This window comes from Schistocerca gregaria, chromosome 3 (genome assembly GCF_023897955.1).
Source record: "Schistocerca gregaria isolate iqSchGreg1 chromosome 3, iqSchGreg1.2, whole genome shotgun sequence".
Classification (NCBI taxonomy): Eukaryota; Metazoa; Arthropoda; class Insecta; order Orthoptera; family Acrididae; genus Schistocerca; species Schistocerca gregaria.
In genome coordinates this window covers 560,654,419-561,231,134 of record NC_064922.1, presented here as the reverse complement: position 1 = coordinate 561,231,134, position 576,716 = coordinate 560,654,419, and the positions used below count along the sequence as shown (strand labels likewise).

The 576,716-nt window shown below is 42.2% G+C and overlaps 3 protein-coding genes and 2 pseudogenes across 4 annotated transcripts; 2 read left to right on the top strand and 3 right to left on the bottom strand.

Moving 5' to 3' along the window:
• The first annotated feature begins 111,390 nt into the window (after nt 1-111,390).
• Nucleotides 111,391-456,382, top strand: LOC126354789 (protein scarlet-like). The gene is made up of 14 exons (XM_050004699.1): nt 111,391-111,613; nt 306,518-306,638; nt 310,613-310,711; nt 317,170-317,306; nt 320,880-321,050; nt 361,061-361,302; nt 369,551-369,740; nt 373,264-373,289; nt 373,367-373,472; nt 406,910-407,137; nt 420,619-420,754; nt 423,575-423,680; nt 431,627-431,727; nt 453,796-456,382. The coding sequence occupies exons 1-14, from the start codon at nt 111,563-111,565 to the stop codon at nt 453,975-453,977; spliced, it is 1,896 nt and encodes a 631-aa protein (XP_049860656.1). The 5' UTR covers nt 111,391-111,562; the 3' UTR covers nt 453,978-456,382.
• Nucleotides 319,946-320,063, top strand: LOC126356676 (5S ribosomal RNA; annotated as a pseudogene).
• On the bottom strand, nt 360,292-360,409 carry LOC126356666 (5S ribosomal RNA; annotated as a pseudogene).
• Nucleotides 456,383-476,810: 20,428 nt separating the features above from the next.
• Nucleotides 476,811-499,381, bottom strand: LOC126354715 (peptidoglycan-recognition protein 1-like). The gene is made up of 3 exons (XM_050004565.1): nt 499,239-499,381; nt 486,962-487,306; nt 476,811-477,510 (listed from the first exon to the last, which is right to left on the bottom strand). The coding sequence occupies exons 1-3, from the start codon at nt 499,369-499,371 to the stop codon at nt 477,239-477,241; spliced, it is 750 nt and encodes a 249-aa protein (XP_049860522.1). The 5' UTR covers nt 499,372-499,381; the 3' UTR covers nt 476,811-477,238.
• A 44,418-nt stretch (nt 499,382-543,799) lies between these two features.
• On the bottom strand, nt 543,800-575,142 carry LOC126354592 (peptidoglycan-recognition protein SC2-like). Of its 2 annotated transcripts, XM_050004343.1 has the most exons (3): nt 574,923-575,142; nt 555,983-556,381; nt 543,800-544,220 (listed from the first exon to the last, which is right to left on the bottom strand). In XM_050004343.1, exons 1-3 carry the CDS (start codon nt 574,975-574,977, stop codon nt 543,985-543,987), a joined length of 690 nt encoding a protein of 229 aa, XP_049860300.1. In that variant the 5' UTR covers nt 574,978-575,142; the 3' UTR covers nt 543,800-543,984. The 2 variants fall into 2 exon arrangements, 1 of the variants encoding a protein (XP_049860300.1); XR_007565356.1 differs by lacking the exons at nt 543,800-544,220; nt 555,983-556,381 and adding an exon at nt 574,542-574,828 and having other exon boundaries at nt 574,923-575,011.
• Nucleotides 575,143-576,716: the final 1,574 nt, after the last annotated feature.

Genomic DNA, 576,716 nt, shown 5'->3' with positions numbered 1-576,716 from the left:
AGGGCAATAGAGAACACCGTGCTGGATCCCAACAGCCTCGTATCACTAAGAGTCGAGATGACAGGCATCTTATCCGTATGGATGTAACGGATCGTGCAGCATGGACTATCTTCTAGGTGACCATGGCTGCGTTTACCCTTGACGCTGCATCACAGACAGGAGTGCCTGCTATGGTGTACTCAACGACGAACCTAGGTGCACGAATGGCAAAACGTAATTTTTTTGGATGAGTCCAGGTTCTGTTTACAGCATCATGATGGTCACATCCGGTGAACGCACATTGGAAGCGTGTATTCGTCATCGCCATACTGGCGTATCATCCGGCTTGATGGTATAGGGTGCCATTTGATACACGTCTCGGTCACCCCTTGTTCGCACTCACGGCACTTTGAACGGTGCACGTTACATTTCAGATGTGTTACGAGCCGTGGCTCTACCCTTCATTCGATCCCTGCGAAATCTTACATTTCAGCAGGATAATGAACGACCGCATGTTGCAGGTCCTGTACGGGCCTTTTTGAATACAGAAAATGTGCGACTGCTGCCCTGGCCAGTACATTCTCCAATTGAAAACGTCTGGTCAATAGTGTCCGAGCAACTAGCTGGTCACAATACACCAGTCACTACCCATGAAGAACTGTGGTATTGTGTTGAATCTGCATGGGCAGCTGTACCTGTACACGCCATCCAAGCTCTGTCAGACTCAATGCCCAGTCGTATCAAGGGCGTTATTACGGCCTGAGGTGGTTGTTCTGGGTACTGATTTCTCAGGATGTTTCACCCAAATTGTGTGAATATGTAATCACAAGTCAGTTCTAGTATAATATATTCGTCCAATGAATACCCGTTTATAATCTGCATTTCTTCTTGGTGTAGCAATTTTAATGGCCAGTAGTGTATTTGCTCTGATAGTGGTAGCCTAATCATTCCGTCATGAAAGAAACATGTCTGATAGAATGAGTAAAATGTCCATGTACATTTGAAAATTGAATACTTTGTAAAATAATGTAGGCAGAGAGGTAAAAACTGTTGTATGTGCTTTATATGGCATTATATTTTGTTGAAAACAAAAATACAGAGAATGACCAATAGATCTACATGACACATAAGTAATAATTAGCATAACAACTGATGTTTACTAAAGATGAGTTTGATTATAGCAAATGCTCATCATGTCGGCCAACATTCAATACAGTACTGTTATTCAAGGGGCAATGTTGTGAATAGCACTGTACAGCATATCGGCAGGTATGCTGAGAATTTGCCATCAGATGTCGTCTTTCAGCTTCTGTAATGAGGCTGGATGATTGTGGTAGACTTGTGACTTCAGGTGACTTCAAAACTAATAATCACATGGATTGAAGCCTGGTTACCTGGGAGATCAAGAGTGACAGAAGAGGTGGCTCAGCACGCATTCCTCATCAAATGATGTGCACAAGAGGTCTTTCATACAGGTATCAATATCAGCTGGAGCTCAATTCTGTGTAAAATTCGTATCTTTTATCAGATGTTTGTCAGACAGACTAGCAATAATGTAATTCTGCAACATATCAGTGTACCCCACATCCATCATGCTCATAGTTTGAAAAGCCGCAATCTGTATTTTCTCGAAGGAAAAGGGTTCAATAGTGGACTGATGGCGTAAATCCACCTCACACCATGACTTTCTCATCACACAGTAGGGTTCCCACAGAGTGTTCTAGGACACACAGTAGGCCAAATTCTGCAGTTGTGAGTACTGACACAGTCTTCGTGTGTAAAATGGGCCTTGTCAGTCATTAATATGTTAGACAATTAATCGACATGTTCCCAATTTTTTAAACAGTCCACATTGCAAATGCTATCCAAGTCATAGTATCGGTGCCAAACAGTTCATTTTATACAAGATACTCATGTGCTCTCACTGATGTCTTGCTGTCCTGCGCCATCTGTTGGCCATTATTTGCACTCACTTTCAGTTTCAATAAAATCCCATGTAATTTGAGTCTACATACATTATTCTGTGAATTAATGCATTTTAAAATGTAAATGAACTTTTGGTACACCCTCTACACTCTTGGGTGACAGGAGTTATTATTAATGATTGTATTAGTAGTGGTCGATTTTCTATGAACATTAAAGTGATGTCTGCCATCAAACTTTTCCACTCTAAGGTCCAAAAAATTAAATCCCCTTTTGATTTCAGTTTCCACAGTAAATCTCAGTGCATATAATAAAATAAATTCTGTGATATTTGGCAGTCGCTATTATCTACATCCATCAAAGTGATGGTATTCTCCACATATCTTTTATAGAAAATTCTTAACAACTTTAGATCTCCTGTTCAAAAATATTTTATGTTCAATACTACCAAGAAAACTACAGGTGTAGGTGCCAGCCTGGCAACACCCCTTGGGAAATTTATAAAATTCTGCATTAAAAGAAAAATAATTTTGAGAGAAGACTAGAGTCAGAAGTTTGGTTAATTCCAAAATTTCAAGATGCTCAGTTACTTCAATGTTGGAGGTTATTCTTCATTAACTTAATACACTCATCAAGTGATACATTAGTACATAAATTCAATACATCACAAGAGCGTGAGGCATTATAATAAGACACATTGATCTCATTTAAAAATCAAACCATTTCTCGATTACACATTTATCATGAAGGACATAATTATTATTAATGGTACAGTTTAGCTTTTGACAAAGTATGTAACCTGATATATTGAGACAATTGGTTTAAAAGTTATACCACTTTTAAGTATCTTCAGTTGCACTCTAATGAAAGTGATTTCTATTTCATTACAAGTCATTCTTTTCTGAAATTCATGACATAAATATTGAAAAACATCTATTTTTTTCTTTTAGGGCATTCTGGAAAGAGTATGGGGTCATTTTTTAATTCAATGATATTTGATTCAACAAATTCCAGTGCCCTACTAATGTAGTAACTCAAATAAAAAACAACTACAGAGTTGTCTTCATTTGGTTTTGCTTTTACTTCTGGCCCTAAAATGAACTCTTTGTTAACGTTCTTTGCAATATGAAACTCATGTTTATTAACTTTATCTGTCTTATTTCCCTGTACATACGGTTTGAAAAATTTCACTGTCTTACACGACGTGATTTTTCTGTGCTAACGAATGCTCAGCCTGACGTTAACTTTTTTATACTTACAACTAGTATGTTAATGCATTTATCATTAACTGAATGAATTACATCTTATTTTATCCTTTTTCTTAACACTTTGACCTCTTTCTTGGACAGCATGATATTTATTAGATATTCTACTCTGTCATAAAATTGTAATTCTGATACAGTATTATTTGTATATAAGCATTGACACCAATTAGATTTTCAATTTTCTTTTATGTTTATCATTAATGAATTGTCTACACACATCAGTATAATCTCAACTGTTTTTCCAGTATAAATTTCAGTCATCAGTTGCTTATAAATTTTTCTTATTTTCAGTGGTTTTGACAAACTAATTTTTCATTGTCAGAAGCCTACAAAATTATGGATGTCATGAGTCTTTAGATCTCAGCTAACATTTATGTGGAGTATAAAAAGTATATTTATCAGAAACTTACTTAGTTTAACAGAGAGTCAATATTTTCTTCATTGAAAGTTAATGCCATAGTATGTTCAGAAATTTACATATTATTTGTGATTGTTTTAAACATCATTTGTCAGTTCATAATAACTGAATCACAACTACACATCTGTTGTGCTAGCAGCAAGGAACATACATAACAGTGTATATAAAAATGTAACTAAGGTATATAAAGAAAGTATATGACATATTGAAAAAAAAGCATGACACATAGTTCTAATGTATTTGCTAAACTAAGTAAGTTTCTGTGATATACTTTTTCTGTTTCACATAAATACATAGCCAAGGTCTAAAGATTTATAATGTCCCTGATTTTCAGGTTTTTGGAAATGACAAATTGATTTGTCAAAACCGGTAAAGTTAATAAAAGTTGGTTTGACACTGATGACTGAAATTTATCCTGAAAACATAAGACAACAGTCGCTGAAAATTACTGCCATGAACTAAAAAATAATTTTCAGCTGTTTTACACACTGACTGAAGGTATAATATCACCCAGTATTATGCTCAATAACAAGTGGAACACCTTTTTAGTGAGAGTGACCTCCCAACTGTACTTCACTTTCAAATCTCCTTTCAAAAGTTTTTTTAAAGAGCAGTCTTTCAATTCCTTATACAAACATGTCTTTGCTTTATTTTTAATTGGATGAATGTGAACTCAATACAAGTTGAAAAGCATTGTTTGATGAATGTAATTGCATCCCTACACTTCATTAATTTAAACTTTCTGTGTTTGTACATTGATGTTGCCCTTTGTGCTGTGCTCACCAGTAATCCAAACATTTTATTCAGGCAACTGTTAACAATATAAGTATACTTGCTGAATGCATGATGAGCACAATACTGTCTCATAACTCAATTTACTCACTACTGGTTTTAATTATGAGACCATTTTCACAAAATTGTACACATAAAACGAAACCAACGAAATGTAGTGAACTACCAAACTAGGAAGCTAAACGAAGATACCAAGAATAAAGTATGTATAACATCATTATCACAGAGAGGACACAATCGTTGTAAAATAAATTGTTTAAACTACAATCTTCGTTTTATTAGTAGCTTAAACAAAGATTGTAGTTTAAACCGTTTATAAACATTTTAATACAAATAAAGAGACTGATATTTGGTTGGAAAAACGACATCATGCCTCTGTACAAGATTCTCTATGTGATTAATTTCTAGTTTACAGAATGAATTATCAGCAATGTGACAAAATTTACCTAGGTCAAATAGGTATAAGCTACAAAGAACATGCATATCCTAAAAATACATCTGCTCTAGGTAACCACTTGAAAGCACGTCTTCACTTCTAGGCAACATCTCAAATCAGATGGAATTATTCTACAAATCTGATAAATGTGTCAACATGAATGAATTAGAAGACACTGAAGTTTTTGCAAATTCTATTTCAAACTCAGATCGAGTTACCAATGGAAAAACTCAATTAAAACAAAAATTACATAAACAACTAAATAAATGTATTCAAAAGCATATTTGTAATATGTAAAAGTTTGACTATGTCATAAACCAAAAATGTTTCATACATGATTTGGTATGTAAGATTTCCACAGCTGAGAGGTATGGTAATGATTAACTTAGAAAGATCTGCTTCAGTTGTTTAACTGAAGTGAACCTCTCTAAATAAATTAAAAATATTTTAGCTCTTTCCCTTTCCCTCGTCACACTTTTCCTTTTCTGGTTACCATTCTCTGATGTATCATTATACAAATCAATAGGTTAAAATCGGTTATTTCCTTTGATGGAAATTCATCACTTCTCATGTCAACATGAATGCAGCATTGGAATCACTGACACATCATCTAAATGACATAAGACCCCTGCTTTGGTATACCCACATCTTACATGGTCCGTATTCCCTACTGTAGGATTCCTCACACACCTATCTCCTTTTTTGCATTCAATCCTTATGCATACATCTTATTTTATGACACCAATTTATATAGTTTTATAAACAATTTATGGTTTCATTCCATGTATTTTATGTGAATTAGTTATGCCAGACCTATGACATACACAAACAGCTGATAAAATCTTTCATGCTGATACTTAAAAGAGTAGTTATTAACATTGTCACATTGTAAGCTATATGAATTCAGTTTCTCCTGTTCCAGCTACAAAATTTATTATTTGTCAATTTATGTGCAGATAGTCTTGTATCTCTTTTCCTAGCCTTTTTTATAACTTGTACTACAATTTACCTATATTTAAATGTTACTGTAGGACATTTTGATACATTACATAAAATCTTGATTTCTTTTGCCTGATCTGAGTTATAGTTTTAATTATGTATGTAGAATTTATCTATGACTTCTACTGACCTTACTCACAAATATGGTACTGTAGTTTGACAGTTTAGGAGAACAAAGATAGATAGTGATAGATCCCTTACAGATATTGTACTGTGTATGTAATTGTATGCTTTGATAGCCTTCGGTATTTCGTTCATATACGGTTGAAAGTAATGTATAATGTTAATACTGCTTAAGTTCACATACTGCTGATATCTTCTCATAGCTTCCTCCCACTCTTTGGTTTAAATTCTAACAATTATAACGATAACTCTGTTTAGCACTGCATATTTTTCCTTTCATATTTCCACGGAATGAGATATCACATTGCATCTCAATTGCATATAACATAGTAAACATTTACACATATTATCTAAATCACATATTATGCCTGCCATGGTATATACAAGTTAAATAAAGGGATATATATTACTATAGTAATACTATACTTTTAAATCCTTACCTTACACATATATGTCATATTATCTTCTAAATTATATATAGTTTTATAAATAATTTCAGGTCATATGACTTTTATTCTATATGAGTTGAACTTTTTTTTTTGGTCATCAGTCTACTGTCTGGTTTGATGCGCCCCACCACGAATTCCTTTCCTGTGCTAACCTCTTCATCTCAGAGTAGCACTTGCAACCTACATCCTCAATTATTTGTTTGACGTATTCCAATCTCTACCTTCCTCTACAGTTTTTGCCCTCTACAGCTCCCTCTAGTATGATGGAAGTCATTCCCTCATGTCTTAGCAGATGTCCTATCATCCTGTCCCTTCTCCTTATCAGTGTTTTCCACATATTCCTTTCCTCTCCGATTCTGCATGGAACCTCCACATTCCTTACCTTATCAGTCCACCTAATTTTCAACATTCGTCTATAGCACCACATCTCAAATGCTTCGACTCTCTTCTGTTCCGGTTTTCCCACAGTCCATGTTTCACTACCATACAATGCTGTACTCCAGACGCACATCCTCAGAAATTTCATCCTCAAATTAAGGCCGGTATTTGATATTAGTAGACTTCTCTTGGCCAGAAATGCCTTTTTTGCCATAGAGAGTCTGCTTTTCATGTCCTCCTTGCTCCGTCCGTCATTGGTTATTTTACTGCCTAGGTAGCAGAATTCCTTAACTTCATTGACTTTGTGACCATAAATCCTGATGTTACGTTTCTCGCTGTTCTCATTTCTACTACTTCTCATTACCTTCGTCTTTCTCCCATTTACTCTTAAACCATACTGTGTACTCATTAGACTGTTCATTCCATTAAGCAGATCATTTAATTCTTCTTCACTTTCACTCAGGATAGCAATGTCATCAGCGAATCGTATCATTGATATCCTTTCACCTTGTATTTTAATTCCACTCCTGAACCTTTCTTTTATTTCCATCATTGCTTCCTCGATGTACAGATTGAAGAGTAGGGGCGAAAGGCTACAGCCTTGTGTGGATGATGCTTTTCCGAAAGTCAGATGGTATGTCGCGAGACTCATATATTCTACACACCAACGTGAATAGGCGTTTTGTTGCCACTTCCCCTAATGATTTTAGAAATTCTGATGGAATGTTATCTATCCCTTCTGCCTTATTTGACCGTAAGTCCTCCAAAGCTCTTTTAAATTCCGATTCTAGTACTGGATCCCCTATCTCTTCTAAATCGACTCCTGTTTCTTTTTCTATCACATCAGACAAATCTTCACCTTCATAGAGGCTTTCAATGTATTCTTTCCTCCTATCTGCTCTCTCCTCTGCATTTAACAGTGGAATTTCCGTTGCATTCTTAATGTTACCACCGTTGCTTTTAATGTCACCAACGGTTGTTTTGACTTTCCTGTATGCTGAGTCTGTCCTTCCGACAATCATGTCTTTTTCGATGTCTTCGTATTTTTCCTGCAGCCATTTCGTCTTAGCTTCCCTGCACTTCCTATTTCATTCATTCCTCAGCGACTTGTATTTCTGTATTCCTGATTTTCCCGGAACATGTTTGTACTTCCTCCTTTCATCAATGAACTGAAGTATTTCTTCTGTTACCCATAGTCTCTTCGCAGCTACCTTCTTTGTACCTGTGTTTTCCTTCCCAACTTCTGTGATGGCCCTTTTTATAGACATCCATTCCTCATCAACTGTACTGCCTACTGAGCTATTCGTTATTGCTGTATCTATAGCGTTAGAGAACTTCAAACGTATCTCGTCATTCCTTAGAACTTCCGTATCCCACTTCTTAGCGTATTGATTCTTCCTGACTAATGTCTTGAACTTTAGCCTACTCTTCATCACTACTATATTGTGATCTGAGTCTATATCTGCTCCTGGGTACGCCTTACAATCCAGTATCTGATTTTGGAATCTCTCTCTGACCATGATGTAATTTAATTGAAATCTTCCCGTATCTCCTGGCCTTTTCCAAGTATACCTCCTCCTCTTGTGATTCTTGGAAAGGGTATTCGCTATTACCAGCTGAAACTTGTTACAGAACTCAATTAGTCTTTCTCCTCTTTCATTCCTTGTCCCAAGCCCATATTCTCTTGTAACCTTTTCTTCTACTCCTTCCCCTACAACTGCATTCCAGTCGCCCTTGACTATTAGATTTTTGTCCCCCTTTACATACTGCATTACCCTTTCAATATCCTCATACACTTTCTCTATCTGTTCATCTTCAGCTTGCGACGTCGGCATGTATACCTGAACTATCGTTGTCGGTGTTGGTCTCCTGTCTATTCTGATTACAACAACCCGGTCACTGAACTGTTCACAGTAACAGACCCTCTGCCCTACCTTCCTATTCATAACGAATCCTACACCTGTTATACCATTTTCTGCTGCTGTTGATATTACCCGATACTCATCTGACCAGAAATCCTTGTCTTCCTTCCACTTCACTTCACTAACCCCTACTATATCCAGATTGAGCCTTTGCATTTCCCTTTTCAGATTTTCTAGTTTCCCTACCACGTTCAAGCATCTGACATTCCACGCCCCGACTCGTAGAACATTATCCTTTCGTTGATTATTCAATCTTTTTCTCATGGTAACCTCCCTGTTGGCAGTCCCCTCCCGGATATCTGAATGGGGACTATTCCGAAATCTTTTGCCAATGGAGAGATCATCATGACATTTATTCAACTACAGGCCACATGTCCTGTGGATACACGTTATGTGTCTTTAATGCAGTGGTTTCCATTGCCTTCTACATCCTCATGTCGTTGATCATTGCTGATTCTTCCGCATTTAGGGACAATTTCCCACCCCTAGGACAAGAGAGTGCCCTGAACCTCTATCCGCTCCTCCGCCCTCTTTGACAACGCCGTTGGCAGAATGAGGCTGACTTCTTATGCCGGAATTCTTTGGCCGCCAATGGTGATTATATATCAAAATTTAGGCAGTGGTGGGGATTGAACCCGGGACCAAAGATGTATTTATTATGAATCAAAGATGCTACCGCTAGACCACGGGTACTGCATTTATTGTCAAATCCCTGGCAGAAAGAAACTGCCCACCTCTCCCTTTGCTTTTAAATCCTTAGGCATACATGTCATTTCATTTACCAAGTTTTATATAGTTTTATGAATAATTTAAGCTTATATCCCTTGTATTTTGTGTGAATTAAGATAGTTACTAACAAGTACCTGACAGATACAAACTGCTGATAAAATCTTGTCTACTAAAACTTGTAGGGTGTTTATATACATTATTGTTTACATAATAAATACCTCATGTTCAAGGTAAATGAATTTATAATTCCCATGCTTGTGGCCACATGATCTTGTTTCTTTTTTCATGGACTTTTCCATATACCTTCCATATGTCCCTTTTTGTAAGCTTTTTGAATGAAATTATTGTATCTAATAGATGATATTGATATCTTTTGCTAGATCATAACTATGTTTTTAATTACAAACATACTTTAGGAGAATGTAGTTAATCCCTGTTAGTCATATACTGAAAATGTATTTTTATATAATGATTACATTTTGTTCATGTATTGGCCTAATATAGGGAATACTATTGATACTCATTATATCCATATGTTCTCATAAATTTTTATATGTACCTTTTTATACACATGAATAACACAATGCAATATGAAGCTGGCCTATGCGCCAAAGTATCTTTCTTTTTAATAAATCTATGGTGATATGTGGAATCAGAACCAAATTTTACATGATGGATGGTACTCTTTCCCAGTTGTGTTGAACTTCACTTTGTTATTACTTTTGTACAAAATAAAATTGTTCACAATAATAAATTCACTGAAGATTGGCATATAAATTGTGGCATATACAAACTCACATGTTCCTGTTCTTGTTTCTATGTACATCAAACAGAGAGAAATTTTTCATCCCAATATGGATGTCCTTCAACTCAAAAACCTAAATAGGTCCACCTTTGCATCTCATATTGGTCATCATGAACACTGTTAGTGCTATCAGTGACAATCTTTCCATGTTGCACATTGCTGAGAAAGGAGTACAGATGGAGCTCCTTCAACTGATACAGGTTAACATCACAAACTAACACAAATGTAAAAAAAAATGTTAATGGCTAAACTGAATCGACACATAACTTTTTCCTCCAGAATTTCCAAGACACCTGGCACCAAAACTCCAAAAATGACAATAATAACAGATAATCATCTTTGTGCATAAATTTTGTTCTCCTTGTCATGTAACAACTGTGGCATTCTGTAACTTATAAAAAATCTTTAAGTACTTAGTTAATATTCCGCTGTACTTGTTACCTTTTCAACAAAATGTAACACATATTACATTTATATTGCCAATATAAAAACACCCATGCAGCTAGCAAAATTTTCTTGAATAAAATATCAGTAATAGAAAATTTGTACTTTAATGCAATGTATTTCATGCCAAAGACCATGGTGTAGTAAAGTGTAATATCTATCACATCCATGTTCTTTGTCAAAACATCCAGTGTTTAGTTTTTGTGAATCTGTGTAAAACCAAGTGCAGGTAAATACTGTGTATATTTGTGTGCATAGCTTGATAATGTACATTATAGGAACGGATTTGATATCGATACCACAGGGCAGTATATGGTTTCATAAACATAGTTTCCGACAGCAGCATCAGCACAGCATCTTTGGTGTGAAGACGTAAGCGAGTGACTGCGTGTGAGATCACTCTCTAGGTTTTTATATATTTTTAGGTTTCAGATACATATTTAAACTGTTTTTGTGATAATATTTACTATATAAGCAACTTAATAGTGGTTTCTTCATTCACCTCTGCCTTCCTTGTGTTGTGACCTGATATTTGTGAGTGTTTTGTATCGAGCAACTTAACCTCTTACCTGTGATTACATTCCGCATGACCAGTTGCAGCTGTAGCGGTGCATCGAAAGCTAAGTATTAATTAATTGTGTGTGTATAGTGGTTTATTTAGGAACATTAGAAGTCTTCAACCGGTGTTCTAGGTGTTTTATGGTGAAATGATTTCAGAAGAACCTTTTGGGAACTGTTTTCAGTTTCGGTACTGTTTCATTAGGCATTTGATTCTCTTTTTGTATTAGTCTTTTGTTATAGTCTCATTTGTTGTTGATTAATACTGTTAATAATAGTAGTTACTTCCCATGTACAGTAAGTTTGTGATTATTGTAGTCAGTCAGGTTTTTAACGTCTTCTTATTGTAGTGGCGGAACTTAGGTAAAGTAGTTTTCTTGTTTCAATAAGTGTAAAATTTTACCATAAGTGAGAAGTGTGGGCCTTGCCACAGGTTCGTGAATAGTGGATTGCGGGTGAGACTTGTTCGAAGTATTTTTCGCTGGGGGGAATGCAGTGGGGAAGCCAGTGGGCATTCTGGTGAGATCCTCTCCTGGAACTGCAGGTTATGTAGCAAGAGCGAATTGATAGAAGAGCAGGAGTGTAAGATCTGTGCCCTTCAGGTGCAGTTGAAAAACTTACAGGAGGAGCTAGACAGGATGAGGAGAGAGAAGGGGGTTGGGGAATGGGAGCTGGCTGTTGGCCAGAGATCTGCTAGGAGAAGAAGATTTTCAGATAGTTTTACTATTGGTGTTTGCAATAGATATGACCAACTGTCAGAGTGTAGTGGAGAGGAATCTCTAGTAACTGTAGATGTAGAAAGTCTGCAGCAGACCTCAGCAGTTACGGTGGCTAGGACAGTTGCAAAGTCGAAGAGGTAGAAGAAGGTTCTGCTGTTAAGTAGTTCTCATGGCAGACGTGTAGGCCAGCAGTTGCAGGAACTGTTGGGGAGTGAGTACCATGTCACCAGCATTGTGAAGCCTAATGCAGGATTGGCTCAGGTGACTGTTAACATAGGAGGGTTATGTAGGGATTTTACTAAAGAGGATCAGTTAGTGATTGTGGGTGGGGCTGGTAATAGTATTGATAGGGATGGGGAGTATGACATAGATGGTGACCTGGAAAAGGTAGCCACTCAGATTGGCAACACGAATGTGCATTTCGTGGAACTGTTTCAGCGTCACGATCGGCCTCATCTTAATACAGCCATAAGTCGTAATAACATGAGACTTGGGGGTGCGCTGGTGACAGAAAGCATGGGTCACATTTCAGTGGTGTCGGTGGAGTCTATTAGCACGATGGGGTTCACTACACATGGCCTGCACCTCAACAGGTATGGGAAGGGGAGTTTGGCAAAGCTTATAGGTGGGGGTGGTGGGATCCATCGTGGGAAAATTCCTGCAGTAGTGGGTGTTAGAGTTGTACGTTTCTTAAATTGAAGTCAGCTGATAGGTATTCCTGCTTAAGGGAAGTCTCTCTAACAAAGGAACCACTTTTGACAAAGCTTAGGTATCCGAGTAATGAGAGAATTTCATCAAAATATACAAGAGATTAGAGATAAAGTGAGTGAACTGCTTATAGATGTTGACTCTGAAATTATTGGTATATCTGAACACTTCTTAAATAAGGAGATAATTCAGAGGCTTCCTTTACCAGGATGCAGGTTGGCTGGCAGCTTGTCTAGGAGCTCTTTGCGGTGTGGGGGAGTAGCCATGTATGTCAAAAACGGCATACCATTTGAGTCAATTGATGTTTCAAAGTACTGCACTGAAAAGGTGTTTGAATGCTGTGCAGGTGTGGTTAAATTTAATGGAGATAAACTTCTAACTGTTGTTATTTATAGATCCCCAGACTCCGAGTTCACGACATTTTTGCTAAAGCTTGAGGAGGTTCTTGGTTCACTTTATAGGAAATACAAAAAGTTAGTTATATGTAGTGACTTCAATATTAATTGTATAAGTGACTGTGCAAGAAAAAGGATGCTGATAGACCTTCTTAATTCATATAATCTTATGCAAACCGTATTCTTTCCAACGAGAGCGCAAGGGAACAGTAGAACAGCCATAGACAACATTTTTGTTCATTCCTCATTTCTAGAAGGCCATTCTGTTAGCAAAAAGGTGAACGGCCTTTCAGATCATGATGCACAAATTTTAACTCTGAAAGATTTTTGTGCTGCAAAAAGTCTAAACTGAAGAGTTACCTCATAGCTCACTCCTTCTATTCTGTCGAGGAGCTCCTGGAAGAGCTAAAAAATTAAGCAAATTCCAGTGTTACATTGTTGATATTCTTTATTTAAACTTACGACTTGTCGCCTGAATGTGCTTTTTATATTTCATTTTATCTGTTTCTACTATCGTGTTATAATTTCATATATTGACTCGCTCCATGACCATGGAGACTTCTCCTTAATTTGGTACCACGGAACAATAAATAAATAAAATGAATAAATCTAGCTACACTTGGTCTACTACATAATGGTCTTGTAACACCTCCATCTCATGATGAACCAGCGATTACTCGAAAACATCTTTATGGTAGAATAAATTGTGTTAAAAAAACTAAAAAAAGTGACTGCATATTTATTACCAAATAAATCGTCAAATTCTCGTTGGGTTCGTTTTATGTGTGCGTCACTGCGACACTAGTCTTATGAGTGAAGCCAGTGACGAATAAACTGAGTTATAAGACGCCATTGTGGTCCTCAAAAATACAACAAATATGTTGATGCTGATAACAATTGCCTGAACGAAATGTCTGCAAAGTATAAGTGACTACTATTACTATTCCGTTAAATTCTTAAGAACGCTCTAATGCTTGCATTTATTAAACGTGTGAATGACGCAGTCGGCTTATGACAGCAGACAGCGAATGATTCAGAAAGTATACGCAATATTCTTTGCAGTAGTCTGTATTACTTCCAATGAAGAAGCGTTGGTGACTTTTTAATTTTGTGAGGATGAAAATATGCTCCAGGTAGGCCATATTCTTTTTATTATAAATGGCATTGGTCAGTTTCAACCTATCTGGACCATGTTTTCATTCTCAAAACACGTCGAGGCTATGGACGCCCACAAAAATAAAATTTAAAAAATTCTTTGCAATGTTCTTTGCTGATCACAACTGGCGCAGTGTGAATGTCAAGAACCGGTCGTACACACTTTAACAGATAATAAGACAGTTACGTTCAGACCTTAATTCCTGTAGATTTACGTCAGTAGAAAATTGCCTATAACTTGTTTTTGACTTTCCGATAGAATGTGCATATTCTAAATGGTTATTGTCAAGTTCTTTTGCAAGTTCTTTCGTAAGTTTCTAAGTGTTCCCTTAGTGAGACAAGCATAGCAACCTTTGTTGGACGAAAATTTGAGCAACGTTAGGCCCGACCACTAATGCTAACTGAACCGTATCTCCGAGTTACTGATCGTTCCAAGTGAATCTGATTCGTATGCGTCTAGATATCTTGAGGGATGAGGTGTGTAGCGTTATTCTACGGCAAGTGCAAGTACTCGTTCGCTTACAGTTATCAGATGGGAGGTAAAATCAAAATATGAAGCGTATCGAGATAGACAGTTCCTTTAGACGAATGGCCCTCAACCCAGAGATTGTTTGCTAACGTCTTTCCGATGGAGTTGAGAAAACATTAAACTAGACTTAAACGGAATATTCCTGGCAGCTTAAAATTGTGTGCCCAACGCAGATTGGAACTCAGGACCATTGCCTTTTGTGGGAAAGTGCTCCACCAAGTAGGCTACTGAATGACGACTCATGTTCCGTCCTCACAGCTGTATTTCTGCCGGTAAATCTTCTCCTACCTTCCAAACGTCAGAGAAGCTCTCCTGCGAAACTTGAAAGGCTGGCACTCCTGGAAGAAAGGATACTGCGGACACATGTCTTAGCCAGAGCCTGGGGGATGTTTCCAGAATGAAATTTTCACTCTGCAGCCGTAGTTGACGGGGTATTAACAGAACTAAAACTGTGAGAACGGATAGTAAATTGTGTTTGGGTAGCTCAAGTCGGTAGAGCACTCGTCCAGGAAAGGCAACCGTTATGAGTTAGATTCTCGGTCATATACGAAGTTGCAGGGTGCTACGAAGTTTTATATCAGCACACACTCCGATGCAAAGTAAAAATTTCATTATCTTCGTAATCAGTACATTTATCTGTGTGTGTGTGTGTGTATGTGTGTGTGTATGTGTGTGTGTGTGTTCACGGATGGGGAATGTGGGGATGGGGGGGGGGGTATGCATGTTTACTTTACTTCTTCAGTTCTAATGATAGTGGAGAAAACTGAACATAGCAACACAAGATCACTTTCTGCATAACAAGTATTTCAAGTCAATAGACGAGGTACCTCAAAAGGCTAAAACTACAAAAAAAAAAAAGAGTAAGTTTCCCGAGACCATTATCACCGAATTGCGAAAGAACATACAAAGATTTTACTATGTCTTGTTGTTAGGAAAAATTGGGATCAGTTTTATATAATGTGCTCCAGTCGGAAAGGTGGGCCATTGTGCTACAGGTATTGAACCGGTTAGCGTGAGTTTGATTGTGTGGAGTAAACCGGACTGCTGACTAGTGTTCCTTCCATAAAGTTTATTGTCACAGAGAAAACCGGTAAATGAGGCTGACGTTATTTTTTATTGCCTTTTGCCCTGTCTTGCCAATAATGGGTGGTTTTCTGAATTAAGAACTGGACACCGAACGAACGACTATAAATCGGTAATGTCATTCTTCTGAAGACTCAACCAGTCTATGTGGGTTTAATTGCAATTCATAAGAATTCTCATCTGCATTACTAATGCATCACAATATGTTTCCTAACTTTTCATACAGCTGCCGAGACCTGGTGTCAGTAACTTAAAATGCTCCATATTGCACCATGGTAGACAAATATCTTTGTGTGACATAGGAATTCTCCAATGTTCTTACATTTTTTGGTCGACCTGTAGCCAAAAAACGTGAGTTCGTGCTGAGCAGTTGGTCAACGTCATCGGTTACCTTTCCGTTTTCCTAAATTATCTTGTCAAATTTGGGAGTCGGACAGAAGATGAGGTGTGAGTACCGCTTTTTCTAATAATACACGGCATGTTGTGTTTATAAAATTATACTGACTTTCCATCCTAGTGGATGGTGAGAAAGCAGCCGTTTACGATTTGCAGTTATAAGTAAATTAGTCTCCGGGTCAAGGATGGTTATTTAATAATCTCTTCAGATGCATCTTCAGATATACATCTAATCGATGTCAGGTATCACCGATTAGGAATCACAGCTGGCTACTATCAGTAGATGGTAAACTTCCAAACCCAGCCTCCACAACATCTCACAAAATGGCACCTCAGCAGTCGGCAGATATACACTCCTGGAAATTGAAATAAGAACACCGTGAATTCATTGTCCCAGGGAGGGGAAACTTTATTGACACATTCCTGGGGTCAGATACATCACATGATCACACTGACAGAACCACAGGCACATAGACACAGGCAACAGAGCATGCACAATGTCGCCACTAGTACAGTGTATATCCACCTTTCGCAGCAATGCAGGCTGCTATTCTCCCATGGAGACGATCGTAGAGATGCTGGATGTAGTCCTGTGGAACGGCTTGCCATGCCATTTCCACCTGGCGCCTCAGTTGGACCAGCGTTCGTGCTGGACGTGCAGACCGCGTGAGACGACGCTTCATCAGGTCCCAAACATGCTCAATGGGGGACAGATCCGGAGATCTTGCTGGCCAGGGTAGTTGACTTACACCTTCTAGAGCACGTTGCGTGGCACGGGATACATGCGGACGTGCATTGTCTTGTTGGAACAGCAGGTTCCCTTGCCGGTCTAGGAATGGTAGAACGATGGGTTCGATGACGGTTTGGATGTACCGTGCACTATTTAGTGTCCCCTCGACGATCACCAGAGGTGTATGGCCAGTGTAGGAGATCGCTCCCCACACCATGATGCCGGGTGTTGGCCCTGTGTGCCTCGGTCGTATGCAGTCCTGATTGTGGCGCTCACCTGCACGGCGCCAAACACGCATACGACCATCATTGGCACCAAGGCAGAAGCGACTCTCATCGCTGAAGACGACACGTCTCCATTCGTCCCTCCATTCACGCCTGTCGCGACACCACTGGAGGCGGGCTGCACGATGTTGGGGCGTGAGCGGAAGACGGCCTAACGGTGTGCGGGACCGTAGCCCAGCTTCATGGAGACGGTTGCGAATGGTCCTCGCCGATACCCCAGGAGCAACAGTGTCCCTAATTTGCTGGGAAGTGGCGGTGCGGTCCCCTGCGGCACTGTGTAGAATCCTACGGTCTTGGCGTGCATCCGTGCGTCGCTGCGGTCCGGTCCCAGGTCGACGGGCACGTGCACCTTCCGCCGACCACTGGCGACAACATCGATGTACTGTGGAGACCTCACGCCCCACGTGTTGAGCAATTCGGCGGTACGTCCACCCGGCCTCCCGCATGCCCACTATACGCCCTCGCTCAAAGTCCGTCAACTGCACATACGGTTCACGTCCACGCTGTCGCGGCAAACTGGCTGACACTGACGGCGGCGGTGCACAAATGCTGCGAAGCTAGCGCCATTCGACGGCCAACACCGCGGTTCCTGGTGTGTCCGCTGTGCCGTGCGTGTGATCATTGCTTGTACAGCCCTCTCGCAGTGTCCGGAGCAAGTATGGTGGGTCTGACACACCGGTGTCAATGTGTTCTTTTTTCCATTTCCAGGAGTGTATAAACCTCGGTGGACATCTACTAATTAGCTAGCGGTGCTTTAGTTTGTCACCAGCTGGACGGCGGATAATCTGGGAGGAAATGGATGATGAAAGACGTTACTGATCCCTCAGAGAGTAGGTGGTCCTCTGCAATGGGCTTTGTGAAGAAGAGTGACGGCAAGTGGTGTTTTTGCGTTAATTACCAATAACAAGAAATTTACGAAGAAAGATGTCTATTCGTTGCCTTTCATTCATGACATCCTGGACTGCTTGGAAGGAAAAAAATGTTTCTCAGAAATGGGCATGCACAGAGGATATTGCCAGGTCGAGGTTAACCGGGAAAAGACTGCTTCATAATTGCTGATGGCATCTAAGAGTTCGCCGGTCGGTGCGGCCGTGCTGTTCTAGACGCTTCAGTCTGGAACCGCGTGACCGCTACAGTCGCAGGTTCGAATCCTGCCTCGGGCATGGATGTGTGTGATGTCCTTAAGTTAGTTAAGTTTAAATAGTTCTAAGTTCTAGGGGACTGATGACCACAGATGCTCAGTCCCATAGTGCTCAGAGCCAGCCATCTAAGAGTTCAAAGGTATTATGTTTACACTGTGTAACGACCCACCCACCTTCAAACGTATGATGGAAAACATATTTGGACACACAAAACCTACAAGAAGTCTTATCTATCTGGATAACACAGTCGTTTTTTCTCAGCCATTTCTAAGACACTTGAATAAGCCACCTGACAATATTACTGAAGTGTGTTCATTCTGCAGGCCTCTGCCTGAATCCGAAAAAATGCCTCTTCGTCATCGAAGAAATAAAAATCTGTAGCGTCCAGTCAATGGAGATACAGCCCCCCACCCAGAGAAGATAAGAGCAGTCGCATATTTTACAATTCTCGGCACATTCACGATGTGAGAAACTTTCTTAGAATGTTCTCGCACTACCGGCGATTCATCAAGAACTTTTGCGCTCTTGCAAGTAGTACTGCAGGGAAATACAAATTTTGCTGGAATAATAGGCAAGAATGATCTTCCACTGTATTTAAGGAGGGATTAAAATTTTGTATGGCCCTAGCATCGTATGACAAGTACGCCGGGACGGAAACTTAATAGTTCAAATGTTCAAATGTGTGTGAAATATTATGGGACTTACACACTACTTAACCTAAATTATCCTAAGGACAAACACACACATCCATGCCCGAGGGAGGACTCGACCCTCCGCCGGGACTAGCCGCACAGTCCATGACTGCAGCGCCTGAGACCGCTCGGTTAATCTCACGCAGCGAAACTTAATAGTAACGCTGACTGTTATGGGATACGTAAAATCTAGTGGAGATTCAGAAACGCTCTGAGAAAGTGGTGGTTTACGCTGTCCAAGTCCGAGATGAACTATTCAGCAATCGGGAAAGAGTGTCTCGTAGTGTTTTGGGCCATCATGAAGTTCCGGCCATGTTTATTTGGCAATCGATTCATCATTGTGATGGAACATCATTACCTACGCTAGCTGATTAGCCTGGAAGGTCTGTCGGGTCGATTGGAAAGATGGGCACTGAGGAGTCAGGAGAACGACGTCACAGTGGTATACAAAAGTGGGTGCGAGAACAAGGACGCCGACTGCATTTAAATGAATCTTTTGGCGCAATACAACAGCGAAAAATCTCAGTCATCTCTACAGTAAAAGTCGTTGAAGCTGAAAAGACGGAAGATCCAACGCTCATGAATACCAATCGACCAAAAAAGGCTTACAATTAACAAACGACGCATTACATAAGAGGAAATATATCCCATCGGGGCGGAAATGCTTCCTCGTATTCGCAGCTCATCTACAGCCAGTTATCCTGAAGTACTTTAATGACGCTCTGCACCTAGTCTCCAAACAGAAACAAACTCAGGTATCACTCTCCAGGTAGAAACCGAACCGCCAGACGTGTGTGTACACAGTAGGGAATGCCAATGACGGAAGCACATGCCGGATTTACCTATGGGGCATCTGGATCATGGGCCACCGTACGGTGTATGGCGGAAGATACTGTGCAACACGTGCTGTGCAGAGTCTGTTTCTATCCTCTTCGACTCGCAAACAGAGCGAAGGGCAAGCGACTGTCTATAAGTATAAGCCTCCGTGCTAGCCCTAATTTCTTTTATCTTCTCTTCGTGCTCCTTACTGAAAATGTGATGTTGGTGGTAGTACCATTGTTTTGCAGTCGACCTCAAATGCCAGTTCTCTAACTTTTCACAATAATACCTCGGGAAAAGAGTATCATCTTCTCACCATGGATTCCCATTTGAGTTCACGAAGCATCTCCGTAATACTTGCGCGCTGGCCAAACCTGCCTACTACAAAACTAACAGCAAGCCTCTGTATTGCTACGCTGTCTTCCTTTAATCCAATCCGGTGAGGTTCCAAACACTCGAGCAGGACTCAAAAATAGGTCTTACTAAAATTCTTTTTGCAGTGTCCTTATAAATGAGCTACAGTTTCTGAAAATTTTCCCAATAAAACAAAATCGAAAGTTCGCGTTTCCTACTATCAGCCAGACGTGCTCAGTCTATTTCATATAGATTTGCAAAGTTACGTCTAGTTATAACCAATGTGACTGTGTCGGCATAGTACCATTTGATGTGCTAGGGTGAGTGGTAAAGTGCTGGGCCAGTAAAAGCATATAGAACTGTAATAGCAATTTATCGACATTAAGAGTCACCAAATAAAATCAAGTAGTAAACACTTAATACGGGAGCTCGTGTGGTTCTCGCCGCGTGGTCTAGAGCGATTTTCCACCCGCGGCTCCACCCCCCCCCCCCCTCCCACCCCCTCACCACGTCGGAGGAGGTTCTTCCAGTCCTCCCTCGGGCATGTGTGTGTGTGTTGTCCTCAGCGTAAGTTAGTTTAAGTTAGATTAAGTAGTGTGTAAGCCTAGGGACCGATGACCTCAGCAGTTTGGTCCCATAGGAACATACCAAAAATTTCGTATGGTTCTCCAGAAAGCACCTAGTGAGACAAAATAACTAAATATTTAAATTCTCCACAACGAAATTGACAGAGAGACAATTGGTTGCCGTTAGTTTAGCACTAAAGACAAATACAGTCTTAATAACAATATAGAAGCCTCACAGCAATTTTTAATATGAACATATAATAAAAAAAATTAAAATTTAACAAGGTCTTCTGCAAATGAATAAGTAATAATAAAAAATATAATATTTTCGGCCAGCGGCCAATTAAAATGTTACAGTAAGCGGGGCGTATCAGAAATGTACTCAACATACACAGAATCCAAGACTGGAATACAGGAGAGGCTCACTGAGTTAAGAAAAATATTTTAAACTCACAATTCAGTGACAATAGCCAGTTACAAGTTATAGACTAAAACGTCCCCTTTCGATGGTGCTAGAAAATATTTGTTTTAGTTTCTTCAGCCAGAATCAGTCTCCATCAGTGGCCACGTATAACTAAGATTAGAAGAAGCCCAACTAACTGGCCAGCTGCTTTAATTAAAGGAAACTGTAGCTTGTGCATAAGGAGACGGCGAAAAGAACGCTAGTGAGAACCATTTCTGAGTACTGCTCGGGTGTTTGGAACCCCAGCAGGTCGGATTAAAGGAAGGCAGTGAAGCAATTCAGGGGCATGCTACTGGTTTCGTAACAGGCAGGTTCGGCCAGCATGCAAGTATTACTGAGAAACCAAATGGGAATCCATGGTGATGTTGCGGCCACATGTAGTAAGCGTTGCGAAGTAAGTGCGGCACAGACAGCCTTGCGGACAGTTGCAGTCTACCAACAAGCTAACGCAAGGATGCACGCAGACCGAGCGCCGAGCGAAGCCTGGAGAGTGCTGAGTAAGGGAAGTGAGGCCAGCACTGTAATATACTGCGTGAGTAATAACAAGAAGCTGCCACCGAGGGTAAGAAACGTCCTGCTGCCGGATATGAATAGTAGAGCGCAGGCAGCAACGGACAGAAGTCATTGGAAGCAGTTCGGATCTGAGGACGGACGTGTTCCATGTCCGAATGTTCAATCTTCGTAGGTGACGATTCCAAAAGTCTGTTCCAGCTGTCAGGAGTCATCTGTTCGCCGCCAGATGTCACCTTCAGCTCTGTAGGTCGGCCTGAGTTTGGTCGGCACCATGTCTGACTAACTACAGCGTGAACTTCCAGCAGGACCGGCCGCAGCGCGGTCTTGGTCACAGGCGCCGCCGGGGACTGACGCCCGGACCTCACGGCAACCCGGCCCCACGGCGCGTCTTCCGTCCATGACGGGACCTCGTGGACATCGCGAATGACGGCTTCCCAGTCGCCGGTGCAGCAGGCATTGGCAGCTGATCTCACGGCGACGCTGCTGCCGAGCGGCGACGAGTCCATCTCAACCACAGGGCGTTCTGACCTCAGCGGAGCACGGGTGGCCTGAGGCTCCGAGTGTGACCGGCGGCACGCATTGTCGGAGAATCTACACAGCAGCAGCCAGGCGGGGGGATCCGTAGGACTGGGCAGCGACGACGATGGAGAAATTGTAAAGAAAGTTCAATAAATAATTCTAAAACTCCACGCCGTCTCAGTCTTTGGCGCAGCCACTGTGTCTGCTGATAACAAGTACTGCCGAACCCATAACAAGATGTGTCAGGCGCACCCACGCCACGAGTTTGACTAGCATCGTGTGGAGCAACCGAGGAACACCGAATAGGGTGAGTCCAGCAACTGCCTTCTCTCTATGTTTTCTGTGTATCTAGACATGTCGAGGGTACCGTTAAGGGATGTGAGAGTGTCATGTGAAAGGCCTAGCAGCCCTGTAGACTTATCTCAGTATCGTGGGAATGATAGTCACGTTAACTTAGTACCATCTAAATGTGTTGTGTGTGGTTAACAGGTCACGTCGCTCCATGCGATAAATTTGTACCAAGTACTTGTGATGTGTTTGGCTTCTACGGTCATGTAATGGGGCTATGTGGTAAGTCTACATGGCTTGCCATTACACGTGCTAGGAATTAAAATGCTTTGGGGTAATACAATTTTATTTTTGTGAGGTGAGGTATACCACCCGCAATGCAGGAGCAAGTTAAGAAACTGAGTGAAGAAAATAAATTGCAAAAGCAGCACATGCAATGGATGGAGCAACAACTGTTGCAAAATATTCAATCATGCTCGGGAAGCGTAGTGTAGAATGCAAAGGTACTGTCTTTTCCGGTGTGGCAGATTGTTCAGCGGCTAATTTGATACCTTCCTTCTCGGGTAAAACATCAGAGAAAGTGAATGTTTTCATTGGTGACGTACGTAGTACGGCTGGACTGTGTGGCTGGTTGGATGAAATGTAAGTGGCGAGGTTACGGCTAGTAGGTGATGCAAAGACTTATGTGGCATACCACGAAGGGTTAAAAGATGCTACTACGTTCACAGAGTTGGCTGAGGGATTATTGCAAAGGTTTAGGAAACAAAACAGTGCCAAATATTTTAGAGAAAAATTGGGGAGGATGATGCAAGAAACAGGTGAAACGGTAGAAGAATTTTCAGACAGAATTAGGAGAACGAATGCGCACACATATGAGTTAACGGAAAATGCGAGTGCAAATGGTGTTCTATTGAAAGAAGCAGAGAATAGAGCTTTAGATGCTTTTTTGAGAGGGGTCTCGCCGAATTTTTCACGCCGTGAGTTAGCAGCAGCAGCGTTGCGCGTAGCTACACATTTGCAGGAAGTGGATAGCGCCACTAGAAGTCGCAATGACTAGAAAATTTTTTCGTCTTCCAAAGAGCGTTACGGTTGTGGGAAGCAAGGTCATTTTAAGGAAAACCGCAGTGTTTCAATTGTCAGAAAATAGGGCATAAGGCACGTCAGTGTAAAGCCAAGAAACTGGTTAATGATACAGCGGGTAAAAAACTGTTAAACGAAAAAGGGAGTGTTCCTGCTGTCGGAAGGCATTCCCAGTAAAAAGAGGTACTCAGAGAGTGCACGAAGAGGCGGATTGCAGTTTGATGGTTTGGATAAAAGATAAGTGGCGAAGAGTTTCAGTGGATACTGGAGCGCATGTATCTGGTGTCAGTGTGCACCCCGTGGGCAAGGAAGGCTTGGAAGCTCTGAGATACAGATAGCGCACAGTAGGTGATAAAGAATTAGATTCACTAGGGACAGCACAGCTCAAGTTTGAGATAGGGAACCTGTGGTTCTGGGAGCAATTGATGGTGTTGTCAACCATGGGACAGGCATTTTCAGCGATATTTGGGTTGGACTTTCTGATTAAACATCACGCCAAAATTGACCTTTCGCAACATACGCTGGAACTCGATGGGAACTTGTTCTCAATGAATACAGCCGTTGCAAGTGTTTCAGAGTCGCAAGGTGCACCGATAGCTAATGTGGCACCAACTAAACTGCGTACAAATGCATTAAAGGTGATTTCGTGTGACAAAGTACGAACATGTACAGGGAAGTTGATCTGGGTACCGGTGGATGTCGATGTGCCACAGCACGGGTTATTCTTGGTAGAGCCACTACCGAGTAATGAGGTTTTAGACGAAAAGCATTGCTTTATTCGTATGAGTGTATCACGGGTAACGGACATAAATGGGCAGTTTATGGTTCCGGTGAGTTTAGATAACTTCGGCCGGGATGATGTCGATCTGCCGAAGAGATTAGTAATAGCCACCATAGAGTTAATGTATGAAAAGGACATCAATAGTTCCAGGCTAGACTATGATATAAAGCAAACCGTCGATCTGCCGAAGAGATTAGTAATAGCCACCATAGAGTTAATGTATGAAAAGGACATCAATAGTTCCAGGCTAGACTATGATATAAAGCAAACCGTCGATCTGCCGAAGAGATTAGTAATAGCCACCATAGAGTTAATGTATGAAAAGGACATCAATAGTTCCAGGCTAGACTATGATATAAAGCAAACCGTCGATCTGCCGAAGAGATTAGTAATAGCCACCATAGAGTTAATGTATGAAAAGGACATCAATAGTTCCGGGCTAGACTATGATATAAAGCAAACCGTCAGCACGTCTGCGCTTCGTGACAAGGTAAATCATTTGAGAGGAAACGATCGTTCACGTATAGAAGCCTTATTACTAAAGTATAAAGCATTGTTTGAAGCACAGGGTACTTTACCTGCTACATCGATAACACAGCATCGTATTCCGACGGGGAATCACGCTCCGGTGCATCGTAAGCCATACAGTCTACAGAAACAATTACAACCAATAATAGAGCAATTAATAGAGCAAGAACTGGAAGATGGGATAATCCAACACAGTAATAGTCCTTGGTCTAGTAGCGTGGTCCTAGTTCCGAAGAAGACACCGGACGAGTCGAAAAAATTTCGCTTTTGTTGCGATTACAGACATTTGAATGAACGGACAGTGGCGGATGTATATCCGATTCCGAATATCACAGAAACGTTAGACAACCTAGGGGCAGTGTAAATTTTTCTCCACTATGGATTTGCAGAGCGGTTATCACCAGATTCAAGTATGTCCGGAGGACAGGCCAAAAACAGCATTTACGACGCATTGAGGTCACTTCGAGTATAAAAGAATGGCGTTTGGACTACAAAACGCTCCATGGATGGAGTCCTTCCCGGGTTGAAACCGAAAAACTGCATGGTGTATCCGGGTGACATAGTTTTTTCAAGAGATATAGAGCAGCCTGTGGAACGGTTAGATGAGTTGTTTAAAAGATTAGAGGCAACATGGCTAAAATTAAGTTAGAGGACTGGCATTTGAGGTCGACTGCAAAACTGTATTAGCCACTGCATTCAGAAATTAAGTAGTAGTTCTTTGTTTTAAACTACTGTTCACTGAGGCGCTTGACATAAGGCATATTGGGCTAAACAGTAAAGCCCATTTCTGGGTTTCTTTACCCTGTGCATACGACAACAGTTATAATAATAATAATAACAACTCTATATTTCCCCGAAACATGCGAAATTATATTAATAAAGTTTCTACTAATACAGGCACACACACAGAAAAACACACACCCATGCACACATAGCAGTTTGAGAACATAGACAAGGATATAAAATGCAAGCCAGTGAAGAAGTTTCAAAGCAAATCTTTTAAGAGTGCAACTCGGTAAAAGAATAACAACACAACACACGAAGCTTGCTTGAGCGCTAATGACTTATGCACCTTCAAAAAGTACAGCAACCACTCCCATGTTGCCAACATCTGGTTCAAATGGCTCTGAACACTATGGGACTTAACTTCTAAGGTCATCAGTCCCCTAGAACTCAGAACTACTTAAACCTAACTAACCTAAGGACATCACACACATCGAAACCCGAGGCAGGTTTCGAACCTGCGACCGTAGCGGTTGCGTGGTTCCAGACTGTACCGCCTAGAACCTCTGGGTCACCCAGGCCGGCATGATGCCAACATCAACAGTTCACAGGCCAGGTTTCCACTTCTGCCCCAATGATCAGCTCACTAGTAAACACATGTGAAACAACAGCGAACCCCTAACAGCATGCTCTGCCTCCTCTGGCGTATGCCATACATGCTAATATACTGCTGCTCGGCGCCACATCACTGCCTCCTTGCTGGTTACCCAACAACTGGGCGAAGAAGTTCCTACAGAACACGTGTGCACGTGGCGCAGACATGGCTAGCGCATGGCTCACAAATGCTTTGTTTGAACGTCACCGGAGTGTTTTTTCTACTCTTCCACATTAATTTACATTTTTCTACATTTAGAGCAAGCTACTGATCACCAATCAACTAGAAATTATGTTTCAGTCATCTTGTATCTTCCTACAGTCACTTATCGGCGACAAATCCCTACCGCGCGGAATGACCGCGCAGTTAGAGACGCCATGTCACGGATTGCGTGGCCCCTCCTGCCAAGGCTTCGAGTCCTCCCTCGGGCATGGATGTGTGTGTTGTTCTTAGCGTAAGTTAGATTAAGTAGTGTGTAAGTCTAGGGACCGATGACCTCAGCAGTTCGGTTCCTTAGGAAATGACAGACATTTAAACATTTGACGAATTCCTGTACACTACAACGTCATCAGCAAATAGTCATACATTGCTGCTCACCCAGTCGGTAAGATCAATTATGTATGCAGAGAATAAGAGTGGTACTATCACACATACCAGGGATACTCCTGACAACACTGTTGTCGCTGATGAATGCTCGCCACTGGGTTTTATTACTCAAAAAGACATCGACCCACTCGCATATCTGGGAACCTAACTGCGTGCTCCGATCTTCATAAACCGTTATCAGTGGGATATCGCGTCAAATTCTTTTCGGAAATCTATGAAAATGGAATCTGCCCTGTTGCCCTCCATCCGTGGTTTGTACATCTTATGAGGAAGGGTGAGGCTGAGTTTTACACAAGCAATGCTTTACAAAACTAAACTGATTTGTGGGCAACATCTTTCTCATCTGAAGGAACTTTATTCAATTCAAACTGAGAATATGTTCACAAATTTTGGAGCAAGCAAATGCTACGATTATTGGTCTGAAATTTTGAGGGTGTGTTGTTTATCCTCTTTCTGTACAGGAATCACCTACGATTTTTTTCCAGTCTCTTGGGACTTCGCACAAACGCCGTGGGTGTGTATGACAGAATCCTCCACTAATAGCGTCACCACCTCACCTGGTCAGCTTCCACGTCCACTAAAAATCCTGACCATAGAGCTGACCCATACAGTTTGGTGTACGCTTCTTTACACTGCCGCCAGATTATCGTGCATCTAGTAGGAACTGTGTGCAGGGTCATGAGAGCTTGTAATGGGGTTGTAGTTGGGTGATGATTAAAAGGAAAGGTAGATATCTATTTCTGCAAGACTGTGTCGTATGGCTGATTGGTACCCTTAATCTACCTAGCACAATTGTAAAACAAGAATCTTCTCCTAATGTACTCGGATTATACGCACTGCATTTGGGAACAGTGGCAGTCTTGTGAAACTTGGTCGTTTAGGTGGTCCAGGTGTTGCGGTATAACGGGCGTAATGTCGCATGGGTGTACTGACCTCGAAATCTTTGAACACGGTACACCCGCTAGTCATTGTTTTATGAGATTGTACTCCTTCCCCATGTGCGTCTTTTGAGAGGTGCATTCGGCCCTGTCTTAATTTTTGTGGATGACAGTGAGCGACTGCACTGAATAGCGCAGGTGGATGGACTGGCCTGTACATTTCCTCGTCGTAAATCCTATCGAGCACCTTTGGGATGCAATGAGGAGAGGGAGGCCTAGTGCTGCATGTCCACATGCACCATCGACCACCAAACAATGGTGAAGGAGTGGAACGCCGTCCCACAAGAACTTCTTAACAACCTTGTGGACAGCATAGGTGTACATTTCACAACATGCATACCCGTCAGTGGTGATCACACGCCCTATTAAGAATAATGCCCCGCTTTTTATAATGTCCAGGGACCATCATAAATCGCATGACCTAACTACACTCTTCGAATAACAGTGTCATTACTGTTCGTCCCAAAGCAAATTTCCGTCAATTACCTTCTGTACCTCCGGGAAACAAGAGCGGGTTTACGCATGGGGTACATTTACACAGAGCAATTTTCTCGGGAAGTATTCTTGCTAGACCGTTACCGACAATGGAAGATTTGGAAATTTGTGGTAAGATCGTTGGGCCCAAACTGCTGGGGTCATCGGTCCCTAAGCTTGCACCACTTAATCTAACTTAAACTAACATACGCTAAGGACAACACACCTACCCATGCCAGAGGGAGGACTCAAGCCTCCAACGTGGGCAGCCGCACCAACCGTGATAGCACGCCCTGACAGCGCCGTGAGCCCGTTCGGCCATCTACTGAGGGATGTTGCAAACTTCATGGCACAAGCTGAGTGGACGTCTTAGTCTGAAGAACCTTTTTTCACCAAAGCTCTTTAGGGAGCGACTGTTTTAAAACTGAAAACAGATAAATATACACTACTGGCCATTAAAATTTCTACACCACGAAGATGACATGCCACAGACGCGAAATTTAACCGACAGGAAGAAGATGCTGTGATATGCAAATGATTAGCTTTTCAGAGCATTCACACAAGGTTGGCGCAGGCAGCGACTCCTACAACGTGCTGACATGAGGAAAGTATCCAACCGATTTCTCATACACAAACAGCAGTTGACCGGCGTTGCCTGGTGAAACATAGTTGTGATGCCTCGTGTAAGGAGGAGATATGTGTACCATCACTTTTCCGACTTTGATAAAGGTCGGATTTTAGCCTATCGCGATTGCGGTTTATCGCATTGCGACATTGCTGCTCGCGTTGGTCGAGATCCAATGACTGTTAGCAGAATATGGAATCGGTGGATTCAGGGGGCTAATACGGAACGCCGTGCTGGATCCCAACGGCCTCATATCACCAGCAGTCGAGATGACAGGCATCTTATCCGCATGGCAGTAACGGATCGTGCAGCTACGTCTCGATCCTTGAATCAACAGATAGGGACGTTTGCAAGACAACAACCATCTGCACGAACACTTCGACGACGTTTGCAGCAGCATGGACTATCAGCTCGGAGACCATGGCTGCGGTTACTCTTGACGCACGAATAGCAAAACGTAATTTTTTCGGATGAATCCAGTTTCTGTTTACAGCATCATGATGGTCGCATCCGTGTTTGGCGACATCTCGGTGAACGCACATTGTAAGTGTGAATTCGTCATCGCCATACTGGCGTATCATCTGGCGTGATGGTATGGGGTGCCATTACTTACACGTCTCGGTCACCTCTTGTTCGCATTGACGGCACTTTGAACAGTGGATGTTACATTTCAGATGTGTTACGACTCGTGGCTCTACCCTTCATTCGATCCCTGCGAAACCCAACATTTCAGCAGGATAATGCACGGCCGTATGTTGCAGGACCTGTACGGGCCTTTCAAGATGCAGAAAATGTTCGACTGCTGCCCTGGCCAGTACATTCTCCAGATCTCTCACCAATTGAAAATGCCTGGTCAATGGTAACCGAGCAACTGGCTCGTCACAATACGCCAGTCACTACTCTTGATGAACTGTGGTGTCGTGTTGAAGCTGCATGGGCAGCTGTACCTGTACACGCCATCCAAGCTCTGTTTGACTCAATGCCCAGGTGTATCAAGGTCGTTATTACGGCCAGAGGTGGTTGTTCTGGGTACTGATTTCTCAGGATCTATGCACCCAAATTGCGTGAAAATGTAATCACATGTCAATTCTAGTATAATATATTTGTGCAATGAATACCCGTTTATCATCTGCATTTCTTCTTGGTGTAGCAATTTTAATAGCCAGTAGTTTATGTTCCTCCACAGATTATTCGAAGTCAAATTAAAACTGAACACCCACCACAACCGAACCACGTAAAGGCCCCATTAAAAATAATCACCAAACGCGTTAAAAAAATTAATCCTACTGGGAGAGAAAATGATTCCTGTTTCGTAGAAAGCTGTCGGCGGCTGATGGATCCACAACCGCACCACTTTTGCAGTTCCTGTTCCGAAGGAGACTGATGTCGACAAACATATGTAAATCACACCGTGAAAGATCTGGTCTGTACGTAGGACGGACGCTGCGTTGTTTCCCAGACAAATCGCTGAAGCGCAGCATTCGTTCGATTTTGTTGTTGGGGTGCATGTTATCCTGCAAGAGGATGACTCCACCCGACAGCACTCCTGGTTGTTTTGACCTTACGGCTCGTCTCAGTTTCTGCAATTTGTTCGTAGCGCTGCTCGTTGATTGCGGTTTCACCCTCGAGCAACTCGACGAGCGGAGGAAGCATCTTGTTGCACGACAACGCCCGCCCACACACCGGGCGAAAGCTACGCTTCAGTGATTTGGTTCGGAAATACTGTTACATCATCCGTACAGACCGGATATTTCGTAATATGATTTTCAAATCTTTGGAAACATGAAGAAAGACATGGTTGGATGTCGGTTTCAATCCGACAGGTAAATGCGAGAATGAGTCCAGTTGTGGGTCCGTCAGCGGCCGACCCATACCTACGAAACAGGAATTGATCGTGTCGTCTCCCAATGGGATAAATGCCTTAACCCATGTGGTGATTACTTTCAAATGGAACCGTTCCGCGGTCCCCTCGTGGCGGGAGGTGGTTCTTCATTTGACTGCCCTTTAGATTTTACCAAGTACATCTGAATAATTTGAAAGCCTGACAGTTACAACTGTAGTTTCGAAACTAATGCAAACATGGCGATGTGACTCGTTTACAAAGTCCTGTTGGAGAATATTTACAGTCTAATTTGAACTGCCGTAGCAACTGATAAGCCGACCAAGGAAATCTTATGACAACAGCAGTTGTAAACTCAGTCTAAAAACATGAAGGCATAGGAGATTGAAGGTAGAAATTATTAAAAAATTCTATTTGAACCTAATAAATCTCAAGCAGAAAGAATCAATTCCGTGATAGCAAGTACCGGTAAGGCAAGAAATTGCTAAAACCAAGAACAGGGAGAAAAGTGGGTAGCTCTGCTTCGGATGTCATCATTAATGTCAACTACCGTCCAATTCAGGTGTGCGCAATTTCCGTTTCCCTTTATGTCGTCTACCGTTTTGTACCTCCTCCTTCCTCTTAGCCTCCTGTCGCAAACTAGTCCAACCAAAGCGGATATTAGCAAGTACTCCCGTCTCAACGAATGTACCATCCAGTTCTTGTTCCTTTCTCTTATAAAGAGAAAAATAATTGGTTTTGTGTTTATTGCTTGAAATGATACAATCTATCAAAAAGAAATCAATAACGAGTCCAGTGACGCAGATGCAAAAGGTCGGCTCAAGACGACTGCGTCGTAGGAAACACATTTTTTTTTGTATACATAAAGTACAACTTGAACAGTGATGGTGATTTTATGTGGACCATTATTATTAAAAATTAATTCTATGTATCGACTTGACAGAAAATCCTAGGAAACTCTGGTCTTACGTTAAATCACTAAGTGGCTCGAAACAGCATATCCAGACACTTCGGGATGATGATGGCATTAAAACAGAGGATGACACGCGTAAAGCTGAAATACTAAACACATTTTTCCAAAGCTGTTTCACAGAGGAAGACCGCACTGCAGTTCCTTCTCTAAATAGTCGCACAAACGAAAAAATGGAAGACATCGAAATAAGTGTCCAAGGAATAGAAAAGGAACTGGAATCACTCAACAGAGGAAAGTCCACTGGACCTGACGGGATACCAATTCGATTCTACACAGAGTACGCGAAAGAACTTGCCCCCCTTCTAACAGCCGTGTACAGCAAGTCTCTAGAGGAACGGAAGGTTCCAAATGATTGGAAAAGAGCATAGGTAGTCCCAGTCTTCAAGAAGGGTCGTCGAGAAGATACGCAAAACTATAGACCTATATCTCTGACGTCGACCTGTTGCAGAATTTTAGAACATATTTTTTGCTCGAGTATCATGTCGTTTTTGGAAACCCAGAATCTACTCCCAAGGAATCAACATGGATTCCGGAAACAGCGATCGTGTGAGACCCAACTCGCTTTATTTGTTCATGAGTCCCAGAAAGTATTACATAGAGGCTCCCAGGTAGATGCTATTTTCCTTGACTTCCGGAAGGCGTTCGATACAGTTCCGCACTGTCGTCTGATAAACAAAGTAAGAGCCTACGGAATATCAGACCAGCTGTGTGGCTGGATTGAAGAGTTTTTAGCAAACAGAACACAGCATGTTGTTATCAATGGAGAGACGTCTACAGACGTTAAAGTAACCTCTGGCGTGCCACAGGGGAGTGTTATGGGAACATTGTTTTTCACAATATATATAAATGACCTAGTAGATAGTGTCGGGAGTTCCATGCGGCTTTTCGCAGATGATGCTGTACTATACAGAGAAGTTGCAGCATTAGGAAATTGTAGCGAAATGCAGGAAGATCTGCAGCGGATAGGCACTTGGTGCAGGGAGTGGCAACTGACCCTTAACATAGACTAATGTATTGCGAATAAATAGAAATAAGGATGCTTTATTGTATGATTATATGATAGCGGAACAAACACTGGTAGTAGTTGCTTCTGTAAAATATCTGGGAGTATGCGTGCGGAACGATTTGAAGTGGAATGATCGTATAAAATTAATTGTTGCTAAGGCGGGTACCAGGTTGAGATTCATTGGGAGAGTCCTTAGAAAATGTAGTCCATCAACAAAGGAGGTGGCTTCGACCTATACTTGAGTATTGCTCATCAGTGTGGGATCCGTACCAGATCGGGTTGACGGAGGAGATAGAGAAGATCCAAAGAAGAGCGGCGCGTTTCGTCACAGGGTTGTTTGGTAACTGTGATAGCGGTACGGAGATGTTTAGCAAACTCAAGTGGCAGACTCTGCAAGAGAGGCGCTCTGCATCGCGGTGTAGCTTGCTGTCCAGGTTTCGAGAGGGTGAGTTTCTGGATGAGGTATCGAATATACTGCTTCCCCCTACTTATACCTCCCGAGGAGATCACGAACGTAAAATTAGAGAGATTAGAGGGCGCACGGAGACTTTCAGACAGTCGTTCTTCCCGCGAACCATACGCGACTAGAACAGGAAAGGGAGGTAATGACAGTAGCACGTAAGGTGCCCTCCGCCACACACCGTTCGGTGGCTTGCGGAGTATAAATGTAGATGTAGATTATACTAGCAGGTGGAAGTTTGTCAAAAAATTGGTTCCTTACAAGAAAATTATTGTATTTTAACATGTTTAACTGGTGTGGGCAAGCCTGTAGTTTTGTTTACCGCCGATAAAACATATTTTGAGAATTTTAGTAGTCTGTTTTGTTTACCCATTATTGTTGTCTACGTATATATAAACATGCTCCCACACGTCCGCGAACTTGCCCCATACCCATACCCGTAGCACGTATAAGCACTCGAAACTATATAAAATTATTTTGCTCTCTTAAATGTAATGTTGAGTTAGAAGTATGTAGGCAGAGCTATAATTTAATAACCATTGTTTAATACTAAACAATTTTAAACACGATAAATATAACAAAAAATTAAAAAATTCCGGAAATAAATCCGCTTAAATGTACTCAGGTCTTCCCTACAATAGCAGTTCTTTCAATGTGTGGTCCAAATTTCGTCGAGCAATGTTACTTTACAGTGACACATCAAGCGAAAGTAGCTTTCGTACTTGGGTTATGCGCACCAGTATATTTAAGTATCCAGCTTGTTGACATCTGATAGTTTTTCCAAAACATCACTAGAACATTTTTCAAAATAATGGACGCAGCAAGAGAATGGCGCAGTGGTAAAGAAACCAGACAGCGGTTCACGTCTCGTTCGGCCATCTCGTTTTAGGCTTCCTTAGGACCCATTGACGTTTTCGTACAAATATTAGTATGATATTTTTTTCAAAAGACATCCTGAGTTTGTGTTCCACTCCCAGTTACCTCGTTCATAACGGGACTTCGAATATTCCTCAGGTTTGATTCCATGGGGATAAATGTGCCTCACGACCGTGATGTGATGCAGGAGAGAAAGATGGGCAGCATCATCCGTATTTTATTGCAGATCTAGATTTCAGCTAATAGCACAGCCGTCGTCAATGCTGTTGTTGTTGTTGTGGTCTTCAGTCCTGAGACTGGTTTGATGGAACTCTCCATGCTACTCTATCCTGTGCAAGCTTCTTCATCTCCCAGTACCTACTGCAGCCTACATCCTTCTGAATCTGCTTAGTGTAATCATCTCTTGGTCTCCCTCTACGATTTATACCCTCTAGTACTAAATTGGTCATCCCTCAATGCCTCAGAACATGTCCTACCAAGCGATCCCTTCTTCTAGTCAAGTTGTGCCACAAACTCCTCTTCTCCCCAATTCTATTCAATACCCCATCTTTAGTTATGTGATCTACCCATCTAATCTTCAGCATTCTTCTGTAGCACCACATTTCGAAAGCTTCTAATCTCTTCTTGTGTAAACCATTTATCGTCCATGTTTCACTTGCATACACGGCTACACTCCATACAAATACTTTCAGAAACGACTTCCTGACACTTAAATCTATACTCGATGTTAACAAATTTCTCTTCTTCAGAAACGCTTTCTTTGCCGTTGCCAGTCTACATTTAATATCCTCTCTACTTCGACCATCATCAGTTATTTTGCTCCCCAAATAGTGGAACTCCTTTGCTACTTTAATTGTCTCATTTCGTAATCAAATTCCCTCAGCATCACCCGACTTAATCCGACTACATTCCATTATCCTCGCTTTGCTTTTGTTGATGTTCATCTTATACCCCCCTTTCAAGACACTGTCCATTCCGTTCAACTGCTCTTCCAAGTCCTTTACTGTCTCTGCCAGAATTACAATGTCATCGGCGAACCTCAAAGTTTTTATTTCTTCTCCATGGATTTTAATACCTATTCCGAACTTTTCTTTTGTTTCCTTTAGTGCCTGCTTAATATGCAGATTGAATAGCTTCGGGGACAGGCCATAACCCTGTCTCACTCCATTCCCAACCACTGCTTCCCTTTCGTGTCCCTCGACTCTTATAACTGCCATCTGGTTTCTGTACAAATTGTAGATAGTCTTTCGCTCGTTGTATTTTACTCCTGCCACCTTCAGACTTTGAAAGAGAGTATTCCAGTAAACGTTGTCAAAAGCTTTCTCTAAGTCTACAAATGCTAGAAACGTAGGTTTGCCTTTCCTTAATCGAGCTTCCATTATTTCTACGGAATCCAAACTGATCTTCCCCAGTTTTTCAATTCGCGTTAGTATTTCCCAGCTGTGGCTTATTAAACGGTTAGTTCGGTAATTTTCACATCTCTCAATACCTGATTTCTTTGGGATTGGAATTATTATATTCTTCTTGAAGTCTGAGGGAATTTCGCCTGTCCGATATATCTTGCTCACCAGATGGTAGATTATAGTCAGGACTGGCTCTCCCAAGGCTGTCAGTAGTTCTAATGGAATGTTGGCTACTCCCGGGACTCGTTGCGACTTTCAGTGCTCTGTCAAACTCTTCGCGCAGTATCATATCTACCATTTCATCTTCATCTACCTCCTCTTCCATTTCCATAATATTGTCCTCAAGAACGTCGCCTCAGTATAGACCCTCTATCTACTCCTTCCACCTTTCTGCTTTCCCTTCTTTGCTTAGAACTGGGTTTCTATCTGAGCTCTTGATATTCATGAAAGTGGTTCTCTTTTATCCAAAGACCTCTTTAATTTTCCTGTGGGTAGTATCTATCTTACCCCTCGTGAGATAAGCCTCTACATTCTTACATTTGTCCTCTAGCCATCCCTGCTTAGCCATCTTGCACTTCCTGCCGATATCATTTTTTATAAATACAAAAAAAATCAAGACTCAGAAATCGGAAAAAATACTGGCCACACTTGGTTAGCCTGACTTCGCTTTGTGTTATTAATATTCCTTCTTCGAAACACAAGTTTTACAGAGAACTAACAACAAAATATTAGGACGTGTCTATGGCAACATCATACTCGCCTAACGTCTGGAGCAGGGGTGGCAGGTGACGTTACTGATACCCCTAAATAACCGTTGTAGCGTCTCCCTCGCCTGTATAAATAGTTTATAGAGAATACTCGATGTATGTTTCTTCCAGCACTATGAACCTGAGAGCCTGCTGGTCCCATCACCCAGATATGTCTCGTGAACAGCGAATACCGTTCCTGCCCGCGCCTACGCGTTCGCCGGATGTCTCGCAGACTGCATTAAGTGGGACTCGCTTGGCCAAAGACCGGTCTTGTAGGGCGCCACGACACGGCGTCCTCCAACAAAGAACTGAGAAGCCGTTTGCTGGGTACCGGTAGTCCTTACCGGTGAGGGGTTTGGACAGTTTCACTCAAGACCACGTAGCGAGTGCTCCATGCGCTATCAGATTTCTCGGGTCGGAGTTCTTTCTCCAGAATAGATGAAATAAAATACATATAGATTAATGAGCAATTTGAATAAATATAGTTGTTTCATTTTTCGTTATGAGTCTAACTACAGTAAAGAAAAATTTTATGGCAATATTACGACAGATTAGAGAATGTGACGCTGGTACAGAGGACACACTAGTAAAGTTAAATTGGGATAACTGTCTTCTTACACTTCGTCTGAATAACGCATGTTTCTTTTTTTTATTTCAATTTACATTATGCATTCTGCACAGCTATTTACTTTATTTTACTTGTGTTTCTAGTATGAGACAAACTGTAATCATCTGAAAGGCAGAAGCCTGTCATTCGCTGGTTAATATTATCAAAGAATTTATCTGTTTTTGGCCATCAGTCTTCTGACTGGTTTGATGCTGTCAGCCACGACTTCCGCTCCTGCGCTAACCTCCTCATCTCGGAGCAGCACTTTCACCTAACGTCCTCTGTTATTTGTAGGATATATTACAAACTGTATCTTTCCATACATTTTTATCCTCTACAGCATCTTCCAGGAACACACAAATTTTACAAACTGTCTTAAAACACCTACACCTTCACCTTGTCAGTGTTTTCCACATGCTGCATATTACCACAAATTGCATATTGCCCAGCTTTTATACAGCTTATTCTTATTTTCCTCAGAATTTTGAACATATTGCTCCATTCTCCACTCTGAAGGCTTTTTCTACATTTGCAAATCCTATGAACATGACTTGATTTTTCCTTTGTCTTGCTTCCATAACTACACCCTGGTGTATTACCAAACTGACTGCCCTCTAACAGAGCTCGCATTTTATTTCCCCTTCTTCTGTGTATTATTCTTGTCAAGAACTAGAATTCATGAGCTGTTAAGCTGATTATGCGGCAAGTATCGCACTTGTCGGCTCTTACTATCTCCAGAAATGCGTGGGTGATTTTGTTTCCGAAAGTCTGATGAAATGTCTCCAGTCTTTGGAATTTCTAAAATCATTAAGGGAAATGGTAACCAAACGACAACTTAAGTCGGTGTGTAGTATTTGAAACTGGAGACATTCCATCAGACTTAGAAATTCCGAAGGGATGTTATCTATACCTTTGGCTTTATCTGTCGAACTATGAGTGCTGTACTGGATCCCCTACGTCTTCCAAATCGACTTCCATTTCTTTTTCTTTCAGGTCATCACACATTTACTCTCCAACATAGAGCATTTCATAGTATTCTCTCCACTCTCTCCCCTACGTTTAATAGCGGAATCTTCCTACACTCTTGACACCTTAGCATTCAATTTTACCGAAGGTAATGGATTGGTTGTTATTGCAGGACATCAGTTCCTTTCACTCCTTTTTGTGTGTACTGCTCAAAATTTTATAAGATCTTAATTTGTCACACCAATCTTCAGATTTCCTACAGCCATATGGCAGTGTGTTCGTTGTGGTCATGTGGAGATGTCTTCTTGGAAGAATATTGTCACGAAATTACCTGGTATCTCATAACCACCTGTTTTATGATTTTCTGTCGCTTAATATTTTGAAACACTAGGGAGGCTGAACTTTCCAGATTTACGAGGACGAATGTCATCAAATCGATAAGTGTGCTTGGTTGACAGTAGCGTTTTTCTACAGCAGTTGTTGCTTTATATTTCAAATTGTTTACAGGTATGGTCTGCTAAATCGTTCAACAATAATCCTAACATTCATTTCCATGCAACAAATCATCACACAATAATCGTTTTTCACTACTGCCAGTAATACTTTAGTAATTTAGTGTTCAAAATAAGTATGTTCCATTATGGATATTCTGTTGTAGTATGTTAATCATACCAAGGAAATAAAAATGGAACAGATTAATTAAAAATGTTTTACCGACATACTTTACTGTTCATTACAGAAAATTTCCTCAACAATTGTGTCTGAGAAATCTGATGCACGGTACCAGTTTCCAGAAAAAGAAAACAATACGGTGTTCCGTTGCGGTTTGCAGATTGTGTTCGATTTTAATTTTTGTATCAATCTTGTGTTGCTTGTGCTTGGAACTACAGGCCGGGGAACGAAGTGACGCCCCAAATAATATCAGTGCAGAGAGTCTGGAATTACTGTTACATAAGCAGCCTCCCTGGAGGCACTTACGTAAGACAGTTTGCGAGGCTACTTGCTACGAACCGTTACCTAGCTCCCGCTAGTGATCTCTTCTGGAAAATCTGCAGCACTGCGATTCCCGACAGTGCTTTATGACTTCACACTGTTTCTCCAGTACAGCTAAATAGTCCATCGTCATCTACCTGGTACTATAGTCTTTATTAGCTTGTGGAAAAACTCAGAGAGGGACTCAGTAGATGATGTCCTGTAACCTACTCCTTTCATAACTGATTATGTATAAATGACCATGATCGTATGAGAATAATCATATCGCAAAAATTAAAGTTGGTACATGCAAGGAACGTATACTCTCACGTTATTAAAAAGTGTGCCTAAATACTACGATCTACAAGTAAACTATTATGTGGTGGTTGGGAATACTATAACGCAAATTTAAACTCATTTTTCACAATTTTTCTTCGAATTTAGGAATTACTATAAGAAAATCAATTTTAGTACATCTACAACTATTAACGTTCCTTTACTTCATATTCAATTAAACTAATCCTTGCCAAAGTTGGACTTTGCTATGTTTAACCAGTATAAACAATTATTATACATAAACCATTTTGAATACCTTAGATAAATCGCATTTATAACGTTGTACATTTTTAGGTAGGAATCGGTATAGGAATTTCAGCACATTAGCCTGTATATCTCAACTCAGACGAACTTTGGTTCCGTATGTTAGTTTGTTACACTGTGAGAAACGTAAGGGCCAAGTATCATGTCACTATATCACAGATGCCCTGAGAAAAAGGTACGTAAGCATCAGGAAATGAAGTTTCTCAGAAAACTAGTTTAAAGATTAAATCCATATTTTCTTGTTATATCTTCTCAGAATGCTTCAAGGCTGTATCCGGGATCGTCTTGGTCCTCAAGACTTGCTTTGTAACTAATTTTCTTTTGTCTTGTTTTCTCACGAAGGTACTGAATAAGCATTTCAGCTATAGACATCCGACAGTAGTAAAGTCTCTTAAGAACTGCCAGAGTGATTTCACTAGTCCTGAACCCAGACTTTCACTCTTGATATGTTTCCGAGATACATAACAGTTACATCACACACTGCAAGTCTTACAGGGTACATTTACAGATAATCGTATTCCGAGACTCATTTGGATTTTTAGTTTTGAGTTTTGACGTGAAAACACTTCCTTAGTAGGTCAGGATTTGACAGCAATTTGAATGTGGGCTTGGTAGCGTATATAACACATCTAAGAAATCATTCCTTCCGGTGTAGAGAATGTTATTGCGGGGTAGTTGCGAGAGTGAGCGTGGCCGGAATACATCAAACAACGTAGATTCTCTATCATTACTTCCCGTGTAATTTCGAGAATGAAACTCTGGGAAATGGATGCCAATAAATCTTACAAATGAATGGAAACAAAATCGAAAAATGAAATTTTTGGTGACACTTGTACACTCCCTCCCCCTTAAAGCAAACGTTTCCGAAAAAGTTTCTGATTAATTGGAAAAAGTATACAATAAATTATTTTTAAAAGTAACTTCCTCTACTTTCAGCTTACGCAAGTTATGAATAATTGTTACAAAGCATTGCAAGTCCTGCACAACAAGGACAACAGAAAGCTTTTTACTAAACCACTGAGAAAGTTAGCAAAATTAGTAATAAATATGGTCGTCAGTACAACTGGACAAACTCTGCTCTTTAACCGGTTGGTGGTGGTGGTGGTAAGTTCTATAGGACCAAACTGCTGAGGTCATCGGTCCCTAAGCTTACACACTACTTAACCTAACTTAAACTAACTTACGCTAAAGACAACACACACACACCCATGCCCGAGGGAGGACTCGAACCTCCGACGGGAGCAGCCGCGCGAATCAAGCCAAGGCTCCTCAGACCCCTCGGCTACCCTGCGCGGCAAACCGGTTGGTATCACAGAATTAATTATTACTTGATTAGTCTGAAAAATGCGTTCTGACGTAACAACGTTCGCCATCGACAGAAAACTTTACGAAAATAAAGTTAAATGTTGGCTGTTACTTGAAATTACCAGAGAACAACAGATGTAATCACTTGGAAAGGTTTGCAGAGAATCGTTAAGCGGTTAAATCCCTCTATTACAGTCAAAACTACGTTACCTCACAGTAACGTTTAGTTACAGAGGGTAATTTCAATAATTTCCCAAATAAAACTTATACAATTTTAATTTATAAGTAATTTTAAAATATTTACATTAAATAAAGCAATCAGATTCAACACAGTAGCAATGCTAGAATATGAATCACCAAGCCGAACAGATAACAATTTCACAAAATAATTATGAAATGCTTATTTCATAAACTGATGGTTTTAGTTTTGATCTTAGCTTTGCTATGTTATTTTATTTGAATTTACTTTACTAACTGTCTCATCCAACTGAAATTATACGTGCCGCCTCTGATCGTTAAATAGAACAAGCAGTTTTACTGGACATGCCTTACAAAAGTTAACCAAGTTAACCTAATCCGAATGTGAACAGTCTTACACGTCGTCGATGTCGCAGATACGATAATGCTCCATTAGCTCCATTTATTACAACAGCACGATAATGGAGGACGATATTGACGCTATTTGGAGCGTAATTCATATACCCACATACGTATCACCTTCTCGTCTTGCACGAATTACAGATTTTCTTACTGTTTCGTTGCTAATATTGATGTGTCCTGTTCGCGCATTCTCTGACGTAACACACGCAGCGCCCAGGGGTGTTCCCAACTTTCCCGTTGACTCTTTGCCAAGTAGACAAAACATCTAACTTCACCCATCGTTTCCCTATTGGCAGAGAAGCAGTGTAACAATAATTTACATAAAATTAAAAGGCGATGTAAACTTCGTTTTACAAAAATCACATCAAATACAAAAATTATTTTGTTTTTGTTACAGGTGAAACTTCGGAATTACAGAAAATCCAATGGTATTATCATAACAAAATTAGATGGTATTAATGGACAATACTGAAAAAAAAATTAAATGTGTTTCACTGATACATTTCCAATAGAGAATTGAAAAAGGAGCAAATCTTTTCAGTAATCAAAAGCTACAAGGGTATGCAACAATTGTAGGAGTTTGACAGTCCTCTAAGAACATCATGAAAAAAAAAAGAGTGCCACCTATCTGCAGCCCCTGCCCATTTCCTCCATTTCCTCCATGCTCGCTACCCTGAGATTCCTGCCCCGGGCCAGACGTACTTGTGCATCCACTCAAGAACAGACACCATACATTCATATAATTCGTTCGCCAAATAGGTAATGGAGCCACCTCCTTCGGTGCGGATGCACAAGTACGTCCAATCTCCGGCGGATGTCCAACTAGCGAGCATAGAGGAAATGGGACAGGGACTACTGATAGGTGGCGCTCGTTGTGGTCAACACTATTCCCCATCCGGCTTGTGTGGCCGAGTTTTTCTAGGCGCTTCAGTCTGGAACCGCGCAGCCGCTACGGTCGCAGGTTCAGATCCTGCCTCGGGCATGGATGTGTGTGATGTCCTTAGATTAGTTAGGTTTAAGTAATTCTAAGTTCTAGGGGACTGATGACCTCAGATGTTAAGTTCCACAGTGCTCAGAGCCATTTGAACCATCTGAACTATGCCCCAGCCGGCGGGGTTGTTTGTCGCGGGATCCTGAGTTCGAATTCCAGTCCGGCACAGATTTCCACTTGTCGCCGCTGATTCTGCGTCATGTCCCGATGCAGGTGACGTCACTTACCCCTTTGCTTTGCTTTCTCTCCCTTGCACTTTCAATTTACATGTCCGAAAGAACAGACACCAATCATTCATATAATGTTCTCGGTTGAGGATCCCTGGCGCAAACCTCGCGATTGAAGTAGTCGCACAGGTTCTTGATTTGGTTTGAATCCGGGGAGTATGGTAAAATCATCCTGGTGCTCTTAGAAACAGCACGTATACCGTGCGCTATGTGACACGTTGCAGTTGCCTGCTGGTAGAAACCACTTTTCATAGAAAAAACACACTTACACGGGAAGTGGTCCCCAAGGAGAGAGATATACTTATATTGATGCAACGGATATCTGTCTGATGGAGCATGAACCGCTGAAAAGGCACATATAGAGAAGGAGTGCAGTATCACAATAACGATGAATAGTAAGTGAACCGTGTTCAAATTCTTGGCTGTCAGTAAGCTCATATAACGTCATTTCTCCCCACACTAACTCGTGGACTGCCAGAACGATCATGCTGGACAATGTTCATAGGGGCACTACGTGCTCCCGCCTCTCGTCATGTGACGGTATCTCCAGAATCACTACTCAGGCTGAATCTGCTCTCCCTCTAGCACAGCACGCGACACACTCGGCTCTGGTCAAGTTTCTATGTTGTTGGTGCTATCGCAAACAGTGCCTTCAAGGGGCGGGTGTCAACAGAACACAACATACTAGTCGTCAGACAAACAGATCACCCCAATGCAGTTGCTGTGCCACCGTGGAGCGTGAGATGGCGTGCTTTCTACGCCTGGTAAATGCGGTTGCTACTGAACCCACTGTTTGACGTGGTTCTCTTCTTACCTGTTGTACGCTGTAGCAGTCATCTGCTGCTGCAGTTGACTGTGATCAACCACCCCGGGTAGCAGTGTCCGTGCTTCGGGGCGCCCACCACGCACTCCTGGGCCACCTGTATATTCGTCTCACTTCGTCCTCGCAGTTTTCCGATTATTCTTCCCCGTATGAAGTCATCCAAATGTTGAAATGTTGTTTCCGAGCCATGTTGTAACGAAAGCAACGACCACAGTAGACCGTAACTGCATGTATATTGATAGTCACACAGACCTCACGCCGTGTAATGCCCAGCTCCCTGTGCACTACTTGGAGATCTCTGGTAAAATGCTCCCACGCTTTTATCCGTTTCTACTGATTAGGTAAAACGTTATGATACATTATCTAGCTCGTCCTTACGTTTTGTAGAGCAGTGCTCCATAAACATTCCCGAAAAATCCCAGAACCACTTCCACGCTGAACGGCACTGTCGGCACGGTGTGAGTTAAACATGTCATTGTGTCGTCGCTCCACTGGACACATGTCGTCGTTTGAAATGAAGTGAAATCAAGACTAGTCCGCGTAACACACTAAACGCCTATAAGGGGCTGGTGCCCTATGTTCTTTGGTTCATCTAAGACGAGCAGCTTTTTGTACATATGTGAGAAATGGGTTTTTATTACGTAACCGACCTCAACCTACCGAGTGAGAGTGAGCAATGATCAGCAGCCTGGATTCGCATTCGGAAGGGTGGCGGGTCAGATTTTACGTGGTAGCTCCAAATCGATTAACGTGATTGCCAAGACGGTTTCTTTATAATGGTTCAGTCGACTTTTTTCCCAATATTCCAGTATCCGAGCTTGTGCTCAATCTCTTGTGACCATCTAATCGACGACACTTTAAATCCCCGTCTTTCTTTTGACTCCAAATGTCCATTGGATGCAGCTCTCTTCACAACGCTCACTGGGAAGCTAGTTCAGGTAGAGTGGCATTAACTGACGGCAACAACCGCTGTCGGGCTCAAATCGATTGTAACTAAAGATTTAATGACAACAGTTCTGACATTGAATGAAACTAATAGATACTCAAGTCAAAGTTCATCTGCCATCGGTTTTTGAGGACGAGGGCAGTTAACAGTAGTGGCTCAAGCGCGTCCTACTTTATAATAGAACCCCCTTCCACTACTGTGCCCTTCTGTGTCATAGGAGGCGCTTGCATTATTTGGTTATATACAGAAATTCCATGCAAAATTCATTTGCGTTGGAATATCAAAAATAATTCTTATACAAGCACGCCACTGGCCAGTATTAGGTCCATCGCCTCAGTACACCTGATGTTAGTACTAATACTGATGTTGATCTGTAACAAATATCACAATGGAATAAACATTAATTCATGCAAATATTAACAAAAACCGCCTGCATTGTAGAATCATTAACAGGAAGTGGGGTTCATATCAGCTGACACTGGAATACACGACACAAAGAATGATTGTATTTCAAGCTCGCTTGTAATGGTATGATATATGTCTCTGATATATTGTGTAGTCAGCATTAGATGATCTGTGAAGAACAGCAGTGAAAAATCGAGGGACTAAGTGCCCTTTGTTACACACACAAACACACACACACACACACACACACACACACACACACACACACACACACAGACACACACACACACACATAAAATCGACGCTACACCCTCGAACTCCGGAAAATTTACGGTGAAGACCATTTTACACTGAAGACAGACTGCTTGTAGGTAGTTTCTGTCTTGTGACCAAAATGCCCTAGAAATTAATAGTGCCCAAACAGAGAAGCCCAATACCTACAGCTACTTGGAACTAGACTGCACATCTTTCGAGGTTATGCATGTATTTTCTGAGGACAACATGCAATCTTTAGAATTAAAGAAAGCCTGTTGACCATTTAACAGCTCGACTGAAACTTGATTAGGCGCCAACACCTACATTTATACTCTCTTGTACTCTATAAATCACTATAAAGTACGTGAAACATTAAACCATATGTTAAGTTTTCCTCTCATTCCATTACGTGCGTGAACATATAAAAATTAACAGCTCATTACAGTGACATGTATTATTGGGAAAAGATATTTCTAGCAGAATACTGACAGACGTTATTATTCTTACATCTCATACTGGGTATAAAATAATTTCATAATGTTTTTGGACATGACTGAGAGATACTCTGGAAGCAATTTTACATCTGCCATAGAGCTAGTACGTTTTTCTGTATGGCTTTCATATTTTGCACTGTAAATTTAATCATTCGTGAAAATAGATTTGCAGTTAATATTCATAATGTGGGCACCTTTCTTCTGCGATCGTCTTTCTTGGATACCCCTTGACTTACCGATACTCAGAGCAGGTAGAAAATACTCGTTGTAAGAACAACCGGAATAAGTTTCAACTTTCTTGTTACTTTGTTTTCCTCATTAATGATCTCCAGATCCACTACAAATAGTGAGACAACAACACCATCTACTCCAATTGTCACACAATATTTAATGTCTCTTTATGTGTGTGTTCCTGCTACAGCGACAAACAGAAAGTTAGAAATACCGGATAATGGAGAAAACATTGCAGTTCAGGTGAAAATCTTGAAGTACTCTATATGCTAACGTTATCCATAACTCTGTTATGTAATAATTTCTTTTCAGAATGTCTTTCATCAAAAGGTCGAGTTTAATCTAGTTCAAACTGCAATCGTAGCAACAGACAGTTTAATGTTAGGAGCGGGAAGGTCATTATATAAATACGTTATTACGTAATAGGCAAGTTATTCTAGTAGCTACTGAAATCAAACCCAACTAATATTTGTTTTATGGAACATTATTAATCATCTTGGTCGCAGTAACATGTAAGATAATTTTACCTGTTTCATTATTAAATTGCTGTCTTCAAGCATTTACTCCATAAAGAACAACAAGAACATGCTAGTAATGTAGCAAATGTGGTAGTTATCTCCTTGTTTCCACAGACACAAGATTTCTATCAACAAGTCTTTATCGTGATTAGATTAACATTTAGAGACCAAACACATCGACTGCGTAGAACAGAAAAATGAAATTTATGCGGTTCACAACCTAGCACAGTACAAAGTTTTGAAACTCAAAGCAATGAATAAAAAAGGCAGCATCCTAAGACGTAAGATACAGTCAAAGAAATAAAGAGATAAACCTAAAATATGCTTTGGCAGGGAGAGTTTCAAATAGAACGTTGACTTATAGAGCGTTGCTTTTGTTGCAGTATCCTGTGCCAGCTTCTTCATCTCGAAATAGCTACTGCAGCCTACTTGTTCAGGGTATACGTTCTCTCTATTTAAATGTTCAGGACATTAACATTGTAATTAAAAGGATAATTTTTGTTAGTCTAACATTTCTACAAATCAGTAGTTATTACGTAAACTGTGGTCTGCTGTACTTGTTCCTTGTGTGTTTGGTACACTCTCTAATAAACTGTTCAACGTTTGGTCTGTTCCGTTCGTTTGCTTAAGAGGTGATCAAAGTGGTGGTATTCCAGGAATAACATGATTCCTGGTCGAGCGCCGTCCGCGTTCAGCTTGATTTGATTAGCCAAATACGTAGATTTTTCCACTTAAGTAATATTACTCTTGAGCACATCGTGAAAGCAGTTTCCTGACACGAGCGTTGTCATCTACATATTCATCTACGCAAACCCTCTTACAGTACAGAAACACCTTGTTTGTCAACTGAAGTCAAAGTCTGTAAATGACTCGACGCTCAAGTTATAGGATTTTATTTATACAGGTCCGAATTGATTACATAAGCTGTACAATTCATAATTACCGGTTTCGACTATTGCCGTCTTCAGGCACATGACAAACAGGAAAACTGTGATGCGGCAAACTAAGTTGCATTAGGAAGGGCTAAATCTGCAAAGGAGCAGGAATACACAATAAATAAAAAATAGTAGCATAATGAAGAGTAAGTCATGCATACCAGCCATACATACCATAAAAATATTCTGATAAAAGTTTCAACGTCAATATCTACACTCCTGTCGTTGTTGTTGTGGTCTTCAGTCCTGAGACTGGTTTGATGCAGCTCTCCATGCTACTCTATCCTGTGCTTCTTCATCTCCCAGTACCTACTGCAACCTACATCCTTCTGAATCTGCTTAGTGTATTCATCTCTTGGTCTCCCTCTACAATTTTTACCCTCCACACTGCTCTCCAATATTAGATTGGTGATCTCTTGAAGCCTCAGAACATGTCCTACCAACTGATCCCTTCTTCTGGTCAAGTTGTGCCACAAACTACTCTTCTGCCCAATACTATTCAATACTTCCTCATTCGTTATGTGATCTACCCATCTAATCTTCAGCATTCTTCTGTAGCACCACATTTCGAAAGCTTCTATTCTCTTCTTGTCCAAACTATTTATCGTCCATGATTCACTTCCATACATGGCTACACGCCATACAAATACTTTCAGAAATGACTTCCTGACACTTAAATCTATACTCGATATTAACAAATTTCTCTTCTTCAGAAACGCTTTCCTTCCCATTGCCAGTCTACATTTTATATCCTCTCTACTTCGACCATCATCAGTTATTTTTCTCCCCAAATAGCAAAACTCCTTTACTACTTTAAGTGTCTCATTTCCCAATCTAATTCCCTCAGCAGCACCCGACTTAATTCGACTACATTCCATTATCCTCGTTTTGCTTTTGTTGATGTTCATCTTATATCCTCCTTTCAAGACACTATCCATTCCATTCAACTGCTCTTCCAAGTCCTTCGCTGTGTCTGACAGAATTACGATGTCATCGGCGAACCTCAAAGTTTTTATTTCTTCTCCATGGATTTTAATACCTACACCGAATTTTTCTTTTGTTTCCTTTACTGCTTGCTCAATATACAGATTTAATAACATCGGGGAGAGCCTACAACCTTGTCTTACTCCCTTCCCAACAACTGCTTCCCTTTCATGTCCCTCGACTCTTATAACTGCCATCTGGTTTCTGTACAAAGTGTAAATAGCCTATCGCTCTCTGTATTTTACCCCTGCCACCTTTAGAATTTGAAAGAGAGTATTCCAGTCAACATTGTCAAAAGCTTTCTCTAAGTCTACAAATGCTAGAAACGTAGGTTTGCCTTTCCTTAATCTTTCTTCTAAGGTAAGTCGTAAGGTCAGTTTTGCCTCACGTGTTCCAGTATTTCTACGGAATCGAAACTGATCTTCCCCGAGGTAGGCTTCTACTAGTTTTTCCATTCGTCTGTAAAGAATTCGTGTTAGTATTTTGCATCTGTGGCTTATTAAACTGATTGTTCGGTAATTTTCACATCTGTCAACACATGCTTTCTTTGGGATTCGAAATATTATATTCTTCTTGAAGTTTGCGGGTATTTCGCCTGTTTCATAAATCTTGTTCACCAGATGGTAGAGTTTTGTCAGGACTGGCTCTCCCAAGGCCGTCAGTAGTTCCAATAGAATGTTGTCTATTCCGGGGACCTTGTTTCAACTAAGTGGAAGGAGTATATGGAGGGTCTATACAAGGGCGATGTACTTGAGGAAAATATTATGGAAATGGAAGAGGATGTGGATAAAGATGAAATGGTAGATATGATACTGCGTGAAGAGTTTGACAGAGCACTGAAAGACTTTAGTTGAAACAAGGTCCCCGGAGTAGACAACATTCCATTAGAACTACTGACAGCCTTGGGAGAGCCAGTCCTGACAAAACTCTACCATCTGGTGAGCAAGATGTATGAAACAGGCGAAATATCCTCAGACTTCAAGAAGAATATAATAATTCCATTCCCAAAGAAAGCAAGTGTTGACAGATCGGAAAATTACCGAATAATCAGTTTAATAAGCCACAGCTGCAAAATAGTAACGAAATGAAAAACTAGTAGAAGCCCACTTCGGGGAAGATCAGTTTGGATTCCGTAGAAATACTGGAACACGTGAGGCAAAACTGACCTTACGACTTACCTTAGAAGAAAGATTAAGGAAAGGCAAACCTACGTTTCTAGCATTTGTAGACTTAGAGAAAGCTTTTGACAATGTTGACTGGAATACTCTCTTTCAAATTCTAAAGGTGGCAGGGGTAAAATACAGGGAGCGATAGGCTATTTACAATTTGTACAGAATCCAGATGGCAGTTATAAGAGTCCAGAGACATGAAAGGGAAGCAGTTGTTGGGAAGGGAATAAGACAGGGTTGTAGCCTCTCCCCGATGTTATTCAATTTGTATATTGAGCAAGCAGTAAAGGAAACAAAAGAAAAATTCGGAGTAGGCATTAAAATCCATGGAGAAGGACTAAAAACTTTGAGGTTCGCCGATGACATTGTAATTCTGTCAGCGACAACAAAGGACTTGGAAGAGCAGTTGAATGGAATTGATAGCGTCTTGAATGGAGGATATAAGATGAACGAAAGCAAAACGAAGATAATGGAATGTAGTAGAATTAAGTCGGGTGATGCTGAGGGAATTAGATTAGGAAATGAGACACTTAAAGTACTAAAGGAGTTTTGCTATTTGGGGAGCAAAATAACTGATGATGGTCGAAGTAGAGAGGATATAAAATGTAGACTGTCAATGGCAAGGAAAGCGTTACTGAAGAAGAGAAATCTGTTAACATCGAGTATAGATTTAAGTCTCAGGAAGTCGTTTCTGAAAGTATTTGTATGGAGTGTAGCCATGTATGGAAGGGAATCATGGACGACTAATAGTTTGGACAAGAAGAGAATAGAAGCTTTCGAAATGTGGTGCTACAGAAGAATGCTGAAGATTAGATGGGTAGATCACATAACGAATGAGGAAGTATTGAATAGTATTGTGCAGAAGAGTAGTTTGTGGCACAACTTGACCAGAAGAAGTTATCGGTTTGTAGGACATGTTCTGAGGCATCAAGTGATTGCCAATTTAGTATTGGAGGGCAGCGTGGAGGGTAAAAATCGTAGAGGGAGACCAAGAGATGAATACACTAAGCAGACTCAGGATGATGTCGGTTGCAGTAAGTACTGGGAGATGAAGAAGCTTGCACAGGATAGAGTAGCATGGGGAGCTGCATCAAACCAGTCTCAGGACTGAAGACAACAACAACATGTGACTACATGTACCAGTCAGTTGCACACATCAAAAATAACGTTGATAATAATTATTGCACGAAGAAAAATAAACATAAAATGGAAAAGAAGATTATCTACCAAGGAATAAAACTGCACAATAAATAGCCAAAAGAGATAAAAGAACTTGCTAAAACAATCGTATTTAAAATTGTAGTTAAAAATTACCTGTTAAGCATTACATTCTATACATTAGATTACTTAGATAACGTAAAGTAAGGATTTTGTAAAACACAAACAAATAATGATAATGACAATAAAACATCTATAACTCCACATAACATTTTCGCACTGTATTTTCTTTTCTTGAAAATCTTACTCCTAAAGCTAAACAATGCAGAACAGTAACACCACATCTTCTGAGTTCAACATGTCACTCGTTATAGAGAGAAGCTGACTCAGCTGACTCATCGGTAGTTGCGATACCCAAAATCGTCCTAATATCAGCTGATAGTGTGTGTAGTGTGATGAAATAACGCATGTATAGTGTGTGCAGTGACGGGGACTGCGAAATGAATGAACAGTGAAGCATTAGACTTTTATGTTATTAAATAACTTATTTGTGACGCAGCAATATACTTCAGGGATAAACCGAATGAGGCAGCACTGTTCTAAATACAGCGGCCTTGTATTCGGGAGGGTGCAGGCGCCAGTCATCATCCGGCCATTTGTGATTTACGTTTTCTGTGCTTTATCTAAATTAATTCCGGAAAATGCCGTAACAGTTTGTAGTATAAGGCCACGGCCGACTGCTTGTCCTATCTTTTCTTACTAGATCTGTAAGTACGTATATGCCCGTGTATGTTGGAAGGTACTTCTTGATTTAATCTGACTACTGGCAGCATAAATCTTTAGAAATATTCTTATAACTGATATAATAGCGAATTAGTAATATGTGATCGTTCCTGTACTGTTAACAAAACTTGTCTCACTAGACGTCCCATCTTTTACCGTTTACATTGGTAATCAACCATAAGTGCAGTGGCCGCAAGGGTTCTGTCCAAAATGAATCGTCTAAACCCGAATTCAAGAGAGAGAATTCTCAGTCTAACCCTGTGCATGGTGATCCTAAATGGGTACAGATTTATTGAGATGAATGCTTGATCACTGAATGTAATTTGTACGTTTCTGATTTATACTACCGGCTATGATGACGATAGGACTAGGAAACTAGTAATTAAAAAATGATCATTGTGAACTATGACATTAATTGATCTTCTCTAGTACGATGAATACTGGATCAGACTACAAATCATGGAAAATTATTACGTTATTTTTCCATAGAAGTGATACGGCAGCCATTACGAACAAAGGAATTACAGGCACTGGCTGCGAGCCAATGGCAGAATTGCTTGTTAGGGCAACGCTAATTAAAATTTCGTAGAAAATAGCAGGATGGCCTATTCCAGCACCTCGCTTTTTTCAAAGAGCAGACCGGACACTTACGCGAGCTGAAATAATGACTCTATATTTACTCAGTATTTATATCACCTCCTGGAGAATGAATTTAATGTACCGAGGAATTAATTACACTGTGGCCTAAAACTCGCTGCTAAGAACGCCTACAATTACGCATTTCTTATCATTTCAGGCTGCAGAGTGGAGCAGCTCTACAAGGCAGCAACATATGTTGACTCCCACAGCCATCTGCTGCATCTGACAAATACGCACATAAAAAAGTCTTGCATCACCTCGGTTCCTAGAGTTCCAGAACCTGTACAGAAAATTGGAATAGAGATCAACATAAACATCATTTCCTCCCTTTTTATGGCTAATGAAAACCACACATTGCAAGTTTTACCACCATAAAGCGAGACCTTCAGAAGTGGCGGTCCAAATTGCTGTACACACCGGTACCTCTAATACTCAGTTGCACGTCCTTTTGCAATGATGCATGCCTGTATTCGTCGACGCATACTATCCACAAGTTCATCAAGGCACTGTTGGTCCAAATTGTCCCACTCCTCAACGGCGATTCGGCGTAGATCCCTCAGAGTTATTAGAGGGTCACGTCGTCCACAAACAGCCCTTTTCTACCTATCCCAGGCATGTTCGATAGGGTTCAGGTCTGGAAACACGCTGGCCACTATAGTCAAGCGATGTCGTCATCCTTAAGGAAGTCATTCACAAGATGTGTACGATGCGGGCGCGAATTGTCGTCAATGAAGACGACTGCCTCGCCGATATGCTGAGGATATGATTGCACTATCGGTCGGAGGATGATTTCCACGTATAGTACTGCTGTTACGGCGCCTTTCTTGACCACAAGCGGCATACGCCAGCCCAACATGATGCCACCCCAAAACAGCAAGGAACCTCCACCTTGCTGCACTCTCTGGGCAGTGTGTCTAAGGCGTACAGCCTGACCAGGTTACCTCCAAACGCGTCTCTGACGATTGTCTGGTTGAAGGCATATGCGACACTCATCGGTGACGATAACCTGATTCCAATCCTCAGCGGTCCATTCGGCATGTTGTTGGGCCCATCTGGACCACGCTGCGTGGCGTCGTGGTTGCAAAGATTGATCTCGCCATGGACGTCGGGAGTGAAGTTATGCATCACGTAGCCTATTACGCACAGTTTGAGTCGTAACATGTCCTGTGGGTGCACAAAAAGCATTATTCAACATGGTGGCTTCGCTGTCAGAATTCCTCCGAGCCATAATCCACAGGTAGCGGTCATCCACTGCAGTAGTAGCCCTTGGACGGCCTGAGCGAGGTATGTCATCGACAGTTCCTATCTCTCTGTATCTCCTCCATGTCCGAATATCTCTTTGGTTCACTCCAAGACGTCTGGACACTTCACTCGTTGAGAGCCCTTCCTGGCACAAAGTAACAATGCGGACACAATCGAACAGCAGTATTCACCGTCTAGGCATGGTTGAACTACAGACAACACGAGCCGTGTTCCTCCTTCTTGGTGGAATGACTGGAATTGATCGGCTGTCGGATCCCCTTCGTCTAATAAGCGCTGCTCATGCATGATTGTTTATATCTTTGGGCGGGTTTAGTGACAATTCTGAACAGTCAAAGGGACTGTGTCTCTGATACCATATGCACAGACAACGTCTATCTTTAGGAGTTCTGGGAACCGGGGTGATGCAAAACTTTTTTGATGTGTGTGTCTAATTTATGCAGCGCCTAGTCTCATACTGTGTATGGAAATAGTCCCTATTAATTCCGACTGTTACCTGACTAAACCCTGCATCAAAGCTGCTCTTCATAATAGTGTCTTTTGCCCCATAACACAATCTAACATTATAAAATAACGCAGCTACCTCACTGTACACTCCGAGACGCATGGCTATGTGAACTGCTCTCTCCGAGACCGCAAAGCTACACTGTGTGATCAAAAGTATCCAGACACCCCCAAAGACATACGTTTTTCATATTAGGTGTATTGTGCTGCCACCTACTGCCAGGTACTCCACATCAGCAACCTCAGTAGTCATTAGACCTCGTGAGAGAGCAGAATGGAGCGCTCCGCGGAACTCACGGACTTCGAACGTGGGCAGGTGACTGGGTGTCACTTGCGCCATACGTCTGTATGTGAGACTTACGCACTCCTAAACATCCCTAGGTCCATTGTTTCCAATGTGATAGTGAAGTGGAAACGTGAAGGGACTGACAGAGACCGCCGACTATTGAAGATGGTCGTAATGTGTAGTAGGCTGACATCTATCCAGACCATCGCAAAGGGTATCCAAGCTGGATAAGGATCCACTGCAAGTGCTATGACAGTTAGGTGGGAGGTGAGGAAACTTGGATTTCATGGTCGAGCGGCTGCCCATCAGCCACACATCACGCCGGTAAAGGCCAAACGACACCTCGCTCGGTGTAAAGAGCGTAAACATTCGACGATTGAACAGTGGGAAAAGGATGTGTGGAGTGACGAATCATGGTACACAATGTGGCCATCTGATGGCAGGCGTGGGTATGGCGAATGCCCGGTGAACGTCATCTGCCAGCGCGTGTAATGCCAATGTTAAATTCGGAGGCGGTGATGTTATGGTGTAGTCGTGTTTTTCATGGATGGTGCTTGCACCTCTTGTTTTTTTGCGTGGCACTATCACAGCTCAGGCCTACATTGATGTTTTAGGCACCTTCTCGCTTCCCACTGTTGAAGAGCAATTCGGGGATGGCTATTGCATCTTTCAACACGATCAAGCACCTGTTCATAACGCCCGGCCTATGGCTGAGGGGTTACACGACAATAACATCCTTGTAATTGAACGGCCTGCACAGAGTCCTGAACTGAATCCTACAGAACACCTTTGGGATGTTTTGGAATGCTGACTGACTTCGTGCCAGGCCTCACCGACCGACATCGATACTTCTTCTGAGTGCAGCACTCCGTGAAGAATGGGCTGCCATTCCCAAGAAACCTTCCATCACCTGATTCAACGGATGCCTGCGAGAGTGGAAGCTGTCATCAAGGCTAAGGGTGGGCCAACACCGTATTGAATTCCGCAGCATTACCGATAGAGGGCGCCGCGAACTTGTAAGTCATTTTCAGCCAGGTGCCCGGATACGTTTGATCACATAGTAGATCTGGCTTTTCGTCAGCGGAAAAGGGGACTCCATGCCCGCGTGTTTCGCAGTCCTAGCTGACCAAACCCCTGCGACATTTTTCTGCGTGATGGTCTAGTCCAATCAGACCTCTAGCAAAGCATGTTGGAATACACCCTTTGGCACCCTCCCGCAGATAGGAAGCTACCAGATGCTTCTAGAAAATCCACCCGAAAAATCTGGGGAGCCAATGAGACGTCTCAGCTGAAAATTTGGCGGGAAGACCACTTCTGTACCTGTGCGCGTTGTACGAGAGGGCCTCACAGGAATGTGGCGTTGTTCGTTCCTTTGTTATTCTTTAGCACTTCCATCCTGCCAATATGTCACGAAAGTTAACGGACAGTATCTGTCCACCTCCACCAAGACAGAGGAGAAATCCTTCCGAACAACCAGATAAACTTATATTCTCACGCAACAGGCACAGAGTAGAACCTGATGATCAGAAACTGCACTAAAAGTAAATTACAACGCAAGGTACCCAGATACTTCCTCTGGGCATTGATATTACATATTTGGAGTTGCCTATTTAGGTTGACGAGTTCCACAATGAATGGAAGAGGTACCAAAACCAACTAGGCTATTCAATGTGTATTACTTTGCTTTTGTTATTCTTACATTGAAATAACAAGATTTGACCAAAATCCTTGTCAGATTTAAAATGAATAAAACTACTACCACCACTACTACTACTGTCATTTATAGGCCTATTTGTAACAGATCTGAAGCTGGCAATAGGCGAAACCGGTAGTTGTTAACTGTACAACTTACGTGATCAAGACGGATTTGTAGATGTGAAGGACAAGTTGTCATAAACCATGACCTGCAATTCAAATGTGTTTGCTTTGCCACACCATCATACAGGCCAATAGCCCATAATGAGCGATATACACACTGAAAGCCCACATCAAAGATTTAGGTTATCACTATCATACCCCGATATTCATCTTTCATTTGCAAATTGAGCACGTGCCAGCGGCATTCGGCAGACCTCCTTATGAGATTTGATTTCTTCAATTTTTCCATTGTGGTCATTTTGCGAGATGTATGTCGGAGAAAGCCATATATTACCGGAGTCTTCTTGGAATTTACGCACTCGGAATTTTAACAATAAACTTCTCCCTGATGCAGGTGGCTTCTCCTGAGGCGTCTACCGTTAGAGTTTTATGTGGTTGTATCTCCTTCAATTGCTGTGGACGGCTAAAAAAAAAAAGTGGTTCAAGTGGCTCTGAGCACGATGGGGCTTAACTGTTGAGGTTATCAGTCCCCTAGAACTTAGAACTACTTAAACCTAACTAACCTAAGGACATCACACACATCCATGCCCGAGGCAGGATTCGAACCTGCGACCCTAGCGGCAGCGCGGTTCCAGAGTGAAGCGCCTATAACCGCTCGGCCACTTCGGCCGGCTGGACGGCTAAAAAGACGGACGGGTAAAAGAACGGACTCGAAAAATTACAGACCAGTGTCTTTAACATTGGTTTACTGTAGAATTCTAGAACATACTCTGTTATGGAACTTAATAAATTTCGTAGAATCTGGTAAGCTTATGTCCATGGATCAGCACGGCTTTAGAACAATCAGCTTCCCCTTTTCCCACATGACATACTGGGAACTATGGATGAAGAGAAACAGGTGGCTTCCGTATTTGTAGGTATCCGAAAAGCATTTGACACGGTGCTTCACTACAGACTGTTAACGAAGGTACGAGCATACCGAATAGGTTCTCAGCTACATGAATGGCTCTAAGACTTCTTAATGAACAGAACTCAGTATGTTGCCTTCGACTGCCAGTGTTCATCATAGACAAGAGCATCGTCAGGAGTTCCCCTGGGAAGCGTGATAGGGTCACTGTTATTCTCTATATAGATAAATGATTTGAGGGACAGGGTGGGCATCAGTTTACGACTGTTTGCTGACGAAGCTGTGCTTTACGGGAAGGTGTCGAAGTTGAGTGACTACAGGATGATACAAGATGACTTAGACAAAATTTGTACTTGGTGTGATGAATGGCAGCTGACTTTAAGTGTAGAAAAATGTAAATTAATGTTAATGAGTAGGAAAAATAAACCCGTTCGAATACAACATTAATAGTATCTTGCTTGACACAATCACATCGTTCAAATATCTAGACGTAATGTCGCAAAGCGATATGAAATGGAACGAGCAGGTAATGATTGTGACAGGGAAAGCAAACGATCTACTTCGGTTTATTGTGAGAATTTTAGGGAAGTATGGTTCATCTGTAACGCACACTGCATGCAGGTCGCTGATGTGACCTACTCTTCAGTAACACTCGAGTGTTTGGGACCCGTACCACGTCGGATTGAGGGAAGACATCGCAGCAATTCAAAGGCGGGCTGCTAGAATTATTACCGGTAGGTTCGAACAAACACACAAGTGTTACAGAAGTGTTTCGGGAACATAAATGTGAAATCCTGGAGGGAAGGCGACGTTCTTTTCGAGAAACACAACTGAGAAAATTTGGAGAACTGGCATTTGAAGCTGACTGCCTAAATATTCTGATGCCGCCAACATACATTTCGCATAAGGACCATGAAGATAAGATACGAAAAATCAGGGCTCATACTTAGGCATATAGATAGTCGTTTTTCCCTCGCTCTGTATGAGAGGGGAACAAGAAAGGAAACGTCTAGTCGTGGTATGGGGTACCCTCCGCCGCGCACCGTACGGTTTGTGGATTATTGATGTAGATTTTACGGTAGTTACAGTTCCTGGCTGGCCGAAGTGGCCGAGCGGTTCTAGGCGCTACAGTCTCGAACCGCGCGGCCGCTACATCGCAGGTTCGAATCTTGCCTTGGACATGGATGTGTGTAATGTCCTTAGGTTAGTTAGGTTTAAGTAGTTCTAAGTTCTAGGGGACTCATGACCTCAGAAGTTAAGTCCTATAGTACTCAGAGCCATTTGAACAGTTTCCTGCGATTTGTCGCCAATATTGTAATGAAACAGTAATGTTTCTTCGCGCCTGTTTATGCACTATACGCTACGTGTGTGATGAGGTTTAGCTACCAGCCTTTTTCCAATCGTAGAGTGTCTGCACACGTCCCTACACTTCATTGCAGCATTACGGCTTTACGAGTGTGCTGTATAAAGCAGTCTTGCGGACTCAGGAGCGCCTCCGACGATGTCCAATGTAGCTTTGGACAAAACTTCAGGCACCGAAGAGTTCCGTGGACCACGGTCATACAACCCGGAAGAATTCTCGGCAGCTGAAACATCCGGTCGTGAAAGCCTTCATTGTATAATCAGTCTTCTGACGCGTTTGGTAACCTCTTCATACCATAACAGAAGTTGCTATACCGGTCTTCAGGCAAATAGCCAATCATCAAAGTACTCAATTATACAGGGGGATACAAAAACGTACAGTCAAACTTTCAGGAAACATTCCTCACACACAAAGAAAGAAAATATGTTATGTAGACATGTGTCAGGAAACGCTTACTTTCCATGTTAGACCTCATTTTATTAGTTCTCTTCAAATCACATTAATCATGGAATGGAAACACACAGCAACAGATCGTACCAGCGTTTGTTACAGGAAATGTTAAAAATGCCCTCCGTTAGCGAGGATACATGCATCCACCCTCCGTGGCATGGAATCACTGATGCGCTGATGCAGCCCTGGAGAATGGCGTATTGTATCACAGCCGTCCACAATACGAGCACGAAGAGTAGATAGTGTCGGGAGTTCCATGCGGCTTTTCGCGGATGATGCTGTAGTATACAGAGAAGTTGCAGCATTAGAAAATTGTAGCAAAATGCAGAAAGAACTGCAGCGGATAGGCACTTGGTGTAGGGAGTGGCAACTGACCATTAACATAGACAAATGTAATGAATTGCGAATACATAGAAAGAAGGATCCTTTATTGTATGATTATGTGATAGCGGAACAAACACTGGTAGCAGTTATTTCTGTAAAATATCTGGGAGTATGCGTGCGGAACGATTTGAAATGGAATGATCATATAAAATTAATTGTTGGTAAGGCGGGTACCAGCTTGAGATTCATTGGGAGAGTCCTTAGAAAATGTAGTCTATCGACAAAGGAGGTGGCTTACAAAACACTCGTTCGACCTATACTTGAGTATTGCTCATCAGTGTGGGATCCGTACCAGATCGGGTTGACGGAGGAGATAGAGAAGATCCAAAGAAGAGAGCCGCGTTTCGTCACAGGGTTATTTGGTAACCGTGATAGCGTTACGGAGATGTTTAGCAAACTCAAGTGGCAGACTCTGCAAGAGAGGAGCTCTGCATCGCGGTGTAGCTTGCTCGCCAGGTTTTGAGAGGGTGCGTTTCTGGATGAGGTATCGAATATACTGCTTCCCCCTACTTATACCTCCCGAGGAGATCACGAATGTAAAGTTAGAGGGATTCGAGCGCGCACGGACGCTTTCAGACAGTCGTTCTTCCCGCGAACTATACGCGACTGGAACAGAAAAGGGAGGTACTGACAGTGGCACGTAAGGTGCCCTCCGCCACACACCGTTCGGTGGCTTGCGGAGTATAAATTTAGATGTACATGTAGATGTAGTCTCTACATTTGGTACCGGGGTTGCGTAGACAAGAGGGTTGAGTTCAGGAGAGCGTGGAGGCCATGGAATTGGTCCGCCTCTACCAATACATCGGTCACTGAATCTGTCGTTGTTAAGCGTACGAACACTTTGACTGAAATGTGCAGGAGCTCCATCGTGCATGAACCACATGTTGTGTAGTACTTGTAAAGGCACATGTTCTAGCAGCACAGGTAGAGTATCCCGTATGAAATCATGATAACGTGCTTCACTGAGCGTAGGTGGAAGAACATGGGGCCCAATCAAGACATCACAAACAATGCCTGCCCAAACGTTCACAGAAAATCTGTTGATGACGTGATTGCACAATTGTGTGCGGATTCTCGTCAGCCCACACATGTTGATTGTGAAAATTTACAATTTGATCACGTTGGAATGAAGCCTCATCCGTAAACAGAACATTTGTACTGAAATGAGGATTGAAACATTATTTGATGAACCATTCGCAGAAGTGCACCCGTGCAGGCCAATCAGCTGCTGCTAGTGCCTGCACACGCTGTACATCGTACGGAAACAACTGGTTCTCCCGTAGCACTTTCCATACAGTGACGTGGTCAACGTTACCTTGTACAGCAACAACTTCTCTGACGCTGAAATTAGGGTTATCGTCAACTGTACGAAGAATTGCCTCGTCCATTGCAGGTGTCCTCGTCGTTCTAGGTCTTCCCCAGTCGCGAGTCATAGGCTGGAATGTTCCGTGCTCCCTAAGACGCCGATCAATTGCTTCGAACGTCTTCCTGTCAGGACACCTTCGTTTTGGAAATCAGTCTCGGTACAAAGGTACCCCGCCACGGCTATTGCCCCGTGCTAATCCATACATCAAATGCGCATCTGCCAACTCCGCATTTGCAAACATTGCACTGACTGCAAAACCACCTTCGTGATGAACGCTAACCTGTTGATGCTGCGTACTGATGAGCTTGATGCTAGTACTGTAGAGCAATGAGTCACATGTCAACACAAGCACCGAAGTCAACATTACCTTCCTTCAATTGGGCCAACTGGCGGTGATCGAGGAAGTACAGTACATACTGACGAAACTAAAATGAGCTCTAACATGGAAATTAAGCGTTTCTGGACACATGTCCACATAACATCTTTTCTTTATTTGTGTGTGATAAATGTTTCCTGAAAGTTTGGCCGTACCTTTTTGTAACACCCTGTATATTGGCTATATTCTTATCGGTGTCTTAGGTAACAGATTTTTCCACACACTTTAAGACTTCCTGTTGAACCATGGAATCTATTACCTTGTGGCTTATCATTCTGTCACTTCATCTAGACAGTATTCTCGATATATTACATTCCTCAACGGTTATAAGGAGCAAATTTCAGTAACACTACATCTCAAATGCTTCAGTTTTCTTCTTTTCCGAGATTATCGCAATTATCTTAAGTGACGGGACCCTGTATGTTGTCCTCCACGGCGAATACTCATCAGAGGCAAGGGTATCGTCAAGAGTGCCCCAGGGAAATGTGACAGGACCGCTATAATTTTCCATATACGTAAATGGCCTGCTGGGCGGGGTGGGCAGAAATCTGTGGCTGTTTGCTGAAGATGCTGTGGGATACAGCGTCGTCCTTGAGTGACTTTAGGAGTATACTTAAACAAAATTTCTAGTTGGTATGAAAATGGCAGCAAGCTCTAAATTTAGAAAAATGTAATTTAAAGCGGACGAGTAGGAAAACAAACACGTAATGATACTGTTTCATACAGTAACGTCTTTTAAATATGTGGGCGTAGCGTTGAAAACCGGTATGAAATGAAACGAGCATGTGAGAATTGTGGTAGGGAAAGCGACTGATGAACTTTGGTTTATTGGAAGAATTTTTGGAAAGTGTGTTTCATCTGCAGAGGAGATCTCATAGAGGACCCCAGTGCGACCTTTTCGAGTGTTTGGGATCCACACCAGGTCCATTTAAAGGGAGACAGTAATGACACAAATATCTTTTCGACTTCATATATCATCATATTTCATTCAGACAAACAGTTTCACAATAGTCTCATTACAATGCTTGGCAACACCTAAGCGTCTGGCTTCTAACAGAAGTGATAGAGGCAGCAGAGAACCCCTTAAAGTAAGCATATGCCATATAGTGGCAATAATAAAAAGCCAACATAGCACACGTAGCAGTGCCTTAAGCAGGCACTGAAAACTGCTGCCACTAAGCGAGTAACTGTGTAGTGTCAACTGACATGCATATTTGTGCATCATTCTGTTTAAATAGTTGTTTGTGTACTGTTTTATATATTTCGTTAGAGAGATTTTGTTATCGGGAACATTAAAATGCTATATAAATATTACTGTACATGGTGACGACTTTAATGTTCCGTCAGAATCATTAGGTGCATATAAATGGCGCTCGTATTTCCTCAATGTATTTAAACAGCGATAATCCACGAAAGAAGAAGCGGTTGCAATTAGTAGCCAGTTCTAAGCTAGTGTTTGCTGGGTAGCCTACCGCAGTATGTTGAAACCAGATACGTTATACTGGATGCGAAATACTGCTGAAGTAACGACGTTACTTCAAGCCACGAATGTAAGCTGCTAATTCCTCGTCTTTTGGCATTTCTCGCTAGAGGCTTGAAGATAGCTCACCACCAGTGTAAACGAAGAGAGCATTTTTTTTGTCAATCAGTGTTATTTGGGCTTCATACGAGGAACACATATGGTTCAGCAAATGCCATATCTAACTACTGTTTAAAAGCTAAGTAATGTGACTGTTGTATAAAGCAAAAGCTTTCTTTCATGTGTGTTTATTTACGTACTTAGTAGGAGTGTCCATATTTCTGCCAAACATATATTACAAATCTTATAATTTTTCGGCATTTTCTTTACACAACAGTAATTATTTTATTTATTTAAAATACCTTTCGCGTAATAGTGCATATGCACTGTATACCAGAAGGCGATCAACAGTGGAGTTGCTGAGCACCTGCTGCACTCGATTGTATGCCCAAATTAAACGAGTCCAACTGTCGATTACGGTCATCTGCAACAGCAGATCAGTGGCGGGCTGCTAGAGTTGTTATCGGTAGGTTCGAGCAACATGCAAGTATTACGGGGTGCTTGGAAACTCAAATAGGAATTCCTGCAGGGAAGGAGACCATCTTTTCGAAGAAGACCACTGAGAAAATTTAGAGAATTGACATTTGAAGCTGACTGCATAACGATTCTACTGCTATCAACACACATTTTGCGTAAGGATCACGAAGATATAATACGAGAAGTTAGGGTTCATGCGGAGGTATACAGATAGTCGATTTTCCCTCGCTCTATTTACGAGAGGAACAGGAATGGAAATGAGTAGTAGTGGTACAGATATCCTCCAACACGCACCGTACGGTGGCTAGCAGGTTATAAATGTAGATGTAGATCGGTCAAATAATATATGGACATAATGAACACTAAGTTTCCTGTAACACTTCCTTTGAGGATATACGAAGTTACTTTATAGTGTAATGATATTTACCATTAAAAACGACGTGCTTGGTTCTGTTTGCTTGGGAATCCTAATTTAAGATATATGAATACAGTAACAATCCGGGAGGAATATGTTGCCGTTGCCGAAGATATCTAACACCTTCCACAAACTAAGGAACAGGTCATTAACCTGGACGCCAATGTTCACTGCCGTCTGGACATAACGGACAAACAGAGCGAGCTCAGTTTCAGAAGATCGCCGTTTTTGGGATCCATGTCGATGTCTGTGGAGGAGATTTCTGGTCCTCGTGGTGGTCATAATAAGAAATCGTAAAACACTCTCATAGGTATATAAGCCGCGCTGGGTAGCCTCGCGGCCTGGGGCGCTTTGCCATGATTCTGACGGGTCCCCCCGTCGGAGGTTCGAGTCCTCCCTCGGGCATCGAGGTGTGTGTTGTCCTTAGTGTAAGTTAGTTTAAGATAGATTAAGTAGCGCGTAAGCTTAAGGACCGATGACCTCAGCAGTTTGGTCGCATTTGAACTTACCACCACCACCGTAACAATACAAGATATTCGAGTCAGCTTTGACGATCGTTACTGGATGTGAGAACGACCTGTGCATTTTTCTTATTTCTTGGAACTTATAACCGCCCTGTTAAAATTGTTGGGTGCTTAGTCAGCCGGTGTCGTAATTTTGAAATGAGAGTTATTATGAATGTTGCGTAATAAGTATTTCGCGTGGAGCGCCATTTCGACACTGGCAAAGATCTGTTCTGGAAACTAAGGCAGTGAATATTAAAAGTAATGTTATGAAGGAATACTCCCAACTGACTAGTCAAAATATGAGGGCAGGTACATCCGCCAGTGAGCGGTTCAAAATAAAAATTAATACTGCAAGGGATGGTTCAAATGGCTCTGAGCACTATGGAACATCTGAGGTCATCAGTCCCCTAGAACTTAGAACTGCTTAAACCAAAATAACTTAAAGACATCACACACATCCATACCCGAAGCAGGATTCGAACCTGTGACCGTAGCGGTCGCGCGGTTCCAGAGTGAAGCGCCTAGAACCGCTCGGCCACAACGGCCGACTACTGTAAGGGAAATAGGTCGTTAAGTATAGTGACATAGGTAAACACTCAGTGGTATACGGACGTACGATCGAAATAGAGGCACTTACGTTCTAAATACTATCATTCCCTGTGGCCTGGGCAAAAAGAATGAATTGTAATTAAAATGCATTTGCCGGCCGCGGTGGTCTAGCGGTTCTAGGCGCTCAGTCCGGAACCGCGCGACTGCTACGGTGGCAGGTTCTAATCCTGCCTCGGTCATGGATGTGTGTGATGTCCTTAGGTTAGTTAGGTTTAAGTAGTTCTAAGTTCTAGGGGACTGATGACCACAGATGTTAAGTCCCATAGTGCTCAGAGCCATTTAAACCATTTTTTGAAAATGCATTTATTCACCTGAAAAAGAAAATAATCGGACTTCCTAATTTAATGAAAAGAAAGGTTGCAGGCTCTGAATATCGCGGCAAATATATTGGAATTGACATTGGCGGCCACGAAGGGAAAATGATGAAGACATTCACGTACCTCTGTTGTTGAACAGCGCCGTCATGAAGATCGTCGCCTCCATCTAAATTCTCCATGTAAAATTAAAATAATAATAATCTTCCCGAGTTACAGGAGCTGGGGTCCATGGTATCGTAAATCAGAAAGTTGTACTGATTCATTAGCAGATTTCATTATTTAGCACAATTTCACTATAAATCACGCAGCACATGTTATCACCAGGACATGAGAACAACGAAAGGTAACTAATACTAAAACTAATAAACAAAGAGCGTAAAGCTTCTTTTGTCAGTCAGTGTTAAGTACTTTTCAAGTGGATCTTTGGTGTGAGAGTCGAATAATTATCTGTACATTTATCAATAATAAAAAATTATTAATTTTATTATGAGAAGATAATAAGTGGTGGATTAATTCTGACGAAATTCGATTGAACACTCAAATAGACAAAGGCAAGAAGTCAGCATTCACCGTAGAGACGTGTCCGTATTTTCTAAATTCAGTGGCAGTTGTAATTAGAAGATCGATGACATATTATGCCTGAAATATATGACTGGTTCATCACGTGATTTGAACAAAAAGGCCATGATATTAACGTTGAAAGTAAGATTGGGTAAATGAATAAATTATCGGATAATACCAGGGGTCTCTATCAGGTAAAGTGCTAACTGGAGGTTAGTATACTGAACCATGTCGAAGTATCGACCGTGGAAGATTGGAGGTCGAGCCGTAGCTTCTCAACTGTTTTTCAGAGCAGCTGGTCTGTATAATGGATACCTGAGAATTATAGATGGGAAGCAGAGGCAGCTGAGTTGGGGGGCTGAGGATGACGGTGCCGTGGCTGCCTCAGGTAACTGTGGTCACCGAGGGAGGGCGCCTCGAGACCGGCAGTAGGGTACCGCTGGGCACTGACACACGCAGAGTGGAAGCGGCGGGCTCTGCAGCCGGTGGCGAGGCGGTCAGCGCGGCCACGGAAGTTGAGCCCGTTACTTGCTGCTCGACTATCCTGTAGCACCGTGCGCGGACTGGCAAGGCATCAGCGAGCACGGAAGAACGTGCAGCTGGTGTTCGACTACGTTCTAAGACAGACGATATGTGAACCTGGAGAATCGGCGGATTTAGTAACCAGTGAAGCGACGTTTTTGCCATGTGACTGTGCTCTCGAGCACAAATCAAGTGTGTCACAGGTCTGTTCAATACATATAGAATCTTACTGTCTGTGAAGTAGGACTCTTACTCTACTGCAGCTGACCTTAGGCAACATGCTAATTTATGTTCTGTTTTGTTGTCTTGTTCACCTAAAGTTTTAGAGGAAGAGTAACGAATGAAGTTTTGAGAACAGATCGGTCAAAGGAGTGGTACTGCTTCAGAAATAAAGCGCTTTTAACTATCTGGTTTAAGTTGAATGCCGAGAGCATATTTGATTCGTTTTTTTGAATGGGTATATAGGCTTGCTAATCACAAGAATAGCTCTTTTATGCATTATCGTTTCTGACTTAATGTAGAACTACTGTGTTTAGTGGGTAATTGTTCAAAGCTCAGTATTATTTGTAAAAGCCTAGTAAGACACGTAACAACACGCGACGTTTTTATTTTATGGTGCTGCAGTTTTTATTAACTGGAGTTCTACATAAAACTGGGAAGAGAATTTACTTCTCTTGTCAGTATTCTCGAGGATTAATCTTTTTGCTAAGATTTAGGTGCAACGGTAGAACTGTACAATTGTGCAGCATAGTTTGATTCTTGTTTGGGCTAATGATGTCAAATAAGTGGTTTAAAAAGTTTCTCTTGATATCCAGTAAACCTCCAGTGAGTTCCACTTCCCTGAACCCATATTCTTATATTGTTCATATGCAGGTAACACCAATAACAAATTAAAAGCTTTCTGGTCTTCAGTTTGCTGCAGAGACAGTGAAGAAACCATACAATTAATTTAGACTTTAGGCATAGGAAAGAGAGGAAAATGCGTTTGTGGACCTAGAACAAGCGTTTAGCACTGTAAAATGGAATAAGATAGCAAAGGACGTTTAGAGATAGGCGAGTAACGTGAAATAACCTATACTACATGCAAACACCCACTACAGTCACCTAAACCAAAGATACACAAACGTTCCCAGCCCTCAAAAGTTCACAAAGGAATGGTGCCCGTGCGCGCGAAAAATACGGAAAAGCTTTTCCCATTAAGTGGCTGAACCTGCTCTTGCGGGTCTCCCAACCATACATACCGTACGACTCCACTTTACTGTCTAAAATAAACACAAACTAAGTTAATAAATATGGTATTCAAAGATAATCTCGATGTAAAGGGGAGTAAGGTAGCTTTGGAAATTACCATCACTGTTAACTAACCGGGGAAAACTAACAAGTACTGAATCGATTGGACAAGCTACAAAGAAATGAATTTGGTTTAAAATTAACGAAAACACAACGAACCTCTTGACAAATCGTGTAAATCAAGACAGTGAATTGCTAAAGATGGAAACTGGAAATGTCACAACATAAGAGGTGCAAGCCTTTCGTGATGTGGAAAAGAAGTTTAGTGAAGTTCAGTCGACAAACGAAGGAATTAAAATCGTACTGACACAGACGAATTAAGTTTATCAACAAAAGTGCTAATTACTAACAAATATTGAGAGTAGTATATTTATAGCGACTCTGGTTAACTTGCGTTTACATTTCTAACTCGCATGAGAAAGTCAAGTCGAATCCATGACTTGGAAGACGTATGGAAACACCGTCTCTGTGGTGCTGAAGATCCAACCTAACCACTGTTGGTATCGGAAACCCGAATTCTAGTATAATCTCGATTCTGATGTGACGCATGCATCAATTAGTAAACTGCCTTCAAGACCGGTTAACTCGCGTCCTACGTGACACATCTTCAAATGAGATAACTTTCTCGGTGACGTCTTGTCATGCCTTTCATTCTGACAGGCTCTTCCATTTCCGAGTTTCGGTGGCTTTAGGACACGTGTTACACTTGTTGCACCACCGAAGCCAATTAGTTGACTGCACTGGAAGGCAGGCGCTGCGCAGACATCTCCTTTCTGGAGACCGTGTTCACTGGTTTCCGCTGCGAAGACTACCTGAATTTACTTGTAGGCGACGTTACTACTATTACAACACTCTTCTTCACTGCCCAAGTGCCGCCTCAGAGCTTTTAATACCTTATTGTGGTGTTGTCTGCCGTAACTTACCTCAATAAGTGAATGCTGTACAACAGCCGCATACGAGTCAGTTGTGGAGCTGGTGGCAGTGGGATTCCCCGTCCACTTGACACCACTGTTCGGATGTAAGGTCGCTGAGGCGCAGGTTCACTACGACGTAATACGTATCCCAGAATCACAGCTGCGGGAAGCCACGGCACTTCGCAACGAGAGAATGGGACATGCCACATGCAGCAGTACCTCCAGGCGCCGGAAGGGACCTGGTGAGTCCTCAAGTTCGTAACCATCCGACTTCGTGCCCAGGCCGGCCCTTTTGCAGATGCTGTATGGCTGTACGTACTGAAACACGTGATAGCTATTGTGTATCAAAACTATTTGTTTTCTTTCTACGGTATCTGAAAGTTCACAGCTTAAGGCAGACTCTAGCCTTCTATTCCAGAGGAGAATAGTCCAAGTCTCCGTCTGTTTTACGTTAGCTGTGGCCTTGCAACTGACATCAGTAGAACTCTGGAATGTTCATAGTTACCATGTTAGTGGCTGACTGAGGACATCAGGGATCACATCACTTATCACTACAAAATTTCTTTCACTCAATACTCACTAATTTGAACCTCAGCGAAATATTGACTCCTGGCATGGTCTGATGCAGTCTTCGGGCAAGCAAACTTATGACTAGACAATCAACACTGGAATAGCCGCTAAACAATGTAGTAAGCATTGAGTGAAAATGAATTTTGTACTGAGTTCTTGAATGGTTTCACCAAGAAGACATCAGTTGATTTCCTTTCTCAATCCTAGTCTGTGTTGTCTCTAATAGTTGAATGTATTTTCTTCCTCCTATGGCAGCATCGACCATTACAAAATTATAATATGAAGGGGTTAAGATTCACCTTTGTCCTATTAACGTTTAGTGTGGTTGTATATTTAATCTCGTACTCTCGAAATCAGTTTGATTTATGAGACAGAGGATATATTTTTTGTTATTGTTTATACTTTGGCAATTTGCAAGCCGTATTGATTCTGAGCAGCTTCTTTTTCTTTTTTTACTATTTCAGTCCCACAGCTTATTACCTTCTTCACTGCTCTGTCAACGATGGTTTCCTTGTGGTCATGTTTCTGCCCTGGAAACCTGTGGAAACCTTGATTTTCCGTTTGACAATCCCTGTTTCCTGGATTCACTTTTTTTTTCCAAATCACACGAAACGGCAACACCTAATGCCTAATCTGCCCTGAACAATTCTGAGGGGTGGGGTGGGGGAGGGGGGGGGGGAGGATATAGTTCTTTACTGATGCCGACATACTTTCTAGTCTGATTTACAATTCTTGGTTCGTCTTCAACACGAGTCTCCACTCGTTTTTCAAGATCCTTATTTTTCCCTGCGAATCCAGCTTTCCACAAGTTCTAGCCTCGCACGTACTGCTTTTTTTTACAAGGTTCGGACTTCATGCTTGAAACAGGAAACAACGGTACGTACCTAGTTAGCGGACAAAAACTATCAGGTCGTAGGAATTACAATCCCTAATAACTGAAATTGGAAAGAACACATAGAAAGTGTTGTTGTGGGGTTGAATCAAAGATTGCATTTTATTGGCAGAACATTTAGAAGATGCAACAGATCTACTACAGGGACTGTCTATACTATGCTTGTCCGTCGTCTTTTGGAGTCGTGCTGCGAGACGTGGTATCCTTACCAGATAGGATTGGTGGTGTGCATCGAGAAGTTTCAGAGAAGGGCAGCATATTTTTTTATTATCAAGAAATAGGAAAGAGAGTGTCACTGACATGATACGGGATTTGGGGTGGGAGTATTAAAACAAAGGCTTTTTCGTTCCGGCGGAATCTGCTAAAAAATGGTTCAAATGGCTCTTAGCACTGTGGCACTTAACATCTGCGGTAATCAGTCCCCTAGACTTAGAACTATTTAAACCTAACCAACCTAAGGACATCACACACATTCATGCCTGAGGCTAGATCGAACCTGCGACCGTAGCAGCAGCTTCCGGACTGAAGCTCATAGAGCCGCTCGGCCCCAGGGGCCGGCCGGCTCGAAACCTTCTCACGAAGTTTCAGTCACAAACTTTCTCCACCGAATGTGAAAATATTTTGTTGATGCCGAGCTACACAGGGAGAAACGATCATCATAATAAATTAGGGGAGATCAGAGCTCGCACAGAAAGGTATAGGTGTTCGTTTTCTCGAGCGCTGTTCGGTATTCGAATAATAGAGAACTGTTATGAAGGTGGTTCGATGAATCCTGTGCCAGGCGCAAAGTATCCGCGTAGATACAGATATAGATGTAGAGAAAGGTCTGGGAAAAACCACTGAACATCATTTGTTATTAAGCACCTCCTCCAAAAGTTTGTCAACCTACAAGAAATTCTTTTCCAACATAGTAACAAGGTACAACAATCAGTGTTTCCTTTCCTATTTAAAATGGAAAAAAAATATATTAAAGACCATCTTAAAATTTTTTTGTGTGAGTCATCAGTCTTTTGACTGCTTTGATGCTGCCCACCACGAATTCCTCTCCAGTGCTGACGTCTTTATCTCACAGTACCACTTGAAAACTTCAACCTTAATTATTTGCTGGATGTACGCCAATATCTGTCCGACTCTACAGTTTTTGCCCTCTACAGCTCCCCCTAGCATCTGATGTCTTAACAGATGTCCTATCATCCTGTCCCTTCTCCTTGTCAGTGTTTTCCACATATTCCATTCCACTCCGATTCTGCACAGAACTTTGTCATTCCTTATCTTATTAGTCCAACAAATTTTTAACATGCGCCTGTAGCTCCACGTCTCTAATGCTTCGATTCTTTTCTGTTCCGGTTTTCCCACAGAAAAAAATATTGAACTTCAAATGTCAGATATTAAACCATTGAAATGCTTCACAATATTCAAAGACTACAAAAGGAGAAACATATTAAAAATTAAGAAATTGCAATTGACCTGTCCAACATGAGATCGGTGCATTCCAGCTGGTAGCACAACAGGCCCTAGGCGTGAACTTTGGACCCCAGGCCCAAGCGACAACAACGCAAGCGAAAGTAAGTTGGTCGCTACAACATGTACAGCAGTGGAAGGGTAAAACAGTGTCAAAACTCCAGAATGAATTTTCACTCTGCAGTGGAGTGTGCACTGATGTGAAACTTCCTGACAGATTAAAACTCTGTGTCGGGCCAAGACTCGAAATCCGCAGGAAAACCGTAAAGTTTTGAAGGTAAGCGATGAGAAAATTGAGGTAGGCGATGAGATACGGGTAAAAGTACAGCTACGAGGAGGGGTCGTGAGCTGTGCTTCGGTAGCTCAGTTCATAGAGCAATTGCCCCCGAAATGCGAAGGTCCTGAATTTGAGTCTCGGTCCGGAACACATTTTAATCTGCCAGAAAATCTCAAAACTAAAGCATTTGGTCTGGCTCTGAAAGCGGGTATAAACACATGAATAACCTAGAATCAAAGGTTATTTATACAGTAAATGTGAAATAAGTATTTGAGTAACATATAAAATATCGCACTTACTCCACTAAAGAGTAAGGAGAAATGCATACTGCTGACTGCAAGAACCAAGTCACTGTCACTGAGTAAAATGGATCCCCTTTCTTAGGTTCTACACAAAAGCAAGATGAAATCTAAATTTTAAATTGAGCACAGATAGCGAGCCCTCAAAATCAAAGTCTCACGACAACACCAGTTGCAACAGATTGAACTTTAACTTAAAATGGAGCACCTGGAGTTTTTATATAATCATACTCTAAACAGATATGCCCGTTTACATACGGGAGGGAGTTGAGCACGTGCCAGCGCACTCTTCAGATAATCACCAATTAAATGCAAAGCGCGGGAATGCAGCACAACTGAAGTTGAATACCATGTGGAAGAGAAGCGCAAAGCTGTTTAAAAAAACTGCAGGCAAGCTAGATAAGTTTCTGGCGAACATTACAAATGACATTCACCCATTAACAGAAGGAGGTAGGACGTGCCTTGTAATGTCTCTTTCTGCTATAAGTTATATGAGGATTCTATTCAGTTCGTGAAGTTAAATTTCGTAAAGCTATCTTTCACAAAACTTGATGACAAACAATTAAAAATAAACAATATTATATTTGCAGGTTACCAAACTTTAAATTCTGATTGAAAACGAGCGCCAGGCTCCCTACAAATAATATCAGATGCGTTAGCGTAATAAAATTTATGCAAAGAGGCACCTGACCTATAATAAATTGTATCACTGAAAATAGTCACTTTATGATAAAATAAATCTTGTGATCTGATGCTAATTAATTTTGATAGTATTTTTAAATAAGTTCTTCTGCTCCGGGTTCGTCGTATTTCCTGTGGAAATGAAAGTTTAAATGAGCCGCGTAATGGCGGTCAACTTTCTCAGTCAAAGATGATCGCAGCTAGCTCCGCAGCAGTTACAAAAAATGCTACACAAACTCATGCGTTGTAACAAATGTGGCGTGGGTTCCTTAAATGATTACTCTGCACTCCAGATTAGCTTATTATATTTTCGTAATCCTTTTACACATCAGTTACGTTCTAGTAATTAAACGAGAGCAAGACAAAAGCTATCGCTATGCAATCGTACCTTATGCACTCAAACAATACCTAAGAAAACACCAGAAGACGACTAAATTCATTGTCTTCCAGTCCTTTTATAATATAACAAAGATTATAGTGTTAGTTCTTTACACATATGATCTTATATCGCAGAGAATAATGTTTTTTTCTATTATCAGAATCGATAAATTGTCTTTAAAGTTATTTCGTCACTTTGTCCGTATCACAATTAGGCATTTAAGTTCACACAACATTACGCATGTATAGTTCTTTTGTCGTTATTTATGTTGTTCATGTCAAATATACGAAAAGGGCACTATAGGCTCTGCTCTTGATCGGAAAACTCAGAGGCGTTGACCCAGCGTCCGGCAAAAACCTACGACGAAGGCCTTCCCAGCGACAGCCCGGGGCACGATCCGTAGGCTTATCGGAATCGTACTGACTTTTGCAGGAGGAACTCCGAAGCCACGCGAACTGGCACAGGCACGGCAGCGGTAGCCTCGCCAAGCACGTCACGTCAACAACCGCACCGTTCTGTACAATAAGTGCCGGCTCACGACGCTCCCACCAGAAAATCCATGCGCCAGAAATACTGGACAGTTGCCCACCACACATCAGCTTCGACCACCCCCTTCCTTTCTACCATAGAGCGAGACCGACGACCCTCGAACCGGCAAAGAAAGTTCTCAACTCGCCGGGAGCGAGTTATCGATCTCGCAGTACGGCTCACTACTATGTCGAAGGCTCCAGGTTGGATCAATGTTAATTTCTTAATTTTCCACTAATCCTATTGTAGAGATTAATAGTGAGCTTTTGTTCTAAATTCATGTATTTGGTCCGTACCTCCATCTCTTCAGTTTCTGTCAGACCCACTCTACACATTAGCTAGATGTTTAACCTATATTTTTATGATTTTTTTCCTCCTAAAGTGATACGATTGAGAGCTGTTTTTACGTACGTCACACATTACGTCTTTGTGATTGGGAATACATATTCCTGTAATATGCATTACAGATTTTTAATTTTTCATTCATAAAATCAAGAAAGAAAAGGTGACTGCTTATTCATGACAAAATGTGTGGGTAAAAATGATAGGTCAAGACCACTAAAGCTTCTTTTTTGATTACTATTTTCAGCTTGTTGTTGAGTCGTCTTCAGATCAATAAAAATTATTACTTATTTCCGTGTGTATCAGCCACCAGGCATTACACATCATCACATTCTGTTGAGCTGCATTGCTCTTGTTGTCACGTACACACTGAAGTAAGTCCTCGTGGCTACATAATGTACAACGTTAGCCGAATATGTCTCCAGTGCCTGGTGGCTGATACACACGGAATTACGTAATAATTCTAAGTGATCTGAAGATTGCTTGGCAACGAGCTGAAACTAGTAATAAATAAAGGATTTTGGATTGCCTATTTTCCAATTTGTCAATCTCAAAAATAAAAACGTGGTTATTCACTGTTTGGGTTAGTAATATGAAAACCTAGCTAATCTCTGAATTCTTCCGAAAATCACTATATGTGAATCCCAAACAGCGGTTATTGGGATTTTATACTGCAGGTCGAGGTATGCTGTAGGAGTGCCAGGTTCATCTAAATATTTTCACAGCGCAGAATATCGTGATATTATTTATACCCGGTGTTTCTGATATGTGTAATGAAATGTTCATGCCCATAATACTACAAGGCATATTTCTGCAGTCTTTGAAACTCAGTTATCTACTTACAGTACGTAATGTCTGATGTTATCTGGAAGTTGTTGATTGATTTGAGTTGCCTGCTAAGTTGATGAATCTGTTTTTTTTCCGCAATGGAATTGTTACCTCGGCTATAAACATGCAAACATACTATCTACTTGATGGATTATCATTCCTGTTGGGCAGAACACTTGCGTCATTGGCAGTATAGAATTACACTCGTCTGGCCACATTACACCTTACCATTGGTTGGTAGTTTTGCTTTTGTTTTCCTTGCGTAGCTGTGGAATTTATTTGCATTCACCTAATTTACGACTGGTCTGTCAGCACCAGTTTTCGCGGACGCATGAACTGAACTGACCTCGGACAATTTCTCGTTGGAAGTCTGGAAGTTCCACATGACATTACGCAGACCGCGCCGTGGGGTGGAAAGGCTTCCTTAAGTATATTACAAGGAAAACAAGGGAGAACTCTGTACTTTACTGACAGATAAGAAAAACTCATGAAATTAGTGAAAAATTTATGAATAATGGTTTTTGTCATTTTTACCGACGCTTGTATGATTCTGTGTGAATTGTTTCAAGTCTGTTCTCACCTACACTGAATCTAAGACAACGGTAAATAGCTTTCACGCAATACTGCGGCGTTTTAGATGCTCCAGTTTTTCAGAATTTCTTCGACGTCTTAGAGCAAGTCTAACAACGTATAACGATTTACAGTGCTTATGCATATGCACTCCTACTGTTGCCAGATTCAGTCCAGTCCAATATAGATTTCAGATATCCGACGAAAATTATGCTGTAGATTGTGTTTAGAAGAAATTTCTGTCTCGCTCGGAGCGGAGCGATCGACTTGTTGAAACTGTCTATTCAGTGATGTAGGTTGAGCTACCAGGTATCACACACACAGGTCACTCACCCCGGTGGGTCCTCGTTTGCAAGTAATTGACGAAAAAAAATCTCAATTTTGTGTGACACTCAATAGCGTTAAGAAACCCGTGGTGTAACGGATAGAATAACAGCTTTGCACGCAGTATGTTATTCCTTTAATTGGATTGAATATAATTTTTTAACTCCATTCCCGTGTCACATAATTTTAATCGTAACATCAACTTCATTTGCTCTCATTTTTGTTCGTATCTTTCTTCTCCGCATCAAACCATTGTTCACTCGTTTTTAATTAATTTTCTGTATTAATTTCGATGTAATTTCCTTTGTTTTATCACCCTCCTTTTTTGGCCACATTATTGCGTTCATTATCCGTTTCTCATTTTGCTTGAATTTCGTTTTACTTAAATTTTCATTGCATTATTTTGCCTGTAGTGCGCTACGTATTTAGGTTATATTTTAAATGTTTGTATGACACGTATAATTAGGTAACGAAAATACGTTTTTCACACTACTGCAGAAATTTAAATAGATCATTTTGTCTTTTATCATTTAAATGATAGATCGGAATTTTCAAGTAACTGAATATTGTAATAGATAAATATCATTATATTCATATGCACAAAAATTTCGGTTGAAAAAAGAATGGTAAAAAGACAAAAGGGAAACAAATGAGAAAGTTCATACGGTGACTAAAGTGATGCGGCAAACAGAAATAAAAAATTACACATAAACTAATTAACTGAATAAAAATAATGACTGAATTAATTTCGATAAAGATTTAATATTTAAAAAAGTTTGTACATATGACGAGATTCAAACCGAAAGCCCTCTGCACAGGAAGCTGTTATCATATCCATTACACCACTCAACCACATCACGTGATGAAAATTTATGTAGAGATATTAGGTGTCACACAAGATTCCGAACTTTCCTTTCCTCAATTACTCGCAAATGAGGGAACACCAAGTTGAATGGCTGCAGTGTGTGATCTTAACCTACATTACTGTACAGATAGTTTCAAAACGACTATCGCAATGCTGTGGATGTCTCCTTGTTAGACAATTTCAGTTTCGCAGAAATCTTTCCGCAGCCGTATTCTGTCACATCCCTTAGCTAAACTAACCGTAAGCAGGGCTGCATAGCATACAGAATGAGGCCAGGTTCGGCAAACGTTAAGGTGCTCGACTCGAATGCGGGAGGATTCGTATTGAAACTATTGTCTAGACATCCACTCTGCCTGTATCTTCTCTACACCGTTTAAGGCTAATGCCAAGATAGTTTATTTGAAATTGACGCTGCCGAGTGTCCCCACCAACCTTTCTCTATCCGAGCTTGGAATCCTAATCCAACAGCTCCATACTTGTCAGAACATTGAACCCTTACATTCGGCTCTAGCGGAATATGTACTAGAGAACATCATGAATATCTTGGAGTATAATTTTGATATTTTCGTGATTCTGTTAAAAGCTGCAAACTAGAATGGATGTACAATGTGTGAGAAACAATGTCGTAGCAATTACGTTTTATAAAGTGCTTGCTTCAAAAAGAAAAAAAAGCGTTTGCTTTATTATACGAATATTTATATAATTGTCGAAGAAAATGACTACACTTACAAAAAGTAACTACTGTGCAAATTTCGTTTTTGTGGGTAGTTTTGTTCTTTAATGATTGCACTACTGGCCATTAAAATTGGTACACCAAAAAGATGACGTGCAACAGACGCGAAATATAACCGACAGGAAGAAGATGCTGTCATATGCAAATGATTAGCTTTTCAGAGTATTCACACAAGGTTGGCGCCAGCGGCGACACCTACAACGTGCTGACACGACGAAAGTTTCCAAATGATTTCTCATACACAAACAGCAGTTGACCTGCGTTGCATGGTGAAACATTGTTGTGATGCCTCGTGTAAGGAGCAAAAATGCGTACCATCACGTTTCCGACTTTGACAAAGGTCGGATTGTAGCCTATCGTGATTGCGGTTTATCATATCGCGACACTGCTGCTCTGACTGTTAGCAGAATATGGAATCGGTGGGTTCAAGAGGGTAATACGGAACGTCGTGCTGGATCCCAACGGCCTCGTATCACTAGCAGTCGAGATGACAGGCATTAAATCCGAATGGGTGTAACGGATCGTGCAACTACGTCTCTTTCCCTGAGTCAACGGAAGTGGGCATTTGGAAAACAACAAACATCTGACGAACAGTTCGGTGACGTCTGCAGCAGCATGGACTATCAGCTCGGAAACCATGGCTGCGGTTAGCCTTGACGCTGCATCACACACAAGAGTGCCTGCGATGGTGTACTCAACGACGAACCTGTGTGCATGAATGGGAAAACGTAATTTTTTCGGATGAATCCAGGTTCTGTTTACAGCATCATGATGGTCGCATCAGTGTTTGGCGACATCGTGGTGAACACACATTGGAAGTGTGTATTCATCATCGCCAAACTGGCGTATCACCCGGCGTGATGGTATGGGGTGCCATTGGTTACACGTCTCGGTCAACTCTTGTCCGCACTGACGACTCTTTAAACAGTGGACATTACATTTCAGATGTGTTACGACCCGAGGCTCAACCCATTATTCGATCCCTGCGAAACCCTACATTTCAGCAGGATAATGCACGACCGCATGTTGCAGGTCCTGTACGGGCCTTTCTGGATACAGAAAATGTTCGACTACTGCCCCGGCCAGCACATTCACCAGATCTCTCACCACCTGAAAACGTCTGGTCAATGGTGACCGAGCAACCGGTTCGTCACAATACGCCAGTCACTACACTTGATGACCTGTGGTATCGTGTTGAAGCTGCATGGACAGGTGTACCTGCAGAAGCCATCCTAGCTCTGTTTGACTCAATGACCAGGCGTATCAAAGCCGTTATTACGGCGAGAGGTGGTTGTTCTGGGTACTGATTTCTCAGGATCTGTGCACCCAAATTGCGTGTAAATGTAATCACATATCAATTCTAGTATAATATATTTGTCCCATGAATACCCGTTTATCATTTACATTTCTTCTTGGTGTAGCAATTTTAATGGCCAGTAGTGTACATGTCTCGGACAACGTTGAGTATCCCTGCACATTGTGTTGATATACTGATAAAATTCTTTAGTGTATGTAGAAATGATTGAAGTAAGTACTGAAATTTAATTTGGTTGCGAAATGATTAATTTTCTGGTGATGTATCCGGTTTTTTCCACTTTCTTTATGTGTCCCAGTTTGGGAAGAGCACCTGCTGTTTTGCACATACGTTATAAATTGCTTTATGAAGACCTCAGATTTGCTGTTGAAGTACATTGCGGTAGATGCAAAAAGTACAATATCATAAGGGAATTCAGCGTAGATCATGAATGTTCGCTTAATGAATATACCTTTGTTTTTCCAGATTTTCTAAACTTTTCGTAGGGATGCCTTTGTTGATACGGAATTTCGTCGGATAACTCCTCGAATTCTGGGCTCTCCACTACCATGAGACCCATATATCTACATCATTCGGTACAGTAACAGTTTCAATGAGGTTAACATAACGTGTAAGTAACACATTGAAAAAAATAAGAATAAACTCAAAGGACCAGCTGAAGACTTTTGTAATTAGGGCAACTGAAGACCGCGACTGGATAGACAACGGAAGAAATAAACGGGTGAGTGAAGTTGTCTAATATGTTTTAATTACATTAGAACAATTTTCCGAACTAAACTTCCAATGATTTTTTAACGGGAAGTTCACAGTAGCAGGGTAAGATATCATCTGCAGTAGTGAGGCATGTACTTAAATGCGAAAACTAATTAAAAGTGGGAGAGTGCTAAAACAGATACAGATTCACGATGGGTATCACTAGGCTCAGGGAGTGTACGAGATTATAATTTGTTTAATGAAAATGAATTGGACTTGAATGTTACATCTACTAAGAAAGTTGATGTACTAATGCAGATGCAATTCTGTGTAGAATACGAAGAAACGGGGAACACAGAGATGAAAGTCGAGGCAGGGGAACATGGGTGATGCTGTATAGCACAATGCATTTTGAAATGTGTAAGATTTCCTTTTATAGTAGCGGAAGTGAAATTATTGATCATTATGAACTGTTATTTTACATATTTGTGTGGCAGTTTTCCAAAGGATACAGTGTATACGTTTGAGAATCGTAAGTCTGACTGATCATGTCCATTAAGTGTTAGCATGGGAAATATATTGCGTTATTACTCATTGCCCCCCATGAACCATGTACTTTGCCATTGGTGGGGAGGCTTGCGTGCCTCAGCGATAAAGATAGCCGTACCGTAACTACAACCACAACGGAGGGGTATCTGTTGAGAGGCCAGCAGCCTTTTCAGTAGTTGCAAGGGCCACAGTCTGGATGATTGACTGATCTGGCCTTTTTAACAATAACCAAAACGGCCTTGCTGTGCTGGTACTGCGAACGGCCGTAATTTTTACCGAGGGCATGCAGATTTACTGTATGATTAAATGATGATGGCGTCCGCATGTGTAAAATATTCCGGAGGTAAAATAGTCCCCCATTCGGATCTCCGGGCGGAGACTACTCAAGAGGATGTCGTTATCAAGAGAAAAAAAACTGGCGTTCTACGGATCGGAGCGTGGAATGTCAGATCCCTTAATCGGGCAGGCAGGTTAGAAAATTTAAAAAGGGAAATGGATAGGTTAAAGTTAGATATAGTGGGAATTAGTGAAGTTCGGTGGCAGGAAGAAGAAAACTTCTGGTCAGGTGACTACAGGGTTATAAACACAAAATCAAATAGGGGTAATGCAGGAGTAGGTTTAATAATGAATAGGAAAATAGGAACGCAGGTAAGCTACTACAAACAGCATAGTGAACGCATTATTGTGGGCAAGATAGATACGAAGCCCACACCTACTACACTAATACAAGTTTATATGCCAACTAGTTCTGCAGATGACGAAGAAATTGAAGAAACGTATGATGAAATAAAAGAAATTATTCAGTGAGGGAGATGAAAATTTAATAGTCATGGGTGACTGGAATTCGAGTGTAGGAACAGGGAGAGAAGGAAACGTAGTAGGTGGATATGGATTGGGGCTAAGATGTGAAAGAGGAAGCCGCCTGGTAGAATTTTGCACAGAGCACAACTTAATCATAGCTAACACTTGGTTTAAGAATCGTGAAAGAAGGTTGTATACATGGAAGACCACTGGAGATACTAAAAGGTATCAGATAGATTATATAATGGTAAGACAGAGATTTAGGAACCAGGTTTTAAATTGTAAGACATTTCCAGGGGGAGATGTGGACTCTGACCAGAATCTATTGGTTATGACCTGTAGATTAAAACTGAAGAAACTGCAAGAAGGTGGGAATTTAAGGAGATGGGACCTGGATAAACTGAAAGAACCAGAGGTTGTACAGTTTTTCAGGGACAGCATAAGGGAACAATTGACAGGAATGGGGGAAAGAAACACAGTAGAAGAAGAATGGGTAGCTTTGAGGGATGAAGGCAGCAGAGAATCAAGTAGGTAAAAAGACGAGGGCTAGTAGATATCCTTGGGTGACAGAAGAAATATTGAATTTAATTGATGAAAAGAAAAATTATAAACATGCAATAAATGAAGCAGGCAAAAATGAATACAAACATCTCAAAAATGAGATGACAGGAAGTGCAAAATGGCTAAGCAGGGATGGCTAGAGGACAAATGTAAGGATATAGAGGCTTATCTCACTAGGGGTAAGATAGATATTGCCTTCAGGAAAATTAAAGAGACCTTTGGAGATAAGAGAACCACTTGTATGAAGATAAAGAGCTCAGATGGAAACCAAGTTCTAAGCAAAGAAGGGAAAGCAGAAAGGTGGAAGGAGTATATAGAGAGTCTATACAAGGGAGATGTACTTGAGGACAATAGTATGGAAATGGAAGAGGATGTAGATGAAGATGAAATGGGAGATACGATACTGCGTAAAGTGTTTGACAGAGCACTGAAAGACCTGAGTTGAAACAAGGCCCCCGGAGTAGACAACATTCCATTCGAACTACTGACGGCCTTGGGAGAGCCAATCCTGACAAAACTCTACCATCTGGTGAGCAAGATGTATGAAACAGACGAAATACCCTCAGACTTCAAGAAGAATGTAATAATTCCAATCCCAAAGAAAGTAGGTGTTGACAGATGTGAAAATTACCGAACAATCAGTTTAATAAGCCACAGCTGCAAAATACTAACACGAATTCTTTACAGACTAATGGAAAAACAAGTAGAAGCCGACCTCGGGGAAGATCAGTTTGGATTCCGTAGAAATGTTGGAACACGTGAGGCAATACTGACCTTACGACTTATCTTAGAAGAGAGATTAAGGAAAGGCAAACCTACGTTTCTAGCATTTGTAGACTTAGAGAATGCTTTTGACAATGTTGACCGGAATACTCTCTTTCAAATTCTAAAGGTGGCAGGGGTAAAATACAGGGAGCGATAGGCTATTTACAATTGGTACAGAAACCAGATGGCAGTTGTAAGAGTCGAGGGACATGAAAGGGAAGCAGTTGTTGGGAAGGGAGTAAGACAGTGTTGTAGCCTCTCCCCGATGTTATTCAATCTGTATAATGAGCAAGCAGTAAAGGAAACAAAAGAAAAATTTGGAGTAGGTATTAAAATTCATGGAGAAGAAATAAAAACGTTGAGGTTCGCCGATGACATTCCAATTCTGTCAGAGACATCAAAGGACCTGGAAGAGCAGTTGAATGGAATGGAAAGTGTCTTGAGAGGAGTATATAAGATGAAAATCAACAAAATCAAAACGAGGATAATGGAATGTAGTAGAATTAAGTCGGGTGATGCTGAGGGAATTAGATTAGGAAATGAGACACTTAAAGTAGTAAAGGAGTTTTGCAATTTGGGGAGGAAAATAACTGATGATGGTCGAAGTAGAGAGGATATAAAATGTAGACTGGCAATGGCAAGGAAAGCGTTTCTGAAGAGGAGAAATTTGTTAACGTCGAGTGTAGATTTAAGTATCAGGAAGTCTTTTCTGAAAGTATTTCTATGGAGTGTAACCATGTATGGAAGTGAAACACGGACTATAAATAGTTCAGAAAAGAAGAGAATAGAAGCTTTTGAAATGTGATGCTACAGAAGAATGCTGAAGATTAGATGGGTAGATCACATAACTAATGAGGAAGTATTGAATAGGATTGGGGAGAAGAGAAGTTTGTGGCACAACTTGACTAGAAGAAGGGATCGGTTGGTAGGACATGTTCTGATGCATCAAGGGATGACCAATTTTTACTAGAGGGCAGCGTGGAGGGTAAAAATCGTAGAGGGAGACCAAGAGATGAATACACTAAGCAAATTCAGAAGTAGATAGGTTGCAGTAGGTACTGGGAGATGAAGAACCTTGTACAGTATAGAGTAGCATGGTGAGCTGCATCAAACCTGTCTCAGGACTGAAGACCACAACAACAACAACATTACTCATTGCTTGTATGATTTGTCTTGCGCTACCACGATGGTGGGCGAAATATGTAATGACAAACTGATAGTGAAATGCGCTATTAATGTTAGATTTTTCTGGTTCACTTTAACGCTTTCACGAAGTTTGAAGAACAGAGCGAGACAGCGAGTGATCACCTATCACAATATCTATCACCTTTTAAGATCAATCAGAGGTGTACTATGAACTATGTGAAACAATTAAGAAATTAGCGGTGGTAAAACAATCATTTTACTAAAGAACGACCTTTGGAAGAGACCACGTTCCCTCATAATTACTGAGATTATTGGAAGAGCCGACTAAAAAAAAAACATTTCCACCTTATGTGGAAGATATATGAGACAGGTGAAATGTACTCAGACTTCAAGAAGAATGAAGTAAACCTAATTTCAAATAAGGCGGGCGCTGACAGGTGTGAATATCACTGAATAGTCAGTATAATAAATGGTTACTAAGTAGTCATAGGGATTACTTACAACGAATGGAAAAACTGGTAGAGCGCGACCTCAGGGAATAACCTTACATGTTGTCGTAGGAGATAGGGTAAAGAAAGGAAAACTTACATTTATGTTGTTTCTAGACTTTGTGAAAGTTTTTAAGAATGTTGACTGGACTGTTCTCTTTGAAATAATGAAGGCTGAAGGAAGAAAGGACAGAAAGCAAAGGCCTGTCTTCAACTTTTACGGAAACCGATCTGTAGTTATATAGAGCCGAAAGACTTAGGCGGTATTCGGAGCGAAACAGGAGTGTAGCGTATCCTCGACGTTATTCAATCTGTGCGTTCAGCAAGCATTAAATAACACCTAGTAGAAATTTGGGAAGCGAATTGAAGTTTAGGGAGAAGAAATAAAAACTTTGATGTTTTCCAACGACAATGCAGTTCTGTCAGAAAAGACAAAGGACTTAGAAGAGCAGTTGTACCGAACGAATAGCTTCCAGAATGAAACTTTCACTCTGCAATGGAGTGTGCGCTGATGGGGAACTTCCTGGCGGATTAAAACTGTGCCGGGCCGAGATTCGACGTGGGAACATTTACCATTCGCGGGAATGCTAGTCCTGTAAGTTTCGCAGAACTCCTGTGAACTCTCAAAGGTAGGGGATGAGATACCGCAGTAAGAAGTAAGGCTGGGTCTTGAGTCGTGTTTGTCAGCGAAAGACGAGTCTCGATCCGGCGTACAGTTTTAATCTGCCAGTAAGTTTCAGAACGTATAGACTTGAAAAGAGTTCGTACTTATAAGATGAGCATCAAGAAAAGTAAAACAATGATAATGGAATTAAGTCGGATTAAATCAGGAATACTCACAGAATTGAAAGAGGAAAAGAGACACAAAAATTAGTGGACGAATTAACTTATTTCTGTAGTAAAATAAGTGACGACGGTCTAAGTAGCTAGGATATAAAATTTAGAGTGGCAACAGCAAGAAAAGCGTTTCTGAAGAAGAGGAATTAACACTAAATATGAATTTTATTGTCAGAAGGTCTTTTTTGAATGTGCCAGGAATGTACCATGTATGGAAGTGAACCGTGGACGATGAACAACTTAGACAAGAAGAGAACAGATGCTGTTTAATTGTGTTTGCTATAGAGGAATGCCGAAGATTAGATGGACTGAGAGTATTACTATTAACGAGGACTGAATCAAATTGAGGGAAAAATAATAATTTATGGTTCAATTTGATCAAATAAGGGATCGGCTGCAGGACACAGTCTTAGACATCGAGGAATTGGCAATTAGACAATGGCGGAATGTGTGTGTATGTGGTGGGGGGGGGGGGGGGGGGGGAAGTAGAGGGTTACAGGGAGACCAAGTCTTGAATACAGTCGACAGGTTCAAATGGACGTAGATTGTAGTTACATAGAGATAAAGAGGCTTGCACAGACGAGACTAACGAGGAGAGCTACATCAGATGACAATGACACTGAAGGAAAATTGTATACTAATAAATTTTTTAGATTTTTTTTATTCATTATGTAGTGTTGTTAATTGTTGCACCCGCCATCTGTGTGTAGCATTTTTGACTAGTAACCAAACGACCTAGGTTCCGAGGTCGCACCAATCGACTGCTTATATTTAGAATAAAAATCATCTGCAGTAGCGGCTGAAGACTTTCGGCACAAAAAGTTCCGGTCGTTCTGCCGACGACCTTGTTAAAGAGGGCGGGCGAGTGGACAGAGGTTCAGGGCACTTTGTTGCCCTTGGGATGGGAAACTCTCCTTAAGAGAAAATTGAAACATATGAGCCCTCGGTCACTATTATTTTTAGTCCTTTTGCCAGGTTTCAACACTTGTAAGAGTGCCTTCATCAGAATTAAAACAATGCACTCTTAGAAGTGCTGAAACCTGGTCAATAAAACAAAAAAATAGTAGTGTCCGAGAGATCATTGGTTTTAATTTTACTTTAGAAACGGTCACTGATCCCAGCAGCCATGTTTAGAAAAAGAATTTCCTTAAAAGGCTGAAGTACAAGCAATTATAAACGGCATGAGGATGAAGAAGAAAGTGGAAACAACTGCATTAAAGTCATATATTGTGTATCCACAGACCACGTGGCACATAACAGAAAAAAAGTGTCATGATCATCTCTACATTAGCAAAAGATTCCGGACTAGTCCCTCTTTCGGATCTCTGGTTCAAAATGGCTCCGAGCACTGTGGGACCTAACTTTGAGGTGATCAGTCCCCTAGAACATAGAACTACTTAAACCTAACTAACCTAAGGACATCACACACATCCATGCCCCAGGCAGGATTCGAACCTGCGACCGTAGCGGTCGCGCGGTTCCAGACTGAAGCGCCTAGAACCGCTCGGTCACACTGGCCGGCCGGATCTCTGGAAGGCGACTCCCAAGGGACAGATGGTCATGAGAGAAAGGCTGAATAACCGAAGAATGGGTAACGGAAGCTAGAAAATCAGCAAAGGGAAATTCAGAGGCTCAATCTAGTTACAGTAGGGGCCTGTGAAGTGGAATGAAAAGAACGCCAGCAGTTATTGTCAGATGACTATAAGATAATTCTAACAGCATCAGAAAATGGTATAACGGGAGTAGTATTAGCTATGGGGAAGAGAATATGCTACTGTGAACAGTTTAGCGATAGGGGTTCTCATCAGAATCGACAGAAAAGCAACAGGAGTTCAAGCATGCATGCCGCCATCGCAAACATAAGGTGAAGAGACAGAGAAAGCATATGAGTGTACTGAAACGGTAGAGTAGTATGTACAGGTAGATGGAGAACTAAAAGCCATAAGGGACTGAAATGCTGTTCTAGGGCAAAGAGCAGATGAAATGGTTGAACAAAAATGTGTGTTTTGTAATAGGGATGAGAGAGGTGCACAATTGAGTTCCTCAGTAAACTTTAACTGGTAACACCCATCACTCTGTTCAAGGATCGCAAGAAGAGGAGGTTATAACACTATCAATGCCTCTCGTTTATGTTCTGAAACTTTTTTAAGCAGTTATGGTATATGGAGCAGTACAATGTTACCCCCTCTAAGGATTTTTGTAGTTTTGACCGTGAAATACCTAAAGGAGGTTGCCTATCGGACATGAAATTTAGAATTATGTAAATACACAACTAGAAACAGATACTTTTCAGAAACTGTTCTCATTAATCAGATTGCTCAAATGATAAAGAATACGGTCGCCAGCCTAATTAGGCATAACAATGTGTCACATTCCTGTACAAACATAGATTTAAGTAACTTCAAAGGATAGCCACAGCCTATACTCCCCCACATGAGAGTGCAATGAAACCAACCACAGGCATGTCTTAACGTAAAGAGAGTGTTGACAGCTATAGCTGAACAAGCCTATTAGCATAAGAACAACATATAATGACACACTTTTGCATTCACGGCTTAGTCAAACCTAATAGTTTCAATAACATTACTATCAAAGTTTACTGTAGAATTATAAAATTTGGCATGAATTTAGTCCCTCTCCACTAAATACATTTTTACCTGACATAAGATGGAATAGAGTTCACTAACAAACAATTTCTCACAGTTCCCTGAAGAAAAGAAGTTACTATTTTTGTAGGTTAAGCTCTTTCTGTTAATAACTTTCTATTAGTGAGCACAAAAGACCGAATATGGATCCTGTTAAACTGGCAATATATTCTTAAACACACATAGGGACCAACAATTTAGCAAATATGAATATATAACTCTCAACAGTGATAGTTTTTAACTTTTACTGCACTGGGACACAAACTGACATAATTATATGACAATGACTCACCTTTTTGCAATTTTCAACAGGTTGCACTATGAATCTTTACTATGCAAAACACTATGAGCCACAGATTTGAAAAAGACTTACTTTTAAAACTGACAGCAAATTGTTTTAGTATCTGTTTTTGATATTTCATTAAAATCAATTATTCACTTTACGCTTTTTGAAAGCCCACGAACATTGAAATAAGCAGTTTCAGTTGCGAAAATACCTTCAGCAAACATCATTTACTATGTCACACACTTTTGCTACATTGACTTTGAATTTAATTACTTTCTTCTTACTATATTTAAGTGCCATTATTTACTTAAGAACTGGGCTTTAATATGTTCACAACATGGACACTCGGTAAGCATATTTAGCATGGAAAGGATCCTAAGTGGTTATCTGACTGGGGATAATTCACGGTAAGATTTCAAAGTATATTTTTTGGTTTACCTTATTATTTGAAATAAATAAAACATCCACATAAACTATTCCTTCACGTTAAATTTCTACAACTCCTTATTTCTGTTGCAGTGATTGCGCAACGTGGTGGCGAGTACGTCCTGTCAGGTGGATCAGAATTTGATAATGATAAGTCTCTCTCATTTCTTGGTGGCGATGATAGATACCATTTCCAAAACAGAGGTAGCTTATTAATCCATCCAACCGAGGCTTTGGCACATTGGGAAACGGCACAACAAGCCTCTCCCGGCACCAGCACAATCCACTGTTGTTACATGAGCTGTTGGCGGTTCAGTAGCTCGTGTCCGACTGACTAGTTGTCCCACCTCTTCCTTTATGTCTACGACATTTTGCGCGCACTCCCTGATTCCGCACTTTTTATACACATAAAGAACTACGAACCCTAAGTGAGGATCAGCAAATACACAGTCGCAAACAAACATTTTGAACAAAACAGTCAATTACACTTATTGACTTTTCTACAAAAAAATTATTCACACAAACATTACAATTATATATGATAAGTTTTGTCTTCCTCCAAATGACGCAAAGATCTTAACTGATACACTTACCTTACATAGGATCAAACCATGACATCTAAGTTTTTACGAAGGAAGAAAGCGAACACTCTTATGGCATCGATACAGTCAAATAATGTTTACTACAGTTTATCTACAGAATATTAAGTAAAACAAAAAGGAAAAGTAAATCAACGAAAGGTATGTAGCATCTGAGCTACGGTGTTACACATGCCCATGTTTGGTTGAGGTTTCCCATTAGGGATATTTCAGGGAAACATTGATAAGACCTAAGTGGTGTTGGCTACCAAACAAAAAAATGGTGCTATCCATTTTCAGATAGGAGAAAAAAATACACATATGATATGCATACGGTATATACACTAAGAAATTTCTTATATTTCTTCCAAAACATTTTCAAAATAAGGCATCTACAGTACTTTTCGTTTTCCCTTTATTTTAAAGAAACAAATTTTCACCATTACACAGATCATACATTAAAATTTTCTGTCTCTTCTACATATGTACTATATCACTGACAGACAAGCAGTATACAAAATAATCTGCACATTAGTAAAACAGGTATAGTATTCTAGAAAAAAGTAAATATGCTTACACAGCAGCACAGAAACATTTCAACGTAACCTTCCGTCACTCGCGTGGATGTTACTCGTCATCCACGTGAATTTCCCGCCAATTTTGTCTGACAGGGTAGGATTGAGATCGCGCCGTTTTCAGTACTTTTCTGTTAACTCTCCAGCAGTTAGCTCCAATCGTTGTTGACTTTAAGTTCAGAAAGATAGATTATTTATGAAACAATATTATAGTCTGGAGGACACCAATCTTTTGCGCAAGCTCTGCTTCGTCAATCTGAAACAAAGTAAGTCTGTATTATTTTATTGCTTTCCTAGATTCAATTGATCTTTCATGTGCGTAAATTTGGACCTACTAAAACTGACTACAGTTACTTTCCGTGTTACCTAGTTTTCTGTTTATTTTTAGACTGCGGAAAAAAATTTCAAAAGCAAAAAACCTCAGAGTTTAGTAGAGATCCTAATGTATGGTTGGCATGGTTCAATGAGCTGAGTGATGAAGATGCTCACAGTGATAGCGCTGACTCAGAGACTGAGGACTGTGTTCATGAAAGCGGTCATGATAGAGTAACAGAACAAGAAGTACCAGAGAATGATGAATTTGAATCACAGGAAGAAGTAACTCAAGAGGATGAATTTCTTTTAGGGAAAGATGGAATAGCTAAACGGAGGAAAAATAAATATCCTACCATTGAAACTTCATGGCAGATTAAAGCTGTGTGTCGGATAGAGACTCGAACTCGGGTTCGTGAGTCGTGTTAGGGCAGCTCAGATGGTAGAGCCATTGCCCGCAAAAAGCAAAGGTCCCGAGTTCGAGTCTCGGTCCGGCACACAGTTTTAATCTGCCAAGAAATCTCATATCAGCGCACACTACGCTGCAGAGTGAAAATCTCATTCTGGATCCTTCAATTGTTAGAAGCAGAAATTGTAACACTACTACGCACTTGCCTGGACCAAAAAATCAAGCTCGTATAAAAAGTACAGAAATAGAAATTCTGAACTTGTTCTTGAATGAAAACATAATTAACATTATCGCAACATGCACTAATACATCCATCAGTGAAGTTCATGGTAACTTTTCTAGGGCAAGGTATGCTAAAGAAACAGATGCGATAGATATCAGAGCTTTAATTGGTTTGTTATATCTGTGTAAATCTTTGAGATGTTCTAGGAAGAGTATATCGAAATTGTGAGAGAACTCAAAGGGAAATTTACTTGAATCATGTTATTTATGCATAAGTGAAAACTGATTCAGGTTTCTTTTGAGGTGTCTTAGTTTTGATAATATCCGTGATAGAGGTGTTTGCAGAGAGACTGACAAGTTGGCTCCTATCAGCGAGGTACTGGAACTGTTGATGAAGAACTGCCAAAAATATTTTTCACCTAGTAAATATCTTACTGTTGACGAACAGCTTTTGGCATTTAGAGGAAGCTGCCCATTCCGTTCAGGCAATATATCCATAGCAAACCAGCAAAGTATGGGTTAAAAGTGTTTGCTTTGGTTGATGTAAAAACAGCTTACACTTTGAATTTAGAACGGTACGTCGGTAAGCAACCGGAGGGACCATGTAATGTCAGATATTCTTCTTCGAATTGTTTCAATGTTTCTAACGTTAGAATATATTGTACTGTGTAAGAATATTAAATGCATTATACTTAGATTTAATAAAAATCATAAAATCAGTCACAAAAGCCATTCAAAGTGTACAAATAGGCCGCGTGCTTTGTGGATGACGCCTGTCATCCACGTGAGTGACCATGTCACGAATTTTCGCATTGGGTAATGGTGGGTTAACAAAACACAAACATTTTTATCATTATTCAGAAAATTTTAAAATACTCAAATACCTCGCATTTTCATCTAAACACACATACATACAAAACATTTATAAGCATATTTTCCAACCAACTCTTCAAATGCAAAATTAACTTTTCAAGATTTTTAAAAATTTTGAATTTTAAAGCTGCTCTTCATTAATAGCAGTCCAAAATGTTTCTTGTGTATAAACATACTAACATCTTCAGAACCTAGCTTTAATTATCACTGCTGTATTTTAAAACAAGACAGTCCAAAATTTTAAGTTACACCAGAAAAAACTAGTCTCAAAAACATCTACAACAATTTAAATAAGATTGCTTGTACATTTTATAACTTTTCACTGACTTCAGTAAGAATAGTCAATCCATAACACATTGCTCAAAAAACCTAACTTACTACACTGCATGCCTCAGCACTAGCAGTCTATGGTACAGATATTTAAACACATTTTTCTACATAGAGAATTCAAGGACACTTTAAAAAAAATGAGACACTGACCCTTGCTTAGGTTTGGCAGTTCGTGATAATGTATCTGCTTCTTGCCCCACAATGGCAAGTCCTTTGGTTATTGCTCACAGCATTTTAGGTAGTTTTCTGCTTCACAACTACTTGGCAATTCATTAGATTGGTTTGTTACCTAACAGTACAGCTTTTGGGTATTCCGGTCCATTTCTAACTGCAGTACTTTTATAACTTTAGTTGTCTTTCCATCAAACCCAGAACATGCTATACATTAGGTATAATTACATCCTTTTATGTTACATTGAATCTGAAACTCAAATACATATATCAGACACTGGTGAAAAAAGTTCTTTCCAAATGATAACATTAACTAGTTTACACATGATTAATCAAGAAAAATTTAAACATCATATTAGTGATAAAATTATTATCCAGAGTTTATGAGAGAAATTATTATTCATTATGGAATCCATTGCAAATGATTTCTGGACACAACACTTCCTACTTGTTTTATACATTTGGTAAGCTCATTCCCTTTATTATTTTTTCAGGTGTATGCAACCTTATACCTGAGCACACTAAAACATCCAATGAGCTGATCCTTGACACAGACATCTCATCAACATTCTTACCTATTTCAAAACATTTGGAACTACACTTTTCTGGTAAGTCATTTTCTGTTGTATGTTTCTACTCCTCATTACAGTACACACCTTACTTACAATAAACCTGGTCATTTTCTAGTGCACCCATATTATTTATCCATTTCTCTTTCCAAAAACATTCACCTTTAGTCATATTATACATGTTAAATTTAGTATTATTGAAATTTTTATCATTATTTAAATCTAAATAAAAAACAACCAACTTACTTCAGGTGTGAGAACAATGATACTGACATATTACTTCAAGCTGGAAATTCACACTGGTTGGAGGTTATTTCATTCCAGAGTTAAATTTACACTCAGGAATAACAAAATTTTTATCATATTATTCACAAACATTCATTTCTGCTTATTTTTCTCCTTTCTGATTCTACATGATTTAATCTAAAAGGGAAGAAAGGAAGAAGATAGTCAAAGTTCTGAATGAAGAAGAGGAAGGTTGACAACACTAAAAGAAATGGAAGTAATGTTGGCAACGACTGGGGTACCTGGTGTTCGTCAGACACCTTACAATACAAAGAGCGCATGTCCCCTGAAGGTTCAATGTTTCATTCATTATTGTTTCATCCATGTTCCTATGGACATTTGCCTTTAATTACACATCATAATGCATTCTTAATCCCTTTTTGATCTTTGAGTACACTAGAAATTAATCATTAGCATGTGGAGTTCTTTGCACTTCAATTAAGTTACCATAAGTACTATTACTCATAAAGTTTTCGAAATTTGGTAATAATTTACTTCAATCCTCACAATTAAAGTGGCATCAAAAGCATGCATATGAACATAAACAGTTTCTAAGCAAAGTCATACAAAACACAAAAATAAATAAACAACAACCTGCCCCAGGTCTCAAGATCAACAAAACAGTAATTCACATTCAGGCAAAACTCAGTACCTTAGAAATAAAGTCATGCATCATATTAGCAACACATTTACAACACCCTGTCCCCAGTGTCGTTATTAACAAGGCTGTCTTTTATGGTTCACTAAACAGTCACTTAAGTTTGGTGGCTTTTTAGGCCTCCTGTTTTCCATACCTTTAACTAAGCTATTCAGATCTTGCCAACATTTTGTTTCATCAGGTGGGTTTTTAGGTTTTTGATTTTCAAAGTCTTTAGTAATATGCAAGAGCTCCTGTTCTGCTATCATTTCATCAGGTGGTTCTTATTGTTCCTGACATTCACACTCTTTCAAAACATTTGTTAAGGCTTGTCCAAGTATAGTATCATCTGGAGGTCCCTGCAGATTATGCCCCTCTGCTACATTACTTAATAATACCTTCAGTTTTGGCCCAGTTCCACTTCCTGTATCTTGCTTTGGAAAAATGTCACTAATTTTTTGTACCCTCTTTCAGTAAAAGTACATTCACTTTCGTTTATTCCTGAGAATTCATCTTCACTGAAGTCATCACTACACCCTTCCTCACTGTCAGATTCACTTAAGTATGCAACTTTTGAACAATAGGGAAAGTTAGTATATTCATTCTTATCTGTATTCATATACCCTTCATCATCTGAACTATCACTGATTTTATTTTCGTCATCAGATTCGAGCATGAATGCAACTTTTAGACAGTGGGGCAATTCATCATTAGATGTTTCAGCCAATTTGTTTTTCGAATTATTTTCTACACATTGCACATAGTTTGGACACTCAGGTAATTTCGTACTTTGTACAATCGTCATACACATCGATAACCTTCATTTTGCTATCTTATTTACTGTCATTTTCAGCTAACTGTGCGAAATTCCTACCTGACTTTTCTCTATCTGAACCACAAAACATCTTTTCATCAACAATAAGTTCATTTGCACTTCGTATAACGTCGTATTTCCTAATGTCCTCCTTTACATCATTTTCATTTCTTACTAATTGTGTACACGTCATTTGCGTGGCGTAATCTACTTCCTTTTCATCATCATTCATCCTAATCTCCCTTACATCTACGTCCTTTTGCTCATGTACGTTAGTACAGTATAAATATCTTCCTTCCCAATCGTACTGTCTTGCTTTCTTTTATTCTTTAGTAATGCCTTTTCGCACGATTCCGATATTGAGTTATCCTTATTTTAGGATATATTAACTTTATTTTCAGTTTTACATTCATCTATTACTGTAACCTGCCAACAGAAGTGTCCATTCTGGCTCTTTTGTTTCTCTCTACGGCATGCATCTTGTTCTGACCTTGACCATTTAATCTTCTCCCTAACTGCTCTGTCCAGTACCGCCTGAATATGAGCGGCAGCCACTTGAACTACAGCCAGATTCTAATCGGTGCATTTCATTATGTATTGCTCCGTGTGCGTTTATTAAAGCAGTGTTACAAAATTTTCTGCCCCGTATTTTGCATTCTTCTCTCTCTGACCTTTTATTTGAAATCTTTACTCTGGGCCCAAAACTGGATTCCGCATGAATCTGTCCCTGAACACACGCGGTTCTTAATTTTCCACTTCGTCCCTATTGTGAAAATTCCGCAGCATGAATCCTCTTCCACGTATCGAAAAATTTCGTCTTGCTCTTCTGCGATCTCTTTTAATTGTGTTCATGTGAAACCTACCATGTTCGGGTCTTTCGCTTTGGTTATTATTTTCTCATAAGTGATCGTTATTATTATTGGTTCGAACCTCGCGGTTTCCTCGCCAGTGGTCTTCGTCTTCGACCTTTTCCAAGAATGCTGCAAAATTTCTATGGTTACTACACACTATCTTTTTGAGTCCTGTGGTAATTTCTTCCAAAGTTCCCAAATTATTTCAGTTTCAGTACGTCTGATTTTCAGGTGTATTAATTTCCTGTACCACGATTTACAAAACTCTTTCCTTGTCTGCCTCCCTCTAATATCATACAATCTGGCCATTACGAATTCACGCCATAATTGGCCTTGTTTTCGTTCTGACCAGTACCCGTCAATAAATTTTTGTTTGAGACTTTCAAAAGATATCTGGTTAGTATCCAGATTCAATCCTCACCTTTTCGCGTCTCCTGTTAATGCACTAATCATTACATTGATCATTTCCTGGTCATATAAATATTCACGAAAATTTCGTTCACAATTCCTTACAAAATCAAGAGGGTGCCATCCGTTATGCCTTTCCGCAGGATCGATTTTTTCCTCGTCCCCTAATATTTTACTGTAAAGTACTCTTTCAGTAAATTGGGTAGATCTTGCTTGTATTTTCTTTCCAAGTCACTCATTTTGCCTTGGATTTGTGAAATGTTATGGTCGCACTTCTTTTCGCAAGTAACGATCTCTTTGACTAGTTATCTACCTGTTTCTGTCACAGATTGTTTAATCTGTAAAAATTCTGTGTTACTTTCTGATTGTATTTCGTATTTAATACCGGATACTTTTTCATCTACTTTATTACTGACCAACGGTTCTATTTGGTCTTGAATTTTAATTATTTCTGTGTCAAATCTGTTATTGATGCCATCGATCTGTCCTTGTACATTGGCAGTATTGCCATTAATGACATTTACTTCGCTTTTAAGGCTTTTGATTTCATTACTAACTATTCCTACCCTTGAATTGAATTCTTCAATTTGTTTGCTAGGTCTGGCAATTTGCATTTAAATTTGTTTACTTTGTTTGTCTTCCAGATTTTTCATTTGCCCATTAATATCACTGCCCTGTGCTGCTATTTGGGCAGATAGCCTTTTGAGCAAATCTGTCATATCTGGGGCCTTTTCAGTTTTAGATTTTACTGTACTTTCGTGTTCAAATACTACTTCCCTTTCTATTTTTGGTGATACAAACATATACTTCGATTTATTTGCATAGACACTCTCCTTGACAACATCGCCTATCTTGTCTTGTTTAGTACGAGCGACATTCATAGCTTGGACCTGTTCTTGTTTGTCTGAATTCATTTCTAGTTTCCTGTCCATTTTAGTTACTGTTAAGTTCTGATATCTTTTACTTTCAATATTAACTGACCTTCCACTGTCCGTTCTGTCAAACAGATTATAGGTTCGTGCCACTGGACGTTTTATGTTCACTCTACGTTTGTAAAATGTTCAATACTTAGAATTTTTCAGTCTGTAGCTATAAAGTTACCGACGCTCTGTTACGCAGCGCGACGTATAAGTCTATCACTGCCTCTCGTATTTTTTTAAACCAATTATGTAGAGATGGGTCGAACTCATTCATTTAACTCTTTGCCGTGAAGCGTTCAAATGAAGTAGTACATTCATGAAGTACGGAAGCTTGGTGAAGTTGCCCAGTTCGCGCTCAGCCACGGCTACGCTCGCTTCTCCCCGCTCGTACAATAAAGCTTCGTAATACTTCATAATTTTAGTAACAGATAGCCGAACTATGCAGCAACGTGCACACAACGTTGTACCCTCTAACAACGTCCGAGTTAAATAGAGCATGGTCCAAGAGGATAAAGGAAAAATAAACAGAAAAGCCTGTCACATATAAAGAAGGTATTACATTTAATCTTGATCGACATTTTCACATGAAGCGCCCAAAAAAGTCTTTACCTGCCAAGTGAAACCTTATTTGTAGCATTCATGGACTAAAAACTAGGGCTACCAACGAAATGAAGTCCAATTTTATCTTCCTTTTAAAATTTAATCGAAAATGGAATTATTATGTTTACCACTGTCACAAAGTCTAAATACGTATGTTAAATAATTATTCAGAAGTTTTCCTCTAGATTTTATTTTTGTGGAGAACAATAACCCTCCAAATTCAAACCGTAAACTGTCACCTGTAGTCATCGGTAAGATTTCAGGTAAAATCCCTCTTTATTTTATATTTTATTCGGAAAGCAGTTTTTGTGTCTGTTTACTCTTATACAGTGGCTAGCAACTCGCGATCGCGTAAAAGTAGTGAAATGTGGGGTTTCTTTGCCGATTTAGGTGATGGGAAGCAAAGTGCAACTGTTGTTCTAAGTGTATTTCACGTAAAGGAGGAAATACATTTAACCTAGTGCGTCATGTTTGAGTGCTGCATCCAAGAGTGTCATTGTCAGACAGGCGCTTAGCGCCCCCTGCTCCTGCATCTTCCGATATTTCTCGGACAAATAACCCTGACAACCCGGAACCAACATCAACAACTGCCAGAGGCGAACAGCAGTCGGTGCCAGAAAATAACAGTATCACTTCATTATCAGACAGCAGACATTAACATCACGGAACATTACCTATTTATTTTCCGAAACCTCTTTCGAACAAAAGAAATCGGGAGATAGATTTCTCACTTCTGGAGACTGTTGTAAAGGATCATTTGCCCTTCAACATAGTGGAAAGTAAACACTTCCAAAGTTTTGCAGGCAAACTGAATGGTGCTTACAGAATGCTAGCTCGGAATATCATGTCCAATACACTACTACAACAACAGTACGCCATGATGAAAGAAATTGTGAGAGTCAAAATTAATTCTGCGGAAGCGGTTGCGCTGACAATGGATGGGTGGACCTCGACCACAAATGAGAGTTATTGGTCAGTGACAGCACAATACGTTAAAGACCTGGAGCTGACGTCTTCCCTCCTAGAGTGCTTTAAATACGAAGAAAGGTACACGTCAGAAGAAATCTCCGAAGAACTGCGACGTGTCACAAGGGAATGGGGCATTCAAGAAAAAGTCATGTGTGTTGTTAGCGACAATGCTGCTAATATTGTGGCAGCTATAAGACTCACAGCCTGGAAACACATCCCCTGCTTTGCACACATACTCAGTTTAATTGTTCAGAATGGACTTCCGAATATTCAACACATTCTGAGTAAACTAGGAAAAAGATGAACTTTTTAAAAGACGTTCGCAGGCCTGCACGAAACTGAAAAAGATGCAGGAACAGTTAAAAGAGCCAGTTCTGACACTAACACAGGGCACTGTTGCAAGATGGTATTCAACCTATTATATGGTGCGAAGAATAATCGAGGTTAAAAATACCCTAATGAGAGTTATCACTCTGAATTATCCTGATCTTCCAAACCTGACTGCAGAGGACCTTGCAAGTGTAACACAAGCTTGTGACCTCTTGAAAGTTTTCAAAGACGACACCCAGGAAATGTCAAATGAAAGTGTTGTCACTGCTTCTAAAGTTATACTCCTTAGTTGCTCGTTGAAAAAATGGTGTTGCAGGTTTGTTAATAACACTGAAATTCATGTAGACGTGCAACAGATGGCCGAAAAGTTAGCTGAATACCTAAAACGACGATTTCGAAATATAGAGGAAAATTCCATTTTCGCAGAAGCAACTTGATTGGATCCCCCGTTCCAATTACATGGTTTTTCTGATAAAAATTCTGCTGAGAAGGTGAAATTAAACCTGATCAGGCACTGTGAGAAATTTGCGACGAACATATCCACTGCTACTGCCACAATCTCAGTTGCAACCACTGAATCTACTTCTAGTCTCTGACTCGAATTTGATGAAGTGTTTCCAGGCTGCAGACTAATCCACACTCCAGAGCTGCTGCAATAGTGGAAGTGGACAAATATTTACAAGCGCCCATGCTACAGAGACAAGCAATACACTTCAGTGGTGGTCATAACGGCTGTCAGTATACCCCTCACACTTTGAACTTGCAAAAATACATCTGTCTATTGTTGCAACCCCCACGCCGTGTGAAGGAGTGTTCTTGAAGGCAGGACACCTTATAACTGACAGAAGAAATAGTTAGACAGGAAAAAAAAAGTGGAACAAATCATGTTTTTAAACGGAAATATCTCAAAGTGCGGCAAATCCGTTGATGTTTATACATAAATATATATGTAATTTTTTAATTTAATTAGGACAGTCCTCAAATGACATTTAGTGTAATTATTTCAATAATATGTACGAGATAAACATTCCTACATGAACGATTGTCTTTCAAGCGTGGATTCCACTCATACTTCAGTTCCAGACTCACAAGGTAAGCATTTTATTTCATGTTGGCTGTGCGTGCTCATACAGCCAGCCTCTTCCTTTGTATCTTTAATAGTCATTTGTCTGCAAGCGCTGCCAACGGTTGGCTACCCGTAGACGCGAAGTATAACTGCACACATAGTCACGGGAAATGATGTCAGCACTGCAGGAAGCAGCTGAGGCTGCCTTCCCCTCGCCCTCACCTACACAACCCCTCCTAAACCCATCGTTCTCCACAAACACCGCGGGATTCGTCGACACGCAGTAGAGAGAGGACTGAAGTGAAGGGAGAATGAGTGACGTAACACCGATGTAGTGGGAGAGGGAGAGGGAAAGAGAGTGACTGAACTAGAAAAAACTGTGGAGTGTGCTATATGTGAAGACTTTGAAGTACCTGTTCATTGAAATTGAATGGTTAGTTCACACTTCACTGGAGTGAAGCGTTCATTTGAACGACTCATTCATGGGGTCCCCACCACTGTAATTATGGTTCATAGAAGCTGTACGGTGTTACCCCCTATAAGGATTTTTGTAGTTTTGACCGTGAAATACCTAAAGGACGTTGCCTATCTGACATGAAATTTAGAATTACGTAAATACACAACTGGAAACGGATACTGTTTAGAAACTGTTTTAATAAATCAAATTGCTCTAATCATAAAGAATACGGTCGCCAGCCTAATTAGGCATAACAATGTGTCACATTCCTGTACAAAATATAGATTTAATTAACTTCAAAGGATAGACACAGCCTAGACTTCCCCACACGAGAGTGCAATGAAACCAACCACAAGCATGTCTTACGTAAAGAGAGTGCTGACAGTTATAGCTGAACAAACCTATTAGCATAAGCACAACATATAAGGACACACACTTTTGCATTCACGGCTTAGTCAAACCCAATAGTTTCAATAACATTACTATCAAAGTTTACTGTAGAATTATAAAATTTGGCATGAATTTAGTCCCTCTCCACTAAATACATTTCTACCTGACATAAGATTGAATAGAGTTCACTAACAAACAATTTCTCACAGTTCCCTGAAGAAAAGAAGTTACTATTTTTGTAGGTTAAGCTCTTTCTGTTAATAACTTTCTATTAGTGAGCACAAAAGACCGAATATGGATCCTGTTAAACTGGCAATATATTCTTAAACACACATAGGGACCAACAATTTAGCAAATATGAATATATAACTCTCAACATTGATAGTTTTTAACTTTTACTGCACTGGGACACAAACTGACATAATTATATGACAATGACTCACCTTTTTGCAATTTTCAACAGGTTGCTCTACGAATCTTTACTATGCAAAACACTATGAGCTACAGATTTGAAAAAGACTTACTTTTAAAACTGACAGCAAATTGTTTTAATATCTGTTCTTGCTATTTATTACTTTAAAATCAATTATTCACTTTACGCTTTTTGAAAGTCCACGAACATTGAAATAGGCAGTTTCAGTTGCAAAAATACCTTCAGCAATCATCATCTACGATCTCACACACTTTTGCTACATTGACTTTGAATTTAATTACTTTCTTCTTACTATTTTTAAGTGGCATTATTTACTTAACAACTGGGCTTTAACATTTTCACAACATGGACACTCGGTAAGCATATTTAGCATGAAAATGATCGTAAGTGGTTATGTGTTAGTATTTGAAATAAATAAAATATCCACATAAACTGATCCTTCACTTTACATTTCTACAACTCCTTATTTCCGTTGCAGTGATTGCGCAACGTGGTGGCGAGTACGTCCTGGCAGGTGGATCAGCCGTTGATAATGATAAAGCCCTGTCATTTCTTGGTGGTGATGATAGATACCATTTCCAAAACAGAGCTAGCTTATTAATCCATCCAACCGAGGCTTTGGCACCACAAGAAGCCTCTCCCGGCACCAGCACAATCCACTGTTGTTACATGAGCCGTTGGCGGTTCAGTAGCTCGTGTCCGACTAACTAGTTGTCCCACCTCTTCCTTTACGCCTACCAGATTTTGGGCAGACTGCATGATTTCGTTCCCAAGGGGAACCACAACACCTTTTGTACATATAAAGGACTAAGAACCCTAAATGAGTATCAGAAAATACACAGTAGCAAATGAAACAAACATTTTGAACAAAACAGATCAGTTACACATATTGACATTTCTACAAAAAAAAATATTGACACAAAAATTACAATTATATATAATAAATTTTGTCCCCCTCCAAATGACGCAAAGATTTTAACTGATACAGACACTTACCTTACATAGGATCAAACCATGACATCTAAGTTTTTACGAAGGAAGAAAGCGAACACTCTTATGGTATCGATACGGTCAAATAATATTTACTACAGTTTAACTACAGAATGTTAAGTAAAACAGAAAGGCAAAATAAATCAGCAAAATGTGTGTAGCGTCTGAGCTATTGTGTTACAAGGTACACACAAAAAAACGGGAAATACGGGTGGATTTCAGTTAGATTACATTATGGTAAGACTTATATTCCGGAATCAAGTATTGAACTTATGGCGAACCCAGGAGCAGTTATAGATTCAGATAGCAATTAAGGTGAAGAACAGGCTGAAGAGTCAGTTCGCAGAGAAGTGGAACACCGAAATACTAAAGAATGACGAGATACGCTTGTTGTTCTCCGATGTTGTAGATGAGGCGATAAGCAATAACTCAGTAGGGAGTTCAGTTGAAGGGGATCACAGAAGCTGGAGAGAGAAACATAGATACAGGGAAGGTAACAGAAAATAAATACTTCAGTTGATCGAATGATGAAAGAAACACAAAAATGTTCAAGGAAATTTTAGAAATGAGCTAAATGGCAAGTGTAGGGAAGCTAAGGCTAAATGGATGCAGGAGAAATGTGAAGACATCCAAAAAGAAGCGGTTATCGTAAGGACTGACTCAACATTGAGAGAAGACAAAACAGCCTTCGATTAAATTAAAAGCAAGGGTGTTAACATCAAGAGCGCAATGAGAATACCATCGTCAAACGCAAGGGAGGGAGCAGATAGGTGGAACGAGTACATTAAGGGCGTCTATGAATAGGAAGGATGCGTCTGAAGAAGTGGTAGGAAAAAAAAGAGTCACTAGGGGAAGGATAGGTTATCAAGTATTACAACCGGTATTAAATGGAGCTTTAGAAGAATTAAGATCAAATAAGCTACAAGACGACTACTGACGTTGGTGTGTAGAACGTATGAGACTGGTTGTGCACCTTGAAACTTTCGGAAAAAAAAAAAAAAAATCGTCCAGATGACTCCGAAGATCGAGAGAGGCGACAAGTGCCAAAGTTATCGCACAGTCAGCTTAACATCTCATGCGCCCAAGTTGTTGGCAATAATAAATACTGTACACAAAAACATAAATTTCACAATAGGAGAATAAAAACAAAACTCACACAACCTTCTGGACCTAACGATAAGGAAGGACAATAATAAACACACGTTAGAGATATACGAGAAACCGACAACAAATGACATTTTCTTAAATGCAACATCAAACCACCTGCAGAGATGCAAATAAGCAGCAGTTAGGTACATGTCAAACGGGCTGAACAGGATCCCCCTAAACACTTCTGATTAGCAGAAAGAAGTAGCCATCGTAAAACAAACAGCATTGAAAATGGACACAAAGAAACAATGCTAGACAATTAACATATTAAAAAAACAAGGCATAAACATTGCTTACAAAACAAAGAACTCAACATAGAAGCACATCAAAAAACTGAAATCAAAACCAGACAGATAACAATCTGGTATCTATCAGCTCTGTTGGAGGGATTGGAATGACTGGCAGAACATTTGACACAAAACATAAAGAGCACATCAGAGCAATTAAATATGGTACAGACCATTTGCAGATCATGTAAAACAAGAACACCACAGACAAAGCAACATTGAAACAGATATGAATATCACAAAAATCAGTAAAGACGAACACCTTCTCCCTTTCCAAAAAAAATTTTCACGTAAAAAAAGCATTAACAGAAAGTAAACTAGACACTATACAAAATGATTGTTGAAAAAACATGAAAAAGAGAAAAGCCTTTTCAATCCTCCCACTCTCCAAACACCCCCCCCCCCCCCCGCTCAAAGTTTCATTTATCGTCTTGCCCCACACCCCCACACCTTCTCCAGTAACTCATACTCCATCTCAATGCTGTACACTTATATCCATTTATCATGGTTTCTCCCTGCCCTGTAATGACAAAAAAAGAGACTCCTCCATCACTATTCCTTTCCTACTCTTACACGGTATTGAAATACACAGAAATATTATGACATAGAGTTACATAGATACAATAATAAGCAAAAATAAAAAAGGTTGTATGTCAAAGACAAAGTAGTGGAAAGGTTATGTTGGGAACACCACAAAACGCAAACCACAACACATAGGTAGAAGTACGAAAAGAAACAGAATACAATGGCGTGCATGAAAGTTTGTTGTGAAAAGCATAAGAAATGCATGGTGCTGGAGAACGAATTAATATTAGATCAAAATTATCAGTGTAAACAAATTTTTAACGAACTGTTTTTCGATATAAAACCAAATAAAAATCTAAATAATTTAATTACACACCACTGATGACACTTTACTCAACGAAACGAAACGCGTCTGGCGAGAAAAGTCACGCATTTGTGTAGTTGCAATAACAGAAGAAAATACCCTCAAGAATCGTAAAGCAACCACGGACACTATGGCCACACGAGTGAAGAATTTAAAGTGCCTGAGTTGTTTACTGCAGTGGAGAACTACCTGTTTGCTACTCTGGAGTGCTTACACAGCAGTTCGGGGCCTTCGGCGTGCACCCTCTGAGCACTCCTCTCTCGCGACTCCGGCGAGGACACGCGCTGGCGGCAGTCAGTGGCAGGCTGTGCTGGCACTCGCACCGCGTGCGTCAGCGGGGAGTTCAGCTGAGTGACTGCGTAGTTGGTAACGTTGCAGCCCTCCCCAGCAGAGGTGTTGGCTCTGCGCTGTATGCTCTGGAAGTGGCCGAAGGATAGTTCTAATACTGCAAGCACTACGGTCTGAGTAGCATTTCGTCACGAAAGAAGGTCGGCAGTGCGTACGTGTGTAGCGTGAAAGAGGTAGTTGTTTGCTTGAAAGCTCGTTACGAAAAAGTAGAAAGTAACGGGACCAAGTTAACGTAAATACCGCAACATTATGGCAAGTGAGCGAACAGTGATTGGTGGCTCCAGGCAAACAGAACTCAGTCAGCGTCTGACGGAGGTGAGTGAGCCCGATATAATTCATTAAATCCACCTCAGCTTCAATGGAAAGCGGAAAACTACAAAGAACACTATTTGACTTAGGTTCAATGTAGTATGTTTCTGATTTCTCATATATTCTGATACGGTGGAACTATGTAACTTATCTTTCATTTCTGGCACATAAAAGTGAGACAAATATTTAAATTTTCATAAAAATAAGCAGTACATGAATAAAGGTTAAACTCGGGAATGACGCCCCACAAATGCGATGGCACAATGTGGTTAGTAACATTACAAGCATCGAGACATAATCAAACTTTCTACGTTACTGAATCGCCATCATCTGAATTTTTAAGCCTTCGCACATCAAGAGTGTTTGATGTACCAAGCCGTTGTAGTTATTGAGCATCATTATTCTTTGGAGGCTCGTTGACCGTGAAAATGCTATACTGACTACCGCGCGTAAAGAGCGGCAATGAGTATTAATTCACACCTCATAGGAAACAGATCTGCAGCTTCGACGTGTGAAAAATAAAATACTTAAACACACGACGCGATAAGCAATCGGTCGTTTTGCCTTCAATGTGTGCACAGTTTCCTGAAACGTCTACCTGGAAAGTACAAAATAACGAAACAAAACCAATCTGGTAGTAGCAAAAGATTTTTGCAATAACTGCAGACAACATTATTCATTAATAAAATTTTAATTATTATTATTCGATAAAATAGTTAACACTCGGGAACAACAACGCGCACCTCTTAATCAGTCGGGTAATAAAACAAAAGCGAGTAATAACCCGAAGAGGAAGTCTCAGTTTCATAATACTTCGTTTGTTTCTAAAAAAAAAGAAAAAAGATTGCTATATAGAGGTTACTAATTATGCCTAATGCATCTAATGCATACTGTCTGTGAGTTACAATTAACATCCGTTCCTCAGTCACGTATACTAGCTTTTGTGGCATAAGAGTTTCTTGTAGGATAATGATTTCTTCGTAACACGAATTTAAAAATATCGTTTTATACGATACGCTTCAAGTACTATGATTGAAGGTGAGAAAATTGAATGTGACGTGAAGTACTGCAAATTCACGAAAATTAAAAAAGAGAAACGCTTAACTGAAATAAAATCAAGGGGAACGGAGGCATAAGTCAAAAGGCGTAAAACATTTCTATGGTGATTATGACAGGAGAGAAATAATTTCAGCGTTATTGCCATATTGTACAAAATTAAATTCATCAGACTGTTTTGTACAGCACGTAATCCGGAATCGGGATGTAACTGTTTCTTGGTAATAAGTCATCCAACAGTTCGTACTTATTAGTAATTGACTTTATTCAGGGCGAAATGGAGAATCGATGATCCTAGACGGGTGTTTTGAAGAAAAGAAATCAAACGTAAGTGAAGTGTAAGTATTCCAAAACGAAACAATCGTTTCATTTCGTACAGCTTTCGTTACCGTTAAATAAATTTTCGTTCCTTCCGCTAGCACCATGATCAGGTCTTCCAGCTACATTTGGTCTAGATAATGTTCCTGTAACACATCTCCATCTGACTATAAGCCTACAGTGGCCTGAGCTCAATTAATGGCAGAAAAAATGAACCTTGTGAAGCTTTTTTTTAACAAAAAAAGGGAATAGTTTCATATTATATCGACATAAACTGCCAGACTTTATGACACTGTAGACACAGAAGGTGTGAGTAATCGTGTATATGAAATCAGATCTCTAACTTTTACCTGGAAAAAGATATTTCAGGTGATGCACGGACGTGTTACACACTCTGAAACAGGAAAGCCAGAACACATATCATTTTTCATCATTAACTGAAAATAGCTAAACGAACAGTTTGAGTAATGATGGTATTCAAAGAGGCGAGTATTTTGAGGTAAGTTTAAAATTACCGGTACTAACTTAATTAACTATCGTGGTAGGGAGGCAACCATGTTTCTGTAAACCTAACTAGGTACACATTTCAATGTCGCTGGATAGCTACATAATCAATCGACGAGTTAATTGATATGCCAGGTGTCATTGTCTACGGTGCAAGGTACAGTAAAAGAAAGAAAGGTGAGAAACGTATTGAATTTGAGGGCGAGGTGATAGAGCATAGAGCATTTATGTTCTCTTCAGGCTACGTTTACGACGAAGCAGAGTTGAAGCAACACTGAGCCGGGGAAACCGGCATTGATGTGTGACACTTTTATCTTTTTATTTGTTCGAAGAGTTTGGTTGGGAACATTAACATGTACTATGCATCGTTGTTACTCTATTTTAATGAGGTAATAAATATTATTAAGAAAGTGAGCCGTTTGGTAAAAATATGTGGTTATTTCAAAATCTTCGTAGATAAAGTTTATTTATCATTAGAGTATTAACGAGTATTAACCACACAGTAAATTACACTCAAATATGGATACTATCATTTACCATAAGCCTCAGTATTACACCTCCAACAGATTTTGAAGTATTAGGAATGTTACGATTTTGTTTAATCCCGCTATACATACAGCTTATTTCTGAAATATACGGAGAAATGCTCTACGGTGATTCAGCTTGCGAAATGTGATACAGAATACGTACAAACTCTATTTCCCATTAAAATATACTTGAAAATCTAAATAGTGCTTGCTGAAAATCCTTTATCAACCCTGCGAGTAATGTTCTTAGGGTGTTTTATTGGCTTTAAGGATTTCATACATCTAATGTACACAAAACGAAACCGTGACGTTACAGATGTGAGAGCGCAGTACGGTGTAGCTACTTTGATCGCTTGGTTCAAGCTACTTTTCTCAATCTAGGTGGTCAGTTATGGAGATAATTGTGCACAGACATTATTTATCGAATTGCTCTTTCAGTTATAGCAGGCAGGTGAGTGAAAGCGTAGAGGTGTCGGTTATCACGGGTTACTACCACGAGTTACTACACAATGTGTGTTTCTTATAATGTTGTCTATTCCATTTTGCCCAGGGAATCACTTCACAGTGTTTGCCAATGAGGGTTAGGGATGGTTCACTGTATATGATTCTCAAAAAATGTCACATACGGTTCAAGGGACTTAAACAAGCTTCATTCTGAAGATTTTCAAGGTTCCCTACAAGTAATAATAAGGACATGTAAAAATGAACCACCTTACAGCGTGTGCTCTTGCGATATACATCTGGGTCACTGTATACTAGTACTGCACAGAAAATACCTTCCACCATGTTATAAACAAAATACTTTAATATCTGAAACAAGTTTGTTGGAAGAACATTAAAACTACGCCTTACATTAGTCCTCTACATAACAACCAAACAGATGTAAGCACGTAGCATGTCTGTTAACGTCGTGAAAAATACCCTACGCCCAAAAGATTTGTCGCCTTAGAGTTTTGGACCCAACGAGCATAGAAATTGTGGTATCCTATTGGATTAAGGTCTCTAACGCAAAATATTTGGAGAAATCTAAAAGTCCGGTTTTCACGAATATTTTCCTCGATTTTCTATGCTGGTTAGCTGCTGACTTGAACAGACTTCCTCTTCCGTCGTCATTATGAAATTCGTCCTTCCACTCTTAAATGGCATTACTGATGCACAATGCATTCACTCCTCACATTCGATCCGTACACGTTACAAATTTTGTAATAAATGTCTATATCTGTATGACTATCCTGCAATTCACACTTAAGTGCCTGCTGGTATAAAGTTCACCGAACGACCTCCTAACTATATCTCTACTGTTACACTCTTTAACAGCGCGTGGGAAAAATGAACACTTAAATCTCCTGTAAAAGCTCAGATTTCTTTTATGTTATATGACTATCATCTATACCTGTGTAGAATGGCATCAGTAAAGTATTTCTGACTTCAAAAGTGAAAGTTCGTGACTGAAATATATTGAAAACGACTTTCTTTCAAAGATTGTCATCCCAACTCGTTTATATTGTGCTTGAAACTTTCTTCTCTATTTCACTATGGTAAAAAAAAAACAGTTGCCCTTCTTTGGACTTTTCCAATGTCTTCCGTCAATGCTGTGTGGTAAGGATCCCATCCGCACAGCGGTACTCTAGCATAGGACGGAGATGCGTAGCGTTGGCAGTCTCCTTAGCAGACCTGTAGCATTTTTACATTTGGCGAGATTTTCAATTGGAAGGTTAACCTTGAACGGCTTCGCCGTGTGAGCGACCTTTCTTACTCTCCAGCCTTGAAGGTCTCTGCTTCAGTCCCGGATAGAGGCCGGGAATATTAATTTATCCAATTGCTGGAGGACGACGCCAGGTCCACTCAGCTTGCTATCAAATGGTTACCGGGGATACTTCCTGAGGGTAAAACGTGGCCACAGTCTCCGTCCTAAAGTCACTGCGCAGAAAGGTTGCTGTCTTACATTTCATATGTCGTCAGCCATGTGTCTACAACCCCCACTCGTAGATTCAACATGTTTATTCCCGTACAGCGCAGACATGCTCTGCCGGTATCCGGAGGTAAATGTGATATTGCAGTGCCTCCATTGTTCAGAGCTACGATGCAAAGTTCCTTAGGACATGCATGCTTGTACAGGAATGTACACAGTAAATGTACAGGTTCGGTTGCAGACACTTAGTTCACCTCTCTTTCCTGTTAGTCGTGCTCGGATAGCCAAACGACAACGCCTCCGATGTCGATAAGCGGGAAATCCACATTCGAGTCTCGGTCCGGCGCAAATTTTCGTTGTCGTCATTCCGTTACACAGCAGATGGTGTCCGTATTCCCAAATGCGAATACATTTCATGTGTTTCATAGTAGCTGCAATCGCCGCAGTTCATGCTGCTTCGGCACGCATGCATGTCTTGCATTGAACTTCAAATGGCTCTGAGCACTATGGGACTTAACATCTATGGTCATCAGTCCCCTAGAACTTAGAACTCCTTAAACCTAACTAACCTAAGGACAATACATACATCCATGCCCGAGGCAGGATTCGAACCTGCGACCGTAGCAGCCGCACGGCTCCGGACTGCGTGCCTAGAACCGCGAGACCACCGCGGCCGGCTGCATTGGACTTCTGAACGACATGGGCACTCCGATATCGTAGGTTGCAGCCAGGCCAATAGCCCGGGGACGGGATTGCACCAGACAGTTTCCTATTTCTGCTCAAGGTGAACCAGATGCAAGTACATTAACCTACTACGTGACGCCGTGGAGCGACCATTGCGTTAGAAAATACATTCGATGCTATGTTACCGTAGGTGTCTATAGAGTATTTCCGCAGAATGCGCGAATACAAGTCATATAATCCGTTCTTGATATTTATTTCTCTTTCCAAGACTTAACCTCTTCCTCTAGTGTTGCTGATTTTAACTGCAACGCTGGCTCAGTTTTTTGGTATGAAATGTGAATTCCCATTCCTTCGGAACGCTGTTCATACGTGTAAGTCTTCAGCGAGGCTCTCCTTATCTGACAGTATTCTGTAGATCAGACTCTTTAGCACTGAATTTTGTGTAATGGTCGAGAATGACTCGGGGCTTGTAGGTGGAGGTAATTGTGTGTGGGTCTTTCATGTACACTGTCACCCATGGATCTCTCCGCTAATCTCTTACCTCAAACGTCAATGGCTATCCTTTTCAAGTTCCTCCATAAGTTTTATGTTAGGAAGAACCGACGTTAACGGTTCCAAGAGTTCTTCACGATTTTTTTAGGCTTCCGTACCTCAACTGGTAGAAACAAACCCTTCCGTGTTTCGGTCAGTCTGTCCGACTGTTAAGACCCGTTTTCCCATGAATATGTAGACATGTCATGTTGGGCTTTATGTCACGTATTAAGTAAGAAATTGAAGCTTCTGAGTCAAAGCAATTAAAAGATACTGCAATTTATGTCACATATTTTGATACTCGCAAGCTCACTCATCACTTCCTGTTGACGTAGTACCACGAAATGTTGCTAGAAGCAAGGTTTCACAGTACAATTAAAGGAAAAAACTCAGAAAATTTTAAAATTGTAGTTATATCTGTTGTCATTTGTTACCAAACTTCAAACGTGAAATTAAAAATTCTGGAAAGTTTCGAAAACACCGGGATCGGTTTATTACCTGGAATGGATGACCTAACTGTATACGTGAATAAGGTAGTACGCAACACTTACAGCTAGAGTACTGCTCGTAAGTGGCTAATTTTTTCGTCCCTATCTCCCGTCTCGTTTGGCGACGGGTCGTGGGTCGTACCCGGATCGCTCAGTCGGTAAGAGCAATGCCCTCGAACAGCAAGGTCCCAAATAGGAGCTTGGGCTCGGCACACAGCTGTAATTGCCAGGAGGTTCACAAGCGGTGCACAGTCCACTATAGAGTGAAATATTCGTTCTGGAAACAGAATATAAATTGACATAAGAACGCTCCTGATAAGTTCATTTAAAAATTACGAGCTTCCTAACAAGTGAAAGGGACGAGGAATCTAAGAGCATATGAGGTGTATGAGAAAAGTAGTTAGACTGACACTGCTGCGAGCGACCTGTCAACGCTGTGTTGTTCTACTTGTGTAGACCGCTATGTTCATCTCTTCCACATGCTCATTCCTAGTTTTAGCTCCGTACGCCCGTCAAGTGATCAGTGAAGTTGTGCTATTGGTGTGTGTTACGAAAATGTAACAGCGGAATTAAGAGCAAAGCTATGCCATCAAGTTTTATGTTAAACTTGGGGTATCCACAAGTGTGACCTTTGAAAAGCTGAAACAGCCCGAAGGTGGACTTTCTTTATCATGAGGACAAGGTTTCGCTGGCACAAATCAGTTTGGAAGGCCGAAAACACGGTGAAGCTCGAATAAGCAAAACAAAATAACCCTGATTTGCTTTTTTGACAGTAGGGGTATCGTGCATACAGAATTTGTTCCTCCAAGACAAAGTGTCAATCAAGTGTTTTTGTAAAGATGTCCTTAAAAGACACAGGAAAGGGGTATACAGGGTGCTACAAAAAGGTGCGGCCAAACTTTCTGGGAACATTCCTCAAACAGAAATAAAGAAAAGATGTTATGTAGTCATGTGTCCGGAAACGCTTAATTTCCATGTTAGAGCTGATTTTAGTTTCGTCAGTATGTACTGTACTTCTTCGATTCACCGCCATGATTTCATACGGGATACTCTTTACTAGTACGACACAACATGTGGTTCATGCACGATGGAGCTCCTGCACATTTCAGTCGAAGTGTTCGTAGGCTTCTCAATAACAGATTCGGTGACCGATGGATTCGTAGAGGCTGACCAATTCTATGGCCTCCACGCTCTCCTGACCTCAACCCTTTTGACTTTCATTTATGGGGGCATTTGAAATCTCTTGTCTACGCAACCCCGGTACCAAATGTAGAGACTCTTCGTTATCGTATTGTGGACGGCTGTGATACAATACGCCATTCTCCGGGGCTGCATCCATCATGCGAAGGAGAGTGGATGCATGTATCCTCGCTAACGGAGGACATTTTGAACATTTCCTGTAACAAAGTGTTTGAAGTCACGCTGGTACGTTCTGTCGCTGTGTGTTTCCATTCCATGACTAATGTGATTTGAAGAGAAGTAATAAAATGAGGTGTAACATGGAAAGTAAGCGTTTCCGGACACATGTCCACATAACATATTTTCTTTATTTGTGTGTAAGGTATGTTTCCTCAAAGTTTGGCCGTACCTTTTAGTAACACCCTATATAGAGTGAGACCGGACACCGCAGTGGATTCTGCATCGTGACAACGCGTCTTGCGACACTTGCAACACGCAGTTTTTGAGCTCAAAAGAGATTACTCTTGTTCCATAGGCATTCCTATTCAACTGATCTTAGTCCTTGTGACTTTTCTTTTCCCAAAATTGAAAAATGTCTTAAATGGATATCATTTTGGGACTCTGGTGAACGTTCAACAGAATGTGACCGACATGTTAAAGACCGTACCAGCTGAAATCTTTCAGCGCTGCACCCGGGACTGGGAACAACGACTCCGCCGGTGTATAGCTGCCGAAGGGGACTACTCTCAAGGGGAGAGTATTGTTGTCGGAAAAAAATAAAAACTTTGGTAGATAAGAATCAGTATCGTTACTTTTCTACACGCCTCGTGTCTTGGGGAACACAGCCGTGTTTTAGGCAGTCTTAACACTTTTGTCGTACCGTTGGGTGTTTTTACGGCGGGGCCGCATCTCGTGGTGCAGCGGCGGCCCTTGCGTAAGCGCAGCGGCCAGCGAGCTGGCTGCAGACCGCGGCGCCCCCCTCCTCGTCTGGCGGACCTGCCGCGCGCCGGCGGACCCCCGGCTGTTCCGCCGGTGCGGCTGTGGCCGCCGTCGCTGGTGCTGCTGCTGGCGGCGGCGCGACCTCGGATGGCATAGTCCGCTGCGGGAGAGCGGCAGAGCTGCACACCATGGACACGCCCTGGGGAGACGTCGCCACCGCCAGCGGCAGCTCGCAAAAGGTACCGTGGGCCACTGAACCGAGCCGGGGAAGGCTTCGTGTCTTCACTGCTCGGTGACGTACGTCATAACAGTAAACAGCGTAGGAGTATGACGTGATGACAGTGCGAGATCTAGGTTACGAGGTGTCACAATAAATAGCTGAGCAACATTGGAACCTTAACTTGTCGCTTCGTATAGTGAAGCAGCTGGTGCAACTATTTTCCAGAAAGATGAAGTGAAGCAACTGTTCCGTCGCCATTATGTGCTTTTTACCGCGTGTACTATGCTTACACTTCATCTCATTACTATCATTTCTATGCATAGTTATCGTCAGGCGTCACTAATTAGATACAGAGATATTGTCTCTATCATACGAACCTCTGATTTATAATCTCAATGACAGTTTTTTCTTTTGCATGATGAAAATTTAACACTGCCTGCTGCATCTTGCAGTGCACTGCGGTGTAAACATTTCGGCAACATCTTAGCGTCATCAGCTTTGTAACCTTCGTCAGGCATTTTCATTCCATTACGCCAAATATTTCACACTGACTGTTGCAATATTTTCACTATCTCGAGACGTATCCTAACTTTAAAAGCAAAGATTACATACATGCTCTTATGCTGTCGGGAAAGGACGTGAAGCACTTTGTGAGGGTCGTTTCATACGGAAAAGCCTGGCAGTGATTTCATTTGAAAAATGTAGAGATATAAGTGGAGCGCAACTAAAAGACATATCTGCATACCACCTTCACACAAATGAAATGACGAAAATATGTGACAATGACGCCAGAAGTGACTTTTGATTTTATTACTTCTTTCTATTTTTGTGTTGATCTTGTTTCCATGTTTTATTTACTTTCTTGCGTTATAGATTAACTATACACTGCTGTGTGTAATGCTTCATGAGGGAAAGACAAAATGTAAGATGTGCGTAGTGCAAAATCGATTTTGTGTTACGTACAGTAATTCAAATAAAATATTTGGATAGCTTCTACACTGATAGAATGTTCGAAATCATGTATTGTAAATTTTTTTCGTCTATTTTTGTGGCATATATTAGCACAGAAATAATACCTCACGAAACATGTTGACAACAAATACAATAACGTCAGACGTCCTCTTCAGCATACTGCTTTAGAATTCTATTGCACTACAGAAACAACTTGCCTACACCACATTTCTCAATGTTACTGGAACTGATATTCAGCAAAGGAAAGTTCCATTGACAAGGAGTTCATTAGAAACGTGGCATTACTTCGAATTACGGAATAGTGGTGAAAGATGTTCTCAAAGGAGCAATCCCAGTGTTGTCTGCTTCACGACTTCTGTTTTCTTACACCCAGAATATGATTAGGATTACTGATGGAATTGAAATATTTTTATTTGTGCAGAACATTATCTGGAAACTTCCAAAATGAACTTTGTAACTTAGTGCTCACCGTTGTATAAGACAAAATTATCGAAATTAATAAATTCGGCGTTTGCATCGAATCCAGTATACTGGCGCCATTCCGTAACAGCCAATCATATAGCTCCGACAGTCCACTGAGTAGTGCGACGTGTTGATATCACGTGACCGTCGTTAGCAAATAACGGTGCGCGATGCTAACAATGGCGGCAGCGAGATGAGCAGAGAATTTGATTCTCGAGAAAATTCTCGGTGCGTTGGAGACGCCATGTCGGACCTTCACAACTGTACACGCAGTATTATCACGTTCAGTCCATTGAATGGTCAGCAAACGTTGCAACTACTTGCAATACGGCACCTTTAGAAATAGGAAAGATACATTTAATAACTGAATATCAACATTTTGCCGCTAATCTCAGCATTCATGTATGACTGAATATGTAAATACGTGATACTAATATTCACTGCGGTATGACTGACGTAACAGTTCAGCCACCTTATACAACAAGCAGCATTTCTTCATTCTCTGCTGCCCAACACAGGAGAGTGACGAACGTAGCAGTATTCGTTACATGATTCTTACACACAACCAAATTATCATCTAGTAATCCACTTTAGCGGCATTTCAGCTGACACATTCTTTATGTTTATGAAACCATGGAACTACTGAAGTAATATTTCTTGCATGGATTTATTACGACAGGTACTACAATTTATTTTATTACACGATGGAAATTTATTGCATATCTTTAAAACTTTATATTAAAAAACTAAATTTACACGACCTACGTTTCCCGAATATTGTATAAAAGATATCATTTCGTGCACTGGTATTCTATGCAATAACGATCTACACCCATCAACGAAATTAAGTGGTGACTCAAAATGTTGCAATATAGAACAAAGAAATTAATATATGATATGAGACATTGTTCAACATCGAATGGATTAAATGTTAATTAAAGCTTCTCAGTACACAATTTTGATATTGGGTCAACCGCTCTGAGTGGTTTGAAGCACCAGTGTCCTTGGCATGAAGTCGCCGAAGCTTTTGCAAGACAGAGGCATTTACTGGTACACTGAGATACTTCTACAAATGTAGTGTATTGTAGCAGTCACTTATAAAGTTCAAAGCAAGAGTTAGCTCGGAGATTGCGCTACGTGATTGTTGGAAATTATGGCAGGCTTTTTTATAGTGGCGGTATTGAAAAGATTATTGGTAATGAAAGTAAGTATATCTAAAGACATTGTAAGTCAATCTGAGTTTGTACTGCTGCTTTTATGAGTGGTTTCAGTTGAAAGCAATGGAGCACTATGTAGTTTTTTCTATCAAAATTTATTAAACTTTAGAACCAATTTTGCTTGTTATTGAGGCCCTAGTCGTTCTAAAGTAAAACTGCTTAATGGATGGTATAGTTTTTGTCAGTTTCTTTTTGTACTCATTGCTTACTATGTCAGTAAAGGCTAATATTGTGAAAATTTTAAAATTATATTCCAAAGTAAAACCATGTGTTGACTTTTTGCCAGTTTCTTCTTGTATTCGTTGCTTATTATGATGATAAAGGTTAATTTTGTGAAAAATTTTAAAATTATGTTGCATAATACTGACAATGAGATAAGTTAATGCACACAGAAGTCATTACATGACGACAATGATAATAGGACACTATTTATTCCACAACTGTTATGACTGTTTCAGTAATTTTTAGTGTTCGAGCATTTATTTTATATTATCTAACTGAGCAACACAGGTTAAGTGGAGGAAGACGAGAGCGAATCAGGTTTTCCTTTAGATTTTCTAGCAGTACCCACAAATAGCGAGAAAACCAAATCCGTTTGGTCGTTCATTCGGAGATCTGGCCATCTATTGTTGTGTTATTAATTTATAACATTTCAAACACAGAAAGAATTTGTTCTCTCCATCCTAACGACAGTATTTTGACGTTTATGAAATATCTATGGTAGTTTACTGCATAATACTGTGCAAATATGGAGTCTCTTTTCTGCGACTTCGAGCAATTGCGATGTTCCATTAAACTGGTGCATGTAACAGTGAAGCAGCTCGTTTTATATTTCCACGCTTTGGAAACATATGTTTGTTATCATTCTGCCACACCGAAGTACCACTGATTGTTCGCATGTTCACGAGTTTATCTATACTTCATGAGTTTATCTATACTTCACTTTATTGGACGGTACTATATCAGGTCATTATACGGAGAAGGAAATCGTGACGCAGTACAACGAGTAGCAGCATGAAACAACCTATTGCAGACTGGCACTGGCTAGAGAAGAATCTAAGCAACAGCCAATGGACTAGACGGCAGTGGGGGGAGGGGGGGGAGGGGGGTACTAGATAGTGGGGGATACTAGATTATTCCACACGACTTTCACAGCATGTTAGTAGGTGCCTATGGCTGCGATCGAGAACATTCTGGGAGCTAGCAAGTTTTGTGTATGTTTCATCAGTTGGTTCTAAGACTGGACCTGGAGTCGAATTGAGCTTCCATGACATGTATGAGCATGTCCTTCGGTGCTGCGTCAACTCTGTGTCACAGTTCATCAACGATAGTGGCGTGCCAGTCTCTCGGTAGCCCATTGCCAGAGATTTTCTTTGGTAGTGGCATGCCAATTTCTCGGTAACCCATTACCAGAGATTTTCTTTGAGTGACAGAGCTGGAATACGTGCTCGGCAGTGCAGCAGGCGCACATCAGAGGCCAAATGCTGTCCTGGTTATTTTGTTGGAAAATTTCACTTAGGCATCGAAGACACAGCACAATCACCGGATTTAACACATCAGAAGTGTACCGCCAGCTGACCTGATCACTGGCTAAGTGATCCATACGCAACCGTTTTGTGTACCCAATACGACCTCTTCCCATCACTCCAGGTGTTGGATCAGTGCGGCGATGACACACAGATCCGTCCATAGTGATGCTATACGAAGAACCAAGAATCGTCTGCGGTGTCTGTCCGGTCCCACTCCTGTCTCCAGTTTTTTCGTTGAGAGCAGCACTGTCGGCGCACCTCTCTTTGCCGACACGTCAGAGCGAGCCGCTGTAATGTTTGCCGTGCTGAGAGTCCCTTCTGCTCCAGGTGTCGTCCTACTTTCCGTGTGCCTACTTACGTTTGTGCAAATAAGGGCATTTCGTGTCTCAAGGTACGTGCAGTGGCTACACGATCCTGTACGGCCGAGCGAATAATTATCTCCTCAAGCACTAAGCGCATGGGGCTGCTCAAATACTGCGTGGTGTTGATTATATCCCTAGTGCACCTGTCGATGCCGTATTCACGTGTATGTCATAGGATCCCGACCAAGACGAGAAGGAGTACGGCGGAACGATAAATAGCTGTCTCGACAGTCCATAATCCTTACGTTGTCGAACTGCATAATTGCTAGTAGAATTTCTCTGTTTTATACGACGCTTAAGACAATTTCCGCACAGGCAAACGGAAATTCGAATTCCTTTTCACAGCGAGTAAGCCTCTACATTAACGTCCCTTACAGGACGATTCCGTGATGATGTTAGACACTTACGAGGATGATGGGCAAGGGTAAATGTATCAATCTGAGGTAAGAGACCCTGGTATGGAAACGACCGAGTCGAAAGCTGTGAACGAATATGTTCTGATACCTCTTCTATTGCAAGTTCATTGCTTTCCGTAGTCTGAGAGGAAGTAATATGCAATGAAACAAGAAAACGTTTTCTGGTAAACATGTGCTCTAATATTAATACCTTAAGAACTTTCACATTTAATAAAATATTCCAGGCCATTATGTCGTAGTCGAATGGATTTCACATTTAAACCCAACGTTTCGTCTGAATCTGCAGAAGACATTCTGAATGTTTTTCCAGTCAGTTGATGGTTCCACACACAACATCACTGTTACAGTAGCCTACAGAAAGCAGTTCACAGATGTTGGCCTCTGACGGGATCGTGTAACGATTGGAGTTCACCCCTTTAGCGTCAGTGAAGGCCTCAAGATGATGCACTGAATCACCGAAATTGGTAACTATATAATAAATAAAACCGAAGGGACGGCTGCATATCCACGATTTTATTACATAACTGAATGGTCGAAGTCCCTCACACCTTCAATCAGAGGGATGGATGTATAAAAATTTTCGAGGGAGGTCGTCGCTTCTTCGAATGTCCGATTCGCACCCTGGCTCGCTAATGACTGCAGCTAAATTCTGTTTTCTCGTGCTCCTGCACTGTGGTGTGACGTCATATGGTTTGAATACCCCGAACGCAACTGGCCGTTCTGGATTACCGACGTCCGCAGTTGTATCACCACAGGGTACAAGACTGGTACACATCTTCTTCAGCACAGAGATCCAAATATCATTCAGGTTCAGTATTCTTCCTATTGAAATCCCTGGGATGTTTTACAATCTCTGTGGCCTGTCTGTACAGCGTTACTTAGTATCCACTTGTGGCTTCCAGTACTTGAGTACTATCAAAATGAACGTAATGGTCTTATGACTGCAAAGCACGTTCCGCAACAGCTGATCTGTCAACCTATCCCTTTCTAATTTTCCCCTGGCGCTCTTCTAGTCGTATTTTGACTGTTCTTTTTACGGTATCCGTGTACACCTATCCGCAGCTATGCGGAATGCTATGAATTCCTGCACCGGCCGCGGTGACCGTGCGGTTCTAGGCGCTTCAGTCCGGAACCGCATGACTGCTACGGTCGCAGGTTGGAATCCTGCCTCGGGCATGGATGTGTGTGATGTGCTTACGTTAGTTAGGTTTAAGTAGTTCTAAGTTCTAGTGGACTGAAGAACTGAGATGTTAAGTCGTATAGTGCTCAGAGACATTTGAACCAGTATTTTGAATTCCTGCTTTTTCAGCGATATGTGAGAATTCTTGACCAATTTTAGGTGATCCTGTCTCCTCCGGGAGGGTCCACCGATTAACGCGATGTCACTTTTTCTCAAGATTTTTTCTATGCGGCCAGTAACGTCCTCAATCCCGGTACTCTACAAATTGTAGGTTCACCTATACTTGGCCAAGGATGCTCGCAAACCGATGGAAAAAGCAGACTTTTTAGGATTTCGAGTAATTGTTGGGAGGTGTACGCGGGTGGCACAAAACGAACAGTCAAAAAACGACTGGAAAATCACAATGGCAACTGTAAGAAAGGGGTAAGTTGACAGATAAGCTGTGGCGGAACATGCGTTGCAGCCACGAGACCACGACATTCATGTTGTTATGACTCAAGTACTCCAAGTCAAAATCGAATATAATGAACGGCTATACAGAAACCATACAGATTGTAAAACACCCCAGGAATATCAGAAGGAAGGAAGAGGGCGTGAAATCGAATGACATGAGGAGCCCAGTGCTGAGGAAGATGTGTGCCAGTCTTTCATCATATTGTGACAGCAACAGCTGACGTCGGCTGTCGAACTCGGCCAATTGCGCTTGGGGTATTCAAAGCATGTGACGTCACTTCATCGTGCGGGAGCACATGTAAACGAAATTTTGCTGCAGTACCTAGAGAGCTAGAGTGTGAATCGAACGCTCCAAACAGCTACGACTTGACAATATCCTCTATTGATGGAGGCGAAACCTTTGGTTTAAATGGGAATCCATTCGCCCAAGGCATATTATCCGGGGGAGAGGGGGGGGAGGGGCTTTTTATTAACTGTGAAATTTCCGTTCATGAAACCTTACACTTTACTTAAGAATTTTGCTCATTAGATGAGATGTGTTTCACAATAACAAAGATGAACAAGTACTCTTACTGTACAGATTTTAGAGCTCATCCCAAAATGTGGAAGGCGAGGAGGCAGTAGGAGAAGTCCATTGTATCAGAACGATTTCCGCTTATAACTTTCGACTCAGTCGTTTCCTGCCTGCTTTGTGTGATTCTACTGAATTGCCAAAATTTGTCGAAGTATGTAGCACACTTAGTGGAAATTTGACGTTTGTCGCTTTCCGCCTTAGATGCTGCAATTTATTGGCCAGCAGTGCGAAATGAGATTCCAAGCTATGCTGTTGGTGGTGCTTAGGTCGTTTCAAGCGAAAGTTGGGATGTTTCTCGGAACTGTTCATGATTCTAATTTTCCATGTCGTCGTTCTTGAGGATCTGTGTACGATCATGCACAAGTGTAGCCACAGTCACTAATGGATCCTTCTGCAATGGCGCTCGGATGTTTGACAGCTTGTTCAAATCATAAGGATGCATGAAAGTTACACCGTCAATTTATGACCACGAAGAATAGATGAGATGGTAGACTGAGGTCTTGATTAGATGGTACAGGCCGATGTCCAGAGGTTAATACCAACGATGCCACAGAAGATCTAACATCCTTTTCAGGGGGTAAACAACAGCAGAAATATATTTTGAGAAATTCATAACACCGTGCTGTAATGTATTTGTTGTTTATTATAACCGGTTTTAGGTGGCAAACAACGAAAAGATATATTCTGAGAAATTCATAAAACAGTGCTGTAATGTATTTGTTGTTTATTATAACCGGTTTCGAACTTCGACTGTAATCCAGGTAATTGTGTCAAAGTGAAGCAAAGCAAATGCGATGTAGAAACAACGAACAGTAACACCACATGCAACAATCTAATCATTTTCTGTTACTTACGAAATATAACATAAGGACTTCACATGTCATACGTAAGTCCACATAAGAGGAAGTTGTTAAATACAGTCCAACTTATATTGTACATCCAAAAGATCAAAATTTTCAAAAATAAAACACTGTGACTCACGCAGTGGAAGAGGAATAACTGATTCTGAGATTACAGAAGCGACCACAACAGGCGTGAGAGGTATATGACCCAAGAGATTATGACGGATACAAATATGCCAGTTAACACATCAAAATAAATGGTGCTATAAAATAAACCATTTATGCCATAACACAACAGACATGAGGAAAATGTGAGAACAGTCACAATAAATTGTAAATTCATATAAATGACAGAATATGTCTTGTTTTCTCAATAGCACTGATTGTAACCAGAAACATTGTCAATTCATGATGATGTTATGAAAATATGTGAAGTGCAATATACTATTCGAGTCATAATATAATGTTAATATACACAACAACAGCATGTCAAGTCTATGACAGAAACTGGTGTGATCACTAGAACACAAAAAAACATAATGAACTATATGTAACATAATGATACAACACAACAAGATAAACATATATTACAATTCAGTTTTCAAGAGGAAATACAGTATACATGTCAATAATGCACAAAACTAATGTCCCAAGTTTAAATAGAAAATATAATCGATAGTATGATAACATGTGAGTAATAAGGTACAAAAGAAAATAGTCAAAAGAACCTACAAATCATTTACCAAATAGCATAGGGATCACTTGACCATTTTGCAAACAATGGGAAAGAATAAAATATGTTAAATTCAGTAGAATAGTGCAGGTAGTTACTACAGTTTCTAGGTGAATAACGCAATAGTAAGAGGAATTAACTATACAAAATTCAGAGTATGTTCCTAAATACAATGATAAAAAGCTACTCATTGTTTTAACAGGTTTATAAGCTTCAAGTTTAAAATTCTACCTCTCCAATATGTGTTTGAATCGAACAGTACGTAACATTAAAAATATTATCCAAAAACAAAGATGTATAGACAAAAAGTTAAAAGTGAATCCTAGTCTAGATCTCATAACCCTTATTAGAGGATAAGAAAGTTATAATATATCGAAAGTTAACTGTTAAAAAACAAAGATGAGAAAAATTAATTAGCATTTATCTTTGTACAATGTATATCTTCATATGGAGTAAATTGTTGGATTACAGTAACTGAATAAAAGTCTGCATCAAAAGATGACAGACCTGTTAGTTATGTAACACAAGATACATGTGGGGACTAAAACCAATGAAGACCAATAACATAACAAACCTCTGACTGATGTTTAAAATGTTCAAATGTGTGTGCCTTCCTAAGGGACCAAACTGACACTGACACACACACACACACACACACACACACACACACACACACACACACACTTGAGGGAGGATTTGAATATCCAGCAGGATGGCCGTGCAATCCATGACATGGTGCCTCAAACTGTGTGGTCACCCACTGACTGATGTAACAGACTTCCATAAGACATAATATTGAGAAATAGTCATGAACTAAAAGCAACATTACATTACCTTGAGAAACTCAATAAAATTATTTAAATAAAATTTTCTTCTTAAGTCTCTCTGTTCATTTAAGATTACTTTTCAGACTGTGTATCAAATATTCAGGTCTAATTCATGTAACATATCGATATGATTAGTAATATGACTAAGGGGGTGCTTCTACATTATTCAGATGTTTTCCTAAGGGTGATGCATAACTGGGGTAAGAATGTTCTTTAAACCTTGATCTTAGCTCTCTCCCTGTGTGGTCTATATAGATTTTGTCAAAGTGGATACCTTTTTGGTTGTATATGGAACCATTCTCTATGTTGTGTTGTAAGTGATTCCTATGTTGGTACCAGTCTGGAAGGAAACAATGATATTGTACCCTTAGATAACTGCTTAAATTTATCTGAATCCTTTCTTCAGTGAGGAAGGACAACAGATTGAGGATTCTTTGACCTTTCTTTCTTTCTTTTCTGTTAAGTGATTTCCTGTCTCTCTGTCTTATTTTTGTATTGTCTGTTGACAACATGTGACTAATACCAGTTTTTACTGCAATCATTATTAATATATTGAGTTCAGCTGTAAAATTATTTTTTGAGAAAGTCAGTGTAATAATTCTATGCTACACTGAGAGGAGAAAAGGCAAGCTTCTAAGTAACACAATGGGAAGAGTCATTATGTATCATCATATTAGTAGTTACATATTTTCTGAAGATAAGACACCAGTCCAACATCTTCATAAAGCTAATAACTACTGATGTGATTATACATGATGATCTTTGCCATTCTGTTTTCTAGAAGAATGCCTGAAATCAGTACATTAAGATACATTACTGTAAAAACAGTTTGTGAGCCACAGGTAGTTGTTAGATCATACAATATAAGCAAAAGCCAAACACAAGATAGACAACAAATCAATTTACAAAAAAATAGAAGACTAACAAAAACATAAACATGCTGTCCATCCCTTCTGTGGAAAGTATTCAGATAGATTTAAGCATTTATTTAAGAAAAGAAGTATAATTTTTTTCCCTTTCTGACTTGTAGCAAGTTTTACATTACATTACACCAAGCCATAGAACATGACTCCATTTGTGACCAACTGGAAGAATACAAAATATATAAAAGCGACAAAATATACATAGGCCAGACGGGGATAAAGCTTAAACTAGGTTTAAAGAACACTCATACCACAAAAATGCATAATCTTAGGTAGGCACCAATCTTAAAACTCACAAGCACTCCCTTTGTAATATTATTTATCAGATGGTTATGCTACACACATTGGACAAGAATATTTTATAACACGATTACATACCCTGAACATGTTTAAATGAAAAGACAGACTTAAGGACCAAAATTTATTTACATAATTGCATTGAAGTTTTCAAATTAACATAGTGTTGCAGAACTATGGCCACTGCACAGACAAGTTATATACCTTATCAGTCCTTATGGGTGTCTGTTACACCAGTCAGTGGTATTATATTATTTGTCTTCATTCGTTTTACTTCTCATACCTATTGTTATATGCCTCCAACAAGTCTGTCATCCTTTGCTGTACTCTTCACTTCTAGGTACTTGATTGTCATTGTGTTTTAAGTTATTAGACCCACACATTATGTCACACACATTTTGCAGTGCTCTCATTTTTAATTACAGGGTAGCTTAATAACCACTCTTGGAAGTTTACATTCATTGTTAAACTTGACTGGTATTCAGTCACTATAATTCAGAACCTTATTCCTTATGCGGATATATGGTTGTTGCTGTACTTGTCATCCTTGTCTTTTTGCTGTTAACTTTTGTATGTGATGTACCTTTGTTTTGCTCTAGTGGCTATTTTGTGGTCTAGAATTTGAATCATTACTTAGGCTAGGATTCACCACTAATTTTCTACCTGCAGATCTTTGTTTCTGATAATAGTTTTAATGTCACATATTGTTCAATATTCGCACATGTCCCCGACATAGTATTTTCATCGCTTGAAGCTTATAAATCTTTTAAAATGATGGGTAGCTTTTTATCTATATTTAGGACTATACAAAGAATTTTGTATTATTCATTCCTCTTATTACTGCGCTGTTTACTTAGAATCTGAAGTAATTCCTCGCACTCTTCCACTGAATTTAACGTATTTTCTTCTTGTCCCTTTCTTGTAAATTGGGCAAGTGAACAATATGCTATTTACTAAATAGATTTGTAGGTTCTTTTGATTATTTATATTCATACTTTAAGACTATCGATTAGATTTTATTTTTAAACTTGTGACATTAAATTTGTAGATGAGGGAAATTTGTACTATATTTTTTTTTGTAAACTGAATTGTAATATTTATTCATCTTGTTGCATTGTATCTTTAAGTTACAAATATCTTATTATGTTTATCGTATGCTTGTGATTGCAACAGTTCATGTCATAGACTTGATATGGTTTTATTGTGAGTTTGACTTTGTGTTATGCATTGAGTAGTGTATTGCACGTTGTATATTTTTATAACATTATGATGTATGGACAATGTTCCTGACAATAGTCAGTGTTGTTGACAAAACAGTATATACTTTGTTATTATTTATATTTTGCCAGTTTTGTTATGATTGTTGTCACATTTTGTTCACATCTATTGCATTATTGTTTTATTGTCTGACATTACGTATTATGATGTGTTAACTATCATATTTGTATCTTTCCTAGGCCATTTCCATGGTCATGTATCTCTTATTCCTATTGTGGTAATGCCTGGAATCTGAGTATTAGTTATTCCTCTGCCACTGAATGTCCGAAGTGTTTCACTTTTGAAAATTTTGTTCTTTTGGATATACAGTATAAGATTGCTGTATTTCAGAACTTCCTCTTATTTGGAATTATGTGTGACATGTGAAGTTTTTATTGTTATCTTTTGTAAGTAATAAAATGAATAAATTTTGGCACGTGGTGTTGCTATTCGTTGTTTCTACATTGCTTTTTCTTTGCTTCTTGTTGGTACAGTTACCTGGATTGTGGACGAGAATCGAAACCGGTTGTGATAAATGAGGAATACAATACAGCACTATGTTTCGTATTTCTGAAAAGATGGTCCAGAACGCATGTAGAAAGAGTGAGGATATGTGACACTGTTGACGCTTATCTGTTCATCAGTTTAGGCTACTGAGTTAGATGGCGGTTTTGTGTTTTCTCTGATATCCAAAACCACTAGACATTTCTCTAACATCCGTTTACTGAAGTTGTCAAATCAGTTGATCAGCTTCCCTGTCACCTACAACAGATTGTATAATACAGGTAATTTCAAACAGATTCATCCGATTTATATTACACATAAACTTGCTATCAAATTCACCTTACGCATTTGACTACAAAGTTCTCATTTTGAAAGGACTGTAATATTTTGCAAGGTTAAATGTTGTACACAATCGCACTCGCATAATACTTTTGCGAATATATCAGTAGTTAGTGCAGTGCCATGCGACATTACAGGTCACCCAAATTTGTTGGTAGGGGAGCCACAAGCATGGGGTTTTTTACAAACCCCACTACTGCAACAGAAAAAGTCACATGAAGTGAAGGCGGGCGACATTGGAGGCCTGTGGTGCAATTCTTGATCAGTACGTCCCGTAGGCAGTTCTTTTTTTTAGACATGCTGCTAAATACAGGTGTAACAGATCTTGGAGAACTAGTGTCAGCAGTGAGCACTTCATCTGAGACGTCCTCTTCCACACTTGAGGTTTTTGTATCACCATCACTTTCAACCACTCGAAAAACTCTCACTAGACCACTCATTATCGCGTTGATTTAATAATAGCTCATTGTCTTCATCACGCAAAGACGAAGAAGATGCGCGCTTCGACATGTTTGTACTTGGAAAATTCTACTGTCTCACACTGAAAAGACCGCCAGCGACCTCCGTTGAAAGAACTTTACACTGTGTAGAGCGACTCTAGCGGTTGATAGAGATGTCAAAATGAATTTCATAGGCGACTGACTGCACGCCCGAGCGCCGCCGTCGATCACGTACCGTAGCGCCAATAGGCGGCGGGATCTGAATTCGACGGGCACGCCCGGCCAGAGAGCACGGCTAGAACGACGACCGTGCCGCAATGGCTCCGGAGCCCAGTTGGTCGAACACGGTCGACGGGTTGAAAGAGTCCCCATGAGAGTTCAAGCAGTCATAAAGGTGAAGGATGGACCCCCGCCCCCCACATTCACGTCCGCTAACAGGTATCCGAATAGTTTTGATCAAACAGTAATTAAATGTTGTAGTCCTTATTGTTACTATTCGGAGAAAAATGTAATGTTTCATTATCTATTGTGATGATATCTACATGTTCGTACTTCTCTGGAAGTCTCTCGCGAGTTTCATACCGTTAGAGGAGATAAGGTTTATGTTGCATTATGAAGTGGCTCTTGCGTGTACTTTGGTTGATGTACTGCTGGTTTCATGCTTTCACGAGTGTCTAGGACCAGCCCGTAGTTGGAAGACGCTTGGATCGTATTGTCACGGTCTCTTTGACATTTAGCAGCTCAACAACAACAGTAAGCTGATACTTTCTGCCGATGATCCAAGTATAGCTATCACACCCAACAGACAAGAATTAACTGGTGAAATTGTAAATGATGTTTTTCAGAAAATCATTAAGTGGTTCTCTGCAAATGGGCTCTCATTAAACTTTTACAAAACACAGTATACACAGTTCCACACAGTAAATGGAATGACACCATTAATAAATATAGACTTCGATCAGAAATCGGTAGCTAACATAGAATATTCAAAATTTCTAGGTGTATGCATTGATGAGGGGTTGAACTGGAAAAAGCACACTGAGGATCTGCTGAAACGTTTGAGTTCAGCTACTTATGCTATTAGGGTCATTGCAAATTTTGGCGATATACATCTGAGTAAGTTAGCTTACCATGCCTATTTTCATTCTTTGCTTTCGTATGACATCATATTCTGGGGTAACTCATCATTGAATAAAAGAGTGTTCATTGCACAAAAGCGTGTAATCAGAATAATTGCTGGAGCTCATCCAAGATCATCCTGCAGACACTTATTTAAATACCTAGAGATCTTCACTGTAGCCTCACAATATATATATATTCACTTATGAAATTTGTTATTAACAATCCGAAGGAATTCAAAAGTAATAGCAGTGTACATGGCTACAACACTAGGAGATAGGATGATCTTCACTACTCATGGTTAAATCTAACTTTGGCTCAGAAGGGGGTAAATTATGTTGCCACAAAAGTCTTTGGTCACTTACCTAATAGCATCAAAAGTCTGACAGATAGCCATATAGCATTTAAAAGGAAATTAAAATAATTTCATAATGGCAACTCCTTCTACTCATTAGATGATACTTGGATGTAGTTGGTGCGTAATTTCCCCAACTCCCACAAAAATTAAGTGTCATTTAATATTTTGTGTAATGTAATATCTTGTTAAGAACTTTCAACATCGTAGCGCGTCAGAAATCGTTGTTTAATATATTGAAAAACTAAAAATCGGCTTCGATTGCGAAAAAAGCACCTAGTATTAACCCAGGTTTCGGCGTAGATAACTACACTTTCTTCAGAACAACAATAAAACCCGAAAGTGACTGTTGACCTAGCCAGCACGTATTCCAGATCTCTCCCTAACCGAAAACTTCTGCTTATGGGTTTTCGGGAGAATGGCATGACGGCCACTTGATTGGCTCTGGTGTAGAGATGAGGCACCAAGGAATGACACGCAATCTCATTTTGACTCAGTAGGCGGCTGGGTGACAGCCATAGTTACAATCGTAGGTGGCAAGTCTGTGTACCATATTTGGCATCCTGTATGCTCCCAAGTCACTTACAGAAATCATTACAGTATTATACTGTTTATGCACAATAAATGAATTTTCGTGGTATGCCATCCTACGTGAAATTTCAGTTTTAATGGTCAGGGAAAGCAAATAGAACCTGGTGTCTAGTACTTGACAGCGAGGCATCGTCAGAAGCGATGGTAGCATTTAGTGAAATTATGACAGTGTCATACCGGCGCTACTGTTAGTAATGGCTGAAAAGTACGAAGCGGGTAACGACAGCAACCCTATAATGATGTTCTCAGATAAAATAATTGTGTACAGGGGCGTGAGACGATTATAATCCGTTACGAGATGCAGAAAGACTTTCAACCGATCAGCGTATCTTGCAACAACGCCACAATAACAACAAACGTTCACTGAAAAATAGTAGGGAAATAGTAACAAATACGGATTTGAGGCTGAGGCTCTCATACAGGGTGAGTCAGGAGGAAAGGTACATGATTTTACGTGTGAAAGTATCGGTTATTCTGAACAAATGACTTCAAATGAATATGTGGTATTTTCTTTGCCGTATCCGACATACAGCTGTTTGAAACACACAGGCGTCAGTCGCATGTCCTTAACCAGCTTACACATACGAGTGCAATCAAAGCGTCATTAGGCTACATGGTGTTATCCTTACTGACCATTTCAGTACGCATTTCACTCGTATTTTATATGCATGTGCTCAACAGCTAAGCTCAGATGAGGAACACAGCAGATGTCTACAGGACATCTACATCTACATGGTTCCTCTGCTATTCACACTTAAGTGCTTGGCAGAGTTCATCGAACCATTTTCATACTACTTCTCTACTATTCCACTCTCGAATGGCGCGTAGGAAAAAAGAACACCTACATCTTTCCGTTCGAGCTCTGATTTATTTTATTTTATTATGATGATTATTTCTCCCTACGTAGGTGAGGGTCAACAAACTATTTTCGCATTCGGAAGAGAAAGTTGGTGATTGAAATTTCGTAAATAAATATCACCGCAAAGAATACCGCCTTTGTTTCAGTGACTGCCACCCCAACTCGCGTATCGTATCAGTGACACTCTCCCCTCTATTGCGCGATAACACGAAACGAGCTGCCCTTAGTTGCAGTTTTTTGATGTCCTCCGTCAGTCCTACATGGAAGGATCCCACATCGCGCAGCAATATTCCAGCAGAGGACGGACATGTGTAATGTAGGCTGTCTCTCTAGTGGGTTTGTTGCATCTTCTAAGTGATCGGCCAACAAAGCGTAGTCTTTGTTTCGCCTTCCCCACAATATTATGTATGTGGTCTTTCCAATTTAAGTTGCTCGTAATTGTAATTCCTAGGTATTTAGCCGAACTGACAGTCCTTAGATTTGTGCGATTTATTGTATACCCAAAAATTATCGGACTTCTTTTAGTACCCTTGTGGATGTCCTCGCACTTTTCTCTGTTTAGTGCCAATTGCCAAGTTTTGCACCATGCAGAAATTCTGTCTAGATTATTTTGTAACTGGAATTTATCGTCTGATGATTTTACTAGACGGTAAATTACTGCGTCATCTGCAAACAATCTAAGGGGCCTGCTCAGATTATCACCTAGATCATTTATGTAAATCAGGAACAGCAGAGGGCCTATGACACTACCTTGCGGAAAGCCAGATATCACTTCTGTTCTACTCGATGATTTACCGTCGATCACTACGAACTGTGACCTCTCTGAGAGGAAATCACAGGAGCTGCAAAATGCATAGCAGTTAACGGTGAAGTGGTTAAACAGATCGAGAAAAGTCAATGTCTGAACATCTTTTGTGAGAAAATGTACAAAATGAGGTTAAATATTAGATCAAAATATTTCATTTACTAATCAACTCCCCCCATGAACCATGGACCTTGCCGTTGGTGGGGAGGCTTGCGTGCCTCAGCGATACAGATGGCCGTACCGTAGGTGCAACCACAACGGAGGGGTATCTGTTGAGAGGCCAGACAAACGTGTGGTTCCTGAAGAGGGGCAGCAGCCTTTTCAGTAGTTGCAGGGGCAACAGTCTGGATGATTGACTGATCTGGCCTTGTAACGTTAACCAAAACGGCCTTGCTGTGCTGGTACTGCGAACGGCTGAAAGCAAGGGGAAACTACAGCCGTAATTTTTCCCGAGGACATGCAGCTTTACTGTATGATTAAATGATGATGGCATCCTCGTGGGTAAAATATTCCGGAGGTAAAATAGTCCCCCATTCGGATCTCCGGGCGGGGACTACTCAGGAGGATGTCGTTATCAGGAGAAAGAAAACTGGCGTTCTACGGATCGGAGCGTGGAATGTCAGATCCCTTAATCGGGCAGGTAGGTTAGAAAATTTAAAAAGGGAAATGGATAGGTTAAAGTTAGATATAGTGGGAATTAGTGACGTTCGGTGGCAGGAGGAACAAGACTTCTGGTCAGGTGACTACAGGGTTATAAACACAAAATCAAATAGGGGTAATGCAGGAGTAGGTTTAATAATGAATAGGAAAATAGGAATGCGGGTAAGCTACTACAAACAGCATAGTGAACGCATTATTGTGGCCAAGATAGATACGAAGCCCACACCTACTACAGTAGTACAAGTTTATATGCCAACTAGCTCTGCAGATGATGAAGAAATTGAAGAAATGTACGATGAAATAAAAGAAATTATTCAGATAGTGAAGGGAGACGAAAATTTAATAGTAATGGGTGACTGGAATTCGAGTGTAGGAAAAGGGAGAGAAGGAAACATAGTAGGTGAATATGGATTGGGGCTAAGAAATGAAAGAGGAAGCCGCCTAGTAGAATTTTGCACAGAGCACAACTTAATCATAGCTAACACTTGGTTTAAGAATCATGAAAGAAGGTTGTATACGTGGAAGAACCCTGGAGATATATAAAAGGTATCAGATAGATTATATAATGGTAAGACAGAGATTTAGGAACCAGGTTTTAAGTTGTAAGACATTTCCAGGGGCAGATGTGGACTCTGACCACAATCTATTGGTTATGACCTGTAGATTAAAACTGAAGAAACTGCAAAAATGAGGGAAATTAAGGAGATGGGACCTGGATAAACTGAAAGAACCAGAGGTTGTACAGAGTTTCAGAGAGAGCATAAGGGAACAATTGACAGGAATAGGGGAAAGAAATACAGTAGAAGAAGAATGGGTAGCTCTGAGGGATGTAGTAGTGAAGGCAGCAGAGGATAAAGTAGGTACAAAGGCGAGGGCTGCTAGAAATCCTTGGGTAACAGAAGAAATATTGAATTTAATTGATGAAAGGAGAAAATATAAAAATGCAGTAAATGAAGCAGGCAAAAAGGAATACAGACGTCTCAAAAATGAGATCAACAGGAAGTGCAAAATGGCTAAGCAGGGATGGCTAGAGGACAAATGTAAGGATGTAGAGGCTTATCTCACTAGGGGTAAGATAGATACAGCCTACAGGAAAATTAAAGAGACCTTTGGAGAGACGAGAACCACGTGTATGAATATCAAGAGCTCAGATGGCAGCCCAGTTCTAAGCAAAGAAGGGAAGGCAGAAAGGTGGAAGGAGTATATAGAAGGTTTATACAAGGGCGATGTACTTGAGGACAATATTATGGAAATAGAAGAGGATGTAGATGAAGACGAAATGGGAGATACGATACTGCGTGAAGAGTTTGACAGAGCACTGAAAGACCTGAGTCGAAACAAGGCCCCCGGAGTAGACAACATTCAATTAGAACTACTGACGGCCTTGGGAGAGCCAGTCATGACAAAACTCTACCATCTGGTGAGCAAGATGTATGAGACAGGCGAAATACCCTCAGACTTTAAGAAGAATATAATAATTCCAATCCCAAAGAAAGCAGGTGCTGACAGATGTGAAAATTACCGAACTATCAGTTTAATAAGCCACGGCTGCAAAATACTAACGCGAATTCTTTACAGACGAATGGAAAAACTGGTAGATGCAGACCTGGGGGAGGATCAGTTTAGATTCCGTCGAAATGTTGGAACACGTGAGGCAATACTGACCTTACGACTTATCTTAGAAGAAAGATTAAGAAAAGGCAAACCTACGTTTCTAGCATTTGTAGACTTAGAGAAAGCTTTTGACAATGTTGACTGGAATACTCTTTTTCAAATTCTAAAGGTGGCAGGGGTAAAATACAGGGAGCGAAAGGCTATTTATAATTTGTACAGAAACCAGATGGCAGTAATAAGAGTCGAGGGGCATGAAAGGGAAGCAGTGGTTGGGAAAGGAGTGAGACAGGGTTGTAGCCTCTCCCCGATGTTATTCAATCTGTATATTGAGCAAGCAGTAAAGGAAACAAAAGAAAAATTCAGAGTAGGTATTAAAATTCATGGAGACGAAGTAAAAACTTTGAGGTTCGCCGATGACATTGTAATTCTGTCAGAGACGGCAAAGGACTTGGAAGAGCAGTTGAACGGAATGGACAGTGTCTTGAAAGGAGGATATAAGATGAACATTAACAAAAGCAAAACGAGGATAATGGAATGTAGTCAAATTAAATCGGGTGATGCTGAGGGAATTAGATTAGGAAATGAGACACTTAAAGTAGTAAAGGAGTTTTGCTATTTAGGAAGTAAAATAACTGATGATGGTCGAAGTAGAGAGGATATAAAATGTAGACTGGCAATGGCAAGGAAAGCGTTTCTGAAGAAGAGAAATTTGTTAACATCGAATATAGATTTATGTATTAGGAAGTCGTTTCTGAAAGTATTTGTTTGGAGTGTAGCCATGTATGGAAGTGAAACATGGACGATAACTAGTTTGGACAAGAAGAGAATAGAAGCTTTCGAAATGTGGTGCTACAGAAGAATACTGAAGATAAGGTGGATAGATCACGTAACTAATGAGGAGGTATTGAATAGGATTGGGGAGAAGAGAAGTTTGTGGCACAACTTGACTAGAAGAAGGGATCGGTTGGTAGGACATGTTTTGAGGCATCAAGGGATCACAAATTTAGCATTGGAGGGCAGCGTGGAGGGTAAAAATCGTAGAGGGAGACCGAGAGGTGAGTACACTAAACAGATTCAGAAGGATGTAGGTTGCAGTAGGTACTGGGAGATGAAGCAGCTTGCACAGGATAGAGTAGCATGGAGAGCTGCATCAAACCAGTCTCAGGACTGGAGACAACAACAACAACAACAACAACAACACTAATCAACTGCATCTGGCCTGTTACCCATTGTTTTCATTAGTTACTTCGGAACTTGTTAACAACAGAACAAGTGTTCACATGACGTTTTTTGATCAAACTCACTAATACTGTCACCCCTTAAAGCATGTACATTTTCCTTCTGACTTGTTCTGTATATCTGAATGCTCCAGAGAAATCATACCTAGTTACCGCAATGGTGGCGACTGTGCGTGGCAAAGTGGATTGCGAGAATTCTAGAAAACTACTAAATTGTCTCGAGGAGACCGGTTACACAACTCTTCCCCGAGTTGGCCTTGACCGAATGCTCGGTCCTGCAGGTTTTCTAGACAGTCGAGTCGTTGGCGAAGCTCCAGGCAGGACCTGCCATGGTTGTGTATCCCCAAGCGTTTTGCCGCCTGCTGGGTCAGACCGGGGTGGCAACAATGCAACGCAAGTCATGCATTGTCCACCCTAATGGATTTATCTTTCCTGTTAACTTCGTACATTGCTTTCTCCGATGTAGACCACTCAGCCGTTGTCACGTAACGCCTTGTGTTACGTTATTGTTGTGGACGGTTATGGAAATGAATGGCGAAGGTTGACAGCAGTAGTATATTATATACGCTGCTTGTATAAAGAAGAAAACAGAATGGCAGCAAGTTTGACACCCACACATACTGGTTGTATTACCTCCAAGGAAATGTGTTAAGTAACAAGACAGCAAGGAGGAAGTTGGTCGTAAGCAGATGTTTACGAAGAATGTAGATATTTATAACTTGTTAAAGGCATTCCTAAGACATATTTTTGTGTGTTACCGGGAGTCACCGTGTAACAAAAGAGAGCCTTTTTTCCCCCCAAGACGTGTATTCGGACCGGCTATATGGATGCAACCGAAGCCCAATAAAAAAGTAAAAGAAGAACTGACTTACACATTTAAGTCCTAACTCCAGAATAAACTGTATTTAAAACGCCAAGTCTGCTATTTACATTTTAACTCATCTGGTAAAGTGGGAAGATCTGGTCCTTTTATTTTTTTAATATGTTCAAGACATGGAATCAAATATATTCAAGACATGGAATCAATGTTGCTGGCTAGTGACAGTATGCAAAGGATCAATTACGTGCTTTATGGTTAAGACCGCAACTGTTCCGTCAGCAAATGTAGTACGACAGCAGTCAAATTATGTTCCTTTTGTAGTTCTTCCTTGTAGCTGTCCAACCATATTGGCAAATAACATGATACTATCACATAGTGTCAGCTAATAACCTCTTTTTACAAGCTGACTCACAGATTGCTCTCCACTGTGTTACAGCAGAGGCAGAAATGATTCTAAGTATACCACGGATTTCTTGATAAAGTGTATCAAAATTTAGTCCGTAGTTACAATTGCTGCAATATAAATGGTGGTCGTCATAGCGAGTAATTTTTGCAGTTAACTATCTAACAGAGGTACATCAATATCTAAGCGTGAAGAAGGTGAGTTAACTTTTATTCCCTGTAACGTGGAAACGGTCTGTTCCTGATCATAGCTTCCTAGATTAAACTTCATGTAGCTAATCACCTCATTATATCTAGAAAGTGTAGAGAAGACTTTGTACCACATGGTCAAAGGAAAATGCTTTGAAAAACTAGAATAGGACTCTACGGCTGAATTTTTCTGCCCAGCCTTATCCTGAATCAAATGGTATGAACTTGGAACTGCTCTCATTTCACCTCACTTTTAGCACATTTTCCTCCTCCTGAGCAAGTCGTTCCATCAATTCAGGCTACCATATAATAACTAAGCTCGTTAAAGTCACGAAACATTGCATTTTTGGTTGAGTAGCTCTTTTACTGTAAGTAGAGTATTTTCTTACAATAATTGTACTACGTGATTAGTGACAAGTGCTTGCAGATCGGAGTTCAAACGCGGATCACTCCAAGGGGAGAGCACTGCCCGTCCTGGATCGAAGCACATCTCGCTCACTGACTCAGAACTTCAGTTTATCTCGTACACTTTGACTAACTATTGTCTGTACTTTGGGCTAACATCGCTTTCTGAACATACGCCGAACTGCAAGGTCAAGTAAAATAAGCAGACTTGAAAAGAACCCGGCAATTTACTGCACTGATGACACAACGGAATCTTACCGCCCATCAACCGAATGCAATGTCACGTAGATTACAAGTGTTACCCAACAATTATTCAGCGTCCCTTCTGGATGAAAATAAGACTATGTCTCTACGTCTATCTTCTAGTGCGATATTTATTACACAAACTGTGGTTTTCTCTCCGGGAACTCTCTGTTTAATAAGTTACCCTCTTCCGGACATTAACGTGCATAGTTCGGGGATTCGTAGGCCTACATACGTTTGCAAATAATGTCACGTATATAGGTAGCGTGACTGTGCCTTTAAGGTAGTTACTCTTATTTGTTTCTATGCAAATGTTAAGACGAATCCTTGTGGTGTTATTTTTCTCTTTTACGTAATGACTAGACGAACCTGTGAGGCGTCTCTCCCTGACACTCTTTCTACATCTTCCGTTGATCTAACCTGGTCGCACACGAATAAACAAGATTCAAGGGCCATTCTCAAACTTTCGTGAAAGCGAAGTCCATGAATTATATATAGCTGGGAATTTTCTGTCGAACTTATCTGGCATGCGCTTCCCCACAAAATGTACAATGTGAAATAAAAAATGAACGTCATCGTCGATATCTCTGGAATTATATCTAACCTACATATATACTGCACAAGCCACTGTCCAGTGCTTGGTGGAGGCTACGTCGTACTAACGTTATCGATTTATCTTCATACTATATCCATGGAGAAGAAATAAAAACTTTGAGGTTCACCGATGACATTGTAATTCTGTCAGAGACAGCAAAGGACTTGAAAGAGCAGTTGAACGGAATCGACAGTGTCTTAAAAGGAGGATATAAGATAAACATCAACAAAAGCAAAACGAGGATAATGGAATATAGTCGAATTAAGTCGGGTGTTGCTGAGGGAGTTAGATTAGGAAATGAGACACTTAAAGTAGTAAAGGAGTTTTGCTATTTGGGGAGCAAAATAACTGATGATGGTCGAAGTAGAGAGGATACAAAATGTAGACTGGCAATGACAAGGAAAGCTTTTCCGAAAAAGAGAAATTCGTTAACATTGAGTATAGATTTAAGTGTCAGGAAGTCGTTTCTGAAAGTATATGTATGGAGTGTAGCCATGTATGGAAGTGAAACATGGACAATAAATAGTTTTGACAAGAAGATAATAGAAACTTTCGAAATGTGGTGTTAGAGAAGAATGCTGAAGATTAGATGGGTAGATCACATAACTAATGATGAGGTACTGAATAGAATTGGGGAGAAGAGGGGTTTGTGGCACAATTTGACCAGAAGAAGGGATCGATTGGTAGGACATGTTCTGAGGCATCGAGGGATGACCAATTTAGTACTGGAGGGCAGCGTGGAGGCTAAAAATCGTAGAGGGAGACCAAGAGATGAGTACACTAAGCAGATTCAGAAGGATGCAGGTTGCAGTTATTTTGCTCCCCAAATAGCCAAACTCCTTTACTACGTTAAGTGTTTCATTTCCTAATGTAATTCCCTAAGCATCACCCGAATTCATTCAACTACATTCCACTATCCTTGTCTTGCTTTTGTTGATGTTCATCTTTTATCCTCCTTTCAAGACACTGTTCATTCCGTTCAACTGCTCTTCCAAGTCCTTTGCTGTCTCTGGCAGAATTACAATGTCATCGGCGAACTTCAAGGTTATTATTTCTTCTCCATGGATTTTAATACCAATTCAGAATTTTTCTTTTGTTTCCTTTACTGCTTGCTCAATATACAGATTGAATAACATTGGGGAGAGGCTACAACCCTGACTCAATCCCTTCCCAACCACTGCTTCCCTTTCATGCCCCTCGACTCTTACAACTGCCATCTGGTTTCTGTACAAATTGTAAATAGCCTTTCATTCCCTGACATAGTCAGTACAATAACATGCCGACTTCACAAACACTCAACCCAAATGCGTTCCCCTTATCTGTCCCCCTACCTGGTGGTTCAGCTCCAATTATTCTTTTACTGCTAGTTAAGAGACATCAAAGAGTACGTCAAAAAGTTGTCGGTCTTGCGTTATTTCACGCAGCCGTATCGCGTGAGGCAGTTTCTCCGCATGTAATTCAGTCCTGGCTTGGGGTCGAGTGGATAAACAAGGTACCGGTTGCATCGTCTTCAAGGTCGTGAATATCGAAACGTGATCTGCCGGCCATTCCATGGTGCTTTAATACACGCAACGCTGACCGAATGAGGTTTCGAAATACGTCAATAAAAATGTAGTTCACAGAGTTCAAACTACTGAATATAGAAACTGCTGCCAGATGGCTAATCACTGTTGCGGGCTCCTGCTGTAGTTTGGTTTATGGCGCTTGACAACAAGGTGATTAGTGCCAGTGTGCAAATAAATAACAAGCTGTGACAAGCTACTTGAGCGATAAAATTGTTTCAGCAAAACATGTACGAACAGGCATTTAGGCATCATACTCGTTACTGAACGTTGAGGACAATGCGTCAATCACGGATTGCTAACGGGGACAGCGTCTAGCTAAAGCTTGCTTGCTGTCGATTTTCTCCATTGCTGTCGATTTTCTCCCACATTTTAGAAAGGGTGAAGTAGTTATCACCGTGTGTAATATACAAAAAAAGCTAGTTTATATAAACTGGCGTTTCCCTCAAGCACAGGTACAACTCTTTAGTTAATTATAATGGTAAAGAGAGGTGCAGTAACTGTTGAAAAGCCATAGCCGATTCTTTTATTTCAGTCGTAGAGGCGATTTAATACGGACGATTTTCGTTTGGGGGAATTTTCTGCTACCTGCAGCAGTTTTCATATTTTTGTGTGTAAGCAGGGTCTGCAAAGAAATTAGCGCATTACCCTGTAACAAAGCTGAAGTGATCTGAAGATAACCGATATAAATAATCAGCCACATAAGTAGTTAATTTCTATTTGTAAGGCACAGATTTTTTCACTAATACACAATACATGTTAATATTAACATTGTTTCTGTCTATTTAAGCGTAGTGCTGTTGTGTTTGTGTTGATATGGATGTGATTGAAATGCGAATGGTGAAGGGTGGAAGTTTTGAGCAGCACATGATCTACTCCTTTCCAATTTCTCTCTGCGTTGTACAACATTTATGAACTGATATGACATTGGCATTGAGTGTGAAAAGTGACTACGCTTGTAATTAAATTTTTAAACAGCAAAGACTATATGTGGCTACGATTTAGCTTTGATATGCGCACCACGGACCAAGTGTTTTCTCCTTGTTTAATATGTTGCGTTAACTTCGTATAGAAGTAGAACTCCAGTTGGTTTTTGGATAGTCTGTAGACGTGATATAACGTAGTCTCTAGTACCGACTGATGAATAACGAGTTGTTAATTGTCAAGAAGAATCATTATCTGTTTTTCTTTCGTACTGAAACAAGCAATACTTGAAATATTCAGAAGATTAGAGGAAAAGCCGCACCAACGGAGCTGATGGGGGCAACTTCAGTTCTCTGACTTTTGATTCCATTAATCCTCCGTAAGAGACCGCAGCACACCAGGACTGAGTGTTAAGGAACTTGAGGGGAAAGTCGAGGTCGAGGCTGCTGTACACCCTCCGCGCGTGATCCTAGCCTCCGCAACGAGACACAAGCCTCGACGCCTGGCCCGCTTCATACAGGGTGTATCAAAAAGAGTCAACCGGTTTAAAAAAAATCATAACTATTTTGTTATTTGAGATATGTGCGTGAGCAACGTACTGTTGGAAAGTGCGAAGTCTCGAGCTTTACATGGCTCCCACTAGGTAGCAGCAGCGAGCGCCCACTTCAGTACTAGTAAAAATGGTGTCGAGACAACAGAATGACTTTTGTGTTTTACGTTTAGCGCAGTACGGGTCAGTAATAACTGTTCAGCGCGACTTTCGTCCTATGTATGGTTTATATCCTCCTACAGCACAGAGCATTACGTTATAGCATGAACAACTCTGAGAAGCAGGTCGTCTGTGTAAAGGCAAATCGCCGGGCCGTCCCCGAGTGTCTGACACAGACGTCAGACGCATCCGCCATAGTTTCACAAGGAGTTAGCAGAAATCCGTTCGCCGTGTAGCTCAAAATCACCCCGGTGTCCGTCTGCCGTGTGTTGCGTCGACATTTACACATGAAACCATACAAAATTCAGCTACTGCAAGCTCTTCGTCAACGTCACAAACAACAACTTGTTCAGTTCAGTAATTTCGCTCTTGGAAAGATGTTTTGTTCCACGCTTAGTGTTTAGCGACGAGACGACATTAAATATCAGTAGGGAGCTGAACCGTCATAATGTGAGAATATGGAGGACAGAACAAAGATATGAATTTTTACGAGAGGGACTCGAATATTTAATGTGTTTTGTGCAGTTTCACGGGAAAAGGTGTATGGTCCAATTATTCTTTACCGAGAACACTGTTGCAGGAAGCACATATCTCGATATGCTGGAGAACTTTCATTTCCCACAATTGGAGACTGATTCGAACGACTTATTGTACCAACAGGACGGGGCGCCGCCACACTGGCGTCTGCAAGTGCGGGAATTTTTAAATCAAAGGATTACTGAACGATGGATCGGTCACACCGGACCAAATGATTGAGCCTTAAATTACTGGCCTCCAAGGTCACCGGATCTAACTGTGTGTGATTATTTCTTGTGAGGGTTTATAAAAGACCGGTCATCTGTGCATCTCAAGGAGGGCATATTGAACCCCCATGAAAAGGCGTGATAAAAGCTTTGAGTTTTCCGTCGATCAGCAAACCAAATTTATTGTCTGTGTTTATTAGTTTCAGAAATGTAGAAGTGCCAAATCGGATGGTTCTTTTTGATGCATCCTGTACTCTATGGAGCCCGCCGACTGACTAACGATCTTTGAATTCTAAGACGACAGTGAATATCTGCATTTAATTCTTTAATATATTGTCGTACCATATCACCCCAGACTTTACTTAAAATAATTACAAGTAAAGCTAGGGGGCCTGTACATCTGGAGACAAGAAATTGTATGCCGCCATTTCTTCCCCCACTGCCGTGGAAATATTCTCTCTATCAACAGTATTCGAAACACCTACTTACCAGTCGAGCGTTTCCAGACTGTTAATAGACAATGAAATCAGTTGTAAACCTGTTTACACATGTATTAGAAAATAAAAAATCAGTGATAGTGATGAAAAGGGTAATATCTACTTATATGATACCGAAATACATAAAGGACAGTGAAAGTAAACGTGAAAATGATATTGGAATAATAAAGAGCATACTAGTAAAAAAAATGACACTCGTTGTATAATATTATGCAAAAGTATGGCAGTCCGCAAAGTAATCGCAACTTTCTTAGTACTTTGTAGTGGTTACCAAAATAAGGAAAAGTCTCCAGTTTTTATCAGTAAAGTAGGGTGTAACAAGTACGGTGCGTAAACCACTGGCAGATTCCACTGAAGTTCCTTGCAATGGAAGAAGCAAACAGCTTAATCTTTTATTCACATGGAGATTATTTGGTTCAAAAACCGAGAAAGGACCACATTTTACCGATTTCTCTAGTACCTTCTCTTCAGATTGTCTGAAATCGTGAAAAAATGTAAAATATTATTGATGGACAGGGAAGCAGACCCACTCTTCTAGAATACGAGTTCATTCACCTAAGTGTCACGCCATCTGGTTTGGACATTGCTGTACAAGGTATCCAAGTGGTAAAGCGCTAGCCCATTTCGAAATTTAGTTGGCACTACACATCTTGTAGAGTCTAGGAGGAGCTGTGCCACAGCGAGATCGTTGGCTCACAACCCACAACTTGTTTCCCTCGGCGTCCTACACATTTCATTTTGCTACTACATGAATGTTGCTGCATACATTGGTTCCGTAGCCATGACACTATATCACAATATAATTCGCGAACGCTTAATTTCTGCCACTACGACATTTCATTTCCATTTAACCTCATATGTCATGGTACCGAACAGAATAATGAATCTTTCCCAAGCCGTCGTATATGCACAACACATTCTGGACGATTTTGGTAACTGGTTCAATATTAGGTAAGTGTACTCAGTAACTTCAAAGTGCTCAGCAGCTTCGAACACTGTGAAGTATTAGGTATTCCAGACAATTGAGATCTTTCATACCGTAAACCTATTAAATTTGTTTCGTTGATCTCAAGATGATTTGCGTCACAGACGCAGAATTTGTTTGAGAGGTTAATCTTAAAGAAACGATAAGGGAACAACACAAATTAACAGTGGCTTCCCCACTCTTATTTAATAAATAGCACCAACTAGTTTTAATCTAACGACTATCCTTTTTTCTTAAGTTGTGTCACTTGACATCACCTCCTTTGGACTAATTGCTCCGGAGGCCTCAATGTTCTGTAGGCGAATTACAACAACAGATAGCAGTGACAAAACAAGAGTGACATATATATATATATATATATATATATATATATATATATATATATATATATATATATATATATATATAGAGTGTATGGTTACTTTTTAGCGATGGCCGGTGTGGCCGTGCGGTTCTAGGCGCTTCAGTCTGGAACCGCGTGACCCCTAAGGTCGCAGATTCGAATCCTGCCTGGGGCATGGATGTGTGTGATGTCCTAAGGGTTAGTTAGGTAGTTCTAAGTTCTAGGGCACTGATGACCTAAGATGTTAAGTCCCATAGTGCTCAGAGACATTTGAACCATTTTACTTTTTAGCGTAATACTTATCCTTAGCCGGCCGCGGTGGTCTCGCGGTTCTAGGCGCGCAGTCCGGAACCGTGCGACTGCTACGGCCGCAGGTTCGAATCCTGCCTCGGGCATGGATGTGTGTGATGTCCTTAGGTTAGTTAGGTTTAAGTAGTTCTAAGTTCTAGGGGACTAATGACCACAGCAGTTGAGTCCCATAGTGCTCAGAGCCATTTTTTGAACTTATCCTTATGTTTGTAGGATAGAAGCGTCAGAATATAGAAAGTTGGTGTAAACACTATCAGGTCATAGCCAACAGCAAACTTGCGGAATTTGATTCCTTCTTGGATATAATAATGTTTTAAATACTGAGCGCAGTAGTGAAGACACTGCTCTCCTACTTACAGGGAATGGGTTAGAAAGCCATCAGGCAATCCTGCTTTGGTGTACCGGATTGTCCTGAAACAACTTCAGTCAAATGGCGTGAAATATCATTTAATAATAAGACAACCCTTTTCACGTCTGGTACAACATGAATCGGTAGTGTCTCCGATATTAACTTCAAAAATGGTTCATATGGCTCTGAGCAGTATGGGACTTAACATCTGTGGTCATCTGTCCCCTAGAACTTAGAACTACTTAAACCTAACTAATCTAAGGACATCACACACATCCATGCCCGAGGCAAGATTAGAGACTGCGACCGTATCGGTCACGCGGTTCTAGACTGATGCGCCTAGAACCGCACGGCCACACCGGCCGGCCGATATTAAGTGTAAACTTTTAAGAGTGTGGGAAATTTTTGCTGAAAATGGTATATTGTTCACTGGAGTAGCAATACGATTTTTCAGATCTTCATACCGGATATATTTCACTAATTAATGCCACCGTGAGGTCGAAAAGTCCGTGACAACAGCTATTCATATTGTGTAAGACTGAAGAGGGAGAATTCTGTGACTGAAGTAAATCTTTGTTCTAAAGCCTTTACATCTTTTCATGGAGTATCTAAAAAAAATTTAGAAGTAATACAACGTTATCTGAGACAAAGTGTGAGTCCTAAGGATGGTCGAGGCCTACACTCTAATCGGAAACATCGTGTGACATCGGAGGCACTTGACGCAGTTGGCCAACATATTAGTTCATTTAAAGGTGAACGAAGCTATTATAGCTTGAAAACCTCTAAGAAACTGTATCTCCCACCACACTGAAACATCAGTAAGGTGTATGAGTTATTTAAGAAATCATACCCTTCTCAACCTGTGTCATATGAAAAATATAGACTTGTTTTAAATACAGAATTTAACGTCGATTTCGAGTACCCTAGAATGGACACTTGTAGCTACTGTGATAGGCATGCTGCTGAAACTCGAGCTGTTGAACATGCTTTGAAATCGTACCCGGGAAATAGTTGAAAAAGGGCGAGAGCAGAAAAAAATCGATCCACTGTCAATGATGAAAAACTTCACTTATTCAAATCTGACGTTTTATGTTCGTAAACGAAGTTCTAAAGCAAAAAGAAAGGGCAAGAAAAGAATGTGAAAGTATTACTATGGATTTCCAAAGAACCTACCTATCCCTAACATCTCAACTAACGACTTGCACTACAGGAGACAATTAACGTTGTACATGTTTAATATTTATATATTGTCAACCGATGAATCATATTTCTTCTCGTATGATGAAACGGTAGCCTACAAAGGGTCTAACGAGGTCTCTTCCTTTTTGTTTTATTTTGTGACTACAATTCTTGATTCCTCTGTTAGAAAATTAGTTGTATTTTCAGACTTTTGCGGGGAGGAGAGCAAGAATTGGACTATTTACCGCCTGTTGCATTACATCATTTATCACGTCAACAGATATGGGCACGTGAAAATGACTTTTCCAATCCGTGGCCACTCCTATCTCGAATGTGATCGTAACATGGCCAGTATTAAAAAAAAAAAAGGTGGGAGGATTGAATTGTCCGAAGACTGGACAGAGGAAGCAGAGAGTGCAAGAGCAAAGCCCTCACCTTTTCATGTTGTGGAAGTAGAGGGTTTGTAAGAGATTGGTCTACACACCTCGATCAATTATCTTTCAAGAAATGCCGATTTCCTTCTAGACCAATAAGAAAATTAGTGGCTGCATAAGAGCAAGCCCGATTCTTGGAATACATAAGTATATTCCATGGCCATTTCGATCGCTATATTATGAACAAGCCACTTACGGTTCCAACAGAACAGCCTCAGCCTCAAGGAGAGTTCTTTCTACCTGACTGTGCATGTAAGGGTGAGAGTTTTTTGTTTCATTGTTATTTTTTTCATGGTTTTATTGTATTACTTACTTAAAACAGTATTTATTTTAAATTTTGTAAACAACTACGCCAACATTAACTTTTTTTAAAACGTACAAGAAGGCGTTTTTGTTGTAGGTGCACAACGTATTGCTTACGAGAAGTATGCAGGCCTACAACAGTTAAACATGTTTTTCGGAGAAGAAACTAGGCAGTTTTTTCCCAGCTCCCAAAACTGGGAAAAGGACAAAAGCGTAATAAGAAACTGTGTCTTCAAGATGACACTATTTTTCCTAAACCAATAAATGCAAGTACTAAGAAGCAGAGCCAGAGCGGGAATAAATAGACAACGAATGAACATAGTTTACAAAGAAATTGTTTGGTCCTACAAAGTTTTGTTCTGTTTATAAAGAATTATTGCTAGTCTATAACTTTCTGTCTTATGACTTTCGTGAATTTTTGGATCTAATAAATTTTTGCACATTTATTTCTTACATTTTAATGACATCTTAAATAATACCGGTAGTTAGCTTTAATTGTACCAGGTCTAACGAAGTTAACTAAGTGGTGAGATTAACTGACATTCTACCTTTTATAATGATTTACCCCTTTTCCCCTACGAAAAATTGAAGTTATTAGATATAACATTTTCTTTAGGTTGTTACAGTACGTCTACAAAAAAAACCTTATAGAGGTATCTAACGACTATAAGTAAGACTACGCTATACATATTTTTCTAGAGGATTGGCTAAAAATTGCATTTGGTACAGAAGGTTTGATGCTAGACTGTTCTCTCCTGAAAAATTAAGAAGAACTGACCTAGCCCCTTTTCCCCGTGGGCTCTTCATTTTTTTACCCAGGACTGTCACTCCAACGGCACGAAATCTGGCAACAAACCGCTCAAATTACACGCCGAAATATTATATTACGTTTAAAACAGCTTCAGGCAATAGTCCTTACAACCAAGTACTAAATTCAAAAACATGAGATACAAAGGGCGAGATCAAAGCGAAATTTTATAGAAGTAATAGTTACACTCTTTGCTGCCATGAATATAGAGACATAGGATTATGCAGTTTTCGAAGTTAAATTTATCCATGAAGTAATCAAAATAAAGAACGAATGGAATTAATGCGAGTTGGAAGCTATAAACAATCTTGTCGTACATATAAGGTTCTTTTTGTATTTTACACACTTAGGATGTCTTTTTAAACTGGACAGTAATCGAAGTTCGGAAAGGATATTAAGTTAAGGATGTGTTTTATTTTGTTGGTAGCCATGTGAGCTGCTCTTAAGCTGTTAATGGTGACAATTTCCTTTTGCTTAAGAGTAGAATTAAGAAACCATGTGAGGTACGATTTGTGCTAATGAATACGCAGCATTATTATTTCTAAGTTATTCCACATCGATCATTCTTCTTTTGCCTTAACTGCAAGTCAGTAATGATAATCATGTTGGAGAAGAGATATTATACATGGTGTCCCAGAAAACACCGACAACGCTTATTAAGTTGAGCTGGAAGGCATATTGGTCGGTTTCTTAGAAACGCAGGCCTGAGCGTTGGAGAGCGTTATGTCATTAAGTCAATAAACCCAACGTGAGTTTCACATCGCGCTGTTTACATTACAAAGATCTTCAAAGTGCGTACTTCCTACGTCAGTGCAGAGCATACAACGGTGGTGCTGAGCCTCTCACTCATGAGCCAGCACGTGCTGCTGTCCTTAAAATTCTTCAATCGCTCCTTGTGCTCGAGTAATAAGGTGCTCCGCTGACGTTAGAGATGTGCTATACTCCATACACTGCACACTACGCCACAGAAAATATCCGAGAGGTATCAGATCTGGCGACCTTGCTAGCCACGGAACTCGTCCTCCTCTACCACTCTATCGTCTGGGATATGCGACGTTGAGGGGATTCAGCGCACCGACATCAAAGTATATTGGGGCACCATGGTGTGGCAGCCACATGTCATCCGAATATTTTGTGGCACTACATCCAATAGTGTGGGCAAAAGTCTTTAATGAACGAGAGGTATTTTGTCCTGTTAGTCTATTTGGCAATAGATGTGTCCCAGATGTTGACACTGACTGTGTGTTGGTGATCATCTGCGCACACGTGGAATTTCGTCCTCCCAATCATGCATTTCCTCCAGCTGTACTGGTGAAGCCGAGCGTGGATGACTCGCATCACGTTTCGCCGTCTGCCAGAGGACAAACAGTAGACTGGATATAGTATTTGCAAGTACCAAGCACAAGGTGCTACTACTTTGCTGTAGAATGGATACACCTCAGGCAGAAAATACCTACGTGCTACTTCCGCCTTCCCTGAGGCGCTTCTTGATGGCTGCGGATGTAGAGTGATGTGGTATACGTACTGTCTGAAAAACGTTCAGCATACTATCTTGCAGCAGCTCTCCCTCTGAATCCGCTATGCCATAGACAAGCATCATGTCGACATTTCCGCAGCTGAGTACAGGTACATGTCGCACTGATGTTAATAACGTTACTTCACTGGCAGACCACACAAGGCCCACAGTAGGATAAGCACAGAGGGTGTGTGGATGAACGTAACGCATGCTCAGGAACGTTATTAAGGTCAGGTCGTCCATCCGCAGTACAAAGGTGGCTAAGTGGTAGCATACCTTTATACCTTTCGTACCCACAAAATGAGTCATTACAACCGGTCACAACCGTCGCTGTCAGAGGACTCCAGCATCCGAGCCATGCGTTTCCAGATATAGGGACTTCCTTAAAAACCGATCAGTCTGCCTTCCCGAACAACATACTAAACGTTGACTGTGTTTTTTTTTTACACCCCTGGTAAGGGGTGCGAGTTGGTTAGTCCAGTATAAAATTCCTTAGAATGTAAATGTCCTCAGTACGTAAAAACGACCATTGCTGTATGCCTTATCTGCAAAGCGAAGGTAATAATAACAGTGTGAAAATGACAGTACAATGATGGCATCATTGCACATTTTTGACGATTTGGTTCAGCGCATTCATTGTCCCTTATCCAGCTGTGGCCCATTATGCGCCAGAAACAGATCGATTTAAGTAAATCTTTCGATCACATAATACGTCTTAGAACGTCTGCGCTAGGCATTTAGAAGCTTCCCCCGAATTTACTCTTGCAAAGCGGAACAGATGATTCATGGAATCGGAAAACACTCGTGGAATCGTAACATTTCAGGACTTCAAATGGTTCAAATGGCTCTAAGCACTATGGCACTTAAAAGCTGAGGTCATTAGTCCCCTAAACTTAGAACTACATAAACCTAACTAACCTAAGGACATCATACACATCCGTGCCCGATGCAGGATTCGAACCTGCGACCGTATCAGCCGCGTGGTTCCAGACTGAAGCGCCTAGAACCGCCATTTCAGGACTCCTTAGGCTTTTAGCTCTGTAGCATACAGCATGGCCTGTGAGACAGAACATAAGTGAGCGCGGTTACGCCTCTGGGTAGCAAGAAGCGTCGGCCATACACGTCCACATCATAATGGAATGCAGTCAACTCCATGACGCCTGGTATACTATATATAATGAATCTATAGGTGACTAAATTGACTGTAGACAGTTTATGAATATGATAGGTTGTTATTGAGAATAGTTTTAAGCACAAGATTTGCCCGTTACTATACGGCACAAGACGGGACAAATGAGAGTGATTAACGGGAAGGAGCTTTTTCCCTCAACAAATTTCTACTGTTTAACAACTGACAGGTAGGTTTTTCGTACATCGATACATTGCCTTTTTAGTCTTATTGAAGCGTATATTCTCTTTAATATTATGCCTTGATGAGTATACACTTCATTATAACAGTAAGGACAAATAAAAAATAATGATAATTATTTTTCTAACATTTGAAATTTATAGTTTCAGCTGTGCTCTGTTGTGTAAATTTCACTTTACCCACTTAAGGTGAAGCCGATTCGGAGCTAAGCCACGCCTCTGTGAAGTGTTTGGTTGAAAACTGCGCGATCTGATCGCAAAAGGTTTGTCAAAACCGCGATGTAAAACGTATTACTAGTGCCTCAATATACTCGATTATAGCAACACTAACTACACACATCAAAAAAAGTTTTGCGTCACTTCGATTGCGATAGTTCCGGAACCCGTACAGAAAATTGGAATAGAGATCAACATAAACATCATTTCCACCCTTTTTATTGCTCATGAAAACCACACGTTGCATGTTGTACCACCATACGGTGAGATATTTAGTGGTCCAGATTGCTGTACACACCAGTATTTCTAATACCCAGTAGCACATCCTCTTGCATTGCTTCATGCCTGAATTCGTCGTGGCGTAACACCCACAAGTTCACAAAGGCACTATTGGTCCAGATTTTCCCACTCCTCAACGGCCATTCGGTGTACATGCGTCAGAGTGCTTCGTGGGTCACGTCATCCACAAACAACCGTTTTCAATCTATCCCAGGCATGTTAGATAGGGTTCATGTGCGAAGAACATGCTGGCCACTCTAGTCGAGCGATGTCGTTATCCTGAAGGAAGTCATTCACTAAATGTGCACAATGAGGCCGCAAATTGTCGTCCATGAAGACGAATGCCTCGCCAATATGCTGCCGGTGTGGTTGCACTATCAGTCAGAGGATGGCATTCACGTACCGTACAGCCGTTACGGCGCCTTCCATGACCATCAGCGGCGTACGGCGGCCAGAAATAATGCTATCCCAAAACAGCAGGGAACCTTCACCTTGCTGCACTCGCACGACAGTGTGTCTAAGGCATTGAGCATGACCGGGTTGCCTCCAAACACGTCTCCGACGACTGTCTGGTTGAAGGCATATGCGACACTCTCAGAGAACGTGATGCCAATCCTGAGCGATCCATTCAAGATGTTGTTCAGCCATCTGTACCGCCGTGGACATCGGGAGTGAAGTTGCACATCATGAAGTCTGTTGTGCACGGTTTGAGTCGTAACTCGATGTCTTGTGACTGCACGAAAAGCATTATTCAACATGGTGGAGTTGCTGTCAGGGTTCCTCCGAGCCATAATCCGTAGATAGCGGTCATCCACTGCAATAGTAGCCCTTGGGCGCCGTGAGCGAGGAATGTCATCGACAGTTCCTATCTCTCTGTATCTCCTCCATGTCCGAATATCTCTTTGGTTCACTCCGAGACGTCTGGACACTTCACTTGTTGAGAGCCTTTCCTGGCACAAAGTAACAATGCGGACACGATCGAACAACAGTATTGACCGTCTAGCCATGGTTGAACTACAGACAACACGAGCCGTGTACCTCCTTCCTGGTGGAATGACGGGAACTGATCGGCAGTCTGACCCCTTCCGTCTAATAGGCGCTGCTCCTGAATGGTAGTTTATATGTTTCGGCGGGTTTAGTGACATCTCTGAGCCGTTAAAGGGACTGTCTCTGATACAATATCCATATACAACGTCTATCTTCAGGAGTTCTGGAAACCGGTGTGATGCAAAACTTTTTTTGATGTGTGTTCATGAGATGAAGACCACGACTTCAAACAGGAGGACATAACTGTGTATCATCACCATTATCATCCATACTGCCTTACCGCTAGGATTACCAGTAAAATCATACTCGAAACTTTAATGCCCTCTGATATCAGGATTACAGAAAGTAAAATGACATCTGGTACAGCGCTGGTACCCTTAGTGCATGATGACCAAAGGGAAACTGTAATCGTAGACATTTTGAAGGAACATACCTCTGAATATATTTAGTCAATCTGCGAAAATATGTTAGCACATAGGGCTGGACGGGTCTAATAACCGCTTGTACTGAAAACGAATTGTGTGTCCCAAGGAATGTGCCATTCCAATCGGCGTCGAATCAGCACTGACTATAGGAACTACACGGGGCAAAACAAACGAGATAAGCCCGATTACGATGCAGAACATCATGCGACTCACGATAAGAGGCAGTTGACACTAATCTAGTGCTCATGATGCGTGACGAAACTGGAACTGAAACAAGCTCTTCATAGCACTTCGACGTACCAGCGCCCCTCTGCTTGAGTCTGGAGTAGCTTGGAGGAAATGTGGTTACACAACGCTGTCTCCACCGCTAATATCGGATTTCGAAATCTCAGCGGCTGCTTGATCAGATGGCTTCTCAGGTTGTAAGTGATACTCTGTTCGGCTGTGCCACAGCGGTTAAAGTTAACTGGTGTCACGAACTATTTGGTCCAATATGAACTTGTTATTCAAGTCTGTTCGCTATAAATTATTTTCGATGCCTGCTTACGTTTTTAATTACATCATAGGTGAGAGGTACGCAGCCAATCTTGCCACTAGGAACGAAAATAAGACTAAAATGGCTCCTAGACGGTCAATAATATTCACAATATTTCCGAGTTGTGCAATAATAATGACTGTCTTGGATTGAGTGAGAGATTGTGCAGTAATATTGAGAACATCATTACCTTTGGAAATATATTATGCTGCCTGGAAATATTGTTGCTGTCTGCGGACAATATAGATAATATCCTTCAGCCTACAGCGTGATACACAGAACAAGGAGATTAGATTACATCTGTTGTGGTTGTGTTGACAAATTAGTTTAAAACAAGATGAAAGAGCGTTATTTTCAGAGTGTATCGAAATGTGTAAATCAATGTTGGCATTGTGGGATATTAAGAAAGATGAGTAAAAGCCGAAAGTGTTAAGAATGTTTAACGGTACGATTTGTTGTTCAGGAAAGGAAGTTACTTTTAAAATTTTTAATGAAAGGTAAGTTATGAACAAAACGGAATTTAGGGATTTATCTATGTGTATACATTACTTACACGAATACAGTTCCTTAGTGCATGTATTATTGCACGAGACATTTCCATAACTATGTCTACAAGTTTTCGAAAGAATGTCAGTATCAAGTTATCGTAGCGTAATGGTGGAAGTGCGACTCACATCGAAGTATTTGGTTTTTTTGATGGTGGGGAGGAGGATAAATACCTTTGTATTGATGTGGAGACGACTGTTTCGAAAGAACTATTTCCAGTAATAAACACTCCTGGAAATTGAAATAAGAACACCGTGAATTCATTGTCCCAGGAAGGGGAAACTTTATTGACACATTCATGGGGTCAGATATATCACATGATCACACTGACAGAACCACAGGCACATAGACACAGGCAACAGAGCATGCACAATGTCGGCACTAGTACAGTGTATATCCACCTTTCGCAGCAATGCAGGCTGCTATTCTCCCATGGAGACGATCGTAGAGATGCTGGATGTAGTCCTGTGGAACGGCTTGCCATGCCATTTACACCTGGCGCCTCAGTTGGACCAGCGTTCGTGCTGGACGTGCAGACCGCGTGAGACGACGCTTCATCCAGTCCCAAACATGCTCAATGGGGGACAGATCCGGAGATCTTGCTGGCCAGGGTAGTTGACTTACACCTTCTAGAGCACGTTGGGTGGCACGGGATACATGCGGACGTGCATTGTCCTGTTGGAACAGCAAGTTCCCTTGCCGGTCTAGGAATGGTAGAACGATGGGTTCGATGACGGTTTGGATGTACCGTGCACTATTCAGGTTCCCCTCGACGATCACCGGAGGTGTACGGCCAGTGTAGATCGCTCCCCACACCATGATGCCGGGTGTTGGCCCTGTGTGCCTCGGTCGTATGGAGTCCTGATTGTGGCGCTCACCTGCACGGCGCCAAACACGCATACGACCATCATTGGCACCAAGGCAGAAGCGACTCTCATCGCTGAAGACGACACGTGTCCATTCGTCCCTCCATTCACGCCTGTCGCGACACCACTGGAGGCGGGCTGCACGATGTTGGGGCGTGAGCGGAAGACGGCCTAACGGTGTGCGGGACCGTAGCCCAGCTTCATGGAGACGGTTGCGAATGGTCCTCGCCGATACCCCAGGAGCAACAGTGTCCCTAATTTGCTGGGAAGTGGCGGTGCGGACCCCTACGGCACTGCGTAGGATCTTACGGTCTTGGCGTGCATCCGTGCGTCGCTGCGGTCCGGTCCCAGGTCGACGGGTACGTGCACCTTCCTCCGACCACTGGCGACAACATCGATGTACTGTGGAGACCTCACGCCCCACGTGTTGAGCAATTCGGCGCTACGTACACCCGGCCTCCCGCATGCCCACTATACGCCCTCGCTCAAAGTCCGTCAACTGCACATACGGTTCACGTCCACGCTGTCGCGGCATGCTACCAGTGTTAAAGACTGCGATGGAGCTCCGTATGCCACAGCAAACTGGCTGACACTGACGGCGGCGGTGCACAAATGCTGCGCAGCTAGCGCCATTCGACGGCCAACACCGCGGTTCCTGGTGTGTCCGCTGTACCGTGCGTGTGATCATTGCTTGTACAGCCCTCTCGCAGTGCCCGGAGCAAGTATGGTGGGTCTGACACACCGGTGTCAATGTGTTCTTTTTTCCATTTCCAGGAGTGTATTAAATGTTGGACCATCAGCACACAAAACGTTAATTTTTTTCCCAACCTCAGTTCTCTCAACAGGTCTGACAGTTATGGAACCCATTTTTCATCCACCTCTTCTCTCTGTTTGCACGAAAATAGAGAAATTACAATAACAGCAATGTCTCTGTCGTCCAACATTTCAAACCACAGAATTATTGCAATCTATTATTAATAATATGATTTAGCAATCTAGGGAGAACGTCAATAATATTGTAACAGCCTCTTGAGCGTAGCTGAGATCAAAAGCTGAATTGCTGAAACTGCTTCCCGCACGGACATAACGAAAAAGAATGCAATAACAGCTCAAACCAGTTTCTCAATATTCAGCAATAGGTGACTGTTATCAATGACAGAACTGCTGTCATCTAATTTGTAATACACACAGATCGTAAGAGCAATAGTAAATCAAAGGTGGCCGTAATAACGACGCCTACTCCACAACTCATAATTACAGACAGTGAAAAAGCACTTAATTTTGGAACGGCAGCAAAAAAAGAACAGAAACTCACACATGTATAGAGGCACACATATTCAACATACCTACAGTATGCTACTATGCAATATTTTAAATGGGAATCATACAAGAAAGGTGACAATACTATTATGAAATCCTGTCGGGTAAATTTAAAGAATCGATTTTCGAGGAAAGTTGTAACACGGTCCTAGAGCCGCATCGGATCACGAGAAAAAGATAACAGAGATTAGGACGCATATTCTGTCGCTTAGTACGGCACTGGAGCAACACAGAGGCTCATTAACACTGGTACAAAGTAATTTCCGCCATGCGCTGTTCAGAAGCTCGATGTGTATATATGTAGACAAAGAAGCAATCAGACTCTGAACCTGATACAACGGCTCACTGTGCCCGTATTAACTACTATAAGGCGATTTACATCTAACTGTTTAGGTGCAATACATCCACACTGAAGAACCAAAGAAACTAGCACACCTGCTAGTATCGTGTAGGACAGCCCGCGAGCACGCAGAAGTACCGCAATATGACGTGGCATGGACTCGACTAATGTCTCAAGTAGTGCTGGAGAGAACTGACACCATGAATCCTGCAGGGCTATACATAAATCCGTGAGAGTAAGACGGGCTGGAGATCTTTTCTGAACAGTAAGTTGCAAGGCAACCCATATATGATCAATAATGCTCATGTTTTAGGAGTTTGGTGGCCGGCAGAAACCTTTAACCTCAAAAGAATGGTCCTTGAACTATCTGTGGCATTTCTGGACGTGTGGGGAGTAGCATTGTTCTGATGGAATTGCCTAAGTCCGTCGGAACACGCACTGGACAAGAATGGATGTAGGTGATCAGAAAGGGATGCTTACGTACATGTTTCCTGTCAGTCGTATCTACTTATCAGGAGTCCCATATCACTCGAACTGCACGCGCCCCATAATATTACAGAATCTCCACCAGCTTCAGCAGTCCTCTGCTGACATTCAGGGTCCAGGGTTTCATGAGGTTGTCTCCATACCCGTATACGCCCATCCGCTCGATTTGAAACCAGACTCGTCAGACCAGGGAACAAGTTTACAGCCATCTGCAGTCCAATTTCGTGTTGACGGGCTCAAACGAGACGTAAAGTTTTTTGTCGTACAGTCATCATGGCTCCGAAAACCAAAATCGAAGATGTTTCGTTGAATGGTTCGCATGCTGACACTTGTTGATGACCGAGCTTTGAAATCTGCAGCACTTTGCAAAAGGGATGCACTTCTGTGAAGCTGAACGATTCTCTTCAGTTCCCGTTTGCCCAGTTCTTGCAGGATCTTTTTCCAGCTACGGCGATGTCGGTGATTTGATGTTTTACCGGACTCCTGATATTCGCGGTACCCTAGCGAAATGGTCGTACAGGAAAATCGCCACTTCATCACCACAGATCCCATCTGTCCTGCGCCGACTCTAACACTACTTCAAACTCACTCAAATCTTGACACCCAGCCATTGTAGCAGCAATGATCGAGCTGACAACTGCCCCAGACACTTGTTGTCTCACATAAGCGTTGCCGACCGCCATATTCCGCCTATGTTTGTATTTGAATACGCTTGCCTATACCAGTTTCTTTGGCGCTTCAGTGTATAACATACAACAGTTTAAATACATGCTCCATTTGCTTAACAGATCCATCAATGTGACCGTTGAACGTGTAGTTGTTTAAACAAATGCATCTCTCTGTTGTACCAGACGAAAATACACTTATCGGTACAATGGTGGGATCTTCTCTAGGCGAAGATCAAGTGGGTACTGTAACACATAATGTATTAATTTACTTTAATATAAGTAAGAATTACCAGAGTTTGTACAATCGATTTCCACAGGTGTGCCATGAGTATTTACAACTGTCTCTGAAACTTAATGTATCACTTGCTACAGACAAAATACAAGTCATTCACTCAGAGTATATATAACAATAACTTTCCTCTGCTGTTCTGCCTAATACATTGATAACACAGCTGGCCTACTCGAATTCGATGCTGTCGGCTTAGCGGCAGTGTGCTCGGCTGTAAGAAGAACAATTGTGGATGCTTAGTGAAACATTTCTGGGCGTGGTTATTTCCATGTTGCTCCCATGTCGATGCGGCTTGCCGCGACTGCCCTCTCTTCTCACTGGGTATTGTGTTGTCCTTAACTTCGTATCGTCAAAACAGACAGGAAAAGTCGCCTAAAACGGATCCCCATATCGTCTTTCCACCACTGAAATGAGCACAAACCGAAAGCATTTTACGTAATTTCTGATCTCTGTCGGTTAATTTACTGGCCAAAATAAGAAAATTAATCCACAACTTTTGGTCATTTACTAATTTAAATTTCTCAGTATCGTTTGATACAATTTCACTACACCCCATTACAAAGCATACAATCTATTTTCAAGATAAGATCTGTTCCTTCAACTGCTTTTCCAAGTGCTTTGCCGTCTCTGACAATATTACAATGTGATCGGGAGACCTCAGAACTCTGTTTCTTAAGCAGGTGAGAAGTGCTAAGGTACTGGGAGTACAAAATTATGTGTAGTTGAACAGCAGATTATTATCGAAACAATTAAACTCTTTACAATTAGATAATATAAAAATTAATAGTGGGAGTACTGCCAACTAGTGAATGTAGTGGTTAATACCAAGGCTCACCACATCAACAAATATGCACTCCTGGAAATTGAAATAAGAACACCGTGAATTCATTGTCCCAGGAAGGGGAAACTTTATTGACACATTCCTGGGGTCAGATACATCACATGATCACACTGACAGAACCACAGGCACATAGACACAGGCAACAAAGCATGCACAATGTCGGCACTAGTACAGTGTATATCCACCTTTCGCAGCAATGCAGGCTGCTATTCTCCCATGGAGACGATCGTAGAGATGCTGGATGTAGTCCTGTGGAACGGCTTGCCATGCCATTTACACCTGGCGCCTCAGTTGGACCAGCGTTCGTGCTGGACGTGCAGACCGCGTGAGACGACGCTTCATCCAGTCCCAAACATGCTTAATGGGGGACAGATCCGGAGATCTTGCTGGCCAGGGTAGTTGACTTACACCTTCTAGAGCACGTTGGGTGGCACGGGATACATGCGGACGTGCATTTTCTTGTTGGAACAGCAAGTTCCCTTGCCGGTCTAGGAATGGTAGAACGATGGGTTCGATGACGGTTTGGATGTACCGTGCACTATTCAGTGTCCCCTCGACGATCACCAGAGGTGTACGGCCAGTGTAGGAGATCGCTCCCCACACCATGATGCCGGGTGTTGGCCCTGTGTGCCTCGGTCGTATACAGTCCTGATTGTGGCGCTCACCTGCACGGCGCCAAACACGCATACGAGATCATCATTGGCACCAAGGCAGAAGCGACTCTCATCGCTGAAGACGACACGTCTCCATTCGTCCCTCCATTCACGCCTGTCGCGACACCACTGGAGGCGGGCTGCACGATGTTGGGGCGTGAGCGGAAGACGGCCTAACGGTGTGCGGGACCGTAGCCCAGCTTCATGGAGACGGTTGCGAATGGTCCTTGCCGATACCCCAGGAGCAACAGTGTCCCTAATTTGCTGGGAAGTGGCGGTGCGTTCCCTTACGGCACTGCGTAGGATCCTACGGTCTTGGCGTGTCCCCGTGCGTCGCTGCGGTCCGGTCCCAGGTCGACGGGCACGTGCACCTTCCGCCGACCACTGGCGACAACATCGATGTACTGTGGAGACCTCACGCCCCACGTGTTGAGCAATTCGGCGGTACGTCCACCCGGCCTCCCGCATGCCCACTATACGCCCTCGCTCAAAGTCCGTCAACTGCACATACGGTTCACGTCCACGCTGTCGCGGCATGCTACCAGTGTTAAAGACTGCGATGGAGCTCCGTATTCCACGGCAAACTGGCTGACACTGTCGGCGGCGGTGCACAAATGCTGCGCAGCTAGCGCCATTCGACGGCCAACACCGCGGTTCCTGGTGTGTCCGCTGTGCCGTGCGTGTGATCATTGCTTGTACAGCCCTCTCGCAGTGTCCGGAGCAAGTATGGTGGGTCTGACACACCGGTGTGAATGTGTTCTTTTTTCCATTTCCAGGAGTGTATTTCTTGAAATGCATAAATGCAAGATGATGATTTAAAACAATCCAACTTCGCCACATGTTGGCCGGCCAAAAATAAAATTCCTAAAGTAATTTAAAATACTAAGCAGCATTACCAAGACTTGTCCGTTGCCACATGGCGTTCCTTGTGAACAGACAGTTATTACAGTTCAAGAACATCAATTGATCAAACCACTAATTACGCTGCCCAAACCGCTTAAGGCACAATGCTAAAAGCCTACCACGGCGATACCAAAACAATTTACAGTATTATGCATTTGTCACAAGGGCTATTAAAAGACAATTATAGCCCAAGAACATCAATTGATGAAAGCAATAACTAGGCCAGTACACAAACGGTCTAGGGCCCAATGATATATGCAAAAATACGGGTAATTTAAAGACCTGAATTTTAAATACAAATTTTATTAAGGAATACATGACTCGGGCACAAAGATCAGTTTATGGCAAGCCCGATCAGTCTCATGTAAACAGAATGTCAGTTCCAAGAACTTTAATAGCAGTTGAGATCGATATAGGAGAATTGAATCAATTTCCACGAAGTGAACACGCCCCCGTACACTGTCCAACCCCCCCCCCCCCTCCCCGCTCCCCACCACCACTGCTGCTCCTGCTGCTGCTCCTCACATGCGTCCTGTGATCCTACTTCCTTCGGTAAGCCAGAAACATGTCAGAGACGTACACATGGCACTTACAATCGATTATCGAGTATCAAGGATGTTCCATTCGTATGGCACAGTTTCTCCTACCTGAAGCTTAATTTCCCTTCTAAATCTCCCCTTGGTTTTCTTTACCGCTTGCTCATGTACAGTTTGACACTGACGATGGGCTGCAACTCTCTCTCACTCCAAGCTACTGCTTCCCTTTCATGTCCTTCGACTATTACAACTAGAGGCTTCTTTCTGCAGATGGTGTACATAGCTCTTCACTGCTTGTATTTTATCCTGGTACGTTCAAAGATGCCAAGAGAGCAACCTTTAATCTTGCAGAAGTGGTTCGGATTTTCAAAAGTCGTTTAGTGGAGCACCATTTGGTAACAACGAATGACGAATTTGCTAATATTCATTCGATATTAATGTTGCAGCTAAATTTCTTAATTATTCTTTAGACGGTATAAACTGTTATTTCACCAGTCATGGTCACATTACATAACATTTAGATTTCCAAGGAGATTGACGCATTTACACTTCTAGCCTTTCGCTGACATCACAAAAAGATAGATGGCTGCAGATAGAACGAACGAGGTTTTCTCCTTCCACCGCTTTTACATTAACAGATTCAATGAATGTGTCGTAAATATGCATACTCAACTGTGCTGTTTTTTTTTACCAATATCTTTTGCAAAAGCTTTGTTTGTCTGCTATTCTTTAAGTTTGTTGCACTGTTATGTACTTTGGAAGACAGGCTACAGAGCTCACTAAATTTGTTCCATACAACACCACATTAACTCTGTCCAGATGAATTAATAAAGAAAAATCCAATATCAAATTTGTAACTGTTTTCGTCGCACATGGTTCCACTGCGCTGATGAAATAAAAGTATACTCGCAAAAAGAAACCAAGTAACATAGCTGCTGTCCCTGATAAACGCGCCAAGGAGGTGAAAGAGATCATGCTCAGCTTCTTTCAGGTATGTCATATCCAGCGGAAACCTCTTGTAAGTAGGCTGTTTAGGTTTTTTTTATTGGTAACGCCGCCGCCACGTAGCTCTCTGTATAAAAATCACTGGCTGTGCCGTGTGCAGTCTGTGGCTGGTTTGCATTGTTGTCTGCCATTGTAGCGTTTGGCTGTTGGCTGTTAACAGCGCGTAGCGTTGCGCAGTTGGAGGTGAGCCGCCAGCAGTGGTGGACGTGGGGAGAGAGATGGCGGAGTTTTGTAATTTGTAAGACTGGATGTCATGAACTGCTATATATATTATGACTATTAAGGTAAATACATTGTTTGTTCTCTATCAAAATCTTTCATTTGCTAACTATGCCTGTCAGTAGTTAGTGCCTTCAGTAGTTTGAATCTTTTATTTAGCTGGCAGTAGTGGTGCTCGCTGTATTGCAGTAGCTTGAGTAACGAAGATTTTTGTGAGGTAAGTGATTTGTGAAACGTATAGGTTAATGTTAGTCAGGGCCATTCTTTCGTAGGGATTTTTGAAAGTCAGACTGCGTTGCGCTAAAAATATTGTGTGTCAGCTTAAGCACAGTCTTGTATAATTTTTCAAAGGGGACGTTTCATATAGACCAGTCGTGTACAATTTTTCTAAGGGGACGTTTCACTCTCACTGACGACTGGATCACACAGAGAGGAAAAAGGCGAGGATATTGATTGCTACGTTAGACTGGGGCATTTTCTGTGGGTTGTCAAACCAGGAACGTATATGCGCAGCCCTGTGATGACGGCTGCTGTCGCCTTGAAGACGGTAGTCTCAACAGGAGATTCATCATGGAGAGGGTAGCACCTAATCACCGAGAATGTTGACGCTTCAATGAATGGGTTGGTGTCATGGTAGAAAAACACTCGCAAAGTATCAAAGAACTACCACTGCGCCGAAATTCATTCTCCACACACTGTGGCTTAAACACCTCATTGATGCCATCTGTCCATTCGGCACCAAGCATCATCTGAACACATTCAAAACTGCGTTTCAGAATCGCTACACGCCTCCAGTCAGCTAGTATTTAGTTTCTATGTTGTGTGGCTCTTTCAAGATTGGCAATAGCTTACTGTGCTACTGTGAGTAATGGCATTTTGTGAGGTACGTCACTAAATAAACAGCGCATGCTGTTCCCTTCGCAGTTTTCAGTTGAAAACTAGTTCAGGGGGCAATACAGGGTAAAAACTGTAGGAGAAGACAGAGGTCGGAATACATCGAACGAATAAATGAAGATGCTGGGTGCCATTCTGAGATGGAAGGACTGCCTCGACGTGTGCACTCCGCCACGTACAGTGTTGGGGGAAGTGTACGGTGCTAAATGTCGAATATTCGTACAAAATTTGAAACCTGTGTTTTTCTTTCCTTGCAGTATTCGCAGGGAAGAACCATTTCTCAACATACACGATGTGGTGTATATATCTCTATGTGAAGCCTGCAATATCTCGCAAAGGTATCAAAGTGCTGTGCAAAAAGCTATAAATGGAAAACCCAGACACGGAGAAGCTATCGTGATTGTGGTGGGAACTTACATGGTACCAAATAGGCTCTAAATAGAAGATTTGTTCAGTGATTAGCCAAATTAGTTTCGTACGCATGAGCGTAGTGTAAAAGAAGCAGTGGGTGGGGTATATGCTAAACACGTTTTCAGCTCACGGGACCGTCGCTTCCGGCCTCGAGGAGACCAGTTCGTAACCGGGTCCTCATCAGTTTCCGCTGTCTCCTCCAGGATGTGGTCGTGAGCATCGGCTAGATCACAGGCCGTGATACGCTTGCTGATACGATGTCACGCCAACTCATTTGTGAAAGAGGAAGCTGCTAACGAGGGCCTTGTGACGTATCGACAGTTACATTAATGGAGATTTTACCAGGGAATCTTGGAAATTACAAAAAGATAGCAATGTAGAGTTTCCGGGGGCTCAGACGTTCTCCTTCGTGATGCTTATAATTTGTTAAACAGATGACTTGTGACGGCTGTCTAAGAAAGCAGTTGATGTAATGACGAAGTTCACGAGGTACCCAATACCAATGGTGTTCAAAAAATGGTTCAAAAGGCTCTGAGCACTATGGGCCTTAACTGCTGTGGTCATCAGTCCCCTAGAACGTAGAACTACTCAAACCTAACTAACCTAAGGGCATCACACACATCCATGCCCGAGGCAGGATTCGAACCTGCGACCGTATCGGTCACGCGGTTCCAGACTGTAGCGCCCTTAACCGCACGGCCACTCCGGCCGGCTACCAAAGATGTATAATACGCACAACTCAGTTTAACACTTAACTGGACCTTAGATTAAATACTAAAAACTTCACGTCCATTTTCAGGTGTTTTGAAAAAGCAATTTATATATATTCACTGACAGGAAAAAATTGCATCACGCAGGGATTGTGCGATATTAAAAAAAATTAGCAGGCGTATTTCTATATATGGAGACGATGTCTATTCAAATTTCACGCCTATCGCATAAGAATGGCTCTAGTAGCGCAACTATGAGGATGAAAATCAGATCTGCTTCAACTAAACGCTGTGACGGTCATGGAGGTTAGTTACCTTTGAGATTGGACGTCGTGAGAGTATGATAGCCAAGAACACCTTTAAGGCAACAAAGACGCCATTATCAACACTTCACTGAGTTTGATTGCGTTCCTGTAATAAGGCTACGAGAAGTTGGCTTTTCCTTATGCGATACTGCAGAAAAGCCTGCCTGGAATGTAGCCACTACACATGACTGCAGGAGGCGGTGGTCGCATGAATGTACGGTTGCAAGAAGGCCGGGCTCCAGACGCCCACACAGCACTCCTCGGAGGGAAGACCATCGTGTTCGGCGTATGGTTCTGCCGCATCATACTGCATCTGCAGCAGGGATTTTAGCAGCAGTTGATAACGTTGTAACACAACGACCTGTTACAAATCCGCCAGATACCCTGTAGCGTGCATTCGACGGGCTTCAAATCACAGCCATTTGAGACTTCGACGGTGTCAAGCGACAGCTCATTCGAGAGCAGAGTGGAGTTCAGTTGTTTTTCTGATGAAAGCTGGTTCTGCCTCGCTGCCAGTGATGGCCGTATGTTGGTTAGAAGGAGACCAATTTAGGGCCTGTAACCAACTTGTCTGTGTGCTGGAACTAAACCTGAAATTATGGTCTGTGGTGTGATTTGGTATGACATCAGGAGCACTCTCCGTGGTCATCTCACGCATCCTGACTGCAAATTTGTGCATCAATCTGGAGATTCCACCTGTTGTGTAGGCATTCATGAATATCATTCCAGGGCTGTTTCCCAAAAGGATAAAGTTCGATCACATACCACTGTTGTAACCCAACATGCTCTACAGTATGTGACATATTGCTTTGGCCTTCTCAGTTACCAAATGTGCCTCTACTATAGCATATACGGGACATCATCGGACGACAACACCCTGCATCCATCGACCAAGTGCAAAACGCATGGAACTCCATCCTAGAAACTGACTTTCGGCACCTATTCAGCACATTGTCCCAACTTTTCAATCAGTTTAGTACGCATTATCTTCAGGTCTTCAGACAAAGTACGACCCTCATTGAAACGTTCGGCCGCCGGGGAAGGTCTTTTCCCTGAAGACGTGTCAATGAGACAGTTTGTACTGTTTACTTCTAGCAGTCTTCTTTATATATGCTCTGGTGTTATCCAAAGTACATTACCCTCGTGCCCGATGTTAATTCTATTTCTCACTTTTGTTGACATCGTCGCCACTGTCGACAAACGGATTTTACAGATACTTAGGGCAGCGAACTGAAACATTATTAATCAAAATACCCCCGGGTGTACTGCCCGTCTACAGTGTCCAACGGGCACAATATTTCGGCGGTCATACATGTCGCCATCATCAGGTAAACTGACGGACTGAGCTCCTGTGAACGTGCCGGCACGGAGATCCGTACGCTATGGCTGCTCAGAGGGAACTGGGTTCGGTCACGTGCCCGTTGGACACTGTAGAGCGGCAGTACCCCCGTGGATATTTTGATTATCAAATACGCCGGGAGAAACTCAAGAATTGAACAATTATTCTTCAGACTTTATAAAAAATTATAGATGGTAGTCACCAACCTTACACAAAAATGTTGACATTTATGTGTTGTCTTCGCACGTTCTAAGAATTTGATTACCTTAAAATATTTCTTCAATCATTGAAAACTGTCTTGTCATCCAGATCATTCCTTTTCCAGTTCTGAAATCTGAAAATGGTTTCTAATAAAATTCATTACTATTGACAAATGATGACTATTGGACGCATGGTAAGTACAGTAAAAAGGCCTGGCGTGCTTTTGGAGAACCGGATTGATTTCCGAAGACGAAGTTACCAACTTGCCTGAAATTGAAATCGAGGTATGAGTGGTGTCTGTTCTGTCAGACATATCCGACAGAACAAACGCTACGTAGACCTATAATTTTGTTGCCGCGACGGCTGTTTGATGAAAGCGCGGATGTACAACCAACGTCCGAACTCGTACGGCAATCAGAAATCTACGAGTAGTCAGTTAACGACCGGGTGTCGTCGCGCTGCGGCGGGCGGGAAGTTAGGAATTTGGGGTGGATGGATAGCGTGTCCAGGTGGTCGCGGTGGCTAAGGAAACCGTTCAAGAGATGTGTAGCATCGGGGTTCGGGTCCCGCTGCGGCACAGGTTTATAACTCACGCCACCGCATAGCCGCAGTGCGCCGTGCTGCTGGAAGTTACTCTTTCCTTCCTATCTCTTTCCCATCCAGCTTCTTCTCCATTCCTTTCGCCCTAAGTATTCATGAAATTAAAATATTTCATCCAGTATGTGTTTTGACGAATGACGGTGAGACGTGAGATAAGAAGACCGTGAGGATTCTTAGCGTTACTGAGCTAGCAGGGGATAGAAGTGTGTTGGGTAAAACTAGGAGACCAAGAAATTAAACAAATGTTTCAGAGTACCGATTAGTGCAGGGGGATTGTGATGACAGTATTCGAAAGGAAATGGAGGTGGGCGAGTTATACAGCCAGGGGAACGGACGACAAATGGACAACGGAAGTTATTGCTGGGTTGCAAGAGATACGAACGAAGCGATCACCTAATGTGTGTTGAACACGTAAAAGATGGTGCAAAGCACTAACGATTTTTTTGCTGAAACCCGCAGTGGAATTGAAGTTGAATGACACTTCCTTAAGCATTACACAGAAAGATGTGCAGTATTCAGCATGTTTCTTTTGCAAGTGCCCTCAAGCATAACGGAAAGAAAATTTGCTTCATAAACCCCAAATCTTAAAATCTGAGTTTAAAAGTTATCGTCTGGCACACTCGGTCTATTACGTACTAGCGTTCTTCGGATTCTGTATTGTGCAAATTATTCATACACTCTTTCACAACAGCTCCTGTTTAATTCATTCCTTTCTGTCTTTGTCTCATAAATCTTTTGCTCATAAATTTCCTGATTAGCATTGCTTAAATTATGTACTGACGCGTCCTTTCACGAGCTGTCCTTGGCTCTCACGGTCGCACGGAACAGGGTAAATAAATTAACGAACATAAACGATAAAGGTTTGAAACGTATCGGAGTCTAATGAAATACCGATAATAGAAATTATTTTTCGTGAAATAATTTAGTCGTCATTAAAACAACTACCTACAAGGGGTAATTTTCCCCAATTAGAACCATGATTAGGGAACGTGCCGAATGCCTAAAGGTTCCTAGGCTTGAAGCCAGAACCTCATACTATATGGATTCCCTGAATCTAGCCTGTGGTGCTGGAAGTTGCAGGAGGACCAGAGGTTACAGCCAGCGGCTTCCAATCTCAGCAGCTCCGCGTCACGACAGCTGCAGGCTGGCCTACTCACCTTGGAACGTTGCAGGCGAACTTACGTAACAGCCTAGACGTCTCTAGTCACAGACTTGTACTGCACCTACTGTTCCATTCACTGTTTCTTAACGTTCATTAACAATCCTGTTTCCTACACGTCACCTACACGTCCTTAGCTATTCCAGAAATTACTTTTCAGTGCGAGGTGGAGAGTACTTCGTGCAGTTCATTTATTTCGCCTCTCAGCGGCAATTCTGGTACCCTGTCTCAGTCTGTGCGCTCTCATGTAGAAGTTTTCATACGGTTCTTAGGCGAATTTGATGAAACCAATGTTAGAAATTCCTCTTTTCTAAATTATTCAGTAGCAGCTTGCGGGAAGAAAGTTGCCTGCTTTCCAGTAATGCTATTTTAAATTCCCTGAATATCTTCACAACTCTTACATGTGAGCTAAACGGATACAATCCAAAGTGAAGAGCACGGCACTGAATTTCATTCTTTTTCTTTCTTTTTTGTTTGTTATTTAATGTGTTGAAGTACCCCTTACATCACTTTCTTCTACTTTCTATTTTCATGTGAGCTTCACCTTATATAACTTCACATAGTTAATTCGAGTTATTTAATCCAGGTTGGGACACAGACGTTCATTGTTAATGATTTAATAGAAGTTTTATCTATTTATGTGCGTAATCATATGTTTATCTGCATACACTATTTGATCGAAAGTATTCGGACATACATTAGTGGACATTAGTTCGGGATGCCCCTTACGTAGGCTTGAACCCTGCGGGGAACACTTTTAATGAGGCGTCTGATCGTCTGTGGAGGAACGGTAGGTCATTCTTCATCAAGAGAGATGATGATGTTTGGTTTTGTGGGGCGCTCAACTGCGCGGTTATCAGCACCCGTACAAAATCCCGACCGTTTCTCAGTCCAATCTCGCAACTTTCACGAATGATGATGAAATGATGAGGACAACACAAACATCCAGTCTTCTCGAGACAGGTGAAAATACCGGACCCCGCCGGGAATCGAAACTGGGACCCCGTGCTCGGGAAGCGAGAAAGCGACCACGAGACCACGAGCTGCGGACATTCTTCATCAAGAGTGATCTATATTAACGACATAGGAGACAATCTGAGTAGTACTTTTAGATTGTTTGCAGATGATGCTGTCATTTCCCGTCTTGTAAAGTCATCAGATGACCAATACGACTTGCAAAATGATTTACATAAAATATATGTGTGATGCGAAAAGCGGCAATTGACCTTGAATAAAGAAAAGCGTGAAGGTATTCGCATGAGTACTAAAAAAAAAAATCAGCTAAATTTCGATAATCTGAACGATGTAAATTCAGCTAAATACTTAGGGATTACAATTACAAATGACCTAAATTGGAACGATCACATAGATAATATTGTGGGTAGAGCAAACCAAAGACTGCTATTCATTGGCAGAACACTTAGAAGGGGCAACAGGTCTACTAAAGAGACTGCTTACACCACGCTCGTTCTTGCCGTGTTGACTGGCCCTGTAACTAATTTAGGCACAATGAATTTGGCAGAGAGAGTTGGGGTCACTAGGATACGATAAATCATCGACAGATTCATTAATAACGAGACGAACTTCACTCATCTAGCATCATTTATTACAAAACGTGGAAAAGATCATGGGGCATAGTACCAACATAAATGTACGCAAGAAAACAAAAGTACTACCTTACACTGACTTCTAAGTGAATCTTCACTTATTCATGTGACGCCGCATATAATGTTTCAACTCCATTCCCACCATCCACCAGCTTACTGATACCCAGAGAGTGAATGGGGCCGAGCGGCCTAAGGCGCTGCAGTCATTGACTGTGCGGCTGGTCCCGACGGAGGTTCGAGTCCTCCCTCGGGCATGGGTGTGTGTGTTTGGCCTTAGGATAATTTAAGTTAAGTAGTGTGTAAGCTTAGGGACTGATGACCTTAGCAGTCCCATAAGATTTCACACACATTTGGACATTTTTTTGTGAGTGGGAGTGCCGAATATGAGTCTGGGTGGGCAAGGCAGGTCTATGATAATCGCGTAAAATAGAACAAATATATAGGAATTGGTAACAAAGAGGAATTTTCCGCATATATTGATGGATGTTGTAGTCACAACTGATCGATCTTAAGTACTATTAGTATTTTTCTGCTCCAGTAATCAGGTTCAGCGCACCTGATAGGCTGATGGTCAGAATTTAGGTTACTTCCAACACTTAGGAAATGGACACTGTTTTCCGATACAGTACTGCTGAAAAAAAATGGCTGCATAAATATTCTGTCAGATGCTAATAAGATTTCAAAGTCATCAAAGATAGACAACTTCTTTAAAAGTTTAGAAACGAAAAGTTCTGAACACCACAACCAATGTCAATAAGTTAAAAACGAAATGAGCCAACTCATGCTGTAAGGTATGCAGATTAGTTTGGTCACACTGTAAATTCTGTTTCTCTTGTAAATACTGGTATGCATAACTGATATAGAGCAAATAGATGTAGCTGAGTAATCTGTGACTACTGGTCCAATATCTTTGTGTTGCTGCCTCAGAGCTCTAGCAAAAGTGACTCTTGTTCTCATTGAGCAGTAATGAGTAACATACATCTTTTGGAGAATGGTCAGGAAATATTATTTATAAATGTGATAAGAGATTGATGGAATAGGAGTACGAGTATTTTTGATGCAATTATGGAGATAGAAACTAAGAAAATTATTTTTTAGGTTTTCTGGAATGTTGGAAGTTGGAGGTAAGCACACAAGCACGTAGCATTGTTTTGTAGGGTTTTGGGCGCACGACAGCAAGGTCTTCAGCGCATTTGTTTTGTGTTATGTGTTATTGAGATTGTCGTAACGAAGCTCAGGTGGAAGGATTTATATGGACTGCTTTGATAGGAAAATTAGTCTTTCTTAAAGTCGTGTCACGTAAATAGTATTGTGAACATTTAGATTTTTAAAGCATTACTTTTGAATATAGAGTTGCATTTGAATTTAGTCAGAAGTCATTTCTTGCCAGCTAAAATTCCCACCCATCATTTCGTCCATTATGACGAAAGCACACTGCACTTCGTGGAAAAGAATTTCCAATCGTAGTTTTTTAATGTTGCTTTGCTCTTGTATGCTGTGCGCTGCTTTCGAGAAATCTGCAAAGATGTTTCTCAGGACACGACTTCAGCGAAAATACAGTTTAGGGCCAAGAATTTCTTTATAAGTTCAGTTACAGATTTATTTCAAAAGTTAGGTTTCAATCAGGGTAGCACTGCATTTTTATAGAAACATTAAGCCTCAATTTGGAGACAGTGTTCAATGTATCATATTAAGTCTTTGTACAATTCAGTATAGTGAGAGTTATGCACAGTACACCAGTGTAAGCAACGAATTAGTTTGTTTGGTAACGAAACGACTTCTGAGAAGTTTTGGCCGACAGTTTTACAGGGTGTTTCAAAAATGACCGGTATATTTGAAACGGCAATAAAAACTAAACGAGCAGCGATAGAAATACACCGTTTGTTGCAATATGCTTGGGACAACAGTACATTTTCAGGCGGACAAACTATCGAAATTATAGTAGTTACAATTTTCAACAACAGATGGCGCTGCAAGTGATGTGAAAGATATAGAAGACAATGCAGTCTGTGGGTGCGCCATTCTGTACGTCGTCTTTCTGCTGTCAGCGTGTGCTGTTCACAACGTGCAAGTGTGCTGTGGACAACATGGTTTATTCCTTAGAACAGAGGATTTTTCTGGTGTTGGAATTCCACCGCCTAGAACACAGTGTTGTTGCAACAAGACTAAGTTTTCAACGGAGGTTTAATGTAACCAAAGGACCAAAAAGCGATACAATAAAGGATCTGTTTGAAAAATTTCAAGGGACTGGGAACGTGACGGATGAACGTGCTGGAAAGGTAGGGCGACCGCATACAGCAACCACAGAGGGCAACGCGCAGCTAGTGCAGCAGGTGATCCAACAGCGGCCTCGGGTTTCCGTTCGCCGTGTTGCAGCTGCGGTCCAAATGACGCCAACGTCCACGTATCGCCTCATGCGCCAGAGTTTACACCTCTATCCATACAAAATTCAAATGCAGCAACCCCTCAGCGCCGCTACCATTGCTGCACAAGAGACATTCGCTAACGATATAGTGCACAGGATTGATGACGGCGATATGCTTGTGGGTACCATTTGGTTTACTGACGAAGCTTATTTTTACCTGGACGGCTTCGTCAATAAACAGAACTGGCGCATATGGGGAACCGAAAAGCCCCATGTTGCAGTCCCATCGTCCCTGCATCCTCAAAAAGTACTGGTCTGGGCCGGCATTTCTTCCAAAGGAATCATTGGCCCATTTTTCAGATCCGAAACGATTACTGCATCACGTTATCTGCACATTCTTCGTGAATTTGTGGCGGTACAAACTGCCTTAGACGACACTGCGAACACCTCGTGGTTTATGCAAGATGGTGCCCGGCCACATAGCACCGCCGACGTCTTTAATTTCCTGAATGAATATTTCGATGATCGTGTGATTGCTTTGGGCTATCCGAAACATACAGGAGGCGGCGTGGATTGGCCTCCCTATTCGCCAGACATGAACCCCTGTGACTACTTTCTGTGAGGACACTTGAAAGACCAGGTGTACCGCCAGAATCCAGAAACAATTGAACAGCTGAAGCAGTACATCTCATCTGCATGTGAAGCCATTCCGCCAGACACGTTGTCAAAGGTTTCGGGTAATTTCATTCAGAGACTACGCCACATTATTGCTACGCATGGTGGATATGTGGAAAATATCGTACTATAGAGTTTCCCAGACCGCAGCGCCATCTGTTGTTGACAATTGTAACTACTGTAATTTCGAAAGAATAGTCCTCAGGCGCGTGCGACCTACGCCAAGTAGATCAGGGAATATTAAACGCACGAAAGAAGGGCATTACGACTAGTCACATGTTTATTTGACACATGGGAGATCGTCACTGAGATGCTTGAACACGTGAACTGGTAGCCGCTTGATGATGGGCGCAAACTATACCTCGAAAACATGTTAACAAATTTTCAAGAATCAGTTCTGAGAAATCTAGCAACATAGTACAACGTGCTTGGGACAGTGCACATAGGGCAGTGAAGGCTGGACTAATATCGCGTGCAGATGCATTTAAGCAATAAACTTATCTCGCTCGATACTATAAGGTATTGCGAATAAGGCTAAAAAGTGTTCTTCGAAGTATAGCTGTAGATATAGACAGAGGCAGTACAGCACGGCCCAGCTCCCTTCAGAAGATATGGAAAATTCCGTCACTTTGACGCGCCAGAAAAGGTAGTAGCCTGAGGATTACCGGTTATTACCAAGGCTAAGACATTTCGTCTGCGGGGCAGTGCCCGCCGTATGGCAGCAACTGGTTCCTCCATCTCGCCCGGTGCTTTAGAGGCATCAGGTAACAAGGGCCGTTTCATAAACAGAGTGAGTCAGCGAACGGGACGCGTAGCCGGACGAGTGTTAATGCCCTTCGCAAATACTCGCTAAGCACGAAGTGACGTTCTTAATGGTCTGTTAGCACACCTCCAATTCAAATAACTCTTTTAACTAAACAGCGTGAATTTCTAAAATATTTTTACGTAGCCCGAAGTTCGTAGGATCAAATGTGAATAAACAAGTTGTCCAAATCCTGTATTCTTCGAGGATTTAGTTTGTGAACTCCTGAACAGGTTCTCCATGCGGCATCAGATGAGTTAGTTGGGGTTCATTATAGAAAGCTTTCTAGGGTGAATAAGTCAACTGGATTTCTGAAACAATTGTAGCACGATTCCGCAGAAATTGTGAAAATTGATCGCACTATCACTGGCCACCTGCTCTTATGGACAAATACTTGTATATTTAATATGATCGCCGCATATGCTCGATGCCCACACGTAGATGGTATTCGTTTTCGATATATTGGAAGAGAGAGATGTGGTAAACATCTATCGGATGAAATTAACGGAGCTTTTATAGTTCGTAATTTGTCTCTGCTGGATGATAGAGAATAATGATGATTCAACGTTTTGGGCGATAAACTTGAATGAATCGCGAGGGATGTGGATCTGCTTGAATGTCGAGTCTTCCTAATTTTCCCAGCAAGAAACACCAGGCGTAACTGTTCATACTGTCGTCATGGTGCAGGAGCAGGCTTCATTGGATGCTGACCTCACACATCGTACAAGCGTGGCGGAGCTACGACAACGTGTTCCGGCTTCCACTCAGTGCTCAAAACATTCTCCTATAGCATGAACTCAGCTCACTCTGTTTCTACACAGGTTGCAGAATGTTGTGGATATTGCTCTCTCAGAGTTCTGGGAAAAATAGCTAAAACTGATCTCACTATCAACTGTGGTGTGTATTACAGTACACTGCTCAATGTCAGTGGCGTCTTTCCAATCCCGACTGTCCACTGGGTTTGCTGTTGAATACTGTATAATGATTGACACGACTCCATTGAGATGGAGGGAACCTTGAAGGAACACTGGATATCTGCTGCTTGTCCCTGTGGAACATGGGATTAAATGTAGACGTCATCACCTTAATACAGTTGTTTGGAAGTGTTCCTCATTGCTGCAGACTCATCCTATTTCTACCAATAAGACAACAGCACCTCTTTTTATTTGGGCTACCCTCACACGTGTTGGGAACAGCACCTTCCAGTGATGGTCAACACTACAACAGCAATCGTGCACATGACAGGAAAATGAAGGAACAATGCTTTTCGAAACATAGCATGGAGACATCCGCTACCCTTTCCATGGGAGGATGAGATTAACTGTACAGGTAATCACCTTAGAAGAGTTGGTGGAAGCGCTCTACAATACCGCAAACTCTTCCAGTTTCCATATGTTGCAATGTCTTCCACATTTTTGTCAATGAGAAACAGAGCGTCTGTGTTTTATTTCTAATAGCCTGGGTTGTGGTAGCTCTACAGTTTATGCCATGTGATATTCAGTTTTCAGTATGAGCCAGATGACTGAAATGTGTTAATGTCGGTTTAGCAGCAGCTGACACGGGTCTCTAAGCCATGGTAGAAAAACAAAGTGTATGGTGGTGTACACTGATTGGGTGTGTTACAACAACAACAACAACAACAACAAACAAAGAAAAGAACGATGTATTAAAGTGCTTACGAAGGAGCAACACAGAAACCCTCTCGTGAGATTGATAATTAGCTTGATATGGTCATCCTACAGTATAGGTGATGAAACTTAACACCAGTCTGTGGAAGAGACTTCGATCATGAACCACCTGCTCCAATGAACCAATGCGTGTATATTTAATAGGATCGCTACATATGTTGGGGTGATAGACATGAATGCACCCTGAGAGACACAGGTCTCCTTCGGACTACCTGCATGTAGTATTGAGATGTGTCACATAATCTATTCCTTCCTCCATGCCAAGTATGATGTGTGGTCTTCCTAATTTTCGCAGAAAGAAACACCACTATAACTGCTCGTACTATCCCTTCTACTACCTCGTGTTGCAGGGGAAAGCTTAGTTTGGCGCTGGCCTTACACACTGAACACAGTTGGCGGAGCTATGGCAGAAGGTTCCCATTTCCACTAAGTGATCAATACGAGCTGTTGTCGCACTGTTTCCCACAGGTTGCAGAAGGTATTAGATATAGTGCTCTCCGACTTCCGTACAGGCGAGTCTTAAATTTGGACGATCACAAGGACTAAGCTGCAGGGAGGGCGGGGCAGATACTTAGGAGCAGTTACAAGGTGCAGAGGGACTCTGCAAACAGCGCTGGAGTGTGTGTGATACTTAGCAGATAGGTTCGAAAAAAAAGAAAAGAAGCCGACTTCGTTTCTAGGTACGAGAGTGGCACGAATGCGACTCACCAGTGGCTGTATCCATTAAAAGACGTCTCTACAAGATACAAGTTGCATACATGGTAGAGTGGATAGACTTGGTTCCAAATCACACAACATTTCTACCTGAACGCGTAACACTATCAGCGACTCGTGTGTGTGCCTGTGGACTCAAGACCGCTTTTTATGAAGGGTGATGGTGACATAGGCATTATGATCATGTTTTAGTAGTGCAGTTCGTAAGGGAAATGTATGTTGTGGGCTTCCAATCCCTCTGTGGTCAACTTCATTCCTCCATAGTGTACCTTGAAAGGAACATCGTGATCCCTACATGGATTCCCAGTCGTCCTGGATGGTGAGTTTAATCCGACTGCTGAAAAAAAAATATTCGCCATGCAAAGTGACTCTAATGATCAATTTGATTAATGAGTCTATCAAACTGATATCAATGACGTGCCGCTTGGCAGGCAGCAGGGATAGCGAGGGCACCACGGAATGATTCTTGACATGCGTTTCTTTTTTTTTATATTCATTCTGGTGACATCTTTTAACGAAATTAGAATATCCCAAGTACACAGGGCTAGATAGGCTCTCATGATTTGTTTCGTGTTTTATAGCATCACACTCGTAAAAGGGTCATAGTGTACAAAACTACGTTCTCTTAAATTATAGCTTCTTGTAACCAGATGTTAAATGAATGTATTTTTTTTCGACATGTGAGCCAACAGCGTGAAAGATTGTCTGAAATGTTTGTAATACACACATGCATGAGAATTTATTTGCAGACACTGAATGTGAGAGACGCTCTCAAGTCGTGTAATTTGTTCAACAAGCTGGAAGGAATTACTTAGTATAGATATCTTTTCTTTGAAGTTTAAATTCTCGCTTTTTCTTTGTTCTGACGAAGGTATCGAACTAACGAGGGCATTCTGTGGTAATTGGTAGTTCTTGCATCAAAATAGTCAAAGTTTTTTCCCCTAATTTTACGTAGGGTGGGCATGTATCTGCTGATCGAATGGTTCAAATGGAGCTGAGCACTATGGGGCTTAACTGCTGAGGTCATCAGTCCCCTAGAACGTAGAACTACTTAAACCTAACTAACCTAAGGACATCACACACATCCATGCCCGATGCAGGATTCGAACCTGCGACCGTAGCTTCTGCTGATCACTTGTGATCAGTGGTAGTATACTTCACTGGAAGTCATAAAATAATGAGATGTGGCTGAAAACATGGTTCAAATGGCTCTCAGCACTATGGGGCTTAACTGCTGTGGTCATCAGTCCCCTAGAACGTAGAACTACTTAAACCTAACTAACCTAAGGACATCACACACATCCATGCACGAGGCAGGATTCCAACCTGCGACCGTAGCGGTCGCGCGGTTCCACACTGTAGCGCCACTCCGGCCGGCGATGCGACTGCAGTTGAATATAAAAACTATACCTATTTTACTCATAAAACTAAAATAAAATGTACTTTACCCTTTAGTCTGGAAACGCGCGTCCACCACATTCGCAGGTTTGAATCCTGCCTCGGGCATGCATGTGTGTGATGTCCTCAGGTTAGTTAGGTTTAAGTAGTTCTAAGTTCTAGGGGATTGATGACCTCAAATATTAGTCCCATAGTGCTCAGAGCCATTTGAACCAGTTTTGATTTTACCTATTTTCGTGGAAATTGGACATTTATTATGGTCAGAAATGTGTTTCTTTTTTTAAATTGATGCTTGACATCAAGTACAATTGTTCTCCATCACCTAACAGTGAGCTACTGTGGGCAAAGGGGAGAGGGGAGGGGGGCGAGTCTGCTATAGTGGTCACCAGACATAGCTGCTCCCTGTCTGGGGGTGGGAGGGCGGCGTGAGGAGGCTCTCTCACTCTCACTATATCTTAGACGAACAAGTTGCATATGAGACGGCAATCTTTTTATCTCCTGCGGTACTGTGTTGGTGTAGGAGTGTCGCCTTTGGGGGTGGACAGATGGTGGAAAGCCGAGTGGGGCGAGCGACTGCATAGAGTGGCAGCCAAGGGCGGACAGCAGCCTGCCCTTGCTGTGGTGGCAGTCAGTGGAGTAGCTGGCCGCTTGAAGGAACGTGTGTTCCCCCCATAGGTGGATGGAGGGCGGGAGGGGTTGAGGGAGGAAGGAAGCGGCCTCGATTTTCGGCAGTTAGTGGACTATCGAGGAGAACGCAAATTAAACTACCGCTTCCTCTGCTGTCTTTTAGGATGACGATTTTCCCTAGTACATGTGCTGCATTATGATGCAATCATTACGAGTGCTGGATTTTTCGACGATAATTTCGCAGTGTAATTAGAATTGCGACGCATCTTTTCCATCAGATGTGGTAGAGTGTATTGGCTTTGATTTCCTGGGCTGCAGAATGGTTTTTGAGCAGGCATCTGAAGCGAACTCTGACGTCCGACAGCGGTAGATACTGTATGCTTGCAGGTAACACACTTTTTAAACTCCTCTCTGTCCAATACCAGCTTCTCGTCACTTGATCGTATTTCCCACCAAAAATAATGAAGATAGTACCTGACACGGCAGCCTGTTTCCCGCTAGCTTGTAAATGTAGGGTAGAGTTTGAGTGTGTGTGTGTCGCTAGTTTCAATTGGTATTGCTAATTTTCTTCCCTGGAGGATAACACCAGTTGTGTGGTATTGTCAGATTTTGCGGTGTATTGCGCTTTTATACCATCCCTGTGTAGCGCTATCCATATAGTTGTGTAATTAGACCTGATGATTGTGCTTAATTACGTAATTGGGATCGATATTAGCGTCAGTTTCGAGTGGTAATGCGTAACGTTTTGCCAGCAGGATAGCACCAGTAGTATGGTATCGTCAGTTTTTGCGCTGTATTGCGCCTTTATGCCGTCCTTATGTAGCGCTATGCATATAGTTGTATAATCAGGACCGATCTTCGTGATTGATTTCGTAATTAGGATCGGCCAAAATAAAGTGCTCTAACCTTACCGTTCTCTCCCGCATCTGGACTGTTTCCATGTGTACTTGGGCTTCCCATCCAGGAATACTGGGGTTCGAGTCCCAGAAAGTTTACAGCCATTTTTAATTTCCCATCAATTTCAGGCACCTCTGATGGTGTAATGGTGTTAGGGAACTGCACTTGGGCTTTCTGCCCAGTGGGGACAGGGTTCGAGCCCCGGAAAGGGCACCACCATTTTTAATTTCCCATCAATTCCAAGAGGGGGGGGGGTGTATACTTGAGCTTTCCACCCAGGAGGACCAGGTTTGAGTCCTGGAAAGGGTGAAACTTCCCCTTTAAATATAAAGAATGACTGTGCTGGTAAACTCTTACGTTATTTGATTTTCGAACAGCTGAGCAAAACTCAACGAACTCAGGCAGTTTTCTCTTTACTTATTCTGATCATCTCTAAACTGACACACAACGAACTCAGACAGTTTTCTCTTTACTTATTCTGATCATATCTAAACTGACACACAATATTTTTAGCGCAACACAATCTGACTTTCAGTAATCCCTACAAAAAAATGGACCTGACTAACAATAACTTATACCTTTCATGAATCACTTTCCTCACAAAAATCTTCGTTACTCGAACTACTGCAATACAGCGAGCGCCAATACTGCCAGCTAAACAAAAGTTTCTAACTACTGAAGGCATTAACTACTGATAGGCATAGTTGGCAAATGAAAGATTTTGATAGAGACCATACAATGTATTTACCTTAATAGTGTTCAAAAGTCATATATTACCACTTCATGTCATTCAGTCTTACAAATTTCCTTTTTGTGACGGACACACGACCAGATCGTCCGCTCATAGTAACCTCTCAAAGCTCCCGACATCCACCACTGCTGGCGGCTCACCTCCAACAGCCCAGCGCTACGCGCTGCTCACACCCAACTGCCCAACACTACACTAGCGAATATTCCAACAATGAGTCCAACCTTCCACAGACTGCACACAGCGCAGTCAGCGATTTTCATACAGAGCACTACGTGGCGTTACCAACATAAAAACCCTAAACAGCTTACTTACAAGGGTACTGTCAATTTTAATTTCCCGTCAATTCCCAGGGGGTGGGGGGTTCGATGACAGCACAGGCGTAATACAATCAAATTCCCACGAAAATTCGAAAGCTGGCCGGAGTGGCTGAGCGGTTCTAGGCGCTGCAGTCTGGAAACGTGCGACCGCTACGGTCGCAGGTCCGAATGCTGCCTCGGGCATGGATATGTGTGACGTCCTTAAGTTAGTTAGGTTTAAGTAGTTCTAAGTTCTAGGGGACTGATGACCTCCGATTTTAAGTCCCATAGTGCTCAGAGCCATTTGAGGCAAAATTCGAAATTCCTGTCAAAATGCTAAGTTTCCGCCAATAGAATAGGTTGGTGGGGGAGGGGGGAGGGGGATGGGAGGGCTGGAGGACACGTGCAGCTGGTGGTGTGAGCAATCAGCGGAGGTGTTGGGCGGGGGTGGGGGGATTACTTGATCTGTTTAAATAATTTGCATATCAATTTGATATCAAAATTGCGCTGACACCGCCAACTCCCAACTATTGTGGTGAACAGCGTCATTTGCTATAGGGGAAGACAGAGATTTGAATGAATCTAGCAAATAATTGGGAACACAGGACGCTAGTGCTATTCTGAAATGAAGACGTGGGCGCAGGAGAGGAATTGCTGGCGGGTCGCATCGGACAAGTCAGAAGGCTGATGACTCAAAAGAAAAAAAAAATCGTTGAGTTTATCTTTGGTCAGTATTCTGTATACTTGACGACACGCCTTTTATAGTGGACAGGCTGCGTAGCTCCAAATTCTATCTAATGACAACAAAACAGAAGCGAACTTAATGGAGAATTGAAAAGGTAAATATAAAACTTGACAAAACTAAAAACTGAAGAAGGTGCAGTTTAAGGAATAACTAATTCTTAGCGTTCAGAAAACAAGGCAATACAAACGGATTAGTTAAAGGAGGAAGGATGGTAAAAAACTGTAGAGGCAATCAAGAGTCGTAAGTTGGTACGAACAAAGGGATTGGTAGGAACAGAAATAATTGGAAGATGTCAGCAGAAACTGGCGAAATACTGACGCATCTACAGAATGGGTCAATATCTGCTACAGCCAATTGTCAGCTAACTGAAGTCGATTTCCCGTGAAAAGGAAATATCAGGATTCTGTCGGTCGTAACAATATTGCCCTAGACTTCACTAGTTAAATGAAGTTAACACCCAAAAAAATTTTCCGCATCGGACTACAATGACATTCGCAATTGAACGGACAAGCGAAATACCTCGTTGTTTAAATTCTAATACCTGCTTTCGCCACAGTTTCCGACAAATTTAGATAATACTGTTAGAAAGACAAATGGATTGCCTCAAGCAGTACCGGCGTATTTAACATGTGGATGTCTGAACTACTCAGTTACAAAACAATGGCAGGCCTGTCACTTTCTGCTTCCCGGTCTCACCAAAATGCACCCTTATTTGCATTACCATACTTAGAGGTTTCATGTTAGAAATTATGCTCGCACTGGGAGAATTTATTTGCTTCGATACAATGCTAAGACGTAGCGTAAAAAGGAACATTTGAAATTCGAAAAAAGGCGTGTGTAACAGTAACTGACCATGTTCAGTAAAAGTTTTTACGATTAAAAGATTGCCATGTTGGCTTGTTTGCTTAATTTACAGCTGGAGGTGGCTCACTTACTCTGGCCTGTTTGCATTTTTTGGGCTTCGTTTTGCTTTCGCAGTCGCTTGTGAATTTGGCATCGTGCCTCGTCAGTTGCACGCGCCTTGAAAGGAGGCGTCTGGTTCTGGTTGCGTAACACGTACTTCTGATTAACCTGCTCAGAGAATTATGTTAGGCTAAGAGCAAAGCCTTTCATCAAAAGATTTTTCACGATAATTTTACTGGGTAATTTTGTCTATAGAGACATTTGCTACTCAACTGGGAACATTGACAGGCCACATAAAACTTAATGGTACTGTTGCAGCTCTTAGTATTACGTTCGCAGTGGATGTGTACCACGGAACCCTGATTTGGCTGCAGCACTCGTATTATACTTACATCTGTTGTCCAGAGCGTTTTTGGGAAGTAACCCTAATCGAAAACTGGAGTAAAATAGAAACTTACAAAATTACATGTTTTAGAAGGAAGTTAATTTCCCAAAGCTTGTCTGCCGTACACAGAAAAACTAAAAATACTACAAGGAGTAAATACAAACGTAGGCTTCCGCGGCCATTGTCACATTCACGGTTTGTGACCGCATTGTCAATATATATTGACAATGCAGTCATAAAATCAGGAAAGTTTTATTGAATACTACGGGGTGGTTGTAGCTCTAAGGTCTTCCACTTCTTTTTTAACCAAGTAGTCACAAACAAAACTGGAACATCTATCATTTCTCAAAGTTGGTTAGTTTGTTTCACGTCCCATGGATCATTTTCACGATACATCGTGAAGATGTGGAACGAGTAATTTTACATTCACATTGCAAATTAAGTAAATAAGGCTGCGTGCTGTACATTTATAAGCTTTTTCAGTTTTTGTTTATTTTATTCATTCTTTATTAATTATACAGATGTAAATTCGCCCACATGAACCATGGACCTAGCTGCCGGTGGTGTGACTTGTGTGCTTCAGCTATACAGGTAACAGTACTATAGGTGCAATCCCAAGAAGAATATCTGTTGAAAGGCCAGACACAAGTGTGGTTCCTGAAGAGGGGCATCAGCCTTTACAGTAGTTGCAGGGGTAACAGCCTGGATGATTGACTGATCTGGCCTTACAACCACAACCAAAAGCGCCTTGCTGTGCTGCTACCACGAATGGCTGAAAGCAAGGGGAAACTACAGCCGTGTTTTTTTTAGAGAGCATGCACCTCTTCCTTATGGTTAAATGATGATGACGTCCTTCCGGAGGTAAAATATTCCCCCATTCGTAACTCTGGGTTGGGACACCTCAGGGTGATGATACGAAACTGGCTTTCTACGGATCGAAGCATGGAATGTTAGATCCCTTTATCAGGAAGGGAGTTTAGACAATTTAAAATAGTAAATGGATAGAATGAAGTTATATATAATGAGAATTAATGAAGTTCGGTGGCGGGAGTAACGGTTCTAGTCAGGTGAATACAGGGTCAAATTCAAATACGGGTAATGTAGGAATGTATTTTATAATGAATAAGGAAATAGGAATGCGAGTGATTTACTGTGAACGTAGTGAACTCTTTATAATAGCTAAAATAGACTTTCACAAGCCAGCCAAAGCAGCATACGTTTACATGTCAACTAGTTCCGCATGTGATGAAAAGATCGAAGAAATTTAAGATGGGACAAAAGAAATTATTCAGATAGTTAAAGGAGGCGAAAATTTAATAGCGTTGGGGGACGGCAGTTCGACAGTAGGAAAAAGAACAGAAGAAAAAATAGTAGGTGAATGTGGACTGGGAGAAAGGAATGAAAGAGAAAGCCGCCTGGTAGAATTTTTCACAGAGCATAATTTAATCATCGCTAACACTTGGTTTAAGACTCATGAAACAAGGTCGTATACGTGGAAGAGATGTGGAGACACTGTAAGGTTTTAGACTGATTATATAATGGTTAGATAGAGATTTACGAACCAGATTTTGGACAGTAAGACATTTCCTAGGGGCAGATGTGATCTCTGACTACAATTTATTGGTTAAGAAATGAAGGTTAAAACTGAAGAAATTGGAGAAAGGTAGGAAATTAAGGAAATGAGACGTGGATAAGTTGAAAGAGCCAGAGGTTGCTGACAGCTTGGGCGAGTAATAGGCAGACTAGTACAGGGGAAAAGAACACAGTAGAAGACGAATAAATAGTGAAAGCTGCAGAGGATCAAATAGATAAAAAGACAAGGCCTAGTAGAAACCCTTAGATAGCACAAGATATACTTAATGTAACTGATGAAAGGAGAAAATTTAAAAGCACAGTGGATGAAGCAGGCGAAATGGAATACAAACGTTTAAAGAAATGAGATTGACAGAAACTGCAAAATGTCTAAGAAAGAATGGCTGGAGGACAACTGTACGGATTTAGAAGCATATTTCAGTAGGTGAAAGGGAGATACCGTCTACGGGAAAATTAAAGGGGCCTTTGGGGAAAAGAGAAGCATCTGTGTGAGTACCAAGACCGCAGAGGGAAAACCAGTCCTAAGCAAAGATGGGAAAGCTGAAAGTTGAAAGGAGTATGTGGAGGGTCTATACAAGGGAGATGAAGGCAATATAACTAGAGGGAAAGAGAACGTAGACGAAAATGTGATGGAAGATATAATATTGCGAGAACAATTTAACAGAGCTCTGAAGAATTGAAGAATCTAAGTCCAAACAAGGTCCTGGAGGTAGACAATATTCCGTTAGAACTGCTGATACCTTTGGGAGAGCCAGTCATGACAAAACTCTTCCACCTGGAGTGCAAGGTGTATGAGACAGGCGAAATACTCTCAGACTGTAGGAAGAAAGTAATAATTCAAGTTCCTATGAAAGCAGTTGCTGACACTTGTGAAAGTTACCGAACTGTCATTTTAATAAGTCATTCTTGCTAAATACTAACACGAATGATTTACAGAGAATGGAAAAACTGGTAGAAGCCGACCTTGTGTTAGAGCAGTTTCGATTCCGGGGAAAAGTAGGAACTGGTTCTACGACTCATCTTAGATAGGTTAAGGAAAGAAAAACCTGCGGTTACAGAAATTGTTGTCTTAGAGAAGTCTTGACAATGTTTACTGGAATACTCTCTTTGAAATTCTGAATGTAGCAGGGATAAAACACAGGGAGCGGAAAGCTATTTCAATTTGCACAGAGACCAGACAGCATTTATAAGAATCGAGAAGCATGAAAGTGAGGCAATGCTTGAGCAGGGAGTGAGACAGGATTACAGCCTATCCTTGACGTTATTCAATCTGTGCACTGAACAAGCACTAAAGGAAATAAAAGCTTTAAGGTTTGCCGATGACATTGTAATTGTGTCAGAGGCAGCAAAGGACTTGGAAGAACAGTTGAACGGAGTGGACAGTGAATTGAAAGGAAGATATAAGATGAACATCAACTAAATCAAAACAAGGATAATGGAACGTAGTCGAATTAAATCAGGTGGTGCTGATGGAATTAGATTAGGAAACGAGGCAAAATGAAGTAGTAAATGAGTTTTGTTATTTGGGCTTCAATGTAACTGACGTGGGCAGAAGTAGAGAGGATTTAAAATATAGAGTGACAATGGCAAAAAAAGCATTTCCGAAAACAGAAGTTTATTAACATCGAATATAAATTTAAGTGTTAGGAATTCTTTTCTGTAGGTATTTGTCCGGAGTGTAGCCATGCATGAAACTGAAACATGGACGATAAACAATTTATGTACAAAGAGATAATAGAAGCTTTCGACGTGTGTTTTTATGGAAGAATGTTAAAGATTAGACGGATGGATCACGTAACTAATGAAGATGTACTGAATAGAATTGGGGAGACAAGAAATTTATGACACAACTTGACCAAAAGAAGGAATCAGTTGACAGGCACATTCTGAGAAATCAAGGAATCACCAGTTTAGTACTGGAGGGAAGTGAGGGGTGGGGTGGGGTGGGGTGGGGGTGGGGGGTGGGGGGTAGAAAATGCAGAGGGATGCCAAGAGATGGAAACATTAAACAGATTCAGAAGGATGTGGGTTGCAGTAGTCATTCGGAAATGAAGAGTTTGGCACAGAATAGACCAGCGTGGAGTGCTGCATCAAATCAGTGTTCGGAGTGAATACCACAACAGCAACGGACGTGAATTACTAATCCCTGTCTACCATATTTTACGGTTTGCACTAATAGAAATGAACTGAAGGAGTTACAAATGAGAAAGTTTTGTAGTTTGTTTTCAAATTTTACTTTCCCGTCTGTCATAGGTATTATATCACGAAGTTATCAAAAATTTTCAATAAGGCTTTCTGCTCAATCTTCTTTTTCGTACAGAGAATCTTATTGTGGAGTGATGAATGTTATATTTCGTTCTGCTATTCTAATTATGTACATCATTGTTCCTTTTGAAGTGCAATGGATTTTTACAACATACTTCATGAGGGAATAAATGTGCTGCAAAGCAGTAGTCAGAACGCCTACTTCTTAAACAGATATCTACAAGATGATCGTGTGTGTCCACCACATATTTTTCTTACAGCAAATTTGTATGGAAGAAAGACTTCATTGCTGAAAGATCTGTTTAAGGAGACGGACATTCTAACTGCTACGTCACAGTTCAAAAGAAAAGCTGGTGTACCAGAAGGAAAAATGGCATTCAGTAATCGACATTAAGACTGACTTTCCTTGGCCATAACACCTTTCCCGGCGTTTACCATATAATTCCATGGACGCTCAAAACACTTCTTTAAGATTATGTTTTAACCACTCGACCAATAGTGGTAAGATGGTAGACTAGGTGACCACGATCTGTGCCTTACATCGGTGGAAAATTCAAAAAATCGCTAGGAGTCAGGTAATTTGCTCCACAGTTGTTTCCAAAAGAACTTGCTGCGTCGCATTTGGCTGGACAATTATAAATTGCAGCAGTTTTATTTATTCTTTTATTTAATCTACAGGTGTTGGTAAAGAGCACACGTGCAACCATGTATATTCTGGAATGTGATTGTTCTTCAAAAAATCTTGGTAGGTCGCACGTGTCACGGTTGTGTACTTTTGATTACAATTAGCGAGGATTATGTCAACGGCGTCTAAAGAGACTGCCACCATTATTTGCTGCAGCACTGGCCGTTACAAGACTTTTTTATTTTTGTGGTATTCAGTCTGACTAGCGTTTAGTTTCGTGGTTAGAAAACGCTACTCATGTCTCCTATATTACCACAAAAGATAATCCCATTCACGTTACCATCATGTATCAACATTGTCTGGCAAACAGGGGCGTGCGTCGTCCGTCCTGAAGAACGCACTGTATTTTCTGGGTATTTTGCAGTACTGTGTGCGCATATCCTACGGAAATGCCAACTACGGAGGCGATGCTTTCATACTCAATCAGCGGTTTTCCTGAACAATTGCCTCCAATCGCGTGATAATGCTGTGTGATCATCTTGTACGAAGCCGAGTTGCAACATGAGGTCCGACCTTCTTTGAGCTGTCGCACCCAAGAATGCAGACTCTTCATGCTATCAACTTACCATAGAAAGTGAAGCATTCAAAAACATGATCGGATGTAAACGTTAGTTTGAACACGTACACAAGATCGGGCGATATGTAAATGACTACAGTTGCTGTACTCTGTGGCAGGTAGAACTGCAGGTGCAATAGCGTTTATTGTTTACCAAGCCAAACAGGTTACATAAGAGGCGAGAACAGCGTCAGATGTAGAATGATGTGTGTGAGAGCTACGAAGGTGCCACCCATTCGTCTGAGACGGCGTTGTCAGCACCTGACGGAGTTTGAAAACGGCATTATTGTGAGTCTCCATTTGGCTGGAGCGTCGAACCTTGCGATATCAAGCTTTGTGGGTTATCCGTTTGTGTCCCAACGTTGGACTACATGGTAACTTGAGGGCAAGCATACTCACCGTCTAGGTTCCAGTCGATCACGCCTAACCACCATATTGTGCACCTGTCGTCCGGCAGCAAGTAATGGACTCCTTGCAACAATCTGTGTCAAGCTGCATCATTGTCGGAGATCACCAGCAGCTGGCCCACGGAATCACTGCCCCACTCATACGCTGCCTTTAATATAAAACGTCTGGAGTGGTGCGATGCCTGTAAGCATGTACTGCTTATGAAATGCATCGCACTGTGTTCAGCAGTGAATGACGGTTTGGCACCAGCTCGGATGACAGCTGTCGGTGAGAATGACTGTGACCTGGGGACAGTTCCAGTTCCTCCAACGTTTCGGAGAGGCACAGCGGTGTCACTCGTAGTGTCACGGCTTTGGGAGCCATTGAATGTGACTTAGGGTAAAATAAAAATGGCTCTGAGCACTATGGGGCTTACCTTCTGAGGTCATCAGTCCCCTAGAACTTAGAACTACTAACCTAAGGACATCACACACATCCATGCACGAGGCAGGATTCGAGCCTGCGACGGTAGCGGCCGTGCGGTTCCAGACTGCACCGCCTAGAACCGCTCGGACACTCCGGCCGGCGACTTCGGGTGACGTCGATGTTGTTTGAGGGAGCTCTGACAGCAAAACGTGTCGTCACATACAATCTGACAGCATCTTGATACCCTTATACATTCAATAGGACAATGCTCGTGGCACATGTCCCTATAAATTTTGTGTGAAGTTGGGGTACTGACATGGCCAGGAAGATCTCCAGATCCGTCCCCGATTGAAAATCCACCTCAGACGTCAGCTAGCTCTCACTGCAAGCATTTACCATAAAAAGATCCAGATGTGGACCAACTCGCCTCAGGAGAGGATACAATGGCCTAGGCTAGAGGGGGTGCTACGTCCTACTGCTGATTGGCCCATACTGTCGATTTCTTTGTAAATTTCATTCGATATTGTAGTCATTGAAATAATGTCACATACTTTCAAACTGTGACGTTCCATTTCGTTTCTTCCTTCCCTTCTGCGCTCTTTATTTTGTCTAGGATTCATAGATTTTGACAGATGTTTTGGATGAGGTTGCTCAAAATATGTATCATCAGCTCTTCAAGAGCTAGAGAACGGTTTCCGATATTGTTAAGGCGCTAAAGAAAACAAAAATCGAAGCTGCAGCTCCAATTACACATCCGCAGGATAGTAGGGAATTTTAAACTGAGTAAGGTGTCAGACAAGGCCATTCACTGTCACCATAACTACTCTTCGCAGCCAGAAGTATATAGGGTTTGAGGGTTTGCAAAACTATGATTCCAATGTCAGTTGAAGGGAGAAAGTTTTTAGTCCGTGACTTTTACCACTTGTGGCTTTTGCAGTGAGACACGGATTTTCAGTACGGAAACCATTAATAATCATATGGTTACTCAGAAGCAATACGATGGTCAATGACGTTATCTAGTTATTCTTGTGGTCTTCAGTCAGTCTAATACGGTCATATACAAAATAAATGATGACCTTCTATTACGGTCACCAAGGGATTACCATAAACAAGATTCACGTGAAGAGAGAGACGCCACGCATGGATTTTTTAAATAAAGTAGTAAGAAGCGCACCCATTTTGGCTGGTGTATAACGCCAACAGTCGTAAATGCAGCGAAGGTATCCTGTTGTCCTTGTTTGCACAGCAAATGCTGTTTACGGTTTACGCTTTATAGGCGACGCCAAATAAGAGGGTAATAAATTAGAGCGTGATAAGGTCTTCAATTACTGTATCTCGAGCAGCAGGAGTTTAATTAACTTTGTTGAAAACGATCACTACCGACAACCCTGTCACATACATTGCTAGTAAAGGACGCTTGTGGTTTAACTTCCCGTTGACGACAAGGTCATTAGAGCCCAAGTGCAAGTTTAAATTTTGGTAACGATGGGGAAAGTAAATGAGTTGCATAATGCCTCAAGTTTCCTCGGTTTGACTGTGGTACATTTCCGGGTTTTGAGCCGAGTTGTTGTTTCCATCTTGTGCTCAATATTTTGACGATCGACTCGCTCGTCTTATTCAGATGGTGCGCATCGTGCTGTTATGTGAACTGCAACAAGACTAAACTGCGCTGATGAAAAATACCCAGGCAGGAATGTTCTTGTCCACAAACCACTGTCTCACAGACGCTGTTTTGTGCACCGTAAAGCTGATACAAACAGATACCACCTCCGTACCGTTTCTCTACCGTAACCAGTACACACTGCCGCAAAATGTGGCCATATCCATCCGTATTTAACTTTTTTTTCTATCATAACAAGGGCACAACATCATAACCAAGAAAAACTCTCCTACGTAACACCACCTCCTCCGTGCTGCGCTGTTGGCAATACACATCATCTTAAGTCTCAGTACATTCGAGAAACCCAAAGCCTTCCATTGGATTCCATACGGCATAGCGTGATTCGTTACGACAAGTTACTCGTTTCCAGTCATCCACTCACCAGCAGTGTCGCTCTTTACACCATCACATTCTTTTTAACTCTCTAATCAGTCATTGTGCTAGCTGGGCTTCTGAAAACACTTACAAACTCAAGAAAGATCCCTTCCGTTGATTTCAAAAGATTTTTTACAGCCACTATCCGCAACGCTTAAAGGTCACTGTTCGTCAGTGCCTACCTAGATTCGGTTTAGCTGTCGTTGTTCCTTCGCGTTTCCAGCTCACAGTAACTTCATCATCAGTGGACTTGGAGGGGTAAAAATGCCAATGATGGGCTTTTCACTCATGTGACGTCCAGTAACTTGTCACCGAGTTCCCCTGAGAGACTCCCTCTGTTACTAATTTTCTACTTTTATAGTGGTGGATTCGCTTCTCGTGATATGTAGTGGTCACTTGCGCACTACATAGGGATGTACGGAGAGTTTTCATCAGATAATGTATTGTTGGTCTCGGGTCGTTATTGAAGAAGAGCGTCAAAGGACACAGCGTCCTTCGGGAGTCGAACTCAAAATCAGTTATAAATAGCGGAGCGTAAACAACAATAGTTCAGACTGGTTTGACTCCAGCTAGATAGTACAAACAAGAGCACAACTCGCAGCCCCTGAAACGACGAAAGGATTAGTCATCGAAATATTGGGCACAAATGGAAATAACGACTGATTCTAAACTCTCGGAAGTACCACATAAACAATTGTTGGTACTATTTCGAAATTTATGTTAAGCGATTTAAATAAATGACGCAGAAAACAGTGAGGGTAACGGAGTGTGAAATTCTACAACCGTCCAACCCAGTGCTAGTATACTGGCTAACACCTGCTCCACGTACAGTTGCTGGATAACGGCTCCCTTCAGACTTTTTTGTGTGTTATTGACTCCACCTGCATTCATCCACATCGGACTTGGACAGTATTCAACGCCATTTGCACATCTTCCTTTGGATTGTTTCTTATCTCGTGGAATCCTTGGTCAGTGTAACCTCCAAACCCAAGGTTACATGTCGTGTGCGCCTCATGTCATTTTCATTGGAGTCACAATTATCTCTTCTAGCCCCGGTAGGTCTCTTATCCATTTCCCGATCTTCGTATATATCAAAATGGAATACAGAGGTAAAAAAATGAGACTAAAAAGGTGCAAAATGGGAAAGCAGGAAGCTAAAGCTGTAGAAGCATGCATAACTTAAAGAAATTAAAGACAGTTTTGGAGGATAGAGGAAGATGCGTTTCAATATTAAGAGCTCAGGCAGTAAGCAAATACTGAACAAGGCAGGGACGGTTTTAAGGTGTAATAATATATAGAAGCGTTATGCAGAGTGGCCTAAAATGTTGCGACGAGCGTCGAGGGGTTGTAGAGTGTGTCTTGAGGAAAAAATCGAGGACAGGAAAACCACGTCCAGGAAAGTCATTCAACGACGCTACAGAGCGTCGAAATCCACGGGCGCCGTCACCTGTCACTAGACCACGTCTTCGACAGCAAATGTTACTTCGTACGCTGACGAAACGTAGGCGGAACGTCTCGCAATGTTGTGTGTGATTTACTGACCGCGACTGACTGACACGATCGCTATTGGAGAAGATGGTCCTAGCTGCTGCATAGAAAAGCATTGTCTCCTATGAATGTGTGCTCTGTTGCCTTGGTGGATGATTGTTTCAGAGATGGCCGTTTATTTTTCTCTTGAAACCCTGTAAAAACTCCAGTATGTTTCGGTATACAGGAGAAAAATAAACATCAGACGCAAACCCGTGTCCGAAGCCATCCTCATCCTCCACTAGGGTAACAGAGTAACGAATTCGGAGATGCTCCATCTTCTCCACTGGCGATCGTGACAATCAGTCGCGATCACTCAAAACAAACTACACTAAGAGACGTTCTGCCTTTGGATTGTCAGCGTACAAGTCATATCTGCTGTCGAAGGGTTGGCCTAATGTCAGGTGCCGGCGCCTGTAACTTGGACACTCTCTACCACCGCTGGGTAACGTTTCCTGACATCCTCGAGTTGCTCCTCAAGACACCCTATACAACCCCGCATGGTTTTCGCGGCATTTCTGGGATATCCTGTACAGCGGTAACTAACTTGAAGATAATAATATAGAAAAGTAAGAAGAAGCAGATGAAGATGAGATGGGATACAGTGAGAAGCCTCTACTAGAGCACAAAAAAGACCTGCAGTAAGTAGGCACATTACACTTCCAGCATAATTAATGAACCTCCTTGAAGGAAGATAGGACAACGGCCTTGCCGCAGTGGATACACCGGTTCCCGGGAGATCACCGAATTTAAGCGCTGTCGGGTGTGACCGGCACTTGGATGGGTGACCATTCACGCCGCCGTGCGCTGTTGCCAATTTTCGGGGTGCACTCAGCCTAGTGATGCCAATTGAGGAGCTACTCGACCGAGCAGTAGCGGCTCCGGTCTAAGAAAACCATCGTAACGACCTGGAGAGCGGTGTGCTGATCACACGCCCCTCCTATCCGCATCCTCAACTGTGGATGACACTGCGGTCGGATGGTCCCGATGGGCCACTTGTGGCCTGAAGATGGAGTGCCTTGAAGGAACATACCATGAGAAAATTCTTCCATCTGGTCCACAACATAAGAGACAGGTGAAATGGACACAGACTTAAAGAGACGACAGATGTTGACAGATGAGAAAACTACCGAACCACCAGCTCAATAAGTCGTAGTTGTGAAATGCTGAAGACTAAAAAATCGGTAGAAATCTACCTCGGGGAAAATCGGTTTGGGTTTCTGAGAAATGTAGGAACACAAGTAAAATAGTCTTAACTTAGAAGACAGACTGAAGAAAGCCCAACCAACGTTTGTAGATTTGGAGAAAGCTTCTGATGATGCTGACTGGATTACATTCTTTGAAATTCCTAGTGTATCAGGAATAAACTGTAGGGGGTTAAAGGTTACAACTTTTACAGAACCCAGACCTTAGTTATAAGATTCGACTCATACGAAAGGGAACCACTAGTTAAGATTGCACTGAGACAGGGTTGTGACCTATCATCGGTGTTATTCAGTCTGAAAAGGCAGTAGCAGAATCAAGGAGATCTTTGGAAAATGAATCAGAGTTCAGGGAGGGGAAATAAAAACGTTGATATATGGATATACATTGTAAATCTGTCATAAACGACAAAGGATTCTGATAATAGCTTTAACGGAATGGATATTTTCTTGCGAACAGGACAGAAGACGAAAAATCAACAGAAGTAAAACAAGATTAATGGAAATCGACCGCCTTAACTCAGGCGATATTGAGGGAATTAGACTTGAAGAAGAGATAATAACGGCAGTAGATGACATAAAAGGTTACTATGTATGGTACCGTGTTATATAAAAATCGAATACTGATGAAATCAACGTTCCGGCCACGGGCGCAGTGACGTTCTTCTAGGTTTAGATTAGACCCCGTAGATCGAGAACAAGGCCACTGTAACCGTAGGTGACAAATTGGTTTCGCCAGCAATACAATGTGACGTGCTACCATAACTGGAAAGATTTTATGTCAACTGACTCTGGCTTAGAAAGCCTACTCAGTCTAGAAGCAGATGACTTCTTCTGTTCGGAAGGACATAAAAAACAGACAGGCAATTGCAAGAAAAGGGCTTCTAAGAAAGCCAATTTAGTTAACGATGAATAAAAATGTAAGAGTTTGGAAATCTATTCTGAAAGTCTTTGTCTGTAGTGGAGCCTAATATGGCTGTGAATCATGGACAATAAACAGAATAGAAAATTTCAAAATGTGGTGCTACTGAAGGCTGCTGAAGATTATAGTGGTATATCCGATAACCAATTAGGAACGACTGAATAAAATTGAGGAGAAGATAAAATAATGACATAAATGGACTTACAGGAGGGATTGGTTGACAGGAGACATTCTGAAACATCAAGGAATCGTCAGTTCGGTATCTGAGGGAAATGTGTGGAATGAAACTGTAGCGCGAAACCTAGGCTCGACTAGAGTGAACATTTCAATGGATGTAGCGAGCAGTAGTTACGCAACAATGAAGAAACTTAGGCAGAAAAGACTATTTAAAAAATCCATGCGTGGCGTCTCTCTCTTCACGTGAATCTTGTTTATGGTAATCCCTTGGTGACCGTAATAGAAGGTCATCATTTATTTTGTATATGACCGTATTAGATCGTGGAAAAACTGGGCTCGTTGTACTGTAAGTTCAGCTTCGGCTCTTTCCCATACACATTGTATAGTGTCCGTTACACATAAGGCTGCTTCACATTCAGCAGTACTGCCATGTGCATCGTTGCTATTTTATTTCGGCAGGTAAGAAGTGACGGACCTATGGTTCAGATATGTTTATCGCTGTAAATCATTTGCCAGGACTGAAATATTTGCAAGGATGAAGTCCACTGGTCTCAGAACGACGCATGGCATTTATTGGAGGAACATGTGTCAAAGGTTTAGACTTCACCTGCAGATTTCGATTTTCCAGGTCTCGAATTACGTTTCACAAGACCGCAACATAAACTACACACATAAAAAAAGTTCCCAGAGCTCCTGAGATTAGATGTTGACAGGGGATATTGTATCATACAGTCCCTTTGACTGTTGAGAGATGTTACTAAACAAAAACGTAAACAACCATGCATGAGCAGCGCCTATTAGACGGAGGGGCTCCGACAGCCAATCAGTTCCAGTCATTCCACCAGGTAGGAGGTACATGGGTCGTGTTTGTAGTTCAACCATTCCTAGACGGTCAATACAACGGTTCGATTGCGTCCGCATTGTTACTTTGTGCCAGGAAGGGCTCTCAACATGGTAAGTGTCCAGGCGTCTCTAACTGAACCAGAGCGATGTTGTATGAACGTGGAACAAATACAGAGAGACAGAAACTGTCGAAGGCGTGCCTCGCTCAGGCCACCCAAGGGCTACTGCTGCAGTGGATGGCCGCTGTCTACAGATTATGGCTCGGAGGAACTCTGACAGGAACGCCACCATGTTGAATAATGCTTTTCGTGCCGCCACAGGAAGTCTTATGACTCAAAATGTGCGCACTAGGCTGCATGTTGCGCAACTTCTCTCCCGACGTCCATAGCGAGGTCCATCTTTGTAACCATGACACCATGCAGCTCGGTACAGATGGGCCCAACAACATACCGAATGGACTACTCAGGATTGGCATCACGTTCTCTCCACTGATGAGTGTGGCTTATGCGTTCAGACAATCGTCGGAGACGTGTTTGGAGGCAACCCCGTCAGGCTGAATGCCTTAGACCCACTGTCCAGCGAGTGCAGCAAAGTGGAGGTTCCCTGTTGTTTTGGGGTGGCATTATGTGGGGCCGACATACGCCACTGGTGATCATGGAAGGCACCGTAAAGGCTGTACGATACGTGAATGCCATCCACCGAGCAATAGTTCAACCATATTGGCGAGGCATTCGTCTTCATGGACAGCCTTTCGCGCCCCATCGTGAATGACTTCCTTCAGGATAACAACATCGCTCGACTAGAGTGGCCAACACGTTTTCCGGACATGAAACCTATCGAACATGCCTAGGATAGATTGAAAAGGGCTGTTTATGGCAGAGGTGACCCACCAACCACTCTGAATCGCCGAATCGCCGTTGAGGAGTGTGACAATCTGGAGCAACACCACCTTGATGAAGTTTTGGATAGTATACCACGACAGGCATGCATCAATGCAGGAGGACATGCTACTGGGTATTAGAGGTACGGTCGTGTACAGCAATCTGGACCTCTTCCTCTGAAGGTCTCACTGCATGGTGGTACAACATGCAATGCATGGTTTTCATGAGCAATAACAAAGGCAGAAATGATGTGTATGTTGATTTCTATTCCAGTTTTCTGTACAGGTTCCGGAACTCTCGGAACCGAAGCGATGTAAAACTTTTTGAGGTGTGTATTAGCCCAGGGAGAACCATAGTTATAGTCCACTATCGTGCCACAAACTTAACTGAAAACAAAATGAATTTATGTCGTGTTATTGCTTCAGTCTTATTCTACGACCCTGAATTTTCAACAGATACAAGATACCTGTGTAAGCTCTGTTTCAGGTTCAAGAGATTTAAACCAGTGAAAGCTATGTATAAAACAAAACACTAGTTAATTACTTACGCTTTCCGTCGCACCTCCGACATTTCTAGTATTGTCACTACATACGATATGAAGTGCTGCAATGTTTATGAATTGGTCCCTGTAATGGTACCTACCGATGAAACAAAAATAATGAAGAGAGGGAGAAAGAAAATTACGTGACTGATAGAGGGAAAGAGAGAATTTATGTCCTGTTATTGCTTCAGTCTTATTCTACGACCCTGAATTTTCAACAGATACAAGATACCTGTGTAAGCTCTGTTTCAGGTTCAAGAGATTTAAACCAGTGAAAGCTATGTATAAAACAAAACACTAGTTAATTACTTACGCTTTCCGTCGCACCTCCGACATTTCTAGTATTGTCACTACATACGATATGAAGTGCTGCAATGTTTATGAATTGGTCCCTGTAATGGTACCTACCGATGAAACAAAAATAATGAAGAGAGGGAGAAAGAAAATTACGTGACTGATAGAGGGAAAGAGAATGCATTGTATCTGGGAGAAGATAGGGGGATATGCTTTAGTGTTTGGCGGACACAAACTGGCCTCAGGAGCTTATTTGCTAATGTAGTATAGTTATGCCTCTAACGCCGTCGATATGTACAAGATGTGGATCTCTAACTTCACTCTCACTCCTCCCCCCTCCCCTCCTCGTGTAAGGCGCTGACTCCCTGCGACTTTTCTTTCAGTGTTCACATTCCCAGTTACTGAACCTGTTCTCATAATCACACGGCAAATTCAGGAAAGGCACCAGCACTCATTGTAAGGAATGTCTTGATAATCTCCAGTAGGTCTTGAGAAATAAAACGAAAGGACAGATCATGAATTGTCTCATATTTATACAGTTCTTCATGTTAGTAATATCTAGAGTAGAGGTCACAAATGTATATGTATGCAAGATAAAACGATTACTCTGTCATCGAACAGGAAGGCGTGACATAGAAATTATAAACGAAAAATATGAAAATATACGTAAAAAACTGTAGATGTAAAGTAATATGATTATGTTATTAAAGGGCTGTCTGAAGTGAAGGAGAAGCTAAGTAAAGCACACCAGTGTTAGTTAACTTTGTGTATAACATGGAATTTAGAAAGAATAAAAAAGAAAAATGGACGTTTGTGCTTATCAAACAGAAAGTTAGACTTTGGCTTATAACGGAAGATGTATAGATTTAAAATATATTTATGTGCCATGATAAAACAGTCTAAAATTTACATCAGGGATTAATTATAGAACTAAATTTTGCTACTTATTTGTTCACAAACGGTCTAATTGTTGTGTCAAGTCAAAAACTAGGAATCATTTAATTAATTTTTTTAAATTGTTCTGATAGATCACAGAAAAACATTTCATTATTCTTTACAGAAGCTAATGGGAAAATTACAAGCAATAGCTTTAATTCACATAAAAAGTTAACTCCCAATAATGCAGGAACGATCCATTAAAAATTGGGTATAATTAATTGAAAATAACGAGAAATGTTTCTGAAATTATCCTTTTTATTCTGTCTGCAATTTGAATACATGAGATGTACACATAAAACATATGAACAAGTAAGGACACCTTAAAAATAGTCTACATTTGAGTCCGCAAACATGCATTCGGTCGTTTACCACCACGAATCATTTCAGGATAGATTACTTATTAAAACCTTTATACGTTTCAACAAGGAGTATCATGAGCAATATCACTTCTTTGTCGGGTATGTGTTCCGGTATCTACTTGGCTCCCGCCATCTTGCTTGATGTGAGCTGTATGTGACAAGTTAAAATTGTATGACGTACTGGGATTCGAACTCTGATACCTGTGTTCCAACGGCAATGCACCATAAAATTCAGCTACATCGGAGCGACTCGCGGGTCCATTGACGCTTCACCATGCCTGGACGTTCCCGTAATCCTTCCAGTTTTCGATACTCTGCGTTTAGTGGTTCGTGGAGAGTTGATACAATTTGTTCCATCTTGCCTCTTGACGGGACACTGCTTTCATTTCTTCTTCTTGATTTGATCCCCAATTTTGATGCTAGCTTTAGTGAAGCGTTGATCTCGCTCTACAGTTTTTACCCCAAATACTTCCCTACATTAGCAAATTGACGCTTTCTTGATGCCTCAGGAGGGTCGCTATCAACCACTAGCTCCATTTAAGTTTGGCCATAAACTGCTTTTCTCCCCAATTAAATTCACCCTCCCCCCTCCCCTCCCATGAACCAAGGACCTTGTCCTCATTCGGATGGCTTGCGTGCCTCGGCCGGTACAGACAGCCACACCTTAGGTGAAACCATAAGGGAGAGGTGCCTGTTGAGAGGACAGATGAACATATGGTTCCTGAAGAGGAGCAGCAGCCTTTTCAATAGTTGCATGGGCAACAGTCTCGATGATTGATCTGGCCTTGTAACATCAATCAAAGAGGTGTTGCAGTGTTGGTACTGCGAACGGCTGAAAGCAATGGGGGACTTGAACCGTAAATTTTCCGAGGACATGCACCTTCACTGTGTGTGGCTAAGTGATGATGGAGTCATCTTGGATATAGCATTGCGAAGGTAAAAAAAAAATGGTTAAGCATGAATGGCTACAGGGCAACCGTATGAATTTAAAGCAAGTTTCGTTAAGGAAAAGGTAGATACCGGCTACAGGAAAATAAAAGAGGTCTTTGGCGAACGGAGAAGCAGCTGTCTTGATATCACGAGCTCAGATGGAAACCAGTGCTAAGTGAAGAGGGGAAAGCTGAAAGGTGGAAAGAGTATTTAGAGGGTCTATAGAAGGCAGACGAAGACAGTGTGATACTGGGAATAGAATTAGACAGGGTACTGAAGAACGTAAGTCGAAACAAGGCCCCGGGAACAGACTCCTTGGGAGAGCTGTGTAAGATGTATGAGACAGGCCAAATACCCTCAGACGTCAAGAAGAATGTAATAATTCCAATTCTAAAGAAAGCAGGTGATTCAGGTGTGAATCTTAGCGAACTATCAGTTTAACAAGTCATGATTGCAAGATACTAACACGAATTCCTTGCAGAACAATGGAAAAGCTGGTATAGGCTAATCTCGGGAAAGATGAGTTTGGATTACACAGAAATGTAGGAACATGGGAGGGAATATTGTTACGACGACTTATTTTAGAAGATGAGCTAAAGAAAGGCAAACCTACGTTTTTAGCATTTTTGGACTTAGAGAAAGCTTTTGACAATGTTCACTGGTACACTCTCCTTTACATTCTCAAAACAGCGAGGATAAAATGCAGGGAGCAGAGGGCTATTTACAACTTTTACAGAAACCACACGGTACTTGTAAGAGTCGAGGGGAATGAAATTGAAGTAATGGTTTAGAAGGGAGTGAAACACGTTTGTAGCCTATCCTTGGTGTTATTCGATCTGTACACTGAGTAAGCAGTGAAGGAAACCAAAGAAAATTTAGAGTAGGAAATGAGTTCAAGGAGAAAAAATAAAATCTTTTGAGGTGTGCCGATGACACTGCAATTCTGTCAAAGGCAGCAATAGACTTGGAAGAGCAGTTAAACGGAATCGACAGTGTTTTGAAAGGGCGATATAAGAGAAACGTAAACAAAAGCAAAACAATGATAATGGAATGTAATTGTATTAAGTCAGGTGAAGAGGGAATCAGATTTGGAAACAAGACACTAAAAGTAGTATATGAGTTATACTATTTTAGCAAAAAAGTAAATGATGTCGCCGAATTCGAGAGGATATAAAACGTAGATGGCAATGGCAAGAAATACGTTAACATCGAATATAGCTTGAGTGCTAGGACGTATTTTCTTAAGGTATGTAGCCATGTATAGATGTGAACCATGGACGATAAACAGCTAAAACAAAAAGGGGATAGAAGCTTTTGAAATGTTTTGCTACAGGAGAATGCTGAAGATCAGGTATCTAATAAGGAGGCCTGAATAAAATTGGGGAGACCAGAAATATGTACCACAACTTGACTAAAGGAAACGATTCGAGAAATGTAACTAGCATTATGTGTGGCTGTTTCGGAATAATTTACAAAACATATGGTAATCTCAACGTTTGTATGGCATCGGACTTTCAGAAGCATGTGCAATATTTCTTTTTCAGTTGTCACTGGTGTTAACTTTCATTTATTGTTTATTTATGTAGAGTTTCACTCTTTTTCATGTACGCACCTATTCAATGCAACTACAGCGTATGTGTGTTTCCACTTTGCAGTTCAAAATAAGTGGCTTCGAGAGAAAAACAGGTTTCTGAAAAAGAGAAAGGTACGTCTTAGAAAACAAGTTCATCGCGAATGTCGCTCTAGAGTAGTAATTAAATGAAAGAAAAAAAAGAACCCTGCAGTCCATTATCGAGTGTCAAGCAAAGTTCGCAAAGCTCTCGTTGCCAGTCTCAGGCCTCATAAAATATTTGAACTAGACAGACCTTCAGTTGTTTACTCAACCAGCAATCAGTGCGCCATTTGATGGGTCATAAGGACGAACAGGTTCATGGAAGGAGTATCACATTATTTAATGATAGTAAAGTGCAGCATTCGGTCACAATACGACTTCAGTATTAAGGAAGATATGAGGAGCGTTCGCAACGTAAGGTCCGATTAGGAGCGAAATGAACATCACTGTGAAAATCCGACGGAACTCTGCACAGATGTGTTGATCAGTGTCTTTAGTGTGCCTGTCGATCGCTTCACGTCGTTGTTTTCTGTTCAGAGCGCAGAGTGATCAAGTAGAAATGCCTAAAACAACAGTGTCTCCCTCCAAGTACGTGGATCTGGTGAGAGATTTCGCCTGAAGCTATGCAGCTCACATTACATAAATGTCATGCGTTTCTTTCTTCAAGACAATTTTCAGCCGTATTCTGCAGGGGCAATGAAGACGCTCCTGCAGCGTTTTCGATGGGAAGTGTTTGATCACCAACAATACAGTCCTTCATTGCATCCCTCCGTTGTTCATCTCCGCACACATGAACCGCTGGCTACGAAACAACATTTTGGCACAAACAAAGAAAGGCAGACCAGCGTAGAGAATTCGCGGAGAGCACAGGTGGCTGCTTTCTGTGACGAGGGTACTGGAAGGCTTGCACAACGCTACGACTTACGTCTAAGTCGGATCGGCGACTGTTTAGAAAGGTAGCTGGAAGGTGTGACAAAGTGTTGCGAATGAAAATATTATGATTTTTACTGTAGTTTTCATTTCGAGACCGATCGGATTTTACTTTCTGAACTGACCTCCTATATCCCACACGCTCCTAAGGCAGAGTGCAATCTTACACATTATTCAGTGAGAAAATTATGAACAAATAGGTTGCAGGTTTCTCTTCGGCATGCAGAACAGTTAAAATTCGAAGACCTATGGGCGTATGAGCAGTCGATCCGTAGTCGAATATAATCACAAAACAGATAGACGTTGCAAGAAGGCACCAATGCCATCTCAGACCTGCTTTGTCGGATAAGCACGAGGAATATCTGGCAGATCGCGTCATACCAGTCAGATGATTGATTATCTCCCCCCCCCCCCCCATCCCCCAAAAAATATGTATTACCGTAATTTGGAAATCAGTACGTCAGTGGTAATACAGTAACAAGCTCTAAAACCAAAGCAACAAGATCCTGGCTTACGTCATTCGTCATTTTTACAGTTCTTCCCACAACAAAAACAGGTACCAAGAACACACAATGAGGTGTAGGAAGTCATGGTGTACCTCCTGACGTCATGTGGGTCCTCCTTTTGACCGGTGTACCAAGGTACCAAGAACACACAATGAGGTGTAGGAAGTCATGGTGTACCTCCTGACGTCATGTGGGTCCTCCTTTTAACCGGTGTTGTGCAGCAGCTCGACGTGGCATGGACTCGGTAATACGTCGGAAGACCCTGGAGGAATATTGAGCTGTGCTGCCTCTATAGCATACGATAGTTGCAGAGTGATGCCGGTGCAGGATTTTGTGCATCAACTTTCTCGATTATGTTCAGCAAATGTTCGATAAACTCGGAAGGTCTTGGCAGCCAAACCATTAACTCAAACTGTCTACAATATTCTTCAAATATTTCGCGAACAGCTTTGGGCCACTGACATGATTCATTGTCAACCGCAAAAATTTCATAGTTTTTTTTCGGAACGTGAGCTTCATGTATGGCTGTAAACGGTGTCCAAGTAGCCGAACATACGAAGGACCCACTCCAACGTGGACACAGCCCACATCATTATGGAGCGACCACCAGTTGCACAATGCCTTGTTGACAACATGGGTCCATGGCCTCGTGGGGTCTGCGCCGCACTCGATCCGTACCTTCAGCTCTTACCAACTGAAATCACGACTCATCTGACAAGGCCACGGTTTACCATTCGTGTAGGGTCCAGCCGATATAAAGAGCCCAGGAGAGGAGCTGCGGGTGATGTCGCGCTGTTAGCAACGGCACTCGCGTCGGTCGTCTGCTGCCATGGCGTTGAAGGCTGTTGGCCACTGCATTTTTCGTGGTGAGAGATAATGCCAAAAGTTAGACATTCTCGGTACACACTTGACACTGTGAAATGCGGAATATTGAATTCACTAAAGCCCTAACGATTTGTGAAATGGTTTGTCGCATGCTGCAACCACCTTTCCTCGTTCAAAGTATATTAACTCTCGTTGTGCGGCCATAATCACGTTGGAAATCTTTTCACATGAATGTCCTGAGTATAAAGGACATCTCCGCCAATGCACTGTTCTTTTATATACGCCATACTGTTGCCATCTATAGGTGCATATCGCTATCGTATGACTTATCACCTCATTGTACAATGGATAGGAACCATTTGCTAATACTGATTGTGCAATTCAACTGTGCGTGATACGTCTTCGAGGAAGAAGCCGTTTCCTTACGGGAAATTGAACTAGGTGTAATAGGGAGAGTGGTTCATCGGGGAAAAGAATGTTGTTCCGGTAGTTTCCGTGTTCAGCTATGATATAAAGAGCTCAGTACTCCAAGATGAGATTTTGTCATATTTCAACACTTATGAATTATCTTATTTGCTGCTTTATTTGGAACAAGAGTGATACGCTCCGATACATTCCCTTGTGCCATATAGCACGGTGAACTGCACAGATCCACAAATCAGTACAAGTTGCGTGTCAAGAGGCCAACGTTCACATATTTAATAGACGTATCCAATATCTCGACATAATTCGCCCACGTTTGACAGGTATTTACATGGACAGACATTTTGTGCTGTTTCTGTGGCAATCTCTCCAGCCAGGCGGCCTTTCCAATATGTCGATTATAGATTAAATAATGGCTGAAGTCTCAATCACATTTAATCTCACATGGCCTATATATATATTCTGATGGAACAACAGGAATCCGAAAGATGATATCCAGGTGCCAAATTACGTATACAGTGAGTAAGGCCTTACGATATTAAAACCTCACTGGTATCACAACCAGGATTTCGGTGGCTCACTTTCGCTAACCCTCAATGTGTTCATGGTAGTCACCTGAAGATTCACTTAAATTCAGTCAGCACAGAAACAACTGAAGTATAAAGATGCGTGATCAGATTTTGGTTTTTTGAAAAGACAGTACCCACATACTCAAGCATACTTCCTCGAAGAGGCCGTGCACTCATCATCATGCAGCTAGACAATGCGTTTTATCGCCTCGAAGCTGTTTGCTAGTGTTAATCCTCGTTTGCATGGCGTGAAGAAAATTATAGTGTCACATTCCTGTAGTTAGATACATGATTATGCTACGAGATTAAAATTCAATCAAGTTTCAAGCGACAGGCTTAATTCATTCAGTACCAGTCTTTTAGTGAATAGGAGGGAGAATAATTAGTAACTTAATCCCCGGGGCGGAGCGTTATAATAATAGGAAAGAAAGCTTGGAAACACAGGTGCTCAGCAGCTGTGCTGAAAAACGACAGTTTTTAATATAATAATATTAAGTGAAGCTGCGTGATGTATAATTATGCCGAAATATCACAATAAGAAAAAAATTATTTGGCGTTCCGCAACATTTTTATTTTGTAAGGAACCAGTTTTTGGTTTATCTGTCATCGTCGGGTAACTACTTACTCAGCAAGAAGGAAAATAAAGATATCACTGCATAATAAATTTGTTTGCTCCTGCCATCATAGCAGGAGATTAAACTGTTAAGCGACAAACTTAGGCATAAACTTCGCAAAGGAAGGTAAAAATTAATTAATTCAGATCAGCATGTCAACTGATTGTCATGAGACGTTTATAGGTTGTTCAGCATCACCAAAAATGTGTTTTCTTCACTTTCCCACAAATAGTGTGAGCCTCGCTGAAGTCATCAGGCGCATTTTCTCTTGTGTTTCGACAGGTACTTGCAATTTCGTTTCTGCAACGTGTTGCTTGTGTCAGCCCGAACAAACACTGCTCATCACATACTTCATGCGACGTCCAGCGCCGAGGAAACGCGTCGGTTTTTTCCCATTTCAAAGGGAATGAATTTTAAGCCAGAATTTTACGTGCCAATTCGACAGAAACGTTGCAGTATAGTCCAGCGTAATAATCCTGTCAGAGACATGTATTGACATGGTCAGTCAAACACGAAGAATAACCAATACTGCAGTAGTACTGGCCGCTCTGGCCCGCGCTAACTGCTACCGCCATGCAGAACCGTGCTGCTCAGTCGCTGATGGAGTATCGGTTATTCCTCGTGTTTTATTGTTCCTTTTAATAAATATCGGTAAAAAGAATATCGCACTAGACTAATCTCGTAGCGCTCTGTCGGATGGCCGTGTAAAATTCCGATTTAAAATTAATTTTCTCTGAATCGGGAAACAAACCGACGAGTTCCTTCCGCGATGAACATGGCATGAAGCATGTGATGAGCAATATTTATTTGGGTTGACACCAGATGCACATCGTAAAAACGAAATTGTAAGTACCTGTCGAAAAACAAGAGGAAATGCGCCTGACGATACTCAGGAGAGACGCCCAGTATATCTCTTGCACAGCAACATACTTTTGCTGTCGAGCAATCTTCACCTCCGTACTGTTTGCGAAGAACAGTTATACTTCCTTCACGAAACTACTTGTGCCTCACCAGCTGAATATCTTCATTTGACATGAAACTTTGATTATGGGACGCCGCGTGCTAGACGTCGAACATATAGTAATCTGAGAATGACAGCCCAGGGCCATACAGAGGATGAGGAAGCAAATCAAATCTATGCCAGTACACAGTGTCTGCTATTTCACTTGCTTTGGGGTTCTGACATTGTCGAGAAATGCGAACGCTCTTTAGGCAACAGCCAGCGTCATTTACGGGCTTAAGATAATCTGTTTTCAGCACACAGCTCAAACCCAGCCAGAACCGGTCGTTTCACATTCAGAAACTGTGTTGCAATCACATTAGTACAAGACAACTGTTGTTTACACGTTATGGTACAGAGAATGACGGATTGTTTCATTGCCCTTCCTCTCTGGCTCCGAGTAGCGAACTTAGCTTCCTCTTCTTGTCACAGTTCGTTCCAAATCTTTGGATGAGCTTCATAAGTTTGCACAAACTGGGTAGCCAGTGGGAATCATAGACTATCAGACCATTTGTGTGATTGGATTGAAGAGTTCCTAGATAACAGAACGCGGCATTTCATTCTCAATGGAGAGAAGTCTTCCGAAGTAAGAGTGATTTCACGTGTGCCGCAGGGGAGAGTCGTAGGACCGTTGCTACTCACAATATACATAAATGACCTTGTGGATGACATCGGAAGTTCACTGAGGCTTTTTCCGGATGATGCTGTGGTAAATCGAGAGATTGTAACAATGAAAAATTGTACTGAAATGCAGGAGGATCTGCAGCGAATTGACGCATGGTGCAGGGAATGGCAATTGAATCTCAATGTAGACAAGTGTAATGTGCTGCGAATACATAGAAAGAAAGATCCCTTATCATTTAGCTATAAAATAGCAGGTCAGCAATTGGAAGCAGTTAATTTCATAAATTATCTGGGAGTACCCATTGGGAGTGATTGAAAATGGAATAATCATATAAACTTGATAGTCGGTAAAGCAGATGCCAGACTGAGATACATTGGAAGAATTCTAAGGAAATGCAATCCGAAAACAAAGGAAGTAGGTTACAGTCTGCTTGTTCGCCCAATGCTTGAATACTTCTTAGCAGTGTGGGATCCGTACCAGATAGGGTTGATAGAATAGATAGAGAAGATCCAACGGAGAGCAGCGCGCTTCGTTACAGGATCATTTAGTAATCGCGAAAGCGTTACGGAGATGATACATAAACTCCAGTGGAAGACTGCAGGAGAGAGGCTCAGTAGCTCGGTACGGGCTTTTGTTGAAGTTTCGAGAACATACCTTCACCGAGGAGTCAAGCAGTATATTGCTCCCTCCTATGTATATCTCGCGAAGAGACCATGAGGATAAAATCAGAGAGATTAGAGCCCACACAGGGGCATACCGACAATCCTTCTTTCCACGAACAATACGAGACTGGACTAGAAGGGAGAACCGTTAGAGATACTCAAGGTACCCTCCGCCACACACCGTCAGGTGGCTTGCGGAGTATGGATGTAGATGTAGATGTAGATGCACCCACCTCCGTTGGGGACATAACATAAATAACAAATATGTTCCCGGGGTTTCACATGAATATAGGAAGTTATATACTCATGTTCAGAAAAAAAAACAGAACACCTTGAACGACTGGAGATAGTACGTTCATATTCACAAGACAGGGACATTAGTATGTTCTTCACAAATGGTTTATCATTTCAGTCACCTCGATCCTGCAAGTGTCCTATTGTGTAATAGGCACAGGGTGCGTCATACACCCTGATGACCAGTTCCATGCGTCATTGCATGTGCGGTTACAAGGAGCGAATGGCGTCCGGTGGTGTAGTCATCTATACTGCATTCATCTGGTTCCAAAGTTGATCGGTGGTGGTTGGCATTGGCACTGCACCCATCGTTTCACCATATCCCACTCATTTTCGATTTGGGCCTAGTCTGGTGATCTGGTGGGTCAAAGCAAAAGGCTGACATCCGGTGACACTAAGAAGACACGTGTCCGTGCAGGAACATGTGGTCATACATTATCTTACTGAAAAGTCCTGTCTGGGGTCTTATGCAGAAAGGGCATGGCTACAGGTCACACGACATCATTCACGTAGGTCACAATGGTCTTAGTGCCCTAGACACGCATCGCTGTACCCAGTAGTACCCCACACTATAAGGCCTAAGTTGGCGCTGATTGTCTTGTGCGATACCGCACTCATTACCTCTTGTGAATAAAAGTGAGTATTGTTTCACAAGAACGATATTATCTGAATCCGTGCTATGTTTCAACAGTTTTCTTCGAAGTAATTTTTGATGTTCAAACACAGTATAGGTTTCAAAATTCTACTGCATATCGTCAATAATATGGGACTATAGTTTGGTGCATTAATCTTATTTCCTTCCTTCTGTATTAGAGTGACCAACGTTCCCGTCTTTTGGTATGGGTTTTGGGTTGAATTTATATACAAGCCTACGAAATTTTTATTTTCAAAGGAAGCATCCTATTTTACAAGGATATATCATTTACATGCAGGCATATTCAATCTTGGAATGGCCTTCCACAATGACGTTTTGGATCAAGGTTTGGTTTCCACAAATATTCAGTGTCTCAGACTAGACTCATGAAAAAGATGTAGACGGTAATCAAATTTCACCCTTACTTTTGCGACCACGGCTGGAACTACTGCATTCAAATCTGCTGGCATACGGCGTCACGGTTCATCCCAATTTATCGTATTAAAAAAATACCAGAACAATCACATAAGACGAGATCTGTCCAGTTGGCATTGCGGGATCTGTATGTCACCGCTATACCCTGTGTGTTGTAGAAACGCCGCAATATTGTAACAGATTTGCACTTGTTAAAACGGAAAACAAGTCCCCAGTTGCTATGCTATGACAACGTCGACTCGACGCATATAGATACTGAGCTCTGGGATACCCTTACCTACAGTCACACGAACTGGAAAATTACGCATGACGCCAAGGTAAACTTCTGCTATTGATTCACGCAGATGGTATAGTATTGCAAAATCGGATGCATCTCTTTGAGACACTGTGCATATCTGTATCACCATGCATACTCCGGACACCACAGCACGGTGCATAACGGAGGGTACCTCTTCCAGCTATTAGCCATTTCCTTTCCTGTTCCACGCGCAAACAGAGCGAGGGAAAAACGAATGTGTATATGGCCCCGTATGTGACTTGAATTCTCGTATCGTATCTTCGTGGCCCTTGCACGAAATGTAAGTAGCAATATAACCGTTCTGCAGTCAGATGCAGATGCTGATGCTAATTCTCTAAATTTTATCAATAGTGTTCCACAAAAATATCGTCGCCTTCCACGCAGGGATTCCCATTTGAGTTCACGAAACATCTCCGTAACACTTACGTGATGACCGAACCTACCGGTATCAAAGTAGCCCTCCTTTGAATTGCTTCGATGTCTTCCGACCTGGTGCGGATCCTCAACACTGGAGCAGTACTCAAAAATATATCATATCAGCGTCCTATGTGCGGTCTTTTCTTGCAAATGACCTACAGTTCTCCCAATAAACAGAATTATCATTAGCCTTCCCAACCATACACCTCGCATGCTTGTTCCATTTCTTAACGCTTTGTAACTTTCCGCCCTGATATTTGATCGACGTCACTGTGTCAAGCATGGCACTAATAATGTGCTATCCAACCATTACAGCTTTGTTTTACCTATTTATTTGCATTAATCTACATTTTTCCACATTTAGAGCTAGCTGCCACTTGTCACACCAACTAGAAGTTTTCTTCCGTACACCACAGCATCATCAGGAGACAGCCGCAGATTCGTGCTCACCCTGTCCGCCAGATCATTTACATATACAGAAAATAACAGTGGTACTTTCATTCTTTCCTTGGGCCCTTTTGAGGATACCCTGATGAACATACCTGGAAACCTATTCCACATGCTCGTACCTCCGTTAACGGTCTGCAGTGGGGCACCGTGTCAAATGCTTTTCAGAAATCTAAAAATATGGAATTTGCCTGTTGCCCTTCATCCATAGATCACAGTATCTCATATGAGAAAAGAGTAAACTGACTTTCGCGCGACTTATCCTTTCCAAAAGCATGCCGATTCGAGCACATAAGCTTTTCGGTGTGAAGAAATCTATGGAATATATTAATGGACTGAGATCCGCCTCGATTGCGAAAAAACACCTAGTGTTTACCTAGGTTTCGGTGTAGATAACTACACCTTCTTCATAACAATAAACTCAAAAGTGTCTATAAAGACCTTTGTCAAAGGTCTTTATAGACACTTTTGAGTTTATTGTTATGAAGAAGGTGTAGTTATCTACACCGAAACCTAGGTCAAAGGTCTTTGAGTTTATTGTTATGAAGAAGGTGTAGTTATCTACACCGAAACCTAGGTCAAAGGTCTTTATAGACACTTTTGAGTTTATTGTTATGAAGAAGGTGTAGTTATCTACACCGAAACCTAGGTCAAAGGTCTTTATAGACACTTTTGAGTTTATTGTTATGAAGTAGGTGTAGTTATCTACACCGAAACCTAGGTAAACACTAGGTGTTTTTTCGCAATCGAGGTGGATCTCAGTCCATTAATATATTAACAAACGATTGCTGACGCGCTGCAATGTTGAAGGTTCTTAAAATCTATGGAATTCTTACTGAGAACATGTTCAAGAATTCTACAGGAAGCCGATGTTAAAGACATTGGGTTGAGATTTTGCACGTCCCGTCCTTTCTTTGCCCTTCTGATATGCAGGAGTTACCTGTGATTTTTTTCTAGACGCTTGGGACTTTGCGCTGAGCGAGAGATCCGCGACAACTGTAAGCTAAGTAAATGGCCATTGCCGTAAAGTACTCTTTGTAAAAGCGAAATGGGATTTCACCTTGGCCTGCAGACTTGTTTTCAAGTATTACAGTTGTTTCTCTTTCCCAGGGATGCTGATTACTATGTCGTTCATACTGGACTATGTGTGATGGCCGAACGACGGTACATTTGTACGCTTATCCTGTGTGAACGGTTTCTTAAATGCGAAATTTATAACTTCAGCTTCCTTTTTGCTATCTTCGAGTGCAACAGCAGACTGATCTAGGAGTGAGTCGAAGGAAGCCTTAGACTTGCTTAACGATTTTATATAGGACTAAAATTTTCTCGGGTTTTCGTTCAGATCTTTTGTTAAGGTATGGCGGTTGTGTCGTAAAAGGGAAGTTTAGCTGTATGAACAGAATACAAGGTGTGTCCAAATGAAAAGGAGGCTACAGTTATAAGGAAAGATATATAATGACAATAGTGTTATAATTACAGTTCTGGTAGAATAGTACGGGTGGGCATAACTGCTACTGAAACGGATACATCGATCCCTGCGCGTAGGGAGTGAATGGATTGCTTCCGAGTGTGAGGACATGCTGAAAAGTAATGCCTCCGAAATTTTTATGTGAAAAGTCTTAAAGTTTTTTAAGGAAAAGAAACTTCTTTATTGTTCATGTATACATATTTGCAGCGCTCTGACGCTAGAGTGCTCGTAATTGTAGCGTGTAACATGGCGGTGAGTAACTTAACTACGTACGTGCGTGAGAAACAGCGTGCTGTTACCGAATTTCTAATTCAAAGAGTTCCTCCACACATCCCTTTCCTTCAGACAGACAACCTTCACACTACATAAGAGTGCCGCGACAGCTGCAACAATCCGGATCACCGTCACCGATCATCCTCAACACGTCCCAGAGCTAGCCCCATCTATTTTTCATTTGTATTCAAAATTTAAGGAACTCCTTCGAGGATCACTTTAATACTGACGAAGTAATGCAAGCAGAGATGAGACTGTGGCTCCGTCACAAGAGTCAAACTTTCAACAGTGACGGTAAGAACAAACTGATCTCTCGTCGAGATACACGTGTTCGCCACCAGGTGACTTCGTTAAGACATAAATATGTAGACATCAAGAACACAGATGTAGAATGTTTATTACGTTTGTTACATGGAAACTACATGGCTGCTGATGGAACCAATTCTCCACGGTGTCCTGCATTCCTTGTCATAGGTCAACCTCTAACCTTCCGGAGATTGTTTTAACATGTCGAAGATAAGCGAGTGGGGAGATTTCGGTGCTATAAGGAGGATGTTCCAGGACCTCCTAACGGAATTTCTGAGGGAACTCTATCTTCTTGGCCACATATGGCATGCTCTCGAACCACTAACCTGTTCGAGAGCTTGTTCCTACGATTGTTACTGATTGCCTATTCGAGCCTCAGCAAACGGTGGCAATACTGCTGTGTTAACTGTTGCACCCCGTGCCAGCTAACCGATGAGTATAGGTCCTTGTTCATCAAAAGCAACTGAGCATCACTCTTCCGACATTCGGGGCAGAGTAGGCTTTTTTCTCGACGAGGGAGCCGGGATGTCGCCACTGCACGCTCATACATTTGGAGGATCGAAGTGGTGACACCACGTCTCATAACACGTCACAATCAGAGCAGTGAAATCCATTCCTTTCTCAAGGTATCTCAAGAGAAGGCTCAGCCAAACACCCATTCTCGCTGATTCTCTGAAAAATGATTAGACACCCTCTGTGCACAAACTCTGCCCTTGCTAATACTCTCATAGATTACGCCATACGCGTTCATATGAGCTCTTCCACAGCTGAAATGGTGGCACAGGTGATGAAGAAGTGCGCCTGCTCAAGATGTGGCTTCATATCAGTGACGCCATCGGAATATTGTTCACCGTGCGAGGCACTGCCATCCGAACGCTTCTTTCATCCTGAAATCAGTTTGTGAAGCATGTCCCCCTTCTGCGCGAAGAAACTGGATAACCGCTCTTTGTACTGATCGGGAGGAATCCAATACTCAACGAACTACGGAAACAACTCTCCAGAAACTAGTAAATTGCTGCGAAGCCATTAACTCCGCTCGTGATACTTGGAGTGCGAACACACCATCTCTCGGCAGGCACACTCATCCAATGGTATTATATACAACGCCACTCCTTTATTATTACTGAACACTGTGCTAATCTCTTGATCTCATTATTTGCTGTATGTATTCCAATCTCTGCCTTCCCGTACAGTTTTTACCCTGTGCAGCTCCCTCTAGTACCACAGAAATCATTCCATGATATTTTAACAGATGTCCTGCCATACTGTCCCTCCTTCCTGTCAGTGTTTTCCATACATTCCTTTCCTCACCGATTCTGCTGAGAACCTCTCGGTTCCTTATCTCACCATTGCACCTTATTTTTTAACACTCTTTTGTACCATCAGGTCTCAAATGCTTCGATTCTCTTCTGTTCCTGTTTCCCCACAGATCACGTTTCATAACCGTACAATGCTGTGCTCTCAGAAATTTATTCCACAAATGAAGGCCTATGGTTGATATCAGTAGACTTTTCTTGGCCAGGAATGCCCTTTTTCCTACTGTTAAATTGTTTTTTATCCTCCTTGCTCCCAACATCGCGGATTCATTTGCAGGTAGCAAAATTCCTTAACTTCATTTACTTCGTAATCACCAATTCTGATGTTAAGCTTCTCGCTGTTGTTTTTCTGCTGCTTCTCATTAGCTTCATCTTTCTTCGATTTACTCTCAGTCCATCGTCTGTACGCATTAGACTGTTCATTCCACTGAACAGATTCTATAATTCTTCTTCACTTTCCTGAGTATAGTAATGTCACCAGCAAATTTTACCACTGATATCTTTTCACCTTGAATTTTAATTCCACTCCTGAACGTTTCTTTTATTTTCTTTGTTCCTTCTTCGATGTATAAAATCCTGGAAATTGAAATAAGAACACCGTGAATTCATTGTCCCAGGAAGGGGAAACTTCATTGACACATTCCTGGGGTCAGATACATCACATGATCACACTCACAGAACCGCAGGCACATAGGCACAGGCAACAGAGAATGCACAATGTCGGCACTAGTACAGTTTCGCAGCAATGCAGGCTGCTATTCTCCCATGGAGACGATCGTAGAGATGCTGGATGTAGTCCTGTGGAACGGCTTGCCATGCCATTTCCACCTGGCGCCTCAGTTGGACCAGCGTTCGTGCTGGACGTGCAGACCGCGTGAGACGACGCTTCATCCAGTCCCAAACATGCTCAATGGGGAACAGATCCGGAGATCTTGCTGGCCAGGGTAGTTGACTTACACTTTCTAGAGCACGTTGGGTGGCACGGGATACATGCGGACGTGTACTGTCCTGTTGGAACAGCAAGTTCCCTTGCCGGTCTAGGAATGGTAGAACGATGGGTTCGATGACGGTTTGGATGTACCGTGCACTATACACTGTCCCCTCGACGATCACCAGAGGTGTACGGCCAGTGTAGTAGACCGCTCCCCACACCATGATGCCGGGTGTTGGCCCTGTATGCCTCGGTCGTATGCAGTCCTGATTGTGGCGCTCACCTGCACGGCGCCAAACACGCATACGACCATCATTGGCACCAAGGCAGAAGCGACTCTCATCGCTGAAGACGACACGTCTCCATTCGTCCCTTCATTCACGCCTGTCTCTACACCACTGGAGGCGGGCTGCACGATGTTGGGGCGTGAGCGGAATACGGCCTAACGGTGTGCGGGACCGTAGCCCAGCATCATGGAGACGGTTGCGAATGGTCCTCGCCGATACCCCAGGAGCAACAGTGTCCCTAATTTGCTGGGAAGTGGCGGTGCGGACCCCTACGGCACTGCGTAGGATCTTACGGTCTTGGCGTGCATCCGTGCGTCGCTGCGGTCCGGTCCCAGGTCGACGGGTACGTGCACCTTCCTCCGACCACTGGCGACAACATCGATGTACTGTGGAGACCTCACGCCCCACGTGTTGAGCAATTCGGCGCTACGTACACCCGGCCTCCCGCATGCCCACTATACGCCCTCGCTCAAAGTCCGTCAACTGCACATACGGTTCACGTCCACGCTGTCGCGGCATGCTACCAGTGTTAAAGACTGCGATGGAGCTCCGTATGCCACAGCAAAGTGGCTGACACTGACGGCGGCGGTGCACAAATGCTGCGCAGCTAGCGCCATTCGACGGCCAACACCGCGGTTCCTGGTGTGTCCGCTGTACCGTGCGTGTGATCATTGCTTGTACAGCCCTCTCGCAGTGCCCGGAGCAAGTATGGTGGGTCTGACACACCGGTGTCAATGTGTTCTTTTTTCCATTTCCAGGAGTGTAGATTGAACACTAGAGTCGAAAGACTACATGCCTACCTTACACCCTTTCCAGGTCGAAAAATCCTATGAACGTCTTTTGTTTTTCTGAATTCTTCCTTCCATAATCAGCTGCAATGTCAGAAATGCCTCTCTGGTGACTATCTTTTCTAAGACGAAACTGATTGCCATCTTACATACTCTTAATTTTCTCTTCTATTGTTCTGTATAACATTGTTGTCAGCAACTTGGATGCATGCTCAGCCTGATTGCGTAAGAATTCTCGTACTTCTCGCCTCTTGCATTCCTCGGAATTGTATGGATGATGTTCCTCCGAAACACCGATGATGTATCGCCAGTCTCATGGATACTGCACATCAACGTGAATGATTTCAGAAATTCCGATGGACTTTATCGACACCTTGTGCCTTATTTGATCCTAAATCTTCCAAAGCTGTTTTCAGTTTTAATTCTAATATTGAATCGTCAGTCTCTTCCCTATCAACTCCTATTTCATCTTCTATCGCATTATCAGGCAAGTCCTCGCCCTCAACGAGGCCTTACATATCCTCTTTCGACCTATCCCGTCTCTCCTCGGAACTTAACAGAGGAGTTCTCATAGAACTTTTAACTACCGCCCTTGGTTTTAATTTAACGGAAGGTTGTTTCGACTTTTCTGTATGCTCAGTCAATCCTTCTGGTTACAATTTCTCTTTCAGTTTCTCACATTTTTCATGCAGTCACTTCGCCTTAGCTTATTTCATTCCTAAGTGACTTATTTCTGTACTCCCGAATTTCCAAGAGCATTTTTGTTCTTTCTTTTGACGATCAACTGCAGTGTTTCTTCTGTTCCCCATGGTTTGTTTCCAGTTACCTTCTTTATGCCTAAGTTTTTCTTTCCACTTACTATAAATTCCCTTTTTAGAGATGTCCATTCTTCTTCAGCTGAGCTGCCTACTGAACTATTCGTTACCGCAGTGTCTAGAGCCTGCGAGAATCTCAAGCGTATCTTCGTGAGTTAAGCGCACGTACGGGCAGATCGTTATTATTTGTTTGCCTGTTTGGCATACAAATCTCGTGTTGTAGTTCTTTGTATGTGGAGTGCTGAGGCGAGCGTGGTCTGTCAGTCTTTCGACGTCAATGTTGTGTAATGCTGAGGCCAGATGCAAGTGGAGTGACTCTTGTCGTATCTGAGACCAGTAGTTTATTAACAGGAAACACACAAAAGACAGTACCTTTGTTGCCCTTTATCGTCATTTTGGAGGAAGATGATATCTGCAAACTAAACGTGCTGCAAGTGGAATTTGTGGTGTGAGGACATTGATTCTGAATGTAGCGTTCAAGAGAGGTTTAGGAATGCATCACACATGGCATATACGTAAATGTTCGGAGGCCATATACATTGATATCTGCAACATGTGTACCACTTTCAGAAATCACATGAGCTATAGCTGTACTGTCAAACCCAGGCACTTTAATATATATAAAATACTTTCACCTTGCAGATGCAGGTACAAAATGAGAGAAATACATATCTACAATATGAAATAATCACATCTTCACGTCGAACTCGAGTTCGTTATTGTGAAACCTGTAGTCGGCGTCTGGTAGAAATTGCAAAGTTCCGTAGCAATATGGACCGACTGTGTACGGAGTTGTCGACTGACGAGGCCTGTGAAATAAGAAGAGGTTTACTCTTTATTACGTTTTCTGGCTCCCGAGGCTATTACGAAATGCGGCTAAAGTTGAAAGACGATGCTGACGATTGTAGCGCAATAGTCTCTGCATCAAAATCTTAATAACACTGACTGACACACATGTGACGTGGTTTAGATTTTGAGTGTATTTTACCTTAACATCTCCACGAGAAACATCTGGAACTACCAGAAACCACAAGCAATTATTTTTAGATCGCAACAACCAAGGTTATCCATGAACATTTAAGTTGTATTGTTTCGTAATGATAGGCTAGGTACCGCAATTCTGACAGAATACTTAGATATGTGTATACAGGGTGGTCAGAAACAGTCTGGGATGGTAGCTCAGGGTAGGTTGTACTGAGAAATAAGTGCTAAGGAAAAAATGGATGCGTTGCGCTGCTTCTGACTTAATTAGTATTGAAGTTAACCAATCAGGCTGTTGCGTACGCAGATTGAAGTTGCACGCCAGAAATGGTGTTGCCAAATGGGTACTTCGTTTGGTTTCCTAAAACCGAACAAGACAGCGATACAGAAGTTAGACATAGGACAGTCGTAACGATCGAAACAGCAGGACAGGGCAAGTGGTAGGAATTGTGGAAGGGGACCAGAATGAGCGGCTATCAGTTACAGTCCAAACGTAACACTGTATTTATTTGTCCAAACATTACAGCGCAACTTCTAAGCTTGGCTATCGACAGAAAACATCTTTAACTTAAAACGGCTGAAGGTCCATGTATGAAATACAACTGATATAATTTATTTATTTATTTTAGACAGAAGGCTCTAGGATTTAACCTCGAGTAGTATCTAAGGCCAAGTGATTTAAGACTTGACTAGTCAGATAGATTAATTTTTTAAAAGCTTCTGAAGCCCCAAAAATTTAAAACAACATAACCTTTCAATAGTCAGAAGGCCCAAGCTTTATGACCAGTAAGAAACCTTACTTCAAACGGCTGAAGGCCTTTGTAAAAAAAAAACTGCAATCAATTTTCCAAGGCAGGAAGCCCAAAGTTTTTAACCTTAAATAGTATTTAAGCCCAAGTGATGTAAAACCTGATAAGTAAGAATCCGAAATTTTAAAGCGGCTGAAGGCCAATCATTTTAAGAACAGCACAATTACAATAAATTTTCAACTGACAGAAGGCCCACAGCTTTATCTTGAAAGAATGCAATACTTGATAAATAATAACCTTGAAACTTAAAGCGGCTGAAGGCCGATGCTTTTAAAAACAATTCAATAAATTTTCAATAGGCTGAAAGCCCAAGATTTATCTCCAGACAACGTGCTTTTAAAGCGCCTGAATGCCTTCCTTCTTAAAAACACAAACACTAGCATACAAATTCCAACCATTGTTTATGAGTCATTAAAAACACACAATTAAACGCTAATAAGAAGGCAGTATAGGCAACGGTGCTCACAAGTTTCCAAGGGGCTCGGTCTGCCCTTGAAACCTTAACGTTTGCTTAGGTGAGACAGGAACTCGGCCCAACTAACCTCGATCCACCAGCAACACAACCAAGAGACAGTCAGGGACCCACCGACAAAATAATGTTCAGATGTGTGTGAAATCTTATGGGGCTTAACTGCTAAGGTCATCAGTCCCTGAGCTTACACACTACTTAACCTAAATCATCCTGAGGACAAACACACACACCTATGCCCGAGGGAGGATTCGAGCCTCCGCCGGGACCAGCCGCACAATCCATGAATGCAGCGCCTCAGACAGCGCGACTTATCCCTCGCAGCGGACCCACCAACCGGTATACGAGAATTACAAAACCAAAATGTTACAGACATAGCAGGCCACAACCAAAAATACTTTAAGCTGTCAAAAACTACACACCATGTTGGACATCGACACCAGGTGAGGAAAGGACGCTGCCTCAATTTACGTCAACGACCAGGGCAGGATGCCGGAACACTATCTGCCACAAGGCAAAAAATTCCGCTGGTGCACTTGAATTTCAAAGCGACAAATATAGTTAATTCCACCACACAGCGGCTAAATCTTCACTAACTCGAACACTCGCTGTTGCTCCGAGGAATATCGCCAACAGCGAACCACCAACCAAGAGGACAACGTGAACAGACGTGGCTTCGGTAATAAAATCACGCCTCAACTTTCATGTCCTGGATCGATGAGCCACGAACCTCGTAGTGCTCGGAACAGCCCACACACGCTCCGACAATGCGTAGGGACCACCGGCGGGCCCGACCGAATGCGCTGCGCGGATACATACTTGCTGATCTGCTCCAACCGACCGACCGACCGACTGTCTGCACACCGCCAACTATAATCACCACACCAAAGATAGTATATGGTGTGAATATCGATACACATCACTGCTGCTACACGTAGAAAGAGGAAGAATCACGGCATAACCGCGGGAAACCAAACACAGGGTAACAGCCAAGCTTTAAAGCAACGCATAAGCCGGAGTCAGCACGGCTGAGTTAACCAGTCTCGTGCGCTATCATCTACACTGTGAGAACAACATACATTATCTTGTGGAGTGCTTGAATCTGCGCGCCCAGCGACTGAATTGGGTAACTTCTGTGCTTATTAATTTGAAACGGGGCAATGTATCGATTTTTTTTCTTAACAGTTACTTCTCAGTATATATGCTTACAAGCTTTTCAGTGTTTCTGACAACGCTGTATGTTTGTGACTTGTTAGACCTCTTGCGGCTGTTTCTCGTAACCTCGTAACAAAGCCTCACCATATCTATATTATGTCGTCCATGTTGGATTACTTTTAAGGAAACTGCGACAGTATTGGCAATAAAAGTTCAAATAAAACAATTTGTCTGTGTCAGTCACTTTTTATTTTCTCCCACGAACGTTTCGAGAGCTTATACTCTCATATTTAAGTATATTTAGGTGGGAAACAACAATATATTCTTTCTTGTGTACTATCTGGATGCAGCTAGTTGTTCAGTTTGGTTTCATTTCCTACACTAAGTATAACAGGCACGTGTTATTGTCATGAGGAACTACGATCATGCATTTGAAATGGCGAGTTCGTCATAAATGAAAATGAACGTGAAATGAATTGCAAGGTTCTGTACACTGGAACAGATTGTAAACAACTCCATCGCCATTTCAAATGTATAGTTACAGAGCCATATGATGACAAAAAGTGCCAGTTACACTTTTTTTAGCAAAAAGAAACCAAGACAAACAACTAGCTGCATCCAAGACCTTGCTGTTTTCCACCTGAATATGAGAGAATCAGATCTCTAAAGGCGTCGTAGCAGAAAAGAAAAAGTGACAAAGATAAATTGTTTTATTTTAACATTTACTCTCGATCTTTGTATAAATCTGTCAGATTTATCCTTTCTTCCTTAACTTATTTTTCCATTCTGCACAGGGTCTTCGCCTTTTACTCTTGTTTGGAGGTTGCCAACAAAGTATTTTTTCGTCCGTCGTTTATTCCCTAGTTTCGTCACATACTCATAACATTTTACACACCATTTTCTCCACCACTTTGGTGATGTACCTGCAAATTTTCATTCGTTTCCTGATATCCTTATTTGGGATCTTCTCTAGCCTTCAAACTCTACGAATTCTTCCCAGGAAATCCATTTGTCAGTTTCCAGTACTCTGTACCATATAAATAAATGGTTTTTGTTACTGATTTACACGACCTTTTTTCATTTCCTTAATTTTATCTGATCAGAGGATGTAATTCAGTTTATTGGTTACTTATTTTGCTTGTGTTGTCCTTTACATTATTTCTCGTTTACTGGAACCCTGATCAGAGGTTATAACTTCCAGGTATATATACTTTTGACATGACTCAATAAGTATCTCAATTTATGATTATGTTATGGTGTTTACTTCCTTCAGAGAGATAGTTTGCTTTAAAAACTTTATTGTTAGTTCGGCCATCTTCCATGTTTCCACAATTTTCTTCATCATGTAGATTATATCACAGCCATCTTCAGCCAATATAATAGGATCGTTGGTGAATAGTAAACTTCATAGTGAGTCCACATGTATATCTAAGCCCATTCTTCTACACTTTTTCATGTATTCTCTCAGAACTTAGTTCAGAAAAAATGAAAAGAGACTAGGAGCTATGCTGCCCCCGTTTCTCAGGCCTTCGGTTGGGCGTATAACTCGGAAGATTTCATATCCTATTTGAAGTCTTGTATCTAATTCCTCAGCAATTTAACTGCAGAAACATATATCTTATTTGAAACTTCCTGGTAGATTAAAACTGTGTGCCCGACCGGGACTCGAACTCGGGACCCTTGCCTTTCGCGGGCAAGTGCTCTACCGTCTGAGCTACCGAAGCACGACTCACGCCCGGTACTCACAGCTTTACTTCTGCCAGTATCCGACTCCTACCTTCCAAACCTTACAGAAGCTCTCCTGCGAACCTTGCAGAACTATCACTCCTGAAGGAAAGGATATTGCGGAGACATGGCTTAGCCGCAGCCTGGGGGATGTTTCCAGAATGAGATTTTCACTCTACAGCGGAGTGTGCGCTGATATGAAACTTCCTGGCAGATTAAAACTGTGTGCCCGACCGAGACTCGAACTCGGGACCTTTGGCTTTCGCGGGCAAGTGCTCTACCATCTGAGTTACCGAAGCACGATTGACGCCCGGTACTCGCAGCTGTACTTCTTCCAGTATCCGTCTCCTACCTTCCAAACCTTACAGAAGCTCTCCTGCGAACCTTGCAGAACTAGCACTCCTGAAGGAAAGGATATTGCGGAGACATGGCTTAGCCACAGCCTGGGGGATGTTTCCAGAATGAGATTTTCACTCTCCAGCGGAGTGTGCGCTGATATGAAACTTCCTGGCAGATTAAATCTGTGTGCCCGACCGAGACTCGAAATAGGGACCTTTGGCTTTCGCGGGCAAGTGCTCTACTATCTGAGCTATCGAAGCACGACTCACGCCCGTTACTCACAGCTTTACTTCTGCCAGTATCTCGTCTCTGCTAGGAAGTTTCATATCAGCGCACACTCCGCTGCAGAGTGAAAATCTCATTCTGGATATATCTTATTTGTTGTGCTTTCGTCGAGATACCGATACAGGTTATACAGGGTGTTACAAAAAGGTACGTCCAAACTTTCAGGAAACATTCCTCACACACAAATAAAGTAAAGATGTTATGTAGTCATGTGTCCGGAAACGCTTAATTTCCATGTTAGAGCTCATTTTAGTTTCGTCAGTATGTACTGTACTTCCTCGATTCATAATCAACATGTGTGGGGTGACGAGAATCCGCACGCAATTGTGCAATCACGTCATCAACACAGATTTTCTGTGATCGTTTGGACAGGCATTGTTGGTGATGTCTTGATTGGGCCCCATGTTCTTCCACCTCCGCTAAATGGAGCACGTTATCATGATTTCATATGGGATATACCTGTGCTGCTAGAACATGTGCCTTTACAAGTACGACACAACATGTGGTTCATGCACGATGGAGCTCCTGCACATTTCAGTCGAAGTGTTCGTACGCTTCTCAACAACAGATTCGGTGACCGAGGGATTGGTAGAGGCGGACCAATTCTATGGCCTCCACGCTCTCCTGACCTCAACCCTCTTGACTTTCATTTATGAGGACATTTGGGTGTATGCAACCCCGGTAGCAAATGTAGAGACTCTACGTGCTTGTATTGTGGACGGCTCTGATACAATACGCCATTCTCCAGGGCTACATCAACGCATCAGGGATTCCATGCGACGGAGGGTGGATGCATGTATTCTCGCTAACGGAGGGCATTTTGAACATTTCCTGTAACAAAGTGTTTGAAGTCACGCTGGTACGTTGTGTTGCTGTGTGTTTCCATTCCATGATTAATGTGATTTGAAGAGAAGTAATAAAATGAGCTTTAACATGGAAAGTAAGCGTTTTCGGACACATGTGCACATAACATTTTCTTTCTTTGTGCGTGAGGAACGTTTCCTGAAAGTTTGGCCTTAATTTTTTAACACCCTGTATAAAGGTCAGTGTGCTATGCATTTTATACGTCTAAGAAAATTATGTGTGTCTCCCCCTTGCGTTTCTCTCTTAGTTGTATTTTCTGTAGTAAATGTATTATCAGCGCATGGTGAGGCTGCAGTAAAGCTACTCTCTTCTCCTACTATGATTTCACTCTCCGGATTTTATTTTGTAATTTCCACTGATGCGGTGATGCTAATGTCCCTATAGCTGTTGCAAGCTCTTTTTATCATTTCTTGTGAAATGGAATCCGGTAGGCTTTTTTTCAAATCTTTTGTGGTTCTTCTTTTTAAAGACAAGTTTAATTATTTGTATGGTGTCTTCTGTTGCATTTTTTATCAACACAGTGGGCGTTGCTCGTAGATCTGGAGATTTTCGACCTTCATTTATTAAACTGACTAGTGTATTTATACCATCCTCTCCTTAATTGTACGTGATTCCATCTGTAGCAGCTGTTTTGAAGCTGTTAACATGTTTTCAAAGTACTTCACCCACTCTTCCGTTTTATGGTGGTATATTTATGATACTTCTCTTCTCTTAGATTCTTTGCTATGTCCCAGGCCCTTTTTGATTTTGTTCTTATAGATCTCTCTACTTCATCACATTCGTTATCTCGCAATTCATTTTTAGCTTCTGTTATGCTTTTTTCATCTGTCTTTCGATTGTAACATACAGTTTCATCTTGAGCTTCCGCAGCTAACCATTTTGCAGATGCTACCCGTTTGTCTTGCACATACCGTTCCATATATTGGTGCCATCGGTTGTTGTGATACCTGTATTTAGATATAATAAATAATGCTTGATAGGCAGCTTCGTGTATCACTTGGTTTAGCTGTTCATACATGGCTTCTGAGCATTCCATTATCTTCCTTACTTTCTCTGCCAGACGTAATTTGTACAGGCATTGCATAAAATTGTACTAGAGGATATCTAGGTTACACTTTCGTTCTTCAGAGACATTATTGGTGTTTGTGAATTCTGTCTATTGCCAGCTGGGGTGGCCGAGTGGCTCTAGACGCTACAGTAAGTTGAAACAATGTGAATTTATGGTTCTCTGTGTTGAAAGTATCCATTCACGATCTTCAGTTCATGATCTCAGCATATATCGATTAGTCTTTCTCCACTGTCATTAATTCTATTTTCTCCAAATGTCCCACTGCGTGGTCCACATGGGCATGCCTACCCTTGCATTTAGATCTCCAATTTTATTTCTTTTCTTCGAATACCATTTGTTAGGAGTGTCGTTTTCTGATCATGACTCCATACATCAGTTTCCACTTTAATAATTTGTTCGTTTGTTTCTTCTCATTTTTTTCTTTTTTTCCGAGTGAGCGTTCCTCCTGCTTCTCTTTATGTTTCAACCCCTTTATAAAAGTAGATATACTTTCCAATTTGTTCACAACCTGTCCTCTCCTTTTTGGTCTCAATAAGTGAAATACGTCCGTCCTAACTTATTAATTATTGGAAGTCTTTTTCGTTCTTAGTATTTAACGTTCCTGTATTCAAAGTCTATTTTTGTTTACCGGTTTGTATTACATTTTTGGTGCAGTTACGAGGCTTACTTTGAGGATCTCTTACGGCTTTAGCGTTTTTCCACGAGACAGGGTGCAGGATCTCCGATCAAAGCCTATACCAGGAGCGCCGGGTAATTTTCCTTCAAGGTGGACCACGCTTAATACCGATTTCTGCAAACCGCCAAAACATATCAAACCGCCTTCCAGCTCGATGTTTGGCTTCAGCGATATGGAAATCCGGCAGGTTTTAGTTTTCATTCTCCAGGAAACCTAGCTGCCGACTTTGGAGAACGCCAGACAGGTTAAGTAAAACCTGTTTCTTACTTTTCTGTACACTTTATGTAGCGCCTCTTGATTTTTTTCCCTGCATAAAGTCAAATGTATATTATAAGTTACATTCGTCCCAAAATCTGCATTGAATGCCTATAGCTGTGATAGATTTACCACCTTTACACAGAAACAAAGCTACAGTAGGCCTAGATGGGCTGTCATTTTTATGGTCACATATTTTCATACTTTCTTTTGCTGTACGCATACAACGCTAACCATTTTGTTTCCATGTTTCAATAATTCTTTTTTATACGCTCATTATTGTGTTTCAAGAACTTACAGGTTGAAGTTGTGTTGTACCTCTTCCTCTGAAATCAGTTAAATAATTCGAAGTTTGAAAGAAAATTGGTTTCTTTTATTTTTAAAGTTAAGACGGTGGCAGAATATTTTATACTTCTTAATTTATCCCACTCCTCAACAGAATCCGATTAATTGTCGCTAGAGTCACGAGTAACCATCACCTGAAGCAAGACTGGGGCCGCTATTATAGTGTTTTAGTATTGCGCTGACAGACTTGCTGGTTTATCTTTTGCACTACGTGGACTTACGAACTGTTTATAGGCAATGTCCTACCTCTTAGAGCTCGCTGCTGTGCTGTCATAACGAGTGAGCGCAGCGATCACATAAGTTTGAGCATGATGTAGCTACTTTTTCCTGGAAGTACCCGGCATTAAACAGAACATTTAGAGGAACAATACCGCTAGAAATATTCTAATAAGGAGAGAAAAAAGCTTGTTTCCGGTACTGACAGTCATGAGTTTATCTCGAAATAACTTAGCGAGAACATATTTACTCTCCATTTGAAAAAAGAATCATACAATTATTCTGACTTAGGTTATTTTTGAGTATAGGTGTCACTTTTTTAACCTTGTTTGGACTATACAAAACGTATAGAATTTGGGAAATATTATTACAACACAAATTTCAAAAAAATTCAGATAAGAGGATATTGCTTAGAGATTTAAACAGCAACTTTGTCGTTCTCAAATTCGAGTGCCTACAACTGTAGCGTCATGGAAGATTGTGGGAAACAGGTCGTGCATAGCTATTAAAAATTCATAAGCGCGAATCTTCTTGACTGTCTGTATGTGTTAGAAATCTGTACGGGGCTAGGAGAAATTATTTTACAGTTTTTATTCCGTTTTAAAAACACGGTACATTAAAAAGTTTTGTGTCTAATTTTGTATTTTTTTGCTTTTTAGACTTATTTGCACCAAATTTTTCAATCGATTTCAAAAAATTATATGAGATCGCAACAGAGATATCAGAAAATTGTCATCATTATTTCAGTTTTTCTCTTATGAATATAAAAATTAGAGAGGGCAGAGCTCATGTGGTGGTGACTTACCAGCTATCGTTCTTACCTCGAAACTTTCGGAGGTGGAACAGGGAAAGGGCGAAGTAGCAGTGATACACAATGTACGTTCTGCAACACATCAAACACTAAATCGGATTAATAGTGCATTGTTATTAAGTTCTCAGCTGTGATGAAAGTTTCAGATCTCTAACTCACCGGGAAATGACAGTGGTAAACATGGTAGCCTCCGATATACACCAGATAAGAAAGCATGTTAATACAGCATTGTAATCTAGTTCTGAGCTTTATTGAAAGTTTCGAGTCTCTAGCTCATTGGGGAATGATAGTGTTAAACGAAGTATCCTCCGCCACCTACTATGCAAGAAGGCGAGTTAATATTGCATTTTCGTCCAGTAATGAGCTATGATTAAAGTTTCAAGTCTCGAGGTAGTAGTTCATCAAGAAGTTAGTTTAACATCAATTGCTAAACTGCTGCCGAACAAAGCAGTCTAATAAAAACCTGTTAAAACTGAGGGCAAACGAAACTGATGCACTGTAGTGGTCAGTGGTGAGGATATGGCTGTAATTGGTAGTTGCCGTTCTAGCTCCGATGTATCCGTAGTCTTGACTTGCGTGGGAAGATATTGCAGTTTTACTCGACAAAACGTGCAGCTTCCCCAGGACTCCTGAGTCTTAGGTCATTGGGTAAACAACTGCAACACGGTTCCCGAACTGAAGGTACACGTGGCGTGCGAGTTGACTGCACTGACGGCACAAGTAGTGTGTTGCTCATATACAGCGAAACCGGAAATATGGAAGGGCGCGCTAGCTTTGTGTATTTAAAATCTCGAATTGCAAACAGTCGAACTACCGTGACGGACCTAACTGAGGCCATTTTCATAGCTTTTGGGAAGACTACGCAGCCCGTTACGTTACCAGACTATGACGTCTTTGACAGCGGAGGCTGCCTCTTTGACGATCCAAGTGCGAGACACTGTTCATGCTCCACCAAAGAGCTTACTTTTAACGACAAATGCCACCATCTCTTAAGGAAACGGAATACCTTTCCGCAAAAAATACGGAAAAATACCTTTGCACCAATATATCATCACTAGCTATCTAGTATCTCTCGTCTGCCCTCGTAAAACACTTAGAATTAATATACACTCCTGGAAATTGAAATAAGAACACCATGAATTCATTGTCCCAGGAAGGGGAAACTTTATTGACACATTCCTGGGGTCAGATACATCACATGATCACACTGAAAGAACCACAGGCACATAGACACAGGCAACAGAGCATGCACAATGTCGGCACTAGTACAGTGTATATCCACCTTTCGCAGCAATGCAGGCTGCTATTCTCCCATGGAGACGATCGTAGAGATGCTGGATGTAGTCCAGTGGAACGGCTTGCCATGCCATTTCCACCTGGCGCCTCAGTTGGACCAGCGTTCGTGCTGGACGTGCAGACCGCGTGAGACGACGCTTCATCCAGTCCCAAACATGCTCAATGGGGGACAGATCCGGAGATCTTGCTGGCCAGGGTAGCTGACTTACACCTTCTAGAGCACGTTGGGTGGCACGGGATACATGCGGACGTGCATTGTCCTGTTGGAACAGCAAGTTCCCTTGCCGGTCCAGGAATGGTAGAACGATGGGTTCGATGACGGTTTGGATGTACCGTGCACTATTCAGTGTCCCCTCGACCATCACCAGAGGTGTACGGCCAGTGTAGGAGATCGCTCCCCACACCATGATGCCGGGTGTTGGCCCTGTGTGCCTCGGTCGTTTGCAGTCCTGATTGTGGCGCTCACCTGCACGGCGCCAAACACGCATACGACCATCATTGGCACCAAGGCAGAAGCGACTCTCATCGCTGAAGACGACACGTCTCCATTCGTCCCTCTATTCACGCCTGTCGCGACACCACTGGAGGCGGGCTGCACGATGTTGGGGCGTGAGCGGAAGACGGCCGACCACTGGCGACAACATCGATTACTGTGGAGACCTCACGCCCCACGTGTTGAGCAATTCGGTGGTACGTCCACCCGGCCTCCCGCATGCCCACTATACGCCCTCGCTCAAAGTCCGTCAACTGCACATACGGTTCACGTCCACGCTGTCGCGGCATGCTACCAGTGTTAAAGACTGCGATGGAGCTCCGTATGCCACGGCAAACTGGCTGACACTGACGGCGGCGGTGCACAAATGCTGCGCAGCTAGCGCCATTCGACGGCCAACACCGCGGTGCCTGGTGTGTCCGCTGTGCCGTGCGTGTGATCATTGCTTGTAAAGCCCTCTCGCAGTGTCCGGAGCAAGTATGGTAGGTCTGACACACCGGTGTCAATGTGTTCTTTTTTCCATTTCCAGGAGTGTACAAAGAACGTCGTCTGGGTCATAATGTGCTTTATTGACAACTTCCAGTTTCCATCTGCCCTGCAGATCACTTTGGACAGCAAAACGCGAGAAACTATCAAAAGTGTAACATTATAAACGCTGCCCTTAATGGTAGCATAAAAAACAAAGAAATCACGTAACCTATACATACCAGTTGCTCCAAAATGCAGTTTGTCAACAATGGTACCAATAACATGAAGCTGACGTATAAACACAGAGGATTAGAGAGGGAAAAAAGTTTTGCAGTCACATTTCACACGCACCGCCAAATAGTAGTATATTAACACTGCGCTGAAGTTGTTTCTTCAGTCATAATACAAAAGTAAATAAAATAATGATTTAAATTAAAAAAATAGTATAAATAAAAATTAGAAAATATTAACCTAATATTTATCGATACGTAATGTATTCTAAAGCAAAAATACAATGCAAATGTAGGTAAAATGTACCTGATTTGGGTCCTTATTATTACAATTTTTCTAAACAGATTATAACCGTATTAGCCAGCTACTAAGCCATTTTTGTCTCATCATGGTACGTACTGAGAAAGTATTTATTAGAAATCATTATGGAAATACAGCAATTAGATGCTCGAAATACACTTACAGTTTACATTTTAAAGACCTTCTACTGAAGTGCTGGCACAACAATTGGAAGGTGTTAAGTGAATCCGGTGCATATGATATTTGGTTTTACAAATGGGTACTTTCACAGTCCTTTGATCATAACCTCTTGGTTCCGTTAGGACTAGCTGTACGTTGCCTACAATTCGCCGAAATTTGACAATGTTACCGCAGTAGCTCTAAATAATAGTTAAAAGAAATAGTTTTGAAAGTGACTATATTTTTGCTTATTTCTGTCAGAGACAGGCAGTAGTTGCAATGTTTAGTATCCAAGTTCAGATGTCTATATTTCTTCTTGCCGTTGTTGATATTCTCGCGACTGAATAATTTGGGAAACTAGGTCATTACAGGTGAAGGGTCCATATTTAACGTTCCGTCGGCAGCTATGTCATTAGGGCCGTAGCACTAATTCAGATGAACAAATATGATGTGGAAACCCAACGGCTGTTGTTTTGAAGGAATCGTCCAAGAATTCGTCTGAAACCATTTGGATGACTCGACATAGTTCTGAATCCCGCTTTTTCCGAATATGACTCCATTTCCTTAGCGACTGCTGCAGCGTGATCGGAGTCATGCCACTATTATGACTTACGCGTCTGGAACCTTTTCTTGTAACTTGTGTAACAGATAACCTGTTAACATAATGATGTGGGCAGTCTGGTTAGCATAATGTATATAAAAAATGATACGTGCTATAAGAGTAGTCTTGTGGAGAGAACAGTGTCTCAGGCATCACTATGCAAACACCTTATAGCATGGCTTTTCTGTTCTGGCGTTTGCATTTAAGTTGTTGAGCTGCGTTCTCAGTCACGTTCAGTAGAACAAATGACTCGATGGTTCAGCAGCGAACACCACATTGTAACCTCCCCCTCACTTATCGACCTTAATGACAGTGAAAAATTAAACCGCGTGTACCTAATGGAAATTTGGGAAAAGCAATCGTCACCGAAGTTAATCTGTCGATAAAGAGGGAGGAAAGGGTTACATCTAAATGAAAGGGAAATGCAAATGAAACTGGTGGAAATTAATTTTGGAAAGGGGTAAAGTTAAGAAAGAAAGTAAATGTGCTGCCGTTACGTTAACAATTAAGTAGCGGTAATTAGATATTTCAGATTTGGGGGAAATAACTGTCGCCAGTCCTATGGACAATTACCATAGTAACTGAAAAAGAAAGGTTATTACACATATAATTAGCACTAGAAGCGTGGTAACTGAAGGTTGACACGTGTAGTGTGAAAATTGAAAGTTTTTCAGAAGTAATAAATTTCGCTACACTCTGACTTAATTTAGCAAAAGAATTAATAAAACCGGAAAATTGAAAATTAATATTGTGACTGAAATTAATAGTGAACTTTGTTTCTGAATCACTACGAATTTCCATAAATAAGGTTAGTCTTGGGCTACCTCAACAATCATTTCAAAAGCTACTTGAATCTAAGCAATTTAGAAATAAGAGATCCAACTTCGAACTTGAATTAAATGATTCGGAACAACTGACAATAGTAAAATTTAGTACGTACCAAGCTGAGCTGTAGTCACAGGTAAGCTAAAATGTGGTAACAAAACTCGCACTCATAATTCGTGCTTGCGTAATCTAAATATTGTAGCCAGCTATGAATACTTTAACTGAACTTTGAAATTAAAGCAGTGAAATGGAATAATATTTCTTTGATGCTGGTGTTTGAATTTAAACGACATTCGGGTTCATTCCGGAAATAGGAAAGTACCCTGCTTGGTAATGCAATTGGGACAATGAGCAACAAATGTTCATGCTAAGTTGCTGTAATTATAGTTACGAAAATGGAACAGTTTGAAAAGCTGACGTCTGCCATACAGTTCTAAAACTTTACTTGCTTCCAGTTTTCCTTGTTGGTTGATTGAAGGTTTGAAGCCGTCGATCGAGGAGGTGGCGACAGTCACTCATTGTCGGCCGTCGCTGTTGCAGAAGCTGGATGTTGGCGCGCCAGCTAATTCTTCCCGTCCGCGACACCGTGTCAGAAACTATCATAGTAAGTCGAGCGCAATTACATGCTGCCCAACCCTGAACGCGCGCAACTCGCGGGAGCGTCACACAACACACCTGCTCCACTGCCCTACTCCAGCCGCACTCCCCTCTGCCCGCGCTCCATGGGACAGAGTTAACACTACCAAAGATCCTAAACACTTTGGTTCTCCACACGACCTATCGATGTGTTCGTTCGATAGCATAGTTTTCCCTAGGCGAGACCCAGCGTATAAATACAAATAATATTCACAAAACAAAAGCAATTATACATCGACATAAATGCATATATACACAAATAGTAAAACAGTTAGAATATAAAAAGACACAGAAATGTTATATCTTCAGGTAACACAAATAAGGAAAAAAATTTGCAGTGCAATATATGGAAATAGGAGGATATGCATTTCCGGCGTTACAACATCCAGCACAAGGTGTTACACATTGTCAAGCATTGGAAGAGAGCTCTATGTTCCACCAACAATCTACATAAGGGGACCAAGTGTAAAACTAATACGCCAGTGATGAAATGATCGGCTGTCACTCACTGATGAGTATGACTCTTCTTCGAAACTCAGTTTCAACACCTTTACACAGAGTCATTCTAATTTTGGTATGTGGCTTCGGTTTAAAGGTCATCACCACCGATTATCATTACTATTTTCTGCTTTCGATCACCTTCTTCGCAAGGAAATAGTGAACAAAGATGCTCTAGTATGGTAGTTTTCATTAGTTTACTTCAAAGACACTAATCAATGTCTGATATTGTTATTTAAAACGGTGCTTCATTAGCATATTAATTATCCATTACGAAAAAAGGATAAATCTGTTATTTATGTCGGGTTCCATAGTCACAATAAGTTGCAGAAAGTAGTAAATTTTTTCCAAGAACATCTGAATAATTTTACATACCAAATAGTCACTTTCCTGCTAAGGAGCCATTTTCAGTGACTAGTATGTGTGGACCGTTAATTTTTTTTAAATTTTGTTACCAAGCTATGCTCTGTGTCTTAAGCTAACGTTACACGAATGTTTCTTAACGCAACTTTTGTATGATAAATAACGAAAGAAAAGTGGACCTCGTATTGTGATACATGACGGGGCTACACTGTGCGGAAATATACGCACATTGTCGAAGAAAAGGCGCGTTCACAAGGTCGTACCGCAGACGGACGGTCTTGGGCCCATTTTCTTGGATCAGAATACGCAAGTGGTAGCGGCTACAACTGTTACATGACGCAGTATTGTGGGCAGCAGCTGCATGAGTTCCAAAAGAAATCCGTTGGAATTCGATTACTCGATAAATAGTACAATTCTCAAGGCTGTCAATTCAACTAAGTACCTGGGTGTTAAAATTACGAACAACTTCAGTTGGAAGGACCACATAGATAATATTGTGGGGAAGGCGAGCAAAAGGTTGCGTTTCATTGGCAGGACAGTTAGAAGATGCAACAAGTCTACTAAAGAGACAGCTTATACTACACTCGTTCGTCCTCTGTTAGAATATTGCTGCGCGGTGTGGGATTCTTACCAGGTGGGATTGACGGAGGACATCGAAAGGGTGGAAAGAACGGCAGCTCGTTTTGTATTATCACGTAATAGGGGAGAGAGTGTGGCAGATATGATACGCCAGTTGGGATGGAAGTCATTAAAGCAAAGACGTTTTTCGTCGCGACGAGATCTATTTACGAAATTTCAGTCACCATCTTTCTCTTCCGAATGCGAATAAATTTTGTTGAGCCCAACCTACATAGGTAGGAATGATCATCAAAATAAAATAAGAGAAATCAGAGCTCGAACAGAAAGGTTTAGGTGTTCGTTTTTCCTTTCGCTGTTCGGGAGTGGAATAGTAGAGAGATAGTATGATTGTGGGTCGATGAACCCTCTGCCAAGCACTTAAATGTGAATTGCAGAGTAGTCATGCAGATGTAGATGATGGAAGCCACTGTTGTTGAGGGTTGCTCTACATTCTCCTCAATACGCGTGGGTAAGCCAACACTCGCAATGGAGTTTGTTGACAGTGGTCTGCATATAATGGAGTTTGAAAAGCAAACATGTTTACAGGATGTTCACAGTAGCACTGAGTGAAAAAATCGGTATAAGAAACAAGATAAATGGACGATTATATGTGACATAGTTACCGGAGTTCAATGGGGAAGTATGGAAGCACATGAAAGAAATGAAACATAAGTCTTCGTAGTATTATTTAACTGTGGTTCTTAAAATATTGTGTAACTACACAAAGGAAAATACGTTAACAACACATCATGTAACCGGCGTGGTCGCTGCTATACAAAGGAAACTACGTTAACACAGCACCGTGTAACCGGCGTGGTCGCTACTATACAAAGGAAACTACGTTAACACAGCACCGTGTAACCGGCGTGGTCGCTACTATACAAAGGAAACTTCGTTAACAAAACACCGTGTAACCGGCGTGGTCGCTACTTGTGTTATGTAACGCATCGTGTAGCAAGGTGTCTGTGGTAAGAAAACGTTATGGCAATTTCCATAAAGTCATTGCGTTAAGAAACGACCATATAACAATCTTAGAGCTGCTTCATAACTCATGTTTAAAGTCTTCAAGATACAGTTTTTGATCTGGAATATATTTGACACAAGTGTATATGCTTATGCATGTGTCACTTAACAAGACCTTTTAAGATAGGAACTGGTCCCCAGGGATGTAATAAAATTAAAAAGTTTAGAAGAAATAATACAGTCTTTGCCGGGAATTGGTATATTCCTTCACCAAGTGCGAAATTAGAAAAATACACTGGATAACAGAATTAAAGGATCAGTTTTTCGAAACTGTAAATGTCCCCCATTGGCACGCATAAGTTTAAGATTTGGCTTTCTCTGCAAGAACGGTAAAGGCTGGCGACGCATCAAACAGTAAGGTGTGGACACACGCGAAAAAGCTCGCAAAGACATGCGAAACAGCTAGGAAGTTCGTGTGAAAAAAATGGTTCAAATGGCTCTGAGCACTATGGGACTCAACATCTACGGTCACCAGTCTCCTAGAACTTAGAACTACCTAAACCTAACTAATCTAAGGACATCACACAACACCCAACCATAACGAGGCAGAGAAAATCCCTGACCCCGCTGGGAATCGAACCCGGGAACCCGGGCGTGGGAAGCGAGAACGCAACCGCACGACCACGAGATGCGGGCGAAGTTCGTGCGAGCTGTGAGGTAGGTTAATGGTGTCACATTCGCACACAGTTTCACTATAGTTCTACAGAACACGGTGAGAAGGTCGTCACAGCTCCTCTTACCCACATTTTACTCCTCCTTTAGAGGCCTCTGCGGCGGAGACACCCAGCGTAGAAATCACGCATGGTTGGCCGAGGAAAACATTTCAGACAAAAGGCCGCTGAGAATCGACACGAAAAGGCCTCAGGAGGTGGCATAAATGTCGTCAATGAAGCCACAGTTTTCCCAAGGGAGGTCGAACAGGACAGTTCGCAATGCCATTAGCACCAGGAAGATGTCCTTGACCACCTTACAGATCGCTATTACCCTCTGATGTTTCAACCCTTCTCCAAGGGCATTGTGGGGCTGCATGACAACTGAAAGTAGTCCCACTCCTGTGGAGTGCAGGGCGACCGCAGTTTCTGCTGTTGTTGATAATTATTCCGGGTTATATGGCCGTGGTCCATGGCATTCTTCGATTCCTAACGTTTCGTCCAATACTACGTTGGACATCCGCAGCGCTATGGCAGCCATACCTCTGAGGATGTCCAACGTAGTATTGGACGAAACGTTAGGAATCGAAGAATGCCATGGACCACGGCCATATAACCCGGAAGAATTATCAACAACAGTATCATCCGGTCGTGAAAGCCTTCATTACAGTTTTTGCTCTCGTATGCTAAGGACCGTTCAAAATCATTCAATGAAATTTGAACGTGATCTGAAGCAGCACAGGGTATTTAAGCTTTTCTAACTGTACAGTTTTCCGATATCCTGTGCCTCGATTATGCGAGAGTGTAACATTAACATGTGACGGAATAAAATGTGAAACGCTCCGTGTAAGACCGTCCAGTTCGGCTACACCTTTAGTGCCACCCTTGCACTCTGTTGAGAAAGAATTGTACCTTCGGAAATATGGACACCAAATCAGCCTGGCGGCTGATGTTGCGCCTGAGGAATAGGCAACCCCTTCGATACTCCTTTGATGCGGTTTTCTTACCTTCAGGCGCTAGAGCTTCGACACTCAATTATTTATTTTTCTGCACGTTCGCTATGTGAAACGTGGATATTCAGGCTTTTGATAGGCGGTCACGTTAATATGACTCGACCCTGTGTATTCTGTGCATATGAATATTTCAGCTATATATTTTCATTTCACTGTGGTGACAAATAAGTAAATAAATCCCAATTTACAGTTTTTAATTTCCAGCATTCTTTGTGGCGCAAATCTCAAACTTATCGATTCTCTTTTTTATGCCAACTTTTACAGAAAGAACGTAACTAATTATACGGTTGTGGTTTTTAACGAGGATGTAACATAGCCAAGCAAAAATTATAACCCACCACCTGCTGACACCTTAGTAGACGTTAATATAATGGTCGCTGTAGCGCTGCCTGTGGCAGTACCATTTCGGCAATAGCTAAGCAGGGAGACGGCTGGCGCCGCGGAAACGTCAGTGCTGCCGGCGCGCCGTCAGATGCTATACCACAGGCGGGACGAGCGACCGCCCGATCGGAACTTACGTAACAGGGAGTCATGGTCAAGGTGAGCCGCCCCGGCTGCTGGCGAGACCTGCCCGTTTGCTGTGAAACTGGTTCCTCCTAACGCCGCTTCCATTATTGGCACCGGCCGTCCTCGGAACGGAGACGCCTCCAGTTATGTATTCGGAAGACAGCGCTTTTGGCAACCGCGCCGGAGTGGTCCTACAGTTTTTCTGTACTGTTATGAGACAGTTGCTCTTTTTTTTTGCGCGAGTGTTGCGTCAGCGAACGTGTCTCGTTACAGACTAATTGGGAAGTTAAATAGCTTTATTTCCACCGGAAATTCCTACAAGCAAAGAAGAAAGTCTGATGAGACATAGCAAACACTCTTCGGCATATACAAACAACCGCAATGGGCTATAATGCCACTTGTGCAATACAAATCCTGTCTTGAGTACAATATTTTTGAATTTTCAAGACACCTTAAATACACTGATCAAACGGTTACACAAAATATTTACCAACGAAATGAAATAACATAATTAAAGTGTTTCAAGAAGAAGCTGCAATTGTAGCACTATCTTCTCACTACATATTTTTATAAATCATTGTATCGGTACGCAAGTGACAGCCGTCCGTAAAAAAAGGATTGTTCCTGCGCTCATACCTCTCGTTCTGTTGGTGATAAGAATATAGGCTCCAGTGTTTTCGCCAGCCCTTGGGTTGGGTTCAAATGGCTCTGAGCACTATGGGACCTAACTTCTGAGATCATCAATCCCATAGAATTAGAACTACTTAAACCTAACTAACCTAAGGACCTCACACACATCCATGCCCGAGGCAGGATTCGAATCTGCGACCGTAGCGGTCGCAGATCAAGCGGTTACCCTTGGGTTAGGGACCATTTGTATACCCGACAGAGGGATCGTCTTACTACAACAATCAAAATTTGAATATTACACAACTTCCTCCAGCTTAGGCAAAGGGAGCAAAGCGGCTAGTTCTTTTTGTATTATATGTGATCTATGGTGTGCCTTCAGAGGCCTATGAGGCATTATTTCCTTTATTAGCGGTTTCTGAGAAAACCCGAAAAACATGACTTTTGGCTCCCAAAACGGAACAGCGAGTTCCAGGATGGCTACACACAACACATGGCTGAAATTTTTACGATTTGTTGTTAAGATCCCGACCTCGAACAATCTTGAAAATTTGCTTAATATCGTTATCCGTTTTCGAGATACAGAGGTCGTTGTCGTAGTTGCACGCGTAAATTGCGCACAAGGAGAGGTTATAAAGGTTTATAAAGTTACGTAACACTGAGAAATTTGTCGTATAGTGTCTCCGTTATGAGAAGGATTCTCAGAGCCTCATGTTGTAGTATTGAAGCACATGTAAAACTTTATGTGAGCATATAATCCAGTCTGAGATGCAAAAATTACATAGTTTTGCTTTCTTTCAATGTCACATACGAAAACTATCAAAATTTTACTGATCCATAAAATTGTTTTCGTATTATTGGAAAAATGTTCCCATTGGATCATAAAAGAGGCTATTATGCTCCTGTTTTAAAAGACTCTTACTGAAAAGTGGAGTACCACAGCCTCGTTCTACCTTCCTCACCATCTTTGGAATTCCTCCCATAGATTTTGGTCTGCGAACATATTCGCACTTTTTTGTGTTGAGAGGGAAGGATACAGTGGCAGTGAGAGAGACTAATAGACACTGGAAGATGATGTGGTACAGAAAGAACGAATAAGACAATGGCAATGCGAGATAAAGAGAAGGGCACAGTGGCAGCGGAACATAGTTGACAGTGAGAGAACAGCGCAAAGAAAAGAATGAATGAGACGGTGCCACTGGGAGAGGAATAAAGGGAAAAGGAAATTAGAAGTAGTGGAGAGCCAATGATAATGCGCGACAGTTTGTGACAGTGACAACGAGGAAGAGAGAGATAATGACAGTGAGAGGAAGAAATAAATGGGATAACAGTAAGAGACAGCAAGAAGGAGACAGTGACAGTGACAGGAGACAGTAGTAGTAGGACAGAAAGAAGGAGACTGCGGCTGTGAGGCAGGTGACAGTGATAGCTAGAGAAGCATTAAGACATAATGAAAATGAGTTGGACTGAATAAATGAGTTAGTAAAAATACGTAAGTGAATGGGCAACTGTTAGTGGATGGGTGTACGACTTCACAGCGATGGAGTAGTGGGTGTGACCGATTTACACTTAGGAAAGCTTGTGCGAATGACATGTGAGTTGCATGTTAAAAAGGAGCGAGAGCATGTTCTCTTGCACTCCGATAGCAGCACTTGTCCGCAGGTGTTTGTATGTACATTCTACATCTCCTGCTAAAACATTGGATCCATTTCAACCAAACTTCGTACGCAAGTCACGTACTGTCTGGGAAACAGTACTGTATGGGTAAGACCTAACTGTATCATATAGGGGTTATGATGGGAGTGAAAAACCAGTAAGATTTGCAAGAATTTCAGCCAAATTTCTTATATACGTCAGTCCATATTTATGTAAAAATGTGGGGGAGTTATGTAGCCCTACTACACAAACGTAGGGCTTTGGAGGCGAAGCCGTGACGGCTGAAATCGCAAACAACCAGTTGGTATTTCTTTGCTTTCTTTACTTGACGTTGAATACTTTTCAAGCGTAATGAAATATCGTTCTTTTAATTTGCGCTGTTCAATGCGTAAACCAGGGGCGAAGATCATACCATACGACTGATTAGCGAAGACTCATTACACGTCCTCTCTTGTGGCGGCTAAATAGTATTAGACTACAAACCAAAAACAGAAGTCCTCTCTGGAGGCGCATGGTGTGAAACCACGGAGAATCAGCTAGTTGGCAGTGGGGTTGCGAGCGACAGTCCTTTTTCTCGAAACAACAAAGCCGGTTTCAACCGAAACGAATTCGACTGAAAAGAAAAAAAAAAGCGAAATATTTTCGAAGAAGTGAAACAGATTATCAATGATACCCTCGATTTCAGGCTATGCATACTTCTTACTTTAGCGAAATAATTAGTTTTCTCAGAGTTCATATGGAATCACAAGACGGATATTGGTGGAGATACAAATGAAATATGTGTACAAATATTTGTGAAAAATGTTAAGTATATGTGAAATATGTAAATACGTGTGAAACATGTTAGATGTATGTGAAAAATGTATATGTGAGAAATATATGTGATATACACTATGTCATCAAAAGTATCCGGACACCTGGCTGACGGCCGCAGTGGCCGAGCGGCTCTAGGCGCTTCAGTCTGGAACCGCGCGACCGCTACGGTCGCAGGTTCGAATACTGCCTCGGGCATGGATGTGTGTGATGTCCTTAGGTTAGTTAGGTTTAAGTAGTTCTAAGTTCTAGGGGACTGATGTTAAGAAGTCAAGTCCCATAGTGCTAAGAGCCATTTGAACACCTGGCTGAAAATGACTTACAAGTTAATGGCGTCCTCCGTCAGTAATGCTGGAATTTAGTATATTTGCCCACCCTTAGCCTTGATGACAGTTTCCACTCTCGCAGGCATACGTTCAATCCGGTGCTGGAAGGTTTCATGGGGAAAGGCAGCCCATTCTTCAGGGAGTGCTGCACTGAGGAGAGGTATCTATGTCGGTCGATGAGGTCTGGCACGAAATCGGCGTTCCAAAACATCTCAAAGGTGTTCTATTGGATTCAGGTCAGGACTCTGTGCAGGTCAGTCCTCTACAGGAATGTTATCGTCATGTAACCACTCCGCCACAGGCCGGTCATTATGAACAGGTGCTCGATCATGTTGAAAGACGCGGTCGCCATACCCGAATTGCTCTTGAACAGTGGGACGCAAGAAGGTGCTTAAAACATAAATGTAGGCCTGTGCTGTGATAGTGCCACGTAAAACAACAAGGGGTGCGAGCCCCCTCCATGTAAAACACGACCACACCATAACACCATCGCCTCCGATTTTTACTGTTGGCACCATACGCGCTGGCAGATGACATTCACCGGGCATTCACCATACCTGCATCTTGCAATCTAATCGCCACATTTTGTACCGTGATTCGCCACTCCACACAACGTTTTTCTACTGTTCAATCGCCCAATGTTTACGCTCCTTACACTAATCGAGGTATCGTTTGGCATTTACCGGCGTGATGTGTGGCTTATGAGCAGCTGCTCCGCCATGAAATACAAATTTTCTCACCTCCCGCCTGTATAGTACTTGCAGTGGACCCTAATGCAGTTTGGAATTAATGTGTGATGGTCTGGATACATGTCTGCCTATTACACATTACGGCCCTCTTCAACTGCCAACCGTCTGTCAGTCAATAGACGAGTTCGGCATGCACGCTTTTGAACTGCACCTGTCCCTTTACGTTTCCACTTCACTATCACATCGGAAACAGTGGAGCTAGGGTGTTGAGGAGTGAAAATCTTGCGTACAGACGTACTACACAAGTGACACCAAATCACCTGACCACGTCCTAAGTCCGTGAGTTCCGCAGAGCGATCCATTCTGCTCTCTCCCAATTTCCACTGACCACTGAGGTCGCTGAAATGGAGTACCTGGCAGTAGGTGGCAGCACAATGCACCTAATATGAAAAACATGTTTTTGGGAGTGTCCGGAAACTTGTGATCACATAGTGTATGTGGACGCGGGCGAAAAGCTAGCGTTAACTAAAGCAGTAAGTTAGATGTAAGTCGCTGGATGGATGAGACTGCTCGTATTATGTTATTCACGAAGTGCTACCTGTTCATCGTCTGGAATGGACAAAGTACCACATGTTTTGGATAAAGAGCATTGCAAGCATTTGTTGTTGCTACTGGTGGATGAAGATGCAAATTAGGCAACTGCAACACGAGTATGGTAATAATAAAATCAGAAACAAGCCGTGGATACAGTTGATGATTGGAGTGGTGACACAAATTTTACAGATAGTCTGCGTAAATGAGTTATGTTGGTCACTGATGCGATGTATATATGGATCGTGTTACACCCTTCAGCATCAAATACGGGCTGAAGATGGCGCATTGAAGTGCCGAAACTAGTAGCTACATAATATATAAGATCATAAGAACGTCTGTAGGTGTTTCATTTTCTTACAAAAGCTCTGATTGCCCACCGACCTGGTGTCTTGATGATGGTGATGACCGCCCAGCATATAAGCAGCACATGGATGGCGGTGTCCGGCGCTCTTAGTGACGAAAGTTAATAATGAATGGGCTAAGGTTCCCCAGCTATGGAATCACAAGTGTGGATTAAAGTTAATGGATGCGAACGGCTTTAACTATACAGTCTCAGTTACCGGATAAAGCCATAAAGTCACATGTTACTTTGTTCATACAGTTTACAATGTTGTTGCAGCTTACAAAACTTTATACACAGCACATTATAAACATTAATGCTATGCACTCAGTCCGCTCTACATCTACACACACACCCTGCAAACCATCGTACGGTACGTGGCAATGGCTAAGTTGTACCATTACTAGACACTTCCACTCCTGTTCAAACAGAACGAAGGAAAAACAATTGTCTGTATGTCTCCTTTCGAGCCCTAAGTTCTCTTAGGTCGGTGGCCTTTACCCGTAAGGCACGTTGGTGGCAATAGGCTCCTTCTACAGTCAGCTCCAAATGTCCGTTCTCTAAATTTTCTCAGTAGCGTTCCTCGAAAAGGACGCGACCTTCGCTGCAGGGATTCCCATTCGAGTTTACGAAGCATCACCGTAATACCTGCGTGTTGATCGATCCCAGCGGTAACAAATATAGCAACCGGCCTCTAAATAGCTTCGATGTCTTACTTTAATCCGTCTTGGCGAGGATCCCAAACACTCGAGCAGTAGTCGAGAATGGGTCGCCCTAGTAGATTACATGCGGTCTTCCTTACAGATGAACAGCTCTATCTTTAAACTACCGCACTAAACGGAAATCGACCATTAGCTTCCCCACTGCTATTCTCACATGCTCATTTCATTTCATATCGCTTAGCAGCGGTATGATTAGGTATTTAATCGATTTGACTGCATGATGTAGCACAGTACTAATACTGCATTCGAACATTACGAGATTTGTTGTGCTACTCAGCTGCATAATAAATAAATATATATATATATATATATATATATATATATATATATATATATATATATATATATATATATATATATATTTGCATTTAGAGCTAGATGCCATTCATTATTCTCACTGAAAATTTTATCTATGCCATTTTCTATGCTAAGGCCGGTGAACGACGTCAAATTCCCGTATACCACAGCATCGCTATCAAACAGATGCGGATTACTAATCACCCCGCCCGTCAGATTATTTATGTATACGGAGAATAATAGTGGCACTATTCCCCTTACATGGGGCACTCCTGACGATACCCTTGTCTCTGACGAAGATTCGCCGCTGAGGACAACGGACTAGGTTCTATTACTTAAGAAGTCTTTCAGTCACTCGTACATCTGGGAATACATCCTGTATGGTCTTACGATCGTTAACAGCCTGCACTGGGGCACCATGTCAAACGCTTTCCGGAAATGTAGGTTTATGAAGTCCGGCAATTGCCCTTCATCCATCGCTCGCAGGTTATCACGACAGAAAGTGTTATGGTGAGTTTCGGGTTAGCATTGGTTTCTGGCTCTGGCTCTGAGCACTATGGGACTTAACATCTGAGGTCATCAGTGCCCTAGAACGTAGAATTACTTAAACCTAACTAACCTAAGAAATCACACACATCCATGCCCGAGGCAGGATTCGAAACTGTGACCGTGGCGGTACCGCAGCTTCAGACTGAAGCGCCTAGAACCGCTCGGTCACCACGGCCGGCACTGGTTTCTAGAAACGTGTTGATGTGTTGACAGAAGCTTTTTCGTCTCTAGGAAATTTATTATATTCGAACCGACAATACGGTTAAGAATTCTGCGGTAAACCAGTATTAACGATGTTTGTCTATAATTGTGCAGGTCAGCTCTTTTAATACTTCTTTTTTACAGGAGTCTCCCAGTCGCTTGAGGCTTGGGCTTCGGCGATGGGTACTCTATTTTAGCATTAATTTCAAGAAACGCCAGTTTAGAGAGATACTCAGTTTTTAGATAAATGCAGTTCCGATGACGTAACTGATTTGAAAAATTTAGTAGCAGTAAGCTCCGACAACTTTGACGTACATCGTAGCTGAATGATATAAAATCGAAGTGCACTCAGCATTATCAACATGTCCCTTGGTACTGTGGGGCCACCAATAAATTTTGAGTGGTGCCATGGAAAACAGTAGCGCCGCCACAATAGACGCAAGACGGCCAAGGGCACGAAGGAAGCGATGATAATAACACTGCAACAGCCGCTGGCCATACACTTGCTACATTCAGACCAGGTGCACACCTAAAAGTCCTGGCGAATCAGCTATACTCCGAGCCAGCCTCAGAAACAGCGACCTGTTACCCGTGGGCCGCTGTCATATTTTGAGTGTGTGAAGGAAAACGGCACCTCATCAGAAGTTGCTTACAGTTGAGTATAAACACCGTCCCACTATGGAAGGACCGGTATTAGTCCGCCAGTACCCACCGGGGCGTGAGTGCTAGGCCAGTTGCTTGGTCGACATGGAACAGCACGCAGCAGCTACGAGTATCAGACACTGCCAAACCATCTCCGAGTACAAATTCCGCCTTCCTGAACTTAGAGATCACCACTGGCGGCCCTCCCCTAGCATCACACAGCAGCCGCCAGACACCTGGTATGGAGGGTAGCAGCTCTGGACTTTGACAGTGCAGCCACCCACTCTGCCACATCCTCGAGTGCGCTACACACCACCGCCCACAGCGCAGAGTTCCTTCTCTCGCTTGGTGTCCTCTACAACAGCTCCTGTCTCCTTCCACCCACGCCGCTGCCTTCTCACGTACACAGTCGTAAAGCGGGAACTAGGGCGCACGTTCTATGTCAACCGATATTGGAATCAGCAATGCTGGTGGCTTCGACGCAGCCGACGGAAGGCTGACAGCAGCAGCTGTTCAGCGCGGGCCATCCTAGCCATGCTGAGAAGCACGAGGTCATCGAACAGAGACGCCACAATTTTCGTTCCATAAGTTATAACAGAGTGTGCTATGCTCTCAACTTGTTTATTTGAACTGCCAACGGCTCAACGCATGATCGCACTAGCCGCCAGGTCTCCCGGCCCACTTCAGTACTACAGCTTTGAATATACGCCTGCCCGCTACAGCTGTACAAGTGTATAACTGGGAAGAATCCTATTTCTTTAGGCCGTTTATGTGTAATGTCAGTCCTTCTGTTTCATTTTACGTACTGTTGGTAATTTCCTTTCTGTGTTGCTTTACTCAACTTTTCCGGTGCTGTCCGCGAGTTCCCGAACAATGTGGAATCATGTACGGTCAGCCTGTAAATGGAAGCCTTTTCGTATTTGCAATGACCCGGCCGCAAGAATGTCCACTTCTCAGACAAGCAAGTGAAAAGTAATAGGTATTAACCATATCTTATAATTTTCCATAATTTCTTGTTATGTTTGTTTAATATTGTGATTGATCCGTTCTGATATTCGTAGTATTACTCGCGACAAACTTCGTGAGAATGTTAAATTCTAGTTTTGTTGGCACTTCGTCTCAAATGTCGAAAGAGATTTCCGAAATCCATTTGTGCTGCGGGTAAACTTCACCAACAGATGGATGGGACAATCTGCTTGAAATTGTAGGGAGCTATGTGGTGGTTTGGTAAGGTCCTGGGGTTTAATAAAAACTATCAACTTTAGACAACAGCTTAATGCTTTTCTTTTACGATAAAAAACTTTTGCAATAGTCGGTAAGTGATAATAATTTGTATCTCAACGGAGTTAATTACTAACAACTCCAATGAAAAGTAGTTATTAAGCTCACAGTTAGAGACCTTAGCTGTTAGTTAAATCAATGGTGATACGTCAACTTTAAAACACTAAACCTTCAATGTTTGAATGATGTTCTGCAAAGAAAACAAAATACAAGGTTTACAACCGTAATTTCCAGAATCAGCGGCCATGCAAGCTCTATTGCACAGGCTAAAGAGCCCAGTTGCAATGTGGTCGGCAACGGAACCCCTATTTACCGGAGCCTACGCCATGGCCTCCACGTAAACGCTATTAATTTGAAGGCTTTTATAATAAGCTGCCTACAACAAATCAAATGTATATAAGCACAAGCTCATTTAACACAAACATACAGTAAAATAACCCCTCAAAACTTCGAAGACGAAAATACTTCAAACTTTAACACAATTTTTAAGTTATCATACAATGGGCAGAACTGAACGAGCCACCAAACTTTACGTTGTTTTGCTTGAAATAATTTTCTAGTAGCTTCGTTAGTTTAGAGATCAGAAGAAAAGAAGTACTTATTAACAGCTATTATATCATAATCGCTACAGCATTCGGCGGTCAGTTGGGTCACAATTACACAGCAGACTTTGGTGAATGGCAACACTTCTCTATGCGCAATGCAGCGGAACATCTGTTAATTGATGTTACACATTATTCCAAAATACAACTTAGATTACAATGCGCTCTTAATGAACTCTCAAACGATTGACTGGAAACAAGGATAACATAGACACTCTAGGCGAAAAGGGTAACTTCTTGAAAGTGGTAAAGGAAATGCTCAGCATCCTAACACAGACGCAGCCCATTTGAAGTAAGCTGTTCATACCACAGTAGGAACCGTAACGTGACCGAGTGCAAGTTCGAATATATGGCTCAGCTGCCGTGTCGTCCTCGCAACGGCTCCTCCATAACCACTCAACTGTAAATCTGTCAGCTATGCCCAGGCTCGAATAATTCACGCGTCTTGACGGGAGATTGTGCCTTGTTGCTTACTGGCGGCTATCAAATGCACCCCAAGTTGCACTGCCCTCTCCTGCACTAGACCGACCACATCCTAAAGTACAACTGAGTGTACTTGGCGGAAGCTTCGCGCGCACACTACTTGCAAACCAAAACACCACCACTTGTTACCATTCTCAGAGGCTCGACTCTATATCCACGCATCTTCTACATCTACATCCATCTACATCCATACGCCGCGAAGGGTACCCTGAGTACCTCTATCGGTTCTAACTTCCAGTCTTGTATTGTTCGTGGAAAGAAGGGTTGTCGGTATGCCTCTGTGTGGGCTCTAATCTCTCTGATTTTATCCTGATGGTCTCTTCGTGAGATATACGTAGGAGGGAGAAATATACTGCTTGACTCCTCGGTGTAGGTATGTTCTCGAAACTTTAACAAAAGCCCCTACCGAGCTACTGAGGGTCTCCCCTGCAGAGTCTTCCACTGGAGTTTATCATCTCCGTAACGCTTTCGCGATTAGTAAATGATCCTGTAAAGAAGCGCGCTGCTCTCCGTTGGATCTTCTCTATCTCTTCTATCAACCCTATCTGGTACGGATCCCACACTGCTGAGCAGTATTCAAGCAGTGGGCGAACAAGCGTACTGTAACCTACTTCCTTTGTTTTCGGATTGCATTTCCTTAGGATTCTTCCAATGAATCTCAGTCTGGCATCTGCTTTACCGACGATCAGCTTTATATGATCATTCCATTTTAAATCCCTCCTAATGCGTACTCCCAGATAATTTATGGAATTAACTGCTTCCAGTTGCTGCCCTGCTATTTTGGAGCTAAATGATAAGTGATCTATCTTTCTACGTATTCGCAGGACATTACACTTGTCTACATTGAGACTGAATTGCCATTCCCTGCACCATGCGTCAATTCGCTGCAGATCCTCCTGCATTTCAGTACAATTTTCCATTGTCACAACCTCTCGATACACTACAGCATCATCTGCAGAAAGCCTCAGTCAACTTCCGATGTCATCCATAAGGTCATTTATGTATATTGTGGATAGCAACGGTCCTATGACATTCCCCGGCGGCACACCTGAAGTGACTGTTACTTCGGAAGATTTCTCTCCACTGAGAATGACATGCAGCGTTCTGTTATCTAGGAACTCTTCAATCCAATCACACCATTGGTCTCATAGTCCACATGCTCTTACTTTGTTCATTAAACTACTGTGAGGAACTGTATCGAACGCCTTGCGGAAGTCAAGAAACGTCTTCTGCTGCACCCTGGTAACAAACTTAGTAGTTTCCATCCATCAACCAGAAGAAACGATCATTTACTCGCCACAGACGTGATTGATAAATCGCGCTCGACAGCTCTGTTCAGTCACCAAAATTTCTGTATCTTCGATCGAAACCGTAAGGCCTCCCTACCGCTTCACCCTCGACCCAACTGGCCTTGCAAATCTAATTGTGAAATGGGTTGCAATTATCTTGTTTTCTGTTCCGTCCTTTCCTATCATTCACAAATTTTATTTCTTGTATGCACTGTCTGATATATCTTTTCTTCATCTGTGTCGTGTTTTCTTCAGCTCAGAATAACGAATCAAATAGGTAATATCATTGGATAAAGAAATGTCTTACCTCTGAGATCTATAAGGTTTATTGAACACTTTGTAGATAATAAAATAAAGCTTTTATTTTTATTGATAGGTTATTTACAGTTTAGAACTTTGTGCTCCGTTAGATACAACACTTCCACTTGCCATTTGTTGACGAAAGTGTAGCATAAAAAGCTGTAACACTGTTTTCGACAGGTACATCTACTCCAACTGGACACCCTGCTACTGAAGGCGATCACGTTTCTATTAATGGGGAAACAAAGATCTTATATATCACTGAATACACGAACCATTATTATTCGTCAAAATTTTCATTTATTTCGTTACACTACATGTCTTTATTTCTAAGGTTTTACCTCTATTCTGCAAAAGATATAGGGTAAAGATCACTCTTGTTTCTTTGGAAACTGGATAATTGTAGTAAGTTGTATGGGACCAAACTGCGGGGGTCATCGGTTCCTAGGCTTACACACTACTTAACCAAACTTAAGCTAACTTCCCCCTAAGGACAGCACACACACACCCATGCCTAAGGGAGGACTCGAACCTCCCAATGAGGGAGCCGAGCGAACCGTGACAAGGCGCCCGAGACCCCCGGCTACCCCGCGTGGCTGTTTCTTCGGTTTCTGATAAAAACTACTTGTGAGAACACTTGACAAGTGCAGCAAGTGAAGTGGTGTTATGAGAACTTGTATTTGATAGTGTAATGGTCAGACCAATCATCGCTTACCGAAGTTCTCCAACTCCAGAGAAAGTGCCTCGATAACTTTATTATGAAGTTTATTATAAATGTGTTTCTCCCATGTGTTCTCGTAAAAGTACAGGAGTTCTCCAGTTTTAATGAAACGCTTCTGCGATGGGAAAAATTACACGTAAGGTGGATTGGCTGGGGGTGAGGGGCAGAGGGGGAGGGGAGGGGAAGGAGGAAGTGGGAATATCAGTAAGCATTAAAGGAGGGAATAATGTGACTAGAAAGGTGAACGTAAGGAAGAGGCTCGAATAAGAAAAACAAACCGTATGCGTAGATGTGAGCGGCGAGATAACGAAATAGAAACGTCGATAAAAGCATAAAGGAATGCTATTAGAAAACACCGCACGAAGACTTATGTCTCATAAAACTCAATGTTGGCCGTTCATATCTTGATAGAGAAGAAGAAAAAAAAAGGTCTCCATTAATTCCTACTACTTGGACTTCCATTAACCTGACGCGGAACGCGATGGGTTTCGAAGGCTTGTTACGGAATACGTGACTTAAGAAGAGTTGTAAGCACCTGTGAACTATCTGTATTATCGGTTTACAGTGTATCACTTTCAAAAAGAGACGAACGTTGAAATATTAACGTTACACTGTTTTAGCGAATAATGCTTATATGTCACGAGGTACTATTCTTTGATAATATCAGACATAGGTTAAGATAATTAAATGTCAATAATGCTTACGAAATGTGTGGATCTTTAAATAAACATTTTTCGTGAATATTTGTTGGTTACTTTGATGGATCCTCACGATATTGTGTGCACGAAAATTCTTTGGAATCAAAATGTCATACGGTACCAGGGTAGTGAAACTACTGTTCATACAGCTATTTACTACGTTAAGAGAAGTTCATCTTTAAGGTGCATATTTTGCTCCTACGTGACCACAGACTTTGACAATGTAGTGTATTTGACTATTTCATGTGTGCGTCTTTACCGCTTTATTATACCTTCTGTCATTACTTAGATACGATTTATATACGCAGTTGCATTCAGAGGCTTGCTAGAAAGACATATGCTGCGCAGCGATAATGAAGTAAACAGGGCAAGGCAATGTTATAGCTAGATTCTTAGAGTGCGTATAAGCATGAAAATGAAGTGGTTCCAATTGGAACGTAATTCAAAACGACGTAACATGGTTAACTGCTTCACTACAGCAAAGCCGATCTCTCTCTCTCTCTGATTGGCTCTCTGTCTCTCGCTTTCTCAATGTGTGTGATACGTTTTATTGTGTGTGTGTGTGTGTGTGTGTGTGTGTGTGTGTGTGTGTGTGTGTGTGTGTGTGTGTGTCAGACATAAGCTCCTAGACTCAGAACATCGTGTCACAGTTAATTATTATGTTAATTGTCATAACAACATGTATTAGAACCTTCTAATAAAAACATTCCATCACTATATCTTGATCTTCTAGAAACGTACACGCTCAGAATTTGAAGAGGGACTCTACTTTCTCCCAGTTATCATTTGGCATACACAGATTTCGTTAAGATTTACTGTGTACTCAGTAAAGAAATATTTAAGTACAGAAGTAGCAAGCACGAGAAATGGAAGGAAAACGTAGTGAAAGAAACACGAATTTGAATCTGCTATCTCACAAGTATCAAATCTTTTATTCACAACAATATTGGTTCATACAGAGCTTGTATTATGAAGTTTACTGTCTTGCCATTTAGTTGATGGAGCTATTTTCGCAGCCATTTCGTTGTACGAAAATAAACTGTCGTTTGCGTCACTGAGCGATTCAAAGATATTAAAATTGTAACGTGTCACCTGCTACTTGCTTTCTACTTCAAGTATTCAATATGCAAAAATCTCATTACCCGGCAAGTAATCTTAAACTTCTGGGCACACTTTATCTGTCCATCTGAAATTGTAAGTGAGCTAAAGTGTTAACCATATGAAGCAAAACTGAGAAATGTATACAGTTGTTTAGTAAAACAGAATATGGGTAAAACTTCTTACTTATATACTCTAGTCACCAATATGTACCTTGTGTATATCTACGGTCTCGTGTAGCATCCCAACTACGCTACAAGAATTTTGGTTTGTGTGAAGGAAATACCGCTAGAGACGAAAGGCACCTTGTGAGAAAAAAATAGTATAGGCGATTGGGTAGCGGTTTCACGACATTCGTATTATGAACGTGGAACGTAACCTGCTGAGCTCTAAGTTTCTGCAATGGAAACTGCTATCGCCAATATTATTTTCTGTTACACAACTCGTGGAACATGGTATCAACGTGCCCTTCGCAACCGCAGTTTCTACTTCCTTCCTGCAGGCGTCGAGTCTCAAAAGCTGCGATACACACGCAGCACCGCTGCCGTACATTTCGTCACTATTCATCAACCGCAGCTTATGTTTGCTTAAGTATTCTGTTACCGAAATAAAACACAGCGAAACGTGTTCATTTGGTCCTCAAGAAAAATCAACCTCTGAAAAAATCTGTTAAAAGACCGTACCCCTTGGCCGGGTGTATCGTAATGTAAAGATTTAGGGCCTTAGTACCTACTCGAAATTTAAATGTCCTTATTTTATACGAAACAGTACTGTTTTCTATGGTAGACGACGATACACATGGTAAAAGTAAGTCACATTTTCAAGGCACGTCTGAACAAAGAGAAACAACCCGCATCACAAAATAAACTTGTGTATTTGTTGAAATTAGACTCAAGCGGATTCGCTACGGTGTACGATTTGTTACTTTTCATACTTCCATGACAACTGGTCTGTTACGGTAGAGTATGGAAAACCTACAGAGGAGCGACGCTTGATCCACGCATTGGCAGTTGATCCTCTATATGAAGAAACGTAACGTGTTACACAGAAGTAGGTGGAAAAATCAGTTAGTGATTATACGATTGCCGAAAAACCTCTGGATGCATTCACAGCCATTAAATTTTCAGGTAAATGCGTACGGCGCGATTTAAAGTTAAAGTACGACCTAAAACTAATCACAAGAAAGACATTCCAGACAGGCCCTTACTAGATGGCACTGATGGAAGAGGCAAAGAAGTGAGAGAAGAGCAGTGCGTTTCATCATAAGTTCGTTTAGTAATCAAGGAAGTGTCACCGAGATTCTTTAAAAATTTCAATGGCAGATGCTACAAGAGAGGCGTTATGCATCACAGATTGGTTTACTGTTAATACTCCGAGAGCGTCGCTTCATAGACGAGGCTACCAAAGTATTGCTTCTTCCTAAATATATCTGGCGGTAGGTCCATGAAAGGAAAATTAGAGAGATTCTAGCTTACATAGATGTGACGTAAAATCTTTCTTCTGTCCAGTATTCATGAATGAATCAGGCAAAGAGGTAAGTGGCAGGGGGGACACGAAGGACCCTCAGCCAGACACCATGAGTGACGTTTAGAGTATAAATGATGTTAATACTATCGCTTTTTCCCTTCATGCTTATGCTCATTGTATTTACTTTTTTATGATATGTAGTGGCATCAGATGCAGGAAATGGAAATAGGCAGCGACGTATCTCTCCTGCAGACGATGTAGTAACTCTCCTACAGAGAATCAGCTAACAGCCTGAGCATGCTGTTCACACTACATGACTAGAGGTTTATATAGGGGTATACTGAAACAACTGATGGTCACTCACACTTCTTCGGGGCATTTCTGATATTAATTTTGTTTCTGCTTATCACTCGTCATCTATGAACAAGTATGTGGCTATATCTATCAGTAATTCTTTGAGACAGTTACAAAAGATGACTTCACCAATGTGTTGACTAAGACTGGACATGAATGATTACAGGATTCTGACCCGATACTTCAGACTTGTTCGTTTCCTCTCTATAACGATGAGAAGCGCTGACTCACCTGCCTACTGACCCTGTACTATTGCATCCCTAAGACGGACATCGGTAAATAGCCACCTCCATATTCTTCTACGATAATCGTCAGGAATCAGTTATTGCAGTACAAATTCGAATTGGTGGAGGATAGCGACCAGGCCGTTTCAAAATGACTATTCCCGCAGTCACCATAAGCGATTTGGGGAAATCACGAGAAACCTGTACTTGAATGGTCGGAGGGTGATTTGAATCATTGTTATTCCGATTGCAAGTCCATTATCTTACCATATCATCATCTCGCTCGTTCGACGAAGAGCACTCTACACCATTGAACAACTTCCATTCCATGTGCTCGCGCTGTCGACGGAACGTTGCTTTCTTTTTGTAGAGAACAGTAAGCTGCACCATCTAAAACCCGATTTTAGTGTTTCGTGGAATACGAATACACAGGTTGCTAGGGATAATCCTAAACCCGCATTTGTTCCATCTACTCGCGCTCCTAAAATGCGTTATAGGCTGGGAATTGGTAGTTGTCTCTTGCGAATTACCCATGAGTAGCTAATTACATGGGCGTGTACGTTCAAATGGTTCAAATGGCTCTGAGCCCTATGGGACTTAACATCTGAGGTCATTAGTCCCCTACAACTTAGAACTACTTAAAGCTAACTAACCTAAGGACATCACATACATCCATGCTCAAGGCAGGATTCGAACCTGCGACCGCAGCAGCAGCGAGATTCCGGACTGAAGTGCATAGAACCGCTCGGCCACAATGGCCGGCGGGTGTGTACGTAATGATGCCAATTAAAACCGTCATTGCAATCACATACTACAGGTGAAGGTCTTGAATGATGAGTATTACTATTTAAAAAGATGTTGCGTTTCAGCACATAAGTGACAATCCGATAGCCACATTATAAGTGAAAGAGCTAGGAAACTAAGTGGTTAAATCAATAGCGTGTTTCTATCAATTGTAGGACGCGATGCAAACAGGTTCGTAGCTGAGACCTTTGAGACGAGGCGAATTACATAACGGGTATATGGAATGAAAGTGTGCTGCTGACTATACGACCAGAGAAGCTGCAGGGATACGTAAAGATGTGGAGAAACTGAAACTTCGCTATATACATGGGAAGGACGTTTACGTCAGCAGTTACAGTTAGTGTAAGGGGAATAAAGAGCGGTGTCAGTTGGGGCTATGCCCTTCATACAGCACTCTTATTAGGTGTGATTTTAAACAGACCAGAGATGTGTTTTGTCGCAGAAGAAATACTTCATCACGTTTGTTTGTACGATCGCCCGCTAGACGTGTGAAGGTCCCCGTCATTTCACAACTGTTGAACAGCGTTTTCCTGTAGCACTAATCACTATAAAGTAACAGGAAAGAAGCAAGTTTTTCAGCAAGAACTCAGAACTATACGTATTTTATTGTTCTAACTCATTAAGTGCAGAAGGTAGGGTAGTAGGGAAGATATTTCCACAAAGCACAACTTTTCGCGACATTTTACTCCATGTAATCACAATCGCTTCCAAGAATATTCATTTGGATGTATTTTACTTCTGACAATTGTGTTTCAGTAGTGGAGTTCCAGATAGCGTTTGAATGCGGATTAGGAGTGATCAACTTTTTATAGAACCAGATTCTTCTGAAAGCTTAACTGTGACCTTCCACCAAACGAGCTTACGCACAATATTCTTGTTATATAATGTAGGCTATCCCTTTTTCGATATATTCAAGGAAACTACATTTTATGATAACTTTCTGATGCTACGTCCATAGAATCCTTCGCTTGCAATATGAGATACTGATTTGTAATCGACAGTAGAACCCAGATTGTCATCAGAAGCCTGTCTGAATGCTGAAAAGTGGAATGATGTACGTCTACAGTCACCAACTAAAAGCCGCTGTACAGGATATGGCAGCAGGTAAGTCAAGCTTATTTCCTCCGGTGTTCATTCCATTCAAAGATGCCGCATGGAAAAAAACTTCCTTCTCGCTTCTCCATGAGGTCTGCTGTTTCTCACTTTATCGCTCTCTTATTTGTGTAATATGGCCGGCAGGAGTGGCCTCGGGGTTCTAGGCGCTACAGTCTGGAACCGCGCGATCGCTACGGTCGCAGGTTCGAATCCTGAATCGGGCATGGATGTGTGTGATTTCTTAGGTTAGTTAGGTTTAAGTAGTTCTAAGTTATAGGGGGCTGATGACCTCAGCAATTAAGTCCCATAGTGCTCAGAGCCAGCCATTTTGTGTGATATGCCGGCTGTAAAATAAATTTCAATTTCCGATGTTAAAGAAGAGTTTATTCAGCTTTGGGATTGTACATAATAGTTTCCCCGTCAGCACTGTCCTGCATTTAGTACCAAACAAAACTGAGACGATGAATTACAGCAGCTCGCAATCCGGTGCCTACAATTATGTATGTTCGTAGACTAAGTTTTCGATCGCGGAATTTCTGCCACTGTACCCTGTTGGGTAGTTGTAGTTCGTTGTTCGTCTCGGAAACATATGTATTGTTCCTTATACAGCAAATTACTTTCTTAGTACGTGATACGGTTTTTATATGCGGTGAGGCAAATATCTCATATTGGTACAATGGTAGTTTTTTTAGTCATCAGTCTTCTCTATGACTGGTTTGGTGAGGCCCGCCACAACTTAATCTCCTGCGCCAACCTCTTCATTTCAGAGTAGCGCTTGCACACTACCTTCTCAATTATTTGCTGGATGTGTTTCAACCTTTGTCTTCCCCTACAGTTTCTACTCACTACAGCTCCGTCTAGTACGTTGGTGATTGTTCTGTGATATAAGGCAGTTCCTATGATCCTGTTCCCTTATCTTCTCAGAGTTTTCGATATTTTCCTATATTCGCCGATTCAGCAGAGAACATCTTCATTCTTTATATTGTGAAACCTAGTTTTCAACATTCCTGTGTAAAATGCATTTCAAACGCTTCGGTTCTCCTCTGTTCCGATTTTCCCACTGTCCATGATTCACTACCAAACAATGATGCGCTACAAACGCACTTTCTCGGAAATTTCCACAAATTAAGGTCTATGTTGGATACAAGTAGGCTTCTCTGGTCCAGGAATGCCTTTTTTCCTAGCGCTAGTCTGCCTTTGATGTCCTCCTTGCTCCGTCCGTCATGGATTATTTTGCTTCCAAGGCAGCAGAATTCCTGAACTTTATCTACTTCCTGACCATAGGTTTTGATGCTAAGGTTCTAGCTATTCTTATTTCTGTTACTTATAATTACTTTCATCTTTCTTCGATTTCCTCTTAGTCCACATTTTGTACTCAGTAAACTGTTCGTTCAATTCAGCAGATCCTCTTCTCTTTCAAGTAGGATAGCAATGTAATCAATGAATCCTGGCATTGACATCGTTTTACCTTCTATTTAATTCCACACTTGAATCTTTCTTTTATGTTCATCATTGCATCTTCGATGTGGATATTGAAAAGTAGGGGCGAAAAATTGTGTCCCTGTCTTACACCTTTACTCTGAATATTTCTTTCTTGACCTTCGAATTTCATTATTCCCTCTTGGTTCTTGTACAAATTGTACATCTCCCGTCATTCCCAGAAGTTTACTCCTATTCTTCTCAGAATTTCGAACATCTAGCACTGTTGCACATTGTGGAACGTTTTTGCGAGGTCAACAAGTCCAATGAGCGCTTCCTGATTTTTCTTCCGTCTTTCTCCCATTATTAAGTGCAACGCTAGAATTGCCTCTCTGCGTCTCTACTTGTTCTAAGGCAGTCTTGGATCCAAAATTCAGGAACGTCTTGAAAGTGGCAATCGAAATCGAGAAGTTAAAATAATTAGGTCGGGTTATTAACATCGTCAATCGATACTTTTAGCGTAAAGTTTCACTGTGACACGCAACATCGATGTAATGTCCGGAATGCATTACAAGACAATATGTTTGGAGAGAATTCTGCGTCCGGTAGCCCAACTGCATCCAAGGTCAGCTAGTTGTTTGTCGTAAGTTATAATACTGTCATTATAATGATTGTTACTATTATTCTCGAAACTGTATTTACAGCTCAAGTGCTTTGTTACAAGTAACTAGTGTTATTAGTGTAATTCAGTTACAGCTTTACCGTAGTAACATAACATGCTGCTATAACAAGTGTCTGGGGTTTCTCGACGCACGCGACTGTAAATGTCCTGTTGTTGTTGTGATCTTCAGTCCTGAGACTGGTTTGATGCAGCTCTCCATGCTACTCTATCCTGTGCAAGCTTCTTCATATCCCAATACCTACTGCAACCTACATCCTTCTGAATCTGCTTGGTGTATTCATCTCTTGGTCTCCTTTTACGATTTTTACCCTCCACGCTGCCCTCCAATACTTAATTGGTGATCGCTTGATGCCTCAGAACATGTCCTACCAACCGATCCCTTCTTCTGGTCAAGTTGTGCCAAAACCTTCTTTTCTCCCCAATCCTATTCAATACTTCCTCGTTAGTTATGCGATTTACCCATCTAATCTTCAGCATTCTTCTGTAGCACCACATTTCGAAAGCTTCTATTCTCGTTTTGTCCAAACTATTTATCGCCCATGTTTCACTTCCATACATGGCTACATTCCATACAAATACTTTCAGAAAAGACTTCCTGGCACTTAAATCTATACTCCATGTTCACAAACGTCTCTTCTTCAGAAACGTTTTCCTTCCCATTGCCAGTCTACATTTTATATTCTCTCTACTTCGTCCATCATCAGTTATTTTGCTCCCCAAATAGCATAACACCTTTACTACCTTAAGTGTCTCATTTCCTAATCTAATTCCCTCAGCATCACCCGATTTAATTTGACTACATTCCATTATCCTGGTTTTGCTTTTCTTGATGTTCATCTTATATACTCCTCTCAAGACACTGTCCATTCCATTCAGCTGCTCTTCCAAGCCCATTGCTGTCACTGACAGAATTACAATGTCATCGGCGAACCTCAAAGTTTTTATTTCTTCTCCATAAATTTTAATACCTACTCCGTAGGTTTCTTTTGTTTCCTTTACTGCTTGCTCAATATACAGATTGAATAACATCGGTGAGAGGCTACAACCCTGTCTCAATCCCTTCAAACAACTGCTTCCCTTTCATGGCCCTCGACTCATAACTGCCATCTGGTTTCTGTACAAATTGTAAATAGCCTTTCGCTCCCTGTATTTTAACCCTGCCACCTTTAGAATTTGAAAGAGAGTATTCCAATCAACATTGTCAAAAGCTTTCTCTAAATCTACAAATGCTTGAAACGTAGGTGTGCTTTTCCTTAATCTTTCTTCTAAGATAAGTCGTAAGGTCAGTATTGCCTCACGTGTTCCAGTATTTCTACGGAATGCAAACTGATCTTCCCCGAGGTCTGCTTCTACTAGTTTTTCCATTCGTCTGTAAAGAATTCGTGTTAGTATTTTGCAGCTGTGGCTTATGAAGCTGATAGTTCGGTAATTTTCACATCTATCAACACCTGCTTTCTTTAGGATTGGAATTATTATATTCTTCTTGAAGTCTGAGGGTATTTTGCCTGTCTCATACATCTTGCTCACCAGATGGTAGAGTTTTGTCAGGACTGGCTCTCCCAAGGCCGTAAGTAGTTCTAATGGAATATTGTCTACTCCGGGGGTCTTGTTTCGACTCAGGTCTTTCACTGCTCTGTCAAACTCTTCACGCAGAATCGTATCTCCCATTTCATCTTCATCTACATCCTGTTCCATTTCCATAATATTGTCCTCAAGTACATCGCCCTTGTATAGATCCTCTATATACTCCTTCCACCTTTCTGCTTTCCCTTCTTTGCTTAAAACTGGGTTTCCATCTGAGCTCTTGATGTTCATACAAGATGTTCTCTTATCTCCAAAGATCTCTTTAATTTTCCTGTATACAGTATCTATCTTACCCCTAGTGAGATAAGCCTCTACATCCTTACATTTGTCCTCTAGCCATCCCTGCTTAGCCATTTTGCACTTCCTGTCGATCTCATTTTTGAGTCGTTGGTATTCCTTTTTGTCTGCTTCATTTATTGCATTTTTATATTTTCTCCTTACAGCAATTAAATTCAATATTTCTTCTGTTACCCAAGGATTTCTACTAGCCCTCGTCTTTTTACCTACTTGATCCTCTGCTGCCTTCACTACTTCATCCCTCAAAGCTACCCATTCTTCTTCTACTGTATTTCTTTCCCCCATTCCCGTCAATTGTTCCCTTATGCTCTCCGTGAAACTCTGTACAACCTCTGGTTCTTTCAGATTATCCAGGTCCCATCTTCTCAAATACCCACCTTTTCGCAGTTTCTTCAGTTTTAATCTGCAGGTCATAACCAACAGATTGTGGTCAGAGTCCACATCTGCCCCTGAAAATGTCATACAATTTAAAACCTTGTTCCTAAATCTCTGTCTTACCATTATATAATGTCTCTGATACCTTTTAGTATCTCCAGGGTTCTTCCATGTGTACGACCTTCTTTTATGATTCTTGAACCAAGTGATAGCTATGATTAAGTTGTGCTCTTTGCAAAATTCTACCAAGCGGCTTCCTCTTTCATTATTTAGCCCCAATCCATATTCACATACTACATTTCCTGCTCTCCATTTTCCTACACTCGAATTCCAGTCACCCATTACTATTAAATTTTCGTCTCCCTTCACTATCTGAATAATTTCTTTTATTTCATCATACATTTAAATTTCTTCGTCATCTGCAGAGCTAGTTGGCACATAAACTTGTACTACTATAGTAGGTGTGGGCTTCGTATCTATCTTGGCCACAATAATGCGTTCAGTATGCTGTTTGTAGTAGCTTACCCGCATTCCTATTTTCCTGTTCATTATTAAACCTACTCCTGCATTACCCCTATTTGATTTTGTGCTTATAACCCTGTAGTCACCTGACCAAAAGTCTTGTTCCTCCTGCCACCTAACTTCACTAATTCCCAGTATATCTAACTTTAACCTATCCATTTCCCTTTTTCTAACCTACCTGCCCGATTAAGGGATCTGACATTCCACGCTCCGATGCGTAGAACACCAGTTTTCTTTCTCCTGATAACGACATCCTCTTGAGTAGTCCCCGCCCGGAGATCCGAACGGGGGACTATTTTACCTCCGCTATATTTTACCCAAGAGGACACCATCATCATTTAATCATACAGTAAAGCTGCATGCCCTCGGGAAAAATCACGGCCGTAGTTTCCCCTTGCTTTCAGCCGTTCGCAGTACCAGCACAGCCAGGCCGTTTTGGTTATTGCTAGAAGGCCAGATCAGTCAACCATCCAGACTGTTGCCCTAGCTACTTCTGAAAAGGCTACTGCCCCTCTTCAGGCACCACACGTTTGTTTGGCCTCTCAACGGATACCCCTCCGTTGTGGTTGCACCTACGGTACGGCTATCTGTATCACAGACACACGCAAGCCTCCCCACCAACAGCAAGGTCCATGGTTCATGGGGGGGGGGGGGGGGGGGGGAAATGTCTTGTATCAACCGTTATATATGCGCGCATCTCGTGGTCGTGCGGTAGCGTTCTCACTTCCCACGACAGGGTTCTCAGGTTCGATTCCCGGCGGGGTCAGGTGTTTTCTCTGCCTCGTGATGGCTGGGTGTTGCGTGATGTCCTTAGGTTAGTTAGGTTTAAGTAGTTGTAAGTTTTAGGGGACTGATGACCATCGATGTTAAGTCCCATAGTGCACAGAGCCATTTGAACCATTTTTTTAATCACAGCGCGGTACTTAAAAAAATATTTTTAATATCCCAGAGGTTGACTCTTACACCCACTCCATCACATATGGTTATTTAAAAAAAACTTCGTACTCTTGCCATTATTAAACTTTTAACTACTTTGGTGTTACTGGACCTAGGAGCATTATCCAGAAATTGATGGTCTAGCTGTAAAACGTATGACGGGAAACGAGAGCTCGTGGGGTTGAACCCCGGAGAAAGGAAGGTTTTAATTTAACGCGGACATAAGTGACGGAGCAAAAGCTCGGCCTTTCAGAGGAACCATTCTGACATTTGTCTGGAAGGAAATCACGCAAAACCTAAATCTGGATGGCCGGATAGCGGTTTGAACCGCCGTCCTTCCCTATGTGAGTGCAGTGTGCAGTGTATCGAATTCCGTTCATAACACGGATGTTTTTTGAGTGCCTGTAATCCAGCTCTGGCCTCTCAATCGTGTGAGGAGTCGGTAGGAACGACCGATGTTCCAAATTTCAGTCTAAACTCTAGATCCCGTTTCCCTGATTTGTTTAGGAATACGCAAATCACCGAATTGAATTCAGGCTTGCGCGTCGCCTTTGAGCCACACGAAATTATTATTATTATTATTAACCAGAACGTAATGACCAACTATACCCTGAAAGGAAAATGTATAATTACTCTCCGTCATGGTGAAACTGATATAAAGTTGATCGTATCTGTCAGAAGGTAGAGCGCAGCAGCTGCTTTCATATAAGTGTCGAAATTCATTGTCATGAGCTGATCAGCAAACTCTGAGCTGGAGCTCTATGCGGCTCGGACATGTTCGATGTACCTAATATCCGGCGAGGATGGTTGTCATAACCTCAGCTGGAAATCCGCGTTTTGCTCACGAAGGAAAAGTATCAGATTGTGACCACGACTAAGGGGTAGTTTCCATGTTTTAAAAATACCGTGTTTGGTGAGAAGATATCGGTCACGGAGGGAAGTAAGTGGTTAACGGCGATTCAGGTGTTGTCTGTAACTTTCATGGTTCCAACCACGGACTCTAGATAAATCCGTCAGTGTGTCATAGTCCGACAAACAGCCAGTTTACATTATGCAGTGGTTACGTCGAGAAAACTTTCTGCTGGCAACATGATTTATCGCAATATAATTGTTGATGTGATGTAAAACGAAGCATAATTGATCAGATAAGGTAACCTATCCCATTCTACGCACTCCATTTATGTTCTGGTGCCCGCTGCAGTTGTTACGAGTGATTTTGTTGGATCGACAAGAACGGAGCTCCATTTGGCAGCGTGTTTATTAAATGATGTGCTTAGAGAGACAGTTTCCCGCAGCTAAATCTCTGCCATTGATATGAAAAGTCTCCCATGTTCATGTTCATAGACAATATGTGGAAATCCATCCAGTGTCAGCAATTCGCCGGTTCACGGCATTCTCACACTTTCAGCAGATGATGGTGACTGTTACAAGTAAAAATCCTTCTTCAATGTCCTCACTTGAATTCGACAAACTGATTTCTCTGTATCCCTGGCACTTGTCCTATTGGTCTCATACTAATTCACTTGTCTCCCAAGCAATCAAGACGGAATCGTTCTGTGATTTCTCTTGTAAATTACCGTCCGAACTTGTTTCACAATGTCTGATATCTTTACCGAGAGTTAACACATCATAATTCACATTTGCAAAGTAATTATATCGAAAATCACCAATAATGACATCTTCAACGGGTCGTTTACAGCCTCATGGAACAAGCAGAGACAGTTTCTGAAATGAAAAGAGTATTTTACCCAATTTACAAAAGTGAAAACTACGCTGGTGTTGCGTGGAAAAATGAGCTGAAAGCAAATCAGTAAAAAAAGGAGTCCAGTGGTATTACATAATCCATCTAGAGAATGAGAACACTGGTTGCAGTACGATAGTGAAATAGCGAAAAAAGACAGGATGACGGGAAGTATAACAAGTCGCAGTACCATTGGCGCTGACGGCGATTACTGGTGGAATCTTTGTCACCAACTTTACATCCATCGATGTCAAGTACTGCTGGCGGTGTGGAGATGCTTTATAGCAGACCTCTATAGCAATCGATGTCTTGCATTCAGTAGAAGACACAGATGCTAGAGCCTCTGAACCGATACATACAGAGTTGCTAATAGGACAGTGATCACACTGAGCTGGTATTCCACGCTATTTGGTCCTTGGAAGTATCACTTCGATTAGACTGCAATGAACCTACACTGAAATACTGTGCATTGATAGCTTTATTCTGAGCTGTACGTCGTGTGTTCTCCATGCGTTAGTTACAGCACATCCTACTTTATGTTTGTGTCCTATACTGTCGACTAGTATGGAACCCGTATTTACAGAAGTTTAGACCTAGCAGTCAGTAGATTACGTCCAAGCTCGTTGGGAGTGATTTCAGTATTCTTGGTAATAAAGAGTTTTCCAGCTGGACTGCAAAGAAGCAATGTTCACAATAAAATTTTTGATATGGAAAAATACGTATTTATAGCAACATGAAAGCTAATTACAGATCTCGTGGAATAGGTTAGGTTAGTGTTGTTTAACGTCTCGTCGACAACGAGGTCATTAGAGACGGAGCGCAAGCTGGGGGTAGGGAAGGATGAGGAAGGATATCGGTCGTGCCCTTTCAAAGGAACCATCCCGGAATTTGCCTGAAACGATTTAGGGATATCACGGAAAACCTAAATCAGGATGGCTGGAGACGGGATTGAACCGTCGTCCTCCCGAATGCGAGTCCAGTGTGCTAACCACTGCGCCACCTCGCTCGGGTCTCGTGGAATATACACTCCTGGAAATTGAAATAAGAACACCGTGAATTCATTGTCCCAGGAAGGGGAAACTTTATTGACACATTCCTGGGGTCAGATACATCACATGATCACACTGACAGAACCACAGGTACATAGACACAGGCAACAGAGAATGCACAATGTCGGCACTAGTACAGTGTATATCCACATTTCGCAGCAGTGCAGGCTGCTATTCTCCCATGGAGACGATCGTAGAGATGCTGGATGTAGTCCTGTGGAACGACTCTCCATGCCATTTCCACCTGGCGCCTCAGTTGGACTGGCGTTCGTGCTGGGCGTGCAGACCGTGTGAGACGACGCTTCATCCAGTCCCAAACATACTCAATGGGGGACAGATCCGGAGATCTTGCTGGCCAGGGTAGTTGACTTACACCTTCTAGAGCACGTTGGGTGGCACGGGATACATGCGGACGTGCATTGTCCTGTTGGAACAGCAAGTTCCCTAGCCAGTCTAGGAATGGTAGGACGATGGGTTCGATGACGGTTTGGATGTACCGTGCACTATTCAGTGTCCCCTCGACGATCACCAGAGGTGTACGGCCAGTGTAGGAGATCGCTCCCCACACCATGATGCCGGGTGTTAGCCCTGTGTGCCTCGGTCGCATGCAGTCCAGATTGTGGCGCTCACCTGCACGGCGCCAAACACGCATACGACCATCATTGGCACCAAGGCAGAAGCGACTCTCATCGCTGAAGGCGACACGTCTCCATTCGTCCTTCTATTCACGCCTGTCGCGACACCACTGGAGGCGGGCTGCACGATGTTGGGGCGTGAGCGGAAGACGGCCTAACGGTGTGCGGGACCGTAGCCCAGCATCATGGAGACGGTTGCGAATGGTCCTCGCCGATACCCCAGGAGCAACAGTGTCCCTAATTTGCTGGGAAGTGGCGGTGCGGTCCCCTACGGCACTGCGTAGGATCCTACGGTCTTGGCGTGCATCCGTGCGTCGCTGCGGTCCGGTTCCAGGTCGACGGGTACGTGCACCTTCCGCCGACCACTGGCGACAACATCGATGTACTGTGGAGACCTCACGCCCCACGTGTTGAGCAATTCGGTGGTACGTCCACCCGGCCTCCCGCATGCCCAGTATACGCCCTCGCTCAAAGTCCGTCAACTGCACATACGGTTCACGTCCACGCTGTCGCGGCATGCTACCAGTGTTAAAGACTGCGATGGAGCTCCGTATGCCACGGCAAACTGGCTGACACTGACGGCGTCGGTGCACAAATGCTGCGCAGCTAGCGCCATTCGACGGGCAACACCGCGGTTCCTGGTGTGTCCGCTAAGCCGTGCGTGTGATCATTGCTTGTACAGCCCTCTCGCAGTGTCCACAGCAAGTATGGTGGGTCTGACACACCGGTGTCAATGTGTTCTTTTTTCCATTTCCAGGAGTGTAGATCATTTTGATACAAAAGGGTGAAATTTAGAGAGTAATTATGTTGCTGAAAGACCTACTTCACCGCCGCTTTCTGAATTTTCCGGGAAATAATTACGTTCGTTTTTTAGTGCGCTTGCCTTTGTTCAGAGAGGATTTTACTGAACCCACTTGTTCTGTTAAAATCTCCTTTATTGTTCCTTTGCTTCAACTAATTCCTGTCTTCAAATTCCTTCACTAGCACTGTAATTTTGCTCACGTTATGGTGCTGCCGCTTTGTTCAGTGTTGTCCTCTACACCCAGGGTGCAAGGTAACCAGCTTTAGTCACATATGTGTGCCTTTTCAAGGTCGTGTCTGGGCAAGTATACAAAAGTCCGTTTTGTCCGACTTTTGTTATGTTTTTATAGAGAAGAAGGATATATATAATCAGGATATACATACCAAGAAATGCTGTCCGTATGTGGGGTATTCTTATGCCTGTGTGCTATGGCTGAAGGAGCATAACACACAATGTCACAACATTGTCTCGAAATTTGGAAGAAAATCCGAAAAATCCGAAGAAATTCTGGTCGTATGTAAAGTACACAAGCGGCAAGACGCAGTCAATACCTTCGCTGCGCAGTGCCGATGGTACTGTTACCGACGACTGTGCCGCTAAAGCGGAGTTACTGAACGCAGTTTTCCGAAATTCCTTCACCAGGGAAGACGAATGGAATATTCCAGAATTTGAAACACGAACAGCTGCTAGCATGTGTTTTTTAGAAGTAGATACCTTAGGGGTTTGCGAAGCAACTCAAATCGCTTCATAAGGGCAAGTCTTCAGGTCCAGATTGTATACCGATTAGGTTCCTTTCAGATTACGCTGATACAATAGCTTCCTACTTAGCAATCAAATACAACCGCTCGCTCACCGATAGATCTGTACCTACAGATTGGAAAATTGCGCAGGTCGCACCAGTGTTTAAGAAGGGTAATAGGAGCAATCCATCGAACTACAGACCTATATCATTGACGTCGGTTTGCAGTAGGGTTTTGGAGCATATACTGTATTCAAACATTATGAATCACCTCGAAGGGAACGATCTATTGATACGTAATCAGCATGGTTTCAGAAAACATCGTTCTTGTGCAACGCAGCTAGCTCTTTCTTCGCACGAAGTAATGGCCGCTATCGACAGTGGCTCTCAAGTTGACTCCGTATTTCTAGATTTCCAGAAAGCTTTTGACACCGTTCCTCACAAGTGATTTCTAATCAAGCTGCGGGCCTATGGGGTATCGTCTCAGTTGTGCGACTGGATTCGTGATTTCCTGTCAGGAAGGTCGCAGTTCGTAGCAATAGACGACAAATCATCGAGTAAAACTGAAGTGATATCAGGTGTTCCCCAGGCAAGCGTCCTGGGACCTCTGCTGTTCCTGATCTATGTAAATGACCTGGGTGACAATCTGAGGTGATCTCTTACGCTGTTCACAGATGATTCTGTAATTTACCGTCTAGGAAGGTCATCCGAAGGCCAGTATCAGTTGCAAAGAGATTTAGAGAAGATTGATGTATGGTGTGGCAGGTGGCAGTTGACGCTAAATAACGAAAGGTGTGAGGTGATCCACATGAGCTGCAAAAGAAATCCGCTGGAATTCGATTACTCGATAAACAGAACAATTCTCAAGGCTGTCAATTCAACTAAGTACCTGGGTGTTAAAATTACGAACAACTTCAGTTGGAAAGACCACATAGATAATATTGTGGGGAAGGGGAGCCAAAGGTTGCGTTTCATTGGGAGGACACTTAGAAGATGCAACAAGTCCACTAAAGAGACAGCTTACACTACACTCGTTCGTCCTCTGTTAGAATATTGCGCGGTGTGGGATCCTTACAAGGTGGAATTGACGGAGGACATCGAAAAGGTGCAAAAAAAGGGCAGCTCGTTTTGTATTATCACGTAATAGGGGAGAGAGTGTGGCAGATATGATACGCGAGTTGGGATGGAAGTCACTAAAGCAAAGACGTTTTTCGTCGCGGCGAGATCTGTTTACGAAATTTCAGTCACCAACTTTCTCTTCAGAATGCGAAAATATTTTGTTGAGTCCAAACTACATAGGTAGGAATGATCATCAAAATAAAATAAGAGAAATCAGAGCTCGAACAGAAAGGCTTAGGTGTTCGTTTTTCCCGCGCGCTGTTCGGGAGGGCGCTGGTAGGGAGATAGTATGATTGTGGTTCGATGAACCCTCTGCCAAGCCTTTAAATGTGAACTGCAGAGTAATCACGTAGATGTAGATGTAGAACCAATGCTACGCGCAGTTCGAGCGAGGCAAATTAGAATAGCGACGATCAGTCGATGTTAGCCCGCCCTCCCCCGCTTCGTTCCTACCCGTGTTGAGACACGCGAGAGTTAGTCCCCACTGCCCCTTCGTAAGGAAAGGCTGTCACCAATGCTTTCACACGCGAAAGCGTTCATTTTATTATTGAGCGGCAGACATTGCTTACTTTGTTTAATGAAGAACTTTTCGTTTATTTTCACAAAATAAGAAGACTGAGCACTTAATTACTATCCTAACTGGATCATCATACGCTAAAAGGACCTTAGTCTTTCCTACCTAGTTGTCATGCTTTCTCAGTTCTCTCTGCATTACGCTGAAATCCCCATCACAAAGGAGAAATGCCACGCGGTTAGAGCGCTATGTCACGGATTGCGCGGCCTCTCCCGTTGGAGGTTCGAGTCCTCCTTCGGGCGTGTGTGTGTGTGTGTTTCTTGCTCTTAGCATGAGTTAGTTTAAGTTGTATGCTCGCTTAAGAATTCACACACATTTGAACATTTTTGAACAATGGAGAAAGGAATGTCCTCTGACAAACCGTTTACAGTCAGGCAATGCCAATACCATGATTTTTGTTCTGTTTTCACAATTCTAGGAATGTAAGTGTAATTCAGTGACTGATGGTGGAATGCTCTGCAGAGGGAGGAAAGTGCGTATTTCGTTCTGTCATTGTTTTCCATTGTCTTCATAATATACATAAGTGCATTCCTTTTTTAATGTCAAAATATTTCAGCTGTTATCTGTCGCAGTTAAAATGTTTCCAGCACAGGAATCTGTGGAGTTTCGATATTTTGCATGTAGTGAAACCTAAGAGCAAGTACACGGTGTTCGACGATCATTTGGATTCTGTGAGCTTTGTATAATATTTTGGCCCCTCCAGCGGCACATCTATTTGCAACATCATTAAGCTGAGGGTTTTTCATTTACACCTTCAGCCGTTCACATCTGCAGCAGCAGTGTATCTGTGGCCGTACGAAATGAAAATTGAAATTCTTCTTGAAAAATCTTGCATAAGGTCTCCTTTATCTGCGTATGTTTCTCCGTAAACAACTTATACGTCACTAGAATTTTAAGTCTTGTGCCTAAACATTTTATTTCCTTGCCATTTTAGTTCTCCTAGTGGAAAACTTTTCTTCTTTCTGCTGGAAGGGTTCCCTTGACATGCTAGAAGAAACTTCAGTCACTGAATTCCTTATTGCACGTAACATGATTTCTATGGCATCTTCTCCATTAGAACCAACTATGTGACTGCCTTCTAGAATTTAAAGGTGTGGCCAATCTTCAACAACACGTCGCTGAGCTTAACTCCATTTTGAATATTTCCTGACTGAGGCCATTTCAGCATATGGCGGTTTACTTGCCAAATTATGAAGCCTTTACTGATTTTTTTTTTTAAGTTTGAGCTCTTGTTAGGTTGACCTCGCACAATTCAGACTGAATTCTTAACTAGTAATCGACTGAAAATATCCAACTGACTGTTTCTATTTAAAATAGTCCAGTTTTTAGGGCAAAGTGTCTAGCTAAATGTAACGCCGAGTCCGGCTTTTCTACTTGTGGACCTGTCAAAGCTATGTACACTGAAAAGCCAAGACATTATGACCACCGCGTGCCGCAATGGAGGATGCCGAGGCGGAGGCGTTGCGGCTCGTGACGCGGTGACAAAAGTATGCAAATACAGCAGACATGGCCGGGGGATCATCACCCTAGCGAAGATAAGGGCTGCAAATGGGGAAACCCCTTGAGATAAGCAACTTTGACAAAGGGCAGATTATTATTACGCAGACCCTGTGAAAGAGTATCGTGGAAACGGAGAAGCTGGTCAAATGTTCACGTGCTACTGTTATTAGCATGTTCGGAAAGAGGTAGAAGCACAGTGAATCTACGATTAGGCGCTAAATTGTTGAAAGTTCACTACTCTTCACAGAACTTAGGGTTCGGAGGTCCGCTCTGTGAAGTAAGACAAATGGTTCAAATGTGTGTGAAATGAGACTTAACGGCTAAGGCCATCACTCCCTAAGCTTACACACTGCTTAACCTAAATTATTCTAAGGACATACACACACACCGTTGCCCGAGGGCGGACTCGAACCTCCGCCGGGACCAGCCACACGAAAAATGGTTATCAATGACATCTCTGCTGAAAGAGCAGAATGCTGGTGCACGCACAAGTGTTTCGGAGCACACCGCTCATTGCACATTTTTGAACATGGAGCTCCGTGGCAGACCACTTCTACGTGTTCACATGTTGACCCAATGACATCGTCAATTACGATGGCAGTGAGCGCGGGACAATCGAGATTTGACTGTCGATCAATGGAAACGTTACGCTTCTTCGGGTGAATCACATTTTTGCTACACTATGTCGATGGTCGTCTCCAAAAACGCCGTCATCGAGGCGAGCGGCACCACGGACGCAGGCTGGTGGCAGCAGTATTATGCTACGGGAGACGTACTACTGCGCTTGCATGAGACCTGTGGTAGTAATCGATGACACGCTTCCCTTCAAAGTTCATGTCACCCTGAGAACGATTTCAGCTTTCAGCGGTGCAATTGCCATCTCTGAGACAGGTCCGTGCCACAGTGGTTTGATAAGCATTATAGTGAACTGACGTTGATGTGCCGGTGACCTAATTCGCATGATGTAAATTTTATGAAACCCATCGGTGTCGCAGTCGGGCGTCATTATCGCGCACACATATGGGCGGCTCGTTATTTACACGAATTACATGATCTGTGAGCAGAAATCTAACGCCGCGTACCGCCATAAACCTACCAGCAAATTTTCGGATTTGTGGCACGCAGAATCAATTATGTATCTCATTCCAAAGACTGACATGAAAGCTATTGCCGGCCGCGGTGGTCTCGCGGTTCTAGGCGCTCAGTCCGGAACCGCGCGACTGCTACGGTCGCAGGTTCGAATCCTGCCTCGGGCATGGATGTGTGTGATGTACTTAGGTTAGTTAGGTTTAATTAGTTCCAAGTTCTAGGGGACTGATGACCACAGATGTTAAGTCGCATAGTGCTCAGAGCCATTTGAACCACTTTTTGAAAGCTATTAAGCAGGTAGTCGTAATCCTTTGTCTCGTCATTGTACACCGCAGTTGCAATGCTAAATGAACGAACTATGTTCAAAGCTTGCGCTGTATTGGCACCTCAACCCTATCGATGACTATTCTACGCAATTACGCGCTATCTTGCATGAGGGATAAGCATACCCATAAGTAGACATATTGAATATAACGGCTTGGCTGCTCTTGTAAATAATTTATTAAACGTCCCATTTCGTAACCAAGAAACAACATCAGGTTGGATATCATAAATGAGAAAAACGTTCTCTACAATTATCGTCGCAATGTAGTCACAATACAGCAAATTACTTAAATGGTAAATCATGAAATTAAAGTTACAGTATGGACGGGAGTAAACACTCCTTGTCTATGAATAAACGACGCAATTAGCGGAATGTCAGGTAAGTAGAAAATATGTGTCCACGGTTTATCAAGACCTCCTAAAATTAATAAGGAACTTCAAGAAACATCCTTCTGACGTAATGCGATAAAGAACCAATAATGAGCTGGTCAAAGAGTAAAAATCAGAAACCCCTATATGAACCCGGAAAAGGTAAAAGTAGGCTAAACATGTTAAACATTACATACAGGAACACAATCCGTTGCGAGTGTCTAAAAATTAATGAACATATGAGAAGTATCGGTAAGAACCCACTTAGTAACAAAAACAGTATTCAGACGATAACTGATGGCGCATTTGCATGAAAATCACCCTTAGTAGTAAAAACAGTACAAAGAAGATAATTGATGGGGCAATTTGTATGAAAATCACATACCATAAATACAGTAGACCGCAATTCATGGAGATGCCGGCAGAAAAGTGCCCAACTATGGACAGAGAGATAAGTCGCGTCGGCGGCGGAAATCGGGTCTACGCACGCGCAGTGCGGTAAAATGGCTTACAGGAATTCGCTTTGCGTGGTCACATTCACAGACAAAAAATGCTACGATCCTGCTCCGAATGACATAATAGAACAATTGCAGATGACAGGGAACTATGACCAGAAAATGGCAGTTGGTCGTATGTTAATTAAGCCCTTTCTCAGAGTAATATTAAAAAGAATCATTACCAGAGTGTTAACATATAGATTTATTATTTGAGGCCTGCTTACTTGGGCATGTTGCATGAAAGACGTGACAAGTAACCAAATCTTATTACTAAACATTTTAGAAAACAGCGGTAACATGTTGCTTAAACAGTACTGACCTGCATAAAAATAGTTTGTTATAAAATATGTGTATACAGAAATTCAAACCATAAGCGATAAAGGAAGATATACCGAAGTAATTAACACACAGTCATTGATCCAATGCTAGAGAAACTATCAAGCGCATGTGCAGACTTATTTAAAAAATCGGAGTTATGCAGAATGTTACGATGACGTGGTTCCTGTTGTCCGTTTAGTTTCTGCTCGGTAAACTCCTTAACGGTCAGAATTTGCGCTTCCTCAAGGATGTTATGTTCGTTCTCTTTATTTTCTCGATGTAAAGTGGGCAAATTTGAGGTCGGATCAATATCACCCAAACCGTAAAGATGTTCTTCAAATCTAGTGCTTACCAAACGATCGGATGATTCTGTTATTTATTCGTAGACAAGGAATGCTCGGTGTCGTTCATGTTGCAACCTTATTGTCCTGGTACACCATGTACGTAATTTGCTAATTTATCACTACTTCTTGTAACTATAATTCGACCAAAGTCGTAGTGAATGACTTTTCTAATGGAACATATCCAACTTGATGGTGTGGGCTCTAGAATACGAAACCAGTCATTCAAATAAATTATTTACAAGAACAGTTGAGCAGTTATCAATCAAGGTCCTACAAAGTGCCTGAGCTGACAAAGCACAGTCGTTAATATGTGTTCGCATCAAAAATGCTTGCCACACTCTGCTGCAGCTCGTGACGTTTACAGGTCGCCTGATAGCTCCGCGTCAGCTACGTGGACGCGCCAGTCCCAGCAAAACCGTGAAATCTCCACCCGCACAGGGGTCGCCCAGAAATCACGTGACACCTGACACTGCTTGCTTCCACGGCCGAACATATGTCGCAACTGCGCTGGCGAAAATTAATAACGTGCTGGCGCAACAAATGGAGACTCAAGTTCCAGACGAAAGCAAGCGACTGGATCCGGGCCCGTTTCCCAAGGCCTGCAACGTGACCTGTCTGCAGACTTCGCAGCAGGTCTCCCCTCCCGTGCTCTGCCAGCACGAGCCCAGGAGGTGCAGCGGTTGGTCGGCCCCTCTGGAACGCTAGCAGGAAAACGCGCAGAGCCGGTTGGACTTGTTGGCCGTGTAGCTGCCGCCAGCTTCGTCTCGCCTTGAACGGAACCTGCACTCCCAAAACTCGGGGTGCTGGCCTCACAGACTCTGAGCAGCCTACTCGATGGCCGCCAGGTCGAAGGCTTCTGGAACCTACAGCCCGACATCGGTGGAGTGAGAAGTACGCAGTCGCCATCATTCCTGCCCTTGTCTTTCTTAGCGTTACGCCTAAGAAAGTGCTTCGCCACTCTACACTAGCCTGTACAATGCGTCAAACACAACATCGAAATGTGCGAGTATTAGTTTCTCGTAAGTCAAAATGTATTGACATGAAATAGTATTAATATAGGCCGCAGACCGCAGAGAAAATTTATTGAAACGTGATTTAAGGGGTATTTCGCGCAACAGTTGTAAATGAACGCTTTTCTACAGCAACGATAACACTATATAAACTCTTACGAATGCTACATTACTCAAGGGTCTGCTAGGTTATCTGACTCATACTATGTAAACAGAAGAATTATTTATGTTTCTATTTCAATGTTGAGCTACGGTGTTGTGTAGGTGTTAAAGTGTTCAGTTACCTAGCGAACGATTCAATGTGAATAAATTTAAAATATTTGAAAAGGTAAAATAATTTTCTTCGAGAAAGCCTACTAAGATAACTGCATTACATATAGAGCACATTCAGACAGTTTGAATCCATGAGGAACTATCGAGGTTTCGAGCCTGCTTAGCGCTCAGGTTTATACGCAGAGATAAAAAACGTCATGGGCTACAGATGTGCTTATATACGGATGGCCTTAGTATCGCGTACACAAGATATAAATGGGAAGTGCATTGTCGCAACTGTCATTTGTACTCAAGTGCTTCATGTGCAAAAGTTTCTTACGTAATTATGGCGGCACGACGGGAATTAATAGAACTTGAAAGGGGAAAGGTAGCTGGAGCTAGACGCATGGGATATTCCATTTCGGAAAAGATTACGGAATTCAGTATTTCAAGATCCACAGTGTTGAGAGTATGCGGCGAATACCAAATTTCAGGCATTTCCTCTCGCCATGGACAATGCAGTGGCTGATGGCCTTCGCTTAACGACCGAGATCAGCGGCATTTGCGTCAGTGCAAACAGACAAGCAATATTTCCTGAAATAACCGTAGAAATCAATGTTGGACGAATAATGAATGTATCCCTGAGGCCAGTCCGGCAAAATTTGGTGTAAATGGGCTATGGCAGCAGACGACCGACGCGAGTGCTTTTGCTAACAGCACGACATTGCTGGCGGCGCATCTCCTTTACTCATGACCATATCGGTTAGAACCTTGACGACTGGGAAACCATGGTGTGGTCGGGTGAGTCCCGATTTTATTTGAAAAGAGCTGATGGTTGGGATCGAAAGTGGCGTAGACCCCACGGAGTCATGGACCAAAGTTGTCAAGAACGCACTATGCAATCTCTAGGTGGTTCCTTAGTGGCGTGTTTACTTGGAATTGACCGGGTCCTCGAGTCGAATTGAACGGATTATTGAATGGACGTCGTTTTCCGCTTCTTGGAGACCATTTTCAGCCATTTACGGACTTAATGTTTCCAGTCAGAGATGGGAGTCTTTTACGTGGAATCGAACTGGGTCATCTGGTCCAACGCAACAGGTCATTGAATGGACATACGCCATATCACCAGCTCACAACTGTTTTCAATCGGTCTGTAGAACAGTCTGGACAATTCAAGCTAATGATTTGACCTCCCACATCGCCAGACATGAATAGAATCGAACATTATATATACGAGAAGTGAGTCAGGGCAAAAGCCTGTACTGGCAACACTTTCACAACTTTTTATTTTATTTTTTTAACTGGGCATCTGTCTTCTGACTGGTTTGATGCGGACCACTACGAGCTCCTCTCCTGTGCCTACGTCTTCTTCTCACAGCAGCACTTGGAACCTACATCCCCAATTATTTACTTGATATAACCCAATCTCCTGTCTGCCTTTACAGTTTTTGCTTTCTACAGTTTCCTCTACTACCATGGAAGTCACTCCCTGATGTCTTAACCTTACCTTATTCTTTAGCTCATCAGTACACTTAATTTTCAACGTTCGTCTGAGATGTGGTGCTACAAATTCTTCGATTCTCTTCTGTTCCGGTTTTCCCACAGCCCATGTTTCACTGCCTTACAATGCGGTGCTATAAATGTACATTCCCAGAAATTTCTGCCTCAAATTAAGACCTACGGCTGATAATAGCAGACTTCTCTTGGCCGGGAGTGCCCTTTTGAAAGTGCTAATCTGCTTTTGATTCATCCTTGCTCCGTCCGTCATTGGTTATTTCGCTGCCTAAGCAGCAGAATCCTTTAACTTCACCTACTTCGTGACCATCAGTCCATATGTTAAGTTTCTCGGTGTTCTCATTTCTGCTTCTGCATATTACTTTAGTTTTTCTCCGATTTACTCTCAGTTCATGTTATGTACTCATTAGACTGTTCATTCCATTCAGCAGGCCCTGTAACTCTTCTTCACTTTCAGTCCTATGGAGGCGTCTAGATTTTTCTTTAGTGTTGCTTCCATTATCAACCGCAACGTCAGAATTGCCTCTCTGGTGCCCTTATTTTTCCTAATCCTAAACTGATCGCCATCTAACACATCCTCAGTTTTCTTTTCCATTCTTCTGCATATTATTCTAGTAACTAACTTCGAAGCATGAGCTGTTAAGTTCATTGTGCGATAGTTCTCCCAATGTTTGTACAAATTCTGATGTAATGTTATCTATCCCGCCTTTCAAAATCATGAACGAGTATACAGAGACAAAACGGCTCGATATTTCTGCACGGGACTTGCAACGACTTGTCGAGTCCATGCCACGTCGAGTTGCTGCACAGTGTCGGGCAAAAGTCGGCCTAACATGATATTAGGAGGCACCCCCCCCCCCCCATGACTTCTGCCAGATCAGTGTACGCTCTACATTTGGTTGCGTCGTATTTAACGCAAAAGTATTTTTGATCCACTGATGTACTCGTATTCTGTTTAGGTCTTTGAAGATGATTGTCGTGAATGAAACCAGTAGAGAATAAATATACAGTTGCACAACTAATGGCGCAATTATAATTATTCCAAAATATTTAACATCTGTAAACAGTCAGCTAAAAAAGTATTATTAACATGGACATATAGCCAAAAATGCTCCTCCAATGCGCTGCCCTTGTTTATCTTGTGTACGTGTCGTAAGGTTCAATGCATCACATAATATTTATACCTCTGGAAATTGAACGTGTCAGTAATTAAGTGTGAAGTTTTCACCAAGTATACATTACCGTAGACGTGCCAACAGCATAGCACTTTTATATGGATTATGTTCAGACAGACCTTTATGACAGGTATGTTCTACATTTTGTTGTGTCGTATTTCACAAAAATATATTTTTGATCCATTGATTATACTATTTTTGTCCTACGTTGAAGATGGTTGTTGTACCTGAAACCGGTAGGGAGTAAACGTACATTTGTATATGACTTTTTCAAAATATGTCCATGTGGTCTCTTTTGCCCCTTACCTTTACAGGCATCGTTTCCTGCGCTTTGTCTCGATTTAACAAAATTGCCTTGTAGAACATAAAGGTTGTGAAACCCACGGAAGCTACTGACAGTTTGTGTTCCGACATATGACTGGGTATGAGAGAAGAGGGGAAAAGAAGAAGCAAAATTTGATAAGGATCTACGGTAAATAAATTGATGTGAATCGTTTCATATTACTTGCATTTGCATCTGCAGGTGCTGAGTCCAGCGAAAAGACCTCCGTATTTGGAGAGGTCACTTTTTGAGTTGTGGTGATGACAATGTGGAGGGGGAGGGAGGACCCTTAGATAGTGGTACATGTGCCATTTTTAGTGGGCACAATCGCTTGGCTAGGTGAGCATCGTGTGATTGTTGCGGAGCAATTTATTCACGTTAGTGTTGTGTGATGGCTACTCAACGAGCATTTCGTATGCGTTTCGAGCTTGCCCGAAATAATTCTGTTTCTGACAGAAAAACTATTCGAATTCAGGTGTCATATTTAGGGCATCAGGTTCTGCACTGAAAACAAAATCTGTTGACCAACCTCAGTTTGGAATAATGCCGGAACGTGTGGCCCATATGAGAGCGTCCTTTCAGCAATCTGTAGTTGCTTCAGCACTTAAATATGCAGCTGCTCTGGAATTGTCTAAAAGGTCTGTAAGATGAATTCTGCGCTGAGATCTTTACATGTTCCCATACAAAATCATGGTTTCCCAAGAATTGAGACAGGTAGATTTTGAAACTCACAGAGCTGTGAGGAATTTCTTCGGAACATTTCCCCAACCCTGCTTTGATTTCTTCTGATGAGTTCCACTTCTACTTGTCAAGTACATAAAATAAAAGCTATTATTGATAAGGGAATATAACGACCGCATCCTCTTGCTGACACGTAGACTCTTTATTTGAATAGTGACAGGTTGGGCCATTAATAAATGGAAACGCCACATTAGGCACCTGACGAAAACTACAGAGTGGAATGGGTTCGCTGTCGCCGACTCCTACAACAAATCACAGGAAATATGAAATTGTCATCCGTGTGGGGAGAGACGACCGTTCAAAAAGCCAAGAGGTTGTAAAGATTAATTTATGTATGAAAGAGTTTATATTATTTGAGGAAGAGAGGTATTTGGCTGTCCTCAGTCTATGAACTGGTTTACCGCTGCTGACATTCTCATCTTACCATCTCTGAAAACTTGTTACACCCAGTGTCCTTCCCAACTACTTTTACGTAAGTTATTTACCTGCCCTCACAGACCTTTCGCGCTGCTACAGACTTCGCTGCCAAGAAATGTACCTATGACGTGGCCGAGTATCCGAGGTCACTAACGCCCATAAGTGACTTGCCGTTTAATCCAGACGCAGCTGGTTTGAATCTTGGTAGAGGCAGAAACGAAGCAATGGTTGAGTAGCGAGGAAGGAGAAGAGATGGTACAAAGAAATTAATGACTGATCAGAGAGAGAGGATATTTACCGCTGTTTGTGATTCGTCAAATGAAGACATAAGCTTGCGTTGTGTCGGTAATGCGCTACATGCTCTACCTTCTCTATGTCTCATAATGATTAACACCACAAACATAAAACTCAGTTCTTCAAACGTTCATAATAGTGTGCAGGGAATGTTACTCTGCAGGACAGGTTACTGTAAAATACGGCATCCATACTTCACCAAAACGAGAATTATAGTGGCTGTAAAGAAATATTTATTAGATTTGGCGACTGTATGTGTAGGAGTTTACATTATCGAAAACGTACAGCGATACTTTCTGTTTGTGGGTGCTTTAGCACAAGTTTTGCATAGTTGTTCACTCTACTAGCACGTACTGGTCACAATGACGTCTTGTATAGCGTCTTCTCTACCTGTCCAGAATTCGTTCAGTTAATCAAATTTCAATTTTGCCTTTACTACTACAGATTTTTTGTAATCGTGGCATTTCAGTTCACTCCTGAATGATGACGACATCATTAGCCCCATTAGTTTGGCTAAGATTTTATCTCAGAGTAGGTTCAAATATAATTATGGCCTTTAAAACTTATTTTTACTTGTTTTTCTTGCATACTATAGAGTAGGGTGGTGCTTTTCGTATCATGGTCCTATGTGGATAGAAATAAGAAAATATTCTACTGTTCATCTCGTAAGCCCGGCTCGGAAGCCGTTATGCTACAGGACCATTGTTAGACAAATTGTGCACAAGTGACAAGAAGTTTTTTCCATATATCCTCAATCCAGACGGTAATCATCCAGAATGAAGCAGAAGAGGCATGACAGCGCTGCTTATAACAATGCGCCACACAATATTAAGTCTGTTCAAAATGAAATCAGTTGATAAAAAATACGGAATGGCACTTAAACTCTTTCCGATATCTGTTGTGTGGCACTAACCAGGTCGGTTGACAGAACGACTAGGGACATCTGTTACAAATTTGAGCAGCTACTTACATTTAATAAAATATTTAGCGAATGGGGCTATGAGATTCAGTCTTCGTGAGACTTTCTGAATCGGAATATAATGTGTATTATTTCTTTATTAAATTATTTATGTAGCCTGATCATGCACAATCGACCATTTTCCCCTTACATCTCAACAAACCATCATACAAATTCCATCCTTTGCCCACAGTCCTGAATGGAGAGTCCCGCTCCCTTACCACAGAATGAGAAGTAAATCCAGGCCGTGAAACTTCTAATTGTCCAAGAAATTCGTAAAGGCAGAGGTCGGCAACATCGTCATCATTTGCTTCCCTTTTGTCACAGACAGTAGTCGGAACACTAAGGAAAACCCCGGGTAGCACACGTGCGAGGAGAGAGAAAAATTCTCTTTCCAATTCTTCTTCACCAGTTACCAAACCTACAAGAGGGAGGAGAGAATTTCGTATTGAAAACTCCCAAAGAAAGAACGTCAAGGTTTGCCGAAATGTGTTGGATGTTCAAGAGAGAATTTCACATACCCAAGAGGATTCATCTTCATCGCCACCAGAAGCTGCGTCAGAGGAATAAAACGCACCTGCAACATGAAATTTTGCGACCCTAAATCTATGAAGAGAGGGAAATGCATCAGGTGCGGTAAGAGCAAGGAGTGATTTCACAAAATTTGTTTGAGGTTGTTGGTAGTAGCCAATTCTACTGTGGGAAATGCATCTAACAACCACTGGAGCAGTTAAAACGTGTTATCATCCGTATTGTGTGTAACTGTATAAGTTTACGTAGCCCCGTTATGATTCAAATAGCCCCAAACATTAATTTTTCCGCTTTAGAAGTGCTAATTATTTATTGAAACCACGACCAGTTTCAGGATGTTAGAAGCCCATCTTCACGTGTACAAAATTATTGTATTTGGTAACACACTGCTTGCGGTCGGGCCAGTCAATGTAAGGGCCTCCAAATCTCTGCATTTAGGCGGAAACTGCCCGCTGTCGGGCAGCCACTAACCACGTCAGTTGCATTGACTAGTACAACGGAACTGGATACTTTTAAATTAACTTATCACGTCTGTAAGTTGCAGATGCCATACATATCAAATCTTATTTTTCCGTTGTTTCAAAATTTTAAATTTTACTATTTACAGTGAAGATATACCTCGAAGCAATATACATTTATCATACGAAACTTGTAACTAGGGTATATTCATCATTACAGTTTAACAGGTGTAGTACAATATTCACTACCCCTATCGAGCCAAAAAATTTGAAATGATTAGTTTGGCCCCATAGTAAGAAAAATACATTATTAAATTTATAGGTCATTTGGGGACATAAAGAGTAAAAAATTTACTAAACAGGAGCCATCGCTGGTACAATATGTTATACTCGGCTGGGCGCTCATTAGAAATGAACCTTTTCCCATAACATTTTGAGCAGTAAAATTGTTGGTGTATAAAACTGGATATTTGAACTTATTTTGTACGTAAAATTCTACTGGGGAGATAAGTGTAATTTACTAATGCGTAACTTATGACTTACTTTCAATAAAAATCTAGAGTAATAATACTTACATTGGTGTAGTTGTAATGAAATATTTTCCTCCCTTCAGTGCTCTAGGGAGAATAGCGAGCTGTGTAATTTTTTTTATTTTTTATTTTTTTTGCATCTACATCTATACTCTGGAAGTCACCTCACGGTTTGTGGCGGAGGGCACTTTGTGTACCACTTGTAGATCTTCCTGTTCTACTCGTGTATGGTTCGCAGGAAGAACAATTATTAGTAAGCCTCTCTGTGGGATAGAATGTCCCTAATCTTATCTTCCTGGTTTCTTCGCGAGACATACCTAGCACGAAACATTATGTTGGTTGGGTCTTCTCGGATCTTACACTCAAGGCATTTTAACAGTAGGCCATACAGTGATGCAGAACTACTAGCTTGCAGCATCTCCCACTGGAGCTGAACAGACATCTCTATGACCCTTTCGTTCTTACTGTAACGAAACGTGCAGCTCTTCTTTCGATCTTCTCTACTTCCGCTATCAATTCTGTCTAGCGCTGATCCCAGGCTGACGAACAGTATTGATGTACAGATCAAAGAAGAGTTAACTAAACTACTTCCATTGTTGATGGAATACATTTCCTGAGGATTCTTCCATTGAATCTGTCTGGCATGTGCCTAACTCACGGTTAATTTTATATGGTCGGTCCACTTCATATCGACCCCTACAGTTACTCCTATGTTTTATTGCAGTAATTACTTCCACTGATTGTACTGTAATTAGCAGTTGGCACTCCCCGCATCAAACACCGATTCTCGGAATGTCTTCCTGCATTTCGCTACCATTTTCGAGAGTTGCGACTTCTCTGTATACAACAGTACCATCAGCGAAAAGCGTCATGGATGTTCCGACGTTGCACACAGGGGGCAACAGCTAAGACACGTCACTCCAGATAGATTCATAAAGAATATATATATATATATATATATCGAGATGCGGTTTTCGTGAAGTTACATCGAACAATATAGCCAATTTCTTGACGTTTGCAAGTAATATTTATCGTTGATACTCGCCGAATTTCTGCAGCTATTTCGTTTTTTCTAATGGAACTATGTTCTTTTTTCTGTGAAATTTGAAAAAAGCTTCGAAACTTGATCCAATAATATCAAGATGGTAGCACCGATAACAAATGTCCAGCCATCAGAAGAAGTTTCACAAATGGTCGCCCTGTTACACCAGATGTAAGCAAACACTTAACCCAGATACTGTTAGTGTGTTATCACGGCTGTCATACCAAGTGCTCGAAATGTTGACTGACATACGCTATAAAGTGATTCTGTAGAAATAATGGCAGTACACACTGAATTCCGTTTCGCGCTCACGGCAACACAGGCCCATGTTGTACGGCATTTCGTGCCTTCGGAAGTCGTCCGTGTTTCCTAAACAACATCTTGTATTAATTTTCGCCACAGATAAAAGCGTAGAAGTGTTAAGTTTTGTTAGTGCGTAGAGCCTTTTGTGCCTTCATAAAGACCGTTCCAGTACTCTCCAGATGTTAAGAGGGTCTGCCATTAGATGTGTGGAATTGGACGTACATTCGATATGTTAGTACCACTGCCTTACGTCCAAGGAGATGTCTTCCAATAACTGCGGCAGCGGCATGTCTTAGGAAATCGAGATATTTGAGCGTATTTCGATTCGCATCAAGGAAATTAGGGCCAATGATGGGGTCTTTAAAAGCAAGCACCAAACAGTGATATACTAAAAGCGTTGTCTTCATGCAATTCTTTGCGTCAGAGTGGATTTTCAACTACGATTAGTGCCTTTGGCGAAAATTCACTTTCCCCTGTTTTATAAACGATACTATTTCCTTGAACAAAATTTTGCATAGATATGTTGCATCGTGTTGCACTTTTAGTAGATAACATTCAGAGAACTGTAGCCAATTTTGGAGTCCTTGCCACGAAGCTATATACACTACGAGATGTGAAGGGAATGGAATGTAGTGCTCGCGGAACACTCGTTTGGTTGACCCCTCTCATACTTCCAAGATTCCTCTTAGTGACATTTGCAATGTGTGGTGTCGCTGCTAAAAATGTCAGGTTCATTTCTTTCCTCAGTTGCTGTTCCTTTTGCATGGTTATTAATTCTCCACCCTTCCAGTTTTTATAACTTTTTGTGATGTTTTCTCTAGCATATAATGGCCCCGATGCTCTAATCATTTGCCGGCTGCGGTGGTCTAGCGGTTCTAGGCGCTCAGTCCGTACCACGCGACTGCTACGGTCGCAGGTTCGAATCCTGCCTCGGGCATGGATGTGTGTGATGTCCTTAGGTTAGTTAGGTTTAAGTAGTTCCAAGTTCTAGGGGACTGATGACCACAGATGTTAAGTCCCATAGTGCTCAGAGCCATTTTTTTTTTTTTGCTCTGATGATTTAGTGACATTTGCAGTAAAGAATATTTACTTTCTCCACTGTAGTACCGTTAGACGTCGTGAATATATCAACAGCTTTACGATCAAGTTATCTGATAGCTACAGCACCAGAACACAGACTGATGGGCTTCAAACGCGTAGGTAAACCCAAGTGCTAACCTTTTCATCTCAGAATAGCACCTGCACCCACGTTCTCAATTATTTTCTCGACGTATTCCAATCTCTAATCTCCCTCTACATTTTAACCTCCATGTCCTATCATCCTGTCCCTTATTTTCAGTATTTTCCATATATTCGTTTCCACGCAGATTCTGAGGGAAACCTCATTCCTTACCTCATCAGTTCATCTAATTTTCAACGTTCTTCTGTAGCACCACACGACAAATGCTTCGGTACTCTTCTGTTTTCCCACAGTCCATGTTTCACTACCATACAATGCTGTGTTCAAAACATGCATCAACAGAAATATCTTCCTCAGATTAATGTCAGTGTTTGATAATAGTAGACTTCTCCTGTCCAGGAATTTTCTTTTTGCCTGTACTACTCTGTTTCTTATATCATTTTGCTCTATCCGTTATTGGTTACTGCTTACATTTGGTGTAAAAAGGCAGACGTTTGTGGAACATCTTCTTCTGACTGCGGTACAGTGGTTTACAGCGCTATTTAGATATTAGTTGGTCAAGTTCCAACATGTTACGTCGTTGAAGATATCCTAGAAGATTCTTTCAATGCCACAGTTTATAGTTCCATCAGAATAAAACTAAATCATTGTAGTAATTTGGCGACTAAACGATAAAAATTACTTGCGAACCTCGGAAAATTCGCCATAATTCGGCGAAAACCGTATCTCGATATATATTTTCATTCTGGATAGGTATGGAGTGGGCTGTCGTAGCTGCCTCGCCCTGTATATTATAAAAATAAATTGACCTGTAAGACTCCCTTGGGTCACGCTAGAAATTACTTTTACTGCGTATTTACTAGCCTTTTAATATACCAAGTGAAAATAATAATTGTTTTTTCCCCACTATTGTTCACTGACGATCTTTTCTGGATCCTCAGACAAAACTTTCAGCGCCAATGGTATGTCTTGCATTAAGAGAATTTAGATGTACTACAATCGGAAGTATACTCTGAGATGTATTTGTATGTTTTCATCTGACAGACGGTGGATAATAATTTTTATAAGGAGCCAAGAAACATCGTTGTGACTATAAAAAGATTTTTATTAAAATCACTACCGCTTTCACGGAAATTTAGGCGCATCCACAAGTGGTCTCGGCCGGCCAGCGTGGCCGAGCGGTTCTAGGCGCTTTAGTCTGGAACCCCGCGACTGCTATGGTTGCAGGTTCGAATCCTACCTCGGGCATGGATGTGTGTGATGTCCTTAGGTCAGTTAGGCTTAATTAGTTCTAGGTTCTAGGGGCTTATAGCCTCAGGTGTTAAGTCCCATAATGCTCAGAGCCATTTGAACAAGTGATCTAAACAGGGATTAGAAAGGAAATATTTAACAATTTTATCATTGATTCAGTAACCATCGCTAAGGGGAGTACAAAAGTCCTGTGCATTAGATATTTATACAAATTGTGTCCTTAACAATATTTTACGCTGTTCTCAAGCCTGTCCCGACCCTTCACGTTATTGGTAAATTAGAAACCCAATAGAAGCGTTTGTCCAGTTAATCAAAAGCGGGTGTCTAATACAAAACAAAACGAAGATGTGGTAAAGAGGAAATGAAATAAGCCCTACAAACCTTGGAGAAAATTTATATAAGCAACAACGGAAATACACCATATTGTCAGCTGCAGGAACACTAGAAGGAACACTAAACTAGCAATAGAGCCCTATGGAAGCAGCGATGAGGGAAGCTACACTAGACGTGGTCTCCGAAAACCCAGCAACATGGCACTAGAGAAAGTGGGGCTAGTGCACGGAAGGGCGAATCTTGAAAGAGTGGGAGGAGCTGTACATAGATATAAATTGCAGTTTCAATCAGCAAGTGATATAAAACATTGACGACGAATTGATAGCAAACTAATACAATAAATTCCGTATGATGCACACTACTAGTATTTATAATTGATTTTGTTCCACGCAGTTTGAAATCCAACAGAATATTTGCAAACATTAAAAGTTTTATATGGAGCAAAATATTTCGTCTCAAAATAAGAGAAATTGGCTGTCTATTTATGTAGTCAACATCCGTGGGTATGTTTAAGGTGAGCCCAGGAGATTTTTGTAAGGCTCGAAAAATCAATTTTCTCATAAAATATTAAGGTTGAAACCCTTATTATCAAACATATAACTTGCATATTCGCGTGTATGTCCTTGTATGTCCTGTATCACGTTAATACGCACTTAATGCTGATCCTAAATTCGCACAGTTGCTACGCTCTTTAAACCGAGTTGAAAAACTTCTGTCGGTCTCGCCAAAACATTTGGCGTCACATTACTGACTAGAAATGCAGTAGACATCATACAACGAATCATAATTTCATGTGAATATAATAAGCCGAACTTATATTTTTCGAAACATATGCCTATTGTGTCAAAAATATTTCCCTATCTCCAAAGAATGGACTGCAGTGGTGCTTTCTTTAAGTAGGAGCTCTATTTTTTATTGCGATACGAGGACTGACGGCCTTTGGTTGGGACGAAAACTGTCCCGCACTGTGAGTCATACACTGAAAAACAAAATGGAGGTGTGGGACATAAAGTTGTTGGTCGTCTCTACAAATCAGGTTTGCTTGAAATACATGCTGCAACGATCGTCAGAGTTAGTTATCTTTGAGACTGGACGTGGTGAGTTTATGTTAGTCGAGAAGCCTTCAGGCGGCGTAGACGCCATTATCAACAGCTCACCTCACGAGGTCGTATAATATGACTACGAAGCTGAATGTTCATTGAGCAGTACTGCAGAAAGACTTGGCAGGAACGTAGCCGCAGCACATGAGAATACTGGCAGCGGTGGTAACGAGAAGAGGGTTGGGTTGATTTGGGGGAAGAGGCCAAACAGCGAAGTCATCGATCTCATCGGATTATGGAAGGATAAGGAAGGAAGTCGGCCGTGCCCTTCCAAAGCAACCATACCGGAATTTGCCTGAAGCGATTTAGGGGAATCACGGAGAACCTAAATCAGAATGGCCGGACACTGGATTGAACCGTCGTCCTCCCGAATGCGAGTCCAGTGTGCTAACCACTGCGCCACCTCGCTCGGTCGATTGTGTAGACCATTGTGTTCTGCGTACGGCTTTGGCGCATCGTACTGCTTCTGCAACAGCACTTTGGGCAGCAGATGGTACCATAGTGACACAATGAACAGTTACAAATCGGTCACTTCAAGGAAAGTTACTAGCTAGACACCCTGCAAGGTGCATTCCACTGACTCCAAACACACCGCCGTTTGCGCATTCAGTGATCTTAAGCGAGGTTCATTTCAGGGCATGGTGGATGTCTGTTATGTTTTCAGATGAAAGCTAGTTCTGCCTCTATGCCAGTGATGGCAGTGTGTGGTTAGAAGGATGTTAGTTGAGGGCTTGCAACCAACCTGTCAGCATGCTGGACACACTGGACCTACTCCTGGAGTTACGGACTGGAAAGCCATTTTATATGACAGCAGGAGCAATCTCACAGATGTCCCACACACCCTGACTGCAAATTCGTAAGTGGAGCTGGTGATTCCACCTGTTGTGCTGCTACTCATGAACAAAATTCCAGGCGGTGTCCAACAAGATATGTGCTGCTAGTCGTGAACAGCATTCCAGAGAGTGTCCTTCAACAAGATAGCGCTTCCCCACAGATCACTGTTGTAGCCCACCATGCTGTGCATAATATCGACATGTTGCTTTGGCCTACTCGAGCACTAGATATGCCTCCAATAGAGAGCATATGGGACAGCATCGGACGAAAACTTATGATGACCTCACCCCATAGAAAAATAATTATCAAAATCTGAACTGTGAAGTCGACCAAAATTCTAGTTGTAAAACCAAACTATTTTCTGTATTGCTAAATTGTTACAGTTCATTACTTCATTTTTGGAATGGAAGAAAAACAAGAATGTTTACGAGAAACTACTCTGAGAATAAAAATGGTTCAAATGGCTATGAGCACTATGGGACTTAATTTCTGAGGACATCAGTCCCCTAGAACTTAGAACTACTTAAACCTAACGAACCTAAAGACATCACACACATCTATGCCGGAGGCAGGATTCGAACCTGTGACCGTAGCGGTCGCGCGGCTCCATACTGTAGCGCCTAGAACCTCTCGGCCAGATCTAAGAATAACATGAGTCAAAATTGTGTACGTAACCTCCGAAACTTTAAAAACATCAAAGAGACTATCTGAGAGATTTGAGAAAAGGTGACAAAATTACATGAATCACATGCAACAATAATTACATAAAGTCTGGGCGAATTTATCATACAGCTACCCACTTTTGAGTACAAACAGGATCTCTAAATACTACGACTCTTAGCAATAAAGTAGCAAAGCTTTTAGTAGTGTGTAAACATTCCCAACGTGTTTTGACAACTGACATATGATTCACGCTCACGGCAGGAAATGCATCAATGTTGTAGTAGAAGCTTTTATGTCATTGGTCGGATTCCAGTCGATTATGGCGGTCGCAGCCGTATTTCGTGACACGATACACATTATCACATTGGTATACTCATAACAATACATTTAGGTCTGAATTAATGCGGCTGCAATAATTCGGATATGCAAAGAGAAATAATTCTAATGAGACGAAGAAGTTTATATTCACTGGTATTTCAGAAATGACTACCGTGCAACTATTAGTTTAGTAAAGGTACTTTTTGATACGTGGAATTTACTAGGAAAACGTGAAAGGGAGGACCCGCCAATGTAACCTTTTCACACAAACTGTTTAAGTAACAATATATACATTTGTTTTCTTTACAAATTAACAAATTCGTGAATGCCTAAGCTTTTACAATACAAACCAAAAGAAGAACATGACAATAATTACAACGGCCTGGACCAGCACCCCGCCCGTTGTCGGGTGAAATTCACTACCGCGCTGGACACAGTTTCTCTTATTAAATGCTCTTCTGTAACACATGAAAACATAACTAATATTGATGAGAACAGTGTTTTAATAACTCAGACAGGACGTTAATTTTTTTTTATTTGGGAACTGTATGTTGAAAGATCTGGGATTAAGTTGCGCACCTATGCTTAAAGGTTAAACAAATTAGGAAACAATTATGACCATGATAAAGCTTGTTTCAAAACGAGCAACCTTTTCATTTCAATCAACAACCAAAGTTTCACTGGATCTCAACTCGCCCGTTTTGACAATCTTATTCTGACTACAGCACTGGTGACAGTTGGCTGCCAATATGTCAAAAGTTAAGCTGCGTGTCAGTTATGAACGCCGCTCTGATGGAACGTTTTGAAAGGTTACGCATGAGCACTTATTACAAGAGAAATCACTCGGCGAAACCACAAGATCCAATTGAAAATACACTAATAACGACCAGGTCTTCCAGAAACAGGAACTGATAGCTTAGTGCAACAGGTAGTTCAGATTATCTCAAACGCAATTACTATCAAGGAATTGAACCGGTTATCATCAAAACCTAACCACAAGAACCCTGTTTGTTTAACGTCAACCTGTGCCTTAGTAGAGTTGTTCCGACTGTACTTGCGATCAGGGGCTGATTCATTAAAACATTAATGATTGGGTGTAAACTAAAAACGGAGAGCAATATAATACCAGAACAAATTTTCAAACGACAACTAGTGTCTAGTAGAATACTACTGTCTGTGTTTACGAACACAGAGCCGACCGAGTAAAACTCTCAGTGTCAGGTAGGAACCAGAAAATAATTAGGAGATCGGATAGACAATGACACCAATCACAACGAGGATTACAGAGTGTTACTGCCCTTTATCAGCAAGCCGTTGCATGGATCTACGGTCCATCGCTATAGTTACTGAGTGGTGCCGATGAAAGCCAGGTAGAAGAGGGCAGCCAGGCCACGAGCGGTCGTCCGACACGAATGTTGCCAACCAACCGACGGGATGTCAGCCTGCTGATTGTAGCCGACGCTGACGCCGGTGAAGTACTCCGGTATCTTTCCTCTGCGCTGGCCCTCCTTAGGGCATAGTTCGTAGCTTCGGTCGCTCGGCCCTCGTGTCGCGACGCTACCCCCAATCCACAAAGCTGGCGCCTCCTCACTCTCGCCAGATTAACCGTATATACATTGGCAAGCAAAGAGCTTCTGAGGACACAACCAACAGATACCAACTCTTTTTCATAGACATTGGCAAGAGGGATAGTCGATACTACCCTTGAGCTAGTGGCGCCAGACAGGTCTACTAACTTAATGGCGCCACGGCTCACTTTTATTTTCGATTGCACAAAGCAACCATAAACAAAAAAAGTAATTGTTTTGAATGGAGTCCATAATTCTACTAGTTTTAATAGAAACAGAAAGTCTTTAGATCAGGAGATAGCGTTTGGGGAAATACCTTAACTTTTCGTTGCATACGGCGCGTTGCGCTGTGCAGCACGACGTCGACAGGTTATGATGAGAGCAGCATACAGGCAGTTACGCTGGTTAATCTTCCCCGGCGAAACGTGAAACAAGTTTGTGCACAGCTGTATCAGTAACCCAGTGGCGATTAACAGACGGCAAGGCGCTGGTGTTGACATGCCCCCTCCTGCAAAGCACATTACGTAGACAGCGTTTGTTTATACGCTTTGTGCACTGTACGTGACGCTTTCGTCCACAACTATATAGTTCGTCACATTCATACAGTCGTAGCCACAAATATGCAGTTCATAGAATCGTTGTTTCTAGTTTAACGCCTTGATAGTAGGCGAAAAGCAGCACTTCCACCGCCCGGATATCAATGCCAGCAAAGTTCATTCGCATAAAAGCACTGTTCGTGTCTGTCACAAAGAAGAATTGTTAGCGGCACTTTCACAGTCCGATTTATTAGCTCCTAAAGTTCGCTGGCGACGGCAGTACTTACCGCAGTGTTAAAGCGAACTGACATGCTTACAATTCCGTGTCACTGTCCATACAATTCCGGGAGCTTTTCATAAAAACATAGCGTCATTTTCCAGCGTACGCTTCACAGACGCATCGTCCACGATACCTTCTGCTACACATCCTATGTTCGACTATCAATATCGCTATCGCTGTCGCCTGTCTACAGATCTTATATCGTTATCGTAAATTAGATAAATCTTTGTAAATGTTCTTGACTGCTTTTTTCACATTTAATAATATACTAAAAAAGAAATTTACTAACTTTTCCACAGTTGCAAAGCAAGAAACATATTTATCAATTGGCAAATGAAACAATCACACTTAAAAAAAAATGGTTCAAATGGCTCTGAGCACTATGGGACTTAACTGCTAAGGTCATCAGTCCCCTAGAACTTAGAACTACTTAAACCTAACCAACCTAAGGACATCACACACAACTATTCCCGAGGCAGGATTCGAACCTGCAACCGTAGCGATCGCGTGGTTCCAGACTGTAGCGCCTAGAACCGCTCGGCCACTACGGCCGGCAATCACAATTACTTCTTTACATTTAAAAACCACAGTAGTACGTCACATCATCGCAATTACATATGTCAGTAGGAGGAAAAAATAGAAAACGATAGAAATTGTGGCAAAAAATTTTATATTCGTAATCAGCAATGCCTTCACAAACTCCAGCGTCATCCACGAACAGCAGTAACCGTCCCTGTACTCGGGGATGTAGTGCAACAGTCGTAGAACTCGATCCCACAGAGTGATTTCCGGTACTTGTACAACACAGTGCATGCTTGCAATCAACATTCTAGCGGTACACCGGTTATTAATGTAGCGGCATTTCACTTTATCAATGGCACATCTCGCGCTTACGTTAACCTCTGATCTTGCACTGTTAATCACTTAACTAATCTACATTAATAATTGTTTGGTGTTGATATTTTTTCCGTCATTGTACTTAGCCTTCTTGTTATACCCCTGTTAATGTTGCGCACAGAAATGCTGTCGTAATTATTCGAGGATGCTATGAATTGTATTGTTTGAAACTCACTGGTGTTTAATAAGCCTTAACATCGTGTAACGCTATCCTTCCGGTCAGCAGAGGGCCACTTAGGTGACCGGGCATAATGCGTCCGCGTAAGCCAGAAGCCACAGAGAGCCGACCCGCCAAGTGCGTAATTGCCGGTAGTGGTCTGCTGATTGCTTGGTTCGTTGAACAGAAGCAATGAGGCCAACGTGCCAACCGGCTGGCGGTCGGTTCCTGTTGTTGCTTACACGTCGGCTGCAGCCTTTTAATTGTGTGTACTTTATTTTTAGAAGGCGGCATTGTTAGTCTCATCGCGGCACACGAGCTGTAATTTGTCTGTGCCCGAACATGGGTGAAAACATAAGCCGCTCGTAGCCTACTCAATCGTATGGGGATGAGCGTGTCGGTAGAGTTTGTAATTTTCTCCCGCACATGGTATCACACAACGACGGTTCCGCAGGCATTCCTGGACATTCAATTATGTGTGTCAAAGACACGTGTGCATATGTAGGCTACGAACAACGAAAACGTAATACAAGATTTGCTGCATTTATTGTGTTTGAAGATTAGCCTCGAGCTGCAGTCATGTTTTAACTAAGGCAAACAATACTGAAAGGATACAATATTGAAAATATTATAATTGCATTCATGCTGTAATGTTGCTGCCAGTGTTGAATAGTTGCGCTAAAACTATGTAAATAGTACATCTCTGTGATAAATAATACTAATAGACTCATTATTCATTACGGATGTCTTACTGCTGTGTGCCATTCTGTAAGAAAGAAATAGGAAAAACTAGTGACATAAGTTACCACAAATTTCCGGTTGATAGTAACCGACGAAATACGTGGTTGGGAGTGATTTCTCTAGAAAACGACACGCCAAATATTCCATCAAATTTAACAGAAGTTTCCAGTCAACATTGTACCGAGGCAGATTATAAATCTGTACCCTAATGAAAGATTTTGAAAACAGGTAGCATTCTGAGACCTGAACTAAACTTTACTGAACTCAAATCTAAAATAATTTTGTAACCTTGGCTGTGGACGGTTTTACTGTGTCCTAACTCAAATTCAACTGGCCATAATATACTTTCACGATTTACGTTGTGGCAATGGAAGATCGGCACTGGTCGAAATTAGTGAAAATTAAAACACAGCGCAGCAGCAAACCAGCTAAAGAGAACCCTTGCCAAGTGCAATGCAAGGAAAAGCAATTATGCTATACACATCATGTTTTGGGTAACTGTGCTCGGCTAACTGAAATGCGGTGACTTAAAGTTTCAAAACTTTCTTGATGAAACGGTGGAAAAAACTCAACTTACTACATGACTGAAAAGAGACTAGCATTCATAAACTGTATTGTGATGCTCTGATTCCCTAAAAATTGCCACAATGTTTATAAAAATCACGTCTTAAAAAATATCACTCTGTCGTGAAATTATTTAATGAAATGGTAAACGAAAGGTCAGTCTACATCTCTGAATCCAAATAACTTAGTTCAATCACTTCTCGACAAGCTGACCCGAACGAATAAGGAAAATTCGTGCTAAATATTTGCCTTTATGAAAAATCGTCATAAATTACGCAGGAGCATGCAATGTAGCGACGAAATTACTGAAATATCTTCACACTTTTCAAATCAGTCTTCCGAGAAGTAACATCGTCTGTAGTTGAATCTCTGTGTTCTACTCGTTTTTTTCCAGACCGCTCAGCGCCGTGGCCATCAGTCGACTCTCATGCTCACTTCTCACTGAATGCTACACTGGCAACAACAATGCTACTGACAACCAAAGATCACATTGCTTGTATTCAGAACCTCTGTGGCATAACATATCGACTAGCGAAGATTTCTGTTTCAAAAATATCCAGCGACTAACATGAAGTATTACACATGGAATAAAGAGAAAGTTCGCATCACTTTCACTGAAATCCTTTAACTCAGTGAACGCGAATTATTCTTCCAAACACTAAAAGAACATGACCTAGATCTGAAAATTCTAACAATCAGAAAAAATACCAGCCACTGATCGACGCAAAGACCAACGTTAAATTTATGAGAAAATCTCAGAATCTTTCGAAGTCAAAATGGGAGAAAAACAAGAAAAAGGGCTGTTTCCGCCGCTTTTGAACTGTGTCCTTAAGAAGGTGATATACGAATGGCAGAAACAGAAATCAGTCCTTGAAATTGAACAGCCAGTCACTTCAGGAAAAGACAAGTCATCCATAGGTTGCCTAACATTTTAAACGATTTAGCAATCTTAACTCACTACATTTCGTCAGCGCAAATTCAGACTGAATTTTCGAAAGTAAATGCAGAAAAAAGTCGGCCTCCATGTGCTTTCTGAAAAGACAGAAATGAACTGCGACAAACAAGCACCAAAATTCATAGAAATGAAATATGGCAAAATCATACAAGCTCCACACTCCAGATATCGCGGTGAAACCACTCAGAAAAATAGCTTCGAAACAAATGCACACGAAATGCCAACAGACGGAAACCGTGTGCTGACTTACACAAAATACCTACAACAAGAAATATATCTTCAAGCAAACTAAAACATTACAGTACAGTAATTAAACCAGAATCCCTCTATGGATCAGAAAAACTTAATTTGAATAGGGAAGGAGACACTGTGGACACTGAGAAAAAGGAACGCAGAATGTAGACAAAGAAGACCGACTCAGAGGCGAACAAGTAATCAAACGAAACGCAAATATCTATAGTGAGACAATAAAGTGCAGGTTGAAATTCTATGTGCACGTTAAAAGAATGAATATTGCAGTGTGTGTGTTGTTCCTTCGGACGTGCACGCATGCACGGAGGAATAGGCACTGCAATGTAGTATTTATCCGGCAAACAGAGCAAGCGACTGTCAAGTAGATTGTCTCCCCTGTACGGGAATATACGTGACGGATGTAAAAGCACACGTTGTAGACATGTGTTCAACGACTCGTAGAAGTTTTGGTCTGGCCGTGATTCGTGATTGGATAGGCAAATGGTAAGGCAACGGCTCGCTGTAAGAGGGAAATTCGGGTTAGAGTCCCGTTCAGGCACTGATTTTCATTGTCGTCATTCCATTACACAGCTGATGGTTACTCATATTCACAACAGCGAGTTCATTTAACGCAGCGCAAGAACGAATCCAGATACACTTAAAAAAATAGAATTCTTTGACAACAAGATTAAAGCCAAAGCAAATACTACGAAATGGGTTGGCGAATCAAAACTGATCTCAAATTGTTTGTAATTACAGTAGAAGACGTCCAAAACCGCGAAATTATCAGGACCAATACTTACAAATGGCAAGGTGACCAAGAGGAAACACCAAGGGAGACTAGTACAATGTGTCTTGGAGAAATTTAGGAAGCGGTGTGGAGAGAGAGGGAGAGGGGGCATCAGTCATAACACTCTGTCACATTTGGTGTTTGTGTAGGGTGCCCGGGATCAAACCAAGTCAAACACGTGCAGTAAAAATGGACTCTAAAATACGCACATTTCTTGACAGCCACTGGAAGCTCTTTGCTATTACGAATGACCTCCAGAAACACCGAACAACCGAAGACACATCGGTCTATTATTGTCCATAAACGTTTGTTACTGTTATTACGGTGAACCGACTTCAACGGTCTGAATAAGTGCAATGCATGCATTACTTCTAATGGAATCAGTTTGAGGTATGATAAGTTTTTGAAGTGCTTTTGTACAGGAGTTTCATCTTTGCCTTTACTAGCATACAGGAACTATACAGGACACGGCTCGACGGTCGCTTTCATTTGCCACAGAATAACAGATCACGCATACCATCTATCAAAATGTGGAATTCTTTTTTTAGCGCCCTGTATTTCAGTAATGAGGACATATTGTACACTTAAAACAAGAATTATAGTCCACCCGACAGCACAGCAACTGACTATGTCGCTTAAAAAACTGTTACACTTTTCATTGTGCACGACGGGTTTTGAAATGGGCTTCCTAAACTTTTCCTCTCAAAATTCAAGCAAATAATTCTGTGCACAGGCCAGATGTTGGCCGTCTTATAATAATTTGTCGTTTAGAGTGCAGAAGCTGTGAAACACTTTCCGCTCTGGAATAATATCAACTAACTCAGTTCTGAGACAAAAATGGTTCAAATGGCTCTAAGCCCTATGGGACTTAACATCTGAGGTCATCAGTCCCCTAGACGTAGAGCTACTTAAACCTAACTAACCTAAAGACATCACACACATCCATGTCTGAGGCAGGATTCGAACCTGCGACCGTAGCAGTAGCGCGGTTCCGCACTGAAACACCAAGAACTGCTCGGCCACAGCGTCCCGAAGTTCTGAGCCGCTCAAGCTAGTGAAGCCATTGGTTTAAGTTAAATGTGAAACTTTTCCACAATTTGCTGTCGACGGAAGAGAGAATGCCGTGATCTGTTGACTGAGTGCGGTTGTGTGTGGCACCGGTGTGCGTCTGGTGAGGTAAACATCGTTTTACGAGGGTCTGTCTGGCATTACTCGGCCCTCGTATCTGCTAAGAATGCAGTCCCTCTCACGTGGGCGAAGTTATTGACCGTCCTCGGTCTTAGGTAAACCGGCTCCCTCCACCTGTACGTCGCCAGCGAAAGCTTAACTTGCAGATGCCCACAGGCGCCGGAAGTGCCTGCGTCGGCAGCGTGAAACTTCTTTTTCAACGCTTCTACAGGACTCGGCAATTGATTTCGTTTTTCTCTATTATCTATCGTTGGTAGGGTGGGTTAAAATACATCCTGAAGAAGAGAGAAGGAGCAATAGAAGTAGAAACAGGAAGTTGTTGGGCAATAGTTGTTGTGGGCGGAGGTGAGGGAAGGAAGCCAGGTGCTGGACAGTGAAACGCTTGGAAAAATCGCCAAAGAGTGCTACGGGGGTGCAGTCACGACGACAGGTGGCATGTCAGAGTTAGGGGAGGGCTGCTAAAATTGTTCCACTTTAGATATTTCATTTACTCAGCATAAGCAGTAAGTGCCAAAATTTTTTAAGCAATGCGGTCCTCAACTGCTGGATGTTTTCCTTGGTATCGGACTTACTGAACGGAAATCCTGAGAAGAGTTAACACATTACATTTAATTGTCTACACATCTGGAAAGGTATAAATTAGGAATCTGGCTAATAATTTGTACCAGCAGGTGCATAAATTTTAACACCTTTATGTCCCAGAGCTTAAAGAAATGTATACTCGTCTAAACTCAAGCAAAGTACCACATTCTTATTTTTACGTCGCTATATATAATTTTTTCACTTTCACTCCTTTCCCCAACGCTGCGCGCTTTGAATGGCTCAAATGGCTCTGAGCACTATGGGACTTAACTTCTGAGGTCTTCAGTACCCTAGAACTTAGAACTACTTAAACCTAACTAACCTAAGGACATCACACACATCCATGCCCGAGAAAGGATTCGAACCTGCGACCGTAGCCGTCGCGCGGTTCCAGACTGTAGCGCCTAGAACCGCTCGGCCACTCAGACCTGCTTGAATGAATGAACATTATGCATTTATTGCACCCGACCGTTTTATTTTTCATTCCGTCTTCCTCGCACAACTCGCTGTACTGTTTTACGAATGAGTTTGTGTGGTTCCTTCCCCACACAGTCTCCAAAATATTTCCTTTTCGTAGGTGGAGATTTTTTCTCGTATGCTTCCGTTATCCTGTTTTTGTATGGGCTACTCCACAGCTGACAAGCTCTTAATCTAGGCCGTGATGCATTCTTTGGGTCTTCCGTTATTTATGTTGGGTTCGGCGATATTTCTTGAATAGGCACTTTCAGTCCACTTTTTGTTTACCATTGCTACTTTTGCATTATGGAGCAGACCATTTCATTGTGCAGTGTTTATCACCAGTTTCCATACGTCCGACATGCTTAGATCGAACTTTATCCCTTCAAATGTAAGAATATGTTCTTCGAATTCGTTTTCAACCTCGTTGGGAATTTTCAATACGGCCGAAAAGTTTTGCATCTCCGTCTCCCTTTTGTCTTTTCATTTTCAGCATGCCTTTTAGTTACTCACTTAGCTACGGTTTATATCTGTAAAAATACGTTTAATCCATGATCCCTATTTACGTATACCGTTACAGCTAAATCCACTTCATCTCTGTTTCGTTTTCCTTGCGCTTTTCTGTTGCCATAATGTAACACAGAATAAGTATTTAATACCTTACGATACAGAACGAATTAGAAAATTCAACGAATCATTTTTAAACATTATGTTGCACTATTAACATTTACGTATTTTTAATGATCATTACGTGACCAAATTTCTTAAATTTTACCGGAAAAATATTGGACACTTGCAGTAGTATATTATAAGAAACCTCACCAGATTTTGTTTATCATTTTTCCGCAAACGACCCACAAAAAATACCTATTCATGACCGCCTAAAAAAAACATTATTTCATGTATATTCAGCACAAAATAAAATATTATGTGTGTATGTAGTCTGGATTCCGTAGAAATTTTGGAACTCGTGGTGCAATACTGACCCTACGACTTATCTTAGAATATAGATAAAGGAAAGGCAAACCTACGTTTCTAGCATTTGTAGACTTAGAGAAAGCTTTTAACAATATCGACTAGAATACTCTCTTACAAATTCTGGAGGTGGCAGGGGTAAAATACAGGGAGCGAAAGGCTATTTACAATTTTTCCATAAACCAGATGGCAGTTATAGGAGTCGAGGGGCATGAAAGGGAAGCAGTGGTTGGGAAGCGAGTGAGACAGGGCTGTAGCCTATCCCCGATGTTATTCAATCTGTATATTGAGCAAGAAGTAAAGGAAACAAAAGAAAAATTCGGAGTAGGAATTAAAATCCATGGATAAGAAATAAAAAATTTGAGGTTCGCCGATGACATTGTAATTCTGTCAGAGATAGCAAAGGACCTGGAAGAGCAGCTGAACGGAATGGACATTGTCTTGAAAGAAGGATATAAGATGAACATCAACAAAAGCAAAACGAGGATACTGGAATGTAATTGAATTAATTCGGGTGATACTGCAGGATGTAGATTAGGAAATGAGACACTTAAAGTAGTAAATGAAACTTGCTGTTTGGGGGGAAAAATAACTGATGATGGTCGAAGTAGGGAGGATATAAAATGTAGACTGGCAATGACAAGAAAAGAGTTTCTGAAGAAAAGAAATTTGTTAACATCGAGTATAGATTTAAGTGTCAGGAAGCCGTTTCTGAAAGTATTTGTATGGAGTGTAGCCATGTATGGAAGTGAAACGTGGACGATAAATATTTTAGACAAGAAGAGAATAGAAGCTTTCGAAATGTAGTGCTACAGAAGAATGCTGAAGATTTTATGGATAAATCGCATAACTAATGAGGAAGTATTGAATAGAATTCTGGAGAAGAGAAATTTGTGGCACAACTTGACTAGCAGAAGGGCATATTCTGGGGCATCAAGGGATCACCAATTTAGTATTGGAGTGCAGCGTGGAGGCTAAAAATCGTAGAGGGAGACTAAGAGATGACTACACTAAGCAGATTCAGAAAGATGTAGGATGCAGTAGGTACTGGAAGATGATGAAACTTGCACAGGATAGAGTAGCATGGAGAGCTGCACCAAGCCAGTCTCCGGACTGAAGACCACAACAACAACATGTAATTCTCTTCGCCACGTACATAAAAAAATAGGTAAAAACTACAGTAAAAACAACGCTGTCCTTAGACGATCTGTTCTCCAAAACATAAAGCTGATAGGTCACGATATGGCTCCAAGAAGCGCGTAGATCAGTCTGATCTCGCTAAGTGACTGATACAACAAGAGGTACAAATTTAATAGTATACTAGGACCCGCTACAATACAGGTAGTATATTAGGACGCGGTACAATATAGGTACCGCTCCACGTCTCGTATATTACTTTTGTCATGCAAAATCTACGTTCTTAGCTTCACAATCATTTTGTGTTTCAAGATAGAATTACACCCCCACCCTAGTACGAAGAATTAATGGTGCACTCAACTACAAATCTCGGCTTCAAGTACCTCGGACTGCACCGGGATGAGAGGTCAAACTTCTAAACCGACATAAATGCACAACGATCGAAATACTTTGCTATTTTGAAGGAAATCGTTTGTCTGGTGCTACATAGGTTTGTCCTATCGTTAAAATATAATACCACACAATTCTAAATGATGTACCAGGTATGAGAACACAGTCGATAACAAGAAATAACACTTTCACTGGACGCACGTTTATTGAACATAAACGGGAATATAGACTGAGTTGAAGTGCCTGCCTCAGCAGATAATGCTCCTCTTTTTACAGGTATAGAATCATCATCATCATCATCATCATCATCATCATCATCAGCCAATTCAATCATTAAACCATGTGGCCTCTTCGAGTCGTGGATTCAGGTAGCCTTTCAGCAGTCCTCACCAAGTGGAACGGTCTTGGGCAGTTCTCTTCGTGGTGCTACCAGCGATCTTCTTGATACCTTTGTCCCATCTGTCTGGTGGTCTTCCTTTAGGCCTCCGATGCTCTCTCGAACTCCACTCCAGTACTAGCTTCGTCCATCTGCTGTCTTTTCTTCTCGCGACGTGGCCAGCCCACTGCCATTTCAAGGAGTCTACTGCCTCTAAGATGTAATTAACCTTCGTCACAGACCGGATTTCATCTGCCCTTTTGCTATCCTTTCTTGTATAGCTCAGCCTATCCGTGGCTCTGTGTGCTGTCCTAAGTTTCCCTTCTGGAAATGAGTTCAGTGTCCAAGTCTCGCTACCATACGTCAGCACAGGAAGAATGCATTGATCAAATACTGTTTTCTTCAGATTTACTGGCATTTTTGATCTGAGTAGTGTTCAATTCCTCCCAAATGTCTGCCAGCCAAGCTTGACGCACCGATAGGTTTCTGGACTTACATCGCCATATTTATGGTCTGTCCAATGTACATATATTCACTGACCTCATCTGATGGACTGTCCTTGGCTTTCACATCTCCATCTGGGACCTATTTTTTGAACATAATTTTTGATTTGGAAAGGTTTATGTTCAAGCCAACCAACTGACATTCCGATGCAACATCTGTAACTAAATTTTGGAGCTCTCCCAAGTCGTTGACCAGTAAGGCAATATCATGAGCAAATCTCAAATTGGTAAGCCTTCTCCCATCAATTCTAATTCTCTTACCTTTCCAGCTCAGCTTTAACATAGCCATTTGCAGTACAGCCGAGAACAGTTTTGGGAAAATGGGATCGCCTTGCTTGACACCCCTCATGTTGAGGAATTTTTGAGTTGATTCTCCGAGATTAACATAAGTAAATGAAATATTCGGACATATGTAAGTCTCATACCCTTCTAGGAATAAAAAATGTTAAATCATATCGGTGACATACACGTCACCAATAACTGAGTGTAGCGTTTGCACCAAGGTAGATGCCACATTACCATGTCTAATACGGTGTAGCAAAACTGTTGGCGTTCAATGCAGCTTCCAGTCGTCTCGAAATGGATATATACAGATCCTGTAAGGTTTTCAGTGGAATCTTATGCCACAAATTCGGCAAAGTAGTGGAAGTTCAGGTAATGATGAGGGAAGTGGGTAGCGATAATGCACCCTTCTCTCCAAATTAGACAACAATGGCCCAATGATATTGAGATCTGTTGAGTGTGGTTGACGTGGGAGATGCGGCGGTTTAACCTCGTGCTCACAAAACCTGTCACGTAGCATGTGAGCTGTGTGAACCGGGCTCTGGTCCTCTTGAAACACAGCATCACCATTCGGGGACAAACATTGTACAGTCGGATGGACTGCATCAGCCAAAATGTCACATAGTCGATGGCAGTAATGCAACCTTCCAGAGCAGCTCATGGAATACGACAAATATGGCTGCACAAATCATTACCGAACACTCACTATGTTCCACTCTCGGGTCGTAAACTCGGCCAGAAGTTGGAAATAGTGTGTAACAAGACTGATCCAACAAATGACTTTCTTCCATTTCTGAAAGGTACGTTGTATGCCTTCGGTACGATGTTTTCCTGTTACAGGCATTTGTAACACTGATGAGTAGTTTTGTAAACTCAGCTGTAATTACCTGCTCCTGGAGCTCTCCGAGTGTTGATTTGGTGCTGAAAGGGTTCACAAATGCAACATTCAGCTCTGCAGTGAGTTTTACAGCCGTGTCCCCTTCATTTTCGTTACAATCCTCGTCAGTGACCATCTATCACCATCACTCAACACAACCTTCGTACGTGTTTTGATATAGCGTATGATGTTCCTCTCTTTCGCTATATGCGGTATAGTCCTCGACAAGGTGTCTCTTGATGCAGCAAACACTTTGGATACTTCGTTTATGGAGTCATTCACCACACGAGCACCAACAATCTGCCTACGATCGAGTTCACTTAGCTCCGACATAATGCACTCACAAGTGCACAGAACATTGTTCTGACCACGACTGACAAGAAAAAGTACTGAGAAATTGTACTGGCGCCGTTCGTAGTCAAATGCAACAGCGAAATCTTCAGGTTTGGCAAGTACCTGCTTTTATATTCAAGGATGTGTTTCTCACAGTGTTCACACGTTTTTTTTTTATCCTGCCCGTGCAGATATTTAGTCTCTTTAACCCTGAATTAATGAGGTGTGGTCTCTCATACCGAGTGAGACTTTTCCAACTCGCTCTTCAGAGCCAATTGTGACGTAACTACAACTCCCCTTGCGCCCTTAAACCCAAAACCTATGACAACGGAAAATCAATCTCCATGCGTACTGTATGGCGCTTGTGTCGTTTGGCAATCCCGCATCCAGGGACAAACACATGAAAGCATTTCTTAACATGGGAAAAGAGCATACCATGGCGCCCACTAAGAGCAAATCCGAACAGAGCAGCGAATGGCTGCCTCGCATTCCCGGGCTCTAACCATAGCGGGGGCCAGACGGAAGCGGCCATGTCGTCCGACGCAAATGGACGTCTTCCCATGCCGCCTTGTCTTCTATCGCGGAAGAAACATTTTAGACAAATTCTCAGTAATAAAGTAGCGACATGCTTGCACTATTGCTACAGCGTCATGTCTGTTAGTTTCGCCAATTTGTGTCTCGTAGGTGTTTTTCACAAAGCTGTAATTTTAAGCTAGTTTTTGCTTTTATGCCAGTTTTGCCTTTTACGCCAGTTTAGCTTCTAGTGGGAAATGACAGCATAGTACTTCTTAACAAATTATTCATCACCTATTTTTACACGCTTACTCACAACAGACAGTTCGAAGTGGTTTCCATTTCAACACTCAATAGTAACGCAATTCATCGCTGAATAAAATAGTGTCTTTTAATGACTTTTTTTTAAATGCGGTCGATTTTACACTACTTCAGCTTCACGAAGTGACTACCAAGAGTCATATAATATAACTGGGCCACGTCATATACAGTATTAAACTCGACACTAAATGTGGTTAAAAAATGGCTCTGAGCACTATGAGACTTAACATCTGAGGTCATCAGTCCCCTAAAACTTAAAACTACTTAAACCCAACTAACCTAAGGACATCACTCACATCCTTGCCCGAGGCATGGTTCCGGACTGAAGCGCCTAGAACCGCTCGGTCACCGTGGCTGGCACTAAATGTGGTACCACAATTCTTTAAAAAGACGTGCGGCACTTCTTAACAAATTATGCATCACCTATTTTTACACGCTTACTCATAACAGACAGTTCGAAGTGGTTTCCATTTTAACACTCAATAGTAACGCAATTCATCGCTGAATAAAATAGTGTCTTTTAATGACTTTTTTTTAAATGCGGTCGATTTTACACTACTTCAGCTTCACGAAGTGACTACCAAGAGTCATATAATATAACTGGGCTACGTCATATACAGTATTAAACTCGACAGTAAATGTGGTTCAAAAATGGCTCTGAGCACTATGAGACTTAACATCTGAGGTCATCAGTCCCCTAAAACTTAAAACTACTTAAACCCAACTAACCTAAGGACATCACTCACATCCTTGCCCGAGGCATGGTTCCGGACTGAAGCGCCTAGAACCGCTCGGTCACCGTGGCTGGCACTAAATGTGGTACCACAATTCTTTAAAAAGACGTGCGGCACCTACAGACATTTGACTTTTACCGAACGGCCGCGCCTTAGCATGTAACAACGAGGGGGGGGGGGGGGGGGGCGGTGTAATTTCTTAACGTATATCGTCTCCTGACACAGATAACAGACGTGCCACATACGGCTCTTTTAATCAAGTTGTTTCTCCCTTTTTGGCCACAACCCATCCAATAGTCATCGGCGCCTATTTTAATTGTGTTATAGCCTTTGCCGACCAGCATCCTACGCCTACTAAATGTCCGGAACTCGCTGAGATTTTGACTACTAAAGAACAGTTGGACACATGATGTCATTTTCATCCTACTTCCACGCTGTTTACGCATATCTGTAAAGGCGGTTTGAAGTAGGATTGACAGGACATATGTCGGAATGTGCCCCAAAGAAGACTTACAAAGTGTTGCAGTGCATCCTGTAACTTTGAGTGACCACTGTTCCTTCGCGTATGAAATGAAAGAACTTCACCTTTCTGGAAATTCAGTACAAGTCGTATTGCTGCAGCCGGTCTCCGGGCGTAAGTACGTCTGGTATGGCATCACTGCATACAAGAAACTAGCAGTTACAGCTCCGTCCTCGAGTGCTGAATCGACCTTGCTGAGTCACAGTTGAGGATGGCTTCTAGAAACGGCGCCAGTTTTATCAACAGTGTCTCCAAGATGTCCCTGTAAAATTGATAACACCCTTCGCATCCATCGTGAACAGACGAAAGGGATCCTTTTCCGCAGCTGCCCGCAATGTGACTTGGTCGACTAAATACCGTCAGCCTGTCACCTGAGGCGTGAAACACAACAGGCGTGCAGGAAGCAATTCACAACCATAGTAACGGATGCCGGAGTCCTCCTCTTGGGAATACCACTATTGTAACTCATGTCACGAAGCAGTTCAGCAACCTCTTTCGGCCGACCAAAGATGACAGCGCTGCCATACGCTTCTTGATCGAAGGAACACCATGCGTTATCTTTGATCGCGTTTGCTTTAGGAGAGAAGGTGACGCAGCATATCATCGATACAGTAATCAAAGGATGCTCAAAGGAATGTCTTTAGACACGCATTTTCTTCCCATGGAATTTTATCAGCTCTTCTGGGATATAGTTGGAGACGTGGTGAACGACATAACTCGTGGTACAGCGGTGCCAAAAAAAATATCTAGAAAGCCCAATAGTGTTGATACCCAGCGACGTGTCGTGTTACTAGACGTACGACCCATAAAACTCTTGATCACCGATTATAAACTTCTAGCAAGATGGGTTGCAGAGAAAATGAAGCTCGTCACTGGCAAAATCACCTGTCCACGAAAGTCTTGTAGAGTATCTGCATATAGGGACGCCGTCTCCTACACTGCACTCGACAGGCTCTCTGTGGAAATTTCGTCAACTGATTTCGCAAATGTCTTCGAGTTCATCAGCCACAGCTCTCTACTGCGGTTATGGCTAAATTAGGCTTTGGTTGCAGTTCCTGCAGATCATAAAGAACTTCCTCACAGGAGCAAGGTCTGTGGTGATCATGAATGGCCAGAGAACGAAGCCAATTGCCATGCAATGATCTGTCCAGGAGGGCTGCCCGGTGGCTATTTTATTATTTGTGATTACGACTGACGTCCTGTTGTGAGCCACAGGCCGCACGGTCAGTGGCGTCAGGATACGACACGCCACCCTAAAGCCTGCAGAATACAATGGCGACGTTGTTATTTTCACGGAACAAGCCAATGACATTGTTTTGGTTCGTCAGTAACTCAGTCAGTAAGAATATACCCTGGATGCAGCACTCCATCGCCGTAAAACAGTCCCCTCCCAGTTGGCCACTACGGAATTGACGACAGACGACTTTGGTACCGAGTTGTGGGGAACCACACGATATTGGGACTTGGAGTCACTACATATCCGTAACAAACGCAGGAACGAACGTGTTACTCTGAAGGGTCTTTGCAGAATCCACGCAAGTAGAGAGACTGATCTACATACAAACAAGTGACATTAATCTACTCGTTCAATCCTTCCAAGGCCTGTTAAGTTCTACGTGTACCATAGATTCTCGGCCGTCAAACTCGCAAGTTGTATGTTGGATGTTCTGGAGACACGAGACTTTTAAAGTCAGTGTGGTGACGTATGTCCTGGAGATGTCATCTGGGCGACTAGAACTAATCGACTTCAACTGCAAATGCACGGCACTGCTCGTCAACAACACAGCCACCTTGCAGGCCAGTAGCCCAGATGGATCGAAGGCGGAATCTCTGGCGACTTATCGCCCGCAGTGCGACCAGGCCCCAGTGGCGGTGTTAAGCATCCCGTACCAGCTGCCTTTTCTACGGCAGTAGTTCCTCCTCAGGAATTACGTTTTATGGACTGCCACGGAGAAGCACAAGACCGTTCAACGACCTGGCGTTGGCACGCTCGGGCATCCACAAATCCACAAGCTGCAAAATTCCCTTGCTGCAGGGGACTCGTAACACGTGTGGAAGAATATGTAGCTCATTATCACCCAGTGCTGCTACCAGATGTCTGAGCGCTATGAATAATACATTACTAACAAACCAGATGCTTGTGGAAGGTATGGTGACAATGTCAAAGCAGTATGGAAGTTCACCCAAAGCAAGGTGGTTTTCGTCAACTGATCAACTCCTGCAAATGTGACTGTTAGCAGTGTTATTCTGCCTTTCTTAAGACGAAGCCTAGCACGACAGCGTGGGTCGTCGGCCTCCTGGTTCATCTTGTCACTGACGTTCAAAATCCCGTTGCGCTTTCTTACTTGGTGTATTTTTGGAAACACTTCTTGAAAGTTGAAAGAAAATTGACAAACATCGATAATTGTTTGCCAATTTCTTGTCAGCTGTCATACAGCATGGTTATGAGAAAGCTCTTCGTACTCGGTCTTCCAATCAGCGTTGAAGAATGGAACCCAATAGAATTTATTCTGTACTCTTGTAGCTATGCTAAGAGTGGACCACTTACAGTGCTCTGAAGATGTTTTCAGTTTTGTCGAACGGTTGTTCTTCATTTTACCTGTGACTTTACCGTTTTAATGTTTTATATATTCCAGCGTAGTTTTATTTAAATTCTAATCGTTTCCTAGTTTATCTGCCCAGTATTATGGCTCATTATCGTCAGAGAAGAGTCAACTGTTTCAGTTCTAAATGCAACTAAACCGTTCAGAGTTTCCGAGGAATAATTTTTTTAATTTTAGACGCTATAGCTTTTCATTTTTAAGAAAAAAATATACTTTGATTCCCACAGAAGATAAACCCCTTTCTTCGCGAAAAAGATGACCTCGTTACGTCCATCAGAACTAAATTTTAAAAATGTTTCTTTTCCTTCAATTTTTCCGTGTTTAAGAAAAAAGTTTGTACCAGTCCAGGCTGGAACAAATTTTTGTTTGTCAAGAATTGGTAGGTTATCTATACCAAATTCAGCTAATGTCAAAGAATTCGCAATATGCGACTAATTCCGTAATAAATGGAAAAAGAACGCTCCGCGTGGCCGCGTGGTTTGAGGTGCCATGCACGCATTGCGGGGCCCCTCCTGCCGGAGGTTCGAGTCCTCCCTCGGGCATGGGCGTGTGTATTGTTCTTCCCAGTAATTACTTTAAGTTAGTTTAAGTAGTGTGTAAGTCTAGGGACCGATGACCTCAGCAGTTTGGTCCCTTAGGAATTCACAGACGTTTGAGGGAAAAAGCTTATATTCGCGAATCAACACGGATTTGGAAAACATCACCCAACACGTACACAATTAGGTCTTTCCTCCTGCGAATCATGGATGAAAGGCAACAGGTACATTACAGCTTCCTAGATCTCCAGAAAGGGTTTGACACAGTCCTGCGCACACTTTGACAAAGTCCTAGCATACGAAATACACTCCTGGAAATTGAAATAAGAACACCGTGAATTCATTGTCCCAGGAAGGGGAAACTTTATTGACACATTCCTGGGGTCAGATACATCACATGATCACACTGACAGAACCACAGGCACATAGACACAGGCAACAGAGCATGCACAATGTCGGCACTAGTACAGTGTATATCCACCTTTCGCAGCAATGCAGGATGCTATTCTCCCATGGAGACGATCGTAGAGATGCTGGATGTAGTCCTGTGGAACGGCTTGCCATGCCATTTCCACCTGGCGCCTTAGTTGGACCAGCGTTCGTGCTGGACGTGCACACCGCGTGAGACGACGCTTCATCCAGTCCCAAACATGCTCAATGGGGGATAGATCCGGAGATCTTGCTGGCCAGGGTAGTTGACTTACACCTTCTAGAGCACGTTGGGTGGCACGGGATACATGCGGACGTGCATTGTCCTGTTGGAACAGCAAGTTCCCTTGCCGGTCTAGGAATGGTAGAACGATGGGTTCGATGACGGTTTGGATGTACCGTGCACTATTCAGTGTCCCCTCGACGATCACCAGAGGTGTACGGCCAGTGTAGGAGATCGCTCCCCACACCATGATGCCGGGTGTTGGCCCTGTGTGCCTTGGTCGTATGCAGTCCTGATTGTGGCGCTCACCTGCACGGCGACCAACACGCATACGACCATCATTGGCACCAAGGCAGAAGCGACTTTCATCGCTGAAGACGACACGTCTCCATTCGTCCCTCCATTCACGCCTGTCGCGACACCACTGGAGGCGGGCTGCACGATGTTGGCGCGTGAGCGGAAGACGGCCTAACGGTGTGCGGGACCGTAGCCCAGCTTCATGGAGACGGTTGCGAATGGTCCTCGCCGATAACCCAGGAGCAACAGTGTCCCTAATTTGCTGGGAAGTGGCGGTGCGGTCCCCTACGGCACTGCGTAGGATCCTACGGTCTTGGCGTGCATCCGTGCGTCGCTGCGGTCCGGTCCCAGGTCGACGGGCACGTGCACCTTCCGCCGACCACTGGCGACAACGTCGATGTACTGTGGAGACCTCACGCCCCACGTGTTGAGCAATTCGGCGGTACGTCCACCCGGCCTCCCGCATGCCCACTATACGCTCTCGCTCAAAGTCCGTCAACTGCACATACGGTTCACGTCCACGCTGTCGCGGCATGCTATCAGTGTTAAAGACTGCGATGGAGCTCCGTATGCCACGGCAAACTGGCTGACACTGACGGCGGCGGTGCACAAATGCTGCGCAGCTAGCGCCATTCGACGGCCAACACCGCGGTTCCTGGTGTGTCCGCTGTGCCGTGCGTGTGGTCATTGCTTGTACAGCCTTCTCGCAGTGTCCGGAGCAAGTATGGTGGGTCTGACACACCGGTGTCAATGTGTTCTTTTTTCCATTTCCAGGAGTGTAGGTTTCCAGACATGTGAGTAGCTCCAAGACTTTTCTGGTAATAGAACACAGCAGATAATCTCGGATGGAGGGCATTCATCGGAGAAAAGTAGTGCAATAGGGAGGTGAGACAGGTTCATTCTTCTTCTCTCTATATACAAGTCAGGTGATATATAGAGCGATCAACTATCTACGACTCTTTCCCGAGACGCTGTTGCGTACGAGGAAATATGGTTTTCGAGTGACTTGGATAAAATTTCTATTTAGTCTGATGAATGATAGCTTGCTCTAAGTTTGAGAAAATCTGAATTAATTAAGATAACTAGGAAAAGCAATCCTGTAGTGCTCGAATACAATATTAGTAGCCTAACACAATCACGTCTATTAAACTTCTAGGCGCAATGTTGCAAAGCGACGCGAAATGGAAAGAGCACGTAAGGCCATTTCTAAGGAAGGTGAATGTTAGACTTTGGGTTAGTTCAGCAATAAACGAGACCGCGTACGGATCTTATGTATTCAGCGTAGCTGTAGAATTCCTCATTGTATTTTGTTTCCCATTTTTGAACAGAATTTAATAATTTCCTGATAATAATAATAGTTAATTTCACAATTTCCTTTATTTTTTGGGAAACGTGTGCATTATAACTGATATCTTGACTCTGCATTATTATTCATAAATATTAAAAAATGATCGCGTGTACTTGTATTCAGATTTTGTGTCTTCAGTTACTAAAAACTCCTAGCTATATTTTGAGTCGTACCTCTTGATCTGAGTATTAGAGACAGAGCAGCCAGATACTGTGCCGAGAAAAGAAAACTACACAACAGTTAAAGCAGACCACTACTTACTCATTTAGAGAACGTATTATAAGTTAATGACACAAGAGACTGGGCTCCTCTCTCACAAGGCAGTCTTGTTAATTTGTTCCAGATGCCAGGGAGAGCCTCGGAGCGGTTGACCTAAAACTATTGTGTGGTCTCACACCGTAGCTGACTGGGCGTGGTCAACACCCAGAATTCCTGTGTAGAATGAAAAGAACAAAGCGGAGCAGCTACGACTGTGGGTCTTTGGTTAGCCGTGATTGGTTGTCACTGGACTGTCCAGTGTATGAAAATCTGTTGACAAGATAGAGTCAACAGCTGCACGCCACTCGTGTCAACGGGGTATCGCGTGATGAGACGAATTAAGGTGTCCTGAACGGAATAGCCGCAATTTTCTCAGACTCAGACAAAACAGAGCGGGTTGACTAGAAAACACGTATACGGGGCAGGAGGTTACGACACGTTGTGGAGGAAAAGCTGTTTCAACAACAGGGTACAAACAGTTCTAATTCGTGATACTGTCCTCGGATGCATGGCTGAGTTTAAAAGCGGGCATTGGTACGAAATTATCTCGTCAGTCACGCACATAGTGTAACGGGAAATACTCCAGTCCATGACATTCTTGACTAGCTTTCAAATGTATAAGATTACTGAAGCTAATAACTGGACGTAAAGTGCCATCGGTACCGACATTACAAAGATTCTAGTTTACTTTACAACGCATACTGAGGCCTCTCCAAGGTATGTAAGCAGTCGTCTACACAACATAAAGTGGCAATAATGATTTCTATTTTCTTTTTTCATGCACTCCTATTTCCTACTTCACTCTCTCTTCCTTTTTTTCATTATTAGTATCATTCTATTTCTCTTGTATATCGTCTTGGCTACTAGATATTTTACAATCTTATTTATCTTCTTTAATTTGTTGATTTCTATTTTTGTGTCTCGTAGAATAAGTAACAGTCCGTGTTCGACGCGGAAATCTTGCCAAACACAACTCCCTTTGTTTATTCTCGATAATCACAAGGCTATAGATATCAGTTGTCTCGAGGACACCAAGGATGCTGCGGGCATTTCATACAGTGAAACATCTTGACAGATGAAAAAACGTTGCTGTACCGGAACTCGAAACAGGATAATTGATTTCCAAGGGCAACGCCATTACCAGATGAGGTCGGGCATAGATCGCGACCACATTCTAAGTATTAGTGTGCAGTAATTCACTGCTTTTATCTCTAAAGAACGTCTGCTGCATACCTTGTTGGTATGGGAGGGAGAAGATAAATGCTAATGGCTAAGCCAAGGCGTGTAGTTGTTTTCAAAGTGCAAACTCTCCTCTCCAGCGACATGTACTTCTAATTCTGGTGACATTAACACCAAACCAAATGAAAGGGGTCGCTGGGTAAAATGGATTTTGTAGAATAGTGCACACATCACTGCCCAGAATTCCAGGATGTGTTATTGCATACGCTGTGACAGTCATTCACTAAACATAAAAATACAACTGTACCCAAAACGTTTATTTAATTTGTACACTTCATGTTTACGTTCATGCAGTCGAATTACGAGCAGAAAACATTTGTTAACCACCCCCTTCTATTAAAGAGAGAGATTAAAGACGCTCTCTGGTTGGCTATCTGTATCTCTGCCCAAGGAAACGCGCTAATTAAACAATGTGCAATAGAGTAAACAGTTGCTAATTACTGACCCAGCAAAGGATCCATGGGTGAAGGGTAATGACAAATTCTCGTTAATTATGCAAAGGGATAACTAACTATGGAATATAATTTACAGCCCGACACGGTGGGCGAGCGGTTCCAGGCGCTTCAGTCCGGAATCGCGTGACTGCTATGGTCGCAGGTTCGAATCCTGCCTCTGCCATGGATGTGTGTGATGTCCTTAGATTAGTTAGGTTTAAGTAGTTCTAAGTTTTAGGGGACTAATGACCTCAGATATTAAGTCCCACAGTGCTCAGAGGCATTTTTGTAATTTACAAATAAAATAAATCTCTGACTTTATTAACAACATATGATTTCATTTAAACATTGTCAAATAATTCGGCGATAGCTTCCCCAGATGTCACAAACAGTAATAATAAAACGAAGAATTAAAATTGGAATGACCCATGCTTGGCACAGTTCAGGATAAGGAACATACTATAAATTAACTGACCAAAATCCGCTACTTGACGAAAGTAACTGGTTATGATGCTCGGAACAGAAAAGAAATTAATGTCCTCTGTGCCCGTCTCAGTCACCCATTTGAACCTAACAGTGAAGTTATGGAGGCTAACTAAATTCCACACCACCTATTCTGTCTGTACTACCCTTAAATCTCACCATCACTGAAGTGTGAGTGTTGCAGGCTGTTGGTGGTGCCAATGCCTTGCTAACCTGTATGCGAATAACTGATGGATCGTCCTCAGATGAGGACTGAACAAGAAGTCTACTGGGTGAAGTCTACCCCTGAAGTATTCTGAGCAAAGCGTGTCCCAGCTTTGTTCAGTGCCCGAAATGACTCTGCTCAGACCAAAACCTGAAGCACCTAAAAAGAGCAAAGAACATCTGTTTTTCCAACATTTCCCGTGCCAGAAGTAGCAATCGCTGACCAGAAAAGTTAGTTATGTCGACGCCGCTGAATTTCCACGAACATAGAGAAAATGCGGCCATCCCAATCAAGTGTAGTGATGACTCACTTTGAGAAACTTGCATCTAAAAAATATTACATCACAATGCTCCAGCCAATCCGGATGTTTCAACTTTGGTGTCTTTGGAGCACTGTTTTCTAGCATTGGAACACGAAAGAAGTAAAAAATTGCGCTAGACGCCGAACTAGTGGCTGAATCATGGAACCATTGTTTCTAGGCACTGCCCGTGAATTTTAGAAAGCTTTCGAGATCTGTACCTCTTCTAGAAATTTTCGCTTAAGAGTGGCTCAAAGAAATGCCCATAATGTTTAAGAATCCTCCTTCCACAAGAGAAACGTATTGCTGGTGTCAATAGCAGTAAACGTTTAGCAGAGTTAGCCTGAAAAACAACGACTCTCCGGGGAGGTGGCAGCGCACAGTAGGTAGCTGGTGTGACCCAGCGGCTATCCGTCATACCAGCGGTCGAGCACCCCAGGCTTGGAACTTCCCTACCCGCGAACGCAGCAGGGGTTCGGATGGTTCTTCTACTGAACTGTCTGCTCTGAGGCTGACATAGTTCACTGAAATCATCTGAAACCTTACAATGCACACATGCATGGTATATTTACAACTGCACAGACGAAAGAAGGGAGACACCACCTACACAGTCATTATTTTTGTTACAGTTGAAAATAAATCATGGTTTCTGTAGTCACCTCGATTTCGATTGGATTTGTTTGTAATATAAGTAATTTGCATATCAAGCAGTATGTAATTTGTATATAAAATGCAGGTTATTTGGATACGAACATATCGCCGAATGGAAGGAGATGAAGCCTAGTGGTTCGATGGCTTTCAACATATCAGTCATTGTCTCCGGACAAAATGCAATTTTTTCCAAAAACTGAAGAGAAGGGTGCATGAAGATATTAGAACTTATGAACGGTGTATCGCGGATATGATATTTGAGTTGCGGTGGCAGTCGTTAAAACAAAGGCGTTTATCGCTGCAGCAGGATTTTTTCACGAAATTTTGATCACCAACTTTCCCCTTTGCATACGAAAATATTTTGTTGGTACCTAGCTACATAGGAAGAAATGATAATTGTAATAAAATAAGTAAAATCAGAGCTCACACAAGATTTGTGTGTTCATTTTTTCTCTTGTTGTTCGAGCGTAAAAGGGTAGACAAATACCTTGCAGGTGGCCCGATAAACCGTCTGCCAGGCACTTAATTGTCAATTTCAGAGTAGTCATGTAGATGTAGATACAAAAGAAATCAACCGCCGTCTTCCGCCAAAATTTAATCTTGTAAAATTACGCCTCTCTGCAATAAAAGAAACCTCTATAGCAGTCGCAAAGTGTTTCGCAAGTGCAGATCATTTCTCTCTAATTTCACTGAAAGAAAGCTGAGGCTCTGACATTAACAATAAACTTCCACAGGGAACGTGATAAAGTGGTATGGCTGTGTTAGGTTTCCAAGACTCAAGTACAATTGTGTTATCGTGAACTGATATAAGAAATCTTTTTATTTCTCCTTTTCTGAACTAATAACGTCCGTTGATGTGACTGAAAACGTAATACTGTAGAATATCAATGAATGGAAATGAGGACAGTATAATTTGTGGACTCGATGTGATGGTTCAGATAGCCTATACATTATCCCTTTCATTCTGAATATGGATCTTCCGTCTTCTCTCTTTGGTTGTTATCTACTCTGGAGCTCTCTTGTATTTAATTTTTTCACAGTCAGAGCTGAAAATTATCTCACAGAGCCAGATGTGTGGGTATCTACACAATTTATCGTAGACTCAAGACTACAGTGCTACTTGGCTTACTATAAGTATCGGAAACCACTGTCAGTGGTGGTAGTCAACTTAACTACGTCTAAAGTATCGCAGAAAAAGTAGATAGTTGAACGTCGAACACTGGTGGTATTACCATCCCACAAGATATCAGCTACACAACTGTTACGTAATCAGACGGATTTGTGGTGTATAGGATAAGTAAACAAGGAAGTGCGACCGACATTTTCGGCAGCAGAGATTGAGTCAGATGGCACATGTTAATACTATACCGTTACGTGTGTTTCAGAGCAAGAAGAACAACTACGGCGTGGCCCTCACCTGGAGGGACCTGTCGGTGTACGTCATGAAGAAGAAGACAAGGGTCTTCTTGTCCTCATCACAGACTTACACTCGAATCATCAATAATGGTACGTAATTCCATGTATTGGCTTCTTCATTTTATGTACTCTATAACTCTGAAAGTTCGCCATACTGAGCTCACTAAAATTCTACATTTAATTTTTCGGCACAAGTACAATCCATGGTAACTCTACCACTACGTACTTGTTTTGCGGATTTCTCCGTTGAGACTTACGTCGACCTTTGATGGAACTTTATTGCAGACCAACGAAGCAACCACCTAGAATTTTTTTGTCTGCCACCGTGGTCCCTGACCCTACCAAAGGATGAACGTGGGCTCCTACGCCAGTGAATTCCTTCCTTGAGTGGTCGGTAGCGAAACGATCAAATGATTTCCATGGATTAAGTTGGTGATTTCGATGGATTAAGTTGGTGAGGTACATGAAGAAAATGCAGTGGCTCTAGATTCGAAAGCTAATGTTGACGCTAGGAAGGCAAAAGCACTGAATACTTGCTCCAACAATATTGCCAACTTGCGACGGCCTGGATTGAGAATAATGAAGGAGCTCCTCAGTAGACCAGTTTCCTACATGAACTCTGCACTTATTGGTAGAAGAATGGACAGCTGGATTGATTTTTCCCTGGCCTCGACGAACTGTGATAAAGAAATGTAGTTAGCTTTTCTATTACTACAACGTTCGATAGAAAATCGTGAAGAAATTGTTAGAAAATCCTAAAATTTCACTCAGACATGACTGGTTATATTAGCACACCACTAAAAATACCATTTTGTATCCTATTATGCTGTTACAAGGAAAACTGAATGAATCGTGAAGTCACAACCATCATCATGGAAGCGTTTAGTTCCCGCCCCTATATTCGATATAATTTTGTTGTTCACCAGTACTGATTGCCGTAGGGGACTGAGGTCAGTTGCCTTATCCCACACGTTTTCTGTCGCCGCAGTGTCAGTGAAATGTGAGTCAAAGAAGAACTTGCATGCTCTGTACATTGAAGGACGCTTCCACATTCTGAATAAAAAGTGACTGATCGATGTTATGTTAAAACATACGGCCCTAATTGCTGAAGAGAGACAGACAGTGAACTCTCAACCAAAACCACAGCATAAGTTTACCAATGTAGTGATGTTGTTATCAAATGTTTTGTTGCAGTAGTTGCTGTCTGAAACATCAGAGGTTCACGTCACATGGAACCGACGACTATATGCCATGCAAATTGAACCCTAGTCTCTGCTATTCCTCCAGTAAAATGCTTGAAAGTGTACACAGAAGTGTAACTTTAATGTGATGCCTAGTATGACGCCGGAGAAAAGAGGGAGTTAAGTGACAGAGTGGGGCATACGCAGCGATTTGCTGTTACGAGGAGTTGTACTCATGTCCTGGTTGCAGGGTGTCACAGCGTGTTGCGGGATCTGCGGTTCCGTGTGCTCTTACTCCCAGTGAACTGTCAACCAAAACCACAACAGAAGTTTACCAATGTAGCAGGAGCGGTAATTTTTTTAATGTGAGGAGACACAGCTATATGGAATTGTCTGAATTACCAGTATCTCGTCTCTTACTTTCTTAACTTCACAGAAGCTCTCCTGTGAACCTTGCAGAACTAGCACTCCTGGAAGAAAGAATATTGCGGAGACCTGGCTTAGCCCCAGCCTAGGGGATGTTTCCAGAGTGAGCTTTTCACTCTGCACCGGAGTGTGCGCTGATATGAAACATCTTGGCAGATTAAAACTAAGTGCTGGACTGAGACTCGAACTCGGGACCTTTGCCTTTCAGGGGCAGGTGCTCTACCATCTGAGCTACCCAAGCACGATTCACGCCCAGTCCTAGCTGGAGAAAGTAAGGCTGTGAGGACGGGGCCTGAGTCGTGCTGGAGTAACTCTGATGGTAGAGCACTTTCCCGCGAAAGGCAAAGGTCTCGATTTCGAGTCTCGGTCCGGCACATAGTTTTAATCTGCCAGGAACTTTCGTATCAGCACACACTCCGCTGCAGACTGAAAATCTCATTCTTGAAAAGAAAGTTAGCGGATGAGAATATATTTGACGCTATAGCTGTATCAGCTTACTTATCAATATAAAGTAGCCCCTCTGGTCTCTGTGCGTACACTGATTCTATTCGAAAGCGTCTTAAAACCACTGCAGCCTCTCCTGAGGCAATCTGGCCCACAGCTGTTTTAACTGGATATTGATACACAGGATAATGGCACTGGGTTGCAGCTTACGCCCGAACTGGTTTTACAAGTTTTACGTGTGATCTGGTCTTCTTGCTGGCTACAGAAGCGTCTCATCATCACACAAACAGTTCATAGATACACGAGCCATGTATGGACGAGATTGTCCTGCTAAAAATGTCCACAGGATACTTTTGGATGGGAGGTGAAACATAGGGACGCAGAATGTCCATAACGTCTCGTTGTGCCGTTAGAGGTCCCTCAGTCAACACCAGCCTTATCTTAAAGTCACACCTTATGGCTCCTCACGCTCGGACGCCAGACGTCCTCCTTGGGACACCCTCATACTAGTGTTGTAAGCGACTATGAAAAATAATTCCTTTGTCCGGCTGCTGTTAGTTTCCGACCGATTGTGCAAGACGATGCAGAATGTTACAGGAAGCCCATTGCGTGTTGTCGGATGGCAAGCGCACTTGTGAAAGGGTTATAACGAGCGTTGTGCAGAATACGGTGATTCTCGCTTGTGGTGGTGCCACGTGGTTTACTGGAAACGTGACGACGAGTACCGTTGCCTTCACGTTTCCATGCAGTTAAAACAGTGCGACTGTCACATCCGAGTGCCCCACAACTCAGGATGTTGCACGATTCGACCAGCCGGAAAACGGAGATACACAGTGAGGTCCGTTTCAAACTCTGCTAGGTGCTGGTAACATGTGTACGGGGCATCGCTGCGTCCTTCACAGTGACCACTCACCACGCACTGTAGGTACCCTACCAGGTCTGGTGGCAGCACTAAAGGCAAGCAACACTAATGCATTCTGATGCCCGTCCTACCTGTTACGAAGAATTGCAGCTACAATCATTTAAATAACCGTCAATAGCGTGTTCGAAGATCATTGACATATGACCTCGTCTTCTGGGTGCTTCTATTTTTTTTTGTCAGACAATGTATGGGGCGCTGTGCCTTGCACAGAAGTAAACAAATAATGAAATCTGAAACCCTCAGCTTCCAAGCTAGATAGACCTCCGACTACGCTGAACATTAGTCACCACTAACTAGATTCAGTCTTTCAAACGAAATCATTGATAATATTACAACACAGACAGTGAAAAGTGTTCGAAAGACTCGCCACTCGCCGAAGGCCTACTAGAGTGGCGGATGCCTATAAAACTGCCGGTATCCTTTAACTGATTATCCCACCGATTAATGTTATTTCTGTGTAGTGGGTCTTCGTCTTACATTTGACTATATTCACTTTGAACGTTGGTCATGGGTTCGAATTAAACAAGCCACAGAACATGCTGAACATTCCTTTGTACTGTCGAGGTCTCGACTGACGTGCCCTGGTGGAATGCTGCCACATGGTTCGCACCACTGCATCACCACCTGCTCGCGCACACTATCGAACATCACACTACAGAAATGCTTTGCGATACTGACTAGTGTAGCGCAAGTTTCAGCCTGTCATTTCGTTTATGTTAGCCAGAAGGAGAGTTTACAACTGCATCATGACTTAACTGATGCACTGTATATACATCCGTAACGCCTTTCAGCGGAAAAAACAGGAAATGAAAAAAGGACCATCCACGTAACGAGAATAATTCGAACCTTTTGTAACCAAAATCAAGACACAAAGTGTGCAAATGGATGTCGTCAACCTGTCAAGGAGATGCACTGCCAACAACTGATCTGTACCGTTAAGAAGCGCCCACTTTGTAAAATTCAGCAGCGAATTACATGGGTGCAGCCGATTTTTGTTATGTATTGTAATTACAAATGGTGGTCAACTGGAGTTTCGCCATTGTTTTTCTCGAGAGGACAGTAATCTGCATGTTGTGTTTTGCTTTTGACAGTGACGGGAGCCGTGCTACCTGGATCACTGGTGGCGCTTATTGGAGGCAGCGGCGCTGGGAAAAGTACCCTGCTGGCGGCCCTCGCACATCGATCCCCTGGTGAGTCCAGCTGCCACCGAGTGCCACTCAACAGTGCACGTAGAGGTCTTCCAGTGTGTGCTTCCTCTCCAGTGACTACATCATAGTATCAGGCTTAACTACAACCTTACGAGTACTGCCATCACTCTCTCACTGAAGCGAGGACACCATCCTCCTGGTAAGGGTACCCCTGCATCACTGTGTCATGCTGGTGAGTAGACCACCACCTGCGTAGTGGGAACCAAAAATACAATATACGCCTCTGGGGCTAGTGAACTCGATAAAACCTACCTGTTGAACCACTTCCCAATTACAGTTGTGTCTCGCTTAACTGAATCTAAGAAACTCTCCCGGGTAAACCATAGCCACAACATGTAGCACGCTAAGTACACGTGGCACGCTAACTACATAGAACATTTTTGTGCATTACACTGCCACTGCAACTGCATATATATGTCAGGCTAGGCATTTACTAAAGTCTCTTGATGCATTGCAAAATGGCAGTATGATCCTGTTGTAGCCGTAATGGAAGTATTATATACAGAGTGTCCCAATAATGCCGCGACAAACTTTGAGGGGCTGTAGAGAATGTCTTGAGGTACAAATGGAGAATGGGAGCCCGTGTCTGGAAACGTCATCCAACGATGCTACAGAGTATCGAAATCATAGTGGCTGGTGATTAGGTCACCTCCTCGGCACCAAATGTGCTTTTGTACGGTGACAGACCAGAGACGGGACACCTCGCCACGTTGTATGTTATTAAATGGTCGCGACTGATGGCCACGAAGATGGAGTTAGTTGCTCTGTAGACAGGCCTTGTCTTTCACGAATGTGATGATCTATTACCGTGAAGCATGACGGTTTCGGACATGGGCTTCCAGCAGCAGTTTTTTTCCTTCTGTATACCAAAACCACTGGAGGTTTTGGAGGGTATCAGGTGAAAAATAAACTGCACATGGAAATCACTGCCGGCTGGAGTGGCCGAGCGATTCTAGGCACTTCAGTCTGGAATCGCGCGACCGCTATGGTCGCAGGTTTGAATCCTGCCTTGGGCATGGATGTGTGTGATATCCTTATGTTAGATAGGTTTAAGTAGTTCTAAGTTCTAGGGGTCCGATGACCTCAGATGTTAAATCCCAATGTGCTCAGAGCCGTTTGAACCATTTTTGGAAATCAGTGTCCGAAACCGTCTTCCACAGAGGCAACAAAGCATCGCATTCATAGGAGACAACGCCTTTCTGTGTATCACCTAGCGCCATCTTATCCAGTGGCGATCGTAGCGATCAGTGACAATCAATGAATAACATATAACATTGCCTAAGGTCTGTCAGCAAACAAAGGCACATTTGTTGCCGAACAGGTGATCTTGTGACAGGCGCCGGAGCACATAACTTCCAGCCTGTGTAGCGTCTTTGGAGGCTTCCGGTCACAGTTTACTATTCACTACATGTTCCCCAAGACACCTGCTACAATCCCTCGAAGTTTGTCGCAACACTTCTGGGACACCCGGTATATGTCTCACACAAGTGGGAGAAAAACACTTTCCTAATGTTAATGGTTGTTGTATTCGTGGTGCCAGTATAACACTTTTTCATAAATGTCAACACCAGTCACACGCAAGTGACGCCACCGTCCATTAAGGGTGAATATTGATGAAACTAACAAGCTGCAGGGACGGATTCCTAACTGCAAATGGGGGAAAATAAGTTGTATGAACATGTGCCCGGAAACGGCCAGTCTGCGTGCAACAACAACAAAGCATCGCGAACACAGTGCAGAGCTGCATCACACCCACGTCACAACAGATGTTCAAACTAGTCTCCAAGTGATTGCAAGTGATAGGAATGGTAGCGGTTATCGTGCAGGATGTACATAATCGTAATTCGGCTTACATCGTGTCGGCGGGCGACTTACCTGGAACTTGTATTAGGGTTCGTCTCAACATCCTGTGGAAACGGGTTCTCCTCTCAGTTTGGTGTACGCACCATCCGCTGCCTAACCTGCACTTCCGTCTTTCTGAAAGGTCCCATGACACAGAAACGCCCAAAAAGAGCTTGCAATGTGGTTTGATGTGGTGAGTGTCTATGAGAGTAGCTTTTGGTATATCCGTTCTACCTCTTTACCATTTCTGTCCGCTGTGCTGTACACAGACACCACTTCGGCTTGTTCCGGACACGAATACCTGACGATTCTGCTGCTTACAGCACACTAGGTCAATCAAACAGTCTGCAACACATAAGGAACGCACGGAAAGTGGTCAGTGGAACTTTCGTTCGTCAGCGCCATCTACCGTGGAAGCGCTGCATTTCCGGAGACATATTCATAGGACCCTTTTACCCCCATTTCCTGTCAGGAATCCGTTCCTGAAGTTTGTCGGTTTTATTAAAGTTCACTCTGTATGGTGTGTTTTCCACAGCTTGTTCATCTTTCTGCCACTACTCTCTTGAGGCGATATAGTAGTGCATGTGTATTCTAAATAACTTTGCAAAGTTCCTTCGAAAACGTGTGCACGCAAGTGACTTTCAAGTAAAATGTCTCACCTGTTCAGGAATATACATAATGGATGTACGAGTGCAGACTGTAGACACATGGTTGACGACAAACGGAAATTCGAGAGTGGCGTGTGTCATGCCTGGGGAGTCAAATTTTAAGGCGGCGGCTCGCAATAAGCGGGAAATCTGAATTCGGGTCCCGGACCGGCACATATTTTTGTCGTCGCGATTCCATTCTACAGCTGATGGTTTCCCATATTCGCAACCGAGGATACACATAACATAACTGTCTTGAATCATCTAATCAGTCACGCCTTTGGGGTACTGTGATTATCGTCGTGAGTCCCATTCGTACACTATGTCTGTCTAACGTTGCTGATACATCTACTGCTCTCACGGCGAGACAAATCGCCACCATACGCCTTGCAGAAACTAGTTTCATTATCATTACTCAGTTGATGGCTCTATGCCACTATTTGCCTTACATCAGTGCTCTCACGGTCTTCTGCTAAGTTGCATTGCCAATGTATGTATGTTTCACATTGTTCCGTTCAGTATCACCAATCTACAAGTGTCTCGCTGTGGTGCAGCTATCGTCAGCCTCGTGTTGAACTGTGCCACCATGCATCATATCTATGTACGTATAAAAAACGGAATAACTCGGAGAAAGGGTAGGTGCGGTAAGAACACACGAATAAATAAAGTGAAAGAAACCTAGCCTAACTTCAAATAGGAACCAGGCTAGAAATAAGCAAGGCTGAACATACACCGTATCCGCAGACTGCTCAGGGATGTAACACGCCACGAAACTCAGCTAAACTGGCAGTACACTACTATGACACCGGACCCTAAATGGCGCATGCACAGAGTTACAGGAAAGGCTGAATCGAGAGTAGCAACGAGAAGGATGGAAAGAGGCTGTTCAGTGTTATTAAACTAATCGCCCAACAAGCAAGGGTATGGCTATATTGACAGCCAAAGGGTATACCTAAGGAATATGCTTCTATTCTGGTGTTCTTACGCACCTGCGGTTTTTCCGAGTTCTTCCGTTTTTCATAATTACTGAGATGCGCCTTTCTTTTATAGACTGCGACTGCTTTTTCGGGGCCGGCCGGAGTGGCCGTGCGGTTCTAGGCGCTGCAATCTGGAGCCGTGCGACCGGTACGGTCGCAGGTTCGAATCCTGCCTCGAGCATGGATGTGTGTGATGTCCTTAGGTTAGTTAGGTTTAATTAGTTCTAAGTTCTAGGCGACTGATGACCTGAGAAATTAAGCCGCATAGTGCTCAGAGCAAATTTCTTTTCTTTTTTTTTTTTTTTTTGCCTTCACGGTGAAATGGGACTTGTCTGTAACTATTTTTCCAAAGTACTACAATTATTTGAAAGATAAAGTAAGTATACTATTCTTGGTGGCCTTACGTGCTTTTAATAACTTATTTTTAAACATTAGTTATTCCAAACGGTAAATATGTTACACCTCTAACGTATAGATCACCTGATGATTCATTTTAAGAATGAGAAACCAGTCGTGACCTTCCAATTATGGGCTTTAACAGCCTGAGCAGAAGACATTTTATTCAGCATGCAGAATTTCTGCTACGGCTACCCTCATTTAAAGTTATTTGCTCCCCATAAGTTGGTCACAATTGCATAGCGAGAGTATATCTGCGGCTGCTGAATGAGTGTTTAAAGATAAGGTCACCAGTCTACGACTCACCTCCCAGGACACAACCAGTGTACGCAACCTGTCTGCATGCAGAGTAAATTCTGTGAGGAGGTGCGAGAAAATGTTCTAAATGTTTCCATAGCGCATATCTGACACGGAAAAATGGTTCAAATGGCTCTGAGCACTATGGGACGTAAAATCTATGGTCATCAGTCCCCTAGAAATTAGAACTACTTAAACCTGAGGACAACACACAACACCCAGCCATCACGAAGCACAGAAAATTCCTGACCCCGCCGGGAATCGAACCCGAGAACCCGTGCGCGGGAAGCGAGAACGCTACCGCACGACCACGAGATGCGGACACGGAACAAAGGAACCAGCGAGGTATTCACCTCGTGGGATTTGGGAAACCCTCTAAAAAAACACATCCAGGCTGACCGGAAAATCGACCCTTCGACGTTGTTCAGCCGAACGGATTCGACCCGTGGATGGCAAACTTCCCGCAGCACTAGCGATTGCGTTTAACACCCGCAGCTACCCGGGCGGGTAAGCGTAGTTTCTTTCTGTCTGACATGATAGAGATGACCCATTCTAAGGACTGTGCTTAAGAAAGACTGTTTCAATTGTTAACATGAAAATACACTGAAGCGCCAAAGAAAATGGTACAGGCATGCGTACTCAAATACAGAGATATGTAAACAGGCAGAAAACGACACTGCGATTGGCAATGCCTATATAAGTGTCTATTACTGCTGCTACAATGGCAGATTATCAAGATTTAAGTGAATTTGAAGGTGGTGTTATAGACAGCGCACGAGCGATGGGATGTATCATCTCCGAGACAGCGATGAAGTGGGGATTCTCCCTTACTACCATTTCACGAGTGTACCGTGAATATCAGGAATCCGGTAAAATATCAAATCTCCAATATCGCTACGGCCGGAAAGAGATCCTGCAAGAACTGGACCAACGACAACTGAAGATAATCGTTCAACGTGACTGAAATGCGACCCGTCCTCAAATTGCTGCAGATTTCAATGCTGGGCCATCAGCCAAGTGTCAGCGTGCGAACCATTCGACGAAATACCATCCAAATGGGCTTTCGGAACCGAAGACCCACTCGTGTACCCTTGCCGACAGCACGACACAAAGCTTTACGCCTCGCCTGGGCCCGTCGACACCGACATTCGACTGTTGACGACTGGTAACATGTTGCCTGGTCGGACGAGTCTCGTTTCAAATTATATCGAGCGTATAGACTTGTGAGGGTATAGAGACAACAACCTCATTAATCCATGGACCCTGCATGGCAGCAGGGGCGTGTTCAAGCTGGTGAATGCTCTGTAATGGTGTGGGGCGTGTGCAGTTTGAATGATATGGGACCCCTGATACGTCTAGATACGACTCTGGTAGGTGACACGTACGTAAACATCCTATTTGGTCATCTGCACCCATTCATGTCTATTGTGTATTCCGATGGATTTGGGCAATTCCAGAAGGACAGTGCGAGACCCCATACTCCCAGAATTGCTACAAAGTGGCTCCAGGAACACTCTTCTGTGTTTAAACACTTCCGCTGGCAACCAAACTCCCAGGGCATGAACAATCCTGACCATATCTGGGATGCCTTGCAACGTGCCGCTGAGAAGAGATCTCCACCGCCTCGTACTCCTTCATATTTATGGACAGCCCAACAGGATTCATGGAGCCAGTTCCTTCCAGCACTACGTCAGACATTAGTTGAGTCCATGCGACGTCACGTTGCGGCACTTCTGCCTGCTCGTTAGGGCCCTACACGATATTAGGCAGGTGTGCAGTTTATTTGGCTTTTCAATGTATAACAAACTGCATATCATTGGCTTCTGATGACTGAAATCTACTGTTCTCGATGACTTCATCTCGCTTCTGTAGGTGACCTGTTTTGACCATTTTTAAGGTATCTTTTGACATGGTTCGTTGTGATTTATGTAACAATGAATAAAAAACATCGTACAACTCTGACAAGGCCGGCCGCGGTGGTCTCGCGGTTCTAGGCGCGCAGTCCGGAACCGTGCGACTGCTACGGTCGCAGGTTCGAATCCTGCCTCGGGCATGGATGTGTGTGATGTCCTTAGTTTAGTTAGGTTTAAGTAGTTCTATGTTCTAGGGGACTAATGACCACAGCAGTTCAGTCCCATAGTGCTCAGAGCCATTTGAACCATTTTTTGAACTCTGACAAGAAAGATATGTCAGTGGTATCGCCAGTAGTGAATAAGCCCCTGACCTGAGGTAGCGGTGATGAGTTGACTGTGAGACGAGATTGTCTTGTGTGTCTGCGCAGCGGGCACGATCGTCGACGGCGAGGTGCGCATGGACGGTCTGGCGCTGGACGACTCGGTGCGCCAGCTGACGGGCTTCCTGCACCAGCACGAGGCGTTCTTCAGCAGCCTCACCGTCAGGGAGCACCTCTCCATCATGGTGCGTAGCGCCTCCACACCAAGTTTTCCGCTTGGCTGGAGGCTTGCAGTATACCACTTTCATAAAGGACTCTTCTAATGTGATTCTTCAGTTTCTCCCGACGTATTTCTTGTTCGAACAGTCCACGGTTGTACAGCCGGTCCATAGTGTCCAACGGGCTCAATATTTCAGCGATCAGACGTGTCTCCATCGTCAGGTGCGCTGACGAACTAAGCTCCTGAGGGCGGGCGGCCGTCTTAAATCACCTACCCTTGAGAGGCAGTACACCCATGGACTGTACGAACAGGAGTCTTCTGGTCCTCCAGGCTCCACAGAAGCTTTCTTGATATACTGTAGTGACATCTGATAAGCTGAGAGCGAAAAGCTAGCCTTGGAAGACGCCATATCAAGGAAATATTTATTACAAAGGCATTCTTTTTAAGGGAGCAGTGCACAAAAACATCAAAACCAACACATTTCTACAGCCATGGGCCTTAACAATAAAGGCGAGGTAATAATCACGTGCCACATCGACACATAAAGTAATTTTCAGGCAGTTTGCAACCAGGACTGGGCCTTGTTACCAAGACAGGACATGCGCCTCATTTGGCAAACTTGGCTGTTTTACGCAGTACACAGGCGGATCATGGTAAGCTTGTAAGAGGCAATTCTGAATAACAATAGAAATCAGTAAAAGCTACTCAGTAATAAAAACATGAAAACAGACTTTTGCAGATTACGCAGAGAGCGAGCGACACACCAAACGTTTCAGATATCTGAAAAAATATTAACGAAACACTGAAAATATTAAATATAAGAGCTACTATCTTTTAAAAATAGTAGAACAGGCAATAATTAATGTCACTAATACTATCCTGATTATGAGACAACATGCCGTCAGTGCAGCTTTCCTAATATTCAGGTTTTCTGTTAAGACCCAGTACAAGGAAAACGATACAGTACACTGTCTTACACACACGCACACAGTCAGTTTTAACATAAACATGTTAATTATGTTTTAAAAATAATATATGACAAAATTTCTTTCGAGTTGATTGTAAATAAACAATTTTCAGATTTCGTCTTTTAGTTGTACCGTGCAACCTTGATTATTGCCAAATTTCATGATCCTGAGACAACAGGAAGCACCCTATAGGTTCTTATGAGTGAGTTTTCGGATGCCAAAATATGTTATATAAATGGATGTTCCTCTGATTGCAGCAACGCCAACAGAGCACAGACATTAATATGCGGCATTAGTTTCAACATTATCATGTGTACCCGTTACGGAACAAAAGCGTTCTCGATAGACAGACGGACAACCGAGTGATCTAATAAGAGTTTATTTTTACCGATTAAGGTATGGTACCCTAAAAATATAGCCTTGTCGATTCAAATGTTTATTAGAGTACCTAATAAAAATGTCAAGTATATTGGTCAAGTACTTTTAGAGATTTGTGAAAAGTACGTTTCCCCTCTATGTATTGTATACGAGTGTTTCAAAACGAAAACGGCGTTTGCAAGGCTTTGTGGTATATATTACATACAGCCTGTATTTACAAATAGTACTTAAAATGAAAGAACAACTCAAACCACTTTGTTTGCATACCTGTGAAAATGCGCATGAACTGTTTCCTGTGTCTTCCTTTAGAAAGCACTAACAGCAAAGAAGTCGACTACTGAACCCAATGCTTTTTATGTTTTACAGTTTGCTAGGCCTGAATCTGTTGTTGCAGTGCAACGTGCGTTGCACTGTAATGAAATGCACGTCTGTCAATATATTAGAAGTATTTATATCCCATGTACGTCCAAATGCTTCTTAGATCATTGTGTAAAAATTTGAAGTAATTCTCTGAGAACCCTTATAGACTTTTTAATAACCTTCCCTATTTACACACTCTGAGACAAAAGTAAAACTATCCCAAGCGGACAGGTTTCGGTACATGTGATGTACATTTAGAGATTACAATTCAGAGAAATTGGCTGATTTGTTCAAGAGAAAGAGCTTCACAAATTGAGGAAGTCTATAACGAGTGGGTCCACCTCTGGCTTCTGTGGAATCAATTATATGACTTGGTACTGATTGATATTCTGGATGTCCTCCGGAGGGATATCGTACCGAATTACGTACTGTTGTTCGGAGAAAGCTGCAGGTTCTCAACTGGGGGAGGATCCGGTGGTCTTGCTGCCCAAGGCAGGGTTTGGCATGCACGAAGACAAGCAATTGAGCCTGTCGCCGTGTGCGGGCGAGCATTATCTTGTTGAAATGTAAGACCAGCATGGCTTGCCATAAAGGGCAACAAAACGGGGCGTACAATATCGTTGACGCATCGCTGTGTAATAAGGATACGTCGGATGACAACCAAATGGATCCTGCTATGAAAAGAAGTAGCCCTCCTGACCATGAGTTCTGTTTGTCGGGCCGTACGTAGAGCGACAGTCAGCTTGATGTGTCACTGTTGTCTGGGTCGTCTCCAGATACATTTTCGTCGTGGAATGTCATTGACTGGAGTAGAATTGTCTTTAATGATGAGTTGCACTTCGAATTGAGCCCCGATGACCGGGAAGACATATACGGAGACGCTTTGGACGGCGGTGATCAACAACCAGACTGTCACCTAACAACCAGCTCGCGATTTTGACGATCTATCACCACAATTGGCAACGGCCTTGCCGCAGTGGATACACCGGTTCCCGTGAGATCACCGAAGTTAAGCGCTGTCGGGCGTGGTCGGCACTTTGATGGGTGACCATCCAGACCGCCAAGCGCTGTTGCCATTTTTCGGGGTGCTCTGAGCCTCGTGATGCCAATTGAGGAGCTACTTGACCGAACAGTAGGGGCTTCGGTGAAGAATACCATCATAACGACCGGGAGAGCGGTGTGCTGACCACACGACCCTCCTATCCGCATCCTCAGCTGAGGATGACACGGCGGTTGGAAGGTCCCGATGGGCCACTTGTGTCCTGAAGACGGTGTGTTCTATCACCACAATTGGGCAGAACGGGGCAGGATATCCCTCAGAAGCGATTCAATAACTCTATTAACTGCTTCTATAGAGCCAATACGTTATTGACTTGCTAAATTTGTGAAGCTTTTTCTGTCGAATAAATCATCTAATTTTTCTGAAATTGTGAACATTTGTTTGTTTGTCTGTACATGTACATCACAGCTACCAATTTCTGTCCCATTTTGACAATTGCTTTGAGGAGTCTCTTTTTTGTGTTACAATATATATATAGCCTATGTCCCTCCAAAAGTTTATTAGAGTTCCGTGTAAATACTTGATGTAAATTCATCAAGAACTTCTCGAAATTTTTGGTAGCAGCGTCAGACAACGTTTTCCATTTATATCTTATCACACATTTACTGGTACCAGTTACTACTGCTTGGCAATGAGACATCGCACGAAACAGGTAGGAATAAATGTTTAAGAAACAGCTCAGGTGCTTTATTGTTACAGTAGTAAGAATTTCATATATTATGTTGAGAAATACGCAAGAAATGCTAGTGTTAGGTGCCTAGTGAGAGTGTAAGCGTGTCGGTGGTGCAGAGGCAGCTCGCTTACAGGAGGCTGCTGGCGTGTTGTGCTGCAGGCGCACCTCAAGATGGACCGCGGCGTGCCCCGAGACATGCGCGAGCTGCGCGTCCAGTCGCTGCTGAAGGCGCTGGGGCTGGCGCACCGCGCCGACACGCTCATCGGGGAGCCGGGCGCGCGCAAGGTGCTGTCCGGCGGAGAGCGAAAGCGGCTCGCCTTCGCCACCGAGGTAAGCGGCTCAGTAACGTCAAGCGCTGCTCAGCTCGGTTCTGTACTGACGAGCCAAAACTAAGACCACAGCTCACAGCGAAACAGTATCCATAGTGCCGTTGCAGCTAACATCTGAAGTAGTGCTGGAGGGAACTGACACCATGAATCCTGCAGGGCTTTCCATGGATTCTTAAGTGTACGAGGTGGTGAAGATCTCTTCTGAACAGCTCGTTGCAAGGCATCCCAGATATGCTCAATAATGTCCATGTCTGGGGAATCTGGTGGCCAGCGGAAGCGTTTAAAATCAGAAAAGTGTTCCTGGAGCCAAACTGTACCAATTCGTTTGTGGTGTCGCACTGTCCTGCTGGAATTTCCCTAGTCCGTTGCAGTGCACAATTGACACGAAGGGACGCAGATAATCAGACAGGATGCTTACGTACGTGTCACCCGTCAGAGTTATCTAGACGTATCAGGGGACCCACATCAACTGTACACTCCCCACACCATTACAGAGTCTCCAGCAGCTTGAAAAGTCCCCTGCTGACATTCAGGGTGCATGGATTCGTGAGGTTGCATCCATACTCGTACAAGTCCACCCGTTCGATACAATTTGAAACGACACTCGTGCGACCTGGCAACACCCGCCAGGGTAGCCGAGAGCGCAAACGCGCTGCTTCCTGGACTCGGGTAGGCGCGCCGGCCCCAGACCGAATCCGCTCGGTGGATTAACGACGAGGGCCGGTGTGCCGGCCAGCCTGCATGTGGTTTTTACGGGGTTTTCCACATTCTGCTAGGTGGCTGGTTCCCACGTTCCGCCTCAGTTACGCCCGTCGCATACATTTGAAACACGTCCGCACTATTTCACGATTTACACTACGGGTACTCTGATTCCGTCATGGAGGGTACGGGGTGGCGGCAGGAAAGGTATCCAGCCATCCCTGAAACCTACCATTCTCAAATACGTTGTAACCACACCGACCCTGAGATCGCTGCGGGACTATGGCTTAAGCAAAAGAAGAAGAAGAAAGACTCGTGCGAGTAGGCAACATGTTTCCAGTTATTAACAGTCCAATGTCGGTTTTGAAGGGCTCCGGCGAGGCGTAAACTTTTGTGTCGTGCAGTCATTAAGGATACACAAGTGAGCCTTCGGCTCTGAAAGCCCATATCGATGATGTTTTGTTGAATGGTTCGCACGCCGACACTTGTTGATGGCCCAGAATGGAAACCTTCAGCAATTTGCGGAAGGGTTGCACTTCTGTCATGCTGAATGATTCCTTCAGTCGTCGTTGGTCTCGTTCCTGCATGATCTTTTTCTGACCGCGGTGACGTAGGAGATTTCATATTTTACCGGCTTCCTGATATTCAGAGTCCACTAGTGAAATGGTTGTTTCGGAGATGCTGTATCCCATCAATCCTGCTCCTACTGTAACACCACGTTCAGAGTCACTAAAATATTCATAACCTGCCATTGAAGCAGCAGTAACCCATCTATCAACTGCGCTAGACACTTGTTGTCTTACGTAAGCATTACCGACCGCAGCGCCGTATTCTCCCTGTTCATATACCTCTGTATTTGAATAGGCATGCCTATACAAGTTCCTTCAGGGCTTCACTGTATATGTTTTCATATGTAATGGATTAGGAACGGGAAGTGAACAGAAAAGTCACACAAGTGAGAAAGGCCTATTTTTGATTTTATTACTAACCGACGCTTACTTAGTTTGTTCAATTGGAGCACTGGAGACGTCGACGAGGTGCTGCTCAGTGGCAGACTTGCACCTAGTGGCCAAAATTATAACTATTTGTTTTTCAGCATAAATCAGTTCTGAATTAATGTATTAGCATATCTACTAAGTTTGTCTGCCATCAGATAATTACAGCTCACAGTGGACTTCTGTTACTAGCTGCACTTTAATATAATCTAGGTTATAAACGGAGCAGAGACGAATGACGAATCATTCGAGCGACCATACAGGCCTAAATGGCAAAAATTCTCTTGTACTGTGTCTATACTCTCTACTAATTAAATGACGCATGTATTTAATGTTCTGTAATTTTCAGAAAAGAGGACCTGTTCATAAGAGTTTCAAACGTGCAGAATGCGAATAAGCGTAAAACCGAAATTTATTACGCCAACGAAAAACATAGTGTTAATGACGATCAACAGTAGAAAACAGTCCAATTGTGAAATTTTGTTTTTTTGTGCCGAGGATGTTATTAATATTGTACTAAAATTTAGCAAAGCTAGAGCTGTTTTATGAAATACCAAACGCATCTGGGAACTCTTTGCAATTGCTTAACACGTGTCAGAATTGGATATGGGCCCTAATCCCCTTCTGCCCCCCTCTCTGTGTCCCTCTCCTCTCTCTTCATCCATATCCTTCTACGCACGTTCTCGCTCCATTACCTCCGCCATCGCCCCCACCCCACCACTACACCTCTCTCCTTCCCAACACCCTTCTCTGTCTATCTTCTTTTCCACTGTCTCTCTGACCTTGAGCCTTGTTTATCGTCATGGCAAACGAAACCTTGATTGCGAGTTTAGATCATTTAAAATAAATGGGAAAATCGTTGGCCTCATTGGTATACGATATATAAGAGACAGCTATCCATCTGCTGCATCTGCGAGGATAGTAAATAACTTGAATGACAGAATTGTTCGTAGTTAATTAGCGAGCACATAGGATAACAACGTTTTGGGAGATTCGTATTCCGTAGTAGAACTCTAATCATACGCCAATAAACCACAAAAGCTACTGTAAACAAGTAATAGTGTGACATATTCCGTTTCAAATGTGATTATCATGACTCTTTTTTAATTTATGTGATATTTATGTTATTAACCATATGGGCTTTTACGAAAGAATTGTATACTATTTAGTACAATACATTTCTCTTAAAAGCAGAGGAAGTAATGTAAACATTCTGGGTAGTCAGGGCTGGCATGGATCTAGGGATAAATTAACTGGCCTGCTTCCACCACAACTGGTAACTACCATTCATTTTGTGATCAGAATTTCAACAAAAAAAAAAAAAAAAAAAAAAAAAAAAAAAAAAAAAAAAAAAAAAAAAACGTTATTTCGATCACCAAAGGATAAATACAGTGATCTAAGGTTTTATTAAGTGCATTATTAAGCCTCAAAAGAAACCTACCACAGTACATAAATTAAACATATACCAGTAATGAGTAATGTACACACAAGGGTCAAAATTTACTTGAGTATAATTTTTTCAATTGCATCTTTCTTAAATTTAAATCCTCATTCCGAAACGACCAGTTCAGTTAGAACTATGGTTATCTGTTCATTATTTATCGAGTCAATATCTGGCACTTCTGGTCAAATAAACGTTATTCCCTCCAGTGATATTTCACAATATATGTTATATCTGAATCACTGCCTAGAATACAACAGTTTGTAATCTGAGCAATATATGGCTGAAATTAGTGTTATTGGTTGCAGGTACATTAACAACTATGAATGAGCTATATACCAACAGTTAATGTTTGCTTTCTCAGTTCCACAATGTCATTGGCATGTAGACTGTTTAATAACCTATGTACCTGAAATTCTGGTGCCACAAAGACCAGTGACGATAGTAAGCATGAAAGAGAGAAATCATGCGTATGACCCTAATATATACACTCCTGGAAATTGAAATAAGAACACCGTGAATTCATTGGGAAGGGGAAACTTTATTGACACATTCCTGGGGTCAGATACATCACATGATCACACTGACAGAACCACAGGCACATAGACACAGGCAACAGAGCATGCACAATGTCGGCACTAGTACAGTATATATCCAACTTTCGCAGCAATGCAGGCTGCTATTCTCCCATGGAGACGATCGTAGAGATACTGGATGTAGTCCTGTGCAACGGCTTGCCATGCCATTTCCACCTGGCGCCTCAGTTGGACCAGCGTTCGTGCTGGACGTGCAGACCGCGCAAGACGACGCTTCATCCAGTCCCAAACATGCTCAATGGGGGACAGATCCGGAGATCTTGCCGGCCAGGGTAGTTGACTTACACCTTCTAGAGCACGTTGGGTGGCACGGGATACATGCGGACGTGCATTGTCCTGTTGGAACAGCAGATTCCCTTGCCGGTCTATGAATGGTAGAACGATGGGTTCGATGACGGTTTGGATGTACCGTGCACTATTCAGTGTCCCCTCGACATTCACCAGAGGTGTACGGCCAGTGTAGGAGATCGCTCCCCACACCATGATGCCGGGTGTTGGCCCTGTGTGCCTCGGTCGTATTCAGTCCTGATTGTGGCGCTCACCTGCACGGCGCCAAACACGCATACGACCACCATTGGCACCAAGGCAGAAGCGACTCTTATCGCGGAAGACGACACGTCTCCATTCGTCCCTCCATTCACGATTGTCGCGACACCACTGAAGACGGGCTGCACGATGTTGGAGCGTGAGCGGAAGACGGCCCAGCGGTGTGCGGGACCGTAGCCCAGCTTCATGGAGACGGTTGTGAATGGTCCTCGCCGATACCCCAGGAGCAACAGTGTCCCTAATTTGCTGGGAAGTGGCGGTGCGGTCCCCTACGGCACTGTGTAGGATCCTACGGTCTTGGCGTGCATCCGTTCGTCGCTGCGGTCCGGTCCCAGGTCGACGGGCACGTGCACCTTCCGCTGACCACTGGCGACAACATCGATGTACTGTGGAGACCTCACGCCCCACGTGTTGAGCAATTCGGCGGTACGTCCACCCGGCCTCCCGCATGCCCACTATACGCCTTCGCTCAAAGTCCGTCAACTGCACATACGGTTCACGTCCACGCTGTCGCGGCATGCTACCAGTGTTAAAGACTGCGATGGAGCTCCGTATCCCACGAAAAACTGGCTGACACTGACGGCGGCGGTGCACAAATGCTGCGCAGCTAGCGCCATTCGACGGCCAACACCGCGGTTCCTGGTGTGTCCGCTGTGGCGTGCGTGTGATCATTGCTTGTACAGCCCTCACGCAGTGTCCGGAGCAAGTATGGTGGGTCTGACACACCGGTGTCAATGTGTTCTTTTTTCCATTTCCAGGAGTGTACATGCTACTGCCCATTAAAATTGCTACACCACGAAGATGACGTGCTACAGACGCGAAATTTAACCGACAGGAAGAAGATGCTGTGATATGCAAATGATTAGCTTTTCAGAGCATTCACACAAAGTTGGCGCAGGTGGCGACACCTACAACGTGCTGACATGAGGAAAGTTTCCAACCGATTTCTCATACACAAACAGCAGTTGACCAGCGTTGCCTGGTGAAACGTAGTGATGCCTCGTGTAAGGAGGAGAAATACGTACCATCACGTTTCCGACTTTGAAAAAGGTCGGATTGTAGCCTATCGCGATTGCGGTTTATGGTACCGCGACATTGCTGCTAGCGTTGGTCATGATCCAATGACAGCAGAATATGGAATCAGTGGGTTCAGGAGGGTATACGGAATGCCGTGCTGGATCCCAACGGCCTCGTATCAATAGCAGTCAAGATGACAGGCACCTTATCCGCATCGCTTTAACGGATCGTGCAGCCACGCCTCGATCCCTGAGTCAACAGATGGGGACGTTTGCAAGACAACAACAGTCTGCACGAACAGTTCGAAGACGTTTGCAGCAGCATGGACTATCAGCTCGGAGACCATGGCTGCGGTTACCCTTGATGCTGCATCACAGACAAGAGCGCCTGCGACGGTAAACTCAACGACGAACCTGGGTGCACGAATGGCAGAACGTAATTTTTTCGGATGAATCCAGGTTCTGTTTACAGCGTCATGATGGTCGCATCCGTGTTTGGCGACATCGTGGTGAACGCAAATTGGAAGCTTGTATTTATCATGTCATGTTGAAGCTGCATGGGCAGCTGTACCTGTATATGCCATCCAAGCTCTGTTTGACTCAATGCCCAGGGGTATCAAGGTCGTTATTATGACCAGAGTTAGTTGTTCTGGGTATATATATATGTATATATATATATATATATATATATATATATATATATATATATATATATATATATATATATATATATATACACTTCTGGAAATTGAAATAAGAACACCGTGAATTCATTGTCCCAGGAAGGGGAAACTTAATTGACACGTTCCTGAGGTCAGATACATCACATGATCACACTGACAGAACCACAGGCACATAGACACAGGCAGCAGAGCATGCACAATGTCGGCACTAGTACAGTGTTTATCCACCTTTCGCAGCAATGCAGGCTGCTATTCTCCCATGGAGACGATCGTAGAGATGCTGGATGTAGTCCTGTGCAACGGCTTGCCATGCCATTTCCACCTGGCGCCTCAGTTGGACCAGCGTTCGTGCTGGACGTGCAGACCGCGTGAGACGACACTTCATCCAGTCCCATACATGCTCAATGGGGGACCGATCCGGAGGTCTCGCTGGCCAGGGTAGTAGACTTACACCTTCTAGAGCACATTCGGTGGCACGGGATACATGCGGACGTGCATTGTCCTGTTGGAACAGCAAGTTCCCTTGCCGGTCTAGGAATGGTAGAACGATGGGTTCGATGACGGTTTGGATGTACCGTGCACTATTTAGTGTCCCCTCGACGATTACCAGAGGTGTACGGCCAGTGTAGGAGATCGCTCCCCACACCATGATGCCGGGTGTTGGCCCTGTGTGCCTTGGTCGTATGCAGTCCTGATTGTGGCGATCACCTGCACGGCGCCAAACACGCATACGACCATCATAGGCACCAAGGCAGAAGCGACTCTTATCGCGGAAGACGACACGTCTCCATTCGTCCCTCCATTCACGCCTGTCGCGACACCACTGGAGGCGGGCTGCACGATGTTAGGGCGTGAGCGGAAGACGGCCTAACGGTGTGCGGGACCGTAGCCCAGCTTCATGGAGACGGTTGCGAATGGTCCTCGCCGATACCCCAGGAGCAACAGTGTCCCTAATTTGCTGGGAAGTGGCGGTGCGGTCCCCTACGGCACTGCGTAGGATCCTACGGTCTTGGCGTGCATTCGTGCGTCGCTGCGGTCCGGTCCCAGGTCGACGGGCACGTGCACCTTCTGCCGACCACTGGCGACAACATCGATGTACTGTGGAGACCTCACGCCTCAAGTGTTGAGCAATACTTGCTCCGGACACTGTGAGGGGGCTGTACAAGCAATGATCACACGCACGGCACAGCGGACACACCAGGAACTGCGGTGTTGGCCGTCGAATGGCGCTAGCTGCGCAGCATTTGTGCACCGCCGCCGTCAGTGTCAGCCAGTTTGCCGTGGCATACGGAGCTCCATCGCAGTCTTTAACACTGGTAGCATGCCGCGACAGCTTGGACGTGAACTGTATGTGTAGTTGACGGACTTTGAGCGAAGGCGTATAGTGGGCATGCGAGAGGCCGGGTGGACGTACCGCCGAATTGCTCAACACGTGGGGCGTGAGGTCTCCACAGTACATCGATATTGTCGCCAGTGGTTGGCGGAAGGTGCACGTGCCCGTCGACCTGGGACCGGACCGCAGCGACACACGGATGCACCCCAAGACCGTAGGATCCTACACAGTGCCGTAGGGGACCGAGCCGCCACTTCCCAGCAAATTAGGGACACTGTTGCTCCTGGGGTATCGGCGAGGAGCATTCGCAACCGTCTCCATGAAGCTGGGCTACGGTCCCGCACACCGTTAGGCCGTCTTCCGCTCACGCCCCAAAATCGTGCAGCCCGCCTCCAGTGGTGCCGCGACAGGCGTGAATGGAGGGACGAATGGAGACGTGTCGTCTTCAGCGATGAGAGTCGCTTCTGCCTTGGTGCCTATGATGGTCGTATGCGTGTTTGGCGCCGTGCAGGTGATCGCCACAATCAGGACTGCATACGACCAAGGCACACAGGGCCAACACCCGGCATCATGGTGTGGGGAGCGATCTCCTACACTGGCCGTACACCTCTGGTAATCGTCGAGGGGACACTAAATAGTGCACGGTACATCCAAACCGTCATCGAACCCATCGTTCTACCATTCCTAGACCGGCAATGGAACTTGCTGTTCCAACAGGACAATGCACGTCCGCATGTATCCCGTGCCACCGAATAACTCTAGAAGGTGTAAGTCTACTACCCTGGCCAGCGAGACCTCCGGATCGGTCCCCCATTGAGCATGTATGGGACTGGATGAAGCGTCGTCTCACGCGGTCTGCACGTCCAGCACGAACGCTGGTCCAACTGAGGCGCCAGGTGGAAATGGCATGGCAAGCCGTTGCACAGGACTACATCCAGCATCTCTACGATCGTCTCCATGGGAGAATAGCAGCCTGCATTGCTGCGAAAGGTGGATATAAACTGTACTAGTGCCGGCATTGTGCATGATCTGTTGCCTGTGTCTATGTGCCTGTGGTTCTGTCAGTGTGATCATGTGATGTATCTGTTCCCAGGAATGTGTCAATAAAGTTTCCCCTTCCTGGGAGAATGAATTCACGGTGTTCTTATTTCAATTTCCAGGAGTGCATATATATATTAAGAAACATTAATCAATGATCTGTTTTCAGTATTAATAAAGTTAAGTAGATGATATAGTTGAAAACACCGATAGCCTTGCAGTTAAGTGATATCGGCGAATTTTTGCACAACCAGATTTTAACACACTTTTTTATATTCAGTTATAAGTATCTACAGATTAGCCACATGTTGCGCCTGAAAATCGACACTATATGGCGCCATCGGAACTTTGTCACCAAAAGATATTTACTAAACTCTTAACTGAGACCCTGCAGAGAGCTGTAAATCTTTTGGTTTATGAGTGATGAAAGTAACCACAACAGTCAAAGTATATGTGATTTCTGGCAGTCAACTATTTTCTATTAATACCAACTGCGAGAAAGGAAACAAGACAACGCACTGTTATGTGTACAAATTTTTGTTTTGTAGTACGGATAAAAAGGAAGAATCTGGATCTCGGAGGAACCATTTGTCTAATGATTTAAATGCCCTGCTATCGTAGTTGAAAATGAGCCCAAAGAAGTGAAAGAAACCGCACATTTTTACAGTTCAGCACAACACAGTACAGCGTTCTCGCAATCGGATTTATAGGAATCCTGCAAATTATTGTTTAAAAAATTTATAGACCATATACTACGAATTTTTGTAGAGCGTTATTAACATATTTGAAGTAAATTGGCCAAGCATTTTGCAACATTTTTACTAACAATGTATCCCTACTGAATATTATAAATAATTTCATATAGTACATTAAAAATATAAAGCCTGTGTATATCCAGCTGGTTACTAGTATCACGAAAAATCGGACTTAGTCAGTCAAGAACTGTTGAGATCTTTGCTCACAATGTTTAGCCTTTATATATTACATATATATATTTATATACTATATACATAAAAAAATCTACACCCTATGGCCATCCAGCTGTTTGTTAGATTAATGTTTAGGAATTTGAAACATAGCAGTGAAGAATGTTTTAAGATTTTTGCTAATAACATTTCCACTTAATGTAGTATGTATATACTGATATACCATATGTATTAAAATATTTAACCCCTGACCATCCAAAGCTTTGTTAGAAGACTGGGAAAAAATATGAAGGCAATAAGTCAAGATTCTTCTGCGATTTTTGCTGTCAGTATACATATTAAAATATTAAAGGCTTATGGAGCTTATGTGTGTCAGAATGTTTATTGAATGTTTACTAGGCCATCGTATAAATATTTGGAGTAACTTAGTCAAATAGAGTTTTTGATCTTTGCTAACAAAAAAATGTTCGAATGTGTGAGAAATCTTATGGGACTTAACTGCTAAGGTCATCAGTCCCTAAGCTTACACACTGCTTAACCTAAATTATCCTAAGGACAAACACACACTCCCGTGCCCGAGTGAGCACTCTAACCTACGCCAGGACCAGTCCACACAGTCCATGACTGCAGCGCCATAGACCACTCATCTAATCCTGCGCAGCCTCTTTGCTAACAACTTATATATATATGGGGTGAGTCACCTAACATTACCGCTGGATATATTTCGTAAACCACATCAAATACTTACGAATCGATTCCACAGACCGAACTTGAGGAGAAAGGCTAGTGTAATTTGTTAATGCAAACCATAAAAAATGCACCGAAGTATGTTCTTTAGCACAAACCTACGTTTTTTTTAAAAAAATGGGACCCCGTTAGTTTTGTTAGCACACCTGAACATATAAACAAATACGTAATCAGTGCCGTTTGTTTCATTGTAAAATGTTAAATACATCCGGAGATATTGTAACCTAAAGTGGACGCTTGAGTACCACTCTTCCGCTGTTCGATCGTGTGTATCGAAGAGCACCGAATTACGTAGGGATCCAAAGGGAATGGTGATGGACCTTAGGTACAGAAGAGACTGGAACAGCACATTACGTCCACATGCTAACACCTTTTTATTAATCTTTTTCACTGACGCACATGTACATTACCATGACGGGTGAGGTACACGTACACACGTGGTTTCCGCTTTCAATTACGGAGTGGCATAGTGTGTGTCCCAACATGTCAGACCAATACATGTTCAATGTGGTGGCCATCATTTGCTGCACACAATTGCAATCTCTGGTGTAATGAGTGTCGTACACGCCGCAGTACATCTGGTGTAATGTCGCCGCAGGCTGCCACAATACGTTGTTTCATATCCTCTGGGGTTGTAGGCACATCACGGTACACATTCTCCTTTAAGGTATCCCACAGAAAGAGGTCCAGAGGTGTAAGATCAGGAGAACGGGTTGGCTAATTTATGCGTCCTCCACATCCTATGAAACACCAGTCGAACATCCTGTCAAGGGTCAGCCTAGTGTTAATTGCGGAATGTGCAGGTGCACCATCATGCTGATACCACATACGTCGACGCTTTTCCAGTGGGACATTTTCGATTAACGTTGGCAGATCATTCTGTAGAAACGCGATGTATGTTGCAGCTGTTTGGGCCCCCTCAATAAAGTGAGGACCAATCAGGTGATAGCCAATGATTCCGCACCAGACATTTACAGTCCACGGTCGCTGTCTCTCTACTTGTCTGATTCAGGGAGGAATGTCCACGGACCAGTAATGCATGTTCCGTATATTCACTGCCCCGTGGTTTGTGAAACCCGCTTCATCGGTAAACAGGCAGAACTGCAACGCGTTCTCTGTTAATGCCCATTGACAGAATTGCACTCGATGATTAAAGTCATCACCATGTAATTGCTGATGTAGCGGCACATGAAACGGGTGAAAGCGGTGACGATGCAGTATGCGCATGACACTACTTTGAGTCAGTCCACCAGCTCTCGCAATGTCCCGTGTACTCATGTGTGGGTTCATGGCAACAGCAGCTAACACACCAACTGCACCCGCTTCTCCTGTGACGGACCTGTTACGGGCCCGTTTGCGTGCTACGACCATACCTGTTGCATACAGTTGGCGGTAGATGTTTTGCAATGTGCGGCACGTTGGATGCTCTCTGTCCGGGTACCGTTCTGCATACATCCTTCAGACTTCAGCTGCATTTCGTCGACACTCGCCATAAATAACATCTCCGCCTTTTCAGAGTTCGAATACACCATGGTCACAATTACTACAACACTACACTATCACAGACGTCTGGTAACACGGTCCGATTTTTCTGTCAACTTGTAACTCCTCGTGTGCATGCTCTTGTGTACAAAACATGTTTGCGCCAAGCTTAGTTTATCTTTGGTTAGAGGTTCTTGTTATACACAGCAAAATCCCATTTTACAAAGTGTCTACCGTTCATTCTCCATGACCTTTACATTGACGACAGCATCTGCAGCCATGCTCATGTCTGTCAATCACAATCATACTATACTGGTTTGAGGAACGTGATAAACTCTCGTTGACTGCTTGACCACCAAATTCGTCTGCCATCTTCAGGACATTCATGTATGTCTGAAGGACATTGTAGTGTCAACATACAGATACTTTCGGTAGAGAGACGTTGTTAACCATGATCAAAGAACAGGTTTTCTAAAGATATCATATTCGCTGTTGATGGGAGAAATTATTTATTCCATAGTTCCAGTTTTGGTATTTAGGCCATTCTCAAGTGGCCCGTTTTCAAGTGGCTTGACAAAAGGTTTGGTTCATCACATGTCGGACTTTAAAATCTTCCAACATGTCATCGTTAAAAATTTGCATTTCCACTCTAGAAATACAGGAACATAAAACGAGTGTGCAGCTCTGTACATCGTGAAATGTTGAAAATTACATAAACTGTTAACAATGTTAAACTGTTACCAATGTTACCATGTTTCATATAAATGTCTACTAATCATTGTTCCAACACACTTCTCATGTGTAAACCATTAGTTGTCTCACAATTAAGCACAGAACAATTTGTGTATCGCAATTAGTCAATGTGAATGCTATGTATAGATTTTTGAGAGTAGTCTAACATATAAGTGGAAACGATTTGCATATCACATTTGCCTGACTGTGAATGTTATGTATAGATTCGATCATCACATATTGTAAGCATCGAATAATAAAATATCACAGGTTCGTATTTTTTCTGAACTTTCTAAAGCGTTTGATTTTGCAGAGCATGTTACACTCACAAAAAATTGATGGCTTTGCACATAACTGGTCTGAATCATACATAACAAATAAATGTAATGCTGAATAATCGAGAGAATTTTTGAATGGTAGAAAATTGTAGTGACTGAAAAAAATGGAAACAGAGTCTCACAGGGTTCAATTTCTGTTCCACTCCTATTGGTTACATATATGTGAATGACCTTCCACCTACTATTCCGAAAGCAGTATTGGTGTTTTTTACACGTGGCACAAGTGTTGCAATGAATCCTATAAGGGAGAAATGATGTTTTTCAAAAAATTGTTACTCATATACATCCAGTTAATGTAGCACATGAATAGGGCTCAGTGCATAGGGCAGAATGCTCTACATTTTGGGTGTATGTAGATTAAACTTGAACTGGGAGACACATATTAGAGCCTCTCAATTAATTATGCTCAGGTAGTGTTCCTCTTTGTATAACTGCTAATTTTGGAAACCAACCTTCTATGATATCTTTCACTCTTATTTTTTTCCAATTTCTGACAAATTGACTGGTTTTGGACTACATTCTCTATCCTGAAATCAAACCTTTGTGGTTGGAGAATGGACAATGTAGTCAGAAAGTAGTCACCACAAATCAAGACAGGAATTGAAAAATTTAATAATCTCAGTTACTGGTCTTCACTCCTGCTTTATATTGGAATGCTTGACATATTTTGCCTGTTTGCACCCTATAATGTCATAAGTATTAATTCTGTGGGTTAACTCATAATTAGAAAGAAAGAGCGAGCAGTAAGAATAATATTTGGTGTTCACTCATGGTCATGATGTATTTAACGCTTCTAAGATTAGGCATTTTAAATGCTTCATCACAATATATATACATACATGAATACAATTAGTCATAAAAGATCCATCACACTTTGTGAAGAACAGAAATGTCTATACTTTCAACAGTACAGAAATTATGCCTTTTATTATCCATTATCGAAAATGTCAGTGGCTCATAAAAGAATTAAATAACAGCAGCAAAAATATTTGATCAATTGTCCAATAACATGGAATGTCTCATGGGTAGCTAGACAAGTTTTAAATTTAACCTAAAAATCTTTTCTCCTGGAGAGCTCCTTCTAATCGAAGATCGAATTAATATTAAAAAATAAAGTAAAAAACACATTATTTTTAAGTGAAGTGCTTAAGTAGGACTGAAAATAATCTAATAACGTTTTCATTAGTGTTACCACAAATCTTGTATGTATGTACTGTAAACTGCCTCTTTCCACATTAACATTCAAATTATTTATGGAACAATTAACTAACTAACTTACAAATACCTATGATGTTCTGCTTTTAGTTTAACATGATATGCATAAATCCATATGTTTGTTGTTGCTGGTCTCTCATCTAATTATAATCGTAGGATTTTCCACTGTAGACAGAGCTAACTTGTTGTATAATTTCTTGAATTCCACCAGAGCACACATATTATAAATAACTTAGTGTGGCACATTTCATAATATTCTCAAAATTCCTGTTGAGCATCGTACATGTCCTATAAACTTGATGTTTTTGTTTGTAATGCAAAGATTATCATTAATAAATGATATAAAGCTATTGTAAATTAATATTGGCCAAGGTCATAAACAAAGCAAAGATGATGTGTGGGATGTGCAAAATGTAACTTGTTAATTACAGAAAAAAATTTGTAACTTAAGTGTAAATATATTATTATGAGATAGTTAGATAAATGATTTTTTTCCTGGGATGTTTTTAATGTCACTGGAAATTATTGATTAAATACTTCAAAGATAACTGAGTATATATATATATATATATATATATATATATATATATATATATAATTAAAAAGTTGGAGGGTGGAATGAGAGCGACACATTTGCTCATTGTATAGTTTATATTTTTACAGTTATATACTGGTATCTTAAACTGCAGTGGCTTGACTGTTAGGGGTAAATTTGTGTTTGTTCTCTGTGAACAGGCCAAGGAATTTACTGAGGAAAAACTCATTGGCTAGCTCTAACTGTTCACTTAGAATGTATTGGCGTGAGTCGATCGTGATATATGTTTTTAGTTCCTCTAATAGACACATTCCACTCATCATCTTTGCTCTCTTTACATCCTTGCTCAATATTTAATGAATAATATCTTCATATCTTTGTCTGATGTTAATCTATGCATTATAAACAAGAATGAAAAGTGTATAACATGTCTGCAATGCTCAATAGACATTTCAAGAATATTGTGAAGTATGGCACAGTAATATGTTTACAGTAGATGTGCTGTGGTGGAATTCAAGAACATATACATCGAACTGGAAAATGACGTGGATCACAAAATAACAAATCACCATATACTGGAACATATGTACAAGAACACAGCTGTTTTACATCATATACACTCATGGAATTTGAAATAAGAACACCGTGAATTCATTGTCCCAGGAAGGGGAAACTTTATTGACACATTCCTGGGGTCAGATACATCACATGATCACACTGACAGAACCACAGGCATATAGACACAGGCAACAGAGCATGCACAATGTCGGCACTAGTACAGTGTATATCCACCTTTCGCAGCAATGCACGCTGCTATTCTCCCATGGAGACGATCGTAGAGATGCTGGATGTAGTCCTGTGGAACGGCTTGCCATGCCATTTCCACCTGGCAATTCAGTTGGACCAGCGTTCGTGCCGGATGTGCAGACCGCGTGAGACGACGCTTCATCCAGTCCCAAACATGCTCAATGGGGGACAGATGCGGAGATCTTGCTGGCCAGGGTAGTTGACTTACACCTTCTAGAGCACGTTGGGTGGCACGGGATACATGCGGACGTGCATTGTCCTGTTGGAACAGCAAGTTCCCTTGTCGGTCTAGGAATGGTAGAACGATAGGTTCGATGACGGTTTGGATGTACCGTGCACTATTCAGTGTCCCCTCGACGATCACCAGAAGTGTACGGCCAGTGCAGGAGATCGCTCCCCACACCATGATGCCGGGTGTTGGCCCTGTGTGCCTCGGTCGTATGCAGTCCTGATTGTGGCACTCACCTGCACGGCGCCAAACACGCATACGACCATCATTGGCGCCAAGGCAGAAGCGACTCTCATCGCTGAAGACGACACGTCTCCATTCGTCCCTCCATTCACACCTGTCGCGACGCCACAGGAGGCGGGCTGCACGATGTTGGGGCGTGAGCGAAAGACGGCCTAACGGTGTGCGGGACCGTAGCCCAGCTTCATGGAGACGGTTGCGAATGGTCCTTGCCGATACCCCAGGAGCAACAGTGTCCCTAATTTGCTGAGAAGTGGCGGTGCGGTCCCCTACGGCACTGCGTAGGATCCTACGGTCTTGGCGTGCATCTGTGCGTCGCTGCGGTCCGGTCCCAGGTCGACGGGCACGTGCACCTTCCGCCGACCACTGGCGACAACATCGATGTACTGTGGAGACCTCACGCCCCACGTGTTGAGCAATTCGGCGGTACGTTCACCCGGCCTCCCGCATGCCCACTATACGCCCTCGCTCAAAGCCCGTCAACTGCACATACGGTTCACGTCCACGCTGTCGCGGCATGCTACCAGTGTTAAAGACTGCGATGGAGCTCCGTATGCCACGGCAAACTGGCTGACACTGACGGCGGCGGTGCATAAATGCTGCGCAGCTAGCGCCATTCGACGGCCAACACCGCGGTTCCTGGTGTGTCCGCTGTGCCGTGCGTGTGATCATTGCTTGTACAGCCCTCTCGCAGTGTCCGGAGCAAGTATGGTGGCTCTGACACACCGGTGTCAATGTGTTCTTTTTTCCATTTCCAGGAGTGTATAAAAATGCGCCAGCACTTAAACGTATTTTTATTACTGAAACAACTAATAAAAAGGTACTAAATAACTAAATATTCTTGTGCATTGTGGAGCAGACGACATGCTTTTGATCAAAACGGCTGTGTAACGAAAAATATTAGCCACATGATGATGGGAATGGTAGCCCAAAACCGGTTATGGCACTAAAGTGAAACATTTAAAATATATCTGTAGCTGGTTGCATCGTTCACCAACTATCGTTAACGACCGCGGATTTTACAATATCCAAAATGGATTAAATAACATTTTATAGTATTTGGTTTATAATCTTCTCCCTTCTATCTGTTTTCTAGGTCATCCATTCACGTTTAGAAGCACATTGTCTGCATAAGCTACAAAGACTGCAACATCTACTGCGGCATTCATTTATATAGCAGTGAATCTATGCCTAATTCCCAAACGATTGGACACAAAACAGAGCCCAGTAGACATCATAGCATTCTTTTTCCTTTCCACATGACTTTATCTCGGCGTATACGACAGACCTGCAGATTTCTACAATAGTCACTTAAATGTTTGCACAAATCAGTAGTTAACCTCAAGTCATACAATTGTAGAACAAGGTAGGTCACCAGAAATTATCGAACGCTTCTACAATTTTCACCATTATTTCCAGTACCATAAGCTTCTGGTGTGCCTTTTACAATAATCAATGCTTGAATGATGGAACCCTTAGCGGATTTCCGTTTCCGTAGGCTATACTGGTTTCTGTAGCATCCCTCCACTTCTTCTTACTTTGATAGTTCTTTACTGAAACACTTATGAAGGTATTGTGGCAGTTCATCCATTTAAATGAAACAAACACGTGAGGACTACTTTAAGAAACGTCATAAATAAAACTATTCCGTTGATCAAGTTCACACGTGCCTTTGCAGAACATGTAACAACATAATGTAAATAAAATTTCATTGTTATGAGAGTCCGAAAACGTTTCATGGATGGAAGGAAGGAAGATGAGGCGTTAACGTCCCGTCGACTTAAAGGTCATTACAGATGGAGCACAAACTCGGAGTGCTTCATGAGTGGGCAAGGAAATCGGGTGCATTTTCCTGGAGTGATTTAGGAAAATCAAGGAAAATATGAATTCGGATGTTCGATTTCGGATTTGAACAGTCGTCCTCCCAAATGAGAGACCAGGGCGCTAATCACGGCGCCACCTCGTCTCGTAAGAACGTTTCACAAATTGCCTTCGTATAGCGAATATTCACGTAAGCTATTAACCTACGACCTGGTTCACAGATATTACCTCATCTCTATCTTAAGGAAAAAAAGCGAAAATGTCCAAGTGAGTTCAACCACTGCGCGTACGGAAATGAATATTTAATGGAAAGTAGGTTGAATATAAATTATTCGTGTCTTTCTAAATATGGGTTCTCGCGTGTACCAAGTAGTATGTAGAAAAACTTGAGTGAGTATGCTGTTGTTCTCATTTGAAAGTAATAAGCACATTCCAAGTGTCAGGCTGTTGGTAAAGAAACACTCTGCTTTCTTACAGCATAAACTGTAGGAAATACGTGTACAAGAAACATGCCGGCAGTAGTAACACGTGTACCTCGTTTACTGGAGAATTGTTTCATCTGGTTTTAGCTGCTCATTAGCAACGTGCGGTGAAACGAGAAGCTCTGAGAGAGCTATATCCCGCTGAACATTTGTCTTTTAGTAGCGACTTTACTACGTATGAGAAGCGACGTTGTTTTACCACTGTATTTATCTCTTTTATTTCCATCACAAATGTCAGCTGTACTTTGAAACAGGGAACTTGAATGTGCTTTAAAATCTGAATTCCACTCTAGAGACGTCTTCCGGTAACAGTTCGTCTAAGGTTATCTGACATCTACATTCCTAGACATCAACTTTAAATTAAATCTGTAAATGCATAGGCAGCATCTCCTGTAAATTACCTGAAATGAAACGAATGCTGAAGAGTCATCGTAAAGTCTCCGTTTACATTTGTCATCGGGCAATCTGACAGTAAAATTATCGCGTTGCCTAAAGCCATAGGCAAACGGCACAAGATAGCTAACGTTAACGTGACACTCTACGAGTTTTGTGACATCACTTCCCGCTGTTTCACGTTGAGGAGTCATTCCATCAGGACCAGTAGGAAGCAAAAGCGTTCCCTACGTCAGAAGGAGAACGCTTGTGGCCCACAGCAAGCAAGACGCCATATTACACTTGTATTCAGTACAAGCCCTTATTCGTTGTGGTATGGTGTGTCTTACACCCCATTAATATGTACTGTTTCTAAGCACCGGCACAATGAATGTAGCGAGAACGGACCGTTGCTAGTATGTCTTGTTGCAATAAAACGACGGGAAACGTCATATTACTGGTTGAATAATTTTCGTATTTAGTTATTGTCGTGTTGTGATCTGTTTGTTGTGACAGTAAGTCATTTTAAGGCAACATAACAGCGAATATTCATGAAAAATCTGTCGTTATCTTTAGGATTTGTTATAATTAAATGTAAATTAACAGCATTTCGACAGTTCAAGCCTATAGAACAGTATAGCATTAAGTAAAAGTCGTAACCCACTTAACTACAGTGTGGTGTGGTGTGTGGATGCACCAACTTATGGAACAGAGATTACGTCGGTAGGAGTTGTACCTATTTTTTTTCTTCTCAACTTTACGTTTACTAAAAGGCTGTGGCACTTCCTAACGAATTTAACAAAAATAATTTCTGTATACTTAATATTATGTAAATGTTAGTGCGTTTTCTGTCAGGAGTGGATGTGCTCGATTTGATGAACTTTTATTTGTTGGTATTCTTACTGACCGGACATTTATTTTTCCTTTTCGACTTATTGCGAGTTCATGGAGACTGAAGTTTATATATATATATATATATATATATATATATATATATATATATATATATATATATATATATATATATATATATATATATCGGAGACAGAACGACATAGCTAGCATATGGGCATATGGGCAAGAGAGAAAATGTATGTTATAATAGCTTCAGGAATTTTATGCACGTCGATTTCCGTAAACAAACTGTATTGTTTGCGAGCCAAATAAAGCTGTCAAATGCCGTCGGAGAGCGCTGAGAGCGCAAAATCACGTCAACCAGGTCGTTTCTTCTGCCGATGGTGCTCTGTCTCGTGACGTTGGAGAAGCCGTATCTGTGCTCATCAACGTTAGCTGTCTCGTCCCATGTGCCGACAGATCAAGGATTCATTAGTGTGGGTGCATATCAAAAATTTAACTAATAACCGAGTGAGGTTTCGCATTGTCTGCCGAGTCAAATCAGAGATGACTGGCAATCAAATCCCTGTCGAACTCTTCAATTTAAATTTTGGGTCTCATAGCTTCTATCACCAGTACCCACCCAGGTAACAGGAATCGTTAGCATGCTACTCCCAGGATTCAGGGAGGTGCCCCAGATCTTTTTTTTTTCTTTATTGTATTTCAATTCCCCATCGGGGTGGGCTAGCAGCAGCATATGCGCTGCTCTTCAGTCGAAAGACATAGAACAAACAATAGAAGACAGTGAAAAATATACAAAGGAGAGAATATGGTGAACATAGATATAAAAAAAGGGAACATCATGGAAGACAATAGACTAAAAAGGGGCGACTATAAAATGGAGATAAAAAAATGAAAAAAATAGCGCACACAAAAAGCCACACACTGCGACAAGTAATAGAACACAACGCACAGTAAGACTGGAGCATAAAACGTATCGACGGATGGCGTAGCACATAACAAACACTGACAGCGAACCTCAAGGCAGTACACAATTAAAATCACACCTCTTGACGCACAGGAGATGGGCGAGGGATGTGCTGAAGATTGCCAGGTAAGGAGGAATGTGGGAAGGAAAGAGGAAAGTATGGGGTGCCGGGTCTCGGGGGGGGGGGGGGGGGGACAAGGCCAGGTTATATTTGGAAGGAAGGGTAGATATCACGTCGAAGTTCATCATCTGGGTGGGGGAGGCACTGGAAATTGCCCTGATGAAAGAGATGGAGGGTGTGGAGGTGGAGAGAGGGAGGGATACAGCGATAGAGGTGCGGCAACAGGTGGGGGGGTGGAGGAAACCAGCGGGTGGGGGGGATAAAGCCTGCAGACAATGTAAAGGATGCTTATATGTTGGTGGAAAAGGAGGAGGTGGGGGAAGGGATCACTTCATACAGGAGCCGTGTGGGGGAAGGAAGGCGGATACGGAAGCCAAGGCGGAGCGCATGGCATTCAATGATTTGGAGGGCCTTGTAAAAGTGGGTGGGTGCAGAGATCCAGGCAACACTATCATAACAGAGGATAGGACAGATGAGGGATTTGTAGATGTGGAGGATGGTAGAAAGATGCAATCCCCATGTCCGGTTAGACAGGAGTTTCAGAAGACGGAGATGGGAATGGGCTTTCTGCTGGATGATTTGGAGATGAGGGGTGCAGGTGAGGTGTCAGTCGAGGGTGAGGCGAAGCTATCTCAGGGTGGGGTGAGCTGGATGGGACGACCATAAAGGGTGAGGTAGAAATCATGGAGACGAAAGGAGAGAGTGGTGCGGCCTATGATGATTGCCTGGGTTTTGGAGGAGTTGAGACGGAGGAACCACTGGTTACACCAAGTGGTGAACTGGTTATGGTGTGTTTGGAGGGTACGTTGGGACCATTGAAGAGTAGGCTAGAGAGCCAGGAAGGCGCTGTCATCAGCATACTAGAGAAGGTGGACTGGTGAGGGTGGCTTGGGCATATCAGCCGTATACAAGACAAATGAGAGGGGAGAGGACAGAGCCCTGGGAGACACCAGCAGTGGGATAAAAGATACAGGAGTTGGTGTTGTGGAGGGTGACATAGGATGGACAGTGCGAGAGAAAGTAAGCGACAGGACGGACAGAATTGATATGCAGGGCGTAGATTTTGAGTTTAAAGAGGAGACCGGGATGCCCTACATGGCCATAGGCATTTTGGAAGTCAAGGGAAACAAAAATGGCGGAGCGACGGGAGTTGAGCTGGAGAGGCAGAAGGTGAACAAGGTTATGGAGGTGGTCCTCAGTGGAGAAGGAAGGTCGGAAGCCACATTGGGTAAGGGGGAGTAAGGTGCTCATGGACACGGTGGGAGAGGATGGATGCAGCAGATCAGTAAAGCCCAGCTGATTAACGACGAGGACTGTGAGACTCATCGGCCTGTATGTGGTTTTTAGGCGGTTTCCCACTTCTGACAGGGTGAATATTTTGCTCGTACCCATGAAAGCCACAGATTCAGGATTCGAAAACGTTTCGAAAAACGTTCTCACAATTATATGGGATGATAATAGAAGTGCGTAGATGGGATATACAAATTGCGTTCGGGGAGAAGGGGTGGCGACAGGCAGGGCACCCAGCGCCCTCTATCATTAGTGCTGCCAAATTCAGATAACATGCTGAGCCTATCAAGATACGACAGGAAAAACAAAAGATCTTGTCTGTCATTATATCTCAAATCCAGCTGCTATTAAAAGATTTTCAGAAATACTGAAATATTCATATTACCTTCTTCTGGTACTAATTACTTTAAATAACACTAATGTAACAAAATATTATTATTATTATTATTTTAATATTATTATTATTAATTAAACACACTAAATGTCATTAGCACCAGATATAATACATTTCTTGAAATGAAATTAATGTTCAGGGCTTTTCATCCGATAATTAGACAAGGAATCATCTCCATGTTGAATAATAGTTTTTCAATGTTAATGCATGTAAGAAATAATAGACCTAGGAGACTCATTTTTTGAGTCACTGGACTCACATTCGGGCGTAACAAGTTTCAAAGCCCTGGTCGACTCATGAGATTTAAGTTCTTCACTGTGTCACTAAATCATTAAGAGAAACTCCTGGACAGCCGCTTTCAGACAGATACAACTATTTCTTCTTCCCCATCCTTGATCATTCCAAGCTTTTCCTCTGTGTGTAATGGGTTCGTTATAGATGGGACGGCAAGTCTTAATTCGATCTCAACAGACCGAAGTTTCTGTTCGCCGCTCCATAACTACGTTTCTAAACCCATCTCTTTTTAGTGAGTATGATTTTGGAACGATCTGCTCCAAATGCTAGAATATGATAACGATTAAGTATCCACAACTTATAGCAATACCAGTTCCAGTTTGCTTCAAACAGTCTTCTGTCTATCCATCCACTTCAACACTCATCAATGCATTTTCACATTATATGCGGGTTGTTAATGGCAGCCTGACTTCTCTTTATACCAGTCACATTTTCTGCCAGTCCACTACCTCCTCTGTCATTTTATCGAATATTCGGGTGCAATTAAAGCAGGGTCGAAATATGGAAATAGAAGTTTTTTTTTTAATTTATAACACCGTATCTGCTATTAATAATATTAAACATAAAATAATCTAGCTTCTACAAATCACCGAACCACAGAAATTTAAGACCGTTTGTTAACTCATGAATGCTTGCTACATCAGTACAGATTAAACACTAGAAAGTTCACATGTAAATTCACGGTAAAGTTTTTATGTCATGGGTGAAAGCCTTCGATCTCGTTCACATCACACAATCACAGAAACACCAAATACATCGGTATAATAAATACGCAACATCAAGTGACACTAGAGGTCACATGACGCAGTAGATGACATTTACACATGATGAGCTGTCTGACTCGATTTTAGGGCAAATTAATATATTGTTGGTGATGAAATGAAGTGGAAAGAAAAAACGTCACATTGACATCACATGTACTACATACTTTGACACGCGTATGTTAACCATTCCAGAGCAATTGCACGTGGTAGGAGTAACCCATCTATATTCAACAAATCGGGAGCTATGATGGAGCGGGTGTTTTAGTCATAATTTGCCTATGTACTTGTATATTGTATAGTACTGAAAAGATCGTTATCGTTTCATGCCCCGTGTAAGAAGGAGAAAAGTCTACAAATACACTCCTGGAAATGGAAAAAAGAACACATTGACACCGGTGTGTCAGACCCACCATACTTGCTCCGACACTGCGAGAGGGCTGTACAAGCAATGATCACACGCACGGCACAGCGGACACACCAGGAACCGCGGTGTTGGCCGTCGAATGGCGCTAGCTGCGCAGCATTTGTGCACCGCCGCCGTCAGTGTCAGCCAGTTTGCCGTGGCATACGAAGCTCCATCGCAGTCTTTAACACTGGTAGAATGCCGCGACAGCGTGGACGTGAACCGTATGTGCAGTTGACGGACTTTGAGCGAGGGCGTATAGTGGGCATGCGGGAGGCCGGGTGGACGTACCGCCGAATTGCTCAACACGTGGGGCGTGAGGTCTCCACAGTACATCGATGTTGTCGCCAGTGGTCGGCGGAAGGTGCACGTGCCCATCGACCTGGGACCGGACCGCAGCGACGCACGGATGCACGCCAAGACCGTAGGATCCTACGCAGTGCCGTAGGGGACCGCACCGCCACTTCCCAGCAAATTAGGGACACTGTTGCTCCTGGGGTATCGGCGGGCGAGGACCATTCGCAACCGTCTCCATGAAGCTGGGCTACGGTCCCGCACACCGTTACGCCGTCTTCCGCTCACGCCCCAACATCGTGCAGCCCGCCTCCAGTGGTGTCGCGACAGGCGTAAATGGATGGACGAATGGAGACGTGTCGTCTTCAGCGATGAGAGTCGCTTCTGCCTTGGTGCCAATGATGGTCGTATGCGTGTTTAGCGCCGTGCAGGTGATCGCCACAATCAGGACTGCATACGACCGAGGCACACAGGGCCAACAGCCGGCATCATGGTGTGGGGAGCGATCTCCTACACTGGCCGTACACCTCTGGTGATCGTCGAGGGGACACTGAATAGTGCACGGTACATCCAAACCGTCATCGAACCCATCGTTCTACCATTCCTAGACCGGCAAGGGAACTTGCTGTTCCAACAGGACATTGCACGTCCGCATGTATCCCGTGCCACCCAACGTGGTCTAGAAGGTGTAAGTCAACTACCCTGGCCAGCAAGATCTCCGCATCTGTCCCCCATTGAGCATCTTTGGGACTGGATGAAGCGTCGTCTCACGCGGTCTGCACGTCCAGCACGAACGCTGGTCCAACTGAGGCACCAGGTGGAAATGGCATGGCAAGCCGTTCCACAGGACTACATCCAGCATCTCTACGATCGTCTCCATGGGAGAATAGCAGCGTGCATTGCTGCGAAAGGTGGATATACACTGTACTATTGCCGACATTGTGCATGCTCTGTTGCCTGTGTCTATGTGCCTGTGGTTCTATCAGTGTGATCATGTGATGTATCTGACCCCAGGAATGTGTCAATAAAGTTTCCCCTTCCTGGGACAATGAATTCACGGTGTTCTTATTTCAAATTCCAGGAGTGTATATGTTGTTATTTGAGATCATGTGGATCGTGAGCCATCGACACTGCAGCTTTCACTATATCACTACTCCCATCGGTCAAGGTCCCGTGACTGTCCTGTAAACACGGAATCGATGAGATGAGGCGGGTCATTCTCAACACCATGCTGTAGCTAACAACGAAACACGTTGGACGCCCGGGCGGACAGAGGGCAGACGTTGAATACTCTGCCGTGCAGCAGTGTACAGACACTTCAGCACCTCGTTCTTAGTGCAGCATCACAATTTACGTATCCGAATGCTGAAAGACCGATGAGATCGGACATTGTCACATCGCATTAGTCATCTTCGCGGGTCATGGTGTGGGGTGCTATTGCCAAGACGATCACACCTAGTTCGCATAGCAGTTCCCGTCAAACTTATTACGTTTATAACTTGTTAAAACCGTTGGCGGTGTTCTACCTTCGAGCTCTCGCTGATGTTAATTTTCAATAAGATAAAGCAAAACCACATGTTGGCCGTGCTGTCGTAACCTAGAGTAGGAGAGAGAGGAGGAAAATAGCATGGCACGCAAAGTAGCTTTTTGGTTCCTGGGCTATAAGGTACTAGTACTGCCCGCTAAATGCTTTAACTTACTCTGCCTGGGGGGGCCTAGTCAACCCACGAAGTCTAACCTGTCTGCAGTGCCGCTTGTAGGAGTATAAGAATTTTTGTCGATTTTAGATATCCTGATTTAACTAGCCAGCTTACGTATTAATTGTCTAAGGGAAGCGTCACGTCTTTTTAACGAAACTGCGTTGAAAGTATCACATCTTGACTCCATTATCCTACTTTATTTATTGAAGGTGCGGCATACTGTTCGAGGGTAAAGTCATTAATGGGGGTAAAGTGGCCATCTCGGTAGTAGCTTCTGACTGCTTTGTGTAGGGGAAAAGGAAAGTAGCACCCTAAAGAAGGGCTCCGCCGCCATATTTACAGCAAGTGCTTGCAGCAGTGACTTAGAAACGGGAAAGAAAGGAAAATAGGAAAAAGAAAGTAAAATGAAGGTGAAACGTAAACACCGAAGAGAGGAGAGGTAGGAAAAAGAAGGAGAAGGAAATAATAAATCAAAAATTTCCTTTACTTTCTGTACTTCCTGGTGATACAATATTTTAATGGCCAGCATTGTATGGTACATCTGAAGGTGAATGAAATGAAACGCGATGAGTCAAATTAGAGTACGTATTATACAAATGTACACGGACCGCACAAAAGAAAGAAAAAATGAAAAATGACGGAGACAGCTGTGACATCTTCTATGCTCCCACAATATCACGCAACCCGTCCTCTGATCCAGTGCCCATTGCGGATTACACTGTAACAGCCTAGACTACTGTGACACGAGTCATTCGTATAATGTTTGCTCTCTTTCATATTTAGGAATACCCTGCAATTTATCGCTTTTAGATATCGTGTAATGGAAGCGAACTCTGTTTTTTTGACACAGAGGCATGAGTATCAATTTTCTGTGTGCGACACTATAGATCAAACAATGCTGGTATAGCCGGCCGGGGTGGACAACCGGTTCTAGGCACTACAGTCTGGAACCGCGCAACCGCTGCGGTCGCAGGTTCGAATCCTGCCTCGGGCATGGATGTGTGTGATGTCCTTAGGTTAGTTTTAAGTAGTTCTAAGTTCTAGGGGACTGATGACCTCTGAAGTTAAGTCACATAGAGCCATTTTGTAGCATTCCAGAGGTATATTTATGACTTTCTTAATTGGTGTATGAGATATATCTCCTTCAAATAAAACTACTGCCGATACTCTCAGAGATACTTTGGTACAAAATATCCTCATCGTGGTTTCGCTTTTGTAAATAGCTCTCCTGCTATCTTAATACTGTGGTGAAAGTGCTCTAATGTGTTTGCGTGTTCATATTTGGGCGTTTTTAGTGGACAGTCGTAAATTATTATCTGCGACAAAAAATTTCAACAATGTTTACTGTAGAATTCTTGAGGAACTATTCAGAATTGTGATCATACCCTTTTCCCGAAAATTACCGAACTTTCGTTTACAAGTCTATGTTTTTGCCAAGTGTCATTCAATTACTGTATGCAGATTTGTGGAATTAAAGCATATCTTGCAAGAACTCCGATAAAATACATGTATCTCGAATGTAGGGTGCCACCTTCACCGGTCTCATAATATTCTGCAATAATGCAAAAATCTGACATCACATAGTTTTGATGCACGCATATTTCACAATCGAAGCTGCTCTGTTGCAGGTTGGTCGGCTATCTGAAAATGCGTAGGAAGCTGTGAGTAACGAGATCCCGTGTTACCAAGAAGATCTTACATGAAAATATTATCATGAGCAAACGATGCATGACGTATTCCATTCCTTTCCGTCTTCTTCGGAGTCACTCATACCGGGATTGTAGGAACAATCAGTTGAAGAAAGTAAATAGATGCCACCTGAGAGGCAAGATCTGTTTATCTTAAAATGTGTGTGAATTCCTAAGGGACCAGACTGCTGTAGTTATAGGTCCCTAGTCTTACACAATAGTTAAGCGGACTTAAACTAACTTATGCTGAGAACAACACACACACACCGATGCCCGATGGAGGACTCGAACCTCCGACGGGAGGGACCGCGGAATCCGTCCATGGCGCCTCAAACTGCGTGGCCACTCCGTGCGGCTCTGTTTTTCCACTCATCTCCCAGTGGACAACCCGACAGGGAACCTTGTGAAAGAAAGAATGACGAAAGCGACGAACATGGCTACGATTTCGTCGGAAAAATGTAAAATATCAAACAAAACATTTCAAAACGACCATTTCGACTTCAGTTTGTTGTCAGCGACCTAAGGATATTTTGTATTCTAAATTATTGGTCAGCCAAATTGGATTTGCCATTTTGGATTTTGTAATTCCGACATGAAACTTCTAATCAGCGACCTAGTTTTTTTTTTCTTTTGGTCATCAGTCTACTGACTGGTTTGATGCGGCCCGCCACGAATTCCTTTCCTGTGCTAACCTCTTCATCTCAGAGTAGCACTTGCAACCTACGTCCTCAATTATTTGCTTGACTTATTCCAATCTCTGTCTTCCTCTACAGTTTTTGCCCTCTACAGCTCCCTCTAGTACCATGGAAGTCATTCCCTCATGTCTTAGCAGATGTCCTATCATCCTGTCCCTTCTCCTTATCAGTGTTTTCCACATATTCCTTTCCTCTCCGATTCTGCGTAGAACCTCCTCCTTCCTTACCTTATCAGTCCAAATAATTTTCAACATTCGTCTATAGCACCACATCTCAAATGCTTCGATTCTCTTCTGTTCCGGTTTTCCCACAGTACATGTTTCACTACCATACAATGCTGTACTCCAGACGTACATCCACAGAAATTTCTTCCCCAAATTAAGGCCGGTATTTGATATTAGTAGACTTCTCTTCGCCAGAAATGCCTTTTTTGCCATAGCGAGTCTGCTTTTGATGTCCTCCTTGCTCCGTCCGTCATTGGTTATTTTACTGCCTAGGTAGCAGAATTCCTTAACTTCACTGACTTCGTGACAATCAATTCTGATGTTAAGTTACTCGCTGTTCTCATTTCTACTACTTCTCATTACCTTCGTCTGTCTCCGATTAATTCTTAAACCATACTGTGTACTCATTAGACTGTTCATTCCATTCAGCAGATCATTTAATTCTTCTTCACTTTCACTCAGGATAGCAATGTCATCAGCGAATCATATCATTGATATCCTTTCACCTTGCATTTTAATTCCACTCCTGAACCTTTCTTTTATTTCCATCATTGCTTCCTCGATGTACAGATTGAAGAGTAGGGGCGAAAGGCTACAGCCTTGTCTTACTCCCTTCTTAATACGAGCACTTCGTTCTTGATCGTCCACTCTTATTATTCCCTCTTGGTTGTTGTACATATTGTATATGACCCGCCTCTCCCTATAGCTTACCCCTACTTTTTTCAGAATCTTGAACAGCTTGCACCATTTTATATTTTTAGAGACGTCCATTCCTCTTCAACTGCGTTGCCTTCTGCGCTATTCCTTCTTGCTGTATCTATAGCGTTAGAGAACTTCAAAGGTATCTCGTCATTCCTTAGAAGTTCCGTATCCCTCTTCTTAGCGTATTGATTCTTCCTGACTAATGTCTTGAACTTCAGCCTACTCTTCATCACTACTATATTGTGATCTGAGTCTCTGTCTGCTCCTGGGTACGCCTTACAATCCAGTATCTGATTTCGGAATCTCTGTCTCACCATGATGTAATGTAATTGAAAGCTTCCCGTATCTCCCGACCTTTTCCAAGTATACCTACTCCTCTTGTGATTCTTGAACTTGTTAGAGAACTCAATTAGTCTTCTCCTCTTTCATTCCTTGTCCCAAGCCCATATTCTCCTGTAACCTTTTCTTCTACTCCTTCCCCTACAACTGCATTCCAGTCGCCCATAACTATTAGATTTTCGTCCCCCTATACATACTGCATTACCCTTTCAATATCATCATACACTTTCTCTATCTGTTCATCTTCAGCTTGCGACGTCGGCATGTATACCTGAACTATCGTTGTCGGTGTTGGTCGGCTGTAGATTCTGATTAGAACAACCCGGTCACTGAACTGTTCACAGTAACACACCCTCTGCCCTACCTTCCTATTATAACGAATCCTACACCTGTTATACCATTTTCTGCTGCTGTTGATATTACCCGATACTCATCTGACCAGAAATCCTTGTCTTCCTTCCGCTTCACTTCACTGACCCCTACTGTATCTAGATTGAGCCTTTGCATTTCCCTTTTCAGATTTTCTAGTTTCCCTACCATGTTCAAGCTTCTGACATTGCACGCCCCGACTCGTAGAACATTATCCTTTCGTTGATTATTCAATCTTTTTCTCATGGTAACCTCCCCCTTGGCAGTCCCCTCCGGAATCTTTTGCCAATTGAGAGATCATCATGACACTTCTTCAACTACAGGCCACATGTCCTGTGGATACACGTTACGTGTCTTTAATGCAGTGGTTTCCATTGCCTTCTGCATCCTCATGTCGTTGATCATTGCTGATTCTTCCGCCTTTAGGGGCAATTTCCCACCCCTAGGACAAGAGAGTGCCCTGAACCTCTATCCGCTCCTCTGCCCTCTTTGACAAGGCCGTTGGCAGTATGAGGCTGACTTCTTATGCCGGAAGTCTTCGGCAGCCAGTGCTCATTATTTATCAAAATTTAGGCAGTGGCGGGGATCGAAAACGGGACCGAAGACGTTTCGATTAGGAATCAAAAACGCTACCCCTAGACCACAGGTGCCTAGTCAACAGGTATTTTATGTAAATTTGTCTGTTATGCCCAAATTTTGATGCGAGTTGGCCCACTGTGCATCGGTTCTTTGATATCCTGCATGGCACTAACACTTGAAACCATCAGTTCTAGATTTCCGTGACAGTCGTGTGTTGGTGAACAAAGGGATCAGGAACTCTACGAAAAAGTAAATCGCAATGCTGGTCATAGTTCCCCTTAGGCCGGTATTACACTATCAAATTTCTTTGTCAAAGATTTGATCAAAGATGTGATCAAATATTCCGTCAAATACATTTGACAAAGGTCTTTGACGTAGCGCTAGAAGGGGTATTGCACTGTTATCATATTTTTCGTCAAAGTTCAAGATGGCTGACAACATCAAGTGCTTATTAACCGCAGCAGTTGCATGTACCACATTTGCACTGTGTGCACATGCGGAAGAGAAGCGGGGGGGGGGGGGGGGGCGCGGAAACATATCTGGGTGAGGCCGTTGGTTTTACGACGACACGATAAAAGCATTTAACAAAACTTGTTACGTGTGCTTACAGTGGAGGACGTTAAGTCGTTCATTAATTACTTAAGAATGGATAAGCATACATTTCTGTATGTGCTCAATGAAGTGTACCCACATATCACAAAGCACAATATTCACTTAAGAATTGTTACGTGTGCAGAAGACAGGATCACTGTAACACTCCGATTCCTTGCTACAGGAGAGGGTTAGGTTACGTTAGGTTATGTCAGGTATTTTTGTATTCAGCGTGTCTCACGTTGTAAAGCGCCTCATCAGCTTCATAAATCTCTATTAATGTTGTGGTTGTCGGCACACACCAATTGTATTTACCGGCAATGTTTATAAAAACACTACTGACGACAGAATGCAGCAGCGATGCTAGTGCTCCGTGTGGCAACATGTCATATTGCAGTGAACAGAAGACAAGCGACTTCTTTGATCAAATCTACAGTGAGGCCCTAGATTTGACCAAATATTGGACGACATTTGACAAAGTTCCCTACTGCACCATCAAATATCTTTGACAAAGATATTGCATAAAGATATTTGACAAAGAAGTTTGATAGTGTAATACCGGCCTTATTACTGGAGGTAAAGCACGACCTTCCGTCACACAACTAACATTCAGATGTGATTTCTGAATGACGAATGCACAGCGTAGTCTCTCCTTACACAGGGTGTCCTAGAAGGAAGGGTCAATATTCTGGAAGGATATGACAGGAACGATCATTCTAAGCAAAAAGTACCGTAAACATGTATTCTAAAAAGTATACGTTAAGAAATGAAATGGCTCTGAGCACTATGGGACTTAACATCTACGGTCACCAGTCCCCTAGAACTTAGAACTACTTAAACCTAACTAATCTAAGGACAACACACAACACCCAGCCATCACGAGGCAGAGAAAATCCCTGACCCCGCCGGGAATCGAACCCGGCAACCCGGGCGCGGGAAGCGAGAACGCTACCTCACGAGCACGAGATGCTAGCTATACGTTAAGAGCTACGAGCTCCTTTTCATGTTCGTGACCTTTGAGGTTTGTTGCATGCCGCTGTCACGGTGTTGCAATTGTGATACTACTTTGCTTGCCGTTAGAGAGACGCTGGTGAGTCTGTCCTCCTAGTTGTATTTCCTTCTTTAATATGTCATTTACGGACAAAGAAGCTGCTGATGCAGGTGCCACGCATTAGCGTCGGCAACATGCTACACCTCGCCTAGAAGACGTTAATCAGGAACGAAAAGAAGTAAATTGGTCCCGAATGACGTCGGTGCAGCCATCAGCCGCCTGGGTGACTTGTCGTTCGGCCAGCTGCGGTGGGCTTAACGCTCACTCCGACCGCAGCCGGCGGCGTCTCCCAATTAGAGCCTTCCAGACAACGTCATAAAAACACACGTTGTGTGCCGTGTTACGTTCTCAGCACCAGTAATATTTACGACTTCCCTGCGCTCAGGAAAACGCAATTCCTCGAGCCTGGCTTGCTAAGTGATGTTGCTAACAATCTCATAGATAACCATTGGCGTTTACGACGCTATCATCAACCACCGAAAACTGTAAATCCATAGTTTGCACCACATCATTATAAAAACTGTCGAATTATGCTGATGTTTGTCAGCCGCGGGGCCGAGCGGTTCTAGGAGCTTCAGTCTGGAACCGCGCGACTGCTACGGCTGCAGTTTCGAATCCTGCCCCGGGCATGGATGCGTGTGATGTCCTTATGTTAGTTAGGTTTAAGGAGTTCTAAGTTATAGGGGCTGATGACGTCACATGTTAAGTCCCATAGTGTTCAGAGTCATTTGAACCATTTTTATGCTGATGTTTGGGGGTCACCGAGGAATCGTCCCACGCATAACTGGAAATAGTTTCATCTTTTCCAATGGCCTACATCTAGCTTTTTAGAATTTCCAGTCCCATTAACGTAACCATCTATTAAAAAAGTGGAGATCAGACTGAATAAATACCTTTTTCAGTGCTGACTGCTGCGAGACGTTGCGGGAATGGAGTCAGTGACTTTAGCGCTGTGGCCATCTGCACTGAATTTTTCGGTTGAAAATCCATGACGTGAGCAGCGTGATCGAGGTGGTCCCACAATCTCAGTTGGGTTTAACTGTGAGGAGTCTGGTGGCCGTGGGAGCACAGCGAATTCAGCGTGGTACTCTTGGAACCATGCACATACTCTGCCCCCTGTCTGAGATGTCGCATTGTTCTGCTGGTAAATACCACATTACCGGAAAAGAATGATTGAAGGGGTGGACGTGGTCCCCAAGGATACACACATACTTGTTTGATCAACTGTCCCTTCCAGAATGCCGAGATAACCCAGGGAATGACAAGGAAACATTCCCACAGAAAAACGCTCGCTCCCACGGGCAGGATCCCCTTTCATTTGAGACGTTTCGCGCAGTAGAACCCTACGGCCATCTGTCCGATGGATCACAAAGCGTGATTTATCTCAAAAGGTCACCTGTCACCACTCAGAGACATCTAGTTAACGATACTAGCTTCGTTGCCGATGAAAAGCAGTCATCGTGGCTCCAGGCGCCGGTTGTGAACTCCCAGATCCTGAACGGTCATTGTGGAGACACTTTTGGTAGCCTCTTGGTTTATCTGGGCTGCCAGTTGCCCATCAGTTGCATATCTATTTGCGGGCACACATTTAATGAGCCTTCGTTTGCCCCTCTCGTCTACAGCCTGTGGTGCATCACAGTTTTCTCGGCGACGGATTTAGATACCACTATTATCACATGCAAGTTACACTTTAACCACGATACCACGCTAACGATTTACAAACTTGGAAATGGTTCCAAAACTGGGTAGAAAGCTAACCATCATCCACCTTTGGAAGTCAGATAAATCGCACCGTTTTCGCATTACGACACGGACTACAGTGTTTTCCACGTTCCCCTACACGCTTTCTATATTCCCTCCATTTCCAGTGCTGCCACCTGCCGTCTGTTGAGTGGTTATTCCATGTTGACCTCCAACATGAGCGATGGAAACATTACTTTGACTAATTTGACTGGACCGTGTACATCCATACACTACAAAACATTGCGATTTGTGTGACAGAGGAAGGTTCGCATTGTATCAGGTGTTAGGATTTCTACTCCTTAATGACACTCGTATTCACTGCAATCAGATTAATATTGTTTCCACCGTATCTACCTGATAAATGAGTTAGGGATGTTGAAGCATTTTTCTAGAATATTTTCCTCATACTGATTCCTGAAACTTTGTAAGTTGAGTATGTCGGTGTGGAGCACGCCTATCTTCTGGGACCTACCAGTTAGAAGTTTTCAACTTTTCCGAGACACTCTCCTCTGAGTCACACAAATAGGTGACCATCCGTGTTGCCATGTTTTATTTCCAATATACCTGTTAGCTCTAATTGGACTGGGTCCCACACGCTTCATCAGTTTTCTATGAGACAACCCAAAAGCGGTTCGTTATCGGCCCCTTTGTTCAAATTCAAATGGTTCAAAGGGCTCTGAGCACTATGGGGCTTAACATCTGAACTTAGATCTACTTAAACCTAATTAAGCTAAACATCACACAGATCCTTGCCCGAGGCAGGATTCGAAACTACGACCGTAGTGGCCACGCGGTTCCAGACTGAAGCGCCTAGAACCGCAGGGTCACACAGGCCGGCTAGTCTCCTTTGTACACAGACTACATTTTGCCAATATTCTATAAATGAAGCGAAGTCTGCCACCAATTTTACCCAAGAAAGAGCGTATGTGAACATCCTGATTCATATTCCCACAAACTATTAGAAGCAGGTAACTCTATAAGCTGACTGATTACAGTCGTGACTCATTAAAACTGTAGTCATTAGGTACTTTCTCTACGTTTCGTCAATCTTACTATGATTTGGCCGAATATTTGTCCAGATTTTCTTAGAGAGTACTTAATTATAGACAACTCTGGCGTCTACAGAGTCCGAGAGTACTATTAATAATATCCACTAGGACGTTAACGTAGAACATGAACAGAAAGTGTCCCTATACACTTTTCTTGTTTACGCCTGAAATTACTTGGCACGTTTGCAGATGACTGATTATCTAATGTAACCTACTGAATGATAGCTGCAAAAAATTTCTCAGTCCAGTCACAAATTTCTGTCCATATCCCTTAAGACCATACTTTCATTAATAGGAACTACATCATAAAATACTGAATACACGTGATTGCTTTTTAATTAAAGGCTTTCGCGATGTAATAAAAGCACGATTTGAGTTTCGCATGGGTGATATTTCTGAAATTCATGTTATTTGTCATGTAGGTCAAACTGGCCTCCACTTTCGGCGAAACTGGTTATCGCTGTCTCATAAGAAGCTAACCAGGTTTTGCGGATCCATGATTGCCGCGTTGTTTACATGAGCAGTTCTAAATAGAAAACTCGTGCTGACACAAAGCTTTCTCCTATCGAGTAATACCAAATGTGTCACCGATTACATCGCTGCTGGGTGACGGGCAGATCAACACAACAGAGTCACATTAGTTCCTTTCTTGAGACATTCGGACGATGATTGGAATCTGATACATGAGATAGCAGTTTTGTGATCACAAGCTGCACAGTTCCATCTACCCTCTCTCACTTGGACAAATTTCAGTGACAAATATGTCTACATCGCTGTGACTCGAGTTGCATACTTCTGGGATGAGCGTCACTGGCATGCATTACTGAGGAAACATCTTACCTACTTGCTTGGTAATGTGATCACACCACATTAGCACTGTCCAAGACAGAAGGCTACAATTCTTGTCGTATCGAAGTAACTTTGACCTGTAAGTACTAACTTCCTTCCAGACCCGACCACATATGGATACTAGCTACAACCCAGTCCCAACTCGAAACTAACTCTACAGAATACATTAACCAGTCCAAAAACTACAATCAGTGAAATAATTATTATATGCAGAAGAATACGCCTTAAAACAAAACTCACTCGGATCGAAGGTCAACATTTGACAAGCTCCTCAATAAAATAAAATTACACCTCATTAGATTACTATTGTAAAGAGCCGCACTTTCATCTTAAAAACCAAAAGTCAACCGGTAGATATAAAATCTACACTACTATACAGGGTATCCCAGAAATGTGGCAAAAATCGAGAGGCTGTAGAGGGTATTTGGAAGAATTAATCGAGTATAGTAAACTGTGTCCAGAAACGTCATCCAACGACGTTGCATAGCGTCAATATTATAGGCGCCAGCAACTGCCAATATGCCATACGTTCTGCAGCAAACGTGACTTGCACGCTGATAGACCATAGGAGGAACGTCTCGCAATACTGGTTGTTATTCCGTGAACCCTACTGATTGCCACGATCGCCAGTGGAGAAGACGGAGCTCGCTGCTGCGTAGTCTGGCATTCTCTCTCATGAATGCGATGCTCTGTTGTTTTGAGGGATGGCGGTTGCGGACACAAGTTTCGATCTGCAGTTTATTTTTACTGGAACGCATTGGGTATTTCAGATGGCTCCAGGGAAAAAAAATAAAAAAATAAAATAAAATACAGAGCAATATTCTCAGCTATAGTTTCCTATATCCTCCTTTGTAAATTTTTTGAGGCGGGTTTATTCCCTTTCCTATTCCGTTCTTTACTTCTTCACTGCTTCTACCTTTATACGAAATGACCGTCCTTAAATATTTGTATAATCGACTACACCAGGCTCGTCCAAACAGTGCCCCTAGGGCGCTAGCGCCCGCGATCGCCCGCGATCGCCCGCGGCCAGTGCCCTGGGCGAATTCGTGTGTTGTCGCAGTGCCCGAGCCGTGTCGTTTAGCTGGCCGCGCAGACCGCCCTCCGAGCCTCGCCATGCCGCTGTACACAAATGTTGCAATAGATAAAAATTTATTTTGCGACCACACATCGCTGTCCTTTTCAGAGGAACTGGGGGAAAACGTATCTAAAACAATCTTTTTGTTAGTTTTTTATTCGAGTTTCAATGAATGAAACAATTAATTGTTAAAGTGATAAAAGTGTTTTAAAAACAGGATTGTACAAAATTAATTGTAAGTTTTTTTTTTTTTTTTGTTTTTTTTTTTTTTTTGGTGTGGTACGAGCAGGAAACAGGTGGGCAAAGTTTGTGCGCAAGTTATAAATGATCGCTGTGAATTGGGAAAGCAGGGAAACCCTTTGGTGCTGGGAATCTCATCAACGATTGCCTGGTCGACTCGGCGGCTTGTATTTGTCCACCAGACCTCACGCAAAAATTTGAAAAAATAGCTCTTTCGCCTGAAACTGTTGCTCACAGAGTCGAAGACGTAGTCTCAGATATGGACCAGCAATTAATGGAGAGAGCGAAAACTTCATTTCACTTTCTATCGCTCTTGCCGACAATCTCAGCTCGTCATATTCACTCGAGGTGTCACCGACGAATTTCTCGATCTTATACCATTAAAAGACACAACCACGAGTTTGGATACTTTTCTAGCCCTGGAAAACGTGTTAGAGTCATTGGATTTAAAATGAGAACGCCTGACCAGTATAACAAGGGACGGAGTCCTGCGCTATGACGGCTACGCACTGGATTTCTGAGTTACGTGAGGTCAAAAATGGCTGAAGTTGGCTGTCCATTGTCTGATACACCAGGAGCCACTTTGTGCGAAGATTGTCAAAATAAAAAAAATGTTATAGACACCGTTCTTCGAACGGTTAATTATCTTCGCTCGCATGGACTCACACATCGTCAATTAAAAAAATTTGTTGCTGAGATCGAAGAGGAATACCCGCACACCCCTACCACACCGAAGTAAGATGGCTGAGCAGAGGAAAGGTGCTTCATCGGTTTTTCTCCTTGAGGGGCGGAATAAATACCTTTTCGGAAATGAAAGGGCGTCCAGAAGAATTACTTTGTGATCCTAAGCGGGAGGCGAATTTGGCTTTTTTTGAGTGACCTAACTGGTCATTTAAATACTTTGAACATTTCACTCCAACGCGAAAATCACTATGTCGTTGATTTAGTGCGGACGATTCAAGCACTAAACAAAAACAAAAACAAAAAAAAGAAAACCTTATTTGTGGGAAAAACGATTACGCGAGGAGAATTGTGGACACTTTCCTGCACTAGACAGCGTTAAAGAAGATGTGGAGTTTTCAGATTATGTTGCAGTCATTTGCGAATTACAAGAACGGTTTGAAAACAGATTTTTGGAGATAAGAGAGCTTAAATCGGCCTTAGATGTCTCGGTTCTCCCGTTTTCCCTTCGGCATAGGACGTCTGACAAGTCCTTCAACTAGAGCTGACTGACCTGCAGTGCGATATCCGCCTGAAGGACCGCTTTCTTATGTGTAAAACTCTGGATGACTTTACAGCTGTCTTCCACGAGAGAAATATCCTGTTTCGCACAAGCACGCTGCCTAAGTTCTCTTAATGTTTGGTTCCACGTATATCTGTGAGCGCTCTTTCTCTATTTTAATGCTTGCTAAAACTAAGAAGCGTTTATTACTTGGCAATAAAAATTTGATTAATTCTTTGAGGTTATCAGTCTCCGGGAATATTGTACCAAACATAGACAAAACCGCTTCCTCGAAAAAGAAAAAAAGTGTAAAATGTTAATTGTCTTCTTTAACAACGTTGACTGCATAAATTAAAGAGCTTTATAACCTTAATTCTCTTTTTTAATAAGTTTTAAAACTTGGTCGGTTAAAATTATTACGTACAAAACAGCAAACTAAGGATCAGATTTCTAAACTCTGAAAAGGGATACAAAGAGATGTAGCCCGAAGTATAACAAAAAATATTTACTTGTAACTGCCAACAGTAAGAATGAGACGCTATATCCCTTACATAAAGTTATTTCTAAAATAGAATGTTTATGACTCTAGTTCATTTAAGAAACTGATATAATTTTCAGAAGACGCCTATTGCACATACGACGAGCGTGCGTGTGCAGCACTAATAGAATTAACCGGTGGGTCAGAAAACAACTAGGATGGTCTTCGATTCTTGTTTTGGATATTCTTTTCTGTAGCTTTGCGTAGCAGTTCTGCCACACGAACACCAGTTGTTACTTAAACGGTAAATGGTTTGCTTGGCCTCTTTTACAGAGGTTCAATTCTTCTGTTATTTTGTTGCGGGAGAGTACAGCGCAGAGGAGTGGTGTGCGGTCTCACTCGCTCCGCAGCACTCTCTCTCTCTCTCTCTCTCTCTCTCTCTCGCTCCTATGGCGACACTAGCGACACACGGTCGCGGACGAGGCGCTGAACTACATCACACTGCGCCCGCGTCCCGCGGGCGCGCCTGCCGGGCGCAATTCTTGGATGAGCCTGGACTACATTTTGCTATAGATCCGTTATCCATAACAAGATCCCTTCCTACACATCCAGTCTTTCGAAAATTAATTTTCATGCCACACTGCTTATATTCTTCTTTAAGCTTTTTAACATGTAACATATGTGTTATTCTTCAAAATTTTTAAAAATATGCCGTTATTTTGAGTTAAACGAAAACATAAATTTCGATTGAAGAACAATCAAAAGACAACATCATTTAATTTTCTTTAGTGTAGGAACTTACGATATGCACTCCGTCTACAGGCCAAAAGTGGCCCACCGGGAACATCCGACCGCCGTGTCATCCTCAGTGAGGATGCGGATAGGAGGGCATGTGGTCAGCACACCGATGATGGTTTTCTTTGACCGGAGCCGCTACTATTCGGTCAAGTAGCTCCTCAATTGGCAACACGAGGCTGAGTGCACCCCGAAAAACGGCAACAGCACATGGCGGCTCGGATGGTCACCCATCCAAGTGCCGGCCACGCCCAACAATGCTTAACTTCAGTGATCTGACGGGAACCGGTGTATCCACTGCGGCAAGGTAGTTGCCTAGGAATTCACGATAGCATAATAGCATTACATCCAAGGTGTGGAGGAACACACCTCCGGCGAGAGTCAAAGGACATAACCTGAAACCGATTGAGGTGGCGCAGTGGTTAGCACATTGACTCACATTCGGAAGGACGACGGCTCAAACCCACGTCCGGCCCTACTGATTTACGTTTTCCATGATTTCTCTAAATCGCTTCAGGCAAATGCCTAGATAGTTGCTTTGAGAACGCACGTACGACTTTCTTCCCCATCCTTCCCTACACCTATGAGGCAATGACCTCGCTGTTTGGTATCCTCGCCTCAAATAAACCAACCAACCAACATACTGTAAAGTTACTAAAGCGTCACGAGTGTCCTCTGTTATTTTTAGCGCCACTGATGCTAATGGCGGAGCTAACATGGACACTACTGTTCGAATTGCTCGTGCATCGTTCCGCATTATATCTGAAAACTTTTTTTTTTTAAAAAAAAGGTCTTGTTAGTACGAGGAGGGATCATGTGAAATTCCAGCATTAACTGATTGCTCCTGACTCCGGTGAAAAATTCTTGGTGTTGTTGCAAGAGTTCCTATGCTATTCTTACATTCTTTCACATTACCACCAAAGCCATCTACGGGTTTCACGACTTGACATCACTTTCTTTTCTCCAGCTGCTGACAGACCCGGAGATGCTGTTCTGCGACGAGCCGACAACCGGTCTCGACGCGGTGTCTGCGCACACGCTGGTGGAGGTGATGCGCGATATGGCGGCCCACGGCAAGACCATCCTCTGCTCCATCCATCAGCCCTCCTCAGAGATCTTCGAGATGTTCGACAACATCATCCTTCTGGCCGACGGTGGCCGCATCGCATTTATGGGGACCGTTGCCGCTGGCTTGGAATTCTTTGGCAGGTATCTGGATATTCCGTCGTATCTAGGAAACAGTCTCGTTCAGCAGACATGACACCCCCATCACTTGTCAGTAGGTATTCAGTTGGATTTAAAAGAACGTGACGTCGTCACTATCATTCACCTACGTGTGGAAAGCAGGTAGGCCTGTAGGAGAAATGTAAGGGTGGAGTCGACTGATTGTGTCAACAGAACAACAATATTCGTTTATTGATAATACTACAACTTTAATTTGGTTTACAATGAGTTACACTCACTAACCCCACGGAGGTTTCGCCCCAAAATGATAACAGCGACAAAGTACATTTAATTACAGTTATAGCACCACGTTCAAAATTAAAGTTTTAAACAATTTGTTGATGCAGGTCAACAGTTAAATCTATGTAAACCATTACTCTAAAACTACATAGATAATAAGACACGTAAGTAAATGGGAATTTTGATTGAGGAGGGAGGTGTGTTAGGGTAGACCTTACAGTTGTTCAAAGCCGCTGTGCTAGGGTGGCATAGTGGTTAGTGCATCTGCCTAGTGACCAGGGGACCCAGGTTCAAATACTGGCTCGATGACAGTTGGACCATCATAGAACGAACCGCTACACTATCGTACTGCACAAAATACGCAATGAGACGTACAGCAATAACACTTTATTCACAGACAATTATTACACTGCAGTGACCGTACTTCACGATGATACTGCACATTACAAAAGCCACGACATGCTTCTTAATCGTATGATCACCATGGATAGAAATCCAAACTCTGAACGTGCTCTCACGCTGGCCACAGTGTTGGTAAGGGGTTCTTGTGGTAGGGCGTTCCATTCCTCCTCATCCGGTGCAGGTGACAACTGCATTTAACACGTGCTCGATAGGATTTAAATAGGGCGAACTTACAGGGTAGCCCATTCGCCAAATATCCTCATGTTTCTAGACCTCGTCCCCGTGCGCGAATCGATGCGGTCTTGCATTGACACCTATAAACCGATGTCAGCGCCGAAAACACCACCGAAAAGACGCTCATGCGGAAGGAGTACAGAATCAGGATAACGTTTTCCGCGAGTGCGAGTACGTATTCCACTTCCGCCAGAGGTGTACTTCAGCAAGACTGGAGGCTACTGCATTTCATGCCGTACACAGAAGAAAGAACTGGATCAAAATTTCTGGCTTTGATCGAGCTTACGATAACTCTGCGATCTAGAGACCACTGTCTGTAGTATCTTACAACCGCGACGTGTCAGTACTGTAGTATATTCTCGCGATCGTAACTGGTTTCGGGCGTAAGCCTGGTACACAGAAGAAAGAACTGGATCCTCTACGCAGTCAAAATTAACGCACGTTGATCCGGTACACCTGCCGAAGTGAGTGTATGTTTGCTGGATAACTGAGTAAAACAAATGTGTGGATCTGACATCGGCACAAGATTTGCTGTAAAATAAGACAGAGACTATTAGGCCTGTTACTTCGATATTTAATTAACATTTCAAGCAGTTCTAGTTATATGAAAGTTCTCGTAAGCGTAGTCCAAAAACAAACAATTGTTTCATTCAAAACACATCGACTGAAATGTGGTTCTTATTACTAAATCCATGTGATGTCATAAAATACGTAACAATCATGACTTCATTTCAGTTTGCAGTGTCTACGTTCAGAGTTGTGGATTGTGTTGGTTTCCCATGCGAGTTCAGGTGACAACTGGTTTTCTCATTTCCATCACAGACACGCATAAGACAGCTTACACAAATCTTCTGTAAAATGAATATGGACTCTTCCCTTTGCAACTTTCAAACAGTTTTATAGTATGACCCCTAACACTTCAGAGTAAACGCTGAGTTGTGGAAACAACTCTGAAACTAGCCATAAGACTCCGTCCATCACATCCTTTCTCTCAAAAGGTACTGGTCAAGCGATATAAACACGAAACTCACTGTAAAGTTTGAAAACAAGGAAAAGAGGTACTGGCCAATTGAAGCTTTGTCCCCGATTCTGAGGCGTACAAGGACAGCTCAATATAGTGGCAACAGCATCGAGTAAGATTCATTTGATTAGGTATGAAATCTGCAGCAGTAAACAGTTTTAAGGGTGTTAAGGACACATCATTTCCTCTTTCATCTGACGTTAAAATACATGTAGTACTTTCCTTCTTCCCCTGAGATAAAAGGGCTTGAATAAGAGAAGCAAGTGTAGCTCCACAACGTAAAGTGAGGATCCAAACAAAGAGCGATGACATTAACAGATACAGTTTTATGAGTACTGCGCAGATTTTTAAAAAAGTAGAAGATCCCTTTTTTCGCCTAACATTTACTTAGTTAATGAAGTGGGAGTGTACGACCAAATCGTATTTCATGTAACAGACCGTAATCACATCAAGTAAAGAACCAAGATTTACTTGTTTTTGTCTTTCATATTAGGACGGATCTGATAGCTTACATTTTTCCTCCCACTTCGATTAGCGCTTTAAAACCCGTACATCTCCTGAAACACACAATTCATGTGCTCACTAATACGGCTATGCCTCTAGTATGACAGTAATAAATTCCTAATAAAGAATCGATGATTATAAAAAGATATGAAACTAATTGCATCCATTAAGAAATTAAGGAAATACATAAACCAAAACGTAATTCTAGTTTCTACTGCTGGTGACCAGCTTGTTTTAATATTTGAAGGCGCTTCATTTCGAAGACTAATTGCAGCTTCACGCTAGGTATTGAGATCTGGATAGCAAAGGGTACCGGCATGTGAATCTGCATCCTGGAATTATTAATTTGTGGCTGCTTTCCGGTTCCTAACAAGTGTCGTAACATTTGTTTGTGGCCTAGCACTCTGTTAAACGCGCAACAGGTATTTCCAACTCGCAACAAATATATCACGCAAAGTTCTTCACGGGAGTCTTATTGCGGTCGTAAATACTGTGTATAATTTCAGTGATCAAGAGAACTGCCGTTCAGCATATGATTACCCTACTAATAATACTGCATTATATGATCACGACGCTCCGTTGGCGACATTTTAAGCCGTGGTGTGGGCCGGGAGGTCTGAACACATTCCTCATTCTGGAAACATTCCTCTCAGATCTGACAGTTATTTCAGGAACTGTAGGTGTCGGCTGCACTTTATAGTTTTCACCACAGCAAAATTTGGATTCATTCATTGGACGACAATAGGTGCCATGTCAGTATTTGATATCCAAAGAAGTGGAATGTTTTGTAACACTACCAAGTACCACTACTCTTGTTATGCGAAAAGGCAATAACTGTATTATTAATTATTCCCACACTAAGGTCAAGCCGCCAATGATGTTACCCTTGCTACAAGGTTTTAAATTGACCGTGATCGTCATCAAAAAGATTAATTATCGATAAGGAGCAGTAGTTAGTTTAATGGGAATCGAACAAATGTTACTGTGGTTGTGAAGTGAAACAATAGTAGTGTAAATAAAAGACGGTGACCAGTCTAATTAGGCAATGTAATTCCAAGTAAATATACTGTTAATAAAGAAAACTAAATACCGTCTGTAGCCTTACTTGGGACTTATATCTGTTTTGCAAATTGGACGCAAAAATAAAAGTACATCTTGCAAGTACTTATAGAGGCAGGTAATCATGAGTAACACATACAAAAACTTAAAAGGTTTTGGCAACAAACTATCTCCCACTAACTTTCATTGTGTATAATAACGCGAGAAAGACAGTGTTCATTACTCAGTACCACTTAATAAGGTAGGAGCACAGCTAACTTAGACATGACGTGGCGTTAAAACTTTGCTGTTGGCAGCCAGTAAAATAGAATTGTTTGTGAAACTGTCATATCAACTGACATGGAAACTACTTGTTTTTAAATGGAGCATATACGCCGTTGTATTATGTAGACGATAAGTGAGACATGGGGATCCTGAATCTGTCATGTTGTTGCCAGTTACATTTACAGAAACACAAATGACAAGAGAACTGTTATTGCACCAAAAAGGAGTTGTGCGACATAAACGAAAGTTGGTAGGCGTGTTTGTACATCTGAAAGATGATGTCTATTAAAACTTGACGTCAGTCACACACGTGTGGCTTTACTAGCTCCACCACTAGCATGCAAATCATATTAGTCTCAATTACGGTCGTGATCGTTAGTTACCTTTGAGACTGGACGTGGTGAACTGAGGTTACTCAAGAATGCCTTTAAGGTGACAGCACATCGCTGGGTTTGAATGAGGTTGTACAACAGGGCTACGAGAAGCTGAACGTTCCTCCTGTGATATAAAAGAAATAACTGGCAGGACTGTAGTCACTGTACGTGATTACTGGCAGCGGTGGTTACGAGAATGTAAAGCCGCAAGATGACCTGGTTCTGGATGGCCACGTGGCACTACCGAGAGGAAATATCATCGTGTTTGGCGTATGGCTTTGGCGCATCGCATCTGGAGTAGCAATTTCAGCACCATTTGGGAATACAGTGACACATTACAAATCGGTTAACCCTACTCCAAGGACAGCTCCGAGTCAGACGCCCTGTAATATTCATTGCAATGACGCCAAACCACTGCCATTAGCGACATCAAAGGTGTCAAGAGAGAGGGTTGAGGTCTGTTGTTTTTTTCTGATGAAAACTGATTTTGCCTCCGTGCAAGTGGTAGCCGTGTGTTAGTTAGTAGGAGGCCAGTTGAGAGCCTGCAATCAACCTGTCTGCGTGCTAGGCACACGCGCCGTACACCTGGATTTACGGTCTGGGGTGCGGTTTCGTATGACAGCAGGAGCGCTCTGCAGGTTATCTCACGCAGCCGTCCGCAGTGGACGTGCGGTTCTAGGCGCTTCAGTCCGGAACCGCGAGACTGCTACGGTCGCAGGTTCGAATCCTGCCTCGTGCATGGATGTGTGTGATGTCCTCAGGTTAGCTAGGTTTAAGTAGTTCTAAGTTCTAGGGGACTGATGACCTCAGATGTCACGTCCCATAGTGCTCAGAGCCATTTATCTCACGCACCCTGGCTGAAAATTTGTGTGTCAAAAAGGTAATTCGACCAGTTATGTTGCCATTGAAGCGGATGTTTTCCAACAAGATAACGTTCGCACACATACTGCTGTTGTAACCCAGAATACTCTACAGAGTGTCGGCAGATTGTCTTGACCTGCATGATCACCAGATCTGTCTCCAAATGAGTACGTATGAAACATCATCGGATGAAAACTTCAGAAACATCCACAAACAGCATTAACCGTCCCTGTATTGACTTACCAAGTGCAACAGGCATGGAACTCCATCCCGAAAACTGACATCAGGCACTTGTACAACACAATACATACACGTCTGCATGCTTGGTTTCAATATTCTGGCGGTTACACCTATTATTAATGTACCAGCGTTTCGCATTTGTAATGGCTTACCTTGCTTTTCCATTAGCTTGTGAACTTGCATTGTTAATCACTTATTTATTTTATCTGGACAAATGTATTCCCAAAATTTCATAACTCTACATTAATAATTTGCTGGTGATGTGACGTTTTTCCGTTAGTGTATTTCCATATGCATACAGCCAAAGAACATTGAAACACAGATATTACATTTTGAATAAGACAGAAATTACTTTAAGGAAATGCAATTGCTGTTGGACATAAGTAATGGCCTAGGCTTAGTCTTGGAGAAAAAAAAACACTCTTTTGTGAGTTTCCTGTGTCGCTACGCCTTGACAGACTTCTGCAACTTCGTCAGAAGATTTTCTCCTATGACAATTTGCCACTTATGACCATAATCTATTAGCACCACACCATGGCAGTCTCAAAAGGTGTTCAGCATCACCTTGCCCGATGAATGATGGTGCTCCAACATTTTCGCTGCTATTAAATCCACATGATTCGACTGCTTGATTTGTTATTTTGCTCACGGGTCGTAGAGATACACCCAGCACTCGACCAGGGCCATTACACGATTAAAGAAGTCATTTGAATTGGGCAGAGTCAGATATAAGATTTTAGCTGTTGACCTTACTTCGGTGGTTGGTTGGGTGGAGAAGGGACCAAACTACGCGGTCATCAATCTGCTTGGGTGGGTGTGAACATTAGTGAAACCCAATGGGCGGATCGTTTCATGTTATAAATGTTCGCCTATTGTACTACCCCCAATGATGCGTTGTTAATAAATCTAGGACTATGGACATTGGACTTGGCAATAAAGATTTCTGATAGTAGATATAAGCAGTAAAGGGTAACTTCAGTGCTCCATTATTTTCCATAATCGGAAGCTTCCGAAAAATCCATAAAAGAAGTATGCGACTCTTTTGTTAAACGATTTCTGCACTGCATATGCTGTTGTAAAATAAAAACTGGATCAGTCGTTAATCGTCCTTTTCTAAATCCGACCTGTTCTTCAACCAAAAAAATCTCTTATTGTTTGTAGTCTTGTGTTTAAAATTATTGAATAAAGATTGTATGCTGTGTCACGTAAGCTCATCCCTCTTTAGTCTTCATATTTTTTTCTCTGTTCTCTTATATCGGTATTAAGGTTGCTTTCTTCTAATTTTGTGGCATAGTTCTTTGCTTCCAGCACTTGTTAAACAGATGTAACCATATAAAATGTAGTGATAATGCTCTATATTTAATTAACTCCCTATTCATTCCATCTGAAATTGTTGCTATCGATTTTTGTATGGTTTTCAAAGCTGCCGTGAGTTCTTTTAATGCTATGTCATCTAGTCCATTTAAATTTCTTTCTTTCTGCTTTTCAGTGTTAGCATTATATCAGAGGTTTTTATAGTATTTAGCTCTCTTCTTTCGTAAGATTGTTAATACAAATTGTATCCTCTGTTTTCTTTAATGTTTTCAAAGCTTTCCACGCTATCTGCTGATGGCTGTTAATATAATGTTATATATTGCTAATTAATCTGCCCCATGCTTACTAGTGGGCTGTCTTCACTGTCCCTTTTGTGTAATTCGTTGTTTTATAGGGTTGATTAATTTTCGTTGTAGGCTTTGAAAGGAATTTTTTATATGTTATTCATTTTTATCGTCTTATTACTGTTGATAATGATGTTGTTGATAGTCATAATTGTCGTTCAATTAATGAAACAACCGGTCTCAGCCTTTTTGTTAGGCCATTATTAAGTGTATATGAATGTTATTCTGTAAAGAAACAACGTTAGATGATTATCTGATGTAGCTTCTCTGCGCCATAATTTTCAGATAGACTTGATAATGGCATAATGTAAAGGACGAAAAGGTCGTGTGAAATCAATAAAGTTAAAAAAAAAGCAATTGGAAAGGCGTTTAATTAATGTTCTTGTATTGCCTTCTGCAATATTTCTTTTTTTAGGGCTGCCAAACTCATTCGGTAGAAATGGAACTCTTATACGACCGTTTTGTTGTTCATCTGTCTGCCTGTCTGTCTGTCCAACTGCTACGACTCCTTTTTCTGACGAACAGGTAGACGTATGAAGTTGAATTTTATATCACATACTGAAGTCTACGGTCCCTTAGTGGTATAAAAAATTTAATCGTGTCATCATAAGAGAAAGACACAACTATTTGTAATACATATTTTGATATTGGCAAGCTCACTCATCGAAACCTATAGGGTACTTCCCATTTTTCTAGAGTCATGAAGTTTCCTAGTACAAGTAAAGAAAAAAAATCCGAACATTCTTAATTTGTAATTACATCACACGCAAAATATTTTTTGTCTTTTTTTATCCGTCTGCATCTCCACCTGCTAACAACCATTTTTCTCAGGAATGGATAGGCACATCAAACTGAAATTTACGTAATATAAATATATTTAAGGAGGTGCAAAACGTTCAAACTGCCAAGTCAGTACTATCAAAAGCTATGACCATCTATGTCACATGTTTTGATACTCGCAAAGTCATCAAAGCGTACAGGCTACTTCCCGTTGACCTAGAATCATGAAATTAGAAGCACAGTTTCACAGAAGAAGAACTAAGAACCAGGATTCACTCTCAATGAAAATGCAATTGACCACTTTGGATGACTTTAGTTGGGCAACAAACTGCTATTTACATACTGTTGGCAACTGCTTCTCTTTTGGAGGCCAAAAATCTTCAGTGAAGTAAATTTTTAGAAGGCTGTGATCGAACAAGTTGTGGATAATCTCAGGTTTGACTACTATGTGACTGCTGAAAAGGAGACATAGTATTCCAACACAAGATGTTTAGTAGCTTCCATAGTTTCTCCTCTGCATCTCGTGATCGTCGCAAAAGCAAGACTGGCTTCTACGAGGCCACTACCGCGCTGGCACAGTGTCTCCGTGTCCGCAGGCTGGGCTTCCGGTGTCCGCCGACGTTCAACCCCGCGGACTTCCTGGTGCGGACGCTGGCGGTGACGCCGGGACAGGAGGAGGACTGCAGACTCAACATCCGCCGGCTGTGCGACCAGTTCGCCGTCAGCGAAGCCGCCCAGGACGTCGACGTGCTGGTGCGCGTCTCCGCCACCTCGGACCTCGTCGTGGTGAGTACTGACAGACACGCTCATACCGGCAACCTGAAAGTACACTCCAAAACGGAGTGAAATCTAGGTGGGGAAGATTTGAGGTGATCCAATTGTAGCAAACATTTGCTAGTCTTCTCTTCTCGGGAAGACCTTCTACCCCCCCCCCCCCCTCCCCATCCCCTCGACACACACACAAAGTTAATCCGCTGCGAAGTTGATGAGATGGATATGCAAATTCCACACTTCTCTTAAATACTCCGGTAGTTCGAAAATGACTGGCACTACTATTTTTTATGTTGATTGCACCCTTTTACTGATCAAACGAACACTGATTATATTACACGTATTCCGTACCAATGTCATGTACTTTTGCCAACGTTCTGCCAGTGCTCGCACCTGTGTAGCAAACCATTCTTCGTGTGTATCCCAGTGCCATTGCTGGCTAACTACATGAAGTGAACGTCTTACCTTGCGTGATTTCTTTCATTGCGTCGATCTGGGCATAGTTGCTAGGAGCAATATCTGATCAATGTGGAGGATGTGGCACTTCACTAAACCCTGGTTCAAGGCAATTGGAAATGCTCTGGCGAGTGGCATATGGCCGCGCACTGACATGATGGAGCAAAGCGCCACAGCCCTATTTTCCGTAGCGCCGTTGCTGAATGCGTCGGCGGAGTTGGTTCCGTGAACTGCAGTACCGATTACTGTTAAGGTTTGTACTCGGAAGCAGCCAGTTCACCAGTAGTATCCTTCCTGATCCCAGAAGAGTCATCATTTACTTGTGCGCAATTACTTCAGTGGCGACTTTTTGGGACGACAGCTCTCAGTAAGCTTCCACTGCATAGATGGCGTCTCTTTCCTGGAGTCTCGTGGAAGAATAAAGAATCATCGACAGTGACAAGACGCTCAAAGAATTCCACTGGATCTGCGCTCTACTCTTCCACCACCTGTTGGCATATCTTCACACGCTTCTGTTTAAGGGCAATGGTGACGGAAATGGGACACTCATAGTGCACAGGCCTTCTTAATCTTGAGATCCTGATGGGAATTGGCGTGAACGTTCCCTGTGATTTCTTTGTTGCTTCCTCTAGCTCATCAAGCGTGATTCGCAAGTGTCCCCTTTCCACGTCATTGACACATTGAGCCAGATTTGGTTTGCTTGAAGTTCCTAGACGACCAGAGCTTTTGCGTTTTACATCACACTCTCTGCCGTCTCTGGACTCTGATGTCCAACGAAACACAGACTGCGGCTTGGAGCTGTTTCTCTACATATGGTTACTAACGTCTTGTGGCTGATTGGAGCAGCTAGTCCTTCCCTCCATATACACAGCACTGTCCACCCTTGCCCAGCCATACCTGGTTCCATGTTATCGATGTCCACCAGCATATTTGTAAGCCAGAACAGCTGCTGCTGCAATGCGCTTCCTATGGGAAGCAGCAACACCGTATGGTGGCGGTAGAAATACTGTAGTTGATGAATACAGGCTCTCCCGGGGTATGCTGTTGATGAAATGTTTTCGGCTTTGCTGCCGGGTGGCGGTGTTAAAATAGTGCGGCGTTTCGGTGAGTGTCGTACTCTTCATTTTCTGGCGAAGTGTCGAAATATACTGATCCTGAGATATTCATACTAGTGGAGAGTCCCCTGCACCTGGAAACGGGTGGCTGGGTCGTGGGGGTGAGGTTGTAGTGGTGGAGGTAGCGGGTGCTCTGTTCACATCTCTGTGTGGGTATTCCGGCCTCGTCTTGGGAATTGGACAGCACTGGTCACGCTCTCGTGTTGCTCAAACGCCGGATTTCATGCTGCAGTTATCTGGTGTCCTTAGTCTCTGTTGACAGGAGATGTAGGATACCAGCTACGTGCTGCATAGAATCAGGAGTTAGCGGCAATACGACAAGAGCGCATCCAGCACAATCTAGCTCACCAGCCCGCGAACGGAGCACCCACTACCCAAACCACTGCAGCCTTAGTTCCACCATAGTCCCCTCCCCCTCTCTCGACTGCACAGTACGTGGTCACTCGTAGCCAGGTGGAGGAGGCCACTCTATTAACACAACTATCACAGCATCCGCGTACCTCGCTACTTCGCCAGAAGATGATGAGTATGACACTCGCCAAATCGTCTCGGTATTTTAACATTGCCACGCGGCTGGAAAGCCGAGGACTTTTCAGCAAGAGTACTACAGTATATCTTCACGTATACATCGACAGATATGTCTCCCTGTTACTTTTCCAGGGTTATAGGGAGAGTGCCAATAAATGCTGAACGAAGTAAATAATGAAGTACTCAGCGATTACGTTTCTTCGTGTGCAGTATGATGCGTTTCTGAAATTTATTTCTATTTTTGAGCACTTCGGGAGATTATGTGAGTCCTGAATGTTTGTAGTTCTGCCCCTCTTTATTTGCTGGTAAATCATAAAAACGCAAAACATATCTTTAAATTTTAGGTGATTATCATTTTCCTGAATGTTTCTCTTATTTGTAAAAACTGTAGTCAACCCATAAAAATTATCAGTTTTTTATCATGTCTCTGTCATATTTACTAACTTTAGCCAAAACGCAAGAAACTCTATTGCAACAGAAAAGTATTAGGTTGGTAACAAACACGTAGCGTTTTGTTTTACATGTGATATTTCACTTGCTATGAGGTTATTTATCGATCGTCACTTTTCATTCGTAGTTCACTGTTGCTATTTGAATTTACAATTTGTTGATTGTCATTTGGAGATAGTAAGTGGAGCTGTGGACGCTAGGAAATCGAGTGCCAACTGGAGGATCGGAACGTTTCCGACATACTCTTATGTTAGAGTAGAGTGGAGGGTGACAGCGGCGAAAGCAGCTACAAACAGTTTCGCCGTGTACAGGAATAATGCCACTGGACAGAGCAGCCCGAGCATGACAAGGAAATGTTTGTCTCGTTTTAAGTAGGATCGTTTTGACATCACTGACTCACCACGTTCAGGAAGACCTTTGCGGTTTTATGACGATCTTTTAAAAGGGTTAATCCACAATGATACACTTCATTGTACTCGGGATTTGGCAAATGTGATAAAATATGATAATTACACCATTTTGCGGCATTTTTGTGCGGCGGGGAAGGTTCAAAAATCAGATATCTGGGTATCTCATTCTGCTAGATTGACGAAAAAACACCATGCAGGAACTGGGTTGGGCAGTCATTACGCACCCGACTTATTCATTTTCCAACTGTTCCAAGTAGTTCCAAGTAGTGAGGAAAATATATTATTGATGACTGAAACTCTGTTATGTGTATTTACTGTGTTTAGTATACTTATGAAAAGCGCTACGATCTTATGCACAAACAAAATATATAAAGAAAATGAAAAACATAATTAATATTTATCATCTTGATCCTCACATATGATAGTTAATATTACTAAGAAAGCACAACAGCTGTACTGATACTCATTCATTACGTCACGACCGGTTTGGTCCAACAGGATACCCTGCCAACAGCCTTCATAAGAAAGCCCCATAGGATTGGGTCAGTGTTAGACTTTGGAAATCTTCTTGTGTTGCAGGAGCCCGCACGCAGGATCAACATGTTGTAAGTACTCGCCTACCGCAGCCAATGCCGCTTCCTACGTGGGCCGAGGCCCTTGCTGACCTGGTCGTGTCTTACAGCAAGCCTGCGTCCTGGGCCACAAAGCTGCGGCTGCTGACGTGGCGCGCGTGGCTGCAGGTGTTCAGGGACCCCACCCTCCAGTGGATCAGGATAGGCCAGAAAGTCGTAAGTACACTCCGAGCTGTCAGCCCAATGGGCTTGCCAGCTGCCACTGGGTTGTGCTGCTTCTTACGGGGAAGACATTTACCGACGATTAACGCAATGACAGTGATGCTACATGTATAAACTAACCAAACAAAATGGCGTTCACGCCATCGAGAGCCCACTCAGGTCATTCGGAGCCCTTTGGATGGTTCATAACCAATGCCATGTGAAATGTTCAAATGTCTGTGAATGCATAAGGGACCAAACTGCTTAAGTAATCGGTCCCTAGACTTACACAGTGCTTAAACTAACTTATGCTAAGAACGGCGCACACACACATAAGCCCGAGGGAGGACTCGAACCTCTGGCGGGAGGGGCCGCACAGTCCGTGACATGACGCCTCAAACCGTGCAGCCACTGCGCGCGTCAGTACCATGTGAGATTCCACCACTGACGTAAGTAGATGCACTGGAGATTATATGAGCAAGTCGGTTAGACGGAATCAGCTCACTAGGATGTGTCGACGTAGGGTGTGTCGTAATGGCAGACAGGCGCTGTCTGTTTGGACGTGCCTATCATCACACTGTGAATGGAGTTGTTCTGTGTGTTGGAGCTTCAATATGAAATGACTAGTGTGCATATAAGTAATGGTGGACGACTCGTAGCCATTTAAAATGACGTAACAAACGTTCGAGCCTGGGCTTATGGAGTGGCAAAGGCCCGTCGTGGTTTAAGAGCCATATTAGAAAACTGCTACCTGAACAAATAGATTCAAGAGAAGTTAGAACGTAGCTATCAAAGCTGAACGAAGCTAAAATGAGCGTAAGGAGAGCAATCAGAGAAGCATTTAACGACTTTGAAAGTGAAATTTTGTCAACCGATGTGACTAAAATCCTTTGAAAGTTTTAGTCCTACGTAAAACCAGTAAGCAGTTCGAAATCCTCAATTTATTCACTCAGTGGCCATACTGGCACCGAAACGGGGGATAGCAAAGAGAAGGTCGAAATACTGAATTCTGTCTTACTAAATTGGTTCAACAGACAAGATCGTAATACAGTCCCTCCGCTGAGTTATCCTACGACGGTCGAAATGGCAGATGTTGAGATAAATTAGGATTAATGAAAAATTTTTTAATCGATTCAAGAAAGGAGACCTGTAGAGACTAATCTTCGGAAAGAAAGGTCTTGCAGCTGGGTGTGAGACAGATGCACACAGTGGAACACCCCAAGAAATATGACCACGATAATGAAGTCACTGAGTGGTTAAACGCATTCACCAGCATCATCGACAAGATAGATGAAGATTCTCAGAGCTCCATGAGCTGTTGGATAAAGAAAGACAGTTACCGTTTATTTCTTGACCTGACAGCATCCATAATCTAAGTGATCTTTATATGAATAGGGAGGTGATTCGTGAGAAAGATTACTTCCAGCTTTCCAACATTAGCGGTTCGCGGTAGGGTTTTGATGACCGATGAATGCATTGTGTATCTTAGCTCCTGATATCGAAATGTTTATTACAGGTCGAAACACAACTCTAATAGTGATCACTCTCGAAATTCTGAGCCAGTCAAGCAGACGCACATGACAGCTCTGCGCCGACAATAAGGGTCAAAGAATATGAAATTAGCCTGGAAGTTTCATTCGGAGAGTTTAAAATATCTAATAAGTATGATAGAACATTCATTTTTGTGCAGTTTCATTGATTCGTGTGTCTTTTTCCGTTTAATACAATTTCTGCTAAACCTAGGGCGTCGCTTAACGTTCGTGTTTGCCTTTCATGTTGCTTCTTGTGTTTGTAGTTACATGAGTTGGACCAAGAAATTTCTTTAATGATTAATGCTGAAGCTAATCGTGTACACATATCTAGCGAACTGATTCGCTCCACATCACTTCCATAAAGATATTATTTAAATGTTCTATGGAACATGGAAGTAAGTTATCTAGTATGTACTATCTACTGTGACACAGCCTTTTTTTTACTGACATGCCCCGTGTATTTCTCTCCTGTGCCCACGAGTCTAAAATCGTTTACAAACTTAGAGTCGTCCTTAAGACAGAATCTTGCTACAGTGTCTCCTTCGCCTGAATTAATGCATAGGCCGGAAATTAACACGTAGTATATTTCTCGACAACGTCGCAAAATCTCTGAAGCAAGCTGTGATCGATAACGATTTTTAAACTCAGTGCCTATAATAGGTGACAGTGGTCTTGAAGTATTGCTACTACGGGATTATCACGATGAAGATCTCCCAGCATGATGAGGACAAAGAGTTCATGACATCTGATACGCAGACATGGAGCTTTCGTGTCACAGAAAGCTGAGACGAAGCTTACGAGAAATTTGAGACTGGCCCGTTTTTGATACATTCCCTTGGGAGGGATTATCTGCGTTCATAATAAAGTTTCGCCGTTATGTCTGAGTGAAGAAGACACAAGCGCTTCAGTATTTACTCGTAACTAATTTGTAGTGATTATTCTTACATGATGAACGAACATAAGACGAAGTGTCAGGTTGTGTAACCGATAATCTTCTAGGAAATATACTAACTTTATAGAACCGAATTATATTGACATCGTAAATACTAAATAATCCTATTCAATGTGTTGGCAACTTCCAACGGACTGCCATGTCCGCGGCGCTTTGTTACCTTGACATACGCCGCGTTCGGAGGCTCTCATGACTGCCTGATATCACTTTTACACCACATACAGCACTCCAAAGCGACCATTTCTGTCATTTTGTTGGGAATACATGACTTGCTGTCACTAGTTAGGATTCCAGCGTTTCTTTGATGACTCATATTTGCCGATACTATAGTTTATAGCAGGTTTACCGTGTATAGTAGGTACTGTGTGCGAGATATTTAGTATAATAGCTACTTATTATATTATGGATTCTGTAAACTGTACTAAGGATTACATTTGGTTAGAGTAAGACATGATGAATTCAGCACATTAGTGACTGGATATTATGTGCCATTTTTTTTAGTTTCGCAGTAAATTTCAAATTATAATTTCGTTTTCTTTGACTCAAGTGTGTTACCTTGATTTACCTATACTTATGTACATCCTTATTAATTCACGTTTTTATATTTGTCACCACTATGTTTCCGATAACCTACACTTTTATCTATCTGTAGTCTTGTGTCTACAACACACATACTCTTTTACATTTACAGTAAGGCATCGATTGTTGGGCTGTGACACGTGGTAGATCAGTTTACTGTGAGTGCTGGGTTAGCTCATTGATCTTAGTTGTTTCTGCAACTCTTTATATTTCATTAACACTACAGTCATCTGGCATGTAGCACGTTTTTGTTATTGACTGTCTTTTTGTTTTTCGTTGTTTGTATGCGTGTACACTTCTATGAACAGTATGAACAGATTTTTTTTTACGATAGTTCGGTCTTTTTGATACTTAGGATGGTAAGATTTTTTACCGATTCCTTGTGGTGTGATCTGGTGTTATCTGTTTGTTTGTAGACCTCTTTTTTTAGCCAGCTACGTTTTTAGACCAAAACTGACACATTACCCAGTTCATGTATGGGACATTCGGTACTTCTTGACTGCATCTCGTGATTAGCATTCGGTTACTTTTCTAGCTACACCATACAGCTTATGACTAATGCTATGGCGTTCTTACCAGATACACGTTTTAAGGTGTTTATGGATTTCTGATTGATGTTGACCTCACGACAGTTATTGATTGTGAGTTTATGGGCTACTGTTGTAAGCCACAAGCGGCTTGAGACTCCTGGCATATTTAGGCTTGTACGATTTTTTTATCGTCTTGGATCCCTCGTCACTTGAAATGATTTAAGTAGTGTTATTCCACTCCATAATTAGTTCATAATATGATACAATTTAATAGCTCGTTTCCACTCATATCTGTTGCCCCCTTTTATGCTCAAGTATGTTAATTAATTAGACATATTTTTCATGCTTTTGTTGGTCTTAGCACATTAACTTATCTTTTAGTTTTATCCATTCCCGCATTACCTACCGCGATACGACTCGCTATGTTTCAGTTCCTGTTTGGATGGGTTCGTCATTTTATAATAGGCCGTTAGTGTGATACCTTATACTCCCACGGAAATAGCATGACATCGTTAGTGGAGATTTTGGAGAACTCCCTTTAGTTAATATGGGCTTGAGGTCCTTGTTTACTCCTCTAATGTATCGTCCGCCTATTAATAAACTTCAGGGACACGAAATCATATCTTTTTACTTTGATTTGGTATATAACGTACCGTCTCAAGGTATTTTTTGAGTGCTCTTTGCGTATTCTTTGCATACCGTTTTTCACGTAATATGTGGTCTGCGGCTGGGTTTTGCACCAGGTTGCATTCCTGATGCTGTAACAACTGATTATGATGTCACCAGTTCGCCGGCATAGCTGAGTGGTAACGTGCTTGCCTACAATGCGGCGGGCCCGGGTTCGAATCCCGGCTGGGTCGGAGACTTTCTCTGCTCATGGACTGCTTGTTGTGTTGTCCTCATCATCATTTCATCCTCATCACCGGCACTCAAGTTGCCCAATGTGGCATCGACTCAAATCAGACTTGCATTCGGCGGCCGAACTTCCCCGGATGGGACCTCCCGCTCAACAATGCCACACGATCATTTCATTTCATGGCATACGAGGGTTGGAACTTTAATAGTGACAGCTATTTATTTACAGCTCGTACAAAGTAGATACGTGTTTCGAAGTTTTACTGAGAATTAAAGTAGTTACCAGCATTGTGTATAACCAGTTGCCAGCGATGTGGAAGTCGTAGGATACTCTTAGCAGTGTCAGGTGTGTTGACAGTTCGAGCGGCGAGGTCTATTGCCCGACGAATTTGTAACAGTTCTGAAGTGAATGCCGTGAAGTGTTTGGTTCAGTTTAGAAATCGAGCTGAACTCACGAGGGCTTAAGACGGAGGGGTGAAGTAGGTAGTATAGCACTTAGCAGCCCCATCAGTCAAAGAAATCAATAACAGCTTGCATTGTATGTACCTGAGCATTGTCCTGAAAAATGGTGGTCAGGTCCTGCAGATAGTGTCATCACTTCTGTCTCTATGCTCTTCATTTGAAGAACGCAACCTACGACCAGCTTGGTCAGAACTTTAAATATCTCTTCTTGTTAGCTATGCAGACTATTTTTTTCTTTGGATGTTAACAGTGTCTGGCTTCGTTTGAATGAGTTTATCTATGATTCCTGTACGGATGAAATATTCCTGCAAAAAGTACAGTGTACTCACTTTTCCAATGTGTTTAATTTGCCTCCAGAATGTTCCGCGGGGACAGTTTTTTTTATGTCTTTCGATTAGGTGATCAGGGAAGTGTGGGGCGATAGTCTTCGTTCAACTACGGGATACGCCCTTATTTAGGAATGGTCAGTTCAACCAGCAAAGCCGAGGCTCAGACAAATGTTGATACGATTCTGCGCTGATATAGCGCGGTAATTTTGGAGAACGCAAGAATTTTATTACCCTCTCTTATGTGACCTTCATAAAAGTGTGCATTAGACTCCTCCAGGGTTACAGATGTGAGGCGCAACTGCCACGATTGGAGCAGCGTTAATAGGAAACTTAAAGCTGCGGACAAAACTACGTTCCAAGGTAGCGGATGAATTGACTTCTTCATATAATTTCATTCGACAGGAGACTCGTCATCGACATGTGTGTATAACACCTCTTCAGACAGAGGACGGCAATGTTGTGACGACACAAAAGGACATATTGCAAGCTCTACATCATTCTATGTTGGGCTGTTGAGGTACCCATTCCTGTCGATATGTCATCCGATTTATTTGTTCATTCTCTGGATCGCAGACTTACACCTGCTCATAATGCTGCGTTTTTAAAGGTTTTTTAATGTGACGAGGTCTCTCACCTTATTGTCAGATAGACTTCTAGAGAGTCGCCGATGTTCGGATGGTCTGATCAGGAGTTTTCTGCGCATTTTTAGCGTTTGGTGGCTACTACTTTTACATTGCTTTTGAAACAAATGTCGAGAGGAAGGTTTGTGCCAAACTCGTTTGAAGTTGAAAAACGTATGTTACTTCCTTAAAGTTCTGGTCAGGCAAAAGCTGGTAAATGTCGCCCTATTATCCTATTAAATTTTGATTATAAAACTGTGACGAGCACGGTTAATAGACACCAGTCTGTGTTGCTGGGAAAAATTGTTGCTGACCAGTAAAATTGTATTGTTGGTCATACTTCGCTGACTCCGATGGCAGAATGTCGTGATATCTTATCAGTGCCTCCTGTTAATTCTGTTCCTGGTGCACTTGCATTTTTGACAAGGCGTTCGACACAGTAACCCATGGCGTTCTGTTCCAGACATGGAAGACGTTGGGTTCCCAATTTACGCGTGTAGAGCCTTGTTCAAAAATGGCTCTGAGCACTATGGGACTCAACTGCTTAGGTCATCAGTCCCCTAGAACTTAGAAGTACTTAAACCTAACTAACCTAAGGACATCACACACATCCATGCAAGAGGCAGGATTCGAACCTGCGACCGTAGCAGCCGCACGGTTCCGGATTGTGCGCCTAGAACCGCGAGACCACCGCGGCCGGCTAGAGTCTTGTGCAATTTGTTTACGGGTATCCAAGCTTCGGTGGCTGTCAATGGCCAAGTGACACCCCATATTACCATCCGTAGGGGCGTTTCTTAGAGATTCATGCTTTCAGTATCATTGTTTGTTCTCCCAAATGAGCCCCTTCTTCGAAGATTCGTCGCTCAGTTAGAAGGATGGCCACTCTTGTGCGAGACAGTCTGGTTGTGACAGACGCCCATGAGTGACGGTGTTACTCCGTTCTCCCATTGCGATTCATTTGCTAAAGGCTACGTGGGATGTCTTTTGCTTGTATCTGGTGCCTGCATCAACAAAGACCGACGTTGATTCATGAAATTACGCGGTTTACGAATGCTGGCGTCTCGCGGTCAAAGAGCGGCCCAAAGACATACATCTTTGGGAGTCATAATTGACTGTTCTTCACTCCAAATGGCTACACTTAGTTGGAAGTCGGTTAAAAATAAGATAAAGGGAGCAATCCTGTAACTTGAACGACATTCCCTTAACCTGATTCAGAAAGTTCGGAGTCCAAATATCCAGATTTTACGAAAAGTCTATTACAGCGCTCAGATCTTTACCCTTCCCTCGATGATGGCTACTTGTTTTTTTTTTTTTTTTTTAACGGAAATATCACATTTTCGATTACGATACGAAGTGGTTGCGAGTGCGTGTTCTCGCGAGGATTTGGAACTTTCTGATAGTCGAAGAAAAGCGTCTGTGTTATTTGTTCAGGGCACTGTACTGACTATCTCTCACGCAGTCCACACATTCAATTCTCGGTCATTTTACTGCCTGCGTCCGGGCAGTCTTGATACGCCTATTGATATTGGTCGTTTCAGTTTCCAGTTAAAACATACCCGGGAGTTTGATGTTGGTGTCAGTTATTTGGGAGTTGATATTCTACAAGGGCAGCATTCCGCTAAGAAATTTTTGTTAATGCGCGGGAGAGGGATTGACTGTACGGTCCCGGTTGAACGGGCATCATCGCAAACTTGTTGGAAGGCGGTGTGGTTCCATCTTAGCCTTCCTGTTTGACCAGTGACGGTGGCGTCCTCGTGGTATCACGTGATACAAGATCTGTTACCCACCAGTGAGCGCATATTTCGTATTGGATTTAGTGTCACAGATCACAGTCGCTGTCCCGCCATAGACACGCCACAACACAGATTTACCTGTCATGGACACGAAGCGAACTGGCACTGGCTTGTAAAGGAATCAGCGTTTTTACTTCGGTTCATTGCGACTGCCTTTCGACTGGTATTGTATTGCGTCCAGACTCCTCCTACTTGCCGAGAACAAAGTCGAATACCTTTGGATGGTTGTTAGACCATTATGTTCATTACGTTGTAGATTGAGGGAGTGATAGGAACCCACTCGTTTTCCACAATTGCATGGGCACTGTATGCGGTATCTCCACTTATTCGTCATTATGTTTAACCTTCTACTTCGTCGTTAAGGTATCAGATAACCAGTCCTTAAGGTGTTCTCGTCAAGGTCCTGTTAAGGAATATTGTTACTCAGTTTATTTTACTTTTATGGCCCTGTTTGTCTTGTTTTTTGTTTTTAATGAATAAAAATAAAGTTTCAAAAAATCGTTGCAGGCAAAAAAGATTTTTTTTTCGTTTTTAAGTGACGGAAGTCATGTAGGATGAACTCCGATTTAGTTAACCTTTTTGGTATAACAATTTGTAACTATTAAAAAATTAAAATAAAAAATAAATAAAAAAGGAAAATTCGACACCTGCCCACCTTGTCTCCACGCAACCTCAAGCTGACGTGTCAGTTCTTTCCGTCCGATTACCTGACGACGCAAATATTTATCCCATTCTCGCGGAATGAAGTGCGAAAGATTCTGCTTATATATATATATATATATATATATATATATATATATATATATATATATATATATATAGACTAGTACGCCTGGCATTCTCGTCATTCCATTATATAGATGGATGTGGTACGTAATAGCAACTGCGAATACGTATCACATAAGAGATCTGGTAGATGAAACTGACTTCTCGTTGTTAGTGCTGGCAGCTGGCATTGGACTTCAACTCGCTGTTTTGAGTACTGTATTGTTTCTGGAATTTCCCACGTCTCATTGAATTCCTCATGAAACGGTGTGAATATTTTTGAAAAATTCATTTTCGCATTTGCGTCTGTTCACTATCCATCTTGCATATCGCTCTCTGAGTGTTAATGCTAAATGGGCAATATTCTTTCCGTTGAGATGATTACTTCCTCAGACTTTTATTACAATACAATGGCCATTCATCCAATGCCACGTTACACAAATTACACCAAAGAGGACGAAGTAAATATACGAGAATTCGAATCAAAAATAATTGCCAACATGAGTAATATAGAAGTAGGTATCCTAGGTGTAGTGAAGGAACTTAACGCCCTTAATAAACGCGAGTCTTCCGGTACAGATTGCATACTTTAGGTTCCTTTCAGAATATGCTGATACAGTGTTCCATACTTACGTGAAAGATCTGTACCAAAAGACTGGAAAGTCGCAGAGGTCACACGAACACTCAAGAAAGGAAAAAGGAATAATCCGCTGAATTACAAACCCATCTCACTGACGTCCATTTGACACACAGTCAGCGCGCATTCAGAAAATATCGTTCTTGTGAAGCAGAACTAACTCTTTATTCTCAGAAATAATGAGTGCTATCGAACAGTGGATTGGAAATTTATTCCATATTTCTAGTTTTTCAGACGCTTTTGACACTGTTCCTCACAAGAGACATCCAGTCAGATTGCTTGCCCGTCTGGTATCACTTCAGTCGGTCGACTGGATTCGTTATTTCCTGCCGGAAAGGTCACAGTACATAATAACTGACGGAAAATCTTCGAGTGAAACATAAGTGATATCCAGTGTATCCAAAGGAGGTGTTATAGGCCCTCTGCTGTTCCTAATCTACGTAAAAGATTAAGCATACAATCTGAGCGGCACACTTAAATTGTCTGCAGATGATGCTGTTATTCACCATCTAGTAATGTCATCAGAAAATCTAAAGTATTTGCAAAATGATTTAGGCGAGATATCTGTATGGTGTGAAAAGTGGCAGTTGACTCTAAATAATGAAAAGTGTGAAGTCATCAACATTAGTGCGAAAAGAAATCCCTTAAATTTCGGTTACACGATAAATCACACAAATTTAAAGGCTTTCAGTTGGATTAAATACATATGAATTACAATTACGAATAATTTAAATTGGAACGATCACGTAGATAATGTTGTAGGGATGCAAGCCAAAAAACATTTTTTTGACAGACGCCAATAGGATGTAACAGGTCTACTAAAGAGACTGACTACACTACGCTTGTTCATCGTCTGCTAGAGTATTTCTCAGCGATATAGAATCCTTACCAGATAAGATTGAAGTGAACGTCGAGAAAGACCTAAAAAGCGATTCTCGTTTTGTATTATCGCGAAATAGGCGAGAGAGTGTCAGGCATATGTTAAGCAAGTAGTTGTAAAACAAGCTTTTCGTTGCCCCGAGAGCTTTACGCGAAATCTCAAACACCATCTTTCTCTTCTGAATGTGGAAATGTCTTACTGTCGCTAACCTAAATGGGAAGAAACGATCATCTATCATTGTAATAAGAGAAATCAGTGCTCGTACGCATGGGTTTATGTACTCATTTTTCTCACACGCAGTTGGAGAGTGGAATCGTAAAGAAATAGCTTGAAGATGGCTGTAAGAACCCCTGACAGTCGCCTAGATGTGAATTCCAGAGTAGTCATGTAGATGTAGAATGATGTTATCAGTGATTCCAGTTTTTCGATGTCTTCTTCGTGGATCACCTTCGAGGCGGAAGTGCCACTTTCCTTTGTCGTCCAAAGCGAAGAGTTTTATAATGCAACTGTTCATACACAACAACCATCAAACAACAGATTCAGGTAAACGGGATCAAAAGCCCCTAGACGCTGTGCGACATTGCCCCCCAAAAACCAAAATAAGATTATGCGAAGAATCTTCGAAAAGGTGTGATTGGCTAGATAAATTTCTGAGTAATAGAACCCAGTACGTTTTACTGGGCGACGAATGGTCTACAAAAACTAAAACCGCATCCATTTTTCCCCAAGGACGCGTAATAAAGGCTCTACTGTTCTCAATACCCTGAGGTGACAACAGTCATGGGATAGCGATGTCCACATACACAGATGGCAGTGGTATCGCGTGCACAAGGTATAGAAGGACAGTGCATTGGCGGAGCTGTCATTTATACTCATCAGATTCGTGTGACAAGGTTACCGACGTGATTATGGCTGCACGGTAGGACTAGACAGTCTTTGGACGCAGGATGGTAGTTGGAGCCCGACGCGTGGGACATTCCTTTTCGGAAATCATTAGCGAATTCAGTATTTTGAGGTCGACAGTGTTTAGAATGTACCGAGTATGAAAAATTTCCGGAATTATCTCTCACCACGGACAAAGTAGTGGCCGACGGCATTTGCTTAATGACCGAGAGTAGCAGCGTTTGCGTAGAGTTGTCCGAGCTAACGACAAGCAACACTTCGTGACGCAACCACAGAAGTCAATGTGGGACGTTTGGTATAAATGGACTATTGTAGCATGTGAACGACATGAGTGCCTTTGCTAATAGCACCACATCGACTGCAGTGTCTCTCCTGCACTTGTGACCGTATTGATTGGACCCTAAACGACTGGAAAACCGTGACGTGAGTCCAGATTTCAGCGGCCGAGAGGTGATGGTATGGTTTGAGTGTGGTGCAAACATCAAGAAGCCATGGACTCAGGTTGTCAGTAAGACACTGTGCAAGCTGTTGGTGGCTCCATAGTGGTGTGGAGTGTATTTACATGTCATGAACTGGATCATCTGTCAAATTAAGCCGATCATTGACTGGAAATGGTTATGTTCGGCAACTTGAAGACCACTTGCTGCTATTCATAGATTTCATGGTCCCAAATAACGATGGAATTTTTAGGAACGACAATGGGCTATGTCATTGGGCTACAGTTGTCCGCGATGGGGCTGAAAAAACATTCTGGACAGTTCGAGAGAATGACTTGGCGATCCTAATGGGCCGGCATGAATACAATTGAACATTTATGGGAGATAATCCCAAAATCCTGACTTGGCAAAACTGTACAGGCAGCATGGCTCAGTATTACTGCATGGGACTTCCAACGACTTGTTGAAGCCATGCCATGTTATGTACCAGCTGTACGCCGAGCAGAAGGAGGTATCCTACGACTTTTTTCACCTCAGTGTATACTTAAACGATTTCTCTGATGGGATTAGCAGCGTTTTGAGACTGTTCACCGTTAATGCTACTGTCTACAGGGAAGTGTCATCCGTGGACGATTGTGAGGAGATTCAGAAAGACTTTGACAAAATTTCCATATGAAACTACAATGAAATCCCGACCTTTCGCTGCTAACAGGCGTTGATAAATGTCAATGGGGACAATTGATAATGCGTGCCCGGACCGAAGGACTCGAATCCGGGATTCTTTGCTTACGGAAGAGACTCTCTACCCGTCTAAGCCACCGAGGACACAGTATATTGCGACTGCAGAGACTTATCTCTGGCACACTCCCCGTGAGACCAACATTTTCAGCTTAACTGTCCACACGCTAGATTTGTAGTGCCACTGCCCACTGTACTCATTACTCGCGGCAGTCAATCTACCGATTCCCGTAAGATTTCGGGCAATGTGAGTGCATCCGCACTGAAGAAGATCACTGGCCGGGAAGTCTTATCTACATGAAGATGGTATGTGTTCTTTCGGACAAATATTTATCAACGCCTGTAAGCAGCTAAAGGTCTGGATTTCATTGTAATTTCATTCTTCGAGAGCTGCAAGATCACCAATGGTATCTGCTCTTTCGGACATATCCGAAAGAACGGATACCATTTTCATATACACTCCTGGAAATTGAAATAAGAACACCGTGAATTCATTGTCCCTGGAAGGGGAAACTTTATTGACACATTCCTGGGGTCAGATACATCACATGATCACACTGACAGAACCACAGGCACATAGACACAGGCAACAGAGCATGCACAATGTCGGCACTAGTACACTGTATATCCACCTTTCGCAGCAATGCAAGCTGCTGTTCTGCCATGGAGACGATCGTAGAGATGCTGGATGTAGTCCTGTGGAACGGCTTGCCATGCCATTTCCACCTGGCCCCTCAGTTGGACCAGCGTTCGTGCTGGATGTGCAGACCGCGTGAGACGACGTTTCATCCAGTCCCAAACATGCTCAATGGGGGACAGATCCGGAGATCTTGCTGGCCAGGGTAGTTGACTTACACCTTCTAGAGCACGTTGGGTGGCACGGGATACATGCGGACGTGCATTGTCCTGTTGGAACAGCAAGTTCCCTTGCCGGTCTAGGAATGGTGGAACGATGGGTTCGATGACGGTTTGGATGTACCGTGCACTATTCAGTGTCCCCTCGACGATCACCAGAGGTGTACGGCCAGTGTAGGAGATCGCTCCCCACACCATGATGCCGGGTGTTGGCCCTGTGTGCCTCGGTCGTATGCAGTCCTGATTGTGGCGCTCACCTGCACGGCGCCAAACACGCATACGACCATCATTGGCACCAAGGCAGAAGCAACTCTCATCGCTGAAGACGACACGTCTCCATTCGTCCCTCCATTCACGCCTTTCGCCACACCACTGGAGGCGGGCTGCACGATGTCGGGGCGTGAGCGGAAGACGGCCTAACGGTGTGCGGGACCGTAGCCCAGCTTCATGGAGACGGTTGCGAATGGTCCTCGCCGATACCCCACGAGCAACAGTGTCCCTAATTTGCTGGGAAGTGGCGGTGCGGTCCCCTACGGCACTGCGTAGGATACTACTGTCTTGGCGTGCATCCGTGCGTCGCTGCGGTCCGGTCCCAGGTCGACGGGCACGTGCACCTTCCGCTGACCACTGGCGACAACATCGATGTACTGTGGAGACCTCACGCCTCACGTGTTGAGCAATTCGGCGGTACGTCCACCCGGCCTCCCGCATGCCCACTATACGCCCTCGCTCAAAGTCCGTCAACTGCACATACGGTTCACGTCCACGCTGTCGCGGCATGCTACCAGTGTTAAAGACTGCGATGGAGCTCCGTATGCCACGGAAAACTGGCTGACACTGACGGCGGCGGTGCACAAATGCTGCGCAGCTAGCGCCATTCGACGGCCAACACCGCGGTTCCTGGTGTGTCCGCTGTGCCGTGCGTGTGATCATTGCTTGTACAGCCCTCTCGCCGTGTCCGGAGCAAGTATGGTGGGTCTGACACACCGGTGTCAATGTGTTCTTTTTTCCATTTCCAGGAGTGTAGATAAGGCTTACTGGCCAATGATCACCTTCAGTGCGGATGCAATAACTTTGCATTACGGGAAGCGGTAGATTGACAGCCGTGATAAATGAGAATAGTGGGCAGGGGCAATACAAATGTGGTGTGCAGACAGTAAGTTGAAAATGTGAGTCTCATGGGGAGCGTGCCCGAGATAAGTCCCTGCAGTCGCATTATCCTCTGTGACCTCGGTAGCTAAGACGCATAGGGCGTCTACCATATAAGCAGAAGATTCCGCGTTTGAGTCCAGGCTGCGCACACATTTTCTACTATCCGCGTTGATTATAATATGAAGATATTTATCAACACCTGTAAGCATTCTTCGAAGGAACAGATACCAGTGGTGATCTTGCAACTCTCGAAGAATGAAATTACAATGCAATGCAGACCTTTAGCTGCTTACAGGCATTGATAAATACCTTCATATAAATTTCCGTTTGGTGTAATATGTGACAGCTCTCTTCAAATGTAAATTAATGTAATACAGTAACAATAACCAAGAAACCGAATTCGCAGGAGAGTACAAGATTCCTGGTAAATACCTCGAGCACGTCACATCTTGTAAGTGTTTAAGGGTTATACTAATAAGCGATATGAAATGGGACGATCACGTAGGAATCAATATTCGGACAAGCGAATGGGAGACTTAGATTTGTTGCAGGGATTCCGGGAGTATGTACTGCATATGTAATGGATGTCAGTACAGTACGGTACTACGAACAAATTCAGAGTATTGTCCCAGTCCAATCAAGTAGGCATGATTGCAGACATCGAAAGAACCCTCGAGGGGTCGGTAGAGGTCTGTATAGCCCATACGACAGTGCTGCAGGAATGTTCAGTGAACATAGACAGGAATCTTTGGAAGAAAGCTGACTTAGTTCATGCGAAATTGTTCAGAAGAAATTTAGCTGTGAAAGAAGAAGACAGAGTAAGCGTTACGCTGCAACCTATGTACAGAAGTGGGACAAAAATATGGAAGCACTGAGAGAAATGCGTGCTTGAACATGAAAAACAGATGCTAGTTAAGCAAGCAGGTGACACTGTTGTATTTTACCACGATCGGCATCCGTACAATGCCCTAAATGCGTTCCAAGTGTCAGTCGTAGCCCTGAACAGTGTCTGTGTAGCTGTGACTGCATAATGACGGGAGCCAAGTGACTTTTAACGCGGGGAAGTAGTTGGTTCTCGTATGGTGGGTGGTTCCGTAACTAAGGATTTATACTCTCTTTCAAATTCTAAATGTCGCAGGGGTAAAACACAGGGAGCGAAAGGGTTTTTACAGTTTGTACAGAATCCATACGGCAGTTATAAGAGTCGAGGGGCACGAAAGGCGAGCAGTGGTTGAGAAGAGAGTGAGATAGTGGTGTAGTCAATCCTCGATGTTATTCAATCTGTATATTAAGCAAGAAGAAAGGAAACCAAACAAAAATTTAGAGTAGGATTTAAAGTCCAGGGACAAGAAATAAAAACTCTGGCTTTTGTTGATAAGACTGTAATTGTATCAGAGACATCAAAGGACTTAGAAGAGCAGTTGAATGGAATGGACAGCATCTTGAAAGGAGCATATTTGATGAACATAAACCAAAGAAAAACGAGAACAATGGAATGTAGTCGAATTAAATCACGTGTTACTGTGGGAATTATATTAGGAAATGAGACACAGCAGTATTGAGTTTTGCAATTAGGGAAGTAAAATAATTTATGATGGTCGAATTAGGGAGCATATAAAATGTAGTCTGGCAATGGCAAGAAAACCTCTTATGAAGAACAGAAATTTGTTAATATCGAATATAGATTTAAGTCTGAGGAAGTCCCTTCTGAAAATATTTCTATGGAGTGTAGCCATGTATGAAAGTACAAAATGGACGATAAATAGTTTAAACAAGAAGAGAATGGAATCTTTTGAAATGTAGTGCCACAGAGGAATCCTGAAAATTAGATGGATAAACCACGCAACTAATGAGGAGGTACTGAGTAGAAGTGGGGAGAAATTTGTGGTATAACTTGACTAAAAGAAGGGTTCGGCTGGTAGGACATATTCGGAGGCATCAAGGGATCGCCAGTTTAGTACATGAGGGAAGAGTGGGGGGGGGGGGGGGGCTAAAATCGAAGAGAGAGACTAAGAGATGAATAGAGATTAAGAAGCTTGCACAGGATAGAGTAGCAAGGAGAGCTGCATTGAAGCAGTCTTTGGACTGAAGGCCACAACGACGACAACCGCCTACAGGGAAAGTGGGAAAATGAAATCCGCTAAGTGACAACGCGAACGAAAGGGAATCTTGGCTTATAGTGACAGACGGTCATTGAGGAGGAATTTGACATAAATTAAGAGATAATCAGCTGTAAAACTCACTGAAGAACTGGATGTCGCACTCGCGAATCCTGTCAGCGTCAAAACACCACGAACGATGAGAAGGGGGCTCCATACGCAGGGAATTTCGCGCCGAAATGGGATTCGAAAACCCGGCAAATGTCCGTACAAGGGAAAATGTAGTGCCAAAGCCATGAAACTTGTACTATGGAGCAAGGGAAGGACGTAATTTCGTCGTATGAGTTATTTTTCACATTCTTTCCAACTTTTGGCCGAGTTTACGATCCAATAGTGAAACACTGTGTGGATTGATATGGTAATTGGATGTCTCTATAGGCCCCCTGGCTCAGCAGCTGTTCTGGCTGAGCACCTGAAGGATAATTTGGAAAATATTTTGAGTAGATTTCTCCACCATGTTATATTTGTGTGTGGAGATTTTAATTTGCCGGACATAGACAGGGAGACTCAAATGTTTACAACGGGTGGCAGGGCCAAAGAATCCAGTTAAGTTTTTTTAAGTACTTTATCTGACAACTACCTTGAGCAGTTAAACAGAGAACCGACTCGTGGCGATAACATATTAGACCTTCTGATGACAAACAGACCCAAACTATTTGAAAGAGTTAAAGGCAGAACAGGGAATCAGCGATCATAAAGCGGTTACTGCATCGATGATTTAAGCCGTAAACAGAAATATTAAAAAACAGTTTTGTCTCAAGTGCAGATAGTGTTGAGGATCAGTGGACAAAGTTCAAAACCATCGTACATTATGCGTTAGATGAGTATGTGCCAAGCAAGGTCGTAAGAGATGGAAAAGAGCCACCGTGGTACAACAAACGAGTTACAAAACTGCTGCGGAAGCAAAGGGCACTTCACAGCAAACATAAACATAGCCAAAGCCTTGCAGACAAACAAAAATTACGCGAAGCGAAATGTAATGTGAGGAGGGCTATGCTAGAGGCGTTCAATGAATTCTAAAGTAAAGTTCAATGTACTGACTTGGCAGAAAATCCTAAGAAATTTTGGTCCTATGTCAAAGCGGTAGGTGGATAAAAAGAAAATGTCCAGACACTCTGTGACCAAAATGGTACTGAAACAGAGGATGACAGACTGAAGGCCGAAATACTAAATGTATTTTTCCAAAGTTGTTTCACTGAGGAAAACTGCACCGTAGTTCCTTCTCTAGATTGTCGCACAGATGACAAAATGGTAGATATCGAAATAGACGAGAGAGGGATAGAGAAACAATTAAAATCGCTCAAAAGAGGAAAGGCCGCTGGACCTGATGGGATACCAGTTCGATTTTACACAGAGTACGGGAAGGAACTTGCCCCCGTTCCTGCAGCGGTGTACCGTAGGTCTCTAGAAGAGCGTAACGTTCCAAAGTATTGGAAAACGGCACAGGTCATCCCCGTTTTCAAGAAGGGACGTCGAACAGATGTGCAGAACTATAGATCTATATCTATAACGTTGATCAGTTGTAGAATTTTGGAACACGTATTATGTTAGAATATAATGACTTTCTTGGAGACTAGAAATCTACTCTTTAGGAATCAGCATGGGTTTCGAAAAAGACGGTTGTGTGAAACCCAGCTCGCGCTATTCATCCACGAGACTCAGAGGGCCTTAGACACGGGTTCACAGGTAGATGCCGGGTTTCTTGACTTCCGCAAGGCGTTCGATACAGTTCCCCACAATCGTTTAATGAACAAAGTAAGAGCATATGGACTATCAGACCAACTGTGTGATTGGATTGAAGAGTTCCTAGATAACAGAATGCAGCATGTCGTGCTCAATGGAGAGGAGTCTTCCGAAGTAAGAGTGATTTCAGGTGTGCCGCAGGGGAGTGTCATAGGACCGTTGCTATTCACAATGTACATAAATGACCTTGTGGATGACATCGGAAGTTCACTGAGGCTTTTTGCAGATGATGCTTTGGTGTATCGAGAGGTTGTAACAATGGAAAATTGTACTGAAATGCAGGAGAATCTGCAGAGAATTGACGCATGGTGCAGGGAATGGCAATTGAATCTCAATGTAGACAAGTGTAATGTGCTGCGAATACGTAGAAAGATAGATCCCTTATCATTTATCTACAAAATAGCAGGGCAGCAACTGGAAGCAAATTCCATAAATTACCTGGGAGTACGCATTAGGAGTGATTTAAAATGGAATGATCATATAAAGTTGATCGTCGGTAAAGCAGTTGCCAGACTGGAAGAATCCTAAGGAAATGCAATCCGAAAACAAAGAAAGTAGGTTACAGTACGCTTGTCGCCCACTGCTTGAATACTGCTCACCAGTGTGGGATCCGTACCAGATAGGGTTGATAGAAGAGATAGAGAAATCCAACGGAGAGCAGCACGCTTCGTTACAGAATCATTTAGTAATCACGAAAGCGCTACGGAGATGATAGATAAACTCCAGTGGAAGACTCTGCAGCAGAGACGCTCAGTAGCTCGCTACGGGCTTTTGTTAAAGTTTCGAGAACATACCTTCACCGAGGAGTGAAGCAGTATATTGCTCCCTCCTACGTATATCTCTCGAAGAGACAATGAGGATAAAAGCAGAGAGATTAGAGCTCACACAGAAGCATACCGACAATCCTTCTTCCCACGAACAATACGAGACTGGAATAGAAGAGAGAACCGATAGTGGTACTCAGGGTGCCCTCCGCCACACACCGTCAGGTGGCTTGCGGAGTATGGATGTAGATGTAGATTGTTGATCATTTAGGCAACCACATGGTAGTCTTGGTTCAATTGGCTCTAAGCACTATGAGACTAAACATCTGAGGTTAGCAGTCCCTTAGACTTAGAACTACTTAAACCTAACTAACCTTACGACACCACACACATCCATGCCCGAGGCAGGATTCGAACGTGCGACCATAGCAGCAGCGCGGTTCCGGACTGAAGCGCCTAGAACCGCTCGGCCACAGCGTCCGGCCATGGTAGGCTTAATGTCAGGCTGGAAGTCGTAGTACTGGCAGTAAATGTGTGACTGATTTGGTGGATCGGATCCATCCCATTGTACAGCGTTTATTCCCCAATGATGATGCTGTGTTCCAAGACGACAGGTCATCTGTTCACACATCTGTAGTCGTCTGGGACCGATTTTTTTAAGACTGAAGATGGATTGTTGCATCTACCTTGGCCTCCACAGTCACCAGAATTCATTATTGTTAAGCCCCTGCGTCTGTTTTGCAGAGAAGAGTGCGTGATCGCGATCCACCTCCATATTCGTTACACAAGTCTACACTATGTTGCAGGAGGAATAGCGTACGATTCCACTAAACCCATACAGGACCTGTATTTATCCATTCCGAGACGACTGGAAGCTGTTCTCAATAACACCAGTTTTCCTACTCCGTATTACGCATCGTAATGTGTTTTGTTTTGAGTATTTACGTATTTTTGTTTACCCCCTGTATACGTCTCTTAGGGATCACAATATCAACAGAGAGGTTAGGGCTTGTACAGCCGTATAGGAAATTATTTTTACCTCCCTCGACACGCGAATCACCATGCAATGTAGAATGGCTTGCGGAGTATGTATGTAGATGCAAAATTAGTGTTAACCTTGCTAATGAAACAATCACAATTCAGCTGCTTGAAAAAGCCGGATTGGAAAAGAAAGGAAAAGAATCTGTTCTGTGCATATAACTCTCACACTAAACCCGCCGTCTAACACATTCTGCTGTGACAGGTGGAGAACACGGTGACCGTGACACTGAACGCGCTAATAAAACTGCAAGCAGCTTTCCGGACGAGTCGGAATTTGTCGATGCTGTAATTTAACGTGAGGTCTGCGCTGATTACGGGTTAATGCAGCATTCCCCTTTCATTTGGACCACTGCGGCGCTCAGGGGATGTCATTACCCACATCTCTCTGCATCTGAAATGGCCTACACGTGAATCTAGTCCATACCCCTTCCTAGCGCAGTGTGGAGGGGTGAAACCGATGCGTAAGAGGCATCTTCCTGGCTTAATACACTAATCGATCTCAGTGACCTGTGCATCTTGGAGCCGGTTTTAACAGTAATGACCAGAGCAGCTCCGTTGTACTGACTGTACCTACAAATGAGGAGGAATGTACTCTAGGCGGTATATATCCTCAAAGCAAGCAGCGCATATTGAGAGCATCACTTTCCATGAATATGAATTCAGGATCTGAGGCAGGATGTGTTCAGTGAGAATCGTCTATCACCATTGCCAAAACTGAACGACAAAGAGGTCCGTCACAGGCAAATGTGTTAGCAATTCTGCAATTATTGGCTATAAATTAGCTAGTGCATCAAACATTTTGTAAAAGCCCTACATGAGATCTTTAGAAACAAAATTCTCCAAAAGTTACGCAACTCGTAACTATGAATCAGACCGAATCATGAACCTTACTAAAATGTATTAGCTCGACGGTAATGATATCAAGACTTAGCAACAATACCCGGAAGAAATAACTGATGGCCAGCAATGTAATATCATGAATCCTCTTAATTTTTGGGACGGCAGCTCGATTTTATGGTGAGAAAAGCTGCTGGTGTGGACGAAATTATGATCTGTAGGTCTTACCAGAAAGTATGTGGCTAATGATCATGTTGATATTACAGAAGACATAAAGCATCCTAATACAAAGTTGTTATTTCCTAGCCGGCCGCGGTCGCCAAGCGGTTATAGGCGCTTCAATCCGGAACCACGCGACTGCTACGGTCGCAGGTTCGAATCCTGCCTCGGGCATGGATGTGTGTAATGTCCTTAGGCTAGTTAGGTGTAAGTAGTTCTAAGTTCTAGGGGACTGATGACCTCAGATGTTGAGTCCCATAGTGCTCAGAGCCATTTTTTTTTTTTTGTTTTGTTATTTCCTAATAAGGAGACCGTCGTCCGATATGAAAATTCTTAACTGATTCTTCTAGATCTGTCTTCGCATGGCTTTATGAATATGCAAATAAGGCTACCGGGGCACTGCTTAAGCAATGCTAAGCTTATATGGTCAGTTTTAGAGTATATAATTCGTTGCATAGCTCTGGCTGAAAATCGTTGACCGCTGAACAGTATGACTGTCAGCGCCCTTTCTCCAGCTTCTGGTACTGGTTCAGAAGAAGTTAGTCTTTTAACATTAAAAAGCAACACCCGTACAACCATAGCCACAGTCATAAAGATGTCCCATAAACATTCCGGTATATCTATTCATACCGTTGTCGGAAGTTAGTGGCATAATGAAACGTTGGATAACATCAAGACAGATGATTAATCGCGCTAATGATAGGAAGAGTCAGCCATCCAAAACAGATTAAAATCATAGTCCAAGTAAATTGGACATACTCCTGGCGCTACACAAACGTCAACAATGCTCTTACTATTCTGACGTCATCACCTAAAATTGAGGGTAAATCCCTAGGTAGAGCAAAAGCATCCTATCGACGTACAAAATACACGACGTTAAAACATGATGCACCCTGAGAGTGATTATGAAGTGGTGTACAACGGAACTTTGAAGTACTGAACGTAATTACAGAATTGCACATAAATAATTCATATGGCAATTAAATAATAAAATAACAAGTTATTCATACTGTGCTTCAGCAAAAATGGTCTGACATGTATAATTTCATCATCACGCCCCAGGGTTTAATGTAGACGCATTCTTCCAGTTGAATACTCATCTCATGATGTTCATACACACGTGTCAGAATATTTCTTAAGTTTTGGCATTTGCCGAAGTACAGTGTTAGTAATGTGTTATTTTATTATATAGTTGCCGCATTCATGACCTTATGTAACAGCAATTCAGCACGCAGTTTTGAAGTACTCCATCTGATAATAACATACGGCTGAGGCTACAATAGACTCATTTAAGGAATAAAAAATGTTTGCAGTCAAAGGTGGTCATGACATCCTTTACATCGTTGACATGAATGAGGTAATACTGTTTGAGACAATTCGTTACGTTTGGTTCAAATGGCTCTGAGCACTATGGGACTTTAGATCTATGGTCAGCAGTCCCCTAGAACTTAGAACTACTTAAACCTAAGTAACCTACGGACAACAACCAGTCATCACGAGGCAGAGAAAATCCCTGACCCCGCCGGGAATCGAACCCGGGAGCACGGGCGCGGGAAGCGAGAACGCTACCGCATGACCACGAGCTGTGGACTCTCGTTACGTTTGAGCTCAGAATATTTACTAAGCTTGTACAACAGTCAGATGTCAAAGGTATTGGTTGAAGTTTTGTGGATCACTGCTGCTAACCGCCTTGTAGCATTGTCTGATATATGCTTTATCTCAATACCTAAAGACAGACATTTTGTTCTACGGATCTGTAGTATGTTATGGTCCGTAGAGAGGCTAACTCAGGTAGAATTCTTGTGCAGAATCTGACAGGGATTCCATCGGGTCTGAAGATTTTGCTGGATTTTTCTTATTACAGGCGTTTCTCAACGGACATAAAGTAACATCGATATTACCAAACTTTGCAGTGCTGCAGCAATCTGCTTGTGGAAGTAGTCCTGGATTTTCCTTTCGAAATGAACAATTTGAAAGGGAATTAAACGTTCCTGCTTTTCCTTGAATATCCACAGTTCCAGTTCCGGTGTCATCTATGAATGTGCGCACTGTCAATCGCGTTTCCTTTAACATCTCCTTATCGGGGGAGGGAGCTTGTAAGGGTGTTGCAGGGTACATTGGGTTGAGAAACAAGTGTTAAGGAAAAAAAATCGAGATGTTGCGCCGTTTCCGATTTAATTAGCATTGAAGTTAGACAATGAGACCATTGTGAGCACAAATTCGAGCGACCCGCCAGAGACGCTGGCTTCAAACGTGTTCGTCGTATTGTTTCTTAAAATCTAACATGAGTGCGATGCAGAAATTGGATATTGGACGGTAGTAGAGATGAAACCCGAGCCAAGACTGCGCAGTCTCGTGCACTACAATCTACGTTATACCTTGCGGGCTGCTTGAATTTGCTCGCGCAACGACCCATTGGCTAACCTGAATGATGATTAACTCGGAAACGGCGAAACTTTTCGATTTTTTTTCTTAACAATTAGCTCTTAGCACAACATATCCTGCAACACCCTTACAAGCTTTCCAGACTGTTTCTCACCAAACTGCGTATCTTGTAATAATAGCTATACCTTTAGACGTTTATTTACCAGGGTTGTGTACTACAGGCTATCCCTCTCTCATTTTCGTATAGTGTAGAATATCACACTGACTGCGATACTGAATAGAAAGACCGAGGCACCAATCTTCACCGTATCACAACAGATATCTTGTTCCGCTGTATAGGCGCTGTACGTGACTGAATGTGAAACTCTTCCACCCTGAAAACAGATTGAAAAATTACGGTAGTACTATCCGTTGGACCGAGAAATGGTAGACCGAGACGACATATTATGTTTTCTGTCTGACGTTACGCTTTTGTCGAAGCCTGGCTTCATATATGGAGTGCAGTACAGAGGCATAATATACTGAATTCGCGACGTAAGATATGCCCCATACACGCATGAGTAAACCCTACAGTACATTAACTACTTTTTCATTCGTAACCTCTGTTTGCATGTACAATTTTTCCTACATGAGTCATCCACGCGACAGCCACGAGTGTGCAGTTAATACAATTGAGATGTTTGGACACAAATTTAAGTGCTAACGTAGCCACAGGAGAGCTAATTTATCATTCAACAATACATGCTTCAGCGGGTGGTCGTGTTTGATGTGTAGCAGTTGGACTTTGCTGTTTACTTTGACGCAGATTAACTATTATACCCGCTCGAGTAACTAACTCTGTTTCTACATCAAATACTTCAATAAAATGATGTCTTAATAATGCAGTCACCGATTTGACAACCAAGAATACAGCTAACGTTACGTAACCGTACAGCCAGGAATTGCAACCACACAATTTTACTCACAGCTCACCATAAAATTACTAAGCTGCTTAATTTAGCTTTGATCAGAACACACACAAAAGAACTTAGTCATAATCATAAAGAAGTTCATATGTTTTTCACCTATTTACAACACTTTAGTATTAACAAAAACAACATACATTTTCAAATAAATGATAGTATAACTAACAGGCAGTTGCAATCTGATTATGTACGACAATGAAGTGCAACGGTGGAGGAATTATTATTAATATATCTTTGGCTTCGCACAACGCTGTATTTTGTGTTTTCAACAAATAGTTTTTAAATTACTTGCACTGGTTCCATTGTGTGTATGTACTTTTTTTCGAACAAAAATCGTTCCAAATTGAATCTCTAATAGTGACATCAGTTACCGAGGATTCGGGCGATGGAGAGATATAATTACAGTAGTAGTCTTTCAGCGCTTGAGACAAATATTGAAAGTTCTGAAAGGAGTATACAAGCTCTTTAACTGCCAAACTACTTGTTCCGTCTTAGCTTTGGCCCATGGCACTGCAGCGCTCACTCTTACGACAGCCCGGAATTGTTTTCTTGTATGATAAATTTTTATAATCGATCGGTAAGTAGGTAACTACATATGACGAAAAAGTCATCGACTTTTTCCGTTTCATACACCCGAGCAGATACTCGAACATGCATAACGTATTCATATTTTTGTCTGATACTTATTAAAAATAATACCAAAATTCTGGTTCCTTTGAAAGTCATGGACGTTTTTCCGCTTCACACACCCGAGCAGATACTCGAACATGCGTTACGTATTCATATTTTTGTCTGATACTTATTAAAAATAACACCAATTCTATAGTTCCTGTGAAGGTTCTGAATGTTTCCCTTGGCCATAAGGCAAATCTCTTCTGTCACACTACAGGCTAATTCCTGTTATTTGTCTGACAAGAATAACCCTTCGAGGAAGAGAACGAAACATACACTATGTGGTCAAAAGTATTCGGACAACCCCAAAAACATACGTTTTTCATATTAGGTGCATTGTGCTGCCACCTACTGCCAGGTACTCCATATCAGCGAAGTCAGCAGTCATTAGACAGCGTGAGGAAGCAGAATGAGTTAATCCGCGGAACTCACGGACTTCGAACGTGGGCAGGTGATTGGGTGTCACTTGTATCATACGTCTGTACCCGAGATTTCCACACTCCTAAACATTCCTAGGTCCACTGTTTCCGATGTGATAGTGAAGTGGATACATGAAGGGACACGTACAGCACAAAAGCGTAAAGGTCGACTTCGCCTGTTGACTGCCAGCGACGACCGACAGTTGAAGAGGGTCGTAATGTGTAGTAGGCAGACATCCATCCAGACCATCACACAGGAATTTCAGTCTCCATCAGGATCCACTTCAAGTACTACGACTCTTAGGCGAGAGTCGATAAAAGTTGGATTTCATGGTCGAGCGGCTGCTCACAAGCCACACATCACGCCGCTAAATGCCGAACGACGCCTCGCTTGGGGTAAGGAGCGTAAAAATTGGACGACTGAACAGTGAAAAAACATTGTGTGGAGTGACGAATTGCGGAGCAACATTGTGGCAACCGCTTGACAGGGTGTTGGTATGGTGAATGCCCAGTGAACGTCATCTGCCAGTGTGTGTGATGCCAACAGTAAAATTCGGAGGCGGCGGTGTTATGGTGTGGCTGGATTTTTCAGGGAGGAGACTTGCACCCCTTGGTGTTTTGCTTGGCACTATCACAGCAGAGGCCTACAAATGTTTAAGCACCTTCTAGCTTCCCACTGTTGAAGAGCGATTCGGGGATGGCCTTTTCATCTTTGAACACGATGGAGCACCTGTTCGTAATGCACGTCATGTGTCGGAGTGGTTACGCGACAATAACGTCCCTGTAATGGACTGGCTTGCAAAGAGTCCTGATCTGAATACTATAGAACACCTATGGAATGATTTGGAACGCTGACTTTGTGCCCGGCCTCACCGACCACCATTGATGCTGCTGCTCGGTGCAGCACTCCGTGAGGAATGGGCTGCCATTCCCCAAGAAACTTTCGATTACCTAATTTAACGTATGCTTGCGACAGTGGAAGCTGTCATGAGTGGTAAGGGTTGACCAACACCAAACTGAATTCCAGAATTACCGATGGAGGGCACCACGAACTTGTAAGTTATTTTCAACCAGGTGCCCGGATACTTTTGATCACGTAGTGTGTAAATCGCGTAACACATTTATAGGGTCACTTTTTCGAATCGCCTTAATTGTCTCAAGCTACGACGCAGAAGTTTCAAATTCGGGTCAAAGCTGTCTACAACCTTTACCTGTAATGCTGCAAAAGTGTGGTGCCAGGCGACGTCTCCCAAGGGCAGGGTATCGACACAGCCGGAAAAAAGGTCAGAAGTTCATGTGAGGTGTAAGGTAGGATGATAATGTCCATCGTCACTCAAGATGGTGGAAAAAAAGAAGAAAGACTTTTTATTTATATAAAAGGCTATATTTACGGGTCGTTATAGGTTACTTAATACTAACAATTTCGTTTATAAATATCCTAAATATTCAGTTTTAAATGTGAGCCAGGAATGTAATCATTTCTTGAAGTCTAGAAAACAGTAATCTCAGCGCAGCGACCTCTGTCCTTTTCTACGTTGTTCAACCCACTGTGAAGGAGAAAGCCTTGTTTCTGTCCTTTTTCTACTTATTTTGTTCTTTACAATGCTTCTATGCGTCTATTATAATTTGAATTGTACAAATGTAGCTCGTAATTAATTAATTTTATTGTCATTTTCAAACTGACTCAATAACATCAATTTTCATATATCTATTGAAACGTGGCTCAAAGCCGGAGTTGATACTAGCAGCTGGATTTGAAGGTTAATTTGTAGAGGTAAAAATATATACTTACGGACACAGTGCAAAAGAAAGAGGAACGTCGCGGAATTCGTAACTTGCATCTATTTTTTTATCTCATTTTACAATTTTCTCGTTCATTTTCCAGAATTATGTAAATTAAAAACCTGAATTAATCATAATGTTTTTTAATGAGTACATACCTCGTGGAACACCTTCTGTACTGAAAATATTCGCTTCACTTACATAGAACACAAACATTTGTCTCTTACTGCAAGACTATTTACTAGCCTGGCCAGCTGCACGCACCACTGACAATGAATTGCCGCGTTTGGCATGAAGTATAACAGATGAAATGAACACCTGATAGTCTGCACAGCTGGCGTTTAGAAGTTCCACCATCACTGCAGCCTATTTCATAGCCTGATCGTATGTAAACAGAAAGGTCCCGCTCTCAATCCCGTTTTAGTCATGTTTTCAAGAGACTGATCCACTGTGCGCCGCTTAGTATCGACACGAAAAGCCCTTGGGAGTGACATAAAGGGCGCCAATGAAACCATCCCTACGCCTGGAGCGTTGAGTTACAAACATTTTACTGCCGAAAACGACAGTTCGCAGTGCGGTGTGACACTGGACAACGTCCCTGAGAACCTTCGATACTGCTGACACCGCTCGGACGACTCAACCAATCTCTAAGAACATCTTTGGCCTGCAACCACCACTGCCCGCATTGCTTGGACTGGTGCACAGGGTAGAAACAGTTGGGATCATTCAAAACCATTCGACGAAATCTGAACGTGTTTCGAAGCAGGAAGGGGTGTTATATCCCTTTTCAGCCCTCCTGTTTTGAATCCTCCTGTGGCATGATCACTGAGGAGAGAGGGCGCGTGCGATATTGACACAAGAGTGATTAAAATGGCCAAGGGTACTTCTAAGACCATGCCCGCCCGGTTGGCCGTGCGGTCTAACGCACCGCTTTCCGGGCGGGAAGGAGCGCCTGGTCCCCGTCTCGCATTCGCCCGGCGGACTTGTGTCGAGGTCAGGTGAGCCGGCGAGTCTGTGGATGGTTTTTAGGCGGTTTTCCATCTGCCACGGCGAATGCAGGCTGGTTCCCCTTATTCCGCCTCAGCTACACTATGTCGGCGATTGCTGCACAAACAAGTTCTCCACGTACACGTACACCACCATTACTCAACCACGCATACATAGCGGTTACACTCGTCTGGTGTGAGACGTTCCCCTGGGGGGGGGGGGGGGGGGGGGGGGCGGGGGGTCCACCTGCGGCCGAACCGCACAATAACCCTGGGCTCGGGGTGGGGCGGCGGAGGGGTGAAGGTGAAGTGGACTGCGGTAGTCGTCGTGGGGTTGTGGACCACTGCGGCTGCGGTGGGAACGGTGCCTCTCCGTCGTTTCTAGGTCCCCGGTTAACATACAATACAATACAATACAATTCCTCTAAGACCAGCCCATTTCGGCAACACCCTTGGTCCCATCCGTGCGCGTTAAAAATGTACCTGTACAGAGACAGACAGTCACTGATTACCACGTGCCGCTGTGACAGGCAACCATTTCAATACCTCTTAGTTGACTGGCGCTATGTCGTTGAACTGGCGTCCTGTGGTCGTACACAAAATCGACCGTGAAATGTTTTGGAATCAACGCCGGAAGGGAAAGGGTGTTTCATTGACACTACTGATGCCACCTCTTGAAGCCTTTTCCCTGTCGGTACTGAGCGGTGGTGTGTCTGAAACGTTTGCCTTGGTCACCTGGAAGGAAACCCCCGCGATTTCAACGCTGGACATGGCGGTTCTGACTTCCACCGTAGAGGCTTCGAAAGCAGGGCTGAAATGTGACTAAAAAAGGGTGTGAAGACCTACTCATCATGTGGTACGTCGTGGCTGCTTTGAGGAGAACTGGTGAAGTTTGGTTCCAGTGTGACATTTTTAATCGACCTTGCATTTGATATGAACTTCTGAGCTCTGGTGTTTTTTTGGCAAGTGTCAACATCTTGTAGTTTTGAAGTGTCGCCGAGCGCGAGGGTGACGTCGCAGGAGACCACACTTTTTCACCACTGCAGAGGAAGTTTTTAGTCATTTTCGAGCCGAATTTGAAACTTATGCGTTGCAATGGGAGACAATTACGGTGTTTAGAAAATGTGACCCTTTTATTGAGTTGCACAATGTATATTTTAATGGTAGTGGTTACGTCAAGGGAAAGAACATAGACCTTTAGATTGCTCTAAGCTTACAAGAGTCTCTCGGTTGTCTCGTATTACCTCATGCTGTAGGCGCAAGGCACATATTTATCTTTATATCAACATTTATCTGGGTAGTTTGGAAGGAGCTATGCAGAAAAATACAACTTAACAAGTAATAGAGATGAAACTTATTCTGGTTAACTTCAGTAAGAGCTAGTTACACGAATGAATAAGAAGGTCCAGCTCCCTCATGGTCTCTTTAACTCTGCCAAAAATAAGAAAGCACCTACATTACGTAGCCTGGAATGTACTAGAAATTCTGCTGCTGTGGAGGCTACAGAACAGTCCATAGTGCAGCTCACAGGAGACCGTACGAACGTCCCCTCACCGATTTTATTCATAATGAGATGTGTAAGTTAGGACGAGGAACTGATCATATGTAAACAGGAAGATCCCGCTCTCAATCGTTTTCGAGAAAATCGAGTTCGAAAATTTCAGGAGAAGTTAGATGCTTCGTACTGTCGCTACTATTCAAGGAATCTGCAGCAGAGCGAGTTACCGCGGAATTTTAAAACCAGATTCATTATGGCTGTACAGATTTGTTACTTTCATACACCTCATCCCGAAGAAGGAGAACATTGTTTCATAGGAGATTAGAAATAAAAAAAGGATACACGAGAATATAGTCTTCTTGTTTATATTACTGTATTTACATTTGTGACAAATATAATGTGTAACATGTGTAGCACTGCATAAATCAGCATAATACTGGTCGTAGAAATAGGGAAAACAATTATATCGCGCATGCAGCACATATAATGAACGCCGAATTCTTTCATGTGTATGGTTTTGCTCAATGTGTCTATTGCAAAGCCGCCTTGGTTTCAATTCATAGACAGTCCTCGGTCGTCACGCAGTTTCGGTGTTCCGCGCATGACGAAGCATATCAACTAATACTGGTGCAGGCAAGTCATATGTACGACTGACGGCGTACGATGGATTGAAATTTTATGCGATCTTCGCTTGAAGCTATTCCTCTGTTCTGTTCGACGACATAAGCGTAATTTTGTAGCCGTTTTATGAGATTCTTCTCCTGCCTGTCAAAATGCACATCGTAAATCTGCACCAAAGAGGTACATTTTAGAGGAATTACTTTCGTAGAGCACGTTTTCAGACTCTCTCCAACTTGAAAAATTTCGTCGTAAAAGCTCGGGTACGTTTGCCCTCTCCATGAATCGAAAAACAAAACAGATTGCTGTTGTCTCACTTATGGATTCAAGACGTAAGATATAAAAATCTTTTCGGAGTATAATTAATTGTTAGTTTGCTGGATTTTGATGATGCTATCACAACATTCTTGTATTACCGCGCGTAGCCATCAACTGGTGTTTTCACCATTAGACCAAATGAGCCACTCGTCTCTTGCAATACTCTTTTCGGGTTTATGATCATGAAAATGACACATTTTATGTGGATAACTTCCACAGTGATACTAAATCTCTTTTTGCAAGTACATAGCAATGGAAAAATTTTGCGGAAGCGAGATACCATGTACAGAACTCGCTCTTGAGAAACTAAGCGCTTACTGACTTGGATTCGGACTCCTCGTATACTAAAGGCTATGCAGTAAACGAGCGTAAAGTTCTCAAACTCGATGTTCTCGAAAACGAGAGAGAGCTGTGTTTTCTTGTTTTCATATCTTGTAGTGCTATTCGGACCCTACACACCTTGGAACTACAGACCAGGCAATTTTTAGAATTTTAGTAGTTTTCTTGTTTTTTGTACTATTAAATTGTCAACTACAGAAGAGAAATAAAAAAGACACAAGATACATAAAGTGCAAATGGAAAAATTACTATATTCTTAAGAAATATGAAATAATACACGAAAGGGAAGATTTATATGGCAAAAGAGGCCCCTTTACCTAGCTATTTCAAGTGAATGCACTTCGGTAAACACTTCGAGCCTGTCTCAACTGAATTAGCATATTCTGTTGTACTGTAGCTACTACTAAATGTATGTTCGTTGTGATGTTAACGCTACATTATGTGTGTATAAGGTGTGACAGTAGTATTTTTTACTACAGTTCCTTCCTCCATTTAACTGCGCCGTAAGGGGGATAGAAGTCTCGGGAGGTGACCTCGAGCCTCGTTCTCTGAAGGGTGCTTCTTATCTATCTTGTACGCTTGTCTTTGTGTGCTGACTTCTTATTATACTGCATTAAACAAATTGGTGAGGGGAAGTTGGAATGGTCCAACTGTCAACGTGTCATTGGGCGCTCTCTTGCCGAACTGGTTCGCTAGCCTATGACGCCTGGCAAGTGGCTGACTGGGGCGGCTTGTTCGGCTGCGACTCGATTCTCGGCTCAAGACTAGACTTGTCAAGTCCACCATCCAGAAATTACACATACTGCCTAGTCACGTTAATGTGATCGCCGGTGAAAAGTCTGAATAACCACCTTTTGCAGGGCGGACCGCTGCAATAGAGAGTCAATGAGAGTCTGCAAGGTACGGCCAGGGATGTGGAGCCATGACGAGTCCAGTGTCGTGGCCGGCTGCGCTAGGTTTCACGGTTGGCGATTCAGGTCGCGAACAGCCCTAACGAGGTGGTGCCACAGATTCCTGATTGGGTTCAGATTCGAGGAGTTTGGTGGCCAGGGGATAACGGTAAACTTATCCTGGTGTTCTTCCAACGACGCCCGTACATTACCAGCTGTGTGACACGTTGCATTGTCCTGCTGGTAGATGCCATCGTGCTGAGGAAAAACAAACTGCATGTAAGGGTAGGCATGATGGTCAGCAGTAGAAGTATACTTGTATTTATGTGCCTTCCACACTGACGAGATCATCCAGGGAGTGGCACGGAAACATTCACCAGAGAATAACGCTCCAAAGACTGTTACAGGATGTTGCTTTCAGACGTTTCAAGCCCTACAAGCCAACGTCCATTTGTCCAATGGAGCATAAAACGTGATCCATCAGTGCACGTCCAATTGCGATGTTGGCATGGAAATCCCAGCCTTCGTCGCTGATAAACATCAGTCACCATGGAAGCAATAACCAGGCACCTGCTGTGGAGACCCATAGGCAACAACTTTCGCTGATACCTCGTTGAGGAGACACTGTGGGTAGACCCTTGCATCATCTGGGCGGTCAGTCGCTCAACAGTTGCACATCTGTCTGCGCACCCGTCATTCACCCATGTCATTTATGGTATGTGATGCACCACTGTTGCGTCAGCGACGGTTTTGGAGACCACTAATTTTTCATGTGCCGTATGCTTTAATCACAGCGGAACGCGAACAGTTTACAAACTTAGCCATTTCGGCTTTGGCCAAAATCCGATGATCAGGGCCTTCTGAAAGTCAAATAAATCGCTCCGTAAGATAAATCGCTCCATTTCGGCATTGTGATGACGACTGAACTGTATTTTGCGTATCCCCGACTCGCTTTATATAGCCTCCACAGCTAGTGCTTCCTCCTGCCGACTGAGAGTGTTTATTGCACATTGGTATCGAACATAGGTAGCGGTCTCATCAATATGACTGGGCGGTGTGAAAACTTTGTTTTTTTCTTTCATTCCTGACGTAGACAAGGGCTCTGGTGGGCACTGCCACGATTGGCTTAGTTCGTCATTTCTGCACGCTAATCTTTGCCGTTCTGCCACTCTCTCCTTTCTCCTTTGACAATTTTTTTCTTGGTTTTCGGCGACAGTGCACAGTGATAGCGTTTCTCCGTACTTCAAAACTGGCATTCCTTCCTTGGTTCTCCAATCGCCAATCTCTCATTAACTATTCTGCAGTCATTACAGTTCTGCCAGCTGCCTGTTTGATCTGTTGACATTCTGTTCCCATGTCCCTCATGCCAATCAACTAATCGCTCTCTAAGTGCAGAAGTAACGATAAGCTGCACTTGCACTTTCCCTGTGTATGATGCGTAGTGATCTAAATCCGAAAAGTTCCCGTAACGTTATGTAAGCTAACTAGCCATCATTTAGTTACGGTTTCTTCGTCTATAGGGAAGAGTATTTTCTGGAACCCACTGAATTAAAACTCGTCGTCAACATACCTCTCAGGCGTGGAAATACATGTGATAGAGTGTCAGTCAGTTTTCATTGTGTATCAGCGTGTGAAGGAATTGTGCGATGAAGATTGGGAATATCTCTGTCCGTGTGTGGATGTCACATATTCATCGTGCACTTTTCGTGACACTGTGACATTAAGTGGTACGAGTGCAGGCCACTCGGGCTGAGGCAGCGCGGGTGTTTTGGTGAGGCGGGGAGCTCGCGTGTTGCAGGCTATCGCGCTGATGGCGGGCCTCTGCTACCTGGGCACGGACGCGCTGACGCAGCGCGGCATCCAGGCGGTGCAGGGCGCCCTCTTCCTGCTCGTCTCGGAGAACGTCTTCTCGCCCATGTACGCCGCCATCTCAGCCTTCCACGCCGAAATGCCGCTATTCAGGCGGGAGCACGGCGGTGGTCTCTACTCTACCCTTCATTATTACCTAGCCAAGGTCTTCGCTGAGGTAAGTTGCACTGAACGAATTTTCTATGGAAGACTAACCACATTGTAGCCGAGAGACGTGGCAACGCTGATGGATTGCTACCTACCGTAAAGATGACACATTGAGCTCCAGACGGGCACAGCGAAAAGACTGTTACACATTGAGCTTTCGGCGAAAATCTTCTTCGGAACCATTCTGGCCGGAGCTGTCGCGGACAGCGGTCACGTTTGCGTCAGGAGTGCTTACTTGTGTGAATGTGAGTGTTTCCTTTCTGAAGAAGACTTGCACCGGAAGCTTATTGTGTAACAGTCTTTTCGTTGTGCCTGTCTCCAGCTGAAACTGTTATCTTTACCGTGAGTAGCAGTTTACTCTTTTCAGAACATTGTTGACAGTTTATCAACAAATCAAAATCACGTTTTACCGAACTATGATATCATATTTATATAATTGGAGCAAAACGGAGAGGGAGTCATTCGAATGACGTTACGAGGCGCAAAAACAAATCTCCTGACATAAGCGACTTTTACAAAGGGCGGACTGTTGAGGCTCAGCGCCTGCGAAGATATCGAAAAGTACGAAGCTGGCCGGTTCTTCGTGTGCTGCTGTCGTGGGGGATCCACGGAAAGTAACTGAAGCAAGAGAAACCACAATTAAACGACTGTGGGCTGGATTTGTGCGCCTCATCATCAGACATGGACACTGGAGACTTGCCGGCTATGTAAAGAAGGACAGGCGGCGATCTGTACAGATGTGACGACAGGGTACAATGTTGGTGCAGGTGCAGCTGTTTTGGAGTTCACCGTTCAGCGCACACTTATTGAAGATAGGGCTCCGCAGGAGACGACTCGTATGTGCTCCCATCGTCAATTACAGCTGCACTGGCCATGGGACAATCGAAATTAGGTCATGTATTGATGGAAACGTGTAGAATGAATCATTTTCCTCCTTACACCAGGTTGGCGATGGTGTCCAGGTATGCCACCATCTTGACTCGATATAAGCACCGTCCCACGGCTGCAGGGATAATATTATGCTATGGCCGACATTGAAGCATGCTCCCATGAGACCTATGATATAAATCTAAGACACCACGACGGCTGTTGACTACTTGGACATTACTATGGGCCACCTTTCAGTGTTCCATAATCGTAATGCAATGGTTTGAGGACCACGATAATATTGGTGTCTTGGCCACTAAATTCGCCAGATCCGAACCCGATAGAAGACATCAGGGACGCTATCGGTTTCAGGTCTGCTCACACAAACCACCGGTCCGTACGCTACGGTGTAGAGCAATTCAATCGAAACATTTTTAGTATGCTGATGCGGTATATCATACCATTACATATCTGTAGCATTACTGCTACAAAAAGGGTTCCATACGGCGTCCATCAGTGTCGAGAAGAGTCTCAGGATTGCAATCCGCACAGCAGAACGAAGCATGCCCGTAGGTATGCTGGCTACCTCTCTTGATATGCTGTGCTTTAGATCAGCACATGTGTGAATGTCCCCCTGGTCAACCCTGTCCTTCAGATAGCCCCACAACCAGAAATCACAGGGAGTGGGTTCAGGTGAAATTGCCGGCCAAGCATTTGAAAACGATCGGCTGATAATTCGATTGTTTTCAAATGTGTTTTGGAGAAGCAGGTCAACTTCACTTGTGATATGGAATGGGGCCCCATCTTGCATAAGAACTGTTGAGTTCAATGCGTCTCTCTCCTGGAGGGCGGGTACAAGCTGGCCAGTCACATTGCACGTCTTCGGTCCTTGTGCACCAACCTGTTTAAAAAAAAAAAAGGGCTAATAATGAACGTAGCCGCGAAGCCACACCATATGGTGACACGTTCACCACATAGAGGAACTTCGTGCACAGTGACTGGAGGTGAAGATCCCCGCACTCGGCAATTCTGTGTGTTCACCTGAACCGTCAGAGAAAAATGAGCCTCGTCTGTCCACAGGATGGTCCAGGGCCCGCCCTCGTCAACATCAATCCTTGCAAGAGAGTGGAGATCGAAGCGAACCCGCCGTTGTGCGTACTGTGGTGCAAGCTGCTGTACGATATGCAGCTAGTACTGATACCATTTGAGAAGCATTTTCCGTTCAGTGACCATGGGGTGTTCAATTTTCATGAGAGAGCAAGTGCACTGCCTGCTGATCGGGAATTGCGTGCAGCGTTGTCTGTCATAGAAACAGCGGTTTCATCAACCACCTGTGGTGCAACCGGTCGTCGGCCTCTTCCCGGAGCGACGCCCAGTTTTCCAGTTGATTCAAACTTATTCTTCATGCTCTGCACAGCAGGTGGAGAAAGAGGGCCTTTACGTAATCCATTCATCCAGCGATATTTTCAACGTACAGCTACAGCATTACTGTTGTTTTGATAATAAAGCTTCACCCATAATGCCCTGCACCTTTTGTCCAAGCTTTGTTGACACCTCAACAAGTGCAGTGCAACTAGTCAGGTGTGTGAGGCTATGAATCACGATGGCTGATCATGCCACCTGGTGGCTATAGTTGGAACTGGATGGTGGCGCTGTGAGGCATGGCAGTCACGCACTCCGTACACTGGACATTAATGCTACTAAGTTTGGTACCCGTACGATAATTATTTTCGTTATGATAACATGTTAAATAGGGAAATTTTAATTACAACCACCCGCTATATCCTGAAATTTACCAATAATCACTGCTGTGTTGCGTTATAATGTTGGACCAGCATGCTATTAAGCAGCCGGTCATAATGTTTCAGCTAGCCAGTGTACGCAAATCGTGTTGGTCCCAAAAATGTGACGCACCCCTGTGCTGGCACTCTGCTTCCACACAGTGTCTTCTTCCTCCCCTCCACCTTCTCCATTTCTATGGGAAAAACCATCTGCTTATCTTCATCATCTCAGTCTGATTCTGCAACACTTTAGTAAAAGTTGCACTACGTATTACGAATATCAAAAAATTATCTTGTCTTTTGGTTGACTGCAGTGTCATTGGACTGGTGACAGCACATTTCTGCGAAGGACGATTATCTAAATATACTGTAACAGGTGGCAAAGACTATAAGCAATAATGAAATGGCTCCAAATATGATGAAAAAGGTACGCTCGCAGCATTTATCGAATGATATTGTCAAACACAATCGTGAAGACAATTTTAATAAGGGAACGACCATGGCTCAGTGTGTCCTGCACAAGTAAATGAAAGTCAAACCCATTCCTAAATGTTTCGCAACGGAAAGAGGGTGAAAAATGTCACCTGACGTACTTCTTGGAACTCGTTGATTGGCGAGTCAAGATCAACATTTTCTACAATATAAGGTGGCCTAGAAGTAATACAAAAGGCGGTACACAGCACCCAAGCACATCGTTTGTGACGGAAATTACACACAGTATATAAATGGAATTTTGGATTCTGCTGCGATTGCACAACAGTCGAAACGTGCACGAATGGCACACACCGCTAGACAAACGGAGTATCGTTGACATTTTAGACAACACCTACATTAATCTAATGAATAAGGGCAACACTGTCCGCTTCTGAGTGGTTTTGCAAGTGTGACAGCCAAGTGCAAGCCCCAGATTCAAGTCTCAGTGCTTCCACGTATTCGTCCTTGTTGTAAGTACTGGGACGGGCTGCACTCAGACTCGCAAAGGCCGTTGAGGACCTACTTCACAGAGAAGTAGGAGCTCCAAGATCTGGGAAACTGAACACCGACTTGGAGAATGGCGTGTTATTTCAATACCATTCCGCATCCAAATGATGCTGTAGGCACATAGTGGTCTGTCACTGCCGGAACGTGGAGCCGGTAACTGGTTACATAAAGGTAATTACATATAACGGTACCGTGCTGAAGCTGATAGTAGACGTATAGAGTTCTTCTGATTGCTGAGATAGTTTTCCAAGGGTCTTAATAGTCGTAACTGGATTCCGATACGAAAAGAAGTTGACAATACGTATGGGACATGGAAAAACAAAGCCGAATGCTACATACATCAGTGATCTCATTGTGATCATACTGAATCTCACAGAAAAGCTTTATTTGTTTGGAAAGAGCAAGAACCAGGCGAGGATTCATACGAACTATTCATGACCTGGTACCTCCGGATTTTCCCTCCGTTGAATCAGGACATGGAACAAGAGACACGAATTTATGTTCTTCCATTTCACAAAATTGCTGTCAGTAGACTTAATGCAATAGTGCGGATTTATGCGAATTTCAACTGTTGAGATGAAATCTGCGACATTCTAACTTATTCGAGTTAAACCTTCTGGAAGGAATGAAATCACAGTGTCATGTCTGTGGTCAAGCACAGCTGTCATTAGGAGGAAGTGCAATATCCTTACTGCCGATTGCACGACATATGCGTAAACTAAACACACTCGCTGAGGAAACAAGGACTCGCGACGCGGAATTCCTCTCTTTCCTACTGTAACAAACAACACTAGGGGTTAACTGTCATTTAGACAGAGCAGCCATTCCGATCACCGTGGATTTAACGTGAATATTATTTTTTTTCGATCATTTTTATGTGATATGTCGTTCACAACATTCTTGCTTCGGAGTTGTGAAGAATATCAGAGGAAGAAACTAGGAACTGGATAGGGCCAGAATATGACTGTTAACGGTGTACTTTCTTCCAGTCAAGGCCTCTATTTATGCATAATTTTGAGTGTTTGTAAAACTACATTTTTCTTAGTTGCACGGGACTAGAGACATTTTCAACCCTGTCTTGCAAGGGGCTATATCCGAATTGATGATCATCGTTTGTGCGTATATTCTGCTATCGTCGCTTTCTCACACGACCAAAAAGACAAATTAAAGGAGGAAAGTGTCTGGATTCGTGACTTGTCTTGCTTTATGTTCTTTGACTGTTTTGTTCTGTTGCCACATTGCTGAGAATTTCCAGATATATCCTGCTTGAGAAAAGAAGTGAAACTACCAAAAAGACGTGACCAGATGTAGATGTAACTTCGTACAAGTACACGCCATCGGAAGGAATGTAAATGACTGGAGCTGCAGTTACTTTTGACAGGTGTGAAGCTGTACCTAGTGTGTCCCAGATCTGAGTCGAGGAGCCTAACTGCAGTGTTCGTTAAAACACAATTTTTGCTCATTCAAGAAGACTGACTGCAATGCTCGTTCACTTCTCTGAATTCTTAAACAGGTGAAGCTTGAGTTTCGTCATTTCACACAACGAAAACACTGCTACAGCGAGAACCACAATTTGGGTGTGCAACAGGTTACAATTGTTATTTTTGGGTTGCCTGACCTTGGAAAAGTTGTAGGAGAATCAGAGATTTTCTAATACGAGTCAGGACTGAGATTGAAAGTTACTTATTTGCTTTAATGACTGATACAAATCACAGTATATTCACAGAGAGCAAAGTTCACTAAAACTCAAATCAAATTACTCTAACACCGTGGCGAGACACAAAAATTTGTGGAAAACTGTTTGGAGGAAGTGTAGATAGCTAGATCTGGACAGCTGGCAAGTTCATAATTCAAGAAGGTAAGTCATATTATAATGAAATTTTGCAACACAAGTTACTTGCCGAAGTAAGCAAGTAATGAACTGCTCAGAACGTAGATCGCATTGTCGCAATTTCCGCCACTTACAGGTCTCCACATCTGTTACGTGCACTAATGAGCTGCAGACGATGACCGATGACGACTTCCTCTCAGTGACAGCCTGGAGGCGAAATGACTCTCAACGAGAGGCTCCAGGCAAATGGTTACAATCTCAGTTCATAGCCTTCCGCTCTCTACTTTCAAAGAACTGTGATGGAGGGGTCGATTCCATGATGCTGTCAATGTGACAGGCTGGAATATCGCTCATTTCACGAATAACCGAAGTGTGCAGCAGAGACTTCACACTCTTGGGGGACAAAACGCACATTAACAATACGAAGTTACTGCTAGTCTGTACCAGTGTTTCTATGATTCGTTGGGCACTTTGTGCTAAACGCAGTGGTGGGGCAAATCAGTTTATATGGATAAACAAAACTGTGGAGTGAAAGCAACTGTCATTCTCGTGCTAGTTGGTAGGTGCACGACGTCTAGGGCTTAGACGCTCATGCGGAAAAGGCAAAATGTCAAACTTAGAGACGACTGTGGTAGCACAGTACCTCGCCCTCCCCCCCTCCACCCACTGCACCCCCCGTAGCTACGCCAGAGCATCGACTCTCTCCACAAAAGCATGAAACAGGCAGAAGCCTAACTTCCATGAAAATTGGCAGTCTCGCTGGGGAAATGTGCCTCTCCTAATTACACTCGCAGATTGTCCTCTACCGATAACAGGAACCTGAGTCCATACCACAAATGCACCACCCAGAGCGAAAAATGCAAACCTTCTCGTCCTAACACGCAGGAACAGTACTCACAAAATAATACCCGTGAAATAGTGGTAAAAATGGAACGATATCAGTTGATGATATATGATATCACTGTCAGAGGGTAGAACAAGCATGATAGTGCATTAGTGTTGTACGTGTTTAGTATTGTCACCAGGCCTGTTTCGCGAGAACAGCGTCAGATGATGAGTGATCACTCTGCAAGGCAAGATGATGCGTACTCGTCTGAGACAGCGTTGACAGTACCTGACAGAGTTTGAAAGGGACCTCATCACACTGAAGAGCCAGAGCAGCTGGCACACTTGTCTAATATCGCTTAGAGCCTCCACGAGCACTTAGAAGTGCCGCTACACGACGTAGCATGGACTCGACTAATGTCTGAAGTAGTGCTGGAGGGAGCTGACAACGGAGATCTCTTATGAACAAAACGTCCCAGGCATCCCAGATATGCCCAATAATGTTCATAACTGGGGAGTTTTATGGCCATCGGAAGGATTTAAAATCAAAAGAGTGCTCCTGGAGCCACTCTGTAGCAATTCTGGACGAGGGAGTTGCAGTGTCCTGCTGGGATTGCACAAGTCCGTCTGAATGTACAATGGACATGAATGGATGCAGGTGATCAAACAGGATGTTTACGTACGTGTCACCTGTCAGAGTCGTATCTAGACGTATCAGGGGTCCCATATCACTCCAACTCCCACACCATTACAGAGCCTGCACCTGAATGTCAGCAGAGTCCATGGATTCATAAGCTTGTCTCCATACTGTAGACGTCCATCCGTTCGATGTAATGTGAAACGAGACTCGTCCGACCAGGCAACACACTTCCAGTCATCAACAGTCCAATGTTCTTTTTGACGGGCTCAGGCGAGGCGTAAAGCTCCGTGTCGCGCAGTCATCAAGGCTACACGAGTAGGCCTCCGATTCCGAAATCCCATATCAATGCTGTTTCGTTGAATGGTTATCACGCTGACACTTATTGGTGGCCCAGAATTGAAATATGCAGCAATTTGGGGAAGGATTGCACTTCCGTCACGTTAAACGATTCTCTTCAATCGTCGTTGGTTCCGTTCTTGCAGGCTCTTTTTCCGACCATGGTACACTCGTGACATGTTCGTAAGGGAAAATCCCCATTTCATCGCTACCTCGAATATGCTGTGTCCCTTCGCTCGTGCGCCGACTATAACACCGCGTTCAAGCTCACTTAAATCTTGATGGCCTGCCATTGTAGCACCAGTAACCGATCTAACAACTACCCCAGCACGTGTTATGTTTATGTTTTCGTTGCAGACCGCAGCGCCGTATTCTGCCTATTGACATATCTCTAAATCTGAATACGCATGCCTGTACCAGTCTCTTTGGTCCTTCAGTGTTGGTCTCTGTTAGAATGGGCGATAGAATCGTTCAATATGCAGACTTGTGGGACAGCACCTTGTGCTGGACTGCTTGGGAATGTAAGAGTAGGCGCACACGTCCTCACTTCACATCTCTGGTTGCCGTATGAGAACAAGTAATGGAACCCTAAAACATTCTGTATCGTACTTTAACATTGGTCGAAGACTATCAGCTGCTGAACTAGGGTACAACCATCCCATCAGTGGGCTGCAGTTACAACACAACACAAACGGTTGCGTTTGGGGTGATGCCACGACCAGGAGGCGTGGAGTACTGAAGAATGGTGTCGCATTGTGTTCAGTGATGAATATTGGATCTGCTCTATCCCAGATGACCATCGCTGACAAGTACGTTGGCGATCTTGGTAGAATTCCCATTGTTTTGGAGCGAGGCTCCAGCTCTCGGGTGATACACGTCTTCAGAGCGGAAAGTAAAGTGTGTTTTCCCTTTCCGTCATTTCCTCTTGGTGTATAATGGAAATATCTTAGACCCTGTAGCTACAACGTCAATACGGAAACGGGGATTAGCGAGCATGATATCATTATAACAACAATAGTTACGAAAGTTAATAAAGCAGTTAAGACGGCTAGCATGGTGTTTATGCTACAAAGAGCAGATAAGCAGTTGTCAGCATGTCACTTAGAAAGTGAAATGCCATCACTTTGTTCCACTACCATAGACGTACAGGAATTATAGGCAAAGTTTAAGACGATTGGTCTGAAGAATTGTGTGTGTAGTGAGTATATTGAGGGCGGAAAATATCCTCCATGGCTTAATAACAAGATTGGGAAAACAGAGAGGGAGCAGAAGCTGTACTCTTGGTTCAACAGAGAACGCGGAAATGACGACAAGCAAAGATTAGTAGAGGCTCGTGCGTATGTGAAAGATCTATGCGTGAAGCATAGAGTTACCACCACCATCACATCTTAGCAAAAGACCTGGTACAAAACCCGAGAAAACTCTGATCCTATGTAAAACTGCTAAATTGGTTTAAGGTTTCCATCGAGTCACTTGTTGACTATTCTGGAGAGCAACTGAAGTTAGCAAAACTAAAATTTCACGCTCAAGAAATCGTTCACTAAGGAGAATCGTACAAACATACCACCGTTAGCAGACCCTCGCATGGACGAGATAGTTATAAGCATCCCTGGCGCAGAGAAACAAGTGAAGGAGTTGAAAACAAGTGTTACCAAGTCCGGATGGGATTTCAGTTTGGTTTTTCAAAGAGCACTGTGCAGGATGGGCCCCTTACTTAGCTTCCATTTTTCGCGGAACTCTTTCCCAGCGGGAAGTCCCAAGACCATGGAAAAAAGTGTGACTCATGCGTATTAGAAGGGCAAAATAACGGGCAGACGAAATTACAGGCTAATATTCCTAACAACGGTTTGCTGCAGAATTCCAGAACGTATTGTCAGTTCGATTATTATAAATGTTCTTAACACCGAGATGCTTGTATCTATGAATCAGTGTGGTTTTAGAAGGCACCGCTCGTGTGAAACTCAACTTGCCCTTTTCTCACATGATATACCGCGAACTGTGGATGAAGGGCAACAAGCATATTCCATATTTCCAGATTTCTGGAAAGCATTTGACACGGTGCCCCATTGCAGGCTGCTAACGAAGGAACGAGCATGTGGAATACGTTCACAGATATGTGAGTGTCCCGAAGGCTTCTTAAATAATAGAATCCAGTATGTTGTCGTCGACGGTAAGGGTGCACCTGAGACAAGGGTATCGACAGGTGTCCCACAGGCAGGTGTGATAGGACCGTTGCTATTCTCTGAATACATAATTGATTTGGCGGACAGGATGGGCAACAATATGAGGTTGTTTGCTGATGGTGCTGTGGTGAATGATAAAGTGTCGAAGTTGAGTGACCGTAGGAGAATACAAGATAATTTAGACGAAATTTGTAGTTGGTGTGATGAATGACATCCAGTTCTACATGTAGAAAAACAGAAGCTAATGTGGATGAGTAGGGAAGTCAAACCCATAAGTTCCGATGCGGCATTAGTGGTTTCCTGCTTGACACAGTCACGTCGTGTAAAGATCTGAGAACAACGCTGCAAAGCAATATGAAGTGCAACGACAAGGAAAGGCGAATGGTCTACTGTGGATTATTGCGAGAATACTAGGAAAATGCGGTTCATCTGTAAAGGCGACCGCAAACAGGACGCTAGTGCGACCTATTCTTGAGAACTGTTTGAGTGTGTGGGATACGTACCAGGTCGAATTAAAGAAATATATCAAAGCAATTCAGAGGCGGGCTGCTAGATTTGTTACTGGTCGGTATGAAAGACACGCCAGCGTTGCGGAGATGCTTCGGAACTCAAATGGGCATAAATTCAAATAGGAATCCCTGGAGGAAAGCAACGTTCTTTTCGAACAACGTTTTTGGCAAAATTTAGAGAAACGACGTTTGAAGCTGAGTGCAGAATGATTCTACAGCCGCCAACATACATTTCGCATAACGACTACGAAGATAAGATACGAGAAAGTAGGGCTCTTACAGAGGCATATAGACAGCGGTTTTTCCTTCATTCTGTTCGCGAGTGGAACAGGAACGGAAATGACTAGTAGTGGTACGGCGTGCTCTCCACAAAGCGCCTTAATGTGGATGCGGGGTATCGATGTAGATGTTGATGTGCATGTAGATGTAGACGGAGAGACGCAGCGGTATCGGTCTTGGTCTCATGATGTGGGGAGCTAGTAGGTATGACTGTAGATCTGAGGAGATGATAGAACGGGTTAATGAGACACTCCCCAACTACATGAGTGCATGCATCTAGGCCAGATGGGGGTCTAACCTCATACTACGTCATACTGATAAGTGCGGTTACACTGCCCAGCTCCTTGTAAGTTTGACTTTATTTTGTAATCGCTGAAATAACATAACATACCCTCCAAAGCCGTGAAGTGTCATTCTCTTTCCTCTTGGCCTTCTGTGCGCTTCTTTGTTTTGGCCAGACAGTGTATTACGTTCTGCTCTTCGACAAACGTAGAATATAAACTTTCGTTTCTTGTGTTTTTTATTCTATTGTTAATTTGGAGTAACACATGCTACATTAAAAAGTGCACATATTCTCCCTATATAAAGACTTATTGTGAGATAAATTAATACGTTTCCAGGGTCTAAATATTAATGATATGACCATAATCTTAAGGTCACGAGCAGCCTTCCCTTAATGTCTATCGGTTTGCTGTTGACAGTAATTTTGTGGGTACATTTTGTCACAAATTTGACCGCATATATTGTCTTACGTTACTTCGATATTCTTCTACAATGGTAAAAATATGCTCTTGCTCCGAAGCTCTGATTACGTTTGGTGGTAGCTATTCCATATTCATGAATCATCCTCTATAAATTCTATTAGGAGGCTGACGCTTTTGGTAATGTTAGGCTCAATTCTGATTACGTTTCCGCTGAGCAAAAACACTGCGCCTACTGCGTCAGCGATTCCGAGCCTAGTATAATTGTATCTGCTGTTTCCTCTCGCACCGACGAGCGAGCAGAATTACGACACTGTTTTTGCCATGGCACGAGTGATAGCAGCGCGGGAGACACGCGATGGACGTAATTATGACGTAGCCGAGTCCGTGAATTCTGACCGCAGGCGCGTCTGGGACAAACGCGACGCCAAGGAAACTTCAAAGATGGGACGAAAGAAGCAGTTCAGTATCATCTGCAGCCAAGGCGCTACAGCTGGCGCTACAATGGTTACATATTTGGATGTCGGATTAATTCCTGGACGTGAAAGGACACTTGCGGTTGCTCACAGTTGAGTAAAAGGGGTCCAAGAAAAACTCATGAAATCACTTGATGAAGAATTGCATGCTCAATTCAGAATAGGCAAGACTGTATCTTCTTTGGTGGACGCCAAGATTGCAATGAAGTTCTGTTAGATACCGATAACTCAAGTCATCAGTTTAAAAGCATTGCGAAAGAAGAGCACTAGACTGTTCACCTCGATCCAGTGGAGGATGTCTTTGCCATTTTACTCCCGAGAAAGTCCGCTGAAGCTATTGCTAGCCATCTTGAGTATTTTTTTTAGAAAAAAACAGCGTTGATAAAAGGAGTTATGGTGACTCAACGAATTTTTAATACTAATTGGAGGAGTCATGCGCTGGGCTGAGATAAAGTTGAATGGCAAACTCATTTGGTTGGTTTGTGGTCTTTAGACCACGAGCTACCTATGAGGCACTTGATCAAGCAGTCTAATCTGTAACTTTCTTTAATAACAAGTGGCGTGGTATGAACGACAACATGCTTATTAGTTCAACAGAACTGAAATAGATCCCTCATTTGTCAGGGTATCCTTTCCAGAGCCAATGTTTCCAATTAGTGACATTGTTGTCAAAACGCTGTCTAAAGATTAGGCTTAGCGTTGCCGGATAATTCAAGGTATAGGGACAGGTGCACTTGCAGCTGATCTGGCGTTATCATAAATTTCTCCTGTAAACCACTTTCGGTGGGTAATAACCACTTTCGGTGGGTAATAACTGTAACTTAAGTTTGTCATACATGGATTACAAAACATGCCCTTAAAGGTAACAACTTGAAGATGTTAGAACTGCTCGTGGAATACACTGTTGACGTTTTCTATCCCTGCTGGTTTTCAATAAAATCAAAGCTCTCCTGGATGCAAGGACCCCACCACTTCAAAATGATTCAAATGGCTCTGAGCACTAAGGAACTTAACATCTAAGGTCATTAGTCCCCTGGACTAAGAACGACTTAAACCCAACTAACATAAAGACATCACACACACACACACACACATCCATTCCCGAGACAGGATTCGAACCTACGGCCGCAGCAGCGGCGCGGTTCCGGACTGAAGCGCCTAGAACCGCTCGGCCACAGCGGCCAGCCCCACCACATCCTTTAGATGAAGTCAGTTGCAGATATTGTTGTGCCAACAATCCAACGTTCATTGTGGTTCGCATTTAGTGAAATGGTGCTACAGACACTTTTATGCTCCGAAAAGGAAGAAGATAGGACAACAGGGGCCCAAACGACTGAAAACTCAGAACGTTAGGAATTCGAAATTTTTTTCAAAAGCCAATGAAAGTTACAAAGTGGCCATGTTACGGACAGTCCATACAGAGCTGTATGAAAAAGTAGCAGAGGCCTCTGGCAAAGTGTATCCTCATGAGAAACGAGAATGACACATAGAGACCAGGAAGCAAGCAGAATAATGACGCCTAGAACGAATGTGTTATCAGAATTTGATAACAGAAACAGAATATATAGGAAATTATTTTAGTTCACTGAACCAAGTTTTGAGCCAAATTCCCCCTTTTCTAGGAAATTTCAATATACAGTATAATCAAGCGCAAATTTACCCGGCTAAAAGTTTATCAATGAGAAAACCATTTTAAATTATGTCACATTTTTGGACACCATAATTCACAATAATGACAAACATTATTTTTGCCCTCTAAAATGACACGCCCTGTTCTTACAATTATAAATCTCAGTTTCTCCAGTAAATAAGACCTTACACTGTCGTTCTTTGTTTGCGATATTCCACCCTTTAAAATGCCAACTGACACTACGTTCTCAAACGTGTTACATAACGCTGTATGAAGCTGACGAGACAATTTGTTTTCAGACATGGTACATATCGCTCTATGAAGATGGCGAGAGAGGGTTTCATGTTATAGCTATATGCGGCATTGCTGTGTTAAGAACGTTGTGCTCAAGTTTCATGTCAACTGCTGGAACTGCTGCAGATCTGTATATTGAGGGTTGGTGTGGTCCACAGCTGCCGGGTCAGGTGCTGGAGCCGGTGCTGTTCGTGGTGGTGGCGTACTGGCTGGTCGGCCTGCGGAACACCGTCTATGCCTTCACCATGACCGCCCTGATAGCCGTGCTCACGCAGAACGTCTCCACCGCCTGTGGTGAGTACTCTTCACGTCACCACGCCTGCCTTTCTTCAGGAGTAGACTTAAATCAGTTGGATACTAATGGGCCCATACGAGATAACTGCTGCCAACACACCCACAAGCGCAAACGTAGGCTTCCACGGCCGCAATCGTTTTCATAAATTCTGTCCAAAGTACGGTACGTGACAATGATATCACATTGTTTTATATATCAACGTTTCGATCACTGTTGTGAGTATGCTTCATCGGGGTGCTGTATTTACTTGGCACAGTTGCCGTAGCGTTGGTCTGTACAAAAACATGAGGACGCGCTCACACACCGAAAATTTTGTTCTCTGCAGACTAGTTTGATGCAGCTCTCCATGATAGTAACTCCTGTGCAAGCCTCTTTTTCTCTCCATAACTACCTCAGCACACATCCATTTCAATACGGTTCCTGCTGTCAAGCTTTGTTCTTCCTATGCAATTGTTATCCTAATCACCCAATCTGACGTCTCAGAAAGAGTTCTGTTAACTGCTCCGTTCTTTTCGTCAAGTTGTTCCTTTGCTTCGATTTTCTCCTAAGTTAGTTTCTGTAACTATTCATTAGTTACTCAATTTACTTCTGTAACATACAGATATCTTCTGTGAAATCACATTTCCAAACACCTATTCTTATTTGGACTTCTTTTCAGCCATGTTTCTCTTCAATACAAGACTATACTCCAGACTAACACTTTCACAAAAGACTTACTTACACTTAAATTTTTACTGTGTGTTAATAAATTTTTCTTTTTCAGAAACGAATTTCTTTCTGTTGCCAGTTTGTATTTTGTACCCTCTCGTCAGATATTTTGTTCCACCCAAATATCAAAACGGATCTACTACTTCTCGTTTGTCATTTCTTAATCTAATTCCCTCAGCAACGCATGATCTGATTCGCCTACCTTCCATTACCATTGTAATACTCTTACTCGTCCTATACTGCCTTTCAAGACCCTATCCACTACGTTAAATTGACATTCCAACATCATTGGCGGCTCTGTCGGAATTACATTGTCATTAGCAAATCTCAAACTCTTCATTTTTTCTCCCTGAATTTTAATTCCCTTACGAAATTTATCATCGGTTCCCTTTATTACGCGGATAATATTTTTGGTATAGCCACATGAATTCATAACGAAACACAGTGAGACAAACAGTGCTGTCTCTAGGTGAAAATGGTGAATGAGTTTGTGTTTTGTAACTAAAAGCAGATTATACAGTGAAAAGTAACAACATTCTATCTTACGCTACATGAATATGTAGATTCTCGTAACAAAACTTTGACTGTTCCCTCAAGTTCCATCACGGAAATCAAAGTAACGCAACAGGCGATCATGAATCCGTCTGTAGAAAGTGTTAAAGCCGTTGGATGATGAACGGTTTCTTCAAAACATGGCAAACAGAAATGAAATAACTTAAAAATATTGCATTAATTTAGTGGTTGACCTATGTAGCCTAATTTTCTTTTGAACAACATTGAACATCAATGCGTTGATGTGAGTACTATGCGATATCAACATGAAATATTTTGTTAGGATAAGATATCGTTGTTTGATTTCCATGTAAAGATGGTATCACATTCCGTGTTTTAGGATAAAGGAAATTTGGTAATGTGCTATTGTAAGTAAATAATGCAATGAAAAGTGGTTCAACATTCCAGTTTTTATTGCGTGATATCGTAGATTTCCGGGAAAACAGCGACTATTTCAATCTGAGGCACAATGAAAATCAAATTCACGTATCATGTCAATATACAGATGTAATGAAGCTATCTGACAAAGATTTGTTTCTTTGAAACTGATGTTTGCAAGTAATAATAAAATTACTTAAATACTGAATCAGCTTTTTTAATTGATAACTCTTACCAGAGTAAACTTTCCGTACGGTTCTTACCATGATTTGTCTTTCTAAACCTATCAGTTTCATTATTTTGTCTATGTTTACTATATATGTGATCTGTTATAATATTCGCGTTTCTTTGTTATTTAACTCTATCAGGATTTAGTTCTTATTATTGTGTGGAATGCTTTCCCTAGATCCGCAAGTGTTATGATGATATCCAGATTTTTTTCTTCGCCGTTCCTTCTATTATTATACGTAAGTTCAGAACTGCTTTTGTGTTATCTTTAGTTTTGGTGAAAATTTTTTGTGGTGTTCTGTATATTATTCCCTTTTAGAAACATGGATTGGCAAACAGATCTTTCGAAAGTTACTACGTTTATACTTTCGTATCTTCTTTGGCAGAGTAATGATAGCACTTTTACGTGAATTTGGTGGTAACCGTTCTGTTTCACAGGCTTTTGATATACAATTTATCGAATCATGATAGTTCACACTCGAATCATTATTTGTCATTTCAAACACTATTTGTACTACAGCATTACCTAATTCGTTCTACATCTCTCGCATCTTGCCGAGAGACCGCTAATCAAAGTCATGCATCCATTAGACGTATATCTTTCAATGTTTCTTCTGCTGTATAGAGGATTTGTACACCCACTAGGTAGGTTAGCATATCTGCTATCCCCTTTTGTAAATTTCTGTTGAATTTTCAGTACACGGAGTCTAATCTCACCTCGGATCGCCTCTTTTCCAGTTTCTTTACAAGTCTCTCCCATTCATTCTTACTTTAAGCACCCACAGACTGCATAACTTTCGCCCCCACGCTCCCGTGGATACCTTCCTGCCCACACTCACATTGCTGCGTCTAGGCGTTGTCCCTGGTGAGAGATATAAAACCTGTAAGATATTGTTTACGGCTCCTCGGACAGAGGCTAAGAATGGGCAGTTACAGATGTTCTCCGTTCGCAGGCTGGTTCTTCGCTGCGGCCTTCGAGTCGGTGTCCATCGCCATGACGTATCTGGTGCCCTTCGACTACGTTCTGATGATCACCTCCGGCGTCTTCATTAAACTTGGGTACGTGCGCTGCTGCAGCCACACGTTGCACTTGACCTGATTACCGTTCACAGAGTTGTCTACAACGTGTAAAAGTTCTCACAAACTGGGCTAAACTGCCAATTAAGGTAAAAGCTGTTTAGTTAATCAACTATATATGAGTTGAAATTTGTAGTTGTTATAACGTCAATTATAAAATTTGTGTTCCCCAACACAGTGCTAGCTGTGAAATTAAAAAAAAAAGAGAGAAAAAACGTGAAGATGGCATGAACTAGCGTCAAATTGCATGAAATGTACTACGTGATTGAATATGCAAATGTTGGCTTTTCACGGCAATCACACCAAGTAGGAAGGACTACATCTACACTACATCTGCCATCTACACTGCTCAATCGCATTAATGTGGCCTCCTATGAAAAGCCTGAGCAACCACTTTTTGCAGCAGGAGGCATGCAGGAAGAGAATCAGTGAGGTTCTGGAAGGTACCGACAGAGATGTGAAGTCATACCAGCTCCAGTGGTATGGTCAGCAGCACTAGATTTCTTAATTGAGGTCCATTGCGCGAACAGTCTAAACGGGATAGCCCCACAGATTCTCGACTGGGCTAAAATCCGGGGGGTTAGTTGGCCAGGGGAGTGCAGTAAAATCGTTATTGTGCCCTTCGAGCTACGCATTTATACTGCCAGTTATTGGCACGTTGTATTGTCCAGGTGGTGGATGCCATGCTTAAGATAAAATATATGGGTACAGGGGTTATCACGATTTTCAAATATAGGTGCCTACTTGTGTTGATCCATTGTGATTTCCAGAATGACGAGATCACCCGGGGAATGCCCTCTATCCGAACGCTTCTGAGGATATTGGAGTTTAATTGCTTTCAGGCGTTTTACATTGTACACGCCCACGCCCGTCTGTCCGATGAAGCTTAAAATGTGATTAATATGAAAAGACCTCCTGTCAGCATTCAGTGGACGTCCTTCGACGTTCGTCACCGAAGAACAGCAGTCAGGATGGGTGCATGAACCAGGCACCTGTTGCGGTAGCTCATGTACTGTAAATGTAAATGTCGTGTGGCTAGGGCTTCCCGTCGGATAGGCTGTTCGCCGGATGCAAGTCTTTCTATTTGACGCCACTTCGATGACTTGCCCTTCGATGGCGATGAAATGATGATGATTAGGACAACACAACACCCAGTCCCAGAGCGAAAAACATCTCTGACCCAGCCGGGAATCGAACTCGACCCTTCGGACTGACATTCTGTTGCGGTGCCCACTTTTCTTTTTTTTTAATTTTTATTTTAGTTTATTTTTATATAAATGGACAACAGGAAGGCCATTCCTCTTCGGCTACATAAACAGGATAATAGGAAGTCGTTCCGTTACGACAAAGGATGCTCCATACTATAGCCCGCTGCGAATTTTTGGCTGACTGTCGTCTCGTTGCTGTGTTGTTACCGTTGTTTGTTCAATCTCATAAAAAAAGGAACTGGGAAGAGGTGCTATGGTTATCTTCTCATGTCATCGATAATCCAGCTGCGAGGAGGATTATGGAATGCTCTCCAAAGAAAATTAGGAAAATATTGCCTATATTTAGAGTTCTTGGCGATCACACAATGTCGTTCGTTGAGCTAATACCAAAAATCTAGTACTGTCTTTTCACCATTACCGAATAGGTAGTGAACAGCGTGACCGCTGATCCACGCCACAGAGTTCGTTTATGCTCTTGGGAAATACATCTCATCGGGGAAAAGAAGTGATCGGGTAGTTCTCCTGTCGGGAGTATTGCGTGTGAGAAAAGCCAATATCTGACGCACCAAATACCAAACGTCCTTTGCCGACCCGCATTCGAAACTATGTTCATCCGTGTCAATCACTTGGCATGTTTCTTTTATATTTAGTAAAATTGAACTTTGGTATTTATTCCTGTATAAAGTATGTGCTGTGAAAGCTGAGTTGTAGCATGCGTATCGAAACTCACTGGTATGAATCTTTAACTTTAAACAACAGTTAGTCGTGTTTGATTAAAGTACCCAAGGAAAACACCGGCACCGTAAGATCAACAGGTCATATTTGTTGCGTTTGGGTCGCCTAACCATGGGAAATTTGCAGCACAATTAACGGATGGATGAAAATGAAGGTGTAGTGTAACAGCTTTTTATCTGCTCTTTATGATGCACTCAATGCACATACAATTGGCGAGGACCATGTTTTCTCCAAAATACCTAGACAAGTTTCACAATATGATGCTAATACTGGGGAGAGGGGGGATCGAGTTATGTGGAAGGCTGTATCGAGAGAGCGCAGCATGATTTCCTCATCTGGGCAGCTCACGAATTCAGATTTATCGAGACAAAAAGACCAAAAATTATTAGCAGATAGGCAACAAAACTCGCTTGGCAGGACAGGTAAGTTGTCAACTGCTGAGAATATGGATCTGGCTAACACAACTGCGACACATACATTTTGCCAAAAATCAGCTAGTTGCGCCAGTCAGCACCAGATAGTGGCTGGAAGTCAAAAAGTCCAGAAAATTCCTCTTTCTGTCCTTAATTCACAGCTTTCATGAAACTCCACAGGGACGACTCAGTACTGTTCCCAATATGACGGTCCCGAACATGGTTTAATTCTCGTGGAGAAAAAAAAAAAAAAAAAAAAAAAAAAAACAGGAGAACACCTGAGAAACTTCAGAGTATTGGTGTATAGAACGCACTTCAACAAACAAATTGTTGACGATGCCCCAGAGCAGTGTCCCACCAATTGGTAATTCTTCGCAAAAGCACGGTGTCGGGAGCGATGCTTTTGAATGGATACACAAAAAATTTGGAACGACTTACTTTCTTACGCCTCTCGGGCAGCTCCAATGCGTCCCATCTTTTGACGTTTGTATAGAAAATTCGAAAAGGTCATACCCAATTATTCTCCGGGTATTGCAGTGGCGGCAAGGTGGTCCCTGCACTTAGTGATGTCGGGCACCGGCTCCACTTCCACATGCCTACTCAACTTCACAGGGCTGCTTGCCTCTCCTAATGACACTCACCGACCACCTTCTGCCGAAAACAGGAAACTAGAGGGGATTGCGAGTGCACCTTGCAAGCAAGAAAAGCTAAAACCTTCCCTCCCAGGTAAACTTTCCAATACTCTAAATACACTGAAGAGCCAAAGAAGCTGTCACACCTGCCTAATATCCTGCAGAGTACGCAGAAGTGGCGCCACACGACGTGGCGTGGACTCGACTGATGTCTGAAGTGCAGCTGGAGGAAAATGACACCATGAATCCTGCGGGACTGTCCATAAATCCATAAAAGTACGAGGGGGAGGAAATCTCTTCTGAATAGCACATTGCAAGGCATCTGATATGCTCAATAATTTTCATGTCTGGGTATTTCTGGCCAGCAGAAGTGTTTAAACTAGTAAGAGTGTTGCTGGATCCACTCTGAAGCAATTATGGATGTGTGGGGTGTCGCATTGTCCTACTGGCATTGCCCAAGTACGTCGGAATGAACTAAGGACATGAATGTATTTTAGCCGCGCATGGAATCCTTGCGGTCTAAGGCAATCTTGCCACGATTCGCGCGGCTTTCCCCGTCGGAGCTTCGGGTCCTCCCTTGGGCATGGGTGAGTGTGTGTTGTCCTTAGCGTAAGTCAGATTAAGTAGTGTGTAAGCCTAGGGACCGATGACCTCAGCAGTTTGGTCCCGTAGAACGTGCCACCAGTTTAAAAAAAATGAATGCATTCAGATGATCAGACAGGACGCTTACGTACGTGTCACCTGTCATAGTCGTATCTAGACGTATCACGGCTCCTATATCACTCCAACTGCACACGCCCCACACCTTTACCGAGCCTCCGCCAGATTGAACAGTCCCAAGTTGGAATACAGTGTCCGTGGATTCAAGAGGTTGTCTCCATACCCATGCACTCCCATATGCATGATAGAATGTGAAACAAATTCGTCAGAACAGGTAACATATTTCCAGTCATCGACAGTCCAGTGTCGGTGTTGACGGGCCCAGGCGATGCGTAAAGCTTTCTATGGTGCAGTTATCAAGGTTACACGAGTGGGCCTCCGTCTCTGAAAGCCATATCGATGATATTTAGTTGAATAATTGTTGATGGCCCAGCATTGAAACCTGAAGCAATTTGCGGAAGCGGTGAACTTCTGTCACACTGAACGATCCTCTTCAGTCGTCGTTGGTCCCTTCTTGCAGAATCTTTCACCGGTCGCAGCGATATCGAAGATTTGATGTTTTACCGGATTCCTGATATTCACGGTACATTCGTGAAATGGTCGTACGAGAAAATACGCACTTCATCGCTACATCGGAAATGCTGTGTCCTATCGCTCGTGCACCGACCCTAACACTATGTTGAAACATACTTCAATCTTGATAACCTGCCATTGTAGTAGCAGTAACCTATCTAACAACTGCGACAGACATTTGATGTCTTATATAAGCGTTGTGGACCGCAGCGCCGTATTCAGCCTGTTTACATATCTCTGTATGCCTATACCAGTTTCTCTGGCGCCTCAGAGTAATATAACCACGAAATAATTGCATAAAAATGAAACAAAATCGCGTAGTAATATGTGACAGTCATTTTACAATATGTAATATCTATCCCAAAACCTGGTTATTCAGTTATTGTCCGACAGTGGGCCTATAAACTGAAACACAGTTGAAAATATCAACAACTATCATAGGACATATGTAGTATTTCTATTTACACACCCTTGTTTTCACGTTCCTATGTTATATGTGTTATAGCATACACTGTTTCGACATCTCCATTTGCTGATACATAACTCCCTATGTACTTAGCCACTCTGTCAGGTTTATTGCTTTAATAGGCATGTTATAGACATCTTTTATTGATGTGTAAATCATTCCTATGTAAAGCAAGGTGAAATACTTCAATGGAATATGAGGAACATTGTCTATTTGAGGACAGTATTTAAGAAGGTTCGTATTGTTTGAGGTTAAACAAATTGTTTATATGATGACCGAGTGTCAAAAGTGTCACATTACGAATACTGACAAGCGACAGTAATGTATCTAGGTTACTCTGTATGTTACCCATATTTGTACAAATGATGATTATGTGTAAAGAGCAAAGAATAGCACATATTTACAACAGGTATTACTGAGGCTGCTAACGCTCTCATACACTTCTCAGCACATCTTATCACTGAATGAAGTAGGTTTTAGATGCATCCTCAATGATTCATTTCCAGGTAAATAGGCTTTGAGGCAAAAGATCTCATTTTTTAGCTGTCTCATAATCATCAGAAATGGAAAACGATTAGAGGCCAGCGTAATCTTCAGAACACGGAATACGATTGCTAAAATGAACTTCACAGTTGTATTCCCCACTAGTGAGTATCAAAAAATCTATATATATTTCAAATTCATAAAGGAACTCATTCAGCTTTTCAAAACTCTCTAGTGAAAGTCATGATTCTTTTACAGTATGTATTTAATAAAATAAACGAAATACGACTACAATGTGATACACAAAGTGAATTCCTATAATAACAAAAGTAGTATTTGGTGTAATTACATGTTTACCAATATTTCTGTCCGTTAATGTATTATATACGATTTTTCTTGCAGTTTACTTCCAAACAATGATATTACAAATATTTACAGGATATCGAACTACAGGAAGAAGAAACAAAAATTCTGTTTTTTTTCTGTATATGAAAAGGCGTTATTGATACGAATATTATTATATTTCGATGTCTTCAGCTAAGTAATTTTATTTTTATGTTATTCTAAACCACTGTCAGTTAGCCATATAGAAATGTTTACAACGGTGGCTTGGGTTATCTAGGCATTTAATTCTAAGTTACATACTGTTGGGAAATTTCGTGCTTCTTAAGACGGTATGTCAATTATTATCCGCACATAAGTTGTAAAATTTTATTGTAATCAAATAGGAAACTTACAAGAACATCATTTTTCGACATAGTCTCCTTGCGTTTCAACGCACTTGGTCCATCGTTGTACAAGCTTCCTGATGCCCTTACAGAAGAAGGTCCTCGGTTGAGCTGCGAGCCAGGAGAATGAACCAAACAAATGATAGTCAGAAGGGCAAGATCGGAACTATATGGAGGATGATCCAGTACTTCAAATTTTAGTTTCTAGGGCGTTTCAGCAGTGTGGCCAGCAGTATGCGGACGGGCATTGTCGCAAACAATACACCTCACGACAGCAAACCTCGGCGTCTGCTTCGAATTGCAAGCTTTAGCGTGGCAGTAAGCATCTCACTGTAACCTACACTGTTTGTTGTGCTCCTTTCCCCAAAATACTCCAGTACTGGACCTTGTGCGTCCTAAAAAACGTAAGCATCAGTTTTTCTGCAGGCGATTGGGTCTTGAACTTTTTATTGCATGGCTACTTTGGATGTTTCCATTCCATACTCTGCTGTTTACTCTTAGGGTCGTAATGATGGATCAATGTTTCGTCACCAGTAATGATCCTATCTAAGAAGTTGTCCCCTTTGTTACCATAGCTGTCCAAATGCTTTTTGCAGATGCCGAAGCGCGTTTTTTTGATGGAACAGTGTGAGTTGTTTTGGAAACCATCTTGCACAAACTTTATGAAAGTCAAGTCTGTTGTGGATGATTTCGTAGGCAGAACTGTGAGTAATTAGCAGACGATGTGCCACTTCGTCAGTAGTTAATCGTCTATATAAGAGAATCATTTCACGTGAACGCTCAATGGTTTCTTCATTTGTGGCGGTAAATGGTCGTCCGGCTCCTTCATCGTGCGTTACACTTGTGCGACCATTTCGGAATTTTTTAGTCCAGTCGTAGACACTCCGTTGTGGCAAAACACTGTTCCCGTACTGTACCCCAAGTCTTCCTTGAATTTCGGCCCCTGATACGCATTCCGACCACAAAAAACGAATCACTGAACGTTCCTCTTCTTTGTTGGAAACAGACCGCGGAGAAGCCGTGATTAACAGCATGACAGTGATAATGAAATTAACCAGACAGCTTGAAAATTGCAAAGATATAACAACAACTAAACAAAGTATGCGTCATCAGCATAAAACGACAGTACTGCCAAAATAAACAAGAATATAACTAAATTGCGGGTAATAATTGACTTACCCTCGTATTATTAGCTCTTTTGTTTTCTGTTGATATATTGGCATCTTCAAACAGTTTATTTAGCTGTGGCAAATGAACTAGTTACAGATAATCAGCAACTTATTATTTGCTGTTCATGGTTATGTGTGATCCAGTGTTTCATTTTGTTATATATCGGCAAGAATTTGTTGAGTGTGTCTAATTCATACTTTCAGTTAAGCTGTAGGTTGTAATTAAAGCAAATACCGCACAAAATATTATCAAGGAATGTAGCTGGTATTTATGTGTAATCAAAACATAACTTTAAACTGTAATGAATCACCTGTGAATTTTATGGCATGAGTGATTCACATCTTGTGCAGAATAATAGTTCAAGGAATTCCCAAAAAGACTCTCGTATAATCCATGTAACGTGAGCCTGCATGTGCAATTTTTAGAGTTAGATATAATGGACTAGCTTTATAACTTTGTACACATAAATTCATTGTATTGTCATTTTAAATTCATTGTTTTGAGTTGGTTTTTTTCAGTTCACTTGAAGTAGCCTACATGCCAGGCTATCAAGTTTATCGCCCACCTCCTTCCTAGAACTTACACTTGTGCTTGGGTTGTGGCGAGAGAAGGAATGAAGATCAGAAGTTGTTATTCCTTGATGAATAGGTTGTTATCAATAACATTATGTTTAACAAGGGAATTAACATACACCCTATTGCATTTGTGGTGATTGATCTCATGAATGTTAATAGCAACTTGTTTAACTTTCATTCTAGAAAACGTAGATAAATTTCATGTTATTCTTAACCTTCGATTCGTTTTAACTGGGCAAACAGTCATATGATATGTGCCTCAAACACAGGGATCTACTGTTGCAGGTCCATTCCTATGCTGGTGGGATGGATGAAGTACCTGTCGTGGCTCATGTACTCCAACGAGGCATTCTCCATCATCCAGTGGCAAGGCATCACCAACATCAGTAAGGACACAGATATATTAGCATGTATTTAGTGGAATAGAACACGACAGATCGGAGGCAGCGGTTACTGATTTGTCACTGTTTCACAACTATTTCGAATTACATTTTTAAATCAAGTCAGCCAAGTCTTCAATGCCCATAAACAGGCTACAGTACACTTAGCACCGTTTTCAGCGTTAATGACACTGGTATGTGAAACACACTGAACTTAACAGAAATGGGTGTACACACCAGGAATGGTCAGATTTTAGATTTATAATCTACAGAATCGTTGACCAAAATCAGCATACGAGTGCGCTATGTTTTGGTGAAGATTGTGATAAATGAACTAGAGTACAATATTATCAGAAACATCTGCTGGATACTATATAGCGTGACACAGGAGTAATGGCCGATTTCATGGTCATGGCATGAACGATCATTCGAAACAAAACGTCTAGTAAACATTACTCCAAAATGCATACCTTAAAAGCTATGAACTCTATGCTGTGAAACAAGTCTGCTGTAAACCACCTCTTTCATTTTCGTATTTAGGGGAAGGTAGCATGGAGAAAAGTAAGAAGAAACTACCTAGTAAATCTAAGTCGTAAAGTACAAACCTCAAGAACCATTAGAACTTCTTCAGTAGAGTAGCTGCGTTTTACAGTAAGAAAAATGAACAGCTGCTCATAGCTTTTAAAGTATGCATTTTAGATGCCACGTTTGCTAGATTTTCATTTTTTCTCCTTCGAATGCTCGTTTGTGTGGTGACTCTGAATAACGACCCTTCTTCCCGGGACACCGTGTATTCTGAAGTATCTTTGAGCCTGTTTTTCTAGATGAAACTGCACCTTTCAATTTCTCGTCATTTATTACTTTTGTTCAAAAATTTTCTCGTCTTTTCTCCATATCTCTGTTTTGTTCATCAGACAATGTCAGGTTCTGCTTTTTAGTTGTCCTCTTTAGAACTGCTTGCCGTTATCTCACTTCACTTTCTCAAACATTTTTCTAACACTGTTTCATGTTCTTGTAGTTCTTCGATTGTAAATCGTTTTGAAATTATTCATTCTAAATGTTTGTCATTTGTTTATTTCATAATTATACAAATATTTGTCACATTAGACATTTGCGATCACCACTGTATTATTCTAAGTACGATAACATTTTTTCCGTACATTTCCATCATTTCTTTTGTGTTTTGTTGTAGTTCGTCATCGGTGTTAATTTGATGTAATCTGTCGTAGTTCGTAGACATTAAATTTATAGCTTAAGGCGTACTATTAGTATTTGCATATGTAAAAGTCTTCTGCTTCACTACAAAGTTTTAAATTTTGCATCTTTAGATATGTGTCAGTATTTTTATTTATTTATGCATATATACATACATACAGTAATCCTTGTTCCATAGATCATGAATACGACATTTCATAATGACGTGTAACGTGTCACTTTAACATTAGTTACCTCTACACAAAATAATTGTTTAATTAATTTTTTTCACTGTTACTACTTCATATCTAAGAATTCATCTATTGAGTACAAGAAGTTGCCATTCAGAAATTCTTTTAATTTGCTTTTAATGTTGGTTGGCTATCTGTGAGACATTTAATACTATTTGGCAAACGACCAAAGAATTTTGTGGCAACATAATTCACACCTTTCTGAGCCAAAGAGAGATTTAATTCAGAATAGTGAATATCATCTTTTCTTCTAGTGTTGTAGCTATGTTCTTCGCTGTTATTTTTGAATTGGGATGTGTTATTAATGAGACATTTTATAAGTGAATATATATATTGCGAAGGTACTGTGAATATCCCAAGTTCCTTAAAAAATATCTGCAAGGTGATCTTGGCTGGTCTCCAGTTATTACTCTGATTACACGCTTTTGTGCAATGAATAGCTTCCCCCTTAATGGTGAATCGCCTCAATATGATGAAAGCATGAAAGCAGTGAATGAAAGTAGGCATAGTAGGCTAATTTACTGATGTGTTTATCACCAAAATTGGCAATAACCCTAATAGCATAAGTAGCTGAACCTGACTGTTTCAGCACATCATCGATGCGTTTCTTACAGTTCAATTTATCATCAATATACACACAGAAATTTTGAATATTCTGCCGCAGGAACAGACTTCCACTCACAGTCTATATTTATCAATGGTGTCATAGCATTTACTGTACCGAATTGTATAAACTGTGTTTTCTCCAAATTAGTGAGAGTCCATTTGCAGATAACCACATAATAATGTTCTGAATGACATTATTTGCATTTTCTTCTGCTGATTCTTGCTTCTTGGGTGTGATTACTATACTTCTATCTTTACTGTTAATTTCAACCCTCCACATCCTTCCAGTTAAGTATGCATTAAACCATTTGTGCACTGTCCCCATCATATCACAATACTTAAGCTCATCTAGCAGAATTTCATGATTTACGTAATAGAAAGCCTTTGACAGATCACAAAATATCCCAATGGGTGATAATCAGTTATTCGATGCATTTAATATTTGATCAGTGAAAGCATATATAGCATTATCTGTTGAAAAGCCATTCTGAAAACCAAATTGACATATTGTTAGTACTTCATTTTTACAAATATGAGATGCTACTCTTGAATACATTACTTTTTCAAAAATTTTGGATTAATCTGTCAGAAGTGAGATTGAGCAGTAGTTGTTTATATATCAGTCTGGAATAATGCCTTGTTTCAGTGAGATACTACATATGTGGCTATGAATTCTACTTATTTGTTACGAACAAACTTTTATTAGTCTGCTGGAAATTCCGTCAGTTCCACGTGAGCTTTTACTTTTAAGTGAATTTATTATTTTTCTAATTTCAGTAGGAGAGGTTGGCTGAATATCAGTTTTATCAAATTGCATAGGTATTGCCTCTTCCATATAGTAACTTGCATTTTCTAATGAATAGCTGGATTCTATTTTCTCTACAACACTTAAAAATAATTATTGAAAACGTTTTCTACTTCTGACTTCTTCTTAACAAACTTTTCATTGTGTTTGATAGAAATGCAGTCTTCCTGTGCTCTGGGGTGCCCTATTTCGCTTTCCACAATATTCAAAATTGTTTTAATTTTATTATCAAATGTGCCAATCTCAAACATAATGAATATACTTCTGGACTTTTTAATAATATTTCTTAGTACAGTGCAGTAGTTTTTATAATTTTCCCTGTTTTACGATCATTACTCCTCTTAGCTATAAGGTACATTTCCCTTTTCTGTTTACAATATATTTTTATCTCTTTATTAAGCCATGGCTTTTTACATGGTTTCTTACAATTATATTTCACTGTTTTCTGAGGGAAACTGTTTCCAAATACACTCACAAAAGTATCATGAAATAGGTTAAATTTTAAATTACTATCATTTTCCCTGTACACCTCATGCCAGTCTTAATTGTTGGGAGCTTTTCCTAAAATTTTGAACTCTTAAATCGTTAATGTAACGCACTATTTTGGAGGGCTGCCTTGCATTACTGTATGGAGCTATATCATATACTGTAACTAGCTGTGCATCATGGTCAGACAGACCATTCTTAACAGGAAAAGTTCTTATTTCTTTAAATTTATCTTGGTCTTTGAAAACGTTATAAATCAGTGTGCTGCTTTCCTGTACCACCCAAATATGAAAATCACTAACTGATGTCAAATTGAAAGAACCAAGTAATACTTCAAGGTCAAGCTTCCTATTCGACTCTTTCAGAAAATCTACATTGAAATCCCCACAAACAATTATTTGCTTCCTTTGTCTCACAGGTAGCACGAGAAAGAATCCTCGTTTTTCGAAAATAGCAGGAAATTTCCCAGTGAGGAACTTATCCATCGCTACAATTATAAAAGTATAAAAGTGTCATTGTTTAGTTTAAGCCCACATGCACATGTTTCTGTATGTTGCTCTATGCAAAACTTCTTTGTTTCCATTTTTTTCATACTATGACTGATTTTTACCATAATGGCAACTCCTCCTCTCTCCATAGTGGCTCTGCTTACATCTGCTGAAAGTTTACATCCATCTACATTTACCATTTTCATACCTGGGGCTATATGCTGTTCAGACAGGCATAGTACGTTTATTCAACCCTCAGTTTATAAATCTTCTAAACAGACCAGAAGCTCATCTATTTTCTGTTTTAATATACTAAAATATTAACCTTATTTTTCACTGTTCCTTTATGTGAATCTTGTGACATATGTACATCATTTTTCACTGTACTGTTATGAGAACCTTGTGATATTGTTACATCTGTGGTACCGGCCTGTCTCAACTTCTCCTTAAGCTTAATTTCAATCAATGTAGGATATGATATCTTCGCAGTTCGTAGGTATTTTGAGCTGTAATGGAGGTGTCAACAATTTTCTATAACTTAAATTATAGGTTTTTGAAGTCCAGGGCTGTTTGCGGCCATCCAAGAATGTCTCATTGGCACTAGTTGCCGCAGAACGTGAGCACGGCACTCTCGTTGTATGTGAAGCACTCTGTGCCTAATAAGAGAAGTAAGGACATTAGGTATGAATTATATAAAGCTACTGGTAGCGCAGTTAAAGAAAATATCCTCTGAAGTGCCTTATATGAAAGGGGCTGGTATCAGATTTCCTGAGAGGAGTTTAAGATTCCATAAACCAAGAGAAAAAACGAGATGAAATACGTGTCAGTGGAGCATACATGGACCATCTTCATTCTGTTACCGAAATTACACTGCTTGCCTACAGAGCAGATGAATTTCAACAAGCGAAGTAAGAACTACTCGCGGCGGGTGTGAATGTATGTCTAAAATCAATTGCAAGAAGTGTAAAATATTTACCAATGTGAAACGTCCCCTTAGAAAAATTATACAAGACTGTGCTTAAACTGACACACAATATTTTTTGCACAACGCAATCTGACTTTCAAAAATCCCTACAAAAGAATGGCCCTGACTAACATTAACCTATACGTTTCACATATCACTTACCTCACAAAAATCTTGGTTACTCGAACTACGGCAATACAGCGAGCACCACTACTGCCAGCTAAATAAAAGATTCAAACTACGGAAGGCACTAACTACTGGTAGGCATAGTTAGCAAATGAAAGATTTTGATAGAGAACAAGCAATGTATTTACCTTAATAGTCATAATATATATAGCAGTTCATCACATCCAGTCTTACAAATTTCAAAACTCCGCCATCTCTCTCCCCACATCCACCACTGCTGGCGGCTCACCTCCAACTGCGCAACGCTACGCGCCACTACCAGCCAACTGCCCAACGCTATAATGGCAGATACAATGCAAACCAGCCACAGACTGCACACGGCACAGCCAGTGATTTTCATACAGAGCGCTACGTGGCGGCGGAGTTACCAATAAAAAAACCTAAACAGCCTACTTACAACTGAAGTTACTATAAAGAAAATAATTAAAACAATCCAGCAGAGAATGAGTTCTCCTTTTCGTCTGAGGCACATTAAGGCAACGACTGGTTGGACAGTGAATAAATGAAACTAAACTCCTCCCGAACAGAGCATGAAGGCCCAACGGTACCGACCGGCCGCCGTGCCATCCTCAACCCATAGACGTAACTGGATGTGGATTTGGAGGGACATGTTGTCAGCAAGTACCTCTCCCTGCCATATGTCAGCTTCCGAGACCGGAGCCGCTTTTTCTCAATCAAGTAGCTCATCAGTTTGCCTCACAAGGGCTGAGTGCACCACACTTGCCAACAGCACTCAGTAGACCGGATGGTCACCCATCCAAGTGATAGCCCAGCCCGACAGCTCTTAACTGCGGCGATCTGACCGGAACCGGTGTTACCACTGCGGCAAGGCCGTTGGCGACATTGAATAAACAAAAGAATAAAACGACCTAGTGGGCGCTTATAAAAAAATTAAATACATTTTCAAAACTAAGCTCTCGATTTCTCTGGAACGAGAAAGTTACTGCTTATATGTGCTTGATGTATGGCAGACCGACACTGACATTTCATCAGACATTGACAAATTTGAGGGTGACTCAGAAATCAGATGAGAGAGTTACGTGTTGAGAACTGCTATGAGAGGACAGAACATACTGGAAAGGATTTAGTCATTACCAGTAGAGTTTAGCAAGAGACCTGGGTTCGAATCCCAGCATTCATTCGTCGCTTCAGTCTACATACATTTATCATAGATGCCTGAGATTTGAAAAAATTCTGGAACCATATAGTTTCATTTGGTTGACGCACCCATGCCTAGGTTTCAGGCAGGATTCCCCACTTCATTCGATGCTGAAGTGTTATTTCAGTACAACTGAAGAACCTCAGCAATGCTGTTTACGGGGAATACCAGATGGGTTGAGGTGTGAATGGGAGTTACGATTGAGGAGGGAGGCATGCAAAGGTAGCCTGTGCAGACGGGCGTAGCTGTTATTCAGTTAGTCCGTTTGCCTAGTGAGCAAAACCCCTCTTCAGTCAGTAAGTATATGTCATAGGTGTTTGAGACCTGAAAAGACCTCTGGAACCATGTAGTTTCATTTGAAATGAATTATGTGGAGGTGGGTGGTTTATCTAGTCAAACATGTACATAAAATATGGTCCAAGCAAGTTCTTTACTGGTTTCCAAGAGATTAAACAGATCGACGCAACATTGTAATGGAAGGCAGACAGATGACGTTATATAACAGATGGGAGCTTAGGGGAGGTGAATATTTAGAGTTGGAACACTTGTTAAGAGTGATACTTGTATGGAGCCTGTGGCTTTTGCTTGGATAAGCATCTTTTCACAGGAACAGAACTACTAAAAAGTGTAGCCGTGTAGCACAGCTTGCTGTAGTCTACAACACCTTTTCAGACGGAAGGAGAATCAACTGATATAGCTCCACGTTCGGTGTCCACCGATACAAATTTTTATTCCAAGCATTTCTCATGGGCATAGCCGCAGTGATTGCCTAGAGGACACACAGCCTTTGAGATAGTCTTGGATGTCTTCATAATGAAATATTTTACAAACTGCAAGAGACAATTTGCTGGCTTTGTGCCGTTCCAAAGAAAAAGCATGAGCAGGTAGTAGCATTTCGTCTACGACTAAACTTTTTTACAGTATTTACTAGATATCAATGCGTATGCCTTGCATTAAACTACTTTTGAATATTTTTGTAATTTCGTGTGGTTCTGACGTTTACGTCTTCACTGTAATTTCCGTGCGTAGGCCACACAAGTCAGAAATTGACTTGTCCTCAATTTGCAGTTTTTTTAAAGCTTTTCAGTGGACTCATCAGTCATAATTGCTGACTACTTTCTTCTTTTTCCATACAAATTAAAAATTAATCGATCAAACCAGTGGACGTGGTGCTATGAGTCTTTTGGAAGATTTCTTTTTACTACTGAACAAATATTTGGATGAACTTTGAATATAAATAGATTTATCCTCCGGCTACGTTCTTCTTGTGAGCCCAATGATGCCTTCTGCTGCAATTCCACATATGGCATGGCAAATGCTAGTTATCAAAACACTGGTCCAGAAATAGTCATGGAGGTTCTGAACTTCCATTTCGGTTTTTCTCTTCTGAACAGACGGCCAACCATCATCCAGCATTTTCAGGGAAAGATATGCCCTAGATGAACACATCCATATGTAAAAGGGTATTTCTTCATTTATGTTTTAGGCAGGAACAAGGCCGCATCACTGAAGTTTTTGCCACAAACATGATGAGAATGAAAATTGCAGTCCGTAACCTCAGTTTCAGGAAACGAACTTCCAGTTACTTGGACGATAGCAGTCTTGAACTCCATAATGAGACACACAGGATTCACTCAAAGCATGTTGGTTTCAATTGTTAAAAATAATCGTATGTTCTCGCTTTTCCAAGAGTAGCAAAAGGTAGTGAACTGAAATAGTGTTTGTTTCCTTCCAAGCACCTGTAAAGTCAGCGTGTAGTATAGACAAGTGTCCAAACTGTTTTTCCGAGCTCTTGAAAGTCCCAACGACAAAGAGTGATTCGTAGTTTGAAAAACACGATTTTCCTTTATCGCTAAAAGGTACTAATATTCTTTCATTCGGTTCCTGTTACCTGCAAACAGAAATATGCAACCTCCTTTCATCAATAACATAAAGTTTGGAAAGAATATTCCACAAGAATCGGCCGAACCTTGTGCTTTCAGTTAGTGCGTTGCAGCTGCTGCGTTTCGTTTCTGTGCAATGGAAACAGTGTTACTAAGTCGTAGCCATGAATAATACATCCCTTCATACCTCCAGAACGAGTGATCTTCGGACCCGTGTAGAAATGAATGTTTTGCAGTATACTGATGTCAATAACAATTACGTATACTTTCTGATGGTAGTTTTTGTACATCCTGTAATTCGATGGTTACGTGGATTATCATCTTCAGGAAACCATGCTGTTAGTGAGTTGCTAATCAGTTGTTAAGCTAATGACCAGAAACACAAAACGGAAAAGTAACATCATATACGTCTTTGACGAACATTTGTTATCCCCAAAAGGGGACTCGAATTTCGATTGACTAAATAGATTATCACACATATTCAAATTGACACGAAAATCTAGTGCGTCGCTTCGATGCACCGTTAGTTATTTCTCGGTGCTACACTAACATGGGTAACAAAACATGTTCGTACGTGAGTCCAAGACATCTGTCCTTTGCAGTATAATGTGTCTGCTGACCTTTGCAGTTGTAACACTTTTATTTACTTGACCCACTTCCAGTCCGCCGCCTGGCTGCTAAGCCAGACCGCTATTTCCTCATAATTTACTTCAGCTACGTTGGCTGTGAGTACAATGACCACATTTCTGTATTTTTACGCTCTTTTTGCACTTAACCTCATTTCTCGACCTCTGGGCCGTTGCAGGCATCCCGAAACTCGTCAAAATGTCCAGAGCGTTACCCTCCTTGTACTTGCAGGCGGACTGATTAACTCTTATGGACATAGAAGGAGTGTGTCTTAATTATATAAATCAACGACAAATTGAGGTAACATTAACTGAAATTGATAATCCTTGCCTGCCCTTAGTAAAATCGCGAGCATATTGTCACGAGCTGTGCTTCGTCCACCGAGGTGCAGCGGCAACAGTGTAGGACATCACATAGTTCTGGGCGGGTATACTAGGATACTCCGAAGAGAACGGTGGATGAACCAGTACAAGAATATTAAGGCAACTGTCAAAAAATACAAGTGTATAAACGCACTGTAGTTAAACTCGCTTTGCAACTTGGAAATACTCGTACATTGTAAATAGGGACGATACAAATTGCTAAACTCGTAAATCTTGTTAATTGGAACTTCGGTGACGAAAAGGTTCGTTGTATATGATTTCCGGTAATGAAAATAAAATATACAAATATTCCACTGTGCTATCATTGTGCCTGCAACAATTGCCAAGCGCTAAGTTTTAAAATCTGTCGAAAAATGTTACCATTCCTCAGCTACGATGTATTCTGTTTTGAATAACCACCTCAGTTACTAGAAATCAACAATATGCTTTGCTAGCACATCTGAAAATGTGCTCTGCTGTTAAAGTCAACGCAGACAATGGTACCACAGCATAACAAGTTTACATTCTGAAAAGTTATAAGCTTTGCACTTTTGATGGTATACAGAGTGTATGTGCAATAACATCTATTGGTGACGGCGTCACATCACAGGGATCAACTTTTGTCAGAGACAAAACGTTTGCTGACACTTCCTGAGGATGGCGGGCATAATTTAAAACTTATTATGCCATTGAGATTCAGTATGTGTGGCCTATCATCCAGTAATTAATTCTGCGTGAGAGGCGGCGGACCGAGCGGAATTGAGGTTGTTGATTCACTTAAAAATATCTTTTTCTGCTAGGAGGCACTCATTCTTATGTTTTTCACGTTAAAAATCACTCTGTCTATTTACTGGACATGTAGTATACGGCACACATAGTTTAGTATATCTGTTAGTTCAAAGAAATATCGTCGTCCCATGGTCGCGAATGCTACAGAACACTTACCACCAATGGCAAGCGCCAGGGAAAGTTTAGTGTCTAACAAAAGTTGTTGCCCTTGCAGTGATTTATCACTTATAGGCGTTCGTAGCGAAAACTTTGAATCACCCTGTATAACCGCTATGATTGTGTATTAGATTAAATTTCTTCTAACTGTCCATTCCATTCCATGGCAGAAGTAGGTACAGTTGTTGTTGTTGTGGTCTTCAGTCCTGAGACTGGTTTGATGCAGCTCTCCATGATACTCTATCCTGGGCAAGCTTCTTCATCTCCCAGTACTTACTGCAACCTACATCCTTCTGAATCTGCTTTGTGTATTCATCTCTTGGTCTCCCTCTACGATTTTTATCCTCCACACTGCCCTCCAATGATAAATATGTGATCCCTTGATGCCTCAGAACTTGTCCTACCAACCGGTCCCTTCTTGTCAAGTCGTGCCACAAACTCCACTTCTCCCCAATTCTATTCAATACCTCCTCATTAGCTATGTGATCTACCCATCTAATCTTCAGTGTTCTTCTGTGGCATCACATTTATAAAGCTTCCATTTTCTTCTCCTCAAGACTATTTATCGTCCAGATTTCACTTCCATACATGGCTACAATCCATACAAATACTATCAGAAACGACTTCGTGACACTTAAATCTATACTCGATGTTAACAAATTTCTCCTCTTCAGAAACGCTTTCCTTGCCATTGCCAGTCTACATTTTATATCTTCTCTACTTCGACCATCATCAGCATCAACCGACTTAATTCGGCTACATTCCATTATTCTCGTTTTGCTTTTGTTGATGTTCATCTTATATCCTCCTTTCAAGACACTGTCCATTCCGTTCAACTGCTCTTCCAAGTCCTTTGCTGTCTCTGACAGAATTACAATGTCATCGGCGAACCTCAAAGTTTTTGTTTCTTCTCCATGGATTTTAATTCCTACTCCAAATTTTTATTTTGTTTCCTTTACGTACGTACAGTATGGACCAGAAATGTGGACAGAAGCATTGTGGATTGTTCTGAGAGGAGTTTTGTCTCCCAGCGTTTCCCACCGAGATTTCTGGCTTGCTATTTTCTTCAAGCCTTGCACTCGAGTACCTGATTACTATTGTTCTATTTCATGTACGCTACACTTAGTAGATCGCTGTCACATGTGTAGCTCGTCTCTGATGTGCTATAATGATATGAATTATACAGTTAATTGAAATAGTACATTCCCACTTGGCTTGTTTACCGTAACAATCCCGCTCTTCTCCAAATACATAATGCAAGTGCTGTTTTGCACCAATAAACTCCGGGTACTCTACCGCATTGTCAGAAATATTCGATCTCATAATTTTTAGGCTAGTTTTTTCCTACAAGATTCTGGTTCGCGCGGGCTTCTGTTCACAACTTTATATCGGAAAGCAACAACTAAGGTAGATAATTCTTTATGTCATCGCCACAATATCTCTTTGACCTTTTTCTGAGAGTTTAATCAATATAAGGCTCTCAAATTTTCAGCCGAGTGAATTCATCGATGTGGCGCGAAGTTTCGAAGTCATTCGGTTGAAACTGGAGAGCTTTATACACTTTTTTCCTTGTTCATTGGGTGGCAACGGAGGAGCTACGATGTCTAAAGAGAATTTATTAAGTCATTGTAGCACGTCCTGATCTAACAGTTATAAGAGAGATCTCATCATATTAAATTCCTCGTTGCCATATAGAGAGCTAAAATAACCTGCTTTTCTGTGGCTATGCACACAGTGAGCTGCAAAATTAAATTTTCGCACGCAAAAAATGACTTTGTATTACTGGATTTAATTCTTTTCCACTTCTAGCTAAATGTGTTCGTTACACTGCAATTTCACGCGCTGTGTCCAACAAATGGTTTATGGTGTCACTGAGTGGTATCCGGCGTTTAGGTTGCGTAATTGCTTTCCCTTCGATGTGAATGCTTTAACGAGATACGTGGCATTTACTGTAACGAGGATTCCGCATTTCAGCATCATACATTTCATGTACGCCGTGTATACCATATTATATGATTTACCTTTAGTGCTACAAGAAACTTAACGCTCGTTTAATAAGACTTATTATTCGTGATATGTAAATGTTTAGAATGAGTATCGTCCGTTAAATACAGAAGTTACTCGGAAGTTTATGTGACAATGGAATGATTCCAGAAAATGTAAAAATGTTCAGTTTTTCTACGACAGTAAACGTATTGAATTTCACAACAGCGTACGAATTTATAGAAAGTTATTATATTGGTTACATCTCGTGGTAAGGCCTACCTCAATGGTAACGTAAAATCTTTGCTATTAAGTTTGAAGTATGACACTACTCATACATCCTCAAACATTTATTTATATAATTATGTTATTTATATTACGTTTCTCATGATTGCCCTATAGAATGGCGGTTCTTTTTCAGAAACAGCACTTCAAATCTGTCTCAAGCTATACTACTGATTGTAATTTGATGGTATGCATTAGGGCTTCCAGAGTCAAATCACTTTACGTTGGGAGCGATCACTACATATATTATCAAACTAATCCCATCCATTATGAGCTTAAGACAAGTCAGTTTCCAATAAATATATCCATTTATCTCTAATTTTTGGCCGAATCCTGGAGCTTGCCCAGTTCCCGTATTCAAGCTGATTAATTAGAACCGGCTACAGTTCATATACCTAATCGTGACTTAGCGCTGTGTAACAGACGGAAGGGTCGCAATATTAAAAAAGCAAGAATTCATAAATACGATGTTCTCATAAGCTGGCAACGACATGGCCAATGGTATTAAAATTATAAGGAGTTTTTACTTTTCTATTTTATTTTACTCATTTATTTACTTTTCAACTGCAGTGTCTTTTGGTGAAATATGTTCTACCGGTGCATCGCTTCAGTGAGCAATAAATCTTATCATTCTGTTTCTTGTCAAACGGTTTTCTTGTAGAATGGATACAACAAATATGATGTTTACAATCTTCCTGAAGTTACTAGATTTGTCAGGTACCAGTCACACATTTCAACGTGATGACTGTATGAGAAATCATTGGTTTAATTTGACAGCTACATGATTTTCACGTTCTTTGCCTGGTACATTGAAAGCAGAACGTTGTGATTTGCATAGGAAGACTGTTATTGAGCATGTAAGCATGAAGCACACTGTCAGAGCGCGTTGGTCATCGTGGAGGTGACTATACTGCTGATACTGGTCTGAATCCTTGCTAGAATGATTGTGAGTTGGCTATTCAGAAATATGCCTGTTGTACTCTAATGCCATCTGTAATTGGCAGGTCGGTAAAATATTTGCAGTGTCATTGAAAATCGACAACTTATTAATAATAACTCCTTGTTGCTCAACGGGCAACGTCCTTGCCGCAGTGGATCCCGTGCGATCACCGAAGTTAAGCGCTGTCGGGCGTAGTAGGCGCTTGGATGGGTTACCATCCAGGCCGCCATACTCTGTGGCCACTTTTCGGGGTGCATTCAGCCTCGTGAGGAGCTACTCGACCGAATAGTAGCGGCTTCGGTCAAGAATACCATCTTATGACCTGGAGAGCGGTGTGCTGACCCCACGCCCCTCCTATCCGCATTCTCCACCGAGGATGACACGGCGGTCGGATAGTCCCGGTAGGCCACTCACGGCCTGAAGACGGAGTGCTTTTTTTTGCTAAACGGTTTGTCGTACGTCTTTGTGTTTGAAGCCACTTTGGTGACTAGGACTACTTTACACGTTGTCTCTCTACAGAAATGATTTTAAAATTCTCAGTAAGGATTGAGCTACCGAGGGTGCTGTCAACACACAAATGTTTATGTGTCATCTGCCAGAGTGGAAGGATTGCGATGACGCCGTGTGTGGGGGCCGCGTATATTCATATATGCGTGGTCGTTTCCTCTACTGCTATCACTGATTTTGTCGTCGTACCAAAGTACACTACGTTCTAATGTTCCTATCGATATGACACATGCTATTGGCATTAATTTTAACGTGAGATGTGGCCCTGGAATTACTTTAACATGATTTGATGAGGCCCCATCCGCGGCGAACGAATTATAAATTAATTATAAATCGGCAATCTATGACTGTTTTTATAATCTCCTAAGTGTACTTACATCTGAATCCGATCCCCTGGGAGGAGGCGTCTGGTAAAGCTACTCAGTTTGGCCAGTTGCATAACAAAAGGCCTCGAATTCCTATACTACTCTTACTGCTACAGAGTGATTATGATACAAAGTTTCAGAGATGATAAAAATACGTCGTGAACGAAATAAAACCGGTCTGAAGATGTTTCAGTAAGACCGACTCGAGATTCAAACTTGTTAATAAACATCACAGAAGTTTCTGGAAGTGGCCACCATTCTCGATGGAGCGCTGTGCTCCATTTATAGAACTGTGAGACACGATTAGCAGCTCTGCCTGAGGAATAGCACAGTAGCGTTTTCATTGTTCTACTGTAGCTTTTCCAACGTGTGAGGATTATTTGAGTGATTATTTGAGTGCATCTGACCGTTCAATTTGGCCCAAAGGTAACAATTACAAGGAGAGATGTCAGGCGATCGAGGTGCTTAGGAGACTTCACTGCATGTGCTGATTTTTCTCTCATCTACGAACACCTTAAGCGCTGGTGACAAGGTTGTCCAGATGGTATGTACTGTTGCCCCGTCGAAATGAAAATATCGATACAGTAATTAATCATCTGTAAGTGATCCACATATGAGATAAAAAGTTTCTGGAGAAAACATGTAGCATTTACGATTTTGTGAAAGGATAATTTTAAGATGCGGACGCCAGGCACTGTACAGCAAACATCGATCTTGAGATTATGTAATGGCTCTTCTAGATCTACATCTACATTTATACTTCGCAAGCCACCCAACTGCGTATGGCGGAGGGCACTTTACGTGCCACTGTCATTACCTCCCTTTCCTGTTCCAGTCGCGTATGGTTCGCGGGAAGAACGACTGCCGGAAAGCCTCAGTTCGCGCTCGAATCTCTCTAATTTTACATTCGTCATCTCCTTGGGAGGTATAAGTAGGGGAAAGCAATACATTCGATACCTCATCCAGAAACGCACCCTCTCGAAACCTGGTCAGCAAGCTACCGACAGCAGCTACCGAAGGTGATTTTCTGAAGGTGCAGTTTCTACGAATTCACGTACCGTGACTGGCTGAACGAGGCTTCATTTGCAGAAACGAAAAACTGATGCTCCTAAAGTCTCGATGTCACTTGTCTCAGGTACCTCCGGCAGAACTGAACACGCGACCTTTGGTCTGGATGCCTTAAGTGATTCGCAACAGTAAATTTCCAAATATACAGGAGTCAAGACGTTTTCGATAATCTTTCGACACTGCAATCTCATAATTCCCACTTGCATAGATAAAAGGCACTGAAATTTACCGACTTGGTTCCAGGTGCCCTTCTCTCGAGTAATTTTTTCAGAAATCTTTCCGGATAATTATGATTTTTATTCATTACCGAGTCTGTTTCACGCCGTTTTTCTACAAGTTTTGCATGGCAGGATATGCTGGAGGTTTGGCCAAAACACTTCAGTTCTTAAACTCTTGCGCAAACAGTTCTACGCACGTTTTCCACGAGTTGTGCTTCGCATAACATTTGACAATGATAACGCTTTGCTTCATCGTGAACATAATTTTGCACCGCATTCAGCTGGTCACTAAATACGTCTGCTCCTCTCAGGCAGCCTGTTTTTCAAATGATAATAGTGAATATCGCGAAGACTGATTTGCCCATGGCTGATTGATAGTACTTCATTCGTAACAAAATCTTCCACCTCATAGTTTTCGCAGACACCATTCGGACAACTTTAACCGCTTTAAACAGTCATTACCATGAAGGCACTGAAGGAGTTAGATGTCGAAATACATAGTGCTCACAGAACACTCCTCTTTCTGATCGTACTCGAACATTTCAGTTCTCTCGCAGTAACGACATGTGGATTTGTTTATTACCGCTGCTATATATCTCTAATCAGTTTATTTTCTCTTATTTCGGCGTATCTTATTTACCACGCTTCCAGTTTCTTGGTTGGTTCAAATATTTCCAGTGAAAGATATAGAGGAATTCGCTCGACCGGAATACTTTCAGCAAACTGTCGCACAACTGCTCCAACACTGGGCAACATTCGCCATAAACAAAACAATGATCTAAGTTTTCGACTGCTGTGTTCATTGTTAAAGTCTGAATAGTTTCAAGAAAAAGTTGTCTGATCACTAGAACAACAGAACACACGTAGGGGCTTAAAGCCCCCAGGTAAGAACACAAAACGCACCTGAGTCACGTGTGGGAAACGTTCTCCTGACGGCGGGACCATATTTCACAGCGCTATTATCTTACTATTACCTGTGACACGGGAATGAAGATATACACCGGTATGGAAACTTAAGGACGAAAGTATCTTTCGCTTGATATGTCACTGCCAAGTAACATAGTTCGATGAAACTTGGACCATACATAGAAAGAGCTGCTACGGTACGGTAGACAAGGTAACTGAAAGAAATTCTCAAGGAGACGAACGAAAATGACACTTTTATTCAGCGAAAATAATTACAATGAAGTCACAGCGATTTGTGAAGATCCTGTAGACTTTAGAAAAGGCGGGACTTGGTTGTCGATAGGGTGTGTGCTGACCACGGACAGAAATGCATGCTCCGCAACGTTCTTTCGTGCCTGCCACAATATTGGTAAGGAATTACGGGGATAGGGTGTTCCATTCCTTCAAGAGCGTTGCTGACAACTGCTCGATGTTGCTGGTGCATGTGAACATGTGGCAATACGTCTGCCAAAGCCACCCACACGTGGTAGATGGGATTTAAGACGCTGGAACGGTCCGGTCAATCGGTTCGCCGAGTATCCTTGCATTCCCATAAGTCTTCCATCTGAGCAATTCAATACCGTCGCGCAGTTTCATATATAAAGTTGAAATCAGGTCGTATTGCGTCCTTCAAAAGAAGCATCTGGCGAAGGCGTATAGCCTCACAATAATGCCGTCTGATGTGCGTACCGTGTTCAAAGATGTTGAGATCACTACGACCATGGAGTATTATATACCATAACACTTGGACCACAGAATCTATCATGTTGGACAGTGCTGAACGTAGCCTGCTCTCATATGGCGAGAGTTGTGAGTACGTAATGCACCAATGAACAATGTAGATAATGATCGTTTTAGTGGTCCACATGTTACGATGTCTGAGGAGCCATAGTCTTCACGAGAGTACGGACCTCGAAATTTTTGAACACGCTACACTCGCAGGACAACGTTATTGTAACATTATACCTCTTCCGTATGTGTGTTTTCAGAGGATCGTTCGGCCCTGGCTTCACTTTTATGGATGACAGTTTGCCATCGCATCGAATAGCGGATGTCGAGGAACTCTTTGAGCGAGAAAGTACGCAGAGAATGAACTGGGTCTGCCCGTTCTCCCGGCGTCTATCCCATTATTCACGTGTGTGATACCTGGCTGAAACGTGTTGCAGGAAGTTCACAAGCACCGACGACCATCTTGAAGTTGTCAACTGCACTGATGGAAGAATGAAACCTTACCACAAGAACTCTTCACTAGCTTTATGGGCGACATGTGGGCACGGTGCAGTGGATCACTGCCGACCGTGATTGTCATACACCCTATTGTGAACCATGTTCTATCTTTCTTAATGTCCAGGGGACCTTCATAAATAGCGGTGATTCAGTGTAACCACGGTCTTTGAGTACAATGACCATTTCTGTTCGTCTCATTTTGTATTTATTTCACTTGCCGTCAGTGCTATACTGAAGCAGTTCTGTCGGTGTTTGGTCCAAGTTTCATCGAGCTACATTAAGTGGCAGTGATGTACATGCCAAAGTTACTTTCATCTTTAAGCATTGGACATCAGTAGATTTTCATTCAAAAGTACAAACTCAGTGTCATAATTCGCAGCTATAAACGTTTTATTTACCTGCGTACGTCAAAACATTCGACATATTGGCGCTATAATTTACCGGAAACCTCATATAGATAATCTACTCAATCTGCATGCATTTAGGGATCCTGCCTGACATGCCTCACCTTGTATGTGACACCTGATGAGGTTAAAATTATGTTCTGAATTCTTTATATTCTTGTCGTGTATGCAGCCAGGTGATACATCAGGTCACAATGCCCTAGCAGTCCATCTCGCTAACAGCGATATCATTTGAACACCAGTCGAATCGTTAAAATGCTGTGTCAAGATGACTATTAAAGACCCGACAAAAATACAACGAATTAATACGCCGGGAAAATTTACGTAGCATTATGTTTCTTGTTCCTATACAACAGGCTTGAAACGGATGCTTAAAGCCACAAATTTTCCCCTGTTAGTACTCTGTGTTCCGCCTGAGCGAGTGTCTTGCTAACAAATTAGTGGTTACACTTGAGACTGAGTTCCAAATATGATGTTGTTCTGCAACGCTGTATTCTTTGCAATCAAGGATTTAGCTTCAGAATATGCAACCAGCGTTGATTCTCAGTTGATACCTTTCTGTGTCTACAGTCAGTACAATACTTCCCGTTTCCCTTTAGATCTTCACACTGCATGTTAGTTGCAACCAGTTAAAATCTGTCGCATTAACCTGGGGGCCTCCTTTCCTTCCCCTTTCTTCTCCCTAAGCGCTTATTGTTCACTGATGATGTCCTTTCTTTTCTCTTCTATTCCATGCCAGGCAAGTGGCATAGGAGTAGTGTCAAATGGTGGTCTGCCTGCAGGCGTCGACGACTATTATTCAGGTTTTCTCTGTAAAGGAACATTTTTAATATTCTCAATAAATGTTGACGGGTGTCACCGATGATGTTGCCGAACTGGGGCATCTTAGTAGGACCATTTGCCATTGTATTCACGCATGTTTTAGTGTCGCTGCTCTCTGTGACTGTATCACAAGAGGATGCGAAACAGGAGTGCTGAAAAAGCATAACCACGCTTTACTGCTTCAGATCACATTCACATTTCGTTGAATGGTTTTTGAACGATCTATTATGGTTACAGACTCTAAACCAGAGAAAAAACTGCGGTCGAGCTGCACTCCAAAGTGGTGCGATCACGTTCCACGGTGATGCAGCCCCACAATTGCAGTAGAGAGGAGCTGAAACGTGCAGGGTGTCGACAGGGTCAAACGTTCCGAAGAACGTCATCCCATCGTTCATCATACTGAGGAATGTAGTTTTGGGCTGTGAAATGCGCTGGAATCAACACCGCGGGCTAAGAGATGACTTGATTGACGCACTTTATGCCACCACTGATGCATGTCGATTCTGAGCAGCGGTGCATTTGAAATGCTTTCCTCTGCCAACGAGAAGTAAACAGTCTGATTTCAACGCTGTGTGTCACCGTTCTGACCTCCATCGTGGAGGCTTGAATAGAATGGGTGACGACCTTTTCGTCATGAGACACGTCCACGGTGGCATTGGGCAGAAATGTTGTGCAATTTGCTGAGAATGTGACACGATTACTCCCCTTACGCTTCAGATGAACTTCTGAGCTGTTGTCTCTTTTCCTCATGTATCGATACCTTGCTATTTGAAGCGCAGCCGAGCCCGAGGACTTGAAAAAAGCGATCCTTTAATACTGCTGCGTGGATGTGGTGGACCTCCAACTCGTCAGACCTGAACCCAATCGAATACATCTAGGATGTTGTTGAACGTAGCGTCAGAGCTCATCGCCCCCCCCCCCCCCCTTCCTCCGGGAATTTTCGGAAATGAGGTGACTTGCGTGTGGAGATGTGGTGCCAACTCCCTCCAGCGACCTACCCCAAGGCCTCAATGCTTCCATGCCACACCTCGTCGCTGCTGTTACCATGCCAAATGCGGACATATGAGCTATTACGTAGGTGGTCATTATGTTCTGGTTGATCAGAATATATGAAAATGCAATTGATTTGAGCATACTCCTCCGTATGTTTTACTTCTGGCAAGTTTTGATAACGTTCCAAATTTCATTACAATTAATTAATATTATCCCATGCCAAATCGAACTTAAATATCTGAATAAGACTTAAATACTGATAAAATTGTGTATATTTTTCTATTGGCTTAATCAGTACAAATCAGCTGGTCTACGTTTTGCGAATGGGCTGAAACATATTTAAATTAAAGACATTTTAGTATTAATAAAGGAACAAATGTGTGAAAGCAGTGTATATTAATATTAGTTGTAAGACAACATTCTTCTCAGAGTCTTTTTTTATATATGTAGCCAGGACATTGTCCTCGGTGATCGCACACATATGCAAAATGAATTCCCTTTGTTCTTCACTGGCTGTTAACAATTTGTTGGAATCTTGCATTAACTGCACTCCTCTCTCAACGTTTCATATGTCACCTTAAGAATTTTCATAGTCTTTTTGGTACTAAGGCAGGAATTGTTTGAATCCGTAGAAGTAGGAACCTTATTTAAGAGTTATAAATCTACAAGAGACTAAACCAGCAAAGAATACAGGGAAATGTGGAAGACTTGTTGGAAATAAGGATTTAAAAGGGTAAACGACTATTGTAATCATTCTTGTTGCTTTAGTAGATTTGCCATTAACCCTCTTCTAAAGCTGAAGGTGTTCCTCAGTTCCCTAATATAAAGCGGAAGGTTGTTCCTGAGTCAGGTTCTGCTGAGGACTTCGAGAACGTTGCTAAACGGTGGAATGGTACAGAAAGGATTTTTCTGTGATAAGACATGGTATTCTATCATGTTGTTCAGACAAGAGCATTAAGGTGGAGGAGAGGTATGGGAGATAGTGAATGTTAATAAGAAAGTAGAGAGGACACAAGGTATGGAAATCCTTGCGATTGTCTGCGTGCAGTCAGGGTAGCTGTACATATGATGGTGAAATATGAATTCAGCAATATCCTCATCTGAAGTAATAAAGAGATTCAGAGCAGAACTTCTTAGCAAACATTTTGATAGATTATGAACAGCCTATGCAAAAGTGCTATTTGAATGTAGAAATTGTAATAGGCCACAAAGAAAATTCATTTAGTCATTAATAATTTAGGTGTTCCGTCAGTAGGATGTTACGGTACAGACAATAAAAAGATTTAACTGACAACAGTTAGTAACGGATCTCAAGATGCATGGTTTGTTGTTGGGTATTATAAATCTTCAAAACCCAATTCAAGCTCCACGTTGATTCAGAAAAGCCCCACATGCCACACACTGAAACTTGATGTGTACTGTAAACGTGGCACGAATGATTAAACTGAACGTAACCTAGAGATGGGTGCTATTTCATCCCGCTTAATTCGAAACGCTCTTCTCAACGAGGGCTTATCTGGAGATCGCTGCCGACTAACTCTGGTAGTGATACACGCCCAGCGTTCTCTCACAGCATCAACAGCAATGATAATTCATAAAACATTGTCAGCAGGCAACGATTAATTTTACTTTGCTTTCTTCCTCGCATTCGAGTTTCGCAATGAATAGGAAAGTTCCATTTCTGGCCCATCGGTTTGTGATTAGGATATTCCTAACGAATCTGAATTTGGAATAACAATAAATACGACTGAAGGTCAGAGAGAGTAGGGAACTGGAGATGGTTAGAGAGGTGGAGCAGGGAGGAAGTAGGAATAGCGGGGGAAAGGAGGAGATGGACAGAGAGAGGAGGCAGGAGGAGTTGAAGAAAGAGAGGGAGGGAGGAGAAGATGGACAAAAAGAAACTGGAGTTTCAAATGTCAAAATGTGTGTGAATTCCTAAGGGACCAAACTGCTAAGGTCATCGGTCCCTAGACTTACACAATACTTAAACTAACATGCTAAGAACAACACACACACCCATGCTCGAGGGAGGACTCGAACCAACGGTGGCAGTGGCCGTGCAATCAGTGACATGGCGCCTCTAACCGCGCGGCAGAAAGTGGAGGAAGTGATGGACACAGAGAGGAGGAGTGGGGCGTTTAGGAGGTTTATCCAACTCCTATACATATTTTGCAATTACGAAGCATTGCCTGGTATGCGAGAAGCATGTAAATATCAAAAAATAGTAAATAAAACGACGTGTGAGAATACGGGATCTTTGAAACTGTTTATTAGACTACTTGTATAGAACCTACATGATAGTGAAAGGAGAATTGCTGAACTAGGCTGACGTGCTTGATCTCCGTCTCTCTCTCGTTGCAGCATGCGAGTTGCCCGCTGGTGCGATGGGTGCCGGATGTGCCACGGACGGCGCGGAGGTGCTGTCGCAGTACAGTTTCGCAGAGGGCCACTTCTTCTACGACATTGGCATCATGATGGCGCTGTTCTTCATCTTCCACCTGCTGGCTTACGCTTGCCTGAGGGCGCGTGCTAACACTAAGTGACTACGAAACCGACACCAGTGCTGCCATTCCACTTCACATCCTTGTGCCATGACTACAGAGACACAACTCATCCCATGTACAGATAATTTATTAGAATCAATAAACTGTTTTATGTTATGTTGTAATACTTGCGAACTCAGTACATTATTTAAGCTCCCTTCTTATGTGAAATATTGTGCACCTGGGATGTCGTACAAAGTCGTTTCATTGAACGACACACAAAAAGGCACGGAACTGTTAGACGGTGTATATCTCTGAATGTTTTGCTGGATGGTAATGCAGTCGCGCATACTGCGCCACTCTGTGGAGATGGAGGTTACAGATGACGTACGCGATCTTGGAGGATGGGGAATATTTCTTGTTATTAAGTTTTGGCGGTTTTCTGTTACCTTCCGTTTGTGCGGTTAAGATTCGAGTTTAGAGGAAGATGCGCTGTTGCATTATTATTAGATGTGTGTGAAATGTAAAACGAAGAATACAGTGGAGTAGGACAATATATAGAAACACCGTGAGAAGTGTGTGCTTGAACATAAAAGCAGGTGCTAGCCAAGTCTGCAGGTTGCGCTATTGCATTTGACCACAGAGGGCACCTCTGCAATGTCCTCATCACACTACAAGTGTCAGACGTGGTCAGGACTATGTTCTGTCTAGTCACGAGTGCATAATGTCGGAGCTAAGTGAATTAGAACTAGAGGAAATTGTGGGTGACTTCATAACCAAAGTAGCCGAGTCTTTGGTGCTCAAAGGGGCACCATATCGAAGATTTATACAGCATACAAGGAAAGGGGAAAAACATCATCCACTAAGCCACAACGCGAAAGAAAGTATGTGTTGAGTGATCCTGATGGACAGATATTGAAGAGGATTGTGAAGAGAAATAAGCGGACGACAGCTGCAAAAGTCACTATACAGCTGACTGTCACACTCGTGAACCCTGTCTGCACCAAAATAGTTCGAAGAGAGCTCCGTAGACAGAGAACTACAGGGCGATCTGGAATTCTAAAATCACAGCATCCTCAGAGATGCGAAGGCCGGTAATAGGAAAATGTGGTGAAACGCCATAAATCTTGGAATAAGGATTAGTCGAAAAAAGTAATTTGATCGGATAAGTCTTGTTTCACACTGTTTCCAGGTTGTGACCGAGTTCAAGTCCAAAGAGCAAAACATGTCAAGGTTTCAGTGGTGATTTGTGCAGCCAATCGTGGCAAAGCGTAGGCCCCATGGTTACTCTGCAGCGTCATATTACTGTCGAGCATTACGTGATCATATTGGTTTGTCACGTTGCCCCTGGCCCCCACAGTCATCAGATCTCTATGCAATTGGATGTGTGTATGTTTGTATGTCCCACATCCCTTGCGTTGAGAATTATTGAAACTGTATCCACGCACAAAAATATCACCACAGATATGAAGCACTCAAAGAAAATATTTATTTGTGAACTCTGTGCAAGGCTGATTATGAAGTAAACTTTTCAATGTCTTCACTCGAAACTGACATTCGACTTCACGCTTCTCCGCTAGACCAGAATAATAAAATTTTGCAGAACTTTTCAAGATAAGACCATTACTAAGTTCATAAGATTGCCATGCAGCGATTCAGAAAATTAATCATTATTTTCGTTGACAAGTTCCTCCTATTAGTAGAAAGGAAAAGGGAAGATAGACTAAATGTGAAAATAAAAGATAAGGAAGTACGTTTCAAATTTTGTGCTCGATCTGTGGCATAATTACGAAGTTCTTTCCCTGAACTGGATGTGAAAAACCAGAACAAGAGATTTTTCCCATATACTTTCTAAGTTGGCTTCGATCTCCATCAACTCAAATATTTTAAAATTTTGTTGACTGCGGGCTCTAAAACTGGACATTGTAAATTAGTAACAGCATCTCGCCATTGCGGCATCAGTACCACATCGAAGTGTTGCGTTTTCCCTGCTGGGAATTCCGAAAACCAAATTCGTAATACATTGCATAGCAAAATAAAAAATGTATACTGGATGATTAATAATATAACAGCAATTACGTAACACGAAGTAAGTTAGCATAAGTGAAATCACTACACCTATAGCCCATGAAGTTTACACTGTGGAAGCTGAAAACGGAAAGACAAGTGCTAACAGCTAGGCTTCTCGCAGCTGCTCTGTAGAAGAAATTTGAAGACTGCGTTTTATTTTATTACACAGGTACACAAATATCTACATCAACCGTTGATCGCAAGTTTTTTTTTTACACAAATCACAAATTTTTACACAAAATACAGTATCGTAGAAAGGGCATTACAATGCCCCCTGAATGACTACGATACTATTCACTGCTTCGTTGTGAGTAGTCATTCAACCTTTATACGTCGAAAGAAAATTTAATATGTAAATGTCTTTTTGTTGTTCAATAAAAAAACAATTTCATTAAGCGTTTCATCTAATCATTGTGAAGTCCTTGGCACAAATTTCTTCTTAAGCATATCAACATAACTTATGAGCGACACAAAGCTCTGGGCGTAGATTCCAAAGACTTGTCGCTTGTGCACACGGCACAAGGCTGGCTGCGAGTCGATCCAACGGTTGACGTTAGACGCGGATCACGATGTCAGTCGCAGGTTATAACGTCGGGCACGGTTGGCGTGACGTCAATAGGGGTTGCCAGGTTGGTTGGCTTCACCTCCTGGGAACGCTCGGAGTGAATGGACACACTGTCTTCATGGTTGTCACCTTAGAGCCTGCTTGCATTCGTGCAACTGTGCCGAGGCTCTACTGTTCACGAAATTTTTGTACATCGGCTTAAGTCGTTTGAAAGGATGCACTTCTGTGGTGCACACAGAATTAAAATGCATTTCCGTTAGATGAGTATTAGATTGATTTCCTTACAATAAGTAACAACATAAGTTTATAATTTACAACCATTCATCTTTTTATAGGACTTAGTCAACTGGGAAGACTAGGACATTGTTCATAGAATAGGAATAATACAAATTCAGTCTAAGCTGAAAGTTCGTTTTCTCTCTGGATAATAGATTGCTTATCTACAGATGTCAAAAGTTGTTAAATTCACACAAATGTTATGTGTCTATTTTATTTCTTGTTCGCAAATTAACGTGTACATTTTGAATGGTCAATAAGTGCACTACACAGAAGTCTGACGACAATTACATTTTGCTGTTGGCGCGCTGCAGCTTAGTTCAGGTGCGACCTTAGGACGTGGAACACCGAGTTTACTTGATGTGGAACATCTTTAGTGCGTGCCGGTGTTGGAGATGCATTGTGAATTATTCATTGAAATCCACTGCAGCCCTTTCCTCACCACACCCTCCTGAGCGAAGTGGTTTCAGTTCGTTTCCGAAGTAAGTGTACACCCTGTATCCGGCAGTAATGCAATTTATGTCTGCTAATATTCGTTTAACACCCCACCAAGAATAGGATTACACACGATACACTAATTATTTTCCGCAACACACACGATTGGTCACTGTTCATCAGATGGACATCACTAGTTTGTTTTTCACACTAACATAACTTAGGCACAATTGTTTTATTATTTACTGTGGGCTTTCACTCTCACACTTTTTCTGTCCACGTCATTTTCTCTGCTAATACATTTGCAAATACAGTCACATGTTTTACGATGTTCGTTTAACATATTTTCAATCTTTTAAAATACGGCTTAAAATCTCGGTTTAAAATTCATATATCATGATTTTAGTATTAAACTAATTATCTACACTTAAAAGTCTGGTTAGAGAAAAGTCACTACCACACGTGAGTGCTAAATAGCAAAGTTTCTGTTACCAAAAACGATTTAATTACAAAATAAAGAAACGCTCATCAAAAAAGGAGCAGAAGAAAAAAGCGTCTACAGTACACTACCATTCATGTTGCTTAACCGTGTAGTGTTAGTGTACCGCTAGTTTTTATTTTGCTTATAGTGTAATACATTACGTACATGTTTGTAAACGTGTTGTGTTTAGGTAATACATGATACATAGCGCAATGTATCTGTAAAAATGCTTTCATTTATTGATAGAACGTCATTTTCAGGCATTTTACTATTTGTGCAGTATTTTTTATCAGATCATAACCGTCCTTCACTTTCTTCACAAAGTAACTATCGTAAAATTAAGATGCATTGAACGTACGGAACATTCAGGAACGTGTAAGTGTGTGATACACTCTTGCATATAGAGGAAATAATTTTGGTGAAAATTCTTGATATTATAAAGAACATAGAAAATCATAGTAAAAACGAGTTGGTGCTACTGCGTATCTTCTTGAGATCAATGTATGTGTATGTATACAAACAGATACAGAGAAGATCTTATATCACTGATACTTAACCGTGTTGCAGATTTAATGCTCATTCCAAAACGAAATCGGGATATGTGATGTATCATGTTTGAGCTCAATCGACACTCAATACTGCGAATATTGTCGTAGCTAGTATTTACCTTCCGCAACACTTATTTACTAAATTCGTGTACTTTGAAACTTCTTCATATCTTTGTGTGTGTACGAACTTTAAATCTTATTGGTTCTAGGATTTGTGAGCAGATAACGACCTGAGGGTGGAATGTGTGTGATGATATATGGTTCTTCATGAAGTAGTGCCCATTTGCTGTTTTTTCGTTTCAGATTTGTAAAACTGCAATGAGTTTTGAGTAATACATAATTTGTTACTTCATAATGTTGTTGTTTTCTGAGGTTCTTGACGTTTGCGACTTGCTAAGATTTGCCTGACGTGTGAGTATGATTAACACGGATCCTACCTTTTGTTCGTAGAATTCTGCCTGTCTTGGAAATTTCGAAAGCGGTCTACCCACTCGTTGCCCTCTCTGACATTCACCATCAAGTCTGCACGCGTGTGTTGTCTATCATAAATAGGAAGATGGTTCACTGTCTACTCACGCAAATCAAGATACGGAACCCAACGTGTATGTTAGTTATAGCTTTAAGTGCGTATGAACCTGTTCAATTCACGAAATACTCTTACGGAGGAATTTGCGTGCGACTTAAAGCGTGATATTGAAATTATTTGTACATAATCGCCTTGAAAAAATTGTCTTAGTTTGTAGCCAGTGAAGTAAGACGAAATGTATGTGAGCAGTGACTTGAGCTTTGCCATGGTGGGAATATAATCATTTGAGACTCTTTTGATTATTACTACAACCGCAGAAAACTTTGCATCACATAGATTTACAAACTTGCAAAAATTGTTATACAGTACAATAACATATTCCTTACCTCCGCTGGCGGTCGATATGGAGCAGCAGTAAGACTTCAAGTGGTTTACTAGGTAAAATAGAGTGTAATTCAATCTTACTGGCTGATGAATTTTGCTTTCGGACACACGACACAAGGGCTTAGTAATCGATGTACCTTTCCTCGCATATTAGGAAAGTTTCAACACAGGCTGAGTTCCCTTACAAACTCTGAGGCACCGTGACGGGCATGATGTGTATACCAAGTACGTTTACGTACACCTTCAGACGGAATTCAGCCAAATCTGTCTCAGGATGTCTGCTGTAGTAAAAAACGTCATTGTATAAAGTCCCAAAATCTACGTTATTCTGTTTGAACTCTGTCTCACCTTGTGCCAACATGGATCTGTTTCTTTTAATTCTTTCATGTTTCTGCACTTATCAGTGTCGTATTGCCTCCAGAGTTTTTCATGAGTACATTGCTATGGTCCATTACTGGTTCTACAGGTTCTACATTTTCTTTAGTAACTTTTGGGGTCTGGACACTGCGTCAGTTACATTATTTTGTTTTCCTGCTATAAGAAGTAATTAAAAAGAATATTCTTTTAAAGCCAATGGCCAACGCAGTAGGCACATGTGTAATAACCTGCAAGACATCAGGAAACTCGAAGTTTTTTGATCAATACATCGATTTATGTTTTCACCATTAATGTAGTAACTGAACTTTCTGAATGTCCACTCAATCGCTAATGTTTCTGATTCAGTCAATGAATAAAAACGCTTGTGTTCCGTGAGTGATCTACTTGCAAACCTAATCACTTTTACTTCATACTTACCTTATCTTGTTCAGATTGAAAGAGACATGGAAACAATCCTCTGCTTCTAGGTGTATGGATACAGGAAATATTTGATTCCACTAATTTTATCAGTATCTAGTAGTATTCCTGATAAGGATATTATATGTCCTACAAATTTGATTTCCTCGCTTGCAAACTTTGATATTTGTAAATTTTCTGTTATTCTTGCCTGGGAAAATTTTTCTAGCGTTCTTGCTAGAATGTGTAGGTGCTCTTCTTAATTATTCGTTACTGTAAGGATGTCTTCAATGTACAGTGTTACACTTTTTAACACGCCTAACCTAGTACAGTGTCTAAAGCTGTGGTGAACATTCCAGAAGTAACTCAGTTCGAAGGTAGTACATAAAACTGAGAACTTCTATCGCAAAAAATAAAGCCCATATACTTTCTTGAATCTGGAGTTAATTAACCTGTCACTTTTTCCCATAGTAACAAACGACTGATGAACTACAATAAAGCATTTTTGACAACCTCTGGCAGATAACCGCAGCACAGTCTGCATTTTTGTCAATAATGGGATAGACCACTGCGCGTGCGATGCAACACGATCGTCTGTTTTGTAGGACCTAAACTGCAATGTTTTTCACTGTTATGGTATTGCACCACGTTACATGCAAATATGTTACTAAGCTTCAAAAATAATGTACTGCTGAAGTGTTAAAATAAAGGAACATAGAATGCGGCCTAGCACTAACAGCAAAAATTGATTTTCTCTTAGCTTCAATCGTATTATTCTGGTTCCGGATTTTTACTGGTTGCTTTTCGCATTTTCCTTTTTTTATTACATTGATTGCAATTCCAGTTTTCATTTGGTTTATGTATTCTTGCAATAATACTCCAGTCGATTGCTCGACCATGAAAAGGGCAAACAATTAGCACATTGAAAACGATGATGGTTACGTACAATAGATGTTATTTAATAATTGTGCGGTCGTGGTCGCCAGTGTAAGGTGGCTTCCATCTTCGTCAAATAAGATATTTTAAAATTTTGTTACCAGAATGAGTACTGTGGTCCCAGACAGGTGTGGGAGCAGCGCAACAGGGGATGTGGACCCACTGACTTTTAGTACATGTAATCTGCCTTTCGCTATTTGTTAGTCGCTATGTGCTGTATCGTCGATTTGAATAATTCGCAATTCTTTTCTGAATGACTGTAGGTTCTGCACGTACAGTAAGTAAGAATGGACATTTCAAACTAGTAATAAAATCACACAAATGGCGGATCGGTACGGTATCGAAGTGTTGCGCCTTTCCTCCGAGAAATTCTGACAGTAACAGTCATAATACAATGAATAATGAAATTAAAGTTGAGGACTGGAGGATTAATAATAAAATGGCACTTAAGTAACTCAAGATAAATTAGTGTATTGTGAAATCATTACAATGACAGCCCACAATGCTTACATTAAGGAGGCTTAAAATGGAAAAGCAATTGCAATCAGCTCTTTCGTAGCAATAACTTTTCCCTGAATTTTTTTACACAAAATATAGTTTTTTTTAGAAATGAGAATCAGACAATCACGCATGTGTTGTCCAAAATGGCAAATTTCTTTGATTAATATCATATTTATCCATCAATGGACTTTTAAATACGTTATTTTTATATGCTTCTTTCTGTACTTTGTTTTATTCAGTATTTTTTTAGTAGACACAAGTTACTTATGTCTGCAAGCTGAGTTCATAGAAGGTGCTACTGAAAAAAATGTAACAAGTAGACAGATTCTGTTTCCAAAAGTTACGGGAATTTTTTAACAAGCAACAACTAAAGGTACTTTCCTACATATTCTCAAAAGTTAGTTTAAAAATATCTGAATCACTCAAACAACGTACAGATTTGGAAGGTGGTGCCAACCAGCTTATACATATTTAGTAAGCACCATATTTAGAACTAAAGCTGCTATATCGCTATGTCAGAACACTTATTTACATCCAGTTACGGTAACATAATATTACAATTGGACGCCTAGGACGACCAGGCTGTTTTAAAATATATTAAATGATGTCAGCAATCCGGTAGGGTGACTACAAAATATCACTTAAAAATAATTTCAAGACTTCAGCACTTGTGCATTGTATTCATTACGTTCAGTTTCCCGATAACATACATACATCGGCAAATATAATGTAACCTGCTGAACTGAGTGTGACATTTGAATAAGAACGTTACATACAGTCACTAAATCCTGGCACAACAACAGGAACCAACATACTGGTAACTGACGAGTAACATCTAAACATACTATTTTATATATTTCCTGATTTTGAGCCCCTGCATAATTTTTCTAAATACCATGGACTTTTTGGCGCAAAAATATTAAATGCTGGTACAACAGCAATCCGAAGGATGAAACTATTGGTTAATACTTCTTCTTCACTTAACGTATTGGGTAAATTGCCCTTTGTGGTATTCCAATTTTCAAATAACATTCGTATATTTTTTCCAGTGCTTGCATATTTGAGAGCCTTCACCAACAGTCCTACACCTGCGTGGTCTACAAGTTCCTTATACAGAGTGTTTCCGTAAAAGCGTGAAAAAACGTAACAGGGCATAGAGAGTACTACAGTGATCATTTTGAGACAGGGAACCTGGGGTCGGAGAATCCAGCAGAAGGAGATATGGAAGTAACATGTCCACCGCTTCGTCTAGCATTACTGTTTTCCAGCTTATTTACAACTACACGTACTGTGGTGTTTATTTACATTTACCTTCTTTAGTTCCTGCAAGGGAACAAGGAGGACGAGCCTGATTACCAGGAATTCATGATGCAGGTTTTCTTTACTTTACTTGGCCGTAAGATGGCTCTGTTGTATCGTATTTACATTTTTCCATGACAGAATGTGCTATGAATCAATGGCAGGCCAGTTCATTACTCAGTGCTATTCAGAAAGGTGGAGCAGTACCGGTACAGTGTTTCCTGGTCGCTGGATTGGGAGACGAAATCCTATTGCATGGCCTGCGAGATCCCTTATCATATAGATTATTTGCTAGGCGTCATCTAGAATCACTTGTGTATGACACAGGATAGTTTGTAAGATACAGCTTAAATGGTACGTTCATTTTGTCAGTGATGTTATTTGCATTTAACTAATGTAAGTAAAAAATATGCGCATTAATATGATTTTATTCTTCGGGCTTCTCCGAGCCCAGTTTCCCTACTTCAAATTGTTCAGTGTGGCATTTTCTATATCCTGTTACATTTTTGCCCGCTCTTACGGAAACACCCTGTAGAATGAATATTTTGGTTGGTTCAAATGGCTCTGAGCACTATGGGACTGAACTGCTTAGGTCATCAGTCCCCTAGAACTTAGAACTACTCAAACCTAACTTACATAAGGACATCACACACATCCATGCCCGAGGCAGGATTCGAACCTGCGACCGTAGCAGTCGCACGGTTCCGGACTGCGCGCCTAGAACCGCGAGACCACCGCGGCCGGCAGAATATTTTGGGTTTACAAGCTATGTCACTTCTAATAAAACACTCTAGCATTCAGTAGCTGTCTCCATCATCGTCATCAAGAGTTAAAATCAACACTGCCGAGGACGGCGCAGTGTTCTACTTATACAGATGTGGAGGCAGCGTCTGGAACCTTCCACACGGGGATGGAGTGAAGCATGCGCACAAGTTGGGCTGCTCCTAGCAGCTACGTCCCTCCGAGGGACCGAGTGACGTCAGATGGCGCAAGGGGTTCGGTACGACTTTTCCAAGGAGCACTTTGAGGAGCAAGGTCAGAGAACTACGAGGTTGCGTCTGTCTTGCTACCCAGGGTACGTAAATGACACCTCCTTGATACGACCTCGTGGTGAAACTGAACTGCAGCAGTTCGTCGACCAAGTGAATATTGTCCATCCCAACATTAAATCTGATACCGAACGAGGTGGCGCAGTGGGTAGCACACTGGATTCGCATTCGGGAGAACGATGGTTCAAACCCGACTCCGACCATGCTGGTTTAGGTTTTCCGTGAGTTCCCCAAATCGTTTCAGGCAAATGCCGAGATGGTTCCTTTGAAAAGGCACGGCAGACTTCCTTCCCCATCCTTCCGTAATCCGATGGGACCGATGACCTCTCTGTTTGGTCCTCTCCCCCAAATCAACCAACCAACCAACAATTAAATCTTCTATCGAGTTGGAGAGGGACGGCTTGGATATTTTGGTCGAAAGGAAGGTCGAAGGCCGGAATGATCATTCAGTGTACAGGAAGTCCACTCACACCGACAGGTACGTGAACGCCAACAGTTTTCACCGCCATCTACACAAGAAAGCGGTCCTGACACTCTGGTACAAAGGGCAAACATTATTTCTGACGACGACAGTCTAGAGTCGGACTTCTAGCATTTGAAGTGTGTGTCTTACACCCAGTTAAGACAATAGAGGTCTTGGAGTTCCTGAGATTTATGGTGGCCCCTGTGAATGTGATTGCGTTTACGTTAGTCCAACTACTCGCACTGTTACTGAGCTTCGTGCAGAGCATTCACGATGCAGCAAATAAGGGAACTTGAGAAATCGGCCGTGACTGAATGTTGCCTAGAAAATGGGTATTAAATATGATTTGAAAAGACGGGTGTTTTGGCTCAAGCACCATCATCCTGGGATTTATAAAAGAAGCGAACGAGTTTAGGTTAAACAGTAACAATTGTAACAGACACTAGAGGTAACACACGCCTAGTATGGCATAAGGGCGACCTGTGGACATGGAGCACAAGCAAAGACGGATGCTTGATGCTTATTTGGACTCGGGAGCCGCAGTCTGAAGCGCGGTGGCGGCCCCTCGCGCACTCTGACGTCACTCGGTAGCGCGGCGGGACGGAGCTGCCAGGAGCAGCCCAACTTGTCCTGGAGACATGAGTCACTCCGGCTCTCTCTGGAAGGCTCCAGACGCTGACATTGTGTATCTATAAGCAGAACACCGTGTCAGCACTGACAGTCAGTGATTTTAATCCTGAGAAGGATAGCGTAGGCAGCTATCGACAGCTCACGTGTTTTATTCGAAGTTACACGGCTTGTAAACCTAGAAGATTTTAACGAAGCATACCATCGCAAAAGATTCTGTGGACATAAAGTTTTTTATAGTTTTCTCATTTTTTTTTAATTTTTCGTTTAGGTTATATAATCCTAAATCTTTTCTTGTATCCTGAACTCTTATCCCTTTTGCCATCTTCACAGTTGGAAAATATCAAAAGTATCGCTACATTGATGTTGATTCGTTATATCAATGAGCGAGTGATGAATTATTTATCGGTTTCTGTAATTGATGATCGTAATTGGGCTATTGCTAATTTCTGTTTTTTCATCAGTAATCGTAGAATATTTATTTGTCACGTTAACTCTGCTTTTTACTATTTTTGTTAATCGTTTTTGCAGTTTATGACGTAAGTTCATGTGCGTATGTGATAAACTGTCATTATGGGACTCGTCAAGTAGGACTCACGTAATACAGAAATGTCCCATGGGGTCCAATAATGCTGCTGCCTCATGGGCGTGTGCATAAATTTGTCCAGGAGGTGACGAGATTCTTAATTTGCTGTTTTCAATATAACTGATTGGCAATAATGATCTCCGCACTTGCCTCCAATCGAACACATGTGGGATATGATGGGACTGCTCAACCAACAACTTTTTCAGAACTACGTTAACAGGTCGAGCAGGCATGGCATGACGTATCTCAGAACAGTATTAGACCTCTGTACGACCGACTGGGTCTCAGAGTCAGCATCTGCATTGCAGCCTGTGGAGCGTACACCACATAGTAATATCAGGGTTTCAGCATGGGTCGATAGCTGGTACTTTAGAAACGCTTGTGTTCTTGATCTGCAAATATAATAACTACGTGTACTTCAAGTTGCAACTATAAATCTTGAGTGGATTGGTAACCTCTAAAACCGTATAATGATTGTTTTTCCAGCACTGTATTATGTGCTGCTAAAGGATGGAAATTTTATGTTGTAGAAAAGTGTATACTGATGATTTATCCGGCATTGTGTTATGCGGTGCTAAAGAATGGAAATTTTATTTTACACAAAAGTTAAATTTTATATGAGTGTTTCATTAATCATAACGTTAGCTAAAACTGCCCATTCCATATTCCAGTTGCTCAACATCATCATCCTCGCAGCTCTTTTAGCTCCTTTGCTGCTTGGTCTATCAGTTTTTTTTCTATACGCTGCACTGAAGCTACTTCCTTCGAGATTCGATGCTCATCGATTATCCGCAGTATTTACTCAGTGGAGATTCCAGCTGTAAAGCCCAACTTCTCGGGGATGTAAGTTTTGCTACATTCCCATCATTAAATCCTTTTACAGCTTCCAAAACAGAAGACTTCGCTACCAAATTGGAAACAACCACAGTCTTTGAGCATTCGTTCCCGATATGACCACTGTAGTTTTCATTTGGGTTCTGCATTTCGCCATGCAGACACTTTCATAGCGCTTCTGCCGAAGCCAGTACTCAAGGGGTTGGTATAATGGCCGTTTTAATCTCATCAGGAAGGTTATCTTAATGTTTATAAGCTTCCACACTTCAATCGCTTTTCAGAAATTCGCGCTATTGATTAGAACATAGATCATGTTGTTGCTTATTGTCTGTCAACTAGTTATGATATCAAATAGCTCATACTGCATTTTTCCTATAGTCCAAGTCTGCCAGATTATTTGTGATTGCACGGTCATAACATACTTGCAGGCTGCCAACTGTTTATTAGCCTTCATTTCCTCCCAGTGGCCTTGTATCCTTCGGCAGCTTGCCTTTATTGTCTGCGACAAGTCTTCTGAGTCGCCGTCGTCCACCCACCCTCTGCTGAGTATGGCCCGCGCACTCAGGATTTTCAGTACTGCGGTCTAGTACATAGAACTCACTTTCAGCTATTGTCTTAAAGGCACTAGAGCCTCTGTTTCCTAAATACTGTATGTATCTTACACCATACTTATGCAAAAACCAATGGAAAACCACTTTCATTCCTGGAGTTTCCTTCCCACCATTAGAGTGTAAGTACTTCCTGCTACAAACAGCTTTGTGTGTTTGTTGCCTTCTGTTTCTTTACCTGCATCGTTATATTTCTCGTGCAAGGTACATGTAGAATAATATTTGGACGATACCTATAAATCTAATAATGTTCCAGTGTCGATACTAATGACTGTTGAACCGTAGTGAAGTATTCCTTTCTATACCGAGGAACTGTGAAACAAAGCTGATATACCTCAGGTATTAGTTGCATTACAATTTTCTTGAGTAGCACTTTTATGCTGTCTTCCATTATATCTGCAAGTACAGTGAGGAAAATTGCGTTCATTGCAGTGCAAGGGAGTGGACGACCAAGAATGTTTAAAGGTTCACAGGTAAGATCTTATGAGCGGTCACCGGCGAAGTCAGTAGTGCAAAAAAGGTTTCCACCTTGTGTTCCAAGTCCTATACAGCTTAGTCTATAAGTAAATCTCGTATTGGCTTCATTCTATTACTAACCTTTGATGCCTTGACTGGTGTGGCAGCATCACAGACATACATTACTAGACTGGCAATAACGGATGCAGTATAACTGGTGTCACTGAAGCCAAGAACTGCAATACGGCACACGCAGGAAGTGCAAACAGCTGTCTGTTTACTAGTAAAACAGTCGTAAGAAATGAGGATAATATGATATAGGTATGTTATCTTTCGAGTTTGGAGCCGGCCGCGGTGGCCGAGCGGGTCTAGGCGCTTCAGTCCAGAACTGCGCGACTGCTACGGTCGCAGGTTCGAATCCTGCCTCGGGCATGGATGTGTGTGATGTCCTTAGGTTAGTTAGGTTTAAGTAGTTCTACGTTCTAGGGGGCTGATGACCTCATATGTTACGTCCCATAGTGCTTAGAGCCATTTGAACCATTTTTAGAGTTTGGACATAACGGTCAGTACATGCGTCGTGTTTGGTTATAATTTTTCGTACAGCAGGCGGAAGATACAAGGAAAAGAATGTCTCGACGCAAGCATAGTAAGAAAGATCTTACGTATTGTTGCTTTTATACTGTATGTAATCTTAAATAATTATATTACACTTACACGTAGCTTAAAGATCAACTGCGGCTTTCCTTTGAATAGTATGCTCGTTAAGGATGTTCTACTTTAATTATAACGTGCTACTTGTCATTGATAACAGGTGTCATTATTTATTTGAGCGTTCTTACTAAAACTACAGTCTGCCTTAAATGTTTGTATGAGTAACTTGACGTTTTTGTCGAACACAGTTCAACAAAGCATGCCGTAAGTTCAACTAGTACTGAAATATTTAGCACTTTATCCATTCTCGGCAACTGTAGTCGTATATGATGAAGTGATATACAATCTCTTACATAAAATATATTTAATTTCTTTACCGGTTTCCGGCACTTATTTGTTCACCTGCAGAACTTGCTCAGACCACCTCACCTAACAACGTCACTTCGTTCCATAAAACCGTAGTACTTCCATATACAAATTTCCTGACGCCGCCATCTCACTTCAGAAAACACAAGGTTTCGGTAAAAGACGCGTATTTGCCGATCCAGTTATGTATGTTTTTGGTCAGCATCACAGTTTTGAGATACTTGTAAAATGTGTGATACACAAACCACGTCGAGGGGCAAGCGGCGGTTGAAAAGGGAGTGAGACAGGGTTGTAGCCTATTCCCGATGTTATTCAATCTGAACATTGAGCACGCAGTACAGTGGTGGTGGCGGTTAGTGTTTAACGTCCCGTCGACAGCGAGGTCATTAGAGACGGAGTACAAGCTCGGGTAAGGGAAGGATATGAAAGGAAATCGGCCGTGCCCTTTCAAAGGAACCATCCCGGAATTTGCCTGAAACGATTTAGGGAAATCACGGAAAACCTAATCAGGATGGCTGGAGACGGGATTGAACCGTCGTCCTCCCGAATGCGAGTCCAGTGTGCTAAACACTGCGCCACCTCGCTCGGTCACGCAGTACAGGAAGCAAAAGAAAAACTTGGAGTAGGAATTACAATCCATGGATAAGAAATAAATACTTTGAGGTCTGCCGATGACACTGTAATTCTATCAGAGACAGCAAAGGACCTGGAAGAGCAGTTTAACGCAACTGACACTGTTTTGAAAGGAGGATACAAGATGAACATCAACAAAAGAAAAACAAGAATAATGGAATGTAGTCGAATTAATTCATATGATGCTGAGGGAATTAGATTAGGAAATGGGACACTTCAAGTAGTAGATGAGGTTGGCTATTTGGGGAACAAAGCAACAGATTATGGTCGAAGTAAAGAGGATATAGAATGTAGACTGGCTATGGCAAAGAAAGCGTTTCTGAAGAAGAGGAATTTGTTAACATCAAGTACAGATTTATGCGCTAGGAAATATTTTCTGAACCATGTAGGAAGTGAAACATGGATGGTAGTTAGTTTAGACAGGAAGAGAATAGAAGCTTTCGGAATGTGGTGTTACAGAAGAATTCTGAAGATTAGATGGGTAGATCAGTAACTAACGAGGACGTTCTGAATAGATTTGAGGAGAAGAGGAATGTTTAGCACAAGTTGACTACAGGGAGGGATCGGTTGGTAGGACACGTTCTGAGGCATGAAAGGATTACCAACTTAGTATAGGAAGGAAGCGTGAAGGGTAACAAGCGTAGAGCGAGACCATGAGATGAATAACAAAGCAGATTCAAAAGGATGTAGGTTGCAGTAGTAACTCGCAGATGAAGAAGCTTGCACAGGGTAGACTAGCATGGAGAGCTGCATCCAAACAGTCTCTGGACTGAAGACCACTACAACAACAACATCCAAACCAAAGCTTCTCTCTTTGCATCATCTACTAAATTGGCTTTGCTCCACAAACAGAGCGTCAACAGATCCATAATTGCGAAACCCTCACTTCTCTTATGATTTACTTTTCCTTGCACAATACCTCACCCCAAGCTTTAACTTAGATGCACTTGGAGATAAGCTAACATTTTCTTCTACAGGCCCAACCATGACGTTGAAGCTCGTCATGCTGTAGCCAGCCCTTGTTTCATTCCTTTTCACTGAGCAAACTTGATTGCATGATATGATAAGTCTAATTAATCGATAGTTTTCACTGTTTAAGGAAGAGAGTTGTATTATCCATGGAAGTGCATGACGATCTCATTCTAAATTACTTGGTGAAGTCATTCCGCTGGTGGTTAGTAGGAAGTGGAATTATGGCACTTGCGGTTTCTGCCCGCCTCGGCTTGCCCTCAGCGGGCGAGGCGAGTGACCACATGCACGCGACAGGCGGTAAACGCTGGTCGCCCGAGTCGCAGGTAGCTGTCCCCTCTGTCCCATTCACTGCGGCAGAGGGCGGCGTACATCTTTGACAGGGTTAGAGCATCGGTCACGGAAGAAGGCGTTTGCGTGCTGGGTTCAGTGAACTCTCCAGATCACGCTGTACTGGCGAATATGAATGCGGCGTTTTCTCAGATGGAACCAGCCACCCATGCAAATAGAGTGTCCTGTAAGATCACATCTCACCCTCGTGAAGCATCCTTGGGGTGCGCCCACAGGGAATCTTTTGTTTCACGGCGCTGGCGCTTTGAGTGTAATCAGTGAGAAGGTGTTGGCTGTACAGCTTTTGGTTGGTTAGTGCTCGCTACTTTAGGAGCGACTGTTTACCAAAGGTCGGCATACGGAAATTTCTGGAACGAGCTGTCATAGCTCAGCACTTGCAGTCTTCCTAAAAGCGTCGCATGACCTTCCTGAAAAAAAAAAACTATTAGGACTTTTTTGATTCGACAAATAAATCACAGACTGTCCAAATGGCTGTTTTTGAAGGGCTCACAGTACGAATGAGCAGGAGAACAAAAGTTTCATATTCACTTGAGGCTAGGAACTTGAAAGAGTCAAAGTTATGAGCTGGAGAGAGGTAGTCGATATCTGGATGCAAACTCTGGACTTGGAGAGAAGCAGCCGATTTGTGAGGAGATGAGCCTCGCCAAGCCAGCGTCCGTCTCTTCCTGCGACCTCACCACGCCTCGTCTTCCGTGATTGGCGTAAGTTTCGCAGCGAAACTGCGTACAGAATTTCTCAGAATTACAGGCGAATTGCTTCAGGTTAATTAATCAGCCACTGTACCATGACTTCTCGGAAATGATTTTACTCTTTGGGGTTCTACTACTCACTAACCTTCAAAAGCAGTCACCACTAACAATTAAAGTCAGAGAACATGATTCCTTATCCGTTTGGTCTATCCAGTGAGAAACTGTCTGGTCCTTTCCTTCCAAACATCCATAATTGTCAAGTGTTCATATGTGTACCTGCTGTCACTCTCCCGTGACGAATATTTGATGCTTATTTCTTCTGAAATGATTGTCAGGACTGACACAGCATACAAGAAAGTCAAGAAAACCTTCGGTGACATAAAAAGTGTGGGTGGTTCTATTAAGAGTGCAACGGGACCTCCACTATTAACTGCAGAGGAGAGAGTGGATAGGTGGAAAGAGTACACTGACGGCCGATATGAGGGGGAACATTTGTCTCATGTGATAGTAGAAGTAATAGGAGTCGATTTACAGGATATAGGGGATCCAGTATTAGAATCAGAATTTAGGAGAGCTTTCGAGGACGTAAGATAAAGCAGGAAGGATAGATAATATTCCATCAGAGTCTCTAAAATAATTGCGGGAAGTGGCAACAAAACAACTATTCACGTTAGTGTGCAGAATGTATGAGTCTGGCGACATATCATCTGACTTTCGGCTAAATATCATACACACAATTCCGAAGACTGAAAGGGTTGACAATTGCGAGAATTATAGCACACTCAGGATAACAGCTCATACAACCAAGTTTTGGCAAAAACAAGATACAGAAGAAAGGAAAAGAAAATTGTGTATGTGCTAGATGACGATCAATTTGGTTTTAGAAAAGCTAAAGGCACCGGAGAGGAAATTTTGACGTTGCGGCTGATAATGGAAGCAAGACTAACACGTTCATAAGATTTGACGATCTGGAAAAAGCGTCCGATAATGTAAAATGGTGCAAGATGCTCAAAATTCTGAGAATAATAGGGGTAAGGCATTGGGAAAGACGGGTAATATACAGTATGTACAAGAGCCAAACCACTTGTATGAATATTAAGAGCTCAAACGGAAACCGAGTTCTAACCAAAGAAGGGAAATAAGAAAGGTGGAAGGAGTATATAGAGGGTCCATACAAAGGCCATGTACTTGAGCACAATATTATGGAAATGGAAGAGGATGTAGATGAAGATGAAATGGGAGATACGATACTGCGTGAAGAGTTTGACAGAGCACTAGAAGACCTGAGTCGAAACAAGGCCCCTGGAGTAGACAACATTCCATTGGAACTACTGACGGCCTTTGCAGAGCCAGTCCTGACAAAACTCTACCATCTGATGAGCAAGATGTATGAGACAGGCGAAATACCCTCAGACTTCAAGAAGAATATAATAATTCCAATCCCAAAGAAAGCAGGTGTTGACAGATGTGAAAATTTCCGAACTATCAGTTTAATAAGTCACAGCTGCAAAATGCTAACGCGAGTTCTTTACAGACGAATGGAAAAACTTGTAGAAGCCGACCTCGGGGAAGATCAGTTTGGATTCCGTCGAAATGTTGGAACATCTGAGGCAATACTGACCCTACGACTTATCTTAGAAGCTAGATTAAGAAAGGGCAAACCTACGTTTCTAGCATTTGTAGACTTAGAGAAAGCTTTTTACAATGTTGATTGGAATACTCTCTTTCAAATTCTGAAGGTGGCAGGGGTAAAATACAGGCAGCGAAAGGCTACTTACAATTTGTACAGAAACCAGATGGCAGTTATAAGAGTCGAGGGACATGAAAGGGAAGCAGTGGTGGGGAAGGGAGTGAGACAGGGCTGTAGTCTATCCCCGATGTTATTCAATCTGTATATTGAGCAAGCAGTGAAGGAAACAAAAGAAAAATTCGGAGTAGGTATTAAAGTCCATGGAGAAGAAATAAAAACTTTGAGGTTCGCCCATGACATCGTAATTCTGTCAGAGACAGCAAAGGACTTGGAAGAGCAGTTGAACGGAATGAATAGTGTCTTGAAAGGAGGATATAAGATGACCATCAACAAAAGCCAAACGAGGATAATGGAATGTAGTCGAATTAAGTCGGGTGATGCTGAGGGAATTAGATTAGGAAGTGAGACACTTAAAGTAGTAAAGGAGTTTTGCTATTTGGGGAGCAAAATAACTGATGATGGTCGAAGTAGAGAGGATATAAAATGTAGACTGGCAATGGCAAGAAAAGCGTTTCTGAAGAAGAGAAGTTTGTTAACATCGAGTATAGATTTAAGTGTCAGGAAGTCATTTCTGAAAGTATTTGTATGGAGTGAAGCCATGTATGGAAGTGAATCATGCACGATAAATAGTTTGGACAAGAAGAGAATAGAACCTTTCGAAATGTGGTGCTACAGAAGAATGCTGAAGATTAGATGGGTAGATCACATAACTAATGAGGAATTATTGAATCGGATTGGGTAGAAGAGAAGTTTGTGGCACAACTTGACCAGAGGAAGGGATCGGTTGGTAGGACATGTTCTGAGTCATCAAGGGATCACCAATTTAGTATTGGAGGGTAGCGTGGAGGGTAAAAATCGTAGAGGGAGACCAACAGATGACTACACTAAGCAGATTCAGAAGGATGTAGGTTGCAGTAGGTACTGGGAGATGAAGAAGCTTGCACAGGATAGAGTAGCATGGAGAGCTGCATCAAACAGTTTCAGGACTGAAGACCACAACAACAACAAGAGCCAAGAGGGAATAATAAGAGTGGACGACCAAGAACGAAGTTCTGAGATTAAAAACCGTGTAGTCTTTCGCCGCTACTGTTCAGTCTGTACATCGAAGAAACAATTATGGAAATAAAGGACAGGTTCAAGAGTAGAATTAAAATTCAAGGTGAAAGGGTATCAATGATACCATTCGCAGATGACATTGCTATCCTGAGTGCAAGTGAAGAACAATCACTTGATATACAGAATAGAATGAAAAATCTAATGAGTACACAACATGGATAGAGAGTTCTCGAAGAAAGACGAAAGTAATGAGAAGTAGTAGAAATGAGAAGAGCGAGAAACTTAACATCAGTGTTGTTGGTCACGAATCAGATGAAGTTAAAGAATTCTGTTACCTAAGCCTTAAAATAACCAATGATGGACTGGGCAAGGAATACATCAAAAACAGACTAGCACTAGCAGAAAGGGCATTCCTGGCCAAAACAGGGCTACTGGTATCAAACATCGGCCTTAATTTTGGGGAAGAAATTTCTGAGAATATAGGTTTGGAGCCCAGCATTGTATGGTAGTGAAACATGGTCTATGGGAAAACCGGAACAGAAGAGAATCGAAACATTTGAGATGTGGTGCTACAGACGAATGTTGAAGATTAGGTGGACTGATAAGTTAAGGAACTAGGAGATTCTGCACAGAATCGGAGAGGAAAGGAATATGTGGAAAACAGTGACAAGAAGAAGGGAGTGGATGATAGCATATGTGTTAAGACATCAGAGAATGACTTCCAACGTACTGGGTACAGCTGTAGAGGGTAAACATTGTAGAGGAAGACAGCAAGTACTGCAAATAATTTAGAACATAGGTTTCAAGTGACACTGTGAGATGAAGAGGTTGACACAGGAGAGGAAAAAAAAAATTATTCTGAGCAATCTTTGAATTTGCAACCAATAAATGTACGTGTTTTGTAACCCTTGTTTCATTACGGTAGCTGATAGTCCCCATAACTGCTTAGTATTTATTAATATTTGTCAGGGCACATAGCTACAATCCACGTGTCACGGCCAACCCTTCCCTTCCATTTCCTTGTGCATAACTCCTTTACATACACCTGGTCCACATGAGGGCCTTGAGCTTTGAGTGACGGTACTAGTGCATGTCAGTGGCAAATCAGATTGTATACAGACTTAACCCCAGCGGAGTTTTGCAATTTCAACACCATTTTGCCCATCAGTACTGGGTGTTCGGAAATTTCCGTTACTGACTTCTAAAACATGTAGAGAAGAATGATTAAGTAATATTTTGAATAGGAATCCACTTGCGGGAACGTCATCCAACGCTCTATAGAGCGTCAAAGTTTTGGGCACCGGTGCCTGTAAACGTATGAACATACACGGTGATTTCGTGAAGATGTTACAGACTTTCTAGGAGAAGGATAAATCTATCAGTTTGAGGTAAAGGTCCTTGTGACGGAAACAAACACTGAAAAGTTGTAAGTGGAAACCGTTATAATACCTCTGACAGTGGAATACATGTACCCTTACGGCAGTATGGACTAAAACAAAAACAAAATCTAGTAAACATAGGATGTAAAATTCTTACCTTAAGAGATATGAGTACTTATTCAGCAGAGGAGACGTGTTTCATATTATTGAAGGTGAATAAGTACTCATAGCTCCTTAGGTATACATTTTAGAGCGTATGTTCACTCGACATTTTTCCTTGTTTTGGTCCATACACCCACTTCGGGTACTTCGTACCCTGAATTCTTAGCAACAACAGTACCAGTACGTGCATTCCACTGTCATCAGAATGATTTTCACTTACATCTTTCGACTCGTTCGTTTCAGAACCATTGCACTTATTCAGATTGATACAGTTATCCTTCCTCATTAGTCTTGAAAGTTTATTCCATTGCCAAGGAATCACCCTGTACTTAGGCTACATACATTCACAGACGCCGACGCCTTTAACTTCGACGTTCTGTAGCATCGTTGGATGACATTTCTGGACATGGATTTCTGCTCAGAATATTATGTACTTCCCTCTACAGGTTCTGAAAGTTTGGAATGGAAACTTATGAAGACCCTGCATTTGTAATATGGGACTTACTATACTTTTTATGTACTTTACCAGGCCTTGGTATTACAACGAAAGATCGTTCTATTTACCTTCCACAAATAATGTTATAACAACTAAAATTTTACTCAAATTCCACTACACAGCATGAAACTTGTTCATGAAGCTCCACAGCGTTGTATCAAACACTGCTCTGACCACACACACACACACACACACACACACACACACACACACACACACACACACACACACACACACAAAAACATAGGCTACTAAAGCTATTGTTCAAGGTTCCTCAACTGGAAACCTAAAAAAGTTGCTGTGGCGCCTTACACTTTAGAGGGTTTCAATTTTTTTCTATCATTTGTACTTTATATTTTAAAATCAAAATATAAGATAATAATTCCCATTATGTGTACGTATTTTCAAATACGCAAATAAAAAAAAATTTGATTCTTACATGATCTCTGCCACCATCTCCCCTTAAATCTTCCGTTTATTAGAATCCTAGATAATTACTGTGCTATAATTTTGTAACGAATACGAAGTTCGCGCTGACAGAAACAGGGAGGGTAAAAGCGTCCCCTCTGGGGACAGTACTGTGTTGCCTGCTTTCTATTTCACTCATCATAGTATTCTTTGACATGCAGTCCTCCGGATTCAGGACCTATCAGTGAATAGCTAGAAACAGACAGTAGAACCAGTTTTACAGTGCTTCACTAAAGTTACCAACTTCAGAAGACAAATTTTCTCATTCGGATCTCTCTATTCTACCATTAAGTCTTAGACTTTGCCCTATAACCCTAGGTAGACTTAAACAGCAGACTAAGATATGTTATAGATGAGAAATTTTGTTCGATTTTAAGAGTAGCACCAGCCTGTGTTTAAACTGTAACTTATCAGTAAGTTCAGGATAGACAAAAGTAGCACGTGCATTGCTACACAACTTGATAAATATGAGTATGTTACCGATGTTGATTAACTATGCTGCTAATCCGTCAACCATATTGATTCATTTATTGTGACAACAATACATGCTTGTGATACACGTATTTGCATGATTCGCTACCAATACAATTACATAAACTGCTGTTGTTGCACTATACAAAGTCTTTTGCTACAATTTCTATGAGTCACATAGTCGCATTTATATTATTAAATAAAATGAGATGTTCCAGGATCTAAAATGTCTGTTCTGAGCAAGGGACCCGTCAGTGTTCATTAAAACACCTTAATCGCGGGCAGTGCATTTATTTTCCATGTCACCCACTGTTAAAATGTCCAGTTTTCGCGAACAGACATGCATTCACTCCTCCTTACACTAGTGCAGTGTCGGTATACTACATGGTCTTCAGGGACGGCGCACGGAGTCCGTTGTCAGCTGCTTATATGAAGGCCCAGACGACCCAGGATGCAGCAGCTTTAGCGTCTGCTGAGCAGGCTGGAGTGTGGGTTCGTGCGCAGCCTGGAGCCAACTGGCGGATCGGGGCACACTTCGTCTTCACAGGGCTGAGGGTCGTCTGTCCAGTTGGGCAGCTGCGTCACCCAGGCGTACAGCTGGTCCCCCGGGCACAGCGTCGCCTTGACCTGCCGATGGCCCAACACCAGGTACGAGTCGCTGATCTTACCCAGGGACACACCGCAGGCCATCATGTTCTGCAGGGTCTCCATAGCCGCGTCGTTTGGCAGCCGATCTGTACACATATTATTGGAATCGACCATTAGGAAAGACTGAAATTCTTTATGAGTCTGGCAACACATATTCGTGTGTTGAAGTAGTTTTTTATTGATGAATAAAACTGAAGAGAGAATTTGTTCGTATCGGCGCTGATTGACACTTCGATACGTAATCAGTAGCGAACACAGACATGAAGAGTTGAAACGAATATTCATCGGGTTTGGAAAAGACTTCCTACTACAATTCCGTCATGCAACTGTCAGCTGTGAGGCTTAAGGCGATTATTAATTCACCAATTATAAATGGTTTTCCATCACCTTGCCACAGGGCCTCCATGTATTCTATGACGTGTTTCATGTAATCTCACTGGACAAAATATTAGTCACTCCCTCAAGAGACCAAACTGGTCGCATTGGAGCGCTGTGGACTCTGTAGAACCTGCACATGTGTGATGTTAAAGTTATACAAACCTCGAAATTTAGCGCCGATTTCTACGCAAAATGCTTTCAGTAGTTTCTAAATCGAAACTCTCTCGAAAACCGGCAGAAATTACAGACAGTTTCTGGTGTTATGTCAGGTACACCAGTGGCAGCATAGATTCAACACCTTCACCGGGCGATAGTGGCAGTAATGTTGCCCATGATAGTGCCACTAAATTGAAGTTACTATTGATGGTTTTATGAAATTCCTTCAGCAATCAAGGTGAAGTATATATTCCAGAATTCGAATCAAGAACTGCTGACAACGTTAGTAATTTACAAGTAGAAGGGAAGCAACTCAAATCATTTAATAACGGCAAGTCTTCCGGTTCAGATTGCATAGCACTTAGATTCCTTTTACTATATGCTGGTATATTAGTACCATACGTAGCAATCACACACATTCACTCGCTAGACGAAAGATCTGAACCTACAGACTGGAAAGGTGCATAGGTCATGGCAACACTCTAGAAAGTAAATAGGAGTAATCCGCTGAAGTACAAACCCATAGAATTTTCGTGGTTTGTCAGTAGGGTTTAGAACTTATGCTGTCTTCAGACGTTATGAATTACTTCTATAAAAAGGATCTGCTGACTCAGCATCGATTCAGAAAATGTCGTTCTTGTGCAATACAATTACTTCGATATTATCATGATGTAACGAGTGCTATCGACAGGAGATATCAAACTGATACCGTATTTCTGTATTTTTAAAAGGGTTTTGTTACCGCTCGTCACAATCGTCTTATAATCAAAGTGCTTGCCTATTTGAGTATCGTCTCAATTGTGCTACCGCTTCCACGACTTCCTGTCAGAAAGGTCATATTTCGTAGTAGCTGACAGAAAGTCATCGAATGAAATTAAAATGATACCTATCGTTTTCCAAGGAAGAGTTTCATATTGTCTAATCCATTTTGGAGTTGTATCTGATCTTCTCGTGACTTAACTTGACGGTAAATGGCAGTATCATCTGCAGTCAACGAGCGCGGCTCAGATTCTCTCGTAAATCTTTTGCATGGTATAGGAACAGTAGAGGGATAAACTACGAGCCTGCCGGAGTGGACGTGCGGTTCTAGGCGCTACAGTCTGAAGCCGCAAGACCGCTACGGTCGCAGGTTCGAATCCTGCCTCGGGCATCGATGTGTGTGATGTCCTTAGGTTAATTAGGTTTAAGTAGTTCTAAGTTCTAGGGGACTGATGCCCACAGCAGTTAAGTCCCATAGTGCTCAGAGCCATTTGAACCATTTGATAAGCTATGCAAAAGATTTACGAGAGAATCTGAGCCACGCTCGTTGACTGCAGATGATACTGCCATTTACCGTCAAGTTAAGTGACGAGAAGATCAGATGCAACTCCAAAATGACTTAGACAATTCACTTGTTTGGTGCAAAAAGTGGTTATTGAATCTAAATAATGAGAACTGTGAGGTCATGAGTACTGAAAGAAATCCACTAAGTTTCGGTTCCACGAAAAATTACAGAAATCTTAAAAGAGTGTCAATTCAACTAAATACCGAGGCACTGTAACCGCGCTTGCGCATATGAACCACCATCGGCTCTGTATTGTACGGAACTGGGACTCCAACATGGGTGTCTCGGATTACAAGAGCGGTCGCCTTAACCGCTTCGCCTACCTGAGCACGAGTCACGACTAGACAATATCATCGTCAATGGGTCACAAGCTCCACTCGTGCGTTACGTATATTCCCGTCCAGGGAGACATATTTCTTAAGAGTCGGAGGCCTGCTATTGACAGGTAAATACTAAATATCAGTGCCTTTGTTATTAAGATATACGATACAATTATCCTGAGGACATGACGCAAGTCCGAGCGAACAATGAATCGTAATTCTTAATAATACCAGAACTGCTATTTCATAAATACCTAGGGATGACAATTACGAATAACTCAAATTGGAACGATTACCTAGGCAATACAACGGGGAAGGTAAATCTACTTAGACAGAACACCTAAGAAGATGCAAGAAATCCATTAAAGGAACTGCGTACATTACGTTTCTGTGTCTTCTGCTAGAGAAGTACTATACGGTATGGCATACTTACGCGATCGGGTTGATGGTGGACATCGACAAAGTTCACGGTAGGGTAGCTCGTTTTGTAATATCGCGAAATACAGAGGACAGTGTCACGAACGTGAAAAGCGAGTTTGGATGGCAATCGTTAAAACATAGGCGTTTTTAGTTGCGGGGTAATCTTTTCACGAAATTTCAGTCACAAACTTTCTCCTCTAAATGCGAAAATATTTTATTGTCGCCGACCTACATAGGGAGATACGATCATTATAACAAAATAAAAGAAATCAGGGCTTGTACAGAAAGACCAAAATGTTAGATTTTTCGGCTCGCTCATAGAATAGTCACGTAGATGTAGAAGTTGTGTGCAGATGTCAATGGGTTGAATGAAACCAATGCAGTAAGACGTGCCGACCTGGAGACGTAGCAAAACACCAAAACAGGTATCGTGCTTGGACATGTCCATGACCACGCCGCGAATGAAGTCGTTGCAAGAGACATACCTATCAACACAGACTGTTCAAAATGTCGACAAGCAATCGTGTACCTGTGCAGACTTGTAACACCGGTCAAAAACAATGGCCGTGGAAAGGTTCTAACGGGTAGGCCCCAGAGACCAATGACACTCCTGTTCGATGATCATCGGTTTCAGACCTGCCAACAAATGGTTCTATCAGTGAACCCAGTTCAGCCTCATCCCGTTCCTGACTGAGCAGCACGAATTGGAGATTTGCAATAGGGTACACTCGGTGTCTCGTTGGTAATCACTGCGCGACCTCCGTGGCTATCGGACGTGCTTGGGGTGCTCGTGGCTTCGGCAGTACCTCTGTGCTGTTATTATTCTGATACTGAGCAATAGAAATGGAATCGCTCGTTCACGAAGGGAGATTGAAGTTTACTTAGTTTCACGTTTGGTTATCATTAGTATTAGTATAAGAATTGTACAGGCATGCGTATTCAAATGCAGAGATATGTAAACAGGCATAATATGACGCTGCGTTCGGTAACGCCTGTATAAGAAATGTGTCTGGCGCAGCTGTTAGATCAGTTACTACCGCTACAATGGCAAGTTATCACGATTTAACTGTGTTTACGCGTGATGCTATAGTCAGCGCACGAGCGTTGGGACCCAGGATCTCCGAAGTAGCGACGAAGTGGCGATTTTCCCGTGCGACCATTTCACGAGTGTACCGTGAATATCAAAAATCGGCTAAAACATCAGATCCCCGACACCGCCGCGGCCGGTAAAAGATCCTGCAAGGACAGGACCAACGACTGAAGAGAATCTTTCAACGTGACAGAAGTACAACCCTTCTGCAAACTGCTGCAGGTTTCAGTGCTGGGCGTGCGAACAAGTGTTAGCGTGCGAACCATTCAACGAAACGTCATCGGTATGGACTTTCGGAGCCGAAGGCCCACTCGTATATCCTTGCTGACTGCACGACACAAAGCTTTACGCCTCACCTGGGCCCGCAACACAGACATTGAACTGTTGGTGACTTGAAACATGTTGTCTGGTCGGACGAGTCTCGTTTCAAATTGTATCGAGTGGATAGACGTGTATCGGTATGCAGACCACCTTATGAATCCATTGACCCTGCATGTCTGCAGGGGACAGGTCAAGCTGGTGGAGGTTCTGTAATTGTATGGGGTGTGTGCAGTTGGAGTGGTATGGGACCTCCTAGATACGACTCTGACAGGTGACACGTACGTAAGCATCCTGTCTGATCACCTGCATCCTTTCATGTTCATTGTTCATACCGACGGACTTGGGCTATTCCAGAAAGACAATGCAACACCCCACACGTCCAGAGTTGCTACAGACTGGCACCACGAACGCTATTTTGAATTTAAACACTTCCGCTGGCCACCAACCTCTCCAGACGTGAACATTATTGAGCTTATCTTGGATGCCTTGCAACGTGCTCTTCAGAAGGGATCACCACTGCCTCTTCTCTTGCGGATTTAGGGAGAGCCCTGCAGGATTCATGTAGTTAGTTCCGTCCAGCACTATTCCAGGCGTTAGTCGAGTCCATGCCACGTCTTGTTGCGGCACTTCTGCGTGCTCACGGGGGCCGTGCATGATTTTAGGCAGGTGTACCGATTTCTTTCTCTCTTCAATGTGTAATGTGATTCGTGCTTATTTCAGAGTTATAGAGACCGTGGAGAAGATGTAGGTGAGCTTGCATACGACTTACGAATCAGTACGTTGTGCGTGAAATCTAGTAATGAACAAGTGTGTAACCAGATCATAACAGTCAACGGATCTGCTGAATATCTTTAGAGTACTAATGAGGTGAGTACTGTCAACATTGCTTAAACCATGTTTGACGTTCGAACAGTGAAAGATTACGTAAAATGCCGTTTGGAGGAAGACTAAACTGTATCAAAACCGTGTTGTCGAAGTATGGAACCACCGCTGCTGGTATGTCGACATGCATTTCAAATCAAGGGTGGAAGCATTTCCAAAAAGGCATCTGTGGTTAAAGCATGGCGTGCAAGGCGAAAATGCCCTATCCAAAACCGGCGCTGGCGCAACTGCGGCATACGAAAGGTCTTAGATGACAGAGGTGAACGACAGCTGCAGAGATTTGTCAACTGTGTAACTGTTGAGCAGCTGACCACCCAAATGAACCACAGGGCTACCGACAGTATCTTCTCAGCAACCGTTCAGACAACGTTGCTGCGTACCGACTTCCGCAACTGGTACCCACGTTGACCACGGACAATTGGAAACAGAGGCTGGAATTTGCACACCACTATCGCAACTGTACGTTCACGGAGTCGCAACACATGGCTTCTTAAGATGAATCTCGTTTTTTACTCTCTCCGACTGATAGCCTTTGGATCGACACATAGGTCCAGGACCGAGGAGGGAGAGAGCTATGATATGGGAAATGTTAGCGTGGCATTCTGTGCATGATCTCACCAATCTGGAAGTCGTAATGGATAAACACAAGTATGCATTTATCCTGTTTTTCCTTGGCACGATGGCATCAACCAGCAGAGCAAAGTGCGTGATTCGAAGAGCATCAGGATGAATTTACCGTACTACCCTGGTCACTACCGCCACACTCCCTAGAAGTGAAGCAGAACTGCCACTCGATGCACTTAAACCCTTTGAGATTTTTATTATTCCAAGAATGCCTTATGCGTCTCAGCTTACGTCATTTTCAAAGGATAGAAATGTACAAAACCAGAACTGGTTTCAATAAAAATAGTAGATATGTTACATTTTCATGACTAAGTGGAACCACAGCATGGAAAATAAATATATAATGTCATTCTTGTGATTCAGCCTAAACTAGTACAAATGGATACACGGTATTTAGTCAACATTCTTTATAAAAGGCAAATGAAACCTGCCTTCAAGGATCAAGAATGATACAAGTGAAATAAACCACTAGGCGTTGCAAGGGTCGTGGTGTAATGAGGCAGTTGTTTATTAACAATATAAGTGAGCTGACTAATTTCATCGTCTAAATTATTGCATCAGTGAAGAGTACATAAAATCTAGAGTATAATTTTACAAAAGGTACTTTTAAATACTAGTAGTAGGATGTAGTAATTACATTGAAGAACAGGTGGCGATTATCTATAACTTTGTCTATTATTAAAAGTAAAATTTAATAAAGCGTGGAATAAATGAATAAGCACTGAACAAGAATATATGGTTTAAACCAAAACTGCTCCCCGAGAGGCAAATTTTGAAAAAGCCATATATCAAATTAACCAACTGTAAAACAGCCAATCAGATTATATAAACTAGTGTGAAATTAATAAATAACAATAAGTTCAATGCACATTTGTTCTGCCTATCAGACTTGATTTACATTTCTACGTTGCTTATTCTCAATTCTATGGAATCATTTCTCATTATTAAAGATTAAAAAACAAACGTGTTATGAAGCTTATGTTGGAGTTATATATATTGTATAATTCATTCCCGGTTCCTGTATTTTTCCCTTTCACTTCTATCTCCTCCTCCATTTAACTCCGACTCTCTCGTATCCCAAAACCAATCCCCCCCCCCCCCTCTTTTATTGTTGAACCACTTATTAATTTACCATATGATACATATAATTCCAACATGAGCTTCATTGTATGTCTATTTTTTAATCTTTAAGCATGAGTTCGGATTCCATGGAAGTGAGAATATGTAATCTGATTTGATCGATTAGAAATAGTTTGTGAAAGCGTGTGACTGTCAAAACAATGCGTTTGTTAATAAATAATTTTCTTGCTACCAGTCATGATATTAGTTTCTTTATCTTTTACGCGACGTGTTTTGGGAAATGATTACCATTTCTCCGTGTACTGCTCCATTTTTTGTACTGTTTTCGATATGTGACGTTGTGTATTGTTGTTGTGACATTCTTGCAGTATATAGAAATGCGGAACTTTTTAGTTGATTATCGACATCTTGCTACCTGTTTTTCAAAATAATTACTGCACTTTACTAATAATATTTAAATATACTTTTTATGTACTCTTCACTGATGCAATTATTTGCACGATAGAATTGATTAAATTACTTATTTGGTTTGGAGGTTTATTCAACTTTTATCATTCTTGATCCTTCAAAGCAGTGGACTGTTTTCAGTTGCCTGAAGTTAAGAAATGTTGACTAACGTTTCTTGTATTTCTATTGATACCGGTATGTCTTTGTTTATAGCATTCAAAAAAGACGTAAGTCGAATCTCTTGAGGCACATTTGAGCCAGCAGAAAAATGCTCCGATCTGCCCACAAACAAGGCGAATATGCTCCTCTTCGATAAAAGACTCTGCAAAATGGTGTAGCAGCTACCTCTTTCTACCTTCGTCACCACCTTCAAAAATATTTCCAAATTTTGCAATGCTAACATATTCGTGCTCCTTTTAACAAGCAGCTCACTTCTCACTCCCATAAGCTGCCCCCACTGTAACTCGCTCGCACTCACTAGTCCGTCATTGTTAATCTCACATACCCATCCAATCCCAACTGCTCAATATCACTCACTCATTCGGCCCAGTTCATTGTCATTATCTCTTGGTGGCTCTCTAGCTGTCTCTGTCTCCTCTCTCACAGCCTTTGTCTGTCCTTCTTTTAATGTCTCCTCTCACTGTCACTGCCTCCCTCTTGTTCTCTCCTCTTGCGATTATCTCATTCATTCCTTCACTCTACTGCTGTCTCTTCTCAATATCTCTGTCTTCCACGTTGTCATTGTCATAGACCCTGTCTAACATTATCACTGGTTCTCGCCCACTTCCACTTTTTCCTTCTCTTTATTCCTCTATTTTGGCACTGCCTCGTCCACTCTTTTCCTGGTACTGTTTTCTCACTGCCCACTCTGTTCCACTGCCACTGAGTCCCTCTCTTTCTCTCACACTGCCATTGTCCCCTTCGCTCTTTCTATGCCACAACCACAGTCTAGTAGCTTCCAGTATTTATTACTCTCCGTCTCTTTTTGCCAATGCTTCTCTCCCAGAATAAAAAATTGCCAATATGTTTGACTGGCAATACCTTTTGGAAAAAAAATTAAATGTGCCGAGAACGGTAGATTGAAGCATCTGGTACCAATTTTTCGGCCCCAGTCTTTTAATAAACAGGTGCGTATTCACCTTAATTTGTGCTCCGATAGGAGCATTTTTGGTCTGGTTCCATTCTATTCCCTATCACGGCAGAGCATGACACTCATTGACAAGAACTTGATGGGCTAGCTAAATTTTGATCGTTACCTTATTGAAGTTGAAATAACGCAAAACTAATTTTATATTTCAGAGCCAAAATAACGTGCGCAAAAGTTTCAGTACTGGATCGTGTGGTGATAACGGAGAGACACTTTATATTATCTTTCTCCGAGCTACGTCACATTATAAACTACGTTTTAGCCTCAGACAGAATTTTAGGTACGTTTTTTATGTGCACGAGTCGGGTAACTTTGAACCTCTGACGACCTCAGCAGTTTGGTCCCATAGGAACTCACCAGAAATTTCCAATTCGAACCTCTGTACCTCGGAGACTGATGAAGATACCCATAAAATCTTCAAAGTTATTCGAGACCGGAAGCTTACGAATATACCGTAAAAATTACAGCTAGTTGGTGTTTTTTTCGGGTTTTCTCAGGAGCCGCCTATGAATTTAGGCATATCGGTCATTCATTCATTCATACATTCATTCATTCACGGGTATTCTCGTCAGCTTAATTAAATCACGATTTTATCATGGGTATCCCCTTCATCAATCAATTTATTTATTTTTACTTTCATATTTTTCGTCTACATGTAGAGCAACACTGAACTTTTGTATCTGGGAAAGGGATAAAGAAATCAACAAAATTTTCAAAGCTCTTCGAGATCGGGATTTAAGGAAGAGTTTTAGTCATTTCTCTGTGCAAAGACATTTTTGAATCATCGGCTATGTCTGGGCCAGCTGGTGGCGGCGAAAATATACTAAAAAACCATTTCTTGAGTTTTACAGAGGAACAGCCCATGAACTAATAGTACCTGAAGCCCACCATAGGATACATCGATATCCAAAGGAACCAACCGATTTGCTCCTCTTACACAATCAGAAGGACGTGTGCAATACTTATATTTTGACCCTGTACTGTGGGATAGTGACACTAAGGAAGATCCTTCTGTTCATCATACAAATAGTCCCTAGCCCAAGGGCTATCCACAACACTTGACACTACCGTTTTATCACCAATAGAATCCGAGGTATGATCAACAGAAAATCTCATTTATATGCACAGCATTTTGGCACATATGGGTAAGCATGCCGTCTCTCATACAGGCCGATAATGATTATAAAATTGTGGCTAAAGCATCTCAAAATGTTGAAGCTTCAGGCTTGCATATGGGTTAGGATGGACACACGAATTCGAAGGCCTGTTCAGACGATACCAGACATTACATATTAAGAAAATGAATGTTATTTTGGGGACCTGAGTACACTGCGGTTCATGGGCTCACCTGAGAAGTCTCCCATGACACAGATTCCGATGCTTTGCTGGTTGTAGCCCGGCGCGTGGGCCCCCCTGGCGTCCCAGCCTCGGCCCTCGTAGGCGTTGCCGTCCTCGCCCACCAGGAAGTTGTATCCGATGTCGTCCCAGCCGTTGGTGTCCATGTGCAGGTCCTGGTAGGAGCGTACGATGGCAGCGCACGCCTCCTCGTCGAAGCAGTACTCCTGAATGCCGCCATGGTGGACCACCACGTATGGCACTGGCGAGATGGTCAGGTTCTCGTGAGGGACCAATGGGTCCCGAGCGCCCCACTCCTCGCGGCTGACAATGCGGGGGCAGGGCGAGTCTTCAGCCACTGCGCACATCAGAGGACAGTTTAATGCCTAACGCCATTATTCTGTCGATTTTCGTGATGATAAGCCAAATTATCATTGAAGATGTGCCAAAACCTCGGACTAGAATGTAAAGATCTAGGACACAAGCCATTTCTGTATCAAAGGAATCCTTTCACCATTGGCATTAATGAAACAGATACAACACTGATGAGCCAAACCATCATGACCGCAGCCCACTGCAAGACTGATGGTCTGATTCCCTGACAAGACCGCAGAGTACGATGCTGTGCAGGCAAAGATGTTTCAGAGGATACTGTTCACCTCGTGTGGGGCTTCACACTGAGATGGCATTGTGGGGCAGAGACAAATGGGAGTCGTTGATCTGGCCGTTATGGCCGAGCGGTTCTAGGCGCTTCAGCCCGGAACCGAGCTGCTGCTACAGTCGCAGCTTCGAATCCTGCCTCGGGCACGGATGTGTGTGATGTCCTTAGGTTAGTTAGGTTAAAGTAGTTCTAAGTCTAGGGGACTGATGATCTCTGATGATGTTAAGTCCCATATTGCTTAGAGAATTTGAACCTTTTTTGTGGTAGGGTGGAGTGTGGGATGGGGCAATCGTTCTAGATCCGACATGGAACGCAAATTGGTAAAAAAAAAAAGTGACTGGCAACTTCTACAATGGGCACATTTTTAGGGTTTGGTGCCTGGGAACAAGCATCTCGGCAACGATGAAGTTGGTCGTCTGTTTGTGGGTTTCTGTCATATGCAACCATGGAGAGTGGTTGAACGATGGTGAAACCAGAAGTAAATGAGAAGGTACTGGCAGAGTTGCCCAGTTCTGTAGACCGGGACAGGCGATGATAAGGTAGAGACCTGACGATAGAGTATCATGCTGATGCAGGTACCCGTGTTTCAGACCAAACAGTTCAACTCGCATGGGGCCCCGCAGCTCACAACACCTACATAGTTCCTTGTTAACCCAAAGGCATTATCAGTTCTGACTGCGGAAGTATCTTCTCGTCAGATGAATCATGTTTCTTGTTGCATCTTGTCGATGCTCATGTTCAGATACAATGTCACCTAGTGGATCAATGCTTGAAAAAAATTTTCAAATATCTATGTACTCCTATGTGACCAAACTGCTGGGGTCACCAGTCCCTACATTTACACACTACTTAAATTATCTTATTTTATGCTAAGAACAACACGCACACCCATGCCCGAGGGAGGACTCGAAACTCCGGCAGGAGGGAACGCCCAATCCGTGACATGGTGCCTCAAACCGCGCAGCCACTCCGCGAGGCCAGGTGCTCGAAGCATGCACTTCTCCCTGGATAGAGATCGGTGGGAATTGTGTTATGTTATGAGGGAACATTCACCAGGGCTTCCATGGGACCGGCAGTACTAATCGAAGAATCCATGACATATGTGGACAATATGAACTTTAATACTAGATACCTGCATCCATTCATTCTTATATGTCTTCCTCGATGGCGATAGCATCTTGAAACATCATAATTTTCTGAAGAACATGACCATAATCGTGCTACAGTGGTTTGAGGAGCTCATGTTGATGTTTTAATTACAAAATTCGTTTGATTTAATTCCGATGGAATCTGGGATACCTTTGGTTGCGGAGTCCCAGGAGAAGTGGCTTGACCTGCAAGGTCCGGATATTCACAGGGGATTAGGTTATTGGTGCCATCCAGCTCCAGTGTTATCCACGTCTTGAACCTTTTGAGATTATTTCCCGCAAGATGGGAAAGAAGCGTATGTGTACGTACACTCTGTGTGCATATCTGGGAGAGTAATCCTAGATGTAGAATGGGTCATTACAGACGCCAGACCGTAGGTGGTAGTTCATGTCAGTACTAATGTTGTGTGCCATTTTGATCGGAAAAGATTCTCTCAGCTTTCCTCCAGCTATCTGAAGTGGCAAGAAGTCAGTCAGTCTAGCTTGCAAGAGGAATGCAGAGCTCACATCTGAAGCGTTATTGATAAGAGCGATTGTGGACCTTTGTTGCTGATCTGGGTGGAACGTTTGAATATGAGGCTCAGGTGGCTCTGCGACTGTGTATGCTTCAGATATCTTGACTTGAGTCATAAAATAGTGAGGTGTTTAGGATCCGTTAATAGATAAGGCAACCAATACACACAGGAGGCGACTAAACGAGCAGTGGGGGATGTGTAAAGCGAACTGGGTGTTTTCTTTTAGGCTAGAGGGTCTCGGAAATGTAGAAACAGGGGTTTAGCCTCGAATGAAGTCGAATGCAGGACAACGATGGACATCAGAACCGTTGGTATTAAAAACTTAAATTGCCGTAACTGTGATGCTGTGAGCGCCAAGAGCTCATAGAAAACAATGAAGCTGAAATCATTACAGGTACCGAAACCTAGCTAAAGTCGGAGATAATTTCTACCCAAATCTTTTCCAAAGAGCTGATGCACTTCAGACACGGCAGGTTAAATTACTTCTGTTAGAAATAGTTTATCTTGCATTAAAATTGAATCATATATTTACTGTGGTCTAGGGGTAGCGTCATTTACTACCAATTTACTACCATATGTACGTGGTTTGAACACAGTGACTGCTTAACTACTGAATAAATATCATTAGCAATGACGGCCGAAGACATCTGGCATCCATAGTCATCCTCACTCGGCCAACGGCCCTGACAATGAGGACGGAGGATCAGGTAGAGATTCAGAGCACTCTCTAGCCCTTCGGGAGGCAAAGGGCCCAGACAAGGCGGAAGAATCAGAAATGATTAACCGCATGATGAAGCACAAGGCATCAGAGATGCATAATGTGTATCCATAGGAATGGGGCGTGCTATTGGACTAAATGTCATTATCATATCCATTACCAATAGATTTCTTGTTAGTCCCCCATTCGGATCTTCAGGAGTGGCCTGCCAAATGGGAAGTGACCATTACAGAAAGATGGAATAACCAATGTCGGAATAACAGTGGACGAATCGGGACTCTGAGTGCCATTAGTTTGAAAGTGATAGGGAAGCTACGATTTCTGAAAAGGGAAATGCAAAGACTAGATCAAGATATACTTGGGGCCACTGCAGTGCTACGGAAAGAAGATAAGGGTCTAAGTCAGACGAATGTCGGGTAACATCAACAACAAGATGAAACAGAATGATAAAAGTAGAGTTCGTTATGAATATTAAAGTAGGGACGAGGACAATTCAACGAAGGGGTTGTTCCCATCAGATTCGGTAGCAAATCAACGTCGACAGCGGTAGTTAAGGCATACATTCCGACGTCGCAAGTATAAGATGAAGAGAGAGATAAAATACATAAAGATACTGAACGAGTAATTCAGTATGTAAAGCGAGATAAAAATACAATGATCATGATACTTTGGAACGCGGCTGTAGTGGAAAGTATAGAAGAAAGATTTACGAGGTAATACGGGTTAGGTAGTAGTAGTGGAAGAGGAGAGAGACTAACAACGAGTTCTGCAATGAATTTCAGGTGGTCATTGTGGTTACTTTGTTCAAGAATAACAGGAGGTGAGGGTGCACTTAGAAAAAAGTCAGAGTCACCGGAAGATTCCTTCTCGGTTATATCATGGCCAGACAGAGATTCAGAAATGTGTGCTCTAGTATAAAGACGTACCCATGTGCAGATATAGACTCAGATAAAAATTTAGAAATGATGAAGAGTAGAAAGTATTTAAAAGAATCGCATGGAAGAATCAGCGTGGAAGAAAATGACATCCTGAAGTATGAAGAATGATATGTCGCGCTTGAAGTTCGTGAATGATGTGGATACTGCGATAGGGAATATCACAGTAGGCAGTTCAGTTGGAGAGGAGAGGGCATCTCTAACAGGGCAATCATATTTCGGGCTGTCAGACATAGCTATAAGGAAAGTGACGCCAAAGAAACCTGGGATGACAAAAGAAATACTTCTCTGGCCAAAGAGAGGAGGAAGTACAGAAATACTCAGCGAAAGACAGGAATAGAGCAATATAAATAACCTAGGAATGAAACAAATGGGAGGTGCAAAACGGCCGAGGCGAAGTGGCTTGAGGAAAAATGCAGACGAGGAGGGACGTAATGTGTAATAGGTAGACATCTATCCAGACGAGCACACATTAATTCCAAACTCCATTAGGATCCACTGCAAGTACTATTACAGTTATGCGGGAGGTGAGAAAACTTGGATATCTTGGTCGAGCGGCTGCTCATAAGCCACACATCACGGCGGTAAATGCTAAACGCCACCAAATTCTTGGTGTAAGGAGGGTAAAAATTGGACGATTGAATAGTGGAAAAACGTTCTGTGGAGTGACGAAACACGGTACACAATGTGGCGAACCGATGGCAGGGTGTAGGAATGGCAAATGCTCAGTGAACGTCATCTGCCAGTGTGTGTAGTGCCAACAGTAAAATTCGGAGGCGGTGGTGTTATAATGTGGTCGTGTGTTTCGTGGAGGGGGATTGCACATTTGTTGTTTTGCGTAGTACTATCACAGCACAGGCCTACATTGATGCTTTAAGCACCTTCTTGCTTCCCACTGTTGAAGAGCAATCCGGGGATAGCGATTGCATCTTTCACCACGATTGATCACCTGTTCATAATGCAAGGCCTGTGTAGGAGTGGTTACACGACAATAAAATCCCTGTAATAGACTGGCCTGCACAGAATCCTGACATGTATCCTATGGAACACCTTTGGGATGTTTTGGAACGCTGACTTCGTCCCAGGCCTCACCGACCGACATCGATACCTCTCCTCAGGGCACCACTCCGTGAAGAATGGGCTGCCATTCCCAAGATACCAACCAGCACGTGATTGAACGTATGACTGCTAGAGTGGAAGCTGTTATCAAGGCTAAGGATGGACCAACACCATACTGAATTCCAGCATTACCGATGGAAGGCTTCACGAACTTGTAAGTCATTTTCAGCCAGGTGTCCGGATACTTCTGATCACACTGTGCAAAAAGGGTGGACAGCCGCTAAAACTATGGCACACTCAGCTTAAAATATCGTGCATCCAAGTTACTGGCAAGAATAACTAACAGACTAATAGAAAAGAGACTAAGGATCTGTAAGATAACGATGTTTGGTTTTGGGAGAGATAGAGGCACCAGAGAGACAGTTCTGACGTTGCGCCCGATAATGGAAGCACGTCTCAAGAAAAATCGTTACGCTCATAGGATGTGCCGATCCACAAAAAGTTTGCGACAAAGTGAAATACTTCGAGATGCTCGATTTTCTGACAAAAATAAGAGTAATTTGCGGGGAAAATACAATATATACAAGAAACAAGAGTGAATTGTTAAGCTGGGTGACGAAGACCGAAGTGCTCGCATTAAAAAGAGTGTAAGACAGGGATGCAATCATTCTGCCCTACTCCTCAGTTTACACATCCCGAAAATAGTGACGGATATGAAAGGAAGGGTCAAGAGTGGTATTAAAATTCAGGATGAAAGCTTATCAGTGATCCGATTTGTTGATGAAATTGATATCTTTATAAAAAGAAAGAGAACTTAGACGATGAGTTGAGTGGACTGAACAGTCTAATAGGTACAGAATGAAGGATTGAGAGTAAACTGGAAGAAGACAAACGTGATGAGAATAATAGAAATGAGAATAGCAAGAAACTTAACATCAAAAATTGGTGGTCACGATGTAGACGAAGTTAAGGAATTCTGATACTTTTGAAGAAGGGAACTCATGTCATACGCTGCAAGGAGGACATGAAAAGCAGATTAGCACAGGAAAAGGAGGTATTCCTGGCCTAGAGAAGGCCATTGGTATCAAACATTGGCCCCAATTTAACGAAGAAATTTCTGCAAAAGTACGTTTGGAGCAGAGCATTATTTGTTAGTCAATCATGGGCTGTGTGAAAACCAGAAAAAAGAGCATCCAAGCGTCTCAAATGTGGCGCTGTAGAAGAATGTTGAAAATCAGGCGGACTGATAAGATTAGGATGAAGAGGTTCTCCAAGGAATCGGTGAAGAGAGTGACATACGGAAAACACTAAGTCGACACGGACAGGTTGATAGGACACGTGTTAAGACATCAGGAAATAATCTCCGTGGTACAAGAGAGAACTCGAGGGTCAAAGCTGTAGGAGAAGAAGTGTCATCACAAGTCAGGTGTTTACAAACTCTTATGTGACAACTGTCCACAATACTACATAGGGCAGACAGGAAGAAGTTTCACAGTAAGATACCGAGAGCATATGGATGCATTCCGCCTAAACAACTTTGACAAATCAACCTTTGCAGCACATCTAAAAGAACATGGGCACTCAGCCATGGCCATTACAGACAACTTACAAATATTACACACTGTCAGCAAAGGAAAGAAAATGAACCTCCTTGAAGAACTTGAAATTTACATCTACAGCTCAAACTCACCACACCTCATTCTAAATGAACAAGTCGACCTTGCAAACAAATCATTCCTAAACATCTTTCATGAAATATTTCAAAACAGAAACTAATTCCTTTCTCATGACCACTGAATTTGTAACAGCTCTACAGTAATTCACATTGAAAACAGATCAGCTCATATTCACTCTAAAAACTTTTTGAACCCAACATCATTTACCTACAACCATTTTGTATATTATAAATGTCAGTGTAGTCCCACAATCATACAACGGTTCTCAATTTCATAATTTGTAATAGCTGTTTATTTCTATGTAACATATTTGTGCCTATAATTCATAATTTGTAATACCTTTCTGTTTCTGTATGTGTAACATATTTGTACCTATATTTCGTAATTTGTAATACGTTTTCTGGTTCTGTAAGTGTAACGTCTTTACACTTCTTAGATCTAAGCTCTTTGACCAAAACAGCTGTATCTAAATGTAAAGACGTTCAATGTCGCGAGTTCACGCTTATAAAAGTGTAAAAATGAAAGTAGCGTCTGTAAATCAAAGAGTTCATGCTTATAGTGGTGCAAATATCAAAACAATAAGTGAAATTGAAAAGTTTTATGTGAAGAAGAACGAACACAAGACCAAAAACTGCAAGATTAGCGTGACAACAATATGGATAATCCATCTGTATGTAAGTACAGGAATAGTTTTCGGATAAACCACTTCTCATTTCCATTTGGTTCGCTCGGTTTTATTAGTTATCATATTCTCTTTTTATTTAAACAGTGAACTCCATCATTGAACGTCACATGTTTCTGAATGTAAGCACCTGAAGATGGGCAAAAGTCTGAAACCGGTCGTGCTGTAAATAAATACCTCCAATTGTGACTGGTAGCGGTTTTCATTCAACACCCTGAAAGGAACAGTCACGTAGTTCATCTGCATCCATTATGGATAAAATTCAAAATACAACTAGATGTAGATTCGAACTCTGGAAGTCGAGTGTGGTAACAGCGGAAAACTCTTCAGTTCCTTTAAATGGCTCACTATATTTTCGGTAGTCCACTTCCACTCCTCAAGACCTGTTCAGAAATACATCACAAATATTCACGCATTTATTGGAAGGTGCTTATACTATGATAAACGGCAGTTTGTTTGAAATGTTTGCCAATATGAGAGTCTTTAGATGTCAGATGCCTGAACACATGAGTGATACGTACTCTTTGGGTACTAGAGGTTGTGTTATTAGTAGAGCACGTGCGACTTAGTTAGTCAGCTGCAGAGAGGGAAGGAGTTCCGATGCTGCTGAACGAGGAGCTGTGGTGGTGGACGTGCCGTAAAGAGAATGAATTTTGCTCCAGCTGCTCCCTGGTGTAATTGAGGATAGAGGACTATTTTCCATGATTTTACAGAGAAACTATACTTTGGGAAAAAGTAATATGTACTGAGTTTTATTTGTTGCAACCACTAGCCGAGTTGTTACTGCAGAGTAACGATTACATTGTATTCAACAATATCTTTTTCGTTATCCAGGAAGAATTACCAATCGTGTGTTCAGAATCTTAATTACAGTTCTTCGTCCTCCATTCATAAATTAAAAGTGTGTCATTAGAAAAGCAAATAGTAAATTTTAAGTGGTTTAAATATTATTTTTATGAGTTAACTTTATGGTGTATGAAAATTCTAGGAAGGAATCATAGTTCATGTCAGTACAGGTGACTTCTGTGTAATTAAAATGACTTTAAGACAATTTCAAAATACCCTTCAATTGTTTTGAAAATATTTTACTGAAGCCGATCCACAATGTATAAATGAAAAGTATAACATACTGTCACGCGTTGCACTACTAAGTGAGCAGCTAGGTGAATTTTCTGGAATTGTAGCAAAATTCTCATTTCCATAAGCAGCCTAAAGTAAGACAGCATAAACAGCCATGCAGTAGTTTATTTTAGGTAGATGCAGTTCAGCACTTCATATTATTGCAACTGATCAAGGCAGAGCAGAGTTGAGTTATCCATTGCATATGTAAGAAACAACTGTGGAGCCTAAATGAACTTTCTGAGATGAAAATAGTAACTGTTTTCATTTGCAAAATTTTCATATACTTCAGTCGTTGCGTTTTTCTAACAAGACACATTTCTAATACGCAAAAATGGTTCGAATGGCTCTGAGCCTATGGGACTTCACTGGTGAGTTCATCAGTCCCCTAGAGCTTAGAACTACGTAAACCTAACTAACCTAAGTCCCGAGGCAGGGTTCGAACCAGCGACCGTAGCGGTCGCGCGGTTCCAGACTGTAGCGCCTTGAACCTCACGGTCGGCCCTAATACGCAACAGTTAACCACTCCGGGTGATGGTTTGATAAAGAAGCCATTCTGCGAATTACTGATAATCATTCTTTATGCGCAGTTTCATTTACAAATAATCAGATTCAGTTTAGTTTAAATGGTGTCACACACACTGAAAGTAATTTACGTCTGGAGCACAGTATTCTGCGGTAGTGAAAGGTAGGCTCTGAGAAAACTGGAAAAGGAGAGAATCGAAGCATTTCAGATGTGGTGCTACAGAAGAATGTTGAAAATTAGGTGGGCTGATAAGGTAAGGAAAGAGGAGGTTCTCAGGAGAATCGACGAGGGAAAGAATACACGAAAAACACTGACAAGAAGAAGGTACTGGATGGTAGGGCTTCCTTAAGACATCACGAAATAACTTCCTTGGCACTAAATGGAGCTGTAGAGGGTAAAAACTGTAGAGGTAAACAGAGATTGGAATACATCCAGCAAATAACGGAGGACGCGGGTTGCAAGTGCTGCTCTGAGATGAAGAGGTTGGCACAGGAGAGGATTTAGTGGCTGAGCTCCCTAAGTCAATCAGGAGACATGGCTCTTCAGTTTCTCCCAGCGTATTTCTTGATCGAACAGTACACTGATATACTGCTGGTCCAGTGTTCAAGGGGCACAATATTTCAGGGGTTAGATACCGGAGGCTAAATAAATTTTGAATGAGGTGGTGGGGTGAAGTTAGTGATTTTTCATGAAGTTTGATGGGAATAGATGGAGGGTAATCCTAAGGATACTGTAATTTGTATGTTGCGGAAGTATCGGTGTAACACGAAAAACTTTATTTTGGATGCTCTGTAACTGAACTAGGGTAGTGTCAGCGGTCATAGACCACAATTCCGTGCCATACAGAATGACCGGAAGTTTGAGTTGGCGCTAGAGGAACCTGAGGGCGCGCGGGCGACCTGCATCAGCTCCCACAGAAAGCCGTTCCCTCTCGCGTCGGCAGTCGCGGAGACTCTTAACGTCGGCGTCCGTGGTGCAGTCGATGTAGTTGCTCTATCCGCCCTCGTCATGAGATCATTGTGTATGCTGAGCGCCTTCTTAATTAAACCCAGTTGTGGTTTCCAAGCCTAGGTGAGATTATATACACTGAAGCACCAAAGAAACTGGCATAGGCATGCGTATTTAAATGCATAAAGATATGCAAACAGGCGGAATTCGGCCTTGCGATCGGCAACGCATGTATAAAACAGCAAGTGCGTGGCGCAGTTGTTACTACTGGTTACTGCTGCTACAATTGCACGTTATCAAGATTTAAGTGATTTTGAACTCGGTGTTATAGTCGGCGCATAAGCTATGGCACACACAATCTCCGAGGTAGCGCTGAAGTGGATTTCTTTCCGTATGACCATTTCACGATTGTACTGTGAATATCAGGAATCCAGTAAAGCATAAGCTCTCTGACATCGCTGCGGAGAAAGATGCTGCAAGAAAAGGACTAAAGAAACAGAATCGTTCAACGTGACAGAAGTGCAACCCTTCCGCAAATTGCTGCAGATTTTAATACAGGGCGATCAACAAATTTCGTCGTGCGAGCCATTCAATGAAACATCAGAAATGTGGGCTTTCGGAGCCGAAGGCCCATTCGTGTACCCTTGATGACTGCACCACACAAAGCTTTATACGTCCCCTGGACCCGTCAACACCGACATTGGACTGTCGATTACAGGAAACATGTTGCCTCGTCGGACGAGTCTCGTTTCATATTGTATCGAGCAGATGGACGAGTACGGGTATGGACACAACTTCATGAATACATGGATCCTGCATGTCAGCAGGCGACTGTTCAAGCTGATGGTGGCTTTGTAGTGGTGTGGGCGTGTGCAGCTGGAATGATAAGTATAGATATGACTGATAAGACTAGATACGACTCTGACAAGTGACAGGTACTTAAGTAGCATCCTGTCTGATCACCTGCATCCATTCATACCCATTGTCCATTCCGATGCATTTGGGCAATTCGGGCAGGATGACGGGACGAACGTCCAGAATTGCGACAGAGTGGCTCTTCTAAGTTTAATGACTTCCGCTGTCCACCAAACTCCCGAGATCGGGACATTACTGAACATATGTGGGACGCCTTGCAACACGCTTTTCAGCAACGATCTCCACCTCCTCGTACTCTTACGGATTTGTAGGCAGCCCTGCAGGTTCATGGTGTGAGTTCCCTCTAGCACTACTTCAGGCATTAGTCGCCGCGCGGAGTGGCCGTGCGATTTGAGGCGCATGTCGCGGATTGCGCGGTCCCTCCCGCCGGAGGTTCGAGTCCTCCCTCGGGCATGGGTGTGTTGTTCTTTTCGTAAGTTGGTGTAAGTTACTTTAAGTAGTGTGTAAGTCTAGGCTCCCTAAGGAAATCACACACATTCAGACATTTGTCGAGTCGGTGCCCCGTCCTGTTACGGCACTTCTGCGCGCCCGCAGGGGCCCTACACGATATTAGACAGGGGTACCAGTTTCTTTGGCTTTTCAATATTATAAGATAATCCCTGGCCCGAATTTCGATGGTTTCTCTAACGACACTGCCACAGTATTTGGAAATCTTTGCTAAAATCCTGGTTCACCTTTATTCCACCGCATGATTCTTTGAAAAACAGTACCCTGTGTCCGGCGACTTGTTGGCGTACATTTGTCGAGTGTTCCGCTGGTGTTCTAGGCATCGATCCTCGACGGTGAGCTCTGTTTGTCTAATACATATTAATTTTTGTTTTAAAAAGTAGCGTGTCGAAGGCTGTTCTAGATCTGAACACAAGGGCTAAACAATAATCGAACTTGAAAACTACTTATTTTCATATAGCTAGCGAAGCGTTTTGGGTCATTCAGTTTTAAATTACCAAGTTTAAGCGTAAAAGTTTCGAAGTGAACTTATTAAAAACGTGACACAAAACTGACTATGATTCTCCTGTACTAGCACGTAATGTAAGAACCCGGTATATCTTGTCTACTCCTTGGAGTTAATAGTAGGCAAACACAAGGATCGTGCAATTAAAGGTCTTGAAGTGTCGTCTGTTTGAGTACGCTGTACGTCAACGGAGAGAATGTAGACATGCTACTCATCAATAAACCGTCTGCTGTTTACTTGTGTTTCCATTTGTTTGCCGGTAAGAGGGATTTCGAATAAACAAAAGATCATTTTTTCTCTGGATAAGTTTGACACCGTAGATGCTCAGATAAAATTTGTTGTGCGAACGAACAGTACCAAGCCATGCCCTCTTTTAGAAGCACATTTTTAACAGTTTACATACAAAGGAACTTACCTTTTTCGGAGCTATTTGCGGAGAGTCCCTGGATATGATTTCGAGGGTCCCGACGCGGAATGCCACCCGCCGTATTCGCGGCCAGCAGAACCGCTACGAGGAGCGCCGCTCGGAACCTCGTCTGCCCTGCCATTACGTCTCCACTGGCCGTCGAGACGTGAGTCACAACCCCCAGCCTGCTCGGCACCTTTTTATGACACTCCTCGGGGAATCCGTGTTATCTTCGATTAGTGCCAAATCTACGAAATCACTCCAGTTTACTAGAAATTTCACACAAGCAGATACTGATATCGACAGTTTATCTAATCACCGAACGCCGATTACGGAGTCCGTCTCTCAGGGATTACTGGACCCACGTGTAAATTTTCCTTGAAGCATTGGGCTCGGTATCACAATCGTAAAATTTATTCTCGGAAAAGACCTATATTGCCCAATATTACGCCGAGCAAAATGTTGAGCCTGGGTATATCTCATAGCTTAGCTGACATTAATAAAACGGAAGTACCGTGTTCCAAATGCTTCGATAACAGACGAAAAGGATGGATCCCTCGTCAACGACGGAACGCAAGCTAGAATATGGTAGGGAAATCATGGCGAAGATAAATGTGACTGTTTTGATGGGGATTTGAACCGCTGCCTGCCAGGATACAAGTCCAGTGACTCGGAGGAATGTATAATACTGCTTCCAATGCAGCGATGGACTTAAATTTGTTCGGTGATAGACGAGTACCAACATCAATCCTCATTGACCATTAGTATATGCTTAGTTATTTAGACGTGAAATATCTAATGGGGCATTAACGGAAGGGTAATTTTAAATTATGTTTGGAAAATATGCAGCAGGTCATGCCGTAAATGCCGAACACTGATTCCGTGCAGCCGCGGGCGTATATCCAGTCTCTGAACTGCTTATAGAGATATCGAAGTTGCTGCTTCAACTCCTCGAATGCTTTGGTTACTAAAATGTTAATCCTTCTCCTGCAGTTGCAGAGGTGTATAAGCAGTATGAGTTTCGTTGTATGAAATGTCCATGTGAATTTAACTCCACGTTTCTCGTTGTTGATCCGAAATTATAAATAATGAATCTTCTAAATTATCTTAGAAAGTAGTTGGAATTTTTTGTGATCTGTCTGAGGTACTTGATTGTATTCATGCTACTGTCTTAAAACAACTATTGTTTTATCTTACTGGTCCCTTTACAAGCAATTGATCTCAATCATACTTAAAAAACAGAATGAAGAAAATTACATAAATTTAGGAGATATAACTTCAATTACTGGGAAGAATTCGCGATGGGAATGCCAGGGAGTACTATTTTCGGTCTACTTCTCTTCGTTATGTACGTGAATCCCTTCCACTTCGCTTTCACCAGGCGGGATTTCTACTTTTTGCATACTATATTAGCGCTAAAAAAATCTCATTAGAGCAGCAGACGAAATTATTAAAGTTGTTTCTCAAAGACTTGTTAGATGGTTCTATGAAAACTGAATCACCCATCAATTTAAGAAAATTCTCTATACTCAGTTTCGTACAACAAATAAAGTCATATCAGCAATTGGTGTAGCACATGAAAAAGAGTACGTAAACAGTCTACAACGTTCGAAACCTTTGTGTACATATTGATGAAAATTTGAAATGGAAGAAATATATTACTTAGTATATTTTTGCTACTCTTATAATTACTAGTCTTTGGAACAAGTGAGTCAACTTCCAAATATATTTGGCATGGTGTCAATCAATTTTTGTTTCATAGATTATTTACTGTGTTAATTGGTCCATTAGGAAAAATGTATTGATTACACAAAAGTGGGCAGCAAGAATCACATGTGAAGTTCACTCAGACTCTGCCTGCAGGTATCCCTTTATATGAGTCAACTATTTTAACAGCCGCTGTGAATTTCATCACCAACAATCGTTCACAGTTTGAGAAAAATAGCTTTGTCCGCATCTGGAATATTGGGAGAAAACATTTCCTTTATTTCTCCTTATTAAAACTGTTAGTGGCTCAGTAAGGAATTTAGTATCAATACAATAGAACTAAACGCACCAGCTGCTGTGACATGTGTCTCCGTGGACATAGTTGAGACATTTCCTTCGAGTTAAGTCCGCCTCCGTCATCGTATCTGGCAACTATGCACATGGTCTCGGTTTGATTCCCGTACTTCTAGGAATTTTTCCTTGATGGAAAGACTGTGTGCATTTAGCCTCTTGATGCAGACTAGTGAATTCCTTGAGTGAGAAGTAGCGGCTCCAAAGTCTAGAAAACCGACAACGGCCGGGAGAAATGAGTGCTGAACCGCACCCGTCCATATGGTGCCTTGGCTTAGGGTGACACAGAGATCGCTCCCATTGGCCCACCCGAATCAGAATGTGGATCTGGCTTTTGTTTGGTCTACACAGCCAAGCCATGGTAAGTACTACAAAGTGTCGTGCTTGATTAGCAAGTAAGACAAAAATGCCGGCCTGCGTGGAAGAGCGGTTCTAGGCGCTTCAGTCTGGAACCGCCGACCGCTACGGTCGCAGGTTCGAATCCTGTCTCGGGCATGGATGTGTGTGATGTCCTTAGGTTAGTTAGGTTTAAGTAGTTCTAAGTTCTAGGGCACTGATGACCTCAGATATTAAGTCGCGTAGTGCTCAGAGCCATTTAAACCAAGAAAAAAATTATATATTGAAATTTGTTACTGTACGCAGTTTGTCATTTACTTATCCGAAACAACTCCAGATCATGAATCATTTGTACAGCACGTAATATTGCTCCTTGTATTGCATTGAATGGTATTACAGTCGGAAACTTAAACCTGTTTATCTGTGATGAACTCTTAGCATTTGCCTGCATGTAACTGCTATCGTTCTGGTTAGCGAGAATATTAAATGTCATTCTTGATTTTGGTTTGATGTGCAAAGTCCAATATACGACACGTATCAGAAAGTTACCTTTAATTATCAATTCCTCCACAAGTCGAAGTGCTGACAAAAACGACTGCAAACATTACGAAAAAGAAATAGCGGAGAGAGTGTTCAAGTGAAAATTTCCATTTCAGAATATATCCTAGGACGACGAAATTACTCTGTTACGTAATTTACTACAATACATTTTTTTTTCTGGAAGTAGGTTCGTCTTATTAATGATTCCAATACACCACATTATTCTCCACCCTTTTGGTTACAAAACTCTATTTTTCATCATAATCTCCGTACAATACGAACGCCTTAAGCCACCTTATTGTTAGAGCTTGTATGCCAGCATTGCACCACTCTACTGATCGATGACGGAGCAAACGTCCTGCTCCATCAATAACCTCCTTATCATTCACGTGTTGCTTCGCACTGGGTACATCATTCACTTGGCCAAGGAGATGGAAGTCATAACATGTGATATCTGGGTGAGATCTGGGCTGTAAAGTAGATGAGGAAGAACAGCCCAATAAAGGCACAGACTTAGGTGAGTCCTTGAGCTATCATGGAGAAGGAGAAGTTCGTTTGCATTTTTGTGGCAGCGAACACGCTGATACCGTCTCTTCAGTTCCCTGAGGGGAGCACAGTACGCTTCAGATGTGATTGTTGCACCTTGAGGGAGGACATCTAACAGAATAACCCCTTCAGAGTCATAAAAAATCGTAGCCATATCTTTATCGACTGAGGCTACGGCTTTGAACTCCTTCTTCGGAGGAGAGGCGGAATGGCTCACTCAATGGACAGTTGTTTTGTTTCCAGTTCGAAGTGATGAACCAATTTCGACAAGAAATTGTCATGATGAGCATCGTAAAGCAAGCAATTCCTCACAGATGGCCCTTCGTTGCTGTTTATGGTGCTGTGTTAGGAAGCGAGGAACCCAGCAGGCTCACACCTTAGAGTACCCCAATTGGTTGACGAGTGTGTCAGTACTACCAACAGAGACGTCCAATGTCCAGCGAGATGTTCAGCTTTGATCCGTCGATCCTCTCGTATGAGAGCCTACACACATTCCAACATTACAGGAGTCACAGCTGTGTGCGGTCGGCCGGCTCGCCGGAGTTCAAGTTTGCAGGACCGTGTTGCGACGATGACAGACAGCTCGCACAACGAGTCACCGTGCTTTTGTTCATGGACAGGTTTCCGTAGACATCCTGCAAACGCCTGTGTGTATCTGCGACGCTCTGGTTTTTCTCTAAAAGACATTCAGTGACAGCTGTCTGCTTTGAGCGCACCTCCGTGAGAAATGCCATTTTGAAGGATACGTATGGCACCGACACCTATCGAAATTTCATGAAACGATAGAGACTGAAGCGGGAAAATTCCACGCTGTTCCTCAACAAATACTGCATTTTTTCAACCAATACTGGCCGAGGAAAAAAATGCGTTGAATTACTCATTGAATCCCCTTTTCAGTTCAGTGTTTTGACGCATTTTGCTAAACAGCATAACCACAATTGAAGCTTTTAATATTTTTCGGTAAACTGTTAGCCCTGTGCTGTATGGAGGTACGCTACGCTCTTCGCATCTTTAAGGTATATGGGCAACACCACCACAGCTGTTGTTAAGAAACACTTTAACTTTCAATACCGGTTACGTTCACGCTACTGAAACTGTTTACATGTGTACCAAAAGCATTCCGCAGGCTGCTGGGCATCTGTCACCTGAAGATGTTGAACGAACGCCACCGGTAGGTGAGGTGGTGTTTTACACGTACCTTAAAGTATTAATGGTTGTGACTACACAGCGCTTAACAACGTAAGGTTATTGTGAGCTATTCAGATGTGACGTGTGTGATAAATCTGGGTCATCGTAACAGTCAGTGTGACGGGACCGTATCAATCAGTCGATAGAACGCCATGTGTGCATTCGAATAAGTATGGCCGACTTGATGCCTTCGGTCTGCGACGCTCTGTCTACGCAGGGACCCAACGAGTAGTTACTGAAAGAAACGAACTGAAAATGAGATAACACTTTCAAACGATTAAGTCGTTAAGGAAACCTTTCGCTTCTTACAAAATTCTGTGGCTACGGTCGCAGATTCGAATCCTGCCTCGGGCATGGATATGTGTTATGTCCTTAGGTTAGTTAGGTTTAAGTAGTTCTAAGTTCCTGGGGACTAATGACCTCAGATGTTAAGTCCCATACTGCTCAGAGCTATTTGAACCAATTTTTACATTGAAGTTACCTGAAGTAAATAGACATTCTATTCTCAGCCATTACAGTTTCGAGTAGTACACGTTATTGCATTGAATGTAAAAGAATCTGGATAACTTGAAACTCTTTTCTGGCACTGAAATTTATGACTATAAATTAACATAGAACCAAAAGCATCAGTTATTTTTGTACCTCTTTCACCACATAATGTCAACAGCTAGTCAAGCACTGTCCGGTTACCTCATAAAGCGTTCACTTTTCTGTGAAGTATCTTCAGAAATGATTAATTCAAAAACTTAAAGTTGTTGACCACATTCTTCACATAATGTACGTGAGGATATATTGCACACATTGGTCGTAGATATTTAAATATTTTTAGTTTTCTTTATTATGAAGGACTATCTTCAGCAAAGTGACGGACGCACAAGCAGACATGGCATGCTACTTTAAAAACTATATTAATGTCCAGTTACGGCTGATGCTGATTTCTCCCATGGTAAATTTTTTATACACTAAGTTTTCAGTGTGTTACAAACCAGGACGTTACGTATGTTAACAGAAACGTAGTTAGAATAGAAAAAAAACACTGTCTTTCTGTCAAACTACACAGCTTCCGTTTTTATCTACTGATTCATATTAATTTTACTGATATCAGTCTATGATGTATTTTGGAATAGTTAAAACCTTTTTCATATTAAGGGGGGCCTATTTTACTCCTCTTTGAGGTTAATGTAACACTCTTTCCACTTATTTCAAATCCAGTAGACAGAATTATAAAACTGTGTACATTTCCTTTCTTTTCTTTCGTTTAAATTTTCCTTAGCCATTTTTTGATATTACGTGGGTGAATAATAATACTGTTATTTTGAGGTTAAATTTTATTCTCAATGTATCTGTGTGTCGTGTTTACATATGTCTGGAATCTTTGAACCGGTAGGAAAAATGATATCTGTGTAAAGGTTTTATGAATGCACAAAAGAGGCAATTGGTAATTGAGTTAGTTCACGGACGGATCCAGATTAGTTCAAGGAGGGTCCCTGCAGTGTTAAGGTGGATCGTTCTGACCAGTTGAATTACTGATAGAAAATGTGAGAGTATTCTGAATCGTAGTGGTCGAAAGTCAAAGTTTGGAAAAAGACATCGTTCAAGTACTAAAAATATTAGTTCAAATTGGGCCCCTGAAGCGTTGAAGCGGATAGGAAGCGAGCGCGGTGTGAAGCGATGAAAAGTTTAATTAAATTGTGGAGAAAAGAATAATTTTGGCAGAGATCGAAAGAGGGAACGGAGGAGATCCGAGGCAGTAATTTTGAGATAGAGAAAGTCATTATTTGCGGGGAAATTCGAGTCGAAATATGAACATCCTAGAAGACTACTCCGTATTATTGTTGATATAGTTCCCTAATACTTTAATGAAGAAAAATTTATTTTGGAATCGACACAGGAGAAGGGAAAGGAAAGGAAAAAAAATACCAGCAAGAGGATTTAGAATATCTTCCAATAAGACGCCAGGCAGACGATATCATGGAGCCATAGAACCTTCTGGAATCATTAACAATCGAATTACGACGCTGCTGTTATATCGTGATGTATTCCAAAGAACCAACCAAACTAATTTACCTGACACTTAAGGTCGGAAGAGAATAAGAATTTTATAATCCTACAGAATTTCAAGGGAAGGGACTGATAGTGTCTCAGATATCGAACTGTGAATTTTTTCTCCAAACTCTGTTTAATAGTATGTGAAGGCCAAGCTTCGATCATTTATTTTGGATGAGAGTAATAAACCTACTGCATCCTGGTCGGAGACATAGTTAAGCAGTCGTCGTTGTAGAAGGGCAAAACCTGTTACGTAAACATGGCATATCTCGTCTGGCATTTTTGGAGCCTTTTGAAATTTCTTTACATTGTGTTAATCCATATTGCGACGCGCCGGAGGTGCTGGAAAGCTTTAATTCATTTCCGGTTATTATTTTGTTTTGTTAACAAAATATCCATTGCTATTTTATTCGAGATCAGCGATAATTAAGTCGATTGCTAAAGTCCAACAGTGTATCGGCATCGGAGAACCACAATACAGCCGTCACGAGGTAGGCCATATCTGTGATTCAGCGATCAACTGTCAGCCGCTATCTGTGATTTTTTGTTTGTCGTCGTGGGACAAAACTGCAGACCGAATATTACATTACGGTGCAACACATTCAAAGAACAGCGGTACCTATATCTGTAGACATTAATTTACTGAGGTAGGGTGTTATCGAAACAACTAACTTCCTCTTTTCCGTAGAGCATTAACTACCACAATTGCAAATAGCATTCTCTTACGTAGTGTTAATTCGGTAGAATTTTTATGTATTGGTATCGCACTTTCAAGTGCTGTAGCACACCAAACCAAGATGAAAAGGATGTTTCTTGGATAGATATTTAAAGCGCTGTAGCAATGAAACTGCATAATTGAGGAATAATCAAGGTTAAATACGAACTCCACCAAACATGGCACGACAGCTTCGGAAACCGAGATGTCGAAATTGCGCTACATGAGGCGCTTTTGTTACACGGCTTTGGGACCGGACATTTGATCTCAACAATCAGAACACAGAATGAGAGCACATTACACGTTACGTATTCAGCCAATGCGTGAACACACAATGGACGAAAAAGTTCTAGGAATGAAACACGAATAAAGTAGGTATTTCAGTGTAATGTGCAAAATCTACAGCACGAAGCGAATCGATGCTGTAACATATCTGAAATGTTGAGGAAATTTCAGGCGCCGGTTTCCACGAAAGGGACGGATCTGTAGTCACCAGTCGAGCTTGCAACTTTCTTCGAAAGAGTTACTGCATTACAGTTCCGCCAGGCGGCTAATGTGCACCCGCTTCAAAGAAAAGGTGATGTAATATTTCTTTCTGGCGATGTAGTGGACTAAACATCTACTAAACTAGGCAACTCACAAAAATTTGGTATTTCTGCCATATCGTGGAACGCATTTCTGACGTCCCGTAACACCCTGTCTACGTTTTGTGTGTGAACGGAACGATGTTTCGTATCTCAAGTTCAGACTATGGTTCACTCTAAAGTGCTGAAAGCTTTCAGTACTTTCAGTGTTATATGAACTGCAGCAGTCACTAACAATCGTCGCCCCAAGAAGCATCTTATCCTTTATTCTGAACGGGCTCAAGCAAGCAGTTTTTCGACCCTCTTTGAATTCCACCACTCACTTACATACGATTTCAAAGCCTTTGCTGTGCTTCCTTTACCCAAATTTTGCTTCGCCAACTCACAGCCAAACTGTTGGATTCCAGCATAGCTACGCTGCAGATCAGTCTGTCACCACAACTAGGTTTCTTGTATTCACATTCGTTGGCTTCTGCAACTCACAACCAAATTGTGGCATCCCAATCCTGGATACCCTACAGATAAATGTTACATTACAGCCAGATTTGTTGTGCCATTGCAAGCTGTGCTTTTATGTCCCATCCTATCAACACCGTACAAAGACACTACATACCCGGAAAATACAGCCGAAAACAGTTTATCCACCCTCCTGGAAATCGCGACCTTTTCGTAGAGTAACAGCCAAGTTTTTGTGACAGTAAATAATATAAAAGCCACTGGTTCATTCCCAGTAATTCTAGATCACTAAGCCCTCCTAGAATTTACGATTGCAATTGGTACCAATTCGTGGTTCCCGCGAACATTTTGAATTGTACAGTAATTGTCAGTGTAGGGTACGGAACGGGACATTTTGCACTTATTTTGTATGTGACATACCACTGGAGACTTTATAACTGTAATTAACTAGTGTTTAAAATATAATTTATGACTGTCTTTAAATTTTAATGAATTATGACTGAGTCACAATGTCACAGTGCCCCTCCTCCCCCCTCACCCCCTCTCTCTCTCTCTCTCTCTGTTGTTCTAGGATTAAGTTCTGTTCTAAGCCGTGCCATACCCTCGGAAACTGCGATATGGAAACCACCAAGACATATTCGAAATAAACGAGACGTATATTTCTTTCCCCAAACAAGGGTAGCAATGTCATTGCTTCATTCGCATCAGTTTACGATGTCATTTTACACCTCAACCTAGCCACATCTCTGATGAGAAAAAAGCAGAACCAAAATTATAGGTGTAAATATAGCTCTACGAATTTCAGTACTCATGTATTTTAATTCCTGTGCGTGCACGAAGAAAGAGTTTCGTTGTGTTGGCTGAATAATCACGTCTACTATGCTCCCTGTAAAGATCACTCGTCCTATGCGCAGATTGAATAATAAAAGCACATCGTATAGCGCAATCCTGATTTTACAGTTTCTGAAGCTATCGTGCCGTATTTGGTGAATTTCGTATTTATACTTGCTCATTCCGAAAATATGTACTTTAAATGCTTTAAATTTCGTATTTATACTTGCTCATTCCGAAAATATGTACTTTAAATGCTACACCGCATTAAAAATCTATCCAAGAGACATACTTTTCTTCTCCGGTTGGTGTGCTACAGTGCGTGGAAGTGCGATATCGACATATAAAAATTTAACCGTTAATTCTGTAATCAGAAGACGTTATGGAACGCTGAGAATTAGAATTTTATAGTTGAATAATTTTTTGTTTCATTCTTTTAACATTGTTAATCGTTTGAAGATTAGAGTTTTTTAGGTGTTTCTTTCGAATTAATTGTAAATAAGACTGAGGACGACATTGGAACTTGTGAGTTTATAACAGAATCTGTTGTGAAACTGTGTAGTAGACTGCATTCAACTGACCGCTACCTGCACTTGAGACTTCGTACACTGGTGTTATTATTAAGGATTACATTCAAGTACTGGTCAGTTTTACAAAGAATTTAATTCCAGTTGTGGTTCACACTGCAATATACTAAGTGTTCACACAGTAATTAACATTTTGACATTACTATCGATCTGTACTTTTGCTGCATTGCTGTGTCAACACTCTTCACCAGGCCTATTGTGTTCATTTAAACAGTACATAAAATTTCGTAATACCCACTAACAAGTCTATTTTCCGCACCTAACTGTTAACTGACAGCACCTACCGCTACAGCAGCACCTATAAAGCTTGTGTATTTATATCTACGTATATGTTTCATATATTCATTGTTTTGTAACTATGGTTGTGCCTGTGTATGTTTTCTGTATTCATCATTTCTGTAAGGTGTAAAGAGAAACGCTAGCTGCAAGGTAGTTCCGTAGGTACATTCGTTCAAATTGGAAGCTTTCCTCATGAAGCTGAATTTGATAGAAGGGGCGTGGTGCCACAAACTACGAGGGTTGGAACTTGAATTGTGGCAACTATTTATCCACAAGCGATACAAGAGAGTTACATATTTGCACCTGTTACTGTCCTCCATAGTAGTCACCAGCGTTGTATAGAGTCCCTTTCCAGCGATGCGAAAGGCGTAGTATACTGTTAGCAGAGCCTGTTCTGTTGTTGGGCAGAAAGTGTCACCGCTTCTTTCACAAAGACCGTAAGTACACAGCATTACTGTTCGTTTTTGGAGCACCACCTGCGACCAGCTTTGCGAAAGAAGCGGCGACACTTTCTGCTCAACCCACCCATCATTTTGCTCGACAATGCGCGGGCGCATACAACGCACGCTGTGGCAGCTCTGTTCAATCGATGGGACTTGGAAGTACTGTAACATCGAACATACTCGCAGGAATTAAGTCCTGGTGGCTTTGATTTGATTCCGAAGATGAAGGAACCACTTCGTGACATTCGCTTCAGAACTATTCCAGAGATTCGACAGGCAGTAGATCGCTCCATTCGCACCATCAGCAGAACAGTATACTTTGCCTTCCACATCGCTGGCAACGGGTTCTACACAACGCTGGTGACTACTTTGAAGGATAGTAACAGGTGAAAACATACAGCTCTTTTGTATCGGTTGTGATTAAATAGTTGCCACTATTTAAGTTCCAAACTTCGTATATATAGTCATCAATGTATCTCTGTGGCCACGTTCTTTGCTGAGTATCCTCCTGCCATCAGAGCTCAAACACACAGCATGGGAACGACAGTGATTCTGTAGATGCTTCTTGGTTACAACTGGAGTACTTAAAGCACATTAAAGACTCTCAAACCTATCAAAAATCTGTTTTAACCTGACTGGAAGCGGTATTAGTAATTAATAAGTCAGAATCAGAGTAGTTAGGTTCGCTTTAACATGAATTCTTTGGGTTATATGGACAGTTGTATTTACAAAACCGAGCCTACATATTCTGACAAACACTGCAAACATAGACAAATAATATATTCTTTTATTCTTTTACACCTTCAGGGAGACCCAGTATCCTGCTTGATATCTGCTGGTAACCTGTTGGAGAATTAAGCAACTGACTGTAAAAATCTGTTGTTACTTCTAGTATTGTGCTTAAGAGGTGTCACATAGTCCACTATACGTTTAGTTATTCTGTTTCCAGGTAGTCTTTCTAGGTACCCATAGAACTTCATTCGTATCTTTGTGTTGTCATTTTCGATGATTGATACTTTTGCTGTTGTCTCGATGGTTTGCTGGCTGTATCCATCTTGTGTATCATGATCCCAGAATTTTTCTAAAAATCTTTCTCTCTACTTTGTTAATTTCTTTTATATCTAGATTTCGATTCAATGAGAGTGTTTCACTTGCTTATGTTACTGTTGATTTGATTACTGTGCTGTAGTGTCTGATTTAAGTGCCTATTGACAAACATTTTTCTTATATGGGAGTGAAACAAGTCCAGACGCTTTCTCGATTTTCTGCAATCTGTTTCTTTGTGCCATCGTTTGAAGTCCTGTTGGTTCAGTAACTTCACCGAGGTACTTTCACCATAATTTGTTTTAAATTTCGGTACATCTAACTTGGAACACAATATTCAAATAGTTCAAATGGCTCTGAGCACTATGGGACTCAACATCTGAGGTCATCAGTCCCCTACAACTTAGAACTAGTTAGACCAAACTAACCTAAGGACATCACAGACATCCATGCTCGAGGCAGGATTCGAACCTGCGACCGTAGCAGTCACGCGGTTCCGGACTGAAGCGCCTATAACCGCTCAGCCACCACGGTAGGCTTGAAACGCATGAATTCAGTCTTCTTGAAGGATATTTGCAGACCGAGCTTCTCTGCACGTTCATTGAAGGTCTCGATTTGTTTTACTGTTGTTTCTTCACTATCGGTTAGAATCGCCAAGTCATCATCAACGTTCAGTTTCCCTTGACTTCTTCCTAGTTCGATTGGCTTCCTACGGTTTTGTTTTTTTGCTTCAATCTCTCATTCTTTCAATAATTTGTCTAAGACTAAGTTGAACATTAGTCGCGAGATCCCATCGCCTTGTCTTGCTCCTGTTTTAACTAAGAGTGGTTCCGAAATTTCATCTACGAATTTAACTTTTGATTTGGTTTCTGACAGGGTTTGTTCGATCAATTTTCGTGTTTTCGTGTCTATCCAGCGTCCCTCTAGAATTTTTCATAGGGGTTACCTATCTCCACAATCGCATACTTATTTAAAATCAACAAATCTGCGTACTATTGATTTCGACCTGATTGCTTCAATTTTTAAAATAGTTTTAAGATTAAAGATCTGTTATGGGCATGAACTATTAGATTGAAAGCCTGCTTGGCAATCTGAGATTATATGTTCTAGCTGTTCTTCTGCTCTCTTTAGAAGACACGCTGATAAAAGTTTGTAAGTAACCAGCAAAAGTGAAATGCTTCTGCAGTTGTCTATATCTGATCTCTCTCCTTTTTATGTAATTCCTTTTTTAATTTTAATTTTTATTTTCATTTTTATAAGTCTCATGTTCTATTAACATGTAAATGCATTGGCGCGTGAACGTAAACATTCCTAACTTCTTGAAGTAACGTCTCCAAAGTGTTTGGTTAGCACTTTGCACAATATTCTGACGGCACGAGTTTGCAAAAGGAATACTTTTCGACCTTAGCTGGACTGCCACATAAGATTTTACTATAGGATATTATTGAGTGAAAGTATGTAATGTACACTAGCAATTCGATTTGTAGGTCAGCGAAGTGAGAAGGTTTTGTAAGTACAAGTTACACGTAACTGAGGTCTAATATAAGGAAACATGGTCCGTAGTAAGTTTAATCCTCACGTAAATCGTGCGATTAGGTGATTTCGACAACTTGTCATCTTCAAGTGTGGTATTACTTGTTAAGTATTATACTTACCACATTATTTTTGTTTACGCATAATGCGATAATTACGACATGTAATAGTAATATCACATATGTGCTTGCAAATGTCAAGCTGTTGAAACTAGCTAATCGAACGATTTAAATAAAAATCATTTGCATTGTAACCCACTACAGACCACATTTTCTTTTATTACAAGTTTAGCGGCTCTGGATCCACACAGAAACAAAATTTTAAGAACTAAACTCCATGATTTACTCAATGACGTGCTGTTACCACTTCAGTTTTTGCCTTTATCTGTACTTAGGAACTCCATTCTTCTTCACCCATTTCCATAAAGATAAAATAGTAACTTGAAATCAAGATATTAGCTACTCTCATTGTAAAAGCCAGACAGTAAATACATGACAGATTTATTTCTCAATTAATTTTTCCACCTTACTTCTCTAAAATTTATGTACCACTCTGCGCACACGTAATAAGATAATGAAACGTTATTCATTGTAATGATTTCTGAAATGAGTTTGTCTACAGGAATGCTCACGTTACTTGGCAGTATTCCCCTATATACAACGGTTTCTTCAGAAATGACTGAATCTGCAGCATGAAGTATGTGTTCTATGTAATTAACTGCCATTAAACGATACAGAGGTATTTTTTACACTTACAGAAAATTACACACTGTTTGCTGCCTTTCCCATGTCAAATATCCTTGTAAAAATAATTTACGATCGTATAAAACTACTTCTATAACAATTATTATTAGTAGTAGTAGTAGTACTGATATTACTTACCATCTACTGCATTGGTACAATTTCGGAAACTGGTCCTACTTTCAAGATTTCGTGCTGTCAGCAGGCATACGTTTCAAGTCAGGCCTGGTTAACATTGATCACTCAATATAAACTAAATGGAACAAAACCCCTATCTTTATAATTTCTAGGATTGTTATTAGTCTCAGTCGAATAGCACGATAGAAACCAAATAACGAATTTCCAATTTCCACAGTGAGAAACTACCAAATTGGGTCATAAGTTTACGAAATAGGTCCCATTTCACTGAAGCATTTTTAGAGAAATTTCTTCAACATTATGCCTTCTGCTGTGATATGTAAATTACCTTCAAGCGCTTTGTATTTAGATCAGTATGAAAATGCTCCTATACAACATACACTATATCACTATTTCTCATTTCAGTTAATCGTTAATTACAGAAGTGATAGTGCAATATTACGAAGTTATATGGAAGACGTTAGTAAAGATAACTGACGTAAGTCCTTCTGCAGAAGAAGAGGAAAACGTCAACACTGTACTACAATCTGCTGTCACCTCTGAAGGTTTCCTGGGAGGTTTAAGGATTTTCAAGGAAGTGTTAGTAGAGATAACTCTGTACTACAATCTGTAGTCACTTCTAAAGATTTCCAGCATGGATTAAGGTTTTTCAGAAAGAGTTAATAGATAGATATCGGAAGAACAACACGGAAAGATATTGTCGGGAACAACTTACTACAGTTTTCCGTAAACAGGATGAATCGACTGAAAATTTCGCCGACCGTATTCGTAAAATCGTTGTAGGTACCTATCGGATCACGGACGATGATAGGGTTGACTCGGAAACTTTTGCGGTAAGCAGAGGGCTCTTGACGAATTTTTGAAGAGGCTACAGCAGGAAATATCAAGAAAGGTTCCTTTGGAATTTTCGAAGTATCTGAGTGAGGCAATGGATTTTGCATTATCACTAGAGGAAATTGAGTTTTTGGCTAGGTCACGTGAACGTTAGACAGTATTTAGTTTGGACATAAATTGTTTTCAGTGTGGACGAAGGTATCATGCACAAAGAGATTGCAGACAGCAACGTTGCAGGTATTGTAAGAAATTTGGTCTCTCAGTTCGGTAATTCCGTAACAGAAATCAGCAAAAACGGAAGGTTCAATTGCAGGGTAGACCTTACGGGTAGCAGCTAAACGCCGCAGGGGGCAGGGTGTCCATTGTGCAACGCTCCCAGTAATTAGCGCATGTAAGAAAGCAGTGGCAGACTTTTTTCCTGATTGGCTATGTGGAAGATAAAATGTGGAGAATATTGCAGGATACCGGAGATATTGGTTGCATGTAAGTGTGTATTTGCGTCAAAAAGGTTAAGTGCACCACACTGGACCTTAGGGTTTACGTGAAGGGTGTATAAATTCATTAGTTGCTGGAATATTGAAGTTCCTAGTGGCGAAGGTTAACTTACAAGTGGATGTAAAAGTTCTTCTCGTGGTTAGCAGTAGGCATGATTCGATTTCCTGGTTGCACATCTCACCACAAGGACATGGAGCGGCATATGGTAAAACTGAATGGAACTTTGTTTCAGCTAGGAACTGCAGCCAGAGTTCTTTCACTGTCGCAAGGTCTGTTCCATTACAGGGAAAAGCGAAAAGCAATTAAACTGCCTACAAGGTCCTTTAAAGTCAATTCGCAGGATCGTACACCTAAAGGTACAGGGAAAGTAATCTGAAATGATGTTGGTACTGCCCTGCCGGTGAACTCGTTGGATATCGTTCAGCCTTTGGGATTTAGAAGTACTACATGCAGTTGTTTTATACAACGTACGGGAGGTAGATGGTAAGAGGGTAGTGCCGTCAGTATTGTTAATTTTAGTCCTGAGGAAGTAAAGTTGTCGCACGGTATCCCGGGCGCGAATTTTAGATGTATTAGACAAGGATTAACTACACTATGATTTTTCAACAACTTATATAGTGCCAAGACGGTTTATCGACTGGACAGCGCTAAAGGGTAAGGAAGAACATCTTGAAGCAAAGGATAGGACATTAAAGGAAAAACTGTTGAGTGAGTACGTGGAATTATTTAATCTGTCGGGGCCATTGCCTGCAACACCGCTTGCTCAGCATCAAATTCCTAATGGATGTGAAGCACCCGTCTACGATGACTGTATCAAGTTCCTAGACATTTACAGCCGATTACGGAAGAGTTTATAGACTATCAACTAAGAGATGGCATCACAGAACATAGTTGCAGTCCCTGGTCTACTCCCATTGTAAACAAAAAGTCACCAGATTGTGCCAAAGCATATCGTTTCTGTTCTGAATACCAGTCCCTCAACAAGAAAACAGTGGCGGGTGCGTATCCTTTGTCTAATAGAACAGACATTGGCCAACTTGGGTCAGTGTCGGTACCTGCGTAGTTGTTACCATGAGCTGGAAGTAACACTAGAAGACCGACCGAAAACTACATTTTCAACGACGACTGGACCTTTTCAGTTTAGCCGCATGCCTTTTGGACTTAAAAAGGCGCCGGCGACGTTTAAGCATTTGTTGGATAGTGGGTTGCGGGAATAAAATCAAAAGAGGGCATGGTGTACCTAGACGACAGAATGGTGTGTTCAAAGGATACTCCTGAACATTTGAAATGGTTGGGCGAAGTTTTTGATCGTTCCTGGCAGATTAAAACTATGTGCTGGACCGAGACTCGAACTCGGGATCTTTACCTTTCGCGGGCAAGTGCTCTACCGTCTGAGCTACCCAAGCAGGAGAGCTTCTTTAAAGTTGGGAAGGTAGGAGACGAGGTACTGCCAAAAGTAAAGCTGTGAGGAGGGGGTATGAGTCTTGCTTGGGTAGCTCTGATGGTAGAACACTTGCCCGCGAAAGGCAGACGTCCCAAGTTCGAGTCTCGGTCCGGCACACAGTTTTAATCTGCCAGGAAGTTTCATATCAGCGCACACTCCGGTGCAGAGTGAGAATCTCATTCTGGAAAGTTTTTGATCGTTTGCGCGCAGCATGATGAACGTTGAGTTTCGAGAAATGTCATTTTTCATTGCAAGAAGTTCTGTCTGTAGGCCCCATTATAGCGCAGGATGGAATTCGTACCAATCCAAAACTAGTTGAGGCCATTCAAAATTTTCCAACACCCACAAATGTAAACGAATTGCAATATTATTTCGTGCACGAGAATTTTAGTCATAAAATTTCTAAAATTTGCAGAAATTGCAAGATCTCTCATGCAGTCGCTATGGAAAGAAGTGAAGTTTGATTGGACAATTAATTGTGAGGCAGCGTTCCAGAATTTAAAAATTGTGTTAAGATGTAGTACGGTTTTGGTCTATCTGCATTTTGAAAAACCGGTTATTCTTTCTTGTTATTCGAACGATTTTGCACCAGGAAGTATTTTGTCACAGGAAATAAATGGACAGGAGCATCCTATTGCGTACACTTCACAGCAGCTCAATAATGCCGAACGAAATGATTCCACTATGGAGAACCAATTCTCACAGTTGTTTTTGGAATTGGGTACTTTCGTTGTTACCTCTATGGTAGACGATTTAAAGTGGTGACTGATCATACAACGCTTAAGTGGCTTTTTAGATATGGGCCATGCGGTTATGCAAGTTCGAGTAAGAGATAGTACATCGGCCGGGAAGGTCGCAGGCTAATGCGGACGGACTCAGCCGTAAGGTACTCCCTATGGAATGCACAGATATTGACCTAAATAAGTGGAGGGTAGCACGAAGTGGTGGACTGTCAACTATTTGCTAAACAACAGCAGTTCTGAAAGGAGGACGGAGTATTGTATCGAATGACACGCAATGGGTCATAGTTAGTGGTACTGCAGAGCTCCCATGACGAAGTGTTGAGGTAAGTGCATGATTCGATTTTAGCGGGACATTCGGACTGAAGAGCAACAGAGAGGAGGGCAGCGCCGAATTATTCATGGCTGAGGTATAGATAGGACGTGGACTTTTACGTGAAAAATTATGTTCCTTGTACTCAAAAAGCACAAATTAATCATCAGAACATTGGAAAATTAAACCACGTAATTTACCGGAAGCGGATAAACCCTTCAGACTGGCAGGGTTGGACATCCCCGCACCCCTAGCGCAAACACCAGCAGGAAACCGTTACGTATTAACCATTATTGACTAATTTTCTCGTTACTTCTCCTTGTAGGCTAAACTCGGCCAAAAAGCCCCGCACCCTAGCGCAAACACCAGCAGGAAGCCGTTACGTATTAACCATTATTGACTAATTTTCTCGTTACTTCTACATGACAGCTAAATTGGCCCAAAAAGCCACGACGGTGGCTCAGGCACTAGTCAGCCAGTGGATACTTCGGTTTGGGACACCTGATACCATAATCAAGGATCAAGGCATAACTTTTATGTCTGAATTAATGCAACAGCTATTCAGGCTGTTGCGTAATTAATTATGGACGAGCTCATTGCACCCTCAAGCTGACGGTCGCACGGAATAAGTCTACAGGCCCCTTGCGAAAATGTAGACTTTTTATATAAATTCTCAGCATAACAACTGGGACGCAGCACACAACTCTGCTTAGTGTGACCACCTGTTACCGTAGAAAAAGGGGGGAGGGGGGGGGGGGGAGAAACGATAGACGAGGAGGATAAAAAGGAAAAAAGTAAAGCGAAGAAAACAGGATAATATGGTGAACCACATTAGGATTTTGTTTCCCCTTATAACACTGGCTTACTCAGACATAAATTAACGCCGGCCGGGGTGGCCGTGCGGTTCTAGGCGCTACAGACTGGAACCGCGTGACCGCTACGGTCGAAGGTTCGAATCCTCCCTCGGGCATGGATGTATGTGATGTACTTAGGTTAGTTAGGTTTAAGTAGTTTTAAGTTCTAGGGGACTGATGACATCAGAAGTTACGTCCCATAGCGCTCAGAGCCATTTGGACCATTTGAACATAAATTAATATTACCCTCCAGGAGGATTTTGAGTTTTGACCGTGTATGTGTCTAATGCATGACGGTATCGGACAGTAATTTTGAATATATTGTAATTAATAGAAAACTAAACAGGGTTTCACTTTGGGGATAATGAAAGTAATAAAGTTCATACACGAATGAAAAATCGAACGGTCACCAGCCCAATTAGGCACATTAAATTGAAATATTATGTTCAAGAAAATTTAATGTTAGTTGTTGTAGTGACTTTCATTAAGACTCCCTTTGAGTAGCACATTGAATACAGGCGAATACAGGCAATCTAAGTTGTGGATAGCTGTAGTTACCATTAATGCACAAACCAGTAATCATAAAAACTAAAATTGTACCCCACTCATAATAATAATAACAGTTACAATCACGATCATTACGTGAGATGTTACTGCAGGAAGCACTGAACGGAAGTTGGACATGGAAATGTTTCTGACTTAACTGACATAAAAATACTACAAGTAAAATTAAGTATTACTACACTGTTGTATTTATAGAAATGAATCAGATTTCTTTGGTAGTGATGATATTCCAATTATATTTCTAATATGACAATAATATGATGGGGACCCATAAACTGATACTATATCACTGGTCAAACTCTACGATTATTTCTGTATTAAAATTCAATTCAACTAAATTTAATTCTTAGGCCCACTTGAAATACTTTATGTTTTCATCCTTGAGAGCAAATTACTCAACACTGAGTTCGATTAACGTAAAAAAAATGTTCATAATAGCAAATAAAGACTAAATTAAGTTTCAAATAAGTTAACTTCTGTACCTTTTTCTTCGCCTGTGAAGCAGGTAATTTAGACAGTAACATTTACACAGTATGGTACTGAGTTTTAGCACATTTAATACACAGAGATAGAGCACCAATTCGTTAGAAACACGGTACTCGGATTTCTGAACACTTAGGAGGGGATCCTGCATAGGTTCATGATTGGGATAAAATTTATCGTTCTAAACACAGGTTTATAGCACTTAGATTATTATTGAAAACACTCACACAGGTTAACTGGTCCATGCTCTGATACATATCTGTATTTATGAAGTTGATGGAGCAGTGGCGACGTAGTGGTGGCTCACTGTACTCACGGCTCTTGATGTTTGGACGCTCTTTACAGTTTCTTCTTGGCGAGGTATTTTTAACGTTTTAGAGCTATTCTTTATTGGCGAGAGTACCATGCAACAGCTAATTCTATATCCAAGGCAAAATTCATTGCAAAAGGTTTCCAAATGCCTCCCTTGGCACCCTCAATGTGTACTGCGTACCGTTCCCAAGGAGCCGCCCAGTTTGATCGCCAAAACCACATTACCACCTTTTACATCGCGCCGATCCACATCCGTTGCGGAGGGACTTCCCTTTACCTTTTACGTTATGCAACACAAGCGTCCTAAGCATGAACCAGCTTACAATATACAATCTTTTCTTTATAAACATACATATTTTATATAATTTCATTATTTTAAACGTTAGTTAACTTTTCCATACATACACTATAACCTTTAAATCTCCTGTCACAAATCAGTGACCTTAACTAACAAAGAGAAGAAAACTTCATACGCACAGATACACATTTACGTAATGTAAACCTACTTCTAATCGATGTAGGTGTTACAGTCTCAGGATGCTTATTCCTACCCCGGGAGAGAGAAGATGGAAGCAGCATCTACGAGCGCATTCGGTCGATGGAGGAAGGATGGAGCATGGAACCTTATCGTGTTAGGCCTATTGTACTAAGAGTGTGTGGCCGAAGCAGTTAAAGTACGTTCTGTGTCTGGAGGTGTCGTGTTTTCCAGAAGGATGGACGTGATTCTGTCGAATCACCAGTTAGGGTAAATTATAGCCTTTAGGAGACTGGAAGAAACGTCTGGGAAGTTGCACAGCATGATGAGTATTCAGTCAGCGTAACCGGTACAAAAGAACAGTATCGTCTGTTACAATCGGAGTTTACAAAACCACAGATGCAACAACGACGGACTACGGAATTGATGCGGACGGTTGGACGGAAAAGAGGATGGCTGGACCCAGCTGGTAGGATCCTAAACATAGTGATCGGTATAGCCACTGCGGATGACGTAACGTCAATAAGGCATTACAGGAAGTTTGGAAGGAGCCGGAAAGCAATCGGGAGACAGTGAATTTGCACGCAACCCCGCTTGCAATTTTGGAAAGCGATGTGCTGAACAACACTCTACAGCTTCATAAGTGGCCGCTACTTTAATGTCGCATATTAGTTCATTGGCAAGAAACACCAATTGGAACTCGCTTGTTATTCGTGATCGCTTGGATAATAGTGATGCACAGTTGGCATTACTACGTAATCTTGTGACAGCGTGACGTATGCTTGTACTGAAACCGTAGAGTTGCAGGGAGCACTGCTTCACGCCACGCACTGGCACGTTACACCAGTTCTTTTACCACTGGAACAATTGCAAACGTGTCTAAAAGAAATCCAGACCGTTGTGCCAGTGCCTTTGTGACTTATTGAACCGGCAAGGTAGCATTACTTGACTGTGTATTATCGCTTGGCGAGCCAACAGAGAGGGACTCACCTGGAAGTTAGCATACAAGTACCACTAATTTTTAGAGTGCTGTTTGGAGTGATATGTAGTATATACGTACCCAGTAATGTGGGAGTCTTTGGGGAAGTACGTCCGACTAAAGTAGCGGGACATCTTACTAATGGCACCAGACAGATACAGTCACGTGTTCATGTCTACAAAAGAGTTGTTACGCTGTCACACCAGAACAGTTACCATCTGCTCTTCGAAGTTAGTCATGCACTTCCAAACTCTTTCGAGGTCACGTTGTTTTGTTCTGAGAAGGGGATTACGGAATGCCCTAAAGAAGTATCGTCGGAGGAGGGGTAACACTTCCAGCACGTATGATAGCACTGATTATATTCGGTGACAAAGTCGGCAGTCATTTTTTGTGCATGTTACGAGCTGGGCAAATTAATTGGCACATACAGGTTGGTTCTGCAGAATCAAGGAGTAATACTCAATGCAATTCAGGGTGAGATACGTGGACCCACTTTTCTCTTACCAGCTGCAATAACGGAACCATAGCCGTCAGTATTACATAGCTGAACTACCTTCCTCTTTTTCACCCTCCGAACCCCTTTCATTTCTTAATGATACCATTGACGAAGACCTGTACACCTCTCTGGATCAGATGATCAACACCCAACATTGTCATGCTACCATGGAACATATCTTAGGACACGTGAAAAGCTACAGAAGTAAGGAGCAGTAGCAATTGATAGTCATTGGTTAATTAACGTCCGCTGCTTGTGTATTCCCTGTGTTGATCAGAGTTATATATTTCTTGTTCAAGAGAAGAGTGGCTCAAATTCCACTCTTCCCAACCTTGAGCCTATGGGTTCGTACCGATAAGAACGGCACCTCCTCCCCACCACCCCTCCCCATAAGGTACAGAAGTAAGGAGCAGTAGCAATTGATAGTCATTGGTTCATTAACGTCCGCTGCTTGTGTATTCCCTGTGGTGATCAGAGTTATATATTTACTGTTCAAGAGAAGAGTGGCTCAAATTCCACTCTTCCCAACCTTGAGCCTATGGGTTCGTACCGATAAGAACGGCACCTCCGCCCCGCCACCCCTCCCCCCCCCCCCCATAAGCCAGTGTAATGAGTGAACAGTCATGAAGGCAAAGACCAAGTGCATTCAAGGACCATAATGAGCAACGGTGTCTAAGAGGGAGAACTGTGATGTAATTAGTAATGACAATCCACGGTATTAGTTTGAAAGGAAGTGAGTCATGTACATGTGGTGGAATTCCAGTATTGACAGAGGTTACAAAACTATATAAATAAAGTCAAGCGTAAATAGATGTAGAGGCCGAATGCGAGGACACATTCCTTAGAAAGGAGAAATGTAGAGGGTCGAAAGATTAGAGCAATTAAGCTAGTTAAAGGTAGGAGTTTTAAAGAAATAATGTTAGTTAAAACGTGAAGGAGTATAGGCATCAGAAGCCATATGTGTGTCACATTCTGCTGCGTAGCACAGTGATATGGTACCGTGACGCAAGTGGGTCGGCGGAGCGCCGCGTTAAGCAACACAACGGAGGACACTGTGCCACTGACCATTAGAGGACATGACAAGAAGCAGCTCGCCGCACGCCAGGGTGTCAACATCGAGACCAGTAACCGGGTCAGTTACGCCAGCCGAGCGACATGAGAGTATTCCACCGAACTAGTGTGGAGGGGAAAAGTACCGCAAACATAAGCGGCAGAAAGCCCTATTTTAATACCCGAAAACAGATCGTGAGATGTTGGAGTGACGCAGAGCCTGCATCACTCAGGTCCGAAAACAGTTCGGAGTCGTCGCGGTCATCGCAGTTATCGTAACAGTCATCGTCGCAATGCAGGTCGTCTTCTAGGAGGCGACAAAGTGCCGCCCTCACTGTGGTGATCAACGTCACTGTCATCGGAAGCCGTCAGCAGGCAGCGGCCTGTAATGGGCTTCAACACGTGGGCTGCGTTGCGGTAACACGCTGTCGCCATCGTCCTGAGATGCTGCCTCCGCAAGCGCCGTGACCAGGCCGGAGCTGGGAACTGCGGCCCGCCGACGCCACAGAGCCGCCGCCGGGGCTGGTCACTGAGACAGCGCGCCTACAGTCGCCACAGCGGGCGTACGTGTGAGCATTGTCGGCCACTTTGGGCGCCGCCGACAATATCGCTAGCAGGAGCAAACCGTGCACAGACGGCCAACTACTAATGCATTGCATTTGATCAATAAATGTTGTTATTCTGTCATTAGGAGCCAGCCGTGGACACACCCCCACCACCCTCTTCTTCAAGCCCAGCAGAGAGCCCATATTCGAATCCGGCAACGGGCAGTGGGGTCGCATGGGAGCATTGGACACAATGGCGACAAACTCTTAGAATCCAGCCCTAAAATGAATCCTTACTTGTAAGCGTACAAATGTATTTTTGTGAGTTATTGGGCATCATGCCTCAAGTGACTAAAAGTTCAGGTTATTAACATTTTGGAAATGCAGTTCCACGAAATTATCAAACTTTTTACGCATAGCACAGATGTCCCGAGTTATGGCTTATTTAGTGGAGAACGAAATGGAAATATCTGTACTGTTTAACGGTCATCGATGTCGACATTGGTGGCTTTGTGGATAAGGGAGCAGATATGCAAACGATACTTACGAATGGATCCAAATTGTGATTTTGCTGTTTCATGATGCATTTAAGTGGCTACCATTCAGTGATGCATCAACGAAAGCAAGAAAAACAGACTCGCGGATGCTAGAAGGCATATTTACCTCAAGAAGCAGTGTATCCACCATGTTTACATCCCTACCGGGTGGACCACTCACCATCCGTATTCTCTTGTGTCGCCAGTCCATAAGACACTACGGAGTGGTTTGCAGTTACGCATATTGCGTTGGCAGTGCTCGCCTTACTAGCCACAGTAGGGAAATGCTGATGTCTCTAACCATCAGTACTGAAAATAACAAACCGCACGTTCAGAGCCCCATATTACCAATTTTGTCAGCCAGGCAATGGCAGAATGTCTGTTTGTATAGGACAGCAATAGGGTATAAAGGTATTTCGATTGATACGTTTCACCATTCAACGTATGAAGCATATGAGTCAACGTAGAACGTAGGAGCACATGCTATACACCATGAACCGTAGTGTACCATTTCTTCTCCACTTGATGGCCAATTGTGGTGAAAGTTTTCTCATCACACTAGCAGTCAGACTGGGCACTTTTCACTGTTCTCCCTTTGAATCTCTGCTCCATTCTTATTTGAATCGGTAATAGAAGCTCTCAAAATTTTAGTACGATTTCGAGTTTTACCACTGATTTATTGCAGCTGTTCAATAGGCGATTTCTGTTCTAACTAAAATATTCGGTAACATTCTCGATAGAGATTCAGAGAACACATCGTACAGATAGAGTAAAAATGCCAGAAGAGACTGAAAGTATCTATTCACTTATAAGCCAGCGTTTCATTATTAGTTTGCTGGCTGAACGATACAATCACATACTCACAGCTGGAATGCTGTAATATTGAATTGACAAATAACTAACACGGTTTGATGAGAAATTCAGTTGCTAAAGAATGAACACAAATTCTTAAATGTGAAATACGAAGTCTTTCCTTTCAAGTATCTGGCTATGTACAGCTATCTAGAGAAGGATGTTGCCCCTCGAGAAATTATATAGACAGTTTCTTTTACAAAAATAAGACGACGTAATTATTGACGTCTCTGCGATTAGGTCGCATCTCACGACTTCCACAATACTTGCTCGGGATAGCTGGATTAAATTAATACATTTTCGATTATATCTTGGTATCCGCTTTTCTGACGTTGGACTGGATTTGAAAACAAATATATACACTCCTGGAAATGGAAAAAAGAACACATTGACACCGGTGTGTCAGAACCACCATACTTGCTCCGGACACTGCGAGATGGCTGTACAAGCAATGATCACACGCACGGCACAGCGGACACACCAGGAACCGCGGTGTTGGCCGTCGAATGGCGCTAGCTGCGCAGCATTTGTGCACCGCTGCCGTCAGTGTCAGCCAGTTTGCCGTGACATACGGAGCTCCATCGCAGTCTTTAACACTGGTATCATGCACGACAGCGTGGACGTGAACCGTATGTGCAGTTGACGGACTTTGAGCGAGGGCGTATAGTGGGCATGCGGGAGGTCGGGTGGACGTACCGCCGAATTGCTCAACACGTGGGGCGTGAGGTCTCCACAGTACATCGATGTTGTCGCCAGTGGTCGGCGGAAGGTGCACGTGCCCGTCGACCTGGGACCGGACCGCAGCGACGCACGGATGCACGCCAAGACTGTAGGATCCTACGCAGTGCCGTAGGGGACCGCACCGCCACTTCCCAGCAAATTAGGGACACTGTTGCTCCTGGGGTATCGGCGAGGACCATTCGCAACCGTCTCCATGAAGCTGGGCTACGGTCCCGCACACCGTTAGGCCGTCTTCCGCTCACGCCCCAACATCGTGCAGCCCCCCTCCAGTGGTGTCGCGACAGGCGTGAATGGAGGGACGAATGGAGACGTGTCGTCTTCAGCGATGAGAGTCGCTTCTGCCTTGGTGCCAATGATGGTCGTATGCGTGTTTGGCGCCGTGCAGGTGAGCGCCACAATCAGGACTGCATACGACCGAGGCACACAGGGCCAACACCCGGCATCATGGTGTGTGGAGCGATTTCCTACACTGGCCGTACACCTCTGGTGATCGTCGAGGGTTCACTGAATAGTGCACGGTACATCCAAACCGTCATCGAACCCATCGTTCTACCATTCCTAGACCGGCAAGGGAACTTGCTGTTCCAACAGGACAATGCACGTCCGCATGTATCCCGTGCCACCCAACGTGCTCTAGAAGGTGTAAGTCAACTACCCTGGCCAGCAAGATCTCCGGGACTGGATGAAACGTCGTCTCACGCGGTCTGCACGTCCAGCACGAACGCTGGTCCAACTGAGGCGCCAGGTGGAAATGGCATGGCAAGCCGTTCCACAGGACTACATCCAGCATCTCTACGATCGTCTCCATGGGAGAATAGCAGCCTGCATTGCTGCGAAAGGTGGATATACACTGTACTAGTGCCGACATTGTGCATCCTCTGTTGCTGTGTCTATGTGCCTGTGGTTCTGTCAGTGTGATCATGTGATGTATCTGACCCCAGGAATGTGTCAATAAAGTTTCCCCTTCCTGGGACAATGAATTCACGGTGTTCCTATTTCAATTTCCAGGAGTGTATTTTCGCAATCAGTGAATTAAAATGTGTGTGAATTCCTAACGGACCAAACTGCTAAGGTCGTCGGTCCCTAGACTTACATACCACTTAAACTAACTTATGCTGAGAACACCACACACACCCATGCCCAAGGGAGGACTCGAACCTCCGACGGGAGGGGCCGCACAGTCCGTGACGTTGCGCCTCTAACCGCGCGGCCACTCCTTGCGGCAGTCAGTGAATTACGACACAGACCGGTATCCATTACTTTATTCCTTTTTTTTAAAGTAAATACTGCTAGCGCCCCTTGATTGTCCATGATCGCTCTTCTTTATCATCTGGCGTCCTGCCTGAGTGTCTTATCTTCAAATGAACCACTTTTCATGTCTGGTACCGCTATTTAGTAAACTGATATACGAGAAATTCTCTAACAGACCGGAGGGTCATTCTTTCATTTACGTGTTACGTCGCTTTTGCAGTGGTCGTAATATGATGTTCAAGATTAATTATAAAGTCAGCTTTGCTGACATATACTGAATCTATAATTTATTCGATGGTCCATTAGTTACTAAATTAAATGCACATTCCTTGTTTAAGTTACTACTGTCCGATATCATCATTTGTATCATAAATAAAAAAAAAACTATGCCTTATTTTCTATGTTTCGCAAAATTTTTCTACGTAACATACGTTTCAAGTTACAAACACATTTTGCAGTGTTATTGTTACCAATATGTTGTTCATATTGGTGGTATTAAGAAACTGCTACACTCCAACACCATTTCCGAACCTCAACTCCACGTCCCGGGGTTTGGGTCCCGTTGTAATTAGGAAATGGAGCAAAGTAGTAGGTGTTCCAGATCAGCTGCCAATTCAGCTCTCTTGATTTCCTTTTCTTCCTTTTTGTTTGAGGGCGCAAAAACAACTGAGGTTATGAGCCTCCATGTCATACCCTCAGAACATTAATGCGAAAAAGAAGGCAAAAGCGACTACAGGTTATGCTCAGTCGACGGAAGGAAACAGCGCTAAAAACGTGCACTTCCTGTTGGAGAAAGGTGCATAAAATACGCCACAGAGACAGTGGAGGTTCGGAACCAAAAATTAAATGACCTTTGCCACATTGCTACCACGGATAAAAAATAAAAGACGGTCGACAGCCCACAAGTCGCTAGCTAAAACGGCCGATAAAACCAGAGCATACACCGGAACCTAAGTGGTTAAAAAAAAGGCATTCGTTCAGGAAATGGCGAACCGTCAAAGGTTGACGACAATGAGCACATAGTGGTGGGGGACGCGAGACCTCTGAGAAGAGATCGACCAAGCCGCTGCGAGAGGATTAACTCCCTGTAGCTTGCTCCCATGAATAGAAGACCAGTTGTTATGCTAAAGTGATACCACCTGCCAACAGACTACAACACGGAGATCGTCCGAAGGACTGGACGAGCTGGCGGGCAGAGGTAGGAGAACTACAGCCTTCAGCAGCATCAGCAGCCTCATTTCCTGTCATATCGTCCTCACCAGGAACGCACATGAACATCACAGCGGTTCTCTCAATGCTCGCTGTTGATGATCGCCGCGTCATGCGCTTAGGTGGAGTTTTTCTTCAGTGGTCGTCCAGAGGTGACCTATTGATCACCCTAGATATACCAAGAATGCAGCCAGACGACTTGGACGATACACGGACGAGCCTCGACTGGTGGGTGCGAAGATGGCAGCTTGTAGATCATCCGCAGATCATGACACAGGGGTGGAGGAGGGCTGGCTGCTCACCAGTCTTCATACCTGTGAAGACACAGTAGGCAGCAACAGCAAACCAAGGCTGTACTAAGCATCTGGTCTGGCTATCCAGGTGTTGGAGTCAGCAAGCAGGTGGCGGCCGGCGGTTGAGGCCGAGCGCTTCTAGGCGCTTCAGTCCGAAACCGCGCTGCTGCTACGGTCGCAGGTTCGAATCCTACCTCGCGCATGGATGTGTGTGCTGTCCTTAGGTTAGTTAGGTTTAAGTAGTTCTACGTTCTAGGCGACTGATGACCTCAGATGTTAAGTCCCATAGTGCTTAGAGCCATTTGAACCATTTGAAGCAGGTAGCAGGCCGGCCACTATCGAACAGCTCATGGTGGTTTCAGTGAATCTTGTTAGACTCTCATTCTCTCTGGTTTGTTGACACGGACAGAATGAGAGAACGACAGAAAGTGCATTCTAGCTCTGAAACGTGCGCTATTTATTAGAGCTGTGCTTTTGCCTATTCCGTGGTGGGTCTGCGTAGATAAGCATATTAGTGTATTTGTGTCCGATTATCGGCCCCATCAACGCTCCTTCCCTTACTGTGGTAATTTCAGTACCGATTTTAGGTCGTAAGATCGGGCTTCCTGCCACCGTACGATTTTGTAACGGTGCTGAGATGCGGAATTTATAGTGTGTTCCTCACGGTGCCTTGATGTGTAGTCCAAAGGTGTTTGTATTTCTGCTTGTCCTTTTCTCGATGTCGGTTGTACTGACTGAATGGCTTGTTGACATAGTTTCTCAACGTTTGGCACATCATCAGTTCAGCTCTAACCTAATCTGTACTGAGTTCGTCTGGTGGAATTTTAATAAAAATTTTAAACCTGTACATTAAAATTATTCTGCTACAAAGCAAAACAAAGAATCGACAACAAACATAAAAATTTAAAAATATCGTGTCATATTGGTGATGCAATGACATTAAGGGTAAGTACGAAATCTCTGACCTCACAGTTTTGAAACGCTATCACATAAATTATAGGATAAACGAAAAGTTTCTCAATACAAAACGTTGTCTTTAGGGTGCTATTTACTATATTATACCCAAAGAAACTGGTACACGTGCCTAATATCGTGTAGGGTCTCTGAGAGGTCCCATAAGTGCGGCAACACGACGTTGCATGGACTAGACTAATGCCTGCAACAGTTCTGGAGGAAATCGACACTATGAATCCTGCAGGGCTCTCCCTAAATCCGTAAGAGTACGAGGGAGTGGATAGCACGTTGCAAGACATCCGAAGTATGATCAATAATGTTCATATCTGGGGAGTTCTGTGGCCAGCGTAAGTGTCTAAACTCAGAAGGGTGTTCCTGGAGCCACGCTGTAGAGATTCTGGACGTGTGGGGTGTCACATTGTCCTGGTGGTATTGCCCAAGTTCGTCGGAATGCACAACGGACACGAATGGATGCAGGTGATCAGACAAGATGTGCGGCCGGCGCCAGTCCCCCTTTCTTGTGTCATCTTTGTCATCGATTTCACTTTGGCCGGCCGCGAGTCGGTTGTCCACCGATCGTTCGGCTGTTTAAGTCTGCAGCGTCGAAGCAGCGGCTCTCACTATGTGGTCTGTCGACTGTGGCTACAATAAGGTCGGGAGACTGGCCCTTACTTGTCGATCATGCTCACTGCGCGTGTTATTACTGGAAAGATGCGGCCGGAGACTCCAGCTCGAGGCCTGGTGTTTTGGGTTTTGTCGCCATTCTGCGTATGTTGAGGAGAAGAGCTTGTCGGAGCCTCACCTGGCATTAACCATTCGCCTGGGCATATGGTGTGTGTTCGATTTAAACAGGTGAAATTGCGTGCATATATATATTTATTAATGGTTAATTAATGTTGTTTTCAGTGACGAGTCTGATATGTCAAAGTTATGTTACACGTCATATGGTAACGGCACCTGGGTTTTCTGTCTTAGTTTCGTACCGCTTGGTGAGGGATCTGCAACTGTGCGTAAGAAATCACTGTGAGCTCCTCATTATTGAGAGATGGTATTTCTAAAATGTTTGTAATCTTCGTAATTAAGTACCAAAATTTGCACGTTAATCAACGAGTTACGAAAGACTTTCTTGTACAACTATACCAGATTCCATGAAAGTGTAGTTCTGGTGGGGTGTTGCCCTTTTAAGGCAATACTCAGCTGTTGTTATTACGTTTCAAGGATCAATCTTATTTAGACGTGTACTGCACTGTTAAATGAATTCTTAAGTGTTGAGTTCCAAAATGGAAAAAAAAATTGACGAGCTTTCCTGTTTTACTGTTATGTTTTATGCTTTTATGTGAAATGAATGTGCAATCGCAGGTGTGCTGTTGTAGTTGATTTATGTTTCAGTTGGGCGGAGCGCAGTGTGTTCCCTCCGGTACGGTGGGACGTGGCACCGGGGCTTGACGACTTGGCCGTTGCCAGTGGAGCTGAGTTTCGTTAGACCCGGCCTCCACGTTCCTGGTCTTCTGTCTCGATCTCGTGCTTGAGTATTACTGTTCCTTGTTACTGGCCCTGTCAGCTTGTAGCTCGTTCCTTCGCTGCCTTGGCGGATGCACCTTTCGCTCGAAATGTGAATTTATACTTGTAAAATTGGGTCATTCTGTAATTAGCACTCTATTCGATTGCTGGAGGCTCCGCCTTATCAAATCTGTATTCCCTTACCAGTCATTTGTATCAGATTTCTATATTGTAATTCATATAAAAGGCACTGTTTAGATGCCGAGGCGCTGTTTGTATTAATTGTTCGTCTTTTAATGAGTGTCTACCAGTACTGTCATCAATTGGATTATTCCTTAGTCAGACGTTCGTGTGTCTGGTCTCTTCATTGCCGAGCGTTCAAGTCTTAGAAGTTGTCTTATTGTTACTTGTGTGCATCACGTTATGCCTTAATGTTATACATTGGTATGAATTTATATTGCAGAAGAGAAGTCATTGTACATGATAGTCATGCGGGTTCGGAGTTTGACTGTATGGAAGTATTTACATAAACAGAAAGTTTATTAATGTTTTATGCATTTGTTATGAAGATTTCAACAGGGCCCTGTGTCACCTGTCACAGTCGAATGTAGACGTATCAGGGATTCCATATCACTCCAACTGCACACACCCCACACCATTACAGAGCCTCAACCAGCTTCAACAGTCCCCTTCTGACTTGCTGGGTCCATGGATTCATGAGGTTGTTTCCATGCCCGAACACGTCCATCCACTCAATACAATTTGAAACGAGACTCGCCCGACCATACAACATGTTTCGTCATCAACAGTACCATTCCGAAACCTCATTTCAAAAATGTTTCGTTCAATGGCTCGCACGCTGGCACTTCTTGATGGCCCAGCACTGAAATCTGCAGCAAATTTCTGAAAGGGTTGCACTTCTGTCACGTTGAACGATTCTCTTCAGTCGTTATTGGTCCCGCTCTTGCAGGATCTTTTTCCGGTAGCAGCGAAGTCGGAGATTTGGTGTTTTACCGGATTCCTGATATTCATGGTGCATTCGTGAAATGGTCGTACGGGAAAATGCCCACTTCATCTTTACCTCGGAGACGCTGTGTACCATCTCTCGTGAGTCGACTATAACACCACGTTCAAAGTCACTTAAATTTTGATAACCTGCCATTGTTACAGCAATAACCGATCTAACAACTACGCCATGCACTTGTTGTCTTATATAGCCGTTTCCGACCTCAACGCCATGTTCTGTTTACGTATCTCTGTATTTGAATATGGATGCCTGTACCAATTTCATTACCGCTTCAGTGTAGAAAGCGAAGGTTGTTTCAATTACTTTAGCAGTACTTGACAAAGGAGTTAATGTTTCATATTATATGTCTGAAAACCATAGAATAAGTGGGAGGTAACAGGAACGAACTTGAAGCAAAGTTGATTCAGCTCTGCACATAGCCCAGTCTTCCGATAGGTCACCAGTGGAGATTCACTTCTAGCATAAAGTAAAAAGCCCAGTTTACGTGACACCATTCAAATTTTCTTCTCCATTTAGCTATAAAATCACAAGACCTTGGTTTGTTATTGCAGAGCACATGGCTACAGGAGTAGGACGACGAGACCCATTTAAGGACACAATACAATAATACCCTTCTCACTTTATTTATCTCAACATAAAAGCATAATAGCATGGCACACTAGTATCAACATAGATATTACAGACTATAGTAACTGATTCTTATACGGAAAACTTTATATAAAGCAAATGCGATAATAAAACGAAATACTGAAACTGACAATATACAGGCGGTCAGCCTGTGAAATATAACACACACAATAATTAACAGCATAAATTCTTAAGAAAAATTGAATGTTTATCTATGAATGCCTCAGCGTGAAACAAGATCGCTCCTAGGCACCGCTTGTGAAATTATGTCTCAGCTGAACTGAAACTTCAGATTCAGATATAAAAATAAAAACCTCACATGCATGGAACCAATCCCTTTGTCAAGGGGTCTTTAAAGGAGTCGCAATTTTACAGCATTTAAACAAACTTACTGTGGAGAAAAATAGAAATACACTCCTGGAAATTGAAATAAGAACACCGTGAATTCATTCTCCCAGGAAGAGGAAACTTTATTGACACATTCCTGGGGTCAGATACATCACATGATCACACTGACAGAACCACAGTCACATACACACAGGCAACAGAGCATGCACAATGTCGGCACTAGTACAGTGTATATCCACCTTTCGCAGCAATGCAGGCTGCTATTCTCCCATGGAGACGATCGTAGAGATGCTGGATGTAGTCCTGTGGAACGGCTTGCCATGCCATTTCCACCTGGCGCCTCAGTTGGACCTTAGTTCACTTACACCTTCTAGAGCACGTTGGATGGCACGGGATACATGCGGACGTGCATTGTCCTGTTGGAACAGCAAGTTCCCTTGCCGGTCTAGGAATGGTAGAACGATGGGTTCGATGACGGTTTGGATGTACCGTGCACTATTCAGTGTCCCCTCGACGATCACCAGAGGTGTACGGCCAGTGTAGGAGATCGCTCCCCACACCATGATGCCAGGTGTTGGCCCTGTGTGCCTCGGTCGTATGCAGTCCTGATTGTGGCGCTCACCTGCACGGCGTCAAACACCCATACGACCATCATTGGCACCAAGGCAGAAGCGACTCTCATCGCTGAAGACTACACGTCTCCATTCGTCCCTCCATTCACGCCTGTCGCGACACCACTGGAGGCGGGCTGCACGATGTTGGGGCGTGAGCGGAAGTCGGCCTAACGGTGTGCGGGACCGTAGCCGAGCTTCATGGAGACGGTTGCGAATGGTCCTCGCCGATACCCCAGGAGCAACAGTGTCCCTAATTTGCTGGGAAGTGGCGGTGCGGTCCCCTACGGCACTGCGTAGGATCCTACGGTCTTGGCGTGCATCCGTGCGTCGCTGCGGTCCGGTCCCAGGTCGACGGGCACGTGCACCTTCCGCCGACCACTGGCGACAACATCGATGTACTGTGGAGACCTAACGCCCCACGTGTTGAGCAATTCGGCGGTACGTCCACCTGGCCTCCCGCATTCCCACTATACGCCCTCGCTCAAAGTCCGTCATCTGCACATACGGTTCACGTCCATGCTGTCGCGGCATGCTACCAGTGTTAAAGACTGCGATGGAGCTCCGTATGTCACGGCAAACTGGCTGACACTGACGGCGACGGTGCACAAATGCTGCGCAGCTAGCGCCATTCGACGGCCAACACCGCGGTTCCTGGTGTGTCCGCTGTGCCGTGCGTGTGATCATTGCTTGTACAGCCCTCTCGCAGTGTCCGGAGCAAGTATGGTGGGTCTGACACACCGGTGTCAATGTGTTCTTTTTTCTATTTCCAGCAGTGTAGATGGGAAATCTTTCAAACAGCAACTTTAGTTTACCTTTTCTGCAGCGTGAAGGGCCTAGTAGAATCAATACCCTCTGTTTCCTCTCACTTAAGGTAGCATTATTTACAACAATTTTGTTTAAAGAAAACATTTTCTCATCAGCATTGTGTTGTTATACTACGGTGTCCTTGAGAGAGCGTAGGCCCCAATGACTGCGTCCGACGGCGGCAGCACCTAAGGCAGCGTTGGACACAACACAGACAAACAATTTGCACTCTACAACATATGCAAAACACCAATAAATTTATAGCCAACCGTTGTGACTCTTATGAAGTCGAGAGCCTTTTACGCGACACTAATTTAAGATAGTAAACACTGAATTAAGCGATCAGAGGATTCAGTTACTTTGGTAAATACCAAAACTCCTGTTGTTGTGGCCCTTATAGGCCAACTTTCTGATAAGGAGGTGAAAATTAATCATGACTAGACGGATTGTACTTTTCCTCTTTACATAACCACAGTGCAAATGGACAGCATATTAGTATTTAAATACACAACTCAATTTAGAGAAGCACTGGGCGTTTAAGATGCTTAACTAACCTAAGAAACACCGAATGCAGATAACGTGCAACAAGCAGATTTGGAATTTACATTATTTATAATGACACCTCCCAGACTGAACGTAGTTTACGAATCACTAACAGAACTATAGGAGCTTAGTGTTTTTGACTGGTTTAACATGAAAATTTTTTAAAGGTACGTGCCTGGCACGACCATAGAAAACTTAGTTTAAAGGTACAAGAAACTGAGTTAAACACGCATAGCAGTACAGAAGGTGCAGAACTCGGGCACTGCTGAGCCAGAAAGTAAAATAGTGCAATCACAACAAAGCACGGTTTGCAACAGAAAAATAGCTGTCAAAAACTTGGTATTTGGGAGCACAGAACTTAAACTGTTCACTCGCTAGAAAAGAAGCCGTCTGTAACAGCAGAAAGAGGGTTGGATACACTGTGTTATTCCACAGGACAGGACACAGCACACATCAGGTCTAACCGCCCACTGCCTGGAACAGCTTCCACTGCGGACGCTGACAGCTCCAGTTCCGCTACGCCAACATACAGGGTCCGTCCAACAATGTATACGCAATCTGAAGCATCATAGAAAATTTATTTCCCGTTCTACAATGTTAAATTTCTGGAAATGGAAAGCTTAAAGTTCAATTGGAAAAATAAATGTACTTTGCAAATGTGATTAATGTTCAAACTGGTGGCCTTCAGCATCAATACATTTCAGAGTACGAGTCACCACTGATTCCGTACATCGTACCAAGGGGTCCAATGAGATTTCTGCGCACACCGCCTGAATCTCATTCCAAAGTGTCCAGGTTACGAGGTTTACGTTTGTATACCTCATCTTTTACTGTGCCCCATAAGAAGAAATCCAGCGGTGTGAGGTCTGGAGAGCGTGCAGGATACTCGATTGGTCCCCTGCGTCCTATCCACTAGCCTGGCACATTGTGATAGTGGTATGCTCGTATGTCCCTACTACAGTGCGGCGGGGCGCCATCTTGTTGGAAATAAAAACTCATCATTACCGTATAGCTCACGAATGGCAGGGAATATGGAGTCAGCAAGCATTGTTAGGTACGTTTCTCCAGTAACAGCACCTTCAAAGCGGAAAGGCCCAATGAGTCCCCTTGCAGACAAACCACACCACACATTTACACCAGGCAAATTCACAGCCTTTTCAACTGTAATGTGAGGATTATCTTCAGCCCAGTACACACAATTGCGCCTATTGACAGTTGCATTGAGTTTGAATTGGGCTTCATCAGACCAAATTATGCTACCCACAAATCCTGGTTCACGTCTCACCATATCCTGAACTCATTCACAAATTCTAACCTTCGATCTGGATCGTCGTCACTTAGCTGTTGCACCAGCCTTGGAATGTACACACGAAATTTGCCTTTCTTCAGAATGCGTTGCACACTTCTAGCACTTACATTCACGTGCCGCTTGCCTTGAAGATTTTTTAGGCGAACGCTGAAACAGTTCCAAGACCGCAGTTGTGGAATCATCACTTGTAGCTGTACAAGGTCGCCCTCATCGACCTTTATGCACATTACACACTGTGCCATGAATTTCGAACTTGTCTCGTAGACGTGTAATTGTTAATCTTGAAGGTGGTTCTGTACCGTACTCACTTCTCCACTGTCTGCGAACCGCAGCTACATTCTCAAACTTCCAGTACCACTTAATTATCTGCTTCCGCGCTTCAAAGCTCAAACGCAACTCCGCCATGTTGCAGTTACTTCCTTGCCACTGCTACCACATGTTGAAGAAACATAACATTACTCTCTCATAGATATTTAACGTTGTAGAACGGGAAATAAATAGTCTATGACAGTTCGAAATGTGTATACTTTTTTTTCCGCACCCTGAGGTCTCGCACCCACGCGTCACACCAAACCAACAGCGGCTCCGCTCTGCTCCAGGGCTGACTGCTCCTGCGACCGACATTAAAAGTCTCTCGAACCTCGCTGGAAAGCGACCTGTCAGCCCGTCTTAGCCCGCTCTTTTTTTAAACTTCACCTGCCTAATCACGCTACGGCAAAGCAAGCTAAGGCGAAGAGCCGACTTACGGTTGACGTCAGAGATAAAGAGAAGGCGTCACCTCTCAAGCCACTTACGGCCAACAGAAGGTCATGTTAGCGTCCTCATGCTACAGCAAATGAGACATCAAATTATTAATCATTCAAAAACTTCATATACAAATATACAATATAAAATTCCCACAGAGAGCACATTCAACGTCTTAGCACTTCGTTTTCGTATCTTCTAAACTGTGAAACACCGCAAGTTTAAAAGTGTAGTTTCACACTAAAAACAAACACACACACACACACACACACACACACACACACACACACACACACGCACAATGTTTCACATCAAATAATCTGTCTCTAGATGTACAACACTACTCTGGAGTTCACACTTGAGTTTCATAGAGGATTCATCGAGCCTCATGCATACTATTTCTCTACTGTTCCACACTCTCAACAGTGCGCGTGAGAAGCAGACACTTACGTCTTTTATACGAATTCAGACTTCCCTTATTTTATTACGATGGTCATTTCTCCCTATTTAGGTAGGTATGAAAAAAATAGTTTTCACATTCACGGCAGAAAGTTAGAGACCGAAACTTTGTGAAAATATCTCGCCACAATGAAGATGTAATACTGGTAATTTTAGCCTCACAAACATTAGTACACACTCAATAGTAAACGCCTGACGGCCTAAAGTTATCAAACAATTGCAATGTAAAAGAAATGAACCGTCGCATAGCAGCGACAGAATCTGTTATTCTTTGTCTTTGCCGCTCCTGCGTGGCGTCTGTAAATCTCTATGTACATCTATCGATTAATGATATAAAAGGAATTCTATTGTTTCAAGACTAATGAGGTCTTGAGCGCTTCACCTTTTACAGTTTCTATTCCAAGAAATGTGGATGCGGACTTGCTCCGTTCCGCAATCTGTGTGTTATAATTTGTGGGAACTATTCTGTAAATGTGCTAATTGTCTTCTCAATCAGAGAACATATATGTTTATGTAAGGCACCATCAAGAGGACATTAGTCTCAAGTAGTGGCTGTTATGTGCAAAGCTTTTGATACTACGCATCAGATATTGTAACTGTAATACAAAATGGTATGTAGCAGTAAAAAAAAACGTGTGCTTACTTAATACAAATTATACTTAAGTATCTCCATCTCCTCATTACTTGAATGTTAATCATTTTGTATTAGTTTATCTCTAGAACTTGGATCACGCTGGTGGACCGAACGCAGCATTGAGACAGGAGTAACGTTATCGTTTTCCTATCATTTCTGAATCAGTCCTTTTAACTGTGTAGGGTTGTTTTTCTTTTAAAGTCAGTAAATCGTTTGGTCCCTTAGTGTCGATCCCGGTATGACTGCATCGCTGTCATGAAATCGCGTGGAAATGATAATGTTGCTTCCTACCAATCTCGAATAAATTAATCTACTGCTCTATGTCAAAAGAATGTCAGGTATTTAAAAAATGTTTACCAGTTGAAATAATCATTACAGTGACTTGTTACGATAAGACAATACAATCGATCTCTGCTTCTGTTGCCAAGTTACACACAAACTTTCATTATATCTTGAACACTATATTGTTTAGAACACTACACTAGGAGCCCAAACAGCGACTGATCAAATTATTTCATGTATGTGTTTAAAAATTTCAGTAATTGTTCTAATAACTGTGGATACAATTCATCCGAGAAAGAGAATTGGGAAAAACCATTTAATCGATCCGGAAGAACGTACGCAGTAAATACCAAAAAACTCAAGTATCCAGCCGTACAGCTATCAAGACTTCAAAAAGTAAGTGAAATTTTCATACGTAGTAGCCAAGCTTTCGTGCTGACGTAGCGACATTCGAGTTGATCACAATTTAACCCTGTCTTTTCCCACCTTCAAACTGCTTTATTTCATTTTTTCCATAGTCAAGTCTTCGGTAGTTACATTCAGTGAAAGTGTATTATTGTTGTCAGCGCAGCACAAAAAAATTTACAATATGGCAGATAGTTACGCTCAAAAGTGGTAAAACGTGTGTCATTTCAGTAGTTTGCAGTAAACAGGAACCATCTCGTCTTCTTGACGTACGTGAACATCAATTGTTACCCACAGTTAAAATTTCAGCTGAGGTCCCAGCAACCCATAGCACTACGTCCCAGACAAACGACTGAAGGCAGTGACAAATGATACTGGTAGCATCTTGACGTTTGACAAATAATTCGCTGACATGGCTGATGATAGACAGCGGGAACAGATCAAAGCAGATGATAGCGGTAAATCGAATGAACCTCCCTATCCATTACGATGGTGCACGATGGGTACACGTATGGAGGCAGCATAAACCGCGACTGAAGTTTTGGAAGCCGGTCCTAGTGTGTAAACTATTCCCGCTGTAAGGTGTCAGGTAAATCCAACACCTTCCATGAAAACCCTGACATAATAAGCAAATCTACTAGTATGTCACATAGCTCCGAATAAATCGTGACATTAAATTAACCAAAGTAATACAAGTAACAAGTGAGCAAACGGAATGCCACAGACTAACACAAGAATGCCTAAATCCATGTCGTACCTTAACACCGTGAGGCAGACGCAGTTCCGAGTGGAGAAACGAGGACAGAAACCGAGAGCAGAACCGTGTTAAGCTAGAAGGCCCTACGATAAAGGATGGACTGGACACCCACGTCGCCAGCGTTCCTCTAAGTCTACCACCCGCACGTTTTAGCGTGAGACTTTTTCGCGTCTCAGGTACGTCAAGGACCATCCCCCAGCCCATGTTAAAAGATAGAGCCCTCCAGAACAGTACAGATCTTACGATAACGCAAAAAGGGCTACACCACCCGCAAGTTTTAGCGTGAGACATTTAGCGTCCCTGATACGTTGCAAACTTTAAAAACATTGCCCCACCACGAAAAGTATAACGTTTCTCATTGGATAGACAGAATTTTTGTAGGCGGAGCTTAAGGTTAACATTGAGACCCTGATTGGTCAGATGAAAACACAGCCAGATAGTTTTTTTAATCCAACTTCGGTAAATTGTAGTAAGGAGAAGCTAGGAGAGAGTTAGTTCCGAGACGGCGAGCTGGATGGCTGCTGCGCCGGCCGCTGTCGCCCTGACGCTGCCTAAACACCGACAAGGTAATGAACGCACGCGATGTCGCATTTTTGAGTGCATAAGGCTTCACTCAGAACTGCATAAGTCTCATCTGTTACACCCCCTTTTTGCGTAATACTAGTGTCGATCGTAAATTAAAGCTCATGGTGTCCACATTTGCCACTTGAAGTAAAAATCTGAAATGCGATGATTTTTCTTTTATATAGTTATTGGGAAGCCACATCAGCCACTGTAATTTACGACAAGTTAGATAAGTAATTAAAGATAATTGAGGGTTACTGTAGACCATTTTGATAGTTTTCTCTTTTGTGAAACTTAAATTAAACCTAGATTATAGATGTGATATGGCATAGGCCATCCTTCGATCCATTGTAGAACTTGGAAACCCATTCATGGAATATTCGTTCACATTTTTGTTGAACGCAGTTGGTTTTTACCATCCTGTATTAAAACATTTCCTTTTATCAATAGTGCAATTTATAAACGATGTTTTGTGAGTAGAATAAAATTTCCAATGGTAAACTTAACTGCTTTTTTGACGTTATTTTACCAGCTAACTAAAAATAGGAAAGCCTTGAACCCTTTCCTCTAAATTTAGTTAGTATTAAGATTCTCTTACAGGGAGTGCAGTGGAGCTGACGCTGAGATCATTTAGTATTTGGTTATATCATCGCTAGTCTCACTGAACTCTTCTGAATTCTACACGTCATGTGTGGTCTGACGTCTCCTTACCAGCAACAGGTCCCAGGTTCAAACTAGTTAATTCCCTAAAACACACGCTCAGAGCGTCGTTGCGCGAAAGTGGTAGGGAGACACGATATAGAACAAACAGACACCACCATGAATGTTTATACCGCCTTTGCAAAAAGTGAACTCGCTGCAATGATCGAATCAATAATGGAAAGCGAATTCGAAAGTCAAAGACAGAAAGAAACACACAGAAGGGAACGTGGAAAGCAGGAAAAAAATTGATGAAAATGCGCACTAAGAAAATGAGGAGGCCGAAAGACGGCGCTATAAGGACGAGGTCCTTGAAAATCTTACTGAGAAGATAGAATCAGTAAAAACAGACTTACGAAGTGACCTTGATAACAATGTAGAACCTATGAAAACCGACATAATTTCAGTCAAGTCAGATATAAAATCTGTAGAAACACACATAAATTCAGTAAAAACAGACCTGCAAACAGAGATAAATGACTTAAATACACCGTTAAACTACGTAAAGATCGAACTAAAAACAGACCTAACAGCTGATTTAAGAACTCAGATGGGAAATTCTCAAAACCAATCAGTACTCAGATCAAGGCTATGAGGTTAGAAATTGACACACAAGTAGAGTCGAAAATAGAGAACATATCGAAACGGTTAGATTCCAAAATCGAAGCAGCCAAGGGAGGGATAAATTCGAAAGTGATGGAATACCACCAACAAGCTCCGGCATTAAAAGAAGATTATAATGCAATCTCTGATAAGGTAAAGAGAGTTAAAACCGCAGTAGACCCGATCGAGAATGTTGTTGATGGTCTCTCCAAACAGATTGAGACTGTCAATATAGAGGATGAAATTACGAATACTGTCAAGGCACATGGCGAAGCATTGCCCGATCACTACCAGGAGTGGATTAAAAGCAAAGACGGAACCATAGAAAAGTAGGTCACAAACGAACTCAAGGAAACTGTCAAAAATGTAACTTTTGAAATAATGGCAGCCCCTGGAAACAAGGAGACACGGTCATGTCAGAATTAGATAAGACGAATGTTAGCTCAGGATTTACTTGAACACTGAGATTGTATGAGTATAAGGGGCGGGGGCACTACGCATGTAGTGCGGGACAATAGGTTGAGAATGTGGGTTCCGCTGGAGGCGTGCCCGAGATAAATCCATGCAGTCGCGCTATCCTCTGTGTTCTCGGTGACTCAGATGGATAGAGCGTATGCCATGTAAGCAGGAGATCCCGGGTTCGAGTCCCGGTCGGGGCACACATTTTCATCTGTCCCCGTTGACGTATGTCAACGCCTGTAAGCAGCTAACGGTGTTCATTTCAGTGTAATTTACTTGAACGCCATCAACACATTTCAACATAAGTATGTTGTAAACACCGACACTTTCACACTCTGTATTTCAAATTTCTGACTGCGCTAGGCTGGTAAATATGTTTCTACCGTTGTTGATTTAGTTCAGATTAGATGGAACACTATTGCAGCAGGAAAAGCAGACTAAGTAATGTTGATGGCGACCCATCTCACATGGGTGCTAAGTGTTCACAGTAGTACAGTGTAGTGAAAATTCGTGTTATTAAAATTAAAGTTTGTAGAAGTCTTTTGTGATGCAGTAAGCAGAATTTTACTGCAGGACCATAATTTTGTAGACATCACTTTATTCTCTGTTCTTTTACGTCTAGGTAGGTAATTTTCATAAATATCGGAGTAATGTACTCTTAACGTTTAGGTACAATCGTTTGACAGATGAGCATGAGTTAACATTTACAAATATGTCAGATGAGACAGAAATGGTAAATTCTTTTTATAACACTGGTAACGATCGCATCTGAACATTAGAGATATTGGAAGTTTTCAGTTATCATATATTATTAGTCCTGATGATACAGTTCTGACAATGATGATAGTGACAGTGACTGGGATAAAAATACGTAAATTCAGAATTCTAGAGTTTTATTCAGAGCGTAAAACAAAACATTTACGTGATACGTTGGGTGCGACGCGCATTTGTATAGTTGCGTTCACTGCCAGCTGGCTGCGTTCAGTGTGTCAGTGTTAAGAAGCTATTAATCAAATTTGAGCTTATGACGGGAGCACAGCCGGCCGGAGTGGCCGAGCGGTTCTAGGTGCTACAGTCTGGAACCGTGCGACCGCTACGGTCGCAGGTTCGAATTCTGCCTCGGGCATGGATGCGTCTACTGTCCTTAGGTTAGTTAGGTTTAAGTAGTTCTAAGTTCTAGGGGACTGATGACCTCAGAAGTTAAGTCCCATAGTGCTCAGAGCCATTTGAACCATTTTCAACGGGAGCACATGTAGACAGTAAGCTTTCCTTTCGTGTAATCAAGTTTGTACTGTTAACATTGGTACACAGTGTCAAGGTTTTCCGAACAGAAGCGGGATGTCAGATCGCTAGTTTTTAACCTGTGGTAGAAGCCGTCTTTGCAGATTAAATTATGGCAATTGAGGTCGACTGCTATGCAGGCAACTATTCATTTTTATGCCCAAATATGTTTTGACACATCTGTGCCGTCATCAGTTGGTACTTTTATTTAGCATCAACAAGGAGCAAGCACACAACAGAAACACAAAAAATCTATTTTGTGAACTAAAAATGTGTGAAGTTGTGAGTGTGGTGCAACTAAGCAATGTACCATATTTCTACAACAGATGGGAAAGTAAATGAGTATAGATGACTCGAAATTAACTCATTAACTTCCCATTGTAGGTGTTCAATCATGTGGAGTTATAAGAACATCATGTACGCCATGACTGGTAGAACTTTCTTATTTCACAATTCCACTTTTTCAACCTTAAGGCCATTATGAAGAGGTACTGCAGAAGATTCAGATTCAAACTACGTCAAACTCTAAAATCCTCCGACATGTTGACAGGTCATCGTCATAACTGAGCCTTTTCACTGTTAAAATACAGCAGCATTGATAGAGTGCGAAGCTCTGTACATCATGAAATGATATAAATTATGTAAAATATTGCCAATAGTAACATCCTTCACAAAAATTTCAGTAAACTGATTCTCTTACAGATGAACGCAGGCAATTAGCACGAAAATACATTCACAAATGACCGTACGTAAACACGCCTACGAACATGAGTTTACTGCGATTTGACTAAAAGATGTTAACACTGGCAATAGTTCATGTATTTACATGATGTCGCTCTTGTTCAACGCTACTGTTGTGTTAGAGTGAAAAGGCTCAGCTCTGAAAATGACATGTGTACATCACGGAGAATTTTAAAGTTGGACACATGCTGAAGCAAAATCCTCTGCAGTACCACTCGATAATGGTCTTAAGGTCGAGATAGCAGTTGTGAAATAAACAGCCTCTATTGTCAACGGCAAATATGATGTCTTTTATCAAGTACGTATTTAACTGTAAGCAATTGCAAAAGACAGTCGCTAAACATTTTTTCGCGCTGCAAAATTGCACTTATTTGCAGATGTCAAACTAAAGAATAATGTAAAGTAACTCCTACAGAACGTAACATTTTAGAGCAGGGTGTTCTGACGCTGGCCCATAGGGAGCTGGTGGCCGTGGCGTTGGCTCGCCTCGCACAGACGCAGTTAGTACATAGAGGCCATGTGCCAGGCGGCCCTACTGCCCGTCGTCTGTGCTTGCGCTCGGCCGTCGCATTGCGTTTGCGTAAGGCTTGGTGATGTTCGTTCCCCCTACCCAGATGCCCATCAATCTGTAACAGCCTGTACCAGAGAAAAGATAATAATGGTAATAGATTTGTTAAGCGTCGCTCTCATTCTAAAAATTATTATTTGAGATATATTTGCATTTTGCAGTATCTGACGATAGGGCAAATGTGCCTTAACGCACGATGAGTGTTCACATAATTGGCATGCTAAGAATGGGGTAGTCCCAGTTCCCTGTTAAGGGAAGTCTTTGCAGCACTTTGCGCCATTTCGCAGCTGCAGCGCGTGGACGTCACGGCGACCCGCGGCTGGCTGCGGCCGGACACTCGCCGTCGACGCAGGGCTGCGGGTCCGCCGTCCAGCTGCCGAGGCGCTGCAGCCAGCCGTAGAGCGCGTCCCCCGGACACGTGGTGTTCCTGGCCTGGCGGTGGCCCAGCACCTCGAAGCCGGGCCGCAGCTCGCCCAGCGACACGCCGCACCACATCAGCTGCTGCAGCGCCTGCAGCGCGGCGTCGTTGGGCAGGCGCTCTGCGGGGAAAAGAGGGAACAGCGTCAGAACTTGACGGTCTCATACCCATACCGCAATGCTACAAAAGGTGCTAACGCAGAAAAAATGTTCACATATGTGTGAAATCTTATGGGACTTAAGTGCTAAGGTTTCAGTCCCTAAGCGTACACACTACTTAACCTAAATTATCCTAAGGACAAACACACACACACACACACCATGCCCGAGGGAGGACTTAAACCTCCGCCGGGAACAGCCGCACAGTCCATGACTGCAGCGCCTGACACCGCTCGGCTAAAACCGCGTGGCGCTTACGGAGAGGTTAGGGGATCGACACAAGAGTGGAAGAGACAGAACAGCGTAAGATGACTTTAAAAAAATCAAAAGTGGAAAATGACTCAAGTAATAATAGATTCGCTCAACTAAGCTGTTCAGGTATTTCCGGAACCGTTTAAGATATCGCAATTCTGAATTGTGAAAAGTCCTCCGTAATCGACGTGTACTTTCTTTTCATAGCTCTACTCGCTGAGTACCCGGCGTCGCCTGGAAACGTATTCATTCTAGTCTTCTTCTCCTCCTCTCTCCTCTCTGTGTCTCCTCCTCCCCCCTCTCTCTGTCCAACTCCTCATCCACTCTTTGTTGTTTTTCTCCTTCCCCTGTATCCGTCTCCTCCTGTACCTCTAACTCAATCTTCCTCTTCCCCTCTCTTTGCCAGTCTCCTCCTCTCCCTTCTCTCTGTCCATGTCCTCCTCCCCATTCTCTGTTTAACTTCTCCCCTTCCTGTTTCCTGTACATCTCCCCTCCCACTGACTCAGTTCGTCTCCTCCCTTCCTCTCTATTTCTTCCTCCTTCTGTCTCTTTCCGTCGTCTACTCTTAACTTTCTCTCCTCGTTTTCTTCTCCTCCTCTCTTTGTCCATCGTCTCCTCTCCTATCTATGTCCATATCCTCCTTTCCCCTCACTCTCTGACCATTTCCTCCACCCCTAACCCCCCTCCCCACTTCTCTCCTAACGTTATCACGCTCACTCCAATGGTAGCTGGTGGTTCTCATACACACTGCATTTCTATCCACATCATAACTAATATGTGTACCAAATATGGTTGAAATCGTTTCAGGTATTTATGATGATACTTTTAACCATGGAATATGTCATAATGATTGATATACATTTAACATATTTTTTAAATATCTGTACGTATATTTCACCCGATTCTCTAGCGAATTTCGCATATGTTTTCATATTTTAGACTTAATTTACACGCATTTCACCTGTATCTCGAGCGAATTTCGCCCTGCAGTTTTATTTTCGCGCAGCTCAGTGATTATGAAGTTGCATCTCCTAAACTGTGTTGTACTGTTAGATAATTTTGCAGCTACACCCAGTGGTGTATGTGACTATCGTTGTAAAATTTGTTGCGAATACAATGAGTATTGAGAGATAATTCATTAAAGCGTCATACATTATGCGGCAGTTTTTCAGTCATTTGTGTATTTGACGTCGTTTGTCCTGAATGAGATCATTGTGCACCAACCGGTCTTTTCCTTTCTCCGATTTTCTGATCTATTGCTCTCCACGTCCCCCCCCCCCCCCCCCCCCACACACACACCTTCCTCGCCCTCCCCCACAGCATCTCGAAACTGCACCTAGCGCCCTCATCTGGCCACCATCTAGTACCTGCACACTCCATTAGGCAGTGCTGACTTCTCTCCCCCAACTCGTACCTTGCTATCCCTCACCCTTTCCTACCCTATCCTGGATTGCTACTTGTATTCGATGTATTGCACAATGATCTGTTTATTTAGGTACGCTCAGTAACATATGTGTATATTGTATACGAAATGTTCTACGAATAGACTTCGCAGCAAAGAAGTAGTAAGCTAAGACGCCACGCATGAATCGACAGTTTTACAAGACTCTTAGTATTTGGCGTCATAGCTCCGGAATAATGTGTAGTAAAATGATATATTTTAGGAGGTACTTGTGAATGCTATCTGCCAAAGTGTCGCGAATACGATTAGCGGCAAAGAAGTAGTAAACTAAAACGCCATACTTCATGCAGCACTTTTACTGCAAGAATACCAGAAATGTAGTATTTCTTTGATTATTTTGTGGCGGTTGTTAGTGAGAAGAGTTTCGTAAATGTTTAAAATTATGTTTGCAAAATTTGAAGCAAGTCACTAAGAGCTCCCATTTTCAAATACTGTGTGAATTAACTATGGGTGTTCGCACGTCGTGGGCTACACTGCCTTTTCACCTCTACCCCCACCTTTTCGATAGGTATGTGGTACTTGCTGCCACAGTGAGTAATATGTGTACTACGTTTCATTGAAATTGGCCGACTGGTTTAAGAGATGTGGAACACGCATATATATATTTCCATCGATTTTATACGTTCGTAAACGCAGCGCAAAAGACCGGGTTCTCCAGTGTTCAAACCTCGTGTTCTATTAGTGACAGAAAGGTAGGGTCAAGTCTCTTGAATAGCCCTAGGGCTAGGGACCATTTGTATACGCAGCAGAAGGAGATGACCTTAGTGTCATTATCCTATAGTCCGAGGTCAAAGTGTGAATATGACACACTTCCTTCTGCTCAGGTGAATGTAGCATATGGGTATGCTCTTTTTGCATCTGATGTTGTGTACTGTAGGGACGGTTTCTCTGAAGATACCAAGTTTTTTCGCCGTCGCCAGTGGACCAATAGCCAGTCGAGGATTCCAAGATGGCTATGCACAGTAAATCGCTGAAATTTTTGCTGTATACACCCAAGATCCCGATCTCGAAATACCGTGATACAGAGGTTCAAAGTGGCCATACTGGTGCACGTAAAATAAGCACGTGAAAAGTATTAAATAAACTACAGCCGTCATATCCTCTGATTTAAACTGACTCCCGTGAAGAATGAATGAATGATGCATTTGCTTAAATTTTGCGGTTACATTGCAACAAAATTATATTACCTGTAGGTCTAAAAATTGCTGAAAACATGATTTTAGGTACGAAACCCCAACCGCGGATTAAGACAGGGCTGACCTTTTTTCGATGTATTCCTAAGATCCGATCTCGAAAACCCTTAAAAATTTTCTGGGTATCCTTATCTCTGTCCCAGGTACAGAGCTTCCACATTTTCCTACTTCTTCATGAAATATATACACGTAGAAATTAAACAGATTGATTGATGACGCTTATATCCGTGATACACCCATGATGTAATTAAATAGACGGGTATGCCGAATGAATGCCCGAATGAGTGAATAAATGAAGGAGCGAATCATGCCTTTTCGTAAATTCATGTACTATTCCTGAGGAAACCACAAAAGGCGTTTTTCACAATTGTTTCGCTGTCAGCATTTGGCCAAGATAGCTATCCAGAGCAAATGTCAATAATTTTTAGAATATGTTTCTAAAATTCCAGTCTGGAACAGCCTTGAAAATTTTGTAGAAATCTTTATCAATTTTCGAGATACGGAGGTTCAAAGGCATCCTGCTTGTCCACGTAAAATACGCACGTAAAATGTGACGTGAGGCGAACATGAAGTTCATAAAGCTACGTTGCATGGAGAAATAAGATGTAAAGTGTGTCCGTTGGCATCATAATTGTTCTGGGAACTCCATGTTGTAGTGGTTGAAAAAATTACGTGAAGAATTCCTAGGCACGTAAAATCCGATCTGAGGTGTAAAATTGATTCTGTGTTATTTTAATTGCACATAAGTAAATTATGAAAATTTTACTAACCAAGATGAGTCATATGAGTGACATACCCTGCCGTGACGGGGAAAGAAGTGAATCAGAATAAACATGCTTCTAAGGAGCATAGAAGATTCGAGTGTCCTCTTTATTCGGCGATTCTGACCGAAATGTGGAGTATGATCTGCCTCATTCTACCTTTCTCAGAATCTTTAAAAATTTTACAAAAAATATCGGCATGAGAACATATTCGCGCTTTTTTATCCTGACAGGGAAGTAGACAGCGGCAGCGTGAAGGAGGCGGTGAAGTAATAAATACTGAAAAGTAGTTGACAGTGGTTGTGATGTAGAAACAGCGAAGAGAGACAATGACAGTGTGGAGAAATAGAGGGACTCATTGGCAGTGGAGTGTAGTAGACAGTGAGAGTACAGTGCTAGGGCTTGAGGCGTCATGTCACAGACTGCGCGGCCGCTCCCGCCGGAGGTTGGAGTCCTCCCTCGGCATGGGTGTTTGTGTTGCTCTTAGCATAAGTTACTTTAAGTTAGTTTAAGTAGAGTGTAAGTCTACGGACCGATGACCTAAGCAGTTTGGTCCCTTAGGAATTCACACACATTTTTGAACAGTATTAAGAGAAGAAAGGAGACAGTGCCAGTGGGAGACAAATAAAGATAAAGAGAAAGTTGAAGTGAGTGAGAGTCAGTGATAATGACAGAGTATATGGCAATGACAACGAAGCAGAGAGAGGTGAGAAGGTGCAGCAACAGTGAGAAGGAATGGATGAGATAGTAGCAGCAAGAAAATATAAGAGGAAGACAATGATAGTGAAACAATATGGTAATGAGACAGAAGGAAGGCGAGTATAGCTGAGAGACAGGAGACTGTGACAGTTGGGGAGCCACTAAGAGATAATGACATTAAGTTGGGCCGAATGAGTGAGAGAGAATGGGAGTGAATGGACATCAGAGATTTACAACGATGGCCTAGTGGGTACGAACGATTTAGAGTTAGGGCAGTTCGTGAGAGTGAGAGATGAGTTGCATGTGAATGAGAGCATGAACACTTTCGCATGTAAACAGTTCTGCAAAAATGTTTAAATGCGCTGAGGAAAGGAGAATGAGGTAGATCTAATCCCACTTTTCAGTCAGAGTCTTTTAACAAAGAGGAGTATATTCGCTTCTTTTATGTTCCTATAGGAACATTTCACCGCTGGTAAAATGTATGGATTAATTATGGAGATATTGGTATTAAATTTGCTTTTTCAAACGGAACTAAACTGATTCATACTAATGTTATGGAAATTGCAAAATAGACGAAATTAAACGCGTTTTACTCTTCGAAATCCAATAGTCAGTTTCAGAGTAATTACAATATTTAGTACTCAGAGTTTATCTCTTTGGACATGAAGCAGATTGCTGTCTCATGGGGGAATTAGTGACTTCATACTTAAATGACACGTCGGATTGCACCACCGCGATACCTATATAACAGATGCACAGACCTAAACTACCTGCGTTGAATCTATGTCGTTCATGTGTATCAACTCCTTGTTACTTTGAAAATAAAAAATAACCCACAAGCCACGAAAAAGTATATATGCTACTGATTTACAGAGAATAAAGAACAAGCCTGCAAACAACGGTGCTAGTGAAATAGATGCTGTGGTAGCTGCTGCTTATAATTTACATGTTAGTTCCAGAGAAACTGCGAGTGCCTCCCGAGTAAGGCATCCCACCGTCGTTCTCATTTTGAACGCAAACAATTACTTCCATCCGTATTAGGCGTCACATTACTAGCGGATTCACCAGCGACACTGCAGAAGACAAGTGACATTCTGTCACTCTGTTCCGATACATCACGACAAGAGATTTATTCTTCGAAGCCTTCTTTCTACCGACGAAACTCCCTTTATAAATCACGGAAACCTGAAGATAAAAGTATACCGTACTCGGTCGGTCGGAATTCGCAGGCAGGCAGGTTGAAAATCAGAGTCAGCCGAGTGTGAACGTTTGGCGTCACATTATTGGGCACTACATGATCGGTCCGTAACAAGTATAAGACTTGTACAGTTTCATATGGAAATGCTACCGGCTCTCTTAGTGCAAATGGCACTTAAAATACCTAAATGTTTGTTGTACCAGCAAACTACTCGCTTGTGACTACGAAAGCACTCACGCAACTCTTTGCTGGATAGGACGTGAAGCCATTATCAGTAAGTCTGCATGTTCGCCTGATCTAATGTCAATGGACTTTTTTTTCTGTGGTGAACTCAAAGGTGAAAGTTATGTAGAAGATCTTACCCCCCTCCCCGCCTCAGGAGTAAAGCAAAGAACTCACCTCTGTGCCGAGGAGTGTTATTTCATCCGGTGCAACAGATTGGCCACCCTAGCTGTCCTATTAGCAGCATTGAAGGCACACCTCGAATTCAATTAATCATAAGGGAAGCTCGAACACGCAGACTATTAACATCAGATTAGACCAAATACTTAGTTAGTCTTCAGAAGCACTTAATGCGACCATAGATGTAGGATGTTCAATTAAATTTTAGTGAGAAAGGCTACCTTTCCATAGGATGAAGTTACGAATTGAGCGATCTAGTGTCCGGTCGTGCTTGAACCACATGATGTCAGTGCAAACATGGCACAAAACTGGTGTTTGCGAACTCATTCTCTATCTGTCTCCGCATAGTCCTGTTAACTGGTGTCTAAGCATTCCTGCTGCATTAGAGGAAAACAAAACGCTGCTGACGAGCGTGAACGGTAATTTGTGTCACTGACGTCTGAACTTAACTTATTGACATTTTCATCGTGCGCGTCAACGGCAAGTCTCTGCTCTTCAAAGCAGTTTTATCGTGAAAGGGAAGGCTCTCAGCCCCACCTAGTTATACAGACAAATGTCTGTTACTTACCTGATACGACACATCGATAGTGAAGAAACTAGACATTTCGGGTGTGATATAGTAGATATTTGAAGCAAATATGCTCTATTTCTAATGACTCCCGGTAAATGTTCACTCACATAACAAATTACAGAAGTTCGCGTAACATTTTTAACAGTCCATAAGAAGTTAGGAATGATTCACAACAAATTTGAAGGTTTGACAAATCTTTTAAAAACAATGTGAATGGGCACTTTTACTTGCAGCGATATAATGAATTGCTCCTCTTAGCGCATGAATACGTCCATATATGAGGGCAGCAGAGTCTACGATGCGACCTGGTATTTATTCTTGCGTGCATGAATCTCTACTATACAGCAACCCATAACTGAAAAACTGAAGACGTAAAATCCGAAGCTCTCAAGCTATAAAATCGCGCTCTCAGAACGAATCTACAGATCAACAAAAAGTTTTCCCCATAGTTACCTTGAAAGGACAGTCTCTGTTGTCAGTGGAATGACCTCTAGCTCTTCAGTTAACATGTATTCTAAAATGTATTAGTATCAACCCAAGGTTGTTGTTTAGCCCCTAGATCCATGACACATAACATACAGAAAGTGTTAGACTTCACCAAGAACCTGCACAGTGCTTGTCACGAGCCAAGTGGATTATGAGTAAGGAGAGGTATACATCGGTAAGACCAGTGAGCCTGTAGCTGTACGCATCCAGGAACACGAGCGCTACATTCGACTTGCATAGCACTAAATTTCTACTATGGTCGATCATTAGAAAGATTGTGACAAAAAAATAAAATTCAGCGACACTTGTGCAAGACCAGCGAGGCCATTAAAACGTCCAAACAACATAAATAGAAAAAAATGGCTACAGCTTCCTCCACCCTCACTGCCAGCCGTCAGAGCCCAGCAGGCCGTACTGGCAACTTAGGGTCGGACGAAGGCAGTACAAGTGGTCATCAGAAACTGCTGCTACGTTTCCGATTTCCTACAAGAATAGAAGGGGATCAAACCCTACCACCGTCCCTCATTTGGTGGTGACTACTGCATCCACGCTTTATGTGACTGGAGGTTTGCTGTGTAGTTTTTCCGAAAATTTTCTTTATATTTATTATTTTTGTTTTGTTTTTGAACGACTGTAGTAATATTTAGTAGTAAGAATAGAGCAGTTACCAAAAATGATCAAGTTCAAAGCAACCGAACATGGAATATAGGACTCTGTGGAGGTTTATATAAGCCAGTGTTAGCGTACTGTTAAGTTACTACCGTTAATGTTTCGGCTACTGTTACTATTACGGTTACTAGTATGATTACGTGCCATGTTCCTTGTCAAATGTACTTGCTCGTGTGAGTCATTTATGTGTTGTGACGTGAACGTCGTGAAAATATGTTGCAGAAAAGTATTTCAGACTGTTTTCGTGTTCTGAGTACTTGGAAATCTTAATCTTTGAATACAGCGCCTCTGCCCAAGCAAGAATTTAATTACAAAACGAAATTAATTCAATTAAATCCAGATCGAAATGGCTGAAGAAAACGATAAAAATAATTCCAAATCATGGAGTTTTTTCTGAATAATAATTCATAACGAAACGTCAGAGACGTACTAAAGCATTCTTGAGAGTTGAGTCGCGCCGACTGGAAGGGAATAATGTATCCGACTGCCGCCATTAACATTTCTAAATAACTTTGAAACAAGCCCGCACAAGATATTTAGTGTGAAATGCAGTATATTTTACGTACTACTCTTTAAATAATAAGCGATTTATTGCAGAATTGGGACTTTAGGTAACTAGGTAGCGAAATAACGCGTTCTGTACCGGTAACAACTTTTTCAAATGTGTGCAATGAGCAGGAAGGCAAACGACCTCTCAGATTATAAACTGAGGCCTCATACAGAAGAAAGAATTTGTTCTGTAAGGAACTGAGCCACTTACTGCTATAATAATTGATCTAAATTGGCTCTCTGAGACTCCATGAAGTCGGGTGGAAGCAACAAACATTACATTCATTCAGTCAAGAAGGGAGCGGTGTCAGGAACCATCATGGCTTATCTTCACTGGAGCAACAGACAACAACAGATCAGATTCGCCATAAGAAATCAGTCCAACAAACTTTCTCAGTTCTTCCCATAGCAACAGTAAATTTCTGAGGTAATACACGATTATGGTGAAATATTAGTGGATCCTCACCAAACACAGTACATCAGTGGACACTGGGAAAGGTTACTACTACAGTGGCCTAAATGTCGGTTTCATTCAGTTAGTGACAAGTATTTCACTACATGGCGTGACTCTACGCCTAGAAATGTTTGTCGGCTTCTTGATAGTAGAAGCCTACGCACTTACAGATGGAAGAGGCTGACATTTAATAAAACTAATAGTGAAGGCTATAAGAAAATTCGGGGTAGTGTCAAAGCAGTACTGCTGCCTGTAAAAGAAAGAGATAACATAAATGGAGGGTTTGGTAAAGGACTTACAAGTCGCCACGGTGAAATAAAGGAATTAGCATACTAGAGACCGGGATAGCAGTGATATTCATTGGTATGTGTCGCTGACTTCCGTTTTATGTATCTCTCCACGCTGAGGTAGCCTCAGCACGTCTTAATAACTATTGCATCCTACATTCATTTGAACCTGCTTACTCTATTCACGTCTATGTCTCCCTTTACAAATTTTGTCATCCACACTAACGAAACCGACTAGTCCTTGATGCCTCAGGATGTGTTCTGTCGACTGATCCCTTCTTTTAGTCAAGTTGTTCTATAATTTTTCCCCCAGTTCCATTTAGTACCTCTTCAATATATATTCGATCTGCCCGTCTAATCTTCAACATTTATCTTCAGCATGACATTCAAAAGCTCCTATTCTCTTCTTATTTGTCCTGCTTGTCGTTCACATTTCGCTTCTCTACAAATACTTTCAGAAAATACTTCCTAACACTCAGCATTAGATATAAACAAATTCCACATTTTCATAAATACTTTTGTTGGTATTGTCATTCTACACTTTATATCCTTTCTGATTCGGCCATCATCAGTTATTTTGCTGCCCAAATAGCAAAACTGATCCACTAATTTCACTGTCTTATTTCTTAATCTAATGCCCTCAGAATTCCGTGATTAAATTGACTAGATACAACGTCTTCTCAAAACTCTGTACATTCTGTGCAACAGACTTTCTAATTCCTTTGCCGTCGCTAAAAGAATTTCAGTGCCATTGGCAAACATCAGTTTTTTTATTTCTTCTCCCTGTAATTTCCGATCCACATATCTCCTTGGTTACCTTTATTGCCTGCTCAGTGTAGAGATTGAATAACATTGGGGATAAGCTACAAATCTGTCACGCTTCTTCTCAATTACTGCTTCTCTTTCACTTCCTTCGAATATGATATTTCGCTTTCTGCATCTTTACCTGCTACCTTCAAAATTAGAAAGAATGTAATGGAGTCAATATTGTTAAAATATTTCTCTAAACCTGCAAATGCCATAAACATAGGTTGGCTTTTCTTCAGCCTATCTTATAAGATACACTATGTGATCAAAAGTATCCATACACCCAGCTGAAAAAGACTTACTAGTTCGTGGTGCCCTCCATCTGTAATGCGGGGATTCAATACGGTGTTGGCTCACGCTTGGCCTTGATGACAGCTTCCACTCTCGAACGAATATGTTCAATCAGATGCGGGAAGGTTTCTTGGGGAATGGCAGTCTATCATTCACGAAATGCTGCACTGAGGAAAGGTACCGATGTCAGTCGGTGTGGCCTGGCAAGAATTCGGAGTTCCAAAACATCCCAAAGGTGTTCTATAGGATTCAGGTCAGGACTCAGTGCAGGCCAGTCCATTACAAGGATCTTACAGTCGTGTAACTACTCCTACACAGGCCGTGTGCAATGAACAGGAGCTCGATCGTGTTGAAAGATACAATCGCCATCCCCGAATTTCTCTTCAACAGAGGGAAGCAAGAAGGTGCTTAAAACATCAATGTAGGCCTGTGCTGGGATACTACTAGGCAAAACAACAAGGGTGAAATCCCCCTCCATGAAACACACAACCACATTATAACACCACCGCCTCCAAATTTTACTGTTGGCACTACACATGCTGGCAGATGACGTTTACGGGTCATTCGCCATACCCACACTCTGCCATCGGATCGCCATATTGTGTACTGTGATTCGTCACTCTACACAACGTTTTTCCACTGTTCAATCGTCCAATGTTTGCGCTCCTTACATCAAGCGAGGCGTCGTTTGGCATTTACCGGCGTGATGTATGGCTTTTAAGCAGCCGCTCGACCATGAAGTCTAAGTTTTCTCACCTCCCGCCTAATTACCATAGTACCTGCAGTGGATCCAGTCTGGAATACCTGTGTGATGGTATGGTTAGATGTCAGCCTATTACACATCACGACCATCTTCAACTGTCGGCGGCCTCTGTCAGTCAACAGACGAAGTCAGCCTGTACGCTTTTGTGCTGTACGTGTCCCTTCACGTTTCCCTTTCATTATCAACTCGGGAAAAATGGATCTAGGGATGTTTAGGAGTGAGGAAATGTGCGTAAAGATGTATGACAGAAGTGACACCCAATGACCTGACCACGTTCGAAGTCCGTGACTTCCGCGGAGCGCCCCATTCTGCTGCCTGACAATGTCTAATGACTACTGAGGTCGCTGATATGGAGTCCCTTTCTGTAGGTGGCAGCGCAATGCACCCAATACGAAAAACGTATGTTTTGGGGGGTGTCCGCATACTTTTGATCACATAGTGTGAGTCATATTGACAGTATTGGCACTCGTGTTCCTACATTTTCCCAACTCAAACCAATCCTGCTTGAGGTCAGAGTCTGCCAGTTTTTCCGCGCTTCTGTAAATAATTTATGTCAATATTTTGTCAATTTATTTTTGGTTCGGTATTATTCGCACCTCTAATCATTTGCTTTCTTTGGAATTAGAGGTATTACATTCTTACTTAAGAAAATTCTCCAGTCTCATACATCATGCGGAAGATGAAAAGGATAATGGAGTGTCTAATCAAAACGATACTGATGTCTACAAGAAAGGAAAATGCAGATCAGTGTCAGTGCAACGCTGTTGGTATACGGCAAATGCAGGGTCCTCTGAAAGCTGCACTAGTGGACTAAAATAAAGGAATTAGGAATGTGGAAGTTTTTCTGCAAGCTGTATTGATGGATATTTGATGACCACTACCTGAAAACTCCCCAATGATGCAGATGCCGATGCTCTGCTGATTGTAGCCGGGGGCGTGCGCTCCCTTGGCGTCCCAGCCTCGGCCCTCGTAGGCGTTGCCGTCTTCTCCGACGACGAAGCTGTATCCGATGTCGTCCCAGCCGTTGGTGTCCATGTGCAGGTCCTGGTAGGAGCGCACGATGGCGGCGCACGCCTTCTGGTCGAAGCAGTAGCCGCGGCCGGCGCCGCCGTGGTGTACCACCACGTACGGCACGGCGCTGGCGGTCATGTTGTCCGGGGGCGCCGTCGGCTGGCGGGCGCCCCACTCTGCGCGGCTCACGATGCGCGGGCAGCCGGCCTCACCGGGAGGGCTGGTCGGTTCCGGTGCTGCCTCAAGGTGGTGCTCGTCGACTGGGGCACCTGTACGGAAATGATAACAACCGTAAGTTAGTTTAAATTACATTAGCTAGTGGGTAAGGGACCGGTAGCCTCAGCAGCCTGGTCCCATAGAATTTACCACAAATTTCCAAATTACTGGGTATTTCAATGGGAAGATTCTACCATTCACCACTGACGGCTGGATGTCTACTGGCGACACATTCAGTGAGGTGACCGAATACCTGAGGAAGAAGGACAGTCCATTTTTTCTCAAGATCCGAAATCAGAGTAGGTAGTGACCGGACACTGGGATCTGGAGGCAAGTCCACATTATGTCTAATCATATAGCTGTTCCATTAGGTTCAAGTTGGGACTCCGGCAAGCCGTCCCTTTCTGGAACGTTATTGACCACAAATCATTACTTGACAGATGCTGCTTGATAAGACGGTGCGTTATCGTGCTAATACAAACGTCGTCTTCAGACTGTTCCTGAAATGTATGAAGTACACAGTGCTGCAGGATGTGTTCATATCCTTCCACATTCAGCGTCATCTTAAGTGCAGTAAGATCATCACACTGGAACCACGGAAACATCCTCGCACCGTAAACCACATCCTTGTACTTCACTCTTGGCACTGTAAAATATGTCATTTAATGCTCTACAGAAATTCGTTAAATCGAAACAACTCAGTCGGATTGTCACAGATGTGTTCATATCCTTCCACATTCAGCGTTATCTTAAGTGCAGTAAGATTATCACACTGGAACCACGAAAAACATCCTCACACCGTAAACCACATCCTTTGTACTTTACTCTTGGCACTGTAAAATACCCTACCCCCTCAAGTGTCGTTTACCATTGTCTATAGAAATGTATGGCAACGACGGGTTGATCAACAATTCAATCTCATCCATATTGCCTAACTGCTACCCCTTGGCACTGTCACCCTGTCCTAGTTGGAGGTTGTCTATGTAACTGCTTCTAAGGGCGACAGATACTTAATGTTCATATAATTATAGATTAAATTTAAAACTATAAATGCTGCTCTATTTATTAAGAAGTAATGTTATTCATCCAATAGTTGAGAATAACAGCAATTTGTGATTTATAACAAGCTTTACAGATGTCGTCAAACCTTCAGGAAATAATTTCTCACTGAGAAGCCCCACTGCATATTCGCGGTTCATGAAGGAAAACTACAGCGTCAAGCATGTTGTTTTAATTTGTTACTTCTTTCTTATGTATTCACGGCACATTTTGCTGACAGTATACACTATTGCCCTGCGTTTACCACAAAAATTACGACTCATAGTTTAGCAGACATGATGTCATAACCACTCAGATGAATGAAAAACTGCGCATCATAAATTATAGAAATGTACAAAACATAGTACAGGAGATATGATGTCATAAACACTGAGGTGAGTGAAAAATTGTGCATCATGTATGACGCTCGAATATATTACTTATTTTCCACTAAGTCTATTAGTAACACATTTGGCAGACAGTAATCACATGCGACACATTTAATTCATATGCAAGGTAATCAGGCGTTTGATGCCGTTTAATAAATGTGAGTTAGATTCTTTAAATTATCTGCGGTTGACTGGCTGGTGTTAACTCCCAGCGCGCAGTAATTGGCTGGGCTGCTGTTACAACTGAGGAACACACTACTGATTCCTCCCGATGATTTCGTGCGATTTTTCTACCATTCTCTATAATGCTCGACGCTCGCCGTCTGTCATTACATGAGGTCTGCCTGGTCCTCGTTTGGCTGTGGCTGCTCCATTGCATGTCCACTTCACATGACCAACTTGACTTGGGCAGCTTCAGAAGGGTTGTAATGTCCTTGATGGGTGTGTTACTCATGTGACATCCAATGCCTAGGCCAACTTCGAGGTCGCTGAGGTCTCCTTCCCGATCCATTCTGCTGTTACTGCTCTTCCACTAATAGTATCCTTTTATACTGAAGGGTCGGCCTCTCGTGACAGTCCCGTGACATTACATAGGAGTTTCTGGATACTTTTGATCAGAGAGTGCCGAATCTTAGATTCCTCATTTAAAACTGGTTCTTGAAACCCTTCTAGCAGGATTTCACGGGATAATTAGCGCCTGTCTTCAAGCATCTGCCACTTCATTTCCTTCAGCAACTCCTTAACGATCTCCCATGGGTCAGACAAACGTGTGACCATTGTGTTGCACTTCTTTGTGTACCTTCAGTAATCCAAGTTGGTTCAAAGATTCAAATCCAATCGCTATGAATCGCAATTTATCATCATGGAAAAGTTACACATAGAGTTTTAAATGAAGCTCCGCCCTGAGGACGAAATGGGATCGTAGTAGTCAGACTTGTACCGGAAGACGGCCTACAACAGGAGCCGAAACGACTTGTGTCTTTATTCATTATATTAAGAGTGATCTCGTAGTCCTTAGGCGTGGCTTCAACTATGAGTGAATCGCAATGAATCACACGAGTGTTTTGTGAGCAGTCTGTAGGCTCGATCTATTATCCTTGTATCCTACCAATTAATCGAAGCCTGCCCCCGATGTACCTCTAAACTGAACCTATCTCCTATATCCATTTCATAGTCCTACAAACATTGTCTTGCGTTCGTATCCAGCGATGGATAGTAAATATTACAGATCATGATGTCCAGACTCAGGTATTTTGTAACTCCTCGGGGCACCTCTCTACATCGGCAGTGTTGTACACTGAAACACAATGATTCACTTAGCCTTTAGCAAGAACAGATTTGCACCTATCAGAAGGATAACATTGCCACGTCTCGACATTTGTTCCAATATGAACACCGACACACAAGTGGAAACACGATTTCTAAGATATTTCTTCACAGCTACACGTTACCACATTACTCACGCAACTTTGAGCAGGGACGCTACAGCGAAGTTAGGCTGGATACGCAGTGATTTAAGTCGATAGAAGACTTTCATATGTAACTGAGTGACATAAATTTGTACATACATGTCGCCTAGTCAGTGAAGTCACTGTCCTGGACATGACAACCCAGCGGATCTCCGGAGACGGAGCCTTGTTGGCAATCAAATCGAATCTTCGAATCTTTGGTGGAAGGGGCCAACACAGATTACAAACCCTGAGGAATGTTGGTCTTCTGGTACTCCAGACATGCGTCACATAGTTCCAGTAGTGATGATGATTATGATGATGATGATGTCCCATGCTCCAAAGAGCGTAGAGTACGTTGTGGGAGACCCACACCGCCGTACTAGGCAAGGTCCTACTGCACGTGGTTTGCCATTGCCTTCCTCCGACCGTAATGGGGATGAATGATGATGCAGACGACACAACAACACTCAGTCGTCTCGAGGCAGGAAAAATCCCTGACCCCGCCTGAATCGAACTTGGGGCCCCGCGCGCAGGAAGCGAGAACGCTACCGCGAGACCACGAACTGCGGACTTCGGTAGAGGGAAGAAATGTAAAACATGTTTTTGCTATAACTCATGGAATCCTAGACATTTCTAAATTCCTTTCCTGCTTGAGACTAATTTGTACGACAAGTTCTATCCTTCGCTTCCGACATAACATTCACAAATAGAGTACTTGCAGGAAATACGACGGCAATTGAGCTAGCAAGTGCACCCAATTACAGTAGTCCAGAAACAATGTTTCAATCGGAAATTTCACGCACTTCAGAACGGTGAACCGATCTCGCAACACTCGATAACAGCCACTTTCGTTCATTAATTGAAGATGGGCTCCTCCGTCTGGGTGGTACATTAAGGTTTGCTGAGCTTACCAGTGAACACTGACATCCAACACTTATAGATGGGTTACATCACTTCACATGATTCTTTGTGTTTGATAAACGTTGATGTTCATCATCTTGGTTTCCAAGTTGTGTTATCCTAACTTTGGGTAGAATTTTTGATACTTCTCAGTACTGGATCTGTGCCAGAAGGGACAGATGGAGGTTCTAGACGCTTCATTCCGGAACTGCTCTGCTGCTAGGGTCGCAGGTTCGAATCCTACCTCTGGCATGGATGTGTGTGATGTCCTTAGGTTAGTTAGGTTTAAGTAGTTCTAAGTCTAGGTGACTGATGACCGCAAATGTTAAGTCTCCTAGTGCTTAGAGGCATTAGAAGGATCCAAAGAAAAGCAGCGCATTTCACCACAGGTTCGTTTAGTAAGCGCGACATCGTTACAGAGATGCTCATCCAAAATGGCAAAGATACCTGAGAGGCGTTGCGAATCACAGTTTGGTTTACTGCCAAAATTTCGAGAGCGTACTGTCCTGGAAGTAGACCATGAGCACAGAAAGAGACTCGACCCGACAACGATGTCTACCAACAATTCCTCTTCCCCGCACCATTCACGATTGTAACAGAAAACTGGGGAAATGACAGTTTTACACATTATACACTCCACCACACACCATAAGGTCACTTGCGAATAGTACCCGTACTATCCCGCTGTGGTGAGAAAGACACCTGATGTGGCACCATGCTTTACAGTCGAAGTCTGTCCTGCTGTTAGGAAACAAGTGTTTGGGGCAATGGAGGAATCTCACATTGCAGTCCTTCTGCTCCACTTGTTTCCAGGCTTTCCGATACTGTTATCCTGACACAAAATCGGGGATCAGCCATTGATCCAACCAAGTTTGGCTCCTTCCTCAACATAAGAATAACAAAAGAAAGCACTACTAATTTTAGAAAGACAAAGGAAGTTATTAGGAAACTGAACAACAGTAATTAAGAAGCAGTGCGGAAAGAAACGATCGTGTAGGAAAAGTTACTGACGAAATTTGGAGAGGAATATTAATTTTTTATGGGCTCAGCGACGGATGTGTCCAAACATAATCAAAAGTAAAATTGTACAGTGTTTTGACATATTACCATAGGAAATTTGGGAAAGACCTAAAAGAAATTGCCATTAACAAACAAGAAAATGAAGACAGTACAAAATTTAGAAGCCGGAAGTTTTTCATAATAAATAATTTCCAAAACAAATTGAGCAAAATGTACCGCAGAACAGAGGAAAGAAAAAATTGAACTGGTAAATTAAGTATTGGAGAAAATGTAACGCATATTTAGAGGCTTGGACATGCTCGTTAGCTGGACTTTAGGTGAAGATGAAGAACGAGTCGGCCGGACGTTGTGGCCGTGCGGTTCTAGGCGCTTCAGTCTGGAACCGCGTGACCGCTACGGTCGCAGGTTCGAATCCTCCTTCGGGCATGGATGTGTGTGATGTCCTTAGGTTAGTTAGGTTTAAGTAGTTCTAAGTTCTAGGGGACTGATGACCACAGATGTTGAGTCCCATAGTGCTCAGAGCCATTTTTAGCCAAAGAACGAGCCAAGTAGTAAATACTACTTAGTCAACGTCCAAATGTTGCTACGTGCTTTTATCAGATTTGACTGAACCAGAAAACAGTGAGCCGATAAGAAGACTGGCTCTTATTTCTAACCACTGCTTTTCTCTCTCTCTCTCTCTCTCTCTCTCTCTCTCTCTCTCTCTCTCTCTCTCTCTCTCTCTCTCTCATATGTCGTGTATAGGCCAATGCATATCAAAAGTAGTGCTCCAATTCATTCTGTTCTCCGACCTTTCGTCTGCTTCATTGCTACCATAATCTACTTTCAAATCTGCAAACTGAAGCGACCGGAATCTACATTCTTTACGGTTTTTTCCGAAAATAATGGATATTAGCCATCGACGGTTCACCACGAAAATTTATAAAATATGATACCCCCCTGCGAAAAGGTTACAGATAGCATTGCTACGACGAATTATCAGCATCAGTAATTTGCCAGTAAGAGGGCGAGACGTTTTGGCGAAATGAAACGGTAATCAAACGCATTTGGTTCAGACCCAGGGAAAGGTACATTTACTCTTCCCATCACCCGCTCACCAGCCCATCCTCAGAGGTGGTTAAACCCGCAGAGTGATTACAACTATCCCATTCCTCCAACAAGTGACTCATGTTATCTGTATCGCACATATGACTGTGACAAGTGCTGTTGCTGTGGCATTTTGTATTGTGTTTTGGCTGTGTTGTTGTGGATGAAACCAAGGGAGAGGGTGAAATGAAGTATCTGCCATGGCCCACTGCTCCCAAAGAGATTGCAAATGGGCTCTACCCCCTCAACCGATTTCTGGGTAACCATCAGTAGTGTCACACGTCTTCACTCCATCAAACCCAGTAGAGTGATTTGGAATTTAGCCCAGGACCTCAAAGGGGAAGGAGGAGGAGTCGGGGGAGATTAGTGCTTAACGGCCCGTCGAACACGAGATCATTAGGGACGGTGCACAAGCTCAGATTAGGAAAGGATGGGGAAGAAAATCAGCCTTGGCCCTTCAAAGGAACCGTGTCGGCGTTTACCTGAAGCGCTTTAAGGAAATCTCGGATGGCCGGACCCGTGTTTGAACTGTTGTCCTTTCGAATGCGAGTCTATTGTGCTAACCACTGCTCCACCTCGTTCGGTTCAGGACTTTGGACGATAGTCTGGTGATCAATTATGTTTCGCTAAGACCTCTGGTACGCTTATTAACCAATCATTGAAGATAATAAATTTTTGCCACGTTCGAATAGCACACCTCAGACTCGACTGCCAAAGCAAGATTGTACATCAGAATAGTTTACTTCAGTGAAGGACAAACAACATTTTATAGTAATTACATCAGAAACCGTCTTTGTTGACATTTAGAATCTTATTAGTGCTAGGGACAGAATCAAACCTTGACTCCTGTCTTTCGTGGACACTCCTGCATAAAATCAGTCATTCACCCACGACTTAAACAACTCTGATGTGAGGAGAGTAAAATTTTCCCTCTGCCGCGGAGTGTGCGCTGATATGAAACTTCCTGGCAGATGAAAATTGTGTTCCGGACCGAGACTCAAACTCGGGATCTTTGCCTTTCTAGTGCTAGTGCTGTACCGATTGAGCTATTCACAGCATCAATTCTGCCAGTAAGTCAAAGGTCCCAAGTTTAGGTCTGGCGCACAGTTTTAATTTGTCAAGAAGTTTGAACTCTTACGTCAGCCTACAGGTCAACTTAACAGGGGCTCTTTCCAATTACTTCGTAACTCCTCAGGCGTTTTGCACTGATGCTGTTGTACCATCAAAATACGAAGAAAGGTTTTCCAATAAGTGTGTCGTCTTTACTTAACAGTGAGTTGACAGCGTATTATGCAGCAGACTGAATATTTGTAAAACTTAATACGACATGTTTGAGTCTCAGGTTCAACTTTCCGAAAACTTACAGATTTTTCTCTTTCTTTATTAAGCGAACATTAAGTTTCACTTTTTCACTTTAAAACTGTTATACCATCAACTAGTATAAGATCACACTCCTATCTTGAAATTTTAATGTCAATATGACGTTGAGCTATAATCTTATCTCCCAAACATGAGTACGTAGATAGCTCATGGTACAAAGATTGTATCGAAAATATATTGACTAACTTTTGGGGTGATTCCTCATAGCAAACAATGAAAATAAAACAATTGTATGAAAAGGGATAGATTACCGATTTTTATGCGTAGAGTTTCGTATACTGAAATTATTCGCGTTGTCAAACTCAAATAGACTCATTGAAATTGTATTAAGTATCAGCCTTCTGATTCTACGTATTGATGAATTTGCTGTGAAACGTAGAACCCTTTGAAAGACCCCAACAGAAGCTGAATTCCTGTTGATAGTTGTGGCATACCTTTTGTGATTGTTTCTAAGTTGATCTCATACTTTAAGGAGAGAAAACCACAGTAGCACGATAGCAATCGAGAAAATTTGGCTCTTAGTACGCAGTTAGGCCTTCTGAAACCACAGCTCTGAAACCATCACGACGCGGGGCAGCCGAGCGGCCTAGGTAGGCGCCTAGTCACGTTCGCCCCCCCCCCTCCCCCCCCCCCCGCGCCTATTCACGTTCGCCCCCCCCTCCCCCCCCCCCCCGCGCCTAGTCACGTTCGCCACCCCCCACCCCTCCCGTCAGCGGTTCGAGTCCTCCCTCGCACTGGTGTGTGTTTTGACCTTAGCGTAAGTTAGTTTAAGTTAGATTAAGGAGCGTGTAAGCTAAAGGACCGATGACCTCAGCACTTTGGTCCCGTAAGACCTTACCACAGATTTCCAAATTTCCAAACCATCTTGCGCTCTGTTTGTTAGTCGCTCCGCCCCAGTACAGGCGCCTGTTGCCCCAGCCCGGAAGACAGAACAGCCGGGTAACAAGAGCCCTCCTATTTGAGGGACGTTGAAGGCGAAGGAGGAGGAGGATGGGGCAATCGGACACATCCGCCCAATGCGTTTTCGAATCTTCTTCGAGAGTCCATGTTATTCTACACGAAACACACTAAGTAATACGAGTACGTAACATGTCAGTCTCGCGCAATAGCCTCAATATTATTTTAACTGTTTTCTCTTTCTGATATTCTGCAGCTATATATACGCCCCAAAATCAGAAACCTAAGCAGCTGAAAAATTATTACGGAATTAAGGTAATGATTGTAGATCCGCAATTTAATTACGGCAATCACTTTGAAGAATAGCTCAACTCTTGCAAATAAACTTCACTTGAACAGTGCCAGCCTTAAAATAGAAAGAAAGTAATGGAGAATAGCGATGTTAATAAATAAATGATGCTAAGCTACATCCATAATGACACACTCATTTATTCCATTGATTTACACCGAATTTGTGAATCGCAAGAAAGAAATATTCAAAGCAAAGACATCTCTGGCGCCAGCTACTGGTTATAAATAACGCACTTCGGCACAGTGAGGGAAGCATGTTATCAATGTCAAAGCAGTATTTCATAAATCTCTTATTCACTTCATTTTACAGTAATTGTAATTCCTTGTCAGGACAGTAAGAATGTGCTTAATTGCGGTATTGTCGTGATTAGCTCTTGCTTTTGTTAGTAATGAAATTGTAGTTCCCGTATAATGGCTGTCCAATTCGCTCAGTATAAGAATAAACTTACCTTATCCATGCGTCATTAAGTTTGCTGTAAGCAGCTCCGCGTCTTACTCCGCTAAGCAGGGTGCTTGTAATTTTTTAAGTATGTGGACCTAATAAATCTGGTGCCATTACTTCTAGGGCTCTCGAGAACAATGAAAATCAGTGACACCACAAAGTGCTCCAACGTAGGGATCAATTCTATCGTGGTTACTATTACTAACGTACGTTGGGAAAACCGATGTGGTAACTTGAGAGAAGGCAGTGACATTTTACTTTTCTGCTCATAGTCATTTCCGAGCATAGTGTTACGTAAATTATATATTAACTTGCGAAGAGAAAGCATAAATTACTGTGTAATAATTTGGAAAATATACTGTTCTAGGCGCTTCAAGTCTGGAACCGCGCGACCGTTACGGTCGCAGGTTCGAATCCTGCCTCGAATATCGATGTGTGTCATGTCCTTAGGTTGGTTCTAGGGGACTAGTGGCCTCCGATGTTAAGTCCCATAGTGCTCAGAGCCATTTGAATCATCTTTTACACTGTAGAAAGTTTGCAAAATTCAAATGGTTGAAATGGCTCTAAGCACTATGGGACTTAACATCTGAGGTCATCAGTCCCCTACACGTAGAACTACTTAAACCTAACTAACTTAAGGATATGATACACATCTATGCCCGAGGCAGGATTCGAACCTGCGACTGTAGCAGTGTATGAGTATTGGCTTTCGGGCCAATGGTAGAACCTTTTCCGAAATTAAGTTTGTGAGCAGTTCACATGTCGTCGTCTTTAAGGTATAACGCGCTCAGGAAGGTGGCGCAATCCAAAACTGACGCCGAGACTTCAGTGGTGTACCTTGGGCCATTGATGACAGTGGTAAACGATTGCTGCGGAGATGTGTAAGGGCAAATAACGTGCAACTGTTGAGCAACTGATTGCCCCGATGAACCGATGGACTACTAGGGGCCACCAACAGTGGCTCCTCAACCGACCGTTCAGCGAACGTTGCTATTTATGGGCTTCTGCAGCCGGCTGCTGGTTAATACACACATTTTGATGCTGTTCATTGGCGGCCCAGGGCGATCTCGTCATGCTCGAAAGCACCATGGATGAGGTTGTAAGGCGTCAGGCAAATCCAACACCTTCCATTAAAACCCTGACATGATAAGCAAATCCAGTAGTATGTCACATAGCTCCGAAAAAATCGTGACATTAAATTAACCAAAGTAATACAAGTAACGAACGAGCAAATGGAATACCACAGACTAACACAAGAATGACTAAATGCATGTCATACCTTCCCACCTGAGACAGACGCTGTTCCGAGGGGAGAAACGAGAACAGAAGCCGAGAGCAGAACCGTGTTAAGCTAGAAGGCCATAAGATAAGAGACGGACTGGACACCCACGTCGCCTGCTCACAACTAGGACAACGCCAGCTGCAAGTTTCAGCGTGAGACTTTTTCGCGTCTCTGCTACGTCAAGGACCAACCCCCAGCCCGTGTTAAAAGCTAGAGCCCTCCAGAAAACAGTATAGATCTTACGATAACGCAAAAAGGGCCACACCACCCGCAAGTTTTAGCGTGAGACTTTTTCGCGTCTCTGTTACGTTGCAAACTTCAAAAACATTGCCCCACCACGAAAAGTATAACGTTTCTCATTGGATAGACAGAATGTTTATAGGCGGAGCTTAAGGTTAACATTGAGACCCTGATTGGTCAGATGAAAACACAGCCACATAGTTTTTTTAAACCAACTTCGGTAAATGGTAGTAAGGAGAAGTTAGGAGAAGTTAGTGAGTTCCGAGAGGGCGAGCTAGATGGTTGCGGCGCCGGCCGCTGTCCCCCTGAAGCTGCCTAACCAACGACAAGGTAATGAACGCACGCGATGCCGCATAACAGCGCATGAAGCTTCACTCAGAACTGCAGAAGTCTCATCTGTTACACCCCCTTTTTGCGTAATACTAGTGTCGATCATAAATTAAAGCTCATGGTGTTCACATTTGCCACTTGAAGTAAAAATCTGAAACGCGATGATTTTTCTGTTATATAGTTATTGAGAAGCCACATCAGCCACTGTAATTTACGACAAGTTAGATAAATAATTAAAGATAATTGCGGGTCACTGTACACTATTTTGATAGTTTTCTCTTTTGTGAAACTTAATTTAAACCTAGATTATATATGTGATATGGCATAGGCCATCCTTCGATCCATTGTAGAACTTGGAAACCCATTCAGGGAATATTCGTTCACATTTTTGTTGAACGCAGTTGGTTTTTACCATCCTCTAATAAACATTTCCTTTTATCAATAGTGCAATTTATAAACAATGTTTTGTGGGTAGAATAAAATTTCCAATGGTAAACTTAACTGATTTTTCGACGTTATTTTACCAGCTAACTAAAAATAGGAAAGCCTTGAACCCCTTCCACTAAATTTAGTTAGTATTAAGATTCTTTTACAGGGAGTGTAGTGGAGCTGACGCTGAAATCATTAAGTATTTGATTATATCGTCGCTAGTTTCACTGAACTCTTCTGAATTCTACATGTCATGTGTGGTCTGACGTCTCCTTACCAGCAACAGGTCCCAGGTTCAAACTTGTCAATTCCCTAAAAAACACGCTCAAAGCGTCGTTGCGCGAAAGTGGCAGGGAGACATGAAATAGAACAAACAGACACCACCTAGAATGTTAGACGGTATGGTAGTATCATTGGGGACTGTGTCTACCCTTTCATGCAGTTTGTTATTACTTGGGACGATGGCACTTACCCTACTACGATGCAATGTGTCAAACGGCTCGCAATGTACTTGACTGGTTTGAAGAGCACCAGGACGAGTTTACCTTACTCCCTGGCTACCAGACTCAACAGATTTAAACCCAGCATCTGTGGGTCTAGCTTGATCGGGCTGTTAACGCCATGGATTCTACAACGAGAAACCGAGCGAAGCTGGCTATGCTATGGATCCATAATACTATCCATACTTTCCAGAACCTCATTGACTCTCTTCCTACATATCTTACAGCAGTACGGGCTGCAAAACGTGGATATTCAGGCTTTTGACACGAGCTTACATGAATGTGAGTGGAAGCTTAGGAAGCGATTGTTCATTTTTTCTGCCATATCATAATTCTCGAGCTCTCGGCAGCAGTCAAGGCTATCTTCGTTGGCATTTAAAACTGCTGACTACTGGTAATGGAGGGAGATTTATATGCAGGGAACAGCAGATTGCGGAATATTCGGGAGCTTGTCCGAATGCGCAGAAAGCCGAGTCATCCAGTGTTGCAGATCCGATAAGCGCGGCCACCTGACGTCGTCAAACAGCATCTGCATCGAGTGAAGGTGACTACTTCACAGGTTATACTAAACGTACCTGCTCACTGTCAAAGTCATTAGTGTTTCAGTGTTTTCCCTATCTGCTCGTAACCACTTCATAATCTGTTGATTTGATAGTTACAATGAAGAATACAGATTTAAGTTCAACGCCTGTGTCTGGTTACATTTCGGTGAGCTAAAATACGCAGCGTGTTTCTGTCCAATACAAAACGTCATCGTTCTCTTCCTGTTTGAGCTCACCTGAAGTGAACAGCTGACGAGTTCTTCTTCTTACACGACTGCACAAGAATGCCGTTCTTGTTACTACCTAAACATGTTTAAATATCTTCTAAGTGCTAATAAAGTATAGATGGTAATTATGATGATATTTAAGCAGTAGGACCTAGGAAGTACATAATGCCCTAATGTTCTAGTTTTCTTGTTCCATTGAGCTACAGCAGTGGGACACATGTGTGCAATGTAATTTAATCTGCTAGTACAGAAATATGTATCTTTTTGTGTCTGTGGTGTACAAATAAGGCTATGGAATTAAATCACAAATTATGTAATTAATTTCACCATGAAACAATTTACGAGGGCCTGCTGAAAAATAAGGCCTCCGAATTATTTACGTGAAAACTCCAGACGCATTTTCAAGAAAAAAACAAACGTTATTAACATTCTAAAATTCCATTCTTCGAGCCAACATACGAAGGCTATTAGGAAAGTAAGTTCCGATCGTTCGCGAAATGGAAACCACTGTGAAAATCAAAACTGTTTCATTTTCAGCCGTTAGCTACACCTTCCAGCTAATTGTCTACATAGTTGCCACTCCAGCTTCCAAATTTGTCGTAGTGTTGTGCGAACGTTTCAGTACTCTCGTCTTGAAGGCAGACGCCTGTTCTTTCCGCCAATACTCTACGCTGGTGTACAGCTCGTCGACTGTGCCAAAATATTGTCTTCGAAGCCAACAGTCACGTGAGCTGAGGTGAAACTCAGTGGTAGCCAGTTACGTCCTGTATGTGTGTGATCAAATACTTTCCAACGAAAACGCTGCAGCAGAGTCTTCGTTGCCACTGGAGCTTGCGGCCGAGAACTGTCATGAAGAAGAAACCGTAAGACAGTTGTCTTATGCGGGCTGCATGATATCAGGCGATATCTCCCGCCAGGCCCTCATCTGTCCCCTGGTATCTTTACGTGCTCACTGTGCTTTCAGAATTGGAAAGAGCGATGTGACGCAATCGACAGGCACACAAGAGACGTTACCCAACACATCTGTGCCAAGCTTCATCGGATTTTCAAATTGGTTTCCGTGTCGCGACCGATCGGAGCTTACTTCCGAACAGCCCTCGTGTTTATTTCTCAACATACTCACCCAGTCGACGAACACATTTCTCCCAACGGGAGACCAGTTTGTTGGCACCGTCACTGTAGAATAGCTGACACCGCTTCATCACTATCAAAGTGAAGTCCTCGAGGTTGTTCTTTTAAGTTTTGGAAGTCTGGACTGTATGAAGGATGGTAGATAACAGTGAAGCCGAGGCATCGGATTGTGCAGATACTGCAGCACTCGTGTGTTGTCTCCCATTGTCATGATGAAGTAGAGGAAGCCACGTGTGTGCACGAATTCTTCGAATTACAAAGATTACAGCACGCTGTTTCGCCAGTACCGCTCGTATAGTTAAGTTACACACCGCCTTGTTATGTAATTCGGAGCCCTCAAGCGGCACAGGCTGCAAATACAGGGTGTATCTAAAAGAATCATCCGATTTGCCACGTCTCTATTTCTGAAACTAATAAGCATATACAATGAATTTTGATTTTGGTGAAAGGGAAACTCAAACAGTGTTTTTTTCATACCTCTTCATAGGTGCTTCATATTCCCCCCTTGAGGTGCATGGCATATGTCAGTGCGGTATCCAAATTGTTCTCACACTGCAGCGAGCATGTCTTGAGTTACAGCTTCCACAGTTGCTATTATGCGGTGTCTCAGTTCATTCATTGTTGGTGACAATGGAGGCACATAAACTAAGTCTTTTGTAAACCCCCACAAGAAATAATCTACTACAGTCAGGTCCGGTGACCTTGGAGGGCTGTAATGTAATGCTGAATCATTTGGTCCCGTGCGACCGATCCATCGTTCAGTAATCCTTTGATTTAAAAATTCCCGCACTTCCAGATGCCAGTGTGGCAGTGCCCCAACCTCTTGGTAAATGAAGTCGTTCAAATCAGTCTCAAACTGTGGGAAAAGGAAGTTCTGAAGCACATCGAGATATGTGCTTTCTGTAGCAGTATTCTCGGCAAAGAAAAAAGGACCACACACCTTTTCCAGTGAAACTTCACACAACACATTAAATTTTGGGGAGACCCTCTATTTTACAACTTCATTTGGTTGTCCCATACCCCATATTCTCACATTATGGCGGTTCACCTCTCCACTTAAATGGAATGCTGCCTCGTCACTAAACACTAAGTGTGCAAGGAAACTGTCATCCACCATCTTGTCAAGAATGAAACTACAGAACTCCACACGCTGTTGTTTGTCACCTTCACGATTGTATGGTTTCGTGTGTAAACGTCGACACAGCACACGGCAGACGAACGCCAGGTGCACGTTAAGCTGTCGAGCTGCACGGCAAACGTATTTCTGCGGACTACTTGTGAGAATATGGCGGATGCGTTCCACCTCTGTGTCAGACATTCGGGGACGGCCGACGATTTGTCTTTACACAAACAATCTGTTTCTGGGAATTGTTCATGCCATCGTCCATTAAGAGGATTCACACAATAACTATTACAAAAGTCACGCTGAACAGTTATTAGTGACTCGCACTGAGCGAAACGCAGAACACGCTTTCTGTTGTCCCAACACCTTTTATACTAGAACTGTAGTGGGCGCACACTGCTGCTGTCTTTCGGGAACCATGTAAAACTCGAGAGTTTGCTCTTTCCAACAGTACGTTATTCACGCACGTGTCTCAAATAACATAATAGATACGATTTTTTGTATCGAATGAATCTTTTTCCCACTCTGTGCCTGTGCAGTAATCCGGACAGGGTCACAATATGGCCCAATACCTCTTCCCGTAATGTAATGACATTGCTTTATGTAACATGGCAGTTGGATAACAAATGAAAAGCGAATTCGTCCTAGTCCAAGGAAGGTCTTGGCAATAATTGACGTAGTGCCGTGAAACCAGACCACGAATAGTTGTTCTGGTTCCTATTGGAACGGTAACAACCTACACCACTGTCACTGTTTCAATATATAAATGTTCTGCTCATAACTCTTAATTTCACGGATTCATTATTCCATTAGCGTTGGTGATTGTCACCGGAAAAATGCAGAAATGCGTGTTATTAACTCTATTTGTTACTCAATTTGATCACTGTAACTGCTGAAAGGGGATTAACCGTTAGCGTACAGCTGAACGCTACAAATTTAGTTATTTGATTATGAAGAAATTAAATTACGGAACAAAAGCTATATGTCAGTGCATTATGAGTCGTTGTGACAAATATTTTCGTTGGATATTAATCTAACTATACCGTGAAACTGCAGAAGGTGTTTACATATGCACACACATTCTGTAGTGCGATTGTACAGAAAGAAGTTTTCGGAATCAAATTTAATTACAAAAAGAATGAAGATATTTTGTTGTTAATGATTTTTCTTTGGTTTGGAAATATAAATTGGTTGGTTGACCTACATTCATGAGTACAGTCGATGTTCCACGTCGTTTAAAAATAAACGGTTAAGGTGGTATTTTCTGAGTCCTAAATTCATTACATCCTCGGTCTACTTATATCCCCACTTGAACTAATTACGTCTTCGCCTAAAGACCGGTTTTTTGCTCTACAATTTTACATGGTGGAGGAAAAGCACATAGTATAACGTTAACAGTTTACTGCAGATCCAGAAGGCTAATCAATACGTGAGTTATCAAAAATTAAACATTTCTATCTGAAAGTTTCTGTAGGTAACTAGCTAAGCTGTAAGACATTCATAGAAATGTATTTTTTTCCATCAGCTGTGTATATTTAAATTGATTCTCGAACGGCTTCCGTTATTTCAACCATCATCACTAGAAGATCGCACAGCCGGCCGTTGTGGCCGAGCGTTCTAGGCGCTTCAGTTTGCAACCGCACGACCGCTACGGTGGCAGGTTCCAATCCCGCCTCGGGCATGGATGTGTGTGATGTCCTTAGGTTAGTTAGGTTTAAGTAGTTCCAAGTTGTAGGGGACTGATGACGTCAGATGTTAAGTCCCTTAGTGCTCAGAGCTTTTCATTTGAAGATTGCACAAACGGAAAGAAATATACCTAGTATATAAAGACAAAATAACAAAAATATTTAATTCTATAAAATTAAATAACTGCTAGTTTATCCATGTAACACGTGATTTGACAGAAAAATACACTGTCACTGTCTGTTGTATTTGTTGACTTGCTTTTTATTAGTGGTACTAACACTTGATACTGAAACAAAATTATGTAATCTTGACTTTACGTTAATTGAGTGATAAGCTCAATTATCGTAATTACTGTTTACAAAATGATATTATTATACCGTTATTTGGCTCTTGCAAGACATTTTCATGTGTACGTTTCACTTGATTGCCGCACTCTGCAAGACAGCGTCGTCTAGACTGTTTTCTTTATGCTACACTCATTGAAAGCTGTCTGTTGATAGTAACAATAAGGTGTAAACAATGAAATTAACCTTGTTAACAAGTGACCCGACTTCACCACCGACTGTATTACCAATCTTCTTATATTTTTACCCTGTGATTTTATACTCATAGGTCGTCTGAAGTTACATAGGCCAGAGATGACAGTCGCCTGTTATCGGTTAGTAGTGCGTACTGTAATACCCGATTACTACAGTTTATTCTTTTGTATGTAGAATTTTGTTTAGTCCTGTACAAATGAATTTATAACTGACATTTTGAGTGAGGAGCAAAGAGTCCATATAACTGTATCTATACTGTTTGTAGAAATAAACCCGATGAGGTCTTCATTTTGTTTTGGAGGGTGGTAAGAGATTCCTATTCCTGGCTGTTCGCTGTTGTCTTTCACGATCCTGATATTGTCATGTAAGCACAGTTCTCTGTAGCTGTGAATGCTGAATAGTTTCTAGTTTGAACTACCTTCTATTAAAAAATTTTCAAATACTTTCTTACAATACCATTCCATATATTTATGTTAATAATCACTGCATTGTTAGTTCCATTTTTCAGCCTCTTGCAGGAGAGACGCTTTATTTTATTTTCTCGTACAACCTGAACCTGCATCATTCGAAAAAAGAAGTCCACGAATTTTAACTAATTTCAGAGCACAATTTTCAAGAATTCCATCAGTACACATCGTTGCGCTGCTCCCAACACGAATCCAGGATAATTGCAATTTGCTTTACTTCACTGCTTTGGTACTTATTTAGTGAGGTGAGAGGTGGAAGCTAATTCAAAGTATGCAATTTCCTCATGTTTTTCAAGGTATTGCCAAATTATGATTCACATACCACAGTTCTTAATGGTAACATTTGGTAAGCTAATGTGTCTTGTACATGAAACATGCATTTCTGGTGTATAATTTTGTAATATTTTTTAAAATAATTTTGTAAGTAGTGTATATTTATAGAAGTCATGAGCATCAAGCATGTTTATGTTAAGTGCCTAATTTTAGTATACAGTTAATAGGAAACTCATATTATGTTCATCTAGTGCTTACATAAGAGCCGAACGGCCAACGAAAGAAGCGGGAATCGTAAAAGTGAGTTATAAGTCACAAACCTATAATTATATATTGTCTAAACAGTAATATAACTTAACTGTGCTGCCATGGAACACTACATATCTTATTACGTAAAAGTATAGTAATGTAGTTATTTTTATAGACTATAGACGATACCTAGTACGAGGAATTGAGAAAGTGTGGTTGTAAACAATAATAACTAATTAACTGCAAAAGATGGATAACTTTTATTGTTATATACATGATGGATATATTTGAAATAAAAGCTGAGGAAAAATGGAGGCACATTTTAACAATATTTTGTCATTTGTGTTATTTTTATCCAAAATGTCATGCAAACGGAGACGTGACATTATTTCCGGAGTACCCTTGGCGCTGGCCGCCAAATGGAATCATGACTACAGAGCATGCGTCTTCTGTCAGTGGAATGAGAAGCAGTCATATGTATTGTAGAAAATAATCTCTATTGCCAGTTCCGTGTTTAGACAGGCTGTCCTGAAAAGACAGAGACACACGCTATTCCAACTGTTCTGATTAGGTTCGGCAAACACCCGTTTAATAGATACGTAACGCTTGTTAGGCGACTTACCTGAGACGGCCGCCAGCAAGTGCATAATGATGATGAGTTTCCACGTGTCATCCATTGCCCAGCCGCGGCCCGTTCGCCTCAAGTCTGTATCTACCGCCGCCCGAAGCTACTACTAGAGTGTTGGTGGAACGGAGTGCTGGCACACTCAACGGTTCTGAGCGATGTCCATCTGGTGGGGAATTACCACGGCGCCGGCCTTCCACTTGCCGACGTCACAGCCCACTCTGCTTCTAATCGCAACTGAAACCGCTAGCCCGATAACATTGGTGTCAGTTGCGGGTGCATGTTACGATAACGGCGTATCAACTGACCCTGGCCGCAGCTGTAGTCGCTATCGGATGACATCTGGGCATTTGTAACAATTCAAGACGGTTTTCTCTGGTGTTTGCGGAGATCTACAATAGCCATAGGTTCCCTTTAAGGGACAGATTGTCACAAATATGTATTGTGGTATGTCGCCCGCATGTTGCGGCTAGAGGAAGCGTACCTCGTGAGCGCACGGGTCTGCTACTATCATATCGATAGTGAACATGACAGTACTTTGCGAGTTAACCGACACAGAATGTGCGGATGATAATCGGTGAAAGTGACATCGGAAACTACAAAAGAATTCTGGTTTCCCTCGTCGGAAGTATTAGGATGGGTATGTAATATTGCAGAAAAATAGTTCTACGCCCTCAAACCGCCGCAAATTGTTTGACCAATAGTGGTCACGTTGACTCCGCAGAGCCATATTGAGTGACCCACGGTCTACTTTGGTTTAGTCACCAGTATGTTTTAAAGAAGGTTGAAATTTAGCGCGAAGGTCAATACGAAATGTAGGTATTAGTTTCCACAGCGAAACTCTGTCTCGAAATCTCGGCAGAAAACCTAAAGAGATTCCGGTCGTATGCAAAGTACACCAGCGGCAAGGCTGGTGTCATCACAGCGCGTTAAAAATGGCGATGTTATTGACGACAGTGCCTCTAAATCAGAGTTATAATAAACACTGTTTTTCGAAATTCCTTCGCAGACAAAGTGAATATCCCAGAAATCGAAACAAGAACAACTTCCGGTATGAGTAACGTAGAAGTAGACGTCTTCGGCGTAGCCAAGCAGCTTGAAACACTTGAGAAAGACAAGGCCTGGGGTCTAGATTGTATACCACTCAGGTTCCTTTCAGAGTATGCTGATACAATAGCTCCATACAGCCGCTTACTTGAAGAAAGATCCGTACTCAAAGAATGAAAAGGTGCACAATTCACACCAAAACTCAAGTAGCAGTAGTCCGTTGAATTACAAACATACTTATCGAAGGATTTCAGCAGGATTTTGAAACATGTACTGTGCTCCAACATGATGAATTACCTCGAAGAAAACCATTTATCGACAAATAGCCAATACGTGTTTAGAAAATATCGTTTCTGTGAAACAAAACTAGCTCTTTATGCACACAAAGTAATGAGTGCTATCGAAAGGGATCTCAAATTGGCACCATATGTTTAGATTTCCCCACAAGCGACTTCTAATTGAACTGCATACTTACGGAATATCGCCTCAGCTATGTGACTGGTTCAAAAAATGGTTCAAATGGCTCTGAGCACTATCGGACTTAACATCTGAGGTCATCAGTCACCTAGAACTTAGAACTACGTAAACCTAACCTAAGGACATCATAGACATCCATGCCCGAGGCAGGATTCCAACCTGCGAAAGTAGCGGTTGCGTGGTTCGATACTGAAGCGCCTAGAACCGGTCGGCCACTGCGGCAGGCGTATGTGACTGGATTCGTGATTTCCTGTCAGAAAGTTCACT

Bases quoted from the DNA above. Each gene is read 5' to 3' on its own strand.
- LOC126354592 (XM_050004343.1), bottom strand. From the start codon at position 574,977: ATGGATGACACGTGGAAACTCATCATCATTATGCACTTGCTGGCGGCC. The intron at 556,382-574,922 runs GTAAGTCGCCTA...ATTTCCGTACAG, and splicing joins CTTGCTGGCGGCCGTCTCAG to GTGCCCCAGTCGACGAGCAC. The intron at 544,221-555,982 runs GTAGTGGTCATC...TTTTCCCCGCAG, and splicing joins CATCATTGGGGAGTTTTCAG to AGCGCCTGCCCAACGACGCC.
- LOC126354789 (XM_050004699.1), top strand. From the start codon at position 111,563: ATGGACACGCCCTGGGGAGACGTCGCCACCGCCAGCGGCAGCTCGCAA. The intron at 361,303-369,550 runs GTATCTGGATAT...CCGTGTCCGCAG, and splicing joins GGCTTGGAATTCTTTGGCAG to GCTGGGCTTCCGGTGTCCGC. The intron at 407,138-420,618 runs GTAAGTTGCACT...TGTGGTCCACAG, and splicing joins TAGCCAAGGTCTTCGCTGAG to CTGCCGGGTCAGGTGCTGGA.
- LOC126354715 (XM_050004565.1), bottom strand. From the start codon at position 499,371: ATGGCAGGGCAGACGAGGTTCCGAGCGGCGCTCCTCGTAGCGGTTCTG. The intron at 487,307-499,238 runs GTAAGTTCCTTT...TGATGTGCGCAG, and splicing joins CGCAAATAGCTCCGAAAAAG to TGGCTGAAGACTCGCCCTGC. The intron at 477,511-486,961 runs GTGAGCCCATGA...ATATGTGTACAG, and splicing joins TGTCATGGGAGACTTCTCAG to ATCGGCTGCCAAACGACGCG.